The 533,847-nt window shown below is 40.3% G+C and overlaps 3 protein-coding genes, 1 long non-coding RNA gene and 1 pseudogene across 7 annotated transcripts; 3 read left to right on the top strand and 2 right to left on the bottom strand.

Annotated features, from left to right (window-relative positions):
* The first annotated feature begins 101,714 nt into the window (after positions 1 to 101,714).
* Positions 101,715 to 103,867, top strand: LOC115779371 (uncharacterized). 2 transcript variants are annotated; one of them, XM_030727997.1, is made up of 5 exons: positions 101,715 to 101,794; positions 102,131 to 102,189; positions 102,397 to 102,530; positions 102,706 to 102,833; positions 103,095 to 103,867. In XM_030727997.1, exons 1-5 carry the CDS (start codon positions 101,723 to 101,725, stop codon positions 103,464 to 103,466), a joined length of 765 nt encoding a protein of 254 aa, XP_030583857.1. In that variant the 5' UTR covers positions 101,715 to 101,722; the 3' UTR covers positions 103,467 to 103,867. The 2 variants fall into 2 exon arrangements, with proteins under 2 accessions (XP_030583857.1, XP_030583856.1); XM_030727996.1 differs by having other exon boundaries at positions 102,706 to 102,842.
* An 8,351-nt stretch (positions 103,868 to 112,218) lies between these two features.
* Positions 112,219 to 112,337, top strand: LOC115779678 (uncharacterized; annotated as a pseudogene).
* A 10,808-nt stretch (positions 112,338 to 123,145) lies between these two features.
* On the bottom strand, positions 123,146 to 396,937 carry pik3r3b (phosphoinositide-3-kinase, regulatory subunit 3b (gamma)). 3 transcript variants are annotated; one of them, XM_030727072.1, is made up of 14 exons: positions 396,586 to 396,937; positions 313,164 to 313,238; positions 307,123 to 307,197; positions 272,394 to 272,525; positions 251,807 to 251,999; positions 250,023 to 250,108; positions 132,642 to 132,777; positions 131,172 to 131,270; positions 128,403 to 128,583; positions 126,298 to 126,423; positions 125,904 to 126,223; positions 125,176 to 125,250; positions 124,869 to 125,039; positions 123,146 to 123,775 (listed from the first exon to the last, which is right to left on the bottom strand). In XM_030727072.1, exons 1-14 carry the CDS (start codon positions 396,935 to 396,937, stop codon positions 123,577 to 123,579), a joined length of 2,220 nt encoding a protein of 739 aa, XP_030582932.1. In that variant the 3' UTR covers positions 123,146 to 123,576. The 3 variants fall into 3 exon arrangements, with proteins under 3 accessions (XP_030582932.1, XP_030582933.1, XP_030582934.1); XM_030727073.1 differs by lacking the exons at positions 250,023 to 250,108; positions 251,807 to 251,999; positions 272,394 to 272,525; ... (1 more) ...; positions 313,164 to 313,238; positions 396,586 to 396,937 and adding an exon at positions 142,727 to 142,844; XM_030727074.1 differs by lacking the exons at positions 250,023 to 250,108; positions 251,807 to 251,999; positions 272,394 to 272,525; ... (1 more) ...; positions 313,164 to 313,238; positions 396,586 to 396,937 and adding an exon at positions 138,540 to 138,671.
* LOC115778766 (uncharacterized) lies at positions 166,748 to 168,122 on the top strand. The gene is made up of 4 exons (XR_004019864.1): positions 166,748 to 166,840; positions 167,564 to 167,631; positions 167,799 to 167,867; positions 168,054 to 168,122. It is a non-coding gene; the product is annotated as an uncharacterized LOC115778766 (long non-coding RNA).
* A 67,211-nt stretch (positions 396,938 to 464,148) lies between the features above and the next one.
* Positions 464,149 to 465,894, bottom strand: LOC115779624 (zinc finger BED domain-containing protein 4-like). Its single transcript, XM_030728387.1, has 2 exons — positions 464,816 to 465,894; positions 464,149 to 464,680 (listed from the first exon to the last, which is right to left on the bottom strand). The coding sequence occupies exons 1-2, from the start codon at positions 465,892 to 465,894 to the stop codon at positions 464,149 to 464,151; spliced, it is 1,611 nt and encodes a 536-aa protein (XP_030584247.1).
* Positions 465,895 to 533,847: the final 67,953 nt, after the last annotated feature.

Raw genomic sequence — 533,847 nt, 5'->3', positions numbered from 1 at the left:
GTCTGTTGTGTTTTATACACTGTGTTTGTGTGGATGTGAGGATTCCCTGCAGCCTACCTGTGTATGTGTGCTGGGCTCTCTACATGTGTGTGTCAGGCATCAGGCTTTGCACAAAACATTTATCTTGTTTGTGTGATTGGGAAGAAAGGCCAACTGTCACTAAAATGGGAGCTCATCCAGATGTGTCACCCTTGAGTTCAGTGCTACTACTGTTTTCACAGGTGAAAGCAAAATGAACTTAGCCTGCATAACTCAATTATTGTTTTTCCTTTTGATTTACAGTTTAAGAAGGAACCTATTTGGATCGTAGTTTTTCATTTTGATCTTTCAAAGTAAGCTCAAAGCACACCAACCCACAGGATGGCCTCTTCTCATGAGTTAGTGTTTTTGTGTCTTTATTGAGCTTGTGTCACTGCTGGAGGAGCAGCAGAGTTCACTGATTTAAGTTTGCATATTAAGGATACTGTAAAAGTGACTTTGACAGTGACTATGGCAACCTGTGTTATGTTTACATGTTGATTATGTTTGTGTGTCTGTTTAGGGGGGTTGAATGGAACTCCTAACAACCTTCTAACAGATTAGGATGATTACCAACAAGGTGACCATGATATGACCATAATATAGTGGTCCACAATATGGTTAGTCATGTGATGAAGAGGTTTTCAAATGTGGGTTATTCAGCACATGCCAACATCGTCTCCACCTGTCTGTCTGTGGAACAGATCTGTGGCATGGAGCTGTTCCCCTCTGAGGACCAGAACGCTCTGCCCAGTCTGACAGGAGTCGGCGAGTTAATGACTTTGTCCTCATCGTCAAACTTGAACAGTTTAGTTTTGAGTAGATTATCCGACCACATTGGATGTTGTTTCTACACACAGTCCAAACTTTCTGGTTCTTTCTGTGGCATCATCAATATAATTGTTGCACAGTTCAGAAACAAAAAGTTGGGAAAGAAAACAATCTTGAGCAGAAATCATTCTGTGGGCAGATTTTTAACCACTGATTAAGTTTTACAGCAAGTGAGCACGTGTAAAGATTTAAACCCAAAAACAGTTTTGTCTGGTGACTGAAGCAAGAAGCAAGTGGTTGGAATTTCATGGTTGGTTTTTAATTTGGACTCGTTTCAAGGTGATTTAATACATGAAACTAACCATGTGCTCTTAGTTTTGATAGGCTGGATTTTTCTGGATAGAGAACAACGAAACCTATAACCACCAAGAAATCGTATTACACAAATGGCAGTTTTAGGTCATTTCAAAAGCATGTTTTCAGGGATCCTTATTAAAAATCTTTATTTATATCAAAGAACAAATGTTGTCCAGTATCAATCAAATGTCTCACAAACCTGCAAAAGTGCTTTTTGGCCTTTCCTAATAGGAAAAACGTTTGGGTAAGGCCAAAGAGCATTTTTGCAGATCCGTGAGGACTGTGGACTCTCAAATCCTGACTACTTGATTCAAAATTAGCTTCTTTAAATCCTAAAATCTGAGTTCAGAGACTTCATTGGCATGGTGCTGTTTGTCAGATTGTGAGCTTCAATATATATGATATTACCTTTCCACAAAATATTTCTGTCATTCATTTAGCTCAAAATGAAAGACTAAAAATTAAATAAATAAAAATTATAATTGGCCAAACTTGCAGTTTAAAGAATGTATCCCAGTTCAACAAAAATCTTAGCAGACATATTTGATTTGACCTCAGTGCAGTGTACAAGCAGCTGGATTGTCTGTAAAGAAACTCAGACTGGAATTCACAAACGGGCATCAGAGTCATGTTGATGCTTGCAAGAAGCTCCTGTTGCCTCGATTGCAAATACAAAATTTTGTAGTTTCATCATTGTAAACCTCCATAGATGACAGTAACCCTTCCTGATAAATGTGTGTGGATTCCACACCACAAAATACATATTTTATGCTGAAAAATGTACTATGTGCCAACAACTCTACAGTTTCTGTTCTCATGCAGCAGTGTCGTTCCTGTGGAACCCCCACAGATTGAACTGAATATACTGACCTGTTCACCTCAGAATCAACATTTTCTTCTCAAAAACGATGTTCCATGTTTTGTCCCCAGTCCCAGGAACACACATCAATTGTGATTTAGTCACTGAAGAGCTTCCCTCCACTTCTGACTCTGAGCATCACAAGGGGTCGGGCTCTGACTGTGAGGCATATAGGTGATTCAAATATGTGACTTTGGGTATGACGAAGTACGAGGAGAAGCGTTATTACCACTAAACCGCCGCTTCATGAGATTCAGTCCTGTTTTATTGTGCTATCCGTTAAACTGATATAGGCAGGATTGTTTTGGCTCTGTAGAGCAAGAAAAATACTTTTATTGACTTGATTCTTGCAGACAAGAGCAGTATTTCCATGCTGTGTGTTTGTCTTTTAAGAGTGATGAAGATGAGAAAGAAGATTTAGCTGTGCATTGTAAAAGCTTCAGAAAGGGTTTAAGAGGGAGAGAGGGGGAAACATTGCTAGCGTAAAAACCAGTGCAATATCTTTTTATTTTTTACTGTGGTAAAAGCATGTTGTTGTCAATGTTACCTTACAACAGTAATAAAGTTTTTTTTCTTAATCTACGCTTGCATCGTGCACTGTCCTGATTGTGTTTTTATGATGTTTGTGCTTTAGCGCTCTCTTTTATGTGGTGCATCATGCTTTTTATATTAAAGTGCATTTTTTAGGGAGAGTTCTTCCACTGACGTATAAAGTCAGACAGTAAATGATAACTGGCCCCAGGCTGCTGGCAGCAGCTACACTGCAAAAAAGTTTCCATCTTATTGAGTTATTTTTATGACCGAGTCCTTGGAAGAAAATTCTTGTCCTATCAATAATAAAAGCAATAATTTAAATGCAGTAATTGAGATCTGTCACACCACAACAGTGACACTACCACAGTTTTTTTGTTGTTTTTGTTTTATCAAATCATTTTTGCTGTTTATATTCTAGCTTATTTCAAATGCACCAATTTGTTCATTTCTTTTATTAAAAAAAAAGAAAGAGAGAAACAAAAACAGGTGGGTGATGTCATTGATTTTGAAACTGCAACATTGAAACCACTGACAGGTGAAGTGAGTGACACTGATTATCTTGTTACTGTGGCAGATGGGGTTCATTAAGCAGCAAGTGAAGAGTCTGTTCTTGAAGCCTGGAAGAAATGAGCAAAGTAAGGATCTGAGTGACGTTAATGCAGGCTTCACTGTTTATGGCTTAGATAACAGTATCTTCAAAACATCACGTCCACTTGAAACTTGAGACTTCAAAAGTTAGCAAACCAGTCGGTGATGTCATGGTGGCTCCATCCTTCTTTTATGGTCTGTGATGCACTCACAATACAAAAGATTAATTACATTTGAAAAGAAGAGAAACCTTTTATTCACAGCTCCACAACCCATTATTGGACAAATAATATGACCTGCTATATGGTACAGATCATTCAACAAGGTTATGCATGAGTTTTGGTGAGTGAAATGAGTGTTTTATTAATCTGTTACTTAGCACTAATTAACAGGTATGTGGTTCTGTGCATCCCATCTTATTTTGGTCACTTCTGGCTCCAAAACAAACAGGCACATCATGACATCCAAAATATGAACATGCAGTCCTCAAACCAATGTGTTATGTCTCTTTTATTTAAAGTCTATGGATAAATCTTAAAATATCTTGTAACTTGAAGCAACACAGTTTCAGACAGAACTGACTTGAGAGAGTTTTATTCTTTTTGCGGTATATATTACCTTTCTGCTCTCCGGAGGGAACAGTGCTTTCTCCTCATCACATGAAATGTGATGTTAAATTGCCCCCTCTGTTCTCTCTCCCAGTTCATGCCAGCCAATTGATTCCCAGTCATTTGTTTTCATCAAGTCCTGTGTGCATCTAGAGAGCAAGTGTGAGCAGAAAAGTGGCAGTAAATTATCTGTAAACTCATTTTGCCCACAGTTCTGCTGACTATCAGTAAAGTGGCTTCATCCAGTCCGTTAAGCTGTGGTTTTGCAGCATCGAGTTCTCTAATAGGGGTTCAGATGGCTCGATGGGCTGCTGGATGTGTACCCAGTCTCACTTTGTCTCTGTGGGAAATTTCAGACATCTTAATAGTCTTGAGAGACCGTTTCAGCTGGCCTTCCACTGCATTTACAGAGGGTAATGGCTAATCTGTGCAGCGCTGCAGGGCGACCATGCTTCGAGGGAGAAAGTGCCACAGAATTGATCTCCATTTGCTTTCCTCAATGCTAACACAGACTCTTCCCGCCAGTTGACTGGGGTCAGGGGTTGTGCTACTCGATTTAAACACCAGCTACCACTGCATTCTGTGATAATTGGGTCCCTTCCCCCCTCTTGTCTCATCCTCCTTCTCAATGTTGAGTCCATCCATCCAGGGAAGCTATCAGAGCAGAAGAAAGAGAAGGGTCTCAGTCTTTACTGCAGGTCCTAAGTGGATGGAGGTACACATACTGGTGAGAAGCTCTGACAGCAGGCAAATAGCATCCCCCCCACACACACACAAAGGGGAGGAGTAGTGACAGGCAGGCAGCACAGAGTGATGAATTGCCAGCTTCACCCTGCACTGACACAACTCTACATGAGCAGCCAAATTCATTCCAGGTTGGCAGAGAGGAGGGAGAGAGAGAGAAGGATGGCCAGAGGAACGTGAACAGGAGAAAACAAGACCTGAATATATTGACTTCCTGTGTTTGCACTCAGCCACGTGTTATCAATCAAACAAGAGAGCAAGCCATCAGAGGTAAGTGCAACTTTTCAGTGACAGGTGCCTGGTATCAAATGGAGGACCAGGAGACTCACGTGCATCAAAATGAAGCATTTTGTGATTTAATAATTGAATTTTCCAATCAAATATGCATTAGTTAATCCATTTACAAATTACTTTTTAAATTTGAGAGACAACAAAAGTGATCATTTGATAATCTGATGGACAATAAAAAGAGTAAGTATCTGGTTAGACACCATGTTTCTAAGATTTGTAGGGCTGAGTACAATAACATCTGGGTTCATGGATAGATAAAACAGTTGTTTTCCCTTTTTAGATCAAAATGAAAACAAACTACCCAAATGACCTTGATCATAAGTTTACATGCCCTGGAAGTTTGGGCATGAAAATGTCCTCACCTGTTTGCTTGTAATTTGTGAGTATAAAAAGTCAGTGAGTATCTGGGCTCCTGACAGACCCCTGCATGTTTCATCCAGTGCCACACTGATGATGTTGGATTACAAGTCATGGGGAAAGCAAAACAATCATCAAAGGATTTGTGAGAGAAGATAGTTGAACTTTATAAAACAGGAAAAGGATATAAAAAATATCCAGAGAATTGAGAATGCCAGTCAGCAGTGCTCAAACTCTAAGATGTGGAAAATGAAGGATCCTGTTGAAACCAAGCCACAGTCTCAGGTAGACCAACAAAAATTTCAGCCACAGTCTGCCAGGAAAATTTTTTGTGATGCAACCAAAAAGTGGTGTGGCTGTTTCAACATGCACAATAAGGAGGCACTTGAATGGACTGCTTGCTTGAGTCACCAGGAGAAAGTCCCGCAGAACCTCCCAAAGGACACCCCGAGGGACACGGTCGAATGCATTCTCCAAGTCCACAAATCACATGTAGACTGGTTGGGCAAACTCCCACGCACACTCGAATATCCTTGAGAGGATAAAGAGCTGGTCCAGCGTTCCACGACCAGGACGAAAACCGCATTGTTCCTCCTGAATCCGAGGTTCGACTAACGGACGCACCCTCCTTTCCAGCACCCTGGCATAGACCTTACCGGGGAGGCTGAGTAGTGTGATCCCCCGAAAGTTGGAGCACACCCTCCGGTCTCCCTTCTTAAAGATGGGGACCACCACCCCGGTCTGCCAATCCAATGGCACTGCCCCAGATCTCCACGCGATGTTGCAGAGGCGTGTCAACCAAGACAGCCCTACAACATCCAGAGCCTTCAGGAACTCAGGGCGAATCTCGTCCACCCCAGGGGCTCTGCCACCAAGGAGTTGTTTAACTACCTCAGTGACCTCACCCCCAGTGATGGTCAAGTCATCCCCCTCATCCCCAGACTCTGCTTCCACTACAGAAGGCGTGTCAGTGGGATTCAGAAGGTCCTCGAAGTATTCCTTCCACCGTCCGACTATAGCCTCAGTTGAAGTCAGCAGCACCCCCCCGCACTATAAACAGTGTGAGTGGAGCACTGCTTTCCCCTCCTGAGTCGCCTGACGGTTTGCCCGAATTGCTTCGATGCCGTCCGAAAGTCTTTTTCCATAGCCTCACCGAACTCCTCCCACACCCGAATTTTTGCTTTGGCCACTACCCGAGCTGCATTCCACTTGGCCTGTCGATACCTGTCAGCTGCCTCCGGAGTCCCACAGGCTAACCAAGCCCGATAGGACTCTTTCTTCAGCTTGATGGCTCCCTTCACCTCCGGTGACCACCATCTGGTTCGGGGGTTACCACCACGACAGGCCCCAACCACCTTGCAGCCACAGCTCTGAGCAGCAGCCTCAACAATGGAGGTGCGGAACATGGTCCATTCGGACTCAATGTCCTCAGCCTCCCTCGGAATGCTGTCGAAGTTCTGCCGGAGGTGGGAGTTGAAGATCTCCCGGACTGGGGCTTCTGCCAGGCGTTCCCAGCGCACCCTCACAATACGTTTAGGTGTGCCAGGTCTGTCCAGCATCTTCCCCCGCCACCTGATCCAACTCACCACCAGGTGGTGATCAGTTGACAGCTCAGCTCCTCTCTTCACCCGAGTGTCCAGAACATACGGCCGCAGGTCTGATGATACGATTACAAAATCGATCATCAACCTGCGACCTAGGGTGTCCTGGTGCCATGTGCACTTATGGACATCCTTGTGTTCGAACACGGTGTTTGTTATGGACAAACTGTGGTTTGCACAGAAGTCCAATAACAAAACACCATTCGGGTTCAGATCGGGCAGGCCGTTCCTCCCAATCATGCCCCTCCAGGTCTCACTGTCATTGCCCACGTGAGCGTTGAAGTCTCCCAGCAAGACTATGGAGTCACCAGATGGAGCACTCTCCAGCACCCCGCCCAGCAACAAAAGGGTGGGTACCCTGAACTGTCATTCGGCGCATAAGCGCAAACAACAGTCAGGACCCGTTCCCCAGCCCGACGGCGCAGGGAAACTACCCTCTCGTCCACCGGTGAAAACTCCGACGTACAGGCAGCAAGCCGGGGGGATACAAGAATACCCACCCCAGCTCGCCGCCTCTCACCGAGGGCAACTCCAGACTGGAACAGAGTCCAGCCCTTCTCCAGGAGACTGGTTCCAGAGCCCAGGCCATGCATTGAGGTGAGCCCAACTATATCTAGCTGGTATCTCTTAACCTCACGCACTAGCTCAGGCTCCTTCCCCACCAGAGAGGTCCATGTCCCAATAGCCAATTTCGATAGCCGGGGATCAGTCCGCCACGGCCTCCGCCCTCGGCCACCACCCGACACACACTGCACCCGACCCCTACGACACCTCCTGCGGGTGGTGGGCCTGCAGGAGGGTGCTGTGTAATTCATTAAAGTAAATGTTACTAAGAAATGATCAGAAAGGAGGGGGCTTTCAGGGAATACTGTTAAGTCTTCAGTTTCTATGCCATATGTCAGGACAAGATCCAGAGTATGATTAAAGTGGTGGGTGGGCTCCTTTACATTTTGAGAGAAGCCAATTGAATCTAACAATAGATTAAATGCAGTGTTGAGGCTGTCATTCTCAGCATCTACATGGATGTTAAAATCACCCACTATAATTATTTTATCTGAACTGAGCACTAAATCAGATAAAAAGTCTGAGAAATCAGACAGAAACTCTGAGTAGGGACCAGGTGGACGATAGATAATAACAAATAAAACAGGTTTTTGATTTTCCCAATTAGGATGGACAAGACTAAGAGTCAGGCTTTCAAAAGAATGAAAACTTTGTCTGGGTCTTTGATTAATTAATAAGCTGGAATTGAAGATTGCAGCTAATCCTCCTCCTCGACCTGTGCTTCGAGCATTCTGACAGTTACTGTGATTCATTTAAACTAACATATTCATCCTGCTGTAACCAGGTTTCTGTAAGGCAGAATAAAGCAATACGTTGATCAATTATTAAATCATTTACTAACAGGGACTTGGAAGAGAGAGACCTAATGTTTAATAATCCACATTTAATTGTTTTATTTCTTGGTGCAGTTGATGAAGCTGTATTATCTATCGTTTTTGAAACCTCACACAGAAAGACTCCAGACAAGGTGGATTTGAATCAGGAGCATCTTGCTGTGAGGCAGCAGTGCTAACCACCACACCACTGTGTGTATACACATACACATACATATATAGTTTAAAAGTGTTGCTCTGATGTTGAGCTCTGGCATTGAGCTCAACATACATTTCTTCACATGCACCTCTCAGCAGCAGACTGAGCTCATGTAATGTCTGCAGTATACCACCATCCAGATCAGTTGTTGGATAATTCCCACTGTGTGTGGTATTGACTGAAATTCTGATATAAATCCCCTTTGTAACCAGCATTAAAATACTTAAATGTATAGCCTACATTAAGTAATGCCTTCATAATCTCAGGGCTTTTTAACAGAACTGTAACCTATTCTCCTACATCATTTCTACACACTGAGATTTATCAGTGTTCACTACATTTTTCTAAATGCCAGTTTTCTTGTTGGTCCAAATACATCCGACATATACAATTTAAACACACTTTGTTAAATGAAGCCTCAACACCACATTTTTATGCTGTATTTCTATCGCATGTTATTCACAGCACTTACATACTCTCACCAGTGATTGTTATTCTCTTTAATCAAAAATGATGGACTTGAGTGAATCATGTTAAAATCATACAGGGTTACCAAACTTCATTGTGCCATAACAATGAATTATCATGCAGTAAATTCTGCCACAAGCCTAAGAGTAGGTCAAAGAGATGTCAGTTACACACAGGCATTACATTCCCACAATACTAAATGTTTTTGATTTAGATCAAATCAAAACATGAAGGTTTTTTCTTATGCTTTTAACTTTCTTTCATTTGAATCCCATATCAATTTAGTAGTTCTGTTGTGCTATAAACAAAAATTATTACATATCTACAAATGTATTTAGCAATAATATAAATCATTGGGGAAAAAAGATGAACAAAATTATTTCTAGAGATATTTTCCCATCTCTTGACACCAAAATTGTTGGAATGTTCCTGTAAGTCGCTGCAGGATTATACTGGATGAAATGGACAGATAACACCACAGGAGGAAAGTGACGAGCACAGGATCATAAAGGGGAGGAACATAAGTGCAGTATCTTCTGGTTAGTGTCTGCGTGTTTCATTTATTTTCCAGTTTTTCTCTTCACCCTGAAGTCCATGCTGTTCTGTGGGTTTACACTCGTTTGTCTGCCCACTCTTCCCATAAAGCCTCTTCAAAACACACCTGGGAAATGTTTCACTGATCACAAGCAAAAAACTAAAAATACCTACAATTGGGATTGGATCACCCGGAGAACTGTTCTGCTGCTTTAAACATGCTTTAAACAACACTTGTCCACCATGATAAAAACTCCTCATTGGCTTTCCATTGGTTTTGCTGTCTTGCACAATGCACGATTAAGAGGTCATGGTCATTTCTTATGACACTTATGCATTAATTGAATATGGAAGATTTGTAACCACTCATCTGCCTGCTTTCTGGGTGTTCAGCTACTAGTCTATTCTTTACATCACTTCCACTTTCCCAATGCTGTCAAACACTGACATCATTACTCTAGTCCATTCTTCTTGCCTGCTTTCTCCTAGCCAATCTACTTGTTGTAGATCTCAGTCCTGTCAGTCTCCCTTTCAGACTCTCATTCATGCAACCCACCTCCTCCCCATCTCCACCTCAGCCTCCATCTTTAACTTAGCCACCATCAGCATCTAGACTCCAGGGGATCTTGTCCTAAATCTTACTGTATCACCACTGGGATTCCTTTCTACCAATGATGGGTCATTTGAGTCTAATTGCCAAATAGATTAATTTCTGTATCACAATAAATCATGTTCAGTTCTTCCAAATGATCTCTCCTTATTGAAATATTTCTGGGACTGGATTGTTCATGGTAGTCACCTTTTTAGAAAATCCACCAAATCAACAACAAAGGTTGCTGAGAGCCACTGCACAAACATGGAGACAAAGGCCTGACCCTTTAAATACCTATATTGTCCCTTAACAAGTCTATATGATACTTCATGTATTTTTGTCCACAAAATGGTAAATGGACTGGTTCTTAGTGCTTTTCTACTCTATATGACAAAGTGCTTTATACAAAGCACTTTGAGCTACAGCTAACCCCAACAGAACTGCTGGTGTCCTCCTTACTTACGTCGGCATCTACATGTAGTTGACAAACCTCGGCTCTTTTTCCAAACAGATGTCACTAAAACCTCTCACGTTTTACCAAGTAACGCAGACCTGTCAGCTACAGTATGTACAGTAGGGCTATGGAGGCAGAACTCATAGTAGAGAATGAGATCTGTTAACCTTTTGTGTACCAAATACAGTTTTTTTTAATCAGAATTATTATTGATAGGCAAAATTTCCTGCTTCAAGACACCCAAATTTTAATCTTTGAGCTCCAGTGACAAACAATTTGGTGAGTCCCTGTTTTTCAGTTAGTAACAGGTTATGTCTTTATTGATTTAGCACTCCTGTTCCCCGTTTCTGCCATGAGGGAAGAAAGTTACTTCTCCTTACCTCTTAGTTTCGTCAGTACCCTTAATGAGTGGACTGAAGTGATTAAACCCATCTTGTGATTGGTTAAGGCCTGGCAGAGAGAGATTACATCCCATTACATCCTGCATTCTAATTGGTCTCTGTAGGTAGCAGGTGCCAGGTACTTAATGAGGCCTGTTGTGGGCTGATGTATGGCTACTGTAACATCTCTACTGCTGCACCCAAGATGATAATGCCTATGAGACTAATAGCGCATGAAATAGCTGCCACTGTAAGAAGCAACAGAGATGGATTGTTCAAATCAATGCAGATCAGTTTGAAAATAATGAGAAGTGGTAAAAATTGTTTTTTATTTTTTTGTTTTTTTTTATTGTTTTGGGTTTTTTTGTTCTTTTGAAACTAGACATCTGTTGAACTTTTTCGTTTGGCTGCTTCCCGGACATTTGTCTTAAAGTTTTGATGGATTTACCTCTCAGGAACTCTGTTTCTTTCTGGTGTTTTCCAAGAGTGATTTTCTTATGTCCCCAAACATTGCTGGAGTCAACAAGGGTCTAAGCCCACTTGTGGAACTCAAAATGTGAAACCTGTCCCTTGTTCTCATATTCTAAGAGAAATTAACTTCTGTAGTCCTTGTTTTTCCTTTAGTCTGACACTGTGGGCATCTTAAGTCACAGAACCTGCTTATAACGTCATATTGAGCTTGTAAAACTGGAAACTTCTAACACTAAGTATTTAATTACAGTTCCCATACTGTCTATACACTATAGGAACTGTAAATCCAGGTTTTCTTTCATCTGGAATAGAAGTTTTTACCTTGGTTACCTTTTGAGCTCAAATTTTCACTGAACATTTCCATTTCCACAGAACGCAAACTTGTTTTTTGTGTCATTTCATGTATCCACTTTTCTACATGTTCACATGTGAAATAACATTTGCACAAAAATTATTAATGAAGATGTGCTCAAAAAACTGTGAACAGATAAGATTAAAGTGACTGAAAAATATCTCAGCTGAGATTAATTTTACGAAATGAAACTAAATGAAAAAAGGCTCCTGTGGTTCTTGGTTGAACAAAGCTCTAACTCGTGGGATTGATTTGCAGTGCAGGTGATTTGTGTTCTTTCCAGATCTACACTTTCTGTTTGCTGTCCACAGCTCTGGTCTAGTTTTCTAAGATTTAATTTTACATTATTTCATCACTACTGAAAATACATCAAAGAAACTCATTAAGGATTCATAGTAAATCAAAATCATTTACCTAATTACCTCATCAGAAAAGTGCGATACTCTAAGATTTTTGTGTATTTGTGTTGAAGGACACCACAGACCCACAATCAAGCATTAACAAAGAACATCCTCCTGACCCTGTGAACAATAAAGCTGCTTTTAAACAAAGGACTAACAGGAAGGGGTTAGGAACTATAGTGTGAGTGTGTCCGTGTGTGTGAGTGTGTGTGTGTGTGTCTGTCTTTCTCCCCAAGGCATTGCATGGCTGTGCAGAGAGGATGGGATCTTTTATCTCGGTTGACATTCCAATCAATCAGTCAGACACTGATGGAGGCTGCTGTGACCTCACTGTTTCTCTCTCTCTCTCTCTCTCTCTTCTCTCTCTCTCTCTCTCTCTCTCTCTCTCTCTCTCTCTCTCTCTCTCTCTCTCTCTCTCTCTCTCTCACTCACACACACACACACACACACACACACACACACACACACACACACACACACACACACACACACACACAGATTAGAATAGCTATAATGAATACAGATCTACCTCCTGCTCTCCTGGCTGTGTTTACACTTCTGTGGCCATATTCTGTGTAGAGGTTTGAATTTATTTCTGAGATATGCATATTAATTATTAATCAGATTTGTGAAGCACAGGCTATCTTTCTGTAGTACGTAGAAATCCCTCTCTTTTTTAAACACATGTATAACACCACATGCCAGTCTCTAATTTCTAACGGTCATTTGATTTTAATGGAGAGAGACAGAATATCAACCAAAAATCTAGAAAAAACAACCATGAATAGACAAAAGTTATGAACGATATATTGCCAAAAGTATTCACTCACCCATCCACACCTGAATTCAGGTGTTCCAGTCACTTCCATGGCCACAGCTGTATAAAACCAAACACCTAGGCAAGTGTGGTGTGTACTGTCAACATATAGAAAGTACCAAATAAAGATTTAAAATATCATGTCACATTTGACCTCTGACCTCTCCTTCAAGGTCAATAGATTGAGCTGAAGGTCAAAGTGATATTAATGTTATATAGAGCTGTTTCTTACTGTCATTGTTTGTATTGATAACAGTTAGGCATATAGGGAATATATGTAGGGATTCTAAGTATCACGTTACTTTTGACCTCTGGCCTCTTCTTTAAGGTCAAATAAGGTCAAATTTTCATGAAATGTATCTTATTTTTAAAACTATACTTAAAATTCTGCTACCTTTGTTTTGCCAACATTTATAAAATGATACCAGTATATGGGGATTCTAACTATCACATTATAGCTGGCATCCAAATATGTCATATTTGACCTCTGACCTCACTTTTACATTTCACATCTGACCTTCTTTCAAATTGGCCCCAAAATTTGTTCTGTCTTTAAAGAAAGTTGAGAGAAAGGGAATGAGCTGCCTGGTTAGTTAGAACTATAGTGTAGTATAAAATTATATAATGAGCTCAAATTATTATCATCTGAGTTTTACGGCACTACAAACTTCCTAAAGTACTTCTTTTTCATCTTCTTCGTCATCTTTGTCTTTTCCGTGTTTTTTGCCATTTTCTTCTTCATCTGTTGTCTTCATCTTTTTCATTTCATTTCTTTTTCACTGTTGTCTTCTTTGTCTGTTTATTATTATTATTATTATTTCAGCAGATGTAACAAAAGAATTTACCAAATAAAGTATTTCTCATTCAATCCTGGATTTTCTCCACTGGCTCACTGTATGATTTAGAATTCGTTTCTTTTTCATAAATCCACAGGTGGGTTTTCAGTTGTGTTCAAAACTCAAGGTTTAAATTTGGTGAACAAGCTTTTGCCTTTAGGGTTTGGCTTGGCTTTGGAATGATGTGCCTGAGGAGATGAGGCCTGCGGGAACAAAATCCTCCTTTTAATAACTTTATAGATATGCTTTTATGTAACGCTATTAGATGTGGTGGTGTCTTTCAATTGTCTTATTATTTCTGTTTCCTTGTTTGTAGTCTTTCATAAGTATTCGTTAGTCACCATTTTTATTTTTGCACCTTTTGTTTTCTTAACTCTTTCTTAGCATTAACTTAACTGTATCAGTCTCACTCGGTCCTGATGTTCACTTTCTGCTTAAATGTATCACTTTGTAAACTCTGTTTTCAAAGGAGCTATTGAAATAAAGTTTATTATTGTTATAATTAAATTGTTATAAGTATGATTCTGTGCACTCTTTCATGAGACCTAACCTCATCTTGTGCCATATGTGCTTTTTGTGTTTTAACACTGTGCATGTACAGTATATACTGTAAATACTCCACACTAATGAACTGCACAATCTATGTTCATAGATAAATCACCAGGCACTGTAAATTCATCTATACACACACACACACACACACACACACACAAGCACACACACACACACAGTTCCTTGTTGGACCTGTAGGGGCTGCTGCTGTTGTATCTTTCTTATTTACTTTTTCACAAGTCCAAACATCGAATTCTCCTTTTCAGAGACCCACTTTATCATTCTCTTTTTCTCTCAGTTTTTGAACTCCTGCTTGGTTTGTTGGAGCTGCAGTCGCTCTTCATTGATTCGCACTTGTGTCTCCCACTCTCTCATCTACCCCCTCCTCTTCCCACTTAGTCTTTCTGATTTCTGTCCATTGCTCCATTCATTTTTAACCTCCCCCTCCTCGCCCCTCTGTGATCATGTAGTGAAGGCGCTGTTTGATGTCTCTGACATCTCTATCAGACAGCAACGAGAAGCTCATCTGCAGGGAGAGTTAGTCTGAAACATATACTGTACAAGAAGGTACTTAAGCGCCTACAAAAAATTTCATATACAGTATATACAGTACAAGCCAAAGGTTTGGACACATTAGGTGTGTTCCTACACTTTGGAAAACCTTTCAGTTTCGGTAACGAAAAAGCCCATAACTGAAACACCATGTAGTGCAATACAAGCAGGTTTACACCTCCGTTCAAGTTTGAAGTCAAATCCTTTTCCAAAAATCAAACATTTATGTATATTAGCAAAGAGTATGGTTCAAGTCAAGCTGCCAACTAGCTACTGATTGGCCAACAAATCCTCATGCCAAAATGACAGAATAAGAGTCCACACCCCTTTTTTCTCCTTGAAGGAAAATTTATTCAGAATTTCAAAAATTGTTATAATTAATAACTCATTCAAGAAAATTTCATGTGAAACTGACAACCGTGACACGGTGGGTTCTCATGCGATAAGCAGACTGCCACTGACTCCTCAAAAACATTTGAGTGTTTGCAGAAACAACATGGACCTATAGCAAAGCAGTATGAACACGGTGGGAAGTGGAGGAAATATAGTGCTGTATATACCTCACTGAAGGCATTTTTACAAAGCTTGTTCCTCACAAAATACATGAGCTAAGAGCTGACTTCGCTGTTGGTTTAAGGGTTAAAGAAATCACACTATAATTATATCGTCTTTGCGCTGGGTCCAGCTTGGGACCTTTGTTGTGTGACATCGCCTTTTCCTGGTCCTCCTCTATTGTACACGGTCCAGTAAAGTCATAAATCCTCCTGCAGTGTGCAAACACATTAACTCCTGTAGAACAACAAAGCTTTGATTTGGTTCAGAGAGAGTAAGAGTGTAAGTGTGTGTGTCTGTGTGTATGCTGTTACACTGATCAATAATTCAATGAGGCTGTGTGGACCTCAAATCCCAATCAACCCTCTGCCTTCAAATGTCATAATGAAGCAAGAAATTCTTATTAATCTCGCCCACTCTGCAATCTCTCCACCTGTTTTTGTCCAAACTTTTTCCTCCTTGAAAACGTCTCTTTTACTCTGCTTTTTTTGCTCATTTTGCTTCTTCTGACAATTCTACATTTTCCTTTTCATCGTCTCCTATTTCCCCCATCCTTCTTGATCTCAGAGTCTCATGAGATAAACAGCAAGATAAACACACTGGGATCAGAACAGCACATCGACATCTTTGTTCTCTGTAGCTCCCCCATCCCCGATCTGTTTTTCTCCTCATTGCAGCTGAGGCGGCAGTCCGATCATTACATCCACGCTCATTGCTGTTATCTAACTGTAACAATGTGCGGCACTGAACTCTCAACCTCTGTGATTCATCACTGTCGCACACTGAGCTATAAAACAAGTAGATATTTAATTATCAGCAAGGTTTGGTGAAATTATACATTGCCAAATTAAGCCATTGGAGGGCACTGTTAGATTAGATTAAGTGCCTCACAGATCTTTATAAAAGATTATGCTTATCAAAAGTATTACAAAAAAGTGCATTTACAATCTCGCCACACACCACAGCACTGAAGTGTTTTTAAATACATATTTTGCCAGCTCTATACCTTTATTTCAGTGTTTTTGTAATGTATTCAAATTTACTCCACCAATTGTGGATTAGGATAACAAAAACAAACCAAGTCAAGATATTTGCATTTATTTTGGAGTTAATTAATCATCTCCTATCACTGAAAGTATGTCCTGCATGGCCTGAACGTTGTACTCTAGACACACTGATTCATCTGGATCTGCTTTTTTATTGTTCTATATGTTTATCTTTTATCCGTATATGTTTTCTCTATCAGGTGTGGAAAAGCTTGGCCTGCACAGAGCCCTGAGCATCAGCCACCACCTTTGGAATAATGAAAGTTTGAAATCACATTTTCACTCAATGTTTTCGGGATTCTCAAGCATCAGCAAGCTGCATACCTAGACACATATGCAAAAATATAAATATAAAGTGGTGCTAAGCAACACACTTAGTAATAGGTCCTGAAGCTCAGAGAAAAATCCTGCTAACAAATTTGAGCCATAAAGCAAGAGACGTAGGAGTGATCTTTGACTTAAAGTTCAGGGCTCTTGTGTGGTCTGTCACTAAATCTGCCTTTTATCATCATTTTATCAAAAATGATGATAAAGTGCAATATTTTCTCCCTCTGACTGCTAAACTGATGACCACTTATATATCTTTATAAGTGGGTTTAAAGTGTCTTTAAACTAAAACTATTAGTGTTTTTACTACTATAACTTTTCTGAAAGCTAAATCTCTGAAGGTGCTATTTCAAAAGCATGAGTGCTTAGATTTGAGGCAGCTGTTGTTGTGGTTTGGTGCTATATAAATAAAACATGAATTGAATTGAATTTTGGATCACATTCACATAAAAAAATGGACATCTGATCTTTAGCCACTGGATCCATGCAGTTACTTCTGCCTATTTACATTCTTTAAAGCAGCTGTTGGATTGGTTGTCACCACAACATCGAGTCAAACCTCAGGAGCATTTTTATTTAATATCAACAAGATCAATGAGGCACTCAAATGTCATCGACCAACCACGGCTGCACCATTCTTATGGCAGGAACTAGTTCTGACTGGTGCACTGATAATAAGAAGAAGAGAGAATACTCTATGACCCTTTGGAGTACCCTGACTCACTTCTTTTACAGAGCTACCTTTTATCACTTCTTTATTAACCCCTATATTAGCAGAAAATGCAGGACTGAATGAATGAAATAAGGTTACACCACAAGACCTGTTATATGTCACAGCTTATTTTACCTGAAATAAAGTTACCACTGCTCCATCTTGCCATAGGCTAGATTGTGTGCTCTTCTTGTTTGCTTTAAAAGGACAGAGAGCTTTATTTAAATATAAATAAGTGAGCAGAAAAATCTAACATACCCACAAAACATTTCTATATCGTAATTCTTTTGTTCTCAGTTCCTTGAGGTGCTGCTGCCTGCTCTGAATATTAAAGGACTAATAAACTAAACTTTTACTCCATTCCTCTTGGTTTTCTGATTTTTCTGCTCTTATTCTCTTAGCCAAGGCTAGTTGTTTAAGAATTTTTTGCCCTTTTCAGTTTTTAATTTCAGTTTGTTTGCATAGTTTGCATGTTTTCCCTTTGTTTATGTGAGTTTTCTCTGCCATCAAAAAAGCTCAAGATCCCTGATTTCAAGTTTCACTTGCTAGTTAAATAAAAAATGCAAAATGTCTCATCCTTGCTGGTCAAGGTTTTTCAGTATTGATAGGTGAGCATGTGAGCATGTGAGCACGCAGTCATCCCCTGTGATCGAATCTGGCTTGGGGGATCAATTCTCTTGTGACTTGGAGAACCAAATAAATAGATCACCATCACCAGGATTAGCCAGTCCTAAATCACCTGGTTGATACTATATCTTTTAAGCTACATTAAGGCCTCTGTTGTCATTTGATACACTGGATCTTTTCTTTTGTCTGTAACTGCTTTCTGTGTTTCTTTAGTGTTTTGAAACTTGCCCTTGATAAAGAGCTGAAGATGACTAAATGAACTTGAACACAGTTTAATTAAAGTGTGAATGACTGTCAGGGAAGATCTTATTAAATTCATCATTTTATTATTATTGTATTCTTAAAGTCTTTGCTTTTGCATCCCTACAGAGACATGCACACAGCAAAGACAATTCGAATTTCTTTTCTACCCTTAAGTAAAGAGAATATTAAAGGTAGTGGCATGTTTTCACTCTCACTGAATGAAGCTCTTCTATCCTGCTGTGCCTTATGTAAAGCTATGTTTCATCTAAAGGAGGCCACAGCTCTCAGGAGGAGCTCCCCACTGAAAACTTACATTAGTCACATTAAAATGCCATAATAGCTGCTATTCATGTGCAGATTAGATTCGCTAGGTGGCCTCATTGCAGTACATCATGACTTGATCATGTGAGGAAATATTTTGTAACTCTGCTCACTATTACAGTAATGTGGAGTTTGATCATAGAAAAATCTGAACAGAGCATGATATTAAGGCAGTTGATATACCACACATAAGTCCATCCATCGTATTCTTGTGAATACAACATTCAGGGGACATCTGCAAATAAGCCATCATCATCAGTCTTGTGTGCCCATGTTCTCCATGTGCAGGTGTGGGTTTTCCCTGTGTACTGTACACAGTCCAAAGATGTTTGTTTTTTCCTTTATTTTTTTAGAGTGCCAGTCAGAGAGCTCTCTAACAAAGAAAAAAACTGGGTTACTGAATTCAAGAATTCACTAACTCATACCCTCATGAACCCAGTTATCTCAAACCAATTAAATTAAAATATTAAGCACATTCCTGAAGGAAACCCCCCACACAACATGCTTTTCAACATAAGACTGTGTATTATACAGCAAATTCACACTTTGGTGCCCCTAAAAAAAAGTTCTGCAAATAAGGTCCCCAATAATAATAATAATAATCATCCATCCATCCATCCATCCATCCATCCATCCATCCATCCATCCATCCATCCATCCATCCATCCATCCATCCATCCATCAATTCTCTTCTGCTTATCCTGTTCAGGGTTGTGGGGGGGCTGGAGCCTATCCCAGCTGTCATAGGGCGAAAGGAAGGGTACACCCTGAACAGGTCGCCAGCCTGTCACAGGGCTAACACAGAGAGACAAACAACCTTTCACACTCAGTTGCCCATAGGTATGAATGTGAATAATAATAAAACACCAATCAACAAAAAAACAGCTGTTCCCAAGGACACAAACAAGCCAGTATTTCACTTCAGTTAAATTCATTTCAATACAAAATGGTGAACAAACATCCCAAAATAAGCCCACTACCTTCAACCAATAATTAAAAATCCCCACACATTTTTTGAAAGGAAGTGGGAAGCAGGACTTAAGAATCTCACTGGCTGACAATAAGGTATAACGTGGGCATGGGCTGAACAAATTATTATAAATAAAAAAACATTAATGAATGGTATTAAAGTCACATTTACACAGCGCCACTCCTCCTTATCACTGTCTTCATTGAAGATATCATAATACATTGTTGCTTGAGTTGTTCCTACTCTACTGAAGATGGGAACCACACTTTGAATTGGGATACATAAACAATTTTCCTGTCCTCACCTATGTCCTCCAGGACCACGTCATAATTTACATCACTCATTTTCTTTTGGTACCGTGTGCCTTTAATTTTTTGTCATAGTTCCTTTTTTGTCTTAGGCATCCCTTGTTTTGGTTTTCATGAAAGTTCCTAAGGTCCTCAAGCTCCTCTATAAACCAGGGAATGTGGAGAAAGATTACTAGTCTGTAGGAGCACATCTAAGAGGCCTTGGAGGGCGCGGTCTAGAATAAGTTCCACTGATGTGAATCCTGTGGTCTCCTCCACAGCCAAATTCAGGGCAAAATGGAAATCTGGTTTTCAGCCACATAAGATGTGATCGTGGTTTTAAATGTTTATTCTTGCTTATTCTTTCTGTAAGATTAGTTTGTGGGTGATTTGCTAACATCATCTTCTGATGTAGAGTCCAAGTGGCACATATCTACTTGAAGAGAGAAGACATAAACTGAGGTCCCTGGTCTGAGAGGATGCAATCAAGGACACCCAACCTAAGGAGGATTTCCTGGGTGAGTACCTTAAAATCTATCTTGCTTTAGCTTTATGCAAGAGTTACATTTTAACCCAGTGAGAATAGTAATCCATAAATACATTTCCCCTGGAACTTCAAGGGGCCTACAAAATCTAGCCCAAGCATCTCCCAGGGCCTACTTCCCATGGTTTGTTGCAGTTTTCTCTAATGCACACACCATGGCTAAGCACTCCTTTTCAGAAGTGGAGTAATTCCTCTCTGCTTTATTCAGGCTTCTGCTAACATAGGCCAGCACTTCCTCTGTGCCTAATCCAGTTTGTTGGACAAGCACAGCTCCAAGACCAATGTTGCTGGCATCTGTATACACTACAAAGGCCGAAGATGGGCAAGGATATCAGATGGTGCTTAGGGGTCTCAAAGGAATTCTGACATTCTGTCCAATGGAATTTGGCTCCTTTTGACATCATAGCGTTTAGAGGCTCAGCAATTTGGAGATATTTGGCATAAACCCAAGATACAAGCCTGCAATTCCCAAGAACCTCTGGACAGCCTCGGCACTGGGAAATCCTCCATAACCTTTGTTTTTTTCAGGATTCACCTGGATTCCTTCTGCTGATACAATGTCGCCCAAGAAACGCAGTGATGTCTGGAAGAACTTTTTTTTCATATTGCCACTGAATTTTGCTTGCCTCAATTGGTCCAACACAGCCTGAAGATCCAAAAAATATTGTTTCCATGTTGGAGAGTAGATGATAATATGATTCAATTAGACAAAGCAGATACGACCTCTGAGATCACCCAAGTTTATCTCCATCAGCCTCTGGAAAATGGGGCAGTGATGTTCTTAAGCCCAAAAGGAAAAGGCCAAGGGGACAAGTGAAAGCCATTTTGTCAATACTGTTTTTGTCCATTCAGTATTGCCAATAACCATTGTTCTGGTGAGTGCTGCTGAAAACTTATGATCCAGCCAGGGAGTCCAGAATTTCTTGAATGGTAGGTAATGTATGGGCATCAGTGTAGTGTGGGTGAGGTTAGGCATAACATTAGGTTTTATGTAATTAGCACCATATCTTATTTTCCTGTCTTTTCTAGGAATGAGAACTACTGGAAAGGACCAGGCCTTCCTGCTCAGCATCTAGGCCGGACCCTTCAAGGGTATCTCAACCAAGGTCTTCTTCTGAAATCCTTAATGCTTTCTATAATAGAAAGGTATAACAACACACAGTGCATTTCATCTTGCATAGATGCAAACTAATAAGAGTGCCCATGGTGACTCCTGCCCACCACAAAAAATGCCTACAGTGGTTGGCAACACTAGACCAGTAAAAGCTGGACTTGTTTAAAGAATTGTGCTTTCTTTCATATCATGTCGATTAATAGGGAGATGTGCATTGTTTATGTGGGGAAGAAGGCAAGCTGGTGGAGACAGTGAAATATTCTGCTTGAAAACCTTGGGGCTTGCATGCATGTGGATGCTGCTTTTAACTGTAAGGCCCATTTATTTGTCAGACTAAACCACCTCCTGCTGGTAACGGTATTCCCAAATGGCAGTAGCTATTTGGGAATACTATTAGAGAAAAATGCTTCCTGTTACACTACAAAGAGTATTAAGAAATGAGCATGACAAAGTGTTGATTTGGCCTTCAAATATTCCAGTTTGCAAGGCAAGCAAGCATCTGCTGGATGTACTGGAAATTTGGAAGTTTGATCCCCACTCAGAAACTTCCAGAACTAAAGGACTCTTGCTACTAATGTATGGGTGCCTGAAAGCACAGGACACCATCAGAGGTCAGAGTCCATAACATGATGGATCAAAGCCTTTTGGCAGTGCAAGTTAATATTAGGCAGGTGTTTTTAATGCAGTGGCTTGTAAGTGCAATATTCATCATCTTCATTTTTATATGTATGCACTTATTTACTTTTCTTACAATGTACAGATGCACCAATGTATGTATATATTTTTATACATTCTATTTTTTGTATATTTTACACATTGTTTATTTTCTGTATATTTCTTGATTATACTAGATTATAATATTTTTTATTTTTATTTCAGAGAATTTGATTTTCTATTGCATGGCACTGAACAGGAGTGGCCCTCCTATCTCATTGTACATCCTGTATAATGACAATAAAAGGCATTCTATTCTATTCTATTCTGTTCTATTCTATTCTATTCTATTCTAAGTGTATTTTACTCTAGCCGTGTACTCTACCTGTATATGTGTTCAGAGTGGCTTGGGAGATACTGTGCCGGCTCTAGTTAATAACTGTAAAATACAGATTCTGGGATGTCAGAAATATGTGTTTGGACGTCAGTTCATGAGAAGTTTTCTTACTGTTGCTATCAGCAGATTACACAGAATATTTTATTTGCTTCTCCAACTGGTGCTCATAGGGACTTGGTTATACTGTCAAAAAAGATGTGAGGAGTAGCTGAGTGGAAAGATGGAGAGAGATAGCAGGGGAGAGATGATCTCTGATCAACAGGAGATCTTGCCAGCTCTTTGGCAGCCAAAATGAAAGAGCCCCTTCTCTCTTCCTGTTATCCTCATTGTTCTTTATTTTTTCCTTCACTGTGTTGTTCTGTACATTCAGATAAACAATATATATGCTCTGATTTAATTTCTGCTTTTGTTCTTTGTTTCTGCTTTTTTGTGCTTCTTAAACCCAAACCTATTCAAAGTGGCAGTGGCAATTTTTCAAATTACATTAAATATTTTAGCACCTGAACAAACCAAACCCAACGCATTCAGCTTGAAAAGATCTTCACTTTTAATTCTTAAAGTGATATCACATACTTTGATTTAGAAAGGCTGCAGTGTAAGAGAGCTTCATGGGACTGGGTTGGCAGAGAAACATTCATCTCTTACTATATACTGTGAACCACACCGTGCCACCAGACATATGTGTGTAAAGTGTTTCAGGGTGCTGTACTTTGATAATGAGCTATGGACTCTTACTGTATTGGGTATGTCCAGCATGATAGCATATTTAGAAGTTAGAGTATATATACTACAGCATTTGATACTGCATATTGACCACAATATTTTATTACAGAGATTAGAACACACTGTTGGTATTAAACTTATTGTTCTGCAGTGGTTTGAATCATAGCTATCTAATTGATTCCAATTTGTTGATGCAAATGAGGGATCTTCTTCATACACTACAGTTAATTATGGAGTTCCACAGCGTTCTGTGCTGGGACCAATTCTATGTATATTATACATGCTTCACTTAGGCAGTATTATTTGAAGCCATAGCATACATTTTCGTTGCTATGCAGATGATACCTAGCTCTATCCATGAAGTCACATGAAACACACACAATTAGTAAAACTACTAAGACATACAGTAAAGGCCTGGAAGACCTCTAATTTCCTGCTTCTAAGTTCAATTAAAACATATTTATTATTGTTATTGTACTCGGCCCTACAAATCTTAGATACATGGTGCCTAACCAGATACTTACTCTGCATTACCTTGGCTTCCAGTAACAGTGTGAGGAATCTTGGAGTCATTTTTGACCAGGATATGTCCTTCAGTGCACATATTAAAGAAACATGTTGGACTGCTTTCTTGCATTTGTGCAATATTGCTAAAATTAGAGAAATCCTTTCTCTGAGTGATGCTGAAAATCTAGTTCATGCATTTATTATTTCTAGGCTGAGCTATTGTAATTCATTATTATCAGGTTGTTCTGAACGCTCCCTGAAAAGCCTTCAATTAATCCAGAATGCTGCAGTGAGAGTACTGCCTAGAAATAGAGACCATATTTCTCTGATAATAGCTTCTCTTCATTGCCTTCCTCATAAATCCAGAATCAAATTTAAAATCCTTCTCCTCACATACAAGGTGTTGAATAATTAGGCGCCATTTTGTCTCATAGTACCCCAAGAGAGCACTTCAGTCTAGGACTGTACGCTAACTTGCGGTTCATAAAGTTTTTAAAAGTAGAATTGGGAGGCAGAGCCTTCAGCCTTCAGGCCCCTGTTCTGTGGAACCAGCTTCCAGTTTGGATTTGGGAGACAGACACCCTCTCTACTAGGCTTAAAATGTTCCTTTTTGACAAAGCTTATAGTTAGGGCTCGATGAGGTGACCCCAAACCCTCCCTTAGTGCTGCAATGGGCCGAGGCTGCTGGGGGTTTCTCATGATGCAGTTTTTTTTTTTTTAATTGCCTCTTTTCACTCTCCATGTGTTTACACACCACACCACTTTAGTTACTATTCATCTCTGGCTCTCTTCCGCAGCATGTCTTTTTGTCCTGTCTCTCTCTGCTCTCTTCTTTTCCCCTCACCCCAAATTGGTCACAGCAGATGGCTGCCCCTCCCTGAGCCTGGTTCTGCTGGAGGTTTCTTCCTGTCAAAAGGGAGTTTTTCCTTCCCACTGTCATCAAATGCTTGCTCATATATACTTAGAGTAGGCGTGTAACAAAATTTCTGCTACACTGCTAAACTATAGCCAGAAGAGCACTTTCCATCAAAGCTTTGGGCACAGAGCTGAAAAGACTGATGAAATGGGAACAGGAACTTTGTAATAACTAGAAACCATTTACATTTACAGTGCCCTCCATAATTAGAGGAACAAAGACCCTTTTTGTAGTTCTGCCTCTGTACACCACCACAGTGGATTGTAAATCAGAAAATCAATATGTGACTGAAGTACAGACTTTAATTCAATTTAAGACAGCTTTAATTAAAGGGATTTTGCAAAACTTTAGCATCAACTGTTTAAGAATTACAGCCATTTTCATACAAAGTCTCCCAATTTCTCAGGTTCAAAAGTAACGGGACAATTGACTGACAGGCAGTTTCATGACCAGGTAAGGCTGTCTCCTTTCTTATTTCATAACAAATAAAGCAGGCATGAAATTGATTCACAGTGGGACAGCACAGTGATGTGGTGGTTAGCACTGTTGCCTCACAGCTAGAGGTTCTAGGTTCATATCCACCTTGGCCCTGGACTCTCTGTGTGGAGCTTGCATGGTCTCCTTGTGTTTGTGTGAGTTTTCTCTGGGTACTCTGGTTTCCTCCCACAGTCCAAAGACATGCAATTATTGGGGTAAGGTTAATTGGTGATTCTAAATTGCTCATAGGAGTGGGTGATTGTCTGTCTCTGTGTTAGGCTGGTAACCTGTACAGGATGTATCCTGCCTCTCATGCTATGTCAGCTGGGATAGGCTCCTGCCCCTCCTGTGACCTGAACAGGATAAAAAGAAGAGAATGGATGGATGATTCAAAGTGTTGAATTTGTATTTTATGTAATTTTAAATATAAGGCCCAAAGAGATGTTAGTGCAAGTGAAGCAGGCCATCATTAACCTTAAAAACCAAATAAACCTATCAAAGACATTAGGAGAGGTCAAATCAACAATCCGGTGCATTGTTAAAAAGAAGGAAGCAACACCAAAAAGGCCTAAAAGACCACATTATCTGTCTAACATGGTGGAGACAGTGTCATGGCATGGGTATGTATGGCTGCCAGTGGAATTGGGCCACTAGTACTTATTGATGATGTGACTGTTGATAGAATTAAAGCTGAAAGTCTGCACTTCAGTCACATATTGATTGTTTAATTTACAATCCACTGTGATGGTGTACAGTGGCAAAACTGCAAAAATTGTGTCGTTGCTCCAATAATTATGGAGGGCATTGAATGAGTTACTATAATTTAGTCAGGCCTATTATAGTCATAAAATTATTTCTATTTGCAGTAATTTATTTTTGGCAGCATGGCTCTATTCTGATGTCATCCTGCTATTCCTTGCTGGATGAAAGAGCTTGGGTGAGGTGGTTTGCAAAGCAGCTTGCAGATGTGTAGGTTAAATAATGCAGCTTAAATAGCACACACTATGTGATGTGAGGTTTACCAATTGAAATTTCATGAGAAGAGTTATCATCTTACAATCACCTAATGGGGGTGCCATTACAATCAGCTGATCTGGTGGGATTACAGCTGAAACTGACCTAAGTTGCTCTAGAAGCAAGTTTCAATATCCAGCAGCCATCTTGCTGTGATAATGTTATTTTGAAACATTATCACAGCATTATTATCATTAAATTGGTCATTGTCTTCCAAGAAACTGTTTCTGTAGAATCAGCAGTCAAATCTGATAAAAAAATAATTGCTAGATGTTTGTTATTTTGCTCAAAATAAGGTTTTAAAAGCTTTACAACATTTTTTTGGAAGTTATACTTTCACCATTTTTGCTGCTGTGGAATTCTCCCATACGATCCAGGATTCTTTGAGTGCTATGTCTCTTCCTTACAGTTGTGCAAATAGGGTTTCTGATGTGATGTAATTATTTTGTAATTTTAATTCAATTAGTTTAACAGTATTCAATTAATTATTTACAATTAAATTACACCCATTATTATGCATAGTCCCCCATTTTCAAAGGCCCAGAAGTAATTGGCTTTATCTGCCCATTTCAAGGCCAGATGAAGCCTTTGCACTGGTTATTCCATGACTCATTAAGCAGATAAAAGCTCTGGAGTTCATTCCAAGTGTGGAACTTGCATTTTTTAGCTGTTTACTGGAACCTTCAATATGAGATCCAAAGTGATGTTGAATCAAGTAAAATAAGACATAATTATGAACAGCCAGGTCCGTTCACTCCTCAAAACCTGTGATGCTGCCTTCAGGTCAGGCGACAGAGCTCTGTACAGTGCTGCTCTAGCTGACCTGAAAAGAGGAATTAAAAAAGCCAAGACGGACTACAGGAGGAGAATAGAGTCCCATCTGTCCAGCAATAACACACTGGAGGTGTGGCAGGGCATTCAGAACATCACAAACTTCAGAGGCTGTGATGTGACTGCAGGAGACCTGAGTGTGTCACTAGCAGAGGAACTTAACTGTTTCTTTGCTCGCTTTGAGACACCTCAGGACCACCCATCTGCTCCAGTCCTGCCCCCCCCACCAGGCTGCACCCCACCCACTGTCCAGGAGCATGAGGTACGGCGCGTGCTCCTGGCAGTGAACCCCAGGAAGGCTGCCGGACCAGACGGAGTACCTGGCAAGGTGATCAGAGCGTGTGCCCACCAGCACACCCTGATTCTCACCAGGATTTTCAACCTCTCCCTGGCCCAAGCAGTCTTCCCCCCCTGCCTAAAAACAGCCACAATCATCCCCGTGCCCAAAAGGTCATCTGTCACCTAAATGATTACCGCCCTGTGGCCCTCACACCGGTAATCATGAAGTGCTTTGAGAGGCTGGTTCTCCAGCACATCAAAGACCAAATGCCCCCCACTTTCGACACCCATCAGTTTGCATATCGTGCAAACAGATCCACAGAGGACGCCATCGCTGTAGCTCTCCACTCTGTGTTGAGCCACTTGGAGCAGCAGCAAAGCTACGCTCGCATGCTCTTTGTGGATTACAGCTCAGCGTTCAACACAATCATCCCGGACATTCTCACCACCAAACTGCACACCCTGGGCCTCCCCCCTCTCACATGTTCCTGGATCAAGGTGTTCTGTCCTCAATACATGTCCTGTATATATCTCTGGACAGACAGATAAACTCTTTTCTACTTCAAGACTCTGAAGACGTTGTCAGCTTGTCCACAGGTTTATTGAAGACTCAGAAAAGTGTGAAACTAAAACACATGAAAACACAAATCAGTTATATACTAATTTCTCTTAACGTACGTAAGCACAACAGAAATATACACAATTACATGAACTGCATATCTTAACATCACTGTATCTATAACCTCTTCGGTCTAGAAGATATGTTAACTTTATCAACTAACAAGTTTAAACAGTTATCATAGCTTGTTGACACACTGAACAATGTGCTCCGGCGCTAAGCCGTTCTGATCCGATTTCCCGTTACCGTCAACAAAATACACACTCGTTCCAAAAAATACACATCTCAAAATAAAGTTGTCTTAGTGTAAAGCGTACATACCCAAGATGCAATCACCACGCCTAAGATGAAAGGCAGATGTTACGTGATACTCTTACATGTGGTATCACAACACCATGTTTCTTCCGTAGCCATGCTCTCACTTCCTGAGTTAGGTCACATGACCGGAAGCTCCGTAGCTCTCTTAAAGCGACAGTACAAAACTGAACTCAATACATCATGCACTAACGTATTCCGTTAATCGTGTAACAGAACACTCCCCGCCTGACGTGGTTACACGTCACCCAAACAGTTATCATCTTAACTAATACAAACATCTAAACATCAGGAGGAAAAAGAAGAACTGTCTCTGAAATAGGTCTAAGAAAGAACACGTTTCCACCAGGTTTCATGGTTTTCACTTCCACCTGGCGTACTCTTCCGTCCTTACTCGGAAAAGTCTTGGTTACCAGTCCAAGGGGCCACTCATTTCTCGGTGCTTGCACGTTCTTGAGAAGAACAACACTTCCTTGTGTGATATCCGGATGAGTGGAATGCCACTTCTTGCGAGGCTGTAGAGTTGGTAGGAACTGCTTCCGCCACCTGTCCCAAAAGGTGTTGGACAAGTGTTGCACTTGACGCCACTGACGTTTGTAGAGGTCCGACTCTCCAAATTCCCCTGCAGGAACTGGAACACCGCTAACCTTCTGCGTTAGAAGAGCAGTTGGCGTAAGTATGAACCGATCATCAGGATCTGTTCCCACAGGAATGAGAGGTCTGGAATTTATAATAGCTGTGACCTCCGCCATGAAGGTCACCAACACTTCATGAGTGAGTTTGTCTTTGAGTTGAAAGAACATGGAATCCAGAATCCTTCGAGCAAGACCTATCATCCTTTCCCATGTACCACCAAAATGGGATGCGTGTGGTGGATTGAAGGTCCACGAACAACCTTGGTTTGACAGGTAAGTCTTCACTTTCATCCCGTCAATGTTCGAAGGAATCTTCAAGTCTTTACAGGCACGGACGAAGTTTGTGCCGCGGTCAGACCGAATGTGTTTCACAGGTCCCCGCACAGCGAGGAAGCGTCTCAGGGCGTTGATGAAACTAGAGGTGTCCAGAGTCTCGATGACCTCTATGTGAACTGCCCTTACACTCATGCATGTAAAGATCACCGCCCATCGCTTGCTGCATGAGAGACCTCCCCTAATACGCCGCGAGGCAACGACCCATGGACCAAACACATCCAAACCTACATTTGTAAAAGGTGGGTCTGTTGAAAGACGATCTGATGGCAGACTAGCCATTTTCTGAATGCAAGTTGGAGCTCTTAGTCGTCTACAGGTGACACAAGAGTAGACGATGCTGCTCACTTTCCTTCTCCCGCCAACTATCCAATAGCCAGCTGCGCGGACAGCACCTTCTGTAAACAAACGCCCTTGGTGTTCAGTCTGTTTATGATAGTGTCTGATGAGCAGCGTAGCAACGTGATGTTTTCCAGGTATGATCAACAGATTCCTTTCATTTTGATCAAGGCTTGAATGGTCGAGACGTCCTCCGACTCTCAGAAGACCATGGTCGTCGATATAAGGACTCAGTTTCCTAATAGGATTGCTTTTGTTAATTTCCTCCTGCCTCTGGATGCATTTGATTTCTTGCTCATACTCTTCCTCTTGTGTGGCTCGGATGATGATTGTCAGTGCTTGTTCCGACTCGTCTGCTGTAAACTCTGAGTTGCAGTAATGCCAGCCCTTACAAGAGCCCTTTGCCTTCCCTGCAGTGTTGAAGGCTCTGACTATGTGTACAAGATGAGTAATAGCTCGAGTTACTGCCTTCCAACTGGAGAACTTGGCAAACCTTTGAGACCCAAGTTGGTTGACTGAAGTTGCAGTACTCAGGGTAGACACAAGAGGTCGAATGTCTGGGTCTGAAGTAGGATCAACCAGACCAAAAGCATTTCCAGACTCGTTTGTTTTTCCTGAGGTCAAGAATGGTGGCCCGGTTAACCAGTTTGTGTCCGTCAAACGGCTTGCTGGGACAAAGCGCGTTGCATGGTCTGCCGGGTTTTTGTCCGTCGACACATAACACCACTGGTCTGGGCTGGAAGATCTCCGGATACGAAGTACCCTGTTGCTCACGTAGACGTAGAAACGTCTAGTCTCGTTATGTATATATCCCAAGACTACCTTGCTGTCTGAGTAGTAAGTCACTGCATCAAGCTTTAGGTCCAGTTCTGTTGAGATGAGTTCTGCTAGCTCCACAGCAAGTACTGCTGCACACAGCTCTAACCTAGGGATCGTGTGCTCTGGTCGGGGTGCTAATTTTGCTTTCCCCATTACAAATCCCACAAAGTTGTTCCCAGCTGAATCTGTGACCTTCAAGTACGCGACTGCTGCGATGGCCTTAATTGAAGCATCACAAAACACACATAACTCTCTTCTCACAGCACCGGAGGTTGATGTTGGGGTGTAGGGCCTCGGAACTGAAAGTTTAGATAGCTCTGTCAAAGAGGCTCTCCATGATGTCCAAACTCCTTCCATCTCTTGAGGCAATGGAGCATCCCAATCCCCGTTCTCCGCTGTAAGCTCCCTGAGGATAGCTTTGCCTTGTATTGTGACTGGTGCTGCGAATCCTAAAGGATCATAGAGGCTGTTGATGGTGGACAAGACACCCCGTCGAGTGTATGGCTTAACCTCCTCTGAGACAGTGAAGAGGAAATAGTCGGTTTGGAGGTCCCACTTGATACCCAGACTGTGTTGTGTCGGTAGCACGTCTGCATCCAGGTTAAGATCTTTAAAGTCGCTTGAATGATCGCTCTGCGGAAAAGCCTCCATGACCTTTCTATTGTTCGCTGCGATCTTGTGGAGTCTCAGGTTTGACTTTGAGAGAGTGTCTCGTGTCCTTCTCAACAAGCTAACAGCCTCCTCAACTGTGGGCAACGACGTCAAGCCATCATCCACATAAAAGTCTCGCATCACAAAGTGCTTGACATCTGGGTCCACATGGAAGTTGCTGAGCTGGACTGACTGGTGCAGGCAATGAATAGCCACAGAGGGTGATGGGCTGTTCCCAAACACGTGTACTCTCATGCGATATTCTACAACATCTCTGCTAAGATCGTTGCCCTGGAACCAAAGGAACCGCAGGAAGTTCCTGTCTTCTTCCCTTACCAGGAAACAATAGAACATCTGTTCTACGTCTGCTGTGAACGCAATCGCTTCTCTTCTGAAACGAATCAGGACACCAAGCAGTGTGTTGTTCAAGTCAGGTCCCGTTAATAGGGTGTCGTTGAGCGACACACCATCGTATGGGGCGCTTGAATCAAACACCACCCGGATTTTGTCTGGTTTTCTTGGGTGGTAGACGCCAAATATTGGCAGATACCAACGTTCTTCATCCTTGCCGAGAGGAGGAGCTAACTCCGCATGACCATTTTCAAACATCTGCTCCATGAACCTGAGAAAGTGATCCCTCATTTCGGGTTTCCTGTCGAGGTTGCGTTTAAGCGACATAAGACGTTTCAGTGCCTGGGGCCTGTTGCCAGGGAGACGTTGGCGTGGTGATTTAAAGGGCAACGGAGCGATCCAACTACCGTCTGGGTCCTTTGTTAATCCCTCATCCATTATCCTTATGAATGCAATGTCCTGGACTGAGGGAGCCACTTGGTTGTCATCCCTGCTGCGCTCAAACACTGTGCGTCCCAGGTGACCTGTGTCACAAGGACTGCTTTCTTCAGGTGATGCTGGCGGATGTTTGAGGACCTGAATGTCACTGTATTTCTCCTTAATGTGGAACACATTAGGACACGGATCAAAGAGGGTAGGACGTTCCAACTCTGTGGTGTGTGTATAGAACGCCATGACTGTAGGTGGTCTGTGAACTCTTCCAAGACACACATTACCAACAATAACCCACCCAAGATCCAACTTCTGAGCATAGGGTTGGTTGTGCGAGCCATTCACCTGCTTGCGGACCTTATGGACTCTGATAATGTCTCTGCCCAAAAGGAGAATTATTTGAGCCTGTGAGTCAATCTCTGGGATGAGATGGGCTACTGATTTCAGGTGTGGGTGATGAACAGCTGCGCTGGGGGTTGGTATTTCATCCCGGGTGTTAGGAATGTCATTACATTCAATGAGACTTGGTAGTGGGATCCTCACTGTTCCATCTAGTGATTCCACTTCAAAGCCACTGGCCCGTCTTCCCATAGTCTCCTTTTCTCCCGCACATGTCCTCAACACGTAAGGAGCACTTGGGCCTTGGTTGTTAAACAGATCGAAAAACTGAGAGCGAGCCAGCGAGCGGTTGCTCTGTTCATCCAATATTGCATACAGCTTCACCGCCTTTTCTCGCCGGCCGGCGGGGTACACATTCACAAGACAGATCTTAGAGCAAGATCTACCTGATAGATTTTCACCACAAACCTTAGTGCATTTGCTCGTGACTTGCGATTCCGAAAGGTTGTCCTCCTCCCCGCCGTGCTCTTGAGGCAAGGCTTCCTCTCTAGTCCATGGAGCAGGTCCGGGGTGAAGTGCTGAGTTATGCCTGTCACTCTTACATTCTGCACACTGGACTTTAGTTTTACAGTTTCTGGCGATGTGTGTGGATGAAGCGCAGCATTTGAAACAGACGTTCCTCTGTCTCAGAAATGTTTTACGCTCCTCAATGGTCTTTTCTCTGAATCCACGACATTTACTTAAGGGGTGTGGCTTCCTGTGGATAGGACACTGTTTCTCTATGTTTTCTGAGTTTGTTGGAGGCTCACCAGTCTCTGTCGCTGTTTTGAAAGACGTCTCAGTTTTGTGGACGGAGACCTCACTGTATTTGTTTTGTCTCCAGACTGACTTCTCTGTCTCTGGGAGAATGTCTGTGTAAGAGGTGAATTTAAAGCTTGGGTCATTCCTTATCCTCGCTTCCTGACCGATAAACTCTACAAAGCACACAAAGGGTGGCTAAGAAACACGATTTTGCTGCTTGTAACATGCACCAACTGAAGCCCACTTTTCCTGCAGATGAAATGGGAGTTTTTGAACAATCGGGTTGACCCCTCTTGCTGTGTTGAGGAAGGCAAGACCAGGTAAGTCTCCATCTGCTTTTGCTGCCTCGAGTTCCATCAGCAGATCACTTAACCTTGTCAGTTTTGAGTAATCCCGGCTTGTGATTTTAGAGAAGGAGTCAATACGCCTGAACAGGGCGTCCTCTATCGCTTCTGGTGATCCATATATTTAAACGAGTCTGTCCCATGTCATAGCAAGCCCTGCTGCTGGGTGGTTAATATGAATTGCTCTGATCTGCTCCACGTGCTCTGCAGACTCCTTACCAAGCCACCTGAGCAGTAGATCCATTTCCTCACTTGGCGAGAGGGTCAGACCTGCAGTCACGGTGAGAAAGGACCGTTTCCACGCTCTGTAATTCTGTGGCCTATCGTTGAACTGCAATAAGCCTGTAGCCACTAGCTCACGACGCGCTAAGTACCTCACAAAGTCGTTCGTGTTTATGCCACCGTCGTTGACGTCAGGAGATACTGGGTACGATGTCAAACTCGGGCGCTGCGTGGGAGAGACAAAATCTCTATCAAACTTGACTTTACGTGATGCCGGGCTGTACTTATCTTCATAAGCGTAGGGCTGCTGTAAAGTAGAGTGAACTGCACCGTTTCGCCCTGGCACGAACGGTTTTGCTTTTGGCTTGAGGTGTGAGGCGCTGAAGCCTGTTCTTGGCTCTGCCTTTACAGGAGAAATGTCCTCGCCTAGCTGTTCAGAATCCTGTGAAAGTTCTGAACCTTTGACTTTAGCCTGGTCGACCACATATTGTCTTGTGCGTTCCGTGGCTTCCAAGGGAGAGGAGTCGAGATTCAGTTTGCAGCTGTGTTTCTCACTTGCTCCATCGACAGCTGCTTCAAGTGCTTCTGCCTCTGCAATGGCTGCAGCAGCTTCTTTTTTATGACTCAGCATTTCTATGCTTGCTTCTAGCTTAGCTTTCTCCAGTTTTAAGCTTACTTCCTCTTCTAGAAAGGTAAGGCGTGCCTTAGCGGCCTCTGCTCTTGCTCTGGCCTTGGCTGCCGCTGAGCCAGTAGAAGATGCTCTGGATACTGATGTTGCAGCTGACACTTGAGAGCGTGTCTTTAACGATGAAGCTTTTTCTGCCATGGCGTAGGTTAGCGTTGTAGCTCCACTTTACTGCTTCCGTGATGACTATTCACATGCCACATGTGACCAGGTAAGTAACACTGCGCTGTCTTGTCCGCTAGAAAGGCTTGGTTTCACTGTTCTGTCCTCAATACATGTCCTGTATATATCTCTGGACAGACAGATAAACTCTTTTCTACTTCAAGACTCTGAAGACGTTGTCAGCTTGTCCACAGGTTTATTGAAGACTCAGAAAAGTGTGAAACTAAAACACATGAAAACACAAATCAGTTATATACTAATTTCTCTTAACGTACGTAAGCACAACAGAAATATACACAATTACATGAACTGCAGATCTTAACATCACTGTATCTATAACCTCTTCGGTCTAGAAGATATGTTAACTTTATCAACTAACAAGTTTAAACAGTTATCATAGCTTGTTGACACACTGAACAATGTGCTCCGGCGCTAAGCCGTTCTGATCCGATTTCCCGTTACCGTCAACAAAATACACACTCGTTCCAAAAAATACACATCCCAAAATAAAGTTGTCTTAGTGTAAAGCGTACATACCCAAGATGCAATCACCACGCCTAAGATGAAAGGCAGATGTTACGTGATACTCTTACATGTGGTATCACAACACCATGTTTCTTCCGTAGCCATGCTCTCACTTCCTGAGTTAGGTCACATGACCGGAAGCTCCGTAGCTCTCTTAAAGCGACAGTACAAAACTGAACTCAATACATCATGCACTAACGTATTCCGTTAATCGTGTAACAGAACACAAGGACTTCTTAACCAACCGGCCCCAAGACTGTGAGACTTGGCCCCCATCTCTCCTCCACCAGCACACTGAGCCCTGGCTCCCCACAGGGCTGTGTGCTGAGCCCCCTCCTGTACTGCCGTCCGGCCCACAATAACAACCTCATCATCAAATTTGCTGACGACACCACAGTGGTCGGACTCATCTCAAAGGGAGATGAGGCAGCTTACAGAGAGGAGGTCCTGAAGTTGACAGCCTGGTGTTCAGAGAACAACCTAATACTGAACACCATGAAAACCAAAGAGATCATCATCGACTTCAGGAAGCACAGGACTGACCCAGCTCCCCTCTACATCAACGGCGAGCGTGTGGAGAGGGTCCACACCTTCAGGTTTCTTGGTGTCCTCATCTCTGCTGATCTCTCTTGGTCAGATAACATCACAGCTGTTATCAAGAAGGCTCAGCAGCAACTTCACTTCCTGAGGGTCCTCAGGAAGAACAACTTGGACTCAAACCTGCTGCTGACCTTCTACCGCTCATCCATTGAGAGCCTGCTGATGTACTGTATCACAGTATGGTACGGCAGCTGCACTGAGGCAGACAGGGTCAGGCTTCAGAGGGTAGTCAAGACAGCACAAAGAATCGCTGGCTGCCCTCTCCCCTCCCTGATGGACATCTACACCTCCCGCTGCATCAGCAGAGCCAGGAACATCATCAAGGACAGCTCACACCCTGGCTTTGACCTGTATGACCTGCTGCCCTCTGGCAGGCGCTACAGGTGCATCAAAGCCAGAACAAACAGACTCAAGAACAGTTTCTTCGCCAGAGCAATCACCACCCTGAACTCACACACTCACCCACCGTAACTGTGCAACACCCACAAATCTTTATTCATACTGAACAATATCTGACATTCCTATATTGTGTAATATCCAGTATTCATTCACTAGTGCAATATTCATTCACCAAGTGCAATATTCATCATCTTCATTATTATATGTATACACATATTTACTTTTCTTACAATGTACAGATGCACCAATGTATGTATATATTTTTATACATTCTATTTTTTGTATATTTTACACATTGTTTATTTTCTGTACATCTCTTGATTATACTAGATTATAATATTTTTATAATATTTTTATTTTTATTTTAGAGAGTTTGATTTTCTGTTGCATGGCACTGAACAGGAGTGGCCCTCCAATCTCATTGTACATCCTGCATAATGACAATAAAGACATTCTATTCTATTCTATTATGCCAAAAAAAAACCCAAATATCAAAGAGCCAGCAAAAATAACCTTTTACAACATTCTTAAAAAAGGAGTGCACCAGCCTGCTCAGCAACACCAAAATACCTCAAACACTAGATGATTACAGAATGATTTGCTCAGCAATGAAAAACCCCTTCACAACACCTAGCAGAGTCATGAACTTGCTCGTGAAGGTATAATGTAATGTAATCGGTGAGTGCATCCAAACTTTTGACTGGTACTGAATATAGTACTTCTTAGTCATACTGGTCACTCAAAGCACAGGTAGATAGTGAGGTAGGTGTATTGTTGTTAAAGTCTACAATTAAGAGATTTCTTTTGCTCGTATAGTCTCAGCATGTAAAGAAGACAACTTAAGGCACATACATCTGCCAAAGGTCCACATGCGGCCTTAACATTAAGGGAGGGTGCATTTCAGCTTCTAATACCTTACAGTACCTTCTTCTCTTCATAGACCCACAAACCCCAGCTTTTAGAGATGGAAATTTTGGTGGAAGTAAGTCATCTTTCTCTAATTGCCCCTCTGTCAAGCTAAAACATGCTAAAATACAATGTGCACACTGTCTGCACAGAAATACTGCTTTGCTAAGTCTTGACTTAGTAATATGTTATTGTCTGATATTTATCAGTGGTTTACTAGATCATTAGTTGCTATCTGTGGATTCTTTTCCTTTTTAAAGGTGGTTCTTCCTCCATCATCACAAAGTGCTTGCTTTTAAGGGTTCATTGGGTTCTTTCTAAAAGATTTTTTTAACCTTAAAATGCCATGAGATGTCACATCAAAACCAAGGTCACAATAAATGATTAACTCCACATGAAGAGTAAAAAGACAGCACAATTTCATCACCACAAACATTGCAGCCTTTCAAAGCAATAATCTCTTTCAGGTTGAGTTGTTCAAAGTATACCTATTTTCTTCTTCATCTTTCCTTTGCATGTGTTTCCTTCCACCCCACCATGTTGCTGGGATTAGTAACTATAGTATAATTGCTGTTTTGGAAAGTCCAAAGTCATGGTTCTCAGCCAAAAAAGGGTGGAATGCTTGCTCCAGGTCTGGGAAAAGCTGCTGACCCAAGTGGAGAAGTTTAAGGATCTCTAGGTCCACACTCACTAGTGAGGAGATACTGGAGTGGGTGACTGACAGATAGACTGATGTGGCAGCAGCACTGTGTTGAGCTGCTGTGGTCAAGAGAAAACTGAGCATGAAAACGAAGCTGTCGATTTACTAAGCTGTTTTTTCTACACTCATCTATGGCCACTAGCTGTAAGTAGTGACCAAAAGAATGAGATCGTGGATACAGTGGTGGAAAGGAGCTTCCCTTGAAGGGTGGTTGGACTCTCCCTTAAAGACAGGGTGCGAAACTCAATGATCTGGGAGGGAGTCAGAGTGGAGCCACCACTCCTCCACATCAAAAGGAGCCAGTTGAGGTGGCTTGGGCATCTGACTATGATGCTTCTTGGAGGCTTCTTCCAGGAGGATGCAACCCCCTGCAACCCAGACTGATGGATGGATGGATGGATGGGAAATTCTCTTACAGTTGGTAAGTAGGAGGCTGAAATGCAGAAGTATTAGTGATTACTTTACAGTACTGTGCAAACTGCAGGAAAAAAGGAAAGTAAGTTGCTTTCAAAAGTAATCTTAAGACTTGTTTGTCAATAACTTCATTCAAAGTGCAGTCAGCAGAAAAATAATTATAATCAAATTGCTGTGAACACTTTTTAAATCGTCATTGTTCTTGTCTGTACACGCACACAAAGTTTTTAAAGCTATTGAACTAGGGTCTTTAAAGCAACTCAGAAGAGTTTCCACACTTTCTCTCTTCATGTAATCCCAAACTGAGTAGACAGTGTTGAGAGCAAAATACTGTAGGGTGCACAGCGTTTGTTGCAGGACTCCTCACACTTCTTGAGATGAAAGTAGTTCTGACTTTTTTTTTTTTTAATTTGGAGGGATGGTGAGTTGTAATGTTATGGAATTAATTTTGAACCAATCAGATATCTGATGCTACTGCCTAGTATTACATGACTGTTTATATTCACAAGTTTGCTGTTAACTAGACCATCAAAACATAACTTGAACAGAGTAAAGTTTTGGATATCACAGCCCCTGAGAATGTGGGCTTTGCCCCAGTTGGCCGGCAGTAGAGCCAGTGCTGAACAGATGCCTTCATTTTTGTGGTCATTAAATATTTGAGTTATTTTTCTTTAGTTTTGCATAGATATAGTTTTCTTCACTTAAAAAAGTCAGATTTTTGTCACAATAAATTTCTAAGGCTGAAGAGTGACCAAAATGTTCTCTCACACATACTTAACACAGTTAATCTGTAGATTGAGGGCATGTGGGGGAGGTTGTATCTCTGCAGCGCCAGTGTGGAGGCAGTGAGATTGAGGTCGCACTGGTTGATACTTGTGTATGTACGTGTCTTTGTGTAGGTGTGTGTGTGGAGGTGTTGTACTCCTAGGTGCTTGGCCGTGGAGACTGCAATGCTGATGCACTGAACTCTATCTGAGAGTTCACAAGTATTTGTTTGCTCTCTCATCAGCCTGTCTGTGATGTGAGCTGTGCTGTCCTTGTATTTCACTCCTTAAAATTCTCCACTTAAAGTGCAGCACATATAAAAAAGAATCATTATTTAATACTATGGCCTACATGGAGACAGTGCGGTAAATTCAGAGCTTCTCCAGGGACTATGGTGCTGCTTTTCAGAGGTAGCAAGTGTTTACCAATTATTTATGTTACATCATAAGACTGTGAGGCATGTTTTCAGCTCTTTTTTTTCCTTCACATGCTGAATAGAAGTAACTGAAAACTGAATTTTAGGATAAAATCAGCACTTTATGTTATATAAATGATGATCTGGGCATGACTGTTCCATACTGTGACCCTGCTACTGAAATATTCTGTTATTACCAGTGTGTTTGCAGTCCTTGAGTACATCCCTGCTCCACAGGCACAAATACATTGAAGGTTTCCAGTTAATACATTTGACAAGTTTGACCTTCCTTTCAGCAAGGACTGCGAAGAGCGAATATTTCTGCTCAGGTATATTTTGTATACAATACAATACTTTTTTTGAATTTACTGTTAAGGCAGTAGCAGTTTAAGTATTTAAGATAAATTTATTGTAAAATCTGTCATTTTTTCTGTTAGGTCATGTAAGTAAAACACGGGTTTCCATTACAGTTATGATCAAAGGGAGAGCAGGTCTGACATAAAGCAATAAACTCTTCATTGTATGTTTGTTGTTGGCATACATACGCTACTGCTCAAAATTTGGGGGCCTTTTAGAAATTGTATTTTTTTTTTTAAAGAAAATTTCAGTGCAGTTCATGCAGAATTTGACCTTACCTTTTCCACAGTTACTCCTTCGCTGAGTATCCACTGTCTCCTACTGTACACTGTAGATTAGACAGTTCTGAACATAGTTACAGGCTTATTAGTTATTGTGGATAAACCTGCAAATCACTAATGCAGGAAAGACAACAGCACGATAGCCATGAGTGTACAAGAATCTTCAATAAATTACCTTGATTTAAGTATAATTATCTTTTCAACCTCAGACAGGTTTGGAGAAATTTGGAAACCTTTGGAGTCATTAAGACAAAAACCATCCACAGACCTTAGAAGCAAGAATGTATGTAAGTAAAAGTTCTTAGTTTGGATGATGTGCCAAATGAAAAAGCTTTAAGTGAAAGCATAAACATTTGTTATGCAGTAAAGCTTCCTAGACTTGATCTCAAAGTCAAGACCACACATTTACCAGAAGGTTTGCACAGTCTTACTTATATAAATGTCTTTTCTAGAGAAATTTTCTCCAGACCTTATGGAGCTTAATTAGATTAATTTATGTCTTTGCAAGATTAAACTCTACAGGACCCAATCTAGCACACTAACAGGGCCCGGCCTGCTTGACTCATCATGCTCCAGTCATGCTCTGCCAATGGCCTAATGAGCACAGGTATCAACACTAATGCTGCTGAGAAATTTGAATCTGTTTAGTGATCTAATTAATCCTAGTTTAATCTCCACTGGCAGCAGTCCCTTTATCCTTTTAGAGAAGTGGTGTTTTTTCAGAATGGAGTGTCTGCCAAGATAGTTTTGTAGCTTGGAAAATATTTTGCAAAAGGACAGCCTTTTGTTTTTTTACTTAATTTCATTTTTTTTCATTGATTGATTGGTTGACTTTTTTGCAAATATCTATCTTGTTAATGTTTTGGGTTTAAAGCCATAGGTCATTTTGTGATTGCCAAGAATTATTTTAAAAAGCTATCAAGAGCTACATTTTTACTCATGCTCAGCAGTCACGTGTTGAAGTGGTGGTTCATATCTTCATTAGCAGAAGAAAGTGAGCTGATCTGACCATATCAAAAACCAAAAGTGTTTCTTTTTCTGTTGTCCGTCAGTGTGGTTCACAAATCTGTTTTCATTTCAGATTTACATGAGACAAGGGTCATTCCAGAATTGAAGGATATTTTAGGTCCCAGCCTGAGACCAAATCTAAATAAACTGGGAAAAAATATTGACTGAAAATATTTTGTATGTATGTATTTATATGTCTGGATTATCCCCTAAAATGCCATTTCTCTCTCTCTTTTTTTTTTCTTAGTTATATAGGGCCAAATCACAACAAACAGTCGCCTCAAGGCACTTTGTATTGTGGGTAAAGACCCTACAATAATACAGAGAAAACCCAACAGTCAAAACGACCCACTATGAGCAGCACTTGGCGACAGTGGAAAGGAAAAACTCCCTTTAAACAGGAAGAAACCTCCAGCAGAACCAGGCTCAGGGAGGGGCAGTCATCTGCCGCGACCGGTTGGGCTGAGGGGAGAGAAAGACATGCTGTGGAAGAGAGCCAGAGATTAATAACAATTAATGATTAAATGCAGAGTGGAGTATAAACAAAGTAAATAAGGTGAATGAAAAGAAACAATGCATTATGTGAACCCCCCAGCAGCATAGGCCTATAGCAGCATAACTAAGGGATGGTTCAGGGTCACCTGATCCAACCCTAACTTTAAGTTTTATCATAAAGGAAAGTTTTAAGCCTAATCTTAAAAATAGAGAGGGTGTCTGTCTCCCGAATCCAAGTCTTGGCTCATCCCCTTGATGACCAAATTGAATCTGAAATAAAACAGTTAAAATACAATTGAAATTTACTTTCTTCTGGATGATTTGGTTCACAGATGTCTCTTGTAATTGTGGAGGGGGGGGTGTCCTCCACCATCATGCTAACCTGGAGCCATACAACACCGGACATCTCCTCACATTCCTGGGTGCTCTACAGGATCGCATGGCTGTGCATGAACAGCTGGATCAGCAAGCAGCGCCTCCTGTATACGTCTTAGTTTGGGACAATCTGAACTTTCACCGTGTCAACCAGATACGCGAGTGGTTCGCGAACAACCAGCACTACATGAACGTGTTCCTTCCACCTTACGGCCCCTTCCTCGATCCAATAGCGGAGTTTTTCTCTGCGTGGAGGTGGAAGGTGTTTGACCGCCAGCCCTACACCAGGGCGAATATACTGGAGGCACTGGAACAGGTGTGTTACTGTCAAGGCTGGATTCAGCACACAACAGGGGTTTTCCCCGTTGCCTGTGATGTGGATGAGGTCCTCTGGCCGGACTATGCGCAAAGACATGATGGTGCAGACTGAATCTGTCGTACAGTGATGTGCTTTCTGTTGTATGTTATTTTATTTCATTTTTTATTTACATATTGTTTGTTTATCTACATTCAGCACTGTTATGTCACTCTGACTATGGCAGTGTTTAACTGTACACACTTGAAATAAACATTTTCTGTTGACTACAAGACCTGGATGCTGTCTTAAATTATTTGATGCAGTGTGCAGCAGATGGTCTTTGTGACTAGATTTATTACTTGCTGTGTGCGTGATCTGACCACAGTGTTTGGTTTTGCAGTGATTATTTGATTTTGACAGGAAAGTCTGGGATTTGGGGAAATTAGCTTCAGTTTTGAATTTGTATTTAAGGTTTTGGTTAAACTGGGTGATGGACTCAGGAAATGTGTTAGCAGCAATACTGTAATGCATAATATTTTAAATATTAATTATTATGCAAGGGGGGGGGGGGGGGTAGTCCCAGGAATGTTCTCAGTGATTGTGATGATGCTTCTCCACGGGGGGAGAGCAGAGAGGCAGTCCACTCCCAACCCTGGCAGAAGAGTCCAATCTGGGAGCACAGAAAGAAATGACGTTTAGCACACTGATACAGGTCTACAAAGAGGAACAAAAACTGAGCCCATTTACCGCTCAGAGGAAGCAGATAATCTGGCAGAGACCGGATGGCCGAACTGGTCCTGAAAGACTGCAGATGATGGGACTTGGTGGGATACAGGTGCACAGCTGAGGAGTGGAAGACTCCTGGCTCCACCTAGAAGGGTGGAAACCAGCTCAATCCTCCTGGCCCAGAGTGACAGGGAGACCAGCTGGTGTCAGACCATGACAGGACAGTGTATCCAGCAAAAAAACTAGAGAGAGGCACATGAGAGGAGTAAAGCTAAGAAAAAGTTACTTGAAAGTTACCACCAATCAGCCCTGAAACTGCAGTCATACCAGAAATCCCAGTGAGGGTCAGATCTCAAAAATCTAGTTCCAGCTGTCAAACTGGGACTTCAAGGTCAGGCTACAATAAGGTTATTGAAGAATGCAAGCTAGATTAAGCACAGAATGTTAATGGCTGCCAGTGTCCATTTTGCAGCATGTGAAATGGTTAACGAAATAAAATGAATGTTTCTTTCAGGCAATGTAATATCGGGAGAAGAAGATGGGCTAGCAAAAAAATCACAAAGGATGCAGCAGGAACCAGAAGAAAAGTTGGGAAAAGCAGAGCAGAAAACAGGAAAATACAGGAAATGGTTCCAGTGATTGAAAAAAAAGGCAATCCATCTCCAACATCCAAAGTCAACAGGATGCTTAAAGGAGCTTTGTACACATCAATCAAAGCTACCAATCGTGTCTCCCACCTTCAGTGCTCCACTGTTGACAAAAAGCACAAAGATGATTCTGGAGCATCCTCAAAAATTACTTTGAAAAGATAACACGAATCTTCTCAAAACAGCTTGCAGAAACATTTGCCACTTTGCTCCAGAGGTTTAGGCACAGTCTCTACAACATCAGGCAGCAGTATGCTTTCTCACAGGCCCTGAAGCAGAACCTCCCTGCAAATGAATGTGCAGCCCATGTTGATTTCTTAGAAAAACGGTGGGTAAAAATATAGTGCAGAAGTGCAACCTATCCATTTTGGTGCATCACACTAACAGGCCACCTTGCACATCTGCAAGGGGAGAATCTGGCCCTAGCTCTTTCTGCACCATATCGGCATCAAGATTGAAAGGACCACCTGCAATACGGCAACACCTGAAGCCCAACCTAAAAGAAATCAAAGAAAAATTCCCAGGAATGACAACTGTGTATTTTTTTTTCCAGCAATGGGCCCTGGACATAATGCAAACCACGTGGTACATTTTACCTCTTTTGCACTGAAATTTTTAAGAAGGGGTTTACAAAGCATTCCTGGAATTGCTTTGAAGCCAGGTAATTGTGGCACACTGATCAGCCAAGGAGTTGGTATCCCCGCACAAGTCCTTGTACCAAGCTCTGAACAATGAACATTCAAAGGTGAAATTGTTTTACATTCAGGAGCAAGATGTGGCTTAGGCAGTAAAGGAAATGCCAGCTGAGCTTCCACTGGTACCATCCACAATAAGGCTTCACCAGGTACTCACTTCACCATTTCTCTGAGTTCCTTATGTAGGCGAAGCACTTTCAATTGATTTGTGTATGAAATGTGGACAATAAATCATCTTGCCGCCTTGCCAGGTGATTACTCTTTCACCTGATGCCAGCTGCATGTATTCTGCAACTGGGAATCTGGAGTGTAATTGCCAAAAAACCCCAAAATTTCAGCTTTAATTCCACAGAAGACCCCACATAGAGCACACAAGAAGAAGTGAAGTGGCACACTCCAGAGGTTGTGGGGAAATGGCATATCCTGCTGTAGGAGGGCCACGTTTACCCAGGGATCATCCAAGAGGTGAATGAGACCCACTGCCATGTATGCACAGTTTGTTTGTTTGAGGCAAAGCGATAAATGGACTAGTTCTTATATAGTGCTTTTCTACTCTATCTGAACACATTTGCATTCACCCATTCATACTCTATAATCAAGAGTAGTGGAGCTATTCAACCCTGTGACTTCACGCAACCCTATTACTCTAATTGTTACTGTTACTCTAATTTCCACCCTGTTACTATATCATTTTTATCAAAATGATCATAATTTTTTTTTAGCTCACAAGGGTTTGACCCATTGTCCTTTAATGATTTTAAGCAATTATATGCATAATGTGTTAGAGAAAATTGAAAAATAAATACTGAAATAATTAAAGTAGAAAATGCCAATATTGAGAAGTTGGGAAAAAGATTTCAGAAGTTGCTTAAGTTAACTTAAATCGAGTCATATCTGAATCTATCAAAAGGGGCCAAATCTCTTCGGCCTGTGGGAATTTGTGGGAATACTTGAAAGTGCCTTGATGCAACTATTGTGAATTTGTGCTATATAAATAACACTAAATTGAATTAAACTTACACTCTGACATGTCAAAAGGCTGTAATTAATAATTAGAAAGAAGGAAAATTGTGAGGGGGAAATGGATCTGGTGGTTAGCATAACTACCACTATGACTCAACACCTAAAGAAACAAGAAAAAAAAAATACTGTCCCATAAAAACTATTGTGAAAGCTCATGGTCAGCTGGTCCAGGGATGGCAACAGCCCATGGCAATCCATCCAGGTTTTGTGGAAATGCTATGAACCTTTGACCCTATGGTGAGGGTATCCAGTGCCTGCTTTGGAATCATTTTGCTGGCATGGTTTGGTCTATTTGTCCGCTTAGACTGAACAGTCACTACAGGTCAGTACAGTTTTTCAGTGACCTCCTTAATCCAGTAATAAAACATGCTGATGGGCGTGGACTCTTTTGGGATCTCAATGGAGCATTCTCACTGGATTGACTGACGAAGATGAAAATGATAAAAAATTATATGTTATGGCCTTCAGAGTCACCAGCTCATAACCTAGATTTGAACACTTGCAGGGGATTTTGGGCCACTGTGTCAAACCATGCAACCAGCTACAAATCGATTTAGTCAGCTGTCAGATATACCAATCGTTCAGTCCATTGATCAGCTCTTTTTTCAAATAATCAACTTATTGTTGTGTGAACTACTGACCTTTTTTTGAGTCTTGTATAGTGAGGAATGAGCTCAGAGGGAGATTCATTGAGAAACATGTCAGGTAGTAGCTTTTATCCTTAGATACTTCTCTCCTGTCTGCACTGAAGCAAGCATCAAATCTCTCCTGTCAGCTGAATTTCATGAAGGTGGTAAATATCTTAAAATCTCTGTATATTAAATGATTGACATCTTCTGGAATGTGACTAGTCTTCTGAAATGCTCTGGACATTACCTGACTTGCCAATGTTAAGCCCGAAAGAGACTTTTACCTCGGATAAACAGTTGCTCCCACTGAGATGAAAAAAATCTGGATAATTTTCTGCCTATATAATACATTCTGAGTAATTGGTTTCCTTACAAGAAAACCTGTCAAGTGTATTTTGCTTATTTATGTTGGGATCTTCAAGGAGTGAATCTTTTCAACTGTACTTTACAAGTTGTGAAATAACTATATTGAAGTGTAGAGAAGATAGCAGAGGGAATGGATGCCAGAGTTCTTAAAATTCTTCACTCCAAGACCCAAATAGTCCTTCGCCTGCAGGAACAAGACTTATTAAAAAAAAAAAAGGATTATTACTCATGCCATGTACCCAGCTGAGAAAAAGTTTGGTGGATCAGAACCTGTAGTGAATAAATAAAGATGAGACATACATAGAGTATTTGTGGTTCTTGTTTCTAGAGGCCAATAACATCCTCTTATTCAGGCTTATTGTCCCTATTCTTGTTCAGATTTTGGAAATGTTGTAGGAATTAATTAAAATGATTTTAAATGAGAATATTTTAGTCTATTATTGAGTAAAATACTTCTGAAGTCTACATTGTTCATTATATCCTGTGACTAAAGAAGAGTCAATTAAATGGTAAATGGACTAGCTCTTATATAGCGCTTTTCTACTCAGTCAGAGCACTCAAAGCGCTTACACAACATGTTTACATTTACCCATGCACTCACATTCATACAAGCACTTCCATGTTTATACTAAGCTAAGTGCTTTTAATTAACTAGCATTCACACACATTCATACTCCGACAGGATGGTCAGAGAGCAACTTGGGGTTAAGTATCTTGCCCAAGGATACATTGGCATGTAGCCTGGAGTAGCCAGGAATTGAACCGCTGACCTTCCGATCAGTAGGTGACCTGCTCTACCTACTGAGCTACAGCCACCACTGATTGGTTAGTTTACTGAAAGCTGCTTCCAACTTTTTTTATATTTTCCACAACAGTTTTGGGTCCAGGGATGAAGTATAATTGATTTGCAACTGTTCAGGCTGTATAATAAGAAATGGTAATGGAACAACCTGATGCTTTGCATAATGAATTGTATTTATCCGAGGCCAGGTCACCGGGGCAGCAGCTTAAGCAGAGGAGCCTAGACCTCCCACTTCCCAGCCACCTCTATCAGCTCATCTGGGGGAAGGCCAAGCTGTTTCCAGGCTAGCTGAGTATGTAATCTCTTCAGCGTGCTCTGGGTCTACTGCACTCCAGAACACTTCACCAAGGAGGTGCTCAGGAGGCATCCTTGTCAGATGCTTGAATTACATCAGCCGCCTCCTTTCGATGTGGAGGAGTAGCAGCTGTACTCTGAGTCCCTCCCAAATGACCAAACTTATCCAGGTCTCACTGTCATTGCCCATGTGAATGGTGAAGTCCCCTAGTAGGATAATGGATGTGATGTTCCATGTCCCAAGAGCTTGTTTCAATATCCAAGGACTGGTCTGCCAGGGTCTCCCATAGGAGTGCTAGCCCATGTTGCTTGCCTGGCAACAAGGTGCTCACTGGGATCAGTGGTACATGCAAACCCCTGTTTGCACTTTTTCACATTATCTCTAAATGTTGCTTAACTTTAAGAAATAAATATAAATTGTAATAAACTGTAATAATGTCTATTTTTTTTCTCTATGCACTGTTCTGCATCTGCTGGTGTTTCTGCAGTCTTTACTGATTCTCATAACCTGTTTTTCTGCCTCCTACTTAATTGCTTAATTGCATTTTATAAATATGTGATATCTCCAGCCCCCCCCCCCCCCCCCCCCCCCCCCTTTTTAAAGATAATGAGCTACTAAAGCTCAAGAAGGGTGCACAAAGCGATTATGCACAGTTAGCTTTAGACACTTTAAGTTTGGCTTCAACATTCAACATTCAGTGTGGATTTCTGCCTTTCTCTCATGTTTCTAATACAAGAACAAGCAAAACTGACTTTACAGATTCTGTTCTTTTCTGGTTAAAACTAAGAGAAGAGGCTAAGTCTTAAAGTCCTAAGGTCTGGATATGTGGTCTGTGTGTAAGCATGTGTGAGTGCACAATATATGTGCTCCTGCCCACCTGCTGTGTGTCATGATGACAGGACTGTGCTCTGGCTCTGCTTGTGAGTTTGAATTCCTTGATGTTCAGGAGGATGTTTATACAGGCTGAGAAACTGCAGGTGATACTTTAAGGTTGACTTGACAACAGTAGAGTTTACCACCTACTCCAAGAGACAGGCCTTTGCCTGGGACTTGTCCTTATAGCTGATCACAATGAAACAAATATATGAGCGCTGATTAAAGTACTTTGAACTTTTACCCCCGCACATTCACAAACACATGCACATGCGCACACACACATTTCTGGACTGAGCACAGTTTGCTCTGAACCATCACATTTGTGTCTCTTCTATACAACAAATTTTAAGTAACTGCCGCTCAAAAGTTGTAAATCACTCTGCAATTTTTGCACCATCCTCCTCATTAACTATTCAGCCATCACAACAATTACTCAAGTGACAATGTGAATATGTTACACCCAGCACTGCTGGATACTAGGCTAGTGAGCTATAATAGTATAAATTTGGCAGCTTTTCTTCTGTACTGACTAATAAATATGTGCCTTTTTGCTAGTCATTCAGATAACAATCCCTTTTGTCAGTTAAGACACCTTTCCTTATTGATTGGGTTTCCTAAAAATGTGTTTTCCATTGATTGACAGAGGAGTAATTAAATCATGGAGAGCATTGCCTGGAGCGCTCTGCATTGATTGGCTCCAGTGGGCTTAACAATAAACTGCAAGGCGTATTTAATAAGCTGAGAAATTGTATTTTTTTTTATGGTGAATCACTGACGACAACATTCCTCAGTAATTGCTATTCCTGGCTCCCTCCTCCCAGACTTTACTCAGACTTCAGAGTTAGAGAGGATCAGAAAGAAACAGAGGTGGCAGAGAGAGCTTATTATCAACAAGTCCCTACATCTCTCTCTCCTCTCGTTATCTGAGTGGCCTCAATATGAACCCTTGTTCACAGCATCCTCCAAGAAACATGTTTTTTTTTTCTTGCCTGGTGTCAGAAATTTCTCTCAATGTGTGGAAAGATGAAATGAAATGCAGTGGATTGGCTTTGCTCTTGCAGCACTCCAGGGCCCCCACTGCTGAGGAGCTGGTGACCGGTGTTTGACTCCTGCATTTGTCAAATCCTGAAAATAACTTCTTCTTGCAAAGAGATGGAGAAGATGAGATGAGAGCAGTAGAACAAGACAGTGCATTACAATGACAGCTCTTTTAACAAGTACTTTTGCTTCCAGATATTCGTGTCTAATAATTCTAGAAGTAATTTCATATGTAAAAAGACAACCCACCACAGTCTCTTCCGAATACAAATCATATCAATACAGATAATTAAAATGCTAAATAATCAATGTGACTTTAGTGAAATCAGCCAGAATAAAAAGATTACTGCTTTTTACTGTTGCAAAAAAGGAAAATTAAATATTACAGAAAGAGAAAGATGCACTTTACAGACAGAAATAAAGAAATTGTGAAAGAAAAGCCAAAGTCATGGAGCAATGTTGCTCTATCATGTGAAAATAATAAAATCTTGAACATAAAAAATTAAAGTAACTATCTTAAGATGTCCATTAATTTGAGTTATTTTTAATTGACTGCAGAAAGTTCCATACTGTACATGGCAAGTTAACATTCAAACCTGATCTGTGAGATATATAAAAATGTTGGCCACATCCAGCAGATTGAGTTTGTGTCCTGATGGCAAGAGGAAAGGCTCCAAGAGACGCTGAGTGAGGGTTCAATGTTGGGGCATGTTGCTGGTGTTTTAACAGGAAAAATGGTTACAGAAGAATTACATTTAGATCTAAAAAAACATAAAAAAAAGTATAATGAAAAAAAGAGTAACTCTTCCTCAAGTGACTAACAATATCAATTACTGACTATGATCAATCAATAAGAATAGTCTAGGTGACATGTTTTTTGCGGACTTGTCCATTCACAAGACAGGGCCACTGCCACATAATACAGTCTGTCCATACAGGATGATTTTCAGGATGATACTGCTCTCATGCATTAAGCATTAAGACTCACTGAATGATTTGGTGAGTAAGAGAATGATATAAATAAAATGGTATGGCCATTATTTTCATTTCCATTTTTTTCATATAGCACCAAATCAGACCACACAGTAATTACAGAGAAAAATCCCAACAGTCGAAACAACTCCCCTAAAAGCAAAAAGTTTGCTTTTACCAGAAAATAAAACTAATGCATGTATTAAAAAACATTTAAGATTCACTTGGGCTGGTAAGGGTTGAGCTTAGCATTAAACAATGGGAAAGCCTGAGACAGTTGGCTGAGGGAGAGAGTGCTGAAAGCATGTGACAGAGATGGACAGTAGAGAAGAAGACTGAGTGAGAAACTAGTGACAAGGAGAGGATATGGCAGGGGTTAGAACAGGTTACTGCTCTTCCCTGCTGAGAGACCTAATGAGCTGACTGCAAGGTTGCTCCCCCGTCACAGGAGATAAAACCAGAGCGATGTGGAAGCTGTGCTCGGTGGATAAATGGAGATGTGAAGGACCTCACTCTTTGATAAGAAACCCCTCACAGATGGAAGACCCAACTAAACCTTGTGGGCTCTCTGAAGCAAGAGGCTGTCACAGTTGGCCCACTGGCTCCATTGCTTCTCCTCTGAACAGACACCCCCCCCCCCCCCCCCCCCCAACCCTTCTTTTCACTCGGCATTCAGCCCTTCCCGCTAATAAGCACATCTGATGGAGAAGTGTCTAAAAAGCTGCACGACACATTAAACATTTGTGATGTTTCGGTGTCTCATCAGGAGGTGACAGCAGTAAACACATTGTGGCTGCAACACTGCCGGTGGTACTGGTTGCAGTGAAGCACTCCTTATCTGTCAATGTGTGTGGCAGGGTTCCTGGATAATGATGATGACTGTGAGGTTGTAAGGGGGCCCAGGGTTGAAGTCAGGTAGTAGTAAGTACTCCTCCTGCTGGGTCTGAAAGGTGCATGGTTCTAACCAGACTTTCCAGGCAGTTCTCTCTCTCTCTCTCTCTCTCTGGGTGAAGCTTCCCAGTGGGGGGCTCTTTAAAGCTTTGATGGAAACAGAATAAAATATTTAGATCTTTTTACAGTGGCAGCTACAAAAAAATGAAGACTGACACGCAAACTTGTCCATGTGTGTTCGTGTCCGCACTGACCTGATTTTGAACTGTGTTTCATTCAGACTATCACAGTTCTATTTAGCTGACAGGGGTGATGAGGAGGTGCTGGATACGTATGATGTTAAGAAGAGAAATGAGGAAGGACAGATAGTAGTGGATTTTATGATAGGATAGAGATGGCTGCAGTGAACACGTACTTCGACAAGAGGAAGGAACATAGGGTGATGTATAAGAGTGGTGGAAGGTGCACATAGGTGGACTACATCTTATGCAGAAGGTGTAGCCTGAAAGAGTGGAGAGTGAAAAAGGAGGTCACTTGCATGTTTCCTTTAAAATAATCCTAATGAAATGACAAAAATAAATCAATTAAAAAAAATTGTGGACAAAACATTATGTCTTGGATAGTGCAATTTTCTCACCCTGGAATTACAAGAAAATGTGTGTGAGTGGATGGTCTACACAATTTCATTACCCTCACAAAGTCTGCATAGGAACAATAGAAAGGACAACAAGTCTGTTAGTGCATGTGTCATAATCCATATTAGGTAAAATTACTATCAAAAGTAAAACTACATGATTAGTGTCATTAAAATTACATTACATTACAACATTACCTATATACCATTATATCATGTTAGAGTACTGTTGCATTACCAAAAATAAACACCACTTTCCATTAAGCTTAAACATGTTGGTTACTGTATATTGTCTATAGTAATATGTAGGGCTTCGCCTACTGTAATTTAATCTCTGTATGTATTGACTCACTGCATAGAGAGATGATATTGGTAGCATCCTCAAGGCCATCTATCATTTAGCACAATAACATAACTTGAAGATTGGACACATTAGTATTGAGCTTTGTGTCAAGGTGTTGAAGACAGGAACATTTCAAATACACCAGGGACTTTTTTCTTTTGTAATGGGTTAAAAAAATTAAGGAAGGAAGCAAATGGGAAATGTAGCATTCTAATAGCAATGTTTTATCATACTTTTATGTTATTGATTACAACACAAAAGTAATCCAAGAACTCTAATGCATAACTAAAAGTTAGCCTTCACGGCAAAATACACCCCAGAAACATCTACTGTAGTCCAAACTCCGACAGAAGCAGTCTTTGGATCTTTGACTGGTGTTTGTTTTTCTCTTGGCTGAATGTGGTCACTTCGGTAGGATCTTCAGTCTCCACACCTGGCTCCACACTTGTAGGGTGCACAAAATTGGTTTTATTGACAATTTCAACCTGTTCTGGAATCGCCAAACCAAAACCTATGACCTGGTGAATGCTAGATCATTCACCAATAAAACCTATATATTAAATTACTTTTCTTTGCTCTTGTGGACTGGATATAGTCTATGTGACTGAGACTTGGCTAACTGGTGTCTCCAGTGGTTTTTCTGAACTCATGTCTGATAAATGTGGATTTATTAATTCCCCAGATTAACCGGCAGGAAAGGGGGATCTGGTTTTGGTCTTAAAGTATAAATGCTACTACCACCAATGGAAAGTGACAGTTTTGAACTGCAACTGTTTGAACTTATACAGCCTCAGAATAATGCAATAATTTTATCCAAGAGTTTTCTGAAATTTTAATTGAAATTGTGCCTAAACATGACATTTTAATTCCTAGCAATTTTGCTAACCCTGTTTGTGGTCCTTTAAAGCCACTTGTTAAAAATGTTATAAATCTTTTTGAGGCTTTTAATAATGTTCAGTTACTGGACCTACGTATGAGCTTGGCCACATGCTGGATTTGGTTCTATCGCTTCACATATCTATGCATACCTGCAACGTTGAGGATTTCTCTGACCACATGCCTGCCATTTTTTAAATCAATGTTCCTGAGGTAAGGGGCACATTCTGTGTCCATACTCCACTCTTACCACATGCTGACCAGTTCGCTATAGCTCACAGAGACTCTGTGCTGCACTGACAAGCTCTGTCTCCTCCATCTTATGTACATGCAGAAGAATCCTCAAATTCTTTTAAAAATATTTCCACTGCTATCCTCAATTCTGTTGCTGCCTTGAGGTCATACCGCCTTAAATTAAAACCTCAGCCTTGGCTCAATGAGTCTACTCAGGCACTCAAACAACAATGCGTGAGAGCAGAAAAGGAGCGGAAAAAAGACAAATTGCAAGTGCCTTATGAAATTTTTAAGAAGTTCTCTAAATAAATATCAGTAGGTTGTCAAGGCCTCAAGAAACAAATAATTTAACTTTCTAATTTGATTTCTTTTCACGCCAATAAACTGAGAATCCTCTTTAGGACAATAAATTCTTTCCCTAACTCACTAACTGTCCAAGAATGTCTCCTGCACTGTGTGATCTCACTTCTCAGAACTAATGCTGCATTGTACAATACTGAGCCACCCAGTTCTACCTTCACTGCTGCATTTGATCACTTTGAGCTATTTTCACTTTCTTGCATAAGGATTATTGATGTTGGTGATCCAGTACTTCTTTTGCTGGATCTGACTGCTTCATTTGATACAGTGGACTACGAAATCTTGATCTCCTGCCTTGAGCAATGTATTTGTGGCACTGAACTGGTTCAAATCTTATTTGACTAATATTTAATTCAATTCAATTTTATTTATATAGCATCAAATTACAACAATTTCCTTAAGGTGCTTTATATTGTGAGGTAAAAACCCAACAATAATTACACAGAAAACCCTAGCAATCAGATGACCCCTATGAGCAAGCACTTTGTGACAGCAGGAAGGAAAAAGACAGACAAAAGAAAGACAAAAGACACACTGTGGAAGAGAGCCAGAGAGCAACTAAAAACTAATAATTAAATACAGAGTTGTGCATAAACACATAGAGAGTGAAAAGAGGTGAGTGAAGAAGACACACTGAGTGCATCATGGGAAGCCCCCCAGTTGCCTAGACCTATTGCAGCATAACTAAGGGAAGGTTCAAAGTAACCTGATCTACCCCTAACTATAAGTTTATCAAAAATCTTTAAAGTAGAGAGGGTGTTTGTCTTTTGAGTCCAAACTGGATGTCAAGGTCCTGGGTCTTTTACCCAGTGTTTTGTGTGTTTGGGTCTTTAAGGTTCACCATAAACATATCTATTAGACACCACTCCTAGAAGACTGCTCAAAGAAGTCTTACCATTAATTAATGCTTCGATCTTAAATATGATCAATCTATTTTTATTAATTGTCTATGTGCCACAGGCTTTTAAGGTGACAGTAAACTATTACTTAAAAAGGCATCAATTGACACAGCTGTCTTAGCTAATTATAGGTCTATCTCCAACCTTCCTTTTATCTCAAAACTTCTTGAAAGAGCAGCTGTGACACAGCTAACTGTTCATCTCCAGAAGAAGGGTTTATTTGAAGGGTTCCAGTCAGATATAAGAATTACAGTGCAGAAACAGCATTAGTGAAGGTTACAAATGATCTTCTTATGGCCTCTGACAGTGGACTATCTGTGCCTGTCCTGTTAGACCGCATCACAGCATCTGATACTGTTGACCATAATATTTGAATACAGAGGTTAGAGCATGCTGTAGGTATTAAAGGTACTGCACTGCAGTGTTTTGAATAATTTTTATCTAACAAATTTGTTTCCAATTTGTTCACAATTCAATTCAATTTTATTTGTGTAGCACCAAATCACAACAAACAGTAGCCTCAAGGTGCTTTATATTGTAAGGTAAAGACACAATAATTACAATAATTACACAGAAAACCTAACAGTCAAAAGTCTCTGGAGCTTGAAAAAGGCGACTGGACTTCTTTTTGTTTCTTGAAGACGTTTCACCTCTCATCCGAAAGGCTTCTTCAGTTCTCAACCAAATGGTGGAGAGACCCAGGTATTTAAACCCCTGTGGGCGTAGTCCCCTGGAGGTGGTTATGACCCTCTATTGATCATGTGCGTGAACACATGTGCCCAGGTGTGAAGGGGGCGTGGGTCATATTTAATCAGTGGTTTCAGTTGAAACCAATTTAGGACTCCGCTCCATTGTTTCCTGTGGCCTATTGAGGTCACTGGAACAAAGGTGTGAATGGGGGTTGAGACGTCTGGGAAGGGAGCTCAGGACAGCACTGTAAGCGGGGGAAAGTTGGTGACGTAATCCACCTCCTCTGTTCAATGATGGTTGTTCACAGTGGACATAGATGGCTTCTTTCACTCCTCTTTCAAACCATCTGTTTTCCCTGTCCAAAATGTGAACATTGGCATCCTCAAAAGCAGTGACGTGCGGTGAGGGTCGTGACTGGTGAGGCACTGACGTCATCACATCAGATTTACAAACATATAGCTTATTCACCATTTGATTGGCAACAGTTGTTTTGTTTAACATTAACATAGTCTGAAGCAAACCTTTTAGCTCCGGTGTTGGTCTTCCTTTAATTATTATCTTCTGCTTCGATTGAAAGTCCAGTTTAGAAAATTCTTTCAGTTGAGTTATGTAATCTTCCATGTTGAACATAAGGCCAAGCAACAGGAAAAACTAACTGGCCTTGCTAACTGTTTATGGTAGCTTGCCGCCGAGGAGTCGTAGAGTCCCTGGGATCACCAGCACCCCCTACCATGAGGCACGAGAACTGCGTGCCTCACCTAGTGTCTCTTCGCAGCAGTTTCATGATCGCTCAGCACAAGAATGCATTACACACACATACAGTTGTTAATGAAAAAAAACAAAAAAAAAACTGTGCATTATATACACCAGCTAAAATATAGAAATTTAGTTCATATAGTAAAAGTGTTAGAACATTTTAATAGCCACATGCAAAGGGAAAGTAATCCGGTCTCACTGCATAGCATGCCAGCACAGTTAGTAGTCATTGGCAATGACTATACTGAGCCGCACCACGGATTGCGCAATCCGTGGTGCGGCTCGCCGGGCTGGTGCCTCACCGTTCGTCTCTTAGTATTTGACCGGCAAATGCGAAAATTCAGCGATTTTGAAAAAACTAATCTAAAAATGGTGTAGTTAAATGGAAAAGAACTTTAAAATACAAATCACTGAATGAATATAACCATTTAATTTATTTTTTAATTTTATATTTCCACGATGACAGGTGAGGCCGTGCCTCACCTGCCTCCCCTGACTGCACGTCACTGCTCAAAAGAGTGCCCTTTTTCCTTCAGATTCAGATGTACTGCTGAATCTTGTCCTGTCGAAGTGGCTCTTCTATGTTGTGCCATTCGTTTGTGAAGAGGCTGTTTGGTTTCACCAATGTAGAGGTCCGAGCACTCTTCACTGCACTGAACAGCATACACTACATCGCTGATCTTGTGTTTGGCGGGTTTGTCCTTGGGATGAACCAGTTTTTGTCTTAGGGTGTGACTTGGTTTGAAGTATACTGAGATGTCATGCTTGGAGAAAATTCTTCTGAGTTTCTCTGACAAGCCTGACACATATGGGATGACAATGTCGTTCCTCTTGTCCTTCCTATTCTCTGTAGATTGTGTTTGGCCTTCATTCCTGTGCATCTTAGCTGATTTGATGAAGGCCCAGTTGGGGTAACCGCATGTTTTGAGGGCTTTCTCAATGTGTGTGTGTTCCTTATGCTTCCCTTCTGCCTTAGAGGGAACACTTTCCGCACGGTGTTGTAGGGTCCTGATCACCCCAAGTTTGTGTTCCAGAGGGTGGTGGGAGTCAAAGAGGAGATACTGGTCTGTGTGTGTGGGCTTCCGGTAAACTTCAATGTTGAGGCTTCCATCTTCCTCGATAAGCACCGCACAGTCCAGGAATGGTAACTTGTTATCTCTGGTGTCCTCCCTGGTAAAACGTATGTATTTATCCACTGAGTTAATGTGACGAGTGAAGGCTTCTACTTCTTGGGTTTTGATTTTGACCCAGGTGTCATCTACATATCTGTACCAGTGGCTAGGTGCCATCCCTTTGAAAGAACCAAGAGCTTTACTTTCCACTTCCTCCATGTAAAGGTTGGCTACAATGGGAGACACTGGGGAGCCCATGGCACATCCATGCTTCTGTCTGTAGAATCCATCATTGTATTTAAAATATGTTGTGGTAAGGCAGAGATCTAAAAGTGCACAAATCTGATCTGGGGTGAAGCTGGTTCTGTTCAGTAAGGAATCGTCTTCCTGTAGTCGTCTTCTGACGGTCTCCACTGCCTCAGTTGTGGGTATGCAAGTGAAAAGTGAAAACACATCAAAGGACACCATGGTTTCATCTGGATCCAGTACAAGATTCTGGACCTTGTTAGTAAAATCTGTAGAGTTTTCAATGTGGTGGGGTGTGATGCCAACAAGCCTTTGGTTGAGAACTGAAGAAGCCTTTCAGATGAGAGGTGAAACGTCTTCAAGAAACAAAAAGAAGTCCAGTCGCCTTTTTCAAGCTCCAGAGACTACTATGACCTGGATGACTGAGAATCTACACAGACCTAACAGTCAAAACGACCCCATATGAGCAAGCATTTGGTGACAGTGGGAAGGAAAAACTCCCTTTTAATATTAAGAAAAAAGCAGAACCAGGCTCAGGGAGGGGCAGTCATCTGCTGCGACCAGTTGGGGCTGAGGGGAGAGAGAGAGACAGATCAAAAGACATGCTATGGAACGGAGCCAGAGATTAATAATAACCAATGATTAAATGCAAAGTGACAGACTAAAAGCAGCCTAGGCCCATAGCAGCATAAATATGTTTCTAATTTTGAAAATATTGTGCAAATGCAAAAAAGCGGTCCTGTTTGATTAATATATGCATTGAAGGACATATCCTTGTCAAAAATGACTCCAATATTTCTCACAGTGTTACTGCAGGCCAAGGTACTGCCATAAGTAAGTATCTGGTTTGTGGGGCCAAGCACAAGAACTTCAGTTTTATCCGAATTTAGAAGCAAGAAATTAGAGGTCAACTAGGCCTTTATGTCTTTAAGACATTCCTGCAGTTTAACTAATTGATGTGTGTCATCTGGCTTCATGGACAGATAAAGCTGGGTACCATCTGCATAACAATGAAAATGTATGCAATACGTTCCAATAATACTGCCTAATGGAAGCATGTATAATGTAAATACAATTGGTCCTAGCACAGAACCCCGTGGAACCCCATATGGATACATGGATGCAACATTTGGATACAACATTTCTTTCTTCTCCGCCAAAGTTCTGTAAATGGAATTTTAATTAACAGCAAAAACCATGCATTGACTTGGAAAGGCAGTAATGAAATTTTGAATGAACCATGCAATTTACTGTACATTTGGTTTTGGTATTTTGATGATATACTCATGGAGGTGGGCCCATATTTAGACACAGGCACAGCAAAGGTGCCTTTGTTGGAAACATGCCAGAGGAAACTGAACAGACTGTTAAGGTAAAGCACTGTTAGTTTCTTGTTCCCACAGCTGTTGTCAGCTGTCTGAAATGGGGAGCAGAAATAGACATCTGTCAAGTGGAGAGAGTAGGAAGTGCAGCTAACTACTGGCAATTTGTGTATGATTGGTTATGTTAAGCCAAGCAGGGTTGATCTCAGTTACGGTATTTCTGAACTGCTAACTCACATTTCCTGAGTCCACCACCCATTATCCCAAAACCTTAAACACAAATCTAAAAACTCAAGCTGCTTCCCCCAAATCCAATACCTTCCTGTCAAACTCAAATAATCACTGCAAAAAACAGTGACCTGTGTTCAAAACCAAACACTGGTCAAGTCACACACACAGCAAGTAATAAATCTATTCACAAAGACTATCTGTTACACACTACATCAAATAATTTAAGACACAGCAGCCAGGGCATGTAGTCAACAGAAAATGTTTCTTTTAAGTGTGTATACAAAACACTGCCATAGTCAGAGGGACATAACAGTGCTGAATGTAGACCAAAAAGAAATAAAAATAAAAAAACAAAACAAATGAAAAGCACATCACTGTAGGACACAGATTCAGTCTGCACCATCATGTCTGTATGTGAGGTCCGGCCAGAGGACCTCATCCATGTCACAGGCAATGTGCTCCCTTTCCCCTTGTGACACGGAAACACATTGCTCGGCACACAAGAAAACCTCCTTGTGTGACGGATCCAGCCTTGACAGGTCTCTACAGTAACGTCGTCATGTGTGTTCCATTGCCTCCAATATATTCTCCCCGGTGTAGGAAGAATACACCTTTGACCTCCTGTTCTGCTATCACATCCCTCTGTTGGTCCAAAAAAAACACCTTAGCAAAGCATATTTGCACATTTAAAGCCAGGATAGCAATATGGTTGGGGAAGGCAGGGGGCAGGAGGGGATGCAGACGGAGACGAAAGGGTCAGGGCATTGTGGAGCCAGATGCCAGCTCTTAGCCAAAACAGTTCGCTGATAGTGATAGAAGTTCATCAGCGGCCGAGGTACACCAGATCCAGCTTCACAAATCACAAAGAGGGCTGAGGGGAAGAGCGACCGTCACACATAGCCCTGGAGAAATATGATTGCCAGCCCAAGGCCGGCTAGGGAGCCAAATTCCTGATAATGCAGATGTTGTTTTTGGAACAGGCTGCTTGTTTTTTCCAACAGCCTTCAGTCTCACTGGGGAACCCATTCAGTAATCCAATATTCCAAATTCGTTAGTTACCATCCTCACCGTGCAGAACCGAACCTTATCTCCAGATCGAACCTCTCTCGCCTGCGAGCACGTTCTCAGCTGGGCTACTCGCCCGCTTTACGGCTCAGGTCCAACAGGCTTTGAGTCTGAGTTTGTACGGCCCTGGACAGCCCATCCACCTGGGTCGGCAGCCTCTGCAGATGTCGAACTGCTGCCCAGATTTTCTTGATTTCCCGGTAAATCAGGTATCCTCCGAGCCCAAACAGAAAAGATACCGCTAGATAGGAGGCACTGCTTGCTGATCCAGCTATTCACGCGCTGCCATGCGATCCTGTAGACCACCCAGGAATGTGAGGAGGTGTCTGGTGTTGTATGGCTCCAGGTTAGCATGATGGTGGAGGAGCTCCACAGTTACCAATGGCTGCACAGAGACTCCCACATGATGCGTCAAAAGGGCCCTCCTGCCACCCGCATGTGGTCATTTGTTCAGGTCTGGGAAAGGGGGAGTGCACTTGAACATTGCACTGTAATGAATGTCACAGTACTTGCAGTGTGGCATACTGTATGCCAAATGTTGTACAGCATGGAACAGTGAATGTCCTGATGCCGCTGCCACAGAGAATCTGCTCAGATTGGGTTGAACCGCTTTTCCTGCTTCCCTCATTGTCATCCCGTGGACGAGGACATGGTTTGTTTTCTCAGTGGTCCTCGTCCTCTGTATGTGTCTGTCCACTGTAGATGCACATGTGCCACCTGCACACTAAACAGCTGACAGCGGCGTTGGAGTTGTGATCGCATTCTGCTACCAGTGTTTACAGTTTTGCAACAATGTGTTCAGTGACTGAGACTGGGTTTAAGGTTTGGCAAAACACGCGTAAAGTGTGTTTAGTGACTGAGAATGTGTTTGCTGTTTCGCAAAAAAGAGTGAATTAGTTGCACCAGATGTAGCTAAGTGCCAGAACTGTGTTCACGTTTTGGCCAGAAGAGTACGTGATTCAAGAAATTCATTTAGGCCATTGTGGATTTGATTTAGGGAATGGGGTTTAGTGTTTTAGCGACTGTGAAATACTCTGATACTTGGATGAGAGAGTGCGTGTGAATCCCAGGTGCTGTAAGGCTGGGAGCAGCTGTGGCTTAGGAGGTAAACTGGGCTGTCTACTAATCAGATGGTTGGTGGGCATTTTGAATCCTTGGGTTCAAATCCACTGTGATTGCAAAATAACAAAAGTTGCATAACTGTCCAAAAACTATGGACTTACACTCTATAGAGCAGCAAAACCAAATAGATGAGATATAACTTATTCTATTTTTTTTTGAAGATTTGCCTAAAAAATCTATTTGTCAGGATCACTTTTGTCTTTTTCCATACAAATTTTAGTCATTTCAAGGAGCCTGACTTCATGCTCTGCCAGCACCTTCATGCCTTTCATCGGTATTGTGACTTGTACATCACCGGTGTGCAGCGTATCAGTCTGTGATCTTCATCATCTTTCTTGTCACTAGTAATCAAGGCCATAACTTTATCAGGAAAATTCTCATTCTGGGCATGGATCGAGGAATCTCAGCAACATTTTTCCATTGAAGTCTATAAAACTGGACTACTTTCTACAGTCAGGGGAGTTACTCCCCAGGTTTAAGGCACCTTTACACCTTTGGCTTAAATTTTCAGGTCTGGAAGCAATGTCCATCTTTTATTTATATATGGTTTTGCAACATACCATTGTACCTGGTTCTTGTTTACCAAGTTGAATTTAAAGTACTTAGCTACCCTTAAAGCCATAACAAAAAGAAAAGAGAAAGAAAAAAAGACATAAATATATAAATATAAAACATGCAATTGCCCTGTTTGTTTTCAAATTCAAGTTATAGTTTAAAACTAGTCTGGATCACATCCTTTTTTCTCTGTCCTCTTTTTTCTGTGGGGTCCTCCTCACTCTTGTGATGGAAATAAACCCCACTTACTGAATGCAGGGCTCAACCAGAATGCCCCCATCTTCCCCCCACTGGCAGTAAGTGAGTGAGCAAAAAACATCAGAGGGAGAAATCCCACTGTGATGCTGTGTTTCATCCCTCGGACACACGTGACATGATACAAGGGCATTGGGTGGACACCTGTAGCTCCCCACAGAGCAATGAACTCTAGAAGAAAGGCAGAAAGTGGGAGAAGTGTTTTCCCTCCTTCTATAGCAATTGTGACAAGAGGAGAAAAGGACAGTGAATCCAGAACTTCAGTCTTTGTGCAGTTTAAAACTTTGTTTAGCTCTTGAACTTTTATCTGTGTTCCTTTCTTTATTCCCAAGTTATTTTATATTTCTCACAATGATTACCATGAACACAGAGCTTTCAAATAAGGATAATCTAAGACCAAAAATCAAACAGAGAAAACAAGAAAAGCAAGTGAGGACACATAAACTCTGTGCACTTCCACACTTATTTCTTTGCCTGCTGTAAAAGTTTCTTTTTACTGCTCTTATTGAACTTAACCTTCAAGAGAGTGTGATGTACAGTGAAGCATGAAGAAGTTTTCTGCTTTTATATGTAAGTTATTTATACATGTCAGTCATGGTTCACACAAGCTTTTGAAGATAAGGGATGATACGTCTTCTGTATAGTGAGGATGTTAAATTTAACACAGCTGGTGCAATGTGGTGGGGAGGACTTTCTGTTGTTCAGATCCCATTTATTTTGTGTCACTTTCTCAACTAAATCTGGGATCTATACTATTATGTGCAGATTATCAATAGATGAAGAGAAAACCATTTTATTACACTGCAGATGAGGGGTGGCTGTAGCTCAGGAAGTAGCGCAGACCACCTACCAATCTGAAGGTGGGCAGTTTGATTCCTGGCTGCTCCGGGCTGCATACTGAACCCCAAGTTGCTCTCTGATGCAAGCGTCTGAGTATGAATGTTAGACAGTAAGCACTTAGCTTAGTTAATCATGGACGTGCTTGTATGAATGGGTAAATGTGTTGTATAAGCGCTTTGAGTGCTCAGACAGAGTAGAAAAGCGCTGTATGAGAACTAGTCCATTTACCATTTAGCATGAGCATCTCCTAAGTGGCCCAGTTATGAACAAAACTGTTAGCAGACAGCTGTTCACTGCCTTCATAAAGGAATTAAGTCCTCTTATTACAACTCTACTATCTATCTCTGCCCCTTTCCATTGTGCTGAATTGGCCCAGACAATACAACTAGTTACTAGCTACAATCCAGGCTAAAATACGAACATTTAGCATTTGCAAGGGTGTCCCTGCTATGTTTAGTAGCCATGAATCTGATGGGAGGTAACACCATCCTCTATCACAATAGCATTGAACATCCACAGAATGTACTGGAGCAAGCCTGATACCCAGAGCCTCCACCCCTCATTCCACATGACGAATGTCCACTATATCTGTTCTGCTATCACAGAACACTACCAGAGTTTCTATGTCCATACCCAAAAGGTCAGAGCTATTTTGGCAGTGCTGAGAGGACTCACATAATCTTAGACTGCTGGTTGTAATGCCCACAACCCTTTATTCAGTCAGAAGAGGGTGGATTACTTCCTTTCTCCAGGTCAGAGATAAATTGCTTCAAATATCTTGGCCTTATGCATGGGTGGGAGAAGAGTGGAACAGGTATTTATAGGAAGATTGGTTCACCTTCTGGACTAAATAGATGCTTTACCAGTGAAGTGACATCAACCTGGAGTTGAGGCTGTTGATGGATGCATGGATGCATGGATGGATGGGATTTCAATCATATTTATCTACTAGACTGCAATTTGTTCCTATAAACAGGGAGTGTTTTTCAAGCACTAAGGTTAATTATGAAATTCCACATGTTGTGCGCCATATATATAGGACCAGTTCTATTTACAGTATACATGCTTCCAGTATTATTGGCAGTATTATTAGAAAGCATTTTCATTGTTATGCAGATGATACCCATTTTTATCTATCCATGAAGCCAAATGACATACATCAATTAATTAAACTGCAGGAATGTCTTTAAGGCATAAAGGCTTGGATGACCTCTAATTTCCTGCTTCAAAACTGAAGTTATTGTACTCAGCCGTACAAACCTTAGAAACACAGTGTCTAACCAGATACTTTCTCTGGATGGCATTACCTTGGCCTTCAGTAGCACTGTGAGGAATCTTGGAGTCATTTTTTACCAAGATATGTCCTTGAATTCACATATTAAGCAAACTTGTTGGACTGCTTTCTTGTATTTGTGCAATATATCTATTCCATGTATAGTGTAAATAGAACTGGTTCTAGCACAGAACCCTTTTGAACTCCATAATTAACTTTAGTGTGTGAAGAAGACTCCCCACTTAAATGAACAAACTGCAATCTATTAGATAAATGTGATTCAAATCTCATCCATCCATCCAATTAGGAGTCAGTTTGACCAAATTTGAAGAATGTGATGGTTAGCAAAGCAGATTTTTATTTGTGCATTTGAGTTATGTCCTGTGGGCACATGAAATAACTTTTATGCATGTGCACGATTTCAACAGCTTGAAGAGGAATATGAATGCATTGTACAGAGTGTGTGTGTTAGTGTGTGCTTGTGTGATTCTTGAAGCCAGATTGTGGGAGTAAATAAGTGGTTAGAGAGTTCAGAGCTAAAAGTGAAATGAAAAGTCGATGGAGGCGAGTCAGTGAAGCGGGGATTTAGGTCACATCTGATGTTATATAATGCTAACTTCACTATGAGAGACTTGATCTGCAGCTAAAAAAGAATAAAAAAAATCATCAAAGTTTTTTCTACTGTATTTTCTACTGACATTTCATGATGGATAACCAGTTTAAAGTCTATAACCAGACGTCCTTCTGTGTAAAAATATTTTTTAATATGGTGATTTTTTTTTTTTACACTCGCCAAATTTTTTACATTTTCAAGAGTCTACTTACTCGAGGAATTAAAACCAGGATAAGTGACAATTATACATGCATAAAACATGGTAAATGGACCACAGAGCACTTTTCTACTCATATATCTCAAATCATAACGCTAACCCTAATACCCTAAAACCCTAACCCCTTAAACCTAAAACATAACCCTAATCTGACCTACGAGTCTATTAGTACTAAACCTAGCCCCATAACCCTAATCCTACCCATACTCTATAACGCATAAACCCTAACCCTAACCTCAGACTGGATTGGGGAGGATCACATCATATAGCTCAAAACCTAACCTTAAAACCAAAACCCCTAACCCTAACCCACTTGAAACCCTACCCTAAGGAGCCTATGAGTGGTAACCCTAACCCTAACTCCACAACTCATACCCCCCTACCCCTAACCCTCAGACCTAGGAGAAAAGGAAAGTTTTAAGCCAGATCTTAAAAGTAGAGAGCATGTCTATATCCCAAATCCAAAGTGGGAGCTGGTTCCACAGAAGAGGGTGTTGAAAGCTGAAGGCTTTGCCTCCCATTCTACTTTTAAATACTCTGGGAACCACAAGTAAGCCAGCAGTCTGAGAGTGAAATGCGGTAATATGGTACTATAAGGGCTTTAAGTTAAGAGGTGCATGTGAGAAGAAGGACTTTAAATTAAATTCTGGATTCAACAGAGAGCTGTATAGCTGCATAATTTTTGCTCAGCTGAAGGCTTTTCAGGGAGCATGAATTACAATAGTCTAACCTAGAAGCAGTAAATGAATGAACTAGTTTTTCAGCATCACTCTGAGACAGGAAGTTTTTAATTTTAAAGATATTGCACAAATGCAAAAAAAGCAGTCCTACATGTCCTACATACATTGTTTAATATGTACATTGAAGGACATATCCTGGTAAAAAATGACTCCTAAAGTTTCTTAGTGTTAGTGTAGGCCAAGGTATTGCCACCCAGAGTAAGTATCTGGTTAGACACCATGTTTCTAAGATTTCTAAGATCAGAGTACAATAACTTCAGTTTTATCTGAATGTAGAAGCTGGGAATTTGAGGTCATCCAGGTTTTCATGTCTTTAAGACATTCCTGCAGTTTAACTAATTGATGTGCTTAATGGATAGAAAAAGCTGGGTATGTAGCAATGAAAATGTATGTTATGCCTTCTAATAATAGAATGGATGAGATTCACTGGACTCTGCCAGGGCTGTCCTTTGTTACCGATTTGGTTCATAATTTTTATGGACAGAATTTCTAGGCGTAGCCAAACAGCGGAAGGCTTCCACCTTGGTGGGCTCAGAATCTTATCGCTGCTTTTTGCAGATGGTAAATAGACTAGTTCTTATATAGCACTTTTCTACTCTAGCTGAGCACTCAGAGCTGTTTATACAACACGTTAGCATTTCCCCATTCATACCAGCACTTCCTTCTACAGCTAAGTGCTTACTATCTAACATTTGCACACACATTCACACTCTGATGAATACATCAGGAGCAATTCAGGGTTCAGTAACTTGCCCATGGATACTTTTGCATGTAGACCGAGCAGCCAGGGATCAAACCACCAAACTTCCAATTAGTAGATGACTTGCTCTCCCTACCGAGCCTCAGCCACTCCACAAAGGTGATAGTGGTGGCATGTACAAAGGTTTTACACAACATGATTTAACTGTACTTTTATTTGGTTAATATGGAAAATAATACTGCAGGCCAAACACCTTTTCAGAAGGTGTTAATAATCCTTCTGTTCTGTAGATTCAATAAATATCCCTGCTTTCACTTTTTTTTCCCTTCTTATTACCTTTGTGCAGTTACTTCTTCAGGATGTTTATGTCTTTGTCTCTGTTGTCACTATGTCACTTTGTCTCTTTGTTCTGTCTCCCTTCCCTCATCCTCAACTAGTCATGACAGATGGCCGCCCTTCCCTGAGCCTGGTTCTGCTGGAGGTTTGTTCATGTTTAAAGGGGTTTATCCTTCCTACTGTTGCTAGTTGTTTGCACATAAGAGGTCGTCTGATTGTTGGGGGTTTTCTCTGTATTATTATATGGTCTTTACCTTACAATATAAAGCACCCTGAGGCAACTGTATGTTGTGATTTGTTGCTATATAAATAAAGTTGAATTGAATTGAATATGCAAGTTTGGAGCTGTCTGCTGATAAATCCCAAACATTCATTCAGCATAGACTTCAAGCCCGCTGATCACTAAGAGTGGATATGGATATAGATTCAGGAGTGGAGTGACCGTCAGCCTCCTCCTGTATATGGATGACATTAAGCTGTATGCCAGGAGTGGCCGAATGGTTGCAAAGAGAGGGACAGTGAGTGAGAAGTGGTACTACCAGAAGGCAGAATAGCAGATACAGTATATAAGACAGGACAAGTATCTGGGTATCCCACAGGCCAATGAAAACCATGATAAAAATGTATGAAGGTCAACCACAGCGAAATACCTTCAGAAGGTAAGACAGGTGCTGAGAAGCCAGCTCATTGGTACCCAGTTAGAATAATAAGCTGATCACAGGAGGTGATAGATGCCTAATGTCGAGGCATGACAAACAAATGTGTAGGACTGCTTTCTTTCATTTGCGCAATTGTTAGGGATTATTTATTACTCAGTGAATAAAGGACAAATGTTTAAAGATAAACTCCAGTAAATTAATTAATAAACAGTGGATCAACCAAATAATAAACAATTAAATAATAGATTAGAGAGCAACTGATCAGAAAGTAGTAGACTAAGTTCCCTGTTCCAGTACATCTTATCTTGAGGACTGGCCACAAGGACGCATAATTAAAACATCAGGAAGATGATGCGCTTATGAGTCCACAGCTGAGGAATCATGAGTCATGAAAACCAGCTTGTGATGAAGGTCAACTCATAGCACCCAGAGATTGTTTATGTTTAAGATAAGAGGAGACTGTCAGTATAAAAATGTTTTGGTTAGACAAGAACTCACACACAGGCCTGTGTCTTCTGAGTCCCCACATGCATGTGTGTATTTTTCCTGATTCTTTAATATATTAAATGTTTTACTTTTTTAATTAAAGTGTTTCAGGTGTCTTCCTTCACAAAAAACCTGTTTACCTGACACAATCTCTAAAATTAGAAGCATCCTGTCTCAGGGTGATCCTGAAAAACTAGTTCATGTTTTTATTACTTCTAGGTTGGATTATTGTAACCAATTACTTACTATCAGATTGTCTCAAAAGCTCCCTGAAGCCCTCAGCCAAAATGTTGGAGCGAAAGCACTGTCAGGGACTAGAAAGACAGAGCACACTTTCCCCATATTTGGTTCTCTTCAATGGCTCCCTGTTATATCCAGAATTTAATTCAAAATCCTTCTTCTCACTTACAAGGTCTTGAATATCAGGCCCCATCTTATCTTAAAAACCTCATAGTGCCATATCACCCCAAGAGAGCATTTTCTCTGTTACCTTACAAAGTGAAGTGCCTTTAGGTGACTGTTTGTTGTGATTTGGTGCTATAAAAATTTAATTCAAGTGAAACTGAAATTGAAATTTGATGATTATCACATACCACAGATGATTACAAGAGATGGACATTCAGTTAATTTGTAAATACTAGTTTTTAGCCTGAAACATGCATGATTAGGTTGCATTTTTGGTACATGCTAAACAGGCAGTTTCATAAGTTAGAAGTTGTTAATTCAGTTCAATTCAATTCAATTTAATTTAATTCAATTTCAGCTGGTACCAGTTCAAAACAATTGTATGGTTTTTGTTTCATTACTTTCATCCCCATTGTAATCTTGTTTTAACAATCCTGCATCAATTCTTCATTACATCTACATGAAGATCCAGTTTAATTTGATTTCTCACATGACCAGCAAAGTGTCCCAACTAATGGCAATCAGCGGACTGTTCTTTTCATTGGACAGACGGACACACATAGACAGTGTTATTCATTGCACAATGAATAGTTAGACATGTGAGACTAAGCTGATGCCAGTTATAGCAGCACTTTGAAAAGGAAAATGGGCAGCTGACAATCAATAATATTTTCTGCAGTTTTTCCACCCTGATGTATAAATGGCACAGTGCAAGGGGAGAAGTGGTGCATGTGGTAAAGCAAAATCACATTTTCCTGTAAATGGTGCCAACTAGTAAGGTACCTGAACAGATTAATTCCTAAATGGACTTGGTCTCATATAGCACTTTTCTACATGGCCACTCAAAGCATGTCTAAGTGCTTTCTAGCTCAAATTCACACACATTCACACTCGGATGGATACATTGGGAGCAAGTCAGGCTTCAGTATCTTGCCCAAGTATACTTTGGCATGAAGAATGGAGTGGCCAGGGACCACTCCAGTGGTCACAAACCTTCTGATTAGTAGATGCTCAACCACAGCCAAAGCATGGAGTGGCTGTGGCTCAGGTGAGCATCATAACATTTTAAGAGTTTATATGTTGACATTAAAATTCTTCTGTTAACACAGCGTATCAGTGGTGCTCACTGAGCTGCAGCCTCTTTCTTGCCATGTCATGTCTATCTTCTCATTTATTTTTAATAATTCAGTCAGCCCTCAGAGGACTCAACTCAAGAAAAGGCTACAGAGGAAAGAGGTAAGTAAGACCTCAATAAGACCTGATGAACACAGGTCACTTCTTCCATGAAGTGCAATGTGAGTTTTTCAGTTATTATTTGTGGTACATTTCCACCCGCCTTTTTGTGTCCATATTTAGTATTTCATTTGCTCATTTCCACCTCTCCCCCCTCTAATTTGTTCCCTCCTTGTTTCCAGTGTCTTGAAGGCCACGACACTTGCTGGTGCTCTAGGCAAAGCCCTCTGAAATGGAACTTCTGTCACCTCTAATTTAACTCAAGCACTTACCAAATGCAAGCATACTTTCTTCCCTTTAATCCATCGGATACTGTTGTTCTGAATTCTAAGGAAGCTTAGACTCCATTCTTGAAATCCTGCTCGCCATGTTTGTGTATTTTCAAGAAGGGAAATTTTCTGCTTGTGGAGAAAAAGGTACAACGGCAGCAACAGAAGCTGGGGACATGGAGAAGACATTTAGAATTTTGTTCAAAATGAGAAAGTCACACATTGTGGAATAATGATCCCAGTAAGATTTGTAATCATTGTCAGTGGAAGGGTCATTGGAAAAATTATTGCCCCTCTTTGAAGCATAAAAGAGGGTCCACCGCTTTACCTCCTAAGTCTGCTGGATTAGCTGTTCCAGTTAGCTCCTAAGGGTCCATTGTATTCATCACATTTACACTTGTATTCAGCAAGTGAAAACTAGGTGGTCTCTGCTTTTTAGATGCAGACTAAAACATTATGTAGAGATGAAATTGTTTCAGGTTATGCCCCATTTCTATCCGATTGGTTTCTCGCTCTAGTTGGCAGGGAGGAAAAGGTTCCCATTAAGATTTTAAGGGATTCAGGCGATCTAAATACTTTTGTTAGGGAGTCAGTTTGCATTTTTCACCACAGCCGGATACATGGAGCTGTGATCCTGTCAGAGGAATGGGTTTAAATAGCATTTTTGTGCTTGTTCATAAAGTGCATTTGTCTTATGATTTGGTACAGGGAAAGTGGAAGTTGGGGTGCATCCAGAGCTGCCTGTGAAGGGTGTTGATATCATCCTTGGTAATGATTTGGCAGGAGGGCCTGTAATGTCAGATGGAACATCAGAGCAATCATGTCCTCCTGAATTTGATCCTCTGGAACAGTCTGTTTCTTTTGCATGTGCAATGACACGTTCCATGAAGTTACTATCTAGTGTGGATGTAGTACCAGAGGTTGATTCAGGGAAAGGTGGTATTGTATGTCCATTGTCCTTGGGTGCTGATCTTTTGTCTGTTTCCCAAGCAGATTTAGTGAAGGAACAGCAAGCTGATCCTTCCTTGAAGGAATTGTTTGATCATGCTGTGATATTTTTTAAAGTAGGAAAAGATTGTCCAGCCTATTTTCTTCACCACAGGCTACTCCTGAGGAGATAGATTCCTTGTAGAGGAGCTCTACCTAATGTTTCAGTGGAGCAAGTTGTGTTTCTCGTTAAGTACTGGCAGTCTGAGGTCAGTACAGCTAATGATACTGTAGCCAGGCACACGGGGTAAGGAAAACATATGAACATTTAATTCTGCTAAATCGGTAGTTAAAGCTACGTGTGACATTATTGCGTCCTCTACTGCGCATGCGGGACACTTTTAGGTTGTTTGCAGTTCACACAGGAGATCACATACAAGTCGCATATATTTGGAAATGTGAAAAAAATCGGATTTCACAAAAAATCGAAAGTGTGCACGTAGCCTATGCTTGCACACACCGTCAGGACTCCTTTGGCTGTAATACATGATCAGTGGAGGTCCTCAGAGCCACCAAAAAACATAACAGATTATGTTAATGGTTTTAGGCAGAAACCTTACAAGGCAGGTGAGCTAGCTAAAGTTAAACTAGAATGTTCTCTGGTGTGGTGATGCAGGTGACGCCATGGTACGTGGAATTCCTTCCCTGATGGACACTGCTGCCTCCAGTTCATCTCAGTCGGTGGTCACATTTAAGTAGGAAGGAGGTGTAGCGAGCGAGTGTTACAACCTCGGCTCAAAAATTCTAAAGCTTTGAGTAACTTGTGTGCCATATTGGACATCCGGATAACGATAAGTGTAAAAAAAACTGATTAACATCAGGCTTATCCATCCCTATCCTGTCCCTAAGGGACAGGAGCAGGATTGACAAACTGGTGCGGAGGTCGAGCTCTGTGCTGGGATGTCTTCTGGAGTCTGTTATGGTGGTGGGTGAGAGGAGGATGTTAGCAAAGCTGACATCCATCGTGGACAACCCCCATCACTCTCTGCATAAGACCATGGGTGAGCTGAGCAGGTTCTTCAGTCAGAGACGGAAACATCAGTCATTCATCGCAACAGCAGTTAGACTGTATATAACGCATCATGATATCATGAATCACATGGACACTCTACCTCCACTGCCATCACTTTATGCATACAGTACATATACATTTTATTAATAACACTCTCTGGAGGTGATGTGATACCCTGTGAGGGTTCTGGGCTGCTTCCTCACTGGAGAGAGGTCATGAGGGGGAACAGATTGCAGCTGTGCTGGCTGATTGGCCTCTGATGTTTAGGCTGCTAGCATCAGTCTTGAGTTGGCTTTCCTTGGGGTTTTGGTTCTTTTGATTATTTCATATCACACATCCAGATATTGCACACTACTGACTGACTGACTTCTGTTAAGTTACAATAAATAAACATTTTGTTTAGCTATCATGTGTGGCCTCCTCCAGTTTTGTCCTTCCCATGAGCTGGACTGTGACACTCATTAGTTAATATCAGAAAGGGAATACCGTTTTCATGAAAGGCTATACATGGTCTGCAGCAGTATTTAGTGATACGCGTCAAAGTAACATTCACATGAATTGCAGGACCAAAGGTTTCCCAGCAGAATTTGCAAGGTTGGTCACTTACAAAGAAATGAACAGTCTCTTTTTTGGAGAAAGACAAAACATAAAACAAAAATCTAGGGAAAAAAAACAAATAAGTATCTTATCCCCAAGCAAAGCATGACTTAGTGCTTGTTGGAGAAACCCTTGTTAGCAAGCACTGTGGTAAGATGTTTCTTGCAGTTGGCCAGCTGAGGGGAATTTTCTCTTCCCTTCTATAGAGGAAAATGGACCACACAAACAGTTAGTGCAGTTAACAGACATGCTAAAAGTTTATATACATGTTTATGCAACCAGGGAAGGTGCACCCTGCTGGCTGTTAGAAAGAATGAAGACTTAAGTTAAGACACTGGCTTTACTTTTCAAGCCCAGTAGCTATGTCCATCTTTCTTATACAGACTATAATTCTTTAGCCCGAACATGTAAAAATGCTTTGAGAAACTGTCAGTGAAAAGTTACTGAAAAGTTGCAGATTCACTGAGATGAACTACTGATACTAAGTATTTAACCTAAGTTCAGTTAACTCACTTTTTAGTGCTGCAGAAAACTTCTGTTTGAGTTGCACCAGCTTACATTGCTTTCCAGTGTATTTAAGATAAAAACTGCTGCTGATTCAGATTACTTGCACCTGTTTTGTTACATTAAAAGCACTGTGTGTCAGCAAAAGACTGGTGTTTATTGCTCAGTCATAAAACAAAATGCCCAGTAGATATAAAAGCACTTATTCTGTTCTTTTCTCTCATTCTAAACTTCTAAATCCTCTTTTGTTGTGTAACTGTGCACATCCCCACCCTCCAGTACACTGGCCTCCATTCAGGTGTGTGTTTATGTGTGACAGGTGGTTAACAGGAGGGGCATTGATAGTGGTGATGAGGTCAGGTCTATCTTTACCAACATTACTAAGATTTTGTGAACCAGCCTCACTGCACATCCTGTCATGCTCACAACCCCCTGACCTACCTCTCAACCACCAGTTGCCTTAGTTAAATATAAACACACACACTAATTGGCCACATGCTGGAGAAGGTTTAAAAATAGCCACTGTTGCCACACCGTAGACTATTATAAGTTGTAATTTTTTTCCCTTAAAAAACAGTGACAAGTTATTCCTACAAAAATAAAATTGGATGTTTATTTTGCTGTTTTATATCAGGACAATAATTATGGGTGTTCATGACTCTATGACGAAATCGGAAACCCTAATTTAACTAATTTGGTACCTGTGTATGGTGTACACCAAAATAAGACTTATACACATTTCGCTAAATACAGCATATTTGATAGAATATAATGATTTTCACTGGCTTTTATAAAACAGTGAAGTGTTTGTACTCTGAGTGTTAAGTGTTTTTCCAGACAAAGATGCAGACAAATGGAAAGGTCACCTTTGCTCAGGAAACAGCAGCTGACACAGAAACCAGACACAGGAACCAACTTTCTCACTTTAGGAGTACTATTGAGTCAAGTTAACCCCAAAATGTATATTATATATATATATATATATATATATATATATATATATATATATATATATATATATATATATATATATATATATATATATATATATATATATATATATATATATATATATATATATATATATATAAAAATAAAAAAAGCCTGGTTTTAAAGTTATTTAAAACAAGTTTTCTCTGATCATAGAAACCTTGTTTTAAATAAGTTTAATTCAATTCAATTCAATTTTATTTATATTGCGCCAAATCACAACAAACTGTTGCCTCAAGGTGCTTTGTATTGTGGGTAAAGACCCTACAATAATACAGAGAAAACCCAACAGTCAAAACGACCCCCTATGAGCAGCATTTGGCGACAGTGGAAAGGAAAAACTCCCTTTTAACAGGAAGAAACCTCCAGCAGAACCAGGCTCAGGGAGGGGCAGTCATCTGCCGCGACCGGTTGGGCTGAGGGGAGAGAAAGACATGCTGTGGAAGAGAGCCAGAGATTAATATCAATTAATGATTAAATGCAGAGTGGAGTATAAACAAAGTAAATAAGGTGAATGAGAAGAAACAGTGCATTATGTGAACCCCCCAGCAGACTAGGCCTATAGCAGCATAACTAAGGGATGGTTCAGGGTCACCTGATCCAGCCCTAACTATAAGCTTGATCATAAAGGAAAGTTTTAAGCCTAATCTTAAAAATAGAGAGGGTGTCTGTCTCCCGAATCCAAGCTGGGAGCTGGTTCCACAGAAGAGGCGCCTGAAAGCTGAAGGCTCTGCCTCCCATTCTACTCTTAAGTATCCTAGGAACCACAAGTAAGCCAGCAGTCTGAGAGTGAAGTGCTCTGTTGGGGTGATATGGTACTATGAGGTCTTTGAGATAAGATGGTGCCTGATTATTGTAGGGTCTTTACCCACAATACAAAGCGCCTTGAGGCGACAGTTTGTTGTGATTTGGCGCTATATAAATAAAATTGAATTGAATTGAATTGAATTATTCAAGACCTTGTATGTGAGGAGAAGTATTTTAAATTCTATTCTAGATTTAACAGGGAGCCAATGAAGAGAAGCCAATATGGGAGAAATATGCTCTCTCTTTCTAGTCCCTGTCAGTACTCTAGCTGCAGCATTTTGGATCAGCTGAAGGCTTTTCAGGGAGCTTTTAGGACAGCCTGATAATAATGAATTACAATAGTCCAGGCTAGAAGTAATAAATGCATGAATGAGCTTTTCAGCATCACTCTGAGAAAGGATGTTTCTAATTTTAGAAATATTGCGCAAATGCAAAAAAGCGGTCCTACATATTTGTTTAATATGTGCATTGAAGGACATATCCTGGTCAAAAATGACTCTAATATTTCTCAGTGTTACTGGAGGCCAAAGTAATGCCATCCAGAGTAAGTATCTGGTTAGACACCATGTTTCTAAGATTTGTGGGGCCGAGAACAAGAATTTCAGTTTTATCTGAATTTAGAAGCAGGAAATTAGAGGTCATCCAGGCCTTAATATCTTTAAGACATTCCTGCAGTTTAATTAATTGATGTGTGTCATCTGGCTTCATTGATAGGTAAAGCTGAGTATCATCTGCATAACAATGAAAATTGATGCAGTGCTTTCTAATAATACTGCCTAAGGGAAGCATGTATAATGTAAATAAAATTGGTCCTAGCACAGAACCCTGTGGAACTCCATAATTAACCTTACTGTGTGAAGAAGACTCCCCATTTACATGAACAAATTGGAGTCTATGAGATAAATATGATTCAAACCACTGCAGTGCAGTACCTTTAATACCTATAGCAAGCTCTAATCTCTGTAATAAAATGTTATGGTCAACAGTATCAAAAGCTGCACTGAGGTCCAACAGGACAAGAACAGAGATGAGTCCACTGTCAGAGGCTGTAAGAAGATCATTTGTAACTAGGGCTGCATAAAACGATTATTTTAGTAATCGAGTATTCTATCGATTATTCCAGCGATTAATCGAGTAATCGGATAAGAAATACTTTTTTTTATTAACAGTTTATCTGCATATTTTAACTTCCGTAATGCAGTTTCTCGCCATGTGAACAAACAGCGGTGAATGGAGCAACTACAAAGTTCTCTTTTCTTCACCTTAACACTTGCTGATCAGGTGCTTGATGAAGGACCTCCAGCTGTTTCACAGATTTAATGGTGGTTACTAAAAGAAAAAGCTGCTGTTTTGGACGCTGGAAAAACGTTTCCTTTTTCACTACTTGAGCTCACCGTCACAGCTTCGCCTCTTTGCGCTTGCGCAGTTAAAACCGCTGCCTGCTATGAGTGTTTTGAAAAACTAGTGGCTGCGGGAGCCATGGCGCATGTGTGAGTAATGGTGTAATGCTTTGTATTCACAAGCATTCTCGAAAATACGTTTCTACTGCAGGTCTATATTTAGTCACTAATAAGGGATTAAAGTATAAAAAATATTTTGAAGGAGCCCCTCGGTCCTGGGGGGCGGGCCTTCCGGTACCGAACCATCGCTAGTGCTAATGGCCCGCGCTCGCTAGCAAACCAGTTCTGGTAGCTACAGCTGAAGTAAAGACAAAAATAGCAGCTGAAATTCTCAGCGAGCACAACACACACAGACACACAGAGAGCAGTGGAGGCGTGGAAATGCATGTCAGCGACAGTTGCCACCCGTCCCGTAAAGTACGGAACACGGCATGTTACGGAGCCGTATTCCACGGAGTCCCGTAACATACGGGGTTCTGTATTTTACGAGACAGGTGGCAACTCTAGATGATCCACTTTGTGTTAAATGAAATCCATCGCAGCGACGGAGAGCTTTTTAGAATGTGTGCTTGTGTATACGTGAGTGATTCACACTCCAGTCCAGTAGGTGGCGGTAATGCAGTTCTATGTTGGTTTGCCAGCCCCCAATAAACCCACAAAAAAAACGTCAGCACTAATGCTGCTAATGCTAGTGAGCAGCGCCGCTTACACCGAGACAGCTGAGCGCTGCAGAGTTTAAACGAAGCATCGACACAGTAAGTTTGTGTCGATAAATTTTTAGAATCGATTTAATCGAGTTAATCGATGAATCGTTGCAGCCCTATTTGTAACCCTCACTAATGCTGTTTCTGTACTGTGATGAATTCTGAAACCTGACTGAAACTCTTCAAATAAACCGTTCCTCTGCAGATGATCAGTTAGCTGTTTTACAACTACTCTTTCAAGAATCTTTGAGAGAAAAGGAAGGTTGGAGATTGGCCTATAATTAGCTAAGACAGCTGGGTCAAGTGATGGCTTTTTAAGCAGAGGTTTAATTACAGCCACCTTGAAGGTCTGTGGTACATAGCCATCTAATAAAGACTGATTGATCATTTTTAAGATTGAAGCATCAATAATTGGAAAAACGTCTTTGAACAGTCTAGTAGGAATGGGATCTAACAAACATGTTGCTGGTTTGGAGGAAGTAACTATTGAAGTTAACTCTGAAAGATCAACTGGAGCAAAAGAGTCTAAACAAATACCAGCAGTGCTGAAAGCAGCCGAACATGAAGAATAATCTTTGAGATGGTTATGAATAATTTTTTCTCTAATGTCTAAAATTTTATTTGTAAAGAAATCCATGAAGTCACTGCGAGTTAACATGAAAGGAATACTCGGCTCTACAGAGCTCTGACTCTTTGTCAGCCTGGCTACAGTGCTGAAAACAAACCTGGGGTTGTTCTTATTTTCTTCAATTAATGATGAGTAGTAAGATGTCCTAGCTTTACGGAGGGCTTTTTTATAGAGCAACAAACTCTTTTTCCAGGCTAAATGAGCATGTTCTAATTTAGTGAGACGCCATTCCCTCTCCAGCTTTCGGGTTATCTGCTTTAAGCTGTGCGTTTGTGAATTATACCATGGAGTCAGGCACTTCTGATTTGAAGCTGCTCTGTACTGTGTTGGCACATGGCACTGAAGAGCATAATAATGAAGGAATTAGATCCTTAAACTTAGTTACAGCACTTTCAGAAAGACGTCTACTGTAATAAAACTTATTCCCCACTGCTGTGTAATCCATTAAAGTAAATGTAAATGTTACTAAGAAATGATCAGACAGGAGGGGGCCTTCAGGGAATACTGTTAAGTCTTCAGTTTCTATGCCATATGTCAGGACAAGATCCAGAGTATGATTAAAGTGGTGGGTGGGCTCCTTTACATTTTGAGAGAAGCCAATTGAATCTAACAATAGAATAAATGCAGTGTTGAGGCTGTCATTCTCAGCATCTACATGGATGTTAAAATCACCCATTATAATTATTTTATCTGAACTGAGCACTTAAGAAACATTTAAGAAAATGATTGTAATACACTGATTTACTGATAAGTAAAAGTTGTCCTTCAAGCAAATAACCAAAATTCTTGAAAGTTCAAAATTCTTCAGAATTCTTGCTGAACTTCTTATTCTGAGTTATGCACAGTCCACCCTACCCCAGTGGCACTGACCCCAAGATCCAAGATTCAAAACAGAAGCACAACACACTCAGTGACAAGAAAACAGTCTGAAAGATTAAGAGACACAGGCAAAGGACAAAGGGAAACTGGGGGCTAAATATACACAGACACAATGAGGCTAAAAATATAACCAAGTTTTTAAATGAAAATATCTCAGCCTTGTATGTTGGCTATTTTTATTTCAATAAAGAGAGATCAACAAGAGGAACTGAACATGAGTTATTGATAAGGAATACAATTACTTATTAGGCAGTTAGACTTTGATGGCCCATCGTAGCAGAATAGAATCCCAGCGGAGATGGGAATTAGGGCAGGACCCACTGGAGTCCTGTTCTAATTCCTGGTGGTGGTGGTGATGAAGACGAAGAGGGAGGCTTGAAAGGAGCTCTGAGAGACTTGGGTGATGGAGATGGGGAGGAGTTAGGTTGCATGAATGAGTCTGAAAGGGAGAATAACAGATTAGCATTTAGTGACTGCCTCAAAGAAGGCAGGCAGAAAGATGATTACACTAGAAGCAATGAAGTCAGCATTAAGTCTGACAGTGTGGGAAGGTGGACGTGATATAAGAAAGAGACAAGTAGCCAAACACCTGGAAAAGTAGGCAGTTGAGTGATTAAAGATCTCTCCTTATTGAAATGAAGCTTAATTATGCTTAAGCTTCATTTCAATAAGGAGAGATCATTAGGAGGAACTGAACATGATTTATTGATAAGGAATACAATTAGCTATTTTGCAATTAGACTCTGATGGCCCATCGTAGCACAATGGAGTCCCAGTGGACAGAGGAATTTGGGCAGGACCCACAAAGAGAGAAAAAGAGAAGAAATAAACAAAACAAACAAAAAGAAAAACAGTCTTACTGTGGCAAGGAAGTTCCAATCTATAGTATAAAACACACAAATGATAGCGGCAGCAATGCCAAGGCACAGGATAAGGCATGACGAGGAAAGAAATGCATTGGAGAGAAGAGGTACTGACAAAAGGGACCAAGTAGCAAAGAGGAAGCGTGAAGGAGAGTATGGATTGACCCTGCCATAGGGCTCGAGAGAGAGAGAGAAGACAGAGAGCCTGCAATAAGGCAGAGATGTCAACGGACAGGAGTGGGAACCTGCATTAAGGCCCAAGGCCAATCAAGGTAGGAGAGATAGTGGAACTTGCAATACGGCTGAGTGTCGACAAAGGATAGGAGGGATAAAAAACAGCAGAAACTCTGGAGGTCTATCTGCCAACTATTAGAACTGATAGTAAACCCAGAACCTGAAGATGGTGCTATACGCATCAAGAACTGAAGACAGAAGAAATATGATGATATGGAAAAGGGACATACTGTTCAAATATTGAGCAATGAGGACAAATAACTTCCTAGGACAACCTTTATCTAATGCCACCAAATAGAAGTGGCACTGGAGAGGCAAGACTGAATAATCAAGCAAAAAAGCATGTCTTGTGACATATATGAGATTAAAACAGCCAAGCAGTGGAGGCAGCTGATGTTTAATGAACGAGGAACAAAGAAAGTTTAATTACAGAAGATGTCTAGAATGCCCAGAAACTCCACACGTGGCTGGAATAATTGAGTTATCATCTAAGAAAAGAATGTCTATGAGACACATTAAAGATTTTAATTTGGAGTGAAAACGCTTGTACTGACTAGTGAAAAAAATCAGTTAGCTGAGAATCAGCCAGCAGCTGAAGAAAATGACAGATTTACTAATGGAGAACTTTGGAGACTAACAGCTTGGCTCCTTTTACAAACACAATTCTGACTACAAAAAACCCACAAGTGAGATTCAACTCATTGTGCACACAAGGCAATAATCGTTCCAGATCACTCATCCAGAGACGAGCACCTGCGGTCACGCAGCCAGAGACCGGTGCTACTGTTAGGCAATGTGGTTTAAGGGTCTTGCTCGAGGACACAACGCAGCGCTGGGACAGGGGAACCGGCAACCTTCCGGCTGCAAGAGGAGCGACCCACTGCACCACTGCCACTTGAAGTCTTTGTATTAAAAAGACGACACAACAGATGAAAGTGTCAGAGGCAATAAAACACACTTTTTAAAATATATATACTATGAGATATACTAATTCATATGATTTGGTAATGAAAACCTTAAACACCCTTATTGTCAATAAGTTACTTAATTTCTCTAAGCGACTAGGGCTAAAGTTTGTAAAACGTTCTAACAAACAGACCGCAGACAGAGTTGGAAACAACTCCTCAGCGACCACCATCATTAACACCGGGGTGCCGCAAGGATGTGTGCTCTCCCCCCTGCTGTTCACGCTGATGACCTACGACTGCTGTGCCAGATTTGAAACGAATCACGTCATCAAATTTGCAGATGACACAACAGTGGTGGGCCTCATCAAAGACAATGATGACTCAGCGTACAGGGAGGAGGTACAGCAACTCATCGCCTGGTGTGAGAAGAACAACCTGCTTCTCAACGTAAACAAAACAAAGGAAATTACAGTGGACTTCAGGAAGAAAAAAACAATACACACCCCTCTCACCATCAACGGCAGTGCAGTAGAGTCTGTGAAAAGCACAAAGTTCCTGGGAGTGCACATCACAGATGACCTCTCATGGACTACCAACATCACTGCGCTGGTCAAGAAGGCGCAGACACAACTCCACTTCCTGAGAAGGATGAGAAGAGCTGACCTCCATACCTCTGCTCTCACCACCTTCTACAGAGGTGCTATTGAGAGCATCTTGACCAGCAGCGTCTCTGTTTGGCACGGCAGCTGTTTAGCTGCAGACAAAAAGGCGCTACAGAGGGTGGTGAGGACAGCAGAAAAGATCATCAGGTCACCCCTACCAGCCATCCAGGAACTGTACACTTCACACTGTTCCAAGAGGGCAATGAACATCACCAAAGACACTTCTCATCCAGCACACAGACTGTTCTCCCTTCTACCATCAGGGAAGCGGTACCGCAGCCTGCGGTCCCGAACAAGCAGAATGAGTAACAGCTTCTTTCCTCAAGCAATTAGACTCATGAACACACTGAGGAAAGACACTTGAACATTCCATGCCACTTGGCATTTTATTCTTGCACCTTGTATTCAGATGTACACTTTTTCACTTTACTTCTAGGACCACTGATTGTACTTCTGCTGCTGCTATGTGTGTGTGAGTGTGTGAGGAGGGGGGGGAGGGTTGTGTGGTTGCGTGTCATGTCAGTATACTTATTACACACTGTGTGTGTGTGTGTTGTGTGTGTGTGTGTGTGTGTGTGTGAGTGAAGTGAGTGAGGGAGTGAGTGAGTGAGTGAAGAGTGTGAATGAGTGAGAGTATTGTGCTGTATTGTATTGCACATGTCTTATCAGTATGTTAGTGTTCGAATGACTGCGCATATGTAAGTGTGTATTGTCTGTGTTTATGCTGTGAATGAATATGTCAGAGTAAGAATGGTAATTCATGTACGAGTAGGTTAGCTGTGTATGTGTGCATGTGTGTGTGTGTGTGTGTATGTAAAGAAAGATTATTGTCAATGTCCTATTTAATTGTTTTTTTTTTAACAATTTAATTTTTAAACTTGCACATTGGAGACTGGTCAAACGCAATTTCGAACTTCTGTGCTAACCCTGTTACACAGATTTTTGACAATAAAGTACACTTGAACTTGAACTTGAAAACGTGCAACACATTCAGTTATCATATGGTTAATATTGTTTGGCCTTGTGGTATATCTAAACACATGACTTAAAGGAGGGCAGGGTTTTGACTGAATACACCTTTGTAATGAAAATACAGGGCACACACACACACACACACACACACACACACACACACACACACACAGAGGAAGATCAGGGAGCAGCAGCTGCTCTCTCTCCTCTGTAGGAGACTATTGTTTCTGCCGCCAAAGCCAACATCTTCACCTCAGCAGCCCGGTCTCACTTTTTCTCAGTCTCACATTCTGTGTAAACAAGGTTCAAAGTTTCTGGACTCCTTTAAGTGCAGCTCGCCTGTATTTGACAAGTTCCAACTGCATCAACACATCTGTCATTATTGTTTGCAGAGTCTACAGGTTCCCCTGCAGTTGTTAACCAGCAGTGGACTGACCAGTCTGCCTGGAACACAAGCATGAACTGACTATTTCATCACTTTGAACTGTTGAACTAGTCAGCATAAGAATAGCATTTCTACAGCAAGAGCACAGCAAAGTCAGCCAACACCCTGAACTCAATAAAGTTCAGATCAATAAAGCATGCATTAGAATGTGGGTGTTTTTTTTTTTTAATTAAAAGCTTGCTTGGAAGAGATTTTTATATTTCTCAGAACTCTTACGAATTCTTGAATTTTCTCCAACCAACAGAAACACCGTGTTTTAAAAAAGAGAAAACCAACAACAAAAACAAATCCAAAATGCAGAAGCAGTGTGTGAAAAACTAAGTAGCTTGTAGTACCTTCTGTAGCAGCAATAGCTTGAAGTAATTTTCTATATAACTTTATCAGTCCCTCACATCATTTTGACCCACTCTTCTTTATAACCTTAAATTCCTGGAGGTTTGAGAGCATTCATTCATGCACAGTCATCTTAAGGTCCCGCCACAGCATTTCAGTCAGGTTGAGGTCTGGACTTTGACTTGGCCATTGCGACACCTTGATTATTTTCTTTTTCAGGCATTCTGTTGTAGATTTGCTGGTGTGCTTGGTATCATTGTCTTATTGCATGACCCAGTTTGGTCCAAGCTTTAGCTGTCAGACAAATGGCCTCACACTTAACCCTAGAATACTTTAGTTCATGGTTCACTTTAGTTCATGGTTGACTCAATGACTTCAACTCCTGACTTTGTTTGTGTCCTAATTTACCTTATTTTTGCCCACTCATTAAAGACACTCACCTTATGCTAACCATCGCCTATGAAGTACACTTGGGATGGCAGAACTACAGCCACTTCCACACAGCAAACTGTGACAAATTCAATTCAATTTTATTTTTCTACCACCGAATCACAATAAACTATCTCCTCAAGGTGCTTTATATTGTAACATAAAGATCACACAACATCAGATGGGCTGGTATTTCAGAAACTGATTTTTTACTCAAAATTTCATACAATTTTACAGAGCTTGGGAAAGAAAAGAAAATATACAGTGACCAGCAGTTTTGGGGCAAAAATACCTTTCTGATGCCACATGTCAGAGAAGAATAGCTAGACTGCTTTGAGCTAATAGAAAGGCAACAATAATTCAAATAGGTATCTCTATCTCAATGTCTGCATATCACATCCAGCCTTGACGCAGATGGGCTATAGTAGCAGTCACTGCATGAAAAGTGGGGTTTTCGACAGTTTCTGGCATGTAATATTGCCGCGCGCCTTGAGCTTTAGGGCTTTCAGCAGGAGGCTTTGGTCAGAACAGAAAACTGTAGGGAAACTGCCGTGGACTCTCTGTGTCAGTGCTCCCTCAGCTCCCCCCTCTCCTCAGGTCTAGGGCAGGCTTTCATATGTAAAGGAGGTTTCTGTGAGTCATACAAATGCAAATCAAGTACTCACCAGTGGTCTACCCCTCCCAACAGTTGTAATCAACATATTTTTATTTTGAGATATATATAATCAAATATACCTTATCATCTTTGAAGCCTTTTTCCATTACAATGTGACTACACAAATTATTACAGAGCAAAACATTCAAACAAGACTAAATTCACAAGAAATCATTCCAATTTATAAATTTGAATTATCTAGTTGGAAATATACTTTTGGACGTTTTCAGCTTTTGTCCCTTTTTCCAATAAGGCTGTGAGCTTCTGTCTTGTGAGCCTTTGTCATGGAGTTTTTTGTGAACCCTAAACTTTAGTGGACTGAGGGAGATAAACAAAGGCTATAACTTGATTTTGGTGACACCACAAGCATTATTTTCATTGAAAAACATACTCAGTTTTCAGTCTAATTCGCTGTAACAAAAAGTCTGTCACACCATCATCCTCTTCTGTGCAGTGGCTTCCCAGCTAGCATTGAACATTCAGACAACATCCCATGAATGCTGCCATAAATGTTCAGTGAATGTTTGCAGACAATGTTCACATGCGGTAATGACATTAAAGACTACCAAGGCAGAAGTAATAAGAAAACATAAACTTTTATTTTGCTATACATGGATGTACATAAGAGATATCCGCAAAACCTTCATGAGAAAAATGTAAAAATTTTAATGCAACAGGTTTTGGAATAAGACTTTTACAATAAAACAATTCAGAGAAAATCTTTAATATTTGAAAATTACGCCAGACAAAAAGAATGAATTCATTTACAAAGTGTGATATATTAAAGACTTACAGTTTTTCTCAATTGCCAAGACACATTTCTTGAAACTATCCCTCCACGTCTCTAAACTGTAAACAAAAAACTCAGTTTTCAAACTACTTTCACAAAACCTCTGACTCTTCCTGTAAAACCAAACTATTCCCTCAAAACAGTTCAAACAATGCTGTCAGATCAGACCCCGAGTCAATCAAAAAGAAAAACACCACTGAACAGTCATGATGCACAACATAGACACAAGGAAAACACAACAATTAGATCACAAAGTCCATCGATCCATCCATCCACTTCCGCTCATCCTATTCAGGGTCACGGGGGGGCTGGAGCCTATCCCAGCTGTCATCGGGCGAGAGGCAGGGTACACCCTGAACAGGTCGCCAGCCTGTCGCAGGGCCAACACAGAGAGACAAGCAACCTTTCACACTCACATTCATGCTCTCATTCACACTTTAGTGTAGCCAATTAACCTAACCCCGGTAAGTGCATGTCTTACGGGGGTTAGATCATAAAGTCTTTAGATATAATCTTTACTGTTCACAAAAATGCTTATTCAAAACAAAACTCCTGTTTAGCAATTGTACACACACACACACACACACACATACATATACACATATACACACACATATATATATACATATATACATATATATATATATACATATATACATATATATATATACATACATATATATATATATATATATATACATATATATATATATACATATATATATATACACATATATATATATCCCATCCTTTTTCCTGCATTAGAAGACAGCAGAGATCAAATACAGTTTCATCGCAGGGGTACTGGCTTTTGGGGGGTGCACTCCTCCTTATATAGGGCCAATTCCTCCAAATCAATAGTCTTGAGACAGTCCTCAGCACCATGCAAGTGTGTACATCAAAACAGGACAACCACCAGTCACACCGTGACCCGCCTTTGGCCTTATTTTGTGTGAATTCCAGGTTGTCACAACTTTATTAAGTTCATGCTAAATAAAAAGATAATGAAAACATCAAACTGAAGATTTTCATTTTTGAAAATGTCTTAAAGACACAAAGCCCTGGATAACTACAATTTTCCAGCTTCTAAATTCAGATAAAACTGAAGTTATTGTACTCGGCCCCACAAATCTTAGAAACATGGTGTCAAACCAGATACTTTGGATGGCATTACCTTGGCCTCCAGTAACACTGTGAGAAATCTTGGAGTCATTTTTGACCAGGATATGTCCTTCAATGCACATATTAAACAAATATGTACTGCTTTTTTGCATTTGTGCAATATTTCTAAATTTTGAAACATCCTGTCTCAGAATGAGGCTGAAAAGCTAATTCATGCATTTATTACTTCTAGCCTGGACTATTGTAATTCATTATTATCAGGCTGTCCTAAAAGCTCCCTGAAAAGCCTTCAGCTGATCCAAAATGCTGCAGCTAGAGTACTGACAGGGACTAGAAAGAGAGAGCAGATTTCTCCCATATTGGCTTCTCTTCATTGGCTCCCTGTTAAATCTAGAATAGAATTTAAAATACTTCTCCTCACCTACAAGGTCTTGAATAATCAGGCCCCATCTTATCTCAAAGACCTCATAGTCCCATATCACCCCAACAGAGCACTTCACTCTCAGACTGCTGGCTTACTTGTGGTTCCTTAATAGTAGAATGGGAGGCAGAGCCTTCAGCTTTCAGTCCCCTCTTCTGCGAAACCGGCTCCTATTTTGGATTTGAGAGACAGACACCCTCTCTATTTTTAGGATTAGGCTTAAAACTTTCCTTTTTGATCAAGCTTATAGTTAGGGCTGGATCAGGTGACCTTAAACCACCCCTTATTTATGCTGCTATAGGCGTAGGCTGCTGGGGGGGGTTCCCATAATGCACGGTTTCTTTTCATTCACATTATTTACTCTGTTTACACTTTACTCTGTGTTTAATCATTAATTATTAATCTCTGTCTCTCTTCCACAGCATGTCTTTTGTCCTTTCTCTCCCCCCTCAGTCCCAACCGGACGTGGCAGATGACTGCCCCTGACTGAACCTGGTTCTGCCAGAGGTTTCTTCCTGTTAAGTTTCCCACTGTTGCCAAATGCTTGCTCATAGGGGGTTGTTTTGACTGTTGGGTTTTCTCTGTGTTATTGTAAGGTCTTTACCTACAATACAAAGTGCCTTGAGGCAACTGTTTGTTATGATTTGGCGCTGAATTGAATTGAATTGAATCAAATCGGCTGCCTCACAGCTAGAATGACATTTAGAAGGTCTGGGTTCAACTCCTCCTTGGCCCGGACCTCTTGCTGTGTGGAGTTTGCATCTTTTCCCGTGTCTGTGTAGGTTTCCTCCTAAAGACATGTAGTTACTGTGGTTAGGTTAATTGGTCATTTTAAATTGCCCACAGGTGTGAATGGTTGTCTGTTTCCCTGTGCTGGCTCTGCAACAGGATGGTGACCTGTACGGGGTGCACCCTGCCTCTCACCCAATAGCAGCTGGTGGTGATGATGGTAAAGCAATACTGATCAAAGATGAATTACTAAACAGACTACACACTTTATTTTTTTGGCCACAGCAGCTTTATTGACAGCATAGGTTATGACAAGAAAGCAGGAGAAGAGATGGGGGAAGACACAGAGCAAAGAGCACAGGCTGGGATGCGAACATGCACTGCCAGATTTTGCCTCACGGCATATATGCGGTCGTCTGCTCTACCACTGAGCCACCCTAGCGCCCACTGAACACTTTCTCACAGTATTACTGGCTGACATTAACAATCTGTTGGTGATATCACTTCAGTTTCTACAGTAGCTGATATCCAAATTTACTGTTGTTACTTCACTGAAATTGGGCTGAAATACTCAGCCCAGCTGTTTTTTTTCCATTTGTAACAAACATTAAAACTACTTTTTGTCTTGTAAATGCAGACAAACCAGTGCCTCCCTTCTTTGTTGGGGTCGGACTTCATCTTGATGCTAAAATATAGTTCATATTTAAGTTTTCCAGTGGAATCTTATTGTGTTTATACAGCAAACGCAGCTGCTGTTACACAACAAAACAAAAAAAACTAAAAAACAAAAAAAAAAAAAAAAAAAAAAAGAGAAGAAATCCTAATATTTATGAGCTGAAACCAAAGGACACTTTTTGGCAAACTATTAATAAGTCAAAATTTATGTTGAGTTCTTTTCCATCACAAACCTTTTAAGACATTCAGTTTTGTTATTGAATGTTTCTGTTTCAAATATCCAGATTGCAGAGCAATGCGGTCGTCTGCTCTACCAGACGACCGCATTGCTGCTCCTGCAACCAGATCTGAGGTTGCAGCTCTCAATCCACGGAGCGGTCCTGGTGTCGGGTATTGCTGCCTTTTGTGTTATTAATTAGGATAAACTACCATATAATGAGCACAGGGAAACCGGCAGCTGTTTTACAAACAGCCAAACAAAAAAAGTCAAAAGGGATTAAAAGTGGAAAGAGATACTGATCTTAGACCAGCAGGGCTTCAGTTTTTAACAGACTAATTAGCTGCATGAAGAGAACCTGTTCTGTATATTTTCTTTGACAGCATTAAATAAAACTTTTTTTTAAGCCTGTCATGTCTGGCAGTTTTCACAAACGGAATCATGATCCGAATGCATTATTGTACCAAACATATTTGATTTTACAAGAAGAGCGCTACAGGTTCCCTATAGGCGAGCGCTACAGGTTCCCTATAGGCGAGCGCTACAGGTTCCCTATAGGCGAGCGCTACAGGTTCCCTATAGGCGAGCGCTACAGGTTCCCTATAGGCTCCTCTTGTTAAAGTTTATTTAAAAAAAAAAAAAAAAAAAGGACACACACACACGCTGTGTTATGTTGTAATCTATGTGTGTGCGTTTCTGTCATGAAACATGAGGGTGAGAATCTGCATCAAGGCCCCCCCACAGAATCTAGAGGCAAAAAGGCAAAGACCCAGGGATCCCGGGCCACCTGCAGCACACAAGGAGCCCAGAAGACCTGCAGCCACACAACCTGATGATAACTGCACGCAGTTATCAGGAAGGAGAGAGACCCTAGATGGAGCTCCCATGGCCAAAGGGCAGGAGCCCCAGAGAACCAGCGGCAATGAGCAGCCCGCTCTCCCGTAGGCCGAGCCATGTTCGTTGCTCCGGAGCCCAAGAACTGTCCGACAACTAGCAGGCCCCCCCCCACGCTGAAGAGGCCCGAGTCACCCCCAGGCAACAACCCCCAAGGGAGCGGGCTAACAGCCACACCAAGACATCCGGTCACACAGCCTAGGACTCACAGGCACCCCTATCCCAGAGGAGGCAGCAACAATTAGTGCAAAGCAGTATGGATGGGTAATCCCACCCACCGCAACCATGTCCTGGAAGGCACCCACACACAGCCATCGCTCCACGTCCATTGTTTGCAGTTTGTTTTGTAGTGGTATGTCCTTTTCCTGTGTTACTTTCCATGCTACTGGCTTGTATTCTTTTGCCATGAGATTCAGAGCATTGATTGATGTCAGTTTCCTCTTCTCCCTTTCAAAATAAGAGTTCATACCATCTGTAGGTGCCAGAGAGAAACACTGTTCATCTGAAAGCCTGCAAAAACCACCAACTTAGAAGTAGATGGTGCTAGCTCAATTTCTAACAAGCTGTTCCTTCTTCAGTTTTATCAGTTGTTCCTGTTCCTCCAATGCAGGGTGTTCCTTTAAAGCTGCCATTTGAGCAACAAGTGCAGCTCTTTCAGCTGCTGCTTTAATTTGTGCAGAGGAAACAGTACTTGACCCATTACTGGTGACACTTCTTTTGGAATGTTTACCCACATTGGAAACACCATCATTAGGATCAATATCATCAACACCACCTTGATCACCATCAACATTCAAATTACCAGTACCTTCATTTTCAGACTTTTTTGATTTGACCCACATTCATATTTTCATTCATCATTGAACATTTTTGCTTTAAAAAAAAGGTTTCATGTTTTTCTTTTTGCTCATGCAGCAACCAAAGTAAATCATGCATACAAATCAATGAACCCATCAAGAGATTTTTGTACCTTTGAAAACATCCCAGTTTGCATTAAACCTCGTATCAGCAACTGCTTTAGCAGAAAGTTTGACCACCCGTTTGCGTGTCACTACAGTTGGCCACAGAATTCAGGTTGCCAGCAGTAACTGGCACACCAGCACCAGACAGACTGTACACCTTCAATGCATAAACCTCCGCATTTAAAGGTCCGACAGTTGACATATCCCAAGTATGGCAGTCATAATAAAAGCTGGCCAAATTCACCAAATATTAGGGAAAGGTGATCCAGTGCTTCCTTTATTACCTCCTTTTGCATAGTATACTCTGGAGCATCCTTATTAAAGAAGATAATGCAGTCCTGTGATGTGTAAATATGCCGTAACATAAAACATGTTTTAAGCATTTATGTTAAACCCACAGGTGACCGCTGAATGTTACACTGATATTTTGAAAGCTGTTTGTAATGAAGATGATTAACTCTATTGAAATCAGTATGAAGTGAAGGTCGCAGTGTAACTCCGTTACACAGCTTATGCCTTTGTTTTGGGCAGTGAGCCACTGCCAGCACAGCACCACAGAAAAGTGAGAACATACCAAGCAAAGTGTCAAAGATGCATGTTTTTTAGTTCAACTTGTGGACATCTGGCAGAGCCACATCAACAACATCCACCATCATTATTAAGCACACTAGTGAGTTTAGTCACATTCTATGAGCAGCAGAGTGTGATTTGGTGTCTTTAACCAACCATTTTATAACTATCCAAGTGCAACCTTATATTTGTTTTGAGATTATTCCTCAACATGCCCATGCTGGAATTTTGAAAGAACAAGAACTATTGAACAGTGGATCAGACACAGAATCAGCTTTTAGCCACAACTGACCTTGGTTTGTTCAGTGAAGAAATGCATGGGAATTATTAGCAGGCTGAGGGCTGCTGATGTGTCCGCAGACTCGCACAAACTGACACCAATTGCTAGAAGGTCCAAGGCAGGCAAGGTCTGCACAGAGAAGAGCGCTTCGGCCACAAGGAAACAACCAGCTGTGACGAGAGCCAACATTCACACTTTACTCTGACGCACCAAACCAGTGACAACTGAAAGGGTCCTTCAGTCTTAAATAGCCCATCTTGATCAGCATACATGAGGAACAGGTGAGCAATCAGTAATGAGTAATCTGCTTCAGGTGAGTACTTGACAAATGGGCGGAGCAACCAGGAGAGACCACCTCTGCACAAAGGTAAACAAAAATGAGAAGCACACACACACTGAGAGAGAGAGAGAGAGAGAGAGAGAGAGAGAGAGAGAGAGAGAGAGAGAGAGAGAGAGAGAGAGAGAGAGAGAGAGAGAGAGAGAGAGAGAGAGAGAGAAGAAAGCAAGAAGAAGCAGAGAGAAAAGAGCGAGCCAACACAGAGGACAATTGTGTTAACAAGCAACTGAAAAGGCTGCTTGCTAACACACATTACCTAGTGAAGTGGCTGGTGTATGTGTTTCCTCATACTCCCAGTGAGAAAACTACTTCCTGCTTCTTTAAAAAGTCTGTTCAAACCAAAGCCATGGTTCTGGAAACCACTCAGATCAGATGCTGAAAATGCAAAAGCTTGAGTTGGCAGATATGAAGAATTATCTCAGCCTGCCCTTTAGTGTTATTTATGTAACAACCTGGTGGCTGTTGAATAAAAACCATTAAAATATGTGTTTGAAAAGTTTTTTGCAGATGTAAAGGACAAATTCAATCAAATATAATAATAGTCCAAAAATAAATGCTCTATGATGAGGCTTAATTAAACAAACTGCTTGAAACAATCACAAGATTTTGAGAACACCACTGTTACTTTCCAGTGCAGCAGGGTCCCGCCTTCTCCAATGCAAGACTGTCCATCACCAAGAAACAGCCAATAGGGCAGCTTGGCTGTGTTTCAGCTCAAAATAAACAGCACTGAAATGCACTCAGACGCTCATTTACAGCAATATACTGTATATTTAGCAGCACGGTGACAAACCACTGCTTTAGTCTGATCTGCCTGGGCCACAGACAGGAGACTGAGTGGTGTAAGTGGGGATATAGAGTACAAAGTACAGAGTACCGTACAGTACAGTAGAGTACAGTACAAAGAGATGCATGTGTGATGTATGATCCACAAATTGTATGTCAGTCAAACATGACTCAGTTTGATGCATTCATTATTATAGAGGAAGCCCTCTGAAAGCATTCTAACAGCTCCTGATGTTCTGAGTCTGCGTTACTGAATCTGGTCCAGGGGTCTGTAAATGAGTCTGTTATTCCATCCACAGATTTGTTCACATTTAAAGACAAGTCAGCCAGATCTCCATGTACTGTAACTTTCTCCCTTGAGCTTCTTTGTAGAGCAGTGCATTACTTATTGAAAAAATTATTTAACAACAAAGAGATAAAAACAGCACTAAAATTACCACAAAAAAATCAAACCTAAAAAATGAAAAAAGGGTGAGAGAGAGATGAATGAAAAGAAATGCAAAGAGAGTAAAACTGATGTGTGGTGAAAATAGCAACAGAATGAGAACAGCACCACAAAAGATGATGACAATAATATAAAACAGGCAAAGACACTTAACATTGTCATTTCAAAGAGACACAAAAGCACTACAAAGACACAAAATGCCCTAAGACAGACATAAAAATGCTATGAAGACATCTCAATACTAAAATCTACATCAAAACAAAACACAACTACAGAGGAAGTCAAAATGGCCACTGAAAAAATACACACACAAATGAGACACAAAACTACTTCAAAAGTGACAAAAACTGCAAAGACCAAAGCTGCCTTAAAACACACACACACACAAACTACATTTTTATTCATTGTTTTATGATGCTTTTTGAACCCCCAGCCATTGCTTATCAATATCAGGGTCATGGGGGGGATGGAGTCGATCCCAGCTGTCATAACACAAGGGCTGGACACAGGGAGACAGACAACCAGCGAAGCACCCAGGCAGAGGGAGAGCATGCCAGCCCCACGCAGCACTGAGCTGGAATAGCAGCTCCATGACATCATCAGCTAGATTCTCAGGTAGTTTAACAGTTAAAGGTAGCTCATGTCCAAAGAACACCTGAAAAATACAAAAATCCTTGAAGTTTTGGACAAGTGGTGGGTCAGTTTTGGCCTGGAACATTTACCATAATAATGGTAGAGATTTATGCTCTGAGCTTTTTTTTTCTTCCCCAAACTGACAGCATGAGGTCTTCTGCAGTAAACTGGGCATCTCCCTGCTTATTTCCAAATTGAAATGTGTGTTTTGTAAGCTAATCAATATCCTTGGCTAGCTAAGACAAGTAGTTATTGGGGACGTAGCTATGGCGTTTTCATTTAAAAACAGAATCAGTGCACATGGTGGTTAGCACTGCTGCCTCACAGCAAGAAGGTTGTGGGTTCAAATCCATCATCTGTGTGGAGTTTGCATGTTCTCCACACATCTGCGTGGTTCTCTTAGGGTGCTTCAAAGGCATGCAGTCAGTGGGTTTAGGTTAACTGCTGACTCTAAATTGCTCATAGGTGTGAATATGAGTGTGAATGGTTGTGTGTCTCTCTGTGTTAGCCCTACAACAGACTGGCAACCTGTACAGGTGTGATAAAATAATTATAGTGGGTGATTTTTAACATCCATGTAGATGCTGAAAATGACAGCCTCAACATTGCATTTAATTAGGGCCTTTGCACAACCTGTGCAAAGGCAGGGACACAGGGGACAATCAAAATTTCAAAACTGGTGAGTTTTCACCGGTGGGGGGGCAAGATGCCACACGGAATTTCAATCATTCGCCAGGAAATTTTGATTGGCTCTCATTCACACCTACATAATCCAATCTGGACCAAACTTCTTCAGTAGGATGATGGTCCACCGAGGAAAACATACATATGACAATATTTAATGAAAGTCGCAGCGCCACTTAGTGGGAACAGGAAATGTCATGTTTTACACTTAGAGGTACAGCTCGGAGGTGGTTGAGCAGAACCAACTCAAATTTCACCTGGAAAACCTTTATTGTTTTCAAAACTGTAAGTTTTCACCAAAGGGTGTGACCCTGGCAGGATGGCAAATGTCAATGTTTCGCCATGACGACTAAAATAGCAGTAAATCAAAGCCACATTGCCCAATCTGCACCAAACTACAGTGCTTTGATAAGCCTCCAGTCCTGAACACATTGACATGCATATAGTCAGTATAAAAGTTGTAAAATGTCATGTTTTATACATAGCCCCTGAGCTACATTTTATCTATATATCTGAAATTGTGCAGGCTCATGTAACATCCTGAGATGTGCAAAAAAGTCTCTTGGAGCCATACCTGAAACCCAACAGAAAGTCAGCCATCTTTGATTTAAGGTATAATATTTTTGTCATTTTCAAGTCTCATTTTCAATAAACTCCTCCTAGGGCATTTGACCCAGTGAAACCAAAATCGCTCCAGATCATCTACACAAGTAGGCCATCAAAAGATATCCAAAGTTTTATAGAATCTCAAACAGTGTTTCTGTAACAACACTTAGATTTTGGGATTTCAGTCATGTACCACAGGACACCAAATTGTCACATCTCTTTTATACTTTGTCCAATCTGTCCCAAACTTCATATGCCTCATGAGAGTGTGAGTCTGGACACACCTATCTACCAGCTTTGCATCACACTCATAACACTACCTAGTGGGGATAGGAGAACAGCAGTATACTGATAATCATCCCATGAGCATTAAATTTTCATTGATGGGTGCAGGTGTGGCCGCCAGGCTTCCTCTCTCTCCCTCGCGATCGCACTCTCTCTCTCTCCCTCCTGCTTTTTCCTGCAGCTAATTAAATTCACCTGGGCTTCGGGTCTTGTCAGTCTCCCTTGCTTTCCCTGGAGTGAAGTGTACACGCGTGGCGGCGGCATCTCAGTCTCATTGAGCCATCTGGATCAGCTGTACGATCCCGACAGGTAGGCGCTGTTCCCAAGTTAGTGATTTTTATGTGCTTAGCAGCTACTTATCTCCTTACTGGAGATCTGCTGTCTTGCCTTATTATGTCGCCTGGAACACTGTTATTGTGCATGTGGAGGATTATTCTGATTATTCCGCAGAATTTCAATTATTACCCCGATTCAGCACCGGAGCGTCGGATCGAGAGAATCGGCTCATCGGTCTGAGTCCTGACGAGGCCCGGTCGGGTTAAAGTGTTAAGTGCCACTACTAGTACCGTTTCAACAATTTCAGGGACTAATTCTGGTGGAATTGTGGGCATTATTCCCTTGAGTGTCAGATTCATATTTGTTTTTATCCCAAGCATTTTGAGTGTTATCCATTTTGGTATTTTTAAGTGTGTCTGCTAGGCATCCCGTGTATTAGTTACTTTTAGTATTTTATAGGTGTGGCTGTTATCCACTGAGTTATTTTATAATTGTAGTATACAGTTGTGCGAATTCCTAATTGTGTGTTTTTTTTTGTCTTTTTAGAGCTTGAAGTGCTGTGGAGGACGAGCCAGTGGCAGGGTGGCCCACTCCTTAGGTGGTATAGCTGTGGTGTCCTGTGTTTTGTTTGTTTCCTTTCTCTTTTGTCAGGGCTGCCGGTAAGTCCATCCCAGCCTCTTGTTTTTGAGTTCCTCAACTGGTACGCAGTTAGTGCTACAGCCGAGCCATTCCTTATGTTTTTATGTTTTAGCTTTTTAAATAGTATTGCATTAATAAAGTATTCCTTTTTAACCACTGAACCATCTCTCGCCCTGGTGTATGTATTTGAACCTGTGGAGTCTCCGATGCTAATTTTGAATCAATTTCTTTATAAACCCAATATTTCCCGGGGCTGAAATTCCCCCAGGTGGCGTTGTCGCAGATAAATATCGAGAGAAACCTTGACTGCATTGTCACACTCAGTATGGGGTGGCTGTAGCTCAGGTCACCTGTTAATCGGAAGGTTAGTAGGTGCAGCCAGGTTCGATTCCTGGTAGTGGTGACCTGTCCAGGGTACTTTATAGTGTAAGGTAAAGACCCTACAATAATACAGAGAACCTCAACAATACCCCCCCCCCCCCCCCCCCCCCCCCAAAAAAAATGAACAAGCACTTGGTGACAGTACAGTCTGTATGTATACAGTCAACCATATATGTACAGTTGGTATGTACAGTGGTCAGCAGTTTACATGCACTTATGGGGCTGAACGTCATGGTAATTTGAACTGGAATGATTGTACTGCGTAAATGTATAAAATCTAATTGAAAATGAATTGGAGAAAAGTGGAATACATGTCAGTAGAAGCAAAACAGAATATGTGAATGAGAAGGAGACAAATGTAACAGTGAAGGTGCAAGGATTAGAGGTACAGAGGTAGATGATTTTAAATACCTGGTGTCAGCCATCCAAAGCAATGGACAGTGCACAAGAAGGGGAAGAAGAGAGTGGAGTGGGTGGAGATGCATATCAGATTTATGATTTGTGACAGAAGGTTGGCAGCAAGAGTAAAAGGAAAGGTTTACAAAATGGTGGTAAGACCTGGTATGATGTATGGCTTGGATGTGGTGGCACTACCAAAGACAGGAGGCAGAGATGGAGGTGGCAGAGTTTAAGATGCTGAGACTTTCACTGGGTGTGACCAGAATGGACAGGAATAGAAATGAGCATATCAGAAGGAAAGCTATGCTGTGGAGACAAATATAGGTAGCATTTAAAGGTATGTAAAACAGCAAGTGTTTTCTTTCTGACACACTTTACATTATAAGGTTGCTGGAATAATCCAGTCTGCTCAGTGGAAATCGAGGGCCTCATTAAAGAATCCAGTAGAATCAAACTAAAGTCAACATTTATTGAGTGTTAAAAGGAAACTCTGTGCAAGAGAAGGAGTAAAGGATTAGGGTGCTGGAGGTGCACCCATCCTCAGCAGTGTGTTTTAATTTTGGGCGCAATGAATGGAACAGCTGTAGTGCAGCTATGGGCATTGGAAAACCAAGATGGCGCCACTGTGTACGGCCTGCCGTCAGCTGTTCTGTGTATTGTTTGCTGTCGCTCTGTTCCTGGTAGTCATCTGCCCAGATGTCTCCGCTTTGATCACCTACGATCGGCAGACACTTCTAAACCTCCAGTTTGTTTTGGTACCAGCATATACTGTAAAGAAAAACTCAACGATTTTTCCTCCACACCTATCGGATGTACCTGAGAATTTGCGCCGGCTGCCCAGTGCTCCGGTCCCCAACAAACGCCAGAGGAGACGCGGAAAGCGGGGAGGTATCGCGGTGCGGGTCAAAACTTACCTGAGACTCCTAGGTTTGTCTGTTCATTACCCCCTGGATGGTGGTCTTTGCCGCCTCAAGGCTGTTGGGCTGCCTGTGGATTTCGGGCGTCGCTGGATCAGGCCGATTGTCCCACCTGTCATCCTGGAGACTCGGCGTCTCTCGTCCTGGCGCAGGATGCGGGATCGTGGAGGCGGCGTAAACCATGCTAACCTTCGCCTGTTGAAGCGGGCCCCGGCCTCAGCTAACAAGGATCTGGACATCCGAATGGCCCTACTAAATGCTAGATCGTTAGCCAACAAAACTTTCCTTCTCAATGACTTTTTCATCGCACAGCAGTTGGATTTTATGTTTGTGACTGAGACGTGGCTTCATGCTGGTGAGTCTGCACCTTTTTCCGAACTTTTACCTCCCGGCTGTTCTTTCTTCAGCTCCCCGCGGATCTCTGGAAAAGGTGGAGGACTTGCTTCAATATTTAAATGCAGTTTTCGCTGTCGTCAGGTCTCGGCAGACCTGTACGCCAGCTTTGAACTGCAGCTGTTGGAGATAAACTCTTCCCCCTCGGTGCTCTGCGCGGTGATTTACCGACCACCGAAGTGCACGAAGGACTTCATCGGTGACTTTGCTGACTTGCTGACGGGTCTCATACTAAAATATGACCGTATTTTAATTGTTGGCGACTTTAATATTCATGTGTGTTGTGAGAGTGGTCCACTGGTTAAAGAATTTGCCTCGCTTATTGACTCTTTTAACTTAACACAACTCGTGTGTGGTCCCACTCATGAAAAAGGTCACACACTGGATCTGGTGTTGTCTTATGGACTTAGAGTCTGCATCACAGGGATATGTGACTGTGGTATATCGGACCATTTTCCTGTTTTATTTACAGCAGCGCTCCCCAGCTCTGGGATAAATAGAGTATCCTCTACACGTCGTGTGCGCTTGGTTAACTCTTCATGCGCTGCTGATTTTGCAGCTGCTTTTAAAAACTCTGACTTAAGCAATTTGGATTTTTGCTTGAGCCTGAATACCGAGGACTTCACTAACTCTTTTATATCTACTTGCACTGCTGTACTGGACTGTATTGCCCCTTTTACAACCAAACGCACCAAACCTTCCTCCCAGCCCTGGCTGGATGAGACAACCCGCGCTCTCAGACGTGAGTGCAGACGCGCTGAGAGAAGGTGGAAAAAGGATAAGCTCCATGTCTCCTTAGAGATCCTGCGTAACTGTTTATTGAAATACCAGAAAGCAGTAAAATATGCAAAGTCTGCTTATTTCTCTAACATTGTTTCAAGTAACAGTCACAGGCCTCATTTTCTTTTTAGTGTTTTTAATTCACTCGCTGATCCTCGCTGTAATGTGAACCAAGCCAAGGTCTGTCCTGCACTGTGCGAAAACTTTAAGAAATTTTTTGTGGAAAAAATTTCTGCCCTCAGGCCTTCATCACCTCAGCCTGAAACAGACTCATCTGCACCTCCTCCCAGCAGAGCTGTCTTTGAGCAGTTTGAGCCTGTCACACTCTCCACACTAAAGGAGGTGATTCAAAATATGAGACCTGTAAACTCTCCCACAGACTGTGTTCCGTCTCGCCTTTTTAAAGAGGCTTTTGATTCAGTGGGACCAACTATCCTCGCTCTGATTAACAGTGCGCTTGCATCTGGTTGTGTTCCAGCTGCCTTTAAACATGCAGTTGTACAGCCTCTAATCAAGAAGAAGAACCTTGACCCTGATCTTTCAAATTACAGACCAATTTCTAAATTACCATTTTTATCCAAGGTTCTTGAAAAAGTTGTTTTTAAGCAACTTCAAGCATTTTTAAGTGAACATGGAATGTGGGAAAAGTTTCAGTCAGGTTTTAGAATGCGTCACAGCACAGAGACAGCTCTTTTAAGAGTTTTTAACGATCTGCTTTCAACTGTGGACTCTGGTAGTCCTGCAGTTTTAGTACTTCTAGATCTGTCAGCTGCCTTTGACACTGTGGACCACGAGATCCTTCTATCCCGCCTAGAACATGAAATTGGCATTAAAGGCACGGTTCTGACTTGGTTCAGATCATATCTTACTGATAGAAGTTTCTCTGTCCATCTAGGAAACTCTTTTTCTACCACAGCAAAGCTTTCTTGTGGAGTGCCTCAGGGGTCCATTCTGGGCCCAATTCTTTTCTCATTGTATATGTTGCCTTTAGGGTCGATTTTTAGGAAACATAATATTTGTTTCCACTGTTTTGCTGACGACATCCAGGTGTATATGCCCATCAAACTGAACAGCAGAGATCCATGGGAACCCCTGCTGAACTGTCTAAGTGACATCAAGTCCTGGATGAGAAACAATTTCCTAAAACTTAATGAAAGCAAAACCGAGGTCATATGCTTTGGTAAATTTGACCCCTCAAGCTACTCCTCTGGCACTCCGAGTCATTTGGCTCCTCACTGTCGTGATGCTGTGAAAAATCTGGGTGTCATTTTAGATAGTAGTTTTAAAATGGAGAAGCAAGTAAGTGCTGTTACCAAAATCAGTTTTTACCAACTCAGAGTCATTGCCAAGGTAAAACCTTATCTCCCACAGCAGGACCTGGAAAAAGTTATTCATGCTTTTATTACTTCCCGCCTGGACTACTGTAATTCTCTGTACTTTGGCATAGATCAATCATCTGTGCGCCGCCTGCAGGTAGTCCAGAATGCGGCAGCTCGTCTTTTAACCGGTTTAAAAAAGCATGAACACATTACCCCAGTCCTGTCATCCCTTCACTGGCTCCCTGTCCATTTTAGAATCGATTTTAAGATTTTATTGCTTACTTTTAAAGCCTTAAACGGACTGGCACCTTTGTATCTGTCTGAGCTGCTTCACTGTCACACCCCTGTAAGAGCTCTGAGGTCATCGAACCAGCTGCTCTTACAGAGGCCTAAAACTAGACTAAAACAGAGAGGTGATCGAGCTTTTGCAGCAGCAGCACCAAAGCTATGGAACGATCTACCTCTCCATATCCGCACAGCTCAGACGATACACACATTTAAATCTCTATTAAAAACACATTTCTTTTCCTTGGCATTTGGCTGCAGTGCTACCTCCTTTTAGATGATTGTTTTATGGTATTTTATGGTACTTGTTTTAAACGTTTTAATTTTTAATTTTCTTATGTTATTTATTGTTCTTAATGTTTTTATTTATTTATTTTTATTTATTATTTTATTTATTTATTTATATATTTTTATTTTTATTTAGTATAGTCCTTGGGGTTACAGATCTTGTACAGCACTTTGGTCAACGTCGTTGTTTTAAATGTGCTTTATAAATAAACTTGACTTGACTTGACTTGACTTGTTTGTACATTAAAAGTGTGCATGTTAGAATGATCTGGAGGCAGGCTAAAAGACTGGCCTTCATCTGGAACGAGTGATTACCACATGAGTTGGAACACTCGTGGTTGTAAGCTTTTAAAGTAATGTAGCTTCACTGGAGCTGACGTCAGAGACTAGTCAGGACTGCCCTCACTGCTCAGCATGTATCAAGATGCAACTAGTCACCATACACAGTAAAATCCTGAGTGTCAAATAAGCAGTGTCAGAATATGTAAACTCTATAAGAGTCAGTTCAACACCAGTGGGTGTAAAATGCCTCCTTATGTTCTGCAGTGTTGGTGTAAATATTCAGAGTTAAAACAGGTTTTTTAAAAATAACTCTTTACAGTGTAACTTGTCAAGTGTTAAAGGAAATGCACTCGGTTAGAGTTACTAAAACACTATAATGCAGTGTTAATGAAAATTCTCCAAACTGAGTGTAAAAAAGTACTCTGAAAAGCTCCGCCCCCTTGCACTTTGTGCCAGACCGAAGAGAATTTTATCGGCGCCATTTTCAACTTCTCCGCCTTGCTGGAAAAGTCTCGGTAAGTTTCCTCAATTTTTCATTTTTTTCCTGAATTTTCACTGTCGTTACACTCAAAGCAGCATATTAAAATAACATGGTTCTTCAGACAGAAAAAAATATGCTTTTCACGTGACAGATGTTTGAGGAGTTGTTAGCTAGCTTAAACCTTCAAAATGTTATCCTATATTTAGCATTAAATAAAGATGGCATTTTAGACATAAAATTGCATTAACGGGTCACTACGCTTCCAAACGTTGATAGGAACCTATAAAATATACTTCAGGGCTGATTTTGGGAATTGACTTCAGACACCTGCCTCGAGCTCCCCCGGGTTATGTTTTCAATTTGCCTCGGGGGAAACTCCTTCTGCGGGAGCTGCGGTTCCTCTGAAACAGCATGAAATGTATCGTCGGTGTTAATTAAATCTCAGCTATTTCTACTTTTTAATGGTATTCTATTAAAGTTATGCTTGTTACTATCAACGAACATGAAATCGTCCTCAGATGAATATCAAATGATCAACTACGTTTGTGGTTTGTTTAAAGTAATTCTTGAGTCAAAACAGTGTTTTAGTCGTTGATCGCCAGGCACTGAGACGCCCTTGCACTGGGCTGAGAAAATCGGTTTACTTTCAGAATTCTGCTGTCACAGCATTTAGCAGACAGGAGCACACCCCGCGGACTCCACACCGGCTAGATCGCTGCTATTATTGCTGCTTGCTTCATACACACCTAAAGAGGCGGAGCCCTTACTGAGACGTGAGCTCAGGTGGAGCAAAAGGAGACGTTTTTCTAGCATCCAAAAGAAGCCCCCCCCCCCCCCGAACCACCCACTATTAAACGTTTACTGGGAAGCAGCTGGAAGTCCTCCATCAACCACCTGATCAGCAAGTGAAGAAAAGACAACTTTGTAGCTGCTTCATCCACCCTGTTTGTTTCACACAGGGAAAAACTGCTGTACGGAAGTTAAAATATGCAGATGAACTGTAATTCTTATCCAATTACTTCAGTAATCAATGGAATTATCGATAGAATACTTAATTACTAAAGTTGCAGCCCTAATTTAATTTGCTCCTTTAGGACAGCACCACCACAACATGTGAGAGAGATGTATGCTCAAGGCATGATTGAAAAGTTCCCAAACCTGCGTGATCCTTATTCCAAAAATGGATATGTAAGTATTAAATCCAATATCCAAGTTGTTTTAAATTCTTTATCTTTTGACCCAAATGCTGCCTTTCTAATAAAATAGCCTGTTAACCTATTTTAAAGGAAGATTTCTATTATGGTTAAAGTGGCTACTTAGCATGGAGGCTTAAAACCATCCAGAGGAAGAGCACCTTATCAGAGGGGAGAAGATCATCATGTCAGCTGACTGGGTGTGGACCAACAGCCAGAGGAGATGCTTCATTTAACCCTGAGGTGACCCTAAGAGAAGAGCCATATAAGGAAGCTAATTCCTTCATGAAATACTCTTCTGATGAGGCCGCCATCAGGAACAAAATGAAGATGATGTCTGATTACCGTTGCAAGATGGTCCTGGACGAAAACAGATCATCCAGCGTCTTGACTGAATTTCCTCGCTTCAGAGATGTCAGAGGCTTGGTAATTCAGCATTTTACACAAATAGCCTGTTGATGTACAATTGTGTGTTCATAAGTGAATTGACTTGTTCTCTAAAATGAAAACCTTCTAAAATAGCTATACATCTCATTTTGGGCAAACTCCACACTTTACTTTTGATGCTTTACCTAAGTAGGTTTGGTCAAAAAAATTAAATCAAAGAAGTTAGTTTCTGATCATGAGTTGATCACACAATCCAGTAAGATCTTTGTTTTTTAAATTAATAACCTCTTTAAACAAACCTGCCCCTGAAATAAAGGCCTGGAGATGAATTGGCTTTGTGTTATATTGCAATAAGCTCTTTTTCCATATGTTTAGATTGATCAAGACTTCATTCTGGAATTTGGAGAAGATGTAGCTACCAGGTTTTTGGAGAGGTTAGTGCCAACGTTTTTTTTTCCCCCATAAACTGCAAACATTCGTTTTATATTGGAATACATTTGTTTTTATTTTACATAATTTTTCAACATGGTAGTGTATGGTTTGCAGTGATTATTTTCAATGTGTTTTTTATTATTTTTGATGAGTGTTGTACTTCTTGTCTTATTTTCTGTGCTCAATTAATAGAATGCCTTTTACTTTAGGTGGCCGACTGTTTTCAAGCATAAAGTGATCCAGCAGAGCAAGACTCTCCCTACCTCAACCGACCTTGAAGAAGTGATCTACTGTGCTGAAGGAGCTTCAAGTGAGGAGGAACTGGATGAGACCCTTACCTCTGGTAGTTTTATTCTGTAGGACTTAAACCTAAGTATTAATAGTAGCTGGAGGAATTGTAAAGAATTTTTTATTTAATTGAATTTTCTATTGGATTTCTTTATGTTTCGGCTTTAAAGGAATAGCCTTCTAATTTTTTTTCTTTATTTTCATGTTCTGTGTTATTTCTGTTCTCACAGGCTGGGACAGTGATCTTGCTTCCATCATTCTCCTGTTCCACCTGATTCCTCCTTCCTGTCAGGGTTACAAAAGACGTGGGAAGGTTTCTCCATCCCAGGATGAGGAGCACCATGTGGTCTTCCAGAAGGTTTGTAATGTATGTTAATTTTTGCAACAACTATTACCTGTTCCCTTTCTCCTCTTTTGCTATGATTCTTTTCATATATGAAATGGATTCTGTTTTAAAATTATATGGAACCAATTTCATTCCTTTTATTGCTATGTATTCTTCTATTTGGGGGCAGAGAGTGTTGGTTAGGTGTTGATTTGAACTTTGACAGGGAAAGCTTCTGGCAGTTTTTGACAGAAATTTTAAATCCCACTTATTTTTCCTTTTTTTCATACTTAGAGTGGAACAAGTGTCCAGGAACATGCTGATGCCATGAACTCCACTACGCAGCCCTACCCACTTGCTGTTGGGACAAAGAGGAGCACCATTCATGAGTTCTTCATTGTTCTGGACAAGCAGGTCGTACCATGCAAGTCAGCCAGCTCACTTGGAGCTTTTGATGAAATTTTTCACTTCGTATTTGGAACTGTTTATAATCAAATGCTCCACAACATGTACGTCTTGGAACTTGGAGAGTTAAAGGAAGGTGCTGAAATTGCTTCAGAACTTTGTAGTGAACACTCTCTCTCTCCATGTCAAACACAAAATTACTTTCAACTGGGGCTACAGAATTTCATCGGCAACAACATATTCCTAATTGGTCACTGGTAATCTAAAGATCTAATTTGAAAAGCTTTTGTGTAAAATTTTATGTGACCTTAAGAAAATGGGTGCTTTTAACTTTGTCACTGACCAATTGATATTTGTCGTTTGTTAAAAATGGCACTAATGTCAAGTTCTTCAAAAAATATGTATTTCTTAGATAAATGGATAAAGATGTTCCAGTAAATTCACATTGTCTTAGAAAAGTTTTTTCTTTCTAATCAAACTGAAAATGCAGAGAAGCCTTTAAGTGCATTTTATTTTTGTACTGAACTTAATAAATTAATAAGACAAGGAAGATGGGTTCTTTTTGTGCTACAAATATCTTTGGCTGTATGTCGTAAGAAATATTAACAATAGGTTTATAAAAACAGTATATAATTGTGTAAATTTTTTTGACACTGACTGAATTGGTTACACATTAACACTGTTTAGAGTTAAATTTAATTAACAGTTAAATAGATCTTACACTTGTTAAGAAAAAATTGTAGGAGTTGATTTAGAATAACACTTAAAGTAGCAGTGTCATATTTAAATAACACTGAGTGTTATTTATGTCATAGAGTAAAAGTATATTAACAATGTGAGTGCTGATTAAATTTTACTCTATAGCTAAATTTAACTCTAATCAGAGTAAAATCAACTCTGAAAATGTAACACTGAGCTCAGTGTAATTTTAACACTGTACAGGGCGGGACCATATGTTCACTGGCTCAGTGTTAAAATTGACTCTTTTAGTGTTGCATTAACACTGCCCATTTTACTGTGTATGGAGACAGTTTGACTCAAGGCTGAAAACTCTGCTCAGAACCTTTACTTCTGATAAAACTAATGGACACCACTGGATTCAAATCTGGACTTACAGAAACACACTAACTACTGTAGTTTGCTTTCCTTCTTGGTGTCAGTAAACGTTAGTTACAACTGTGTATGTCCAATATAGAGATACACAACTGACAAATGAGAGGAAAATCCTGAATCACTCACAAGTCTAGTCAGCCAAGCTGGAAGTGGTCTCTTTCAAGGTGACAAAACCCCAAGGGGCATCTTCTGGAATCTTGATTTGGTTATAGTTCCACATACTGTCTATCATCCATTCTCTTCTGCTTATCCTTTTCAGGGTTGTGGGGGGGCTGGAGCCTATCCCAGCTATCATAGGACGAGAGGTGGGGTACACCCTGTACAGGTTGCCAGCCTGTCGCAGGGCTAACACAGAAACAGACAACCAGTCACGCTCACATTCGCACCCCAGTAACTGCATGTCTTTGGACTGTGGGAGGAAACCGGAGCACCTGTAAAAGCCCATGCAGACATGGTGAGAACATGCAAATTCATGCTCAGACCTTCTTGCTGTGAGGCAGCAGTGCTAACCACCATGCTGCCCTCTCTCTCTGTGTGTGTGTGTGTGTGTGTGTGTGTGTGTGTGTGTGTGTGTGTGTGTGTGTGTGAGCACACAGCCCTGTGAGGGTTAACCACTGTTCCAAGTGTTCTCCATTTGTGGATAATGGCTCTCACCATGGTTTGCTGGAGTCCAAAAGTCTTGAAATGGCTTTGGAACCCTTTCCAGACTGATAGGTGTCACTTTGTTTCTCATCTGTTAATTCTATTTTTAAGATTAGGCTTAAAACTTAACTTTTCCCCTATAGTTAGGGCTGGATCAGGTGACCCTGAACCACCCCTTAGTTATGCTGCTATAGGCCTAGTCTGCTGGGGGGTTCACATAATGCACTGTTTCTTCTCATTCACCTTATTTACTTTGTTTATACTCCACTCTGCATTTAATCATTAATTGATATTAATCTCTGGCTCTCTTTCAGATTGTGGCATGATGTGTAAATCATTCAACTGGATGATAGTGTTATGGGTGTGACTGCTTTGATTGACAGGTGCCACAACAAGTACATTATAGATTCATACAAGTAGAAAATGCTTTGAGTGCTCAACAAGTAGAAAAGCACTATATAAGAACTAGTCAATTTACCATTTACAACAGATAAATGTAGTCATTAGTTCTCTGCTAAATGGCTCTCTAAATTGTGTTTATGGCTTTCTGAACATTTTTCTTGGAATTATCAGATAAAGGTCCCAAAATTGTGCTTCAATTTTTGTGAGAAATTCTAATACACTAGCATGACTCCAGTATTTGTCCATGGTGTGCAAAAAAAAAAAAAAGTCAGTTACACATAACAAATGTGTGAGGGGTGATCTTTTTTTCTTTTAATTTCAAAAGCAGCCACGAGCGACATTTTCAGTTCCACACTAAAATTAACTTTTTTTTTTATGTCTCAGAATGGCAGTATTATTTTTTTACTTGCCATATTTTTTCACTGGGACAAATTTTAACAGGCATTGAAAACGGCTACAAACAATATCTTCCAGTAGGGGAAGTAAAACTAATTCTACAATTTTTCTCATTTCATCTCATTGTTCTAGATATAGTTTTGGGGTTTACAAGCCGTGGCTGCTTTTTCAGATGTTATCAAGAGTCTTTACTTGTTCCAGTCCCAAAATCACAATTTTGCTTTCTTTATACTGCAAATGGTAAAATAAATTTTAGAAAGTGTGTTTTTTTTTTTTTTTTTTTTTTTTTTTTTTTTTTTCTGCTGGCTTTCTAAGTAAAATACGGAGTATTAGGGCCACATTTAGAAAAAAAAATCGTACATTTTGAGAATAAAGTCAAAATTTCGAGAAAAAAGTCGAAATAGTATTTTGAGAATAAAGTCGAAGTCGTCATTTCAAGTCAAATAACAGCCGCGGCTGCTATACCCTCTACAAAATGCCTTGGGTAGATGAAACAACTTGATCAGCTGTCTTAGGGGCTCTACACACGGGGAGCGACGTCGCTCCCTCTCCATTCATGGAACTTCTGCGAAGCGATTGTGGCATCCTTGCACAAGTTCCATAGGAAATGAATGGAGAGCGAGCGACGTCGCTCCCCGTGAGGCGAGCCCCTTATTGTGACTTGTGATTCTGAAAATCCCCTCTGTACTGCACGAAGGTGCATTCATCGAAATCCTTGCATCTAACCATTGCCAGTTTGTGTGGTTTTCCTTCTGAGCCGATGCAGCTTTCTGCACATCTCATTACCATCCTCATAGTTATCACTCCATTGTGTTTGTGTACTAAAAGAGAAATAAGTTCCGATTCTTAAGTATAGTTTCGCTAACTCATAATACAAGACATTCTGGAGGTTATAGTAGACGTGGCATGGCAGGTGTTTGACTTGGTGTTAAAGGTGTTAAATCTGCACATCTTGACTTTTTTCTCAAAATACTATTTCGACTTTTTTCTCAAAATTTCAACTTTATTCTCGAAATTTTGACTTTATTCTCGAAATGCACAATTAAATTTTTTTTTCTCAATGTGGCCCTAATACCGTAGTAAAATGATTTAAACTGTATTTAAGACCATGTCATTTGGCTTTATTATGTTAATCATTCCCAATAATACATCAATAATCTTTTATATCAACTAAAGACTAATCCTCCACTTCTGAAACCAACCTGCGCCTTATTGGTATGTCTACACATAAATAATGTGGTTAAACTTTCCAGTGGAAACACTGAAGCAGTAATTAAGATGCATTAGTATGTGAGGGTGTTAATTATTAGCTCCTTAAACACAAATATTTGACTTGGTCTAACACACTCACACACAGCAGTCACTCGGAGAGGAAATTATCAGCTCCCAGCAGGCAGAGAGAGAGGAGTGAAATGTTTCCTTACACACAAACTGATTCAAAACTGTTTGTGCTGAAGCTTTCAAAAGTATAATCTGGGGGGGGAAAAAAAGCCTGGCAGCTTGAGATCAACATCAGAGAAATGTAGCAGATGACAGTGCTCAGCTGAGTGAACAGACAAATCTTGAGCAGAAAATGCCCAGAGTAGAGAAATAAGCTGGAAACCTTTGAGTGCTTAAAAGGAGTAGTGATTTTAGAAATCCATGTAAGGAAAAAAATGTATTGTCTGTTTGGAGGGGGCTTTCATTGGCAAGAAATCGTCATAACTGAATCATCACTCCTAAAGATGAACGTGAAAATAGCTATTTTATTAAGTCAAAAGTAAAACCTGTGAATTGAAAAGGTTAACTGCAGCTCCCAAAATGCATTTCAGTAACAAGCATGCAGAATATTTCAATGGTATTGAAAAAGTGAAGCTCCAACAAAGATGGTGGCATGTGCAGACACAGTGGCCTTTTGGTCCTCATCTGTTTTTGATCAAACATTTTATAATTTCTTATATTTTTGTTATGTGCAATTATTTTGTACTTTCTGTACAGAACTTTTTACTGCACTGCTGTCAGAGCACCCTTGTTAATAGCCCTTTTAATAATGCTAATGATCCCATGTTTTATATTCCTTTGATTTTTATACATATTGTCCATGCTGTTTGTTTGCTGTTGTGAGTTTGACATAACTCTAATTTTGTTGTACTAGCACAAAGACGAGTTTCAAAAATTTAGTGAATGCCTCCCATCTGACCCCTTTAGTTATTAAGTTAACAAACAAACTTAATATATTTAGTAAGGGCATTTGAAATGCAACTGTGCCAATTTTCCCATCTATGCACTTAACGTACATATTTCAGATGTGGGTTAAGGCTCTGTCATTTTGGGTCACCTTGTGTGTTAAATAAAATTTTAATCTCTCACAAAGCCACATGAAACTTTCAGCAATGGAAAAACCGCAGCCAAAATAATTCTACACCTGTGTCAAGTGTCACAATGCAACGCCAAAATTCATTCTTGTGCAGAATGATTTATTTCATTCACCAACTTCATAGAGTATAATTTATTATAATTTAGTGTTTGATGTCCAGTAACAGGACAATGCAAGCATACACTCTATGCAGCTTGTCACAGTTTTCTTCTGGCAAAAGATGGCATGATTGATCCTGAGACCATATATGGTATAGATATGTGATAAAATCTTTTTTCACAAAAGGCAAGGACTGTAAAAACTTCATTAGGACCTAATGTTGTTTAGTAAGCATGATCTATCCAAACTATTAAATCTACCATGTTAATGCCCATGTTCTATTCAATTTCAAAGCCATGAGCTAAGTTTTGTTTTGTGTTGTTTAATCCTTGAGGAACTGCAGCAGTTACACCATCGTCGATACATCAAGGAATGAGTGAATGATTCACTTCTGAATATACTGACAGTGCTTCAGTAAGACATTAAAGTTAAATAAACCTATCCAGTAATGAAGCTTAACTTTAGTCTCAGCCACACTGATTTGCTCAGCAACAACTGAAACAGTGAAATAAACATCTGTGTCTAACTTCCACTCAACGACGAAAGCCAGCAGGGGTTTTGAAAACAATGCGCTGGGAGTCAGGTGTTCTCTCCAGGTATGGTGAGCCTCGAGCACCCAGTCAGCTGATAGCTGGTGAGGCGGGCTGGCTGTTAGACCAACGGGAACAGACATCTTTGAAAGCATCGGAGCACATTTGCAATTAAGCAACAACTTAAATTGAGCAGATATTTGAGGTTTACACCTCTACATTCTCATCTAAAAATATAAAAGTTTATTTTGTGTCACAGAAACGGTAATATTTCAAAATTTTCAACCATTTTCCTCCGCCATTCCCACAACAGGCTTCAGCATGCAGTAAATCATAAGATTGGATAGGCTACTCCAGAGTACAGAAGGCAGTATTCAAGGGCTGCATTTTTAAATAAATTTGGGACAGCCATCATTGCCTGGCTGTTGGCCTTAAAATGCGGCCTTAGAAGGTGGCAGCCCCTCATTTGGGACTCAGTGATGTTTTGTGTAGCTTGATTGATTATGAAAGAAGTTCTTATCTAAAGATTTATAGAGTAGTCTCTGGAGCTTGAAAAAGGCGACTGGACTTCTTTTTGTTTCTTGAAGACGTTTCACCTCTCATCCGAAAGGCTTCTTCAGTTCTCAACCAAATGGTGGAGAGACCCAGGTATTTAAACCCCTGTGGGCGTAGTCCCCTGGAGGTGGTTATGACCCTCTATTGATCATGTGCGTGAACACATGTGCCCAGGTGTGAAGGGGGCGTGGGTCATATTTAATCAGTGGTTTCAGTTGAAACCAATTTAGGACTCCACTCCATTGTTTCCTGTGGCCTATTGAGGTCACTGGAACAAAGGTGTGAATGGGGGTTGAGACGTCTGGGAAGGGAGCTCAGGACAGCACTGTAAGCGGGGGAAAGTTGGTGACGTAATCCACCTCCTCTGTTCAATGATGGTTGTTCACAGTGGACATAGATGGCTTCTTTCACTCCTCTTTCAAACCATCTGTTTTCCCTGTCCAAAATGTGAACACTGGCATCCTCAAAAGAGTGCCCTTTTTCCTTCAGATGCAGATGTACTGCTGAATCTTGTCCTGTCGAGGTGGCTCTTCTATGTTGTGCCATTCGTTTGTGAAGAGGCTGTTTGGTTTCACCAATGTAGAGGTCCGAGCACTCTTCACTGCACTGAACAGCATACACTACATCGCTGATCTTGTGTTTGGCGGGTTTGTCCTTGGGATGAACCAGTTTTTGTCTTAGGGTGTGACTTGGTTTGAAGTATACTGAGATGTCATGCTTGGAGAAAATTCTTCTGAGTTTCTCTGACAAGCCTGACACATATGGGATGACAATGTTGTTCCTCTTGTCCTTCCTATTCTCTGTAGATTGTGTTTGGCCTTCATTCCTGTGCATCTTAGCTGATTTGATGAAGGCCCAGTTGGGGTAACCGCATGTTTTGAGGGCTTTCTCAATGTGTGTGTGTTCCTTATGCTTCCCTTCTGCCTTAGAGGGAACACTTTCCGCACGGTGTTGTAGGGTCCTGATCACCCCAAGTTTGTGTTCCAGAGGGTGGTGGGAGTCAAAGAGGAGATACTGGTCTGTGTGTGTGGGCTTCCGGTAAACTTCAATGTTGAGGCTTCCATCTTCCTCGATAAGCACCGCACAGTCCAGGAATGGTAATTTGTTATCTCTGGTGTCCTCCCTGGTAAAACGTATGTATTTATCCACTGAGTTAATGTGACGAGTGAAGGCTTCTACTTCTTGGGTTTTGAATTTGACCCAGGTGTCATCTACATATCTGTACCAGTGGCTAGGTGCCATCCCTTTGAAAGAACCAAGAGCTTTACTTTCCACTTCCTCCATGTAAAGGTTGGCTACAATGGGAGACACTGGGGAGCCCATGGCACATCCATGCTTCTGTCTGTAGAATCCATCATTGTATTTAAAATATGTTGTGGTAAGGCAGAGATCTAAAAGTGCACAAATCTGATCTGGGGTGAAGCTGGTTCTGTTCAGTAAGGAATCGTCTTCCTGTAGTCGTCTTCTGACGGTCTCCACTGCCTCAGTTGTGGGTATGCAAGTGAAAAGTGAAACCACATCAAAGGACACCATGGTTTCATCTGGATCCAGTACAAGATTCTGGACCTTGTTAGTAAAATCTGTAGAGTTTTCAATGTGGTGGGGTGTGATGCCAACAAGCGGTGATAAGATGGTGGCGAGGTGTTTGGAAATGTTGTAGGTGACCGAGTTTATACTGCTGATAATGGGTCGAAGTGGGACTCCTTCTTTGTGGATCTTTGGGAGTCCATAAATGCATGGAGTGGCTTCTCCAGGGTACAGGCGGTAGTAAGTGGGGCGGTCAATGGATCCATATTGGCTTCTCTTCATTGGCTCCCTGTTAAATCTAGAATAGAATTTAAAATTCTTCTCCTCACATACAAGGTCTTGAATAATCAGGCACCATCTTATCTCAAAGACCTCATAGTCCCATATCACCCAAATAGAGCACTTCGCTGTCAGACTGCTGGCTTACTTGTGGTTCCTCGGATACTTAAGAGTAGAATGGGAGGCAGAGCCTTCAGCTTTCAGGCGCCTCTTCTGTGGAACCAGCTCCCAGCTTGGATTCGGGAGACAGACACCCTCTCTGTTTTTAAGATTAGGCTTAAAACTTTCCTTTATGATCAAGCTTATAGTTATGGTTGGATCAGGTGACCCTGAACCATTCCTTAATTATGCTGCTATAGGCCTAGGCTGATGGGGGGTTCCCATAATACACTGTTTCTTTTCATTCACCTTATTTACTTTGTTTATACTCCACTCTGCATTTAATCATTAATCATTATTAATCTCTGTCTCTCTTCCACAGCATGTCTTTTGTCCTTTCTCTCTCCCCTCAGCCCCAGCCGGTCACAGCAGATGACCCCCCCCCTCCCTGAGCCTGGTTCTGCTGGAGGTTTCTTCCTGTTAAAAGGGAGTTTTTCCTTTCCACTGTTGCCAAGTGCTGCTCATAGGGGATCGGTTTGACTGTTGGGTTTTCTCTGTATTATAGGGTCTTTACCCACAGTACAAAGCGCCTTGAGGCAACTGTTTATTGTGATTTGGTGCTATATAAATAAAATGGATTTTAATTTAATTAATTTACTTTTCCTATGTGCCATAAATTTTTGTGGATTGGTTGCGGTCGCTTGTCCGCAGCCCTCCGCAGGATTTTTTGTGTCAGTATGACAGGGGCTTATGTCTTACAGATAGCCGTGTGTATTGTTTTGGTCAAGGAATCAGTTTTGAGAAGAGAAAACATGATTTTTGAGTGCTGTGTTTTAAGAGATATGTGGACATTTGACAAAGGATTGAACTATTTTTGTCTGTATTTAGAGCTTTGAGAAATAGTTGAAAAAAAAACACCTTACTGCAGTTTGGGAAAAAATGTAATTCCTTTAGCGCACGTTTTATTGCTATTTTCACTAAAGTAGCAATAAAATACCAGCACTCATTATTGTTTGCTCATGGCCATACCAACCTGACTACTCCCAATCTCCTCAGATTTTGGAAGATAAATAGGGTGGGGCCTGGTTAGTACTTGGATGGGAGACCTCTTGGGAATACCAGGTGCTGTTTATTATTTTAGGACTTTTACCTTACAATATAAAGTGCCTTGAGCCAACTGTTGTTATGATTTGTCACTATGTAAATAAAATAGTATTGACTTAATGTTAAACATTTAGTTGATAAAAGAAGTAATAATATTTTAAAATTCTTCCGACAGGATGGGGTACGGAAAGGTAAAGACATCCAAAAAGAGTGCAACAAGGAGGAGGCTGTGAGCATACAGGAAAGACAGGCAGCACAAAATGTCATCTGTCAATCAGGCCCAATTTGTTTAACCTCTGGAGGAAAATTTGTTTTTCATTTTGATTGTCTCTGCTTGTCTTTCTGTAACAGTCACTGCACACCACAGTTGCACTAATACTATCCTTAACAGTTTCTCTCAACTCCTTTCTCTTGTGCTACCTGTTCTCACACACACACACACACACTTTTATAAATGTGCTATTGAAAAGCACAAATTACATAATTTTATGCACTTTATGGCTTAATTTGGAAAATAGTGACACTTATGATATCGATCACACTACATGCATACTGTGCCAGATGAGCCAAACTTAATTAGGCATGGTATGCAGTGATCACACTAGTCAAATGAACTACACTTTTGGGGTACAAACGTGCTCAGGCACATTACATATTGCCATATACACTTTGAGTTGGAAGTATTTACCAAAAGACTACAATAAAATACAGACACACAAGAATTGGTATTTGAACAAAATATTTTCTTTATTCTGCAAGAGAATCAAATATGGTGGAATTCCACTGATAAATGTACGAGTTTAGCCCATAAACAATAAAACTATTGCAACAGATACGAGAAAGTAAAGTGTCTGGTGAAGGACCAAAAATCATTTCAAAGAGAATACCAAGAACTCCAAAAGCAGATATGGCTGAGGGTAACACTGAGAAAGAGACCAGTCCGAGTCAACCGAAAAACAGAGTTCGTTCAGTCATGGTACAAGTCTGTGGTTCTTTGTTGTATGTAAATCAGGATCTTGGAATTTTGTCTTATCATATATTGTGCATCGGTCTTATGCAGTGTTTTAAATCTTTGATCACTTTGTTGTGCTACAGTTTCTACAGTATAATTTGCACTGAGAATATTCAAAGCTCATTGTCTATTCATGTGATGTACCAATGGTATGTATACGTCTTTGGTCCTCTTTCTCAGTTTTGTTATAGCATTAAACAGCTGACACAAAAAGGACTAGAACTTGTTACACCTGTAAGCAGTGATGTTAAATTTGCTATATTAAATTCAGATCTGAATACACCATAAACAGACAAACAACAGTTGCTTTTCAAAGACATCTTTTTTAACCATTTTTTTTTTTATACACAAGAAACAACAGTCAATTATACCAAGTATGCATGCTGGATCTGTACGTATTTCAAAAAGGGGTAAAAGGCATAGAAGGGGGGAGGGGGTGTTGTATACCCTTATTATTAATTTTTTATTTTTTTTTTTAATAAGAAACTGATACAGAGATCAGCAGTCATCAGAACACAACTTGACTCCTCTGTGAGAATCAAACATATGTAAACCTGGCTGCAAATAAAACTTTGCAGAACTGCTTAAGGGTGAGTAGTAGTACTAGTGGTAGTAATAATCAGAGAAACAACAGACACTTGCTATTTTAACAGTCCTGCAATGACAGTGAGTATAAACACTCAGAAAAAAGGTAACAACAGGATTATTTTTGTTACTGAGCCTGCACCTTTGTTAAAATCCAAATGTACCTTTATTTTCTGAGAGGAGAACATAAAACCTGTTCCCTGGGGTTATTTAAGTTGGTGTTGAGTTTTCTGAAGTAAAAAAAAAAAACTCAACCAAACAGTCATTAAAAGTAAACTTGACAATATTTTGGTTTCTCCCACTAACCTTCTTAACCACTTTCCTTTTTGCCTATTTTACTACTAATAAAGGAAAACTCCAGGTGTACAGAAAAGTTTGTACTGTAGGATTTCCAACTGCACAAAAAGGTGATGAACCTCTGACAAAAAAGGGAATATTGCATGTAGTTATTTAGTGAGACATGAAGGGAAAATCATCCTGCAGAAATGTTTAAAATAGTTCATTTGTGATATTTAAAAATATATATATCTTGGTGGTGGCTGGGGGGCTCCTGTTGGCTTCATATCGGTGAGCCGTTTTTATTGTGATGTCAAAGCTCCGTCTTCATCAAACACATCACTGCTGCTTTTGAAATCAAAATGAAGATTTTGAATCACATCAGTGTCAATCAGCCCTGGGACCCAGTCCTGGAAGCAGGTTTAGCTAACACCTCTGAGTTTGTTAACCCTGAGATGAGGGAAACTCTGGGTTTTCTGTTCCAGAAACAGACTCTGAGTCGGTTACCGGGGGACTCTGAACTAAACCTGCTTGCTGGCATGTTTTCTCCAACAAACTGAGTTTCTCTCTCCTTCTCCCTTCCTATTGCACCTGAATCAGCTAATTGACATTCCGATTAATTTCCTCATTTATAAAGTCACTGTCAAAGCTCAGAGCAGCACAAATAAATTTGTCTGTTTTTACAAGTACTGAAACGTTAGTACACAAAATAGTTTGCTATTTTGTGTACTTAACATGACTACTTTTACAATCATTCAGCTGTAAATATACAAGAACAGAAACAGTGATTATGTTGCAGATTAATAACTCAGAATAAAATCAGAATAAAAATTAATAACTCAGAATAAAATCTATATATATCTTTAAAACTCTATGATATTGATGCAGATGTCTTCCTGTCAGCCAGTTTCCCTAAACTGCAAACATTTACTGTACATTATTGTTGGAATCCCATTTAAATACAAAGAATCTGTTTAAAACTTTAGACACAAACACTGATCATGTGAGTGCTCAGAGTAGAAAAGCACTATATAAGAACTAGTTCATTTATCATTTGTCATGTTGTAATCGGTCACACTGACGGAAAAATGTCTGTCACTGTTGGAATTTTGGAGACATTGTAATGTAAACATTTGAATGATTTTAAGACTTAAATGGAACTAAATCCATTTTAAAGTGAGTTTTTTTTAAATACAACTACAGACACTGTTTGTTCACAGATTGAGATTCAGTGATTAAATGCTGTCAAGATTTTGAAAGGTCTGATGTCTAAAATTCAGATTATGACTTAACATATTTTCAACGGAAAATCACCTGAATCTGAAAATCAACCCTGAACTGGATCCGCCTGATGGCATCATAGGCTCCGTAACGGATCAGCAAACTGTGTTCAGATCCCAAATGGATAAGGATCATGAATTCAGACCGGATCAAGCCCACATCCAGTTTGGTTCTGTTCATTTCCAAGCTCATCCCATCTGGATCTAAAATAGCTCATCCTACCAAAATTATTTTGACATATTTGAAATCTATTAAAGCTGAGGCATTTCTTATAACACGGTTGCCTTTACTGATAAAACTTTACATTAATTAAAGACTTTGAAAGCCACCCTGCATTTTTTCAGCTAAAACCATTACTGAACTCTGACTATTAATAGTAACTCAGTAAAACAGGAAGTTTATGAATGAAATGGTTAAACTGGAGAACATTAAAGCAGAGTTTTCTGTAAATCTCATTAAGGATTTTTTATCCTATAATGGCAGAAATAATGAAACTCTTCATAAAAAAAAAAAAAGGGAGGTTGTTACATTCCATCAGTAGGTTAAAATTTTACCAAATCATTATGCAAACAATGAAATGGTCAAACTATAGCAGTTTTATTTAAGAGAAAAAACCTGTCTTGAAGGTGAAGTTGGTTGCTGTCTGGGTAGCTAATATCACAGGTCCATCAAACTGTCTGATCTCTTTCACCAGATTTCTATCTTCGGTTTTTGCCACCTACACTTTGGTCCTGTCAGATTACAGCTAAATAATTAGATGTAAATATCAAATAAAAAAGAAAATAGGATTACAGCTTCATCTAATCAAAGTTCAAGCTGAGTAAATGATGACCCATCAATTTTGTGTGTGTGTAAATCCCCACTCGCCCTGCAGGCGGTATGTTTGTCCTTCAAGCTCAGGCCTTCTGCCAAAGGCCTGGGAGCTCGAGCGTCCTGCAAAGTATCTTAGCTTTTCTCAGGACTACGCTCTTCTGGAAAGAGATCTCTGATGTTGTTCCTGGAATCCGCTGGAGCCACTACCCCACTTTGGGGTTTACTGCCCCCAGTGTTCCGATTACCACCAGACCATATCCTCTCTAGCTCTTCTCTCAGCCTTTGGTATTTCTCAAGCTTCTCTATCACTATGGCCTTCTTCATCTGCTTGTCCACCACTACTATGTCCGGCTGGTTAGCCATCTGGAAGGCCCACAGGATCTTAGCACAGTTATTCTCAACCACCCGTGGGAGCATGTACCATTTTTGACCTCGGGACTTCCAGGCCATACTCTGCACAGATGTTCCTGTATACTATGCCAGCCACTTGGTTATGGCATTCTACGTATGCCCTGCCTGCTAGCATCTTGCACCCCACTGTTATGGGGGCTGGGGCAAATTCAGGGGCATCTCTGCACAGCCTGACATCTGGGGTCTTGCCTGGTATGGTAGACCCCAGCCTCTATTGGTCTTGTGCTCAGAGCTTGTTTCTGTGCTGCCATGATTAGTGCCTCTGTGCTATCTTTAATTTCAGCCTTTTCCAGCCTTGTCCAGCCATTGATATTTCAATATCAGCCACTTTTTCATCAGTTGTTCTGGAACAGAAATCTCAGAGGTGCCAATCTCAGAGTTTAAAAATAAACCGAGTGAACATGCTTCCTGGAATAGAGCCCTGCTGTTAAATGTACCAAACTCCTCAAGTCCCCCCAAAAAACCAATATCTAAATATTGTGCTGAATAAGCCTAAATCTTGCTGGGGAGGTGAAGGGAGGAGGGTGGTAACAAGATGTGATCTTAAGTCTAGTCAAACATTTAATGTTTGTAGAGCAAACAAGGAAAACTTGTAGATCATGTTCATTTTGACTTTTGGAATTTCATTTTTCATAAACAGCACATTGCATTAAACAAAATCCCACTGCCACCAACAAAAAAACAAAACTCAAAACTGAATCTGAAATGTAACTAAGATTTGATCTTGATTTCTGCAGGACATTTTCCAAAAAAAAAAAAAAAAAAAAAAAAAAGACAAAATTCAAACTAGACTGAACCGTAACTATGGCAACGACATGCAAATAAATAAAGAAGCATAAGCAAACTACTTTTGGTAATTTTCTTTTAAATCCTCAACAGAAGACAATTCTTAGCAATGGCACATTAACCGGTGCGTGCAGATTATGGTAATTCTAATATATGGAACATAACTTGAACAAGGACCTAAACAGTGATTCTTTCCGGACATGCCATGAAAAAAAACAAAAAAACAAACAACAAAAAGTAAAGTCGTTTGAACTCTAACACAAATGAACTGATCGCCCAATAATCTACGTGACAGTCATTCACACAATATACTTTTATCTTGTGAGTTGTGATACCATCAATGAAATGAACATTAAAAAAAAAAAAAAAAAATCATTTAAACATCCCTTTTCCAATCAACAACAAACATTAAGAACTCAAATCTTTGGTATTAATGGTTTTTCTTTTGTGTGTGTGTGTGTGTGTGTGTGTGTGTGTGTGTGTGGGGGGGGTGGTAGTTGACCAGTGACTAAACCAACCCTTCAAACTGTTGCTTCTTTTAAGCTTTATATATTTATATATAGATATATAGGTATATATATGACATCTCTGTAAATGTGACTCTGGACGCATATACAGACATTACAGGTAAATGTGTGCAAGCCCTGTCAAGCCTTATGTGACGATCCAAACATATCTGAGAAAAGTTTCAAATGGAACCTCCTTCCCTCCCAAAGTAGCTCTACATTTGCCTGTAACGAATACTGTAGATACACTAAAAACCTGATCCCTGCTCACCAGAAAACAAAGGGGAACTCTTCACTTTTTCATTTTTTTCTTTAATAAATGTATCATTTTATATAAAGACATTCAACAGTGAGCAATGCAATACAGTTCAAGTAATAGACTTAGGGATTTCTGAGTTCCCCATGGAAAACACTAAAGTCTGCTAATGGGGAGAGGGAAAAAAATGGACTGTGCTGTGATTGAGGGAAAGGAAAGACTATGACATGCATTTGGTGATGATGCTGCATCTAATTATAGGAAGCCATGAGGTACAAGACTCTTAAAGGGAGGACACTTAAAAACAACAAAAAAAAAAAAAACAGAAGTCAAAGTCAGGGGGTTCTAGATTAATTGATGAGAGTGACTGAAGTATCAATGCACAAAAACCCTGATTTACATCTTTTTTTTTTCCTCAAACGCTGGCTTTGTTGTGTGGTAGTTTCTACGGTAAACTTGGAAAAACACCTGAGGGTCAGTGACAGGAAACTATGTGATGGAAAAAGTCTGCTGAATCAAACGGGCCTGCATTTCCAGTAGCACCTTATGTATTGTGTGTCAGTTTCAGATTAACATGACTGTGGTGCTTTAGATAAAGAAAAAAAAAAACAAATAAAAAAAAAAAACATCTGGACCAATCCTTTGCTGTACATTCAAGATTATATCGACATCAACAAACCCCACGTAAAAAAGCAAAGACAACCTGTGACTTAATCCAAGAAAGTGAAGCTCAAAGGCTGTGTCCCAGTTCAGAGGCTGATTTTAAAGGGGAAGGCTGAATGTGCGCCTCTGCAAAAAAGATGATTTGCAGATAATTCACCACAGTGTAATTGTAAATTCTCAAAAATTAGCTTGTGTATAATCACTGACACTAAACAAAACACTGAATTGCAAGAAAAAAATTAAAAATCTTAGTAGCAAATTTAGACAGTTGCAAAACTGCAAAATACAAAGTTTGCAATAGAGCTGGAAGCCCAACGATCCAAACCTCTACAGAAACACACAAAGCCTGAGAAACTCTTTCCCACTGCAGCAATGTCTCAAAAGCCCCTGAAACAGGACACAGCTAACCTTAAGTTAGGCTTCCACTTACACCTGCGATTCTTAGCTGACCTGGGATGTCAGAATTGGAATAGTTAGGTTGGTAGAAGTTTTCAAGAAAATTTGGCAGCAAATCTCTTAAGTGGTCATTAAGATGTCATACAAATTAACAGTTGGGCCAGTTTGTTTTTGTGTAAATTTTGAGCTACACCACTAAGGACTTAGAGGTCAAAGTGAGTTCTATATATTTCCATTTTATCCTATAATGGATACTCATGAATACATGTGGAAACTAATCAAACTTGCATTGTTTGGTTGAGTCTTTGAGTCTGGCAATATAAAATCTAACTGTTTCAGTCTGCAGTTAAAAACAAGGCAGAAAAAGGGAAACTTACTCCCAATGGCTTTCAACCCCCAAACCTCACTTCCTGTAGCTCATCTACCTGCAGCAAATAGAATCTAACAACCCCCCAGATTAGCAGATTGGTGGGTTTTATGGGAATAATTGTAGATGTGAACACACTGCAGTTACAGTAGTTGAGGACAGAGACTCGTGCAGAACTCACGAGTCCTCCTATGGAAGCTTGTTTCTGCCACCGGGGAAAAAACATTTTTGGCTAATGATAGTTTGAAGTTTTGAGTTAATAACGCAAAATTTCGAGAATATAACCAAGACCTCAAAATTTTGAGAAAATAACTTGAAATTTCATGTTAACTCTACCAATCAGGAATCTCCATGAAGGAAGTCATTTCCTTGTTACCCGGAGACAGATGACAGAATATTGGCACACTCAAAATTGGGTAGCGACAGCATCAGTGAGCTACCAGTGTATAGCAAACGTGAACAAATTGGCAGTTTTTTTGGAGCTTTGAATGCCTTCTAGCAAACAACTGCATAAAAGGTAGCGAGAAAATCAATGTGTTCAAGTTATTTTCTCAAAATTTCAAGTTAACTTTTTTTCTCAGTGGCAGAAACAAGCTTCCATAGTCCTCTGCACCTTCCCAAACAATGGCAATGTGTAAGTGTTTGAGATCTCCAATGCAAGGTTATCAAACTGGGAAAACCCCACAAATGACAGAGGGGAAGAGAGAGGGGTGCTTTGTCCAACTCTGTAACCAGCATCTTGTTTTTTTTGTTTGTTTTTTTTAAGTACATGCCCTGGTCTGTTTATTTAAAAACAAAAACGGCTAATGCCTAGCCACTACTCTCTTAACCTTAACCAAATTATCAGATCAGAAAGGACATAAGCCAAATTGATCCCTGTGAAATACTGCTGAGCTGTATATTCACAACAGCAGCCAATCAGTAATAGATAATTTCATGTTTCTAGGGAGAGTAACATAAGTTAGTGGTGGACTGTCGCTCTCGTGTTTGAAGCTGTTCTTTTCTTTAGTCTGACAGAAAATGCAACCACTGGCTAGAAAGTCAAGCATAGAGCATGAAGTTTTGGGTTCAAATAAAAACCAAACACTATCAGCAATCAGACAAACACTGTGTTTCACGCCAACAGCTTGACTGTGATTATCTCCCTGACTTTAGTGCATCTCTCTCTAACTGCAGAACTACTTTAACACAAAGCTAGATTGCACATTCTTTCAAGTTTTCAGATTTTCTTCTAAAGCCTGTATCTTCAGCTCAGGACATCAACTTCATGTACCTGGTTTCCTTACACATAAAACATTTAGTCAAAGCTTATTTCCTTAGGTTTTCAAACAAAAGCAACCCCAGTTTTTTCAGTACTCAGTCATATAGCATTATCTCATGTCTTTGTTTAAACCACACATAAAATGGGTTGCAGCATTTATGGCAACATTTTTCACCAAGCTTAGCCTTTCACAGGCCTGGAAAGAATCTTACCATCTTGCCTCAATGTGTGTTAAGGCCAAATTCAAAGTGAGATTTTTACATGTCCCAATTATATACAAAGATAAAATCAAAAGCAAATTGGCACAAATTTGTGACAGGCAATCCAAATGAAGTCATTCTTGCATAGGGTAAAAATTCACACTGACACAAAACCCTTTCATTCCCACCGATTCCTTCAATGCCAAAAATGAAGGACAAGATTATTATCAGTTTGTAGGCAGCTGAGCCGGATGATTCCACTTTACTTTTATATTGAGGCAGGACAAAAAGAGCTTAGAGAAAAGACTGAATGTGTTACTTTTACCTTTGGAGAGAGGAGGCAAAGAAAATTTGGGGGTTTTTAATTGCTAATTACACCTCCTTTGACTGATCCAGCTTCAGTTTGAACTCATCCCCTTTGACGTACAGTCAAAGCTTTGTTAGTACTCTGGTTACAAATGGAGTTTACGTGCTTTGAAGGTTGTGACGTTTGTTTACGTACCATTTTGTTTTCAAAAAAAGGCTATTTGGTGCACAAGCACTTGGCCTGAAACTCATTTTTATGTGTGGCCTTAAACACACCATGTTTTTGTTTTCCTTTACGGTTTGCTTTCACCAAAAAAAAAAAAAAAAAATCCCGGCAGACTCTTTGCCTTCCCCCTTCCCACCAACTTTGGCCTCTGGTTCCGATCTGTTGAATTTACACATAATGCTGTGAAAGCATTTACCCCTTCCTGACATCTCTATATTTGCCACACATTTCAGTTCAAACAGCCATTGGTAAAGATAACCCAAAATAAACCAACCCAAATAAATACAAATGCAGTTTTTAAATGATTATTAAATTTATTAAAGGAAAATAAAAGCTATCCAAGCCTACCTGGCCCTGTAACTGGTTGGCATTGTTGGCAGCAAGAACTGCAATCACGTGTTTGTGATAACTGATGAGTCATTCATGTCGCTGTGGAGGACTTTTGACCCACTCTTTGCTGCCTTAACCTGTTAAATTGAGCCACACTCCAGGGTTTTAGAGCATGAATGGCCTGTTTAAGATCACGCCAAAGCATCTCAATCTGATTCAAGTCCAGACTTTGACTTGGCCACTCCAAAAATCTTTTTTTTTAGCCATTCAGAGGTGGACTTCCTGGTGTGTTTCAGATTATTGTCCTGCTACATAACCCAAGTGCGCTTGAGCTTTCCTTTAGTATTTTCTGGTAGAGAGCAGAATTCATGGTTCCATCACTTACAACAAGCTGTCCAGGTCTTAAAGCAGCAAAGCAGCCCCAGACCATCACACCACCACCACTACCACCACGTTTGACTGTTGATATGAAACGCTGTGTTAGTTTTGCGTCAGATGTAAGAAGACACAAACCTTCCTTTTGTCTCCTCAGTCTACAGAATATTTTCCTAAAGGTCGTGGGGATCATCAAGATGTTTTTTGGTAACTGTGAAACAAGCCTTTGGTGTTTCTTTTTGGCCAGCAGTGGTTTCTGCTCAGTCACAGTTATTGTGACTCAGTTATTGTGACTGAGCTTAACTGAAGCAAGTGAGGCCATCATTTAAACATTTAATTTTGTATTTATTTGGGTTGTCTTTGTCAAATATTAAAATTTGTTTGAGAATCTGAAACGTGTGAGAAATATGAAGAAAAAAAAAAAAAATCAAGAAGGGTCAAAACCCCTAAAATTATATTCCAGAAAAGCAATAAACAAATTTCAACAGTTCGTTTATACGAGACTTTAGTCTTTAAGACTACAAAACTGTTCTGTGTCACTTGTGCACCCCCTCCATCCAAATCCCTCAGCAGCAGCAGTCTACATAAAGGAACAACTAGTCCTTTGCCTTTTATGCTACATTGTTTCATCTTTTTGTATGGAGAGGGATGGAGAACAGACACTTGACATCATCATCTCCGCAAACAAAGAAAAACAAAAAGAAACATGAAAACAATTTGAAAAAAGTTGTAACACCTGATGTAAAAAAAAAAAAAAAAAGAAGAAAATGATGGGAACAAAGAAAAGGTTTGAAAATGGGAATGTTCTGTCATCGTTCTTGTAGTTTTTTTGAGTTTCTGGTATAACGTCTGAGCTGGAGTTTAGGTAGCAGCGAGGTCAACCTGAAATTCTGACATCTCCTACTCCATTTCCTTCCTTCGGCCACTTTTTCCCCCCACATTCAAAAACATTTAAAACTTCCTTGTGCAAATCAAGCAGTCTTTAGAAAGAATGCCCTCCAAAATTGTTCTTGTAAAAATATATAATTCCAAGGTGGATGATGTGTGTTTAGCAAATGTTAAAATTGTATCTGTGTTTATCAGGTCTGGTTATGGGGTTGTTTTGTAATTCAACCAATCCCACCTCCACCTATTAAGCTTCATCATGCTCTCTATTCTCCTTTTCCCAGAAGTGTTGTTGTCCATGTGGGGTTAGTTGTGTAACAGGGTTGGCTGGGGTTCATCTTCGTCCAGAGGGCATCTGTGCGTAGACAGGATAGGCAAGACGCACATTTAGTGAGTCGTTGTGCTGCACCAGGGACGTCTGGTGGTAGTGGAGCACCAGGTCCTTCAGGCTGCTGTACAGGTTGTAGGGTTCAGCAAAACCAAAGCCACGTGGTGTGCTGTAGATGACACAGTGCTTCACCTCCCCTTCCACACTTAGGAGACACACAGAAGAGTGCTTTAGTTTAGTAGCTGTTTTGATGTTACTTCATTAGTCATTCAATGCTTTCTTTCTGCATTTCAGGTTCTTCCAACCAGCTTTGTTCTATTATTACTAAAATAAGCTAGCAGGTTCTTGGAAAAAAAAGAGATGTATTGATTGTTTTTGAATCAGTGCTCTCAAGAACATTCACCCTAAAACTCAGTATGTAACAAAAGTTGGGTGGGGGTGGGGGTGGTGGCACGGCAACAACAACAGAAAACCAAATCTCAGTATTTGAAGAACCAATATTTTATACTTTGAACATGTTCTTGACTTTGGCTCATCTGTTATCTTGTTATAGCATGCATAAAAACTCAGGTTTAGAGCATTACCAGGTTAATGGGTTTAGTCTAAATGATCAACTCTGATATACAAATGCTTCTAAGTGCATCTAATTTGGATAATTCTTCTAAACAACTACTGAAAAAAGTGATCAGAGGTGCCCAAGATGGACTTTGTTGGTGGTACTCAGCATCATTCAGCTTCTAATCCAGACCAGCTCCACTGTTTTGGACTGCAGTTGGTGTTTGTAGTCCTTGTTCTGCTCTAGATAGTTATTAAAAACTTTATGGTCATTAACCAGTACCTGCAGCAGGTGAAGAACTGGACCATGTGCTGCTACACTGAGCTCACTGAGGCTGCAGAGCAGAATAAGGACTACCACTGTCAACTGCAGGTCAAGACGGTGGAGTTAGAATCCAAAACTCACTGGAGAGGCAGATTTTATATTGCTGTTAGTTGTCATAATATTTGCATGACAAAATTACAAAGACAACAACTAACATAAGAAAATGTGGGCACAGATGCATGCGGTGTGAGAAACACTGCATAGTATTCACTATCTGCTGACTGAATACTGATGTCTGAAGTTATTGTTGGCAGTGGTGTTTGTTTTGATCTGCAATATTTTGAAAAGTGCTCTAATATTTTGTCCTTGTGTGCAAATGAAAGAAGACAAAATGTTACCCATACCTTCTGAAATCAGAGTTTGGAAAGTGAAAACTATTGATATCACATCACTTTAGTCATGTGTTGTATGTACTCACACTACAGAGCAGGCGTAGCACCCCTTTTTGCTGCTTTCTCGGATAAGAAATGCGCCATCCGGCTTCCCCAGGAGCAGCTCCTCTGCTTGTGTCCTGTTCAGATCCCCCACAAACCAGTTCTTCTCATCATAGTGAGGCAAGTTCTCATCTTCCTCACTCACAAAGTAGCCTCTACAACCACATACACAGAATACACTGAGAAATTGCACACAAAGGAATTTAATATATCCATCTCTTTAAATTTAAAGCTGCTCTAAGTAAGTAAAGCAACAGGGTTAGGGTTGCAGCAAAACAAGTAGAGACTCACTCATCTGTGTTTTCATTCTTGATTCCCAGCCAGTCATTAATTCGTTTCTGGCGGACTCCTTTATGATTGAGCCAGCTAAAAAGAAGTGGAGAGAGAAGCATTATTACTGCTAGGAAATCCATCCATCCATTCTCTTCCGCTTATCTTTTCCAGGGTCGCGGGGGTGGGGTGGGGTGTAAAGAAATAAAGCAGGGCCTCTGATCTCTGGCTGAACTGGACTTTCACTAAATTAAAACAAGTTTCTGAGCGAACAGTTTGATGTGCTTTGGGCTCTAGAATTAAGACATGATGGAGAATGTCAGAATTGATTTGTTCATGTGCTGTTCTTTCTTTAATATTTTTAGGTGATTGTTAACTGTTTGGTATTTAGGTAAATCAGTAGATTAGACATGTCATGGAATTGGTTCTTTATCTTTGATTATGTCAGATTAACATGCCACATGACAATAAGAATTAAAATAAACAAACAAAGCAGTTTTTACCACTGAGTAGTCCTTTCTCCTCTATCAGCCTCTTTGATTATATCTAGTAACTGCAAAAAAAAATCCCCAAAGATACACAACATACAAAACATAACCCCATGAAAACCAGAATCATGTTCCTCTTAAGTAGGCTTCTAATGCTATTTCTTAAACTGTCTGCATTATCTGTAAATTAAGTGTGTTAATCTTAGTATGACGATCACCCATCGTGCCGTTACGCATGACGTTTGTGTCTTATACACTTACACTAGATACTGGTCCCTGATCTTGCGCAGCTGTATGAGGTCGGGTTTTAGGCTGTTCATCTTTTTGTCCGTCTCGCGGTTTTCCATGGCTTGCGTCTTTAGGTCCTGCTCTAGCTGCACCTTGCTGTCGTGGATCTCTCCTAGGCGAGATTTAAGCTTCTCATAGTTTATCATGATGCGCTCAATCTCTGTGTCATTGTTCTCACGCCTGAAGCGCTCAATGTAGTCCTTGCTGTAGCGCTCCTGCGTGTGGCATTGCTCCTCGAAAATCTTGATAGTCTCATTGAAGGCCTCGATGGCTGTCCGCTTCATCTGGATCTCCTGAGGGACGAGATGAGTGAGTTGAGACACAAAAAATAGACACAGAAAAATAGCAAAGCAGAACATGGATGTACCTGTGATGTCTTGGTGTACTCTTCATACAGTCTGTCATATTCTTTGCTTTTCTCCTGGTACTGATTGTGGTATTCCTGCAACTTCTTCCCCACAGCATCAATGTTGTCCTCCTTCACCAGCTGGTCCTAAGAGATTTAGGCAGAGAAAAGAGGAATATTAGAGACAGTGTGACTTGCAGAAACATACAGGGAAATGGTTGAGAAAACAAACCAACCAAAAAAGAAAATAAATAAATAAAAGGTTGTTTATAATAAAGGTCAAGGGAAAAACCCATCCAGAACAAGCTTGTTAATAAGCCACCCATAGTGCCCCAGGCATGAGGCAAGGTGATCATGTTGCTGCAGTCACTGGGTATACAAGCAGGGTTTGTTGATATCAGTAGGAAATACTATCAAAAAAGAATATGAGAAGGAACTTAAAAGATCAAGAAGTATTTATCTTGTTATGATTTCTTGTTTGTTGCTTGATTACATTTAGCTCACCTTCATTTCAGTAGCTTGGCAGATAAGTTACCTCTTAGAAATTAACCCAGTGTGGGTTATGAGACAGGTTTTAACCAAGTTCCTTGGAAGAAATAAAAGTGGACACAACTAAACTTCCCTCTGTCCACAAAATATACATGAATATTACATCTCAAGGTACTGACTACCACTCTAAAGTATTTCCTCTCAGCTACAAGAGCATCATCTGATGATGGGTGGGGACGCACAGATTTATGGGCAAATAAAGCATTCACCTATATCAGAAGCTAATATTTTGCCAGCTGATAACAATTTTGCACTGGATAAATGTTGAAGAATTGTGTGGTAAAGAAATGAAAATAATGATTATAATAATAATATATAATTATTTGTTTTTTGTATTTGTTTTTGTTAACAAAATGGGAAATAAATCAATAAAAGAAAAAAAATTTATCTACAAATTAAATGAGGCTGTCAAAGGTTTTCTAGAAATGAGTCTTGCCGCTCACCAGTCATTTTCACACACCTCTGGGCGCATATTTGAGCAGTTAGGAAACTACACTATATTGCCAAAAGTATTGATTCACCCATCCAAATCACTGAATTCAGAAGTTCCAATCACTTCCATGGCCACAGGTGTATAAAATCAAACACCTAGGAATGTAGACTGCTTCTACAAACAGTTGTGAAAGAACGAGTCAGGAGCTCAGTGAATTCCAGCGTGGTACCGTGATAGGATGCCACCTGTGCAAAAAGTCCAGTCCTGAAATTTCCTCACTACTAAATAGTCCACAGTCAACTGTTAGTGGTATTATATCATAGTGATTAGGAACAACAGGTACTCAGCCACAAAGTCATATGCCACATAAAATGACAGAGTGGATGCTGAGGTGCAAAAGTGTGCAGAGGTCACCAAATTTCTGCAAGTCAATTGCTACAGTCCTCCAAACTTCATGTGACCTTCAGATTAGCTTAAGGACAGTGCGTAGAGGCTTCATGGAATGGGTTTCCATGGCCGAGCAGCTGCATCCAAGCCTTACATCACCAAGTGCAATGCAAAGTGTCAGATGCGGGGTGTAAGCACATTGCCACTGGACGCTAGAGCTGTGGAGATGTGTTCTCTACAGTTACAATTCACGCTTCTCTAGAACAGAGTCCTGACGTCAACCTGATAGAACACCTTTGAGATTAATTAGATTGGAGACTGCGAGCCACGCCTTCTCATCCAGCATCAATGTCTGACCTCACAAATGCGCTTCTGGAAGAATGGTCAAAAATCCCAATAAACACACTCCCAAACCTTGAAGAAAGCCTTCCCAGAAGAGTTGAAGCTGTTATAGCTACAAAACTGTGGGCCAACATCATATTAAACCCTATGGATTAAGAATGGGATGTCACTCATGTTCATATACATGTGCAGACAAAAGCAAATACTTCTGGCAATATAGTGTATAGTTTAAATATTACCTTTGTTATGTGTGACTTTTTTTTTTTTTTAAACAATTGTTATACAAATTCAGTAAAGGGTTGTTGCAAACCCAGGGTCTTCTTGTAATGAAGCCCAAACAAATAATGTAATATCTTCTCAGACTGATGTGTGAGCAGCTGTGAAAATGTACATGTTTTAAAGGCAGTGTGTGTACCTGCTGGAAGCGGGAGATGGGGTACATGAGCTTGACATCCAGCTTGGTGTTGTATTGAGCCAGAGACTCATGCCTGTAGTGGCTGATGAGCTCCACTACAGAGCTGAATGTCAGGGGGTCGGAGAAGCCATACTTCCCATCTCTGTGGTATATCTTTATCAGCTTGTTATTGCCCCCTTTCCTGAATAATGGAAAAAAAAACACAGGATGAAAAAGACTGGCAATGGATTCTAAGACAGACAGACTCTCTAACATTTCCACACCATATCTAGATCAGACCTGGGCACTGTACGGTAAAATGGGTCAAATTCGGGCTTTGACTGTCCCTGACCTGCCTGTGTGAATTTAATGGGAAGTTAGGATGCAAACGTAAGTATACATCATGCAATTTCATTTCCGATTTCAGCCAACAAACACTCTTTGATAAACTCACCATCACAGAATGGCTGACTGTTATTTGTGATGTTTCGGGGGAAAAAAAGAAATAAAAATATATGCTATGCCTTCTAATAATACTGCCTAAGGGAAGAATATATAATGTAAATAAAACTGGTCCTAGCACAGAACCCTGTGGAACTCCATAAGTAAACATAGTGTGTGAAGAAGACTCCCCTTTTACAAGAACAAACTGGAGTCTGTCAAACAGATTTAATTGCATTGCACATGTTCTAATCTCTGTAGCAATAGTGGTCAACAGTATAGAATGCTGCATAGACAAGCATAGAGATGAGTCCACTGTCAGAGGCCATAGGAAGATCTTTTGTAACCTTCACTAGTGCTGTTTCTATACTGTGATGAATTCTGAATCCTGACTGAAACACTTTAAATAAGCCATTCCTCTGCAGAGGGTCAGAATTTTAGAAATAAAAGGAAGGTTAGAGATTGGTCCATAAGCTTTGAGACAGCAGAATTACATTACTGCCACCTTAAAGGCCTCTGACATATAGCACGTCAATAGAGATACTAGATTGATCATATTGAAGATCGAAGCATTCATTAATGTTAGGACTACTCTGAGCAGTCTTGTAGGAATGGGGTATAATAGACACATTGATGGTTTGGAGGAAGTAATTATTGAAGTTAACTCACAAAGATTAATTAAAGAGAAAGAGTCTAAATAAATATCTAGTTTTGATGTTGCTGTACATAATGATACATCTGTGAGGTGGTTATGAATATTTTTTCTCTAAATTTTATTTGTGAAGAAATTAATGAAATCATTACTAGTTAAAGTGAATGTTTGGCTCAACAGAGCTCTGACTCTTTGTCAACCTGGTTACAGAGCTAACAATAACAATGCAATTTTTCTTATTTTCTTTAGTGATGTACAGTAAGGTGTCCTAACTTTACAAAGGGACTCTTTTTTTTTTTTTTTTTTTTAAATAGAGCAACAAACTCTTTTTCAACACTAAATCAAGATCTTCTACATTAATGAGGCACCATTTCATGTTTATGAGTTATACTAGGGAGTCCCGCACTTAATCAACCGCTGTGGGAGCAGAATTTCAGTAGTTGCTCTGCACTCTACCGGCACATGACACTGAAGATAACAGTGGATGAATTACATCCTTAAAATTAATTACAGCACTTTCAGAAATACATTTTCTGTAATTAAAATTATTCCTCACTGATGTGTAATCCATTATTATAAATTTAAATGTTATTAAGTAATGGTCAGACAAAAGAGGGTTTTCAGGGAATACTGATAAACATTCAGTTTCTATGCCAGATGTCAGAACAAGATCCAGAATGTGATTAAAGTGGTGGGTGGGCTCATTTACAATTTGAGAGAAGCCAATTGAGCCCAATAATAGATTAAATGCCATGTTGAGGCTTTTGTCTTCATCTACATGAATGTTAAAATCACTGACTGTAATTATTTAATTTGAACCAAACACTAAATTAGATAAAAAGTCTGAGAATTTAGATAGAAACTCAAATACCAGAATGCTCACAGCTGTCAGAAATGGGGCAAATAATTTTTCACAACACTGTACTGTTTTATATGTGCAATAATACCACCAAAGTGTCTTATTACCAGAGCCTCACACCCTACTCCAAATGCAGTACAGAGAAATTCCTGTTTCTGTCACACAAAAAGTACACAGTATATTTGTTTTTCATTTAAAAATGAATTATTTAAATATTTTATTCCATGAAAATCTAAAGCAAAATAGCAGCATGCTCTGACTATGGTAATACAAGCTTAAAATATGTCAGGAAGGCAGGTAAGGCTTGCTGTTAACACTAATCCTTTAACATTTTACTTATAAATCTCTCTACAAAAATTTACATACACTTAATCAATTGTAGAGCAATACACTGACTGACTATTAGTTACTGAACACTGAGTTTTGTTTCTGTATTATTCCAGGAACTATATGAAGTCTACATGAACCACGTGAGGACGATGCCATGTACGAGCAAAAAGCAATAGTTCTTTGTTTAAATTTAAAAGCCTTTAGAAATGTGCAAAAACATGCACATTTTATTCACAATTGTTTTGGGGAATGCTAATAAAATGTTAATGTTTTTCCTATGCCTATTTTACATATTCATTGCCTAATTATAACATCTACTCTCACCACTATCAGTTTATAAAGAAGTAAAATTAATATTGAGCAAAAATTGTGTTCAGCTTACTAGAGATAGCAGCATTAAAGAAGATCAGAGGTTCTGTACCACTTTACAGCCTGCAGAGATCCAGCTGTGGTTTAACACACATCATGCGCTGATACAGACGTAAATGTCTGTGTGCAGTGGTGTTACCTTAATGTGAGCGTGTAGTCGCCTTGCATCTTGGTAGAAGCGTCGCGAACCAAGAACGTCCCATCGGGCATGTCTCTGAGCTTCTCATTCACCTCCTCCCTAAAGACAAAACAGAAACATCCATCCACAAATGGTGTTCATTTTGGAGAAGTCTGCCTTCAATTATCAGTGGCAGGCGAGGAGGACTTTCCTCACAGCCACACACCTCAAAGTAAACAGTCCATCAATTAACAGCGGAGGGAGGGGTGATCCCAGCCAGCAGTGTCTCAGCTGCTGTGCACAAGGTAGAAGTGGCAGACTGACTGTCTGCACTGTAGGTGTGGTTATCATCTGACTGTGTGTGTGTGTGTGTGTGTGGTTATCATCTGACACTGTGTGTGTATTTTGGCTGACAGCTAACCTGCACTTTGGAAAGTCAGGCAATGACTAAAGCCTTAAGAATAAAGATAATTTGCCCAGCTCTCTGGTGGACAGTATATCAATGTTTTAAAACACACTGAGAACTTTTCAAAATACAGATGGAATTACACAATACAATAATGTTTTCATGTTGCATAACAAAGCATTTTCTTTGAGAAAACCACATTGCTCTCCTCTTACTACTTCAACTCTGTCCCTACAGTCACTATGGACTTGAAGCTTACTCTCAAAGTTCTCCTGCAGCATGGAGACAGCACTGTGCTGCTTTAACAAAGAATAATAACTTGATGCTTTAACGCAACATTTTCTCTAAAGGTTCACTGATGCTAAACATGCTAAAAAGAAACTGCTCATTTCAAAGCCACCTGACTCCAATGACAAAAATAACATTTACCTCACAAAAAATGGCAGTTACTGGTAACTTTGTGACATTTACTTTAATAAATTAGTGGTTTAGAGCCAAACAAATGCTTAATAAAAAAAAAAAAAAAACCAACCAAAAAAAAAAAAAAAAAAAAAAAAAAAAAAAAAGAATCAGACAATAACTAACTGGCCAACTGAGGAAGCACTACAAGTACAACTCCCATGTTTTACTGGTCAGAAAAAGCTGCCTGACAGCAGGTAAAGCAGCGATAATACACATATTTGGTTGCTTTAGATGTAAATAAATCCATAATGCTGCTGCTGCTTATCATGACCACCTTTAGTTTCTGTCAGTGCTCTTGTATGACAGGGGCATACCTACTGCTTTCTGCTGCAGTTAACACTGAAAAATCTGTTGCTTTGAAATAGCACTGCTTCATTTCTGCATGTCACCAGCACTGTTTATAGAAGTGCTTGTAACATCTTACCTGATTTCACAGAAATACAGAGAAATCCATGAGAGAAACAAAATGATTTTTGGCCATATAGCCCAGCCCTACAAACCACCCAAGATGTACATTTCATGTAGCCTAGCTTCATCTGTGATAAGCTCTCACTGGGTTTTCTGTCAGTCAGTAACTGTAACAGCATGTGTGTGTGTGTGTGTGTGCGCTCAGTTTTTGCTACCTGGATATGTCACCCCAGTACCACTCGGCCTCTTGCAGGGAGCCTCCCACTCCTCCATCCTTGGTGACACTGCTGCTGCCCCCTCCCATCCCATCTGAGGAGGGCTGCTGGGGCTTGGCTGGCTTTGGAGGAAGAGCTTGAAAAAAAAAATACAATTAACAATTAAATTACAATTGTGTATAACACTTCATATACACATGTATACATACACACACATTATATGCCTCGTCCCTGCAGCAAAGTTCAACCATCAGTCCACAACTGCAGATGGAGCAGTTCAAACTGTTGATTACTTTTCCATTCTATCAAATGTTGCTTCGCACAACCATATACACAAGCTGTTACATAAACACAATCTTCCATTCTATCGTTAACATGCACATATACTCATTATGCAAATGATGCACATATGTACTCATATCCACACAAAAACATAGCACTGCAGCTGGTGACTGGTTATTAATCACATAGGCAAAGAGCCCATATATTACAGTAATTATTCTTTATGGCAGAAACCACACACACATGCACGCACACACACATATGGGAGCCATACAGAGAAGTGGAAGTTATCACCTGCCTGTGAGAGTGTTCAGGTCCTGATAGGAAATGTGGAGGTTTGTTAAATATGCAAGCCTTCCCTGTTTTCAGAGTTTCTCCTATCACTAAACTAATCCTCCTGCCAGGCTCCTAATGGGGAACTTTGTTCCTTCCACTCATTCTTTTGTACCTTTACAATATAAGATGGAGTTAGAAACTGTTGAGAGCTCTATACAGACTAACAAAAGATAATGAAATAATATGGTGGTGATGGCTGTGAAACAAAGAGCAAATGCATGATATAAAGGTTAACAATGAGGAGCCACAGTTTCATCTTCTGTGTTGCAATTTGTGGCGCAAATATACAACCAACTTATATGCCAGACCCGGATTAAAATACCTAAAATAAAAATAGATTTTATAGAAAACATTTCTCCAAGCAGGTCAAATATAAGTAAAACAATACAAGTCTACTCACAAACGGACCACTTGGTCAAACTGGAGTGAGGGTAGCTTCAGAGCTTATTGCTTTGGAATATTGGGGAATACTGATGTTTTAGACACAGACTGCACCTTTAAATAAACCACAGCACACTGTAAAAAGTGAAAGTAAACTCAGTCAGGGAGAATGCCAGCAGGCCAACAGACGGAAGTGCTAGTGCTTGCTGTCATGCTGTGTGCCAAACAGAGTTAGCTTTACTATGACCCATAACACTAAACAAACACACACACAAACCAGGGTTTATAAGTCTCCAAGCACATCTGGACACAGTTTAAAGACCAGCAGTGTAATTACTTGAGAACTCTACATGACAAATTCTCTCTCTCTCTCTCACACACACACACACACACACACACACACACACACACACACACACACACACACACACACACACAAAACAGTATTGAAGTGGATGGTGTCATTTTAAAAAGGGAAAGTACGCTGGTGAATGTACCCTGAAATGCCACCAGAGGAGTGCTCACGTGCCAGAGTCTGCAGCATCTGGTAAGACTGCAGCCTCACAAATGACAAGACACGCACACACACACAGTAGAAACAGATGCTTGAATTTCCACTATGCACAGGAAGAGCTAAATAAAACCCAGAGAAATAACAGCACACTGGACTTCTGTGTGTGTCCATGTCATTGCTCACTGATCTGTAAATACTAACACTCACAGCAGCTGTGAATAATTGTAAAATTGAACACACAAATCAATAACACTGGTTAGCACTGTCCCATATCATATTATTTGCAATAATACCGGTATAATTTTTTCATGGTATAAAGATGTAATATCGCGATATCGTTGCTATAGCAACACCATGCGCTTGCCTTCCCTACTGTGTGCAACAATGAAACAAGCTCAGGTATGTTCTGGGACCAACAGCCACGTGTGTCAGTCTTCAGTGATGATTTAGTACGTAAAAGGGAGCTACTTCAACACCTTCCAACAAAGCGCAGTACTTTGCAAAAAAGAAAACTGTTCCTGGTGAAGGTGGAGGCCACAAACATGTTTCACATAGTTGGGTACAACCAGACTATGAAGGACGAGGTACTAGCTGCAGGTGACGTGCGACCTAAATGTAAACAAATGACTCCACCGATAGCAGCCGGAGCTCTTGCTAGCTGCATTCCATATAACAGGAAGAGCAAAAGGTGGATGGAAATTACCCATACAGGTACATGGTGGAAAAGCAGCGTTTTAAGCAGGTGGTTAAAAAGCTCGACCCAAGACACGACATCCCAGGCAGAAAACATTTTTCAGTTTTACTGTGTGAATATTATTATTAAGCAGTCATTTTCATACTTTTACTTAAAATTTCCAGGGAAAACACTACCTAGGCTACTTTTATGCTTACATTTACTTATGCCATGTCACCGTATTGCACTATAAAGGCTGCTGCTGGCACCTTGTAGCAATAGATTCACACTTTGAATTTTGCAGTGATAGTGACAGTAGCTCATTGGATAAGAAGGATGAAAAATTCTCTTCATTTACTTACACTGATAAATGCTGCAAGTAACGTTGCTCAGTATTTTTTTCTATATCGTCAGAAATATTGTTATTGCAATTTTCTTGAAATATCATTATATAATTTTGAGGCTATATTACTCCACCCCTATTGTAGGTGGTGACTGTAATTGTTTAACTTAGAGTGGCTCTAGGAAAAATGACATTTTTACAGTACAATGTGGATTTAAAGCTACGTTTGGCTACTGGGGGAGCAGATAAAAAGAAATACACTTCAGAGGTTGCCACCTTTCTGCTGAGTCAATAGTTACAGACCTCCAAACTTCATGTGGTCCTCATATTAGCTTAACAGTGTGTAGAGCCCTTCATGGAATGGGTTTCCATGGGCGAGCAGCTAGATCCAAGCCTTACATCACCAAGAACCACGCAAAGTGTTGGATGCTGTGGTGTAAAGCGCATTGCCACTGGACTCTAGAGCAGTGGAGAATCACATTTCTCTGTCTGGCAATCCGATGGATGAGTCTTGGTGTAGTGGTTGCCAGGAGAAGGATACTCGCCTGCCTGCAATGTACCAAGTGTAAAGGTTGGTGGAGGGGCAGGATTACAGTGTGGGGTTGTTTTTCATGAGTTGGGCTCGGCCCCTTACTTCCAGTAAAAGGAGCTCTTAATGCCTCAGCGTACCAAGAAATTTTGGGCAATTTCATGCTCCCAACTTTGTGGGAACAATTTGGGGATGACACTGACCAACATGACTGCACACCAGTGCACAAAGCAGGTCCATAAAGACAGATGAGCGAGTTTGGTGTGGAAGAACTTGACTGGCCTGCACAGAGTCCTGACCTCAACCTGATGGAACACCTTTTGGGTGAATTAGAGCAGAGACTGTGAGCCAGTCCTTCTCATCCAACATCAGAGTCTAACCTCACAAATGCACTTCTGGAAGAATGGCCAAAAATTCCAATAAACACACTCCTAAACCTCATGGAAAGCCTTCCTAGAAGAGTTGAAGCAGTTATAGCTCCAAAGGGTGGGCTGACATATTCAACCCTATAGATTAAGAATGTGATGTCACTCAAGTTCTTCAGTGTGTGACGGCAGACAAGCAAATACTTTTGGCAATATAGTGTAACAGATGGAGGAATGTTAAATGAAAATGCAAATGCTATCATCTAATACTGTGTTATACTTTCTTCATACAATGGAACTAAGACCATCTAAAAGGCACTCTCCTATTAAAGTTTACGTTTAACTTAACCCCTAAAGGTGCTAGTTTTGATAGTCGTGAGAACTGTAATGCAGCAAAGAGAGTGAGGGGGGACAAAGGAGGGGGTTGACCGCCTATGCTTATGTCCCTTCAAATGCTTTTGGTGGCCCTGGATGCCAATAAACTAACACACTCTGTAAACTAACACGTTCCCCCCTACAAACTTTTTCTTCACTTCTGTTTGCAAGACCACCTAAAGTGAGACAGGCAGCTCCTCTTACTCTCCTGCTCTTTGTTCCTTTACTCCCAACCCTCCTGTGCTCCTCACTTTTTCCCTCTTCCTCACTATTCAACTCTTCTCCTCCCTCCCATGTCACCATGGCAGTCGGTTAGTGCTGCCAAAACTGTCGTCCTGCAGCTGCACCCTTCCCCTCAGTCAGCACTTTACAAATCTGTGCATACACATGTGCACGTCCAAGGATAGACGGGGTGGAAATTCACTTTATGTTTACATTGAAAAAGACCTGCACAAGTGAAATAAATTATGAAAACAAAAACAAAAAAAAATCTTAAATGAACTAACAAAGCATCAAACACATTGAGTATACATGTGCTTGCAGTTGTGGACCACACAGAGGGCAGCACGTGAGAAGGACAGATGGGTCACCACAGCTGCAATTAGTTAATCTAATTTAAAACTGGTCTTTTTCTTGACTTAATTATGTATGTCTAGTTTGCATAAAAGTCATTTTAACCCCTCAAATACTGAAGTTATGACATTAAAATGCATTAAAAGAGAAAAACGTAACTACAAAATGTATTTCTACCAAATGACTAAAAATATTTCTCATCATATTCCTCATTTCTTTTGTACTGTAACTGGTTGTTTTATAGGACAATGGACAAGACCAGCACACAGAAAATTAGCTATACATAAAGCCTAGGTTTCAAATTTCCATTTGAAATAAATCTGAGTCAGACCTGTGTAAAATCCAAACCCTCTAATGATGATCATTACATGTGGGCAGTGTGTTCTTATGTCCTGTATAAGAAATTAGAAACATACTAATGACAACCATCCTAACAAAGGAGATACATTTGGAAAATGTCATCAATTATATTAAAAAAATACTTTAACAAAACTACTGTGCCGTTAATCAGTCACAACTATTGCATGAATCACTGACAGGGAACCAGAGGACGGTGAACAAAGGGGACCATCAGTGCAGCCTCCCCCTCACCAAACAAAGGAGCAGTGCTCAGCCACGCACTCACATACGCACACATGCACACTTTCGTATCAGTTGTCATCGTACATGTCGGCAGAAGTCCACAGCTCTCCTGAACAATAACTGTCAGCGTGGATAGACAAGATGAATACACTTGAGACAAATAGAGCTCAGCATGGGTCTTGGGGCAATTTTAACAACCACAGGAGTGAACACTACAGCTGATCTGGGAAACAGGGCAGAATACCTGTAGTACCAAAACAGGAGATCATATTCAGCAGCGGAATTACTGCAACTAAAAATTCAAAAGCATGTGGCATGAATGAAGTGTTCTAAAGTAACTATTTTATTTCCACAGCTCGACATCTGGATGAGGTAAGAGCCTGCAGGTAGTGAGTGTGTGTGTTACACATGCGGCGGCTTTCAAACTCAAGGCTCTATGTAAACAGGATCCAGATTTCTAATGTGGTAAAACTATGACTAAAATTTCAAATTGTGTTGAAAAAAATTGAAATTAAATTTTACAAAGCACCAGTTTCTACATCTTAAAAATATTATAACATTAAAAAGAACAAGAGGAAAAAAAAAAAAAAAAAAAAAAACAGTGGCTGCTCAAAGTGACATTCTGTGGTTGGACTTACATTTTACAAAACTGCTTCCCACAAAGTTTTAGAGTAAAAATGCACACAGAGCAAAAGACTGAATGCTAGTGCTCACTCACATACTGTAGGTTTGAGGTGCTACAGGAGGAGTGAAAGAAGGAGGGGGTCACTATGACTAGGGGAAAAGCTGAAAAAGACTAAAGAAAAAGCAGCAGAAAAAATGCAAGTCAGTGGACATGAGTATGAGGAAAACTGAGGTAAACAAGTCCGAAAAGCAATGACAAAGGCTGAAGAGACTAAACAGTGAAATACATGAAAAGAATAAAGCTATCATATTCCCTCTTACCGTCCTCCATCGCACTCTCTGTTAGCTGCATGCTGCTACTTGTCTCTCAGCTGTTTCCCTCCTCCCTCCTTATTTTTCTGTCACTCACTCACTCTCTCCTCCCTCCTCTACCACCTCCTCCTCCTGCTCTCCACACCATCTGACTGAAGAAAAGCGTGAGCAAAGCTTATCCTAAAAGACAGAAGAGGCACCAGCTAATCCCTGCACGGAGGCCCGCCCCCTCAGCCAATCAGAAAACAGCCCTGAGGGAAGGGGTGCTATGGTGCTAGAGCTCCAAGAAGAAAAGAAATGAGGGAGGGACTTTGAGTAAGGCTCTGGCAGATCAAGTCCATCACACCACACAGTCATACACACAGCAGTGCAGCAGCCCTAAATCAACAAGTTCATTTCTACTGCACGACTGGCAGCTGAATGTGTGTCTATTCATTTACTCTGTGTAAAACCACAAATTTAAAACTTATCCAACCTTCTAAGAAAAGAAAAATTGTTTGGGAGAAGCTGGAGCCAGAATCAGTTTCGAACATGACTTGAAATGCAGACAAATACAAAGCTGCTGGACCTTGAGTTGGTTTTTATTAAACTTGGCCTGAATTTCTGCAGTGTGAACCCTCTGGACAAACCTCTGGTTTGAGTTTTTTTTGCTTGGAATACATTTCTGTTCTTTTCACATTATGATCCTGACAAAAGTCATCCATCACTCTGTGGTGACATGTAGTCATTTCAGTCTGATGTGCTAACAAAATGGAAAATTCAACAAGTGAGTTTGACAAGACAAATGTACATAATAGCCACATTCTAGTGGCCTATGCATGAAAAACTATTTAAAAAAAGTCTAATTCAGTGCTGAAGAATTAGCAGACAACATCTCAGTCCTATCATAGAACAGTTATGTCCTCATACTGAAGTTTAATTCAATGACAATAGTGCTGCAGTTCATATACTTTAAAAAACTAATTTTGTATGTTTCCACTGACAAACTGACTCAGGCTTCAACAAGTAACAAATTCAATTTTATTTATACAGCACCAGCTGAAAACAGTGCTTTATGAGGTAAAGATGCTAAAATAACGGAGTGAGGACGCCAATAATCAGACAATCCCCTATGAGCAGCACTTGGTGACTGTGGGGATGAAGAACTGCTTTTTAACATGAAGAAATCTCCAGCTGAACCTGGCTCAGGGACAGCAGCCATTTGCTGAGATTGGATGGTGGGCAAGGAGAAAGAGGACAGAAGGGGAGCAAGGAAGCATAGAAAGTGCAAATAACAAATGGAGATTATAAATAAAAAATAATGTGATTTGTTGCCTCAGGAGAGGCATCTCTACTGTTTATAGTGATGCCAAAATTATATGGCAATGCAGTGTCAAGTGCAGACAGTTGTACAAAATCTGTACATTAGGAGTGACCAGTATTTATCTGTTGTGTCACATCAATTCTACGATACCTAAATCTTCAAAGCTTGAATGAAAGCTGAAAATACTTTAAGACCTTTAATACTGTACAACTTATTACCAACAGAAAAACTGCATCTACCCACAAGAACAGAGGGAGTTTTTGTCCTGTAAACACTGAATCCTTCCATAAAACTATGAATATTTCCTTTCATTTCATTAAGTTAGAAAAGCAGGTGGATGGATTTCATTGTTTCCCTGGAACAAAAAGACGTATTGTAAAGAAGATATATTATTTTAAACATTGGTATCACCCAAAATTTCACAAATCAATGCATTACTTGCAAAAAAAAAGTATCAGGCCTGTGCATGTTGATTTGGTTTTTAATGCTGTGCACATGTGAATGTGAACAGAAACTACCTGGAAGGAAGCAGAGTTGAATGCACTGTGCTGCAAATGAACCCAGACATGCAAAAAACACTTATGGTTATGGTCCTTTAAAAACAATATCCCGGTGATTTTCCACTGCAACACGAGACTCATCATTCACCCAACATCCACACAGTGCTGCTTCACACACACCAAGTTGCCAGTGGATACGGAGGCCTTGCCCTCCCCTGGGAATGGCAGTGACACTCAACCTGTGCTAATCACACCGCAAATACTACTGTACACACACACACACACACAAACAGGAATTCACACACTATAAATACCAGTAAAGCGTTCACATTTTAATTCTAGTGCGGTAAATATTCTAATGAACATCTGTGGGCATGCCTGTCATCTACTTCTCTACTTAACACCATCTGTAGCATTTTACATTACACACCAGGTGTGTTAAGACAAAGACGCATGTAATCTGCACACAGTGAAACAAAGATGAGCTTGGAGTCAAAAAGACTGAGGTTTAGCTGAGAACAGGATGTGCTAATTTGGACAAAAGAGGTGCAAGACCTTCAATACTGCACAACCTACAAACAGCAGAAAAAGTGAATGCACTCACACAACAACAGACGATCATTTTGTCCTCTATTGACACTGACTCCTTCTATAAAACTATTCATATTTTGGCGCACTGTTCTGAAGGTTTTGCAGTGACAATACAATGTCTTTTGTAGTGGCCCAAAACACACTTTTTGACTGTATTACTGTCTTTGCCAGATGCCGTCTGCTGAGCAAGGCAAAAATCAATTCTTTTTTGTGCCATAACAGTAACCCCTAAATGAATGCAAAAATGAACGAATGGCTCCAAGTACCATAAAAGCCAAGGTCCAGTGTATGAATCACCATTACATGGCCAGCGTTTTGCATTAACATACCAGATGCACTGAGCAGTGCCAACAAAAGGGCCAAAAGAAATACACAGCAGAAATGATTTTTTTACTTAAGGAAAAAAAATAAAAAGGGTAGAAAAAGGCAATTACTGACCAGCCAACTTCATTTTTAGCTCAAATAAAAAGAATACACACTGCATTTCAGGATGTCAGACCTTCAGCAGGTCTGAAGAGAAAAACTAGCTGAAACAATACTTTTCTCCAACAAAGGCTTCAAATATCTAAGCACCCTGGGGTTACACAAGATCTAGGGAGACAAATACTCTTTGATAAAATCTCTCAACCTAAGGGATTTTTTTTTTTTGCATAACTTCTGCAGCATGCTACAGATAAACACAATACTGCACTCTGAGGTTGCTGCAGAATATAAAGTGCATCTCAATAGATAAATGGAAGGAAAAGAAAGGATACAGGGAATGAAAGAAAGAGCTACCAGGCAAACTGCATTCAACAGCGCCTCCTGGAAACAACACAACGTCCCACATCTGCGCCATGATCCATTGAGGAGGGGAGAAAAGCGGGGGAAAGAGGAGGGAGTCCAGTGACACTGGCACAATTGCCTAGGAATGAATGAATGTAACGTATTCAATTGTGGGTGACAGTTGGCTAGAAGTGGACACAAAGACTTCTAGATGTGTCCAAGTGTAGGACGTTATTATTAGAAGATATTCGGGACTTTTAAATTCCACGTTTCATTCATTTTTCTGGTTTCTTGCTTGTCCCATCCCCTCCCCCCGCTGTCGGCACAGCTGATTTTGGAACGATCCAGTCCGGACTGTTTAACGCACACTTCAAGCGCGGAATAATACAAATTCTACTGGTGGATACAAAATCCCTGCTGGTTTCAAAAGCCAAATTCTCCTACATAGACTCGGGACATTTGCACTTGAAGCTAAAATTATTTAGGTTGCAGATTTCAGACATCTTGGCTACTATTTTATCATCTCATATTACATAGCCTACAAACGGATGAGGAGTCGGACTGTTTTCAGTGTGTGCAGACTACACGGGACTTATTGTCTCCAGAGTGAGGCTGCATCCCCTGTGTCGTCGCGCAAATCTGTATCTAAATGTACAAAAGAACTGCTGTGACGAGTGCGCCGGAGAGCGAGAAACAAAGACGATGTTTTAAAGCGTTGTCATTGCTGCTGGAAACTATTACAGACAAAATGGAAGCTAATGGGTCTTATTCACCCCCGAGTTACGTGCTTCTCACTACAGGAGAGGACTACGACAAGTTTATGTACAGTCAGAAATGCAATGAGCGTAGCTAAAACACAACTGACCGCGAAATCCTAATGAAAAAGATACAACGGCGTGACTAGTATGCACAGCAGCGAAATGAGAGCTTTTAAAACTTATCACAAATTTCACGAAACACCAAAACCAAACAAAGCCTAGACATACCTTACCCCTGTCTAACTTTCATTTCCCTGCTGTTACCGGCCTCCGGCTTACCTGGCGGCTGGTCCATTTCCAGATAAAATATCAGCTCTGTGGAGTAGGGCATCATCACGTCCCTCCAGTCTCCTTCCTCGCCGGCTTTTTTCTTCGTCCAGACTGTGTTATACATTGCCTTCGTGTCGCTTAAGCAGTTTTTGTACTAGAAAAAAAACAAACTACTAAATGAAGTAAAAATGGCCGGCGTATTAAAAAAAAAGAAAAGAAAGAAAAACCCCAATATGGCTCGTATCACATGCCACTTACTAGATAAGCCAGTCTACCTACTTCGAAGTCTTCTATCTGAATTCCTGCTTCAGCATTCAGTGAATAGATGAAATATGTACAGCAAGCACCGGGCTGCGACAGCTCCCTCGGACATATTAATATTGTTAATGACTCGGGGAACTTCATGAAGGCCCCTATATGTGTGTGTATGTCTCTCTCTCATATATATATGTACATGAAGACTTCCTTTGAACGGTGGGTAAGTAGATGCCAGCTCTACATACAATCCCCTCTCCTTCTCCTCCGCAGGTGCCACCGTCTCGCTGCTTTCATTTTAAGAAGAGCACTGATGAGAGGTGGCTGGCGGAGGCAGAGCCTGACGATGGTTGGGAAAAACCACCCTTACACGACATACAGGGGAGGGAAAAATATCAACTAACATTCACATAAAACTAGGTGTAAATAGACCATTCTTTACCTTTATAAATAATAAAAGACTGAATACCCTCATAATTATTATTTAATCCACACAGAAAATCCAGTTAATTATCGTCCCTGCCTTTTTCTTTTTCTTTTTTTTTTTTTTACAAACACTCCATCACCCCTTTATTACTCACAGAGTGGTTAAACCGTTTCTATCCCCTGTCTCCTCCTATGTCTCCTGCGAGAGGTCGCAGGCGAATTTCAAAGCCAATAAGAAAAAAATGACCTCAGCTTGCGAAGAGCACAAATACTGTGGTTTTGCAGTAGGATTCTCACCTTCTCCTGACCGGCTGTATACAAGCTACCCGCTGCTGACCGAACACATATATCACCAGCAGCAGAGTGGTATGACATAACTGGCAGCATGATAGTAACCATCCACCCATTCTCTTCAGCTTATCCTGTTCAGGGTCCTATCCCACCTGTCATGGGGCATGAGGCAGGGTATACCCTGTACAGGTCGCCAACCTGTCGCAGGGCTAACACAGACAGACAGACAACCATTCACACCTATAGGCACTTTAGACTCACCAATTTACCTAACCCCACTAACTGCATGTGTTTGGATTGTGGGAGGAAACCCACGCAGACACAGGGAGAACAAGCAAACTCCACACAGAAAGGCATGGGCTAAGGTGGATTTGAACCTAGACCTTCAAGCTGTGATGCAACAGTGCTAACCGCCACGCCACCCCACCATGGTGCTTACCATGATAGCAACCAATCAAACATTATTTAACAACTATGGCTGTGCGTTTCTTTAAAACACAAAACATGCTGTGCATTCATTCTAAATCCCATATTTGTTTCATAAATGACTACGAGAGAGCCCTGCGCAAAAACATTCCAATGTGCCTAGACTTTGGTTCATGCACAAATGGCAAATAAAAAACCTTGAATCCTATATATTTATAATTTTCCGTGGTTTTACATTTGCGAATGTTCCTTTTCTATTTGGTTCCATAGACATGTAAATCAACTTGAAACAGGAATCCGAGCCTTGTTTAAAATGTGTAAAATTAGCAATCCCTTTGTAAATATTAAATATCTGATATTCTCTGATATTTTCCCCAACTGTTACCTTGAAAAAGTAATTTTATTCTTCTAACAAATATGCACCATAGACTGTCAAATGTTTATTATATTCACTGCTGAAAACAGTTAAAGCCCTGTAAATTTCAATAGCTTTGCTGGCTTACATAAATGAGTTTACTTTACTTGGAAATTAAGAATATATGCTTTTTACTAGCTTTTATTAAGTTGCTGTTAATTGCATGGTGAAAAACAGTTTACTCATTGTTTTTGAGTAATGTCAATTTAGGGTATGTCCCAATTCAGGGGCTGCATCCTTCTAAGGCCAATTTCACCAGTAGGAGGAACGCACTAAACTGTGCCTAGTCTGTGGAAAAGTGGAAGAGTCACTGCTTGGTGTGAGTACGCCAGCAGCCTATTTCATATCTTCCTGTTCTATTTTCCTGTTCTCACAGCAGAAGATTGGTTGAGCCAGTGTGTCATACTGAGTAAAGACTATCAGAGTGCTTGGATTTTGATCATTTTTTGGAGGCAAATTTTGTCTTGTTAAGAACATTAAGGTAACTTATCAAACTTGTACTATGTATGTTTAAATTTATTTCTCAGTGCAGCCACATAATGTTTGTTAAAGTTAGCTTACTACCACTTAGTTGTTGCACAAATAGATGGTTAATAGATAAAATTATACTAGGTTTGTTGAGGCTTAAACACTAGCTATCCTTACCACTGTCTGAGTGCCCCAAAACAATTTATTTGTTCCAACTGAAAATGAAAAGTCAACAAATTTGAAGCTTGTTTTCCTGTTTTGCTGCAGTTGACAGTGAATGAAGTTTTGTCCTCCAGGTGTTTAGAGCACAGGCAACTCTACATGAAGCTTGTTGTAGCTGCATCGGCTAGTTAATGAACCATCATAGTTGACTTTAATATTTGAATCCTGATTGGGTGTCAAGCTTATTGTTATTAATAATCAAACTTCAAACTCCAATGGGAGTCTGTGGCAGTACCTAGAAATGTTTGGTCAAAAATTGTGAAATTTGGGACACTTCCTCAGAACAGTTATGTGCCACTACCCTGAGCACTCTAGTGCCACCACTGGGGCAAATTTGGACTTGTGTTTACACCTGTAACTTGTGACCTGTGTGGCTGATTTTGGAAATTGAGGTACCACCAGATTCCTTGGATCTAGCAACGTTCAGCACACCTTACAATGTCATTTTCCGCCATATTGGATTTTATGGAAATCTTTCAAAAGCTTTCACAGGTCACAAAGTTTGTCCAATGTTCACCAAAATCATTTTCAGGCCAAGCCTCACAAAAGTTATCAAATGGAATTTAAATTTTCCAAAGCACTTGTCCATTTTATTATCGGTTTGCATGGTTTTATGAAGTAAATAAGGTTCTTCTTTAAGAAACACAACTAAGAAATCATATGTTACAGGTACCTTCACATTCATTGTTTAAAATAGTAATTCTGAGTAGTCTTTACTAACCTCAGTACATCTGACTTAAAATATTAAGCACTCTTTAGTTTTTATTTTATTGCTTACACTTGAGTGTAAGTAAACTACACTAATACATTGTTTTTATAGCATCCTGCTGTAGGACCTCTTAGCATGACAGCGAACACTTGCTCTCTTCAAAAGTGCTAGCTGATCCAGTCCTATAACACATCTTCATAAACTCCTTTACAGTCTCATTATACTGGGTTTTGGTGAATATTTGCTAATCCCCCACCCCCCATCCCAAATAGTGGCAAGTGTACCCTTTTTGGTCATTGTGGGCCTTTCCGCTACAGTGATGGATTTGGAGCTTTAGTTTATTTGCTTTCTGGGCTTGTTTAACTAAAGCAGAGGAAAAGATGCTATTTGCAATGTGAAGCAAAACTCCTACAGTGAGTGAAGTACAGTTACAGAAAATTATCTGGAAGCTTAACCATGAGCTGGGATCCTAGAGAGGTGCAAACATGTATTTAAGAGGCCTGTAATAAGTAGATGCACACACACACCTACCAAGATGGATAGTATGGATTTCCCTGATTGTTGGTTCAGGAATGATCTGTAGGGCTGCTCAAAAATAGAAAGAGAGAACTATTTCCTTCCAGTATAGTCAAGAATTGGAAATAAGTAACAAATTTCTTTTCTCCAAATACTCTCCTTTTTTGTATCTGCCATTGCTTTATATCATTTCAATATAAAGTAATGTTGAATGACAACAATAAACTTCTTATATTTCTGATGTTAGTGAGAATTGGGAAATCCCCTGTGTATGTGAAAATCTCAGCTAATTAGCCTTTTGCAAGAGTGTGAAGCAGATTTTTTGCTTTTGAAAGAAATATTTTCAACTTTGTTTCAACTTTGTTTTATTTATTTTATAGCACTCTTTAAGGCACTCTATACTGTAAGTTAAAGACCCAACAATGTTAGAGATCAGATGTTCCCAATGAGCAGCAACTGACAACTTGAAAAGACCTCAGACAGAACAAGGAGACAGAGAGAGACAGCCATCTGCCTCATCTGGTTGGGAAGGGGTGGGGGTGGGGGGCTGAGGAGCAAAGAATGGTTACAAATGACAAGCATTAACATTAACAGAAAACACAAGCTCTCACTTCCTTCTTTTTATGTCAGACTGCATCTTTGCATAGACTTATTATAACTTATGTGAGATAACAATTTTCATTTGGTCTGATCACACAATTGTTCTATCAAGTGACAGGTTTATAGCAGAACCTGACTAACATTTCCCTTGGCTAATATCAGCTGATGCTGACCTACTGTCCACAGTCCTTTTACAAAAAATAAATAAGAAAAAGTACTTTAATCACATATTTGTCCCACAGAGTGGCTTTACCTCCATTTTTTACAGTTCTATCAACACCATGATGTGTGATCATTATTATGGCCCAGGCCCCCATCATCCCCACGGTAATCTCTGCTACCACCAGTAATTACAGTTGCTGTGTCTATCTGTCTGCCTGCCCAGTGTACTAGTTGACAAGGAAACCATACAGCCATCCATCCATGCACTCCTCCCATCTACTGTCACTGACCCATTCATCTACCCCTCCATAAACTCTCAACTGTCTATCACAAGAGAAGAAGATCTGAAGGAGGATTGAGGGTCATCTTGTGCATTGAGGGAATGTCTTTAAATTGATTTTATTTAATGCACTACACATATGCATGTCATTTATGTACTGTATATGTGTATGTTGGTGCATGGTTGTTTCACGGATGTCTTGTGCTGGATACACGCAACCCAAAGGTCTTCTTCTGTAGTGTGTCAACCAGGCTTCATTGCAGCTGCTCCTGTATGTCTGTGTGTATGTGTGTGTGTGTGTGTGCAGCCCTGGCAGATGGATCTCTAGCAATGACACAGGAACTGACTCTGCCACTCTTCTTACAAAGGAGAAACAAAAAAGGAAGGAGGCGAGGCAGATGGGGGGGGTGGGGGGGTGGGGGGGGGGGGGGGGGGGGGGGGGGGTGCTCATGGCTGCACTGTCCCTAGCCATCAGTACACAGCTCCTCATTTAACCTCCCAATCCAAGAGCAGATAGGCGTCAAGTGGCCTATTTGCATAGCATATGTATAATCATATATTAAACATAGCCACATATGAATCAAGCACTCCCGTGACTCTATATACATAAAATCTACAATTCTGTTTCCAGGCACCTGTTTCAGTACATTTAAGATGAGATGCAAACAACAAAAACAACCAAATGCTGGAAAGTAAAAGAAACCTTTCCAAAGCTTGGCTAGTGATTAAAAGAACTGCTGATGTTGAAAAACCTACTTTAACTTTCAGTTCTGCAGTATTTTCCTAATGCTTGTCACTATTATCTGATTCTACCTTGGTAAAAAGAAAATTCAATTCAATTTCAATTCAATGTTATTTATACAGTGCCAAATCACAACAAAAAGTTGTCACCAACTTTCCCCCGCTTACGATGCTGTCCTGAGCTCCGTCCCCAGGTGCCTCAACCCCCATTCACACCTTTGTTCAGGTGACCTCAATAGGTCACTTGATACAAATTGGTTTCACCTGAAACCACTGACTGTAATGACCCACACCTTCACACCTTGGTGCATGTTATTATGCACATGAACAATAGTGGGTCCCAACCACCTCCAGGGGACTATACGCCCACTGGGGTTTAAATACCTGGGTCTCTCCACCATTTGGTTTGAGAACTGAAGAAACCTTTTGGATGAGAAGTGAAACATCTTCAAGAAACAAAAAGTCGTCCAGTCACCCTTTTTTCAAGTTCCAGAGACTGCACAGTGGGGTATAAACAGAGTAAAAAGAGGTGAATGAAAAGAAATACTCAGTGCATTATGAGAACCTCCCTGCAGCCTAGGTCTATAGCAGCATAACTAAGGGATGGTTCAGGGTCACTGGCTCTGGATCCAGCCCTAACTATAAGCTTTATCAAAAAGGAAAGTTTTAAGCTTAAAAATAGAGATGGTGTCTGTCTCCCAAATGCAAATTGGGAGCTGGTTCCAAAGAAGAGGGCCCTGAAAGCTGAAGGCTCTGCCTCCCATTCTACTCTTAAGTATCCTAGGAACCACAAATAATCCAGCAGTCTGAGAGCGAAGTGTGATACGGTATATGAAGTCTTCAAGGTAAGATGGGGCATGATTATTAAAGACCTTGTATATGAGAAGAAGAATTTTAAATTCTGTTCTGGATTTGACAGGGAGCCAATGAAAAGAAGTCAATATGGGAGAAATCTGCTCTCTCTTTCTAGTCCTGTCTGTACTCTAGCTGCAGCATTTTGGATCAGCTGAAGGTTTTTCAGGAGCTTTTAGGCTAAGCCTGATAATACTGAATTACAATAGTCCAGCCTAGAAGTAATAAATGCGTGAATTAGCTTTTCAGCATCACTCTGAGACAAGATGTTTCTAATTTTAGAAATATTCTAATATATAATAAATATACAAATATTGCGAAAATGCAAAAAAGCAGTCCTACATATTTGCTTAATATGCACACTGAAGGCACATCCTGGTCAAAAACGACTCCAATATTTCTTACAGTGTCACTGGAGGCCAACACAACACCATCCAGAGTAAGTATCTGGCTAGACACTAGACATGTCAGACAATATCATATGTTCATTCTCAAGCATTAAAATGAATAGAAAGCTGCAGGATGTAGGAAGCAGAATTACTATCTTTTTAATCATAAAGGAAGAGCATATGAATAGTTGTGGAGGTGAAGCGAGTGTCAGACAGGATCATGAGTTTGAAGCTGGAAATTGAAGGGTGATGTTAAATGTCAGTGCTTATGCCCACTGGCTGGATGTCAGATGAGAAAGAGGAATTCTAGAGTAAGTTGGATGAAGTGGAAGAGAGTTTCCCTGGGGGGAGAGATTGGTGATTGAAGCAGACATCAGTGGACATGTAGGTGAGATGAATAGAGTTGGGTAGGTATGGAGTTAAGAAGAGAAATGCAGAAAGACGTGGGAGAAATGCGAAAAGGATGGAAATGGCTGTGGTGAACACGTACTTTAAAAAGAAGGAGGAACATAGGGTAACATAAGAGTGGAGGAAGGTGCAGACAGGTGGACTACATCTTATGCGGAAATTGCAGAGATGGGAAAAAGATGGGAGATTCCAAGGTGGTGTCAAGGGAGATTGTAGGTAGGCAGCATTGGATGGTAGTCTGTAGGGTGACTTTGGAAATCAAGAAAAGGAAGCAAGTGAAGGCAGAGGCAAGGATAAAATAGTGGAAGTTGAAGAAGGAAGAATGTTGTGTAGAGTTCAGGAAGGTGTTGAGATGACAGGTGGTAGGAAAGCATTACCAGATGACTGAGAAAGTACAGAAATAGTGCTGAGGGAAACTACCAAGAAGGTGTTTGGCGTGTCCTCTGGACAGAGGAAAGAGGACAAGGAGGTTTGGTGGTAGAGTGCGTAAATACAGGAAAGGATTCAGAGGAAGAAGTAGGTAAAGGGTGGAATAGTCAGAGAGATGGAGAAAGTCTACAGGAGTACTTCGGGGTTAGGCATATGGCAAAGCGAGAGGTGGCAAACGAAAAAGGCTTAAAGTGAGTTGTATGTGAGACTGAACAATAAGGAGGGATAAAAGGACATATCAATTGGCTAGGAAAAGAGATCGAACTAGAAAGGATGTGCTGGTTGGGGTGACTAAAGATAGAGATGGAAATGTGATAACAAGTAAAGAGAATGTGTTGAGAAGATGGAAGGAGTATGTTGAGGAGTAAATGAATAAAGAAAATGAGAGAGTGAGCAATAAGACCAAAGTTTATATGTCCAGGTAGGGGTGGCACCAGATATGATGTCCTTCATTTTGACAGACAGGATCACAAAAATGCTGTTATAATCTAATTTTACTTGCAACAACGAGACAGATTGTTTTAGACATTCAAAAGCTCATATGTAGAAAAAAAGTGTGAATTTATGAGGGCATGGAGACACAAACTGTGCAGTCACTTGTCATGTCAACATTGCACGAAGCAGATGAATGATTTTGTTTTTCTTACAACAGGGGCACCAAAATAATAAGGGATTCTATAATGTTGGGATTCTTTAATGTTTTGTTATGAAGGAGACAGACCAGCAACACTGTCTGCATCAATCCACCATCCATGTTCTAATCTGTCAGAATGACAGCCTTTTTCCATCATTGCTAAAAAAATTGTCAGTGGGAAATGTGACTTCAGTACCACAGCATCCCAGTATAGTTAAGATCAGGGCTGTAACTCTCTTTAGAAAATAAAGATTATCTCTTTTAGCCATTCTGTGTGTTTTATGGTCATTGCATTGTTGCATGTTTTTGTTTCTCCTAAGGTTCAGGCCATGAACTGCTGCCCTGAAATTTTCCTGTACAATTACTGAATTCATTATTTCCTCAAGAGCTGAGGCACTAATCTGGACCTTTAGATAGCAAAGGAGCCCTAAGCCATGATGCTCCCTCCATCATATTTTATAATAGGGATGTGGTTTTGATGTTGCACTGTTCTTAAAGTGATGTGTTGTTTTTGTTTTTGTTTTGCTTTTTTGCAAACTTCAGATGTTTCTCATGTTTTGTACTTCTGGTAATTCCATTTTTATTCAGTTCTTGCAGTGAGCACATGAGCACATACGTTAGCCAGTTGTAGAGATTTGTACTGTTTTTATGTGACCGCTTCCATGTTTTAGAAAAAATTCAGGACTGCATTTCATGCTCTTGGTGTGATCTTTGCAGGGCATTCACTCTGAGGGGAGAGCAGCAAAAGAACATCTTTGAATACATTTCTTATTTAGTAAGATTGTGTTTGTCTATAATTGTTTAAAGGAAGACCACAGGTTGAATGCTAACAATAGAGAACTTTAAAAAGGTACAGGTCTCAGGCTCCTTGGCTTCAGCATACAATAAGAGGGTCTAAAGTATACCAAATCACCATCTGATGCTTAAAGCTAAATATATTTGGTTTCTTTGTATTAAGAACTGCTTTTAAAGACATTTACTGGTAATAGCAGTTGGAAATGGAGCAGCATCAGCTGTAAGCTAGTATGCTATTGAATTTCTATTTTTTCTTAAAGAAAAGTGTTTTTCTTCATTTGCTTATGCCAACAAATGGATAAATGTAGTTTTCAGACATGTCTTTTATAGTTTTAATTGGTTTTCTGAATGAGCATGTGTCTGGATGAGTGTGTGTGTGTGTGTGTGTGTGTGTGTGTGCGTACTGATTCAGAAAGAGATACAACAGTACTGTATATCTCCCTGACATGTTCCTCAGTGTCAGTCACTTCCGTACAATCTATCAGTATTGAGCCTGTTTAGACATGTCTTTTTTAAAAAGTAAAAGCTGACAGCTTGCATATTTGCTGTCAAGACAGAAAGAGTAGCAGCAGACTGACAGAAAGATGGACAGAAGGAGGGGGAGGAGAGATCTGCCAGTTTTCAGTGCAATTGATGCAAGAAATAAAGCAGTAGGAAGGCGAAAGAAGAGAGAGGGTGTTTGTCCATGTGTCTTATGGGAGGTTAGGGGGGTCGTCATATGTAGTGTGTATGTGTGTGTGTGTTTGTGTGTCTGTTTGCATAGCCTCAGATGCCCTAACTATGCACTACATTTGCTGACTACTTGATCTATTTCTGTGCTTATTATCCATGGCCCTTGGTGCTTTCATATTTCGTCTGGCACTGTAATAACTAGAGTGGAAAGTACAATTTAACTGTAGACACGAATAGGCTGCTAAACATAGATGTTGGTTGAGTGGGGTCTGGGAGAGCACACACACACACACACACACACACACACACACACACACACACACACACACACACACACACACACACGGTGGTTGTGTAACATGGCGCGACACTTTTGTATCTATTATGCATAAACCTTTTTGGATGGTGCATGGAGGGTGTACGCTGTGTGTCATCCCCCACATCACTCTTACAACTATCATTAGAATGCACAGTGTGACTGAGAAATGCAACCTTTTTGTTCTCTTGCTTTTTCAACACTGTGTTTTCTGTTGCTGATAATATGACAACATCCACAATGCATAATGTTTACAGTGCTGTGCACACAGCATGCGCTTGGTTATGATCCTAAATGTTAAAAGAAATAAAGGTTGACCTCATGAGACTTGAGCTCTTGTTTGGGATGCATGGGTTGCAACAGTTTTATGTTGAGCAGAATAAAGTATAATATGCATAAATGCCAAATGTACCTTCAACATATGAGGACACAGGGTCTCAGGAGGTTTACGCATACTTTTAAATGATTACTTTCATAAGTTCAACTATTATCCTATTAGACATTTGGGTAAAATTCTGATCAATCAAGTTAAATTTAGCTGTAATTGCCACAGAACAGCTGATCTCATTGGCAGCTGGTGGCTCAGCTGATATGCTTCTGTGTATACACGTGGCTAATCTCATATAGACAATCTCATTGTACATCCTGTATAATGACAATAAAGGCATTCTATTCTATTTTCTATATAGGGTGGTTATGCTGTTTTTTTTCTTGCTGTTCATCTGCAAACCAATTTGCAACCCATCTCCACCCCAGGTCCTTCTACTGATGCTTGCTCTGATCTGTGCTGGGTCTTGCAGATCTTATCTTCTACTTTTCATTTATGGACTTGGAAAGCCGAAAATGTCCTAGAACAAAGCCATACCAACAAATATAAATGTCTGCAGATGGAAATAATCTTATTTTGAATATAGTGTCTGGACTAAACTAAAGAATAAATTCTTGACTTATGGCAAAGAGACAGCAACTACAACAACAACAAAAACCTTGTTTTGAGTGATGCCAGTGACCTTAACCTTTGACATCTAACTGGCATAATCAGTTCATCTTATTTCTAGGTGCAAATTTGCATCAGATGTGACAAAATTCCCTCTAAATGTTGCTGATATATCACATTCACAAAAACAGAATGGACATGAGTTCACAGTGTTGTTCACCTTTGACTACTATAATAAACATTTGTTCCAAATAATAATAATAAAAAAATCTCTCCAGGTTGTCAAGAGAATGGCAGACAAACAACTTTAAAACCTGATACCTTTGGCCATATTTCTTGGCAGCATGGAGGTACAAAAGTACAGTATGACCTGTGGAGTGGGAATGAAGAAAGCTAAAATAGGAAAATTCACAAAAAAACTCTTCATGCTTGGATGAGGTGAAGAATTGAGTGTGATTGATAAATGCAAAAAATGTTAATTTCAGTGTTAACAGCCCATAAATGATGGTATATATGAAAAATGTAGTAGTAGCAGATGAAAACATCTGATCTGGATTAGACTGGGTTTGGAGTCAGAGAGATTTATGCATACAAGGACCCTGTATGTATGAGGACAGCATGCAATCATGGTGTCAGTGGGATTGAGCCACTGCAGTGAGCCATGCAGAGAGACCATATTTTCTGTTACACTTACATATGGCTGCTCAAACACTATCCACAACACACACCTCCCATAGATTACTGCTGCTCTTATGAGAACAGAAATATTTAGTTCTGTATACTGACTAATGGTCCTGCTGGAAACTCAGAACCGCTTTCTAATCTGTTTTATTGTTTGATTTAAAGATACATCTTTTGGAAAATTTGCTTTGTATTATCTATAAAAAATATTTATAATTCACCTCCTAAAACCTTAACATCTAGAATTAGCACCATTACTTCCTATAATTTTTAGCCAAATTAATTCAGCTTCCATATTATATATATATATATATATATATATATATATATATATATATATATATATATATATATATATAGACCCATTGTTTTACGGAAATGTTGGCCACAAAGCCAGACATGTTTTTTGCCTGGTTAACTAGTTGCATTCATAAACTATGTGGGCGTAACACTCACAGATACATGCTAATTAGTGCTAAGTAACAGACTAATACAATACTAGAATTTCTAGAGCACAGACTTTTTGGAATACAGGCTGTATTAAGGCACCAGCAGCAGGCATTGAGTTGAGAGGTCCAATTCAAAGACTCATTCAAAGAACGGAGTTTTTCTTTTTCTTTTTTTTTTTTTGGTGCACCAGGCTGTAATCATATAGCTGCAGTTGGTCAGTATAACATGGAAGTCTGTGGCGACTGAATCACTTTTGGAACCAGCATTAAGTATCCATTAGAAGAATTGCAGTTTTCAGTACTTACATATTGTCTTAATTTTTAAGCTCTGGATGACTGACATTATGTGGTTACCTCCATCCACTGACTGTTTTTTAGCCTGTTGTCTAACTAGTGTTGGTTAACAGACTATGGCTACAAATCATAAGGCTGCAGTCCAGACATACTCTATAATAGTAAAATGGGCACTAATCAGGAAACCATGTCAAAATTGTAGAGTTTAGAAATGAGAAAAACTTCTTACCACAGAGTGAGGGTGTTTAAATGGAAAAATCACATTCACACCTACCCAGAAACTATGAAGTGAAGGACTATGGAAACACTGGAAATGACCAGTTTCTGTACAGGTTACATGTAGGAATATTTGCTCAACTGAAATTCTACTTGGGCAATAATTGCATTTCCAGTAGTATATGTAACTGGACTGATTGAAAGCTAGATAATAATCAAAGATCAATTTAGCTGTAGAATTTCTGGAATATTTACAGTGGAAATTAATGGTGGGAAGCTAAAGTAACTTATGTGTTGCAGAAAAAGGAACCCAGAACACAGACTGTGAAATGAAATCAGGGAACAAAAACAAACCTTTTATTTAGGCAGGACATATAATCCATGACAGCAGCAGAAAACTAAGTCCAGGTAAAACAAAGAGAACTACAGACCAGGGATGATGAGAGGCATACAGCACAACACAGAAAAAAATCAAGGCAAACTCAGGCTTTAAATAGACACGGGGCAATCAAAGGAAGTGGACACAGGAGGGTGACGAGACAGAGCTGAATCAAATGATGATGACAAGACAGGGGAAGCAAAGCTGAAAAGGAAGAAATGAAAAAAAATAATCCAAACACAGAGATGCAGAATTGACATGGAAAACATAGGGAATGTAAAATAAAATAAATTACAACAAGGAATGGAATAGAGCCAAGATAACTACAACTAAAAAACCCAGATAATGTAAAAATAAAGAAACCAATTCAGGAATATTTCTAAAAAGTTACAAAACCTGCAAAAAACTACAGAAACCCAAGAATCAAACAGAAATTGAAAGTCTCAAACATAAAACACTAGGTCACAGATCCAGGATCATGACAGTAACACGAATGAGTAAACACAAGACTGTAAATAATAAATGCTGTATGACCATAGGCCATGATACCTGATTATTTTCTCAACTTAAATTACTAATTATATTATATTTAAACCTATCCAGAGACTTGAAAAGTGCCATTGAATAATTATAGGATCATAATATGATGGGGAGAAGGCTTGATTTGGAAATTTAAGAAGCCAGGCTATCATGTGTTGATTTACTTGTCTTAAATTTAATAAATAAACTACATTTATAGCACATCAAATAGAATCGTGACAGGCAGACAGACAGAGACTCTGGTATAATCATGTAATGAGTGATTACAGCACTGAGAGTATCAATAACAGGATCAGGTGAAGACAAGATTAGAAATGACAAAAGCCATAAGAATGTAACCAGCTCAGTCTTTATTTTTTTGGGTGCAGCAGACAGTTGGAGTGCCAAGTAAAGATACAGCGTTAGAACAGGAAGAGAGGGGAGGGTAAGACATAAATGACAGACACACACTAATACACACTTTCTGACTGAACTAAACCCAAATCTTTCCATGCTTCCCACCCCCTCCTCTTCCTTTTTCAGATTGCTATGTCATGACGGCAAACAAGGCTGAGACTCTCCACTAGCATCTGTGTCTTTCCCCCCTCTATCCCTGCATGGCGCGATGTTCATCTGTCGATCTGGCTTTTTGTTTTTTCACTTGCTTTGAGCTGGGCGGTCAGACAGAAAGACAGACTTGTAGAGGAGAGCAAAAACTGAAAGAAGCAGCATCTTGTTCTCCCTCGATGGGTAGGCAGACAGAACCAAGCAGACAAGGTCTGACTCTGCAAGGGGTGATGTCATCCTACAATGTGAGTGTCCCCGTGGTCTTGATCCCATGATGCAACACTCTGGTGACACTGTGAAACGTTGCATCTGCTCCCGTAGGCTGCATCCAAAACTGCTGAGTTGCCTTTCTTACTTGTTTCTCACTCTCATTTGCTTTTTTTTCAATGTCTTCTCAGATTTTGCTTTGACATTTATTTTGAGTTTTCTCTCCTAAACATTCCTTCATTATTCCTTCTCTTCATATTTCTATTGCTTTTGTTTTCACTTGATCAGATCCCCCCAGCACCATCACTCCAGCCCTCCTCGTCTTTCTCCTCTTCTCTCTTCTATATTTGCTTTCTACCCACACAGACCCCCCCCCCCCCCCCCCCCCTTCCCACTCTCTATTGGTTGTCAAGGTAACAGGGCACCATGGCTCAGCATTATTCATGCAGTAGCAGTCAGGCAGTTGCACTGACAGACACACTTACTGCAGGAGAGATAGGTAGACAGCAGGGCAGAGAGCCAAGCAGCCAGGCTGGCTGGCCATCAACTGGTCCAGTGGAGGAAGGCAAGACATTTAACTCTTTCCTCAGATCTGTGAAAATGGAAACATCACTATAAAGATACCAATCTGACCAAAAAGTACCAGTCAGATGACTAGAAAGAAATCATAATTTAGTCATAAACAATTCAGTGAATTGATGGCCAAAGTTACTAAACTACAATCCCAGCTAATAAACTGACCTCAACCACTAAGCTGTATTTTCCCCAGCATTAAAATTATCCATTCGCCCCTTTTCTTAAATTTAGGTTTATGAGAGTATGTGTGGGACCTCTAAGACCAGGCAGACCTGAGCACCACCTGGACTGACTACAAGAAAACCAATGACTCAGTGCCCCACACATGGATACTGGAGTGCATAGCAAAATAAATGTCTGATAGGTTGCTAATAATGTTCATCAGGAACTCAGTGGGGCTGTTTGGATTGCACTGGAGGCAATGCCAAAGCAATCACACAAGTTACCATCAAGTGTGGATACCAAGGTGATGCACTGTCCCCACTGCTGTTCTGCATAGGCCTCAGCCCCCTTAAGCCAGCTCATCTCTAAGAGTGGGTACAGATATAGATTTAGGAGCAGAATAATCAGGATGCCAGGACTGCAAGAAATCGACTCACTGGTTTGTCTCACAAAGATCTACAGTGAGGCCACTGGGATATCATTTGGATTGGATAAGTGTGGTGGAATGGCTGCAAAGGGAAGGTGATCCAGCTTAAAGGGGTGGAATTGCCATAAAGCAGAATAGTGGATATTCAGGGCAGCTGGGTACGTGGGTATCCCACAGACCAGCGGGAACCATGATCAGCCACAGCCAAATACTTTGAGAAGGTACGACAAGTGCTGAAAAAGCCAGCACAGTAAAATTTGCACAGGCTCAACAAAAGTGGACAAGAATATTAGAGAAATGTTGCCTCCAGAGATAAAGAGCTTTTTTTTTTATGTATCATAGTGCATCGGTTGCATTTGAGTTGTAATTTATTTCGAATGCTATTTCACCACTGTACCAAGTTAACATTATTCAACTATAACTGAGCAAAGTGATCAAATAGACTGAATTTAAGATGGTCATCTGCCTGACCATCTTCATCAGTTCTTACATGCTGCTTTCAGCATCTCCTCCCTGGATGTCTTATCTTTTTAATTCTTTCCTGTGGTATAGTTACCTCTCTCTCTAACTTTGATGCTGTCGTTCTTTCTCACTTATTCTCTAGTGATTTTGAATTCTATCACTTTTTATAGAATTAATGTCAGAGTTACAGATAAATCTGAGAACTCAGGTGGAGGCAGAATTCATCCAGAGGAGAGCTGCTTCATGAAAAACCTTGGAAAATTGCTATCTTATCATGGTGGAGGGGTTTTTGTGTCCCAGTGATCCCAGGGGCTGTGTTGTCAAGGGCTTATTCCCCTGGTAGGGTCTCCCATGGCAAATTGGTCCTGGGTGAGGGACCAGACATAGAGCAATTCAAATGACCCGTATGGAAGATTGAGGAATCAAGGGACCAGTTTACCTCGCCTGAGACAGGGTTAACGGGGCCCTGTTGTGGAGCCAGATCTGTGGAGGGACCTTGAGGGAGAATACCTGGTGGCTGGGCCTTAGCCCATGAGGCCTGGCTGGGCACAGCCCAAAGAGGTGACACGGATGAATATTCTTGTATCCCAGCTTACCACCTGCACATTGGGGTTTCTCCTTGTGGACAAGAGAGTTGCTTCTCTGCACTTTGGGTTGGGGAATGGGTCCTGACTGTGGTTTGTGCTTACGCACCAAATGATAGTTTAGTGTATTGAGCCTTCTCTGAGTCTCTAGGTGGAGTGCTGGAGGGTGGCCCATCTGGTGAGTCCTTTGTCCTACTGGGAGACTTCAACACTCAAGTGGGCAACAGCAGTCAGATCTGGAAGAGCGTAATCATGAGGAACAGCCTGCCTGATCTAAACCTGAGTGTTTTTTGCTATTGGATTTCTGTGCTCACACAATTTGTCCATAATGAACACCACGTTCAAACATAAGTGTGTTCATAAGTGTGGTGTCTGGCCAAAGGAGCTCAACAGAAAACATGATATGTATATATAAAAGGTTCTTTATTCTGAACACTTTAAAAACAACTTAAAACCTTAAGGAAGCAACAAATCTCTAATTGAGTGCACCAACAACTGTAGCAGTTTAGTTTCTCTTAGTGCGTTGCTTTGGGGCCCACCTGCAAATGCACAACTGAAATAATCCCACAGTTCATGAACAGCAAGGAAAACACATGGCCCTCATCCCTTCAGGCCCGCAAGGTCATTCAGCCTTTAACCACACCAACAAGCCTCAAAATCACTGCTTGTTCCACAAGACTTGAGTGTGGCCTTCTGCTTGGTCTGATGAGGCAGAGCAAATTAACTTCCTGTTTCCTGTGGAGATATTTGTAGTTTTCCTCTCCCTTCAGTTACAGCCAAGTACGCGTAGCACCAGGACACTCTAGGTCACAAGTCAATGATCAATTTTGTAATTGTATCATCAGATCTGTGGTCATATGTACTAGCCACTTGGGTGAAGAGAAGGGTTGAGCTGTCAATTGATCACTACCTGAGTTAGATCGGGTGGTGGGGGGAGATTCTGGACTGGCACCCAAATGTATAATGAAGGAACTCCGGAGGCAGCTGACAGGTACTGGAATTCTTTAAGACACTCATTAATCACACTGACATACCTTCCATAGAAGAAGCAGAGTCTGGGAGTGAGGGGGATGACTCACTCATCACTAGAGGTGAGGTCACTGAGGTAGTTAAACTTCTTGGTGGCAGGGCCCATGGGGGGGATGAGATTTGCCCTGAGTTCCCTAAGGCCCTGAATGTTGTGGGGCTACAGTATCTTCACTGACATGCCTATACAACATTGCAAGGAGATCTGAGTCGACTGGGATGGGAACCATCTGGAGGGTGTACTCCAGTTATAGGGTGGATCACACTACTCAGCCTCCCTGGGAAGGTCTACACCAGGGTACTAGAGTGGAGAGTCTGTCCGTTAGTTGAACTTCAGATTAAGGAGGAACAATGATTACCACTTCTATGGTGGTAGGTAGGTTAAAGTCAATGATCAGTCATAGGTTAATCATTACTTATTATTAATCTCTGGCTCTCTTCCACAGCATGTCTTTTGTCCTGTCTCTCTCCCCTCAGCCCTAACCATCGTGGCAGATGACTGCCCCTCCCTGATCCTGGTTCTGCTGGAGGTTTCTTCCTGTTAAAGGGAGTTTTTCCTTCCCACTGTTGCCAAGTGCTGCTCATAGGGAGTTGTTTTGACTGTTGGGTTTTCTCTGTAATTATTGTAGGGTCTTTACTTTACAATATAAAGTACCTTTAGGTAATTGTTTGTTTTGATTTGGTGCTATATAAATAAAACAGAACTGTATTGAATTGAATTGAATTGAATTGACTACAATCATACTTTGTCTATGTGTACCAGAGAGTGTAGTGCTGTGTGGACAAGTGACTCCAAAAGATCAGAAACTTTGTTTGTATTGTAAACACTGTCTTTAAAAAGCAGTCCTGGTAGCTGTGAGGTGGAAATCCTTTTTTCCTTTAGCACCTTCTATCTTCTGTTTAAGTTAGGGAGGCAGGTACGAGGCCTGTATTTTCTTTTGGCTTTCTATGGTGGTAGGTATGTGTGCGTGTGTGTGTGTGTGTGTGTGTGTGTGTATATTTTCCCAGAATGTTTTGTTTGTCGTTTTGGCCTTGCCCACCCTGACATTATTCTACCTCAAAAAATAAATAAACAAATCTGTTTGGATTGTGGCACAAGTTCTTCCTTGGGAGCATATTTGTGTTGCACTCTGATTTCCCCTAGGCCGGGATGTAACAGCCTGCATGTGTTTTGTATTGTGGCTCTCCTGTGGGCTCTGAAAGGAAATATATATACATATTTTATAAAGTCATCTGCAATAATAACTGACTCCGTTGGCCAGATTTACTAACGCGATGCACAACGGCAAACCAATCTTTTTACGTTGAAAAGCTACTGTCGGGATTCAGTGAAGAGGAGCAGTGCCAGTTTTGAGACTTTTTGACAGTATTTTGGTGTCTGGCCCTATTATACAGTGCAGTAAAAAAATATTTGCCCCCTTCCTGATTTCTTAGTTTTTTGTATAGTTCTCAGATTTACATGTTTCAGATTACCCAACAAATTTTAATATCAGACTAATATAACCCAAGTAAATACAAAATACACTTTTTAAATGATGATTTTATTTCTAAGATTAAAAAGCAATTGAAACTGACCTGGCTCTGTGTGAAAAAGTAGACCTAGTAACGTAGGTTTTGCCACTGCAAACAAATGTTTGTAATAACTGACAATGAGTCTTTCACACTGATGTGAAGGAATTTTGGCCCATTCTTCTTTGCAGAATTGTTTTAATTCAGCCACATTGGAGGGTTTCCAGTTACGCTGCAGGGTTTTCCAGCATGAATGGGCTGTTTAAGGTCTTGCCAAAGCATGTCAGTAGGATTTTAACCTGGACTTTGACTAGTCCACTTCAAAACCTTGATTTGTTTTGGTTTTCATAATTCTTTTCGAATACATTTTCAAATAGGGCCTGGCAGGTTTGGATAGCTGTTTTCCCTTAATAAATGAAATCCTTATTTTCTATTTACTTGGGTTATCTTTGTATCATATCAAAATTGGTTTGATCTGAAACGTTTAAGTGTGATAAATACACACAAAAACTAAGAAATCTGGAAGGGGGAAATATTTTTTCACTGCACTGTATATGTATGTGAAGGAGTTTCGCTTTCAGGAGCCAGAAACTTTGGGATGTGATTTACTAAGTTTGCTGCACAGAGTTTAATGGTAAATTTAATTTTGAAAACAAAAAAGCACATGTTATTTTGGTTGTTGGATTTGTTTATTGTATATTTGTTTATTTGGAATGGGGGGGGGGTTTATCAGAAAGAGTGCATAACTCTGGGTGAATAACTTAAAGCTGTGAGTGTGGTGCTAAAACTTTGGCTCTGTCCTATAGCTCTTCACTCAGCCCTCACACTGTTTAGAGTTGAGTCCCTTGCTGTCCCTCAGTAACAATAATAGTATTTTATTGAACCCGAGCAGAACTGACTGAACTCTATCAGATTTTCAGTCGCATTTCTGCACAAACGTTGGTTCACAATTAAAGTCTCTGCGGGTCTTTTCTCAGCAGTGCACACAGAGTGATTTTCCTGTAGTTTTTTTTTTTAATTTTAATATATATCAGAGCCATATATCCTATCTTGAAATGCCCACCAGGATGCAGCTGTTATACCTGCAGCCTCAAACATCCTGCACAAAAAACAAGAGTGATGCATGCATTTACACACATGGCACAGTAACAGTACAGTATCTTCATTGATGCACAAACAGCTTTGGATCTGATGGTAAATAATGTTTGGTGTTCTACACATCACACAGATCAGCTGTCACACACAAATTGTAGGTTTATACAGTGGAATCATCAGTAATAATGCAGATTCACCCAATGAGCCAAAAGGAACAACTCCTTTGTTTACCACACTCACATTCTACCTGCTGCTGGAGATGAATGTGGAGGATCATCAAGTACAAATACAGCATTTCCCTGACACCCACAGCTTACACTAAACTAAATGAAACATGTCAGAGTGAGCCAAGCTGACCCACGCTGCCTGCCATGAGAGGGATTCCAACACTCCTTGGTCAAAAATAGAGGATTTGCAGCCGACAGATGGGAAAAGTAATGAGAGGAAGATTTGAAGAAGAGCATGTGGGGCAAACATGAAGGTCCTGCGGTGGATGCAGTGACACTGCCAACAAGTCCAGAGCTGGAACTGTTAAGCAGTGGGTGCTGAAGCTCAAGAGCAGGAACTGTGAGCGTGAACATCAACAGTGTTGATAACAAGTATAGTCTAAGAAAAGAGGGGGATGAGGCAGAAAACATTTGTACTGTGATCCAGTTCTACAGTAGGTTTCATAGTTTTGCACTAGTGCATAAGTAACCAGTTTACACTGAGACGTGCTATTTGTATTTTCTAAGATTATATAGTTTTACTCTTCAAAGAGTATTACTCAAGAGCTACTACAGAGCCAAGGTCTTTGCCATCTCATATTTCCCTGTTGGCTGTCTATCTGGCCAGGCTGCCATTGAGGGAGTCCAAAATATCATTCAGTTGGTGCTCCAGAGATGGTCTCTTGCTGCTGTTGGAGAGACTAACTTAGAGAGCCAGTCTGATCATAACTTTAAACAGGCTGCAGAGCAGAACACAGACTACCATCTTCAGCTGACTGAAAATTGTGGAGTGGGAATTCTTTGAAGCGGATGAAAGACGTACTTTAAAAGCAGCTGATTGTATTGCTCAGTTATTTGTCAGTAAGTGCTTGGCAAATAAAAGATTTGGAGCGGAGAAATGTATAAACACACTGACTTTTATGCTGCACACACTTGTACACACATGCATACCTAAGTGCACATTTACAGTATGTGTGCATGCACCAAACCCTGCTACAAATTAAATCTGTGGGAAACACTCCATTAGGATCATGTGCCTCAAAGGTAATTACCACTGTCATGAGATTTTTCAAACTGACAGTGGTGCTTTTTCACACCTCAAATGCATTTGTTTCTACACTGTTCAGACTCAAGAGGCAAATATTATTGTTTGTGTGCATAAAAATACACTCAAGTAAAATAGGAGAAATAACACGTTTCCAGCGTAAAGAGCTGAATTAATTAAAACATAAGCTATATTAGATGTAACAACTGGAAAACGCAGCTGAGCTGGATCTGTCCATTTTCAACTTTCACATTGCTGGAAAAAAAAAAAAACCCCTCAAAGCACTATTTTTTCTGAACAACAAAGCTTGTTATAGAACTTAAAAATAGTTGTCATGATAATAGATATAATGATGTGAAACATTTGGGGAAAAATTACTGATCACATTCCTACTGATTCGCAGGAATGTGGAACAGAAAGATTTGCTCAGCCATGCAAAAATACTGATGAGGTAAAATACCTATCTATTTTATTCCCTTTAAAACCTCAATTTCCACCTTGACTCTGCTGTCAGTTCACCAAAATAGCCTGAAAAAGTAACATCAAAAGTAAATGCATTTAAAAATAGTTGTAAGACAAAAACGATTGAAAAGACAAAGAAAAAGAAAATCCAATGAAAGTTTAAGCACAATAGTAAACTAAAGCTACTTTTGCCTGATCATGGTTTGATGGTAGAGATTGCACACCTGCCTGTCCAGTAACCACTAAATGTGAACTGACCAGTTTTTCTTACTTTGTGCCAAAAATGTCAAAACATTTTGGCATATCTGCGTCTCTCAGCTGCCACAGGAGGTTGCCACAGGCAACAGTAACCGGTGATGACAGACCTGCACAGGGCACAATGTAAGTCAGGGGATCACCTGTTTAATTCTCACACCTGATGGCACTGTGACCAAGTGTGTGTAAGAAAGAGTGTGCGTTTTGTGATCTTTTGGCTTTTCGCATTTAATAATTGATGGTGCCATGTTCTTATCTTGTTCAGAGATTCACTGACTGTGTTTCAAGATGTAATGGTGTCAGGTTAAAAAATAATTTGTGCTCATTGGTCCACTTAAAAAATTTAGAAAAGATGTTTTAATGACATTAAGTTAAAAAAAAAAAGCTCCTCTGAAGTTAATTATTGAGCTGTATTGAGCTGCTGTAATGCACAAATTTCCCCGTCGTGGGATCATTAAAGTTTTATCTTATCTTAAACAAGCTTACTGCAGAATATCACACAATATAAGTAAAACAGACAGTTCACGATGCACTACAATAATTTACATCTGCAGTCACTTATTAGCTGAATGGAAAGGCAGTACATAATTGGAAAAAGAAACACAGAGTTGGGCTGCAAAGTGGTTTGCAGATGAATAGCAACTGTAGACGGGAGCAAGCAGCTTAAAAAATGTGTGGAAAGGGTGGACAGGCATTCAACTCAGCTGGCCTGCCAGGACTTCACAGCACTCAACTTTGTGGCCTCCAAGAACTAGATTAAAATAACAAATAGATGTACACAGCAGTGTTACTGATGCACCTTGAAACCATTTATTTGAAATACAGTGTGTTCCGAACTTTGTCAGATTTTTATATACTGGCTGCTACTTCAGAATTTTTCCATGTTAATGGTTAAGGTTGTGAATGGTGCATTTAAATCAAAACTGTGACAAGTTCGAAGGACCTCAGAGGTAAACCGTCTGTCTCTTTTCCTCACCTGCGATGTGCGGGGAAAAGAGCGAATTGGTGGGATGGATACGGAAGAAGATGTAGAGGGAGACCTGCACAGGTGAGCTGACAGTGCATCACTGCGTCACACAGCACGAAACGCTGCCCAGCAAAGTCCTGAATACAGAACGCATCATAAGCACCGTAACACAGACAGTGAACTTTTTAAGAGGCAAAGGTTTAAATCACTGGCAGTTTTGAAGGAAATAGCTTCTGAATTTGGTGACGTGCCATATAACACAGTAGCCATGAGCTACCTGAGGAAATCTGTCAAGTTCATGAAACGTAAAGGAGAAAACTCAGCAGGGCTCCGGGATGAAAGGTGGCTGTGTGAGTCAGCTTTTCCCTGCGACATAATGAAGCATCTTAACAAGTCCCTGCAGCTTCAGTGACGGGACTGCGTGATTACGTGTGTGATTGTCCACAAAAAAACAAAAAAAACCCCAAATCAGAGCAGGTCTCCACCGCTGTGTTTGCAGAAATTCACATCATAGTTTTTACCTGAAAAATTTTCACATTTTCATCAGCTTGAAATATTTTAATTTTCCTGATGTTATTTTTGAAGAAAAATAGAATTTTCTATTTTATTTATGTTTTGGGGAAAAATTTGCCCTTTTCTGGCCATTCAAATTCATATTGCTGATTAAAATTATTATTTTTAATCCTGCTCAGCGACTCAGACTGTGTCTTCAATTTTGGCCCATCCTGTGACTGAGTTTGACACCCCTGGTCTAGATGATGCCTACACTCAAAAAAGTGAAATAGGTGGGTTGTGCACTTTATATTATTTTGATGTTTTCAGTTTACTTAAAATACATGTCTTTGTTAAGTTGAAATATTTTTTTCTAATAAAGTCCATGTAATTTTGTCTTTCGTGTGAGTACAAAATAATTACGTGCTGGTTAATCACAAACCATTTAATTAAAATGAATTGCAAGGTGGCAGTAAGAAGAGGATTGAAGTGCTTCAGACTACGCATGTGCAAACTCTCTCTTTTTCGCTGCTTTTTGGCGATTAAGCATGCGGTGAAGTTGCTAAGTGCTAACGGTATTCATTTTCCGACTTGAGAGAGGTAAGAGGACATTTTTCATCCATACCTGTTGTAGTAATTTCATATTGACCAAGATTAAATTTTGTGTTTGTGATACAACACTTCTATATTTCCAAAGTATTTGTGTTTCAGAGAGCAGCGAACAAGTGCACAATAACGAGCACCCCCCCCCCCCCTCCCCAATCCCCTAAACACGTTAACAGGGTTTTCCTTTTTTGTTTGTGTTTGATATACGCTATATTAGCTCTGAAAACTGCTTTAACTAGGTCAGTGTGGTTTGGTGAGTCATTTTACTGTCGTATTGTATCCATGAATATTTTAAGAGAACGATTCTATCCTGTCTGAGATGTCAAGCGTTATTTCACCAGCGATTTATCCCATACCTGGCTGCTTCAAGTTTTCCATTGGCAGACTAGTAGGGGGGCATGGCACTCATCAGTTTCGTGGCAGTACAACAGGACTGATCCACTTTTTGATGAATTTGAAAGTTTACTTTGTATATTTATGTACACTATAAAATCTTTCGGGGTGCTTTTAGCCAAATCTGTAAAGTGTTGTTTTGTTATATTTTTTCATTGAATTGAGTGCATGAAAGCCATGTTGAGGACTGACATGGAAGTAGATTTAAAGTAAATATCTGTTGTAGGACCCTGTACATAGCACACTAACGATTAATCTGTGAACCTGTTTATATATTTTTTTCTCTTTCTCTCTTTTTGTAATAATCCTGTTGCAATTTTTCAGGTCCTGATTTGATTTGAGTGAGTCCTGATTCTTGCTTCCACCTGCCTGCTCATTGCACTGTATAACAGGTATGATCACAACGAGCTACTTTAATTACTGTGAATTGAATTGCCAGAATTTTTATTTTAAGAAACATTTATCAGGTGACAGATTAATTTTCTTGCCCTCAATCTGAATGTGTGTTTTATTTTGTATTACATTAATTTATGGATCCTTTAAACGTGATGAATTTCAGATCCTGGGTGTGACAGCTGTTTCCTAACTCATTGATGTGGTGTAGACGGCACTGCTGAGCTTGCCCGTGGTATGTTAACAGTCAGAGTTTTCTTTCTTAAAACCATTCTATAAATTGAGTTTCCTTTACCAATACATTCTTTGTGGGTTTTTTGTTTGTTTTTTTTGTTTGTTGTCAGTTGGTTTCTTTCTAATTTGAATGCTTTTAATCTATACATATTTAATTACTTTATATGTGCGTTTTCATCTTCTCCAGACTGACGCATTTGGGTGATGGCTGCACCAGTAAAACTGCGGATTATCCTTGGTTCCAACAATGCTGAAAAACTGACCATAAAATCAGGCTTGCCAGCATCTGTTGAGGATCTTACAAATGAGATCAAACGTCAGTTTGATATAGAGGGGGACATTAGACTCCAGTACATGGACAGTGACTTTGACAACGAGTTTGTTAACCTTAACCAAATTTGTGACATTCAAGACAAGAGCACAGTGAAAATCATTCACTTGTCAGATGCTCTAGACCTCAGCCAAGGCAGCATGAATCAGAGTGGAGAAGAAGCATCGTTCTCATCTTCTGACACAATAATACTCTCCTCTGATTCAGAATCTCCTCGATCATCACATTGGCCGACAGAATTCCAAATTCCAAAGTTTTCATATGACGTAGAGATGCAACTTCGAAGTGCAAACCAGGACTTCATATCAAATGGAGTTCTTCTGACACCCGGTCATAAACTTAAATCAGACATCTTGGAAAGTCTGGCTCAGGAAATCATCAAGTTCAAGGCATATCCCTCAAACTTGGAAATTGAATCTGTTGCTGAAGCTTTGATCAAAGCACATCCATGTTTGAGAGAACAGGGATCCTTCAGTGGTTTCTACGGCTGGAAAATAAGCCTTAAGTATAAGATAGCAAACTACAGGACAAAACTTAGAAAGTTGGGGTGCCCAGAACTGAGCATCAATTCCCTCAAGCACAAACCTGCAGATAGATGTCAGCCTGCCTACGATGTCAAAAAACCGAGGAAAGCCGAAGTAAATTTTTGTCCTCCCTATCCTGCTGGAGAGACCCAGGACAGCCTTGAAGGGGAAAGATTGGCGTTGTTATCTGAGGTCAAGAAGAGACATAATGATAAAGTTATCAAAGAAAAGATGGCTAAGACGTTCGCATACAGAAGGCAGGAGGTTGTCAGAGACAAGCCCATGATGGCAGAGTTCAAGATCAGATGGCCAGGACTGTTCATTGTGGCAGAGGTATGAAATGCTTTTTAAATCAGCTATAGTCAACAATTTTTTTCAATTATGCTTTAATGGATAGTGACAGTGTAGAGACAGGGAGGTCAGGGGAGAGAGTTGTTATGGCTTCCAGTTACACGGGAATGTTAATCATTTTATGTAAAAATAACACGGGAAATGCTATTGTATTGCAGCACAGCCTGTTTTTTTGTACATTCTTGTGAGAGTATTTCTGTTTTAAATGTTAAATGTTTTATGGTTTTGTGGACATTATGTTTTCAGGTGGAAGCAGAATTTGTGAGGATCACTACTGCCCCCCTTGTCTCAAGGTTCCATGCACAGCTTGACCAACACACTGCCCAGCTCATCAAAGTGTTCAAGAAGAAAGGAGGCTTTGCAGGGACTAACATTAGCAGGATTTTGATCCCAATCACACAGGTATGTTTTGCTATTGGTAGTGAACAATATGGAATTATAAACTGATGTTGACTAGTCAGTTTTGACAAGTATGCTGACAAGTTAACAGTCAGAATAATATTTCTGTGTTTTTTTCTCTCTTTAGAATGAAAGTATTGAAAAGAGGAGGGAGTGCATCCTGAGGGCGCTTTGTATCTACCTCAACGAAGACCTGAACATCCTCTTCAAAGAATACCTGGTTTGTAATTTTAAGTTTATTTTCTACCTATAATAAATCAATTTTAATCTCTGTGGGGGTGTTCCCAAGACCACTGATGTTGGTGCCTTGGGTGTGGCTTCGTTAGTGCTTCATTCTTTTATAACGACTGCCAACACTAAGATATCTATATTAGATGAAATAACTCAGTTGACAGATTCATGCTAACCACTCTAAAATTTTGATGGAATCACTCAGCGCTGCTTTATCTTATTTTTACACAAATAGCACTTTTTGAAGTATCATGCTGTTTTCATTCAAAGGAAACCTGAAAGGCAAAAGTTGTTCTTTGGAATTCTACAAAATCTGTGATTTCATAGATTGATTGATTGTCTTTTCTTTCTCCCCTATGTAAAGGATACTGATGGTACGGCTGTAGAGAGAGGCCTTGAGGAGCTTACCCTGGGCATCTACATCATCAAAGTCGAGGGAGGTGATGCCACCACTCCTCCAGCTGATGTTGGAATTGTCATTGAGGGTGTTGAAGTTCTACATGACCTGGGAGACGTCGCCTCTGCATGTGCACTCTTAATGGGTGCAATATATGCAATGAACCTCAGTTATCCTAAGGAACTGAGGTACTTCTTTGAAGTACTTCAAAAGCTCTTCCTTCAACTGGATGCTGTCAAACTTTCACCCAAGGTACAGATGCTCAAGAACAAACTGTTTGAATGAACCAAACATTGATTTGAATGCTCTGGTAAAAAGAAAAAGTTTATACAATTTTTTTTTCCTTTCCACACTACTAAATTAAAGCATGTGTGTTGTTATTAGTTTGACCATTATGCTGTCTCCAAAAAAAAAAAGAACTACAAGCTTCTTATATTGTTATATAATAGTATTGGCAAATTGGATGTTTTGTAGGATGTTACATTTGTTTATGCTGCATCAAGGTGGTTTATAATTGTTAATATTGGGTAACAATGCTGCAACACAAGTTGACATGTTTGGTAACATAATTACATTTCAAGATAGTCCCTCCACAATATTAAAATGAAAGTTGACAACATGTGTTGTTATGGTTGATATGGTTAGATTATTATGTTGTTACAAAAAAGAGAACTGCCTGTACAAAGCCTGTTCTATTGTTGGAATGCATAAATGCTGTTTACAACTGTTGGTGTCGAACCGCTGCACCCTAATGTCTGCTAAGGGTTATATTTTGGACCAAGTGGCAGCAAAATGTTAAATTAATATTAGTGAATAAAGGAAATAACAAAATATGTTGGTTGTATGAAATTCATTTATGTGGAACCTGTTGACAAACTAGAATTAGGTCAAGCCAATTAGTATAAAATAAATTGGATGGAAACGTATTTTAATTAATTGAACTTAAATTTATTATTTTACTGCTATGAATACAATATATGTTTGAAGGACAAATGTAAAATATGTAGCCTGTAAATATATTGTTTATGTCCATGTAACATAACTAAATTTGATTGGATAAACTTAAATAATTCTTGTTAAACAAAAGTAATTTTATCTAGGTGGTACAATTCACATTGTGTTAATGTAATACAAGTTAATAAAGTTAGATTACCTTAACATTTTTGCTTTTAACTAACATAATACACTTTCGTGGAACCTGTTGACAAAATAAATTTAATTAAAGCCAATGTTTCAATTTTTTGAGTGTATAGATGAGGTGCTGCTGTTCTACCGCAGCTGCAAACATTTTTAACTTGGAATGAAAAAAATATATATTCTAAATCTTTATAATAAATATTTGTAAATATAGTAGTAACACATTTGATTATTTACAGGCACATTATGTGTAATACCTTACTGGGAGAGATGAGCTCAAAGTGTTGCCATAAAGGGGAAACTCTTCATGTTTAGCAGCTCCATTGAAACCAATTCCTCTATGTTACAGCAAACTGGTGAAACTCCAATACAAAGACCAACAAATTTTGCGCGCCAACACTCGAACCACTACCTGAACCAGCGAGGCTTCAGACGTCGCCAGTGACATCACCATCACTAGCCCTTAATGAAGCAAGCCAAATTCATAAAATACTTCCTGGATTTCTTAACACGCAGTCCAAAGCCTTTGCAAAGCCCATCCCTACTGATTTCATGCCTGCTTCTCTGAGGAGATCAGTCTTGCTTCCAGTCCTTGCTCTGAAGATTCCCTGAAGAGAAGGCCACACCTGAAACACTTATTTGCATGCCCACTCTCCATTACTGCTGCTCTCACCTTCTGGATTCCACCTGCACTTGGAAAATCCCCTCCTGAGCTACCCCACTCACCTCCAAGTAAGACTGTTCTCATTATCCCACTTCATTCTCATTTCAATCAGTCCTCCTTGACCATGGCTAATCCTCTTCTCTCCTCTCCTCCCCTCAACGGAGCTTGTGGCAGTTAGTTAGAAATGCCTTTACCCAAGCCAAGTACACCACTGACTTCTTGTTGCATTTCAATAAACCCTTTAAATTGCACCTGGTGTTCAAAGTCCTTATCTTGTGATGACAGTCAGAAATTTAAGCTCAGCTGCAATCCTGGCACATCAGCTAATCTTATACCAATCACCATGAGCTGAATAGCTGAATATTTAAATGGGAAATCTTATATTTGGTGCTCTATTAAAGCTGGTTTAGCCTGCTAAACTGCAAAATGTCTTGCAACCCACCTCCACCTCCAGTGGATTAAATTAAATTAAATTACTACATTGTTTAGACAATTTCTTTTTTTTTATTGTACAAATGAAAGATAACAGGTTTGAGACCTCCCCTGGGAAGCATTCCTATATTCTAAAGGATATATTAATATAGTAGCTCTTCTCCAGTCTTACTAACCAAAGCACTTAAAGCGCGCACACTTACTGTTTTTCCTCTTACACACACGTCATGATTTGCCTGCAGCAGCTGTGTTGCTTTCAGATTTTATGTATTTAACCTCTTTATTATTTCTTTTTTTTAAATTATATTTTCATCACCAATAAGTCACTGTTCCAGTAGACCTGCCTGTGTTGGTCAGGTACAATCAATGCCACCCCATTAATGTGAACACAATTGTAGCTTGGTTTTTTGGGACCCCTTTGTGTGACTGCTTAGCCTGATGTTAGGGTAAGTGAAGGCAGATAAGGTATCGTGGGTATGCTGAGCTTGCTTTGTAGTACAGGGCCCAGGTTTGTTTAAGAATATCTGTATACATAATGGTTATAATAAATGAAGGCAGAGATGTGGAACAGAAAATGGATGGTTTAGCTAAAAAGAAAAAAAACCACTGCTGCACTTATTCATGGAGCCAGATTACATAAGCTCCCCAGAAAAGTTAACACATCACCACCAGAGTCCTTGCAACCACTCTTCTATGAAAAAAATTACATTACTAATGTTTTATTCTACCAAGTGTTGTATGAAGAAAATTACTTTGTACCACAGCTTGCCTGTTTTTTTTGTTTTTTTTTTACCCTAGTTCAGTTCAGTTCAGGTCAGCTGAACTGAACTGGAGCTAGAAAACAGCTGAACAGGAGGTAGAAGTGGAGGTGGAGTGGAGGTGATCAAGGTGATCTTGTTAACTTAAGTGGGTTTAATGAATTTTTAATAGTCTATCCTGTCCTATAAGTCATGAATGTGACAGACACTGAAACACGTTCACAAAGTGAGTGGGAGTAATGAGAGCTCCTTCAGTATGCATTTAACTCAAATGGGATTTTAAGTGTCTCCTCACTCTCTGATTACGACCTTTTGGTGAAGATCTGTTCTTTCTGCAGGGTCTTCTGGGCCTTTGAATTGAATTTTAAACTCAGTCAAACATGAACTTGACATTTTGATTAAAAAAACAAAACATGTTGGTAATACACACAAAAGTAAAGTGATTTATAAATGAATACAATAAAATGGCATATATTGGCTCGGTGACACTAACATCAACCACAAATAATTGACCAAACACAAATGTCCTTAATTTTCGTGCTAAGTTTAGCAAACTAACATCTACAGGACATGAATGGGAGTGCCAGTCAGCTGTTCTGCAGGAGGGGAGGAGTCACAGAGCCAGTGAGCAGGTTTAAACTCAAAGTTGAAGTTAACCCTTTCCTTGCCTCAGGGTTAACAAACTGGAAGAAAGCCCAAGTGTCTGTGGTTCATGTCCCATTTGTGTGAACTTTGTTTCTTTTTCACTGGATGTTCAGTTTATTTTCTCGTTACTTATGTTTAGACACCAACATATAATTGGCTCGGTTTAAGAAAAGTTTTTAGTTTGGATTAAAATAGTCCTCTCACAGCATTAACTGTGTTCACTGAGAAATTAACTTTAGCCAGTGTGTTTAAATGTGACACCAAGGACTCCTTCACACTTTGTGTGTACATATTTGACAAACTGTCAGTGACACACAGTGCATGATGCACAGGTGCCGAAGGACACCCTGAGAATGACTGAATCATCTCATAGTTTAACCAGCAGGGCAGCTCTCATTTACCTGTTACTCAGCTCAGAGTGGTGCAGAGTAAAGTGGTGTCTTCACTTTAACTTGGTGACTACTTTTATGAAATACATTGCTGTAAAGTTAAAAACCTCCTCATTACCCCTTTTCAATATAATCAGGCTTTTCTTACTCCCTAAAAATCAGTCTGGACATTGGCAAAGGTTTATGCTCTTGAAAATGAATCAGTTTTTGCTTTTCAAAGTTTATTGACAGTTTTCAATGAATAATGAGGCTCTGACTGTGCACGAGCAGACCTGGTTTTCACTGGAACAGTGGTTATTGCAGCTCAGCTGGAAAACAAATATTATTTATGTATGAAGCAAACAGCAGGTGGTCTAATTTCATTATTTTGCATTGGAACCTTATTTGGATTTGAAATCAGTTTAACCTCACCAGAGAAATCTGATTACCTCACACACACTACAGAAAGTAGCTTGTTTAACATGTTACACAATGTAGAGCCTTGAACCTGTATACAAAAATACCCACATATTACTTTTCATAAACCTTAGAAATATTTACTGTAAAGAATACATCTCTCTTTGTGTCCCTTTTTAAATTCTCAGTTGTTCAAAAAAAGAAAAAAACATCACACAACTTGCACATAAACCTACATTTGTAGACTTATTTCAGTGACCCAGTTCTCTAGTTGGATGCTCTGGCTTCCAATTAGAAAAGTAAAACCAGTTTCTATATGTGTGTATCAGTGACGTGCGGTGAGGGTCGTGACTGGTGAGGCACTGACGTCATCACATCAGATTTACAAACATATAGCTTATTCACCATTTGATTGGCAACAGTTGTTTTGTTTAACATTAACATAGTCTGAAGCAAACCTTTTAGCTCCGGTGTTGGTCTTCCTTTAATTATTATCTTCTGCTTCGATTGAAAGTCCAGTTTAGAAAATTCTTTCAGTTGAGTTATGTAATCTTCCATGTTGAACATAAGGCCAAGCAACAGGAAAAACTAACTGGCCTTGCTAACTGTTTATGGTAGCTTGCCGCCGAGGAGTCGTAGAGTCCCTGGGATCACCAGCGCCCCCTACCATGAGGCACGAGAACTGCGTGCCTCACCTAGTGTCTCTTCGCAGCAGTTTCATGATCGCTCAACACAAGAATGCATTACACACACATACAGTTGTTAATGAAAAAAACAACAAAAAAAAACTGTGCATTATATACACCAGCTAAAATATAGAAATTTAGTTCATATAGTAAAAGTGTTAGAACATTTTAATAGCCACATGCAAAGGGAAAGTAATCCGGTCTCACTGCATAGCATGCCAGCACAGTTAGTAGTCATTGGCAATGACTATACTGAGCCGCACCACGGATTGCGCAATCCGTGGTGCGGCTCGCCGGGCTGGTGCCTCACCGTTCGTCTCTTAGTATTTGACCGGCAAATGCGAAAATTCAGCGATTTTGAAAAAACTAATCTAAAAATGGTGTAGTTAAATGGAAAAGAACTTTAAAATACAAATCACTGAATGAATATAACCATTTAATTTATTTTTTAATTTTATATTTCCACGATGACAGGTGAGGCCGTGCCTCACCTGCCTCCCCTGACTGCACGTCACTGGTGTGTATCTCACACACAAGCAGGACACATTTTATCTTTCTACACCACTGGCCAGCTGTTACCTTAGCCTGGTTATTTATTGTGCCCCCAAGCTAATCAAGCCTGCATATCACTAAGGACACAAAGCTGATACAGTAACTAGCAGAAAATATGGACCTGCTTTTATGAAAATCTCACACGCTTTTACTTCACATACTGTTGTTTCTTGCACTCCCTCTGACATAAATTCTCTTGTCATGTTTCTCACAAATCCTGAGCACAAATTTAAGGAGACAATTATAAACCAGAGCAGGCAGGCAGGAACTCAGAGGCAGGACTGTTTCATCTTCTCAATTCTGTCCATTAATTTTACATGTCTTCAAAAACCTTACACCACAATACCAGCATTTCTAACATATTTGACCTTATGTGTATGTATATGTATGATTTACACAATCAGGCTGCAGGGTTTTGAATCTGTTTTTCAGATTTATCTGCTGCAAAAAACTAACAGTTAAAATATATAAAGATTTATAATATAATATTTAATTTATATACAAAATAATATTCATATAGTAAATACAAAAATATAAACCCCTTTTCCAAAGAAAATGTATGAATATTTTACTACAAAAGCAAATTGAGTACCACTAATGGTAGCTTAAAAATGGAATCAACTAATCACTTATGTTAACAAACAACACACAAACCCAACACAAACACCACACAACAAAACTGACATTATTTTGCTAATTTTAACCATACAAGCTAACCAGCCTGATGCTACTTAGGGCAAACTGTTCATGTCAGCAGATTTATTTTCTGTTACATGGCACTGAACAGGAGTGGCCCTCCAATCTCATTGTACATCCTGTATAATGACAATAAAGGCATTCTATTCTATTCTATTCTATTCTATTTAGCCAACAGAGTTTAACAGTGAGGTTCTGGAAGTAAAAATCCCATTCATAAGGATTTTGATTATGAGCCATAATGATGTAACCATCCAAAGGAGAGTGACAGTGAGCTATGACACTGTGAAATGATAGTATGTCCTCCTGTAGAAATCCCAAGTCTATGATATCCTTGATTTAACAAAAAAGCATCTTATTCATGATGTCATGGAAAACACACAAACCTAAAATGAAGCAGCAGCATTGCTGATTGGTGGAGGTTGCTGTTACCATGGAAATGTTTAACCTTTGAATGTCGCTTAGTTAGCTGAAACTTTCAAAACTGTGAGTGGTGATTGCGGTCAGAAATGAAATACCGTACTATATCGATAATTAGATTATACTTGGCTACACACACAACATGAACCACAAAATACATTCAAAACTACAGTATTGTGCAAAATTTTTGAGGTACCCCTCAAAAAAAGAGTGAAATTCAGAGGAGAGCAGCTGGAGGGTTTCAGGCCTGAGGAGCAGAGCTGAGAAGGGCAGGCTGAGGCAGAGCAGTGTGGACAGTGGGTAAGAGAAAGAGACTGCAGGTCTCAGGCTTGTTTCCTTTCCTTGAGAATGGCTTCTTGACAGCCACTGTGACAATTTCTGATTAGGCTTTGGTGAATACCAGATGGATCAACTGAAGGGCCATATGCATCTCTCCCGTGTCAGGCCTTTGGTGGATTTTTTCCTATTTCTTAAGGACATGACTGTCAGATACTGTTCATCTGCTGTAGTTTTTAAGTACATAAAGAAATGTTTCTCTAATATAAAGATTGAACCATTCTTGAGTTATCACATCATGAAATTCATGGAGTTGCATAGCTGTTTCTACTTTTTGTGGGTGAATCCAAGTAGAATATTAAATTAAAAAACAGTCCAAAAAAAAAAAGTCGCCATCAGTACTGCACAGCTACAGTCATCATCTTCATTATTTATGTTGTAATAAGACAGTGGGAAAGGTTTACAGGAGTGTGGGAAGGGTTTATAAAGCCTTAAAATATATATAAATAATAAAATAAATATAATACCGCTACTTCGCAGATTTTCATCTATCGCGGGGGTCTCTGGAACATAACCTCCACCATAGGTGAGGTATCACTGCACACAAGTACTACAATAGCTAGCTAAATAGAAAATGTTTCTCTAAATTCAAATAAAAGCATGCAAGGTGCTGCTTGTGTTGCATTCAGAGGCGACTCTCATTCGACTTCCTGGAGATTTACTGTTCATTTCACTCATTTTTGCACAGAGTGAACCTAATGTGTGTATTTCTTTTTCATTGTGTGCAGTGACAGGAAGTTGAAGAGTTCACATCGTCACTTTTAGTGTTTGTGTGCTGATGCTGAAACTGCTGCTTTAGCCTCTTTGCGAGCAGATTGTGTAATAAGATTAGAGAGGTCAGCTGTAACATGTATTAATCAGGCTTTGCCACTCTGTGTGAGTGTGTGTCTGTGTGTAGATGTAGGTGTGTGTGTGTGTGTGTGTGTGTGTGTGTGTGTGTGCATGTGTGTGTGTGTGTGTATGTGTAGACTGGATGAGAGGTAGTGGTGGTGGTTGGGACACAAACATGCAGCTTGTAATTTCACCAATGGGAAGTTTTTCATTTGCATTTGTTTTTCTTTATAGTTTCTTGTTCTGGGGTTTGATTTTTTTCTACCAATTTTAAATTGGGCTTTAGTTTGATTTATCTCCTACTATATGTGTACTGGACAGAAATGGACGAGGGCGATGCTGCAATGTCTTATAAATGTCCCTTTAACATACAGCATTTATTCCATAGCAGATTCTGCTGTATGCTCATTTAGCTGTCAGCTGTGTGATAGCAGGATTCTTGCTTTTTGCCTGAACCTCTGTCACAAAGTGTGGTGTCCATTTAGCCCACTGAAGAACTGCATTAAAATTCTTTATGTGTTCTTGACACACATGATAGACAACTGTGTGTGTGTGTGTGCGTGTGTGTGCACATCTGCATAGAGTAGGTGTATGTCTATGTCCAAGATGTCGTGTCAGGTTGAGTAGCTGTTTCTTGCTCAAACTCAGAGGGCAGCAACACCAGACTACTGACTTGGCCACAGGGCATATACAGCACTGTGTGCACGTTTGAAGAAGTGAAAATGAGATCATATTTTAGCTTGTTTGTGTGCAGCTTGTTGTTTTGAATGCAAGTAATGCATTTATAGGTGCGTGCTTGTAAAGAGTACATATCTGTGCCCAAAATGATGGATTAGTCGCTGAGGTTTGGAGGACTGGTGGAAGTGTAGTATGAAAGTGCTGCCCTCAGGCAGACACAACTGACAACTGGATCACACACGTGTGCAAGCTGTGATGTGTATGTGGCTTATTGAGGCATCTGTGCATTCAGAAGAACAGCAATTTCAGTATAAAATTAACCTTGAAAAAAAAAGGCACACTCTCAAACATACCTATAATCATGTTTGTATGTATTTGGACGGTGATGAAATGGTTCTAAGTTTGTCTCCATATACCATCACAGTGGACTGTATATCAAACAGTCAAGATGTGGTTAAAGTGCAGACTTTAAGCTTTAACTCAAGGGTTTTAACAGGAATTACAGCATTTTTTTTACATGGTCGCCCATTTTTCGAAGCTCAAAAGTAATGGAATAATGATGGAACATGTTCCATTATTATTCCCATGACAAATTGAAGTTGATGTTGAACTTGCATTCGGTAGGTGTTCACTGGAACTCGCATCCACAGAGATGCATGTAAGTGAAGGAGGCCATTACTAGGCTAAAAAAACCCAAACAAACAAAATATCAGAGAGACAGGAAAGATTTGAGGAGTTGCTGAATGTACAGTCTGGAACATTCTTAAAAATGAGCAGCTCAGCAACACCAAGAGGCCTGGAAGACCACAGAAGACAGCTGAAATGGATGAAATCTTCCCTTAGTCTTAAAAAAACTAAACAAAACAAACCCCTCTTCAAGGCACAAACCACTGGTTACACTGAAGAACAGGAAGGCCAGATTAGACTTTTCCAGAAAGCATTTAAAAGAGGCTGCACGGATCTGAAAAACAAAAACAACCAAAAAAACATTCTTTGGACCGATGAAACCAAAGATTACTAAAAAAATATATATCTATATATATTGCAAAGGAGAGAAACAGCTCATGATCATAGCAGACCATATTATCTGTCAACCTGGCAGAAGCAATTTATGGCATGGACATGTGTAGCTACTAGTGGAACTGGTACGCTGGTGTTTATTGATGATGTGACTGTTGATAGATATTCTGAATTGCAAATGGCCCAAAACATACTGCAAAAGCAAACTAAATGTTTCTCAAGGCAAAGAAACGGAGCATTCGTCAATGGCCTAATGATGGCTAATGACCTTATCTCAACCCAATAAAGCATGCTTTTCAGATATTAAATACAAAACTGAAGTCAGGAAGACCAAAAACAAGCAGCAACTGAAGGCTTCTGCAGTTAAGGCGTAGCAGAGCATCTCAATGAAGGAAAATGCAGTATTTGGTGAGTTCCAAGGGTTCAAGACTTCAGACACTCAGTGGGCCTCATTCACAAAAGTATAAATGCACAAATCTGTGATTCATTTTCTTTCCTGAATTTGTTCATGCTCTGCAAACAAACTTAGAAGTGCTTCAGACTAAGGTCTGACTGTCAGAATATTTAAATCGAATCCTACCAATACTGCTATTACTACTACTATGGCTACTGATACTACTAGTACAAATACTAATAGTAAAAGTACTTTTACTACTGTAACTACTGTAGCTACTTTAGAATGATTCTGATTCACTAAAATGCACATAGTGGTAAAACCTGTTTTGTAGTCCTGTTTTGAGATGAATGTTTTTGCCATTGCCATTCTGAAACCAGTTGTGGCAAGAAGAGTGAGTCTGGCTATGAAACTCACTGACTAATGACTTGTTAATCATAAGATGTTAGCCAGTGCGCATACATACATTGGTAAATCCTCCTTCCTGAAACATAGTACAGTATAGCTAAGATTTACAAAATGGAGTTTGTGGACTTTACAAAATTAATTTTACCAGGAGCCCACTTTCCAGCCCAGAGCGATCTGAAACAGCATTCCAGCACCTTCAGTTAATGAGTAATTAACCTAATAGGCAGGTTAATACATATTACTATTGAATATGTTAATTTTTCATATACTGCAACCTGGTGTTGCTTCCAGTGAGGACATGGAGATATTTGATCAGTAATAAGAAAAGCGTGAACACATCCTTTTTTCTCTTCATCCCTGTGATGCATTCATCATACAGATGTAAAGTTTTGGTTGCAGCACTAAGAGGAGTGAGCGTAAATGGAGTAATGTTTTTTAAGTGGATTGATATTATTCAATTTATATTTGAAATTAAGCTAAAAATCATTTCTGACATAAAAAACTAGGTCCTGAGAATCCTACTTATAATTTAGACTCATGTTATCCACCACAGATGAGAACTTAATGAGGAATAGCCAAGGACTAAAAGACAAGGCCAATGCCCAGTACATGAAATATTCAGGGCTACAGGAGAGGGGCAACGAATATGGAGTTGTAAACGATCATAGGTTTCCTCTAAGATTCCATGGTCAGATGTGTAAGAACAAAAGAATTTTAAACAGGTGTTTTGCAGCATATTAACATTCGCTCACAATCTGGGATTTATCAGAGTGGGATTTGATCATTGGAAATTGTTGTGCAAAAGCTTGTTTCAAAAATGACAACTTTCTTGAGCATGTGCTAAGTTTTTATAATCTAATCTAATCCATTAGAAAATGCGGCTTTAGTGTCACTGTGAAACATTTCGTGAAACAGAAGTAATTAATGAATTCATCCTTACTCTATTTTGAGACAGGATAAACACACAGTCGAGCATGCACCTTTTCATCAGCCATTGTTGATAAGAGTGTAAACGGCAAGCTCAAATACACATACACATACACATCTCCATCATCATCACCAGATTCACCAGTGAACAAATGTACTCACAAAAACAAACATTACCTTTTGACAGCAGTGATTGCTGAAATAAACCATCAACATAATGAACTGGAGAGTCCATTATGCTGATAATGAACTCTCCAGTTCTCTCTCTCTCTTTCACACACACACACACACACACACACACACACACACACACACACACACACACACACACACACACACACACACACACACACACACACACACACACACACACACCTGGCTTTAGAGGATATTACATTCACCAATGTTAGTACTTGCCTAACTTTAACCTAAATTTTACTGTAACTTTAAACCCTTCAGGAACTCATTCCTTATCTTTCCATTAGGAAGAAATGCCCTCATGATGGGTAAACAGATGTGTAAACAGACAATACCTAGTGTACACACACATTCTTCAAGCCACAAATCAAATTTTGAGTTCCAGCCTGTAGCCCCCCCAAAAACAGTGGAAATGTAACTTTTGGCATTAAATCTTCATTGTTTTGGGTCTTAAAGGTCTCTTCAAAGTACTTGAAGTTTTCATGACTGTCAAAACCATGAGAACAACACATGATCTGATGTTTCTCCATTGAGAAAGATATGAAGAAATTAGACAAACTCAAAACTCAGTGAAAACTCTACATGATGAGATAACAGCTGGGAATAAAGAGTACATATGTTATCATACTTTTTAATTGTATTACTGAAATCGAAAAAATTATTTTAACCGCAGATCCATCCATTTTCATGTCTAAAATCAGTAACAACAGGCTGTTTATTATGAATTATCATACCTTCTGTTTGTATATTTTTATAAGTTGTTTTATGTACATATGATACTGTTGTTTTATGTTTGAAATGGAAACACGTGGTGACATTTTTTACAAAGGAAGTTGTAGTTACCTGCAGGCTGTTTTCAGCCTGCAGAGAACACATATAGGATATGTGTCTCATATACGCCATGTTACATGCACATTCTACAGGATACTTACTACCATATATGGTGAGAAAAAAGCCAAGAATGTTGTTTATTACATGCTGTAAACTGCGTTTGGTGTAACCCACGTGATCTTATTGTGAAAGTCCGAATAAAAGCGCTGTGCAGGAAGCCGTCCTTTGGGACAGATAACTTCCGCTCAGCCGCGAGCTGAGTTCAAGGAACGGATCTCTCCTCCTTGCGCAAGTTCAAAAAGAGTTGTGTGTTTGTTCTCTGAGTTATTAAAATGATCTGAACCTATCACAGGCTATGCTTTACATCCTCTTACAGTTTTGCTCTGAAGTCAGATGTGATACATAATCCTCCTGTGAGCTCTGGGTCAGCCCTAGGATCTCCTCCAATTGGGTGTGGCCTCAACTCCAAGGCGAGGCGCTGTGCAGATATGCTGATCAGATGCCTGAATCATGTTGGCTGGCTCCTTCTAATGCAAAGAAGAAGCAGTTCCAGTCTGAATCCATCCTGCTAAGTTCCTCACCACATCTGAGCCCAGCCACCCCACGAACAAAGCTTATTTCAGCTGCTCATACTCATAGCTTAATTCTTTTGGTCACTACAATACGGTGTGACTATAGTTGAGGGTTGGAATTTACTCAAGTTACTTATGAAATTCCACAGCCAGTAAGCTGTCAGTGCAGCCATCTGCTATTTCCTCATGTTAATAGCTCTGGTGAGCCATGCATGCACTTGGTTGTAGAGTTTTCTCTCTTTCTTGTGTTGCAGTACTTTTAATAAAAATAATTGTTGAGCAACATTTATTAGATACAACTCTGAAACATTCAGCCCAGCTCTGTTTGTATTCTTTACAGGAAGAAGCTAAACACAACATAAAAAAAACCACTGCCAACTAGCGTTTATGAGTAGGTTCGGAGCAATGCATGTAAAATGTCATAAAAACTGGGATCAACAACAATTCCTGTTTAATTGGATTTTATTTGTACAAAAAGTTGCACCTCGTAATCTCAAACTTTATTTTAAGATTTGTTTCTGTGAAAAATAAATCATACAAGGACATCCAGACTGCAATCAATGCATCTTTAATTTAATCCGATGGCAATTCAAGGGAAATTTTTATTGCAGATAGGAGCTCTTTCAAATTCCAAAATTGAATTTGCTATTGGAATCTTCAGTTTCTTCCCCTAAAAATTACGTAGGCAATCTTGCCAAATTTGTTTTATCTAGAAACATACTATCCAATTCAATTCAATTTTTATTTATATAGTGTCAAATCACAACAAGGCACAACAATTTGCCTCAAGGCCCTCTTGTACACTTTTGTAAGGTAAAGACCCCAACAGACAACCCCCTGTGAGCAAGAATTTGGTGACAGTGGGAAGGGAAAAAGACTCCGTTTTAACAGGAAGAAACCTCCAGCAGAACCAGGCTCACAGAGGGGCAGCCATCTGCTGTGACCGGTTGGGGCTGAGGGGAGAGAGAAAGGACAAAAGAACACTGTGGAAGAGAGCCAGAGATTAATAATAACAAATGATTAATTGCAGAGTGGTGTATAAACACAGAGAGCGTGGGTGAGTGAAGAAAGGCCTATTTTCCTGGATTATGTTTCATGGTGCTCAACAAGGAAAATAAAACATTTATCTACTGCACGTAATTCTCAGTTCTCATTCCAATTTGGGCAATAAAAAGTTTTGGAAAAAGTCACACCTGCAACCACTGGACATTGTAATGTAGCAGGAAAACAATATGGACATTTTATGTTGCGTGTCAGCTGTATGCATTTGGTTTTGCAACTATTTCTATGTCCCTCTATATGTCTTTTCTCTGTTAATGATAACATACAATTTGAAAAAAAGAGAAGATCACAATATTGACTTCATCATTTTTAAAAATCTTCTAATTCGTTTTTGGGTAGCTTGGATTAGATGAAAGATTTGAACTTTGCACATCTTTCACCATCTGTTTTTTGAGTGTTCTCTTTCAGTTCATCAAGCTTGGCTGGGAGCACCAGCCCAATATTAATATATATATATATATATATATATATATGCAAGTTGATATGCCAGCTTAAATATCAGGATATAGTTCCAAAGCTTGTAACATTTTTATTTGTTAAATCTGTTTGTTTCTGGTCTTGTTGCCAACTTGTTTGTGGTTCTGAAGTCAAACTACTAAGTTTGGTGTTGATAGATAAGTATTGCAAGGATATGACTTCTGGTCTTTGCAGCTGATTTCTATAGGCTATGATGGATAAATGCATCAGCACTAAATTTGGCTCCAAATTGTCATGCTTGACTTTGCTTGACTCATTATAATGGATAAAAATGCTCTGCTGACTTCTTCGTTGTTGTGGGACGGGCAATACCTAAACAATACCTAAGGACACATAACCATAGTAAGAAAGGAAATGCTGGAGAAGCTTGTTGCAGATCAAAGACATTTGCCTTTTAAGGCATGTTTTATGCTGTGAATATATTTTAATTCAAACAAACTTTTCAAAAAATAAAATGAAGTTAAGAAAAACATTTGAATTACTTGAACTTTAGTATTTTTGTTGTTTTAATGTTGAGGTCTTTGATGTTCTTCACATTGGAAATTTAGGCTAAAGGGATATTCCTGTTCCACTAGATGACACTAGGGGGGTAGGCTACTACCAGTCATAAGGTTGGTGGATTGATCCCCAGGTCCTCCAGTCCATGTGCTGAAGTATCCTTGGGCAAGATTCTGAACCCCAAGTTGCCCTCAATGCATCGTGTGAATGTTATATATAAAGAGCTTAGGCATAGATAAAAGCCCTGCATGAACGTGTATGTGATTGGGTGAATGAGACTTGTAGTAAGAAAGTGCTTTGAGTGCTGAAATTGAGTAGAAAGGCATTTATAAGTACCAGTCCTTTTACCATTTACCAGTGTCATTATCAATAAATTAATTGTGAATATCATGAAAAGCAGCATACAAATGAAGCTAAATGGTCAATTGTGCTAGTATGTGGATAATTAATAAGAAAGACGAGGAGGGGTAACAAAGAACAGTTGGGACCCCTGAGCATATACTACATCAGGTGACAGGAAAAAGAACAAAAGCAATATTATAGAAAATGAGAGGAGGGGGGTGAGGTCTGTGTGAGGGAGGGGAACTGGCTAAGAAGAGACAAATGAGAAAAAATGGTAAGAGCTCAAGCATTAATAATTAAGAGATTGACTCAAACACACAAGCACATACACAGTTGGTAAGCCACGACACAGATAAAGAATAATGCCCTATCCCTTAAGTCCCCCCACCCCCCCACACAAACACACACATACCCCACTCCACCCCTCCCTGTATTGCTCTGAATATATTGCGCTTATCGCCTGGACACAGAGTACCATTCACCACCGCAATATCATCATTATTTACATCCAGATGGAGAGGCCTATTGTTAGCTGTGCCTGTGTGTGTGTGTGTGTTGTAGACAGGATGGGGGTGTGAGGTGGTGATGGTGTTGGGGGATTAGGAATGGATGGTGAGGTCACAGATTTATGTCTGCCTCTGTCTTGACCTTGTGCCCTTGGGAAGCCTCCTAAAATCTCTGTGTAGGGGAACTAGGGGTGTGTAGGGGTGAACACCACTGCTAACAATGGGCTGGACAGTGACAGAGAGCGGACTGGAGAGCCATATGGAGGCTTTACTGGTGGCTGAAGTGAAACTAAGCGATTTCAAACAATTGAAAATAAACTGAATTGAGCAAACCTATTATGGAAACTAACTGATACCATCCTGCATTGAAAATGTTGCTCAAATCAAATTAAAATCAAAACTCATAAAACCATATACATTACTACACAAAAGTTTTAGTTGTACTACATTTCTTTCTTTTGCTTCCAAGGAGCCAGACTTTTTGTAATTCTTTGAAAGTGGTCTTGAGCAATAGTTCTCCTGGCCTTCTAAAAGTATTAGGGGTGGCTGTGGCTCAGGAGGTAGAGCAGGTCATCTACTAATTAGAAGGTGGGTGGTTTGATTCCTGGTTGGTTCCAGTCTGCATGCCAAAGTATCCTCGGGCAAGATGCTGAACTCCAAGTTGCTCTCAGACGCAACCGTCAGAGTATGAATGCGTGTGAATATTAGATAGAAAGCACTTTGAAGTAGAAACAGTGCTTGTGTGAATGGGTAAATGCAAATGTGTTGTATAAAGTGCTTTGAGTGCTCAGCTAGAGCAGAAAATAAGAACTAGTCCAGTCACCATTTCAAAGTTTTTCTTTGGACATTGGCTGCTTTTTCACTCATTTTCAATACCGTCCTTGTACCTGACCATTTTCAGAGGAATGTGTTTTTGATTTTTTTTTTTTTATTAAGCCACTTACACTGACGTATGAATCATTCAACCACAGAAAAAGCATCTAACTCAAGGAATGAACCAGTGTTGAGTCTACACATACCAGACAACTTTGCAAAGATCAATTTTAAATGGTATTTTTAGGAATTTTGTTCCTAGCAGCCTGTCACAAAAACAAGCCATTTGTTCACATTTCTTTAATTGAATCTACAAACAATGCCAAAGATGCCACAGTTTGACGGGCATAAAATTGTATTTTTGCAGCAACAAAGCATTTCCCAAAGAGGTGGCAGCTGAAAACTTTGCATATCATGAGTACTGTAGATGTAGAGATGTAGATATTTTTTTCTTTTATTCCAATATGTAATTATCAGAGTAATAGTGCCCTTAAAAATCTTGAGGAAACTAGGCAAGTGGAGGACAAAAGGAGACGTGTCGGGGTTAAAAAAAAATATCTACAGCAGATGAGAAAGATCTTAAAGACATATCTTTGAGAAATAGGAAGGAATCCAGCAGAGATCTGACACACAACTTGAGAGATGTGTCTGGCCCTTCAGCTGATCCATCTACTGTTTGCTGACACTTCATCAGAAATGGTCTCAATGGGAGTGCGGCTGTCAAGAAGCCTTTCTTAAGGAAGGGAAACATGCAGAAAAGTATGAAGTGTCTCAAATGACGTAAGAAGTGGACTGAAAATCAGTGGAATGGAGAACCTCAATGAAATAAAACATTTCATGAAATAATGAATTGCAAAATAAAAATATGCATTCATAAATCCATGTATAAATTACTTTTCACATCTAAATAAACAGAATAAATTATAAAGTAATTAATTATTTGATCTTTTATCAGACAAAAGAAGAAAAACTATACAATTTAAATGAACTGTTAATTCTTTAATAACATGGCTAATGCTAGCATCACTCCATGTAGCCCTTTGGCTTAGGAGCAACATGTAGCGCTTACATGTACAACCCCAATTCCCCAAAAATTGAGGCGCTCTGTAAACGTTTAATAAAAACAGAAGAAGCAAATCTTATATACCATATTTAATTCACAACAGAACACAGAACAAGGTTTGAACACAGGTATGAAGGGTTGAAACAGAAAACAAAAGTTCAATTTTAAGAAAAAAAATTGAGCAATTTTGAATTTCATGCCAGCAAAATGTCTCAAAAAAGATGGCTGAAGGCAATGTTTATGACTGTGTAGCAATTCCACTTCTTTTAACAATAGTTTAGAAACATCTGGGAAGAGCAGTCCCAGTGTCTGCGAGCAGCTGGAAGAGAGCCTGGGGAGGTGGAGGTAAGCTCTTGAGAGAAGAGAAATGAAAGTGAGTAGAAGCAAGACAGAATGCATATATGTGAATGAGAGGGAGACAAGTGGAAAGGTAAACACGCAAGGAGTAGAGAGAGTGAAGGAAGATGGGTTTAAATACCTGGCGTAAACTATCTAAAGCAAAGGACAGTGCACAAGTGAGGTGAGGGAGAGAGTGCAGGCAGGGTGGAAACAAGTGTCAGTGGTGGTTTACAAGATGCTATGATATATGGTTTGGAGACAGTGGAACTAACAAAAAGGCAAGAGGCCATGGCAGCAGTGGAAGATGTTAAAAATTTTCATTGTGAGTGACCAGAATGGACATGTTTAGAAATGATTATATCAGGCCGAGCTGGGCTGTCACTCTGATATAGTCAGAGCTGGAGACAAAGTGAGAGAGGCAAGGTTGAGATGGTCGGGACATGCACAGAGGAGAGATAGTGGATATAATAGACAAAGAATGTTGAATATGGAGCTGCCAGGCAGGAGGAAAAGAGGAAGACCTTATAGAAGATTCATGGATGCATTGAAGGAGGACATGCAGAGACATATCCTAAATTCTAGGATCAAAATCTTGATATATTTAGAACTGTAATCCAGTTTGGATGAGGTCATATCCCTCCTTCAGTTAAAAAACAATTCATCATGCAAGCCTGACAAACTGAACCCATAACATACACTCCTTGGTGGAAGTAAAAATGATGTCGACTTAATTAAAGACTTAGCAATATTTTAACAGACTGAAGCAAAATGACTGCATTTACAAGCAGCACCCAGCTGTAATTCATACTGTTGAATGCTGAAAAAAGATATCATATGTATGTTATATACATAAATTTAAATGAATGGCACTGTTTTGACATTACCAGTGGTCAGCTGAAACAGTATTGTCTTGTTTATTTTGACCTGTGATAGCAGTAGTGGTAGTAATAGTCCATATGAGTCTAAATTCCAAAAATGAATTTGTTTGACGGCCTTTTCTGTCTGTCACCTGACCAGTGCAAAGGGTTTTGGTTTCTGTCTGCATACCTGTGATGAGCCGTATGCACACATGGCTGCTCTGATGGACAAGACCATTCTCACTGTAACAGCCTCAGTAATATCCCCCTATGTAGCCTTCTGCACTCTCCTGTGGAGACACAGCGCGGATGTGAGGTCAATAATGTAAATCTGAGTGCTCCACTTTGCAAGGGCACAAGCACATTCATAGCTCGGTGGGCTGGACTTTACAATCCTGTGATCAAAAACAAAAGCAATTTTGATTTTGGTGGGCCAAAGGAGGAATGTGAATGGAAATGCTGCGCACCGGAGAGCCTGCAGGGATCAAGAGGAGAGAAGACATACTAAATACAAAGGGCCAAATCCAGAAAATAGAAAGGTCAAATGAAATCCTCCATGTGTCTTTATTTTCTTTTAAAATATTTTATATGTTTAACATTTGATTGGTTGTGAAATTGTCATGGTCCCCGGAGCTCTCTCTGGCTGGCCACCGGTTTCCTTCTGTAATTACTCTGTTGTCTCGCTGGCCTCCCCACTCTGTGTCTGTGTGTTTGTGGGCATCTTGTGTACATGCTCCTGTGGAAGGTGTCCTCCCTATGGCAGGCATCTCACCTGTGGGAGATCACGTAATTGGTGCACCTGCCGCAGATGAAAGCTCATCAGGGGCAGACTATTTACGATTGGAGAAGCTCCTCAGTCACCACCAGATTGTTGTACCCACAAAGTTCAGTACTCAAGTGCCAGCTCTGTGATTTAAACTCTGTTCAGTTCCCTGCTCTAATCCTTGTCTCTGCGCAGAACCAGCCCATTCCTGAAGATGTTTGAGTTAAGGAAGTTTTCTTGTGTGTGTGTGTGTGTGTGTGTATGTGTGTGTGTGTGTGTGTGTGTGTGTGTGTGTGCCCACGGACCCCCAGACCCAGTACCAGAGGAGACTACGGAGGGAAACAGTTGTTTCTCACACTATTTGCATCTGTTCGCGATTGACCCACAATAAACCCTGCTTGATTTTCTCTATTTATTGTGCAGTTCAGCGCAGTTCATGACAGAAATGGTTGTAATCAGACAGCCACACAGCGTCTACTCCAGGTCCATGAGGTTCCTGGGATTATGTCTCTGGGATCATGTCTTTGCTCCTTTTTAAAGGGAGTTTTTCCTTCCCACTGTCACCAAGTGCTTACTCATAGGGAGTCATTTTGACTATTGAGTTTTCTCTGTAATTATTGTAGGGTCTTTACCTTACAATACCTTACTAATGTGCCTTGAGACGACTGTTTGTTGTGATTTGGCACTATATAAATTGAACTGAATTGAATTGAACTGAAATGACAAATACACTTCTGGAAGAATGTTCAAAATTTCCATAAAGACATTCCTAAACCTTGTGGAAAACCTTCACAGAATAGTTGAAGTTGTTATAACTGTAAAGTGTGGGTGAATATCATTAAACTGTATGGATTAAGAATTGGATGTCATTCACGTTCATGTGCGTGTGAAGGCAGACGAGCAAATATTTTTGGCAACATAGGGTAGCTTTTCACCTTCGACTTTTGAACAAAATCTGACATCTGGTAAAGTCACCTTCACTGTCACCTGCAATGATCCTGATTATCAGTTACTGTGAAAAAACAAAAGAAAACCCCCCACCAAAACCACTAAAAGCAACTAACAAAATCAATGTTGTAAATGTAAAGGAATAAATGAAAATATAAAGTAAATATTGGAATAGTAAAACATAAAAAAGATGACGATATGATAATGATAGTTACTGTGAGGAAAAAGACAAAGACAGTGAGACCATAGAAAAAGGTTCAAATGCTATAACAATGGCAATGATGAAGATAAACATACTTACTAAGAGCTTTCTAGAAATCCTTTAGATGTACTGGGAGAAGAAGCTTAGTTTTCAGATTTAGCTAGATTAGTGTGGATGTTGTCTGAGAGATGCGTAATATAGCTCATTGCCAAACCTTTTTTCTACAGACATTGTGATCTTATGAGCTTTATATCAACATTTTCACAGAGGAAGCTAACCCCCGAGGTTTGAGGATTTTCAGTCAGAGTATCTTGTAAAATGTCTAACTGTAATACCCCAATAAGATACATAGATAAAGTAATGCAGTTTTGTGTGGATGTTAGATGTTAGATTCAGCTCATTGTCATTGTGCACACAAGGCACACAATCATTTGTGAGTGTCCTTGTGTGTAGGGGTGGCATAAAATAGAAACAGGAGGATTGAAGTAGAGGATGAAGTGAGAATTAATGAGACCTGGTGTGGACTTTTCTCAGCTGTGGTAAAAGCAGTTGAGTCAGCACACGTACACATGTGGCACACATACACAGGCAGGCAAACATATTCTTTACTTATTTATATGGTCTCTGCAAGCGTGGATGGGGGTGAGTGTAATAAACATCACATGCTGTCTGTTTTGATTGTAAGTATGGTATATTCATTGAATGTGTGTTTGTACATTTGGCTGTCCAGGTGGAGAGAATAATTGTGATGGTGACTGAGAGCAGGTGGGAGGTGGGAGTTCTTTGCCAGAGAAGACATTGGCCATTATCCAAGAAATCATATGGGAACAGAGATATGCATGTACCTTCAATTATCTTTAGACAGAAAACATCATAGATTCCTGAATTGTGTCATTATTTAAATAAAGACTGTTCATATCAAGTCTTATCTGTTAGCTGGAGCTGAAAACGGTTATAAAAGGACAAAGCATGGAAACATATGGCATAAAGTGGGCTTTTCATGCTTTGCTTATTTTCTGGCATATACATGTTGTTTGAATAGTTAATGGTCATATTTTACATGGCCAAAGTTTTAAATTATATCAATCTATGTACATGTTATCCCTGTGGGTCAAAACTGTGCTAAAGACTCAGTTTCAGTAAGTTTTTTATTTATTTATTTAATTTTTTAACTCTTAGCTCTGTATGATGTCAGAGTGTATATCCCTTATATGGTCATCTCAGGCACACAGCTCTGGCTGTGAGCACTGAAAGTAAGGAAGGGATCTAAGACAACTTGTTTCAGACAGTGGAAGAACTGGGGCTGCATCGAGGCGCGGTATATGAAACTGTACATAACTGTGACTCATGCAAAGGAACTCTAATAGAAGAATAATTTTATAGAAGTCAATGGATTTTATTTTGCTGTCCAATGAACAAATCTAAGCAGGAATTTATAATGTATAAACACTCTTAAAATTGAACAGAGATCGTCTTTAAGCAGAAAGCACAAAGTTTCAAATCAGATTGAAATTAGAACCCACGACCCTGAAAAGGATAAGTGGGAAAAAATTTATGGATGGTTGGATGTATAAAGTGATATACAAAGCATCTACAAATCACGGACAAGTTTCAGTCAGTAGAACCTTATACAACAAGTTTCTAATTTTTAAGCCACTCTGGAAGTTTAAGGGAAGCAATCAAAGAAATCAACTTCAATGCAGAACTTAAGAAATGATTAATGAAATCTGAAATCTATCTTTGTTTTGTATCACACGATACACGAGAAGCTGATGTTTTTGTGTTTACGTCATAATAAATAATAATCCCAAAGATTAAATTATGCTTGCCTCTGTCCTCTATGTATATTTACTATGTTTGGATAGATTTTTATTTTAAGGTTTGATACTCATGTAATTTTAATATACTTGAACACCTAACTTTTTCCTGACCCAAGATAAGCAGTGGACCATCATTATGTGGGATTAAATATTATATAATTAAAAAACCCTCCATTATATACTATATATGATTTCACTTTCCTGTATTTTCAGCATCACTTTACAGGTTATCCCAAGTAGTAGAGTAAAAAGTAATGTATGAAATAAGATCATTTTTCAAACAGCTCTTCTACTTAGGGATTTTTCTCTTTTAATTTTTGTGGGTCAAATATTCCTTGCAATGTTTCTCTGACAAACCTGCTGCTCAATGCAAAATATCTCAGCTCTTAGACACACAGGTTTACATTTTAATCAGGAGAAAGACATAAAGAGAAGAAGACAGGCGGTGCATTCAGGCCGACAGATAGTGCTAATATTTCCCCTCTCAGGGCTTCCAGCAGGCAGGCGGGGCCTGTAGCTGGCTGCGTCACTGCCTGATTGTCCATTTCATAGGTCTATTGATTCTCTATCACCTCCCCATATCAATACAACTCAGCTCTTCTCTTCCTTCTTAGCATGCATGGAGGTCAGTGATAAAAGACCTAATGGATGGAAATCCTATTAGAGGAATAAAAAGATGGAGGCAGGGACAGATAGACACTGAGGTGGAAAGCTTCATATTTGGCATAAATATTCTCAGTTTAGAGGATGCTAGTGGAAATAAAATTTTTGATTTCAACACTTTGGAGACATGGAATAAACGTACTGGTTTTGGTAAGAAAAATCTACCAAAAATAATCTGCATTTGCACTTTTTTTTTTTTACTAAATTAAAACTACGAAATTCAAAAAATGGTGACTGACAGTATAACTGAGGCAAAGCAGAAAGATTTCAGTTTCATATACCAAAGAATTAAACAGTATGAATTTTTGACCTTGTACTGGATCAAAAGTCAAATTTGATGGCAAGCTATCCAATAGGTGCTGAAAAACTTTACAATAAATAAATTTACACCCATCTATGAAATCAAACTGAGAGAAACAAGACTTTTCTTAGAAACAAACTTGATTATGAGTTTTTATTTATTTTTTTTTTCAACAAAAGCAGCAGATTGTATGATGCTCAAAATCCCCCAAATTATTCTAAGCTTACTGTTCATTTGGTGAAATCGACTTTGACTGGACACTAAAACAGACCAGTAAATAGGTGTAAGCTTAGGCAATCTGAAAATAGCATACTTTATTGTTAAGTGAGGATGGCAATACAAAATACTTTGTGTGAATGGTCTAAATGACTGAATTACTTAATAACAACACAAACACAGGCACACTCGAGAAATAGTCTGCCTCCATCCCTACAACCCGTCCTAAAAAATTAGCTTATTGCTGACAGGCTTTAGGTGGAAGAAACAAGAGGTCAGATACATTTCTAACAGGATTCTCACCAAAATCTGTCCCCTGTTTCCATGGAAAATAGCTGTGGGAACCTGGGATTTCAGCTTGTGGGGTTGTGTGTTTGCCCATTGTTAAAACTGGATCTTGATCAGATGTTCAGGACTCCATTATCAAAGCAGAAGCCAGGAAAGTCAATAGGAGAAGTTTTTTGCTTGCAGAAGATCACCCAGTTATGGGGGATATTAAGATAACCCTTTGCACCTAATTGCTACAATTAGTTATACTTCTTGGAGTCATAATTTCATTTTTTTAATAACATTTAAATTCACAATGATGGATTACACAGCAGTGGGGAATAAATTTCATTACAGCAGATGTCTTTCTGAAAGTACTGTAACTGTAACAGTTTAAGGAGGTAATTCCTCCACTGTTATCTTCTTCAGTCCCATACCTAAATTCTACTTCCACAGAGGTTGATTATCTCAATAATAGTGTTATGTCCTCCCTAAGGGGTGGGCTGGGGTTAAAATTCAGCCCGGGAGCTTGGTTTGGAGAGGCCTTTTATCCGATCGTACAACGGACAAACCATAATTTTAATACAAGAGAACTTTATTTGCAGGTGTGGACTGCACCTGTGGCCGCGAGAGCTGCAGCGGTGAGCGCTGCTGTACAATTAAGTACAGCAGCACTCACCGCTGCAGCTCTGAGATTTTTTTTTTTTTACCCAATTAAGGGTAAAAAAAAAAATCTCATCCCCGGCAGGTTCGGCCTGGAAACAACCGGCCGTTCGGGAAACCTCCTGAACCTCCCAATGGCCACCTAGCCCCTGTCCTCCCTCCATTTGACCCTGGATACTGAGGCTCCTGTGAAAAAGAAAGCCTCAAATCACCCTGGTATAACTCAGAAACACACATTAAAGCAGATAACCCCTAAGCTGGAGAGGAAATGTCCTCTCACTAATTTAGAAGATCTTCATTTGTTCTGGAAAATTGAAATTCACTGAAGAAAATAAGAAAAACTCCGGGTTTCCTTTCAGTGCTATAGCCAGGCTGACAGAGTCAGAGCTCTGTTGAGTTAAGCATTCCATTAACCTTAACTTTAAACTTAACTTGAACATGAATTTCTTCACAAATAACATTTTAACATTAGAGAAAAAAATATTCATAATCATCCCACAGATGTATCATTATGCACAGCAACTTTCAAAACTACTGATATTTATTTAGACTCTTTCTCTCGAATTGAGCTATCTGAGTTAACTTACATATGTTTTTCCTCCAAACCATCAACATGTCTATTAAACTCCATTTCTACAAGACGGCTCAAAGAAGTCTTGCCATTAATTACTGCTTTGATCTTATGTATGATCAATCTAAATCTATTAATGGGTTACGTACCACAGGCCTTTAAGGTGGCAGTAATTAAACCATTACTTAAAAAGCCATCACTTGACCCTGCTGTCTTAGCTAATTATAGACCAATCTCTAATGTTCCTTTTATTTCTAAATGGTTTAGTTGAAGAATTTCAGTCAGGATTCAGAATTCATTACAGAAACAGCATTAGTGAAGGTTACAAATGATCTTCTTATGGCCTGTAGAGTCTCTACTTTACAATATAAAGCACCTTGAAGTGAAGAGATGAACAGATGGAGATAGAGACATAAAACCCATATTTTAAGAATCAGGGTTACAGAAAGGTGTGACATCTATTACGAACCAATGTGACTCAATCTGCAGAGAAAAAAATACACTATTAGTGCATTGAATATATCAATACATTTTCTTCTGCTTACCCAATTGACAGTCACGATGAGGCAGGGTACAGCCTGGACATCTAGAGCTAACACATAGAGCCCACAAACCCACATAGAGTATCACAAACCTAACATGCACGTCTTTGAGGGGAAGCTGGGGTGTCTGGGGGGTGGTCACACAGGTATAGGGAAAGAATGCAGGCGCCACATGGAAGGGCCAAACAAACTATAAGGTTTCATACAGTGGTACAGTGGTATGCAACCAATGATTTATAAAGGAAACCATGAAAATTATCAGGGGTGGCCAAACATTTGCATACCACTGTATGTACTACTTCTTTACACAATGGAGAAAGTCTAACAGAAGAGACAGAAAATGGAAGGCCAGGCTGAGCATAATGGTCAAGTAGATCATCAGTTTCCTTAAATGTTACCTTTAATGTGCCAGTCTCAATGCCAGAATTGAAAACATAACTCCAGAATACTCCAGAATTTTCTCAGCAGAGTTGAAAAAATAAACACAAAAAGCTAAACACTGTTCTTCATTTGTTAAATTTTTGTTGTTTTGCCCATTTTAATCTCTGTGTTTTATTAGCAAATGGGATGCAAATGCAAAGTAATTGAGCATATTTTGAAACCACAGTAATTTTGAAACCACAAGAGAACATTTAACTTCAGGGCACCTCAATTTAATTTAGTGGCACAGTGGGTAGCACTGTTGCCTCACAGTAAGAAGGTTCTGGGATCAAATCCACTAGATGGCTGTAACCATAATTTGTAGAGTTTGCATATTTTCCCTGTGTCCCTGTGGGTTCTCTCTGGTTACGTTAGCTTCCTCCTGCAGTCCAAAGACATGCAGTTAATGAGGTTAGGGTAACTGGCAATTCTAAATTGGCCATAGGCGTGAATGTGAATGGTTGTGTGTCTGTCTCTGGTGGCCTGTCCAGGGTGTACCCTGCCTCTCACCCTATACCAGCTGGGATAGCCCCCAACTGCGTCCTTGAAAAGGATAAGCAGAAGAAAATGGATGGATCAATTTTATTTATACAGTGCTAATTCACAACAGTTGCCTCAAGGCACTCTATATAGTAAGGTATAGGCCCTACAATATTAGAAAGAAATCCCAACAATCACACAGCTCCCTATGAGCAAGCATTTGGCAACAGTGGGAAGGAAAAGCTCCATTTTAACACAAAGAAAACCAGGGAGCCAATGAAGAGAAGCCAGTATGGGAAAAATATGCTCTCTTTTGCTAGTCCCAGTTAGTACTTTCGCTGCAGTGTTCTAGATCAACCGAAAGCTTTTCAGTGAGCTTATAGAGTGACCTGATAGTAAGGAATTCAAATAGTCTAACCAGGATGTTTCTAATTTTAGCAATATTGTGTAAATGAATGAAGACAATTGTACATATCTGCTTAATGTAGTTTAACTAATTGATTTGTATCACTGGCTTCATGGATAAATAAGGCTGGATTTCATCTGCATAGCAATGGAAATGTATACAGTGTTTTCCAATAATATTACCTAAGAGAAGCATGTATAATGTAAAAAGTACTGGTCTCAGTACAGAACCCAATGGAACTCTGTGACGTTTGTGTGTGAAGAAGGCTCCCTATTTACAATCACAAACTAGAATCTACCAGATAGATAGGATTCAAACCCATGCAGTAACAGTTCCTTTAATACCAGTGGTGTATTCTAATGTCGGTAGTAAAATGTTGTGTTCAGTGGTATCACATGCTGCACTGAGGTCAAGCACAGAAATGAGTCCACTGTCTGAGGCCATAAGAAGATCATTTGTAACTGTCCCTCGTGCTGTTTCTGTGCTATTATGCACTCTAAATCCTGACTGAAACTCTTCAGATAAATTATTCCTTTGCAAAGTATCAGTTAACTGTCTGACAGCTAGTTTTTCAAGAATTTTTTAAATAAAAAGAATATTAGAAATTGTCCTATAAGACAACTAGATCAATTAGAGGCTTTTCAAGTCATGGTTTAATTAATGGCACTCTAAAAGCTTGTAGTATGAAGCATGTTAAATATAAATGAATCTTTATTAACGCACACATTTAATGTACACATTTGAACAATAGGTGGGTTAGTGACAGGAGCAGTTGCAGTCCTGAATGAAGTTGTAGTCGTAAATGTGACATTGATTTCTGCGTAGAAGATAAAACTCCTGTGCTGCTAATAGGTTTTCAAGATATGCAGTGTACACACATATGTACACTAGCATGATCTTTATCATTAGAATGAGGCCTTGACCTTGTATTGTGAGGACTGAGGGCCACCACGGCGGAAATAAGTGTACTTCAATCTTCAATCTAGCAACCCTCAGCCCAGGTCTGCTTTGTCCTTTCCCTCCACACACGTACTGGATTCATGTTTCTAGACCAGATGACTCCCCGGTGGCTCAGACTCTGCTAGTTATCATGGTGGATAGTAACGTAGCTAAAGCCTAGTGGCATTGTTACTTTTGCAGAGGGTGAAGTTCAATCTCATCATTACAGCGAAAACACTTGCTCACTGCTCCACTTCTTTCCTTGCATTTCATCACCTCAGCTGACCTTTCTTTCCTTCTGTCTCTGGGATAGTCTTCATTTTGCACTGAAGCACAAAGGTCAAAGCCATCAAATCAAAGATGCTCTCTAGAAATGAAGAGATAAACACATTTATAGTGTTTGCTTTTTTTCTTTAACTCTGCATTTTTCTTTGCTTCCATCCTCCCATAATTTCCCTTTTCTCCTTGCTTTTATTTACTTTCCTGTTCTTTACTTTTTATTCTATCTTTTCACACTCTTCTATCCTTCCTTTCTTCTACAGCTAATTTACTCTGCCAGTATTGGTGCATCATTACCTCTGCTCAGGGTCAATGCTGAATGGTTATTAACTGCAGCTTCTTCATCCAGATGACTCACCTCCACCACGATGCTTATCTCTCTGTCTGAATGACAACCCTCTGCTTGTTTCTCTCTTTTCATGACATTTCTCTCCATCTTATTCTCCCCTCACCCATCAACCCCCCAGTCCTTTCTCTTTGTGGGTTAACCCCTTGTTGGCTGAAGCCAGACAGCCGCGCAAAGATTAGACAAAGGCCAGATGGCATTATGTAGACAGCTGAACTAAGCCCTATTAGAGAGAGTCATTACCCCGTCTGTCTCACAGAGCAAATTATCTATAAAAAGCTAAATTTCTCATCGTCCTGTGTTTTGGACCCAGAGCTTTCGCTTTGTGGACTTTTGAATGACTGTTTATTATTCTAATATTGGATTTGGATTTGCTTTACTGTTTACTTATTATCATGCCCTTAGTATCTTAAGCCTTAGTTCTTTGTTTCAGTTATGTTTTTGCTATTAGTATCCTGCTTAAAGTTTATTCTGTTTAGTCTCCTGTCATTTTCTTAGTCTTCCCCTTGTGTCTCATTGTGTCAAGTTTGTATGCAAAATCTCCGTCTGTCTAATATGTTCCCTTGTTAGTTACTTCCTGTTTGATAGTCTTTTGTTTTGTGTGCCTTGCGTTTCACTTCCCTTGGCTTATTATCCCTGATTTGTTCCTGCTGTGTTTCCCACCTACTGTATTTTCCCCTAGCCTTGTTACCTTGTATTTTCTGGAACTATACCTTTGCCTTTTGTCACATTGTCCCACAGCGCCATGTGCTCCCGTACGCTATGTTCCTTGATCTTCTGATTTCTAGTATTTACTTTCCTGGTCCAACAGCAATAAAGCAGCTTTCTGTGCTTACGCTTTTCCTTCAGCCTCACATTTGATTCTGAATCCTGCCTGCCACCAGCTATTCATGACAGGACAACATGGCCATGATGGACCCAGCAGATACGGGACTCAGTGAGTCTGAGGAGTTTCTTTACTGGGTCATCAGGCTCTGCAGACTATGGTTCGCCTCCTTCACTGTGGAGGGGAAACAGTCTGTTCAGGCCCAGCTTAACTGGGTTATCAAGGACAGCTCACACCCTGGCTTTGACCTGTTTGACCTGCTGCCCTCTGGCAGGCGCTACAGGTGCATCAAAGCCAGAACAAACAGACTCAGGAACAGTTTCTTCGCCAGAGCAATCACCACCCTGAACTCACACACTCACCCACTGTAACTGTGCAACACCCACATCTCTGTGCAATATTATATTATTCATACTGAACAATATCTAACATTCCTATAGTGTGTAATATCCAGTATTCATTGACTAGTGCAATATTCATTCACCAAGTGCAATATTCATCATCTTCATTATTATATGTATACATGCATTTACTTTTCTTACAATGTACAGATGCACCAATGTAGGAATGTATGTATATATTTTTATACATTATATTTTTTGTATATTTTACACATTGTTTATTTTCTGTATATCTCTTGATCATATTGATTATACTAGATTATAATATTTTTATAATATTTTTATTTTCATTTTAGAGAGTTTGATTTTCTGTTACATGGCACTGAACAGGAGTGGCCCTCCAATCTCATTGTACATCCTGTATAATGACAATAAAGGCATTCTATTCTATTCTATTCTATTCTATTCTATGTTGGCTAACCTGGGCTATGTGGATTGCCTGACTGACGTTGCCTGAAGACTTTGTTGTGCCCACATCCTCGGTGCAGCTGGCTAATCCTCCACCACTGCTATCCCTGAATGACTCCTCATCATCACAACTGCAGACAGCCTGCTCCTCAACTCCACTGCAGCCAACCTGTCTATTGCCTCCACCATATCCCACTACCTATGAAAGGAAGCATGGACCGTGACGGTGGAATTGGCAGCCTCAGTCAAAGCCTGCATCACCTTCTGCGTCTGCCAACACTGGGCTTTCTGAGACATCCCCCACCACAAGTAAGACAGCCATTTTAAAGCCTGTTTTTACTGTTTCTCAGTCAGCTATTTCTAGCTGAAGTGTGTTCCCCTTCCCCAGTTATGCCACACTATGGCATAAAACACTGCAGAAGCCACCACAGGCAGTATCATACAATGTCCAAAGTAGAGCCTTGCTCTCACCAAAGGACCTCAGTCTCCTCAGTAGGTGTACACCTCTACAGAGTGTCGGTATTGTCTGTCCAGTCCAGTTCATTGTTGAGATGAACACCCAGGTACTTAAAATGAGCCTACAGTCTCAATGATCAGGATCAGGTGGTTATATAGGATTCCAGCTGCTCAGCAGTGATGGGTCTTCTTTGCTGCATTTTTCATTTCACGATACGCCAAATGTTTTCAACTGCTAAAAAGATCTGGACTCCAGGTGGGCCATTTCAGCACCTATTCTTTTCTACTACAAAGCCATACTGTTGCAATAGATGCCGTATATGATTTAGCATTGTCTTGCTGAACTATGCAAGGCCTTCCCTGAAAAAGATGTAGTTTAGATGGGAGCATATGTTGCTCTAAAATCTGTGTATATCTTTTAGCATCTTTACAGATGTCCAGGATGGTAATGGGAAGGCATCATCAATGCTGAAAGGTTTTAACATTCCTCTCCCAAAACTCCAGCAACTGGTCTCAGTTCCTAGACCTCGACAGAAAGAAAAGAGGATGCTACACAGTGGTAAACACAGCCCTGTCACAACTTTCTTGAGATGTGTTGCTACCATCAAATTCAAAATTGTCTAATATTTTTCATGAAATATTGAATGTCTCAGTTTAAAAATTCGATATGTTTTCTATGTTCAATTGTGAATATAATATGGCTTTATCACTTTTTGTTTTTATTTACATTTTATGCAGTGTTCCAACTTTTTTGGAATTGAGGTAAAAGTAATAATGCTGTCCAAAATAATTGTAATTATTGTTTTTTAAGGAGCAGCCCTGAATCAAAGGTGCAATGATTTTTTGCTGTATTTTGGTCACAAATTTGCCCACTGAGTAATGCTCTCACTTGCACTGCATTAGGAGCACTGTAGTATAGCAGTACATATGACATGTTGCATGCACACCCCAACAAGTCTACACACTCAGACCTTTCAAGTCATAGCCTGCTGGTTCTGACAGGTTGAGGAGATGAGAAAATGGATCGATGAGCTGAGATGAAAAAACATCAATAAACTTTAATCCTGTAAAGATGAGCCTGCCCTGCACCTGAACACCTGTCACATGCACATTTAACCTTCATGCATCGCAGCCCTAGCTGTTTTGTTCCAAACTGTGCTTGCAACATAATGTATATTGTTTCATATACAGCATGCTATACTGTAAAGGTGTGGCAACTTTCAGCTTTTAGAGATCTTGTCACAGTTTGACACTGATTTGCAGTCTGGCACAGCACGTATGTATTATTAGTAGGCCTTAAAAGGTGGTAACTGGTTAAGGCACAGACTCCTTATGACATTGTTTTCATAACTTCATATGGCCCCATTATATCATCAAAAATGATTTTGAAGCTGTTATTTTAAAATAAATGAGTTAAATGATGATATTTTCATTGTAAAAGCAAAGAGCTGAATAAGATTAGAAAGTAACAGGATGTTTTACAAAATCAAAATCTCAACAGTTTAAACTTCATGAAAGTGCTAGAAAATGAGGTTACTTCAAAATGACTTTTAATCATTTTTTCCCAACTGAACTCATCTCAGGCTTTAAATGCACTTACAATCTCATGTTTGCACGAGACTAACTCCTCATTTGGTATAATCCATGTAAAGAAAAGCACACTACTATGCACATGGTTTTCTTGAGCATACGCAAACTTTCTTGTGCACAATATCACTCTAAGTTTGCTGTTTCCTGACTTCTTAGAAAACAGCCCAGCTTCACTTTCATCTGCTGATCTGCTGTTAGCTCCACTGACCCAGAGTATTAGGACATATAGGAAACCACACAGCTTCTCCGTGATCACAGTAATCTGCTTTTCCACAGATGGCTGGCATTAAACCCCAGCATCTTTGTGATGGAGCTGGGCATTATTTCACAGATACAAGTGATTCATGACTATTGACAGTGATGTGTAGGATGGCAGCCTCTTTCTGTGCTCCTTCCTGACTGAAGAATTGTAAAATATCACTTACTTATTTTTACTATAGTTATCATCTAAAAGTTTACTTTTAGCTGACAATGATGAGTGGTGAATTAAATACACTGCTCAAAAAAATAAAGGGAACACTTAAACAACACAATATAACTCCAAGTAAATCCAACTTCTGTGAAATCAAACTGTCCACTTAGGAAGCAACACTGATTGACAATCAGTTTCACATGCTGTTGTGCAAATGGAATAGACAACAGGTGGAAATTATTGGCAATTAGCAAGACACACTCAATACAGGAGTGGTTCTGCAGGTGGGGACCACAGACCACTTCTCAGTACCTATGCTTTCTGGCTGATGTTTTGGTCACTTTTGAATGTTGGTGGTGCTTTCACACTCGTGGTAGCATGAGGCGGACTCTACAACCCACACAAGTGGCTCAGGTAGTGCAGCTCATCCAGGATGGCACATCAATGCGAGCTGTGGCAAGAAGGTTTGCTGTGTCTGTCAGCGTAGTGTCCAGAAGCTGGAGGCGCTACCAGGAGACAGGCCAGTACACCAGGAGACATGGAGGAGGCTGTAGGAGGGCAACAACCCAGCAGCAGGACTGCTACCTCCGCCTTTGTGCAAGGAGGAATAGGAGGAGCACTGCCAGAGCCCTGCAAAATGACCTCCAGCAGGCCACAAATGTGCATGTGTCTGCACAAATGGTTAGAAACCGACTCCATGAGGATGGTATGAGGGCCCGACGTCCACAGATGGGGTTGTGCTCACAGCCCAACACCGTGCAGGACGCTTGGCATTTGCCAGAGAACACCAGGATTGGCAAATTCGCCACTGGCGCCCTGTGCTCTTCACAGATGAAAGCAGGTTCACACTGAGCACATGTGACAGATATGACAGAGTCTGGAGACGCTGTGGAGAGCGATCTGCTGCCTGCAACATCCTTCAGCATGACCGGTTTGGCAATGGGTCAGTAATGGTGTGGGGTGGCATTTCTTTGGAGGGCCGCACAGCCCGCCATGTGCTCGCCAGAGGTAGCATGACTGCCATTAGGGACCGAGATGAGATCCTCAGACCCCTTGTGAGACCATATGCTGGTGCGGTTGGCCCTGGGTTCCTCCTAATGCAGGACAATGCTAGATCTCATGTGGCTGGAGTGTGTCAGCAGTTCCTGCAAGATGAAGACACTGAAGCTATGGACTGGCCTGCCTGTTCCCCAGACCTGAATCCGATTGAGCACATCTGGGACATCATGTCCTGCTCCATCGACCAATGTCACATTATATATATATATGCCACGTCCACACAGTGCAGCCAGGAATGTTATCTTCCATCCCCACAGGAATCCATAACATAGCCAGCCGGGTGTGTAGTCTGACCAGAGGAAAGAGGGTTCCCCTTCTCCCAATCTCCTTGTGATGAGAATTTGGCCATCAGTAGTGTTGAGAGACCAGCTGACCAAATCCATAATTTAATTTCCAGTTCGGGGATGTGTGAAGAGATGCTCTAAGCAGCGAAGCAGCAAAAAGCAGGGGTAGATAGGGAAGGCTGGGGAGAAGAGAAAAATGCGTCCGTCTCCACCGAGAGCAGGAAGAAAAAAAAATGTTTAAGGTTAAGCTCACTTTTATCAGTTTATGATTTGTTTATTTTACAGTAATGCATCATATTCCATAAAATAACAGTTGTAATGTTGCTGTCCTTTCAGGACCACATATATAAATGGCTGGAGTTTCCATCACCATCATCAAAACTTTCACTGATTGAAAACCATACACTACTAGTCAACATAAGAGCAATAATCAGTTGCCTCTCCAATAAATTCCTCATCCTGTGGATGGAATTCAACTCCATGGTCTTGTACTGTACTGCAGCTGGTGACGGTACTCCTCTTGTACACTGCAGAATTGTGAGCAATCTGCTCAAGTATAATCTATGTGTGGGAAACAATGTACATCAATTTTTCTCCAGTGTATATCATTGTCAGCACAGTAGGAAGTAACAAAATGAGCTGCACATATAATAAAGCAAGAACTATTGTCCACACTCACTGGCTACTATGCATACCACAGAAAGCTTTAAGTGCTGGCACTTGGGGACTATGATAGGCTGCTTGATTCAACTGGTAGTATGAACATTTAATCATCTTAATGTGGCATACCTATAGATTAGAAGCATACAACCACACTGATCTGTGCTTCTTACACACTCACTGTTTACACTCACTCACAATGATGCACTTTAAAACATAATGTATACAATCAGTCCGACCATGAGAAAACACAGACACACACATTTACCTGCATGCAGACAGCTGACACAGCTGAAAGCCTGCAGAGCTTATAGAGGCAGAAAACATACCAGATCCTGTTTAGCCGATGCTTTTAGTAACGCAAAGAGTAAAGAGTGCAAGTAAAAGCAGGAGCACATGCAGCTCTGTGGGAGCTTAGGCAACATCATGAGACTGAGCTTAAGTTAAAGTGCATTAGAGCAGAGAGAACACAAGTCCACAAAGGGAGAAGCAGGTTTATTAATTCAAATAATTGTCTCTCTCTCTGTATGTTGCATTAAAACTCTAGGAAGCATCAGCATGGGTACAGGAGAGAAAGAGAGGGACAGAGCATGTGCTAAATGTCCAGAAGCATTTTTTTTGGTGATGCATATTAAGTCATATTCATGAACCATATGATTGTCAAATAAACTGAGTGGCTTCAAAATATTCAAATCAAGCAAATACAGAAAATGTAAATGATGTAAGTAATGCAACATGCAGAAACAGCTTAAACTGTTACTTTCTCAGAGAGGGATTATCTGATTAGAAATGGTACACAAGATGTCCTCAGAGGGGAAAACATGGATCCAGAGGCCAATTTATGAAGTCCACAATAATACTTCGGTTGATCTGCCTTTTTCATGTTTTTCACTTCCACTAAAACTACTGGGTCTTGGCATTTTTTTATGAGAAAATAGCAGAGAAAGATGAAGCTTCTAGGGGAAAGCTGAGCTTGGATTTGTTGGCCTGTCTTCATGTCTTGTTTTTTACTAGCTGTTTATGCTGCTGTGCATACAGGCACAGCCTATCAATTTACATCCTGTGGCATGCAAAGAGTGATGTCAAGACTTATCACTGCATTTGCTGCTTCCTCCTCCTGACATGGTGAGAAGAGCACAAGAGGGAACGATAGCGTGTGAGGGAGATGGAGAGGGCACGCAATCCCCCATTCACCCCGTGTGTGTGTGTGTGTCTGTGTGTGTGTGTGTCCCACAGGACTCTGCATCATAAAAGTTGGAGAGGAAAGAAGGCAAGGAGTAGAACAGAGGGGAAACAGAACAAACTGAAAATAGGAAAGAAGATAAAGGAGAAAGACCTGATTGAGAATAGGAGCAAAAAGCAGGAGACAAAAATCAAGAGAAGGAAAAAAGAGGTGGCAAACAGATGGATGAAAATGAGAAATGAGAACATAGGAGTAAGAAAAGGAAAGGGGTGAGCAGATAAATAAGAAAAGAGAAGGAAAAAGTAACAAGGAGTGGAAGAGAAAAGAACACGAACAAGAGAGAAAAAAGAATGAGATGAAGGAAGAAAAAATTAGAAAGGACAGAAAGGAGGGAGTGGAGTTTTTAAGAAAAGGCAGAAGAGATGTTGGACTAGGAGCTGAGGATGGAAGTGGAAAGTGCGAGAGAGAGAGAAGACTCCTACTCTCCAGGGAGCACTGGATCCATGATGCCCTTTTATTCATTGTTTTATTCACACACACACACACATACTTGCTTTTCCTTGAATGAGTGAGCTACTCTAGAAAGAGAGCTGAAACATGTCAGGTTCTATCACGCAACTGGGCAGCAATACAGGGGACTTGTGTATGCCTGCCTGTGTGTATGTGTATATGCGTGAGTGGGAGCTCAGAGGGAGTCTGTGACACGACCCACCACCCCTCTCCTAGGATAGAAAATGATGGTTTGCGTGCTTCAGTTTATTGCTTGGAGGAGAGTATATAGTGTGTTGGCTGTATCTGTGTTTGATGTGTGATAGTGTGAAGGTTTACATACTTTACATACATACAAACAACCAATGATATGCCATCACTGTTCTCTCACAGTACAATATGCAAATATTTGGTCTTGTTGTATGATGAACAGTTAAGCAGCATCATTAAACTCTTCATTGATATGTTTATGCAATTAAGGTTAAAGTCATAGGCTTAGCAAGGTAACTTCAGATTTAACCCTGGGTTTTCTGTGTTCACTTCTTACCACAGTACATCACCATACCTTATGTTGCAGACCTAATTTGCTCAGGATCAGGTTATGTTAAAGATAAGAAATCAGCAGGTATGATACCCTACTGACTGATCAATTCTCTGAAAAACAGCATCATCATTCCACAGCTGTTTTTTTTAAATTTTTTTATTATTAACAGCAATGACTGTAAAAACATGGGCAACCTAACAGCTCCCTAAAAGTGAAGCCATAAACTCCACTCCCTCCACAATGGTGAATGGGACAGGGATCAAACCAAAATAAATAAGTTTAGATAAGTTTTTTTCTCAAAGATGCTTTCTGCCATTTTAAGTAGTTCTTATCACACTGATTTTGTCATGGTCCGGGACTCCAGTGTTCTTGTGGTTTTGTCTCATTATTTTAGTGATCCCTGGTTTTTGGTTTCTTGTCCTTTGTGTCCATTCAAGTATATTAATCATATTTTCAGTTATGCTGCTTAGTTCAGTTCCTTCCCCTGTGTTTGTGCATGTGTATTGGTTTTTTGTGTTTACGTATATGCTTATGGCTGCCTCCTGTGTCAAGTCTGCATTCTTTTGTTTCCTGTTTTACTTTGTCAGACTTGTTATTTTGTCCTCTGTGTTCAGTTTTTCTTCTGGTCTTGTTTCTGTGATTATGTTTGGTTGCGCTCCCCACCTGTTGCCCGTTCCCTGATTATCCTTCTGTGTATTTATTGTCTCAGTTCTCCCATGTCCTCTGTTGCGTTGTTGTTGTTGTTAGCCTTCCTTGCTGTGTGTTTGTCTGGGATGTCCCTCCTCCTGGTAGTGCTCACAGTGTATTTAATTCCTGGTCTGCTCTTTGTTTAAAATTTATTTTCCAGTAATAAAGCTGTGTTTTTTAGTTTATGTCCCTTGACCAGAGTCTGTCTGCCACACAGCAATACATGACAAAATTTTGGTTCACGGGATTTCTTTTCTCATAAGTTTTTATTTTAATCACTAACTGAAAGCTGCAAAATTGGGATGTAACACAATGACAGCTTTGACAGCAGCTGCTGATATGGAGAAACTTATGTCTGAATTGCAGCTAGAGTAGGGATGCTGAGAATAAGAGCCAGCATTTGCTTACCATAAGCACGACTGTCTGTTTAAAACTGACAACATGAGGTGTTCTGCAGTAAACTGGACTAACCAAATAAGGGACCTGAGACACTGTTGTACATTTTTGGTAAGTTTAATGTGTTTTTTCTAAGCTAATCAGTAAATTAATGTCCATAGCTAGCTCGCTCAGATGAACAGCTACTGGGGGGAAAGCTGGCATTGGATAGCTAATCCACACACATGAATGAATTTACCTCGACCAAAGAATCATTCTGTTATGCTTGCTGCTCTAAGTTCAGCAGGCAGCCAAAGATGAAGCACTGAAATGGTTCCTATAAAAAACATAGAAAACTGCCCAGTCAGTAACTAATCATCATCATTACTATACTCTTTTATGAGTATTTTATTGTAAGAGTTACAGACTGGGCTCTTCTTTAGCTCCTGTGCAGAGCTGGGATGATTATTAAATATCTGCCAACAGCAGTATGTTTCTCTCTCTCTCGCTCCACAGCTATATGGACAATAACACTAAAGTACACAGGAGCCAGCTGAAGTGGTTCGGGCATTTGACTAGGATGCCTCCTGTGCATCTCTTGAGTGAGATGTTCCTGGCATGTCCTACCGGGAGGAGGCCCCGGGGCAGATCTCTCGGCTGGCCTGGGAATGACTTGGGGTCCCCCTGGATGAGCTGGAGGAGGTGGCTGGGGAGAGGGAGGTCTGGGCTTCTGTGTTTAGGCCGCTGCCCCATGACCTGGCCCCGGATAAGTGGAAGAAAATGGATGGATGGATGGATGGATGGATGGATACTGTCTAACAGTATTCTTGTCTGGCATTCACAAACTCCCTGCGACATCAGTCCACCTGTTTCTAGCTGACATGTCCGTTTGTCGATGGTAATTCACAGACATATGTAATAGGCTGTTGTCCACAAATTGAATGAAACAGGGTTTAAGTAGCTGTCTGTATGTGGCTCGGCTGTTTATCTCCATTTCTTTCTTTAACTGTAGGTTGGACTTCACCTTCACTTGGTATTCTGATGTTAAACTATTAAGTTATTCATATTTCAGATATTTTATTGTGTTTATACAGTGACTACTGCTGCTCTTACAAAATATTGTTTTAAAAAATGGCAAATGAGCCATGGCCACCAGACATATGAGCTGAAAATAAATAATGGCCTTTGGCATATTATTATTAAGAGTATCATATTATTAATAAGTCAAAATTTATGTTTAATATATGTTAAATTTTTCTACTGAGGAATTTTTCAACACCGGCTCTTTATATTTTCAAATTTGATACTGAGAGTTTTTGTTTCAAATATCCAGGTTTAAAAGCAGTCTGAATTATTATTATAAATGACAAAATTACATGTGCAGTACCCTGTATGGCCTACACAAAGAAATAAAAAAATAATATTGAGCATTCATTTATGTTGCCCAATCCTAAGGCAGCTGATCAAAACACTGCTGATAGTAACTCCATATGTTTTGCTCTGTTTTCCTGCAGGTGACCGAGATTCAGCGGCATGATTGAACCAGGACTGGAAACCCGCGCCATCATTTCATCTTTGTAGCTGTCTATTTGAAAAGCACCAAAGACTCAAGGGTAAAATATTATGCTGGGTAATTTTTTAGTCAGTTGTGAGCAGAACTGTAGATTGGAAAAAAATGTATGAGAACTTCAAAACCTAAAATCTGTCAGAACAGGAAATGATTAGTATTTAATAATTCTTCAATCGCTGTGATTATAAGAGCTGCCCTTAGATTCAGACCTCAGTGCCACCCATTGAAAACATGTGAAAACATCCTATATGTCCACTCCTAATGCTGAACACACTTATTTGTTTTAATATTGGAGCATATATGTAGTAATTTCAAAGTTAATTGTGAAAAAGGTACAAAGGCTGAACTACCAGATTATGTAGTTATGTAGTTATATATCCATGTAATTGGTATCATTATATATTATATTGACAATCATTTCCTTTGTGCCTTTTAATCAACGATTTAATGAGGACTCCTCCAACCTGATGCAACAAGGGTCTAAATCACTGCCAAAGGAAGTGGCCAATGTGGTGGGAATTTGAAAGGAAAACTTGTATTGAAGTATTGAAAACTGTAGAGATTTTAAATGTCATCTCACTTAGGCTGCAACCAAAAGGCTTGTCTACCTACTGAGTTCAAATATTACAAAAACACAGTGACACAACTCACGTGCACCCTGTGAAAAATGTTTGTGTGCGTATTAGAAATGAACAACAGAGGAGAAGGAGATAATGAACATTTGAATACATGAAAGAGTAGAAAAGTGTGATGTGTGTGTACTTGTGTGTGTGACATGTGCATATTTACTGTAGGAAATCCCAGAGTGATGCAGGTGAAATGGAATTAACTGAAGAAGATATTGTTTTGGGATAATCACAGACCAGCAGTGAGATTTCATGATCCTGATGGCAAACCCGGCAGGGTTTCCTAATGTAAGAATCTGTGTGAGCAACAGCACTGACAGATTTCCATTTTACAAAAGAGAGAAAGAAAGACAGAAAGAAATAAATCAGTGGAGGAAAAGAATCAGGTTCACGAACAATTCCACCCAATAAATAATACAAATCTCGCATATCCATGGCTACAGGATGAAAGAGGACATGCTGGTGTGTGGGTGTCAGCCAGAGGGCAACCTGAAAGAGTTTGAAATCAACAATACTGCTTCTCTGAAAAGATCTTTTTTGCTTGCTGGCCTGAGCGAAGAGGGGTTGGACATCTGTTACAGAACTGGTTCTTCCATTGGTTGTGACCCATATTGCTGCCAGTGCTCACAAAGGCAACATTCAGACACAGATGGACCAATACTGTATAATTAAAATGATTTAGCCCACCAAAACATTCAAATATCATCAATTATTTTCCTGCAAAGGCTGTAAGACAACAAATCACTATGGTGGGTTACTTTTTCCCAGTTCCAGGCCTCTAATTTTGTTTGTTTGTTTAGACAGGATTAACTACATGATGAAGTTAAACAAATGGTAATTCATATAGATTGTCATATCATGTAAAGTCAAGTATAATAAGGCCAGCATTTTGAGTGCAGTATTTCAACAGTTCCTTTAAAACCACTTGGGAATGTAGAATGCTCAGAAGACCAAAGATTGCAACATGTCCTCCAATCAAAACGTAAGCATCTGATTGACAGCTATGCATGATTGACAGTTCTATTTTGGTTAGACATTTAAATTTAAGACATTCAGTCTACTAGCCATTAAAATATTCTTATGTAGGTTATCTGATCTGTCTTACCTGAAAAAAAATGTACATGACCAAAGAGCTTACAATTAAAAAGACTGATAAGCTTCAGTTAAATATGTAAGCTTTGCAGAGTTACTAAGCTGCCAAATCTCTGTGCAGGAGACTAGGGTTTAACTGCATGCGCTGGAGCTTACATTTTTTCTTTTTCCTTTTTATGTATGTATTTATTTATACATTATCATTTATATTTTCAAGATTTAATTTTCACAGATTGCATGTTCTTGAGAGGATCCAGCCCCTCCACAATGAATAAGTGGTAAAAATCCACACAGTGAATGAGTCTGGGTCTGCTGGAGGATTCTTTCTGTTAAATGGGAGTTTTTCCTTCCTACAGTCAACAAGTGTTTGCTCCTAGGAGGTTGTCTGACTGGTGGTATATAAATAAATTAAATTGAATTATATTTGATGAGTTGTGCTAAAAGGAGCTATGGTTGGACTATGAATGAAAAAAAATTAACCAGTGTTAATTAGAAGCATATCTCCATCAGGATCCCTGTAGTCAAAATACTATTGTTATATCATTTTCAGTCATTTATTTTTAGTATGACTTTATTCTGGGCCCTCCCCACCCTTCCATAAGCATACATGCAAGGCCTCAATTCAATTCAATTCAATTCAATTCAATTCAATTCAATTCAAGACCTGGGCTAAAGCCTAACATGGGAAGATGTGCTTAAAGGCATGGAGAGCAGCAATAAGACCCTCTAACAGAAGAGAGCAGACATCAATTACATTAATTATGTCAGAAATAGTATAAAATTGAGTTTCTGGGTGGCCGTGGGTTGCAAAAACGTTTGCAGAGGCAGCAACTGTGTGCAGGAGGAAACGACTTGAATTGGATGCTCCATATGAGATTTGTCAGTTGTATGTACAGAGTCGAATCAGCTAAACCACCTGCTGATGTAAGCTAGAATTATTATCAGCTGATCTGCTCACATATGTTTTTTGTTTAAAAAAGCATACATTAGCAGCAGTTATTTATTTTGGCAAGGTTTATGAAACAAGGTGGAAATATGTGGATATGTTTAGGTGATGGTGGCACATATTTAAGATTAGCTCATTTTCACAGTCCACAGTGACAAGATAAATTTTGTTTGTTATGAATACGTGGCACCATTAGAATGTAAGTGCATCATGCATTATTTCTCATCATCATTCCTCCATTAGTTGGAGGTACATCAGTCTTCAGGTAAGGAACATCCTGAAAAATTGTATTTTCAGTGGTGCAATGAGGCTGTTTAGTCATTAAAATTCAAATTACTCTCGTTTCAGACCACACATTAAAGCACTGTGACTGGGATACAAAATTTTGTTCTGGGCTGCATACAAATGAAGGTTGTAAATTCATTCTGGCCCTTCTGGTTGCAATTAGTGCTAATCTAAGTTGTAGCTGCTGCACAGAGCATGGCACTGTCTGCTGCATGTCAAACAGCTGTACCGCTCACTCATTAATATAAGCTGTAGGGTTCCAAGGCCCTCTCAAAACACATTCACAAAAACAGAAAGAAAAAAAAACAGAAGGAAGGGTGAGGCTACCAGTCTCACTGCAAATGATGTGGATGCAAACTGAATACAGAGCAAGAAGTGGAAGTGTTGTTTCTTAGTTTTAAAGCTATGAAAATCTTCTTTAAACTTGGTACCAATTCACTTGCTGTGCGTGCCTGAACACAGAGCAGAAAGCAAGTGTTTTTGATCATTACAGTTGAGGATATTCAGAGGAACACAATGCAAAGTAGATCCATGAACATATGTGATGTAGACAAATCTTCCCATCTTAAGCTTTGGCTCAGTTCTTTAAATTAACCAGTCCTCTCAGTTTGAAGCTGCTGTTAGAAAATAACCTCCAGAATGAAAACAATGAAGGAAAATGGGAAAGAAACCCTCAGGGCAGGAAGGGAAAATGTTCTTTATATAGTGTTTGTTTACACTGGATCACATCCAGAGGCCTGTATTATGAAACCAGATTTCATCTAATCCAGAGAACTTCAGGGTTAACCCTGAGTCTTCTGTACTGCAAAGGTGGTTCCCTTCTTACTGGGGTAAATTGCCATGGTAATTTACAGTGTATCCCAAAAGTGAGTACATCCCTCACATGTCTGCATATATTTAAGTATATCTTTTCATGGGACAACACTGACAAAATGACACTTTGACACAATGAAAAGTAGTCTGTGTGCAGCTTTTAAAACAGTCTTCATGTAGAGCAACAATTCGTCTTTTAAGATCCTCAGAGAGTTCTTTGCCATGAGGTGCCATGTTGGAACTTTCAGTGACCAGTATGAGAGAGTGTGAGAGCTGTACTACAAAATTGAACACACCTGCTCCCAATGCACAACTGAGACCTAGTAACACTAACAAGTCACATGACATTTTGGAGGGGAAATGACAAGCAGTGCTCAATTTGGACATTTACAGGTGTAGTCTCTTAGGGGTGTACTCACTTTTGTTGCCGCTGGTTTAGACATTAATGGCTGTATATTGAGTTATTTTGAGGGAAGAATAAATTTACACTGTTATATAACCTGCACACAGACTACTTTTCATTGTGTCAAAGTGTCATTTTGTCAGTGTTGTCCCATGAAAAGATATACTTAAATATCTGCAGAAATGTGAGGGGTGTACTCACTTTTGTGATACACTGTAAATATAGATTCTTGGGCTCAGCTTTATTTCCATGTAATATTTATGACAGTTTCAGTGATTTAAAGAAGAATAAATATAAAGATAAATATAAGTAACAATAATATAAAGAAAAAAATGTTTTATATATATATATATATTTGTATGTATAAAGGTATATGCATACCTTTATACATACACACACACACACACACCTGAGGAAGCAGAGGCACTGGTGTGCCTTCCTGATGAGACTGGAAGTGTTGTTGCAACAGGTGAGGTCATTACTTCGGTGTACACCCAAGTACCTGTACCTGGGGACCACTTCCACTGCAGATCCTCGAATGTGCAGGGGGAAGAGGGGGTGTCTGACTCTTCTGAAGTCCACAATCATCTACTTTGTTTTTGTCACATTGATGCAGATTGCTCTCTCTACACCAACCCGCCAGGTGTTCCACCTCCTGCCTGTAGCCGGACTCATCATTGTTAGCGATGCATCCGACCACTGCTGTGTCATCCGCAAACTTCACAATATGACAGACGAGCAGTCATATGAGAGCAAGGTAAACAGGAAAGGGCTCAGCACACAGCCCTGGGAGGAGCCAGTGCTGAGGATGATGGGGGAGGAGGAGACATTGTGGATCCTCACAGATTAGAGCCTGTTCGTCAGAACGTCTAGGACCCAGTTGTAGAGGGAGGAGCTCAGTTCAAGTGTAAATAGTTTGTGCACCAGGTTCTGTGGAATGATGGTGTTGAAGGCGGATGTGAAGTCCACAAAGAGCATACAGACATAGGAGTCCTTCCACTCCAGGTGGGTGAGGTCAGTGTGAACCACGGAGGAGATGGCATCCTCCCTGGACTGGTTCTTCCGGTATGCATATTGGTGTGGGTCCACAGTGACATCAATGTGTCCTTGATGTGGGCTATAGCCAGTCTCTCAAAGCACTTCATGACTATCGGGATGAGAGCTACTGGCCAATAGTCATTCAGGGCTGTCACTGTGGAGTTCTTGGGGACTGGAATAATGGTGGTGGTCTTTAGGCAGGTGGGGACAGCTGCTTGTGTGAGGGTGTCTGTTAACACCCCAGAGAGTTGGTCTGCAGTCTGGCCCAGGGATGTTGTCTGGGTCAGCAGATTTGTAAGGATTAATCCCCTGTAGGATCCTCCTCACTTCTGCTGGGGTCACACCGAGGGTGGTGTGGTGAGCCTGGTGGTGGAGGGGGTGGTATTGTCCTCAAAGCGGGCGTAGAACCTGTTTAGAATGTCAGGGAGAGATGGGTCCCTAGGGCATTGTGCATCTCTGGAGTTATAGTCTGTGATGCACTTGATACCCTTCCACTTGCTCTATAGATCCTGGGAATAAGAGTCCCTGGATCTTCTGAACATGTGGCTTTGGCTCTCTTTATGCCAGCAGTCAGCTCTCTTCTGGCCCTCCTGAGTGTCTGTGAGTCCCCAAACCTGAAGCCAGCATCCCTTGCTTTCAGCAGAGAGCGAACCTCTGCATCCAGCCAGGGTTTCTGGGCTTGGGTAGCACATCACAGTCCTGGTGGTAACACTTATATTATTCTATAAGTGTTAATATATGATCCTGAATCAGGATGCCAACAGTGTTTTTGCAGATCTCATATCAAATTTGTCCGAAGACTAAGCCTTTGCTTTAACTTTGTTCATTTGTTGGTTGCTACTAGAATTAAATCATAAATAAATAAGTGAATGAGTATTTACAGAATTCAGCTTTTTGTTTGAAAAAAGCAAAAAGACCAAAGCCAAGAGACGGGTGAGTCCCTTGCTTTAATTTGATTCCTTTCAGACATGACATTTCTGACATTTAGAAAGACAGACAGTTAATTGACATTAAGGAAAAGGTGGGCTAAACTTCTTATAAGAAAATAGACACTCAACAGCTCACACATACAAGCAGCATGGCATAGGCAGGTCATGATAATTAACCCTTATAATCAAGACTCGACTCTTGTTTTATCCCTCAGTAATTGCAGACTCCTAGTCCTCAATTAGAGTAATTAATCATATGTGAACACAGGACTGCTGTCAGTTATGACAGGAAATGATAACTCATTTAGAATTTAAAAAACACAGCCAATCACTAATCTTAAACTCAACATGATCACCCTCCCCCTAATCAACATTATTCTACTTTTTATCATTTTCTATACTCACCATTTCTGCCACCAGTTTTACAGGAATCATTGTTGTCTCTCCATGATCAGTGGCTGTTTTAGAAATCATCACCTGAAGATCAACCATGGTCATCATCACCATCATCACCATCATCATGACAACGTTCATTATCAATACTGTCATCATCATCATCATTATCACGTTGAAGAACAAAATCATTAACAATGTCAGCATTGTTAATGATTTTAACAATGCTGACATTGTTAAAATCAATGTCAGCATTGATAAACCACACTTTTTTATCATCTTCAACATAATGCCATCATCACTGCCATCTTCATAAATAATCTTAATTATCAATTTATGGTTTTATCACCATTATCAGTATTGCCATCACATTTTTAACCTGCTATTCACCACTATGGTAACAAAACATGCTAGTTTCCAGTAAATGGTAAATGGACTAGTTCTTATATAGCGCTTTTCTACTCAGTATGAGCACTCAAAGCGCTTATACAACCTGTTTGCATTCACCCATGCACTCCCATTCATACAAGCACTTCCATTTTTTTACGAAGCTAAGTGCTTTTTTAATTACCTAACATTCACACACATTCATACTCCGACAGAACGGTCGGAGAGCAACTTGGGGTTAAGTATCTTGCCCAAGGATACATTGGCATGTAGCCTGGAGTAGCCAGGATTCGAACCGCTGACCTTCCGATCAGTAGGTGACCTGCTCTACCTACTGAGCTACAGCCACCCAGTACTATCATCCTGCATCAGAATAGCGAGTAACATTATGGGACTAACTTTTCAATTTAGCTACAGTTAGCTACTTTTGTTTACTTTACTTACTAGTTTCTCCAGCCCTCCCACCCTCAGGACTGGGTATCCTCCAGCCACACTGTAAACCCAGATTTTGATTCGACTTAAAAATATTGAGTTCATATTACTTAAAATTGCCTAGTATGTGAACATTACTTGTTAATGCTAAGTAAGCTGAACTGTTTCATGTCCTTATTTGTTGTAATTGTGTTTTTAAGTCCAATCAACAGCTCCTACTGAAATAAACTGACTTTATATTACTTAAATATCTGTCATTTTGCAACATTACTTATTAATGCTGAGTAGACTGTACTTTTTGATGGTCTATCTTATTGTAATTATGTGTTTGATGAGGTTGGATGTGTTTGATTAAACGACTTAATCATCAGGTTTTGCACCTGCTAAAAATCTAGTTGACATCATTTTTAACAGACAGGACTACTGAGCAGCAGCACAGTGGCGTGGTGGTTAGCAGTGTTGCATCTCAGCTAGAATGACACCTAAAAGGACTGGGTTCAATTCCACCTTAGCCCCAACCTCTTGCTGTGTGGAGTTTGAAAGAGTAGATATTTGTTTTTTGTGTTTATTTTTTGTTCACTCTCTGGTTCTCTACTTGTACAGTTTTTTATTGTTCCATGGACAAATGTTATTTGTAAATGTTAATATACCAGTGTTCAGCAGGGCTGAGTTTTATCATGTTTGTTTATTTCTAAATTTAAACAAACACAGTTCAACATCATGCAGGCAGCATGGTGGTGTGGTGGTTAACACTACTGCCTCACAGCTAGAATAGCTATCTAATGATCTGGGTTCAATTCCACCTTCACCTTGCTGTGCAGAGTTTGCATGTTCTCCCTGTGTCTGTGTGGATCTGAAGACAGTTCAATTGGTAATGGAGTAGTGCTTACTTAACAGGCTGAGTTAAATAAATGGGTGGTGAATGATTGCTTAAACTTAGTATCTTCAGTTACTGAAACTCTGTTATTAGTACATTCAACATAGATCTTCCATTGCATTCCAAAAGGGCCTCAAATACATTGAACAAAGTCCACTGCAGTTATTCAACTGATGCTCATTACTTAAAAAATTTAAGGCAACGAGTTACCTTGGTTTTTTTAGGTAGATTCAACTTATCCGGGTTTACAGTGCACTCGGGCTCTGGGGGCGGGTCCACCACATATTTTATGACTCATATATGATCAGGACCCCCAAGCTAAAAAAAACCCAAAAAACATATTCTTTTCCTTCTAAGATAAAAATTCATACCATAGGGGGTTAAAAGCAGGGCTGCACCTATACATACAAGTGTTAAACGTTCCACAGTACATGGTCTAAATGTTTTATGAAGAAAAGTACATGAATGCCTAATGCATATCATTTTCAAAGAAGTTATACTTCTGTTGATTTTTTTTTCACTTCTAGTTGAACTGTAGTGTAATGTTCTCATCAGCATGCCACTGGCTTATCTGAAATGCATTTGCCACAAAAATGTGTTTTAAGACATACATGCATCATACATAAGGGGAGAGGTATGATGCAGTGCAGCTCGAGCTGCCTCCCTGAAAAAGCTCGCAGGCTTTCCTCCATTTGGTTAAAAAAAAAACAAAGCATAGTTTTACTTTTAGTTTTCCACAGTCATGAGTTACAACAACTGCTTCTGAGCCAGCCTGTGATCAACAGCAATGATTATTCTCATGGACAGGTTCAAGGGGTCTCCTGAGTGTCAACATCTCACTTCAACTGAAATGCAAAGCCAGCTACTGTTTCTGCTTCATTAGCAACACAACCTGACATTTTAATCATATCATGCCACATTTATTGTATGATTTTGTATGATCGTATGATTTTCATTGTCTTGTTTCTCAAGTTATTTTAAGCATGTCATTTCACTTAATGGCTTTACTACATTGGTAAATATCTACTACTTAGGCCAGAAAATGATAAGCCATTTGATCAGTAGTTTATATCCCAGTCAAGGCCTTTTGATAGTGATTTATTTATTTTTGGTGTCCAAAACAAAGGTCAGTGCTGCTCGCAAAAAACTTGCTGAAATACAGACATGCAAAGTTCTGGTCATTTGTCTTCTTTCAATTCACTTCCCTTCATGGACATCTTGCAGTGCATCTACAAACTCTAATCAGCTTGGTGTCTGAGCAGCTAAAGCTCTAAGTAGAGGGTTAAAGATTTTGTGTGCCTGTGGCCAGGCCTCCATTCTATGAGGAGGCCTAGCCACAGTCACTTGGTGGGTCATCACTTATTAAACAGCTTCACTGCTGATCTCAGAGATGAAAGCAGACCATCCTAGATACGTCACACTCCACAGCAGCTGGCTCAGTCACCACTCATCCTCAATCAATAGAAAAGTTCTTCAACTTTTGATTAAGTACAATTCAATAGAAAGTATTGATGCTGAAGCAGTCAACAAAAGATACATTAAGACAACAGAGCAACAGTTTTGGCCTGGGAGGAGCCGCTGTGCTTGTGTCCTAAAGTGAAAACTACTTTACATTCACACTCATCTTTTTATTCCTTCAATTCTCTTCTTGAATGACAAATACAGAAACAATTTGGGTGCTAGCTTTAAATAAAACATAAATGCTGTCTACACACTGAAACTAGAATGGTGACCCTGTGAATCTTTATTGTAAACCAAAGCACACAGCTCGTCTGACAGAGTGGAATAAAAAAACCCAAAAACTGAGCTTTCTTTGAATAGTGACCTCATCAACTTCAGTTTTATTGACATGCAAACGATGTGGCTTGGCTAAAACCTGTGAACTTTCCCTGACATCCAAAAGCGTCAGCATCCTGCCGACTTCTCTTCTGTTTAAGTTGACCACAAAGCTGACCTCTAGCAGTTGTCTTATTTGGATCTAAACCAACATGGACACCTTTAATTGTATCAGCTGACCTGGGAGCATGTAACACCCTTAGAGATTTGGAAGAACAAAAAAAAAAAAACCCCCAAAAACCCAAAGACAAAACAACTGCCGCAAAAGAAGTGACTTGGTGGGTGTTTATATGTATATCTGCAGCAGCACTTAAATTATTCAAGATGGAGCCATAAAACTTTACAGGTGCTTGGTTTATACCAAAGTGAAAGGTGAATTCAAACTATACATTGTATATAAAAAATGGCTGAAGCCACATTAGGGCATCTATTGGTTTCTGGATGGCACAATGGGAAGCCTCAACTTTAGCATTCTGGCCATCACTTTTTTTTTTTACTCAGAAGATACTATTTAATATTTGGATTAAATTAAATTTATATAGCACAAAAAGGCATCTTCTACAACAGAGACCTTGGCAAAACCAGGGCGGGGCCATTTGCCACATGAGGTGTCTATGAATGTGTGTGTTCTAAATATTAGAACTTAACTCACCAAAACTGAAGCCCAAACATTTGGGACAGTCTCTACCATACATCCAGTCATATTTGTCAGATAATTACATTACATTGCTCTAAAAGGCAACAAAAATCATAGCAGAGAGGTCAGTACAGTGACTAACATCAGCAAATGTTAGCCCTAGCAGAAAATGGCTACAACTGCCTGTATTGTCAGTCAGAGCAGCAACACCCCTAACTATAAGCCTTAAAAGTATCCACTAAATGTATCCATCATATACTTGTTATAAAGGGGGAATCTCTCCAGAGAGGACTGAAACATTGAGCATGTTGTAAACATGCTATTTTTTTTATTCTGTAATATTGGACATTCTTAACATGGGAGTCTGTGAGGACTGAGCCAGCCCAGCCACAGCATTTTTTGCCCTTATGTCATTTCTGAGCCCTGGAGGTTGTTTCTTGGCTCAAGCATGAACTGAGTAATAGGATAGGGAGGCAAGAAGACATTACCTCTGCCAATCCAGCCTCTACTATTTTCATGTACCTCCAACATTCTTACTAATTTTGTATTTGGTTTTTCCCATATGAAATATCCTTATCTGGTGTGTAAAGGCATTTTTCTGGATAGGTGTTGTTCAAGAACTTATTGCCAGTGCAAATGGTCTCAAAGTTGAAATATTCCTCTTTTCTTTGGTCACCATAGTAATAGGCCACATGCAGAAAAACTATTGTGTTATTTTAATTTTAAACAATGTTAACAAGGATAAAATAAAAGTTGTGTTACCTGGTTTGTCTTTGTGATGAGTATTAAATGGGGACAGGAAACACTGTTGCAACTGTCTGGCTTTATCTCATCCTCTCATATTTCCCACTTTGTCAGAAAGTCTCCTCCAGAATCAATTATGCATTGAGCTACTTCACATGTGCTATTTATTTCCACAGATTAATTACTTGTTGTGTGTAAACCGCCCAAAGCATGAAAACCTTTTACTGTAGCGTAAAAACACTACAATTACTGAGTAATTTCACAGGTACAAAATGCATTTGTTACCTTTGCATTGTTTTTGATGCAGACATTTTACTGTAAATAGAGCTTCATTGCATTGTACATACAATTATTTGTTTTACTTTAATATAGTAAGGTAATTTAATGTACAAGCTGATTAAAGGTAAATTTTTGTACCACACCAACATGTTGTAGTACAAAATGGGAACAATTCGCATATTCACAATATTGTGCATCTGAACACAATCGAGAAAGTGATTGTGTTTTATATTAGATTTAGAGTGCAGTTTGTTAAACTATTAATAATAATACCATATAAAAACACTATAGTGCCAAAAGTATTCACTCATCCATCCTAATCACTGAATTCAGGTGTTCCAATCAATTCCATGGCAACGGATGTATAAAACCAAGCACCTAGGCATGCAGACTGATTATAAATTAGAAAGAATAGGTCATTTTCAGGCGCTCTTTGAATTCCAGCATGGTACTGTGATAGGATGCCATTGTTACAATAAGTCCAGTCATGAAATTTTCTTGCTACTAAATATTCCACGGTGAACTGTTAGTGCTTGTATAACACAGTGGAAGCTATTGGGAACAACAGTAATACAGCCACAACGTGGTAGGCTACATAAAAGCATAGAGCGGGATCAGCGGATGCTGAGGCACATAGTGCGTAGAGGTTGTCAACTTTCTGCAGAGTCAATCGCTACAGACTTCCAAACTTCATGTAGCCTTCAGATACAGTGGTGTAAAGCACGACACCACTGGACTCTAGAGCAGTGTAGGTGTGTTCTCTGGAGCGATGCATCCTGCCAAATCAAGTCTGGATTAGGTGGTTGCCAGGAGAATGGTACTTGTGTGACTGTATTGTGCCAAGTGTAAAGTTTGGTGGAGGGAAGATAATGGTGTGGGGTTGCTTTTCAGGAGTTGGGCTCGGCCCCTTAGTTCCAGTGAAAGGGACTCTTAATGCTTCAGCATACCAAAACATTTTGGACAATTTCATGCAAGGGGATGGCCCCTTGCAAAGGGTGAACCAACATCATATTAAACCCTATGGATTAAATATGGGTTGTCACTCAAGGTCATATGTGTGTGAAGGGAGATGAGCCTTCACACATATATACACCTTTGGCAATATAGTGTATATAGAAAACATTGTTTAGCTAGTAAAAAATGAGTTGTAGGCCATAAGTGTGATCTTCCCCTATAATTACCTATTTTATAGTTGCACATATAAAGCCAGAGTTTGAAACCGAGTCCTTCATTCTCAGTAGAGAGCAAGAGAGAAGCATTCAGTACCCTCAAGGTTACATGTAAGAAGCATTATCTTAGAGAAGAATGAAACTTGCAGAATCCACCTGACATGAACTTCTACTTTTTGACTATTTTAACAAAAGCTGCTTTAGTCCACAGTTTGTCCATTTCTGTTTGTGTATTAATTTTTCTGTAGATATGTGTCTCTCTGTGTGTGGATATCAGGGAAATCTCTTTAGGTTGAGCAAGCACGTTGGGCCAGAATGAAGCTAATGAAATCAGTTAGACAGTCTGGAATTAAAGTGTGCCCACTGAGCTCATTGGGAAGCTAATTTAATCAGAGGTCCTTGCAAGCAACACTGGGCTCTGGTCAAATCAGCTCTTCTCAGCCGCTTGATAAAGAAGTTGCAGCACAATATGACCATTGTCTGAGAGCCAAGTGAGGACATGTGCTAATCACATGTCAGACAAGCAAACTACTCTTATTAAAGATCTTAGGAGCTTTGTAAAGAAAAAAAAGTGGATTTAAATACTAAGGCCAAAACACGAAAAAAGTTGCATGAACTCATCAAGTTACAAGGGGAAAAGTCTTGCAGACGTCAGCAACAGGGTTCTTCTTGTCTGCAGGTAAGAGGAAGGCTCTAGAGGAAGGCTTTAGTACACCTTTTTTTTTTTTAAATTAAGTTTACATTACTTAATGTAGTTAATTAGTTTGAGTGTTTGGGTTTACAGTGTAGCATCTATACAGCTTTTACTTTGGTCATCTGTAGGGAATTAACAGAATACTGATGTTCTTTCAAATTACAGACCAATTTCTAAATTACCATTTTTATCCAAGGTTCTTGAAAAAGTTGTTTTTAAGCAACTTCAAGCATTTTTAAGTGAACATGGAATGTGGGAAAAGTTTCAGTCAGGTTTTAGAATGCGTCACAGCACAGAGACGGCTCTTTTAAGAGTTTTTAACGATCTGCTTTTAACTGTGGACTCTGGTAGTCCTGCAGTTTTAGTACTTCTAGATCTGTCAGCTGCCTTTGACACTGTGGACCACGAGATCCTTCTATCCCGCCTAGAACATGAAATTGGCATTAAAGGCACGGTTCTGACTTGGTTCAGATCTTATCTTACTGATAGAAGTTTCTCTGTCCATCTAGGAAACTGTTTTTCTACCACAGCAAAGCTTTCTTGTGGAGTGCCTCAGGGGTCCATTCTGGGCCCAATTCTTTTCTCATTGTATATGTTGCCTCTAGGGTCGATTTTTAGGAAACATAATATTTGTTTCCACTGTTTTGCTGACGACATCCAGGTATATATGCCCATCAAACTGAACAGCAGAGATCCATGGGAACCCCTGCTGAACTGTCTAAGTGACATCGAGTCCTGGATGAGAAACAATTTCCTAAATCTTAATGAAAGCAAAACCGAGGTCATATGCTTTGGTAAATTTGACCCCTCAAGCTACTCCTCTGGCACTCCGAGTCATTTGGCTCCTCACTGTCGTGATGCTGTGAAAAATCTGGGTGTCATTTTAGATAGTTTTAAAATGGAGAAGCAAGTAAGTGCTGTTACCAAAATCAGTTTTTACCAACTCAGAGTCATTGCCAAGGTAAAACCTTATCTCCCACAGCAGGACCTGGAAAAAGTTATTCATGCTTTTATTACTTCCCGCCTGGACTACTGTAATTCTCTGTACTTTGGCATAGATCAATCATCTGTGCGCCGCCTGCAGGTAGTCCAGAATGCGGCAGCTCGTCTTTTAACCGGTTTTAAAAAAGCATGAACACATTACCCCAGTCCTGTCATCCCTTCACTGGCTCCCTGTCCGTTTTAGAATCGATTTTAAGATTTTATTGCTTACTTTTAAAGCCTTAAACGGACTGGCACCTTTGTATCTGTCTGAGCTGCTTCACTGTCACACCCCTGTAAGAGCTCTGAGGTCATCGAACCAGCTGCTCTTACAGAGGCCTAAAACCAGACTAAAACAGAGAGGTGATCGAGCTTTTGCAGCAGCAGCACCAAAGCTATGGAACGATCTACCTCTCCATATCCGCACAGCTCAGACGATACACACATTTAAATCTCTATTAAAAACACATTTCTTTTCCTTGGCATTTGGCTGCAGTGCTACCTCCTTTTAGATGATTGTTTTATGGTATTTTATGGTACTTGTTTTAAACGTTTTAATTTTTAATTTTCTTATGTTATTTATTGTTCTTAATGTTTTTATTTATTTATTTTTATTTTATTATTTTATTTATTTATTTATATATTTTTATTTTTATTTAGTATAGTCCTTGGGGTTACAGATCTTGTACAGCACTTTGGTCAACGTCGTTGTTTTAAATGTGCTTTATAAATAAACTTGACTTGACTTGACTTGAATATGAAAAGTGTTTTTCTTGTTTGGAAGTTTGTTAATCACTATTTGCTTTGGGCATTAAAAACAGTCAGAACTATGCAAAAAAGGCAACAACAAACAAGACTTTGATATCGTGCGCATGTGCCAGCACCTCCCATTATGGCATTTTCCCTGCACAGAAAAGGCAACCAGGGCGTTTCAAAAATGTCCCAGTCTGGAACCTATTTTCAAATTGTGCTGTTTACAGGGACACAAAACACTGGTGTCATGAAAACAAATGTCCAAAACACAACAGAAATTTAACATTTTCACCTGAAAACGTTCTGATGTAAAAAGCGTCTAAGAGGACAAATAGAGTAAGTTCGCACCCTGCACATGGAGAGGGATGTTTGTGATGGGGGTTGAAAATGGTGGTCTGTGGGGGTTGGGAGAGCTGTTTGCATGGTCGCTCATTTAGTGCAAAGACCGGATTGAGTACTAATGACCTGTTAATTCTCTCTTACCTGTCAGCACCTGCAGTTTTTGCATCTAGAAATAACTAAATAAATAACTACGGCAGTATTAGGTTAGACATTTTTTAACTAAACATGTATCTGTTGTTGCATTTGGTCCTTTTCACAGTGGAGCAGAGTATTAAAATGAATCACACAAAGGTGAAATACTAAGAAAGTGGCACACAACTTCGTGCATCAATGCAGACAGCAAGCGTGCATGACTGTGATTGTTGTCGCTATGATAATTTATTCAGAAAACCAGCACATAAGTGACATGGGATTATTGCCCGAAGTTGTTAGCATGGTGCCAAAGCTTTGGGCCCCTCTCCTATATCAGCTTTTCACCGGGTCCTCACCCTAAATGTTTAGAGCCCCACATATTTCTTTAGAGCGGCATACACATGCTCATCAAGTATTGTTGCACAGTCCTAATGCCCTCTGTCTGACTTGCCCTTTTGTATGACATCTAAAATGGACCTGTTTCTGACTGGACCCAGCAATAATCAATTCACATTTAAATTTAGATTTTAATTTTTATTTAATAACATTAGCAGTGCATTAAATTCTTGTTTTTATGCTTTCATGTTCAGAAACATTAATCAGTAATACCAATTATAATGAGATAGCAAGCAAGACTTTCTGTCTGCTATTTTGCTTGTTTAGTGTGCATCTCTACTTTATTTGCTGCAAGCAAATATCTATGTCAGTGTTTAACAGAAAGGTTCATCGTTATGATTCAGTTATAATTATAGAACCCCAGAACAAAAACCCCTGTCAACTTTTGAGGTATAATGTTTTCTTGCTTGTTAGTTCCTGCAAGAGTTTATTTCCATCTATTTTTTTCTGCTTATCCAGAGCTGATCTGTCAATCTCCTGCTCCCCTCTTCCCTCACTCATGAGCAAGATGTTTAAACTCCTCCACTTGGGGCAGCAACTCCACAACAGCACAAATTAGCAGGTCAAAAACAAGCAGTCCTTATGAGAGTGTGAGTATCTACTAACAAAATGAATATGCATAAGCACAAGTTTTATGCATATTTGGGAGGCAGTTGAACTAGAATCAGTATATTTTGATACAATGGTGAACTCCTCTGTTACAAATTGATGAGGGGCTGTGTGGTCTTGCTGAGAAAGCCATTCAAGGGAGATAAGTGAAGCCCATGATTCATCCAGACGGGGGCTGCTTTACTAAAAAAATAAGTTTGTCAGGTAAACTTTTGCTGCAAACCTTATTAAATTGTATTTGTATGATTCATTTAAAATTTTACACTCTGTTTGGGAAACTCTTACAGATACATATGCAATAAGCTCTCAATATAAATTTTACAGCTTTGACCATTCAGTTTGGTTTCTTGACTCTCATTCATGAAATAAACTTTAGTGATATTTGAATTTCAACCACATTACCCGCATGATTATTTCTTCAGTCGCAGGAAAAAAGTGGTGGGGTGTTCCTCTGTTGTGCTCTAGCAGAACTACACCTATGAAAGATCTCCTTTTTATTTATTGGTCTGAATTTGATTGCTCAGGCCCACTCACATCTCTGTATTGACTAGATTATCCCTGAACATTAACCAAGTAGTTTTAGTTGCACACCAAACACCCATAGTCAGAAGATGTACAGAGGTTGGACAATGAAACTGAAACACCTGTCATTTTAGTGTGGGAGGTTTCATGGCTAAATTGGACCAGCCTGGTGGCCAATCTTCATTAATTGCACATTGCACCAGTAAGAGCAGAGTGTGAAGGTCCAATTAGCAGGGTAAGAGCACAGTTTTGCTCAAAATATTGAAATGCACACAACATTATGGGTGACATACCAGAGTTCAAAAGAGGACAGATTGTTGGTGCACGTCTTGCTGGCGCATCTGTGACCAAGGCAGCAAGTCTTTGTGATGTATCAAGAGCCACGTTATCCAGGGTAATGTCAGCATACGACCAAGAAAGACGAACAACATCAAACAGGATTAACTGTGGACGCAAGAGGAAGCTGTCTGAAAGGGATGTTGTGGTCTAAAACCAGGTGTTTCAGTTTCATTGTCCAAACCCTGTAAATGGACTAGTTCTTATATAGTGCTTTTCTACTCTGTCTGAGCACTCAAAGCACTTATACAACATGTTTACTTTTACCCCATTCATACAAGCACTTCCATGATTAACTAAGCTAAGTGCTTTTATTATCTAACATTCACACACATTCACACTCCAACGGTTGCGTCGGAGAGCAACTTGGGGTTAAGTATCTTGCCCAAGGATACACTGTCATGCAGCCTGGAGTAGCCAGGAATCGAACCGCTGACCTTCCAATCAGTGGGTGCCTCCTGGCTGTAGCTCAGGAGGTAGAGCAGGTCAAAGACGGGAGACCAGCAGCACATAGCAGAGCAGGTATTAATGACTACAGATATGACACTGATTGATGAGACAATGATACAGAAAATGTGAAAAGATGGGAGGAGAGACAGAGAATGAATTGGTGGAATATTTAAATTTACATTTGACTTAAGTTTTTGAAGTGTGCATCAAAAGCAGGTATGAGGGAAAGTAGAAAATCAAGACAGATGGAGAAAGGAAAGAGAAGAAACAGGGAAAGAGAAGGACAAAAAGGCAAAGGAGAGGACATCTGTCATTAGCTGCAGGGTCTGAGTCAATGCCAGCAATGAGGTCAGAGCAGCCTGCTAGATATAAACACTGACCAAGTTACAGCAAATTACTCAGGTAGGACTGTGTTTTGGCAGGTTTAAAATTCGAGAGACATTTAGATTGCAACTGAAATAGAAATTTAAAATGATTTCCATGTATCTTTTATGTTTCTAAAGAAGAAACAAACAGTCAAAATGATTTTATGCTGCAGAAAATAAATATGACAAATGTCATTAACAGAAAATACTGAAGTAGGCTGTATTATTTTACAGATTTTCCACTTTGCAGTTACAAACAGATTCACACCAGCATCAAAGAATAACACTCCATCACACACACCACACCTGATAGAACCTCTCTCTATCACATGCTCACATACATGCACACATCCTGGTATTATGGCCTATGTTAATGATGAATTACATGCATATTGTCACATTTCAGGGAGCATTTCCTCTATCTCAGCTGTCCAACAGCAACTTTTAAGCTACCAGGAGAACTTTACATCTTACTGACAAGAGCCAAAATTCCACAAAGAAGGGGAGGCTGTTGTGCAGATTTGCAACAAATCTGCTTTTACTTGTGATCGTTTTCAATGCCAGTGAAATTTTAATAGCTCTCTTTTGTATTTGTATATGGTAATTGTGTGTTTTCTGGAAGCTGTGTCATGAAATGACAGTTCTGCAGTACTGTACCAGAGACTAAATGGACACAAAGCTCTTGATTCACATAATTTTGTACTTTACCATTTTGTCCAGGACTTTGAGCACATATTCTTTCGGTTGATTTTTCGATAACTGCATTTAGCCAAAAGGGCAATGACATGAAAACCAACTGTATAAGACAAGTGATATTTACTAAGAACAAGTGCAACAAGTGCTGCATAGTTGTGTCTGCAGTACAAAGTAACACAACTAATTTAGTCAACTAGCTGAAAATATATAAGAAACTGCAGTATGATGAATGTATCAAGGGGTGGCTGTAGCTCAGTAAGTAGAGCAGATCACCTACTGATCGGAAGGTCAGCGGTTCAATTCCTGGCTGCTCTAGGCAACGCAACTGTCGGAGTGTGAATATGTGTGTGAATGTTAGATAATTAAAGCGCTTAGTTAATATTGGAAGTGCTTGTATGCATGGGTAAATGTAAAATGTGATGTATAAGTGCTTTGAGTGCTCAGACTGAGTAGAAAAGTGCTATATAAGAACTAGTCCATTTACCATGAAGGCCAAAAACAAAAAACAATGCAATGGTTGATAAGATGAATTCTCCAACATCAACTGACACATCCACAAAAGTGAGCTTATACAACATATCAACAATAGTCAATAGACTCAAAAAAAATGCAGTGAAATCCTTATCAACTACCATGACTAGGTATCACTATCAACAGACACCCATCAGAAATTACTTAGACATTTAAAAAAAAAGAAATCTCTTCCCTTACTCCAAAATATAGAGTTAGGGTAGGGTTAGCACATTTTTAGTTCAACAGAATATTATTATCTTCAATGTGCTTTATATTGTAAGGTAAAGACTATATAATAATTACAGAGAAAACCCAACAATCAAAATGACCCCCTATGAGCAAGCACTTGGTGACAGTGGGAAGGAAAACTGCCCTTTTAACAGGAAGAACCCTCCAGCAGAACCAGGCTCAGGTAGAGGCAGTCATCTGCTGCAAGCGGTTGGGGGTGAGGGGAGGGAGATAGGACAAAAGACATGCTGTGGAAACACAGTGGTGTATAAAGAGAGTAAAGAGAGGTGAATGAAAAGAAATATTCAGTGCATTATGAGCTGGTTCCACAGAAGAGAGGCCTGAAAGCTGATGTAGGAAGTATTCTTGGAACCACAAGTAAGCCAGCAGTCTGAGAGCAAAGTGCTCTATTGGGGTGATATGGGACTCTGAGGTCTTTTAAGATAAGATTGGGCCTGATTTTTGAAGACCTTGTATGTAAGAAGAAAGATTTTTACATTCAATTCTGGATCTAACAGGAAGCCAATGAAGTATGGGAGTATAGGAAGCCAATATGGGAGAAATATGCTCTCTTCTTATAGTCCCTGTCAGTACTCTAGCTGCAAGACTTTGGATCAGCATTTTGGATCAGCTGCATTGACCAGCCCACTCTGTGGGCTGGTCAATGCAGCTGATCTGTACAGACATCCGACCAATATAAAATGTCAGATGTGATATTCAGAGGTGTTCCTTTGACACGTTATACTATACAGTAAATCTGCTTTCAGCCTTAACCTTAACCCCAACTGGTGCACTGAGTTGCTTCTCATTTCCTAAACAACCATGTCAAAAGTCACATTGCATGGTCGTGGAAAGATGTCAGTCTGTTTGAGAAGGGTCAAATCATTGCCATGCATCAAGCAGAGAAAACATCTAAGGAGATTGCAGAAACTACTAAAATTGGGTTAAGAACTGTCCAACGCATTATTAAAAACTGGAAGGATAGTGGGGACCCATCGTCTGTGAGGAAGAAATCTGGCCGGAAAAAAATCCTGAATAATCAAGTACCTGCAAAGAGTAAGGCAAGTCCTGAAGAGTCAGCTGAATGGGAAGAACAAGATCTGGGCTATCAACACCTATGCCCTACCAGTTGTCAGATACCCTGCTGGGATAATAAGCTGGCCAAAGGAGGAAATGGAAGCCACTGATGTTAAGACAAGAAAGCTCCTTACCATGCATGGAGGGTTTCACCCCAAATCCAGCACCCTGAGACTGTACGCTAAGCGGAAGGAAGGTGGCCGAGGACTAGTGAGTGTCAGAACCACTATCCTAGATGAAACAGTGAAGATCAATGAATACACCAGGAAGATGGCCACAAAGGATCACGTGCTTAGTGAGTACCTCAGGCAGCAGAAACCTGAGAAAGAAGAGGAGCAAGAACAGGAACTATCATGGAAGGATAGGCCTCTGCACGGCATGTACCACCAGCAGATAGAAGAAGTGGCTGACATAGAGAAATCCTACCAATGGTTGGACAAGGCTGGACTGACAGACAGCACAGAGGCACTAATCATGGCAGCACAAGAACAAGCTCTAAGTACAAGGTCAATAGAGGCTATGGTGCACCACACCAGGCAGGACCCCAGGTGCAGGCTGTGCAGAGATGCTCCTGAGACAATCCAGCACATAACAGCAGGGTGCAAGATGCTAGCAGGCAGGGCATACATGGAACGCCATAACCAAGTGGCCGGCATAGTATACAGGAACATCTGTGCCGAGTACGACCTGGAAGTCCCGAGGTCAAAATGGGACACGCCCCCAAGGGTGGTTGAGAATAACAGAGCTAAGATCCTGTGGGACTTCCAGATACAGACAGACAAACTTGTGGTGGCTAACCAACTGGACATCGTAGTGGTGGACAAACAAAGGAAGAAAGTCGTGGTGATAGACGTTGCAATACCAAGTGACGGGAACATCAAGAAGAAGGGACACGAATAGAAAACGGGGAGCTACTAAATTTTGAGGATCTGTGCCGGACTTACGAAGTGGGCAGAGAAGACTTCTATCGCTACTTACAGATCCGGAGATTATTTGAGAGGGAAATCAAGTCCCATGATTTGGTTGTAAATCCAGGAATAATACAATTATTCATGGATGCATATGCTGCCAAGAGTACAAAAGGCATCATTGGTAAACTTTACAGAAATTTCTCATCTATGAATAGGAACTCAACAGATTATATTAGGCAACGGTGGGAAAAAGAAGCAAACATAACAATTTTACAGGAAGTCTGGGGACAAATCTGGAAGAATGCACTATCCACCACAAACTCTTTAACATGGCGTGATTTTTGCTGGAAGAATTTAATCAGATTTTTTATTACACCAAAACAGAAATCAAGAATAGGTGGCTCACAAGCTGCGTGCTGGAGGGAGTGTGGGGAGGTCTGTGCGGACTGCTTTCATGTCTTTTGGGCCTGTCCGAAGTTGAAGATGTTCTGGAACGCCATAAAGCAAGTAATCTATGAAACTCTGGGTATAACTTTAGCTTTTTCTTTTACTACTATGTACCTTGGAGAATCTCCTGAAGGTCTTAGTGTAAGCGATATATACTTGCTGAGGATATTTATGATTGCAAGCAAAAAGGCAATTACTAAATGTTGGCTCCAGCTAAGCCCTCCTACCCTGAACCTCTTCATGAATATTGTAAACCTGATTCATAACATGGAGATGCTGACTTTTTCAATACGTCTTCAAAGGGAGAAAGGAGAGAGACTCTGGGAAAAATGGCACTGTTACACGTGCAAAGGCATGGAATAGCTAACTGGTGTGAATTGGGAGTATTTTGCCCCTCTGGTTTATTTGTAACCTGTTCCTAGTGTATATATAGAATAGTAATGTGCCTGTAAAATATGATGAATAATGTGATCGCCTAGTACCTGCCCTAGCCCTCTTGTTTGTTTGGTTGTATTTGGTTGTGTTATTTTTCTACATCAAAATAAATAATTAAGTTTAAAAAAAAAAAAAAAAAAAAAAAAAAGAAGAAGGGACACGAGAAGCTCGACAAATACCAAGGGCTCAGAGAGCAGCTGGAAAGGCTGTGGAAGATGAAGGTAACAGTGGTCCCCGTGGTTATCGGAACACTCGGGGCAGTGACCCCCAAACTGGAAGAGTGGGTCCAGCAGATTCCTGCAACGACATCCGAGATCCCTGTCCAGAGGAGAGCAATACTGGGAACAGCTAAGATACTGCGCAGGACCCTCAAGCTCCCAGGCCTATGGTAGAGGACCCGAGCTTGGAGGGCAAAATAGAGCTGGGATTTTTATATATATATATATATATATATATATATATATATATATATATATATATATATATATATATATATATATATATATATATATTTATATATATATATATATAAGCATTTTCACATAATAAATGATTTTTCATGATTTTTCAATATGACCTTCATCAGATGAAGGTGGAGTTAATGTTAGGGGAAAACCCTCAGTGATGAACTGATGAACTGGTGATCTATTCAGAGTATAAATGGACTGGTTCTTATATAGTGCTTTTCTATTCTATTTCAGCACTCAAAGCACTTTTATACGTGTTTCATTCACCCATTCATAATAGAACTTTTTCCTACATTTAAGTGCTTTCTATCTAACATTTATTCATCCATCCATCCATCCATCCATCCATTCGCTTCCGGTTATCCTGTTCAGGGTCGCGGGGGGGCTGGAGCCTATCCCAGCTGTCATAGGGCGAGAGGCAGGGTACACCCTGAACAGGTCGCCAGCCTGTCACAGGGCCAACACAGAAAGACGAACAACCTTTCACACTCACTTTCACACTCTCATTCACACCTATGGGCAATTTAGAATAGCCAATTAACCTAACCCCAGTAAGTAACATTTATTCAATTAAATTTTATTTATATTGCGCCAAATCACAACAAACAGTTGCCTCAAGGTGCTTTGTATTGTGGGTAAAGACCCTACAATACAGAGAAAACCCAACAGTCAAAACGACCCCCTATGAGCAAGCATTTGGTGACAGTGGGAAGGAAAAACTCCCTTTTAACAGGAAGAAACCTCCAGCAGAACCAGGCTCAGGCACATTTATACACATTTGCACTCTGATGAATGCATCAGGAGCAATTTGGGGTTCAGTATATTGCCCAAGGATACCTTGGCATGAAGACTGGAGCAGCCAGGGATTGAATCACCAACCTTCCCATTAGCAGATGACCTCCTCTACCAACCAGGTAAGAGAATTGTTTGGAGTGTTGGTATGGGATGGATGAGCAGCCTTGATGGTAAGCCAAGACTGGATTATTATCCATGTTTAATAAATGCATGATACTATCAGCTTGGAGATTTGGCAGTTTGTTTGTTTTTTTGTTTTTTGTTTTTTTTTGCAGGTGTGCTAAAAATGTATAAACATTCTGCTACTATTTTACAAAAAGCATTGTTCTGGTTTAACTTGACACAGGGTGATCCATAAAGGTTTAAAACCATATTTTAAAGTAAAGATAACACTGCTTCTCAAACTGCCTTAGGCTCCTTCTCTGATGTCAGAGAGAAAGAACAGAGGGGGAACAAAGAGACAGCTCAAAAGATTGTGTAGTAGGATAGGTGTTTGCAGACAGAGACACAGACAAGAAGAAGCACATTGGTATTCAAGGCTGGCTTCAGCTCACCCATTCATCCCTGTCTCATATTCTTTACATCACATTTGCCCTTCAGCACAATATGTCACACACAGCTGGTGGAAACTACATGTCTGCTCACAGGGTAGCTGGCACAGTCCATCACATGCACATGCCTTTGAGTGAGTCCAATCACATGCCACCTTGCTGAGCGGAAGAAAGAACAAGCCTTTTTTAATTGCTACATGGGAGAATCAGATGTTTCATTTTTATTTTATCATGTAGTTATGTGTATATTAGAACTTTTGGTCATAGGTTCAATGCATTATTGATGGATTACAAGAGAAAAAAAATAATTTGGTCATAAACTGTGTCATTTAAAAAAAATAAAAAAAATAAATAAACTGTGTCATATAATTACTATGCAATTCTTAGATGTTTTAGCTGGACTTTCACATTACTCTGATTCTCTATAGTGGGTAGATACAGCAAGATACTAAAAAGACTGGTAATTAATGTAATTTGAACATTTTTATAAGGCTGATAATGACAAAAACAAGAAAAAGCAAAAAAATGTTACAGATGACAATTAAAAAGGTTCATAAATTGATACAGATCACTGTACTAACAACTAAATGAATTAAATTGAATGAATAAATTATTTGGTTATTTGCAGGAAAAAAGAAAATGTGCTATGTTTTGCAACCATACAGTACAATCATGTGAAAAAGAAAACTTTCACAGGACTCTCTGGAGTCCATAGAAATTAAGAGAGAAACTGTGTTTATTTTCTGTTTCCTGAAGGGTTTATGTTTTACTTTTGTAACTGCTAAGGTAAAAGTTTGAGTTTCATTTAGTATTTTAATTTGTCAGAGAATGAGAAAAGTTTCACCCTTTCACACGCGCATGTGCACACACATTTACTCCGAGTACCGTGAATCTGACACAGAGAGTGAAAATGAACATTATAGCATTCCTAAGGCTCCCATACGCTGTATTAAGAGTTAATGGTGTTGTCTTGAACTTGTTCATTTTACTTGAACTTTGATGACACTGAAATTTTATGTGTGATGTTTATGAGCTGGTTGTACTTAATAAAACAGACCAAAAAAAGCAATTTTGAATGAAAATAAGAAGTTCAATTCAATTCAATTCAATTTTACTTATATATTGCCAAATCACAACAAACAGGTGCCTCAAGACACTCTACAATGATTACAGAGAAAACCCAACAATTAAAATGACCCCCTATGAGCAAGCAGTTGGCAGCACTGGGAAGGAAAAAAAAAACTCCCTTTCAACAGGAAGAAACCTCTGGCAGAACCAGGCTGAGGGAGGGGCAGTCATCTGCTGTGACTGGTTGTGGGTGAGGGAAGGGAGGCAGGAAAAAAGGCAAGCTGTGGAAGAGAGCTATAGATTAATAACTAATAATTAAATGCAGATTGGTTTATAAATACAGAGACAGTTATAAGTGCATCATGGGAAGCCCCCAGCAGTCAACTGCAGCATAACTAAGGAAGAGTTCAGGGTCACCTGATCCAGCCCTAACTATAAAGCATGATCAAAAAGGTATGTTTTAAGCCTAATCTTAAAAGTAGAGAGGTCCATTGTCCTCATTGCTCCTTGTTATCCACCTCATACAGGTGTCACATATTTGGCCCTCACACCTGAGACCCATAACACATTTAACTTAGAGCACAATAGAATATAAAATGACAGCACAGTATGATCATGTCACAAGGTTGTACAAAAACCCCAAACTATTATTATTACTATTATTATTATTAAGTTATTTTTTGAGAAAGAAAAGTTAACACAAGGAAAGAGCACTATGAGCTTTTCCAATCGATCTGAACTCTTTAGGCCCCTCTTTGGGTGACTGTGGCTCAGGAGGTACATGTAGAGCAGGTCATCTACTATTGAATGCCAAAGTATCCTTGGGCAAGATATTGAACCCCACGTTGCTCCCAATGTATTCATCGGACTATGCATGTGTGTGCAGATGTTTGAGAGAGAGCATTTAGATGTGGAAAAAAGTGCTTGTATGAATGTGTGTATGAATGGGTGTATGAATGGGTGAATGCAAACGTGGTGTATAAAGCGCTTTGAGTGCTCCAGTAGAGTAGAAAAACGCTATATAAGAAGTAGTCCATTTATCATTTACCATTATGTTGGCACAAAACTTTCATGGACAGGATGAAAAGCTACATGCATATGAACATATAATGTACCTATGAATATAGGAATCAGTGTAAAAAAAAGAATGATTATGAGGCCCCAAGCTGAACAAAATTGCCTGACTTTTTGGAGAACAGGAATAAAAAATAATTTTACAGGGCAATGGAAAAAGAGAAGAAAAGGAATGGAGTAAGTGAAGTGTGGCACTTGGCAGGAAGCATAGCTTCTATGATATTATGATCCTTAAAATTACATATGAAGGGATGAACATGGTAGCTCGGAACTGTTTGATGTTAATTCAAGCTTTACACGAGCACATTACAGCAGAATTTGGACATTAACCATGGGTGAGCTTCCTTCTAGAATACATCATAAAACAACTCAAGCGAGGAGGAGTATGCTGGATGATGGGCATTATAAGATAATCTTCTAATAGAGACTGAGCTAAGGATAAAGCTGTGCAGGGCTGAGGGAGAGCCCTGTGCTGTGGGGAAGAGGACATCTCTACACTCTGACCTTTAAATGTGTCACAACAACACTGAATTTGACCTAATGTCCAATTTTCTGTCGATTAGAAATATAAATAATGTCAAGACTACAGTGGATTAAATTTGGTTCAAAAATGAAAGTTGAGTGGACATCTAGATCACATGGAGTATTATGACCTCAAAACCATGATATGGCCAAAGATTGGGAGGGAGATGGGGAGAGGGAAGATCTGACCAGGTAAAAATGAGGTCTTTTGGCTAATCAATAATAAAACAAAACAGCTATGTTTTTTTAAATGAATCACTAATGTGTCAGAATTGTATGGGTTTTACTCAATAATCTGGTTCAAAAATACAACAAAAACAATGTAAAACCAGAGTTTCTCACAACTGGATTTTACCTGGCCCAGTCACCCAGGTGTATTAAATATATTAAAGTCTTAGTGATGGAAGGAACTACCATTTGGAATTAAAGATACTACTGTTTGACATATGAAGATGTGGCTAATACATTGGTTACCTATGCGATTGGATTAGTAATTAGTGACCAACTTTCAGCTACAAAGAAATGTGCAATAAGTGCTTTTCCTGTGGCTTAAGACAGTGGAGTTAGAGTCTATCTGTGTGAATGACCCACTAGATTGGCAGTTGATTAAATTGCACTGTTTATTTGTCAAGGTGTACGTGGCATTTAAAATACAGATGAGTTATGAGCACAGATAGAAACAAAATTAGAAACCCTAACAACTCCTTAATGCATGTATAAATAATCAGCAATTAAATACCGGGTTACAAACTATTACAAATTGAGACTCATCACAACCTCATTATTCAAAACCTCATTTTCAATGAACTTGTCATGACACAGAAGTAAAAAGATGGATAGAATGGATGGATGGATGGCTGTGTGTGTGTGTTTGTGTGTGTGTGTGTGTGTGTGTGTGTGTGTGTATGCGCGTGCGTGCGTGCGTGTGTGTGTGTGTGAGATTAGCTGGTACACTGAGCCATGTAATTGTGTGCTGCTGCAGAAACACGAGCTGGACACAGACTCACAAACACAAACATGCCAAATACTAATAAATACACCAGGTAAAAGCTGAGCACTCTTTTGACTTTAATCACATTATACAACCAGGGTGGTCCTACAGAAATTCACATTTCAATTCACAGTGTCTAATGTGTGTGTGTGTGTGTGTGTGTGTGTGTGTGTGTGTGTGTGTGTGTGTGTGCACGTGTCTGTGTTTGCATGTGTGTGTTTATGTCCTGCAGCTGACCCTGTAAAGCAGGATTATGTTGGATGTTAAGCTTTTACTTTCCTCCTCATGGGTTACAGTCAGGACATGACTTCACAGTGAACCCTTCATGCAAACATAGAGTTTATGTGTGTATACCCAGACACAGAGCGAGTAATTAAACACTTTAGTAGGTTTATCATTCACCCATTAGAAGCTGAACAGCATCGTGTTTGAAATTTTTAATATTTTGGCCCACGATATTAGAGGAATAGTTTAACATCCATCCAGCCATCCATCCATCTATCCATCCAATCTATCCTCTTCCGCTTATCCTTTTCAGGGTCGCAGGGGGGCTGGAGCCTATCCCAGGTGTTATAGGGCAAGAGGTAGGGTTCACTCCGTACAGGTCACCAGCCTGTCACATGGCTAACACAGAGAGACAGATATCCATTCACACCGATAGCCAATTTAGAATCTCCAATTATCCTAACCCCACTAAATGCATGTCTTTGGACAATGGGAGGAAACAATATTCAAATTCTAATATAACTCTCCTGTAGGCCCAACACCCACAGGAGGCGTTGTAGGGGTTGGGTGCACTGTGTGTCGGCCAAGGGCAGAGGCCCTGGTGGACCAATCCCTAACTATTGGGGCTGGCTATCGGGACATGGAATATCACCTGTCTGGTGGGGAAGGAGCCTGAGCTAGTGTGTGAGAATTCAACAGCATTCTCAGGGAGGCTGAGGACATCGAGTCTGAATGGACCATGTTCCGCACCTCCATTGTTAAGGCTTCTGTTCAAAGCTGTGGCTGCAAGGTGGTTGGTGCCTGTCATGGTGGTAATACCCGAACCAGATGGTGGTCACTGGAGATGAAGGCAGCTATCAAGCTGAAGACCAGGCTAAGTGAATTGGAGACTCAGCTCTGCACCCTGGAAAACCCTGTAGCTAGCCAGGCCCCTGTACGTGGTGTGGACCCAGGTAGCTTAGCCACCGTTAGCTCTCCTGAGCAGATCCTGAGCAGCCAGGAAAGCAGGCTGGCTGGGTGACTGTGAGGAGGAGTCCTAAACAGAATCACCCAATATACCACCAACCCATCTCAAACTGTTTTTCCCCATTCTGTGACACACCTGCCGAGGAACAAATTCTGGTTTTTGGTGACTTTCTTTTGAGAAAAGTAAAGCTAGAGACACCAGCAACCATAGTCGAATGTCTTCCAGGGGCCAGAGCAAGCGAGACTGAAGGAAATTTGAAACTGCTGGCCAGGGATAAAGTTAGACTTGGTAAGATCAAGTCAGCAGTAATGACACTCAGTTACATCAATTGAATTGGTTTGTAACTTTGCAAAAACAATGGCGAATTCTGTAGTTTTTTCTTGGCCCCTCCCCAATCAGACCAGGAATGACATGTTTAGACATGTGCTCTCCTTAAATTGCTGGCTGTTTGAGTGGTGTCCAAAAAAGAGGTGGGTTTCTTAGATAATTGGTAAATTTTTTGAGGAAAACCTGGTCTTCTTAGGAGAGACAGCATCCATCCCACTTTGGATGGAGTAGCTCTCATTTCAAGAAATCTGGTCAAATTTATTAAACGCACCCCCAAAACTTGAATATCCAGGAATGACACCAGGAAGCAGAGCTCCAGTCTTACGCACCTCACTGCAGCTTCTTTCCTCCTTCCATCCCCCTGAAACCCCATCCCCATAGAGATGGTGCCTGCTCCCCGACCACAAAAAACAAACCGAAAACCAGCAAAAAACAATTCAAGCATAAAAATTTACAAAACAAGAACAATTTAGCATCCTCAACTGCACCGAAGAGTAAAATGTTAAATGTGGATTATTAAACATTAGGCCAATCTCTTATAATTCTCTGTACTAAATTATTTAATAATTAATCAACATGTTGATTTATTCTGACTTACAGATACCTGGTTACAGCAGGATGAATATGTTAGTTTAAATGAATCAACACCCCCTAACCCCACTAACTAATCTTCCACTCCAGCTTAGTAATTAATCAAAGACCCAGACAGAGTTTTAATTGATTTGAAAGCCTGGCTCTTAGCCTTGTCCACCCTAATTGGAAAATTCAAAAACCTGCTTTATTTGTTGTTTTCTATTGTCCACCTGGTCCTTACTCAGACTTTCTGTCTGATTTCTCAGACTTTTTATCTGATTTAGTCCTGAGTTCAGATTAAATAATTTTAGTACTGCAGATGCTGAAAATGACAGCCTCAACACTGCATTTAAACTATTATTAGATTCATGTTTTTTCAAAAAGTAAATGAGGCCACCCGCCACTTTAACCGCACTCTGGATCTTGTTCTGGCATATGGCAAAGGAACCGAAGGCTTAACAGTATTCCCTGAAAATCCTCTTCTCTCTGATCATTTCTAAATGACATTTAAATTTACTTTAATGGATTACACAGGAGTGGGGAATAAATTTTATTACAGTAGAAGTCTTTCTGAAAGTGCTGTAACTAACATCAAGGATATAATTCCTCCGTTATTATGCTTTTCAATGCCATGTGCCAACACAGTGCAGAGCAGATACCCAAACTCTACTCCTTCAGAAATAGATCAGTTTCACATCCTCACTGCATAGAACTCTGGATAATGTGGCCCATCTGAAAAAGAAAGCTTCAAATCACAATTGCCAGACTCCCTGCTATAACTCACAAATGCACAGCTTAAAGCACATAACCCATAAATTGGAGAGGAAATGGGGTCTCACTAATTTAGAAAATCTTCGTTTAGTCTGGAAAAAGAGTTTGCTGCTATATTAAAAAAAAGCCCTTCTGAAAGCTAGGGCATCTTACTATTCATCACTGACTGAAGAAAATAAGAACAACTCCAGGTTTCTTTTCAGCACTGTAGCCAGGCTGACAAAGAGTCAGAACTTTGTTGAGCCGAGTATTCCTTTCACTTTAGCAAATAAAATGTGAACTAACCCATTTTCTCGCATTGCCAATGACACATTGATCAGTGGTCAGCGGATAAAAAGATCAGTCAGCGCTTTTTACAGTGACATTTAAGCTAGCCTGATGCCCAAAAATGGCCAAACAAAAAGTGGACTTTGAAAACAGATGGGAGGCAAAGGACCTGTCGCTGACATCAGAGGTAAATCGTGTCTCTTTTCCCCGTCTGCGATGTGCGAGGAAAAGACTGAAATTGTGTGGCGGATGCAGGAGAAGATGCATACCTGCACAGGTGAGCTCACAGCGCATCACTGCATCACACAGCAGGAAACACTGCACAGCAAAGTCCTGAAGACAGAATGCGTCAAAAGCAGATAGTTAACTTTATAAGAGCCATCGGTTTAAATCACTGGCAGTTTCGATCTTTTTTAGAGGAAATGCCTTTTAAATTTGATGACGTGCCTTATCACACAGGTGCGATAAGCTGCCTGAGGAAATCTCTCAGTTCATGGAAAGTAAGAAAGAAATGGAATAAGAGCTTGTTTCTTGTTTCTGGACTTTTTGCTGATATCACATCAATAAAGAAATTGCAAATTTTCATTAGCTTGAAATGTTCTAATTTTCCCTGATGTTATTTTTAAAGAAAAATTATATTTTAATTAATATGTTGAGGATAAAGTTGCTGTATTATGGTCATTCAAATTCATATTGCAGATTAAAATATTTTCAGTCTTATACTGTTCAATAAAGGTTAATCCTGTTTGGGCCACAATTTAGACTGTGTTTTCAATTTTGGCCCTTTCTCTGATTGATTTTGACAGCCAGATGTCACACATTAATTAGTTAAACTGCAGGAATGTCTTAAAGACATAAAGGCTTGAATGACCTTTAATTTCCTTAATTTAATTTTCCTGATTCTAAATTCTGATAAAACTGAAGTTATTGTACTCGGCCCTACAAACATTAAAAACAAGATGTCTAAAGCAGGGCTCTTCAACTCCAGGCCTTGAGAGCCGGTGTTCTGCAGGTTTTAGATGTGTCCCTGATCCAACACACCTGAATCAAATGGCAAAGTCACATCTAAAACCTGCAGGACACCGGCTCTCGAGGCCTGGAGTTGAAGAGCCCTGGTCTAAAGAGATACTTACTCTAGATGGCATTATCCTTGGCCTCCAATGAGAAGAATCTTGTAGTTATTTTTGACTAGGATATGGCTTTCAGTGCACATATTAATAAAATCTATAGGACTGTGTTTTTGCATTTGTGCAATATTTCTAAAATTAAAAACATCCTGTCTCAGTGTGATGCTGAAAAGCTTATTCAAGCTTTTGTCCTGATTGCAAAACACTGGACCAGCTCTTTATCCTCTCGAGGATATTTGAGTGTATGTGACAGTTTGCCCATCCAGTCTACATGTGTTTTGTGGACTTGGAGAAGGCATTTGATCGCAGGGTATCCTGTGGGGGGTGCTGCAGGAGTATGGGGTGTCTGGCCCATTGTTGCAGGCCATTCAGTCCCTCTGCAACTGCAGTGAGAGCTTGGTTTGTATTGCCAGCAATAAGTTAGACTCTTTCCTTATGGCTTTTGGACTCCACCAGGGCTGCCCTTTGCTACCGATTCTGTTCATAATTTTTATGGACAGAATTTCTAGGCTTCTGCCTTGGTGGCCTCAGAATCTCATCTCTGATTTTTGCAGATGATGCTGTCCTGTTGGTGTCATCAGGTGGTGGAATGGTTCGCAGCCAAGTGTGAAGTGGCTAGCATGAGAATTAGTACCGCTAAGTCTGAGGCCATGGTCCTCAGCCAGAAAAGGGCGGAGTCCCCACTCCAGGATAAGTTGCAGCCTTAGGGGGGGGGGGTTTAGTATCTCAGGGTCTTGTTCACAAATGATGGGAGAGAGTATATCTTTTGGCTGGCCTGGGAGCGCCTGTGTCCCCCCGGATGAGCTTGAGAAGGTGGCAGGGGAGAGGGAGGTCTGGGCTTCTCTGTTTTGGCTGCTGCCCCTGAGACCTGGCCCTGGATGAGCAGAAGAAAATGGCTGGCTGGAAAGCCTGCACCAAACTAAGTATAATTACATGAATTTAAATATGTGACTACACAGTGTGTATAACTAAGTTCAAGTACTTCAAGTGAAATACCCTACATTTGCCTGTTGCAACAATTGATTCCCTGTGAACAAGCACTAGGTGATGGTAGGAAGGAAAAACTCCTGTTTAATAGGAAGAAGCCTCAGGGCACCTGCCATGAATGTTGCGGTGAGGGAAAAGAAAAGGAAAAAGAGAGTATAGCAAGTGAGGACAGAACACACACTATGGAAGAGACACAATTTAATAACATGCAGCAGTGGTATAGAAACACTTGGGGTCAGTCTGAGCCTATGCTTCAGGGTCATCTGATCCAGCCCTAACTGTAAGCTTTATAAAAAAAGGAAAGTTTCAAGTCTAGTCTTAAAACGAGTGAGTGTCTGTGTTCTGAATACAAACTGGGAGCTGGTTCCACAAGAGAGGGGCCAGACAGCTTTTGCAACAATTTGACAAATGAGTTCTGCTTAACAGGCTCTAAATAGCTTAATTACTAGCTATTAATGTTGCAGTCAAATTAATTTAGTGCTATTAATCTGCCATAATACTACTTGTGAGCCACAAACTGTGCTGGCATATGTTAATCTTTGCAAATGCAATGGATAATGAGAGCAAGAAAGAGGGAGTTTATTTTCAACTGTTCAGCCTATATCAATGAGAGAGCACCCAACCATGGTTTACATCATAAACATAAGACAAAGAATGATCTAGCTTACTATAATTCATAATTAGCTCACATAAGTTGACGATATCTGTTGAAAAGTTAAACCCGTATTAACTTATAGGGTCATTCTATATAAAATCAGTTAAATCTGAAAAAAAAAAGACCCACTCAGAATAACACGATTTTTCTCAGTAGGATAAGTGTATCATATTTAGTGAATATGCTACAGATATCCTTCACTTCATGACAGCTGGGATAGCCCTCCATGACCCAGAATTGGACAAACGATTAAGAAAATAAATGGATGGGTATTGAGTGAAGCTGTGCAAATTTCTACCCTCATACTATGAAAAGTTACAGGCCCTCTAAGTACAAAGTGGTTGAAATTTGGGTCTTTATTCTGTCCAGCATTATTCAGCCCTCATAATGTGTTAAGTTGCAACCAAATCAATTTTAAAACCACTCCAAATGTCACAACTTAGAAAAAACAATCTGATAGAAGGAATCACGGTACTCACTGATGTTCTAATGACAATATAATCTTTGTTCAGGTCTTTATTGCTGTATTAAACTTCTTCATAGGTTTTCAAAGCAGTTTCTAAATGAGTAAAATTGCTAAGGGCAGCAGCAGACTGATGACATATCTTAGCTAACTTAAGAGTTTTGGCTTTTAAAACGAACAAACAAACAAGCAAGCAAACAAAAACTCTGCTGCTTAAACCCAGCTGGGACAGGGCAGCCAGGCTTGTAATATATTGGCATAAATGTTGTGACACAATTTGAATGTTTTCCCCGCCTATCTTTTATTGTGAGACTGTTACAACAGCCAACTTTCAACCCTTCTCATACTGAGCTGTAGGACTACTGTTTTGGACCTATCTTTTGTATAATACAGTTCATGCCTCACACAATGTGCATCCAACTTAAGATGCAAGAATGATGGCCAAGACACAAGTTGTAATAATCCAGAAATTTCCTTTAAAAGAGACCAAAGGAAGAACCATGGTAACACTAGCCAGCTCAGTGATAAACTCACTGAAGAGTCAGTTTTAGAATCAAAACCCCTTGGGCCACATAACCAGCCAAGTAAATGACCAGAGAGAGCACACACAGAGAATAAGTGTTTGTATGTAAAGTGTGGTTTGTGTATATCATATTCTTGCCAAGTTGTGGGTATGGTTTGCGTGCCTGGGAAGGAAAATGTCTCATAATAAAAGCACAGAGAGTGGGCCAGAATGTGAATGGGTGTATTTGGCAGTTTACAATTCTTACTTTTTTTTTCTCCTTCGTCTCAATCTAGCATGCTGGCTTACATCAGCTGGACAAGGCTAAGGTTTCCCCTGCAAGTGTAGGATCAACACACGGACAGTTACCAGCCACATTGTGCAAAGATGGTCAGCCAGAGCACTCAGGTGGAGGACAAACACTCATGTATTCAGTCTATTTTAAAAACAGACTTAGACGGCAGCTCTCCCGAGACAAGCATCTACACACAGGCACGCAATCGCACAAACACACACACACACACACACACACACACACACACACACACACACACACACACACACACACACACACACACACACACACACACACACACACGCCTCTGTGAGGGACTTAACACAGGCACAGTGCTAACCCTCAACCTCCACTAATGCTATTTGGAGGCAAGCAGTAGAGGTAATGGGTGAGAAAAATGCTCACACATGAACCTGACCTCCCTGTCTGAGCCTGCCTCTCTGTCTCCCTCGCTCTTTTTCTCCATACACGACAAACAAAGAGATGCTCGGTCAGACCTGCTGTCACCCTGCCCCGTCACTGAAAAAGGAACACATACACCTTGACCCATTTAATGACTGAACATCTTGAAGAAAGTGCAGAATAACATGAACTGCTGAAACTGAATGCACCACAGAACCAAGAGCTAATTTTCTTTGTTTTGGGGCAGGTTTTCAAAGCTAGACTGCAGTATATGAATGCAATGCATCAATGTCACAGCCAAGGGGTACTTTTACAGGTCAGAATTTGATTTGATTTGAGTAATTTCTTTGTATGAGTCACTATTAACAAGCTATTCCAGTATCACTCTCCTGGAGTCTGTGTCTATACCTTTTTTAAGAAGCTGTGCAGCATTCCTTTTTCTTGATTGAATGCACTTTGACAGTTTCATCATTAAGATTGCCCATTTCATACTATCTAGCTTATATTTAAATGTGTATTGCACATCTGTCACTTTCTCGTTGTTCTTCCCAAAGGGGTAGTTTTTCTTTATTCAAATAAAATTTCTAAGAACACAGGGTGGTACAGCCTGCAAATTCCCTTGAGACAAATTTGCGAGAAAGCACTGACCAACCAGAAGGTCCTCAGTTTTCCTAAATCTACTTCCTCTACTACTGTGAAAAGGGAGCAGGTGCTTTAGGCTGCCTAATGGGTAGCTCCACATGTTTTGATTTGGCAGTTTTGCCCATCCTGATGCAGCCCCAACGGGTTTTCTTTCTCCAGCTGGAATCTTCTTGAAGACATTTCAGCTCTCATCTGAAAGGCTTCTTCAGTTCTAAAACAAAAAGGTGGAGAGACCCAGGTAAATAAACCTCAGTGGGGGTGTCCCCTGGAGGTGATTGTGACCCACTATTTTTCATGTGCATCATCACATGCACCATGGTTCACCACAATTAGTGGTTTGGATGAAACCAATGTGGGACTTTGACCAGGTTTAAAAACCTGGGACTTTCCACCACTTTGTTTAGAACTGCAGACATCTTTCAGCTGAGAGGTGAAATGTCTTCAAGAAACTTAAAGAAGTCGAGTCACCTTTGTTCAAGCTACAAAGACATCAAGAGCATAGTTGGAGTTTCTTCTCTGTTTCAGGCTTTGTACATGCTCACATAAAAAGGCACATTTCATGGGTCATGTGACTCTTCTTCCACACAAAACAATCCCTATGAGTGACACCTACTCCAATCGGAGACATTATCAGATAATGATAATGACGAGGATGATTCAAAATCTATTAAGAACTAAAAAATATAACACAAAAATTCAACACTTTAGCAAATAAGACAAAAGATTAATCCTGCAGTAGAGTGTTAATCAGTTGATTTATTCACAAAGTGGTAAAATTTAATTCAAGTTGATTATTTTATTACTGAGTACCCTCTCAGAGCTGTGGTTTATTTCTAAGGTGACGGCTCTACGTTAGAGCTCTGAAACTTTAAACTGGCTCAATTTAACCATTAAAGGTTAATGCCCCAAAGGAGATCTGGAAATCACTTTAGTTTGTCGCAGATCAAAGTGAAATAAATTTTATTGATTGAGCAGGTGTTCTTGGTGTGTGTTCTGTGTTCTAATACCTGCAATTCCAGCAGTGTAAAAGAGACTCAGCAGATTCTAGCAAATTAATATCTGGACATTCCTCTAACGATGCAAGGCAGTCATGATGTTAGTAAAGCCTGGCTTAACAACTTGCATATATAAAACATATTCCCCCAGCCAGCAGAGAATCTAGATTGCACTTAAAACATGCTGTAAATAAAAGAATCAGTGGAATCATAGCACTTCCAGCCAATTTTAAACCAAACTTTAAACCAAACATAACCTGCTCCTGACCAGGTTATATGTTCAGCATAAGTTACCATGGTGATTTAGCCAAGTAAAAAGAGTGACTTTTATCACACTGAAAACTTTGACTTTAAGCTCAAACACAGCTTCCCATCAGACTAAATTTAAGTGCATGCATTTAAAATAAGTCTGAATCAAAATAAATAAAGCAGCCAAACACTAACCCCTCATGCATTCATTCTATCTGCTCGCCCTGCAGGATATGAAGTTTATTCCATATACTATTGATTGCCCTGAAAACATACAATCCTTTTGTCTGTCATTCACAAAAAAAAAGAAAAGAAAGAAAAAAAGAGAAAAAAGAACAACAAATCATATTAAACACTGCATTCCTGTCTATAGTTGAGTTTGGTTTGTGGCTCTATAAGATATGTGTGCTGTCTTTGTTTACATGCCATCATCTTCTGCAGCAACCAGCAACCCTGAAAAACACTGTGCTAAATTATCAGCAAATGGCAGCAAATGTCTCAGATGGGCTCTATCACACAGCGGGTTGCATTATGTCAGATAATTCTATTAAAATGTTCCTTTGAATAAAGCCTAGCATTCTACTAGGCCTCACCTCTACTAGTTTCGTCACTGAATTGACCCTGACCCTTTAAACAGGGTCAGGGTCAATTCAGTGATGAAATTAGTGGAGGTGAGGCCTAGCAGAATGCTATGGTGTCACTCAAAGTGGCCATACCCGTAACTGTAAGCCTGGACACAAGGATGAAATGGTGAGTTAAAAAAATAAATCATCAGTTGTTTTTGTACTAGACTGTAAATATGATTTTTAATGCTGTCACATTGGACATTTTAACATGACAGTCTGTGGGGAATAGCTCACTTTTAGAGCCAGCCTTACTCCAAAAACATCTATTTTTGACTCTTCCACTTTGTCTTTGGCAGTAATATCAACTGCCAACCAGCTTTTGCCCACCAGCATGCACTATTGCTTTGGCTTTATTTTTCGGATGAAGTATAAGGAAATGCTGAGGGTGGAATAAAAGCTAACAAAAGCTTCTGCTAAGGTTAATTCAAATACAGCATAATTGATGGTTGGTAATCATTGGTTCCAAAACAGTCTGTACTCTTTAAATACAATGTGAATAATTTTGTTTCACAAGGTAAGATTGGATTTCTTATTCACAGTTTTTGTTTGATTGTTTTACTATAATTTCAAAGCTTTATTATTAGATATTTGACATTTGATTGATTTTGTGTTTGTGTTTGTGTCAGCATAGCAGAAAAAGAAAATATTACTTCACCACTTTTTTGGAAATAGTTTAAATGCAGGCAGACGACCTTAGATGCTACCTTGAGGTACACCACATCAGATTCTAGCTTTGGCAGATGACAGTTAAAGATAATATATTTATAGGTAACATATAAATAATAATGCAGGGCTTTGTTAGAGATAATCAGATACTAAAGATACTTTAGTAATGATTGTGATACACAGCTCAAAAGTAATTTAAATGGGCCTTTTCCATATTTACAGTCTCATAATGTTCAGGTGTAGGTGCATAAAGAGCCAGAATAATATGATATTATTTTCTGAACTGTTTTCATGCAAGATCCTAGTGCAAAGAATGTGCTAAAAATTAACTTACTACAGTAGGTCCCATTTAAGTCAATAAAATCTCTGAAACTAGATCTACCTGCCTTATCCATCCTGTGTTGTACAAAGCTGTTTTTGTCCAAGCTGTCCCTGCCCCAACTTTTTTCAGCTGTAAATCTGAATTTTATCTGCTTACTTGTCCAGCAACCATTCCAACAATATCTTTCAATGAACACCAGTGTAACCACTATAACCATTGCTAATATGTCAACCCCAGCCTTAGAACTAGGGCCTACAACAGACCAATACAACCTTATAACGGCACATTCATACACACCTTGACCTACTGGCATTTATACCTACATATATGCACTGACTCACAGACATGACCTCAGCAGAGTGACTTGGCCCAGCAGAGTGGCAATCAGCCACACACCTACTGTCTGCCCTTTCTTTTGTCCTCATGGAACCTGATTGATCCTTCCACTGTATTTCATTTCTGCAAATATACACCAAAGACTTGCTTGTAGGTTCAAGCTTTCATGGGCAACTTCTTTGTAATAGCCTCTACATGATTTGTAGACACATGGAGTGAACAATTTGGGACATTTGTTGGACATCAAAAATTAAATATTTTTGCACAATTTTTGGGAACTTGCCTGGAAGACCATGGCCTTGGAAATACAAGCAGTATATGATGATTTGCCAAACAGCTAAAACCTATATATTGATTGAAAACAACAACAGACAAGATACAAACATTTTGAAACTGAGAAACTGTATATACCTTTCTCTTTAAAACAAAACAAAAAAACATTCAAACTGATGCCAGCAACAAACACACACACAGTACTCATTCATATATATATATATATATATATATATATATATATATATATGCCTGCATATACTGATGAGGCAAAAGAAAGAACATTTTGGTGCATCTTCATAGTTATTTTCCTACCTGGTGCTGCTTGCATCTCTGTGAGACCTCCAGTTGCAATGAGAGCCTCTAAAATCCTGATGTGATGCTCTGGATTCACATCCGCACTGTAAACAAAACACCAAAGTAAACATAAATTGTAGCAAAGAACACTTCTGAACTACATGAACAGATTTTTTTTTTCATACTCCATTAAAACATTTTCTAGTGTTTATGAAACAGGACATTGAAGTGAATGTGAACCAAAATAACCTACAAGAAAACGTTATATGACACAGTGGAATGAGACACATCAGTCTCTGGAGCCTCAGACAAAACTACAAGGAACATTTATTTATTTTGGTCTTGGACCTGGAGCACTGTGGTAAGGCTCAAACAAGAGAAGATGTGCAATTGTTTAAATGCTTACAGACTGCAGAACAATCTAGACTTAATCAAAGATTCCACACACATGAAATGAGCTAGCATGGCATCTGGTACAAATAGCCTGGCGCGCTGTGAAATACCACCTCACTCTTTACCGGCCCATTGTTCGTGTCAGAGGTAGATTGCCTGACCATTTCTGACTCACTGACTGTCCTTCCCAAATCCACTACCCAAATCTCCACAGCACACAATGCCAGGAGGAGAAATTCCTTGGTAAATTCTGGAAAAACAGTCACAGACGAGGTTATACAGGTCACGAATAAAGAAAACAATTCCGGAAGCTTTGTTAAATACCATTCTCCCAGCTCTTTAACTAGAAGATGTTGATCCAAACATCACACTTCTTTTCCTGTTTGAAAGAGTTTATTTTTTCATAAAAATAGCAGCTCTTTTAGCTGGATCAAAATGAACTTGTCCAGTTTTTATTTGAGTTTTATTATGGAAATGATCAGCATAATTCTGTTGATGGAACTTATATAAGTGTTATACTTACTGACCAGCACACATCCAGAAGGTTTGTTTAGTTATTCAACTGCCAGATTTACAAATGTTGACAGAACTGGGAATACCCTCTCCACCCAAATACTGTGGGATCTTTCCTAGAGAAACAACTATGGTTTTAAATACTAGTTTTATGCAACAAAGGCAAAGTGAAAATAATCATCCAAATGATGTATCTCAGCTGTATAGAGATGTCCCTGGTCCTTTGTGATTTTCATATTTTGATTTAAACAATTCTTGTTATATTACACCTCATGGCAGCAGTAGCAACACTGCTTCACAGTCCTAACGACTGCTTACCAGCATCAAAAGTATAGAAACAATATAGCAAAAAGTCAAGTTATGAAAATATGCCAGGTTTGCTTGATTCAGAGATCACTTACAGCACTCCAAGTTTAAGCTGGACATGGAATTTTTCTGGTTGAATAATCAACATGAAAATGTCTTTGTGTTTTTATGATATCAATTTAGAAACTAAAGGTTTGCTCCAATTTAATGTTATTTTTACATTTACATTTTTTCCCCTCCAAAAAGTGGGTTTTGCTTTTCTCCAGACCATAGTGTTAAGGTAAGGGTCACCACCAATAATGACATAGGCTTCACGGGGTAAGAAAAACATTATTGCTTCCCTGTCCTTCAGAGGCTGTCATGTGATAGAGTAGTTGGCAGCCACACAAATACACCTAACTTGAACTCAACCAAATAAAGTCAACGAGAAAGCCATGAAATTAGCAATACATGACATGGTATTCAAAAAAATAATAACAAAAAACAAACAAAAAACAGGCACATGGCAAAATGGTTTTTCCTCAATCAACTGCACATGCATATTTCCAAGAGGAATGTGTTGAAGGTGATGATGATTTATTTCTTTGTACCTAAGAGGAGAGTTCTTGAATATGACATCAGTGAAGGACTGTCCTAGCAGCCGGGGGTAGACCTGACTTTCCTGGCTGATTCGATGCAGGTGTCTGCTGAGGTGGACCAGGAGTTGGTGGTTGGCTTGAGAGATACTGGGAGACTCAAGGATCCTTTTCAGCCTGTCTCCACACTCCTCCACACTCTGACTCTCTAAAAACAAACACAAAACCAGAATTCTTTTGAACATTAAACTAGGCAAAACGATAGTTTATCAAATGTTCTTTTTCAGCTTTTGCAAGTCTGCCATTGTGGCATTACACAATGCACAGTACTTGCACAGTATTGCAACACTAACAGGTATGCTGAAGACTCAGGTTTTGCCTTTTTTGTAAATACAGTCTAGTGTTTTCCTAGTTTTTATAGACCACTCAAAATATTTCATATTACAATACATATTCACCCACATTGTCAAAGAAATGCTACAGGGCACAAATAGTCATTCAAAGAGCTTGTCTGGGACAATTTTGGGCTTGGGAGAAACTCGAACTTCTATATCTTGCCCCAAACCCCGGAACAGGCTGACTGGAGGGGTGAGGGATCAAACCACTGACCTTTTGATAACTGGATAATTGCCAACCTTCGATCAATTTGACTAATTGGCAAAATTCATCACTAATTGAAGAAAATAAGAACAACCCCAGGTTTCTTTTCAGCACTATAGCCAGGCTAACAAAGAGTCAGAGTCAGAGCCGAGTATTCCTTTAACTTTAACTAGTAATGACTTCATGATTTTCTTCACAAATAAAATTTTATTGACAGATAAAGCTGGGTATCATCTGCATAACAATGAAAATGTATGCAATGCTTTCCAGTAATACTGCCTAAGGGAAGCATGCAGAGTGTAAATAGAATTCGTCTTAACACACAACCCTGTGGAACTCCATAATTACCCTGTGTGAATAATACTCCACAAGAAGACATGAACAAACTGGAGAGCATAAGATAGATATGATTCAAACCATTGCAGCATCCATCCATCCATCCATCCATCCATCCATTCATCCATCCAGCCATCCAGCCATCCATTTTCTTCCACTTATCCGGGGCCAGGTCGCTGTGACAGCAGATGAAGCAGAGAAGCTCAGACCTCCATCTCCACAGCCACCTACTACAAGGGGTTCCCAGGCAGCCGATAGATATAATTTCGTCAGCGTGTCCTGGGTCTGCCCTGGGGCCTCCTCCTGGGACATGCCCGGAACACATCACCCAAGAGGCGCCCAGGATGGCTCCTGGGCGCCTCTTGTCTTTGTAATCATATTTATCTAATAGACTCCAATTCGTTCATGTAAATGGGGAGTCTTCTTCAGACACTAAGGTTAATTATGGAGTTCCACAGGGTTCTGTGTTAGTACCAATTCTATTTACATTATACATGCTTCCCTTAGGCAGTATTATTAGAAAGCATTGCATCAATTTTCATTGTTATGCAGATGATACTCAGTTTTACCTATCAATGAAGCCAGATGACACACATCAATTAATTCAATTCAATTCAATTCAATTCAATTTTATTTATATAGCGCCAAATCACAACAAACTGTCATCTCAAGGCGCTTTGTATTGTGGGTAAAGACCCTACAATAATACAGAGAAAACCCAACAGTCAAAATGACCCCCTATGAGCAAGCACTTGGCGACAGTGGAAAGGAAAAACTCCCTTTTAACAGGAAGAAACCTCCAGCAGAACCAGGCTCAGGGAGGGGCAGTCATCTGCCGCGACCAGTTGGGCTGAGGGGAGAGAAAGACAATTAGTTAAACTGCAGTTAGTTAAACTGTCTTAAAGACATAAAGGCCTGGATGACCTCTAATTTCCTGCTTCTATTCAGATGAAACTGAAATTCTTGTACTCTGCCCCACAAATCTTAGAAACATGGTGTCAAACCAGATACTTACTCTGGATGGCATTACTTTGACTTTGGCATTACTTTTGCATTTGCGCAATATTTCTAAAATTAGAAACATCCTTTTTCAGGGTGATGCTGAAAAGCTAATTCATGCATTTATTATGTCTAGGGTGAACTATTGTAATTCGTTATTATCAGGCTGTCCTAAAAGCTCCCTGAAAAGCCTACAGCTGATCCAAAATGCTGCAGCTAGAGTACTGACAGGAACTAGAAAGAGAGAGCATATTTCTCCCATATTGGCTTCTCTTCATTGGCTCCCTGTTAAATCTAGAATAGAATTTAAAATCCTTCTCCTCACATACAAGGTCTTGAATAATCAGGCACCATCTTATCTCAAAGACCTTATAGTGCCATATCACCCAAATAGAGCACTTCGCTGTCAGACTGCTGGCTTACTTGTGGTTCCTAGGATACTTAAGAGTAGAATGGGAGGCAGAGCCTTCAGCTTTCAGGCGCCTCTTCTGTGGAACCAGCTTCCAGCCTGGATTCGGGAGACAGACACCCTCTCTATTTTTAAGATTAGGCTTAAAACTTTCCTTTATGATAAAGCTTATAGTTATGGTTGGATCAGGTGACCCTGAACCATCCCTTAGTTATGCTGCTATAGGCCTAGGCTGCTGGGGGGTTCCCATAATGCACTGTTTCTTTTCATTCACCTTATTTACTTTGTTTATACTCCACTCTGCATTTAATCATTAATTATTATTAATCTCTGGCTCTCTTCCACAGCATGTCTTTTCTCTCCCCTCAGCCCAACCGGTCACAGCAGATGGCTGCCCCTCCCTGAGCCTGGTTCTGCTGGAGGTTTCTTCCTGTTAAAAGGGAGTTTTTCCTTTCCACTGTCGCCAAGTGCTTGCTCATAGGGGGTTGTTTTGACTGTTGGGTTTTCTCTGTATTATTGTAGGGTCTTTACCCACAATACCTTGAGGCAACTGTTTGTTGTGATTTGGTGCTATATAAATAAAATTGAATTGAATTGAATTGAAATCCTAATCAGATGGCCGAATCACCTCAACTGGCTCAGACTTAGAGGTGCTAATTCTCATGCCAGCCGCTTCACACTTGGGTGTGAACCATTCCAATACGAGCTGGAGGCCACTACCTGATGAAGCTAACAGGGCTGCATCATCTGCAAAAGGCAGAGATGAGATTCTGAGGCCACCAAGGGGGAAGCCTTCCGCCACTTGGCTACACCTAGAAATTCGGTCCATAAAAAAATTATGAACAGAAGTGATAAAGGGTAGCCCTGGCAGGAAACAAGTCTGACTTATTGCCAGTAATATGGACCAAGCTCTCGCTGTGGTTGTACAGGGACTGAATGGCCTGCAACAAAATGCCAGACACCCCATACTCTCACAGTACCCCACACCCTGAGGGAGGTGATTGAATGCCTTCTTCAAGTCCACAAAACACATGTAGAATGGATGGGCAAACTCCCACGTACACTCGAGAGGATAAAGAGCTGGTCCAGTGTTCTGCAACTAGGACAAAATCTGCATTGTTCCTCTTGAATCTGAGGTTAGACTAACGGATGGACCCTCCTTTCCAGCACTCTGGCATAAGCCTTACCAGGGAAGCGGAAGAGTGTGATTGCCCAATAGTTGGAACACACCCTCCAGTCCACCTTTTTAAAGATGGGGACCACCACCCCAGTCTGTCAATCCAGTGACACCGCCCTAGATCACCACGCAATGTTGCAGAGGCGTGTCAACCAAGACAGCCCCGCAACATCCAGAGCCTTCAGGATCTCAGGGCGAATCTCATCTACCCCAGGGGCCACGCCACAAAAAAGTTGTTTATCTGCCTCAGTGACCTCACAACCAGTGATGGGCAAGCGGTCCCCCTCGTTCCCAGACTCTGCTTCACTACAGAAGGTGAGTCAGTGGGATTAAGAAGGTCCTTTAAGTATTCCTTCCTCCGTTCAACTATAGTCACAGTTGAAGTCAGCAGCACCCCATCCACACTAAAAATCGTGTGAGTAGAGCACCACTTTCCCACTCCTGAGTTGCCAGACGGTTTGCTAAAATCATTTCAAGGCCATCTGAAGATCTTTTTCCATGGCCTGACTGAACTTTTTGTATTGGCCACCACTTGAGTCGCGTTCCGCTTGGCCTGCCGATACTCATCAGCTGGCCCCAGAGTCCCACAGGCCAACCAATCTTGATAGGACTCTTTCTTCAGCTTGATGGTTCCCTTCACCTCTGGTGACCACAATCTGATTTGGGGATTACGCCACAACAGGCACCAACCACCTTGCAGCCACAGCTCTGACTCAACAATGGAGGTGCGGAACATGGTTCATTCTGACCCACTGTCCTCAGCCTTCTTTAGAATGCTGTTGAAGTTCTGCCAGAGGTGGGACAGCTCCTCTCTTCACCTGAGTGTCCAAAACATATGGTTGCAGATCTAATGATATGATTACAAAATTAACATGGTGACACGCCATGTCCTGATATCCAATCTTGATAGCCGGGGATCGGTCCGCCAGAGCCTCCACCCTTGGCCACTGCCTGGCACACCATGGACCACTGCAACTCTGTGCCTTTAATACCTATGGCATGCTCTAAATTCTGTAATAAAATATTATGGTCAACAGTATAATATTTTTTTGTATTGAACACTGTACTGAAGTCTAGCAGGACAAGCACAAATATGAGTCCACTTTTAGAGGCCATAAAAAGATAAGCTTCACTAATGCTGTTTCTGTACTGTGATGAATTCTGACTCCTGACTGAAACTCAAAAAGAACCCCATACCTCTGCAGATGATCAGTTAGCTTCTTTTACAACTACTCTTTCAAGAATTTTTGAAATTAAAGGAAGGTTGGAGATTGGCCTATAGTTAGCTAAAACAGCTGGGTCAAGAGATAGCTTTTTAAGTAATGGTTTAAATACTGCCTCCTTAAATACCTGTGGTGCATAGCCAACTGATAAAGATAGATTGATCATATTTAAGGGTAAAGCATTTATTAAACAACAGCAGTTAGACTGTATAACGCATCATGATGTCATGTGTCATTTGGAGTGAGCAAAATAAGTATTTATTCCCCAAGCCAGAGGTGGCAAAAGTACTGACATTCTATACTTAACTAGAAGTACAAGTACTTGTGTTAAAAAATACTTTGGTAAAAGTTGAAGTACTGGTTCAATTTCTTTACTTAAGTAAAAGTAAAAAAGTACAGGCTCTGAAATGTACTCAAAGTAAGAAAGTAAAAGTAGCTTATTGGAGGATGTTTCTACCTGCTATTTTTCTGTAAGCTAACTGAACCTCATTATATTGTATATTATTGTAATAATATAAAAGGTATTAGGTACTAAACTGCAGTATTTTCATACAATCGTTGAATAACACAAAGTCAGCATACTTGTTTTGCAGTCCTTACCTTTAAATCTAACCTCTCTTCTTCCTCTCCTGTCCTCTTTCTCCATCTCTGACTGTACTTCTCTCTCTTTTCTCTCCCTGAAATACAGCAGCTCTTCTTTTAGCTAGCAGACACACTGTGTGACAAACTGCACACACTTTGTGTCTTTGCAGATATTTGTTGAGCATTTAGAAACGTTGCATTTACCTGCCACATGTTACTCCCTTTATGCTCGCTCCTCTTCAGTAGCGCTAGCTAAGCTGTTCATGTCCCGCGAGCGCAACTTACGGACTCGGTCCGGCCCGCTGTAACTCCTGATTATAGCGCTATAAATGAGACATTAATTAAATGGGTTTGTGTATTTAATCCCTGTGTACGTGATAAGTCCGGTGATGGAGGATACGCCAGTACGATTGTCTCTTTTATGTTATTATTCCTCCATTTAGATCGTTTGATGTTTGACGGAAATGCAGACTTTTCTCAGACGTGTTAAACCTAAAGTAACGAGTCTGTTTGAAAATGTAAGAAGTAGAAAGTACAGATACTTGTGTAAAAATGTAGGGAGTAAAAGTAAAAAGTACTCAGAAAAATAAATACTCAAGTAAAGTACAGATACCTGAAAAATGTACTTAAGTACAGTAACGAAGTATTTGTACTTCGTTAATTCCCACCTCTGCCCCAAGCAAAACATGATTTAGTATTTAGTGGAGAAACCCTTAGTTGCAAGGACACTGTTAAGACTTTTCTTGTAGTTGGCGACAAGGTTTGCACACAACTCAGAAGGGATTTTGGCCCACTCTTCTTTATAGAAGCTTTCTAAATCCTTTAGGTTTTTTAGCTGCTTTGTGGCAACTCAAAGCTTCACCTCCCTTGACAGATTTTCTATAGATATTCCCTGAACTCGCTCTATATGACCTCCATGACCTTAATGTGCTTCTTCTTTAGCCAGTCAACTATTACCTTGGCAGTATGTTTTAGGTTACTGTCATGCTGTAAGACCCATCTTCTGTGTTCTGGCTTGAGGTGGAGGAGGTTATCTTTCAAGATTTTACGGTACAGGTCCATTGGCCCCTTAATGCAGTGTACATAACTGTCTTGTATCTTTAATAGAAAAACAGCCCCAAAGCATAATGTTTCCATCTCCATGCTTGGCTGTGGGGATTATTTGTGTCATACTCATTTTAATGGAATATTTCTATAAGTGGGCTATCATTTTCCAGATTACATATCACCAATTACAGTCTCTGCAGCCTTAGGCTAGTCAATGTAGGGGTGTGAAAATGGATTCGGGGAACCAAATCACGGTTACTTTTTAGAAACTGCAGCTAAAAGGTTAGCAATACATAATGTCCATGTGTTCTTAATGAAAAGTACAGTACTGTGCAAAGGATTAAGGCACCTCATATTTTTTTAATTCATAAATATCACACATTATCAAAAGGGAAGCAATATATTCGTCCCAAATTCATCCTGCAACAAAATAATAGTTCACTGAAATATGTTTCTGAAAACATTTGAATCAAGAAACTTTCCATGTTGTTGCTGAATAAAGGTGGACAAAGATTAGTTTTAAAGTTTTTTGGGAGTTTCCAGAGGTTGCAAGTTGCCCTGGATACATCTGATATTCATAAAATACCCTTGACTTCAACTTTATGCAAAATAAAAGCTTACAATATAATGGTTTGGTATTTATGTTTTAGTTTTCTTAGTCTTACTGAACATTCAAAACACATTTACATGTCTTATTAATATATAGAACACTTTAGTCTGTGTTCCTCAAGTGTTTTTTTGTCATTACGCATACTCATATGTCAGTGATGTATCAGGGACAAGTTGGGGTTCAATCGCTTGCTCCAAATTTATTTAACATGCACAATGGAGGAGCCAGAGATTGATCCATCAACCCTCTGTTTAGTTGACAACTATCTCTAAAACTAGCTCTACTTCCCTATCCACAGTCAAATTATGTGCCATTTCTCCAAATTTCTTGGAACAACATATGTTCCAAGTAACTTAAAAAAAATTGAAGGCTAGCAGTGTCAAGGTTGGCTGTGTGGCGGGCAGAGGTGGACCCAGAATGCAAGACTCGGAAGACATAAACTCAAAGCAGCTTTATTGTCCTGCACTTAATACATACAAACTAAAGCAGGTCGGGAGCAGGTAGTCCGAAACTATAACTCCTCTCAGAGATAACACAACAAGGAGGGACACAGCCATGACAGAGCACTCAACAAAGGATGAGGGAAGACTAAGGCAATATATACACATAGGTGGAATCACAGCTGGAACAAATCACAGATGACAAGAGAAGGGAAGTAGTATTCAATACAAAGCATGGGAGACAAGAGATTGTCAAAACAATATGGGAAATAACTAACACTAAGACAAAGATGCAAACATCTGAACTTGACACAGAGAGACAAAAGATCGACATGGAGAAACGATTAACTTGACACAAAGCACAAAGATAAACACAAATGAAGACAAAGCCAGACATGGAAACACAAGTGAGGCAGGAATAAACAGGGATACAAGGAAACACAACCAGACTGAAACCAAGAACAGAAGTAGATGAAAACTACAATCTGAGAATATAAATAATATAGAATACTGAATACAGAAACATGAAAGAGAAACAGAAAGATGAATCAAAATTAAAAAAACTGATCATCCCAAAAAACTCAAAATCCACAGTCCTAGACTCAAGGATAAGAAAAAAGTATCGGTGCTGTTTTAAAGGCAAAGGGCTCTCTCAAAACAAATAGTGAGTTAGATTTTTTGTATAAAGTAAAATAATTAATAACATCTACTTATGACATTAATTTTGAAAGCATTGCCCTAAAGGTTTAGCAAACAACTGTATATGTGTATAAACTTTAAGGATATATAAGTGTATCTTACGTGTCACCATGCTGGGAGCTGGTGTCCACAACTCAGAGGTCAAAATGTTTCAGTGGGAGGAGTCAAGTGATTTTGTCTAATAATCAAGAGTGTGTATTTCTGTTCTAGAATGTGCTTGATACACTGTATTAGAGCAGTTTCAGTCTTTAACTAATATGTAGCTTTGCATATTTACACAGCAGAAGTTACTAACCTATTTAGTAAGTTAAATAAATATTTAACTCTAAATACATTAAAAAAACATTGTAAAGATTAATTTAAAAAATGAATTTAATCCCAATCAGATAATACAATAAAAGTACAATGAAACTACTAAGGAGAATTTAAGTACATTTAATGGCTGGTGCTATAAAATGCAGTTTTAAAATGTAACACATGCATAAAATGTAATTTAAATTTATAGCATTTGGCATTTTGTAAATGTTTTAGTGTTTGTAAATGTTCACATTATAGTGTGCTTTCCTGTCTATGGTGGTGGGTAGCTTGTGGGCATTGATAGATGGCTGACAATCTTCTGCAGGCTGATGAAGGTCATGTCACCTAAGTCACCTCAGTAGTGTGACCACTACTGATCACAGACAACTGGCACACTCAGCCCTCCTTCGTCTGTTGTTATTGATTGTGGTTGACCCAACTGGTCAATAGAGGTCAAAGCTGTAGTGGGAACTTGGCCTGCCCATTTGGCCCCCTGGGGCTCTGAGAGACTGGACAACTGGACATTAGACTGTGTGTGTTAGTGAGATGTGCTGGGGTGATGGGGGGGTGGGGGGGGGGGGGGGGGGGTATAAAGGCCAGAATTAACTATAGCTCCATCACAGGACTTTCCTGGAGATAAGAGGCATTTCCATCTCAATCTAAGGGTAGGGCAGGGTAAAAAGAGTTCAAATAAAAACTGAGAAAAGCTCTTTCCAGTTTGAAATGGGTTACCCCATTTTGGTTCTAAAGAACTAACCTGTACATAGCCCTGTCAGGCTTTAAAAGAGTTTTCAAAAAAAAAAGAAAATCACTAAATTTGGAGTCTATATCTTCATCTTGGATGGAGTTAGCGTCTGTGTTGTGAGACTGTGATGCTTCACGCACATTGAAAATCTATTAAATTATACCACAATGCAGCTTGCCTTGATACAAAAGAACCCTCATTTGACTTCTTTATGTGTTTAAGAGTAAGTGTCATTTTAAATGAGGAAAAAAGAAAATTGTAACAACAATGTGCCTCGGGGCTCTTTCCAGTTTGACATGGGATACCCCATTTTGATTCTAAAGAACTAACTTGTACATAGCCTTGTCTTCTTCAGCTACATCCGCATTCGAAGCATTGCATTTGAAGCTAACAGCTGGTTGTTTGTAGACATTCCAGTCTCTAGTTAGCAGGTGACCCTCTAATGTATTTACTACCAGGTCATATTTCACTCTCACTGAGAGTCACTTGCTTGGAAGTAGAGAAAAGTTCTTCTTATGCCCCGCCCACTTTGCCTCACTGGTGCTGATTTCGCCCTTCGTCATTTGAAGTCACAGAATGTCACTCATTTTCTGTGGTCTCTGGTTGCCACATCACTGCAAATTGTTTCCAGAGTGAGCATAGATTTATCATATTCTACACCCTTAGGATGAACTGGAATATAAATTGAGACCCAGGCCTCATCAGCCAAAATCAATGCTGACCCTCACTGATGTTCTCATACCTCAATAGGGACATAATGACACCAGAAGGGTGGACTGTTAACAACAGCAGATTAATGCCTATAAATGTATCAACCGTCCAACTGAAAAACTGTTCTTTCTTTTCCTCCCACACTTTTAGGTCCAGATGGACAGTGATCAGGCTGACTCAGCCAGCTGGCCTTTATCCTCACAGATAATGACCTCTGCGAGACCATTAAGATTAACTCATGCTGACAAAAGTAATGAATGAGATGTGGATAAAAAATAGTGCTGGGGGAAGGAGAAGGTTTGGGTGAATAAAGGATAAGGAGGGCAGAGATTGCAGGAATCAGACAAGTGCTCTGATTAAAAAAATAAAATAAGTTAGTCGCAAAGCACATATAGAAGTAGAATAGGAAACTTCTCAATTAAGAAAATAACATTTTATATATATATATATAGTTTTGGCAGAAGGTGAAAAATAATGTCCCACTGGTCACTCGGTATAGAGTTCAAAAAGTTTATGAAACAATCCCTTCAAACTTCCAGACATTTTATCTTTGTTTCTAAGAGTGTAGGGGGATTTCCCGTGATGTGCCACTGACTGGGAAAAAGACTCAAGATAAGATCTGAAAATAACTCCCAGAGAAAAGAAAAGCCAGAGGAAAGGTATCAAAAAAGAGGGGATTTTAAATGTTACAACATGAATAAATCTCAGGCAGCAGACTAAGAAGGGACAGTAAGGCATTTTACTAATTCTGTCCATGTGGGTATAACCACAATGCAATGCCCTGAAAGCCTAGAATATCCAATCCAGGGTGAACAACAACAGCAGTGACAACAATGCTTCTGCTTTGTCATTATTATTTATTGATTAGGATATCTGTACGGATGACATCTGGTAATGGCAAATAAGCACATTTTTATGTCAATCAATATCAGGTAATAGTAATATGTTGTCTGTAACTTTAACATGTCTACAATTAAGTAAGTTTATTTATATAGCACTTTTCGAGAATGAAAGTCACAATATAACAACACATTACACAAACAAGAAGTGGTGTGCACAACAAACCCTGCCAATGTTTAAGCTGATTTGAACATTATCCATCTCACATACATCTCACTTTCCAATGCTGAATTACCAAGATAACACATAGGTCCTATCTATAGAATACAATGCCTTTATTGTCATTATACAAAATGTACAATTAGATTAGAAAGCCACTCCTTTTCAGTGCCAACAAGTAGATACATAGAAAAAGTAATAAAATTCTTCTCTAATTACGCAGAGTTCAACACACCCTCAAGTCAGCAGATCACTCACTGTATCACTCATTTCTGGCCATTTGGACAGACACCTACAGACAGTGCATCATCAAACAGCGGACCTACTGTGGACTCACAATGGACCTGCTCAGCAAATGCACATTTTCCCCCTTTTTTTTTCAAATTTTACCAGCTGTTCTCAAAAAGAAAGCACTGAACTGGACAGCAGCATTTCTCTAAAAAGGTAAGTACAAAAACTGTTCTGTCAAATATGCAAGTTACCTGTTCAGTGACATTATACTGGCAGCAAATAATTAAGGTCATTGCTTTGTTTCCCATTTTTATTTAGAAATGTGAGATTGTAGCGAGCAAAAGTAGCTTACAGCACATTAGCTATTGGCATATTAGCTATTGTACGGTATAGCTCTAAGAGGTTAACCTCTTGAGGGCGGATCCATCCTGGAGTCTGAGAACCCTTGCTGCAAAGGAATCTGAATGCCAGCCTTATTGATACAAAGGTTCCTCAGTGCTTTGATTTCCACTGTTGGCTGAAAAAGCCTCAGTGTCATTGTTAGCTTGTGAATGATAGCGTGTTTCACTTTTCCATTTAACAGGATGTACTGCTACATTTTTCTTTCAAATGGGTTCAGATGTTCTGACCTGCTTGGGGAAACAAATGAGACAGTCAGAGATTTATAGGAACATTAGATTCTTGTACAGGAAAGTACCTAACACTCTTCCATTCTTCTTTCATAATTGCATTATTTAATCTTACTGTAAAATCCCAGCGCTTGAGCTCAGAGCCCACCTTATAATATCCACTACTTTTACAGAAGAAATCACTTTCTGCTCTTCAAGAGGCCCCATCATATATAAGAAGTTCAATGTTATTTAGTTTAACCTAAGACAACCTGCGAAAAATACTTCATGCATCCTTAAAAGTGGTTGATCTTGACTTAAGATGTTTCCATGAATAAGTAAAATAAAAAGACTGTCGTTTCACAGGAGGAGGACCAACAGAAAGTGAACAGCAGTTACATAATTGAGGCAGTTTTTGTAAGGAGCTTGACAAAGGTGGTGTGAACCTCCTATGAGATCAACCCAATGTTTCTATCCTGAGAATTCCATTCTAACACACACATCTTTTTGATAATTTTGTATTTCCAGACACCAGCATGTGCACTGTCCACATAAAGCACAACAAGGAGAATATCAAGGGAGGATTGATGAAAAACAGATAAGACTTTTGAGAGTCCCTAAAAGCTAGAGAAAGGAGGGGTTGCTGGTTGGAGTGGGTGGCAGGTAAGGGCGGGGGGGGGGGGGGGGGGGGGGGGGGGGGGGTGTCAAGGTCTGGGAAAATGAGAAATGAGAGAGAGAGAGAGAGACAGAGAGACTAGCGCTACGCCGTGATTCAACTCAGAAATATTTTATACTGAATCCTTAAGCTGTCAGGAGATTAGAAGATGTTACAGCCTCATCATTTTCACATCCAGATGTGGAAAAATTCTGTCAGGTGTGACAACCTTGGTTGTCATGTGTAACATGGTTGAAAACCTGACATCATCTCTGATCAAAACTGGTTGCAGTACAACTGCAAAAACTGAACCAAAGGCTGATTGATCCATTCATTTTCTTCCACTTATCCTTTTCAGGGTTGCTGGGGGGTTGGAGCCTATCCCAGCTGTCATAGGGCAAGAGGCCCTATGACACCCTGTACAAGTCACCAGCCTGTCACAGGGCTAACACAGGAAGACAGACAGACAACCATGGGCAAATTCGAATCACCAATTTACCTAACCCCACTAACTGCATGTCTTTGGACTGTGGGAGGAAATCGGAATACCCAGAGAAAACTCATGCAAACACAGGGAGAACATACAAACTCCACACAGAAAGGCCCCAGACAGGGTGGATTCAAACCTAGGATCTTCTTAATGTGAGACAACAGTGCTAAACATCACACCACCAAGCTGCCCCAGGCAGATTGATGTCATTGATTTTTTCCACATAGAATGGTGATTGCATCAGGCAGTCTCTTACAAAGTGAAAAACAGGTCAGATTATTGTAATGAATTAAACACATGTGTCTTTGTATCATAGGTTTGGGAATGGTCTTTACAATTCAATTCAATTCAATTCAATTTTATTTAAAGACCCTACAATAATACAGAGAAAACCCAACAGTCAAAAAAGACCGCCTATGAGCAAGCACTTGGCGACAGTGGGGAGGAAAAACTCCCTTTTAACAGAAAGAAACCTCCAGCACAACCAGGCTCAGGGAGGGGCAGTCATCTGCCGCACCGGTTGGGCTGAGGGGAAAGAAACGACATGATGTGGAAGAGAGCCAGAGATTAATATCAATTAATGATTAAATGCAGAGTGGAGTATAAACAAAGTAAATAAGGTGAATGAAAAGAAACAGTGTATTTTGGGAACCCCCCCAGCAGCCTAGGCCTATAGCAGCAGAACTAAGGGATGGTTCAGGGTCACCTGATCCAGCGCTAACTATAAGCTTGATCAAAAAGGAAAGGTTTAAGCCTAATCTTAAAAATAGAGAGGGTGTCTGTCTCCTGAATCCAAGCTGGAAGCTGGTTCCACAGAAGAGGGGCCTGAAAGCTGAAGGCTCTGCCTCCCATTCTACTCTTAAGTATCCTAGGAACCACAAGTAAGCCAGCAGTCTGAGAGCAAAGTGCTCTGTTGGGGTGATATGGTACTATGAGGTCTTTGAGATAAGATGGGGCCTGATTATTCAAGACCTTGTAGGTGAGGAGAAGGATTTTAAATTCTATTCTAGATTTAACAGGGAGCCAATGAAGAGAAGCCAATATGAGAGAAATCTGCTCTCTATTTCTAGTCCCTGTCAGTACTCTAGCTGCAGCATTTTGGATCAGCTGAAGACTTTTCATGGAGCTTTTAGGACAGCCTGATAATAATGAATTACAATAGTCCACCCTAGAAGTAATAAATGCATGAAATAGCTTTTCAGCATCACTCTGAGAAAGGATGTTTCTAATTTTAGAAATATTGCGCAAATGCAAAAAAGCAGTCCTACATATTTGTTTAATATGTGCATTGAAGGACATATCCTGGTCAAAAATGACTCCAAGATTTCTCATAGTGTTACTGGAGGACAAAGTAATGCCATCCAGAGTAAGTATCTGGTTAGACACCATGTTTCTAAGATTTGTGGGGCCAAGTACAAGAATTTCAGTTTTATCTGAATTTAGAAGCAGGAAATTAGAGGTCATCCAGGCCTTAATGTCTTTAAGACATTCCTGCAGTTTAACTAATTGATGTGCGTCATCTGGCTTCATTGATAGGTAAAACTGAGTATCATCTGCATAACAATGAAAATTGATGCAATGCTTTCTAATAATACTGCCTAAGGGAAGCATGTATAATGTAAATAAAATTGGTCCTAGCACAGAACCCTGTGGAACTCCATAATTAACCTTAGTGTGTGAAGAAGACTCTCCATTTACATGAACAAATTGGAGTCTATTAGATAAATATGATTCAAACCACTGCAGTGCAGTACCTTTAATACCTATAGCATGCTCTAATCTCTGTAATAAAATGTTATGGTCAAGGGTATCAAAAGCTGCACTGAGGTCCAACAGGACAAGCACAGAGATGAGTCCACTGTCAGAGGCTCTAAGAAGATCATTTGTAACCTTCACTAATGCTGTTTCTGTACTGTGATGAATTCTGAAACCTGACTGAAACTCTTCAAATAAACCGTTCCTCTGCAGATGATCAGTTAGCTGTTTTACAACTACTCTTTCAAGAATCTTTGAGAGAAAAGGAAGGTTGGAGATTGGCCTATAATTAGCTAAGACAGCTGGGTCAAGTGATGGCTTTTTAAGTAGAGGTTTAATTACAGCCACCTTGAAGGTCTGTGGTACATAGCCATCTAATAAAGACAGATTGATCATTTTTAAGATAGAAGCATCAATAATTGGAAAGACTTCTTTGAACAGTCTAGTAGGAATGGGATCTAATAAACATGTTGCTGGTTTGGACGAAGTAACTATTGAAGTTAACTCTGAAAGATCAACTGGAGCAAAAGAGTCTAAACAAATACCATCAGTGCTGAAAGCAGCCGAACATGAAGATAAATCTTTGAGATGGTTATGAATAATTTTTTCTCTAAAATTTTATTTGTAAAGAAATCGATGAAGTCATTACTAGTTAACGTGAAAGGAATACTCGGCTCTACAGAGCTCTGACTCTTTGTCAGCCTGGCTACAGTGGTGAATAGAAACCTGGGGTTCTTCTTATTTTCTTCAATTAATGATGAGTAGTAAGATGTCCTAGCTTTACGGAGGGCTTTTTTATAGAGCAACAAACTCTTTTTCCAGGCTAAATGAGCATCTTCTAATTTAGTGAGACGCCATTCCCTCTCCAGCTTTCGGGTTATCTGCTTTAAGCTGTGCGTTTGCGAATTATACCACGGAGTCAGGCACTTCTGATTTGAAGCTTTCCTTTTCAGAGGAGCCACAGTATCCAAAGTCGTACGCAGTGAGGATGTAAAACTATTAACGAGATAATCGACCTCACTGGGAGCAGAGTTTAAGTAGCTGCTCTGCACTGTGTTGGCACATGGCACTGAAGAGCATAATAATGAAGGAATTAGATCCTTAAACTTAGTTACAGCACTTTCAAAAAGACTTCTACTGTAATAAAACTTATTCCCCACTGCTGTGTAATCCATTAAAGTAAATGTAAATGTTACTAAGAAATGATCAGACAGGAGGGGGCTTTCAGAGAATACTGTTAAGTCTTCAGTTTGTATGCCATATGTCAGGACAATATGCAGAGTATGATTAAAGTGGTGGGTGGGCTCCTTTACATTTTGAGAGAAGCCAATTGAATCTAACAATAGATTAAATGCAGTGTTCAGGCTGTCATTCTCAGCATCTACATGGATGTTAAAATCACCCACTATAATTATTTTATCTGAACTGAGCACTAAATCAGATAAAAAGTCAGACAGAAACTCTGAGTAAGGACCAGGTGGACGATAGATAATAACAAATAAAACAGGTTTTTGAGTTTCCCAATTAGGATGGACAAGACTAAGAGTCAGGCTTTCAAAAGAATGAAAACTTTGTCTGGGTCTCTGATTAATTAATAAGCTGGAATTGAAGATTGCAGCTAATCCTCCTCCTCGACCTGTGCTTCGAGCATTCTGACAGTTACTGTGACTAGGGGGTGTTGATTCATTTAAACTAACATATTCATCCTGCTGTAATCAGTATTCTGTAAGGCAGAATAAATCAATATGTTGATCAATTATTAAATCATTTACTAAAAGGGACTTGGGAGAGAGAGACCTAATGTTTAATAATCCACATTTAATTGTTTTATTCTTTGGTGCAGTTGATGAAGCTGTATTATTTATTGTTTTTGAATTTTTATACTTTGTTTTTCTGTGGTCTGGGAGCAGGCACCGACTCTATGGGGATGGGGTTTTGGGGGGATGGCAGGAGGAGAGAAGCTGCAGAGAGGCGTGTAAGACTGCAACTCTGCTTCCTGGTCTCAACCCTGGGTAGTCAGGTTTTAGGAGGGTTAATAAATTTGGCCATATTTCTAGAAATGAGAGCTGCTCCATCCAAAGTGGGATGGATGCCATCTCTCCTAACAAGACCAGGTTTTCCCCAGAAACTTTGCCAATTATCTATGAAGATATACTGGAAGACATTTGACTATGGTCGCCGGTGTCTCTAGCTTCACGTTTCTCAAAACAGAGTCGCCAATATCCAGAGTTTGTTCCTCAGCGGGTGTGTCGCCGAGTGGAGAAAAACGATTAGAGACGTGAACAGGTTGGTGGTGTACCTGCTTCTGCTTAGGTCTACGCTTCCTCCTCACAGTCACCCAGCCGGCCTGCTTTCCCTGCTGCTCGGGATCTGCTGGGGGGGAGCTAACGGCGGCGAAGCTACCATGGTCCACACCCGCTACAGGGGCCTGGCTAAATATAGGATTTTCCAGTGTGCGGAGCCGAGTCTCCAATTCAGAAAGCCTGGCCTCCAGAGATACAAACAGACTACATTTATTACAAGTACCGTTACTGCTAAAGGAGGCCAAGGAGTAACTAAACATGTGACACCCAGAGCAGGAAAGTGCAGGAGGGACAAATGAAGCTGATCAGCTGAGTAGGATAAATGGGGCACTTAAAAGCAAGAGGTTGTGTGTTCAAGTCACATTTATGTGAGGTGACTTTTTTCTTCCAATTGAGAAACTTGTCTTGTTTTCTTTTTTATTTTGTTTTATTCTACTTGATAAGGAGGTAGTCAAAAAATAATTCCTGAACACAAACTTTCGCTTACTAAAAAGTATAACAACATCAAGGCAAAACTGAACATTTGAATGTTTGCTATAACATGTCGACTCTTACACCAAATGACAAAGGCACAACATTATGAGCTAAGCTTGGGCTTTGGAGTTTAACCAAGCAGCACTGGCTGAGAGTGGAGGGAGAAGAAAACACATACACAAATACATGCACAAACTCACACCAGTCATGAAAATGCTGCTTACAGTCACAGCAACACTCAAAAACTTAAATTATATTTACACTATATTGCCAAAAGTATTCACTCACCCATCCAAATCATTGAATTCAGGTGTTCCAATCACTTTCTACTAAATATTCCACAGTCAGCTGTTAGTGATATTATAACAAAGTGGAAATGATCAGAAACAACAGCAACTGAACAATAAAGTGGGTGGTAGGCCACATAAAGTGACAGAGTGGGGTCAGATGCTGAGGTGCACAGTGTGCAGAGGTTGCCAACTTTCTGCAGAGTCAATCACTACAGACCTCCAAACTTCATGTGTCCTTCAGATTAGTTCAAGAACAGTGCATAAAGAGCTTCATGGAATGGCTTTCCATGGCCGACCAGCTGCATTCAAACCTTGCATCACCAAACACAATGCAAAGCGTCGGCTGCAGTGGTGTAAGGCATGCCCCCACTGGACACTAGAACAGTGGAGACGTGTTGTCTGGAGTGATAAATCACACTTCTGGATCTGTCAATGTGAAGGATGAGTCTGGGTTTGGTGGTTGCCAGGAGAACGGTACTTGTGCAAAGTGTAAAGTTTAGTGGAGGGGCGATTATGGAGTGGAGTTGTGTTTCAGGAGTTGGGTTCAGCCCCTAAGTTCCAGTAAAAGGAACTTTTAATGCTTCAGCACACCAAGGCATTTTGAACAATTTCATACTACAAGCTTTGTGGGAATAGTTTGGGGATGTCCCAGTCTTGTTCCAACATGCATGTGCACCAGTGCACAACACAAGGTCCATAAAGACATGGATGAACAAGTTTGGTGTGGAAGAATTTGACTGGCCTGCACAGACTCCTGACCTCAACCCGATAAACACCTTTGGAGTGGAGACTGTGAGCCAGGACTTCTTGTCTAAAATCAGTGTCTGACCTCACAAATGTGCTTCTGGAAGAATGGTCAAAATTTTTCATGAACACATTTGTAAACATTGTAGCAAGCCTTCCCAGAAGAGTTGAAGCTGTTATAGATGCAAAGGGTTGGCATGGATTAAGAATGGGACATTCAAGCTATTAAGCAGACAAAGACTTTTGGCAATATAGTCAGAGTTTTAGTGAGAGTTCCAAAAACTAAAAAGTTAAGTTTTCCAAAACTTTAACTGACTGGTGAAGTGGATAACACAGATTATCACTTCATCATTGCACTTTTAGCAGGTGTGATATATTAGGGGCAAGTAAACATTTTGACCTCAAAATTGATGTGTTAGAAGTAGGAAAAATGGGCAAGCATAAGGATTTGAGTGAGTTTGACAAGGTTCAAACTGTGATGGCTAGTCCACTCAATCAGAGCACCTCCAAAACTGCAGGTCTTGGTGGATGTTCCCAGTCTAGAGTGGTCAGTGTTTATCAGAAGTGGTCTAAGAAAGGAACAGTGGTGAACCAGCAACAGGATCATGGGAGTCCAGTGCTCATTGATGCACTTTGACACACATAGAAATGTGTCAGAATGCACAGTGCATTGCAGTTTGTTGTGTATGGGGCTGCATAGCCACAGACCAGTCAGGGTTCCCATGCTGACCCGTCACCCACGTGAAGCACCAATAGATATAATAGTTCATCTCTCTGTGCCGCTGGCACTACGGCCGGCCTCTGCCCTGCCTCCTCCCATGGCCAGGCAGACCACCTGAGCTGTCTGTTTTGGAACCTTGTGCTCCTTGCTTTTGTTTTTTCTGTTTTGTTTGTATATAAGCCCCGAGCTGTCCTCTGTTCATTGTTGCGTCCTTGTCATTGGCTTCCTGCCCACTGTGTGTTCTTCCATCAGTCTGTATTCCTGTTAGGTGAGTTTCCTAGTTTTTTTCTACTGGCCTCATCCAGCTCTAGCTATTTTGTGTTTTCCAGCAAATAAAGCTGAGGTTAAAGTTAAGAATGTCCTGAGTCCTGCATTGGGATCCTTAACCTGCCACACAGTGCAGTATATGACATAAGCATTGCTGCAGACCATGGACATCTTTTCATGGAAATGGTATTCCCAGGGTGCCACAAAGCAGAAGTTGTCCAGGAATGATTTGGGGAGCATTACAATAAGTTTGAGGTGTTGACTTGGCCTCCATATTTCCCAGATCTCAGTCCAATCAAGCAAAAGAGGTACCAAGGTGGTCATAGGCAGGTAGTCATAATGTTATGCTTGATCGGTGTATAGTACATTTGACTGTGGGTAGGGTGAACAGATCTCAGCAAGGTAAATATGGGGCAAAGAGTATGCTTGTGTGGAACAATGTGGGAGATAGTTTAAGTGTCAGATATATCTAAGTGCAAAAATAAAATGCACACAAACCTTCATCTGAAGAACAGTGCTCTCTCCCATTGACTGGCTTGGGTGAGCCACTCAGATATATTAATAGCCACCTGTGTGCTTAGACCTTTTTGGTAATTATTTTTATTCATCCAGGGCTAGAATGATGTCTACTCAACCAAGAAAAATGGCCTCCATGATCAGTTAACTAGTGAATGATTCCCTTGCTCTGATTTTGTAGTTTATGCTCACCTATTAGCTAGCCCATCCCTTCCAATCTCATGTTTCTTCATGTGCCAGCTGGGACTAGATGTCTACCTCTCTAGAAAATGTAAAAGATTAACACTTACAATGGGAAACACCCACACTTTCTTAAATTAATTTTTAACCAATACAATTTTTTTTTTTTGACAAAAAAAAATGACAGAGCAGCAGCTTCAATAGAGCTCTCATCCCACTGAAGAGCCTCAGAGTCACATGAACTGACTTTCATAAAGTAGCACTAATCAAAATGTGGGGCACTGGTTTAATATGGGGGACAAGCAATAAAAATGCTGTGCAAATCCATTTAGACAGAGAAACAGTAATCTGTCTACAATGTCCAAAACTGCACAGACCCAACATTATCTGCATACATTAGTGCATCTGTTGTGTGTAGAGTTGAATCACTGTACCTTGAGCAGTATAGACCAGCTCACTGTAGATGGTGGCAGGAATGATGGGGGCAGGCAGATCCTGCAGGAAACCTCTTAGAGCATCAGTCAGAGCAACCACATCATATTGGTTCAAATCCACTGAGAGCGGATCTGAGAGGACAAGAAAAACATAGACACTGCTCAGAGAAGACAGAAGTGCTACTATGTTCATGACCTCAGGTCCAAGCATGGATGGGATAGAGAACAAGGTCAATGAGGGTACAGGACCAGAGGCTTAAATTACTCAGAGGGCTCTAAAACTACTTGTGTTGTTAACGTTCCTTAATTGCAGAGAAAAAGGACAAAGTAAAAAAACTGTTTGAGGAGAATCAGGGTGGAAGAAACATCACATTCATTGCTTAATGTTAAAAGACAGATGCTGTAACTCACAGAAAAAAAATCCCTCTTATTATTGGATTATAATAATAATGTCATTTTGAAATCAAATCTATCAACGGGAAAGGAATAGAAAATGTGGAACACTTCACCTATCTGAGATCTAAAATGAACAGGAACAGTGATGTAGCGGAGGAGATAGAGGCAAGAATTTCCAAAGCTGGCCAGGCCTTTGTAGCACTGAGAAGTATGTGGAGAGCAACGAAAATCAGCACCACCACCAAGATCAGGTTCTTCAAAAGCAATGTCCTGAGCATTGTTCTGAAAAAGTCTTCAGGCACTGCTTGGGTAAAAGTCCGAATCCTACTCAAGTAATAGTACAAAGGTTTTCACATCCAAATATACTTGAAAATCAGCACCACCACCAAGATCAGGCTCTTCAAAAGCAATGTCCTGAGCATTGTTCTGTATGGTGCAGAATCATGGAAAATGACAAAGACCATTAGTCACAAACTAGAGGTCTTCCAGAACTGCTGCCTCAAAAGAATTCTAAACATCCTTTGGCCAAGCACCATTTCCAGTGATGAACTACACGGGAGAACTTCCACAAAATCCATCACACAAAAAAGTTCAGATGCGCCGGTGGAGATGGATTGGACCTGTTGCATTAGCAAAATAGGGGCAGACCAAAAGAGACTTGGAGGAGGACAGTGGAGAAGGTGATGAGGGAGCAGGGGGCAACCTGGAGAAGTGTACTTCAGACAGACCACAGTGGTGAGCTCTGGTGATGGCCTTATGCACATCTATATGCGAAGAGGATTAGTAGTAGTACTATTTTGAAATCTAAGCACACAATTCTCCCTACAATGTTGTGAGTTCTTTCTCTGGTTAAATTTTAATAAAACTCTGATGTGTTTATATATATATATATATATATATATATATAGCACCACCACCCAGGCAGTAGTTCTATGCAGGGCCCTCTGAGGTAGCAGGGGACTGAGTACAAGACGAGGGTAAAAAATTTGTGTAGAAAACAATGAGTATGATTTTCAAGCTCCTGTGCTGCTCTGTGCCCTCATTGAAGTGGCACTGAACAAAAGCTTAATCATTGTTTTATATTGACGACCTGTTGTAAAGTAATAAAAAAAGTCTTCAGGCACTGCTTGAGTAAAAGTCCGAATCCTACTCAAGTAATAGTACAAAGGTTTTCACATCCAAATATACTTGAAGTACCTAAAGAAAAAGTACTCAATATGCAGAATCACATACATGAATCACACATTGTAGAACGTGTGCTTCTGCTGGTGGCAGCAAAGTCTTTTGCTCTGATCTTTATTCGACTTTACTTTAGTTTTATGGTATTTTTATTTATTTATTTTTGCTTGTTTGTTGTTTGTTGGATACTTCTGTGGGGAGAAGAGATTACACAAGAGAAGAGCTTTTTTCAGTGAAATGAAGCAAATCTCAACTCAATTTTATTTATAAAGCACTCTCTGGATCTGGAGTTTTATTTTTAAATCTGGAACCCAATTCCAGCTGAGATAAAGAGATGTTTTCATGGTTGCTGTGCTGGTGCAAAGGTGTGAGCCCTTTCTGCCAACAGTCATCATGGGAAATGTCAACTCTCTGCCTAACAAGAAGTGATGAGCTGGAGATATTGGTGAAGACTCAGAAAGTATACAGTGAGTGCAGTCTCATGTGTTTTACTGAAACATGAATCAAATCATCCTGAAGCCATCCTGAACAACTCTGATCACCCTTTTTATAACATCGTTATGGAACAAAAAACATCAGTACTGGAAGACTCCTCTTATATCTCAGAAAATCATTTGTACCCACAGCCATCAGGCTTTTCATCTCATATGTCAGACATAGGCATTTCCCTCTGGGATCAATAAAGTTATCCTTATTCTTATGATAGTTTTGGATGAATAATAGCGATTCATTAATTTGTACATCACTTTAATGTTGAAGCTGGAGATGATTTTAATTACTTATATTATGCTGAGTATAGCTTTATCTATAATAATACAGCATAATTTATTAGTAGATTTTTATTTTTAAATCTTCAAAAATAATGAGTAACTAAAGCTTTAAAAGGATGGAGTGTAAAGTATGACATTTCCATTCAAATATAGTAGAACTGAAAGGATCTTAACACAGAAATACTTAAATGAAGGACCAATACATTTAACTGTTACATTTTCACACATCATAGCAGACATTATAGTTGACTTTACTGGCTATTCAGAATATTAACCTCTGTATATTGGGGTAAGAGTGATAGGGTGAGGGTGATATCAGTTTTTTCACAAATCTTTAACCCCAGGCTAGAAAGTCATAGCCCAAGTAGCTCAGTTAACTCATGAGTTTTTAAGTTAAATTCTGAATAGATATGAAGTTCAGCCAAATACTGAACTGTACAGAATATCAGGCTCCCAGATTTGGTCAGAAAGTGTGGTCAGTTGTTTCTGGGAAATGAGAAAGAGTGTTAGTCAGCCATAGATAATGATAATAAAAACAGCTGTCCGGTCCACAAGAATTTACAAATTTATCTCCCTCTAGACAAAATAAGAGCTAACAACCCTGTGTGTGCCCACGCGAGTACTCCAGCAGATTAGCAAAGGACAAACCACATGGCGTCAGAGGACGTTTTTGCTGTCCTTCATGTTTCACCTTAACCTTCCTCCTTCATCCTTCCCCATTAACCCCCCTCCTCCAGCTCCCCTTCATCTTCTTCTGTCTTGACCTTTCTTCTGTTTGAGTTTTCTTCATATTCCTACATCAGCTTCACTTGTTCCTCTTTTCGCTTTCTTTTCATTTCCATTTCTTTCTTGTTTTCCACATCCCAGCATCACCCCCACCCCCCTGTACACCACACGCACAAGACCCTCTGGAGTCAGAATGGCTGTTAAATGCCATTGATTTGCTTCTCTAAATAATGCCTGAATAAACGTAACCAATCACCACAGGCCAGTAAACCAGAGAACTATTAATATCAATGGATGACCTCTTCACATTGCAGTGCTGGAACTTATGCTATTATGCAGTGATTTGTCTAGGGAATTCGATCATCCCAATGCCGAGACAGCATAAACATGAGATCCAGGGTCACAAAAAGATATTAATGCACTTTTTTATGTGTCTCGTGTGTGTGTGTGTGTGTGCACGTGTGCGTGTGTGTGTTTGTGAGTGTGTGTGTGTGTGTGTGAGTGAAAGTGTCCTCTTTCCTTACTTTTACAATTTTTTTGATGAGGTTTTGAAAACTACAGCTGTCCAAATGTTAGTATGTTTGTTAATATCTTTAAGGGGATGCAGAAAAAAAGAAAAAACTGTTACTTTTAATGTTCACTAACAGAAAGAAGCACCAAGAGCAGTTTGGTAGTTACACTTAAATTTCAAGTAGTTATTTTATTTGAATTTAATTTCTTTTTTGTCAAGCTAGTGGTATAGTAATTACATGCCTTAGCAAGGCAATGCTATAGGGAAGACCCATTATAATCAACAAACTCTTTTATTGGCTCATTCCAGCTACTGTTCCATAAATAACTCTTTCTAGATATCAACCAACAACCTTTGCAGCTAAATGTGAAACCAACATTTTTGTGCCTAAAATGCACTTCCTGGTTCAATATAACTCTAGAATCCTGATTTTGCCTGTCAACGAACACCTTAATGTACATCGTTAATTTGGCTACCTAAGCATATTATTATTATAACTTAGACTTATCTAAGTGTATGACTAACATTATCATTACTGGCATTATTCATAACATTTCAGTGTTTTTGTGTTATAACTTTTCTAATCTATGCTGCAGCTATAGGATCCCCCCCCCCCCCCCCCCCCCAATTGCATTCAGCAGCTTATCACTCCAGAGGCCCCAGCGCGAGTTTCTATTCTTTAGGGGGACCCTTATGTTCCCTTGGGGATGTATGTTGGCCTGTTATGCCTTGGGGGGCTTGAGGGGGGGAGGGGGGGGGGGGGTTCTGAGCGCTGTGGGGGTCATGGGGCACCGTTAGGGTGTGGACTTCTGGGGTGGTGTTGTCGAGATGCTCTGGCTGGCCCTGGGGTGGGGGGTGGTCGGCTCCCTGGGTGTCCTCCTGGTGCCCCTTCTCTCTTGCCCCTGACCTTGCCCTTGATCTATTCTTAGATGTATCGGTGCCCTCTGCACCATCAGCCCTGTCCCCTCACTGTCCCTTTCAATGCTTCCCCTCTGGGAAAACATATTTACAGCCTAGTGTAACAAAAGGTTTTGGTTTCTACTCACCCATCTAAGATTCATACATTGTTTGAGTGATGGGTACTTTAAAGTTCTTTCTTTCTTTCTTTCTTTCTTTCTTTCTTTCTTTCTTTCTTTCTTTCTTTCTTTCTTTCCTTCCTTCTTCCTTCCTTCCTTCCTTCCTTCCTTCCTTCCTTCCTTCCTTACCCTCTGCCTCCCGTTCACCTTTATGTAGCCCTGCCAGAAAGCATTTCTGAGAATATCAGCTTTCAGTGTTCAGTGAAAACAGAAAACTGACTTTTCAAGTCATTTCTTTTTCAGGTCAAAGGTTTTGAGTACAGAGGCAATGACAGGTTAAAGCTGATGTTTTGGATCCCAGAGGAACATCATCTCACCTTTGGTCCATCTACAGCCTTCTCCTAAAGCATCATTTATTTTTATATACATGCTATTCTTTTATTTCTCATGTGTTTGTAACCAGTGTCTTCTTCCTATTTTTATTTCTTACTTTAAGTGGCTATTTATGTCTTGGAGCTAATACATACACACAGCTCTAACACACACACACACACACACACACACACACACACACACACACACACACACACACACACACACACACACACGAACACACACACACACACACACACACACATTTTTAATTTCCCCTTCACACTTGATCAGTCCATCAATTAATCAAGGCTTTGTCTGACCCTTGCTATGGATCAGTCAATGGATGGGCAAATGAATGAAAGGACAGATAAATGGATGCATGGATTAATGAATGAATGAAATGAGGGGAGAGAAGTTAATAGTTAAGAGCAAAGCCTAGTTATCAAACTGCATGTTAAAGAGGCTCTGTTAGCTTTGATGGTAGGTGAAATTTGACATTCATGAATAATACTATATGTGTTTCCTGTTTGTAGGTTAAATTAAGTGATTTTTTTAAATTAAAGCTACACAATCAGACCTAGTGGTTACAGCATTGAGGCAGAAGACATTATATGCATGCATTTACAATAGAAAAGAACAAAGCAACAGCAGGGATAAATACACATACCTGTGCAAGGTGTGATCAACAAGTTCTAGGAAATGGCTCTTAGAACAAAACAAAACAAAAGAAAAAACACCACAACCAACCAAATCCAACCAATCAATGAACCATCTGTCCATCCATCCATCCATCCATCCATCTATCCCTTATCCTGCTCTGGGTATGATCACCAGACTTAGAAACAGCCCACTCTATTTTTTTAGTCTATGGGCGGTTGGGCTAATTTTTTATCACAAAGCTTATGTAAGTTCAGTAAGGAAGATCTGAAATCACTCATCCGCATTCTTTCCCAGATGTTTTGTCATTTCTCTATCTGACATCACCTACACTTTCCCACGCTGTCAAACTCAGTGCTGATGTCATCTCTTCTAGTCCAATCATCTTTCTGCCCACATTCCTCGAGCCAATCAGCCTCCGCTCAGTGTGATTTAAATATCGCTGCTTACCTGCCATTCTCCCTTCAAGATTCATTCGTGCAACCCACCTCCTCTCCTTCACCACCCAAGACCTCCTTTCAAGACCTCCATCTTAGTCTCCACCACCACCAGTGTCAATAATCCCTATCTGTGCTGGGATTCCTTTCAACTTCACTGGGCCATTGAAGTCTAATCGCCAAGGAACTATTTGTATTATCAGTTAATCTTGTTCAATTTCTCCCAGTGATCTCTCCTTATTGAAATAGTATAAGGCCCACATCTTACTACATAGATCTCCTTGAGGGGACGTGTGCTATGATTTGGTGGCACACAAGTTAAGGTGAATTGAGTTGCTGAGTGCTGCAGAGTGCTTTAGAGCAACACAACAGGACAAAATTCAGGGTTTGTTTAAATTTGCCAGATTATTCTTGAGGTCAATACAGCAAGGTGCTCAAAGACAGAACACTTAGTGTGTCCCTGCAACCTGGAATCAGTACGTATAGGTACAGAAGATGCATAGAGACGTAAAAGGGGTGCTCGATGTCCAAGGCCATAACATGTAGAACTGACAGAGTAAAGATACACTCTGAACTTGAGCCACGGCCAAAGAAAATTTGAAGGTCAAAAAACAGTCCCATACTGACAGCAGTATGGGTTAATCAGGTAAAGCTTTTCTTTAATGTTATACACAAAGCAAGTGTTCATCTCTGTGTCTTTGTGCATTCTGCTGTTTGTCTAGTGAACCTGTGCATGGTTTGTGTGTGTGTGTGTGTGTGTGTGTGTGTGTGTGTGTGTGTGTGTGTGTGTGTGTGTGTGTGTGTGTGTGTGTGTGCCCTTTAAGTTACATTTCAATAAGAATATCATTACACTACAAAAGCTGTGTGCCTCTCACCAGCATTACAGCTCTCTGATTTAGCTGAGCAAGCAATTTTGAGGAGGGAAAAAAAAAATCACAAACCAGTGGATTTGTGGAAATGTTGGTACAGGCTTAATCCAAAAGCAGTGATTAAACTAATGTAGAGAGAGACAAGGAGATGCAGAATTAGCTTTCAAAGAATTAAAGTGCAATAAAGATTCTCATTTAATTTAATACCATTAGGAAAGAGATCTGCCACTCTACAACAGCAGGGTACTTGATAAAGCAGAAATGTGGCAAAGTATTATGAGATTTAATCCTTACCATGGCAGCAGTCAGCACTTCTGCTCATACCTGATATAACTGATACTGATTACAGTATTTACTCAAGGTGACGTATTGGCTTCACAGGTAATGACCAAAGGAAGAATTCTACACTACACAACATAGGCATCCTTCTGCAATCTCACTTGAATACCACACAATTTTAAACTGTATTGTCTGAAAACTCTAAGTATTTCTTCCAAGGAACAATAAAAAATATATTTTAGAATGGCAAAGGTGCAACACCCACATAAACTGTTCCACTCACTGAACAATTTTGGGAGAATTATGTTGGGATATTTTCACACAGCTGGAAGTAGTGCACCTGCACTACTGGAAATGCTCCATGTGGTTTAGGTAAGGGCGCTGCCTGGAGAAAGCATGCAGCAGTTAGGACAGATGACAGCATACCACTTGCTAGTCTTAAGTGCATGCAGCTGTCAGATGTCTGTAAACATTTGAGGCTGCAGTGCATGTGCAAAAATGAACAATGAGGCTTGCATGGGGCTCCGAGTATAGTTGGAAATGCCTCTTAGCATTTTTATCTTTATTTTTTCTTGATCAAACAGAGCAACTTCATCTGCCATCAAGTTACTAGTCAATAATCACTGTAATTATTTTGAAAGTTCAGTTGCTAGCATGGCTTGTCCCATTTGGTGTTATTCTACGTGCTGGCTCATTGTTGTGGCAGTCCCAGATTCAATCAGCAACCTCTCTAGTGAGTCGCTTGTCTAGTTGCCAGACATACTCCAACTCCTTGGTCTTGGACTGCAGCTTGCAGCTAGCAACAGAAGTCCAAGAGTCCATAAGGATAAAGAATAAGGCACTGAATATATGTTTAAATGTGCTTTGTAGTCTAAAGTGCCTTATTCCATTAGTGGTCCCATCACCTGGATATATTAATGTGTTAATTATCTGTCACAAAATACTTGGTTACTGATGCTACATAGCAAAACAAGGCTTTCATCACCTGCTGCAGTTTGTTACAATAGTTATACTTTATACATGGAGACCTCATTGATGAGGTATTGCAGGGCAATCTTTTGTCCTCCTCTACCAGAGGACCAGAAAATATTTTCTACTTGTAGGTTTGTTTGTTTGTTTGTATTTAATTATTTGGGTTTTGTTTTTTGTTATTTTTTTGCTTAGTTAATGAACATCATCTGGTGGTTCACCGCAGACTGGATCCAAATGGTGGTTTAATAAGGATCATAGACGCAAATGTTCCAGAAAAGTTGAACAAAGACACTGTTTCTTTCAGGTGCTATGAAACATTAAATGTATTATATTCCCAGCTGCACGTGCTGGGGATTTTATTCATCAATTTCAGATTTTTTTAGGCACCTAAATGGCATCTATCACACTTTTCTTGTGTTTTTCTGAAATAAGCATGCCAGCTCCATTGTTTAAGTGGATTCTACATTCCTGCTTACAGAAGAGGTTATCAGCTTGTCATCCATAAGCTGACAGTTAGATCTTAAACAACTAGGATTTGACTGGCTGGTAAAACACTTTTGGGGATATGCGCATGTGTGTGTGTGCGTGTGTTGTGTGTGAGCATTTTTTTTGCAAAACTGTCTGTGCATGCCTCATGTAGAAAATTAATAAACTTGATAAAAATGGATCTGTGTAGCCAGTTTCATTGATTATTGAACAATCTTTATTTTACATCCGTTGCAATGTGGATGCTCCACATACATATTCAGTGAAGCTAAGTGTTAATTTCACCCTAAATAGTTAGACTTTCCTTGTAGGACTAATGGACTTTCGTTCTCCACCAAATGTTTTGGATCCCAGTAAAGATACGTTTGTACACACTGTCCAAACTTTTAACTGGTACTGTATAGTCAGCAAATAATATACAAATATGAAGATAGAATGCATTTGTAAGGGACTATGTATAGTGACACATTAATATACACTTGATGTACTTCTGAATGCTTCCGGAAGCAGTATATCCAGTGTGTGGTAATAAGGGAACATTTCTTCCAGCACATGTGTGACAACTGACCTCTACAGCACAAAGGAATAACATACCAGGCATGCAGAAGATGTTTGTAGGCCCAATTAATGACGTAGCTAGTTTGTTTTTTTTTAAGTGGATTTGTTGGCAATCTGGAAATAATCATGTTGCCCTTTGTGTAGCAGAGAAAGTGAGAGGGATTCACAGGGGCCTGCAGCTCATTTATAACCTGGGGCCTTCTGGAGGCCTAATCTGCCCTACTGTTTACAATGTAACTTTCAGGAGTTGAAGAGGCTTGGGATGAACTTCTCCTACACACAAGGCCAACAAAGTTTTCAGCCCATTGGATGAAGAAACAGTCTGGAAAGCTGGTACTGTATGCATTATAGAAAGTAATTTCTACATATTATAAGCTTTTTTTTTTAAAAAAAAAAGGTCTCTAAGTAGCTATAGTATAAAATTAGTGTGTTTTTACAAGCTTAAATTTTATATGACAGATGTAATGTCACTATATACATAAGAGTGCTGCAAGATCAGTGAGGAATCACTGAATATTTAAAGATGCCATTAAAGACATGGTAATGGCTGCTGAGGAAATATTCCTGCTTTAATCTTTATTGTTTACTTTAATGGACCTGCAAATAATTTGAGTTTATGTGTGTTTATGTACATACAAGGATCCATGTCTTTACTGTTTTTGCATTACAGCCTAAATGCATGGATTTTCTTCCTCTAAAGAATTTTTATTCATTGGAGTAAAAAAAAAAAAAAAAAAAGGATATATATCCATTCCATCCATCCATTCTCTTCCACTTATCCTGTTCAGGGTTGCAGGAGGGCTGGAACTTATCCTGGCTGTTATAGGGCGAGAGGCAGCATACACCCTGTATAGGTTGCCGATAGACAACCATTCACACTCACATTCACACCTGTGGGCAATTTAGAGTCACCGATTAACCTAACCCATGTAACCACATGTCTTTGAACTGTGGGTGGAAACCAGAGTACTCAGAGGAAACCCAAGCAGACACGGGGAGAACATGCATACACCACACAGAAAGGGCTGGGCCAAGGTGGGTTCAAACCCAGACCTCCCAGACATTCTAGCTGTGAGTCAACAGTGCTAACCACCACATATCTAATGCTCTGTGTTTAGTTTAACTTCCATGTCTCGTCTGCCATTATTACGTTCAGCTGCGCTCCCCACCGGTCGCCTGTTCCCTGATTATCCGTCTGTGTATATACTGTCTCTGTCTTCCTTTTGTCTCTTGTCAGAGTCTTGTTGTTGTCGTGTTTCTGTCTTGTTTCTGTTTTCCCTGTGTTCTTAGTTTTCCCAGTTTAGTTTCCTGAGTTCTGTAACCTGCCTGACTAAAAAGAGTCCACCTGTGTGTAATCTAATCTCAGTACAAATACAGCTGCTCCGTGACGGCCTCAGAGCTTGGTTAAGAGAATATTGGGGAGTAAACTGCATCATGGAGTCCAAAGAACACACCACACAGGTCAGGAATAAGGTTGTGGAGAAGTTTAAAGCAGGCTTAGGCTATAAAAAGATTTCCCAAGCTTTGAACATCTCACAGAGCTCTGTTCAATCCATTATCCAGAAATGGAAAGAGTATGGCACAACTGTAAACCTACCAAGACAAGGCCGTCCGCCTAAACTTACAGGCCGAACAAGGAGAGCACTGATCAGAGATGCAGCCAAGAGGCCCATGGTGACTCTGGACGAAATGCAGAGATCCACAGCTCAGGTGGGGGATTCTATCCACAGGACAACTATTAGTCGTGCACTGCACAAATGTGGTTTTTATGGAAGAGTGGCAAGAAGAAAGCCATTGTTCAAAGAAAACCATAAAAAGTCCCGTTTACAGTTTGCCAGAAGCCATGTTGAGGACCCAACAAACATGTGGAACAAGGTGCTTTGGTCAGATGAGACCAAAATTGAACTTTTTGGCCAAATTGCAAAATGCTATGTGTGACGGAGAATTAACACTGCACATCACTCTGAACACACCATCCCCACTGTCAAATATGGTGGTGGCAGCATCATGCTCTGGGGCTGCTTCTCTTCAGCAGGGACAGGGAAGTTGGTCAGAGTTGATGGGAAGATGGATGGAGCCAAATACAGGGTAATCATGGAAGAAAACCTGTTGGAGTCTGCAAAAGACTTGAAATTGGGGCGGAGGTTCACCTTCCAGCAGGCCAATGACCCTAAACATAAAGCCAGGGTTACAATGGAATGGTTTAAAACAAAACATATTCATATGTTAGAATGGCCCAGTCAAAGTCCAGACCTAAACCAAATCGAGAATTTGTGGCAAGATCTCAAAACTGCTGTTCACAAACGCTCTCCATCTAATCTGACTGAGCTTGAGCTGTTTTGCAAAGAAGAATGGGCAAAAATTTCAGTCACTAGATGTGCAAAGCTGGTGGAGACATACCCTAAAAGACTTGCAGCTGTAATTGCAGCAAAAGGTGGTTCCACAAAGTATTGACTCAGGGGGGGCACTCAGTTTTTTATTTTTAAAAAATGTTTTAGATCATGTATAATTTTATTTCCACTTGACAATCGTATACCACTTTGTGTTGGTCTTTCACATTAAATTCCAGTGAAATATATTTGTTTATGGTTGTAATGTGACAAAATATGGAAGAGTTCAAGTGGTATGAATACTTTTGCAAGCCACCCAGTCTGCGTAGGACGGGTCCTTCGAAGGATGCGGCCCTTGAATTTGGACACAGCTATAATCTCTCCAGCGTGTCCTGGGTCCTCCCGGTAGGACCTCACCCAATAGGCGCGCAGGAGGCATCCTAATCAGATGCCTGAACCACCTTAACTGGCTCTTTTTGATGTGGAGGAGCAGTGGTTCTACTTTGATCCCCTCCCGAATGCCTGCAGTCCTCACCCTACCTCTAAAGGCCTTTACACACCGGACGCGTAAATTCTGTGCGAATGTTTCGTGCGTTAAAAATATTTTTCGGACTCGCCTGTTCTTAATGCAGACGTTCACACCGAGCGCGTCATTTCACAGGACGAATTTGCGGCATTCATTGTTTCAGATCAAGTTCGATTTTTCTGACTTTCGCAAGCGAACAAACAGGTCTGACCAACCAGAGCGCTGCATTTAGCAACATGTGAGGTCATAGCTCAAAACGCGCACAATGTACTAAATATAGAGTGATGTGGAAACAATAAAATAGTACTATTTTACCTCAGACACACAGCTACATGCTGCTCCGGGTCAGTCGGCTCTCTGAAATTATTTTAATTTTTTTTCTCTGAAATTATTCTCTGCATACTCACATATGATCCCATCTCTGCCAACAATAGCTCATACTGCCCACTGATATCCTGAAATATTCGTAAAAGCGGCCATGATGCAGCTTCAACTCCGAGATCAAACCATGAAACTCTCCCTGCTGCTGCTTTCTTATGAGTTTGGATGAACCCAGAATCTCTGTTTCTACCCTCTCTTGTTTAGAAATATCACAACCTCATTACATCACCATTTGATGTCGACTTCATTTCTTTCACAGTGCGTTTTATGAGGGCGATTTATTCGCAAAAACGCAACGCGTCCGGTGTGTATGTAGGTTACATCATAGGTTTGCATCCGAAAGACTTGGAATTTCATGTCGTTTTTACGCATTGCATCCGGTGTGAAATGGCCTTTAGAGGTGTTAATTCTCATCCAAGCTGTTTCACACTCAGCTGTGAACCGTTCCACTGCATGCTGGAGGCCACCACCTGATGAAGCCAACAGGGCTGCATCATCCGCAAATAGCAGAGACAAGATTCTGAGGCCACCAAGGAGGAAGCTTTCTGCCACTTGGCTACGCCTAGAAATTTTGTCCATAAAAATTATGAACAGAGTAGCTGTGACGAAGTCCAACACCCACAGGAAACGAGTCCAACTTATTGCCAGCAATACGGACCAAGCTCTCACTGTGGCTGTACAGGGACTCACCCCATACTTCCGCACCACCCCCTGAATGCCTTCTCCAAGTACACAAAACACATGTAGACTGGATCGGCAAACTCCCACACACACTCGAACATCCTCAAGAGGGTGAAGAGCTGGTCCAGCATTCCGCGACCAGGACGAAAACTACACTGCTCCTTTTGAATCTGAGGTTGAACTAATGGACAGACCCTCATCTGAGGAGTGTGATGCCCCGATAGTTGGGGCACACCCTCCGTCTCCCTTCTTAAAGATGGGGACCACCACCCTGGTATGCCGATCCGGTGGGACTGCCCCAGATCGCCATGCGATGTTGCAGAAGCATGTCAACCAAGACACCCTACAACATCCAGAGACTTCAGGAACTGAGGGTGAATCTCATCAACCCCAGGGGCCCTGCCACCAAGGAGTTTTTTAACCACCTCAGTGACCTCCACCCCCAGTAATGGGACAGTCAACCCCCACATCCCCAGATTCTGCTTCCACTACAGAAGATGTGTCAGTGGGATTAAGGAGGTTCTCGAAGTATTCCTATATTGTCTAGCATGCCTGCTTTTTGAAGGTTTACATTCAACTTTTTGGCCATCCATTTTTAACAAAATGCAGCCATGTGGTTTGGGATGATTGGAAGGTTGGTTGTTTGATTCCTGCAGCTCCAGTCTGCATGCCCAAGTATCCTTGGGCAAGATACTGAACCCACAAGTTGCTCCCGATGTGTGAGTGTGAATGTGTGAACAAATGTTAGTTAGTAAACACTTAGATGTAGGAAAAAGTGCTTCAATGAATGGATGAATGAAGACATGTTGTATAAAGTGCTTCAGAAAAAAAACTGAAAAAAGAACTGAAAAAATAAGGTAACACTGGATAATAACCATCCCTTGTAAATTCAGAGTTAATTAATTCTACAGGGGTTGGACGATGAAACTGAAACACCTGTCATTTTAGTGTGGGAGGTTTCATGGCTAAATTGGACCAGCCTGGTGGCCAATCTTCATTAATTGCACATTGCACCACTAAGAGCAGAGTGTGAAGGTTCAATTAGCAGGGTAAGAGCACAGTTTTGCTCAAAATATTGTAATGCACACAACATTGTAGGTGACATACCAGAGTTTAAAAGAGGACAAATTGTTGGTGCACATCTTGCTGGTGCATCTGTGACCAAGACAGCAAGTCTTTGTGATGTATCAAGAGCCACGGTATCCAGGGTAATGTCAGCATACCACCAAGAAGGACGAACCACATCCAACAGGATTAACTGTGGATGCAAGAGGAAGCTGTCTGAAAGGGATGTTCGGGTGCTAACCCGGATTGTATCCAAAAAACATAAAACCACGGCTGCCCAAATCAAAGCAGAATTAAATGTGCACCTCAACTCTCCTGTTTCCACCAAAACTGTCCATCGGGAGCTCCACAGGGTCAATATACACGGCCGGGCTGCTATAGCCAAACCTTTGGTCACTCGTGCCAATGCCAAACGTCGGTTTCAATGGTGCAAGGAGCGCAAATCTTGGGCTGTGGACAATGTGAAACATGTATTTTATCTGATGAGTCCACCTTTACTGTTTTCCCCACATCCGGGAGAGTTACGGTGTGGTGAAGCCCCAAAGAAGCGTACCACCCAGACTGTTGCATGCCCAGAGTGAAGCATGGGGGTGGATGAGTGATGGTTTGGGCTGCCATATCATGGCATTCCCTTGGCCCAATACTTGTGCTAGATGGGCGCGTCACTGCCAAGGACTACCGAACCATTCTGGAGGACCATGTGCATCCAATGGTTCAAACATTGTATCCTGAAGGCGGTGCCGTGTATCAGGATGACAATGCACCAATACACACAGCAAGACCGGTGAATGATTGGTTTGATGAACATGAAAGTGAAGTTGAACATCTCCCATGGCCTGCACAGTCACCAGATCTAAATATTATTGAGCCACTTTGGGGTGTTTTGGAGGAGCAAGTCAGGAAACGTTTTCCTCCACCAGCATCACGTCGTGACCTGGAAACTATCCTGCAAGAAGAATGGCTTAAAATCCCTCTGGCATGCAGGAATTGTATGTGTCATTCCCAAGACGAATTGAAGATGTATTGGCCACAAAAGGAGGCCCTACACCATACTAATAATTTATTGTGGTCTAAAACCAAGTGTTTCAATTTCATTGTCCAACCCCTGTATTACTTTGAATCAATCCATCCATCTGTTTTCTTCTGCTTATCTGATTTACATACCTGTCAAGTCTCCCATTTTGGCTGGGAAACTCCTGTATTTTACAGCTCTGTCCCACCGTCCGCCCGTATTTTTATTTTCCCATAAATTTCCCGTATTTTAATATAATAATTTTCAAAAGTATTCCCATGCTGCTCCTAACTGTCTTCTGTCACTAGCCTCATGAAAACTGCCACCTTCAGTAGCCTGGGTGGCAGTTCTTGCAAGGTTAGTGCTGACAGCCGGAACAAACTGGAAAAAAACTGGACCTCGGTCAGTGTTGCCAACTTAGCGGCTTTTCAGACTCCCATAGGTCCTTTTTTTTTTTCCCAAAAGGCGACTAGCCACTGCAAAATATCGCCGTGTTTTGTGGCCTCACCCAGACCTGACTTCAACTCCACCCTCCAACACCCAACCCCCGAACCTCACTTAAACACCAAGCCTGCCTAACCGCTCTCTCCGCTCCCATCCCTGGACCTCACTTCAGCCTTTATCAACCTTTGAGACAGGCAACAGCGAGTTTTCTTACACAAGTTGGCGACAGTGGCCCAGATAAAGGAGGAGGGTTGAATGTAGCTAGAAGTCGCACCCCACAGTGTTTTCCTTAAATTTGATATTCTAACATTAAAAAATACAGGACAAAATTGAATGTAATGAATGAACAAAACGTAATGTGGGTCTAGGCAAAGTATTAAAGTTATTAAGTTATTTCATAAAGTTTATTTGTAGTTCTAAACACATTTATGGTGTTTTTTTTTCCTACAGTTTGTCTCTCCAAAGATTTTTTCCTCTCTCCTACAGCCTCGATTGCAACTACATGCAAATGACCAATTATGCAAATGATGTCATATAGCAACTTTTATTTTCACCTGTGGAAAATTTCCCATATTTTTAAATACAAAACTTGGCAGGTATGGATTTAGGGTTGTGGCTGGGGTGGAGCCCATCCCAGCTACCACAGGGTGAGAGGTGGGGAACCTTCTTGCTGTAAGGCAATGGTGCTAACTACCACACCACTGTGCTGCCCATTACTTTTAATAACATTGGAAAACTGATAAGAAATTATTTTTTATATAATTTAATAACAACGAAGTAATAACCATTATTAATAATGATAATTAATTATCATTATTAATGTCAAAAGGTATGCTAATTTACGTCACTAGTTTGTGTAATAAAAATATGCACACAATATCATTAAATACCTTTGCATAAAATAGGGTCTTTTCACCTTATTCTTTGAGCAGACTTGTCACTAACTGACAAGGTTAAGATGAGATGACATTTAAGACTGTTTTGTTACTGTTCAAACAGCTGTGTGTCTTGGCAAGAGAGAACTGAACAAATAGAGTTAGATTTAATAAAGGCCAGCAAAAAATAAAAACAGAAACATTTATTCCTCTGTGACCACAGTATCAAGGTTACATGGTTGTGTGTTTTGTCCCCAGGGTTGTAATCTCAGTATAAACTTATTTCTTCTTATCTCATCTTGTGTTTCTGAATATAGCGCTATAGTTCCTATCACTACTGATATGTGCTCAAGTATGCCGATTTTCATGAACGTGTGTCTGTGGAAGTGAACTCGCTCACCTCTCTGTCTACCCATCTGTCCTTGGCATTCTGCTCACACACACTTTGATATCACAACATGGGCTCAGAAAGATGGAACAGGAGGGCACAAAGAACAAAACACAGGGGTGAGAGACACAGAGAGAAGTGGAGAAACTATTACATTGGCAGACAGAACAAAGACGAGTAACGCTGCAGCAGACTGCACAGGAAAAGGAAGTTCATCTGAAGGCCAAATTTTAATAATAGTTGAGTGAGAATTAAAGAATAGAGGCAGTAATGGATAAATAAGCTCTTTTGAAAAATCACATTTCTTCATCAGATCTGGCTTTGGTTTGTCAGTCTCAGGGAATTAATATACTTGATGTCTTTCCATATATCTTGAAATGCAGCTTTCATCTTTTTAGTTAATGCAAAGTATGACAGTTGGGGAAAAGTGCAAACACTTTTGTTGCTTAGTCAAGATTCATCAGATCAAATATTCTGTAGTGCTATATTATGAACAGAAAAAATAAATAAAATAGATCCCTATTTACTATGTACACATATATGTATGTGAAAACATTAGGGGAAAAACACCTGTGCTTAACTCCATGATTTACTTTCATTTTTCTTTTATGGTACTACTTGTTTAAACATAGACTATCAACAGTGAAGCTTGATAGTCTAAAGTTACACAATTTGTCATAAACCTTAAAACCCCAGATGTAAAAATATTTTTGCAATCCAATCTGTCAAGGCATGAGAATTAATAAGTAGCAAGTGGCCAGGCAGTTCTTGAAGCTTATGTGCTGGAAACAGGATAAATGGCATGAGTGACTCTGTTAAGAGCCAATTTGTAATGGTAACTAGGCCAAAGCATCTCAGACAAAACAGGTCTTGGGGGTCATTCCCTGTAGGTACTGATTTGTACCAAAAGGTGGTCCAAAGAAGGAACTAGTAAACTTGCAAAAGGGTCATGAATGTACCAAGGCATTATCCCATGAGCACATTGTAGCCACAGACCAGTCAGACAGATGGCAACAGAACGAGCTAAAAGAGGCAGAAGAAGAAGAAGAAGAAACAGCCTTTATTGTCCCACAGAGGGGAAATTTGGGTGTAACAGCAGCTGCAGTTATTATAAATATAAATATAATAATTTACATTATTAAGAATATATATATATATATATATATATATATATATATATAAAAACAACAACAAACAAGATTAACCCATTCTCTTCTCTTCTCCATTTATGTGGTGGTTACTTTGATACCTACCTGAACACATGGCAACAGTATTCCCATGACCACAGATTGTTCAGAATTGTTTTGAAAAAGATGACAAAAAGTTCAAGTTTTGATTTGTCCCAAAATACTCTAGATCAGACAGCTGAGTCTGTATGTGTAAGTGTTTCCAACAGACGCTGAAGCCGCAGGTATCTCTTCAGTCATTCCTGTTAGAGGGCAACATATGGTAGAGATAAGCAGGAAGAGAAGAGAAGAGAAGAGAAGAGAAGAGAAGAGAAGAGAAGAGAAGAGAAGAGAAGAGAAGAGAAGAGAAGAGAAGAGAAGAGAAGAGAAGAGAAGAGAAGAGAAGAGAAGAGAAGAGAAGGTTTTCTAGCAAAGGGGGGAAAAAAAAATCAAAATACAAATAAATGGCATACTGGTTGGTATCTCTCAGTTTATCAGTATCAGTTTTCATCAGTATCATTGTTCAAGACAACATTAACTCCCCAAATTGAAACAAACTCTTCAATATGAGACACATTTCATAATATACAAACTCTATTTTTAAGTGTGCAGTCACCAGGTCCCTGAACATAATTTCAAGATACAGGGACCCTGTCATTTTCATATTATTCCTTCCCTAAAATCAGCTGATTTGCTTCACAAATATCAACATTTTCCAGAGCGTACAAAGCATACGAGAGGGGGGTAACCCAGCGTACGCTTTTCAAATAGTTAGAAAATGTCGGTCGGCCTGTGTAAATTGAGCGTTTTTGGCTGACCGCCAATACCCGAGGCATGCACACCACTGTACCATTGCGTGGTCTGCATTAATATGGCCTCCGGCCTGGTGGATTAGTTCAAATGCCTCATTGAATTTTCTAAAATAGTCCATCATCGATTCACAAAATGACTCTACTGACGACAATAGACAGGAACAAGCTGTGAGTGCAGTGCAACAGGTGTGGAAAGCAGCCAAAGCCGCTGGAGATAAGTCAACAAGAAGTGGAAGCGTTGTTCCAAAAATGGAAACCGTACGCAGTAAACCGCAGAAAACGATGATGGATTTGGCCTATTTTCATCTATGCTTATATTTGTACGTAATCTGGCGATCGGCGGCCAGCACTGTTGCCAACTTTTGTGCAACAAAACTCGCCGTCAGGTGTCTCAAAAATCAATAAATGACGAATCACGGTCCGGGGGTGTCCCCCTCTATGCTGAAGAGAGGCCTGGGCAATGCCACAGCGTACGAGGGGACGCAGTATGAATGCTGTATGTACAAAAAACACGTGACAGCGGAGTTTTCTGGTTTCTGGTTTTGTGTCAAAAAGGGATTTCCTTTTTTTTTTTTTTAAATGTTTTATCTTTGCTTATATTGGTAAATATACTGGTGCACAGGATTTATGAAGGACTTAAAATGAAGAAATGACTTGTTCTTACCCTCATTAATAAAGAAACTGTTGCTGCCAGCAAAAGTTTCCCTTTTATTAACTATTAAATGGTTGCTGTGTGCCGCATTCACGCCAAAAGCAACAACAAAGCGGGACTCTAGCTCTCACTCTAGCTCTCACTCTCCCTCCGTGCGCGCACACATGTTCAAATAGCAAAACAGTGGGAAATCATAGAACATCTGCACAGAACGGCATCTAACTTTAACAGAATCGCTAAATATGAAAATCACTTTGCCAAAAACTGACTGCAATTTCTACCATGTGACAGAAATGTTCTTTATGACTCAAAATGAATTGATATCTTGGGCAAATACTGGAAATCACTTTTCAGCACAAAACAGATGTGTACAGTTGTGCGGCATGTACATTTTGCGTACATGCAGTGCAGTACGCATTCACATTAAAATTCAAATCAGTTTATTGTACCCTATAAATTCTAATATATATGTATATCTGTTAATTACAGAGTGTACCCTGCATCTCGCCCTATGACAGCTTGGATAGGCTCCAGCCCTCCCGAGATCCTGAACAGGATAAGCGGAAGTGAATGGATGGATGGATGGATCATAAGTAATGTTCCCAGTCAAGAAATAGAATAAATAGTTTTTTTCTTTATTTAGTTTTAGCTGGTTAGCAAGGAATTTTCTAGATTTATTTCCATACTCAAAGTTCTCTAAACGCAGCCTTTGCACCAGAAATTGTGTCTTCATATCAATGATTTCATTTAATTCCAGTTTCAGTTTTTTTCAGGCTACTAATTATAAGTAACTGTAAGTCGTTCAACTGATTAACAATTTTTAGCCTCTTTTCCCTCAACCCAGCTCCACGTACTCCATGTCACAAACCTTAATGTTATTTTCAAACTAACTGGTGGAGTTTTGGATGATCACTAAAAGTGTGTGTGTGTGTGTGTGTGTGTGTGTTGTACATTGTTGTAGTACATTTCAGCACTAAAGGGGATGTAAACAAACTGCTGAGTGGAGAAAGAGAAAAGACATGATTCAATTCAATTCAATGCAATTTCAATTCAATTTTATTTATGTTGCGCCAAATCACAACAAACAGTCATCTCAAGGCGCTTTGTATTGCGGGTAAAGACCCTACAATAATACAGAGAAAACTCAACAGTCAAAACGACCCCTATGTGCAAGCAATTCGCGACAGTGGGAAGGAAAAACTCCCTTTTAACAGAAAGGGTTGGGCTGAGGGGAGAGAAAAAAAAAAGACATCCTGTGGAAGAGAGCCAGAGATTAATAATAATTAATGATTAAATGCAGAGTGGAGTATAAACAAATTAAATAAGGTGAATGAAAAGAGACAGTGCATTATGGAAAAATGCAGCCTAGCCCTATAGCAACATAACTAAGGGATGGTTCAGGGTCACCTGATCCAGCCCTAACTATAAGCTTGATCAAAAAGGAAAGTTTTAAGCCTAATCTTAAAAATAGAGAGGGTGTCTGTCTCCTGAATCCAAGCTGGGAGCTGGTTCCACAGAAGAGGCGCCTGAAAGCTGAAGGCTCTGCCTCCGATTCTACTCTTAAGTATCCTAGGAACCACAAGTAAGCCAGCAGTCTGAGAGCGAAGTGCTCTATTGGGGTGATATGGTACTATGAGGTCTTTGAGATAAGATGGTGCCTGATTATTCAAGACCTTGTATGTGAGGAGAAGAACTTTAAATTCTATTCTAGATTTAACAGGGAGCCAATGAAGAGAAGCCAATATGGGAGAAATCTGCTCTCTCTTTCTAGTCCCTGTCAGTACTCTAGCTGCAGCATTTTGGATCAGCTGAAGACTTTTCATGGAGCTTTTAGGACAGCCTGATAATAATGAATTACAATAGTCCAGGCTAGAAGTAATAAATGCATGAATGAGCTTTTCAGCATCAGTCTGAGAAAGGATGTTTCCAATTTTAGAAATATTGCACTAAGTAATACCAAAGTAATGCCATCCAGAGTTGGCATTGGGATGGCTGTAGCTCAGGAGGTAGAGCAGGTCACCTACTGGCTACTCCAGGCTACATGCCAATGTGTTCTTGGGCAAGATACTCAACCCCAAGTTGCTCTCCGACACAAGTGTTGGAGTATGAATGTTAGATAATTAAAAAGCACTTAGCTTAGTTAATCATGGAAGTGCTTGTATGAATGGAGTAAACGTGTTGTATAAGCACTTTGAGTGCTCAGAGTAGAAAAGTGCTATATAAGAACTAGTCCATTTACCATTTTAACTCCATAATTAACCTTAGTGTCTGAAGAAGACTCCCCATTTACATGAACACATTGGAGTCTATTAGATAAATATGATTCAAACCACTGCAGTGCAGCACCTTTAACACTTATAGTATGCTCTAATCTCTGTAATAAAATGTTATGGCCAACAGTATCATAAAAAAGTGACATAAGTGAAATAAAACAGTGCAGACACCAAGACAAAGTTATTTAAAACAACAACAGGAAGAAAAAAATAGAACAAAAAATAAGGCATTATGCTTATTGAACTGGCATTAATTATCCCATAATGGCATGTCTATTAGACCATTCAAAAAGGAGAGTAGAAAGAAAGAAAGCACCAGAAAAAGGCATTGTGTGCATACAGATCACCTAGTAGATCAGTACAGCCACGTAGCAGTATTCTGGTCATGGTAAAGTTGTCTATCGATGTAAAGTTTGTCGACTGCAATAACATCCGGGGAGCCTCCTTGGATGAATATCGTCAGGATCGGGAATAGGACCTTGGATCGCTCCTTGGGAAACTGGTTATTTACAATGAAATCCACTCCTCTCAGCTCTTCACCAGTTCTTTTTGTTTGAAGTGTTCGAATTTGCCCATTTGCCATCATGAGTATTTTTATCAATACTGAGATCATGATTATTTGTCATGATTATTCACTTAATTTAGTGGCAAAAATGGCACTTTTATCTGCCACATTCTTGCTAGTATATAAATGTTGGCACCAGAATAAAATCATTCTTCCTCATTCACCTAAATTTAATACATCCCTTTGAGGAAAATATATTATTATACCTGCATGATGGATGTGAAAAAAACTTAATACAAAGGACCCTCTCTTTTCCTCTTGCAATGCTTTGCATGCAGCACAGGTGTTGCCACGTTGGAAAAATAATAACATATCTTTTGTCTATTACCATTTTCTTGAATACTTTTTTACACAGTGTAATTAGCTGACATATATGTTTGGCCAAATGTGATAGTAGCAATAGTGTTGTTGATTTCCATGTGTATTTATGAGCTGGATGGATACACTGATGTCCTGTACAGGTTTGCTTTTATGGACATCTGAGTTGGTGTTGTATTTTTTTCTTGGCCTTCATACTTTAATTATAGTTCATGGTGTGTTCTCGTGCGGTTGAATAAGTTAGTTGTGTTGCTCTGTGGCATGGACAACTCTATCCCACTCTTTGCATATGATTTGTTCTTGGTTAACATCACTTCCCCTAAATCCAAAGTATTTCCAAGGGCTTCACCTTCTTCTGTGTCAAATGTTTGATTTTTGTTGCACATGTGTAACATGGTGTTACTCATCCAGACTTGTCCAGGAAACTTCACAGTAGAGGGAACAGCTGTGGTTGGCCTATGCAGGCATGTCACCATACAGTGATTTAGGGGACATTAGATTCGCTTTTGCTTTGCATTCTATTGACGGAGCACAGGTTTTCACTACCACTCAATTACAATTATTTAATGGTGGGAAACCAAAATCATGATCGAGATTAAAATTTGATTAAGACACCTTTACTTGAGCTTGCAATTAGCTTTCAATTGTTAGCAGTGACAGTTAACAGAAAGCAAACATAAAGACAGATTAGGATTGGATTTGATCTTCAACACCTCCATGAAGTGAATGCCCTGCTGACTTTGGTAAATGGACTGGAAGCCTCATTCACAAGCACTTTTTCTATACCTGTCAAGTGTCTTGTCAAAGTTTTGCACACACACTCACACAACTGTATCAGTGGCAACTCATAGTTCATTGTCTTACCTAATGATACAGCACATGCAGAAGATGTGAAGTGAGAGGTACTGATGCAAAGCAGACAGGAAAATGTTGACAAACCAACAACAACAAAAAAATTGCAGTAGAGTTGTCCTATCAATTGCATGGAAATCAGTCCACAGCTATAGAAAACAATTGAGGAAGTTGGGGAAGGCATAGGTATAGTTAATGAAAGGATAAACAGTAACTAGATGCTAGTTTTTTGTTTCTTATATGAAAAAGTCAAGCAACACGCCATACCTCTACGCTCTTATTTTATGTCTCAAGAACACCCTACGTCCTACATTTATTGTATAAACTTTACAGTGAGGTACAGGGGTTGGACAATGAAACTGAAACACCTGGTTTTAGACCACAATAATTTATTGGTATGGTGTAGGGCCTCCTTTTGCGGCCAATACAGCGTTAATTCTTCTTGGGAATGACATATACAAGTCCTCCACAGTGGTCAGAGGGATTTTAAGCCATTCTTCTTGCAGGATAGTTTCCAGGTCACGACGTGATGCTGGTGGAGGAAAACGTTTCCTGACTCGCTCCTCCAAAACACTCCAAAGTGGCTCAATAATATTTAGATCTGGTGACTGTGCAGGCCATGGGAGATGTTCAACTTCACTTTCATGTTCATCAAACCAATCTTTCACCAGTCTTGCTGTGTGTATTGGTGCATTGTCATCCTGATACACGGCACCGCCTTCAGGATACAATGTTTGAACCATTGGATGCACATGGTCCTCCAGAATGGTTCGGTAGTCCTTGGCAGTGACGCGCCCATCTAGCACAAGTATTGGGCCAAGGGAATGCCATGATATGGCAGCCCAAACCATCACTCATCCACCCCCATGCTTCACTCTGGGCATGCAACAGTCTGGGTGGTACGCTTCTTTGGGGCTTCTCCACACCGTAACTCTCCCGGATGTGGGGAAAACAGTAAAGGTGGACTCATCAGATAAAATACATGTTTCACATTGTCCACAGCCCAAGATTTGAGCTCCTTGCACCATTGAAACCGACGTTTGGCATTGGCACGAGTGACCAAAGGTTTGGCTATAGCAGCCCGGCCGTGTATATTGACCCTGTGGAGCTCCCGACGGACAGTTTTGGTGGAAACAGGAGAGTTGAGGTGCACATTTAATTCTGCCATGATTTGGGCAGCCGTGGTTTTATGTTTTTTGGATACAATCCGGGTTAGCACCCGAACATCCCTTTCAGACAGCTTCCTCTTGCATCCACAGTTAATCCTGTTGGATGTGGTTCGTCCTTCTTGGTGGTATGCTGACATTACCCTGGATACTGTGGCTCTTGATACATCACAAAGACTTGCTGTCTTGGTCACAGATGCGCCAGCAAGAAGTGCACCAACAATTTGTCCTCTTTTAAACTCTGGTATGTCACCCACAATGTTGTGTGCATTGCAATATTTTGAGCAAAACTGTGCTCTTACTCTGCTAATTGGACCTTCACACTCTGCTCTTAGTGGTGCAATGTGCAATTAATGAAGATTGGCCACCAGGCTGGTCCAATTTAGCCATGAAACCTCCCACACTAAAATGACAGGTGTTTCAGTTTCATTGTCCAACCCCTGTAGTGTCAGTAATGCATAGACACACCTGCAAAAAAAAAATTTTGTTTTCTCTCCTGAGTGAAAAGCTTATGAATGTAATGCAATTACTATAAGAAGAGTTATATGCTCCTCAATACACAACTTGGAAGTTGCTGTATTTGGTGTCAAAGAACAACTCATCAATTTTTACCAAATATTTTAAGATAAACTCAAAGTATTTGGTACTTTAAGACAAACTGACTGGCTGCAGAGTCTTCTGTAGCCAGTCACTTTCTATCTGTTTCCCCCCACATTGCACATCATTGTGCACAAATGTTTGTTCAAGTGCATATGTGTAAGTGCGGGTGCATTTCTTACTCCCAGGCTGACTGTAAAATCGCTAGCTTCCAATAGGTTGTTGACTGGTGCCAGAGGAAGATGATGACATCACCTCCAAACCAATAGCAGAGCAAAAATTTAGACAAGTGGTAGCACAGACAGACTGAAAGATGCAGATTGAAGAAAAAGATGGAGAGATGGAGAAGAGAGTGCTTTTAATTTGTATTTTGCTGAACTCAGCGGCTCCTGTCACTGAGGCAGGGAGGGGAAGAAAAGGGATGGTGATGAATGAGTGAATAAAAAAGACATAAAAGTTGAGAAGGGAATTAAGATAGGAATGTAAGATTATATACAAAAGCCTCAAGGAAATAAAAGACTATTTAATGGTTCCAGTGTTGTAGAGTGCCTGTTAGGTTGTTAGAGGCAACCAATTAATGTATTGGATGGGAAGACATGAAGAAAGATGTAAAGTGTTATGTCCTTATCTATCTGAATCATGATATGGAACTGTTAAGAAAGAGTGTGAGATAGTTCTTATTAAGTTTTTAAAATAAGCAATCATGGATTGGTGAGTGGACTGTACTGCAGTGTCTCTGTATGTTTTTATGCACAGTGTGTTTATATTCTGTTCGCTTAAGCAAACATGAGTCATCATTTCCAAAAAACAGACACTGCCCACTCTGTGCTGTAGCACAGTGTTTATGTATTTGCATATGTGTGAACACTAACATGTAATCATCATAAACAACTACTTTTAACTCACTTAAAAGTATATAGACACACATACCCAGAAAGATTTCACCAGAGACACATTCAACCGCACTTATTCACAAAGAAAGTTGTGCTTCCATAATTCAGCAAACTTTCTTTTAGTGATGTGTTGTTTGCTAACGAGCTGGCTCTAAGAGTCGATTCTTTATAGCTAACGCAAGAGCTGACTTGGGGAAGAGCCAAATCTTCCTCAGCTCTACTGAGTATCCATGCAGGCAGGGGTGGGACTTTATTTTGATGGTCAGACCATGCAGCCAATCACGTGCAAAGAGAGAATAGGAACATACCATTATGTGAAAGAAGCAAGCTGGGCAGATGCTATGAAGACAGTGAGTGTAGTGGTACAGGCCAGGTACACAGAGGATAGAGAGATGGGGAGGCAGATTTTAATACATGCAGCCTTTATTTAATTGTTTGCTGTGGTTACTGAGGTTCTGTGTTCAGTTGGTCACTTAAAATGTTTAACAGTAATAACAGTGCAATTTCTTTGTAACCAAAAAAAAAAAAAAAATGCTGAATGAAAAATTGCTTGCCATCACACAAACCATTCAAAATTGCTAAATTAGGATATAATAGATGGCTCTAAGTGATGCTAAATGAAGAGCTATTTAGGAGCTGTAAGTTGACTCTCGAAAAGAGCCGGACCTCCCATCACTACTTTCTTTGGCATGATGTGTTTCCTTACTAATACTTTTTCCTGCCAGAGTATTCTTTTGAACTTACCACTCATTCATGAATTGGTAATCATTTTAATCCTCCCAGAATTTCTTTTGTTATCTATATGAATAGATATATATGTATAAAAAAAAGAAAAGAAAAAGTCCCTACTTTAAAAAGAGAAAACAAAAATCTTAGATTCTACTATAGCTCAGCATACTTTAAAAGCAGTTCAAAATAATCCTTCTTTAGCTTGTAATGAGTCTTAGTGAAAGCTTCAGTTCATTCACTGTGTAAAACAAGTCACTGGGCATGAAATTTAGCAGTGCACGAATAACCAAGCATCACTTTTGTTGTGCACCACCATTCAGACAAACTTTTAAAGTTGTTTGTAAAATATGAACAAATTCAGGTTCAAAATACTGCTAAATCACTGATTTGTGCATAAAACATTTCCACGTACAATTTACAGACAGATTTATGCATAAATGTTAGTAAATGACAGCGAATGTCTTTTCTTTTGCAAATGTTGTCACTCTTTAGGTGTGAAACACATACCGGTACTCACAGATATAGAAGTTCCAGCACACACAGTTACTGGGCCAACACACTGAGCACTGTGTGGGCACAGCAGAACCAGTCTGCTAAAAAAAGGCTAGCTGTTGCCATGGCTACGTTCAGGCCATGTACCAATCACAGGTCAAATTGATGAGGTAATGTTCTCCAAAGCTTTGAGAGTAACTCACACACAGATACACTCACACTGATTTTTACAGGAAAGTACTGTATACATGCAACATACCAGCCAAAATAAACACATACATCCACTCATGTCAGTTAGGCAGGATCTGAGGCTGTGGAATAGCCTGAGAATTTCTGTACAACAAACAACTCCCTGTTACATAACATTATTCCATAACTCATGCAGTGCAAATCACAGAGAGAGGCACAGTACTGCAGCAGCTCAGATACACTTCCTGCAGAGTGGCTGATGTTGCACTGCGCTCTAATAATCCAGTAACTTCCAAATGTTTAAGTTCTTCTAGAAATTCACTTTCAAGCTTGAATGTGAATTTCATTTGCAAAAGTAACTTCAAAGCTGGAAAACTGTCAATTGTACGTTTGTTTTGGATCTTAAGTAGGATCTTATTTTATTTTCTGTGCATCCATGATTACAATGCAAAATTTACTTGATGGTATAATTAGATGAACTTACTTGAACTTAAATGGCAATAGTACTTTTATTTATATAGCACATTATTATGTGTAAACTCAATATGTTTAACAGAGAAGTTAAAAACATAAAAGCCCATGTAGGTTTACAATGCATTATGGCAGTAAGACCAGCAAAAGAAAAAACAAAAACACCTTAATATTTATCTATTTGCAGTCTGTTCTCTGATGAAAACCAACATTTGGAGCTGAAAAGTGCAGAAGTGACAAAACGGTGGTTCCTCTAAAGGCCATTTTAGACTGTCTCCCGAAATAAGCCAATCCCAACTTCCATGTTAAAATGTCCAGCTTTATAGCAATAAAATGTTTATGGCCTTCCTGTTACAAAATATGGTTTGGGGCTCTATGAATATTTTCTCCTTTATAACAATGGTACAGTGGGTGAACTTTATTCATAACTCAGCAGTCTGCTATGCCTCAAATGTTCAAATTGGAGCTGTAGTTTCTGCTTTTAGTGTCATGTACTGCTGAGGCAGGCAAGGAAGAGGACCCCAATGCAGCACTGACTCAGGAGGTGTGAATTAAATTTAAGTTTCAGCTTTTAATCTCTTGAATGTAACACAAAAGACAAAGCTGGACGGGTGCCAGCAGCAGAGATGCAAACTAAACTGAAGACATGACCTGACTTGAGCATGAGTATAAGCATGAGAAGAACAAAAAAGAACAAAAGCACAAGCTTGCTACAATTAAATGATAACTTAGCACTCCACCCCATCATCCAAATATGATTACTTGTGGCTGCAGAAAACACAGTGGTGGCCAAAATGCTAAAATTAATGCTTCAACATGTGCATTCCACAAATCAAAAGATGATGTTATATTAGCCACCGTGATCATTTATTTAGAGTCTATTATTTAAAAAAACATTACATATTTTTTGCTTTGTAGTTCATCTGACTGTGTAATTTAAAACCATAATTCAAAGACACACAAGGCAAAGAAGATTTCTTTTTTACTCTTCGCCCTCCTACCATCTTTCTGCACTTCTACTCACATGACACAGACTGATAAGACCACCCTGCCCTGCACTTCAATATTCAGTAAATTCAATAAATGTGAGTTCATATGACCTCACATTTACATCAGCACAAATCTGTCCACAACCTACCATTTTTGAAATAATTTCCATAAAATCTGTCCACCTCTGTTAGACACATATTCTACAGAAAACCATTGTGACTACAGGATATGAGTGACTGCATTTCTCCTCATTCTGCATCATAAATTGGGTAGGATTTCTCTCATGCAGCCCCTTTATGTCTCAACACATATCTGGCTGCAAATGTCCAGCGTGCATTATATATTTCTCTGAGTGCCTACATGTCAGCTCTTTTAATTCAATAACTTTGAATATGCGTATAGTTTGTCCCCATGGTGAAAATCTAAAGGAGGCCAGGTGTGTGTATATGTATCGACATGCATCTGCCATGTCTTTTACACTAAATATATTGTTAAATCTAAATATACTGCTTGAATTATTGATTTTTATTGCAGAAAACTGGATATACAGTGAGAAAAATATCCATTATAATCAGTCATCTGTTTTCATTCATGGCCTTTACATTCAAATCTCTTGAATAAAAATATTTAAAGGGATTTTGTTCACTTCACACAACCTGGGTCTCATTTTTCAAGTTTAGAATATTATTGGAAAATGAAAGATTCATCCCATGAAGTCATGATATATTTGCAGTGAATAAAGATGGAATGAAACAAAATTTGGAAATGCCCAAACTTTGGATTTCCCTCCTTTGCTCATCTCTTGGGATTCTTTAAAGTTATCACATTCTGACAGGGTCAGTGCTTTGTGAATTTTCTTCATGTTTCTTGCTTATTTCTGGAACTAAGATTTAAACTATGTTTGAATTCCTACATTTAACAACTTCAGACAGCTGCAAATTTAACTGAATGCTAAATGGACTAGTTTTCCCAAAAGTCTTGGGGATCATCAAGACATTTTTTGGTCAGCAGTGGTTTTTGCCTTGGAACTCTCCCAATTATGCCATTTTACCCAGGTTATTTCTTGTTGAGTCATGAAAACTGATATTAACTGAGGCAAGTGAGGCCTGGAGTTCTTTAGATGTTCTGGGTTCTTTTGTGACCTCTTGGATGAGTCACTTATGTACTCTTGGAGTCATTTTGGTAGGTTGGCCATTTCTGGAAAGGTTCCCCACTATTCCAAGTTTTCTCCAGTTGTGGATAATGGCTCACAGCATGGTTTACTAGAGTCCCAAAGACTTAGAAATGGCTTTGTATCTCTTTCCAGACTGATAGATGTCAATTACTTTGTTTCTCATCTGTTCTTGAGTTTATTTAGTTTGTGGAATGATGTGTTGGACTCATTTCCTGTGGGTGCTGGGCTTCACCAGGGCTGCTCTTTGTTACTGATTCTGTTCATAATTTTTATGGACAGAATTTCTAGGTGTAGCCAAGTGGCGGAAGGGTTCCACCTTGGAGGCCTCAGAATCTCATCTCTGCATTTTATGTATGATGAGGTCCTGTTGGCTTCATCAGGTGGTGGCCTCCAGCTCGCAGTGGAATGATTCACAGCTGAGTGTGAAGCGGCTGGCATGAGAATTAGTGCCTCTAAGTCTGAGGCCATGGTCCTCAGCTGGAAAAGGGTAGAGTGCCCACTCTGGCTCAGGGATGAGTTGCTGCCGCAGGTGGAGGAGTTCAAGTATCTCGGGGTCTTATTAGTGAAAGAAGAAAGGAATGGGAAATCAACAGATGGATCGAGGCAGCGTCTGCAGTGATGCTGATGCTGTACTGGTCTGTCGTGGTGAAGAGGGAGCTGAGCGTAAAAGCGAAGGTGTCGATTTACCGGTCGAGCTACGTCCCTACCCTCACCTATAGTCATTAGCTTTGGGTAGTGACTGAAAGAAGGAGATCGTGAATACAAGTGGCAGAAATGAGCTTCCTCAGAAGGGTGGCTGGCCTCTCCCTTAGAGGTAGGGTGAGGAGCACAGCCATTCAGGACGGGCTCAAAGTAGAGCCACTGCTCCTCCACATCGAAAGGAGCCAGTTGAGGTGGTTCAGACATCTGACTAGGATGCCTCCTGGGCGCCTCTTGGGTGAGGTGTTCTAGGCAAGACCCAGGACACGTTGGAGAGATCTCTCCCGGATGAGCTGGTGGAGGTAGCTGTGGAGAGGGAGGCCTGGGCTTCTCTCCTTAGGTTGCTGTCCCCACTTAAGCAGAAAAAATGGATAGATGGATGGATAGCCTACTTCACTTTGTAAGACAAGTTCTTTTTAAGTGATTTCTTGAGTCAACAAGTCCAGCAGTAATCAGGCCTCAGTGTAGCTAGTGATGGAACTAAAAATTGAACTCAGCTTTCCGAAAAATGTGGTCAAATGTGTGTGTGTGTGTGTGTGTGTGTGTGTGTGTGTGGGGGGGGGGGGGGGGGGGGGGGGGGTGAAATTTTTCACATAGGGCCACAAAGGTTTGGATAGCTTTTTTCCCTTGATAAACTAAATCATAATTTAAAAACTGCATGTTGTAATTACTCGACTTAATTTTGTCTTATATAAATTGTTTGATGAGCTGAAACATTTAAGTGTGACAAATACCTGCATCAGTTTAACTGTATTCAGGACAACTATGGATGGAACAATTACGTTTGTGCAATTATTGTTACCTGGTATGGAGCAAGAGGACAGAAGTAATGAGTGGTCTGTTTTAAAGTTAGAGTGTATAAAAATTTTCACTGCTAGATGTCAGTAGATTGCAGACTGCAGGCAACTGAGTCCTGTTTTCTTACCCCCTCAATTCAAGTGCATGAGCCTAAACTGCGGTGGCCACTATAGGCCAAACGTGTTTTAGTCAGCAAAGAGTGATCAAAAACATTAAATTTAGGCTGTATTTCATAATAGCCATCCCCAGCATACGTGTTACTAGAAGCATCCACCTTTATTTACTCTGGAAGAAGGTGTAAAACTTTATGAAAGAAGTCCGGTATGGGTTGATGAGTCAGAGAAGCTCACTTCTGACCGATGACAACAATACTTTCGCTAAGCACTGCTGTTTTTGCCTTGGTTAATTACTGTTAGCCTCTGGTTGCTGCTCTGCAAGCTGGCATTAGTGAAACTGTCTTTGGAGCGGATGCAACTTTGTTAGACTCTGATGTTTGGTGAATAAACTCTTGTACAATTTGAGAATTTAATCAAACTATTTATCACAGGGAAAGGGTGATTTCAATGACACTCAAGCAAAACAATAGCCAGTATAATGTTAGCTTATAACTAACTATTGTTTAGCCAGCTCTTGTCAGCTGTCCAGAGACAAAAGGGTTGCATCTGTTGACAAATAGTTATTGCAAGCGCAGATACTGACGTTGGACAAGAAGGCCTGGCTTGCAGTCCCTGGTGTAATTCATCCCAAAGGTTTTCACTGGGTTGAAGTCAGGGTTAAAGTTCTTCCACACCAAACTAGTTCATCCATGTCTTTCTGGACCTTGCTTTGTGCACTGGTGCACAATCATGTTGGAACAGGAAGGGACCATCCCCAAACTGTTCGCACATGAAATTGCATGAAAAGTATGAAATTGTCCAAAATGTCTTGGTATGCTGACGAATCAAAAATTCCTTTCCTAGAAAAAAGGAGCCGTGTCCAACTCCTGAAAAACAAACTATTATTATTTGATTGCTTTCCCTTTCAACTCTTTCTTTTAGTTCCAATGCTTCATACTATAGCTGTGTCCAAATTTAGGGGCTGCATCCTTCGAAGGCCACATTTGTAGGCCAATTACGTCACAGCAAGGTGACAAAGGCTGTCCAAATTCGAAGGCTCCTCCAAATGCGGTCGACGAATGTGTCCAGATTTGAAGGATGGGTCCGGTGTATCCTTCATGGCCTACCATATCTCATAATCCATTGCGCAGCAAAACTCAAATGCAGCAATGGCAGAGGATAGTGGCCAAAAAGTCATAAATATGACTGTTTCTGTGACACAAAATAAACTTTTAAGATGTTTTCAGTTGAGAATGCAGATGTATAAACCTCAAATATCTGCTCGATTTATCAAGATATGACTTAATTGCAAAACATATTCGGAGATGACCATCCCTGCTGCTCTGCCAGCAGCTTGCCGCGCCAACTGTGTGCTGACCGGCCAATCAAGGCTTGCTATACCGGGAGAAGAACGCCTGACTCCTGTCACATCCTTTTCAAACCCTCGCTGGCTTTCGCCGCTTAACACAGTTAAACACAGATATAATTCACTCAAATGATCTCTAACCGCTGATTTTTGGTTTATTTCGATGTTTCATTTGTTCCTGAGCAAATCGGTTTGGCTGAAATTAAAGTTAAGCTTCATAGCAGGATAGATTTATTTAAATTTAATTCTTACTAGAGAGTACTTTCAATATATTTGGAAATGAATCATTCACCCATCTGTATTCCTTGATGTAGAAATGTGGTGTTTTAACATTAAATTTAAAAAAGGAGTAAAAGTTTGGTCTCCGTTTTTTTCTTTTCTACAGCTGTGCGTCGCACTGTCATGGTTGCTTGCCGACAAGAGCTATGCTGAGGTGAGGGCAGGCTTGACTAGCTAATTATCAAGCTCATGCTAATTAGCCCCCACCCCCTGACACACAGGCGCTGGGCTGAAGTTTTTTCTGGCTAGAACCCTGAAGAGTGAAGTGTAAAACCTCTGTTTTGCCAATAGGTTGTATGACTGACAACAATTGCTACCCTGCTAAAACACGGTAAAAAAAAAAAAAAGAAGAAATAGGTATTCTTATAATTTTATAAATACAGACATAGATTATTATATTGCTTATTGTTACTGATACTTATTATTCTTATCAATACTACCATCCCTGTTTTACAAAATAACAGGTGTTTTACCTTTGATATATTGGTAAGGGTTATAACATTTTTCATCCCAGCCTCACAGGCCTACTGAGCAGCTGTGAGAGTTTTTGGTGCTAACAGCTGTGGTGATCTCCCTACAGTTTAAAATATGATCATCAATTAATTAACTATTACAGAATTAATATTCTCTAACCATCTGAACAGCAAAGCCTTAATAATTATCTGCTGAAATAAATCACAGATCAATTTGTTGCAAAATGCATCTGCTAATGTTTATAATAAAGCATGCCACATTGTAACTCATCACATAGTGGTGAAAGCTGATCTTCAAGGATCACTTGGTTATCCATCATACATATCTGAAATGCCAAAAACAAATACTGTTCCCTTCTCAGCTTGACAAGCTCCAACCTTTGTTAACTGAATACTGACATGATACTAGTCAAGGTAGCTTCCAGAGACAATAACCAACTGTGGCCCAAGATGGGCATAAGCTAGAGGATGCAAACAGGCATTATGGCACATAAAGAAAGAGATCACTTTCATTGTGGTATGGTTAAAAATTATGTCTATATTTAAATCTAATTGGTTAAGGGCTACTTTCCTTGATTGCCCTGAGTGCATGCCCATGCTTTATAATTTCAATAAAACTCTAATTGTGTCAGATAGGTCACATTAAGATGCGTTTAGATGTTTACAGTCATATAAAGCTTACAACAAATGCTCACTGAATATATTACATTTGCTCTAGTATTCATCTTTTTTTGAAGGGGTCTGTACCTGATTCTAGAGCCTGGTGGAGCTCAACAGGTCCAGTGGATGCTGCTGGGGCTTGGTACAGTGAATCATTAAGACCTAGAGAGGACACATACGCAGAAGAAGAGGAAGGAAGTCAGTAGAGAAAATCACTGTGTCAGACAGAAAATATGCTGTTCCTCTGGGCTAAGAAACATGGATATGCATTATACTGTACAAATTATCAAGTCTGCTATTCAGGCTCCAGGCTATAGTTGAATTATATGATATTTTTCATGCAGTCCTGCTGAATTATAAAACTCCTCACCTGCTGCCCTCAGAAGACAGAACTATAACACATTTATTTATTATTTCTCATGTGGGAGGAGGTCGATTTATTTTTAAATAAGTGATGGAATGAGAAGATGGGTATTAATCTCATATCTATAAGCACAGAGCTGGAGTCAGGGCATGGTTAGACTCATAAAAAATTAAACCAACAGAGAAGGAGCTAACCTGCTTCTCTACAACATTTAAAACACACCTTCCAGCATATGTAAAGCTCGCTAATAAACATGTTGGTTATGTAGCCCAGAAAGAGAAAAACAGAAATGTGCACATGCTGAGGTGATTTTGTGCAGTAGCCAATCTTGAAGTCAGGTATTCAAATAAATAGGTGAGTGTGTTCAAACCTTTGAATGGTGTGTGTGTATATACACTGCTCGAAAAAATAAAGGGAACACTTAAACAACACAATATAACTCAACTTGACAGTCAATTTCACATGCTGTTGTGCAAATGGAATAGACAACAGGTGGAAATTATTGGCAATTAGCAAGACACATTCAATACAGGAGTGGTTCTGCAGGTGGGGACCACAGACCACTTCTCAGTACCTATGCTGTCTGGTTGATGTTTTGGTCACTTTTGAATGTTGGTGGTGCTTTCACACTCGTGGTAGCATGAGATGGACTCTACAACCCACACAAATGGCTCAGGTAGTGCAGCTCATCCAGGATGGCACATCAACGCGAGCTGTGGCAAGAAGGTTTGCTGTGTTTGTCAGCGTAGTGTCCAGAGGCTGGAGGCGCTACCAGGAGACAGGCCAGTACACCAGGAGACGTGGAGGAGGCCGTAGGAGGGCAACAACCCAGCAGCAGGACCGCTACCTCCACCTTTGTGCAAGGAGGAACAAGAGGAGCACTGCCAGAGCCCTGCAAAATGACCTCCAGCAGGCCACAAATGTGCATGTGTCTGCACAAACGGTTAGAAACCGACTCCATGAGGATGGTATGAGGGCCCGACGTCCACAGATGGGGGTTGTTCTCACAGCCCAACACCGTGCAGGACGCTTATCATTTGCCAGAGAACACCAGGATTGGCAAATTCGCCACTGGCGCCCTGTGCTCTTCACAGATGAAAGCAGGTTCACACTGAGCACATGTGACAGATATGACAGAGTCTGGAGACACCGTGGAGAGCGATCTGCTGCCTGCAACATCCTTCAGCATGACCGGTGTGGCAGTGGGTCAGTATTGGTGTGGGGTAGCATTTCTTTGGAGCCCTCCATGTGCTCGCCAGAGGTAGCATGACTGCCATTAGGTACCGAGATGAGATCCTCAGACCCCTTGTGAGACCATATGCTGGTGCGGTTGGCCCTGGGTTCCTCCTAATGTAGTACAATGCTAGACCTCATGTGGCTGGAGTGTGTCAGCAGTTCCTGCAAGATGAAGGCACTGAAGCTATGGACTGGCCTGCCCGTTCCCCAGACATGAATCCGATTGAGCACATCTGGGACATCATGTCTCGCTCCATCCACCAACGTCACGTTACACCACAAACTGTCCAGGAGTTGGCGGATGCTTTAGTCCAGGTCTGGGAGGAGATCCCTCAGGAGACCATCCTCCACCTCATCAGGAGCATGCCCAGGCGTTGTAGGGAGGTCATACAGGCACGTGGAGGCCACACACAATACTGAGCCTCATTTTGACTTGTTTTAAGGACATTACATCAAAGTTGGATCAGCCTGTAGTTTTCCACTTTAATTTTGTGTGTGACTCCAAATCCAGGCCTCCATTGGTTAATAAATTTGATTTCCATAGATGATTTTTGTGTGATTTTGTTGTCAGCACATTCAATTTTGTACAGAACAAAGTATTCAATGAGAATATTTCATTCATTCAGATCTAGGATGTGCTATTTGAGTGTTCCCTTTATTTTTTTGAGCAGTATATATATATATATATATATATATATATATATATATATATATATATATATATATATATATATATATATATATATATATCTACAGGACCCTAAAATCCTTCATCAGGAGAACAACACTAAATTCAAGCCAATTGCACTAGTCACCATCAAGTGCGGGATTTACCAAAAAGATGCTCTGTCCCCACACTGTATAGCCTTGAAGCCCCTCAACCAGATTATCAACAAGATTGGCTACCAACTATGGAATGGAGCAAACATCAGCTACCTCCTCTACATGGATGACATCAAGCTGTATGCCAGGAGTGAATGAGATATCGATTCATTGATCCACACTATTAGGATCTACAGCAAGGACATCAGAATGTCATTGAGACTGGAGAAGTGTAGTTGGATGGTAGTAATGTGCCCAAAGGAGAAGATAGAAGCCACAGACATCAAGACAAGAAAGTTCCTTACCATGCATGGAGGGTTTCACCCCAAAACCAGCACCCTGAGACTGTATGCTAAGCAGAAAGAAAAGAGACCAGGGACTACTTAGTGTCAGAACCACTATCCTAAATGAAACAACAAAGATCCATGAGTACATCAGAAAGATGGCCACAAATGATCATGTGCTTAGTGAATACCTCAGGTAGCAGAAACCCAGCATAGAAAGTGGAGGATGAAGAACAGGAACCATCATGGAAGGCCAGGCCTCTGCATGGCATGTACCACCGGCAGATTGAAGAAGTGGCTGATATTGAAAAATCTTACCAATGTCTGGACAAAGCTGGATTGAAGGATAGCAAAGAGGCACTAATCATGGCAGCACAGGAACAAGCTCTAAGCGCAAGATTGAAAGACGATGAGGTCTATCACACAAGACAAGAACCCAGGTGCAGGCTGTGCAGAGATGCCCCTGAGACAATCCAGCACATAACAGCAGGGTGCAAGCTGGTAGCAGGCAGAGCATACATGGAACGCTATAACCAATTAGCTGGCATAGTATACAGGAACATCTGTGCCAACTTTGACCCCCAAGTCCTGAGGTCAAAATGGGATACACACCCATGGGTGGTAGAGAATGATCGAGCTAAGAGCCTGTGGGACACACAGACAAACTGGTGATGGCTAACCAACAGGACATAGTAGGGGTGGACAAGCAGAGGAAGAAAGCCGTAGTGATAGATGTAGCAATACCAAGTGACAGTAACATCAAGAAGAAGGAACATGAGAAGCTCGAGAAATACCAAGGGCTGAGAGAAGAGCTAGAGAGGATGTGTAAGTTGTTCCTCAACTTGTCCCCCCAAACTGGGAGAGTGGCTCCAGCAAATTCCAGGAACGACATCCAAAATCTTTGTCCAGAAGAGTGCAGTCCTAGGAACAGCTAAGATACTGCACAGGACCCTTGAGTTTGGAGGACAAACATTGCCCACAGGGCGATTATTATTATTATTATTATTATTATTATTATTATTATTATTATTAATAATAATAATTATAATAATAATAATAATAATAATAATAATAATCAGGACTCATACTGCTCCAAAAACAGTTTTTGTCATATATTGCAGTGGCAGGCAAGGCAGAGGACCCCAGAGGGAAAAGCTAAGCTTGGATCTCAGCTTTATTTGCACAGGCACAACACATTAACGAAGCTGGACGGGAGCCAGCAGAACCAAAGACTAAACTCACTTGAATTTAACTTAATTTGAGCATGAACAAAACATGAACAAGAGAGCACACAGCAGGGAAATCAATCACAACGACGAGGGCATGACAAAGGACAAAGACAAAAAGCAAACAATAACTACACAAATGAGAATGAGGGGAGTGACAACAGGTGGGGATCACAGCTGAACATAATTACAGAGAAGAGACCAGGGGAAGCAAAACTAAACACAAAGTGCACAGGACAAAGGACTGTCAAAATGAAACAGGAAGTTAAAGTGATACAAACATAGACTTGACACATAAGAAAACACAGGGAAGTGAAACTAAATATGAGATGCAAGACAATGGCCAAAGACATAAGAATCAAAACAGACACATCAATCAAAACTGACAGAACAGGAGGACGTGGGAATCAAAACATAGCAAAACTACACATAGCCTAAAGAAAGGATTAGGCTGCAAATGAGCAAAACTAAGAACATAACCCATAACACAAAAAACAGAAAATGAAGCAAAAGGAGTGCTTAATAGGAAAAAAACCTTCAAATCAAAGTACAACCAAAAAGCTGTACAATCATGGTAAAAACAATGTACACCCCCTTTCAGTTCTATCATAACAAAACATCATCATAAAATGTATCTGGTCTTTACCAGGTTTTAAACTTAAGTACTTACAGTATTTATTTAACCAAAATATTACTTCTAGGCTGGACTATTGTAATTCATTATTATCAGGCTGTCCTAAAAGCTCCCTGAAAAGCCTTCAGCTGATCCAAAATGCTGCAGCTAGAGTACTGACAGGGACTAGAAAGAGAGAGCAGATTTCTCCCATATTGGCTTCTCTTCATTGGCTCCCTGTTAAATCTAGAATAGAATTTAAAATTCTTCTCCTCACATACAAGGTCTTGAATAATCAGGCACCATCTTATCTCAAAGACCTCATAGTACCATATCACCCCAACAGAGCACTTCACTCTCAGACTGCTGGCTTACTTGTGGTTCCTAGGATACTTAAGAGTAGAATGGGAGGCAGAGCCTTCAGCTTTCAGGCGCCTCTTCTGTGGAACCAGCTTCCAGCTTGGATTCGGGAGACAGACACCCTCTCTATTTTTAAGATTAGGCTTAAAACTTTCCTTTATGTTAAAGCTTATAGTTAGGGCTGGATGTGGTGACCCTGAACCATCCCTTAGTTATGCTGCTATAGGTCTAGTCTGCTGGGGGGTTCACATAATGCACTGTTTCTCATTCACCTTATTTACTTTGTTTATACTCCACTCTGCATTTAATCATTAATTATTATTAATCTCTGGCTCTCTTCCACAGCATGTCTTTCTCTCCCCTCAGCCCAACCGGTCGCGGCAGATGACTGCCCCTCCCTGAGCCTGGTTCTGCTGGAGGTTTCTTCCTGTTAAAGGGAGTTTTTCCTTTCCACTGTCACCAAGTGCTGCTCATAGGGGGTCGTTTTGACTGTTGGGTTTTCTCTGTATTATTGTAGGGTCTTTACCCACAATACAAAGCGCCTTGAGGCGACAGTTTGTTGTGATTTGGCGCTATATAAATAAAATTGAATTGAATTGAAATACAACCAGTGTGTGAAAAATTTAGTATGTCCTTACTGCTTCCATAGCAATTAACAGGGTAAGTAGCAGCTAGGTGCTGCTAATCAAATGTACTTGGTTTACTCGATCATCAGCAAGTGTGACCACATCTATAAGAGCAGACTTTTTCTGAAATGCTGTGGCGGGACCTTAAGATGGCTGTGTATAAATGAATGCTCTCAAACTTCAAGGAACTTAAAGTTATAAAGATGAGTGGGCCAAAGTTTATTCACAAAGATGTGAGAGACTGACAAGGTCATATAGAAAACTACAACTTCAAGTTCACACACTGCTTCTTTATTTTGGATTTATTTTTATTTAATAAATAGAAAAAGTTGTATCAGCTATGTGTTGTTTTATACCTGAGGTTAAATTCAAATAATTTTAGAAGCTGCTAAAGACCAATTTTTTTTTTTTTTTTTGTCCTAATATGTAAAACCTTATTATCAGTGTGAACAGTCTTTTTACTGTGACTATATTTACAATTTTTCAAAAAACCAAGAACTTGACTCAGTGAGTTACAGTAATGGTCTCCATTACTGGCTGTTCAGTGACCTGCTAATGAGTATGCTCGTTACACAATGACGTCACTTTTTCTCTTACCATGTTTCTCAATAGCCTCGATGAGTCTCCAAACAATCACAGGTGCTCCTTCAGACAGAAGCTCTTTCTCCACACCTGAAGCAGAGAGAGAGAGAGAGAGAGAGAGAGACAAAAGCCTGTAATAACTGCTGTGTATCTGGAGATTATCAGACAAATTTAACATTTGGGTAATTTTAGATGTAATTTTGATTTCATTTGCATAAAACTAATTTGTCATTTAAAAATAATTTACAAATGCCAAAAAGAATAAAAACAAAAGAAAAAAAAGTTATATGGCTACACCCAACAGTTCTGAAGACTTGGTGAAAATAGTTGCTGAGATACTTTTCTGAGCCAGTTATTAAATAACAAGAGGCTGAATATTTTCTTTGCAGTTTCTGCAGTCATTCCACTGATGAACCCAAGTGTGTGTGACTATGTATCTGTGCATCCATGTGTGTGCCCTCCAGGGAATGTGCACAGTCACTCAGACGCACACACAAACACACCCACACAAATACACAGCAGCAGCAACATAAAGGCCTTGTAAATGTCAGTGCTGAGTTCATACTCAGGTCAAAACTTCACATGCCACACTCTGACGACATTACACAAAGGACACACATATACACAGAAAAATAGTAACTTCTTTAGGCACCAAAATACACAAACTACAATTTAAGTACTAGTATTTTAATGCTAACATACCTATAATGCCTATAAAAAGAGCTACACATGTGCACTACACATGGATGCATTAATAGGCACAACATATAAACAGCTACAGCAGAGATTACACATGAAAGCTCTGAGCATTGCTTGGCAGGTTGGTTTATAATGCTGCACATATGCACGAATGAGATTAAGAGCAAAACTGAATAAATAGGAAAGCAAACACATGATGTCATCTGCACACAGGACTTCTTATTGAGATCTAGGTGTACTAGAATTACATTAAGCAGACACCTGTATTCAAATGTAGAGTTTGAACAAGAAGCTGCTCTTAGCATTCCCATAATTATTCAGATGTTGCATCCAGTAAATCTTCCAACTACTAAGTATTCATGTAAGCGTATTGGCACCACTTAGGGTGCTGCGGTTCAGGTGCTAGAGTGGGTTGTCTACCAATCAGAAGGTTGGTGGATCAATCCCCCACCCCTTTTGCGCACGTGTTAAAGTATCCTTGGCCAAATTGCACACAGTGCATCATTTGGAGTGTGAGTATGTGTGTGAATACTAGATAAAAGTGCTTAGGTGCTCTTGTATAGAGAAATTAAGCTATCCAAATTAATATAGCTAGAAGTTTGTGAGAAGACTTGTCTTGACTCCCTTGATGTGTGACCTCAGTAAACACTTTCCTGATAACTTGTTGGTCTGAGTTGCTGATTTTCAGCCTTACTGACCATGTTAATTTTAAGGCATAAAGCAGTGTACATTAGGGTGTGCCTTGCTTGCCATTCACATTTCGCTACCCTGTGAATGTGCTGCATCCCTCGATTTCATTAGATCACCCTCACTCATCACAGCCAGCTTCTGTCCATCTTTTATATGCAGGCTGTGCTTTTGTCTGTCCCACAATAGATATTAAGATTATGACATAGGAAAACCAGCAAATGCTTTTGTTAGAGACTCCAGAGCCAGCAGATAAAAAAATTACTTTTATGTTACTAACTGACCAACTAATAGGTTTATAAGTATCTGTGTAATCAACATATTACAAGTAACAAGTGCAATTAAAATTTATAGTTTACTGTTATGATACGACTTAAAATTTTAAATATGTCAGTGAAGAATTCCAAATTTAAATGCAGATTTGATAAAATGAAGGTTTCTAAAATGTTACTTCTTATTTTATGCATCTGGATTCAACATGGTAAAGTATAGCTGTCCAGTTTAATAAAAGCCATACCATAGCTCACACAGCAACTCTACCATAACACCGTTGATATTCTGTTCATGTCTTCTCTCCTTTGTTCCATCTTTACTTCGCATTTTCTTGTTCCCCCTCTCACCCACAGTTTCTTTTCCTCAAGTTGTTCCTCAGCTTGTCCCTATTCTCTCCCTCTCTTTCATCCTCTTAACCACCTTTTCCCCACCTATTAATTCATCTCCACTTGCTCTTTTCTGCCCACATAATCTTTCTCACCATATCTTGTCAGCCTAACAGATCCCTCACTCTGTTATCACAATTCGTCCTTTAATGAAGTCGAGCATATGTGAAAAAAAATAAAAAATTACAAAACACACTTTTTCAATGTGTTCACAGGTGTACAGACCTGACTGATGTATTTATGTGAGCACAAAGTTGAGTGTATTGTTTTAGGTGTGTATATGTGTGTGTGGGTGTCTGTGTGAGCAATGAAAAAGAATGCAGAAGAATTTCCAGAGCTATAGGTTGTTAAATGTACAGTACTTTCATTAATGTCACTGTCAAAATGTATCACAAAGGCAATAGCTCACCAGGAGGAGAGGAGAGGAGAGGAGAGGAGAGGAGAGGTAAAGATAAATAAAAACATTTAAAGAGCAATGAGATGTAAAAAAGCATGCCATAATAAAGAGGACAAAAGCACACACCTGAACAAGGAAATAAAAGAAGGCAGAGATGAAGAAGAAGAGGGGGGAGAAAGAAGAGGACAAAAGAGAAGTCAGAAGAAGGCAAGAAAGGGCTTGGGAGGAGGGATGTAAAAAGGAGAAATGGAAGAGAGGTAAAAAAAAAAAAAAACAGAATTCAACCCAATCAGGAGAAGAAGCGGGAACTGAATGACAAACATAAGGACAAAGACGACAAAAAAAGGATGGAATATAAAATACAAACAAGAGCACAGCAACATAGCAAATAGTAGACAGTGGGATAATGAGGTCACAGAAAAAGAGACAGAGAAGAGGACAAAAGAGAAGGGGAAAAGTGAGGAAGTGAAGAGAAAAATAAACAGGAGAATGAAAACAGAAAACATTAGAAAATAAAAAAGGGCAGAAAGGAAGAAAATCCTGAAAGAATAGGACAATGAAGAAGAGACTGGAGGGTAAAAGCACAGACAAAAGAAGAAGAGAAGAGAACAATGAAGCTGAGCAACTCCATTCCTTCAGCTCTGCAGCAGATCAGCCTCCACCCTGCTCTGACAGAGAGGTTAAGAAGCTGTACACAAAGACTCATACACACCTACACACACACTCACACACAGTCGAAAGTCAGATAAACAGATAGACATGCACCACAAAAGAAAATTAACCTGACTGTATACACCAGTACAATACAGTACACAAATTGCAGTGAGAGACAGACAGACACACACACACACACACACACGCACACACACACACACACACACACACACACACACACACACACACACACACACACACACACCAACCAACCTCCATCATCTGTCCGCTAAGATTTTCTGTCATTAAAAGATGCTCCATTGTACTATACTGCATAGATTTGATACACACACGTGGTCATACCCTTGTTGTGGTCTCTGATTAGCAGTGTCTGAAAATGATTTATTGAGCACTGGCATTATGAAGTGGGCCCAGACACACACACACACACACACACACACACACACACACACACACACACACACACACACACACACACACACACACACACAAATACGGACAGAAAATCTGATCAAGATAAGAGAGTGGAGAGCAAGAAGCCTATGTATCAGTGGAGCTGCACTGTGCCTGTGAAGGCTTCTTATAAGTCATATTAGGACAGTCTCTTGATGTATATTAAATCACATTTAGGTCAAACAATTGAACCAAAATTGAATTTCATTTATATTAGATGTTCACACATCATTGTGTGTAAGTTTTCATTCAGAGTCCGTGTGCAACATCTCAGACCTTTCTCCCTCTCAGACAGGGCTGCAGTGTTCAGTCCTGCAATAACATCAAGATACACCAGGGGGCAGCTGACTCCAGGCCTGACTGGACAGTGCTGTGGCCTTTTTCATAGCGTTGCAGCAGAGGGAAGCCACATTCAATGGTGAAAGGTTCTGTTATGTCACGTCAAAAGGCTTTGATCACTTCTCCGGTAAAAATATAATATCCAGGTTAAATGTAATATGCAGCTATGTAGACTACAGAGAAATAATGACAATATGTGCTACAGTAAAACAAGAGATAAAACACAAGAGACATGCACGAACAGGAAGTAAAGTAAAACAGGAAGTGACAAACAGTGAGACCAGATACACACAGCAAAATGATGCTATGGACTACTGGGGAAGGCTAGAAAAATTTCTAGAAATAACAAACTCACAGATCATAATCTCACCCCAGCTGTGCTGGCTCAGCTTCAGTCAGCTCTGATTCTTCAGACATGCCACCCACTGAATGCATAAGCTCTCTGAGTATCCGGAGTTTGGACTCAGGATACTCTAGCTAGTGGCTAAGAATACTCCTTAAGCTCCAGCTCCGGTGTTTAGCACTGCTGCCTCACAGTTAGAATACCATCTGGGAGGCCTGGGGTCAATTCCACCTTGGCCTGGGCCTCTCTCTCTCTGTGTGGAGTTTGCATGTTCTCCCCATGTCTTCGTGAGTTTTCTCCAGGTACTCCAGTTTCCTCCCAAAGACATGCGCTTACTGGGGTTAGGTGTGAATGAGAGCGTGAATGTGAGTATGGATGGTTGTCTGTCTTTCTGTGTTGGCCCTGTGACAGGCTGGCGACCTGTATAGGGTGTGCCCTGGCTCTCGCCCTATGTCAGCTGGGATAGGCTCCAGCCCCCTCGCGACCCTGAACAGGATAAGCGGAAGTGAATGGATGGATGGAATTGGTTCCGATAAAAGCTAACCACATTAAAAACAAGTCATGTGACGTTGCCTTTTTATTGCAGTACAAATACTCTGATGCTTCTCCGCATGTGAGCTGAATATTAAACAGTACACAGGAAAGATACTCCTCTGTGGTGTTATTAGCAGCTAAGCCAAGTGAAATCTTGATCCTTCATCTCCTCCTGACCAATCCACCATGACAGCATCACAGTCTGAGGAAACCCCCACTTCTCCTCTCCTCCTGGGGGCCCAGCAGAAAACCAAGGCTACAGTATGAGGCCAGCTTTTCCAGATTTATTATATGAGCACACTCAGAAAGCCACATAGATACACATTAGCATACATGCATAAACATGCACTCATAGAGCAAACATAGTCACTTCATTTACTTAAAAATTAAACTTTCAGAATAAAATTGTGCAGTGATAAACCAAACATGGATTTCAATTCATGAAGCACAAATAGAAAGATGAATGCTAAATGAGTTCTTCCACACAAACAAAGCCATTTGCAAGTCATTTTTCTTACTTTGTGACCACATCTACAATTTAACCTCACCACATTTAATATGTATCTTAAATGCACATTAAATCTGGCTCTTGGCCTGCATTCACAATTTCTGCTTTGGGACTTATTAATGTTATAATATGCTGGTGCTGGTGATTTTTGTTTTTCAGTTTCCAGCACCTTGACTTCAGAAATGTACTAGAGGCTGTCATTCAATGCTAAATGTTAGGGGAATCCATGCCATAAATTCCAAATATTATACCATACAGCAGCACATTAAATACAATCCATGGACGACCAGGGATGCCAAGTTACGGTTGAAAGAAAACAATACAGCTTTCAAGTCAGGAAATGCTCAACTTTATATTGCTGCCAGGTCCAACCTGAGGAGAGCCATCAAGGCTGCAAAAGCAGATTAAAGACTGAGAGCCATTTCGGGGAAGGTGAACCTGGCATGTATGAGAAGGCATCCATCATCTTAAAATCCATAAAGGTAACAGACATGCAAGCAACAGCAAAAGTAACTTCCTAGCTGAGAAGTTTACCTGCTTTTTTGATACTTATGGCGTGAAAGAGGCAGAGACCAGCACAGCACTACCAACAAGCACTAATGGCATGACATTTACTGTTAGCATGCAACATGTCAGGAGAGTGCCCTGCAGTATCAGCCCTGGGAAAGCTGAAAAGCCCAGATAGAATCTCAGGTAGGGTATTCAGAGAATGTGCAAATCAGATCTTTAACCTCTCACTGTCACAATGCATTCCCCCCAGATGGCTCCAGTCTGCCACCATTGTGCCTGTCCCCAAAACAGAAGAAATTAGCAGCATTAATGACTTGTGGCTTTCATCTCCACTGTGAAATGCTTTCAAAAGCTGGCCTTAAGACAGATTAAATTTACACTTCCAACCTCCTCGGACCAACGCAAGTTTGCATATACAGGGTCAACAGAGGATGCCATCAAAACTGCTCTCCATGCTACACTGACTCACCTGGAACATCAGTATGCAATTATGCAGTATGGTCAAAATAGAATTATTTCTCATCCACATTGGAAAAAGCCAGTTGAGGTGGTTTGGGCAACTGACTAGGATGCCTCCTGGCCACCTCTTGGGTGAGGTTTTCTGGGGATGTCCTAATGGGAGGAGGCCCCGAGGTAGACCCACCACTCACTGGAGAGATTATATCTTTTGGCTTGCCTGGGAACACCTTGGGATTCCCCCGGACGAGCTGGAGGAGGTGGCTGGGGAGAAAGAGGTCTGGGCTTCTCTGCTAAAACTGCTGTCCTCACGACCTGTCCTTGTTTGTTCTGTTCTGTTGCAAAGCAAGATGTTCACTAAGCAGAAATGACATTTGAAGTATTTAATGCCAATTTTCTTGCTAGGTACTGCATTTTACATCAATTTTTTTGTACTTCTAAACACACACAATGTTTTTTTGACAGTGAGCAGTTTGTTACAGGTAAACACTAAACGATGCCACAGCATGTTATGTTTGGTTTTACTTGCAATGCCTGTTTGCTAGCTAACTACCACTGGCATCCTCAACAATGCTGATGATGTATCTTCCTGGCTAAAAAAAAGCTAAGACACGACCATTAAGGCTGAGAAGTGCCCAGCATTCACTCAACTAGTTATTTTGAACACACTTTCCAGGTACTCATAGAACCCTTGGTATAGCCATGCTTGATGCTATGAAGGCACTAAAGCACTGAATATATTACCTGTATGTGTTAAAGTCCTCAATCTGAGAGACAGCAAGTCTTACCCCACAGCATTAATGCATCCTTACCCTGACTGACAGGATTTTACTATGAAAAGAAAAGGCACATTAAAAAAAACTAAAGCTAAATGTCAAATATAACTTGTTATATGTGTTGTTATAAAATTCTCTGAAAATATAAATAATGATAAATTTACAGAGGGTATGTCAGTATGGGGCAACCTGATGGTATAGTGGCTAGTAGCCTCACACCAAAATGGTCATGGGACCTTTCTGTGTGGAGTTTGCATGTTCTCTCCTGGTGCTTTGGCTTCCTCCCACTGTCCAAAGACATGCAGTTAGTGGGGTTAGGTTAAGTGGTAATTCTAAATTGCCCATAGGTGTGAATGTGAGTGTAAATGGATGTCTGTCTCTCTGTGTTAGCCCTGCAAAAGACTGGCAACCTGTTGAAGGCCAGCCCGAGGCATAGGAGACATATGCAGCTGCAGGGGCCCCTCAAGTTCACCTAAATTTTTCATTAATCTTTTATTTTTTTCTAACATCCCAGTGTCCTAAAAACCTACGGGAAACACTCGAAAACTGTACAACTGTAACAATACCAATTTAAACAGTAGGCTACTTACTGACTGACTGTGTATGTCAGTAGGCATTTGGGTAGTTTGGGCAGACATGTGGATTGGCAATGCTCCAAAAGACCTTGATAGTCCATCAGTTACGGTCATCTGTGGATGAGGCTACAAAACACAAGGCAAGGTTTTGATGAGTAAATACGTTTTGGCTGTTGGTATGAATAATGAGGTTAAATTCCCTCATTTAAGATGCCTCAAGTACCTTCTCAGCTGATGACAGTACAGCAGGTGAGATTAAACAAAGGGTATTCATATACATGTTGCATTATCTGACATGACAGATTTAACATAGCTTTTTTCTCATTATTTGATGATGGCAGGTTCATCAAGAGCAGAGTTATTAGTATGCCCTTGAATGAAAGAAGCAGCAATTGCATTTGTTTCAACTTCAGCACTTCAGCTGTTGAGGCAGGTCAGTGGAGGGGCCCCAAATCACATTTTGCTTAGGGCCCCTTCAAGGCTTGGGCTGGCCCTGCCAGAGTGTACCTAGGCTCCAGGTACCTCAGCAACCCTGATAAGGATAAGCGGGAGAAAATTGATTGATGGATATATGGTCAGTATCCTGTTTTTTTTTTGTGTGTGTGTGTGTTGAAGAGTTGAAAAAAGTTAAGGTCAGGATCTAGAAAATGGATAATGTCAATGAGGGTTCTCACAAGTATACAAGTACAAATGTATGTGTACGTGGTTGTGCATGTGATGAACCTTGTGCAGAGTTTCATCAATCCATGTCGGCTGAGCTAATAGAACTAATGGACAATGTTCTTCTGATGTCACCACTTTGGTCTGCAGTAATGTGATCACTGACCTGAAAAAGGGACTAATATTATGGCAGATGTGTTGTCAAATTGGTAAAGAGGTTTTCATTGTACGCTTGTATTTGTCTGAATTGGCTTCTCTCAAAATGTAAAGGAGCCCACCCACCACTTTAATCATACTCTGGATCTTGTCCTGACATATGGCATAGAAACTGAAGACTTAACAGTATTCTCTGAAAGCCCCCTCCTGTCTGATCATTTCTTAGTAACATTTACATTTACTTTAATGGATTACACAGCAGTGGGGAATAAGTTTTATTACAGTAGAAGTCTTTCTGAAAGTGCTGTAACTAAGTTTAAGGATCTAATTCCTTCATTGTTATGCTCTTCAGTGCCAACACAGTGCAGAGCAGCTACCTAAACTCTGCTCCCAGTGAGGTCGATTATCTCGTCAATAGTTTTACATCCTCACTGCGTATAACTTTGGATACTGTGGCTCCTCTGAAAAGGAAAGCTTCAAATCAGAAGTGCCTGACTCCGTGGTATAATTCACAAACGCACAGCTTAAAGCAGATAACCCGAAAGCTGGAGAGGGAATGGCGTCTCACTAAATTAGAAGATGCTCATTTAGCCTGGAAAAAGAGTTTGTTGCTCTATAAAAAAGCCCTCCGTAAAGCTAGGACATCTTACTACTCATCATTAATTGAAGAAAATAAGAACAACCCCAGGTTTCTTTTCAGCACTGTAGCCAGGCTGACAAAGAGTCAGAGCTCTGTAGAGCCGAGTATTCCTTTCATGTTAACTAGTAGTGACTTCATGGATTTCTTTACAAATAAAATTTTAGACATTAGAGAAAAAATTATTCATAACCATCTCAAAGATTATTCTTCATGTTCGGCTGCTTTCAGCACTGCTGGTATTTGTTTAGACTCTTTTGCTCCAGTTGATCTTTCAGAGTTAACTTCAATAGTTACTTCCTCCAAACCAGCAACATGTTTGTTAGATCCCATTCCTACTAGACTGTTCAAAGAAGTCTTTCCAATTATTGATGCTTCAAACTTAAAAATGATCAATCAGTCTTTATTAGTTGGCTATGTACCACAGACCTTCAAGGTGGCTGTAATTAAACCTCTACTTAAAAAGCCATCACTTGACCCAGCTGTCTTAGCTAATTATAGGCCAATCTCCAACCTTCCTTTTCTCTCAAAGATTCTTGAAAGAGTAGTTGTAAAACAGCTAACTGATCATCTGCAGAGGAACGGTTTATTTGAAGAGTTTCAGTCAGGTTTCAGAATTCATCACAGTACAGAAACAGCATTAGTGAAGGTTACAAATGATCTTCTTAGAGCCTCTGACAGTGGACTCATCTCTGTTCTTGTCCTGTTGGACCTCAGTGCAGCTTTTGATACTGTTGACCATAACATTTTATTACAGAGATTAGAGCATGCTATAGGTATTAAAGGTACTGCACTGCAGTGGTTTGAATCATATTTATCTCATAGACTCCAATTTGTTCATGTAAATGCGGAGTCTTCTTCACACACTAAGGTTAATTATGGAGTTCCACAGGGTTCTGTGCTAGGACCAATTTTATTTACATTATACATGTTTCCCTTAGGCAGTATTATTAGAAAGCACTGCATCAATTTTCATTGTTATGCAGATGATACTCAGCTGTACCTATCAATGAAGCCAGATGACACACATCAATTAGTTAAACTGCAGGAATGTCTTAAAGACATTAAGGCCTGGATGACCTCTAATTTCCTGCTTCTAAATTCAGATAAAACTGAAATTCTTGTTCTCGGCCCCACAAAGCTTAGAAACATGGTGTCTAACCAGGTACTTACTCTGGATGGCATTACTTTGGCCTCCAGTAACACTGTGAGAAATCTTGGAGTCATTTTTGACCAGGATATGTCCTTCAATGCACATATTAAACAAATATGTAGGATCGCTTTTTTGCATTTGCGCAATATTTCTAAAATTAGAAACATCCTTTCTCAGAGTGATGCTGAAAAGCTAATTCATGCATTTATTACTTCTAGGCTGGACTATTGTAATTCATTATTATCAGGCTGTCCTAAAAGCTCCCTGAAAAGCCTTCATCTGATCCAAAATGCTGCAGCTAGAGTACTGACAGGGACTAGAAAGAGAGAGCAGATTTCTCCCATATTGGTTTCTCTTCATTGGCTCCCTGTTAAATCTAGAATAGAATTTAAAATTCTTCTCCTCACATACAAGGTCTTGAATAATCAGACCCCATCTTATCTCAAAGACCTCATAGTACCATATCACCCCAACAGAGCACTTCGCTCTCAGACTGCTGGCTTACTTGTGGTTCCTAGGATACTTAAGAGTAGAATGGGAGGCAGAGCCTTCAGCTTTCAGGCGCCTCTTCTGTGGAACCAGCTTCCAGCTTGGATTCGGGAGACAGACACCCTCTCTATTTTTAAGATTAGGCTTAAAACTTTCCTTTATGATAAAGCTTATAGTTAGGGCTGGATCAGGTGACCCTGAACCACCCCTTAGTTATGCTGCTATAGGCCTAGTCTGCTGGGGGGTTCACATAATGCACTGTTTCTTCTCATTCACCTTATTTACTTTGTTTATACTCCACTCTGCATTTAATCATTAATTGATATTAATCTCTGGCTCTCTACCACAGCGTGTTGTTTCTCTCCCCTCAGCCCAACCGGTCACGGCAGATGACTGCCCCTCCCTGAGCCTGGTTCTGCTGGAGGTTTCTTCCTGTTAAAAGGGAGTTTTTCCTTTCCACTGTCGCCAAGTGCTGCTCATAGGGGGTCGTTTTGACTGTTGGGTTTTCTCTGTATTATTGTAGGGTCTTTACCCGCAATACAAAGCGCCTTGAGGCGACAGTTTGTTGTGATTTGGCGCTATATAAATAAAATTGAAATGAATTGAATTGAATTGCATGTGTTTTCTTAAACTGTGGTGTATTCAGCTCTTATAAACAGAGTAATATGTTCAACCCCAAATCTGTACAGATCCACCCCAGTGCACACTGAATAATTTACGGTATAGTGATTACTTTGGGTGTGTCAGACAGCGTAACTGAACTTTAGTGCAGCAGCTGCTGGGGCGTGCATATGCTAATTACTGCGTGATCTTGCATATCTGGTGTCGAATTTTTGTGTTAAGTTACAAGTGTGTATTTATGAGTGTGAGTATATGTATCTCTTGCTATTATACCACCCATTGGTATTTCTGAGAGGCCTGTATTGATCCATTATTCTGTCTGTATTCCCTCAGGAATAAAATTTGTCCCTCACTCAGATAAGTGAACTCTCTCTCTCGCTCTCTCTCTCTCTCTCCCTGTTTGTGTGAATGAGTGTGTGTGTGTGTGTGTGTGTGTGTGTGTGTGTGTGTGTGTGTGTGTGTGTGTGTGTGTGTGTGTGTGTGTGTGTGTGTGTTATCACATTAATGCAGACCAAAGTGATGACATCAGAACACTAGCCATCATGGTCGACTGCAAGCATTTGCTCTTGTATCCTTGGGAGGACCCTCAATAACATTATACTTTTCCTATCAACCAAGAACTGACACAAATCTTGACAGCTCAAAGAGATCAAACACATCATCTAGAGCAGGAATCGTCATATCCAGGCCTCGAGAGCCGGTGTACTGCAGGTCTTAGATGCGTCTTTGCTTCAACACACCTGAGTCAAATATAGAAGTCATTAGCAGGACTCTGGAAAACTTGACTGCATACTGAGGAGGTAATTTAGCCATTTGATTCAGGTGTGTTGGATCAAAAACCTGCAGGACACTGGCTCTCGAGGCCTGGATGTGAGGATCCCTGATCTAGAGAGACGTGCACATGAAATCTATGTGGATATGCTGACGTGTCACATGTGCAGATGAACATAGGGTTTATTTAAAATTAGATCATGATCAGTTCAATGAAGTTCCATATATGTGAACATCACTTTCTCTTGTTGTTTTTTACGTGCTGTCTGCAATTATTCATTTAAGTCAAAGGAAGAATGCGACAGTCATTAATTACAGGGTTACTGTATGTAAGAGATGAGACAGCGAGAAGAGTGGCCTTAAAGTATCAAAGTGTGAATTGTAAGTTGAGATACTGAAGAATTGTGTTTTCATAAAAACAGAGCTTTGGATCTCTGAGTTTTCAATTTCGACCAATTTCTGTGCAGCAAATGGATATATCACCTTAAAAAGGAACTTTACTGTCATTGATACATTGTGTGACTTCATGGTGCAGTTAATAATGCATTAATGCATCCGACATAAACTCTGTGCCAAATGCATAGATCCACCTGTTTCCCTTTGGCCATAAGGGAGCAGCCAAACCACTCTCTGTAATACAGAGACTGAGCAACTATTCTTACCTTTCAGTTCTGATGCATTAAAATAGAAGTACTGTGGCCCTGAAACATGTGGGGAGCTGCTCTAAACACTGAATGGACCCAAAGCTTCTGCCTTGCACTCACAGCTGTGGTAATTATGCATTTATTCTGACAAAATCTTCTAAATAAAGGTTTTTGTTGTAGCAATGGCAGTTGTAAAAGTGATATGCTTTAATGCATTCTAGAATTAAATAATAAAGCAGCCTGCAAACATTAGTATATCACTGTTTTGTGATTAATTTAAAAAATACCCTCCCTAGATTTTGAGTTCTGAAAGCAAAATTTCTGCAAATATAGATTGAGGAAGGCCACCTATGCCCAGTTTTAATGGCCTGACAATTTTATTAGATTTTTTTAATGTCCAGAGGGTTTTGTGATGGTTCAGGTCCTAAATGTAACCCTGAAAGTCCTCAAATTCTCAAAAAATGCTTTCACTTTCTAAAATATCCTCACTTTTTAAAAATTGTCATCTCAGATTTTGAACATATCCTAAATATAAAAGTAGTAAGACAACACATACAGTAAAGACCTTCCATCATTTAATTTTAATGATGGGAAGAAAAATGAAATAGAGGAGAGAAAAAAAACAAAAGACCAGAGAAAAGATGCAACTGTGTTATTGCTTTTCAATATGTGTAAATAGACTGGTTCTTATATACATGTAGCCCTTTTCTATTTTATGAGCACTCAAAGTGGTTTATACAGCATGTCTCATTCACTCATTCATACAAGCACTTTGTACAGCTAAGTGCTTTCTAACAATCACACACACAATCACATGCATCAGGAGCAACTCAGTATCAGTTTCAGTATCTTGCCCAAGGATACTTTGGCATGCAGACTGGAGCAGTCAGGGATTGAACCACCAACCTTCCAATTCAGTAGATGACCTGCTCTACCCCCTGAGCCACAACCACCCCTGTCTGCATGTGCATGTGTGTCTGTTTGCTGCATTAATCATGAAGCTATCTCACAGGGACCTCTGATGAGTGTTCACATCATTCTTCACTCCTGACACTATATATGTATGCATGTATGTATACAGTTCATGCAGCAGCTGTTGATACATTTTAATTTTTCTTTGTATAAATGTGACATCTCAGAATCCACACTGACAAGTTCTGGTTGTGTTTGTTTGTTGTAGGCTTTCACAAAACTCCAGTACTGGATACAGAATTTGGGTTACTTCTGTTTAGAATGTATTTGCCTTTGGCTGAACTTGCTTAATTTGGTAAACTACCATCTTGCCACTCTCATTTTATTGGCCAGCAGCTAGGAGAACAAACTGTTACAGCCAACCAGAGGATAAGCCAAGTGGCTGTGCTCACACAGCATCATGGTCTCCAGTCCTCCCCGGTCGGCTCGCCCTTTTCTTTCTCTCTCTTCTCTTGTGCTCTCTCCCTCCCTCCTCTGTCAGTGTGAATGTGTCTGTGCAGATGTGTGTGTTTTTCTGTTCCAAAGGCAGAGCATTCCTGTGGTCTCCACCCTGTCAGTTACATACCTGAACCACATGTATAATCACTTCCTGCGGGCTGTTGACCTAGTTCTTGGCTGGCTACGAAAGCCTGGAGCAGCTTCTCAGTCACTGTCAGATCATTGCACCAAATATGGTGAAGCAAGTTTGCTCAAGATTTAAGTTAATATTTCCTTAGTGTGAATTCACCTTTGTCCAGAGGCCCAACTCAGCTTCCTGATTTAAAACTACTGTTAAAACTACTAACAAATTCTATTAAAAAAAAAAAAAAAAAAAAAATATATATATATATATATATATATATATATATATATATATATATATATATATATATATATATATATAAAGAATGGATCACCATGTGCCACCAGTGCTAAAATACACCTTGGCTTTGAGTCTTTAAGTCTCTGGAAGGCAGCTGGGGAGATGAAACACCATCCTATCATTGTTGTTTTGATGATGATGGTCTGTCACATTGTTCAGGAGTGTCCCATAGGTGACTATGTGAATAATTCACATCATTTTATTTATTATCAAACCATTAAGAGAAAGAGACCTCATCCTATGGATGGGGACATCCAGGAAGGCACAATTAGGATGATTTCTCATAGGACAAACCAAACAAATTAGATGATTTGCAGCGTTACAGGGATAAGTGGACCAGATGCTTCCAAAGAAGGACCCTGCAACATTACATAAACCCCTCAGACCAGTAGAGTGATTCTAAGCTTAATGACCGCCAGACCTAGGGTGCTGTTATAATTGTACCCTGAATATGTTTTGGAAATTAGTTTAAATAACAAACTGTGTCATATTCATATATAAATGTAGCTAACTATAAATCAGTGGGCCTACATGGGGACTGAGTTCCATACTGCACTTTCAAATGGATTTCTGTGGCTAAGGAAGGCTGTGTCACTTTAGACACAAACAAATAAACTGACAACACGCAAGCTCAGACCACATTACAGAGACGTCCTTGTATACACAGTTCCACCCTTATGAAGTGAGTGTGATCTGCTATATTGAACCATTGTCACAGTAATTGCAGAGAGGTAAACAGCAGCTGCCTCCTCTGCACTGAGGGCTCCTATATTAATGTATTACTCAAAGTAATATTAGACTAAGACCGTTGACACACACACACACACACACACACATACAAACACACACACATACAGAGGACGCCTCAGATTGCAATTGTTCTAGGTAATTTGTGGTTATTTATATTAGAACAAAGCTAATTAATAGATGCAAAACAGATAAATGAAGACATCTAATGCAGACATGCAGAGTCATTTCCTCTCTCATATTAAAACAGTCTCTCAGTGCGAGGTTGGACATTGACAAATTGCTATTGACTCCCCCCATCAAAGCTCTCTGACCCTGCAGAGGTTTCCTGGAGGCAACAGTGAAGCAGGAGTGGTGACAGGCTATGTCAGGATAGTCAATGTGGATATCTCTAATTTTACATTCTGCCATCTTGTACAGTGTGCAGTGTTGACAATATCAATGTTTTTAAAATTTGTTTTCTCTTTGCCTGAATGAGTTCCCTCTGGGTATCCTGGCTTCATCCCACAATCTAAAGACATGCATGTTAGGTTAACTGTAATGGCATGAGTGAATGGTTACCTGTCTCTGTGTCTTATCCCTGCAATAGACTGGTGAGCTGTCCAGGGTCTGCCCTGCCTCTCGCCTTATGATGAGGTGATTCTCTGAATTTGTGCCCTTAAAGTCCCCCAAACTCATTTTCAGTTGAAGGAAACCTCAACATATATTTTAAAGTTTTAATTACTAAAACCAAATGTCTTCTCATTATGCCACCGATAGATAGATAGATAGATAGATAGATAGATAGATAGATAGATAGATAGATAGATAGATAGATAGATAGATAGATAGATAGATAGATAGATAGATAGATAGATAGAAGAAGAAGAAACAGCCTTTATTGTCCCACAGAGGGGAAATTTGGGTGTAACAGCAGCCGCAGTTATTATAAATATAAATAAAGATATAATAATTCACACTATTAAGAAAAGAATATATATAAAATCAACAAACAATATTAACCTTAATACTACTAATAATAATAACACTATATACAATGTACATGATGTGCCTGTGTGTTGAACAGGCACATCATAGATAATATAATATGTAATATATACACTATAAATCAGAATAGTAATCTGGAACACAGCAGCAAGAGGATATAATAAAAAAATTTGTGTGTGAGATCTTATGTCCTGACAGGTGTGTTCACCCGCCAAAGAAAGAGTTATTATACAGTTTTATGGAGAACAGTAGGAATGATTTCCTGAAGCATTCTTTATGGCAGTGAGGTTGAATCAGTCTGAGGGAGAAGGAACTCTGCTGCCTCATTAGCGTTGAGTGGGTGAGATGGGTTGTCCATGATGGAGAGCAGTTTATTTAGTGACCTCACTCACTCAAACGTCTCCAAATTCTGACCTATGATGGTTCCAGCTTTGCGAATCAGCCTGTTGATCCTGCTGGGATCTCTGGCACTGATGCTGCCCCCCCAGCAGACAACAGCAAAGCAGATGATGCTTGCTATCACAGGCTGGTAGAAGAGCTCCAACATCTTGCTGCACACATTAAAGGATCTGAGCTTCCTTAGAAAGCAGAGTCTGCTCATCCCCAGCATCACTGTTGGTACTCTAGTCCAGTCTGTCATTCAGGTGAATGAAATACTACTAAACTATTAGTGGCAAAATATTAATATAGAGTACATATCCACTTTACCTAGAAATACATAATATCTAAAAGTAAATGAATTATCAAAGAAATTCTAATATTCACACATCCTCCAATTCTTTTCCAACCCCATAACACCATATAGTACTATTTACCGCCCTGCAAGGTAACTGCATAAATGTCTTATTTGACATGAACACCATGAACACCAAAGAAGTGATTATTACCCAAATCTCTTGAAGAACACACTGCATAGATGCAAATGTTAATATATTGTCTTGCCTATATTTTAAGTATTTTATTGTGAGATTTAAAATATAAAAATTTTATGATCTCTTGAATACAGTGTTGTCCCACTGTGTTAGCTAAACTTCTGAGACATTTTCAGTAAATGAATCAGTTGTGAGCTTGGATGTAAAATGTCTGAAGTAAAATCAGCAACACAGCAGCAAAAGAGTACAGAACAATAAGGAATGCAAACCCAGGGAGAAGGGAAGATATATTGTGTGTGCGAGGTGGCAAAGGGACACTGAGGCAGGAAAAAGAAAAAATTAAAGTGATTTAAGTGAGAGAGATAAATGATAAATTTTCTCAAGACTCTATGTAGTCGTGTGAAAAACTAAGTACACCCCAACTGCTTCTATGGGAATTAAGAGCATAAGTATCAGGCAGGTGCTCCAAATCAAATGCACTTGATTAACTGACCATCACAATTGTGAGCACCTCTATAAAAGCAGAGGTTTGGGCAGTTGATTGGTGTGGGGCATTCAGGTGTTTGTTAAAATGGTACCAGGGAGGAAAGGCATTACTAATGAGATCGTTAGTAATCATAAAAAGTGACTATTTCAAAAACTGCTTCAAAATGCTGATGCCCTTCTACACATCCAAATTTGCTTATCATTGTACTATTTGAGTTGCTTTAGCCTGCCAACTGCATTTCTGCAAGCCACTTTGCAACCACTTCTTTCTCTTCCAGGATGACAATGCTCACATCCATAAGGTATGAGGGCTCACTGAATTGTTGATGAGGATGTAAATGATCATATGGCATGACCTTCACAGTCTCCAGACAGGAACGCAACTGAACATTTATGGAAGACACTGGAATATGCGCTGTCCCCCACCATCATCAAAACACCAAAAAGGGAATATCATTGGCAATAAAACTTTAAGGCATCAAATATATGTATTTCTGTTCTACTACAATTTGCCAGCCACATAGCAGCCTTCTGGCTGAAGGACATGTAACAATTTCATAAAATGCATCAAAAGAAGCATCTTCAAATGACTTTCAATAATTTTCTCTGAACACTAATGAAACCTCACTGACATCTTTCCCAGCTGTCCCTTCTCCCAGCACATCAGCTCATTGGCTAATTTCTCAGCTGGCGAGGCAACTGAATGTAATTACCTCTTTATTGTAGATTAGAACAAGTGCTCCCTCTTCCTCTGTCCAGCACTAACCTTGAAGATCAGAAGTATGCTTTGAGTCCTCCCTCCCGGTACTCCAGGTCTTATTAGCTAATTGAAATGGTCCTGCCTGGGAATGGGAGCAATACGTCAGCTTAATGAGTGAGCCATTTAAAAGTGATTTGGGAGGCAGTGACCATCCTTCATAGGAACTAAGCTGAATGTATAAGCAGTTATTCTCTGGAAACACATTGCAGATGCAGCTGATGACAGTTACACTTACTGAATAGGAATAAACCTAGACCCTGATCCTGTCTAGCGTGTCTTAGCACCTTTTCAGAAGAAAGATGGAGAACTTATACACAACACTAGTTATAATGCCAGATATATCTTCCATATTTTGTCACCTTCAATTCCTGGATTATTTATGGTACAGCTGAAAGGTTTCATGTACGACTTCCTTTTTTTAACTGTATCTTGAGCCCAACACTGAGCATAGAGGACAGTCCAATGCCACAGTTTTCAATGCCACTCACATTTTGCACAGATAAAAGATATATTGGAGAAATGTGAATGACTTGCAATAATATCTTTACTTTAAAACTGACTAACTGATCACAGTATTTCAAACTACTGCTCTGAACTAAACCTTGAATTGCTTACATCCTATTGAGGCATCAGAGATGCATTTGATTTTCATATGAGGAGGATTTTCATTTCAGATGTATTGTTTCTGAGAGTAGTGGTTTTCTGGTCAATTTTGTATTTTGCTAATATACAGCTTAATAAAAACGTAGTGTAGCAGTAATCATGGTGTGGTAACAAACTGCTATTTAGCATTCACTTTGTATCTGTATATTAGCAGAGTTTTTTTTTTTTTTTGCATTTTGGCCACAGCGGCTTTTGTCTACGGTGGAGTGTGACAGGAAATGGGGGAAAGATACGGGGGGGAAGACACGCGGGCAAATTGGCGACGGGCCGGGACGCGAACCCGCGCCGCAACGCGGCGTGTGTATGTGGTCGCCGGCTTAAACCACTAAGCCACCCAGGCGCCCATATTAGCAGAGTTTTAAGATACAATACATACTTGGGATGTGCAAAACAAGTTGACCAGACAATTAAACTGTGCTGTTCTAACCAGTTCAATAACTGACAGATGTATCAAGGCTCTTTAGGCCCCAGTCACACAGGCCTAGTCAGTGACCCCATGGCAATGAGCGTTTGCTAGCCAAAGATGCATATTCCTTGACTCGTTGTCAAATTGTTGCTGGGAATTGGTTGCAAAGAGGTATATGACGCTGTACTAAAAACCATGACTGCTACAAGATTGATGTGGTTGCCCATAGTTTGTACCTTGATATGCAAACACCTGTGAAACACGGACCAAAAACAGAGACCGGTCCCTTCCTCGTCTTGATTTCCAAAGGTTCTACTAATCAGAAAGTTGGTGGTTCAGTTCCTGGCTGTATAAGAACCAATCCATTTACTATCCAATGCTGGATAAGATAGAGTCCATAGTCCAGCTACTTTCCCACCGCCGAGGAACCGGTTCGCGTGCAAGTGCGTGTGCTGTTCCCAATGAACCGGCGAAACGCGTCAGAACAAAAGGTAACAAAAAATATCTTTTCATTTCAGCAAAACTGACAAAACAGCAGCAGCACTGGTGTGTGTTATACACTGTTACTCACTTCTGACCACTGAAACAGTTGCGGTATGGTATGACATAGAGCTTGAGGAAAGCGTCTTCTATCATCACACACACACACACACACACACACACACACACACACACACACACACACACACACACACACACACACACACACACACACACACACACACAGAGTCCACCTACAGGAGAAAGAGCTGATTAGGGGTGTCAGGTTTATTGGGTCTGTATAAATGCATGTGAGTCTGTGTCTGTGGTCACCATCAACCCCCTGCTGCACAACGAGCAGCACAGCTGGGTCATCATGTTTATAATTAAAATAAGATTGAAAGGCTTCTGCTATCACTTCTTTTTAATTTCAATCTCCTCTTCCCTCCTCCTCCCTTCCTCCCTGTTGTTTCTGTTTCTGATTCTCTTCCTCTTCCCTATCTGCAGTTTTCTTATTTTTTTTTCTTTCTTTCACTCCTTGCCTACTCCTCAATGCAGGACGCTATGGTTCACCAATTACTTGTTACCTCCACTTTGTGTGATCATCAGATAACCTTAATAAAAACAGAGAAAATTTTTCTCTAGGGAGGGAAACCGACTCTGGTTGTGTATCACATCAGAGGAAAGGAAATCAGAAAGAATGCTGGAAAAGACACTGAAAAAGAAAAGCTACAGTAGCTCATTATTCTGGAAGGTTACAGCTGTATGTGAGGCATTACAAAGGCCTGATAGTGACTGTAAGTGGGACTGTGGATCTATATGAGGAGGACTGCAGTATGAGGGCAGCATGATCCAACCATGTGTATATCTAAATTGTAATCTTAATGGTATCCTTGAAATGGTGAAAAAGAGTGTGACAGTGAAAACCTGCCAAAGTCTCAGTGGTGGCACCCAAACCTGCATAAATGCAATTTTTGGTGCAGAAATGGCATAAAATGGATCTGTAATGTGAAATTGTGTATATAATGAAGATCCCACTGAGAATCAATGACTGTGCGATAGCTTTGTATTTTGCTCATTGTTTAGCTTTGCTTTCCAAGTGTATGTCTTTTTCTATTGTAAGCAGCAAAATAACACAACAAAAAACATACACAATATACAGTACCAGTGTGTCCAAACCTTTGACTGGTACTGCATCTTCAAAAAAACCTGAACCTGTACAACATACAAAATGTAATACAGTTTTTTTTTTTTTTTTTTTTTTTTTTTTTTTTAAGCCTGTCATGTCTGGTAGATCTTGCAAGCAGAACTGTGATCTGAATGCGTTGTTGTGCCAAACATATTTGCTATTTCAAGATGAGCTCTATAGGTTCTCAATAGGCTCTTCTTGTTGATGTTTTAACCCTTTATTTTATTTATCTGAGTTATTTTTCCACATACTATGTAACAGCCAGAGCTGACAGGCTGAAGAAGAGGAAAATAAAGAGAAGAAAAAGGGAGAGAGAAAGGGAGCAAAAAAAAAAAAAAAAAAAAAAAAAAGGGGAAAGAGCACAAGTCTATTAATCAGATACTTCATCACTTTAACATATAAAAAAATACTATCAATACTTGCAAAAATAAATTTGTGTGTGAAAAACAAAACTAACAAAGCATGTTACGCACACCACCAATTTTGTTGAGTTGTGATTGAGTGGGCGTTTGTGTCTGTGTCATGTTTGTGTCTGTGTCATGGAACGTACTTACCAATGAGGGCAAAACGCTGCAGCTCCACCCATCAGAAGCCAGAGGCAGGTACGGAAAGCCCCCGGAACCCCAGGCCACCAGCAGCCCACCAAGAGCCAGGAAGACCCCCGGCCACTCAGTCCAAAGACAACCGCACACCTACCCCAGCAGACGGGAGAGGGTGGTCTCAGACGGAGCCCCCCCAGTCGAGGAGCGAGGGCTCCAGGGAACCCAAGGCGATGAGAAGCCAGCCCCCCCCCCAGCGGCCAGCCCCCTGCACTGGCCGGCGGCAGGGCGCCCGGGCCCACGGCACCCAAGGACCGCCCGACCCTCCACAGAGCCCCCCCCCACGCCGAAGAAGCCAACGCAGCCCCGCACCGCACCCCCAAGGGGGGCAGGCCAGTACCCACGCCAGAACACCCAGCCCCACACAGGAACCCCGAGGCACCCCCATCCCAGGGGGGTAGGGGGGAGGAGGCAACCAGCAAGGAGTGGCCAGGAGGCAAGGCACAAGGCCCAGACCCAGGTCCAGCCATACATACAAACACACCCAGACACCCGTGTACACATTTATACACAGATACTCATACATGCCCATACATACTTACCCACACACAGATATGCCATACATACACATTCACTCACCCACCCATACTCACGGAGACGGTGACAAATACACAAAGACACACATTCATCCATATACAGTTTTTCCTGAATGTTCACAATGCAAAAATTGAACATTTCACTCAAGTATGAAAGGATGAAGCACATGTATCAACAACATGACTCCAAACTGCTAACTGTAAGCACAATTCCATTTTAATTCAATTCAATTGTATTTATATGGCACCAAATCACAACAAACAGTCACTTCAAGGCACTTTATATTGTAAGGTAAAGACCCTACAATAATTACAGAGAAAACTCAACAATCAAAGTGACCCCCTGAAAGCAAGCACTTAGCGACAGTGGGAAGGAAAAACTCCCTTTTAACAGGAAGAAACCTTCGGCAGAACCAGGCTCAGGGTTCTGCCGGTTCTGCTGTTTCTGTACTGTGATGAATTCTGAAATCAGTAAATCAGTTAACTGTTTTACAAATACTCTTTCAAGAATTTTTGAGAGAAAAGGAAGGTTGGAGATTGGCCTATAATTAGCTAAGACAGCTGGGTCAAGTGATGGCTTTCTAAGTAACGGTTTAATTACTGCCACCTTAAAAGTCTGTGGTACAGTACATAGCCAAATAATAAAGACAGATTGATCATATTTAAGATTGAAGCATCAATTAATGGAAGGACTTTTTTGAGCAGTCTAGTAAGAATAGGATCTAATAAACATGTTGATGGTTTGGATAACATGATTTAGATTTACACTTTACCCAAGTATAATTCTAAATCACAGCTTTGCAGATCTCTGAAGGCAAATTGCATCATTTAGCACACTTTGTTCACCTTGGAACACTGGCCTTCAGATATTCTCACTCATGTTCGAAAATAACTGGAAGAACAATTCATTCATGTGTCAGGGTATAACAGAAACCTCAAGTGACTATTACAGGTGTTCGGTAAGAGGATGGAGCAGCATGAACACAGAGGAAAAGTGAGAGCAAGGGTAAGAGGAGGCAAGGGAATACAATTTGTTTGGTCATTTCAGCTTAGTATATTGCATTGCAGAAATAAATGGATATTTCTTTTGTTATCTTTTTATGTCTGCTTATGGCTGATTTTCTTTGTAGTATTTTTCATTGTATTTTCATTACATCGGTGAAAATATGGAATTTCATGAGCAGTTCATCTTTTTGGGTTGTGTTTAGAGTTTTGAGAAACTGATCCACAGTTTCTGCAAATGTGTTTAAATGTCTGTGAAAAACTGTATAACAAACTTTTTTACAACATGCACAGTGTATGTTACACTATCATGGTGCAGCTGTGATGGAGTTTGTATGTGAAGTAATGGAGTGTGTATATGGAGTCAAATTATTCTACAGAGAGGTAAGAAATTCTGAAAACTGTTTATGTTGATGTTCAGCAGATTTAAGGTCTGCACATTACTCAGAAATTACAGGTCTGATGGTTTTGCCATCTGGCAAAAGCAACATGATTACACAAATTAAAGACTGGTTGTGACATGTAAAATACGAAGAATCAAAAGAAAACGATTTTTTGTGTTATTTTTTTCTCTCATAGCACACAGTCTCTGCTAATCTGTTTGGGTATATATAAAAACAAAACAAAACAGAATAACAATATGTTATTCATGTGTGCCGCTTCTTGTTCTACTGCCAGTTACTGAACACAATAGACACACAGAGAGGTGGCGCTTGCTTTCATGGGGCAGTAGGGTAACAGTGAGGTAAACTGAGTGCAATGATCACTGCTGTGATGTGACTGAAAGGGACATCAAATGACCAAACTGACACCAAACTTCACATATGAAACAAATATCCAAGAGTCAGAAACTGACTGGTTACCCAAAAAAAGAATAATGGAAATGTTTATAGATGAAACATAAAATACTGTATTTTTCTAAAACACTGACTTACAGTTTTTCTGAATTGCTAAAACACTAAACTCCATTCCTTAAACAAAATCCGCAGTGGCCTAAACTTATTTCACTAATCAAACACTCCACTGGCCAAACTGCAAACACTGTTCAGGCACTTAGACACATTCAGCACAACTCAAGCTCTCCGCAAACGCACTCCACACTTGTGTTGCAAAACCAGAAACACTGGCAGCAAAATGTGAACACAACTCCAACACAGCTACCATCTGTTATACACAGCAGCTCACAATTGGACACAAATGTGTCTAACGATGTGATCAGACCAACTGGGCAGGATAAAAGTCAGGTCAGAGTGCAGATGGCACATGTGCAATGGACAGACACATACAGAGAGGCAAAGGAGGAAGAGTGTGTGTGAAAGGTGGCGGACGAGGAGGAAGGGGACGAGAACGGCTGCCAGCCGTTCAATGAAGGAAGCAGGACAAAGAGTCCAATCTGAGCAGAGTCTCTGTGGCAGCATCATCAAGACATGGTAACTGTTCCATGCTGTACAGCGTTTGTCATACAGTATGCTATACTGCAAGTAATGTTCATTAAAATGTAATATCTACTGGCTGTATATGATTGTAAGTGCACTCCCCTTTTCTAGAATTGAACAATGACCAAATGCAGGTGGAAGAATGCTTTGAGTGCTCAATTAGGGTAGAAAAGTGCTATATAAGAACTAGTCCATTTAAAATTCTATGCTTATAGCCCAGCTGTTATTGTAGGCTAGCAGTTACTACTGTACTTCTACAGTACTGTAAACTATATTGTAACTTACATATATCAGGAATGCATATACAGTAAATACACTGTTTCAGGTGTCTGTCTTTCTATATTACTTACAGTAAACTACCAAAATCTTTTCTTTTTTTATAGTGTTCAAACTGGATGTCGTGGAAGTGCACCATGAATATATCTACATGAATGAAGCCGAGTTCAATCAGTTGAAGAAGAGGCGGGGCAGGAACATAATAGGTCACCGTGCCATTGTGGAAGTTCCTGGCCAGCGTGGTGGCAATGTCACCCTCTGTGCAGGCATAAGCAACCAGAGAGTTCTCCACCATCATGCAAACCTGGGGCCATAAAACACTGAACATCTCATATTTCTGGATGGTCTGCAGGATATCATGGCTGTGCATGAATAGCTGGATCAGCAAACAGTGCCATAGTTTGGGATGATGTGATCTTTGACCATGCTGTCCAGATACGCGAGCGGTTCACAAACAACCACCTCTACATAAATGTTTTCCTTCCACCTTACAGCCCCTTCCTCAGTCCAATAGAGGAATTTTTCTCTGGGTGGAGGTGGAAGGTGTTTGACTGACAGCCCTATACCAGGGACAATTTATTGGAGGCAATGGAACATGCATGTGATGATATAACTGCAGAGTTCTGTAAAGGCTGGGTTCAACACAAAAAAAAGTTTTTCCTCCGTTGCCTGGCAAGGGAAAACAGTGCCTGTGATGTGGATGAAGTCCTCTGGCCGGACACCGCACAAAGATATGATGGTGCAGAATGAATCTGTGACTTACAGTAATGCGCTTTTCATTTAGTTTAGTTTTTATTTATGTTTCTGTTTATCTTTTTTTGTTTATCATTCAGCACTGTCATGTCACTCTGACTATGGCAGTGTTTTACTGAATACACTTAGAATAAACATTTCCTGCTAACTACATGCCCTGGATGCGGTCTCTTAAATTATTTGCTGTAGTGTCTAAAAACTGTTCTGTGGTGAATGTGTTTTTAATTGTGTGTATGATCTGAACACAGGACAACTGATTTTGCGGTGATAGTTTGATTTTTTTTTATTTATTTTTTTTATTTTTGACAGGGAGGTCTGGGGTTTTGACTGTAGTTTGAGTTTTTGGATTTGTGTTTAAGGTTTTGAGAAAATGGGTGGAGGGTTCAAGAAATATCTTTAAGCAATTCAGAAAAACTGTAATATTTATCTTGAGTATAGTTTCCAGATGCCTCTGACTGTGTATGGATGGATCATTACAGTTTCAGATATGTAGTTATTATTGCAAAGAGTCAATATGAACACATGGTGATACTGCAGGATATTAATAATAGTGATAACTCAATCCATAAAAAAAATAATAAACTTGAGCATTGCTCCTAAAGCATTCTATAGATGACCAAAAGCAGAAGATGGGACAAAACTATTTTAATATAAATATGCAATTAAATACTCAAGAAATGAAGTGTAAGTACCTGGATAGACCAATAATGATTATAACATCCACCAGTTGGCCAAAACCACTTAAAGTTGTAGTTAGGATAGGGATACATTGCTTCTTATAAATGAATAAATGTAGCAACTAGAAAATGGTAACTTCCAAATTTCAGTTAACTCTCTTACATGCATTTTGGTTCTGAATGATTTCCATTTGGCTTTGTCATTGAGATGAAAATTCCATTAAAAAGGGGTAGAAGTGAACCTAAACATCATTGTACTTCTACATAGGTCACAAGGAACCAGACGGATGCAAAGACATTAGGTTTAGATTGTTTGTGTAACCATCACTAAGTTATGAATCTTAGAGATTAAGGAATAACAGTACACACATTCCAAAAACAAATAATACTAAGGTATTTTATAAACAGATAAAGGCTAAGCTTGTCTATTTTCACTGTGTTCTGGCTGACAGGCTTGTTATTTCAGAGATACCAAACAATAGCAGATAAAATGAAAGCCAAAAGAATGTGTATTTGATCACGCTTCAAACCTGCTTTCCTTGTGTGTGTAACAGTGAAGAATGGCCTTTAAAACATGGCAGTAAATAACAAGATGCCCATCACTACAGAGCAGAGTCATGGTGTCCATCCAAAAAAAGCAATTTTTGCAAGTATATTAATTTCTCTTTAAATTCTTGATATAAATTCCTGAAATCTTTTGTTACTAACAACACAACCTACAGTACCAGCTGTAACTGATGTCATGACTGAAAACTCTTACAGTTAATAGAGTTTATGAACCACACTAACCATACTCCCAAAGACACCCAGCAGCAAGATGCAAACATAGTATAAGATGACAGCAGACGTAGATGCAAATGAAGGCGGCTGATACTGAAATGTCTTCCCAGCTCACTAATTGGCTCAGTGTGTTGATGCTGAGAGCATAATTACTGCCAGTGCTTTTCAACAGACAACACAATGGAATTTATGATTGAATGTAATTGTTCTCTGGGTGCTGGAAGCGCCACGCTAATTTGACTTTTCCATTTTTATTGCAGGTTTTTCAGTGTGTCCATTTCACGTGTAAATCATCCCCACCTCGGCGCAAACATCAAACAGAGGTCAGAGGAATACAAGAGAGCTCTGTCGCACTCGTTCATCTTTCTGGTCTCTGCACATGTTTCAGCTGAGTGATTAACAAAACATGTAACTCATTTATCATCAGTAATGTTGCTTTCCTTAGGACCTGATTTTAATGCTGACAGAGGATAAAAGACATCTCAGTGAAAGGGGGACAAAGACACATCTTGCAGCACAACCTTGAAATGTCTCTGTCTTGTACGAATGGGTGTTTGAGTGTGTGTCAGTGTGATTTCTGATTATTAAAACCATTAACACTGATCTTTCTATCAGACATTTCTTCTGTAGTTTTTGATCCACTTCAGAGGTCTTTTATACTTGAATCTTTTCCCTATTACAGCACGAGAGTTATCCTTATTTAAAGGGATTTTTTTCCCTTTTACCCAGCCACTTCATAGAACTAATTTTTTTTACCTTTCCTCCTTCAAATACAGTTGTTCAGAATCTTGCTCTGCTTGACAAAAGTTGTACCAGTGGCTTTAGATGCTTCTGCCCTTTTGCAACAACTCTTGTAAAGATTTGAATTTTGAATCAGGCAACAATCTCCAGCATAGTAAAGAAAGAAAAAAATCTCTATCTAAAAATCCATATTCCCCTTCAGAACAGTCCGAAGAATGTAAGGTGATTAGTTTGGATTTTTTTTTTTATTACCGGGATATGGATATTCTTAAGGCTGAAATTTAGGGGTGGGTAGGCCTAATTGGATGAACCTCACGAGTTAAAGACCCATCTTTTCTGAGACAGAGATAAGGTGAGGTCAAAGTGTTGGTGGCAGGAGAGTTTCTGTATAAATGATGGTCAGACATCCTCAGAAACTAAAAAGAAACTGGAATGATGATTTCTTGCATCAGTCTTTCTAAACACCAAAAAAAAATCTTTCAGAAGGATTTTCGTTCATGTTCTAAGACAGTGGTCCCCAACCTTTTTTGAGCCGCGGACCGGTTTAGTGTTAGAAAATATTTCCACGGACCGGCTTTTAAGGTGTGGCGAATAAATACGTCAAAATAAATGATACGACCATAACCAAGTGTGATATTTTCTACGTATAATAATAAAAAACGGGAATCCACTTTGTATTCGTATGCAACTCTATCAGCAGCGTTCTCGTAACATCCCGCCTCAACATGAATAACAGGCTCTCTGCCCACAGCGCTCCCTGGTCAGCTGTTAGAGCCATGGTAAAACATGCCTTCAAAATAAGATACACCGCAAAAACAAATACAGTAGAAATCACCTCAGTCGGATTCAAATGGCCCAGTTTGGGGTCTATTATCGAATTTCGCTGCAATGGCTTCTGCTTCATCTATGAATTTGCTTCTGCAAATTTTATAATCTGAAATTTTACTCGTAAGTGCAAGTTTGTAGCTTACACTTGCCACGATTGTCCCCGGTGAAATGAACTGATATAAACACTAAAACAATTTCCAGGCGTTGTTAGTGTGTGTGTAGTTGTGCATGAACGAGCCGATGCATGGAAGTGGGCGGACAGGAGCTGAGGAGGGTTTTAGCGCTAAACTCATCCAGTTTATGCGATCACATTTAACGGGAAATTTATTACAATGGGACCAGATTTTTCATCCGAGGTAGGTGAATATCCGACGGATTTATGTGATGATTTTATTGGAATTAATGTTAGGAAAAATCAGGACCTGCAGATGCCATCCAACTAGAGCGAAAACCCGATTTGTGCGACTTCGACTTAGGTGATTTTTACTGTATAAAGCGCATGAAAAATACAACTCACCATAACACTGAATCAGTGTAAGCCCCCTGAGCTTGTTTCTCTGATACTCATTTTTGCTGGCTTCTGGTTTGACTGGGTTCGGCCGATTTCACATGGAGCGTGGCTGCAGAGCCGCGGTGTCAAGCGCTGGAGAGTCAGTTTGATGGCTGGGTCTACCTCACTGCTATCCCCGGTGTTGATAAATAAAAATGGTAAATGGACTAGTTCTTACATAGCGCTTTTCTACTCTTGTTGAGCACTCAAAAATTTAAAGAAGCGTTATGTAGGTCAACCAACCGATTTCGTTAGACAGGCCTGAAGCTTCTGGGTTTAATTTTAGCGGTGACGTATCATGTGAGCAGAAACGTCTTGACACGTCAAGAGGAAGTCATGGAGGGAAGTAACGGAGCGAATCCGCCCACTTTTCAAAATAAAATATAGTTTAGGCGCAGATAATAAGTAAAACGGAAATAATTTAAGTTATTTATTCTTTATGTGCGGCCCGGTACCAAATGTCCCACGGCCCGGTACCGGTCCACGGCCCGGGGGTTGGGGACCTCTGTTCTAAGAGATGTACAGTATGTGTCTATCATACAGACAGTATTCACATCATTTAATGACTATCATACTTATATGAAGCGGGGTAGGATGACACAGTTTGCATGTTTTCCCTGTACCGCTTTTCCTCCAGGTACTCTGGCTTCCTCCTACAGTCTAAAATTGTGCATGTTAGGTTAATTGGCCATGTGTGAGTGTGAATGTGTCAGCCCTGTTATAGAATAGTGATCTGTATAGGGTGTACCCATCTTTCAACCAATGAGAGATGGGACAGCTTCCATACCCCCTGAGTCACATAAATACATATCTCTGCTAAATAAACCAATAGCTAGTACAGTTGGCTGGTTGATTCTAACATTGTTCCTAAATGACCTAAAACACACAGTTTACCCTTTTTTAATTAATTTTTTTTTCTTATCTCATTAAGCTCCACCAGGCACTGGTTACGGTTTGTTTTGTTTCAGTCACATGTTAAATAGTGCATGGCACATTTTCAGAAATTGGAAGATTTAATTAAAATAAATGTAATGAATTAATCCATGAAATAAGTCTCATACACTTTAGAAATGTATCTTAGTGTTCCAAACAGGCCAACACTCTATAAAATAAGTAAATGGTAATTGCATTCAGGGAACAATTGCATTCAAGGAACAGTCACAAAGTGCTTCACAGGTCTATCAATAAAAGCCAGCTCACACCAAAGGCAAAATGGACACACAACAACACAAAACACAAACACTTTCCAAAGTGCCTGTTTGAACAGAGTTGTAAACTGCTTTTTAAAGGACAAAACTGAGTCAAAGTTTCGTCCTTTAAAAAGCAAAGTGTGACTAGCTTCTGTTTTTCATAAAGCATACATGCTGTAATATGAGTACCTGTGTGATATATTTAAAAACAGGTCCCCTGGAAACAAGGACTGAATGACAAATTCTATAAATGAGTATGCTTGTTATGCAGTTACCCATACAGCCAGTCTGTAGGGACCTGTGGTTAATAGGCATTTTGCTTTTGTTACATTTATAGAGCTATTTGTCTTTATGTTACTTTAACAAGGACTTGTGGTAGCCTAGTTGAAGATGGTGTGAGTTTATGACATAAGCTTAGATAAAAATGTCCATTTCCCTGACCTCTGACTGCAGTTGTTGTCCATGGTGCTGATCACAACCTGGAAAGATGGGCGCCTGGGTGGCTTTTAGTCGTGAAGCTGGCAACCACATACATATGCTGCATTGCGGTGCGGGCAGCGCGGGTTCGAGTCCCGGCCCATCGCCAGTTTGCCTGCGTGTCTTCCCCTGTATCCTTCTCCCATTTCCTGTCTCTCTCCACTGCCCATAAAAGCTGCTGTGGCAAAAAAGCAAAGCTGCTACTGATATTCCTGATAAAAAAATAATGTGTAATAGAGAAACAGTTTTTTTCCTTTTGCTGCAGTGCAGTGTGGTGGTACTAATATCTGCCTGGGGCCTGTGACAGAGTTGTTACACATAGTAAGTAGGTAAAATGTATTTATATAGCGCCTTTCTAGATAAGAAGTATTGCACAACAACAAAAACAAAGTATTTTATTGAAACAGAGAAGAACTGACTGAACTGTGTTTGAGGGTTTAAGTCACATTTAAAAATAATAATTAAAATGTCTCTGTTGGTCTTTTCTCAGCACACACACAGCAATTTTCCTGTAGCTTCTCTCTCTTCATTTTTTTTAACTTTGAAATGTCCATCAAAATGCAGGTAATAACCTTACTGTGTTAGTGTGTCAGACTTTAAGTACCTTGGCCTCACACAGCCTGCAGAACACCTTAAAAACTGTTTTAATTTGCCTTTTTTGGTATTATTTTTTTCAGCACAACCTCTCATGTGTGACTGTATAGTTACAGTTAAAACTGTTAGAACTATTAACAAACTATTTTTACAACTTAAAATACAAATAGAAGTTCTAAATTTCAATAATCTATTTGCAAATTTAGTAAACAATGCACAACTATTTACATTAAAATGTAATGTCTCAGGTTTTTGGGGGATTTTTTTTGAACAAGTATTTACTGAACAATGACGTGTGACACTAAGAAGCCACACAAATTATTTGTACAACTCCAAAAAAACAGTTCCTGTTCACCACAAGACAGAGGGGCTCATCACAGGCCTGACACTTCCAGGTGTGTCCCTCCTCTTGCTATACACCTGGAGACAGCATTTACATTTGAGTCTGTCTTTGGTGGCTTTTCGGAACCATCTGCCTTGTCCATGATTGCACAACAAATCTCTCAAATTTCAAAACTCGCAATCAATATCGCTGCCTGTTTTTTGTCCCTGTCACTCCCACAACTTTGACCTGTTTCTCAGCAACGAAATACCATATGCTGCCATATAATTTTTTGGTTGGTTAATGTGGTGCATTTTCCACCAATAGGAAAGGGAATGTCATGATTTTTTTTTTCGGGGGGGGGGGGGGGGGGGGGGGTGTTGTTGTTCCCAAGCACTTCCTGTTAGCAAAGATCAAGTTTTTACTATTTCTTCCTGCACCACACGTGAGGCCAATACAGAGGAAAAAGCATGGTGTAAATTATTGATCATAACTGTTGTTTTACTATCAACACAGCTTAAAAACTGGTATGTAGTTTGAAGTCTGCACTTTTGACATGAGTTGAAATGGAGACTCACCATTTAAATCCCTGTCCTCCGGACTTCATGCAGTCCCAGCACTTTCAAACATAGAAGTTCAACCTTATATAAAACCATATTCATTCTTCTTCAGCCACTTCCCATTTGTCTTAGCTGCTACAGTGTTTACTGACAGAAACATGTGGAAAACCTGCGCTCATATTGTATTATTTTTGTTAAGACATCAGTCGCTCTTTAGCACTTCCTCACCGGCTGTGTTCCTTTCAGAGCTGCTAATTTGCACTGCTCATGTCATATAATTATTGAAATGAATAGACTGCATCTTTGTATATAAATTAGCCTGCTATTAGTAGATCTCCCCCAAAGAAATTTCCACTGCCATGGCTGCATTTTTTCAAATCACGCCAAAGAGGCCCCATAGCTTTCAGTCACAAAGCTGACACTGCACCTCTTTAGTAAACCTCGACAGTAGCTTTTTGACACCAAGAGGTGGTTTTGCACTGGCACAGACAATTACTAAATCTGGCTCAGAGATATTATGACAGCTCTGAATACTTATTTTGTCTTTATTAACTTTCTTAAATCAAATTGCCTCTTTTTAAAGTGACAATTGAATTTCAATCCATTAAGTTTACTGTGAATATTTTAAATCTTAAAAGAAAGAAAGTGCTGAAGCATTCCCCCATTGTGTTCAGGCAGCACTACACCTCTGTGTGGCACATAGCCCTTGTGTAAAACCAGAAGGCATTTTAACACTATAGGGATTAACAGTAGTGCTTCCAGTCCAACTGCTTGCAGTAGGTTTATATTTCACTGTCCAGAAGTAAGATACCCAATACTCATAAAACATGCTTTGTCAAAATAAAACAAAACATGGCAACAAATGACTCAGGAAACCATTAAAAATGCTTTCTGGTGGTAAAGATCTCTGGGAACAGAGGAAAACTAAGAAGGATGGGGAGGGGCATGGCACTGTTGACATTCAAATGAGAATACATACAGTACATGGATGAAATGTAAAGAGTAAGAAGGGAGGGGCAGGAGGTGGTTATGGGGGGTAATGAGCTTGAGTTAACTGGCATTAATGACAAAAAAAAATCAAGTGCAAAAGAGTTTGCCTTAGAAACATAAAGAATTAGCAACAGAGCAGCAATTGTCACAGCTGTCAGCTGCAAATGGAAAGTGTGTGTGTGTGTGTGTGTGTGTGTGTGTGTGTGTGTGTGTGTGTGTGTGTGTGTGTGTGTGTGTGTGTGTGTGTGTGTGTGTGTGTGTGTGTGAGTGTGTGTGTGTGTTTGTGTGTGTGTGTGTGTGTGAGCACACACGCTAGAGGACAGGGTGAGTGCATTTGTGTTCACTGGGTCCAATTAGTGTTATCAGGTATGCAGCACAGACTTAACAAAGGAAGCTCTTTGGAATATTTAAGAAGCTGGCACAGAGACTTATGCTTTATTGCAGACCCAGATTAAAGGTTGTTTAGCTGATATTATTGGCTAATATTGGCTTAAAATAGATATAGTTTTCAACAGTTGTACTGAAAAGAAATAAAAAAAAACACAAAAAACAAAACAAAACAAAAATTGTCTTATTGTACAGAACACTTTGCATAAAAAGATCCTTGGGAGAACTCATCACATCCCGGATGAGTTTCACACTAAGATGATAAATACAAGGATATCAGCAGGCATTTAACCTCCCTAAAAAAAAAAAAAATCAGTATTCAAACCAGCCCCGTCATGTGGCCTGCTTTCTTTAAAGAATTATAGAATTCTTAGAATGAATAAATGAGTATAAAAGACTCTGCTCTGAAAATATATTATTACTTTAGTAATTACAGTAATAACTAAGCAATATAATCAGTTGCCTCTTCAGTGATTTGGACTTTGGACTGAGTGATAACAAGTGAATTTCCAAAAAATAGTGTGAAAGGTGTAAAGACACCTATGTTATAAATTGCATTTATAGATATTTATATTCATACATGTGAGCTTGTATGAGAGTCTACTGTATGTATGAATTACATATAAGCCACTATGGGGAGCCACAAACACAAGTCTCTACAGACAGTATTATCAGTGCATTTTTAATTATGCAAATATGTGTGTATATTCATGCAAAAATTGTGTGGGCTGGCCAGTTGGGGGTCTGTGTGTATTCCCCTCCGCCCTTAAAAGGTAATCTCAAGACGGAGCTCTAACCTGAATGCTCTGGCTATCATTAGCTCACTTCCTCCTGAGCCTTCACCATTGAGTATGGCATGACAGGAGAATATAAACCTGGGGGTGACAGGTAAGTGCTAGTAAGTGTTTTTTTTTTTTTTTCCAGATTGTTTGAAATATTATTTTATGTTATGTATTTATTAACTAGATGGCTGGAAAAGCCTCTTAGGATTCTGTAAATATGTTTATGAGAATATTGTGTTTTTAAATGGCCTCCTGGGTTTTCCATATCTATAAATCCTCCTGAGACCTTATGTCCTTTGTAGTGGTCACAAAAAGATACTTTTTTCCTCAGTTCTCAGGAGGATATCAATGAGCTAATTTCAATTTTACTCTAAATTTGATGGAAAAATTAAATGAAATTCTGCTCTGGGTGACAGTTTTTAGCACAGCCTACATCAGCAGACTGCAAGGTAGAGTTGATTGTCATTCATTTGGCCTTTGATCTTATTTATTTGGCCTCTAATCTACCCAGCCACAAAGATCCACAAGCCAGATCAAGGACAGTTAGTGAGCATTAGTAAGGAAGAAGTGAGGGCAGCTATGAAGAGGATAAAGAGTGGAAAGGTGGGTAGTGGTCTTCTTGAAAAGATTATTTAACACAATCTTGAAGACTGCCTGAGGAATGGAAAAGACATGTACTGGTACCAATCTTCAAGAACAAGGGTGATGATCAAAGTTGCAGTAACTACAGAGATAAAGTTGATGAGCTATGGGAAAGAGTTGCTGAAGCTAGGTTAAGAAGAGAGATGACAGTCAGTGAGCAGCAGCATGTCTTCATGCTGAGAAAGAGCACTATAGAAGCAATGTTTGCTTTGAGCGTGGTGATGAGCTTCACTGTGTCGTTGTTGATCTATAGAAAGCAGATGATAGGGTGGTAAGAGAAGATCTGTGGTATTGCATGAGGACCTCAGGAGTGTCAGAGAAGTACATGATTCTTGTGCAGGGCATGTATGAGAACAGCGAGAGAGTGATGGATATATTGGACAAAGGATGTTGAATCTGGAGTTGCCAGGCAGGTGAAAAAGAGATTGACCTCAGAGGAGCTTCGTGAATGTAGTGAAGGAAGACATGGAGAGGGTTGGTGTGACAGAGCAGCAGCCAAAAGAAGAAGAAGAAGACATTTAATCAGTGAAACCTTGTATCCATTGCAAATTGATTATGAAAGTCCTTTTTTATTATTGTGTATGTTCTATTTAATGAGAGTCTGTAGTTATAATTATAAGACCTGGAATACATTTAAAATGGTAGGAGAGACCAATCCAAAAAGGAAGAGGAGTAAAAGGAGAAATAAGGTGTTTCATTTAGTGAGCTGGTCATGTTATCAACTGTGCCAGTTCTCTAATAAATCAATTTTATTAGATTACACAGCTTCAAAGCTGCTGTTCCAACAGTAAAAATCCGTTTATTTTTTAGCAAGTCTAATCATTTATAGAAAATACCACAAGGAGCAAAAATACTGCAGACGTTAAGCAGCAGAGGAAAAAGAAAACTGAACAAAAGACACACACACACACACACACACACACACACACACACACACACACATGCACACACACACACACACACACACACACACACACACACACACACACACACACACACACACACACAAACACCTTTTTCTATGACATCAGACCCACCGAGACCCGACATCCTAGCAGACATCTCTGCAATTAATGTGTGTGCCCAATGCGGATGTCATTCCTTATTTACATACATATTAAATACTGTAGAAACACACACACATCTTCATAAGCATACATGTAATGTATAATTCACAAAACATTTTTCAAGAAATACTTAACGTTAATTTGACATTTATGCTCCATTCTGCGTGTGTGTGTGTGTGTGTGTGTGTGTGTGTGTGTGTGTGTGTGCGTGTGTGTGTGTATGTTTCTCACACAGGGATACCTGTCTGAGATAAACCAATAATGCTCCGACTGCATTTCAGTGTGACTTCTAATACATAAATGCATGACATGCTGACAGACTGATAAGTTGTTGCCCTTCCAGAATTAAAAAGGGGGGGAAAAAAACATAAACACAATTCATATTAATAAGCTGTATGAAACCTTCATGTGCTATACCCCCCCATCTACACCCCACGACATCTTATATATGTCAGAAAATCACATCAGAGATGAAGAATAATAGTAATGGGGAAAATCAATTTCAGTAACTATAACAGAGAGAACTGTGACAACAGCAGATACTTGTTAAAGACCTTGCAAATACACAGCAGTTAACCATCTTTATCAATTAGAATTCTATTAGAATGTTCCAGATTCCTGAGAATTTTGAAAGACAGGGGAAATCTAATGAACATTGTAAACACCTAAATATAGCTAAAAACAACTGCTGTAAAGTGTCAATTATAAGTTAGCTTTAAATTGAAAATCATGAGTAGCTCATTTAAACTATACATGACCATTTCAAATTTCCACATTTATACATTTTATCATCTATTTCTCATTATCTTTTTCTTATTATCTCTGTCACAATATTTCTTTCTCTTCCCTCTTTATCTGCCTCCTCCACCACTGCTCCCTCTCCTCCCTCATCTCCACCTCTCCCTGCTCACATCAAGCCTCACCTCCTGAACTGATGTCAGAGCTCTAACACACAAAAACATGCATAAAAAATACATATCCAGTCATGATATTGTCACAGTTACTTATTGCCAGCAGACATGTGATCCTCCTGTCTTTGGACAGCTGACAAGACTCAATTAAATAAAAACAACAGCTGTCTATGAGCAAACATTTGCCAGCTAATGTTAGGATAGAGTGTCCTAAAAATCACACTTTCCCTCAGATAAACAGTTTGATTACATTCTCACATCAGATGAGTTTATTCCCTCAGTGTTCGAGTCATTAACCATGTTAAATCCATGTTAAAATTTTTGGTGATAGCAGGATCAGGGAGTTGAAGTCGCAGAGCCAACAATGCACAACTGGGTAGCAGCTGGAAGAAGGTAAAGCATTACCTTCAACAACATTTCAAAAAATACATTTGTTTGATCACGGCACTGTCATTCTGGCAAGTCATAACACATTTAACACATCGTAAGGCTATTGCTACGTTACATACTTTAGATGTGGCAGTTATCGTGGCTGTAGCTACACGGCAGCATAACTAACGGCTGCACGTTTTTAAAAAAAAAAAAAAGCTTTTGAAAAGCATCAGTGTGATCGTGACCAAGTGCTATCATTACACTTCTGACATGCATCTATTACATGGCTACAGGGCTGCTGCAACATAACTAACACAAGCAACATGTTTACACTTTATTTTAGGAAAACAGCTTATGAAATGCAACAGTACCATCATTGCACCTCAGACATTGTGGCTTCCTCTGACTAGTATCAATGGAGAACAACGAAACGACAACCTCCTGCTGCTGCACTACAACATGAAGTCTTGAAATGAAATATTGTGTAATAATAAATGACATAAAACTACTTCAAATCTACATGTCTTTTACTTTCAAGATTCACGGTACAGTTTAGTGCAACCACAAGAGAGAACATGTAAGTATATTATTACAGTGCGCTATTAAATACTATTAATTCTTTATGCTTTATGTGTGTATGTAGTGCTATGAGATGTAAAAATAGAAACTGAAATTCAAAATTCTGGATGTATCACAGAGCCATAGTTCAGTGGATGAGTGTGCCTGACTGAGTCCCACATGCATGAACATGAGCTTGAAGCCATTTATAATTCTTACCTTGTTTGATGTGGAGATTCTCACCACAAATGTTTTTAACAAAATGTTGGGGAAAATGAGCATTGGTAGCTTCTAAAAATCAAGGATCAACCAGTCTCTAATAACACTCCTTTGCCTCATTGTTTAGCTTCTCTCTGTATCATATCATGCCACTGATCTTCGTATCTTATTTATCTCAAAAACTCTTGAAACAGTAGTTGTAAAACAGCTGATTATCTGCAAAGGGATGCTTTATTTGGAGAGTTTCAGTCAGGTTTCAGATATCATCACAGCACAGAAACAGCATTAGTGAAAGTTACAAATGATTTACTTATGGCCTCTGACAGAGGACACATATCTGTGCTTGTCCTGATAGACCTCTGTGCAGCTTTCAATACTGCTGAACATAATATTTTATTACAGAGATTTAGAGCATGCCATAGCTATTAAAGGTACTGTGTTGCAGTGGTTTAAATCATATCTATTTAATAGACTCCAATTTGTTTGTGTAAATGGAGAATCATCATCACTCACTAAGGTTAACCCTCTTGGGTCTAGGATATAATTGGCTGTTTTTGACTACTTTTGATTTTTACCTTGATATTACACCTTAAAATCTGTTTAGCTTTCCTTGTTTAGGATCATTTTTTTTAGCACAACCTGTGTGAGTGTACAGTTATATTTTTTTTTAATTTGACATATTGTATTGGACCTAAAATCACACAAAAATAAAATCTGAGTAGAAAAAAGTTAGATTTAAAAAAAAAAGTTAGATGGTTAGTGAAAACCACAAACATGGTTAATGAACTATTTTTGCAACTACAAATATAAGTATAATTTTCAAAAACTTACATACAAATTTATCAAACCAGAAAGTTATATACAACTATTTAAATTCAAATGCAGACAAGCACTAGCACAATTTAAAAACTGGTGTGTAGTTTGAAGTCCACACTATAATTGTGTGTCCAAATATAATTTGGACACACTGGTGCATCCATCGACCCCAGAGGGTTAAACATGGAGTTCCACATGGTTCTGTGCTAGGACCAATTCTATTTACACTATAGATGTTACCCTTGAGCAGTATTATTAGAAAACATTGCATACACTTTCATTGCTAAGCAGATGATACTGAGCTTTATCTATCCATTAAGCCAGATGACACACACCAATTAGTTAAACTGCAGCGACTTCTTAAAGACATGAAGGCCTGGATGACCTCTAAATTCCTGCTTCTAAATTCATATAAAACTGAAGCTACTTAAGTTAGCTGTATTTAGCCCTACAAATCTTAGATACAGAGTGACTAACCAGATGCTTATTCTGGATGGCAATGCCTTAGCCTCCAGCAATATTGTGAGGAATCCTGAAATCATGTCTCACCAGGATATGTCCTTCAATTCATGCATTCATTACTTCTAGGCTGTCCTAAAAGGTCCCCGAAAAGCCTTCAGCTGATCCAAAATGCTGCACAAGAGTACTGATATGGACTAGAAAGCGATAGCATATGTTTCCCATACTGGCTTCTCTTCATCTGCTCCCTGTTAAATCCAGAATTGAATTTAAAATCTTTCTTCTTATATGCAAGGCCTTGAATAATTAGTCCCCACTTTATCTTAAAGACCTCAAAGTACTGTATCATTCCAGTAGAGCACTTCGCTCTCAAACTGCTGGCTTACTTGTGGTTCCTAGATGCTTAAGAGTAGAATGGGGGCAGAGCCTTCAGCTTTTAGGCCCCTTTTCTGTGGAACCAGCTCCCAGTTTGGATTAGGGAAACAGAAACCCTCTCTGTTTTTAAGATTGAGCTTAAAAAATTACCTTTTTGATCAAGCTTATAATTACGGCTGGATCAGGTGACCCTGAAACATCCCTTTGTTACAGGCCTACAATACACTACCATAGGCCTCGGCTGCCCCAGAGTATTTATTTTTCATTCACCTCTTTTCACTCTGTTTATAAACCACTCTGCATTTAATCATTAGTTATTATTAATCTCTGGCTCTCTTCCACAGCATGTCTTTTGTCCTGTCTCTCTCCCCTCACCCCCAACTGGTCACAGCAGATGACTGACCCTCCCTGAGCCTGGTTCTGCCAGAAGTTTCTTCCTGTTAAAAGGGAGCTTTTCCTCCCAAATGTCGTCAAGTGCTTGCTCATAGGGGGTCATTTTGATTGTTGGGTTTTCTCTGTAACTATTGTATGGTCTTTACCTTACAATAAAACGTGCCTTGAGGTGCTGTTTGTGAAAAAATGGATGGATTCAGACAAAAGCTGCTATCTTCTAAATTGTGTATCAGATCCAGATGTAAATACCTGGAAATTAAGGCTCAAATGTTGATCTTATGTCTCATATGTTTTCAGTCTACAGAAAAAATAAAGGGATTAGCCTACCTGGCTGTGACGTTTCATTCTTTAGATGGAAACACCTGCCTCCAGTCAGCTTTATTGGGTGGAGTGAAATTCCCACAGGTACACAGCAGAAAATATAGCTTGTGTGATGACATTCCTCATGGAGAAATTAAGAATAACATAAATAATAGCATGCCTAGTAACTGATGGTGCACCCAGTATTGCCCGTGGTAGGGATCTACAGCTCTGCCATGCCATCTGCACCGCCCACATCCTTGGTCACAAAGTACTTGACTAGCCAAACTTTTGAACTAATGGTGGCATTTACTATAAAGTAGGATAATCATCAAAGTCATTATAATTCATTTTGAGAGGAACGTGAATCCTGGGGTTAAATCTCATGGTAAAGCTTGCTGAGGTGTTTTATCTGTCAATGGCACAGCTTCAAAGAATTCTCAAAACTGATGCAGCACGGCAAGATTTAAGGGTCTAACAAAAATGTGTGGTTCTACATGTCCAGTCTAATCAAGAATTTCAACCCACTGTATATAGAGGCTTCCAACAATAACTTTCATTACTCCAAGGCTTTAATAATTGCTCTTCCAACAGTACTACCCCAAAATCCCTCTGTTGAAGAATTCAGTAACATCATGCATATCTGTGATTAAACCAAAAGTAAATAAATAAATACATTACCACTGTCCCTCTGTACCATCATTGGAAGTTATCTACTCCAATTTCAGTTAAAACAAATTTTTTTAAAAAAAGAAAAGAAAGAAATTCACCAGGGAACAGGTTCTCCATTTCTCAATTTCTAATTTATACAGTCCCAATCACTATGGCATGCTCTCTCTCCCCCAGGCATAAAACTCAACACTGCACACACAGACACATTCTTATACCAGTCCTATGCCTGGATACCCCAGGCATGCTTTTATTTTGAGGGGAAAATCTTCTACCGCTGCTGTGAGATCCAGAGACAACCTTTTAGTCACTAAAGGTAACAATGACAAATGTTTGTTTGTGTGTCTCTGTGTGTGGAGCCAAGGAAGAGGTAGTTCAGAGAACACGAAGATAATTATTAGGAGTGATGAAGATGTTACATAAGGGAGGGAGACTTAAAATTTAGAGCTGCACAAATGTGAATAACAAATGTGAAAGAGTGAGTCACATGATGAGAGCAACATCACATGAGGAGAAGTAGATTAAAAAGAATTCTGTGTAATTTTATTAATCCTTTTAAGTGAACCACATCTAATTCAAGGCCGCAAGGGGGCTGGAGCCTTTCCCAGCAGCCACAGAGTGAACATTAACCTAACCCCACTAACTGCATGTGTCTGTGTACGGAGGTCAGAGTACCTGGAGATAATTTAATGTATGTTTTGTTGGAATGGGCAGGAGTGCAATTATACAGGTGCTGGTCATAAAATTAGAATATCATGAAAAAGTTGATTTATTTCAGTAATTCCATTAAAAAAGTGAAACTTGTATATTATATTCATTCATTACACACAGACTAATATATTTCAAATGTTTGTTTCTTTTAATTTTGATTATTATAACTGACAACTCATGAAAACCCCAAACTCAATATCTCAGAAAATTAGAATATTGTGAAAAGATTCAATATTGAAGACACCTGGTGCCATACTTTAATCAGTTAATTAACTCAAAACACCTGCAAAGGCCATTAAATGGTCTCTCAGTCTAGTTCTGTAGGCCACACAATCATGGGGAAGACTGCTGACTTGAGAGTTGTCTTAAAGAAGACCATTGTGGGGGAGATTCACAAAGAGTGGACTGCAGCTGGAGTCAGTGCTTCAAGAACCAACACGCACAGATGTATGCAAGACGTGGATTTCAGCTGTCACATTCCTTTTGTCAAGCCACTCTTGAACAAGAGACAGCATCAGAAGTGTCTCGCCTGGGCTAAAGACAAAAAGGACTGGACTGCTGCTGAGTGCTCCAAAGTTATGTTCTCTGATCAAAGTAAATTTTGCATTTCCTTTGGAAATCAAGGTCCCAGAGTCTGGAGGAAGAGAGGAGAGGCACAGAATCCACGTTGATGGTTTGGGGTGCCATGTCATCTGCTGGTGTTGGTCCACTGTGTTTAAGGTCAATGCAGCCGTCTACCAGGAAGTTTTAGAGCACTTCATGCTTCCTGCTGCTGACCAAATTTATGGAAATGCAGATTTCATTTTCCAGCAGGACTTGGCTCCTGCACACAGTGCCAAGATGGCGGCGCGCATAGTCGCAGCGGCTCAGTGCTCTCCTTTTCGGTGCTCTGTGAAATTGTGTATGTTGTTATGTGTGCTTCAACTGTGGCTCAACACATCACCATTATGTCGGGCGGACATTATAACATACAGACGGCACGAACTCCTACATATAGGAGCACAAAGTGAGCAGGTGGTTATGGCTGACTTCCTCCACTCTCACAACATCCCGGTGGACATCGCCAGACCACCTGGCTCTTTGTGGTTCATCATCCCTGTGAGGGGGGGTCGCAGACGGAGACGGCGCAGAGAAAGGAGGCAGAAAAGAGGCGGCAGAGCTGGCGTTTTGGAGAGGCTACGTAAACGGCCTCATAGACCTCCGTTACCCAGTGTTTTCCTCGCCAATGTAAGATCACTCCCGAATAAAATGGATGAGTTGAGACTGCTGGTGGCTACAAACAGGACCGTGAAGGACTGCTGCGTTTTGCTCTTCACTGAGACCTGGCTTCATTCATCCATTCCTGATGCAGCCATCGAGCTAGCCGGCAGGACAACGCACCGGCATGACAGAATGCGGACCTCCGGTAAGAGCAGAGGAGGGGGTGTGTGCTTGTATGTAAACAACAGCTGGTGTACAGACAGTATGACTGTGAACAGCCACTGCTCTCCGGACCTGGAGTACATGACTGTTAAATGCAGGCCCATCTATCTGCCCCGTGAGTTTACAGCTGTTTTGATCACTGTTGTTTATCTTCCCCCTGATGCTAATGCTAACTCGGCTGTTAGTCTCTTACATGACACGGTTTGCAGTCAACAGAGCAGATATCCTGAGGCTGTACACATCATTGCAGGAGACTTTAACCATGTCGATTTAAAGACTGTTCTACCCAAGTTCCATCAGCATGTTAAATGCCCTACAAGAGGGAACAACACACTGGATAAAGTCTACTCTAACATCAAGCTGGGTTTCAGGGCTGTGCCACTGCCACATCTGGGCCAGTCAGACCATCTGTCCCTGCTTATGATTCCAGCATACACCCCCCTCAGCAAAACTGCTCTTTCTACATCTAAGACTGTTCAGACCTGGCCTGAAGGTGCCTCTCAACAGCTGCAGGACTGCTTTGAAACAACTGACTGGGACGTATTCAAGCACCAGGACCTGGAGCAGTACACCTTGGCTGTTCTGGACTACATCAAGTTCTGCACCGACACTGTAACTGTGGACAAGAATATCCGGGTTTTTCCAAATAGAAAGCCATGGATGAATGGAAAGGTGCAGAGCTTACTCAGAGAAAGGAACATCGCCTTCAGAGCTGGTGATGGGGCGCTTTACAGCGCTGCCAGAGCCAACCTGAAGAGGGGCATCAGGGAGGCCAAGGCTGTGTATAAGAGGAGGATTGAGGACTGTTTCCAGAGCCACGACTTCAGGCAGGTGTGGCAAGGGGTTTGGCATATTTTGAACTACAAACCCAGCCTGTTAGTTGATCAGCGTAACATCAATCTGGCAGAGGAGCTGAACAGCTTCTTTGCACGCTTTGAGGTACAGCAATCAGAGACAGCCATCCAACATCCCTCAGCAGGCAGCAGCAGCATCCTCAGGCTGCAAGAGCAAGAGGTGAGGCGTATGCTGGAAACTGTGAACCCCAGGAAAGCTGTGGGGCCCGATGGTGTCTCTGGACGGATACTGAAGGTCTGTGCGGCTCAGCTGGCTGGTATTTTTACCAGCATTTTTAACCAGTCCCTGAGCCAGGCTGCTGTCCCTTCCTGCCTGAAGTCCTCCATTATCGTCCCCATCCCCAAGAAGAACACTATCAGAGGTTTGAATGACTACAGGCCAGTAGCACTAACACCAATTGTTATGAAGTGCTTTGAAAAGCTTGTCCGGGCTCACGTCATCTCCAGTCTCTCTCCCAGACTAGACCCCCACCAGTTTGCCTACAGAGCCAACCGGTCCACAGAGGACGCCATTGCCACGGCCCTCCAATCTGCCTTCTCTCACCTGGAGCAGGGGGGGAACTACGCTCGGCTGCTCTTTGTGGACTTCAGCTCGGCGTTTAACACCATCCTTCCTGGCAGACTGGTGACTAAACTGTCAGATCTGGGGATACCACGCTCCACCTGTCTTTGGATCAAGGACTTCCTGACAGACCGTTCCCAGAGGGTAAGAGTAGGTCCCCACCTCTCTTCAGCCATCAGCCTCAGCACCGGCTCTCCACAGGGCTGTGTGCTGAGTCCCCTACTCTTCACCCTCTACACACATGACTGCACCTCCATACATGCCAGTAACTGCATCATTAAGTTTGCGGATGACACCACTGTGGTGGGGCTCATATCAGGCGGGGATGAGTCAGCATACCGGGACGAGGTGCAGCGGCTGTCAAGGTGGTGCAGTGAGAATAACTTGATCCTGAACACCACTAAGACAAAGGAGATGGTAGTAGACTTTAGGAGGACAACACATGTCATTCAACCTCTGTTCATCGAGGGGGATGAAGTGGAGCTGGTTTCAGATTTTAGGTTCCTGGGAGTACATCTGCAGGATGATTTGACCTGGAGTATCAATACGACCAGCATTGTCAGGAAGGCCCAACAGAGACTGCATTTCCTGAGGGTTCTTAGGAGCAACTATCTGACCCAGAATCTGCTGGTGTCCTTCTACCGTTGCTGTGTAGAGAGCATCCTGACCTACTGTCTGTGCGTGTGGTTCAACAGCTGCACAGCAGCAGACAGGAAAACACTCCAGCGAATCATCAACACGGCTCAAAAGATCATAGACTGTCCCCTGCCCTCCCTCCAGGAACTGTTCAATGCCCGCTGCCAGAGGAGGGCACAGAACATCCTCCAGGACCCCTCACACCCTGGACACTCCTTGTTTCAGCTACTGCCATCAGGCAGACGTTTCAGGACAATGAAGGCCAGAACAAACAGACTGAGGAACAGCTTTTATGCCAGGGCTATCATTGAACTGAACTCTGTGTGGTTTGGACAGTGATGTGGGGTGGTAGTGCTGACTGTGTGCGTGCGTTGGTGTGTGTATTGGGGCTAGATTCATCTTAATTTACTATTGTGCACTGTATTTTAGTAATCATTTTTATCACTCATATTTTTATTATTTTATTATTTATTGTCTGAGGCACCTAAAAGGAATGCATTTTAAATTTCGTTGTGCAACTTCTGTGTACAATGACAATAAAGATTCTGATTCAAAGCTACCAGTACCTGCTTTAAGGACCATGGTATCCCTGTTCTTAATTGGCCAGCAAACTCACCTGACCTTTAACCCCATAGAAAATCTATGGGGTATTGTGAAGAGGAAGATGCAATACACCAGACCCAACAATTCAGAGGAGCTGAAGGCCACTATCAGAGCAACCTGGGCTCTCGTAACACCTGAGCAGTGCCACAGACTGATCGACTCCATGCCACGCCACATTACTGTAGTAATCCAGGCAAAAGGAGCCCCAGCTAAGTATTGAGTGCTGTACATGCTCATACTTTTCATGTTCATAGTTCTCAGTTGGCCAACATTTCTAAAAATCCTTTTTTTGTACTGGTCTAAGGTAATATTCTAATTTTCTGAGATACTGAATTTGGGGTTTTCATTAGTTTTCAGTTATAATAATCAAAATTGAAAGAAATAAACATTTGAAATATATCAGTCTCTGTGTAATGAATGAATATAATATACAAGTTTCACTTTTTGAATGGAATTACTGAAATAAATCAACTTTTTCATGATTTTCTCATTTTATGACCAGCACCTGTATGTGTAGAGAGTATAGAGCAGGCGGCTCAGCACACAGCCTTGTGGAGATCCAGTGCTGAGGTTGAGAGTTGTAGAGGTGTGGGGCCTTATTCTACCTTCTGTGTGTGTCTTGACAGCAGAGGTGGCAAAAGTACTGACATTCTCTACTTAAGTAGAAGTACAAGTACTTATGTTAAAAAATACTTTAGTAAAAGTCGAAGTACTGGTTCAACTTCTCTACTTAAGTAAAAGTAAAAAAGTACAGGCTCTGAAATGTACTCAAAGTAAGAAAGTAAAAGTAGTTCTTTGGAGGACGTTTCTACCTGCTATTTTTGTGTAAAACAAACCGAACCTCATTATATATTATTGTAATAATATAAAATAGTACATGAGAATACAAATGTTATTCCAATCTAAATTTTAATCCTAATGAATGCACTCAGCTTGAATCTGTTATGTAGGACACAAACTGTGAAAGGGAATTTAAACACAGCTCTGTTCTCTGTGGCCTCCATAGTAGAGGGTGACTGTGCCTCCACCTAAACACCAACATGAGGATACTCAGGGGTTACAGTGGGATTCAGCAGCTGGAGGAACCCTACGATCAGCTGTAGTGGCTCTGCATGGGGAGAAGAATCACAGCTTTCTATTGTGAGCTGCAGTAAATGATGTTGGTGTGCAGGCTGTGATCAGCTGACCTGCTGCTGCTGCTCTGAGGTTTACTGCTCTGTGTGGATGAAGTGAACTCACAAAGATGTAACCCAGTATTTCACAGCTATCTGAGCTGATCTCCATCCCCTACACTGACAGCATACAGGCTGTAGAAATGTTGGATTCAGTGAATGAATCTCAGCATCAGCAGCTTTGATTCAGACTCATCTCTGCTGCACTGATGTAACCTGTAACTCTGACCATGAACACAAACACTGTGCTCCAGTCCAACACAGAGCTTTACTGTAAATACAGTACAACAAACTAACCTATTTATTAAACACTAAATTGCAGCATTTTCATAGAATCTTTGAATTACACAAAGTCAGCATACTTCAGTTTGTTTTGCAGTCCTTACCTTTAAATCTAACCTCTCTTCTTCCTCTCCTGTCCTCTTTCTCCATCTCTGAGTGAACTTCTCTCTCTTTGCTCTCCCTGAAATACAGCAGCTCTTCTTTTAGCTAGCAGACACACTGTGTGACAAACTGCACACACTTTGTGTGTTTGCTGATATTTGTTGAGCATTTAGAAACGTTGCATTTACCTGCCACATGTTACTCCCTTCATGCTCGCTCCTCTTCAGTAGCGCTAGCTAAGCTGTTTATGTGCCGCAGAGCAACTTACGGACACGGTCCGGCCCGATTATAGCGCTATAAATGATACATTAATTATATGGGTTTGCGTATTTAATCCCTTTGTACGAGATAAGCCCCGATGATGGAGGATACGCAGTACGATTGTCTCTTATGTGTTATTATTCCTCCATTTAGGCTCAGATCGTTTTACAGTATGTTTGAAGGCGCACTGACCGGAAACGCAAACTTCTCTCTGACATTAAAAAGTAACGAGTCTGTTTGAAAATGTAAGAAGTAGAAAGTACCGATACTTGTATAAAAATGTAGGGAGTAAAAGTAAAAAGTAGTCAGAAAAATAAATACTTAAGTAAAGTACAGATACCTGAAAAATCTACTTAAGTACAGTAACGAAGTATTTGTACTTCGTTACTTCCCACCTCTGCTTGACAGTAAGTCTTTGACCCAAAGACATAATGTGTGTAACAATCCTGGATACAACAGTATACACAGCAGTCTGTGAGGAAGATTTGGTCTTGAACGTAGAGCTGTAGTCAACAAAGAGGAGCAGAGCATAGCTTCCACGCTGCTCCAGGTGATTTAACGCAGCATGGAAAGCTGTAGCTACTAGTGCTAACCACCAGTGATGTAGTACATAGCACTGCCACCTCATAGCATAAAGATCCCTGGTTAGAGTGGCCTGGGCCTTTCTGTGTGAAGTTTGGATGTTCTCTCCGTATCTATGTAGGCTCTTTCTGGGTACCTTGTCAGTGCAACTGTTTATTATCAGCCCTGTGATTTGCAGCCTATCCAGGGTGTACTGATGAGCAAAGAAAGTGCATGGATGCAAGCTTTATTCTGTCAGCAGTTTTTAATAAAATATTCAGCTTCTAAAGTTTCACAGCAGCTGAAGGCTTTTGCTAAGCTTTGTCCCTTGACATTGCCCCAAAACTGAAAGCTACATAAATGTTTTCACTGATGCACGATGTGTTCTTTAATTCAAGTAAAAGTTCACACTCTGGCAATAGAAAAAGAAAACAAAAACAGCACTGCCCAGTATTTTTAACTGTCACCAATTCTGCAGCAAACACAAAACAAACATGCTGACATAACCGCACATATCTTTCCCACGAGAATTACTTATTAAGCTGATAATCGTTATAGTAATAAAATTAATTTAGTACAACAAACTAAAAATAATATGCAAAATCTAAATCTGGATTAAAAAGAAGTAACCATAATATAAACACAACAAAGTATAAGAATTCTAATAACTCCTGAAATGTTTTACATGTATTGTTGAATATTTGGGACTGTGGGATAAAAGTCTAAAGCTAGAAAGAAAGGCGAGAAAAAAAAGACAGAAAGATTATAAAAGGTGCTTTTCGAAGGCCTTTGATACCAAAAGAAATCCTACTCTGACACTCTGACAGTTATTTAAACCTGTATTTAAAAGGCCCTGATCCTCTCATTCTTTATCACTGGCTCCTACTGTGACAGTGATTGCAGCAAGTGGTACTTCCTCCAGCCTCATCACACTCCCGTTGTCTCCTCCCACTTGCTTACTTTAGTAATTGACAGTGATGGGCCCTTTTGTGGTGAGCAGGAGTTGGATGTTTTTAGTCCATGATGAGCTTCTCTCCCTCAGCCTCTCTCTAACATTTTCCTTGCTGTGTTTGTCTCTCTTTCGCCAAAACTCTTCTGGCCATGCAGCTGCATTTTAAGACTCTCAGAGAAACACTACTCTTAACTGACTCCAGATTTGAGACGATTTAGCATTCACTGGCTACCGTGAGCACAGGGCTGTCAGCACGGTTTTCTGGTTTCCACCCAGACCACCTGGGTCACAATAAAATCACTCAAGCATTCAATTTAGAATTACCCTCAGCTCAAAACTCTGAAGGATGGATTTGTGTGTGTGTATGTGTGTGTGTGTGTGTGTGTGTGTGTGTGTGTGTGTAATTACAGAAAGATTTACAATACAGGAAGCACAATGAATTTGAATGAGGGAGACAAATGGACTCCGCTTGATCTGGGGTTTAAACTTGAAGAGAATAATTCAGTTTAAGGTCAAAAAATGACTTTTATTTATTTATTGCTGCTGCTTCTTCCATTTCTAAAATCAAGTCAAACAGTTTTTTTTTTTTTCTATAATTAGATCGAGGGGAAAAAAAGAGAACTACAATCAGAAGAAACAGCAGCGATCGAAGGAGGACACAGAGGACAGGGCAGAGGGGGCTTTAAAAATACACTAAGAAAATGTTTTAAAAATTGACAAAAAATCCAGAATGCAGGATATATAACAAAATTTTCCATAGAGAAGACAAGTTGGAGGTGAGATTAGATAAGAGTAAGGGAGGGAGGAGTGGAGGAAAAAAGACAAATAAGGAAGAGCTTGTTTTAGAGGTAATGCTGAAGTGGTGTTTCATTAAATGAGAAAAGTAAGTGATGGAAGAACAGTTCAAATGGAGGGAGGTGAAAAAAACATTTTAAACTGTTAGTGTGTGTGGGTGCGTGTGTGTGGATGTTTGTGTGTTCTCAAACAGTATGTAATTGAGTCGCTCATCTACTCAGTGAGCGGGAACACAGCACAAGATGCATGAGTCTGCTAATGCAGGGTGACAAATGCACAGACACATGTAACCAAATATAGAAAAAGACACAACTGCATGCACAAACGTGTGTAATCAAAAAGACAGCTCCTGATTTTTAATGTTATACATAGCACAGGTAAAGAGCACAGTATCCTTTTTTTGAAGATCTTTTCTGTGTAAAGAGCAAATAAGCAGACAGAGCAGCAGAGAGGGAAGCTCCCAGCTAAACGAGCAAAAACAACAAAGATGAGTTAAAGAGAGAAACCAGAGCAGAACTGAATAATGAGGGGAGAGTGACAGAGACAGCTGCACAGAAAGATGGAGGCAGTGAGTGATGAAAAATGAGAAATGGGGTCAGATTACCTTCAAACAAGAAATAATGGAGTTGTGAAACTGTGCAAGTGAAGAGTAGAAACACAAAGTCAATCAAGACAAGGTGGCTGCTCTGTCAGCCAGGGGTAGCTTACCGCTGAATACCCCTGGATTGACACTAGAGATCTTGACTTTTTCAAGATCTCCTGCCAGGATATGAGGCGTGTGTGCACATACTGGAGAATATGGTGAATACGCCTGCAGTTATATGGACATTCTTGGCTTGGTTGCCTAACATTAAGTATTTACCATTGGGTCCTGCAGTTACTTCACCCATAGTCGCCTGAAATCGTGAAAGGTCATTCACTTTCTATGGTTTCTGGTCACCACGTCACTTCTAGTGTGGAAACAGTTTTGCATCTCTTCTACAGTTTCTCTTTCTCTTTCTTCATGCCTTGCACACTCATACTGAACTGTTACAGGCTAAACACAGATGTCCAAAACAGAAATTCTCCACTCTCTTTTTTACTCTGCCTACCCTTGCCTATGCTACATGAAGTGATACATGTTTCTCAAACATGGACTTTATTTGGGTGGGCCACCCAGGTATATTAATGCCAAGGCAAGTACATTTGTCATTTTAATTTTTTTTTTTCATTTTTTCATCTGTGTGATTAATGGTTAAACCCTTCGGTCTTATTTTGGAAGTTTGGTTGGTTGGTTGGTCCTTGTTCTGGAGATTCATCGTGAGATAGAGGGCCACTCAAAAACAAAAAAACCTGCAGTAGATGAAACAGTAGATGGAAGAGTGGTGCACCCATGCTGCAGAGCAGGCAATCCAAGACTGTGGAAATGGGAGGAGGCACACTGTGTGTTATTTTATTATGTTCTAACCCCTAAGTTCCAGGTAAAAGCTCTGACCAGCTGCTCTGCTTCCAGTCTGCTGTGGCACACTGCCCTCCAAATAAACCAGGAGCAAAGTGCACTGAAGTCTGAGGTAAGTACATTTTTTCAGACCTAACCAAGTTTTTTCCTTTCAGCCTCCATTGTAAAAAATTGTTTTGGTGAGAGACAAGAAAGAAATCCCAACATTTCCTCTGTTTTCTCCCAAAATTCAGGATTCAAATCAACTGGACTTTAAAGTCAACAGGGTCATTCGTCAGAAGTTTAAGTGGTGGCTCATTAAGGTGACACTAAGCCTTCTAAAATCTTCCCATGAGCCAGTTAAAACATCTAAGGTAAATTAAAGAAGCACCAGGAGAAAGGGTGTCAGCTGGCTTCATCTGAAAGCTCGATTGTTCAAACAAGAATGAGTCACCAACCTACCACCTCAGGACCAAGAGAACAAGCTGTGAGAAACCTGTGAGAAACTTTATTAATTCAGAATGTTTTCCTTTCCTTTTAATACTAATATCAAATTACAGCAGCTTCAGTACTAATCACTGGACAATACTAGAGAGAGATTTTCAAGCTGCATTCACACTGGAAGTGATTCGCTCGTTACACATCACTTTGAAGCCAACTGCTTGCTTACGGACATTCTTGGGTCTGGTATCCTAGGTAACATTCTAATGTATTTACCATTGGGTCCCGCAGTGATTTCACCCATAGTTGCCTGTAATCATGAAATGCATTCACTTTCTATGGTCTCTGGTGACCACCTCACTTCTAATGTGGACGCAGTTTTGCATCTCTTCTAAATTTCTCTCTCTCTCTCTTCTATTTCCTTATTTTCATATAAAAAAGTTGAATGGTAAATGTCTTCTAAAAGAAAACAATTTTGCATAAATTAAATCATTTACAGTTTCTAAAAGTCCAATTAGAGAAAATGCTTGTCATGATCCTGGGTCTATGATCGAAGTATTTTCAGTTCTGGACTTTCAAGTTCTGTTTTATATCTCGATTATTGGGGGTTTTGCAGTTTTTGTATATATTATATTCCTGATTTGTTTCTTGATTTTTATATTCCTATGGTTTAGGTTCTTTTTTTGGGTTCCATTTGTATTTCCTGAGTGTTCCTGCCTTCCTTGTGTTTCTGTCTCCATCTCTGTGTCCCCGTGGTTGTCCAGTTCCTCCAGTGTAGATGTCCCCATGCTCAGTGTGTCTGCCTTCTCTATGTTGTAGTGTGCCTGCTTCCCTGTTGTGTCAAGTCTGTGTTTCTGTTTCCATTTCTATTTCCTGTTTTACTTTGGCAGTCCTTTGTGTGTTCTATATTCAGTTTTGCTTCCCCTGGTCTTGTTGGTGTGTTTCTGTTCACCTGTTCTCCCCGGCTGTTTCTCCTCTCATTATCTCGTGTCCTCTTTTCTGTGTCTCCCTCCATTCCTTGTCACTGTTTTGCCTGGGTTATCCTGCAAATAAAGCTGTATATTTCAAGTTCAGTCCTGTCTCATGAGTCCTGCATTGGGATCATCAACCTGCCTGCCACACAGCACTTCATGATAATGTTTGTATTTAGAAAATTGCAAATGCCAGAATTAGAATCACAGAGTTCAGTTCAATTCAATTCAATTTTATTGGGACTGAACTGTGTGGTGCTTATAGGGGAAGATGGAAGCTTTAACACTGATGTTTACCAGAAGCCCATACACACAGATCAGTACCTACTCTTTGACTCCCCCCACCCACTGGAACACAAACTTGGGGTGATCAGGACCCTACAACACTGGGCAGAAAACGTTCCTTCTAAGGCAGAAGGGAAGCGAAAGGAACACATATATGTAAAGAAAGCCCTTAAAATAATATAAATTTTAAGGGCAGAGACCTTATTTATATAGCGCCAAATCATAACAAAAAGTCACCTCAAGGCGCATTGGCAGAGTCCAACAAGTTTTTTAACTTTTCAAAACCCACATTCCAAAAAGAACAGCTAATGATTAGCTGGTGTTCTTGTCTTGACAGAAATTAAAAGATGTTACCCTTCAAATCAAATCAAATCTCTTAAATGCATTATAGTGACCAGAGTCTGTGATGGTGGTGGGTGAGAGGAAGAGGATGTTAGCAAAGCTGACATACATTATGGACAACCCCCATCACCCTCCTCATGACGCTGTGGGTGAGCTGAGCAGCTCCTTCAATCAAAGACTGAAACATCCTCGCTGCAGGAAGGAGCAGGTCATTCATCCCAACAGCAGTTAGACTGTATAACGCAGGCTGAATTTATTATGAATCTAATAATGCATTAACTCACAAACAAACTAAAAAATTCATCTGACAGGAAAGCTGTTGTGATCACTCTATCATCAGCCACCAAGCTCATCACTCACTGGGACAACTCTACAGATAGATGTGTGAATGCTGAATAAAACAACTTATCAGGAACTGATGGACATCTGATCGAAAAATTAAAAAAAAAAAATTTAAAAATTCTGCTGCCACCATATAAAAGTCATCATTACAGAAGCCTATTTTTGACAGTACTAAGAGACATAAAGTTACACTTGAAAACAGTGCTGACAAGCCTCTTACTGTCTCACTATAATGACAGGGATTTTTTTTTCTCATTTATATAAACTCCCCAGACATGCATTTTATATCCTCAGACATGCACCCTCTGTATTTAAAGTGAGGAAAAATGTCACCCAATACTAATTTATACTGGTTTCAACCAGAGCACTGTAAAGCCAGTGAGGAAACATGAGGATAATGGGGAAGAAAAGAAGAAAAGACAAAAATGGGGAGAAATCCTGTAATAGAAGAGCAGTGAGCCAGACATCACTGGACCGCATGAGCTGAGAGAGAGTGTGTGTGTGTGTGTGTGTGTGTGTGTGTGTGTGTGTGTGTGTGTGTGTGTGTGTGTGTGTGTGTGTGTGTGTGTGTGTGTGCGTGTGTGTGTGTGTGTATATGTGTGTGTTAAGGGTGGCATGATGAGTTCAGGGGCAGTTCAGCTTTACCCTGGAGTACAGCAGTAGCAATGATGTTAAACCAAGTCCATAGAAAAAGATCAGAAAAAACTCCGCGGAGGCACAGAGGAGGAGTAACAAAGTGGAATAACTAGTGCCTGTACTATAAATATGTCTCATCTACAAGATCTTGCATTAATAAAACATCAGACTGTCTCTACAGAATGTTACTTTCCATCAACAATCATTTCTGTGCTCTCGACTCTCTGTAAAAAGTCCTTCATTTGAGATGCAGTTACAGTCCCTCTACTGCCCCAAAATCAATCCTTTTCTCTACATAGATTTGAATGGCTATGTTCAGGTGTTTGACCAGTGAAGGAAAGAACAAATAATGATCACAAGTAGCAGGGCTGGGAGGTGAGACTATATCTACATCGCATTTCTGCAAGCACACAAAATAAAAAGAGGTATTATGTGCTATCTGCTGTAACAGCTGCACAGCTGAATGGTGAAGGTTTTCCAACACATTACAGAACAATTTTAAGAGCCAAGCATTTCTTTTGGACAGGCTGTAGCTTTTCCAAGGAAATCAAATTGTAAAATATCTGAAAGGATTTTACCTGAGTAATCATGTTAAGGTAAACATAAAACACGTAGAACTCTAAATTAATTACAATTCACCCTAAGGGGTCATTCACAATTATCAACATTTTCCAAGAGTACTCTTTTCCAGACACTTCCCATAAGTGTACAAAGAAAATGTTTTTCTTTTGTCATGACATTTAATTTCACCTGGTTCTTTGGTATTTTAATGTAATAGGATGTATGAAAAACACATCCTGGTGTTGAAAAATTCTGGAAATCTTGGTATCAAATATATTCTTTCCTATCTATTAAAACATTGTATTGACCTGCATGTATGCAAAATGCGCATGCTACCACACTATACACAGTGGCAGTGGAGCAATTTGTCAACTGAATAGCCGGTCTTGTGCTAAAAGTGATCGTCTGCCAAAAAGTGATTTCCGGTATTTGCGAAAAAAAATTATTGGTTGTATTTAAATTGATGTAGATTAACTTTTGGCCTAAAATCTGTGAAACGTGTCAAACATATCAAACACAAGTGAACGAGAGTGGATGTCTCCAGGCAGCAGTGCTCAATTCACATAGTTTCAACTGACATTTTCTAACTATTTGGAAGCGTACTTTGGAAAATGTTGATAATTGTGAATGACCCCTAAAGCAAATATAAATATCTGTAGTAATGTCCATCACCATCTCAGCAGTATCAATAATAGTGCTGTATTGGTGAAAACAGGCTCCAGCCCCCCCACCCTACCCCCCATCCCCCGACCCTGAACAGGATAAGCGGAAGAGAATGGATTGATGGATAGTGAAAACTGATGTGCATGGATGAAGAACACGTCTTATTGAGCTCAACCACAAATAAACATGTAAAGTATCTGTGATAACATGGAATGAGCAATGTACTGTAACCATCTGATGTATCTTAAAATATGCAAATCTGGGCTAAATGAAGAATGTCCTTAGAGTTATTTGTATCTTGAATGGCATTTCAGGAGATCTAACAAGACTTTGTATGACTGCATTTATCAGCAGGGCACCTCTACAACCCAACCATTCCCATCCTCATGTTTCATTTATGTGAGAAGATAACACAATTGCTTTAGAAGTGAGTAATCAATTCACTCTGATTCTTTCGCTCCTAACTAGTTGGCTTTGCACTTCCTGTCTTACATTTCACTACTGTTATTTGTGATGAGCCCCATAGAGTCTGCAACGGTTGGATAGACCTCATCTTTGCTGTTTTGGAGTGCAGTTGGTGGCAGGAGTTCTTGTTATGCTCTGAAGGTGCGCCGTGAGCTCACCATGACTGCAGACCAGAACAAGGACTATTGTTGCAAACTGCAGTCAAGACAGTATTTGTTATTTAAGAAAGCATTGTTGTGTCTCCTTTACAGCATACTTTTTATCTTTTGCCTAGGAGCAATAAAAATAATCCTTAATGTAAAACACAAACTGCTGAGCAGGAAGTGATCAAAGTACAACAGTATGTTATTATTCAACTTATGTTGAAAAATGATAATAATAATCATGAAACTTAAAAGGCAGTGTAAGTTATACATTAACAGTTACACAGAACTGTTTAATTAGAAATGTACAGTACCAGTCAAAAGTTTGAATTAATTCAGATGAATGGGTGAGTGTGTCCAAACTTTTGACTGGTACTGTATCTAACAACTGAACACTCATAATTTACTGCTAATGAACAAGTGTTATATGTATGCCTTTAGAAAAATTATATGTAAGCCAACAGAGTTCTGCCTTTCATGTATTCTGTCAGGAGTTGAATGCAGACATCACGTTTGGTTAAAAATGCATCCATTAGTAGAATTAATGAGAATGTTAGCATAACTGGTAATGCTTAATAAATGGTGGTGATTCTCTGAGGAAATCAGTCAACTGCAGAGGGTGAAAACAGCTGGAAGTCATTAAATTTGAATAAAAATGTCTTGTCTGTGTGTATGACAGAGGGAATAATAGCACTGAAACCGAAACACATACACATCTGCCCCCACCACATGCATCAGTGCAAAGGTACACTGTGTGACCAGGAAATATCCAGAGTAAGGAATTTCAAAAGGCCAATAGCAATGTGTTTCTAATAAAATACAAATCTGGCAGGAATGAGGAACACTGAATGGAGAATCGAGAGGAAAATAAATCAGTCAAGGGGAACAAAACACTGACCTTCAAAAGCAGACAAGGATGTGTAACAAAGCGCCTTCTGCAATGAGGCATCAATTGTGTCCATGCTTTGCTTTTCACAAACACTGATTCAACTAATGCTACATAACTGTTACACTGTCACCACAACCTGCAGTATCTACAATTCAGTCCCTATTTTTCTGCCTCAAACAAAAAAAAAACAAAAACAACAAAAAAAAAACAGAAAAAGACTCTGAATCCATCTGATCCAAAATTTATTTAAAAATAAACAAACTGCCCAATCTAAGTGGAATGAACCACTGCTTCATTTTAGTTTAATATCCTTACAGAGCAAGGAGGAAATTGCCAGGAAGGTGTTCGGTCTATGCTCTGGACCAACATGTCCTCGAATCCAAATGACATATCCAGTTGTTTGTGCAGGCCCTGAAATACGACCTATATGGGTGTTTCCAAAATGAGGGCTCCTACCTTTGGCTTTACATGTCATGTGGTCATGTCTGTGGGTAAGGTTGCCTTAGGTGAAACAGGAATCTAATAATCAGAAGGCTAAGGGTTCATTCCCAGGGTGTACCAGGCTGACATCTGAAGAAATCCATATTTGCATATTTTTCCAGGAGTTGCCAGAGAAAACTGAACACGTTATTCACGCGCACTTTTGACTATATCTACAGGACTAAGAGGTTGCTTAATTTCATTGTAAAATGTAGATATTGGTGGTAAAACATGTCAGCAGAAATGACGTATGAGGTCACTTTTTATAGGAGAACAGGCTCGCCTGGACAGGACCAAGGGGACTTGGTGGTGGAATGAGGAAGTGCAGGAAAGTATTCAAAGGAAGAGATTGGCCAAAGTGGGATAATCAGGAACATGAAGAAAGTAGGAGTATGGGGAGCCTAGGCATTCAGCAAAAAGAGAGGTTTCAAAGGACATGGGTCATAATGGCTTGCATGTGAGGCTGGACACTGAAAAAGGAGAAAAGGAATGGTATCTGGCTAGACAGAGAAATCACGTTGGAAAGGATATGCAGCATGTTAGGGTGATTAAGGATGGAGATGGAAATGTACTAACAGGTGAAGGGAGGGTGCTGAGAAGGTGAAATGATTACACTGAGGAGCTGATGAATGATGAAAATGAAAGAGAGGAGGATGGATGAAGGACAGTTAGTGAGTCAGGAAGTCAAGGTATTCTTCCGTAAGGAGGAAGTCAAGGCAACTATGAAGAGGGTGAAGAATGGAAAAGCAGTTTGTCCAGATGGCATACCTGTGGAGGTATAGAGATTTCAAGGAGAGAGGGCAGTAGAATTTTTGAATGATTGTTTAACACAATCTGGCAGGATGTGGCAGAATGCCTGAAGAATAAAGAAGATGTGTACTGCTGCCAATTTTCAAGAACAAGGGTGACATGCAGAGCTGTAGTAACTACAGAGGGATAAGGCTGATGAGTCATATCATAAAGCTAAAGGAAAGAGTTTTTGAAGATAGGCTGAGAAGAGAGGTGACAATCAGTGAGCAGCAGTGTGGCTTCATGCTGTGGAACAGCACTGCAGATGCCATGTTTGCTTTGAGAGTGTTGATGGAGAAATATAGAGAAGGTCAGGGATTGTGCTGTGTCTTTGTGGATCTAGAGAAAGCATACAATAGGGTGCCAAGTCAGGAGTGGCAAAGCAGTATGTGAGGCTGGTGCAGGACATATATGAGGATAGTGAGACAATGTTGAGATGAGTAGTAGGAATGACAGACAGGTTTAAGGTGGGAGTAGGATTACATCAGGGATCATCTCTGAGCCCCTTCTTGTTTTCAGTGGTGATGGACAGGCTGAGAGATGAGGTCAGGAATGGACTATAATGTTTGCAGAGGATATTTTGATCTGTAGTGGAGAAAACATGGAGGGGTGGAGGTATGCCCTGAAGTAAAAAGAAATGAGAGTCAGTAGAGGAAAGACAGAATCCAGTACATGTGTGTGAATGAGAAGGAGGCAGGTGTAATAGTGAAATTGCAAGGACCAAATGGAGTGAAGGTGGATGAGTTTCAATATCTGGGGTCAACCATCCAAAGGAACAGACAGTACACAAGAGAGGTGAAGAAGAGAGTGCAGGCAGGCTGGAGCGGGTGGAGACATCAGAAGTATCAGGGGTTATTTGTAACAGAAAGAGAGCAGCAAGAGTGAAAAGAAAGGTTTATAAGATGGTAGTGAGACCTGCTTTGATGTTCAGTGGCACTAACCAAAAGACAGGAGGCCAAGCTGGAGGTGGCAGAGTTGACGACACTCAGATTTTCACTGGGAGTGACCAGAATGGACAGGAATAGAAATGCACACATCAATGGAACAGCTCAGATCAAGTGTTTTGAGACAAAATTAGAGAGCCAAGACTAAAATGGTTTGGACATGTGCATCCACAGACATGCAGATAGTGATACACTAGACAAAGGCTGCTGAATAATTAAGAGAGTAGGTTTATGGATGCAGTAAAGAAGGGCGTGCTGAGGACTGGTGTGACACAGGAGGGTGAAGGAATGGGCTGAGATGGAGGCAGATGATCTGCTATGGCGACCCCTAAAGGGAGCAGCTGAAAGAAGAAGAAGAAAAGAAGGAGAAGATCCTGACAGATCAAGGAGTAAGAAATCACCCTCGGGTAAGTCTCCGTGCAAAGGGTGAAAGTTTTAGCCATGAAATAAAGTCTCTCTCCTCTCCAGCCAGAAGCAATAACTGTCTTGCACACTGTGTAAACTCAGACCTTAACCTGTGTCCTTTACCTCAGCTGCCTCCACAAACACACATGTGTACTATGTCTAAGCAAGCACACTCTCACTTAGTGTGTTGTTATGTATTAGATGACCACCTGGAAGGACTTCAAACATTTTCCTGGCAGGGTGGAATGCAGCAGAACAGGAATGAGTGGAAGAAGACATAAACAGCTACCTTAGTAAATGGTAAATGGACTAGTTCTTATATAGCGCTTTTCTACTCAGTCAGAGCACTCAAAGCGCTTATACAACACGTTTTTTACATTTACCCATGCACACCCATTCATACAAGCACTTCCATGTTAACTAAGCTAAGTGCTTTTTTTAATTATATAACATCCACACACATTCACACTCCGACGGAACGGTCGGAGAGCAACTTGGGGTTAAGTATCTTGCCCAAGGATACATTGGCATGTAGCCTGGACTGACCTTCCGATCAGTAGGTGACCTGCTCTACCTACTGAGCTACAGCCACCCCACTGTACCTTAGTGACACCTAAGGTACAGTAGATCTGTGTATACGTAATTTGCTGAAGTATAATTAAATTATTTGCCTGTTTTAAAGGGCCTGGACAGATTTTCCTCTCTGTGAAAATGAAAGCAGGCAAGAAAAATGGTAAATAGACTGGTTCTTATATAGTGCTTTTATACTCCACATGACTCAAAGTGCTTTATTCAGCATGTCACATTCACACACACATTCATACAAGCACTTTATATATCTAACTGTTTTCTGTCCAACATTCACACACAATCACACTCCGATGAACACATCTGGAGTAACTTGGGGTTCAGTATCTCGCAAACACTCATCTCCTTGTTTTTCTAAATAGGACATCTTTTATTTTTTTAGATTTTTAACAAAACTACTTTGACAGATTAAATTCTACTGCGTCTTAAGCTGTCTGCAGAAGTATCTTTATTCTTTATTTATAGTATGTCGTGGCAGTGGCGCAGTGGGTAGGCGCCAGTAGCGCCGGTCTCTAGCTGCATGACCGCAGATGCTCGTCTCTGGATGAGTGATCTGGAACGATCATTTTGTTGTGTGCCTTGTGCGCACAATGACAATGAGTTGAATCTAATCTAATCTAATCTAATTAATTGTAGTTCTGACCACATGAGGCTGCACAATGGATCAAAGGCTTACGCAGAGTGAATATGAAATACTGTGCCTAACTGACCCAACCTTCACACTGGAGATCATCATTGCTAACTAGAGCTGGGCTGCCAGCAACAACCCAGTAACCAAGAAACCAGCATCCAATTTTTATTTATTTATTTATTTTTTTTCATTAACGTGATTGTGTAATATTAACTCAGCCCAGCTGGTTTGGCCTGTCAAGATATTCGGGAGTCTGAGAGGCAACATCCAGTGCAAATCACCTGAACTATAAAATGTTTATGACTACTCATTATTAACAACTTATCCCAGTCCTTGTGTCTCCATTCTCTTCACCAAAAACTGAAATATTACCATTTTTATACAGTGTATACCTTAAAGTAGTCCAAATAGTACTTCCATTTAGCAATCCAGATGTAGCTGTTCCCAAATTCAAATTTGGTTTTAATAAGTTCAGCCTCTAAACTTTTTCATTGCACCTTATATTTACAAATATGGAAATATGGCAAATATGCATCTGGTCCTTTTTCTTAAGTGGCTAGTTGAGGAACTGCAGATTCCACACTGGCTGTATGTTTTACACAAAGAACATGCAGGTTGTGAAGGATATACTGGCTAGGTGGTATATACAGGTCTGGCCTAAGTCTTCTGTTAGAAGAAATGACAATTTGGCCCTTTAAGTTACTTTTTTGACATTTCGCTTTCCCCTCCAATTAAGAGGAGTTAGCGAAATGTCAAAAAGTAACTTAAAGGGCCAAATTGTCATCTTTTTGACATCAAATCGCGGACCGGAAGTAGGGGGCGTGGCCAGATGCGGCCTGCGGATCTCGAGTTTGAGACCCTGTTGGTAGACGGATCCACTTAGCCACCGGGCGTAGATACTTAGATCCCTTGATATCCACCTCAGCAGTGCATATCTTACCGTCATCACTGGGAATCACCTTCGTCACACGGCCTACTGGCCAGGATGCCCTCGGGAACTGCGGGTCCATAATCATAACCACTTGATCGGTCATGAGATCGGGAGCACTGTTGTGCCATTTCCTGCGAGGCTGGAGATTAGGTAGGTAGTTGCAAATAAATCTAACCCAGAAGTGGTCAGCCAGCACCTGGCTATCTCTCCACTGCCGTCGCCCGAACAGGTCACCCTTACCATACACCACTTGTGGTAAGGATGCATCGCACAGTCCCATCAACAAAAGATTTGGAGTTATGGGGTCAGGGAAGGCGATGTCCGAGGTCGTGTAGCTGAGAGCTTTGGAGTCAAGAATACCCTCCATCTCTTCCAAGAAAATTTGATCTCTAAGGACCACTTGCAGGGTAGATTTAACACATTTAATGTCCCTCTCCCATGTACCCCCAAAGTGAGGTGCTAGTGGTGGATTGAACCTGAAATCAATGCCCTGGGCTGCGATTTGCCTTTGCAGCCCCGGCTCCATCGCCACGAAAGCCTGCTGTAGCTCCCTATGTCCCCCTCTGAAGTTTGTGCCCCGGTCACACAGGATCTCAAAGGGTTTCCCTCTTCTGGCGACAAATCGTCACAAGGCGAGCAAGAAGAAATCAGTGTCCATGCCACCCAAAAGGTCTAAGTGTACGCACTTCGTGGTTAGACACTTAAATATGATCCCCTGCCTTTAGGGTGTATGGGCCGAAACCGTCAACCCCTGTAGACCAGTAGGGCAGTTGGTTGATACGCAACCGTGCCGTAGACAAGTCTGCCATCGGAGGAACAATCAGATTCCTGCGCCACTTACGGCACTTTACGCAGCTCTGCTGGTGTTTCTTGATGGCCTGTCGACCTTGGAGTATCTAATATGTCCTTCTTATTTCAGCAAATATGCGGTCGGGGCCTGCATGTAGCAGATGATTAACATAATCCGCTCTGTGACAGGATGGTCTGGTGCTAGGACAATGGTGTTAGGTGGATCACATCCTCTTCCAGACTCGTTGCCCTCCGCAGTCTACCTCCTACCCTAATCAACCCGACAGCACTGTCCAACATCGGTGAGAGCGGCAGCAATTGGCTGTTCGGGTAAACCGGTTTTCCCACCTGCAATACTGTCACCTCTGTTGGAAAGCTCTCTCTTTGGGACTGCTTCAAGGGGGCAAGCTCTGCTTTGATTCGCTCAGAAGCAGTTGGAGGGGACTCGGCCGCCCAGTGCAGAACCTGGCATGTAGCCTGCACCATTTCCGACCATGATCCGAACTAAGCCAGAGCCGGAACTAAGCCTATAGTTGAAGGAGCAGTAAAAAACAACTCTGGCCTTATTGTTGTGGTACACCATATGGTGAGGGATGAACCATGATTCACCTGAATGGCTCACTTTCTCTTCACTGACCTTCACGGCGTAACCTGCTCTCTCTAATTTGTGGATATCTTCATTGTACACAGCAAATTGCTCCAGATTACTGTTTAGATGACCCTCCGTAGCTTAGAGGAGCACCATCACAGCAGTGAGCGGTGCATGAATAGGAGGTGTGTTCTGTCTTCGTAAGAGTAGAGTGGCAAACGCTGATGCAAACAGTTTTCCGTTCCGGTAACTCTAGGGCAGCTTTGTCCTCTCCTGATCGGATCACCTCCTTATTATTATGGAAGGGTAGGATGTCGAGCTGCGAGAGTCTCTGAATGTTCTGCTGCAGTTCTTCCAAAGGCAACAGCATCGCCAAGTGTAGGCAGATATTCTCACCGGAGGGTGATGGCAGGAGGCTGACTGGTCCCTGTAAGTTCCAGTCCAATGCCGTACAAACAGCTACCGGGCCCTCGCTAGGACCAAACAGTATGGGCTGAATGGGTATTACCAGGTGAGCATTGTCAGACCCGATAAGTACCGTGGGCCTGACATTATGAAAGGATGGCAGTGGGATGCCTCTCAAGTGTCTGTATCAGTTGACTAGGGATTTGGCAGCACACGACTGCTCTGCCAGAGGTAGTTCCTCGGCAGTAAAGGCCTGTCATATGTCGTACTTTGCTCCTCCCCTCATTGAGGGGGACACCCTGAAGGACACAGTTGCTCCTCGCAGGTGTACTTTTTCTTGCCTAATGGTTCTCAGAGACAGAACCTCCTCAGTTCCGACTAGGCCAAGATGCCGATCAGCGGTGGGGAGGATGATTGTTTGCTCTGAGGTCTTCTCTAGTAAGTAGGAAAAGTGTTGAGAATTTATTAGTGTTCGCTAGCTTTTAGACATCTTTATATAATGCAAAGATTACTTATTTGGTTAACCTCCTTAGAGGCAGGGCATTCCAGTGGGCCCATGCTGTTCTGGCCACTAATGGGAATACTTCTTTTGACAATTTTTTTGGATAGGTTTAAGAGTGTTTTTGACAAAGACTCAAGTGCTGATATGGCGGTGCACAAAATGTTTAACCCAGGGAAAAGGAGTGTGGTTTTGAATTTTAGCAGAGGAAATTGTAGTTCGTCATAGTTCCTTTTTTGCATGGACTTAGTGATTATATGCAAGATGAGTTAGCTGCAAAAGAAATACCTGCCTCACTCAGTGCTCTTGTTAACTGTGGTATAAAATAATCTACACCAAGATTAACTGTTTCAGCCTCTATTCACAGTAGGACAACACATGAACCATTCAATTCTTAGTTGACTTGGGAGCCAAGCAAAGTTTTTTGGTTGAAGGAGTCACTACCTCGTTAGGGGTTGCCATATGACAGGCCTGGAAGAGCTGCCCTCCATGATCAAATACCCACTAAACAGTTCCTGTGCTCATATTAATCTCAGGTAATCATCATGTCTCACTGTGTATTTATTCTGCACCTGGTACACCGTTAACTTGGGTTTCCCATGGTTACAAACGCATAAACCCTCCATTGACTGGACCTGGCAGAAAATAACTGCTATGAAATGTTTGCAATCTGCCTCTGCCCCCTGGGAAGTCTTTCCACAGACCCATATGGAACCTCCAGATTTCAACTCCCCGCTAGCCATATGACTGTGCCATAAATCTTCTACCTGGCTCTTCTCCACCCACCAGTTGCCTGTATAGCCTTTCGAAACCAGAGTGGTATGTGTCATCTGACGATTGTCATCAGCGGTAGGACTGAGCTAAGGTCCTCTACCAGAGGCCTGGGAGCTTGAGGGTCCTGTGCAGTATCTTAGCGAACCGCTAAGGAAGACTGCACTCTCTTGGACAAAGATCTTAGATGTCATTACTGGAATCTGCTGGAGCCACTCTCCCAGTTTGGGGGTCACTGTTCCAATTACCACGGGGACCACTGTTGCCTTCACCTTCCACATCCTCATCTCTTCTCTCATACCTTTTTTCCCATTTCTCAAGCTTCTTGTGGTCTTTGTTTTTGAAGTTACTGTCAATTGTTATTGCTACATCTGTCACTACAGCCTTCCTCCTCTACTTGTCCAGCACTAATATGTCTGGTTGGTTAACCATCACCAGTTTGTCCGTCTGTATCTGGAAGTCTAACAGGATCTTGGCTACGTCATTTTCAACTATCTCATTTTGACCTCGGGACTACCAGACCATACAAAGCACAGATGTTCTTGTAAACTATGCGGCCTCTTCATGGTTCCCATTTGCCTGTGGGACTCTAAGATTCTTGTAGCCGTCCTCAAGGTCTACAATGTTGCCTTCTGGTCGTGCAATCCCTTCAGTTCTGACTACCTTCCCTCACTTTATTGCCATCCGACTACACTTCTCCAGTCGGAATGACATTCCAATGTCACTGCTGTAGATCCTATCAATACCCTATCAATGTCTCATTCACTCCTGTCATACAGCATGAACAATCCATGTATTGTACCCCACTCTTCATCACACCTTTCATCAAATATATATATATATATATATATATATATATATATATATATATAGGAGCTTGAGGGTCCTGCGCTGTTGCCAGTACTGCACTCTTCTGGACAGAGATCTCGGATGTTGTTCCAGGAATCTGCTGGAGCCACTCCCCCAGCTTGGGGGTCACTGCCCCGAGTGTTCCGATTACCACTGGGACCACTGTTACCTTCATCTTCCACATCCTCTCCAGCTCCTCTCTGAGTCCTTGGTATTTATCAAGCTTCTCGTGTTCCTTCTTCTTGATGTTCCTGTCACTATCACCACGACCTTCTTCCTTTGTTTGTCCACCACTATGATATCCAGTTGGTTAACCATCATAAGTTTGTCTGTCTGTATTTGGAAGTCCCACAGGATCTTAGCTCTGTTGTTCTCAACCAGCCTTGAGGACGTATCACATTTTGACCTCGGGACTTCCAGGTCATACTCGGCACAGATGTTCCTGTATACTATGCCGGCCACTTCGTTGTGGCATTTCAAGTATGCCCTGCCTGCTAGCATCTTGCACCCTGCTGTCATGTGCTAGATTGTTTCAGGGGCATCCCTGCACAGCCTGCACCTGGAGGTTTTGCCTGGGGGTTTTGCCTGGTACACCCCAGCCTCTATTGATCTTGTGCTTAGAGCTTGTTCTTGTGCTGTCATGATTAGTGCCTCTGTGCTGTCTGTCTGTCCAGCTTTGTCCAGCCAGTCTTTGTAGTCGGTGTTGAGGGGTCCAGTTCTCCTTCTTAGCCATGCCTTAGCCTTTGTCTTTCAGGTCAGCTGCTCTGGTATTCAGTGTACTTGTTATTATTATTGGGGTTTGATACCCAGTCTTGCAGTGTGGGGATGATGACGGCTCCCCCTTGCCGTAGCATTTGTGTTGTACCTCGTAAATCTGTTACCACTACACCATTCCAGCTGCTAATACTAATATATATATATATATATATATATATATATATATATATATATATATATATATATATATATATATATATATTAGGGGTGGGACTCGATTAAAAAAATTAATCAAATTTAGAAGTTTTGTAATTAATTAATCGAAATTAATCGCATTTTAATCACATTTCAATATTTAACATGAGAAATATTAATTTAAGTTTGTTTGATGAACGAATCAGTATACATAAGCTTAAACTTCAAAATCTTGTTCATTTTCCCACCAGTCTACTACACAGACCAACGAAGGGTGGAAGTGCTCCTGTGATAAGCAAACTCCTGAAATTAAAGTTAAGCATCATAACTGGATAGTTTTATTCAACATTAATGTCTCACTTAATATAGTTGGAAATTAATCATTCGCTCAGCTGTTTTTCTTGATGTTGAAATGTGTTATGCTTGTTTTAACAGCTTATTTTGAATAAAAGAATTAAAATTAAACCACAAAAAGGAGCAAAAGTTCGTTCTCCGTTTGACCAGCTGCTTTTACATAGCTGTGCTTCGCACTCATGATGCTAGGCGACATGAGCTACGCAGAGGTGAGGGCAGGTGACACTGATATGAAGGCTAGCTGCTCACTTCCGGCCTTTGCGGTCTTCGTGGGCTGCGAACGATGTGGCCCCTGAATTTGGACATTGTGCGTCGATATAATCTGTATGCCTGGAATTTGTGCACTGAGAAACGTTCGACGGTGCGAAGTGCTATAAAAATGCGTTATTTTCCCCGTAATTAATTAATCAAAATTAACGCGTTAAAGTCCCACCCCTAATATATATATATATATATATATATATATATATATATATATATATATATATATATATATATATATATATATAATAAGCTGGTAAGGCCACATTTTTTCTTTGCTATAGAACAACAATGTTAAAGTAATACCTCAGAATTTCAGCCAATGCTGTGGAAACAAAATGTGAAACAGAAATGGTTTAATAGAAATAGTTCCAAAGAAAAGATCAAATAAGTTTTCCTATTTATGTATTAAAAAAAATATAAAAATAAATAAGAAAAATAAAGATTTTTTTGTAATTCTGCCAAGTGTTTATAATTCGTCAGTGATCCATCTCTGAAAGGTAAAAGCTTGTGTATGTGTACGCACATTGTATTTATTTAGCCTCTGCCCCTACATAACACCCTCTAGTCTAACAGAGTCTCACTTCATCACAAACAATCAGTTGGCATCAAACAATCCCAACTGGCTTCTGTAGCCTCTCTCTGTCTCTCTCTCTCTCTCTCTCTCTCACACACACACACACACACACGCTTATCACTTTCTCTTTGTACCAGTGGTACCAAGCACTGTGATGCTTCTCTCATCTACTGGCTCAACTAATAATTCTATGTGTGTCTTGGTGTGTGAAGCTCTGTTGGTTGCGATCCCCTCAAATCTGCTGCTTTGCAAGAACTTTACACTAAAATAATCACTTCCAACATTTCTCCTTGATGGGTTAAACTTTCTAGGGTCTCTGCACATGATCAATAATATGGTCATTTGCCAGACAGGAGAAAGACACCATAGTGTTTTTCTGCCTACATGTTCAGAAACATTATAGCTGCATCTAACTGCTGATATTGTGCTGTGCTACTGCCTTTCTCCCAAGATCAGAAGCAGAGAATGAGTTGTCAGGTTCACAAATTATGGAAAACAATTAATACTCTCTCAGAAAATAGCCATAGTATAGAGCTTCCTCCAAGTGTGGTTAAAAAAAAAAAACACAGACAAGGTTGAAATGATAGACTGTTTTAATGAGCATTTAAAATATTCTGTATGACTCACAACACCTAACTCAGAGTCCATCTGCTCCCATGTCTGACTGTCCTGCTCTAAAAAATGATCAATTTTGTTGTTCCCCTGTATATGTATTTGAAATACACAAAGTCCTGCAGCTCTTGAATGTTACAAATTGGCTGGTCCAGACAAGTTAGTGTAATGGTCCCCCCCCCCCCTCCTCTCTCTCTCTCTCAGTTAGTGGAATTGGCTCTTTAGTGTCCACTGTTTGTGTTTTGCTTGTTGGCTACCAGGAGCCTATTCCAGAAATCAGGTTTAGCTAACAACTTGGGGCTTGTTAACCCTAAAATGAGGGAAACTCTGGTTTTCTGTTTCAGAAAGAGAGCTAACTCCAACTCTGAGTCAGTTATCAAAGTAACAGATATTGTGAATCTAACCTGCTTGATGGCAGGTTTTATCCAACAAACTCTGAGTGTCTCTCTGACTCCTCCCCTCCTGCTGCACCTGAACTGCTTGTCTGACACTCTGATTCATTTCCATTTCCTATGTCAGACCTGGCATGAATGAATTAAATAAAAATAAAAATACAAACATTAGCAAGAGTAGCCTATAGAAATGTTATGGAGCTCTTCTTGTAAAAGCAAATGTGTTTGGTACAACAGTGCATTCAGATCACTATTCTGATTGGGAAAACTGCCAGACATGACAGGCATAAAAAAAAAAAAAAAGCAGTATTATTAGAAAGCACTGCATACATTTTCATTGTTATGCAGATGATACCCACCTTTATCTATCCATGAAGCCAGATGACGCACATCAATTAGTTAAACTGCAGGAATGTCTTAAAGACTTTAAGGCCTGGGTGACCTCTAATTTCCTGCTTCCAAATTCAGATAAAACTGAAGAGCTTGTGCTCGGCCTCACAAATCTTAGAAACGTGGTGTCGAACCAGATACGTATTCTGGATGGCATTACCTTGGCCTCCAGAAACACTGTGAGAAATTTTGGAGTCATTTTTGACAAGGATATGTCCTTCAATGTACGTATTAAACAAATATGTAGGACTTCTTTTTTGCATTTATGCAATATTTCTAAAATTAGAAATCTCCTGTCCTAAAAGCTCCCTGGAAATCCTTCAGCTGATCCAAAATGCTGCAGCTAGAGTACTGATGGGGACAAGAAAGAGAGAGCATATTTCTCCCATATTGGGCCTCTCTTCATTGGCTCCCCGTTAAATTTAGAATAGAACTTGAAATTTTTCTCACATACAAGGTCTTGAATAATCAGGCCCCATCTTATCTTAAAGACCTCATAGTACAATATCACCCTAATAGAGCACTTCGCTCTCAGCCGGCTGGCTTACTTGTGGTTCCTAGGATACTTAAGACTAGAATGGGAGGCAGAGCCTTCAGCTTTCAGGCCCCTCTTCTGTGGAACCAGCTTCCAGCTTGGATTCGGAAGACAGACACCCTCTCTATTTTTAAGATTATCATAAAACAAAGCTTTAAGCCTAAAGCTTATAGTTAGGGCTAGATCAGGTGACCCTGAAACGTCCCTTATTATTGCTGCAATAGGTCTAGGCTGCTGGGGGGTTCCTATGATGTACTGTTTTTCATTCACCTCTTTTACTCTGTTTATACCTCACTCTACATTTAATCATTAGTTATTATTAATCTCTGGCTCTCTTCCACAGCATGTCTTTTGTCATGTCTCTCTCCCCTCAGCCCCAGCCAGTCGTGGCAAATGATTGCCCCTCCCTGTGCCTGGTTCTGCTGAAGGTTTCTTCCTGTAAAGGGAGCTTTTCCTTCCCACTGTCACCAAATGCTTGCTCATAGGGGGCTGTTGTGACTGTTGGGTTTTCTCTGTAATTATTGTAGGGTCTTTACCTTACAATATAAAATGCCTTGAGGCGACTGCTTGTTGTGATTTGGTGCTATACAAATAAAACTGAATTGAAATAACTGCTGTTGAATTTATGCAGTACCAGTTTTGACTGGTACTGTACATACAGATTAGCAGAACATTCCAATCAATCAGTCAGTCATCAAGTGCAGCTTGTATGCAATGAATCTCTTTGCACAAGGGATGATCAGTGGTTCGTACTGGCTGCCATCTTGTTTTCTTCTGGTTATATTCCTTTATAAAAGCAAAGTTGCCAAGCACTTAATTCTTTTTGCACTTAAATCACTGTCCTGCAGCAACTATGTGACTATTTGTGGAGGAATTTCTGAATTTTGCTGAATTTTCAGTTAATTGCTGTATTATCTATACAGCAGTCTTTATGCACCAGAGTCACTTTGAAGATGGCAGCTGAGTGCAAGTGGCTGAGAGCTAATCCGTGTTTGAAGAAACTACACTGCTCCAAAAAAAATTAAAGAAACACTTTGAAAATGGCAAATAGATTGGTTCTTATATAGTGCTTTTCTACTCTACTTGAGCACCTTATACAACAACCCCCATTCTCAGCCATTCATATAAGCACTTTTCTGTACCTCAGTGCTTTCTGTCTACCATTCCCACTCTGATCAACGCATCAGAGAGCAATTTTGAGTTCAGCATTTTGCCTAAGGATACTCTAGCATGCGGACTGGAGCAGCCAGGTTTAAACCTCCAACCTGCTCTACCTCCTGAGCTACAGCCACCCCAACACACAAGATCTCAATGGAAAGAAAAATCATGTTTAATATCTATAGTGATATGGACTGGTTAATGTGCTAGAAATGAAAGAATGCCACATTGTTTAATGAAAATAAAAATTATCAACCTACAAAGATACCCCAAAAATTAAAGTGAAAAAATTATGCATCAGGCTAGTCCATTTTGTTGAAATTTCATTACAGCAACTCAAAATAGTACTCAGTAGTTTTATGGCCCCCACATGCTTGTATTCAAGTCTGACAATGTTAGGGCATGTTCCTAATGAAATCATAGATGGTGTCCTGCGGGATCTCGTCCCAGATCTGGACCAGGACATCACTGAGCTCCTGGACAGCCTGAAGTACAACCTGGTGGGCATTGGCTGGACCAGAACTTAATGTCCTTGAGTATCAATTCCTTCATTCTCCAGGAACTGCCTGCATACTTTCACCACATAAGGCCAAGCATTGTCGCGCACCAAAAGGAACCCAGGACAAATTGCAGCAGTCTAGTGTCTTAGAATGGCTCCAAGGTTTTCATTTTGATACCTAATGCCAGTCAGGTTGCTGTTGCCTAGCCTACAGAAGTTTGTGTGTCCCTCTATAGAATGTCTCCCCAGACCATCACTGACCCACCACCAAACTGGGCATGCTGAATGATGTTACAGGCAGCATAACATTCTCCGTGATTCTCCAGACCCTTTTTCATCTGTCACATGTGCTCAGAGTGAACCTGCTTTCATCTGTGAAAAGCACAGGGAACAAGTGGTGGACCTGCCAGTTCTGGTATTCTATGGCAAAGGTTAATCAGGCTCCACAGTGCTGGGCAGTGAGCACAGGGCCCACCAGAGGAAGTCGGGCCATCAGGCCGCCCTCATGAAGTCTGTTTCTGATTGTTTGGTCAGAGACATTCACACTAGTGGCCTGCTGGAGATATTCTTGTAAGGCTCTGGCAGTGCTCATTCTGTTCCTCCTTGCACAAAAGAGCAGATACCAGTTCTGCTGATGGGTTAAGGAATTACACTCTTGTCCAGCTCTCCTAGATTAACTGCCTATTCATGGAATCTCATCACCTTATGCTGCTAGTAGTGAAATTGGCCCTAGCCATTGGTGTGAATGTTAGATAGAAAGCACTTAGGCACAGAAGAAAGTGCTTGTATGAACTGGTGAACAAGGCATGTTGTATAATGCAATGTGATTTCTCAAGTAGAGTAAAAAAGTGCTATATAAGAATGAGTCCATTTGCCATTTAAGTGAAGTGTGAGGATGGAATGAACCTTTAACACCAGCGGACACCTTTCTCCTACTGCCTGTTGCCTGCTAAAAAATTATTTTCAGTGTTAGCATTCAAGTTGGTTTCCCCATTAGTAAAGTTGTGAATAAAAAAACATTCAAATTTTCGGGTCTGTAAATAAACATCAAACATAGACAAATGTAGAAAAAAAAGTATTGGTCACACACCACTCTAAAGCATTCTGTTGCAGAATGCTAATAAAATTTTAATATTGAGTATCAATTATAAATAGAGATGCATATCTTCTTCGTACTAAGACACTGTATGAACAATGTTCTTTAATAGCCATTACAAACTGCTCATTGATACTACTGCTATAACTTGGAGCTGCTTTAATGCCATGTATATAAATCCTGAAATGCGTTATTGCCCCCCGCTTAAATTATTTTTTGCAACACCTTACTGAAATTGATGCAGTCAAATGACTTGTTCCCATTTTATTGAGACACTTAAAGGGGAATTCAAATGCAGAGAGGAGGAGGCTATAAAATCCTGTGTGACTTTATAGGTTTCCATAAACTTGCTGAGAATGGGGAGGATATAAGAGAGAAAGCAGGTCAGAAGAATCCTTTCATGCCTTCATTGGTTTTTAAACATAAAAGCTGGTCACAGTTCAGGGAGGAGCAGGATTTACAGGTGAAGGCTTGGCTCATGACAGCATGGAATATAATGCCTGCAGCTATATGGAAAACAAGAAAGCCATTTTTTTTTCTTTCATACCAATTTAATTAAAGTTCCTTTCCCCCCAAAAATGGTGGCAAAACTAAAGTTAATTTTCTTAAGTTGATGACTAAAAAAAGTCAGTTATTTCAGAATTTAAACATTTTTATTTAATGCCCCAAATACTGTTTATTTAAGAGATTAAGTCAACTGACGATCTGATTTTTACAATGGCAGTGATTAGCACTGTTGTGTCACAGTGACAAGGTCTCAGTTTCAGTTTAATCCATCCATCTATTTTCTTCCACTTATCTTTTTTCAGGGTGGGCTGGAGCCTATTTCAACTATTTAGTCACAAATCAACAAATACCAAGTAAAATGATACAAAATTATTATTTGTGAAATAGGACTTCCCAAAAGCCAAGCCCAACTTATAAGTTGGGGCACAACGTCAATATTTCAAATTGCACATTGCATATTTTACCTGTGCATGTGTTGTCTCTGTGTACTCCAGAGAGAACCAATACACAGGGCACGTCCTCCCACAGTCCAAAGAGATGATTGTCCCAGACAATCACAAAAACAGTGTGACCAACAAAACCTGATTATTAAAATGATTTTGTCACATTACGTTCTGCAAGTATACTCTTAGTCCTAATTTACGCTGCAGCATTGAATCTTTGCAGGGCCTACAACGTAACCTACATAAGTGGCCAGCAATGTTTTGCTACACGGTGGTGTCTGCACAACCTGCCACATGACCAATCTGTTCATCCAGCTGAAGTTCAAACACCACAGCATTGCCAGTATAACCAGATGTTGCTGTGTCAGCCTGAATAATTCTGATTTAGTCTTAAGCTGAACATGTTTTCTGTTTGCTCTCGGCTTTAAAGGGCCAGCATGGAATCAGGGGCGTAGAATTAGGTAGGGATGGTAGGGACTCGTCCCTACCAATATCAGTAAACATCCCTACCAATCATGGGGCACGATTAGCAAGCAATGGTAGGGAGATGTCCCTACACCATGGGTGTAATTAGCACCACACCAGACCCCAATTCATCACTCATCTGTCAGTATGTTGAGGCAGTCACTAAAATGTGAGCAAATTTATTTGGCCTAAATAACTTGGTCCTATTTCTCCCTGATATTATTAGTCATGATAACTGGCATTGCCTTTCTATTAATTTATCTATTTATTATTTGTGTTTAATTTATACTGTATTAATAATTTTTATATTTACATCTAGGCAGCATGGTGGCATGGTGGCATCGTGGTTAGCACTGCTGCCTCACAGCTGGAATAACATCTAGAAGGCCCAGACCTTGTGCTTGGCCCGGACCACTCACTGTGTGGAGTTTGCATGTTCTCCCCGTGTCTGCGTGGGTTTCCTCCAGGTACTCCGGTTTCCTCCCTCAGTCCAAAGACATGCACTTACTGGGGTTAGGTTAATTGGTCACTCTAAATTGCCCATAGGTGTGAATGGTTGTCTGTCTCTCTGTGCTAGCCCTGCGACAGGCTGGTGACCTGTACAGGGTATACCCTGCCTCTCGCCCTACGATAGCTGGGATAGGCTCTAGCAATGCTGAACAAGATAAGCAGACGAGACTGGATGGATGGATGGATGGATGGATATTTACAGTGGGTACAGAAAGTATTCAGACCCCTTTAAATTTTTTACTCTTTGTTTCATTGCAGCCTTTTGCTAAAATCAAAAAGACCTGTAATACTTACCATGTGATATATCAGTTTTTCTTTTTTAATACATTTGCAAAAATTTCTACACTTCTGGTTTTTTCTGTCAAGATGGGCTGCTGAGTGTACATTAATGAGAAATAAAATGAGCTTTTTTGATTTTAGCAAATGGCTACAATGAAACAAAGAGTGACAAATTTAAAGGGGTCTGAATACTTTCTGTACCCACTGTATATATATTATTTATATCATCTGTATTTTATTTATAATTTAGTATTAATTTATTTTCAAGATATTGTATAAGTGCACAAAATTCCAAGGTATTCACTGTTCTTTAAGTCCAATAAATGCAGTGTGTTTGCAAAGTCAATGAATAATTGTGTTAAATAATCGTGATTTCAATATTGACCAAAATAATCATGATTATGCTTTTTACCATAATTGAGCAGCCTGACTGCAAACCCAGAACTTTTCTGACATGACCAACCAGGAAGATATGGGCAAGTGCAGACTATTGTAAACTGATTTATTTATGGAGCAAAAATTCATGAACTAATTCAGAAATACTTGTTTAATAAACTGATACTGAAAATAATTTACAATAGCACATGCCCACTGGTTTAATAGTGCTTTAAAATTCTGTATGTTTACATTGTTGTTTATTCCTAGCAGTGTGAAGAAACACCATTCAGACAGTTACAGAGTGAATTTAAATATTTATACTTTCTGGTCTGACATTGGAAGAGACGACTATTGATCCAGCACACTGATGTCAATTAGGCATTTAGTAAAATAAAAGCTTATTGACACCAGTTTTCCTGAGCAGGCTGCCTCATTGAGCCTTGAGCAGGTTCCCATTCTGTGATCTGAGCATATGACAAATTTATTCACACAAGTGAACGCTATAGTGATCAGGTGGGTCACTGCTGTGCAACATCATGAACCTTAAATGTAAGTTTAATAAAGAAGATCTTTAATCACTAATCTACTTGCTTTCCTGGGTGTTCAGGCTGCTAGTCTATTTTTACATCACTTCCTCTTTCCCACATTTGTCAAACTCAGACCGACATCATTACTCTAGTTCAGTCATCCTTTCCCACCTCCTGTTCAATTTGACACTGGCATTGTGTGGACCACCTGACTTTCGAAGTCAGTATAATAAATCTCACTTCCTACACAATAGCACTTGAGAGATTAAAAATCTTACAAGGTGTGTGAAAATATTACAATAATCTCAATGAGACTACCTGTTTAAATAAAGGATTAAACAAGAGCTATGATGACCGAGTGCCAATGTTTGGCTGTTTTGGATTAATGTGTGTGTCTGTGTGTTGGGGGGGGGGGGCTTTTATAGTAAGATGAGTGAAGAATTATGCTCTAGCTTGTACAGTATCCACCGATAGTGTGAATTTGAACATCCCTGGTGGAAGCGCGCAGTACCTTTATTTATATACATTTTAAGTGTGTGTGTGTGTGTGTGTGTGTGTGTTTGTGTGTGTGTGTGAAGTCAAGCACCAGGCATGCAGATTGCTTCTGTGAAAGAATTGGTTGCTCTCGGGAGCCCAGTAAATTCCAGCATGGTGCTATGATAGGATGCCACCTATGCAACAAGTTCAGTTGTGAATTTTCCTCACTACTAAATATTCCACAGTCAACTGTTTGTGGTATTATAACAAAGTGGAAGTGATTGAGAATGACAACAACTCAGTCACAAAATGATAGACCACGTAAAATCAGAGAGCAGGGTCAGTTGATCCTGAGGCGCATAGTAAACAGAGGTCACCAACTTTCACTTGCTACAGACCTCCAAACTTCATGTGGCAGATGCAGTCCTGTAAAGCACACTGCCACTAGACTAAAGCAGTGGAGATGTGTTCTCTGGAGTGAGAAAACATGCTCCTCCATGTGGCAATCTGATAGATGATTTTGGGTTTGGCAGTTGTCAGAAGAACGGTACTTGTTCCCAAGACCAGTACTGAGACAGGCAAAAAAGCATTCCAATTTTGCTGGCCTTTCTACATGGAATTCATTACAAAAACACCTTAAACTCATTCATTGAGACCAGGTCCTGAAGTTTAAGGCACTTTTAAATAATCTGCAAGTGACTACATCAAGTTACATCAAGTTTGCTCGTTTTCTTTGTTTGCTTTTTGAATGACATACTTCTTATCTTCTTTTTATGTATGGCTAAAATGTCAGCTTAAAATTCTATTAATTGTGCTGCTGCTGTCTTGGCCAGGACACTGTTGGAAAATAGATTTTGATCTCAGTGTGTTTATCCTGTTTAAATAAAGATTACAATAATAATACTATGATAATTTGTAGGCCAATCATCTCATTTTCTGCTCATTTAATCTTACAGAGTTCAAAGCATAAAGGCATAAAATTTTAACGTCAAGACCTGGTCTCAGTGAGTGGGTTTAAGGCACTTTTAAATAATCTGCAAGTGACCGCATCGAGTTGTAGATGTTTTGCTTGACTTATTTTTTTAAATGATATCCTGGTCACTTTTATACCTAACTATCCTGTGTTTAATCTTTTCCTGTTTATATGTATCCAATTCAATTTAATTGAATTTACATAACACCAAATCACACCAAACAGTAACCTCAAGGTGCATTATATTTTAGAGTAAAAACCATATAATAATTACAGAGAAAACTCAACAGTTAAAACAACTGCAAGCACTTGGTGACAGTGGAAAGGAAAAACTCCCTTTAACAGGAAGAAACCTCCAGCAGAACCAAGCCCAGGGTTGGGGGTGAGGGAAGAGAGACATGATGTGGAAGAGAGCCAGATATTGATAATAACTAAAGATTAAATGTGGAGTGGTGTCTATGTTTTCATCCCTGATTGTGGCCCTGTTGCTCATAGACCTTCTGGATGCTGGACTTCAGCTGGAGACCTGTGTATTTGACTGTGGCTGACCTTCGTGAATCTTTATCATGGTTCCTGTTTGCCTCCAGGATGCCCAAGTACTTGTAGCCCTATGTAAAAGCCGTTCAGTTGTTAAATCATGACTTAACTCTGATTAACCACATTTCTGGAAAAGCTGAGTTAAATTTCTCTAGTCACACCCAGGCTTGATTACTGCTAGAATCTATAGAACCTGTCTGACAAACTAAAGTATGCTAAAATCTCAAAAAGCAACACATCACGCTACAAGCTAAAGAAACTTAAGAAGACATGAAAAACAAAGTAATTGACATCTCTCAGTCCAGAAATGATTACAAAGCAATTTCTAAGGCTTTTTAATGAACCGTGGTGAAAGCCAATATCCACAGATGAAGAAAACCTGGAACAGTGGTGAACCTTCCCAGGAGTGGCAGGCCTACTGAAACTACTCCAAGAGTAATCAACAACTCATCCAAGAGAACAACATTTAAAGTACTGCAGGCCTCACTTGTCTCAGTTATGGGCAGTATTCATGATTCAACAGTAAGAAAGTAACTGGGGAAAAAAGGCATCAAAGGGAGAGTTCCAAGGTGGAAATCACTGTTGACCAAAAAGAACACAAAGACTCATCTTAAATTTGACAAAAACATCTTGATGATCCCCAAGGCTTTTGGGAAAATATTCTGTGGACTGATATCTGGCATCACAGTAACACAGCACTTCATAAAAAGAACATCATACTAACAGTTAAACATGGGGATAGTAGTGTGATGGTCTTGGGCAGCTTTGCTGCCTCAGGACCTGGACAACTTGCCATAATTGAGGGAGCCATGAATTCTGCTCTCTACCAAAAAATTCTGAATGAGAATGTCCAGCCATCATTTCATGCCCTGAAACTACACTTGTCTCGGGTACTTACATTGTAAAATAAATACCTAATCTTAAAAATGTTTGTCTCCTTAATTCAAACTGGAAGCTGTTTGCCACAGAAGAGCCTGACAGTAGGGCTGCAACGATTCCTCGAGTAACTCAAATAATTTGATTATAAAAAATCCTCAAAGCAAATTTGTTGCTTTAATTCTTCGTTCAAACTCTGCAGCATTAAGGTGTCTTCGTGTAAGTGGAGAGTTTCACCCACATTAGCAGCATTAAAAGTCTCCGTCGTTGTCGTCTTCTTCTTGTGGGTACTACCCACCTACTGAACTGGGTTGGGAATCAGGAGTTAGAAAAAACCCCTCCAATTCTAAAAAGTTCCCCATTGCTGACATGTTTTCCATGCCTCCACCGCTCTATGCCCTGTTTGTCTATTGTGCTCAATATGTTGAGAATTTCAGCTTTTTTTTTCTTTACTTCAGCTCCCAGAACGGATCACCACCACAGACATATTGCTAGCGAGCGCCACTATTAGCATTAGCGATCATTCTGTACCGGAAGGACCCCTTCCCAAGTCAAGATATTTTTTATGTTTTAATCCCTGGTTAGTGACTAAAAATAGACCTGCAGTAGAAACATAGAGAATGCTTGTGAATACAAAGCATTACAACATTAAGCTCTTGCAGCCCCCAGTTTTTCAACAAAAACACTGATAACACAACAGTGGCAGGCAGTTGTTTTACTGTATGTGCAGTCTGTCTGCACAAGTGCAAAGAGGCAGAGCCGTTATAGAGATGGTGAGCTCAGGTGGAGCAAAAGTAAACATTTTCTAGCGTCCAAAAGAAGCTTTTTTCCCCCTGTAACCACCATTAGACCTTTACTGGGAAACAGCTGGAGGTCCTTCATCAACCACCTGATCAGCAAGTGAAGAAAAGAGAACTTTGTAGCTGCTCCATCCACTGCTGTTTGTTTCACACAGGGAAAAACTGCAGTATGGAAGTTAAAATATGAGATCAACCTGATCTTGAGATCATTCTGGCGAGGGCAGAATTTGTAACTACTTCTTTTGGGTGATTTAGCCATTGGTCGGCTGGACTGCACAATGGCTAAATCCCCCAGAGGTGCTGCAGGGGCAGAGGCACTCTTGCTCAGAATCTTTCTCATCAGTTGATTCGTCCTCTTCATTGTGAGCACAGTTCTCCACTTCTAACATTTTAGATTCTACTCCATCATCATGTTCATTTTTTTTTCATTTCATACCCATCTTTCATTTCTGCAGCAGGTGATGTGGGGAATTCTTCAGAGGTAGAGGTAGCATGTGGTCTGTATGTTGGATCTGTCACCTTATCATTATTTTCCTCCTCTTTAGTTGATTCTTCCTCCTCATTACACTCAGCATTGTCTTCCTGGTCATTCTTTCCCACAAAATTGTTAAAATATTAGGGCGCAGGCCTCTGGTGCAGTATAGAGCTTCTTCCTTTGCATGTTGCACAATGTGAAACACCTAAACACCTGTGAGAAAGGACCTTTTTTATTTCTTTTGTTTTATTTTGCTGCTATAACCATTGTTTGATCTCACACATCAAAGATCTGAGATCAAAGATGTTTTGGAAAGCTATACGGGGTGACAATTTGACCCATTGGAGCAATTTGTGCTCTGGGGTCTTTTTGACCCCAGAGGACAACAGGCTTTATTAAATTCAATAAAACACCCATAATTCTGTCAAATTATGTCAAATTGATTTTAATAATGAAGAGCATAGTATTGAACAACCTCTGTTATTTTCAGGTCATTTGATGAAAAAAAACAAAACATATTTTGATGGCAAAAGATTTCATTTGGGGTCTAAAAAGACCCCAGCACATTATGAGGGCCAGCTGTAAAATACTGGACAGATAAATAGATGAAGGAGAGGAGAGATGCAGAGGCAGATGGAAATGACCAAGACCTTTACAGGTACTCAAGCCCAAAGCAGCATGAATGTTATTTATATAAGATTGACTGAACCCACTCTCATAAAAGAGATGGGCAAGCAATTAAAAGCAGCTACGAGGCAACAGGGGAAGGGAAAGAGAAACAATTCCTCTTCATCTGACCTATTTAGCAAACGAAAAACCATAAACACAACAGATCCAAACACCCAGCCAGGACTAAAACAGAGTTAACGACTCCAACCCTGCAAAAACAAAGTCTGCAGGGTTCGGAATAGCTTTTTATGTAGGGCAAACCTGTTTCACAATGCTTTTTAACATTTTTGCACTCAGGTCCCTCTAGTCCTCATTACTGTCCATTTGTGCTCAGTCCTTAATAAATCATCAGGAAAAAAAATCCAGTTGCACTGGATTCACATAGCTCACACAGTATTACTAAGTATGGAGTCAGTGTTCTATCTGGAATCAATACCAAGGGACCGCAAAAAATATAAATACAAACGTGAATAAGTCAGCAAATTCAAAGCCATCCATGTATTCAATGAAGAGAACTACCATATCACCCTGGGGACTAATATAGAGCTGCACAAGCTGTAGCTTCATTATCACAGAGGAGTCTAAGAGGACTCTAAGAGGAGAATAGACCTGTCCAGCAACACATGGGAGGTGTGGCAGGGCATACAGACCATCGCAAACTACAGAGGCTGTGATTGGACTACAGGAGACTTGAGTGTGATGCTGGCAGAGGAACTTAACTGCTTCTTTGCTCACTTTGAGACACCACAGGAATACTCATCTGCTCCAGCCCACCCCTCTCAACCTCTCCCTGGTCCAAGCAGTCACCCCACCCCACCCCCTACCTAAAAACAGCCACAATCATCCCAGTGCCAAAGAAGTCACCCATCACCAGCCTAAATGATTACCGCCTTATCACCCTCACAGTGGTAATCATGAAGTGCTTTGAGACACTGGTTCTGCAGCACATGGAGAGGCTCCACACCTTCAGGTTTCTGTGTGTCCTCATCTCTGCTAATCTCTCTTGGACAGATAACATCAAAGCTGTCATCAAGAAGGCTTCCACTTCCACAGGATGCATTCCAACACGGCTAACACAGAGAAGCTGCTTGGAGCTGGTAAGATACACAGAGGCCTGGTTTAGGAAAGACAGGTCTGGCTGGACTGCAGCTGTAGGATCAGCTCAGTTGCAGCCACAGCTACAGGTTATCAGGTCCAGTGAAATAACATGCAAGCAGCAAGGCTAAGAGGAATACATTAGGTACTGTAACAGACAATACTCTGTTTTTAAGAAGGGGAATGTACTTGAAGGGTTGTAATTGAAGGGTTGTGCTGCCCAAAATAAAATACTCGTGTCTGCCTCTAATGGTACAGACACACTAATATATTTTCAGGGTTTGATAAGTGCATGTCTGTAATATGTGCAGTGCATCCAAATTCCATCCACATCCACTGTATCAGAGTGGTGACAGAATTCTAATAGTGACATCCAAAAGAATCTAGACAAATACAAAGCAATCTAGTATTCGGAAATGATGTCATTGCTGTACTAACGAAAATGCAAAGTACATTTTCCTCCTGCGATGCATTGTGAAAGTATAGAGTGTTTTCACACCACTGCAGTATGCACTCTGAAAGTACACTTACTCTTAATGTTACCATTTTTCACAGTGAACATACTCAAAGAACAGCTTGAAATACCGGGACCTGCAGTCCATTACACACAAATGATTTGCAAGTTTACACACAGGTAACATGGACACACTTGAATGTTTTGCGAATTGCAGATAAATGTTTTGGCCTTACAGGGCTCTTGAATGTCTGTGCATGCAGGAAGCATGTCAAATTAATGGCAGAGGAAGTTATCACATGTTGTATATCACTGCCTGCGTGTAGCACATTTGGTGAAACGGGCCCTGGGATGACAGCAGTATCAAACAAGACAGTCATCGTGGTAACCACAAATCTCTGGTCCAAGCTCATACCCACAAAGCTTTGGTGTTTTGTTAAGGCTGGCCTGGGGACCAAAGTCTACACTTCATTCTACCAATGTGTGGTTGAGAGCATCATAAAAACATGCATCACAAACTGTTCTCCCCACTCCCCTCAGGTCGTAGACTATACAGCATCACAGTCAGGTCAAACATGCTGCGAAACAGCTTCTATCCTAAAGCTGTTAGACTCAGAAACTCTGCTCCTCACTATAGTCAGATTACTGACAACATTCTTGTGGAATAACAACGTGAACTGCTCAGGTACCAGAGCAGTTTTCTTTTTTTATGAGTTATTTATTTTATTAAATTATTCTATTTATTTGTAAATGCACACTGTACATGGCTTCTTTTTGCCACTTGCACTGGAGGGACCTCAGAAAGTGAATTTCATTCCTGTCATGTTTTTCATGAGAAGAATGACAATAAATCTTTTTGAATCCTTTGAATTGTGCAAACTGACAGTGCTACACTTTTTATTCTGATAACTGTATTATGAACACTGTTATATTACAATCCAACTAATGAGCCAATAAAAAGATTCAAACAGAAAATCCAAATATCAGGTTGATGAGTTTAATGCAACTGGGTTTAACTTACCCGAAGCAGCAGCTGCGCCAGGAGGCTGAGGCCCCACCATAGTCTGTTGCCCCCCTGGAGTTGGCGGTACAGGACGGTACCAGGATTTAGCTAAAGCAGGGCCATTTTTGACCACCCCAACATACTCCACAAAAGTCCCTGGAAAGTCTCCTTTCTTCTTGGTCCTTTCATTGATCCCGTGCAACCAACCTTTGGGATTACACTCATCCCCCTCCTGGTACTCCAGCCCAACTGCTGCCATCAGTGTGGCCTTTGGAACAGTGAGCAGGTCACCTGGCTGGAGACTAATATCATCCTCACGCTGACACTCATATTCAAAAAGGGCCCGGTACTGGAAGCTGTCAGATGCCATCACAACATTAGTTCATAGAAAGATACAAAGCTAAAAATATTGATGTCACCTGAGATGTGCTGCGTTAAAAAAGTGAAACTCAATAATACTAAATGAAAATTCTGTTAGTTCAAAAATTCCTGGAGCTTAGCCTAAACCTGGGAATCATGTGCTGTTGCCTGAGATTTGATGTGTTATGCTGGCTGAAAAGACACAATTGACATAAATCTGATAAAAAAAAAAAAAAAAAAAAAATTCCACCTCTTAGCCCAGAGGTGGAATTGGACTCTTTTTTTTTGTCCCGCAACCCCTTAAAGAAAAGGTCCAAAGATTTTTATCCAAAAGTGTAATGAACTGAACAGTTGTCTGGTCTTGGCTGATTTGGTTTAGAAATCCATGCAGTTCTTTAAAAATCTGCAGTAGTTCACCTGTCAGTCACAGGATTCCAGTCTGAAATCTGCATGCTTTGCAATCCAAATGCTCAGAATGGATGATTAGCCACCACACTGTGCCTGTGATTTGAAATGAGGAGATGGCTGTGGGAAGCCAGGCAGTCCAGAACCTGAAGGGTGGCCCAATTTTGTAGGATAGGACGACCTCTAGACGATGTCCCAAAATATAGACATTTTCTCCTGATAATGAGAGTCTACTCTCAAGCCACACACATATACACACTCACACACATACACACACACACCTGAGTAAATCCACTGCAGTGCAGAATTTGGATTTCCTTTCAGAGTCCCCAGTGTTCACTCCTCTTTATGAAATCCTGCAGCCTCTACTTTCTTGCTTGTGCGGCCATCTGACAGATTGGCACTCTTACAAACTTAAAATGAAGTTAGATTATTTACATAACACACTTTTATCGAGTTAGAATTTTAAAGCAAGAATATATTGATGTAGCTCTGGTCTACATGCTTTTGCATTGGAGATTTTTTTTTTTTTAAACTGGGCAAATTCTGATCAAAAGATCAGTTTGAAAAAATAAAAATGATCAAAATTTAAGAAGATTGTTAAAACGCATTTCTCTCGTTATTCTGGCTGAGAGAAAGATGCTAAGTATACCACTTAGAAGAAGCATGACTAGGCGAATATGAACTTCTACCAGACTACGCACCCGACTAAACTCGCCATGCGCCAGTCTGCCCTGCTGTCTGAGCCTACAAACCCGCCCCAAACTCACCACTGAAACTGCACAGAGGAGCTTTTCCCTTCCACTGACGGCTCGGTGCGCGAACTTAGCCAGTACATCAACCCCGCACCCATACATCCGCGAAGCCCCAACAGGAGGATAAATGGATGGCGCTGGCTGGTTCAGAAGATAGGCAGCCTGCTTCGTCCTGTAGACAGCGGCAGTGCTGATGTCAGTAAAGCCCTCCTCCTTTTGGCGTCTGTAAATTATGCCAGCCAGCGGATAAGACGGGACGGGACGGGTCAGTGCAGCGCACAGACGCAGCAGCTGTAGCAAAACACCGCGTATCCCAAATACTTTCTTTTGCATTTGTTAATCTGAATCATTGTAATAATTTTACTGAGGCTGAGGATCGGAGTATTAGATATTGCGAAGAAGCAAAGAGGCGATAAATTACGTATCAACTGTAGGATATGGAGGGGAGACTATGTATCACTTTACGTCGGGTTCGCATTTTAGGAACTAATAAATGAATAAAAGAAGACTGAGGCGTGCATATTGCAGAATAACAGTGCAGCTGTGTTTGCTGTCAAGCGCACAAATGACGCAGCAACAGACAGCCACAGACTGCTGCGTCATCAGGTGTGCCATTTCTGGTGTGGAGCTCGTGAACACTTGATACTAAGGAGATATCGTTCCTGCACAGGTCTGTTTTTAAACAGCGAAATAGGATGATACAAGTAGTCTGTATGACAAATTTGTTTGTTTGTTGTTTCCCTTTTCGTGGGACTTGGAATAATGCATTTCATATATTCTATCAGACCCTGGATGAAAACATGAAGAGTTTTGCCACACAGGCTGATCCCAGACCTCCCGTTTAGTGTGTCAAAACCTGTATCCATTCTTATGACATCACTAGTGACAGAATTTTAATAAAATAATTTTAATATTGTTGGAATTTTAATATAATAAAAATAATTAAGGATAAATCAAATAAATATTGTGTTGAAAACAAACAACAGATCATATTTATGAGCACATCACAGGATAAAACATAATTTAACGTCTTATAAGACACAAGAAGGAATGGGAAATTTTCTAAGGTTTTATGACATTCTTATCTGGAGACCCAGATAAGAATCTCTCCTTACTCACTTTGTTACTTTGTTACTACTAACAGATTTACAGTAATAAAACAATGTTGGTGTAAAATCAGACAAATCGATATTAAATAGTTTAGAGACTGCATTTAAATACATTTAGACAAATGCAAACATTAAGGGGAAACAGAGACGAAAGGAAAAGCAGCAGCCAGGTTTGTTGTATGACCATTTGATTATATTCTAATCCACATCGTTTGAAGATAACATGGAACTCATGCTTCAAAGCTGCCATTCACTGGATAATAAAATCAATGTTAGTTTATACAGTATTTTGGGGATCTTTTTTCAAACAGGGAATCATGTTCCTCAAAAATGTCACACGTCCCATTGCTAAAAGGTAGACAAGTAAATAAAATGAATTAATATAGTTTTTGGCTCCCTAGAAGTAATTTCTTTCGATTATATTAGTATTTAAGTATCTATTTGTGTTAAATCTTTGTTTTTGTTTTTTTTTTTGTTTTTTTTTTCCTGAGTGAGATTGCTTTAACTTCTTTTTTAATCTCTTCCAATGAGGTTATGTTTTTGGTAGCATTTGTGTGGGTGTGGGTGTCATTCTCCCTATATACACAATAGCTAAAACATTTTGAATTAATTCTGATAAAGGATTGTAGGGGCATAGAGTGGGGTCATTTTAACAGTCCATTAACATTTGCTGTACATCCACCAAGGTCTTCAAGGTCAACTTAATCATTCATTGGTCAAAAATTGACAAAAAGCCTTAAGACTTATAAGTTCTTACAAATGTGGTGTGTATTGTCAACATATAGAAAGTACCGTATAATGCGTTCAAATATCATGTCAAATTTGACCTCTGATCTCTCCTTCAAGGTCAATAGAATGATCTGATGGTCAAAGTGATATAACAGAGCTGGTTAAAACTATGTTTCTTACTGCCACTATTTGTATTGACAGCATATAATCATATAGGGAATGATGTACAGGGATTATAAATATCACGTTACTTAGACTTCTGTTGTCTTCTTCAAGGTCAAATAAGGGAAAACTTTCACAAAATGTCTATATCTTATCTTTAAAACTGTGCATTGCCTAAAGGTATCTATACACTGGGCAAGTAAGCAACACTGTTAAATAAACATCACATAAACTAAGGAAATTTGTGTTTGGTTGATTATTTCTTTGTTGTAACAATTCTTGGTAAATTGTTTCCATATTGTTGGAAAGTCTGTTTATTTCTCCTTCAATGGTGCCACATGAAAAACTTAACAAATCTTCTCTGTCAGTGCCAAACAGCTTGTTTTACTATTGTTTGGTGTCATTTATTGGATGGGATTGAAGTTGGAAGAAACAAGACATTGGCAGTTTAACAATTTATGAATTTAACAAACAGGGGCCTCAGTAGCATGTGGAAGAACCATGTACAGCCTCACACCTCCTCCTCATGCTGTTCACCATTCCATTCTTCAACCAGCATGTGTTGCAAGTCAGCCAATGTTTACTCTGGCATGAACACCATACCAAGCTGATCCCACAAGTGGTGTTGAGTTCAGACATCCTGGCAACCAGAAATTGGGTGCATGCAGTCTGTTCTTGATTGTCTGCGTAGAGAGCCATTTGCCCTATTGCCCTGCAAACCTTGACTGCAAATCTGTAGAAGACCAGCTACAGTTCCTAGGTGCTAACAGGGTGAAGGAAATGGTCTTCTTGTGGTGTTGTCTTCTTGGGACACCCATTTTAGCCACTTGTGGGGTGGCCCAGGAGGTAGTGCAAGTCATCTACTAACTGGAAGATTGGTAGTTCAAACCCTGGCTGCTCCAGTCTTCATGACAAAGTCTGCATGCCTTGGGCAAGATACTGAACCCTGAGTTTCTCCTAATGTGTTCATCGGAGTGTGATTGCATCTGTGAATGTTAGATAGAAAACACTTATCTGTAGAAAGTGCTTGTATGAATGTGTGCAAATATATGATGTAGAAAGTGATTTGAGTGTTCATGTAGAGTAGAAAAGCACTTTATAAGAACCAGTCCCATACCATTTTTTTTTCATTGCCTGTTTCTGACATTCCCTGTTATGTGGAACTTGGTCTTCAATTTGGGGATGGTAAGGAGGCTCTCTCCAAATAATGCTGTAACTTGTTTGAAGTCACCCTATGGCACAAGCTCTGTCTAGATCAGTTGAACATGGTGTGCTTGGAGCAGACACAAACTGACTGCTGTAGCAAGGTCCATGCTCATAGGTACTGCTAATCAGGCACCTGATTGTCAGCACCAGGGGTCCCAGAAGCTCAAAACAAGGGTCAATGTCAGATTAAGCTTTTGGGCATTGTTTTTGGCAAGTTTTTGGCAAGTTTTTCATGGGTGCAACCCTCATACTCAGTTCTGCTGCTCAACCCACAAATGCATTTTCCTTACAAATGTGGGACCATTTAAGGGGAAATAAAAACACTTTCCAGCTGTATGAGACTTCTTGCTTAGAAGCATTGTTAAGAACAAAGAAATAATCAACCAATCACAAATTTCCTTACTTTTTGTATTAGGTTTTCTTTAGCTAATAAACCTGGATAGGATATCACATTTAATCTGTGTAAACTGTATTTTGAGATCACCTTGTGAATGGAGGAGTGAATTAGAGTGAATTAACACAGCTATTATTTCTTCGACTATTTGTTTGATGCTCTGCGTCCTTGGCTCAGATGTGATAACTGCTGGAAGGCACGTCATAAAAATAAACCTCTGATACTACAACTCAACTTGACTTTATTCTTTGTTGGAATCTTAAACATTTAGTTTTACTTCCATTTGTTCCTATGCAGTGTCATGCCTATTGTCATTTATGCCTGCTCTTGGCACTGTAATAGAGAATGAGTTCAGCATACCCAGGGAATCTTTCCTTTATCTGAATTCATTTACCCTAACATTTGCCAATCAGGAAACTAGAAAACTACAACCATCTTGGTTATATACATCGTACTGTCAGATGACTATAACGACAGAATTGTCATATTCTCATTTCATGGGAGTTAAGTCTGTCTTCATCCCTTTCATTGTCGTGACATTTATTCAGTGAACCTGGCATGCATACAAATGAAAAGTGACACAACTCAGTATTGCCTTTGCTTAGAAAAACACAAGATTTAATTAGGATTATACAAGCATTTAGTAGTACTTGGATCTCATTGCTTGATTAATGGTCTTCATTATGATGCTTGAGCTCCTGCCTTCCTCTTTGTCTTAGTTTTCATAGCCACAGACCAATCAGTGGGAAGAGAGCAATGGATGATTCCCTGAGAGGAGACAGAGGCTAGTTTTGTCACGTCCACAGAACGAAAAGACACAAGGAGGGTGAGCGTTAACAGGTTTATTCACAGTAGAATGTGCGAGGGGAAGTGAGCAGGGGCGAGAGTTGTTGAGGGAGAGGAGAGGCTGCCTCCGACGAGGAATACGAGTGACGGTGGTCCCAAGGGTCCGCAGGAGCGGGGGGGCAAGACGGTGGCGGCGATGGAGCGCGGGCAGGAATCCACAGCTGACCTGAGGCGAGAGACGAGGAGTTAGATAAGACAAATGGAACAGGTAAGTCATTAGCCTGATACTGAGCCGACACTGACTGTAACTCTGTCAATGATCCAGCAACGAGTCGAGGCCTGCTGTCATCTTAAGACGGCTGTGCTGATTGCCTCAATGGAGAACAGGTGTGGAGCAGCTCCATGGAGGGACCGCCCTCACAGGGCATGACAAGTTTAAACGTGTCAGATTATATAAACTTCATATTCCTCCTCTATTGTAGTGGGTGTGCAATTACACACATGCAGTTTGTGTCTGTATACACATAGAGCATGAGTGAATGTTTGCTGTAGACTGCTGGCAACCATGATGGCAGACATTTTGATACAGTGTTTATAAATTTGTGCATCATAACATTTTTGAAAACATTCTCTTAATCAGTGTCAGAAGAGTAGGTTAAAGATACTGTAAATTTGACTTCTAACTTCTATTTCTCTGTATTTATTGTATGGTTTTTACCATACATTATAATGTGCCTTGAGGCCACTGTTTGTTGTGATTTGGTGCTATATGAATAAAATTGAAAATTGAATTGAATTAATTTGCTGGTATCATGGTTCTCTACTGGTCTGGGGCACCAACCGTGCTCTTTAAGTTAAGAAGAAGTTAAAGAGGGTTGGACGCTTCCTGGTGGAGCCTCCATTCTGGGCTTCACGTGTTCCACCTGTTCCTGATCCATTCATTACTTTCCTGCACTTAAGGACCAGCTCCTACCTTTACTCCTTGCCAGACTGTTCACTCTGTGGTAATCTGGCTCTTTATGGCTCTGGTGTTTTCTTGAGTTCACTGTGCGTTTGCCTCTATGCTGTCTTATTCCTTATGTGCTCCTCAACAGCTGAAGTGCTCTTACGCCTACTGGATCCATTTATCTCTTCTTTGGAGCTTCTACCCGCACTTACTGAAAATTTCTGGAAAACAACCTACTTCAAAAACTCACCTGCCTGTCCACCCTCCCACACCTCTCAGATTCCTTGGACCCAAGACCAGGCACTTGCCCTGCTGAGCTCTCCCCAGAATCAAAAATGTAAGCCTGTTTCTGGATCCTTCTGTTTAAATTGTTCACCTCACTCTAGGCTTGGAATAAACAACCCCTCTGCTCTCTTAGAGCTCCTTAGCTTTTAGAGTAACCTGATAATAATGAACGACAATAATCCAGTCTAGAAGTAATAAATGCATGAACTACCTTTTCAGCATGATTGTGAGACAGGATGTCTCAAATTTTCCAAGATTCCTCAGTGTTGCAAGAGGCCAAGGTAATGCCATCTAGAATTAGTATCTGGTTAGTATCTGGTTTAAGATCAAGTACAATAACCTCAATTTTATCTGAATTTAAAAGCAGGATTATAAAAGTCATCCAGGCCTTTATGTCTTTAAGACATGCCTGTAATTTAACCTGTTAATTTACATTATCTGGATTCATGGACAGATAAAGTTATGTATCATCTGCATAAAATCGAAAATGTATGCAGTGTTTAATAATATTGCCTAAAGGAAGCATGTATATTGTAACAAGTATTGGTCCCAACACAGAACATTGTGGAACTCAGTGACTAACTTTTGTGAGTGAAGAAGACTACTCATTTTTATGCACAAACCGGAATCTATCAAATATGATAAAATATGCAGTGCAGTGCCTGTAATACCAATAGTGTGTTCTAATCTCTAAAGTAAAGTATTATGGTCAACAGTATCGAATGCTGTACTGAGGTCTAGTGGGACAAACACTGAGATGAGTCCACTGTCAGAGGCCATAAGGTCATTCAGAACCTTCACTAGTGCCATTTTTGTGCTATGATGCACTCTAAATCCTGACTGAAACTCTTCAAATAAACCATTCCTTTGCAAATGATTAGTTAACTGATCTGACAACTACTGTTTCAAAAGCTACTACCGTTTGACTATTTTAGTCGGCAGTATATTATATTATTTGATCATCTTCATTTTATGTGGCTTTATTAGCTCTAGCAGCCTACCTATGATTCCCTGGCTCATATCCCTAGTCTGGCTACTCTTCCTTTATGGATCCATCCAGTGAGCCAGAATGCTCACCTCTGCCCTGCTCCAATCTTCTTCCTCTTCAGAAATACACTACATTGCCAAAAGTATTTGCTTGTCTGCCTTCACATACATATGAACTTGAGTGACATCCCATTCTTAATCCATAGGGTTTTATTTGATGTCGGCCCACCCGTTGCAGCTATAACAGCTTCAACTCCTATGGGAAGGGTTTTCACACAGCTTAGGAGTGTTTTTATGGGAATTTTTGACCATTCTTCCAGAAGTGCGTTTGTGAGGTCAGACACTGATGTTGGATGAGAAGGCCTGGCTTGCAGTCTCCACTTTAATTCATCCCAAAGGTGTAGGGTTGAGGTCAGAACGCAGGCTAGTCAAGTTCACTCATCCATATCTTTATGATCTTTGCTTTGTGAACTGGTGCACAGTCATGTTGGAACAGGAAAGCTGTGAGCATGAAATTGTCCAAAATGTCATGGTGAAGCATACTGAAGCATTAAGAGTCCTTTCACTGGAATTAAAAGGCCAAGCCCAACTCCTGAAAAACAGCTCCACACTATAATCCCCCCTTCACGAAAATTTACACTTGGCCCAATGCAGTCAGACAACTACCATTCTCTTGGCAACTGCCAAACCTAGACTCATTCATCAGATTGCAAGACAAAGGAGTGTGTTTCATCACTCCAGAAAACATGTTTCCACTGTTCTAGAGTCAAGTGGCAGAGTGCTTTACACTAATGCATCTGACACTTTGTGCTTGTGATGTAAGGCTTAGATGGAGCTTCTAGGCCATGGAAACCCATTCCATTAAGCTGTTTATGCACTGTTATTGAGCTACTCTGAAGGCCACATGAGGTTTGAAGGCCTGTAATGATTGACTCTGCAGAAAGTTGGTGACCTCTGCACACTATGCACCTAAGCATTCCCAACCCCACTCTGTGATTTTACGTGGCCTACCACTTCATGGCTGAGTTGCTGTCGTTCCCAATCACTTCCACTTTATATCACTAATAGTTGACTGTTTAGTTATGAGGAAATTTCTGGTCTTTTGCACAGGTGGCATCTTATTACAGTACCACACTGGAATTCAGAGCTCCTGAGACCAACCCATTCTTTCACAAATGTTTGTAGAAGCAGTCCGTATGCCTAGGTGCTTGATTTCATGCACCTGTGATCATAGAAGTAATTAAAACACCTCAATTTAATTATTTAGATGGGTGAGTGTGACCTTTGGCAATATAGTGTATCAAGCATGAAACATGTACTTTTGGACTACTACTAAAAAAATAAAATAAAGATAACACTATAGAATTGTTAGAGGAAGAATAAAGGGGCCACACTTTCTGGGTGGCCTAACATGCAACCAGCAGTCCATACACCCTACTGATAAATTTCTATGCATGCATTTTAAACAAACACCCCTTTACTTTGTTCTGTGGGGACTGGTTGGCACTTTATATCTCACAAAGGACAAACAAGGCTTCTTTTTGACAGTTTTGGTAACCTTCCGGACTCTCCATCTGAGATTTAAAAAGAAAAAAATCCATGTGAAAAACTGCACTGCAATGTTATATTCTGGAAATACAATGTCTGAATTCTCCAAAAACCTGCAGTCAACATTGTGTGTTTTTCTGTGCCATATAGAAAAGTAATACCTTATACACAGCTAATAAATATGCATATGACTAATCTTAATGTATTTATAATGATGCCATGGTTTGTCATTTTGTCAACGAAATGCAACCTGTTTGTGTGTTGTGGATGTAACTTTGCATGTGTAACGTGTGAAAACTGATGTTATGAAACAATGATAATAAAAGTGGCTTCTTGGCAATACATCTTATACAGATGGAAAGCCTATTTATTTCCCCTTAAATGGTGCCACACTTTGTAAAGAAAATGCATTTGTGGGTTGAACAGCATGTGGGTTGCGACCATGAAAAAATTGCCAAATCTTCTCTACTAATGCCAAACAGGTTATTCTGTTACTGACTCTTGTTCTGATCTTCTGGTACCCCAGGTGCTGACAATCAGGCTTGTGAGCACTGGAAACAATCTCAATGCAACCACTGCCAGTCCCATATCACCACAGTCTGGGACCAAATTCTCTCCTCTAAAATGACAGCAATTGCCCCTACAACATGAGGTTTATCAGAGACAACCTCCACAATTTTGGAGTGGAGAGGACGCAATGGCCTGCCTGTAGTCCTGACCTCAACCCCATTGAACACTTATGGTTTCAACTTGGGTGTGCTGTTTGTGCCAGCGTGACCAACGTAACCACATTTACTGACTTATGACAAATTCTGGTTGAAGAAAGGGATGCCATCCCATAACAGTGTGTAACAATGCTAATGACCAGCATGAAGAGGAGATGCCATGCTGTGGTGGCTGTGTATGGTTCTTCCACATGCTACTGAATCCCGTTTGATAAATGAATAAATTAAGTTGCCAGTATGTCTTGTTTCTTCAGACTTCAATTATCCAATCCAATAAATGACACCAAACAAGACAATAAGAATCAGTAGCAGAATAAGCTGTCTGGCATAAGATTTATTGGCAAAAAAGCATTGTTACTACAAAAAATGATTGACTGAACACAAAGTTTCTTACTTTTTGTGCTAAGTTTGTGCTTGGTGGGGTTAGGATGAACAAATATAGCAGCTAGCATCCCACCTAGCATTATGGGTAGCACTTATAACATTGGTGCAAACACTCATAATGCACTACAGAGAACAACAAGATAAGTAAAAGCAGTATACAACATTTAAATAGCTCCCATAGTTTAGCCACGATGAATAAATGTTCATGACCACGTGATGGTATGGCATGCAGGCAACAATGGATAAAAAAAAAAGTTCCAATAAGCTAATTAGCCAGTTTTCACACTGACTACCTTGGTCTGGTCATAGAGTCTGTAGAGGCAGAGGCATTGTGATGATAACTAAAACTATATTGTGGGTTTACAAAACTAACTAAAACAAACTGAAATTACAGATAAAATGACCTTTGTTTTCATTATTTTATTTATAAGCCTTGTGGACTGATATGAAATCTTTTTTTTCAGCTCTAGAAGTTTAAGCTGGGAGTGTCACAACTGTGTGTGTGCATGTACATGTGCATGCCTGTGTGTGTGCACCACGCAGGTCCAAAAAGTAATGGCAGCAGTCTACTGAGAAAGCATCAGAGTGCCATATGGAGTTTCTTTGAGTACGATAGACAGATAGAAGCGAGTGTCTTGTTGTGGATGATGAAAACAGGTGTGGAGCACTTCTCAAGCAGAAAAAAACACCAACATCAAAGCACACAAGGCAGCTACGGAAACCCAAAGAGGCGAAAAAGTCCCAGCCGGCACCCCATATAATTTGCTGATACATGACCACAAAGTAATTAACACACATAATCCAGCTCACACAAGCATAACACAATGTCAGCCACTTGCAGAGTGTAATGTAAAATCCAAAGCTATAATAATCCTGGTTGATGGTAACTAATGCTCTTGCAGCTTAGTATTTGAGGCACTGATTGAACAGATTTTCTGCAACACCAATCTGTGGATTAAATTAGATTATAAGCCTTAAGAAATGTCAGTGCTAGCTAGCTACTACTAACAGTGCTCCAATGTCAAATTACACTTCAACAGCAGTGTTATAAAAATACCCAAGGATATCAGTAAATGTATGCTTTATGTACTTTGTATTCATCAGGATGGCTACAGAAACAATTGATTTTCATTTATTAAGATTGTTGTATCTTTTAATATTGATACCATCTGTAGTAGCCTGATCTTTCTCTGGGTTATCTATAGGAACCCCACAGATTATTAGATATTGTTTTCTACATATAATACCACCAGCTAAGCTCCAGCTAACTCCATACTTTCTCTTCCTTTCAGCAGGCTGCAGGGCTGAGGGTAGCTGTACATCTACCATTTCACTGAATGATTGCTCTGAGGTTTTGGGGGGATATTCCTTCCAGCAAGCTGTCTGTTATCTTCATCTGTACCTGCTTTGTGATGGGCCTGCTCAGGCATTTTCATCTTTATCTGTTTCAGCTCTGGGCTTTTCCTTTCAACATACTATTTTTTGTCATGGTCCTCCTGTGTGCTCCTGCCATTTTCTCTCTGTCTTTGGCTCTCGCTTTCCTCTCTCCTTTCTGTGTTTTTGTTGTTGTAACCCCAGCCGTGTGTTTCAGGGGCAGAACCCGGCCTGGGTCTCTGCCCTTTGGGTCCACACACCTGGAAATCATTGTACTCACCTGTTCTTGATGACCTCGTCTGGGCCACTACTTAAGCTGGTGTTTTCTTGTCAGTCTTCTCTGGATCATTGATTGAATCATTGCGGCTCCCTTTTGTGTCAACTTCTGTTTTGCTTTCATCATTGCTCAACTAACCTTGTAGTTTCCTTATTGAATTGGAGAAGGAGAGGGTGAGCTGTTTCTGGGAGAGAAACTGTGAATGAGGAATCAGTGGACTAACCTGCTTTGACTGAGACTGGGATTCCATATTAGAGAATTTGTCCATCATCTGTTTGTGAACTGTAAATAAATCTGTTTAACTTTTTCCCGGAGTTCTGCTTTTGAGTCCTACCTGTTTGATGGCCTTGACAAAGTTAATAAAAAGATGGTCGTAAAATGGCAAAATTCTATGGGGACTAAATGGTGTTAAATGCCACAGGAAAAGGTTAGGCATTAGACACTGACATGACATGCAAAACGTTATTTTAAAAAGTGACCTGCAGTTTATAGTCCATGTCACATTATCAGGTTGCATCGTCCCCTGCCCCCTGTAGGGTCGATTATTTTGGAAATGCTCATGTGGGTTATATTACAGTGTAGGAACAAATGACTAATATTGTTATTTGAATTGGAAGGCTTGTTGTTTGTTTGTTTTTTATCAATGTTGGTAAATTAATTTTGGGAACTAAACAGCATGAAATGACAGGGGAAAAAAGCTTAAAATGCAGTGACATGACATTCTAAAAAGTAGCATGCTATGATTGGTTGGTAAATGAGACAGGTGTAAATAGAGATGTCTAATATAAAAGAAGATGGTAAAGAATGACCAAACAAAGATTTGAAGGTTCAAGGTTCCTTTATTTGTCATTGTACAATATAATATACAGCAGAATTTATTGCACTACTGCTTAAAAATAGCTCTCCTCATGAGTATAAAAGTAAAAGTATCAATTAAAGAGATAAATTAAAGTAAATAAATAAAATCTCTGTAAACATTATATAAATGCTATAACAAATAATTTTTTTAGGTGACTTCATAGCAGCATTCAGAGTGGTGATGACCATTGTGTAAAAACTGTTCAAAAGCCTACTGGTGTGTGTGTTTTAATGTTCTGTATCGTGAGGGCAGACATTCAAAGAGATGGTGGGCCAACCAGTGAGTATGCTGCATAGCAGAAAAAGATATGCCAATTGTCAGTTAAATTTTATTGTGACTCACTAAACTTCACTGCATCATTGCTTCTTTCATAAAGCCTCCTTCACAAATAATAAACACCTCAGCTCACATCACCTCAATTAGCTTTGTCAAAACTGCAGCAGGGATCAAACTTTTATTGCCACAGCAACGTGACAGGGTCAGAGTTCGCTCACACTGCCTCACTCTGTGTGTGACAGCTGATCTGGTGAGTGGCCTTTGCTTCCTTTGCCTTGACCCGTGCTGTGATTCCATCTGAATATGGAAGTGTGTCCTCATCAGTGAATGTTAACGCACATTGCAACCTCACCACAACACACGTTTGTAGCTCTAATGAGATGCTTTCACAGGCGCACACATCCCTCATTTATATAAGCCCTCCTTGTGCCATATGTTAGGATGTGCTTCAGTGAGCAGGAGCTCATTGGCAGGCAGGGAACATTTTCCCCCACAAGCTTGTTTGGCACATCCATCCTTTGCTACACTTGGAGAAACCTGACAGATAAGGCCTTGTTATTTTCTCAATTCAATTTTTTCTCATATTATTACAGGGAACATTTGTTTTTCTTATCACAAGCAAACATGCGCTTTGAATTTGCAGAAAGTTTGAGAGAAGAGCAGAGAGAATATAAATATATAGAAGCAATGGGTTTAGTAACAAACCTGAGGCCAAGTTTTGGTACAGTTTGAGATGAACCACCGAAGATTACATAGTTTAATTTGTGGAACTGCATGTGAATTTTGCTAAAGGCTATGAGTGCAGACCAGGATGTCCATCTTTAACCAAGGTTTGTTTACAAAAAGATGAACAGAGACATGTTTCATTCACTGATACTAATCAAAGGATATTCTGGCTTATTACAGCTTGGTTCTCAGTTTTGTAAATTTGGTCATTATATTTTTACACTAAGACCTCTGACCACACTGACATTAGTTTAAATAATTCAGCAGAAATATGGCTAGTCTCGATTGAACCTGAATGCTTGACAGGAGGATTGGCATCACTCTTGAATGCACAGGTTACCCTTAAGCACCATTTTTCAACATGCTGTGCTGATGTTAATAAGTGGGCATATTTTAACCCAAACCACAATCACTTCCCACGGCTAATTACATAATTTTTGTGCCTGAACCTAACCCAGCAGTAATAGTAAAAGTGAAACTACATGAGTGAAGCATAAAGAAAAACATATGCAAAGACAACACTCCAGACTGGTATTACCCTCAGAGTGAGTGATACTATTAGTGAACAGTATCACTCACTCCTAAATCATTATTTGTCAATGAGCAGGAAACTAAACACCTTGCACACAAATGGCAGATGGATGAACGGGCTGACAATAAATGGCCTTTACCTAACTTGATATAAAGAACAACAACATTTTTATTCTTGAACAACAGCAAAAAAAAAGAAAAAAAAGAAGAATACTGAGGCTATAATGAGTTCCTCTATAATTTAGATTATATATATATACACACACACACACACACACACACACACACACACACACACACACACACACACACACACTACTATATAGCAGCTATATATAGCAGTTACTATATAGCAGCTGGAATGGTGTAGTGGTAACATTATGAGCAAGAGGTGTTGCCCGGATTAAAAAGGTAAGTGGGCTACTGGAACTAGAATGTTATGGCATAAATGGACATGAGATGAGAACCAGGAACTGTTGGAATGCTGCTACACATGTAATCCCATCAAGAGGGGTTACATGAAGAGGATGTGGGCCCTATGGAGTCTTCGAAACCCAACATCCAAACTGACGATGAAACAATTTGTGGCTCAGTGTTCCAACATACGAAGGAAGCAACAGCTGTCACAACTAGAGATTAACGAGGTACAACACAAATGCTACAGCAAGAGGGAGTCAGGACAACAGGTCAGAGATTGGGTACCAAGCCCCAATAATAAGAACTGGTACACTGAATACCAAAGCAGCTGACCTGAAAGATAAGATCATGGCTAAGAAGGAAATTGGACCCCTCGACACCGACTACCAAGACTACATTAAGTACCCTTTACGACAAGATGCGAATACACCACTATGGACAATCCCTACCATGACTATCACTGAAACCAATCAGTTGATGTATACCATGGCAGCAGTAATCCTTCAAATGCTTGGCTATAAGATGAACAGCAATAAGGAGCAGTACCCTCCATGGAAACGACAACTAGAGGCTAAAATCAAGGCAGCACGGAAGGAAGTTAGCCAGCTCTCAGAGTTGCAGAAGGGTAGGATGAAGAAAGCAGTGCCTAAGAAGTACAACAGGCTATCCATACCTGAGGCCTTAGAGACTGCCAAGCAAAGACTCACAGCCTTGGCTAACCGCCTGAAGAGGTATACCACGGAAATAGAAGCCAGGAGAATAAACCGGATGTTCTCCACCAAACCATCCAAGGTGTACTCTCAGTGGCAGGGGAACAATATGAGAACAGCAGCCCCACCAAGGCTGGAGACAGAGAAATACTGGGAGAAGGATGCAACACACAACACCAATGCTCAGTGGCTAGCGGATCTAAGAGCAGACCACAGCTACCCCACTGAGCAGGCTCCAGTAACCATCACAGTGGCAGACATCCAGGAAAGAGTCTCACATATGAAGAGCTGGACAGCACCAGGCCCTGACATGATACATGCCTACTGGCTCAAGAAGCTACGTGCACTCCACGAATGCCTGGCAGCACAAATGAACCAGCTACTAGAGGCTAAGACACACCCAGAATGGCTGACTGAAGGCTGGATGGTCCTGATCCCCAAGGACTCACAGAAGGGACTGGTCCCATCCAACTACAGGCCAATAACCTGCCTCAGTACAACATGGAAACTCCTGTCAGGCATCATAGCAGCTAAGATGAGTAGGCACGTGGCACAATACATGAGCGGGCCCCTGAAAGGAATAGGCAGAAATACCAGGGGAGCAATACACCAGCTACTTGTAGATAGAGCAGTCACTCGAGACTGCGAGACCCAACTGACCAACTGCCTGAATTGACTACAAGAATGCCTATTACTCGATGCTGCACACATGGATCCCAGAACTATATAAGATCGACAGGACCCTAAAAGCCTCCATCAAGAACTAAATGAGAATATAGAGAACAACACCATAGGCCAACTTCAAGCCCATCACACAAGTCAACATCAACTGCAGGATTTACCACGGAGATGCTCTATCCCCACTGCTGTTCTGCATAGGCCTGAATCCCCTCAGCCAGATCATCAACAAGACTGGCTACGGATACCGACTACAGAATGGAGTGAACATCAGCCACCTCCTCTACATGGATGACATAAAGCTGTACGACAGGAGTGAAAGATATACTGATTCACTGATCCACAACACCAGGATCTACAGCAATGATAATGGAATGTCATTTGGACTAGAGAAATGTAGTCGGATGGTAACTAAGAGAGTAGTCAGAACTGAGGGGATTACACTACCAGAAGGCAACATTGCAGACACTGAAGGCAGCTACAAGTACCTTGGAATCCCACAGGCAAATAGAAACCATGAAGAGGCTGCTAGAAAAGCTGCAACCTTCAAGTACCTACAGACAGTGAGGCAAATCCTAAGGAGTCAGCTGAATGGGAAGAACAAGGTCTGGGCAATCAACACCTACGCCCTGCCAGTTCTCAGATACCCTGCTGCAGAGGTGGCAAAAGTACTGACATTCTGTACTTAAGTAGAAGTACAAGTACTTATGTTAAAAAATACTTAAGTAAAAGTCGAAGTACTGGTTCAACTTCTCTACTTAAGTAAAAGTAAAAAAGTACAGGCTCTGAAATGTACTCAAAGTAAGAAAGTAAAAGTAGTTCTTTGGAGGATGTTTCTACCTGCTATTTTTGTGTAAAACAAACCGAACCTCATTATATATTATTGTAATAATATAAAATAGTACATGAGAATACAAATGTTATTCCAATCTAAATTTTAATTCTAATGAATGCACTCAGCTTGAATCTGTTATGTAGGACACAAACTGTGAAAGGGAATTTAAACACAGCTCTGTTCTCTGTGTCCTCCATAGTAGAGGGTGACTGTGTCTCCACCTAAACACCCAGTATTTCACAGCTACCTGAGCTGATCTCCATCCCCCAAACAGACAGCATACAGGCTGTAGAAATGTTGGATTCAGTGAATGAATCTCAGCATCAGCAGCTTTGATTCAAACTCATCTCTGCTGCACTGATGTAACCTGTAACTCTGACCATGAACACAAACACTGTGCTCCAGTCCAACACAGAGCTTTACTGTAAATACAGTACAACAAACTAACCTATTTATTAAACACTAAACTGCAGTATTTTCATAGAATCTTTGAATTACACAAAGTCAGCATACTTCAGTTTGTTTTCCAGTCCTTACCTTTAAATCTAACCTCTCTTCTTCCTCTCCTGTCCTCTTTCTCCATCTCTGAGTGAACTTCTCTCTCTTTTCTCTCCCTGAAATACAGCAGCTCTTCTTTTAGCTAGCAGACACACTGTGTGACAAACTGCACACACTTTGTGTGTTTGCTGATATTTGTTGAGCATTTAGAAACGTTGCATTTACCTGCCACATGTTACTCCCTTCATGCTCGCTCCTCTTCAGTAGCGCTAGCTAAGCTGTTTATGTGCCGCAGCGCAACTTATGGACTCGGTCCGGCCCGATTATAGCGCTATAAATGATACATTAATTATATGGGTTTGCGTATTTAATCCCTTTGTACGAGATAAGCCCAGATGATGGAGGATACGCAGTACGATTGTCTCTTATATGTTATTATTCCTCCATTTAGGCTCAGATCGTTTTATGTTTGAAGGCGCACTGACCGGAAATGCAAACTTCTGTCTGACGTTAAAAAGTAACGAGTCTGTTTGAAAATGTAAGAAGTAGAAAGTACAGATATTTGCGTAAAAATGTAGGGAGTAAAAGTAAAAAGTAGTCAGAAAAATAAATACTTAAGTAAAGTACAGATACCTGAAAAATCTACTTAAGTACAGTAACGAAGTATTTGTACTTTGTTACTTCCCACCTCTGCCCTGCTGGGATAATAAGCTGCCCAAAGGAGGAAATAGAAGCCACTGATGTCAAGACAAGAAAGCTCCTTACCATGCATGGAGAGTTTCAACCTAAATCCAGCACCCTGAGACTGTAAGCTAAGCCGAAGGAAAGTGGCTGAGGACTAGTGAGTGTCAGAACCACTGTCCTAGACGAAAGAACAAAGATCCATGAATACATCAGGAAGATGGCCACAAAGGATCATGTACTTAGTGACTACCTCAGGCAGCAGAAACCCAACAAAGAACAGGAGCAAGAACAGGAACTATCATGGAAGGACAGGCCTCTGCACGGCATGTACCACCAGCAGATAGAAGAAGTGGCTGATATAGAGAAATCCTACAAATGGCTGGACAAAGCTGGACTGACTGACAGCACAGAGGCACTAATCATGGCAGCACAGGAACAAGCTCTGAGCACAAGATCAATAGAGGCTGGGGTGTACCACACCAGGCAAGACCCAAGGTGCAGGCTGTGCAGAGATGCCTCTGAGACAATCCAGCACATAACAGCAGGGTGCAAGTTGCTAGCAGGCAGGGCATACATTGAACACCATAACCAAGTGGCCGGCATAGTATACAGGAACATCTGTGCCGAGTATGACCTGGAAGACCCAAGATCAAAATGGGATACGCCCCCAAGGGTGGTTGAGAATGACCAAGCTAAGGTCCTGTGGGACTTCCAGATACAGACAAACAAACTTGTGATGGCTAACCAACCGGACATCATAGTGGTGGACAAACAAAGGAAGAAGGTCATAGTGATAGACGTTGCAATACCAAGTGATGACAAAATCAAGAAGAAGGAACACGAGAAGCTTGATAACTACCAAGGGCTCAGAGAGGAGCTGAAAAGGATGTGGAAGATGAAGGTAAAAATGGTCCTCGCGGTAATCGGAACACTCAGGGCAATGACTCCCAAAATTGGAGAATGGCTCCAGCAGATTCCTGGAACAACATCCGAGATCTCAGAAGAGCACAATCCTGGGAACAGTTAATATACTGTGCAGGACCCTCAAGCTCCCAGGCCTCTGGTAGAGGACCCGAGCTTGGAGGGAATAAAGACCGCCCATAGGGATGAGCTGGGATATATATATATATATATATATATATATGTATATAAATAATCATACATTCGTTTGTCTCTTAAGGTTCTTCAATGTGTAACCAAGGTTAAAATAAATAAATAAATAAATGAACAAAACTGACTGTTGCTGGTAAAGACTTCTCCTGTGAATGTGTGGTAATAACAACAAAAATTCAGAGTCTATCAACATTTTTTATCAATGCTGTGCATCTCTTATTTGAATGTTATTGTATTTTATTCACAATGGTAAATGGACTGGTTATTATCAACATTTTCCACAGCGCACAAATCGTATGTCAGGAGGAGGCGGTTAACACCCAACATACGCTTTTCAAATAGTTAGTAATTTGTGCACTGCTGCCTGACTGCCAATGCCTGAGGTATCCACTCTCGTTCACTTGTACACCACTGCACTATTGCATGATCTGCAGCGATGTGGCCTCCATCAATTGAAAAGCCTCATTGAATTCTCTAAAATAGGCCATCATCGATTCACAAAAAGACTGTACTGATGATATTAGGCAGGAACAAGCTGCAAGTGCAAGTGCAGCAGGTGTGGAAAGCAGCTAAAGCTGCTGGAGATAAATTCAAGAAGGAAGTGGAAGCATTGTTTCAGAAAGCTGAATCAAAAATAGAAACTGTACGCAGTAAACCACAGAAAACGATGATGGATTTTATTCAGAAGGTATGTACATTAATTCTGCATGTTCCTGGTGTGTTTTTATCTGTGCTGGCCTGTATATTTGTGCGTAATCTCAATATTGGTGCCCTGTACTGTTGCCAACTTTTGTGTAAACTTGCTGTCGAGACTCTCAAAAGTCGCTAGAAGTCGCCAAAGGACGAATCGAGGGGTGTCCCTCTGGCGATACCATAGCATACATAGGGACACAGTACAAGTGTTGTATGTACACAAAACATGGAGTTTTCAGGATTTATGAAGGGCTTATAAGTTAAATGAAGAAATTACTTGTTTTGCAAATATATTTATTACTCTGCATTATTGTATCTACATTATAATCAATCCAGTCCTTTGTGGCTACTCTTTAGAGCTGTTATATTTGTTGCAATTTCTGCAGCCCTCTTGGCCAGCTCTCTAGGGAAAAAAAAAGACATTTTTAATGTCAATAGTAGGGCGCCAGGGTGGCTCAGGGCATTAATAGGTGACCATACATGCCGCATTGTAGCGCAGCTGGCGCAGGCTCGAGTCCCGACCTGTCGCCATTTGCTGCATGTTCTCCCCGTTTCTTCTCCTGCCTTCCTGTCTCTCTCCACTGTCAAATAAAGCCAAAACATAGCTTTAATGTCAATAATAGTTTTTACCCTCATTAATAAAAAATATATGAAAATATTAGGGGTGGGACTCGATTAAAAAAATTAATCGAATTAATTACAAGCTTTGTAATTAATTAATCGAAATTAATCGCATTTTAATCGCATTTCAATACTTGACATGAGAAATATTAATTTAAGTTTAGTTGATGAATGAATCAATATACATAAGCTTAAACTTCAAAATCTTGTTTATTTTCCCACCAGTCTACTACACAGACCAACGAAGGGTGGAAGTGCTCCTGTGATAAGCAAACTCCTGAAATTAAAGTTAAGCATCATAACTGGATAGTTTTATTCAACATTAATGTCTCACTTGTTATAGTTGGAAATTAATCATTAGCTCAGCTGTATTCCTTGATGTTGAAATGTGTTCTGCTTGTTTTAACAGCTTATTTTGAATTAAAGACTTAAAATTAAACCACAAAAAGGAGAAAAAATTCGTTCTCCGTTTAACAGCTGCCTTTACACAGCTGTGCTTTGCACTCACGGTTGCTAGGCGACATGAGCTACGCAGAGGTGACGGCAGCTGATATGAAGGCTAGCTGCTCACTTCCGGCCTTTGTGGGCTGCGAAAGACGTGGGCCGGGTCCTTCGCAGGATGCGGCCCCTAATTTGGACATTGTGCGTCGATATAATCTGTATGCCGGGAACTCGTGCACTGAGAAACGTTCCACGGTGCAAAGTGCGATTAAAATGCGTTAAAATTTTTAACGCGTTAATTTCCCCATAATTAATTAATCGAAATTAACGCGTTAAAGTCCCAGCCCTAGAAAATATATATCAGCTTCTAACTTGTGACAGGAGTGTTGTTTCTCGCTCAAAATGATGCAATATCATTCACGAGAGAAATGTTTGACATATGTTTCACAGATTTTAGGACAAAAATGGCAAACACTGGAAAGAGGTTCACTTTTTGGCACAACACCGACGCATCTCCAAATCTCTCCAAAAGTTGCTGATGTCACTGGAAAAAGTCCTTACATTTGTTGCTAGTTGCTTTTTGGAAAAGAAAGTCTTTAGAGGAGTCTGAAAAGGCCTATTGACAAAGTCACTGATTGCAGCTTCTACCACATGCAGAAGGATAAACTTCAGGTTTCCTTTGATGTGCTCAGAGAATCTTTGCTGAACTATCAGAAGGCTGTAAGAGCAGCAAAAACAAAGTATCTCTCTGAAATTGTGTCTAATAACTGTCACAGACCCCGCATTTTATTCACTGTTATTAACTCTGTTCTTAATCCTCCCGTGGCTCCTCCTCTAGTAGCGTCTAAAGCTGTGTGTGAAAAATTACCAAGATATTTTGTTGATAGGATTGCTAATATTAGGTCTCATATCATCCCTCCTGTCACTGACCCATCTGCTCACACACTAACTTCTGTTACCTTTGACCACTTTGAGCCCGTGTCTTTCTCACTGCTGAATGAAGTAGTCAGCCAATTGAAACCCATGAAATGTCCTCTGGATATTTTTCCATCTCGCCTACTAAAGGATGTTTTTTACACAGTGGGAAAGAGTGTGCTGTCTATTATAATAGCAGTCTTAATGCTGGGTGTGTCCCTGCTGATTTTAAACAGGCTGTGGTAGAACCTATTCTTAACAAAATCTTGACCCAACCATTTTGTCCAACTTCAGACCGATTTCTAAACTGTAATTTCTTTGAAAAGTCTTGGAGAAAGTTGTCCTTCTTCAGCTCCAGACTTTCTTAGACCAGAATGGTATTACTGAAATATTTCAGTCTGGGTTTAAAGCAAACCACAGTACTGAAACTGCACTTTTAAAAGTTTTAAATGACCTTTTAACTATTACTGACTCAGGGGACTCTGCCATTTTAGTACTTTTAGACCTTAGTGCTGCCTTTGATACTGTAGATCATGGCATCATTTTAGCTTGACTGGAGCACTTTGTTGGAATCCTATTTAACAAACAGAAGTTTTACACTTAGGCTGGGAGATACTTCTTCCTCTGAAAGCCTGCTCTCATGTGGGGTGCCCCAGGGGTCAATTCTTGGCCCAGCCCTCTTTTCAATTTATATGCTCCCCTTGGGCTCAATTTTTAAAAAACATTGCACCCCCTTTCACTGTTAAGTTCACTTTACTTGGATTTTATATTTCATGTAAAGAAATAAGTAAGTACTTTAAACACAGAAAAGTCTTGCTTGATCAACATAAATAAATTATGCAAATAGTTGCCTTAATTTTATTATGTAGATAGGGCAGGATATTTTTACCAGTGCATACTCCTGCTAGATCACTGAGGTCTTCTGAGCAAATGCTCCTAACTGTACCAAGATCAAGATTAAAACACAGAGGTGATTGGGCCATTGCAGTTGTTGCTCCGAATATCAGGACCTCTCCTACAGTTCACATCTTTAAAACCCGTTTGAAAACCCATTTTTATTCTATGGTTTTTAAATCAGAATGAGTCCTGGATACATTAGTGATGTTGTTTTCTTTTATTTATGTTTTATTATTTTATGCTTCCCGTTTTAACTGTCTCCTTTATCTTGTGTTTTAAGTTATTTTATTTATTTTAAATGTACAGCACTTTGTTCAACTGCTGTTGTTTTTAGATGTGCTTTAGAAATAAACTTGACTTGACATGTTGGGAATGTTCTTTATGACTCAAAATGGACTGATATCATTGTTTGTGATATGCTTGACAGATTATAGGTCAACAAGTCATTTACAACAATACATTTTTGGCAAATACCGGAAATCACTTTTTGGCAGACGATCACTTTCTAGCACAAGACCAACTATTCAGATGACAAATTGTTCCACTGCCACTGTGTACAGTGTGGCGGCATGTACATTTTGCATACATGTAGTGCAATACAATGTTTTAATAAATAGGAAAGAGTATATTTGATACCAAGAGTTCCAGAAACTTTCAGCACCAGGATGTGTTTTTAATACTTCCTATTACATTAAAATACCAAAGAACTAGTTGAAATTAAATGTCATGAAAAAGATCAACATTTTCTTTGTACATTTTTTTTTTGGGGGGGGGGGGGGTCTGAAAAAGAGTACTCTTTGTACACTTTGGAAAATGTTGGTAATTGTGAATGACCCCTTACCTTCTGTTGTTAGCAACAAACACAGAGCTCTTCAAAATATCCAATCTCCTTTAATAAGTACGTTGAGCTTTTCAATCATTTTGCTCTACAATTTTACATCTATCACAGACTGCATGTTGAATAAAAGTTCATTGTAAAGTCTCACAGTAAAGTAACTCACCAGTAACCACCAGGGGGGATTCTCGTGTCTTTTTGGGGCCCTAGGCAAAAACTCACAGGGGGCCCCTGAAACCACTGTTCATCATCATTATTTCATAAATAATCTATCGCCAACAAAAAAAGAAAAAACTGTCCATTTAACTTGCTTGCACATCATAACCAACAGAGCTGGACTAACTATGATAAGTTAACTGTTAAATGTCAAAGTAAATAAGAAATACTATGGTGCTAGTGGACGTTTTATTATTGAGTTGTCTCACCCGTACAGTTAAGGCTAGACTTTTATTTATTTTGCATTATATTTAATCATTCTTCTTGTTCCACTTGCCACTGTCTTGCTTTTTTCATTTTCTTCCTTTTTTTCTTCTTTCTCTCTCTTTTTCACTCCCAGGAGGATAATTCTTCATTTTCTTCATTTTGAGTGGCTTTTTGTTGTTTAAATAGAATTGAGGGCCATTTGTAACTGCTGTGAGTGAAGTCAGGTCTCTCCTACTGTCACTACAAACTTTGCACATTGCCACAGGGGTCTTCACTGGCCTGGGGCCACAGCAGTTGCCTGCTTTGCCAGGTGGAAAGCAGCACCTCTGGTAACCACAGGTTTTAATAAAATGTAAAAGCAGGAACTAATAGTGTGTTGCTTCCCACAGCTTAGGGAAGGATTCAATCTGAGTTGAGTGTTACAGTGATTACTGAATTCACTGTGAAATAACTTATTCATATCATTAAGATGGATTGGGATCTAACAGCAAATGTCACATATATGACTCCAAACAGGTGAGCTGTCCAAAAGAGTCAAGGTTTCCAAACTACATTTTAATAATTGATCTTTTTACTAACATTTACGGAAGTGTGCATGGATATGTTATGTATTACATACATATTAGCAGGGGTTTAAGTGGGATGTAACAGTCCAGAACAGCATTCGATTACCTTCGATAACTGAGTTATTAAAACTCATAATACATAATATCAAGCATGTTTATATCTGTGCTCTGCAGTCTGGAATTCTTTCCAGCTGACACCTTCAAGATACTCAGTAAATCAGATCAAATCATTAAACAGTCCTGTCTGTACATTCGCCATACATCATTCTTTTTTGTTTTATTTCTTACTATTGTGTGTTCAAGCATGGAGTCAGCATTTTGAAGCCTCAAGTTTAGTAATTTTGCCACTGCCATATTCTTTTTTTTTTCAAGTCAGAAGTTATTACAATGGCTTGCAAAAGTATTCATACCCCTTGAACTTTTCTATATTTTTTCACATTACAACCACAGACATAAATATATTTCACTGGAATTTAATGTGAAAGACCAACACAAAGTGGTATACAATTGTGAAGTGGAAAGAAAATTATACTTGATTCAAAACATTTTTTATAAAAAAAAACTGAAAAGTGCTTTAGTTATTATAAATTCAATTATAAATTATGTGTATGTTATGTATAAATAGAAATCCATCTCTAAACCACAGCAGTGAGTTACCAACTTGTCTATGGGTATAACAAAGCAATATATGCTTGGAGCCTATTTTCTTGGCCACTCAAGTATTGCCTAGCTGTCATCAGATCATCAGAGGGGGGCTGCCATTAATCGGTGTGACTGCTGATTGCACTTGACTATTAGGGTTGCATGTTAGTTGTATCTGCAGAATACAGCTTGGTCAGCATCTGGAAACAGAAGGCAGTTAGAGCTAGATGAGTCCCCTTTCCACCAGCTGAAACAGTTTCTGTAAATTTCTAAACGCTTCAGAAACTCTGACCTGCTATTTAGAGAGCAGGTTCCAGACTTCCTGTACAGGGGTAAAACTGGGATCTGACAGTTCTCAAGAACACATAAATTCTCCAAGGGCTTTTTTATGCTATGACTTTGTCAGTGAGTCATGACCATCTGAGCACCTGCTAAATATCACTTTGACACATTCTTTTTCTTCCTTCCTTTAGCCACACTTTGTAAACCATTTTAACATGCTTTTAAGGAGCCAGAGCCTGAATCACATTACAGTACACGTATTCAATCCTAATCCTACAAACATTAAAATAATTCCTGTTCTACAATACAATATACTCTGTGTAAAAGCGTATTGTCACTTACTGCAAAGATCCTGAAAAATGAAGGATAAGAGATATACAGTAGCAATGGATTGGAGGGATGAAGGACCAATTTGAAAAATCATTGTGGATTCCAGTTTCCTCTTAAGTGGGTCCACAAACATGAGCTGCCTGCAAAAAAATCGGTTTATGTGTTACTAGACTTCTGTTTCAAAATCATGTAAATCTAGACTCCAACATTGCCCATCTATTGTTAAATATTCAGCCAGTATATCAATATCTACAATACAGTTTATTATATTTTATATTCCTTCGCACCTCTGCCTCTGTAATACACCCTGGATCTCTGTATGAAAACTGTGATATTCAGCTTAATTTTCATTTTGTCAAAGTCGAACGTCACAGGAATGCAAATTGAATAAGTGTGGCTAAAGAACATATGCGTTTTCAATGCCCTGTGTGTCAGCACATACTGGCATACATCACATTTCAGGTGCAGCAAAGAAAAAAGAAACCTTCATGAGGTGTGAAAAGAGGGCCCAAATGAAGATAACAGCAGTAGTTTACTTTTATTGGTGAGAGCAACAGTCCAAAAACAGCAGAGTAGATTGTTACTAAAAAAAAAAAGGCAGGAGGTAAAACTAAATTGAGACACTGCAGAAAACTATCCTTCAATATAAGACAGGACACTAAAACATGAATAGTAACACTGAACAAGGAATCTGGGACAAGGATACACAGATGGCAGATGCACAGAGAACACTGACTAGGAAACACTGGGGATGCAATAATAATAATATTATTATGATTATTGTTATAATAATAATAATAATAATAATAATAATAATAATAATAATAATAATAATAATAATAATAATAATAATAATAATAATAATAGACAAATAAGACAAAATACAATACTGTCACAAAAATGTCTTACAGAGAGATCATATTTCTCTTATATTAGCTTCTCTCCACTGGCTGCTTGTTAAATCCTTCTTCTCATATTCAGAGTTCTGAACAAACAGGTACACTCATAGCTCCACATTACCCAGTAGAGCACTTCACTCTCAGACTGCAGGTTTACTTGAAATACACCAGGTATTTCAGGTGTGCTATTTTAGATGACTGTGTCACTTAAAATAACATTTGTTCTACAGACGTGCCGTATTTCAGGGGTTTGGAGTTCGGAGACAACTACTGTATGTCATTAACCTTTGCCTGTTCTCTCCTGTTGTTTGTGTTTTCTCCTCTGTGGTGTTCTTGGTCTCTTTATGCTCTCTTTTTTTCTTTTGTTTTCCCCGTCATCCCCAGCTAGTCTCAACAGATGGCTGCTCCTCTCCAGGCCTGGTTCTGCTGGAGGTCTTTTCCTGTTAAAAGGGAGTTCTTCTGTTGCCAAGTGTTTCCTCATAGGGGTTTGTCTGATTATTGGGGTTCTCTGTCTAATACTGTAGGATCATTAACTTACAATATGAATTATTTTGAACAAAATTATTTTTAACTATCCATACATCCATCCATCACAGGGGGTTGGAGCCTATCCCAGCAGTCATGGGGTGAAACAACACAATTACTGACACAAAGAAAAGCAACACACATACACAAATGTTCTCCCTTGTGCTCATTATGGCCAATTATGCAGAGTCTTATCACTGTTGCCTGACACCAACATCACACAAATGCACACATCACAAATATTCATCCAGCCTTCCTGATCTTAGGCTTTGGCTCCCTTGCCAGCGCAGTCCTCTCTGCATCATACATACCTATATACATACAAGAAAGGGAAAGCACTCCATAATACCAGGAGGCTTGCTGTTTCTAAGAAACGTTTCAGAACAGTAAAGATTACTTTGCTTCTTTGTTAATAAAGTAGTGGTTAATTTTTTTTTTTTTTTTAATGTTGTGCAAAACTAATGAGCCCAGTTTTTTGATTGGAGGGAAAGAGAACAGTGGTTTAAAAACAGGCTCACGGATGTAGAGAGAAGCTTTTTAAAATGAGCAGTTACCTTCAGAGCTACTTGTCAGCTCAAGCAGTTGCTGTGTATTCCTGTAAACTATGCTGTAGGCCTGAGGTTCATGGGACTTTTTCACCATCAGACTGAATCCATTAATAAGCATAACATTTTTTCAGGGACAAATATTTTCCCTTTATCTCTCATTTTTCCTTTTTGTTCATTTTTTATCTACTGCAACTGAGCTCGTGTCTTTTGTCTTTCTTCATTCCTTCCTCATTTACCTCTCCCTACATTCCTTCCTCAGCTCTTTTATCACCTTCCTTTCTATTCCCCCATCTTAACTTCTTCATTCTTTCAGTCTGTTTGATCCTTCTTTTCAACTTTCCTCCAGTCTTTCTTTCTTTCTTCCTTTCTTTTTTGTTGTATATCTTCTCTGCTTTTTCTTCTTTTTATTTTGTTAACTTTTACTCAGTTTACGTTGACGTGTTCTTCCTCATTTCTTCCTTTTTTCTCTGTTCTTTCTTTCTTTGTCACCCATATTTCATTTCTTGCTTCCTTCTTTCATCCTTTCTGTCCTCTGACTGCTTTTTCTTTTCATTTTCCATCCCTGTTACCTGCTCCTTCCCATTTTTTCTGAGCTTTCCTCAGTCCTTCTTTGCTCAGTTTCTTCCTTGTTTTCTTTCTTTTGTCCTTTAAGCTTTTAAAAGTGAAATTTTTGCTTTTCTAATTTATTAGCATTTTAAAATTAATAAGACAGCCACTCTTCCTATCACACACCCACAAGCAGACACAAAAACATATCACCCTATCCCTTTCAGTACCCTAATTCCAGTTTCTTACAGGAAGATATGTCCAGATGTAAGAAATATTTCAGATTAATAGCAGATGATATTTTCCATTCATGTTGCACAGTAACCACTTATACGTGTACATATGGGACAGACTGATAACAAGGATGCATTCAGAGGGAAGCAGCAATGATGATGCTTTTATCTCTGACAGCAAAGTGTTCAAGGAACTTAAAAGTGTTTGTGGGCTTGGTGAAGAAAGCTGTGTATACCATGTAATTAGTGGAAGGAATGCACATTTAGTATGTACACACCATCCATATTTCACAGTATTCTTTTTTTTTTTGATGGTATCCTTCATTTAAAATAACAAATTAGCTGTGACACTGGAATATCGTGCTATATGTTTCCATAGCTTCCAGGATTTTACAGGTTAAACCATAACATTCATGAAAACTTTATGTGCAAAAGGAGACATAAAGATGTAGCTGTAGGCTACATCTTCTTTCGTTATATTAAGCCTTTCTTTGCTGGTCTGTGTTTTGACTGTTGGCAAATCTCAGGGAAAATGATCACCGTGCTTCAGCCACAAACGGGAGCAGAAATTTTCAGTTTCCAACTATTATGATTCAAAGTATTTCATTCACAAAAAAATGCATAAAAAATTAATCTTGATTTATCTACACTTATTAATTCCAGAGCTCAATTTAGAGGCAGAAGCACTTTTATTCCACCTCTAAAAAAGAATGCCTCTTTGGACACATTGTAGATTGTTTGAGAGAGATAAAACATGAATACAAGGTGTGGAACCATTTGACTAGGGAACAGAGGGTCGCTTTGGATGCAATTAAAAAGGACGAGTCATTAGTTCAATTAAATTAAATTAAATTTTATTTATATAGCTCCAAATCACAACAAACAGTTGCCTCAAAGTGCTTTATATTATAGGTAAAGACCCTACAATAATTACAGAAAACCCAACCGTTAAAATGACCCCCTATGAGCAGCACTTGGCAACAGTGGGAAGGAAAAACTCCCTTTTAACAGGAAGAAACCAGCAGAACCAGGCTCAGGGAGGGGCAGTTGTACAGAGCAGAGGTCGGAAGTAACGAAGTACAAATACTTCATTACTGTACTTAAGTAGATTTTTCAGGTATCTGTACTTTACTTGAGTATTTATTTTTCTGACTACTTTTTACTTTTACTCCCTACATTTTTATACAAGTATCTGTACTTTCTACTTCTTACATTTTCAAACAGACTCGTTACTTTTTAACACATCAGACAAGTTTGCATTTCCGGTCAGTGCGCCATCAAACATCAAACGATCTGAGCCTAAACGGAGGAATAAATATCATATAAGAGACAATTGTACTGGTGGATTAAATACACAAAGCCATATAATTAATGTATCATTTATAGCAGTATAATCAGGGGTTACAGCGGGCCGGACCGAGTCCATAAGTTGCGCTCGCGGGACATAAACAGCTTAGCTAGCACTACTGAAGAGGAGGGAGCATAAAGGGAGTAACGTGTGGCAGGTAATTTTAAGTGCAATGTTTCTGAATTCTCAACAAATATCAGCAAACACACAAAGTGTGTGCTGTTTGTCACACAGTGTGTCTGCTAGCTAAAAGAAGAGCTGCTGTATTTCCAGGGAGAGAAAAGAGAGAGAGAGAAGTTCACTCAGAGATGGAGAAAGAGGACAGGAGAGGAAGAAGACAGGTTAGATTTAAAAGTAAGGACTGCAAAACAAACTGAAGTATGCTGACTTGGTGTAATTCAAAGATTGTATGAAAATACTGCAGTTTAGAGTACATGATAAACAGGTCAGTGTGTTGTACTATATTTACAGTAAAGCTCTGTGATGGTGCACAGAGGCTGTGTTCATGGTCAGAGTTACAGGTTACATCAGTGCAGCAGAGATGAGTTTGAATCAAAGCTGCTGATGCTGAGATTCATTCATTGAATCCAACATTTCTACAGCCTGTATGCTGTCAGTGTAGGGGATGGAGATCAGCTCAGGTAGCTGTGAAATACTGGGTTACATCTTTGTGAATTCAGTTCATCCACACAGCAATAAACCTCAGAGCAGCAGCAGCAGGTCAGCTGATCACAGTCTGCACACCAACATCATTTACTGGAGCTCACAATAGAAAGCTGTGATTCTTCTCCCCATGCAGAGCCACTACAGCTGATCTTAGGGTTCCTCCACCTTCTGAATCCCACTGTAACTCCTGAGTATCCTCATGTTTGTGTTTAGGTGGAGGCACAGTCACTCTCTACTATGGAGGACACAGAGAATAGAGCTGTGTTTAAATTCCCTTTCACAGTTTGTGTCCTACACAACAGATTCAAGCTGAGAGCATTCATTAGAATTAAAATGTACATTTGTATTCTCATGTGATATTATTTTATATTATTACAATAATATATAATGAGGTTTGGTTAGCTTTACAGAAAAATAGCAGGTAGAAACATCCTCCAAAGAGCTGCTTTACTTTCTTACTTTGAGTACATTTCAAACCCTGTACTTTTTAACTTTTACTTAAGTAAAGAAGTTGAACCAGTACTTTGACTTTTACCAAAGTATTTTTTTAACACAAGTACTTGTACTTCTACTTAAGTACAGAATGTCAGTACTTTTACCCCCTCTGGTACAGAGTGCTGACAAGGGAGGAGGTATTGTTATCATGGACCATTCTGCATATGAAAAGGAAATTCAGAGACAATCGAATAATACCATACTTTATAAAAATTTAAAAGCCTACACAAGATTTTAAATAACATATCAAGAGTAAATTAGATTCTCTCAGAAAAGCATAATGTCACTAAACAAGAATTTACTTCCCTGTTAGTTGGTCATCCTGTCATTCCAGTCATATATTCTTCCTAGAATCCATAAAGCTTATATTGACATTCCTCCTGGTTGGCCCATTGTAGCTGCTGTTGACTCAAGTAACATTTCAGTATTTGTGTATGTACCTCTTGTTACCTCTCTAACATCCTATGTCAAGGATTCTACGGGATTTAAAAAACAAATGATCCAGACTATTAAGTTATCAGATGATCGTTGTTTTTTCAGCACTATGGACATTGAGTCCTTCTACCTTTTCAAGGTGGGTTAAGAGCTACACAGTTTTCTCTCAATAGTTGCTCTGAGCTTATACCCAGTACTGACTTCTAATTATTTTATGTTCAGATCTAAAGTTTATCTACAGATCTTGGGAACGAGTATGGGAGCAACAATGGCTCTGGGTTTTGTAACTTTATATGTGGGATTCTTTGAAAAAACTGTTATCTTTTTTACAGTAGTGTCTGCCGTTTTCACAGTTTAGTCGGATTTGTTGCATCTGGATCTCCGATCGTGCTTATCTCGCAGATCCAGATCTGTGAGGAGATCTCCCAGCACACCAGAGGTTGTCTCATTATGAGCATGCTCTGACATTGTCTGGCATGCAAATTAGGGAGTACCATTTTGAGCTGCTTCAGTTAAAGTTTGGCAAAATGGACTAGCCTGCCTCTTCACCTTTGACTTTTATTTGTAAGGTGTCTTTGAAAACACATCAAATCTCAATGGAAGAAAAGGTCATGCTGATCAAATTGAAAAGGGCTGAATTCAGAGTGTTCCTTTAATTTTTTTTTTCCCAAGTTCTCTCGTGTCAATTCAGTTTTCGCTCTGGAACCAACCAACCTCCATGATTATCAACATGAACAGATACTGTGATCAAAATCTTTGTGGACGCAGGTGGTCGAGGAATTGAAAAACCATATACATATTCTGTCCGTCCTTCAACACAAACATGCTGTTCAAGCTTGACAAATGCAAAAGGATATGTTTATGTGGCAGTTTGTGTGATATTCAGCCTACTGCTGGGAAAAGATGCTTTTTGTCTTGTATGAAAGAAAATAATCCCAGAATTGATTTCTTTCCAAGCAGGGGATTCTGCTTTAAGCATGTATTAACATCTGCGTTCGCAGCTGAATGTAGCACTCATTTTGCTTATTTGTAACTATAAATTACAGTGAAACAAGACAAACACGGGAATCTGAAAGAAAGATTTTTGCTTCAAAGCGACTGCAGATGCAGCCTGTTGTGAGATGTTAGCAACTGACAAAATTTTTAATCTCAGCTTGTTTATAGAAACTGATGTAAGCACCATATCCACACACACACCCCTGGCCACACCATGATCTTTCTTTTTGTGATTTTTTTAAACCATTTTGAATTATTTTCCACCCTCCTCCTCATCACTGGTGTTCATGAACAGATAAACCTGCTTTGTGGCTGTCAAAAATAAATTCCACTGCTCATCAGTATCTGGCTTCCTTATACTATAATGCATAATTTACATTATGACCATGTTCTCAGTTAATCCTGATTATTTTGCTGTAGGTGCTGTGTTATTAAATGTGTTTATATTGAATATTAAATTATTAAAGCCCTGAATTTATTAAGGGTATTTATGTTCTAATGTGAAATAATGCACATGCATGTGCACGTGTGTACTCTACCGGTGTCATTTAAACCTCATGTAATCAGTTATGGTCTATGCTATGCTGTAATCTGTCATGTCTTTTGGGCAAATTGCATGAAGTGATGATGCCATGATCTCTCAAAGTGAGTAAGATAAATTTGTTTCCTGACTCCACTAGTAGTTCAAAGTATTTCTAAATATAAGGCATTTTTACCCAAAACATCTCATATTCTGCAACAGACTACATCTGTAGTCACATCGCTGATCTATGGGAGCAAAATCTACGTGAAGTTTGCTTTTCATGCACTTTGCCATGTCAGTGTTTATTTAAATTGTTTTTATGATACAGTGAAGAACAATCACAAGGATTTCATAGGTTTATTACCAAATAAATAAAAGTTTAATTTTGGCCAAAACCTTCGTCCATGACTGTACATCAAACAGACTGAGTGAGAAAAAGCAGGTGTGTATATTGATTGTGTTCAGCAGGAAGGATGATCATCTGACCGAAAAGAGGAGGAAACGAAGGAGTGAAGGGCATCTCCTCCACCATCAGTACCCAGTTCATCTCCTATCAACTTTAACCTAAGATATCATCAGCCACCTTCCTCAGCATTGATTAAACCAGACATGACTAAGAGTATTTCCTCTGCTGGACAACAGCAACTAAAACATGCTGCATAACTCCTGGAAAATGGCTGTAGTACTGCTCAAAATAACATGTTAAATCTATACCAAGCTACTAAATAAATTATTTTTGATTACGCTGTCTTCCACATCTGTTTCTATTTGAATCATTATATATTGCAAATTCGAGTTGTTTAAATGAGTAAGGAGAGCCATTACAAAGAGATAATTTTCTCATTTCACAAAAAAAGCTGTTTTGTTGTTCTGAGGATTGACTAACATCCAGCCAGCCAGCCAGCTGGAGCCTATCTGAGCTATCATAGGGCGAGAGGCAGGGTACACCCTGTACAGGTTGCCAGCCTGTTGCAGGGCCAACACAGAGAGACAGACAACCATTCACACCTATGTGCAATTTAGAATCACCAGTTAACCTAACTCGAACAAAACCCACACAAACATGGGGAGAACATGCAAACTCTGCACAGAAAGGCCCAGGGCAAGGTGGATTCAAACAGCAGGCATAACATTTGTTGTCCAAATGGTATTATGAAGTAAGTTCAATATAGTTAACATACTTCATAGTTCTACTTCAACTTGGAAGATTCCTATTTGAAATGCTGTAGTGTAGAATAAAGAACCCAATAAATGCCTAGCTAAGTGCGACATAAATGCCAGGCCATTCTTATACTAAACATGTCAGCACTGCAGATTCTTTTAGTGTTGGAAGTGGCTACGGAGGAAAAGCCAGTCTACATTTTCCTAAGGGTCAAATTCCTGGTTAAAATAATGCCTGACTGCACTGTCACACTTAGGGTGTTTCATTAGAGAGAATATGGTGCATCCTGCAACTGATTTTAAATAGGATCTCTTCTATAACCAATTTGTGTGTTCACATCATATTCAGGAAAAAAGACAGCCACCTACTTGACATTAAAAACTCTGAATCACTCCTCTCTGTCATACTTACAGTAGACACAATTGCATGGTACATCATAGGTAAATGATTGCCTCTTCTCCCCACTCCTCCGCTGGTCTGCACTCGCGTTGCACGTAACATTCTAGGCTTGAGCCAGCTTGGCAATTGCCATATTTTGGGGACTTTGGGCCTTAACTTTAGCCCCATGTTCTATGCACTGTAAAACCAGATTTTGATTCCACTTAAAAATATTGAGTTCATATTACTTAAAATTGCTTAGAATGTGAACATTACTTGTTAATGCTGAGTAGACTGTACTTTTTGATGGTCTATCTTATTGTAATCATGTGTTTACATCAAGTTTTGCACCTGCTAAAAATCTAGTTTATACCAGTTTTAACAGACTGTATTAATGCGCAGCTGCATGGTGGCATGATGGTTAGCACTACTGCCTCACAGTTAGAATGCCATCTAGAAGGTCTGGGTTCGATTCTGGCTTGGCCCAGGTCTCTCGCTGTTTGGAATAGTTGACATTTGGTGTTTTTGTTCACAACGCTCTCTCGTATAGTTTTTTTATTGTTCCATGGACAAATGTTATTTGTAAATGTTAATGTACCAGCATTCAGCAGGGCTGAGTTTTATCATGTTTATTTACCAAATTTAAACAGACACAGTTCAACACTGTAAAAAATATTTACTGTACTAATATTAATGTTACTGGGGAGCATGGTGGTGTGTTGGTTAGCACTTCTGCCTCACAGCTAGAATAGCTATCTGATAGTGGGTTCAATTCCACCTTAGCCCGGGACTCTTGCTGTGTGGACTCATGTATGTTCTTCCTGTGTCTGTGTGGGTTTCCTCCCACAATCTGAAGATATGCAGTTATTGGGGTTAGGTTAATTGGTCTCTCTAAATTGCCCACAGGTGTGAATGGTTGTCTGTCTCTCTTTGTGTTAGCCCTGCAACAGGCTGGTGACCTGTATGGGGTGTACCCTGCATCTTACTCCCTTGTCAGCTGGGATAGGCTCCAGCCCCCACCACCCCCACACAACCATGAAAAGGATAGGGGGATTGATTGATCAAAAGACATTTTATTTTTTTCATGAATTATAAAAGATAAGTTTGGTCAATTAGAACATACAATTTAGTTCAACTGGAAATGAAGTAGTGCTTACTTAACAGGCTGAGTTAAATGAACTGTTTAATTATTTAAAAAATTTAAGGCAACGAGTTACCTTGGTTTTTTTTTAGTACATTCAACTGATCCAGGTTTACAGTGTGCAACCAGCAGAAACATCACAAAATCCTCACACTGAGCCTTTGACCACAGGTTTTCAAGTAACCTCCAATGAATTTCCCCAGTCTGAGTCTTACAGGTTTCAGCAGCCTCACTCTCCAAGGCAAGCTTGCCCTAGTTTACCATCTCTGTCTAAAAAAAAAAGTCTATTGTTCTTCTTGTCTTTTTCAATTCAGTTATATTTATATAGTGCCAAATCACAGTAAACTGTTGCCTTATATTGTAAGGTAAAGACCAGACATTATGTAACAGAGGAAACCCAGCGGGCCCCTATGCAAGCACTTGGCTACAGTGGGAAGGAAAAACTCCCTTTTAACAAGAAGAAGCCTTTCTTTAAAAGAAGGATAAACCTCCAGCAGACCAGGTTCAGGAAGGGTTCTGCTGTGATCAACTGGGAGAGAGAAGAGGGAGACAGAACAAAAGACACACTGTGGAAGAGAGCCAGAGATTAATAATAATGAATGAGTAAACGCAGTGTGGTGTATAAACAGAGAGTAAAAAGAGGTGAAAAAGAAATACTCAGTGCATCATGACATTCTTTGCATGGGCACATTTTGAAAAAGTTCAGCACAGTTGAAGGGTGTCTTGACAAGACTGAATTTTATGGAAAATGTACAATTCCAAATATATGGAAGATGTCTAAATTTTAACCACTTCCAAAAGGCCAGGTTACAAAGCCCTTAATGACTTTCATCCAGTGGCTTTGACCTCTGTACTGGCTAAATGTATGGAACAAGTGGTTAGCAAACATCTTACCTCAAATATAATGGATCCTCTGGACCCTATGCAGTTTGCATATAAGCCACAAAGGGGCACAGAAAATGCAACACTGATTTTAGTTAATATAGTTGCACGTTATTTACAGCAAACAGATGCTCAGGTGAGAATTTTATTTATTTAACACAATGAAGTACCTGGGAATACATATTCATGACAAGATGAATTTTATGGAAAATGCTGATTCCATTTGTAAGAAAGATAGCCAGAGATTATTTTTCATTAGTATGTTAAGAGGCTCTGGCGTTATCCAAAACATTTTGGAAAGAGTGTATATCAGCTTGATTGAAAGCGTCCTTACATTCAATATCTCAGTATGGTATGGTAACCTGACTGTGGCAAATAGGAAGAAATTGATTAGGATTGTTAAAACTGCTGAAAAAAATCATAGGTTGACAACAAATTTAATTAGATGTGCTGCATTGTCGTGCTGTTTTAAAGAAAGCCTGGTCTATTGCTGCTAATCCAGAGCACCGTCTTTATGGCAAGAGGCAGGGTACACCCTGTACAGGTCGTTAGCCTGTTGCAGGGCCAACACAGAGAGACAAACAACCATTTAGACCTATGTACAATTTAGAGTGACCAGTTAACCTAAGCCCAGTAACTGTATGTCTTTGGACTGTGGGAGGAAACCCACGCAGACACGGGGAGAACATGCAAACTCCACACAGCAGCTGAAAGGCTCAAGCCAAGGTGGAATCAAACGCAGACCTTCTAGATGTCATTCCAGCTGTGAGGCGGCAGTGCTAACCACTACGCCACCATGCTGCCGTATTTATATGTATGTGTATGTATAGGGTCCTTCATTGTTGTCAATCATAAACAGTTCACTGAGTCAAGGTCATGTTCCACTCTATTTTAAACATGCTGAAGTAACTCCCCTATTAAAGAAGCCTAACCTTGATACTACCTGTATTGGCAACTATCGACCTATTTCTAAACTGCCATTCATTAGTAAATTATTAGGGAAAATTTTAGATAGTCAATTCAGATTTTTACTATCCAATTTACAGATTCTCGATACTTTTCAGTCTGTCTTTTGAAAGCAGTACTCCACTGAGTCTGCTCTTTTGAAAGTCTACAATGATGTTTTAATGGCTTCTGATGCAGGGAATTGTTCTGTCATCGTTTTACTTGATCTCAGTGCAGCCTTTGATACCATTGATCATAACATTTTGCTTAACAGGCTTAAGGTTTTGGCTGATATCTCTGGCTCAGCACTAGACTGGTTTTCCTCTTATTTATCAGATAGGACGTTCTCTGTTAGGACCAGCAAATTTAGTTCCACCATTGCCTCCCTAAATTGTGGGGTCCCACAGGGTTCAGTCCTGGGTCCATTATTATTTTCTTTTTATATGCTCCCTTTAGCTGGCATCATTCAGTCTTTTAAGGTGATTTCTTACCATTTATACGCTGATGATATTCAGCTGTATATGTCTTTTAAGCCCCAGCAGCTGGATAGGTTGTCCACCCTAATCCAATGTTTATCCCGGATCAGTGAGTGGCTCTCCAGTAATTACCTTGTTTTAAATGCCAATAAGACTGAGACTATGATTATAGCTCCTCCTGATCTATATCTGAAAATCAGTCAGGCTCTTGCCTGTTTTTGTCCCACCGCTAAGTCCAGCATCCATAATCTTGGAGTAATATTCGATTCCTCTTTGAGCTTTGACTCACACGTAAGATCTCTGTCTCGTTCCTGCTTCTTTCATTTAAGCAACACCTCTAAATTACGACATATGGTCTCCAAGGCTGATCTGGAAAAAATTATCCATGTATTTGTGTCTTCACGTTTAGATTATTGCAATGCCCTATTTACTGGCTTGGACAAATCATCTCTTTCACGTCTCCAAGCAATACAAAATGCTGCAGCCAGATTATTAACAAATTCTAGCAAGCAAGCTCACATTACTCCAATTTTACATTCCTTACATTGGCTCCCAATTGATTTTAGGATTCATTTTAAAATTCTCGTCTTCACATACAGAGCATTAAACAGCCAGGCTCCAGATTATATTTCCCAGCTTCTCATAAAATACACTGCTTCTCACTGTCTTCATTCACAGGCTCAGAATTTGTTTGTTTAAAAAGCAGTTAAAAACTTTTCTTTTTAAAAAGGCCTTCTGCTGAGAATTTTTTATTGAATTTTTAGTTTTAGCTATTATGGTGTTTAATTATTTTAGCTTTACATTATTGGTTTTTAGATATTATGGTGTTTATTTACTGTCTGTTTTTGTTTTTGCATGTACAGCGCTTTGTGACCAGTATCTGTGAAAAGCACTAAATAAATAAAATTTACTTACTTACTATGTATGAATGCGTGTCAATGATTATTATCAGTGGGGGAACCAAAGACAATTTTTCCTGTATAGGTTTAAGATTGAACCTGTACATTTGAGATTGAATCATTAATTAATGGTAGGACTTGTAGGAATGGGGTCTAATAGACACACTGATGTCTTGAAGGAAGTAACTATTGATGTTAACTAAGAAAAATCAACCAGAGAGAAAGAGTCTAAATAAATATCAGTACTACTGAATTGTACATAAAGGTGTCTATGAAATGGTTATGAATATTTTTTTTCTAATAGTTAAAATTTTATTTGTGAAGAAATTGATGAAGTCATTACTAGTTAAAGTGAAAAGAATTAAAGTGAAAGGAAAACTCGGCTCAACAGCGCTCTGACTCTTTGTCAGCCTGGCTACAGTGCTGAAAAGAAACCTGAGGTTGTTCTTATTTTCTTCAATTAGTGATGAATAGAAAGATGTCCGAGCTTTATGGAGGGCTTTTTTTTTTTTTTTATAGAGCAACAAACTCTTTTTCCAGGATAATGAAGCTCTTCTAATTTAGTGAGATGTCATTTTCTCTCCAGCTTATGGGTTATCTGCTTTAATGCATGCATTTGTGAGTAATACCAGGGAGTCATACACGTCTGATTTGAGGCTTTTTTTCGGAAGACCAAAAATATTCAGAGTTGTACATAAACTTCTGACAAGATTATTGACCTCTGTGTGAGTAGAGTTTAGGTAGCTTCTCTGCACTGTGTTGGCACATGTCTTTGTGCATAGATCATTAACTTAGCCACGACACAATGTTTGATTAGTTTTATTTACAGAAGCAATACTGCAACATGTAAATTTCTTCCGCAAAATCCAAATGGCTAGATTAGAATTTGATTTATATGTATATGGTTATGAATATACTTTTTACATCAACAAAGCATGCTAACAGGTGTTTGCTGGACATTTGGTTATCCGATCAAGAATTAATGATGCAAAATCTTGATTGCTGTCAAGGTGATTCCTTCTCCAGCTACAAAATGTTTTCCTTTCCTTTCCTATAAGCAGTTTAAACTCTTGCATCACATTGCCTGAGGTGGGAATTTATAACAAATAACATACTGGTTTTATAATAACATATCTGGTTTTATTGTGATACCTTTATTATTTTCAGAAAATGGTGCCCTGTGTTACATCTAGCCATCCTCCTGAAATCTGATCTCCACACCTTACCAGCACCATCAGTTAGATTTGAACAAACAAACTGTTCCCTTCCTGTCAAGGAGGAATAAAAAAAACCTTTGATGGGCATTTTATTGAAGCTCTTGATGGCAAAAACAACTCGTGAGTGAAGATAATCCCTCACCTCCACGTTTCTGCTTCCTCTGCCATCCCCCCCACTCACTTCACTGTTTTTGGCTTAGCTTCAGGACTCCTTGAACAAAATCAATGAACAGACCAGTGGCCACATGTGTACATGCACCCAATCATTCAAACAATTTGTGAGTGAAAAGCACAAAGTTAAGCTCCTACTATAGATAAGAAGACTTTGCTATCTTTTTTTGGGAATGTGAACATGAGAAATAAAAAAAATAAATTAATAATTGTGTTTGTTTCTCTCTCTCTCTCTCTCTCTCTCTCTCTCACTCTCACTCGCCACTCCAGTTTGTGCTGACAAACTTGTGACTTATGCCACTGCCACCTGTTCAGTTTCCTTATGTGTACTCTGTAGATCTCCACAGTGGAGCTATAATTGTCACGGTCCTCCTGTCCTCCGATGCTGGCTCGCTCACTCACTCACTCTATCTTTATTTCTACTTTTAGTTTCTCTCTCCTCTCCCTCTGTTTTGTGTGCTTGTTTGTGTCTTAACCACACCTTGTGTTTCAGGGGTTGATTCCACCTCTCCTCATGCTTTTAGGTCTACTAAAGTGTTGATAATTGGCTGACTTGTTTTGCACTTTTTAAAAAGAAGGAAGACCTTCAGTCACTGAAGGATTGTTAGGCTCCATTCAGCGTGCGTGTTTAACCCGCTCTTGTGTTTTTCCTTTGTCTCATCGCCTGTTGTCTGCCTCTCTCCTAGTCTGCACAGGAAACCCAGAGTGAGCCACTGAGATAGTGTTTTTCCCTGTGCAAAGAGCTGCCTTTGGTTATACCTTGTTTGAAGCCCTTTTTCCCAAACTGGAAAGCAGACAGACATCAACATCACATTCTGCTTTGTTGTAAATAAACTTATCTTTTTCCAAGTCTGCGCCTGAGTCAATCTTATTTGTTGAAAAAGCTATTTAATTTCCCCTTCAATGGTGCCACATTTGCAAGGAAAATGCATTTGTAGGTTCAGCAGCAGAGTTTGAGTAGGGCGGGTGCATCCATGAAAAATATACCTACAGTAATGTTGTCTGCCAATGCCACACAGTTCTGGAGATGCTGATTGGCTTGGATGATTGATGACTGAAGAAACAAGACATATTGGTAATTTAACAATTTATTCATGTAGCCCTGAATGAATTATGAATTATGAGAATCTTAGTCAAGAATTTATTTTCTTATTTTTTTTTTTATTTCTCTTTAGGCAAGAAAAAAAATGCAATAAAAATTTTCTTTATGAACCTAGTTACAAATATGTCCACTCAGCTGGACACCGTGCATTTGACTTTTCAACCAGAGAAATGTGTAATTAACACACCAATAACAGAAAATGATATTGCATCCTCAGATCGACTGTCACTACTCCTAATATTCACTAATCCTGATTCTGTTAATTACATTCAAATAACAGCTAAAAATAAAAAAAAGCAACTCCCCATGACTTGCCAATCAGTAGCAGTGTATGGGATGATGTACAAGCATCCACTGTGTTGACTGATATGCAACTATAACAACAAAACACAGGCATATACAAGAGAACAGCTTTGAACAGCCGTCCACTGTAGTAACCACTATGCATGAGAGGGTTAAATTGCGGGCTTCAGAGCATGTGGAAGAACTATATACAGCCACAAGAGCCTGGTACCTTCTCCTCGTGCTGGTCCCCAGCTTGGTTATACACACTACTGTGGGATGGCATCCCATTCTTTAACCAGAATTTGTCAGAAGTCACTCCACTGAGTGGAGTGTACATAAGAACCACTGACTGACCACTGTCAGTCAGTGGTTCTTATGTATCACTTTTCTACTAAAGCCGTCAAATTGCTTTATACGACATCATACAAGCACTTTTTGATACACCTAAGGACTTTTCTAACATTCACACATATTTAAACTCCAATGAACACATCAATGTCAGTATCTTGCCCAAGCATACAGACTGGAGCAGCCAGGGATTGAACCACCAACCTTTCGATGACCCACTCTACCTCCTGAGCTAGAGCCACCCTGAAATATGGTTGTGTTGGTCACTCTAAAACAAAGCAGAAAACCAAAGCTGATCCCACAAGTGTTGAGTGGGGTTGAGGGCAGGCATCCTGGCAGCCCATTTAGACCAGAGATTGGCTATGTCCAGTCTATTCCTCGCTTTTTCTGACTGTTTTTTCACTAGTTTTGCATTTGGCTAGGATCAGTGTCCCTACTAGTACCCTGAGGTGATACCTGGACCCTACTGAGGTTGCACAGGTAGTCCAACTCCTCCAGGATAGCACATCAATATGTGCCATTGACAGAGGGTTTGCAGTGTTTCCCAGCACAGTCTCAAGAGCATGGAGGAGATTACAGGAGACAGGCAGTTACTCTAGGAGAACTGGGCAGGGCCACTGGTCTGAATGTCTCAGGGTGACCTGAGGACCCAACGTTCTCTTGTTGGCTGTACGCTCATTCCTGGTGCCACGGGATTCAATTGGCATTTGCCATAAAATACCGGAATTGGCAGGTCCACCACTGTCTGTTCTTTTCACAGATGAGAGCAGGTTCACCTTGAGCACATATGACATACCTGAAAGCAAATAAATGGACATTCCCTCCAGTCAGTCGTCCGGCCCATCATTATTGAACACAAAGCAGAGAAAGAAAGAAGAAGCCATCTGTCACATGAAGACAGTATGGATGAAGGACTCAGGATGTAATCAGCTGTCAGTATAGGACAAAGTTCCTTCCTACCTCCTCCTTTCTCTTTCTCTCTCTCTCTCTCTCACACACACACACACATGCACACACACACACACACACACACACACACACACCCGTGTTTCAGAGGACATTATGCTAAGAAGAGAATACAGCAGAGCACTTCAGTCCATTTGGACAAGAACACATTTTCCTTGTAATTTTGCTTTTGTAAACCACCACAGAGAATTTAAAATCTGTGATTGAATTACAAACATTCAGCTTTAATTTAAGATGGTTAAAATAAAGGACTGCATCAAGTGTTTAGAAACTGCAGTGTTTTTTAGAGATTTAAACCTGCTACAGGTTCAAAGGAGTCTCACATGTTAACTTCTCCAATTTAGGCTCAAAAGTAAGCGAACGATTGACTGACAAGTAGCCATGGCTAGGTGTTCTTTCAATATTCCATAATAAATTAAGCTGATAAAAGACCTGGAGTTGTTTTCAAGTGTTGAATTAGTACTTGTGACATTTCACTGGAATTGGTCTTTCAGGCTTATTGATGCTGGTGAGTAAGAATGTATCAGATTGTACAGTGCTGTGAAAAAGCCCCCGTCCTGACTGACTTTCTTTCTTTTCTTTTCTTGTATATTTGTCACACAGTCCTTCATATATTTTTTCAAATCAGTGAAGAGAACTATCAATGAGTACTGCTTTATTCATAAAAAGCAGGAAATAGTCCTGCTTTTAACCAAATGCAAGTTCTCAAAATGTCATTGTCCAAACCTATCAGACTTAAATGTATATAATTGTGGGTCATAATTAAGCTGCTGGACGCACTTAATTGAACCTTCAACCATGTTTGTGTTGTTGGTGTATTTTCGAGCACAGTCATTGTAATTATAAGATAACTTTCTGATACAGACCTAAGAAATTTGTGATTCAGTTTTGATAAATAAAATTTTAGTTTTTTATTAGACTTATTTAGCACTAGAAGCTAACCAAGCTTCTTAGTGTTTGTGGACAACTCCACCCTTTAGTCCCAGTACGGTCACTTCTGGCTCTCAAACATTAAAAATGCCAAAACCAACAGTTGGCAAAGTGATTATATCCAGCTTTTATGTACAGTATCATTTTAGCCACAGAAACTGTCCATGTTAACCATGATCTACAAAAATTCATTCAAAATGCTTAAAAAATACACTAAAAACCAACAACACTGGCGAAACATCAGTCTGAGTCAAAGGGCATCATGTTACCGTGTGAATCATGTTTCTGTTTTTCTGGCACTTTGGTACAAAATTGTTGGATGAACATGGATTATGACTATGACTATTTGTTGACCTTGAGAGGATTGCCTTAGATCTCACTGACCTCATGAGTTTTTCTTCATCTTCTTCAGAAAAAAAGACAAAAAAGAGGGGTTCAGAGTTCAGTATGCTCAGTAACAACAGAACTCATGCTCAGTAACAAGAGAAGTCTCAGTGCTTTTATTATGGTACTTTGTACACAAATACAAGTTCTGAGTTAGCTCATGTTTAGTTGTTTTGCAGTAGGATGTACCATAGTTTTAATGCAGAATTCACCTTTGTGTGTTCCCTATATGTACAAGATGTGTTTTTCTCTATGAGACTATTTTTATCATGCACATCTGGTCCACTGCTTCACTAGACTTTTGACCTTCATTCTTCTGATGAAGTCTCAAATGTTAACTTCTTTTCTTGCTGCATCTTTAGGAACCTCATCTGTCATCCAATCCCTGTGATAGAAAATCTTAAGGATCAAAAAAGTTTGATCTCACAGTCAGTCTTGCAGGGCGATCACATATCAGCAGCATATTAGCAACAACTCAACACATAAACATGTACAGTGTAACGGTAGTCTAAAGAAGCCTCTAAAAAACAAGCTGTGATTTGATTAGTTGAAATACAAGATAAAAGAAAAAAATGACAAATCTTCTCTCTTATACATCTTTCTCACACTCACACATTTTCATTTGTTGCCTTCAGCTCCATACAAAGGTTCCTGTGATGAATCATCAGCTCAACAATAATGCACATGCCTCCATTTGCACCCCTTGAACCATTACAGCTCTGTGCTCTCTCTCTGTCTGTCTCTCTCTCACACACACACACGCACACACACACACACACACACACACACACACACACACACACACACACACACACACACACACACACACACACACACACAAATCAACAAATGGACATGATGAATCCTATCAGCAGCTGAACAAAGCTGGATGTGAATTTTGAATCTCTTCCATTCAGCAAAGATTCTGTAAAAGATCTGAAGATTCAGCGCTCCAGCAGGTGCAGCACATATCCCATCTGCAGCTTGTTCCTCACAGTCCTATTCACTGTTTAATGTGAAATTCAAAAGGGGTTAAAGTTCAGGGTACATCTGTCCTTTATTATGCAATTATCTCCCTGTTGGTGCTGCATCCTGCACGATCCACTTTTCAACCACTGAATAAAGTGTCAGTAAATAAAGATATAAAGATGTGCAGCTAGGGAACCAAAATTCAGACTGCAGACAAAGAGGTGAAGGTAAGAACTGACCTTTAATAGAGTTCAAAACAAAATTCCAACTGAAAAAAACTGGGCCCTATTCAAGTAAGCAGGTTTAGCTAGCAACTGTGAGTGTGTTAACTGGAGTTCAGGGAAACTCTGTTTCAGAAAGAGAGTTACCGTATTTTCCGGAGTATAAGTCGCACTTTTTTTCATAGTTTGGCTGGGGGTGCGACCTATACTCCGGAGCAACGTATATGTGACATTTATAACACATGAACCAAAATACTCCAGCCACTTGACATCTCCGTGAACTGCAGCTTTAAGGCAGTCTTGCGTAACCTGTGGGCGCAGTGGATGGTGGATGGAGAGCACAGCTTAACGGCAACTGGGAGAATGCGCCACCCAACTTTCCTGGAAGTCATTGGATGGATCAAGAAAACATGGGCTTCAGTGACAAACCATCCTGTTGGGATTCAGAAAGGCTGGAATAATTGGAACTGCAGCTGACGACGAGTCTGACTAACACGACACAGAAGAGGAAGCGGCGCTTCGTCTACGGAGTGTACGGAATTGTTTAGAAGTGACACCGAGGATGAAGAATTCAATGGATTGATGGTTTGGTTAACTTGTTAGTATGTTCTTTATGCTATGGTTATCTGAATAACTTAATGTTACGTTAACATACCGAACACGTGTTCGTTGTGCGTCATGTAGCTGAATGTGTTACGTTAGCATAACGTAGGCGTAACCGTGTTTGTCCTGTTCTTTAATCCATTATTATTTTAAATTGCCGTTCAAGATGGAATTTCTGCTCTGTGTCTCGGATTCTAGCAACCCCCCCCCCCCCCCCCCCCCCCCCCCCCCCCCCCCCAAAAAAGTGCGACTTATAGTCCGGTGCGACCTATATATGTTTTTTTCTTCTTTATTATGCATTTTTTGGCTGGTGCGACCTATACTCCGGAGCGACGTATAGTCCGAAAAATACGGTATCTTCAACGCTGAGTCAGTTACCATAGTAACAGACTCTGTGAAATAAACCTGCTCATTGGCAGGTTTTCTCCTGAGTTTCTCTCTGACTCCTCCCCTCCTGCTGCACCTGAACTGATTAATTTCCTCATTCACAAAGTCACTATCAAAGCACATAGAGGAACAAATTTAATTTGCAGAACTTTCAGTGTCAACATGCACTGAAGACAAGGACAAATTCAATGTATTTTTGTCAGGTTTTAACATAAGCTCACACTTCAGCTTCACTGTAAAGCAGGAACCATGACAAAACCACAATGTGTCATATTCTAAAGCTCTCAAGGCATTATACAGAACTCATCTTCACAGTCACGTCTAAGTCTAGCACACAGCTTCTTTTGGTGATCTGTTCCTTCACTTTGAATTACAGGGAGGTGGAGATGATGGCAGGATGAAGGATAAAGGGTTGCATCTAATGGGGAGAGAAGAAGTGATTGGAGAGAGGTGGGGGAGAGATTGAAAGAGTGAGACAGTATACAATGTATATGTGCTTGTGTGTTTAGGTAAATAGGAGTGAAGGTAGCAGATATGTAAGCTGAGGCACAGTTGCTTGTTGTCAAATTAGATCACTGTCTGTCACATTAAAAGATGCTGTCCCCAATATCACTCTGCTTATGTGCGCGTGAGACTTGGCGAAGGGTGTCACCATCACTGTTTCCCAAATTTCCCCTGGGATTGCGATGCATTTCACGGCCTGGAACCTGTTGCCTCTAGATGAACACATTTTTCCCAGTGAGACTGTGACTGAGGGGAAGATTTGATTATTTTACTTTTCATTTTTCACTCAATAGAGCTATGGCTCCCAGTGATAAATCACCCTGTGTTTAATCTAAAAGTTAACTCATCACATCACTCCTGAAACAGGCATAATGTCTTTTAGGCCTCACCTCCACTATTTCAAATAACTGGATGGAATCTCTTCATTGTGTTTGTACCATACAGCAGGACAATTTGTCTTATAATTCATTTTAAAATGCTCCAACAGGCACTAGCAGCAGTCCAAGAAGTTTGTGTTCTAAATTATTGTTTTAGTCTTTTCACATCATACTTGTACAGTATGGTAGTTTTGTTTTTTGTTTTTTTTGCGTTTTTGGCCACAGCGGCTTTTGTTAGCAGTGGAGAGAGACAGGAAATGGGGGAAAAGATACAGGGGAAGACACGCAGGCAAATTGGCGACAGGCCGGGACGCGAACCGGCACCACCCACACCACAACGCGGCATGTGTATGTGGTCACCGGCTTCACCACTAAGCCACCCGGGCGCCCCACAGTTTGGTAGTTTTAACTGAAAACTTAGCATTCCACCCTCCCATCCAAATATAAGTACACCATGTACAATGTAAATAAAAGCAGAATGCAATGATTTTCAAATCTCATAAACCCATATTTTCCTTGCAATCAAGCATAGAAACATATAATTTTTTTTTAAACTAAGAAAAATGTAGCATTTTACTACAATCAAATTCAAAATGAGTTAATATTTTTAATGAAATAATAAAATGTGTTTTGTTGTTGTCCTAACCACAGTTTGTCCATGACAAACACCACATTTGAGCATAAGGCTGTCCACAAGTGTACTTGGCATCAGGATGCCCTAAGTCGCAGATGATCAATTTTGTAAACAGTCATCAAACCTTATGTCTGCTAAGGTGATAGAAGAAAGACAATAATGCCAGTCTTGCTAAATAAATTAATAGCAGGTGTCACCCTAGGTGTAGATGCTGTAAATAAACAATCAAAAGTGGATGAATTTTACATCAACATTATCAAACAATAATGTCAAACGGAGCACTGATGATGCCAGCTAACATGAAAGCTTTTTGCTTTGGATTCTGTTTTTTTTTGTTTTGTTTTTTTTTGGGGGGGGGGGGGGGGGGGGGGGGGGGGTTGGACATGATTGCAGGGGTGTGGTACCCTTTGGTGTACCTTTGGCAGGAAAAATTTGAAGGCCACAGATATAACTCATGTCAAAAACTGAAATCTTATAGCTCCTGTGTGCCACTAGGAATGTAAAACACAATTCAATAAAGAAGAGGACAAGAAGGGGAAAATGAATTCTGGAGTAAGCTGGATGAAATGGTAGAGAGTGACTCCAGTGGTAGTGAGTGGTGTTTGGAACAGACTTCAGTGCACATAAGGGTGAAGGAACAGAGGGGAAGGGGAGGTGTTGGGTGGGTATGGTGAGAAAAGGATAGATAGTAGTGGTTTTTACAAGAACTGGGGAAATGACTGTAGTGAACACATATTTCAAGAAGAGGAAGAACATAGGGTGACATAAGAGTCAAGGAAGATGAACACAAGTGAACTACATCTTATGCAAAAGGTGCAATCCCAAAAACATAGGTGACTGCAAGGTGGTGTCAGGGGAGAATGTAGCCGCTCAGCATCGGATGGTAGTATCTTGGATGTTTGGTGGTGAGGAAGTACAGGAAAGTATTCAAAGGAAGAGCTGAGCAAAGAAAAAGTGGGATAGTCAGGGAGATAGAAAGTAGACAGGAGTGCTGGGAAGCTGGGTGTACAGCAAAGAGAGAGCTGGCAAAAGCAAAGGAAAATGCTTATAAGTTGTATGTGAGGCTGGACACTAAAGAAGGAGACAGTTATTGATTTGCTAGGCAGAGAGATTAAGCTGAAAAGGATCCGCAGCAGGTTTGGGTGATTAAGGATAGAGATGGAAATGTACTAACAAGTGAAGACAATCTACTGAGAAGATGGAAGGAGTACTATGAGGAGCTGATGAATGTTGAAAATGAGACAGAAAGGATAGATGGAGACAGCAAATTAGGAGGAAATTAGGTCAGCTATGAAGAGGATGAAGAGAGGAATGGCAGCTTGTCCTGATGACATGTCTGTGGAGGTATGGACATGTCTAGGAAAGAGGGCAGTGGAAATTTTAACCAGATTGTTTAACAGTCTTGGGAGAGTGAGAGGATTTGTCAGGAATGAAGATGTGTACTAATGCCTGTTTTCAAGAACAAGGGTGAAGCTGTAAGAAAAACAGGTATAAAACTAATGAGCCATATCATAAAGCTGTGGGAGAGTGTTGTTGAAGGTAGGTTAAGAAGAGAGGTGATGATAAATGAGAAGCAGTGTAAGTTCATGCTGAGAAAGAGCACTACAGATGTTTGCTTTGCCAGCGTTGATGGCGAAGTATGGAGATGATCAAAAGAGCACTGTGTTTTTATTTTAGTGGATCTAGAGAGCATATGATTGGGTACCAAGATAGGAATTGTGGTACTCTCCGTGGCAGAGAAATATATGAGGTTGGTAAAGGAGATGTGTGAGGACAGCGAGACAGTGGTGAGGTGTGCGGTAGGAGTGACAGATGGATTACATCAGGACTCAGCTCTGAGCCCCGTCGTGTTTGCAGTGGTGATGGACAGGTTGACAGATGAGGTCAGGCAGGAGTCTCAGTGGACTATGATGTTTGCAGACAACATTGAAATCTGTAGTGACAGTAGGGAGCAGGTGGAAGAGAACCTGTAGAGGTGGAGGTATGCTCTGGAGAGAAGATGAATGAAAGACTGTAAAAGCAAGACTGAATACATGTGTGAATGACAGGGAGACATATGTAACAGTGATGGTGCAAGAAGTAGAGGTCGTGATGGTGGGCGAGTTTAAATACCTGGAGTCAACATCCAAACCAACCATTACTTTTCTTTTTTCACCCACTGACAGCTCTCTGGATTTCATGTTGCTCCAATTCTTTTGCTCTCAAGAAAAATGGGTGGGATCAGACAAAAGATGCCAGATCCAGATCTACGTAAATACCAGGAAATTTCAGCTGAGATGTTGGCCTCTTATCTCATTTTCATCTTTTAATGTCAAACCCAAATGTTTTCGGTCTACAGCAAAAATAAAATGATTGGCCTCACTGGTCCAGTACTTTCAGAGGGGAGTGGTTGTGTCATGGTCCTAGGCCGTCTTTGTTGTATTTCTGCTGTGTTTAAAAGTTTGTTATAGTTTTCTGAATCATGTTATTAGTTACAGTTTTGAATTCCTGTCTTCCTTTGTTCTTCTTGTCTTCCCACATTAAGCCTTCCAGTGTCTATTTTGTCCCTCTGTGTCATTTTCCCTTGTCTCATATGCTCTATATTTAGTTTTATTCCCAGTGTTGTGTCTTGTCTGCATATCTGTTTACCTGTTCTCTCACCTTCTGCTTTATTTTCCTTGTCCTCTGTTCCGTGTGCATTGTGTTTAGGTATACTTCCTGTGTTCACTTCCCAGCTCTTTCCACTTGTTCTTGTTATCTCTTGTGTATATAATGTCTGCATTTTCCCTTGTGTTTTGTTTTTTGTTTTGTTTTTTTCACATCAACATCAATGTCTTCCTCAAGTTGTGTCTTTGTATTTGTTCTCAGTTTTCCCTTTTGTTATCCAAGGTTTTTGTATTGTGGACTGTGTCCTACCTCGGTTTGGGATTTTGTATTTTTCATGTTTTTGGAAGTTTGTATGAACTCTCAGCATAAAGCTGTTTGAGTTCACTTCAGTCTCCCACATTTGACAGTATGATGCATCCCAGCATGGACCCAGCATGGACCTAGGGTACACAGCTTTTCTGAGTTTTGAGGAATTTCAAATTCAGTTCCTCATTTCCCGTTGGCAGTGGATACAAGTATTTGACAGGGGAAAGAAGAAGTGCAGAGAGAAGTTTTTTTTTTTTTTTTTAATCTTTATTTGAATCCAACCAATATACAGAGAAACAAGTACCAAAGTGATAAATGAAGACAAATAGTACAGGTAGTCCATGTGCAATATAGACTGTAAGAGAAACAAAACAAAGCAGAACAAAAACAACAAACAAACAAACAAAAAAGCTATGATCGAGGGTTTAAATTATGGAAGACTTATTCTTTTAAGTGTAGAGATTGTCTTTTGGGTTTTGGCATTAAGGCAAGGTTTCAAGAATCAAAAACAGGTTGACAACAAATAATATATCTTTAGCCTTAAGAACACTTTTATTTATGCCAAATAATATAAATTTGTCCTGTAAATAGATGTTTATACATTTATTATGAAAAAAGTTAATCATTTTCATCATTTCATATAAGGTGTAGCAAAAAAGGCAGACCTCCGACTGAGTTAAAAAGGAAGCAGTATAGCATTTCAGACAGAATCTGGATTTTTTTGAAAAGAGATTCTTAATATATATTTAATCTTAAGTGTTGAAAAATCTAAAGCATTGGTTCGTTCTTTATTGGGCGCATTCATCAAGACATTTTTCTTAATGAGATGGCTTTTGTTTTTTCAAATGAATAGTTTATCAACATTCAAACAACAGGTTTTGGGAACATCACGTGCCAGAGCCATATACACGTGCTTTTTTCTTTTTAAATCTCCTGTCTGTCTTTTAGAAGAAGAGTGGTGTCATCTGTCACCTGACTATGATAATATTTTTATTAGCTACAGATATTCCATAGATTCCACTTGTTTTAATTTGGGTTGATAGAATTTGCATTGCCACTAAAAATAAGTATGGAGATGCAGGACATCCTTGCCTAAGACTCCTTTTGCTGCTGAATCTATTAGTACAGCCATTTGATGATTTTATGGAAGCACTGTAGTTTTTATACAGTATTTAAAAACGTTTAATAAAGGGTTCTTCAAATCCAAATATTTCTAGCATTGATTGCTTTTGAGCACTGTTTGAACTGTTTTGAAGCAATAGTCTGGTTTTGCAGGAAGAGTCAGCGGTTTCGTGAAAGTAGTTTGAAAATTAAGTTTTGTGTTTACAGTTTCAAGAAATGTGTCTTGGCAATTAAGAAACTGTAATGCCCTGAGAACAAGTGAGCAATAGCAGAAACAGTTGGCAAGATCTCCGAACATAAGAACTGAGAGTGCAACATTAGGTAAAGAGTAAATCTGCCTCTCTTCGGTGTGTTTATTTTGTGCTGGAAAATGAAGACATTTCCTGCTCTGTTTCTGAGTGGATGAAAATCACATTTCTCATCATGTTTCTAAACAAGTGAACTATAATCATATCTCATGTTTTCTTTCTGAGCCAGAGTACAGCAAGTTTGTTGGTGGTGTTTCTGAGCCAGTGAACTTTACAGTTTTTCTCAATTGCCAAGACACATTTCTGGAAACCATCCCTCCATGTCTCTAAACTGTAAACACAAAACTCAGTTTTCAAACTACATTCACAAAACCTCTGACTCTTCCTGCAAAACCAAACTATTGCCTCAAAACAGTTCAAACATTGCTCAAAAGCAAACAGTGTTGTCAGATCAGACCCCAACTCAATCAAAATGAAAAACACCGCTGAACAGTCATTATGCACAACACAGAAAAACACGACGAACAGATCATAAAGTCTGTAGAAATAATCTTTACTGTTCACAAAAATGCTTTTTCAAAACAAAACTCCTGTTTAGCACTTGTAGCGTGTGTGTGTGTGTGTGTGTGTCTATGTATATATGTATATATATATATATATCCTCCTGAGCTCCTGTTTGTGATGGATTTTTAATTTCTCCAAGATATTTGTGATTAGATGGACCTGATATGTATATAAACTAAGCTTCCTCTTTGAACAGGAAGCTGTATTTTGTTACATGTTGTTATATACTTTTATGGGAAAAAATGTCCTCAGATGTGGACAATGGGATTATTTTATAGCATAACATAACAAAAACGACATGACTTAACAAAGTATAAAACACTGTTGAGCAGAATGAAGTATAAGGTGCAGCAAAGCCAAAATGTAATGTCCCCATATGTGGATGCAGGGTCTCAGAATGATATCTAAACTTTACAACAACAAAAGAGCAAACAGTATCTACTCCTCTTCCTCTCTGATTGTTTCTGTCCACAGTGGAACCTCAATGACCAGGGCTCCTTGTACTGGCTTATATTGGTTTCTTCACATCTTTAGCCACATGTGTGATCAATTTTGAGTTGCTGTGTTTAAGTTGAGACACCTGTGCTTTCACTGAGTTTCACTTTTGCTGCCTGTGCTTTCCATTATGCAACCCAAGTTCATCACAGTGCAAAATGTGTTTTAGTGGGTGAAAATATGTTTGCAAGTTGTGTCTAACAAGGTGAAAAGTGTTTAAGGTTCTGCCAAAAACGTGACCATTTTAAGAAGAAGAAGAAGAAACAGCCTTTATTGTCCCACAGAGGGGAAATTTGGGTGTAACAGCAGCCGCAGTTATTATAAATATAAATAAAGATATAATAATTCACACTATTAAGAAAAGAATATATATAAAATCAACAAACAATATTAACCTTAATACTACTAATAATAATAACACTATATACAATGTGCATGATGTGCCGGACTATTTACAGTATATTATATATTATCCTACATTGTGTAGGCTATTGTGGTTTTTGTTGGGAGCAGTGATGGTTATAAAGTCTTACAGCTGCTGGGAGGAAGGATCTGCGGTAACGCTCCTTTGTGCATTTAGGATGCAGCAGTCTGTCACTGAAGGAGCTCTCCAGCTCAGCAACAGTTTCATGCATGGGATGGGAGACCTTGTCCATCAGTGATGTTATTTTGGTCAGAACCCATTTATTATTCTTTTAATAAATGGGTTCAGGGCACTGAGCATTTGGTTCAGACAACAGGGCTTAGTGTTTTGGCAGTTGAGAAAAAAGGTAATATTTTGAGTTGTGTTTTGGAGTTGGAGTGTTTTACATCATCTGCATCATCTGCATCTGCACCTGCTCCGTCATCTGCATCAGCATCTGTTCCGTCGTCTGCATTGTCTACATCATCTGCATCTACATCTGCTCCATTATCTGCATCTGCTCCATCATTTGCATCATTTGCATTATTTGCATTATTTGCATCCTCTCCATGTGCTCCATCATCTCCATCATTTGAATCATCTGCATCTGTGCCGTCATCTGCAGCATCTGGTCAGCTATCTGCTTCAAGTTGTCTGCCACCTGAGCCATCTGCCACATCTTGTCCGCTGCCTGAGCCATCTGCTTCATCTTGTCTGCTGTCTGAGTCACCTACAGCATCTGGTCAGCCATCTGAGTTACATGCATCATCTACACCTCGTCCACATCTTGTCAGTGCCTTCAGAGCCTTCCGCCAGTGCCTTCAGAGCAACTTTCCAAGCAGCCCCAATCATCAAAGGAGATGGCTACGTGCCCTGGGCAGTTTCCATTATGTGTCCAGAGGGTCCAGAGCCAATGGATCTTGCTTCGCCTGAGTGTCCAGAAGGTCTGGAGTCAGTGGGTCCCACTCCACCAGCGCCTGGACCTGTGCCCAAGGATGCTGAGCTTCCAGCATCTCCAGAGAAAGGAGTTGAAGCAGTGTTCCATTTCATGTGAGTGTCCAGGAATCCAAGGTCAGAGATGTTCCATCGTCTCCTTTGTCACCAACCAAGCCTTCTGATCTGGTAGCCTGTCTTTGCAAGGCCAGTGGCGAAGACAGCCAGTCTCCAGAACTGCTTCGTCTCTTCTGCTGGCCACGTGGTTGGCCCCAGAAAGTGTCCGTCTCTGCCACTGGCCCCACAGCCAGCTTCAGGGACTGCTTTGTTCCAAATACTTTACCAAGCACCTGCTGTCATATCCCTAGACCTCAGCAAAAGCTACACACTGAATACAAAAAAGAAAAAAAAATTGGACCAGTATCCAGTCCAGTATTGGATCAGTGAATTCCAAATTTTCATTCACTGGAGTGCTAATGGTCCTCTGTTTTCTGTTTTCTCTTACATTCAAATACTTGGGGAAAAATTGTTTTGATGTATGTCAGAAATATTATCTTTTTTGTTCCTTGAGCTTCAAGACCTTTTTTGGGGGTGGGGGTGGGGGGTTCTTAAAAACAAGTAACAACACATGAAATATGCAACCCTTCCATTGATGTGTGTTGTTGTTGTAGTAACACTGTTTTCTCTTTTTTCTTAAACGACAAAGAAACAAAGGAAGAAAACATGGTCCAGCAGCTGAATCAGATCAGACTGCTGCTTTTGATAATCTGCTGCATGTTCTCACTTTCATTTCTGCAGTTCAGCCTGTGAAAAAACAAGCAAAAACAAAAACAAAGGAAAATGATCATATAGGTCAATGTTCCCACTGCTGTGTTTTCTAATGAAGCTCACTGTTGATGTGAGTGACAGGAGCAGTATTTCTCTGTTATATTCTTTTTTTTTCTTAGTTTGATCTCTGCCTCTCTCCTCTTCTCTCTTACCACATGACCCAATTTCTGTTAGTGTTTAAACATTTCCATCCCTTCACTCCAATGTTCAGACAATCTCAGCCATTTGTTGGGTGTAAAGGAGTGTGATATTCATCAACACATGCTGTATATAAATAACTTACTGTATAACTCTGATGGGTGTGTTAATAATTTAAAATTTACACATTCATTATTCATTACATGTTGCATCATTTTGGGCTGAAAGGCAGGCAGGGAGTAGATGAAGTGGGGGCCAGCGAGACGAGCATACAGTCCAGTTTTATGTCATGTTTTTTGAAGTGCAGCCCACTCTTCTTCAATCAGTCCGTCCATACTGAGCTCCACTTTCATCTCATCTTTTTTCCCTTGACCTCCTGCTGTGTTCTTATCTTGCCTCTCTTCCCCTCCCTCCTCTCTCCATCCATCCATCCATCCATCTTTCCATCCACTCCACTTGCACATAGTCCCCATTACCACAGCTGCATGCTGGGCCTCATATGCTCGTCTTTCTATCCTTGCTCTATATCTTCTAAGAGTAGCTGGATGAAAATGGAGAGGGTAAAGGGAAATGAGAGCCAAGATGAAGGATGTTTCTCAGTTCTGAGTGACTTGTCTGTCACAGAAAACATGAGTAGTGACCATATACACATATAAACACAATCACAAGAACAGTGTAAAACATAAACATGTAAATTATCTTAACCACATACTTTATAGGGGTGGCTGTAGCTCAGTAGGTAGAGCGGGTCACCTACTGATTGGAAGGTCAGCAGTTTGATTCCTGGCTACTCCAGGCTACATGCCAATGTATCCTTGGGCAAGATACTTAACCCCAAGTTGCTCTCCGACCGTCCTGTCGGAGTATGAATGTGAGTGAATGTTAGTTAATTAAAAGCACTTAGCTTAGTAGAAACATGGAAGTGCTTGTATGAATGTGAGTGCATGGGTAAATGTAAAACGTGTTGTGTAAGCGCTTTGAGTGCTCTGATTGAGTAGAAAAGAGCTAGTCCATTTACCATTTGTAGATGGAGGGTGAACTCGTGCTCTGTCCACACTGTAGCAGGCTAATCATGGGGCACAACCACCCCGATTGCTTCCCAAAAATTATGTTGTTAAATCAATGCAGCTGTGAGCAAAAATTATACTGGGTCACCTTTGCCAAGTAAATACTGGGAGCTCTGTCCACAACCAAAACATTAGAAACTGCTACATTTTTGACCGTTTTTCAAGTGGTTGGTCTCTTATTCAATGCCGCATTGTGTTCATTTAGTAAATTGTAGCCCAATGGAAGAAAAACTAAGGTATGCTCAATGACTAACCTGTCAATGACAAGTCAGTAATCAATAAGAATACAGTGTCTCAGTTTCCCGTCAGATCTGCCCTGAGGTCTGGATTTAAAAAGCTAGTGGTGCCCGGTGCCGTGTAGCCCTACAGTTTATTAACACACGTCCTAATAGTCAATGTTTTTTTGCCACACAATATTATTAATGTGTGGCCATGAGACTATAAAGGATGAGAATGTGATAATTAAGTTGCAGCTTTGCATTAATAAAGTGTAGAAACTTAATACCTAAATGGCAGTTGTGCAGGTGTCATGAATTGGTAAGTGTGGACAAAAGCATACTCCAGACACAGCGCTGGCTCCGTTGAGTCTCTGGACTCTTTTAAAAAGCAGTTAAAAACTTTTCTTTTTAAAAAGTCCTGCTGAGGCTTTTTTATTGAATTTTTAGTTTTTGGCTATTTTTTTTATTACTTTTTCTTACATTATTAGTTTTTAGCTGTTATGGTGTTTAATTACTGCCTTTGTTTTGTTTTGCTTTAACTATGTACAGCGATTTGTGACGACTGTCTGCGAAAAGTGCTAAATAAATAAAATTTACTTACTTACTTACTTACAGCTGAGGAAAATAAGGTACAGGTGATACAAATTAGTGACAATGAGACAGAGGAAGGAAAACTAAATGCAAGTCAAATGCAAGAAACATACTCAAACTTGACACAGAAGGATTGTAGAAAGGGTATGGAAACACAGGAAATCATACAAAATAAATCCTAAGCAAAATACTAATATCAAAGGAATATACAAAGGAATATGAAAATCAAATATAACAACACACAACCTAAGAGTCAAACAGGAGACCTAATGATAAACAAGAATTCAAAGTCAAAAAAATTCAGAATTCAGGGTCAAAGACCCAGGACCACGGTAGTACGGCAATTATCACAAGTGAAATTTTATTTTCAAAATTCAATTCAGATTGACAGCCAGAAAAGACTGAGAAAGCGATAACTGAGTGACTCGGGGCAGCGTGCAGACAAACAGCTTAGTTTTGACCTCTTCCCTTAGTCCCACACAGCTCTGTTCAGTTCACTTCAGCCTGGGCCAGGCCAGGCTCCACATTTAATAACTGTCACCCTAAGGGAAAACTGTTTTTGCCCTCATGTCAACTTGCAGAGTAAGAGTAGGTTTGGGTTGTCTAGGTTACAGATCCTGTGACAAGGCACTTGTGCTGGTTAAGAAAGGGAGCGGTATTAGCACTGGAGGGAGAAAAAAGGGTGTGCGGGGGGGGGCTGAGTAAGGCACTATGCTGTGGACGCTGCAGAAGTCCAGACAGCAAGAAGTCCAGCAGGACGGCGGCAGCAGACTGGTCAGCTTGCCACCTTCAACCCAGGCCAAGATCCCCCCAATAAGGGATTTTCAGGTGAGAGAGAGGCAGACAGAGAAGAGTCCCACAGTCCAAAGACATGCACTTACTGGGGTTAGGTTAACTGGAAACTCTAAACTGCCCATAGGTATGAACGAGAGTGTGAATGTGAGCGTGGATGTTGTCTATCTCTGTGTGTTGGCCCTGCGACAGGCTGGTGACCTGCCCAGGGTGTACCCTGCCTCTCGCCCTATGTCAGCTGGGATAGGCTCCAGCGACCCTGAACAGGATAAGCGGAAGCGAATGGATGGAAATTTTTATTTTACCTCAATTTGGGTATGAATTATTATATCCTGCAACATTTATCATGATTCATTAAGAATAAGACTAAGAGTTAAAATAACTTTATTATCCCATAAGGAAATTCATATGTCAGACATTGCTCATCTGCTATTTGTATGAGAATTGAAAAGGCTGATGGCTGAGGGTACAAATGATTTTCTGGATCTCTGTTTTACAATGGACAGAGAGGACTCTTCCAGTATTGATGGCTTTTTTGTTCCATGAAGATGTTATACAGTGGGTGATCAGAATTATTCAGGATGGCTTCCAACGTCTTTAGTGTTCATTGTTTTTCACCACCTCTCACAGTGTGTCCATTTTGGCTCCAATTACAAAGCCAGCTTTCCTCACTTGTCTGTCTAGTCTCCTTGCATCATTGTTTCTGATGCTGCCACCCCAGCAGACTGCACATTAGAACAGTACACTTGCCACCACAGACTGATACAACATCTTCTGCATTTTACTGCAGATGTCAAGAGATCTTAGTCTTCTTAACAGGAAGATGCAGCTCTGCCCCTTTCTGTATAGTTTGTCTGTATTCAGGAAGCAGTCTAGGTGGAAACCTAGATATTTACATTTTGTTACCACCTCTATGGCCACCCCACAAACTTTCACAGGCTGAAGAGGAGGCCTTGATCTTCAGAAATCTACTATCATTTCCTTAGTCTTGGAGGTGTGCAACATAAGGTGGTTTTTGTTACTAAAGTTGCTGGCGGCTTTAACAAGATCCCTATATTCAGATTCCTGTCCATTCTTGATACATGGCACAATGGCAGTATCATCCGAGTCTTTCTGGATGTGGCAGAACTCAGAATTGTATTTGAAGTCGGCTGTTTACAGTGTGAAAATGAATGGAGCCAGGACAGTCCCCCGTGGAGCACCCGTGCTGCCCGTTAATGTCCCAGAAACACAGTTCCCCAACCTGACAAACTGTGGTCTTTCTGTCAAGTAGTCTGTAATCCAGGAAAAAAGAATCTACACCCATCTCTGTGAGCTCGTCTTTTGAGTATATGTGGTTGGATGTTATTGAAAGTGCTTAAAAAATAATCAAAGAACATAACTCTCACATAAGCACCAGATTCCTCCAGATGAGCTAGGGCTCAGTGAAGCATGTAGAGGACAGCATAATTTACTCTGATGTGTTGTTTATGTGCAAACTGCAGGGGATCAAGTTTGTCTTTGACCTCAAGTCTCAGTAGGTGTAGAATCTGTCATTCCAAGGTTTTCATGATGTGCAATGTAAAGGCCACTGGTCTGTAGTAACTTCGTTCAGGTGGATACTTTATGACTACAGACCAGTGGCTGCAGTCTTCAATTTAAAATGATCACATAATATTGTAGCTTCTGTAAATCCATGGAGTTGTTGAGATACAAAGGAATATGAAAGGAAAGGCTGTTGAGGGACCTCCTGAATACAGGAGGCCCCTCAACAGCAGAAAATAAGCCAAGGAATGCACATTGGGTGATAGCTGGCTAACTGAACAATAATTTGATCACAAACAAAGCACTTTTCATTTACCCATTAAAGCATTTACAAAAATCACTCAAACTCAGAAGGGTGTGTGTGTGTGTGTGTGTGTGTGTGTGTGTGTGTGTGTGTGTGTGTGTGTGTGTGTGTGTGTGTGTGTGTGTGTGCATAGTAATAACTGTTTATGCATTTACAATGGACTGTGCTGACAGAAGTGCTTTTATTTTTATTTTGAGGCTCAAGGGGAAAAAACTCACTGTTTCTTCACTTCATTAATGATGCTTTGGAGAACTGCTGGATTCCATTCTGTTTACATAGATTTAGCCAGATCAAACTGTGGAGTATTTGGTTTCTTCCTTGATATTTCACTTTTTTTCAGAGCACATGTTGTTTTGACAACCAATCCAACATTTGCGCCGAAAGAACCTTTACTCATTACTACAGCGCACAAAAAAAAAGATTGATACAGCTCAAAAGGACTTCACATTTGTCAATTTTTAATTCCTTTTACATCTTAATTATCATATTCCGTCAAGTTATTTATTTTGTCAACATGCATTACTAACGACCATTTAATTTTGTGTAAACCACTACACTGTGGAGTTATTTAAATAATATGTAAAAATCAGCATTAGTTCAGGCAGTCCACATAGTAAGGCTTAGCTGTAATTCTGGCAGTTCAGCTGACACATCACCCACATCAGCTGATAGTCAGCTAATACCCTTCTGTGCATCCAGTTGCAAAAATCTAAACAGTTTTAGCCTACGCACAGTTGCTGAACATCATCCAGCCACTTTGCAGCCCACCTCCAACCTTTCATTTCATGCTGTGTCTGACTAAACCAATATCAGTTGGCACTGATGCAGGTCTGTGTTGCGAGAGGGTGTCATTTCTGTTCTCCCAGGCTCCTGTATGCACCTGAATAGATTAGGAACAGAGCCACATTGACAAATATAAATGACTGAACATATAAATATTGATATTCTTTTGACTATAGTGTTCCTGGCTGAACTGCAGATGTCCTTTATGTTCAATAATACTTACACAAGACAGGAACTGAGTAAAACCTTTATGCAGATCAGGGAAGTCAATACATTTTTTTCTCTTCTTTTATAAACATACTACTATTGGCTACTTACAGTATGTAGATTGCTGCATTACAACATTGACTAGCAACACTGGAAATGTGAGCCCTTTTCACACAGTCCCCACACAGTCCTTAGCTCTTTCAGGAACCGATGGAGACCACAAGGGTGAAATGATGACTGTCTCCTCTAAACAACTGAATCTGACTTCAAGATCAAGTGTCCATCAGAAATCTGCAATAAGGTAACCTGTCAAGTTAGTGACTATTTTGAAAATGGTGCTCATTGAGCATTTTGTTCCATCAGTCTGCTGCATATTAGATTAAAAAGCTTTATCATGCAGAATAAAAATATAATACAGCAATTTCAGTTGGGGGGGACAGACATGGATTTTGTTAACTAATGATCAGGTAGCCTAAATGGCAGCATTAAAGGTCAGAAAATTCATATTTATGGGAATTACCATGTAGGTCTATGGAGTCCCATGTGTTTGGAATGAGATTTAATTTATACTTGACTTCAAATCTAAATGTCATGCTCACATTTTACACTCCCATCAACCAGTCTAAGAACTCACAAATCACTATTTCTTAACATTTTTTGATACATGTTTGCAGTTTTAGACACAAGATTTGGTCTGAATTGACACTCTCTACATTTGAATCATGAGGGAAAGTGGGAGAGGGAAAGTTAAGAGAAATTCATTAACATTTAGACTGTATTTCTTTCTGAATTGAAATATTAACTATTTTAGATGCCATCTGTTGTTTTTACCAACAACATCTAATAACTTATCTTTAGCCTCATAAACTTGCTCCCAAAATACTTAGCTGTCCACTCAGACTGTCTCTTAAAAAAGCAAGAAATACCAATATTTTTGAGACACCAAATGCATGTCTTTTTGCTTTTCATCATAGGATGACATTTTATTAACAACAGTGCGTATTGCTTGGTGAACTGCACGTCTCTAGGTTGGTTGCTGCTAATAGACATTAGTTTGTGTTAGCTAAATAGTAGCAGCACAAGCCGGTCACTTTTGTACTGGCCATAGCAGCAACAATTAGTTTTATGTTAAAACAAAACAAAACAACAACAACAAAAAAAATTAAATATTGTCCCCTCTGTCTCTTAAGCAGTAAGTGGTTCTTCTTGAACAAAGAATTTATTCTCTGAATCACATGACTGCCTGTTGCAGGATCAATGCCAAAGCCTCCTCCTCAATCTTCACTGACTGCTTTGTTTTCTCAAACATGATTGTTTGATGAGTGGTTTTGTAAAGCTGAGCCTGTTTGTGACTGTTAGTACAGACAGAATGGTCCCATGGAAATGTGTCCACTACTTTGGTCCAGACTGAACACTGAAACAATTGCATTGATTATGTTGAAAGATCTAACAGGTTTATGTTTCCTTGATTATCGATACCTTTGACCCTGGTGATCCTCTGACTTTTGTCTGAGGAATTCACACTTATCCAGTGACATCTTTCAGTATGCTCTTAATGGATACTACAGATTGTTGTTCACACAATTATGATTCCCAGGCATTCTGGGCTCAGGGTAGAATTTCTTGAAAGTTCTTCAATGGATTCAATGGACACTCCGCTCCGAAAGTATTGGAACATGTGACTGACAGTTGTGTCCTGTTTCATTAATTATTCAAACAATAAAGAGCACTGAATGTCTACACTCAGTTTCAGATTTGGGTTTTGCCTGTGTAGACTGTGCATTTATAGTTAGAGGAGTAACCAACATGAAAACCACAGAGCTATCTATTGGTGAAAAACAAGCTGAGATAAGATGGAAAATCAATCTGAGCCATTACACAAACATTGGCCATGGCCAGTGCAACCATTTGGAATGACCTGAAGAAGAAAGTCTTCACTGGTGTACTAAGTAACAGATATCGAACATGTAGACAAAAGAAAACAACAGCAGTTGATGACAGAAACACTCTAAGTGTTGTGAAGAAAGACCTTAAAACAACTGTTAGTAACATCAGCAACAACCTCCAGAGGGCAGGAGAGAACCTATCACAATCTACTGTCTGCAGAAGACTTCATGTACAAAAGTATAGAGGATTTACCAGAAGTAAACTGCTAGGTAGCAAGAAGAATAGGATGGCCGGGCTGGAATTTGCCAACAAGTAGAGAGACAAGCCTGAGAAATTCTGGGACAAAGTTTTATGGACAAAGATGAACCTTCAGCAATGTAATGAAAGGATAAAGTTTGGGGAAATAAAGCATCTGCTCATAATCTCAAACATAGTTGACAAAGATATTGTGCACCAGGTGAGTAATAAAATTGCTCACCTGCTGCACAAGCCAAAAAAGGTATTCTAGTTGAAGGTTTCTTTGAGTGTTGTGCAACCCACCTAACGTGCTTTTTTCACCATGAGCTTCAATTGTGGGATGGTTTGTAGATTAAAAATGTATAAGAGAAAGTGGAAAAGTCAAAACTTCTTTAGATGTCTCATTTACACTGATTGGCCACAGCAAAAGCTTTTTGAAGCTATCTGGACCCTGTGAGGCCTCCATGGAACATACTTGTTCTTGCACATCTTTTAGATGCCTGATAAAACTGGGGTCTGGGTTTTTTTTTTTTGGAATCTGAACTGTAGCTCTTTGTCACCTTGCTAAGGCTGTTCATGAGCAGTTTTTGCAGAGTGGTAAGCCACACTGTGCTGCAGGTAGAGTGCCAAACTGTAATAATGTTTAGACAGTTGTTAGTTGTCAAAGTAACATACTGGTAAATACCAGGAACCAAGGTTCTACATTAGCACCGAGATAATCAATTTTATTCACTTCACCTGTCTGTTTTTGTTTCTTTGTTTGTTTTAATGTTGTGGCACACTGCATAACATGATGAGTTAATAGGAAAATGCTTTTTGAGTCTTGGGGGTTTCATTGTTCCAGCACTGCAAAGGACCTTAGCGGCAATGCTGAGTGCTGGCACTGCATCTACCTTTGCTAATACATCACTGTCAAAACCTGCCATGTAAATTACCCACAACCTAATTTGACTGCTGGCAGCTTGGCCTGATATTCATGTAGAGATTAGTAGTACAGCCCAGAGAAGTGAGCTAAAGAAGCTCATTTAAGGGGAGGCATGGAGCAAGCCAAAACATACAGAGTCCCACACATGAGCATAATATTCAGTCTCTGAGCTGGGAACACAGATGGCTGTCTCATGAACAGAAAACACTTAAAATTCTGCCGGCACAGAAGCATCACATGAAGTCTTTTGAGCTGCCAGTTCTGAAACACCATATGGACATTTGTCACTTGCTAGATCAGAAAAATAACATGAAGTTTTATTGTTACTAGCTGGGTAAAAAACAAACTATCCAATCATAATAGTGACTGGCTGAGAAACTTAGAACTTATTCTTAGAACTTAGCTCTGAAACACAGGAAAATTACTCTTTATAACCCATAACTGGCTTGGAAACAGGAAAAACAGTCATATTATTAGACGGCATAGAAACAAAACTTGGCCAGTTGAAGCCAAGGAAGTGCTCCAAGGAACAAAATGGTTATACTCACTGAGGAGTTTTTTGCACACACGGCCAGAGTGGGTGGAGTGAGCTGAGGCTGCACAGGGCATGCAGTGTCACCAGGTTGGGGCTGTGCAAAGCTTACTGCGCTGGCACGCTGGGGCTGCCGATTCATGAACTGAGGAACCTTGCTTCCTCCTATGTGGAACTGACTGCAACGGCAGTAATGGGGATTTGGGCTGAGACAGTACTGAAGGCTTGTCAGGCTTAAGGAGTGGGGAGGTAACACACTCTACAACAGGGCTTCCCATAGTGTTTGTGTATATATTTAAAGAGCTTTTTTTCTAGCAGGTGCTGCAGGACTTGACAGACATGAGAATGGTGCTCTGACAGATTCCTGGAAAAGTTTAGAATAGCATAGCGAAGTACTCAAAATGACCAAGAAGAGTATTGAAGGCCATCTTCCACTTGTCTCCTTCCTTTACCCTATAACACCAGGCACTTTTTTTATTAACAGTTTATCTGCATATTTTAACTTCCGTACTGCAGTTTTTCACCGTGTGAACAAACAGCGGTGGATGGAGCAGCTACAAAGTTCTCGTTTCTTCACCTTAACACTTGCTGACCAGGTGGCTGATGAAGGACCTCCACCAGTTTCCCAGTAAAGATTTTAATGGTGGTTACTAAAAGAAAAAGCTGCTGTTTTGGATGCTGGAAAAACGTTTCCTTTTGCACTACTTGAGCTCACCGTCTCTATAACAGCTTTGCCTCTTTGCGCTTGCGCAGTTAAAACCACTGACTGCTATGAGTGTTTTTGAAAAACTAGTGGCTGCAGGAGCCATGCCGCATGTGTGAGTAATGTTGTAATGCTTTGTATTCACAAGCATTCTCGAAAATACGTTTCTACTGCAGGTCTATATTTAGTCACTAATAAGGGATTAATGTATAAAAAATATTTTGACGGAGCCCCTTGGTCCTGGGGGCCTTCCAGTACCGGTAACGCTAGTGCTAATGGCCTGCGGTAGCTAGCAAACCAGTTCTGGTAGCTACAGCTGAAGTAAAGACAAAAATAACAGCTGAAATTCTCAGCGGGCACAACACACACAGACACACAGAGCAGTGGAGGCGTGGAAATGCATGTCAGCGATAGTTGCCACCCGCCACGTAAAGTACGGAACCCCACATGTTACGGAGCCGTATTCCACGGAGTCCCGTAACATACGGGGTTCTGTATTTTACAGGTGGCAACTCTAGCGATGATCCACTCTGTGTTAAAGGAAATCCATCGCAGCGACGGAGAGCTTTTTAGAATTTGTGTGCGCGCGTGTGTGTGTGAGTGATTCACACTTCAGTCCAGTAGGTGGCGGTAATGCAATTCTATGGTGGTTTGCCAGCCACCAGTAAACCCACAAAAAGACGATGGAGCACTAATGCTGCTAATGCTAGTGAGGAGCGCCGCTTACACGGAGACAACGGAGCGCTGCAGAGTTTAAACAAAGCATCGAAACAGTAAATTTGTGACGATAATTTTTTAGAATTGATTTAATCGAGTTAATTGATGAATCGTTGCAGCCCTAGATATAATTCAAACCTCAGAAACTGATGCATGGGTGAAACCTCTTGTCTTTCTTTTTTATGAAGAAACCTGCTCCAAGATGAAAGGATGGTTTCCAGCAGCCATGGAGTTGATGATGTACTTTTCCATTGCATCTTGCTCAGATTTTGAAAGAGTGTTTAATCTGCTGGAAGGCAGAGGTGCACCAGGAAGCAGACCGATGGCACAACTGTAAGGACAGTGAAGCGGAAGAGACAAAGCCAAGTAGGGTTTAATATTTTTCCCGAAAATGGCATGAATCAAATCCCGGGAAAAGACGAGCAATTTCCCGGGAATCCCGGGAAAAAGTGGGTTTTATTTATTTTTATTTTAATTAGGCCTTCTGTAGCCTGTGTCTGGCTTAACCTATTTTGATATTGTAGATATTTTACTCAACTCCATTTTAAAAGCGAAATATGTTTAAGTAATCTATTTCATGAGACCTTCTTCACACATTAGGCCCGTATTCTAATTCATGATTGTTAGTAAGTGGCTGCAAACGAGGAAAAGAAACACTCGAAGTTAAACAGATATTTCTTTATTGTTCAGGCATATATTATAGGCTATATAATGCAAGATAACAATATATAATAATATAAAATTAACAACAAATTAAAGAGGAAAAAAGTACAACTGTGTATTAAAACGCTTGAAACGGAGGCTGAACGTGCCTGAAATGAAAAGTAATGCTTTCGCATTAAACGAACCCTTCTGTCAATATTTCCTTAACTTTAACATTCGGAAGCTTTCTTTTTTTTCTGAAAGTGTGCTTTTAAGAAGCAGAGAGCATCGAGAGATTCTGCGCTTAAGCGATTTCGGAGTTTAGTGACAAATTGGCCGCAGATAGAAAATGCTCTCTCCGCCTCCACGGATGTAGCCTGAACAGAATGCAGGGCATCAAACAACTGCTGCAGGTGGGGCGGTCTCCTGTTTGTAGCTTCGAACAGAGAAAACTCTTTGGTCAGAACTTTCATGAGGTCACCCTCTTTGATTTCATCTGACGCCGGCATAGTGGTCATTGAAATGGCCTGCTGCAGATCCAATGCTAGGTTGAGGTTCCCTTCAGTTGAGACGTCTTCAGTCGGTGATGTAGGTCTGGCATCTGCATCACCCTCGCTCGCGCTCTCTTCGGAGAAACGGCCGAGGAAAAGACGCTCCACAAGTCCCTTAGCCGTCCGTATCAGCATCTGTCTTGATGGCATGGTGAAAATCTCAGTGGGCCTTGGTGCTGGTGCGACTAGAACACCGGGATCCAGAAGGTACCTGCCAAAAAATATAGTAATGAAAATGAGTGGATTGACCAAGGCCTCATTCTCCGATCACAAAATTAATAGGCTACGTTACTACTACTACTACTACTACTACTACTATAATAATAATAATAATAATAATGCTCACCTATACAAAGATACCAAGTTCTTCTGTCTCCGTTCCATGAATCTCCTCTCAATCGCATCCCTCATTTCAAGGCTCAGGGGGGTGTCCTGCTTTGTCAACTGGTCAATCATGAAGATGAAAATCCCATCAGCTTTAACGAGGGTGGTGTCACGGTTACAAAGCGATTCGACTCCCATCTTCACCGGCTTTAAGCAGGAGCTGAGTTGCTGAATGAGTGCAAGCTCTTCGTTGGTGATGATTAGTGCATTGTTGATATCAACGAGGGTCTTCGTCACTGGTCTGTGTAGTGCAATGTAGCGGTCCAGCATGTCAGCCAAACTGTTCCATCTGGTGCGACAATCCAAGATGAGTGCCAACTCTTTCCCCTGGTCTTGTTTGACACATTCCCTCAGCTTGTCGTTGCTGACTGGGGATTTGTGGAAGTGCCTCGCAATTTTACGCACTCGCTCCACGCTCCTGTACATGTCCTCTCTCACTGACCGATACCCATCCTCGCACACAGCTAACTCGTCATCAGAGTCTTCACTGCTCTCCTCCTCTTCTTCACTTGCTTTGCTCTCTCCATCAGAGGTGGCACGGTGGTAGAGCACATCTGTGACAGCCAGGTGAACTGCGTGGGCATAGCACAGCTGTAATTCCGGCAGCACCAGTCTCCCAAACTTCACCATCACTGATGCTCCATCCGTAGTGCAGCACACAATGTGTTGGTTCATGTCAAGCTTGAAACACTGAAGCTGATCGTCAACCAATGCTTTCACTTTTTCTGCTGGCATTGTTCCACGGACATGTATGACACCTAAATTCCAGTAAGTTTGCGCACCGTGCACATTTATGCTCATGTACCGCTTATGTTGGGAAGAAGTGTATTCGTCAATGGTCAATGAAAAACGCAACCCTTTCTTCACCATGTCTTGGAACATTTCGGCCAGTTTAATTTTCTCCTCGTTCGCAAACACTCTAACCTGCTTGGAGATTTCTGTGGGATTCTTTGGGAGAGTGTAGCCATCCCTCTTGAGTGCTGATCTCAGATACTCACATTTCGCCATACTATTAAAGGAGAATCCATCAAAAGCTGCCATCTCCGCTAGTATTTCTTCAAGAGACTTGCTGCTAACTCGGCTAAAGTAGCCATCCAGCATTTTAGCACGTTTTGAACATGATGGCCTTTCTTCGTGTTTGTCATGTTTGGACTCTAAATGTCTGCGTAGTCCGCTTGTTGATCCACCAGAACATTTGACGACTCGGTCACACAACATACATTTGGCGCTGTCATTATCTATTTTTGTAAAATGCCCCCACACAAAACTGTTCGTAGACATCATTGCCTGTATGCGCCTCGCTTCTGCTGAGTTACCGCAATACCGTAAGTACTGTTGACTCATCACCCCATCAATGTTACCGTATGACAACAAATCGACGTGCGCGACTTTTTTCCCGGTTTCCCGTCTTACGTTTCCCGGGAAACGGGAAATGGTTCTGATCGCATTTCCCGGGAATCCCGGATCCCGGGCTTAAACCCTAAAGCCAAGTTCTTACGCAATGCCTCAGTGAGATCATGGTAGACCTGGGGAATAGAGGACAAATCAGCTGGTTCAGGACACGCTCATGGTGGAACAGGTGTACTGGGTGATGAGGCAGATTTTAAGCAAAACTAATCACAGAAGCTACTCCAGCCAGAGATGATGTTATTTGACCAGTCTATTTGAGGGTTGTGTTTTCTGAGTCAAGGATGTTCCTAGACCAGAGGTCTATTGCATTACTGTAATTCCATTAAGTGCTGTAACCAGAATAGGCTCAGGGAGTTGTTCCAGAGGAATGTCCAAATCCATAGCCAAAGCATGATTAAGAAAGCTCTGTTCAGTGCCTGAATCCATTAGTGCTTGAATTGACTGGGAAACTTTAGCGAGAAGCAGAAACCTTGGTATGGGGCTGTTGTTAACTCCAGTCAACAGTATCCCTACCTTGGCTGGCAGGCACTTTGGCAGTCATGGACAGGTCTCCATTACATGTCCCCTGTTTCCACAGTATAAGCATTCACTGGCAGCACTTCCTGCATCTCTCCTGTGGAGAAAGAGAGCTAGTTGCATTGACTGTACTTTTTTCACCTGGTCCATTGAATCCAAGTTCACCATCTTCCAAAGAATTGCCATCGGACACAGGAATTGCTTGACACGAAGCCCCATGGGAGCTGTAGTCCCACAAGCGCCGATGCTCCTGAAGGTGGTCATCAATCCTGATACACATAGAGATTAACGAGTCTAGAGTTACGGGCAATTTCTTATCTGCTAATTGTCCTCTCAATTCATCATTTAAACCATGCAGAAAGGCAGCCTTTAAAGGCTTGTCCTCCAAACCTGCTTTATCTACTAAAATCCAGAAGTCCACAGAAAAATCAACCAAACTCCACTTACCTTGTCATAAAAAGTCTATGAGCAGCGTTCACAAGTTTACAATGCTGTCCTGAACTCCCTCCCCAGGTGGCTCAACCCCATTCACACCTTTGTTCACGGGAAATCAATAGGGTAACTGAAGAAAGATGTCATCTAGGATTTTCAAATTGATGCCATATATGCATCTACTAAATATTTTGGATGACTTAGTTCTTATTATAACCATGGCAATCACAAAAAGTGACACTATTCTCAGTGATTTATATTTATTATGATTTTAGCATTTTGTATACCTGGTTATTTAGCCATTTGCTTATGAATTGATATGGCGACTAAAGTCATTAAGGCTCATATGTACCCCATTAAGATCTATCGAGACCTGTTAATTATATGGTCTAGAACTTGTACCTCCAGCGGATTTGTGCCACTTAAAGATTCTACTGCTGAGGGGTAGCACTGGAAACTGACAGTATTTTCTACTCTACTTGAGCATTCAAAGCTCTGTAGATAACATATCTCATTCACCCAATCACACACAATTTCACACTCTGATGAATGCATCGGGAGCAACTCAAAGCTCAGTATCTTGCCCAAGGATACTTTGGCATGCAGACTGGAGGAGCCAGGAATTGAACCACCACCCTTCAGGTTAGTAGATACAGTGGGGAAAGTAAGTATTTGATACACTGCAGATTTTGCAAGGTTTTCCCACCTACAAAGAGGTCTGTAATTTTTGTTGTAGATACACTTCAACTGTGAGAGAATCTAAAAACAAAATCCAGAAAATCACATTGTATGATTTTAAATAATTAATTTGCATTTTGTTGCATGAAATAAGTATTTGATCACCTGCCAACTAGCAAGAGCTCTCATAGACCTGTTAGTTTTTCTTTAAGAAGCTTTCAGAAGGACAGCTGAAAGTAATGAGAAAACAAGACAAAGGAAGTAAAACCTAACATGAGACACGGAGAAAAACTAATACCAAAATAAACCAGGAAGTAACTAATAAATACAGAGTTAGACAACACACAGCAACTTTACACGAGGGGAAACACTGTAGAGGACTTGGAATTCCAAAACTAGAAGCATAACAGTAATTATCAGGCTCAAAATAATCCCCCAAACCCAAAAACAAAACCACTAAAGTAAAGCCCATGGCAGTCATGGCTTTAATCTAAACTGTCGGTACAAGGCTAATACGTTTCTTGGAACTTCTTCAAGTAGCTTCTTGGAGCTGAGATTTGAGTGATAAGGGATCCTTCCACAAATTGTGAAACAAGTACTAGCAACCAAGTACAAATACTAGCTCTACTACTACTACTGTAACTGACACCGATTTCTCTTGAAATTATTTTTCATTATTATTAGTCACTATTAGTCATTAAGCGGCAGTTCATATATGGGGGAAATGTGAATGCAGAGAGAAGTGACATGGGAAAGAATTGCAGCACGCGTAAACGCATAAGGTATAATGAATTTGAAATTTAAATTTGAATATTGAAGCACATCTGGAGGAAACCCACGGAGGAAACCCACGCAACGCAACGCGTGGGTTTCCTCCGGGTACTCCGGTTTCCTCCCACATTCCAAAGACATGCACTTACTGGGGTTAGGTTAATTGGCTATTCTAAATTGCCCATAGGTGTGAATGTGAGTGTGAAAGGTTGTTCGTCTCTCTGTGTTGGCCCTGTGACAGGCTGGCGACCTGTTCAGGGTGTACCCTGCCTCTCGCCCTATGACAGCTGGGATAGGCTCCAGCCCCCCCGCGACCCTGACCAGGATAAGCGGAAGCGAATGGATGGATGGATGGATGGATGAAGCACATCTGTTTTAATCATAATATTTCTGTAGGTGCAATAGCATGGGCATAAAGAGGACTTGGCAGCAGCTTAAAATGAAATATAAAAACATAATCCAAACTGGTGAGGTTTACTTTTGTCCCCCTTTTTGGTTCCCCTTGCATTGAAATATAGGAATAAATAAAATGAGGTAAAAAAATAAATAAAAATTCCACTGGCCTAATATCCTGCTAAGAAAACATGTGAATCCCATTTAGCTTACAGAAAGACGGCAGAGACACACAAACTGGGTGGAGGGCCATCTCTACCACTTCTGACTGAGGCAGGAGAGCTTGCCCTGAGTCAGAACACTGGATGCCAGTGGCTGAAGGCATTTCCCTGAGGGACCTCTCCTGAACCAGCCCCCACCCCCCTGGGCACAAGTGGCTACATATTGTGCACACTCTGTCTGTGTAATCGTTATTCATTCTGATGGCGTTATCTGCTTTGTTGAGCCTTCTACCTTAAAGGACCCATTCCAGCCCTTGCACCTGTGAGTAGGCCACTGAGTGCTCCTGTGATTTTTGTAGACAAAGTGTTCTGAAACAAAATATTGCACTCCATCACAGCACAGTGAGGATGAAGGCCTTGAGTTCAGGCCTGCTTTGACCTTGTCCAAAAAAGGATAGCTCAGAATGAGCATATAATTTTCATCAGTAAAATGGTATGAGAGATTGGAACCCCTTGTTGGTCTCTCTCTCTCTCTCCAAAAAGGGAACAACCTTACATACATACAGGAAACAAGCTATACCTGGTTCTCCATAAAATACTATGTGGTATAATGTCAAGGGTTAAGAATGTGGGTGCTGGCTATATAACTCTTGCCATTCCCTTTGCCTTACGAGTTAGGGCAGGGGTCGGCAACCTGTAATACGGAAAGAGCCATTTGAACCCGGTTTCCATGGAAAACAAAACAACGAGAGCCGCAAATAATACCGGAAGCCGGTAGCGGCTACCGCGCGTTACTAAAATAAATAAATAAAATGATTTTATTTTAATATTTCAAGATCACAATAATGTTCCAATTTAAAACTAAAACAAACACCGAACTGACAAAAATAAAATGCACTTCAATTGGATACTTATAATTTACTTCCTCGAGCTGCACAGAGCCACAGATTAAGTCTGAATGAGCCGCGGGTTGCCGACCCCTGAGTTAGGGCAATTGGAAATCCCTCTCCCAGGCAGCTAAGGAAAAAAGCGTCTGTTTTGACACTCTGTTTTTGCAATAAACTTTGTATATGCATCAAGACTTTTTTTCTTCAAGAACACACCCATCAACAATATAGCATGAGTGATATCAATGCAAGACTAAGATAAAATATTAATCCTAGTCTGAGACTGCAGCAGGATGAACAAAATATAATCTCAAATATGATCATGATGTACAACTGAATAATTTGTACATCAATCACCTGCTATGGCATACAGTTCCTCTTTGATAGTCCTTATTGGCCGAGGAATATTAGAACACTTTTGTAGCAAGGCAAACCTTGCGAATTGATCTACAGACAGTTGCTTTCCCAATATGTTTTGCATCACCCACATCATACAGGAAACTCCAGTTGGCAAAAAAGCAAAGTGCGACCATGTCGTTATATTTGAAATGTATGGCCAAAGAATGTTGTTCAGATACATTAAAGCCTGTGAAGAGAAATGGTAGCGCTCAATAAAGTACTCATCTGGAAATGCAAAAACATCTTAATCAGGGTCGCACAACCCTCTCATGGTGTAATGCGTTGCAAATTGTGCTTCCACATTGACAGGATTCAAAAGGAGTGGGCATGCCATGTCCAGGCTCAGAAATTGGAGGGTGGAGACAGTTCGACAGTTGTTGAAAAAACCCGCAAGCAGGTTAGGTTCAGAGTCTGTTACCCCAATAACTGATTCCTGGAATAGTAAACCCATGTTTCCCTTATTTCAGGGTTAAACTCAGAGTTTTTAGCTAAACTTGCTTCCTGGAAGAGGGCCCTGGTATTGCTGTGAGGTATTCTTGCATATTAGATTAGATTCAACTCATTGTGCGCTAGTGTTGTAGTACTCGAGATCGGTCTTGGTCTCGAGACCGCTTTTTGATGGTCTCGGTCTTGTCATGGACTCGGACATTGCGGACTCTGGATTTTATTTCAAGACCAGTCAAGACCACAGCTCTGGAAATATTACTAAATTGCCAGAATACTGTCCAGTTTATTTAACATCTTTGCTTTTATTGGATACAAAACATACTGATTCAAATCCAACAAAGATTGCGCTCCTCTGCCTCTCAAAGGAGCACCTCACAGACTCCACCCCGGCTAGGTCGCTGCTATTATGCTGCTTACGCCTGTATCATTTCACCGCAGTTTGCAATCTACCACAGAGCACGGACAGTTTCATTCACAATGTGCACGTTTGATCTCACTATGGTCATGCATGTGCTGCATAAATCGAAATAACAACCAGCATGAACAAAAGGGGATCAAAGGAAAATTTCAGACTTCCAATTCAACAAAAAAAAAATCCCAGCATGAAAGGTAAATACCAACCTTCATGTATTTTGATACACGAACTGAAAATTTAATGCAAGATTTAGGGCTGCAACGATTCTTGGAGTAACACAATTCGATTATTAAAAATACTCGACACAAATTTTTTGCTTTTATGTTTTGTTTCAACTCTGCAGCTCAGGTGTCTCCGTGTAAGCGGAGCATTTCCTCCACATTAGTTCTCCGTCGCTGTAACGGATTTGTGTCATTTGGAAAAAAAACCCAAAAAGATCCTTTAACACGAGTGGATCTCTGAGATGTTTTTCCACGCCCCCACTTCTCTGTGCTGTGAGTGCGTGTGTTTGAATGTGCGCGCCTGTGTTGTGCAGAGGATGTCAGCTGTAGCCACCCGAACAGACCTATAACCACTGTGTACTGGGGAAAGGGGGGCTGCCATTAGCACTAGCAATCGTTCGGTGCCCCCCCCACTTCAGTACAGAGGGGCTCCATCAAAATGTTTTTTATCAACCACCTGATCAGCAACATGAAGAACAGAGAACGTTGTAGCTGCTCCATCCACCCTGTTTGTTTCACACAGAGAAACATCTGCAGTACAGAAGTTAAAATATGCTGATGAATTGTTAAAAATATTTCTTATCCAATTACTTGATTAATTGACGGAGTAATCAATTGAATACTTGATTACTAAAATAATCAATAGTTGCAGCCCTACTTGTATTCAGAAAGCCATAATCAAACATTAGTTTTCAGCACCAGTAGAGCTATGAAAGGCCTTCAAGAATAAAATAACTACAGTTCCCAGCAAGATGATGTCACTTCCTGCTGTTGCATTAAAAACGTGATAGTTTATGCTCACAACATGGTGGCTGATATTCAAATGTAGGAAATGCTTTTAGCAGGTGAGGAATCTGGATTATGTTTTTGTTGTGTATTTTTTTATGTGATTTCTGCAAACACAGTGGAAGGAAACGGCACTCTGGGACACATTAAATGCTTGATATAGAAATGTAACTTTTCTGGATTATATGCAAAAATTATCATTCTATCGATCTAATAAGGCCTTATTTAGAGTTCTGCATTGATCCTTTGTGTATAACTGAAAATACTCTCTGAACCAAACCTGACATGCACCTCGAGAAATGTAACTACACGTCCAAAAAAACTGATTACTGCTTTCCAGTTACATCTTAGGCCCCATCACTCAATTAACGAGTGGGAGCGGCATTTAGCGGTTAGCATTAGCTTACTAATTAGCATTAGCGCTGGGGTGAGAAATATTTCTTTTTTTTTTTTTTTTTTTTTTTTAAATAGCCTGTCATGTTTGGCAGATCTTGGAAACAGAACTGTGATCTGAATGTATTGTTGTGCCAAACATATTTGTTATTACAAGATGAGCTCTATAGGTTCTCGATAGGCTCCTCTTGTTATTGTGTCACCTTTTGTTTTAATTGAGTTAAGTTGTTTCTCTGCCATTAGTACATTGAGCTAGTGGTGGGCAGATCGATCCTAATATCGATAATATGGATGCCAATGTTGGTATTGGTATTGATCAATATCAGTGTAATGAGATCGATACTTTGGCTTCAGTTTCTCTCCTGTATGCAGTGCTGCAGTTTCATCAAAGATGCGAGCTGACTGTCTAAGTGTCGCTCCTGTCACAGCACAGAGCAGGCACACTTTGCTCCTCCCCTCCCCACAGTGTTTTGTTATAATGGCATGTGACGCATAACATATTTTATTTGGGAAAAAAAAAGGATTTTGCTATGAAACATTTAAAGGTGAAGGGAGCCATCAAGCTGAAGAAAGAGTCCTATCGGGCTTGGTTAGCCTGTGGGACTCCGGAGGCAGCTGACAGGTATCGACAGGCCAAGCGGAATGCAGCTCGGGTAGTGGCCAAAGCAAAAACTCGGGTGTGGGAGGAGTTCGGTGAGGCTATGGAAAAAGACTTTCGGATGGCATCGAAGCGATTCTGGCAAACCGTCAGGCGACTCAGGAGGGGAAAGCAGTGCTTCACTCACACTGTTTATAGTGCGGGGGGGGTGCTGCTGACTTCAACTGAGGCTATAGTCGGACGGTGGAAGGAATACTTCGAGGACCTTCTGAATCCCACTGACACGCCTTCTGTAGTGGAAGCAGAGTCTGGGGATGAGGGGGATGATTTGACTATCACTGGGGGCGAGGTCACTGAGGCAGTTAAATAACTCCTTGGTGGCAGGGCCCCTGGGGTGGACAAGATTCACCCTGAGTTCCTGAAGGCTCTGGATGTTGTAGGGCTGTCTTGGTTGACACGCCTCTGCAACATCGCGTGGAGATCTGGGGCAGTGCCATTGGATTGGCAGACCGGGGTGGTGGTCCCCATCTTTAAGAAGGGAGACCGGAGGGTGTGCTCCAACTTTCGGGGGATCACACTACTCAGCCTCCCCGGTAAGGTCTATGCCAGGGTGCTGGAAAGGAGGGTGCGTCCGTTAGTCGAACCTCGGATTCAGGAGGAACAATGCGGTTTTCGTCCTGGTCGTGGAACGCTGGACCAGCTCTTTATCCTCTCAAGGATATTCGAGTGTGCGTGGGAGTTTGCCCAACCAGTCTACATGTGCTTTGTGGACTTGGAGAAGGCATTCGACCGTGTTCCTCGGGGTGTTCTTTGGGAGGTTCTGCGGGAGTATGGGGTGTCTGGCCCATTGTTGCGGGCCATTCAGTCCTTGTACAACCACAGTGAGAGCTTGGTCCGTATAGCCGGTAATAAGTCGGATTTGTTTCCTGTGGGTGTTGGACTCCATCAGGGCTGCCCTTTGTCACCGATTCTGTTCATAATTTTTATGGACATAATTTCTAGGCGTAGCCAGGTGGCGGAAGGCTTCTTCCTTGGTGGCCTCAGAGTCTCATCTCTGCTTTTTGCAGATGATGCGGTTCTGTTGGCTTCATCAGGGGGGGGCCTCCAGCTCGCAGTGGAACGGTTCGCAGCCGAGTGTGAAGCGGCTGGCATGAGAATCAGCACCTCTAAGTCTGAGGCCATGGTCCTCAGCCGGAAAAGGGTGGAGTGCCATCTCCGGCTCAGGAACGAGTTCTTGCCTCAAGTGGAGGAGTTTAAGTATCTCGGGGTCTTGTTCACGAGTGATGGGAGAAGGGAACGGGAGATCGACAGGCGGATCGGGGCTGCTTCTGCAGTGATGCGGACGCTGCACCGGTCCGTCGTGGTGAAGAGGGAGCTTAGCGTAAAAGCGAAGCTCTCGATTTACCGGTCGATCTACGTTCCTACCCTCACCTATGGTCACGAGCTTTGGGTAGTGACCGAAAGAATAAGATCACGAATACAAGCGGCAGAAATGAGTTTCCTTCGAAGGGTGGCTGGCCTCTCCCTTAGAGATAAGGTGAGGAGTGCGGCCATCCGGGAGGGGCTCAGAGTAGAGCCGTTGCTCCTCCACATCGAAAGGAGCCAGTTGAGGTGGCTCGGGCATCTGATTAGGATGCCTCCTGGCCGCCTCCTGGGTGAGGTGTTCCGGGCATGTCCCACCGGGAAGAGGCCCCGTGGTAGACCCAGGACACGCTGGAGAGATTATGTATCTCGGCTGGCCTGGGAACGCCTTGGGGTCCCTCCGGATGAGCTGGAGGAGGTGGCTGGGGAGAGGGAAGCCTGGGCTTCTCTGCTTAGGCTTCTGCCCCCGCGACCCGGCCCCGGATAAGCGGAAGAAAATGGATGGATAGATGGACATTTAAAGCAAATTTAAATTTAAATCTCAAACCAGTTAAACTTCATGGAAATTCTTCATAATTATTAAAAAGTATTGGTATCAGTATCGGTGATAATGGCCCTGTGTTTACTTGGCATAGGATCGATACCAAATCTTGAAGTATTGCACACAACTACATTGAGCAGCATACACAAGGAGTGATTGACAGTGCTAAGACCCTCCTCCTGGCTCTGATTGGTTGTTTTTGACTGGGAGCGGTTCAGGGAGGAAGTGGAGGAGCTCCATTTTTTTCTCAGATTATCGGTCTCATACCGTCCTGACATGGTGACAGTTTTAACAGATTTGTAAAAAACTGATTTTTTATAAAAGTTACATACTGCAGCTTTAATCTGTATAAGATTAAAGGCTTTAGTTCTTACTTTCAATGATTGCCATTTTTTCAGTTTTACACACTTTTACACTATGTGGTTTTGAAAAAGCACCCATTTTTACAAAGATTGTTGTTTTAAAAACACAACTTTATCCATTGTTTATGAAAGGCAGAGAAAAGTTAAGACTATTGTGATGAACTATGAATAATTGTTTTACATTCTGTGATAAATGATGGAAGTCACCCTTGAGTATTAAATAAAGATGGTTATATTTATTTGAGCTGTGAGTGTTTAATATCAGGATGATTTTATGGGAATGTGGATCTTCCAGATTAATTTGAGAAGTGAATTTTATCATATTTCACATTTTATTAGGTCATGTAGTGTCAGGCACTGGTCTTGGTCTTGTCTCGGTCTCGACTGGTCTTGGGCCCTAAAAGTCTTGGTCTTGTCTCGGTACACTCTGGTCTTGGTCTTGTCTCGGTGGTCTTGACTACAACACTAGTGTGCGCACAAGGCACACAACGAAATGATCATTCCAGATCACTCATCCAGAGACAAGCATCTGCGGTCATACAGCCAGAGACCGGCACTACCGTTAGGCAATGTGGTTTAACTGTTTTGCCCAAGGACACAACGCAGTGTAGGGACAGGGGCTTGAACCTGCAACCTTCCAGCTGCAAGGCAAGCACCTACCCACTGCACCACTGCCACAAGTACACGGAAACTGGCAGGATTAAAATCAGTAATAAATCAGAAAACCCATGTTGTGCATGGTGAATATTTTCACAGACAGTTAAGGTACACTGTTTGTTTTAAATATTAGGAAGTAGATGGATCCTAAGCATAATACCTTGACTTAAACAATTGACGAACATATGTTTGCCTTGTGTTTAAAATCCAGAATTGTTGTTTTTGGCTGTTGAGTTCAAACAGTAACGTCTGTGTCTAATGTGTATCTGTTTAAATTGTGATAAATTATTGATTTGAAGCTGTGTTTTGTAAAGGCTTTGTGTACTTTGTGATTTTTATTTTATTTTTTTCTCTGAAATAAGATAAGATGAGATAAGATAAAATAAAACTTTAATGATCCCATGAAATTTGCATATTACAGCAGCTCAAGTACAGAGAATAAGGATGAAATGAAATAAAATAAAATAGAATAAAATAGAAAACACTATATACATAATATATATATCAATACACATATACACACGTTCATCAAAACACTATATACAGATATCAAAAACACTATATACACTTTTAGCTAGTATTTACAGTATGCATTATGTATGGGAGTGTAAATAAATAAAATGTATAAGTACTATATGTAAAGTGTCCAACTGACTCATGACATCAAGATGTGTTGTACAGTCTAACTGCTGTTGGGATGAATGACCTGTGAAAGTGCTCCTTCCTGCATCGAGGATGTTCCAGCCTCTGACTGAAGGACCTGCTCAGCGCACCCACAGTCTCATGCAGAAGGTGATGGGGGTTGTCCATAATGGATGTCAGCTTTGATAACAACCTCCTCTCACCCACCACCATCACAGACTCCAGAAGACATCCCAGCACAGAGCTCAACCTCCACAACAGTTTGTCAGTCCTGTTCCTGTCCCTTTTGGTGCCTGGTGCCTAGCTCTGTTGTGGGTGGGGGTGAGGAGAGTACAGGCAGTGATAGCACTGCACTAGGAGAGAGGGGGGAGGGGGGTAGATTGGAGCTGAGGGATGGGGGAGGTTGTCAACGGAACAGAGTCTATTGAAAAACAGATTCAGGTTGTTAGCCCACCCCTGGTCAGCAGGCTCTGTGGCTCCTCCATTGTCCTTGAAGTCGCCAGAGATTTTATTCATGTTTCTTCAGACCATCTTTCTCCTGAAGCTTCCGTTGCCTCTCCAGATCTTGTATTTAACATCCTTTTGAACTCTCCTCAGTTTCTCTTTGTCTCCAGATCTGAAGGCCCTCTTCTCGTTCAGCAGGGCCTTCAGCTCTGACATCACCCACGGTTGATAGTTGGAGACGCACCGTACCTTCTTGGATGGCACAGTGTTCTCCACACAGAAGTTCATGTAGACTGTGATGCAGTTTTACAAAATGCGTTTGTAAATTTCCAAAATGTGTTTGTAAATTTCCTCTGTGAGTATCTAAATTAACCTTTTCTCTTGTCTGTATTTTAGTTTATAGTTTTCATACAAGGGCAGCTACAACTACTACATCAGTACACCATTACTTTTGGAAATTTAAGACTTCTGCATAGTCAAAGCTGTATTACATGACATTAATCTCATTTAAAAAGGTTTAACTAGTTAACCTTTCCTTTATTGGATTGGATTTATCAAAAGACTAATCTAAAACTGGCCATTGTACAGCCCCTGGCTCACAGACATCTGAACCTTTGCTAGCAAAGCTGCAAAAGCAACAAGGATTTTTTACCAAGTTTTATACATGGAAAGTGTAAGGGATGGAGTAGTGCCAGATTTCTGTTGTTACCAAAATGTTCTCGACCATTCAATTTTAATGTCGTTACTGTAAATAGATGCATTTTCATGTATCTATTGATATCACAAATTAATAATTATATCCAGGAATATCAGAAACTGTAATCAATGTCAAAACAGCTTGGGGAGTAATGCACAACTTGCATTCCACAAACAGCCTGATATGCCTTCTAATTGGGGGGTGGCTTTGTTCCATGAAAAGTTAAATAGTAAAGTGCCAGCTGTGACAAACATGAAACAATAACAGAACAAAGCACAGAGGAGAAGGCTAAAACACAAGTGTTGTAGAAGAAATGGAATTTGGGGCAAAGTGAAGGGAAACACTGAGGGATAGACACAAGGAGAACCACAAGTGTCATACCTGACAAAGATTTCCCAATGAATCACCTAGCATATGGGCCTCCTGTACCTTTGTTCATGTATACACACAAGATTTACACACAAGCACACATTACTTCAAATGAGTGTACGTGCACAGAAAATCTATTCACTTCTCACTGCCTTTGTTGGAAGAGCTCCATAGTGAGAACCATAACTCATTATGATCAGATGACAGCAGTGTAGATGGTAAGACTGAAAACAGGGAACTTAGATACAGGAGGGAAACGTGTGGGCTTTCAATTAGGTTGCAGCTATTTTCTTTTGCATGCATGTCTGAAGTTGCCATACAGTAGCACTGATTTCCCCCAGGGCTGGCTCAATATGCCTCTTTTATGGTTATGGCCTATTAAACCCCTATGATAGAGTGGCTGAGCGTAAGGTAGCATCTGCTTAACACACACATACACACATACACACACACACACACACACACTAGCACAAAATGCATGCCCCCAGGTGCTTTGTAGGGCTAAGTTAACCAAGGAGGCCATTTGAAGCGGAGCAAATAATGTTCTCTAAAAAGGTCAGTGCAATTTAAGAGACTTTTATTGTTTTTTGTGATAGCCCACAGCTGTGGCAAGCAGGATTCATGCAGCTTTTATGTGCTGTACAGGTGAACTAGCAGTGCAGTGTGCACTGTATGTTGACAAAATCTGAACAAGAACAAGATTCTTTAAAGTCAGTCTGCTTATGTAATTTGATTGGTGAATGAAAGATACATGCATGATGCAAAGACTATAGTGGATTTTCACAGCATATAAGATATGTCTGAAAGGTGCCACACTATGTACAATGATGCTATAAATATATTTAAGCATTTTATAAAAGAATGACAAGCAGGAAGTGAAAGGGCAGACCCATGTGGCAGCATTCTGTAGGAGCTGGGGGCACTGAGTCTTAGTGGACCATGTTCCCAACCTCCATTACTGAGACAGTATGGTGCTACAGTCATCAGGTGGTTGATACTTCTTGTGGCAGTTTCCCATGAGCCAGATGGTGGTCTGTGATTTTTGGACCTGGAGAAGGTATGAACCATGTCCCTCGGGGTATCCTGTAAGGAGTGCTTCAAGAGTATGGGGTGACTGGCCAGTTGTTACAGGTCATTCAGTTGCTATACATTGTGAAAGCTTGGTTCTTTTGTGGTTGGACTCCACCAAGGCTACCCTTTGTCAGTGATTCTGTTCATAACTTTTATGGACATTTCTGGATGTACAAACCTGCAAAAGACCTTAAAACTTCAGAATGAGAATTGTCATTCCTTGATGTCTTCAGTTTGTAGCCATACCTCGGGGATACTAAAAAAACAAAAAATCACTGTCTGTTTAAAATATCTAGGTATCCTTTTTGCAGTTTTAATCCCACCCATGATTTGGATTGACCTGTCATCCTCTTGTTTTGCCAACTAGATACATTATATTTTAAGGTGGGTCTACTATGATTTCCTCTCTCGGGGTAAGAGGGAGATATAATGTGGTCGTCTTGGTTCTGGCACTCACCTGTTGTTCAAATCGTCTATTTACGAGGGGCAGCCAATTAAAATGAGAGGCTGCCCTGAAAAGCCCAATATAAGCTAACAGAATTATTTTGAACTGTCAAACATGCTAAACTACTCTAGTGGAGTCTAAGAATAAAGATATAGAGCTGAAAATTAACTGAATAGATTGCCTTTAACTGACAAACTTCATGGTATGACAAGCTTCATGGTATGATACCAGATGAATCCATCAACGCAATGGAGTGATTGATTCAAAGGTTTGGACAAGAGGAAGACAGGAGAAAGTCTGAGATTCACAATCTAACTGTAAAATGCAATACATAAAACGGCCAAAAAAAGGACAGAGGAAAAACAGACAGACATTAGAAGACAAAAATGAAAAGACTGTATATAAAATTTAGTGAGAACACTAAATCCATGATTGTTCTGTGCCAAGGTTTGTTAACACAGTATAAAGTAAAATTTCAGCTTGATTTGGGACAGCAGAATCATTCAATGGGCCACAGTCCTCATGCCTTAATAATGAAAAGATCCTTCTGAAAATATGCCATGCTTTTGACTGTTCACATCTTTTAAATTATGTTGATGTGATTCATAAATAACTTATCTACCCAGAACATGAGCAATGTGAATTCTAGTTTGTGTTTTGCTTCCAGCTCATTTAACTTTGTGCTGCTGACAGGCATCCCTCATTTCTTATTGTTGTCTGCCACAGTGGTCTTTAATGTCACCATCAGGAGGTATGATATTCAGAGCCTAACCACTCTTTACATAGGTACTTTAATGCCTTCAAATCACCCCGTTCTAGAATCTTTTAGGCAACGTTGGAAGTTTACAGGGAAAAAAGTGTTAAACATGAGACGTTGTGCTTTCAAAAGAATTAATAGTTGCCACTCAGAACACAACACAGCTTTTTATTTGCTCCAGTGCATCCACAATTAGTGGACTTTGGGGTGTTAATGTTGCACCTCCTGTAACTCAAGCTTACAGAGAGGGCTCACATGAATAATTTCAATTCAATTCAATTCAATTCAATTCAATTCAATTCAATTCAATTCAATTCAATTCAATTCAGTTCAGTTCAGTTCAGTTCAGTTCAATTCAATTCAGTTCATTTAAATTCAGTTCAATTCAATTCAATTCAATTTTATTTATATAGTGCCACATCACAACAGTTGCCTAACAGTTCTTTATACTATAAGATAAAGACCCTACAATAACAAGACCTATAGACCCTAAAATAACAACCTCAACAATCACTTGGTGACAGTGAGAAGGAAAAACTCAATTATAACAGGAGGAATCCTCAGGCAGAACAAGACTGAGGAAGGGGCAGTCGTCTGCCATGACCAGATGGGGTGAGGGGAGAGAGACAGGACAAAAATCAGAGATTAATAATAAGTGATGATTAAATGCAGAGTGGTGTATAAACACATAGAGTGACAAGAATTGACTGAAGCTGAAATGTCCAGTGTATCATATGACATCCCAGCAGCCTAGGGCTATTGGACGCCTGTTGTGCCACTGTGTTGGCACATGGTATTGAAGATAACAGTGGATTGGGCCCCTCTGTGCGCTGGGGGGGGTCTGTGCCCCCTTGGGCACGCTGCCATACGGGGTGGGTTGGCCCGCGCCGAGATGTCTGGCTAGCACTCCGGGATTCTGGGTGCCCCTCCCTGTGGGGGTGTGGGGCGCTCAGGTGAGGGAGCAGCAGTTTCCCACATGTTTCTATCATGTTTGTGTGTGCGTGTATGTGTGTGTGTGTGTGTGTGGATGAGAGTGAGAGTGTGATGATTATTGTAATTGTGTGTGATATTTGTTGTCTTTTGTATGCCTGTGGGGTGTGTGTTTGCAGTGTGGGTGGTGGGTGCTGGCCTGGAGCACGGCGGTGTCCTGGGGGTGTGGCCACTCAGGCCCTGGACCTGCCTTCCCTGCACTGCGATGGGGTGTAGGGAACTGGGGTGTCTAGTGAGCCAGTAGTTAGCTGGCTCTCTTACTCCGGGGGGTAGTCCTCTACCTCCCGGTCATATTTATCCCGACCCTTCCCCTCCTCCCACTCAGTTAAACATCACATTACACACACGTAGGTTTTTGGGGGAGGGAGGCTCGTGCTCCAGTGAGTATGGCCACCTCGTCGGCTCTGCTTGCTGTGTTGCTTGATGTCCATCTCCTCTTTTTTACTTGCATCAGTCAGTTTGCAACTCATCATAGTACATATAGGCCTTAGGGGGCAGGTGTGTCACACAGTGGTTGGTGGGTGGCACTGCTGAGGTGGCGCCAATTGTCTGCTCACTGCTGCCTGCTCCTCAATTTCATTTACATTTTAGACATTGAGGGCCTTGGGGCAGTGTGGATGGGCGCTGTTATTCAGTGCTCATATTACATCTGTCCCTCCAATTTTAATAGCACCATAGCTTTCACACAGTCATAAACATTCTTCTCATTACATACACTCACATCACCCCCCCCCCCCCCCCCCCCCCTCACACACACACACACGTTGGGTGGGAGGAGGGGGTGGGCGTGTCTTCTCACACCCCAGTTTCTTGCACCCTGCCTGGGGTGGGAACTGGCTAGTTGTTCGGGGCTGGGTTGGCTGCTTCCCTGGGTTTGCCGCTGGCTCTGTGCTCGTACCCGCTCTCACACACTAGGGGTCCATGTATGGAATCCATGTGTGCGTGTGCATGCATGTGTGTGTGTTTGTGTGTGCCTGCATGTGTGCGTGTGTGTGTGTGCGTGCATGTGTGAATGTGTGTGTGCGTGCGTGTGTGGACAGCTGGGCCGGGGTCTGTGGCTTGCTGAGCCTTGGCACCTGTGGGACACGGTTGTGGAGGAACGGGAGCTACCCCTCCCTACCACTCCACGCTGCTCCCCACTGATCGTCACTGCCACCCCTGGGGTGTGGGTGCCCGTGTGTCCCAGGGTATGTGGCCGGATGTCTTGCCGTGGTTTCTGACCCGCTCCCTTGGCGCTGTGGCCTGGGGGTGGCTTGGGCCTCCTTGGCGTTGGGGGGGAACTCTGCCGGGTGTCGGGCGGTTCTCGGGCGCTTGGGGCCTGCTCGGCTCGTGCTGAGGGTGCCGGCCTGCGGGAGGGTGGGCTGCTCATTGCCTCTGGCTCTCTGGACTCTTGCCCTTTGACCGTGGGGGCTCCGTCTGTGGTCTCCCTCCTTCCTCCTCTGGGGTGTCTTCTGAGCTCCTGGGCTGTGGATGGCCTGGGTCCTCTGAGTCCTGCCCTATTCGCCTCTGGATCGCGGGGGGCATGGTTGCAGTTTCTTGCCCTCATTATTGAGTACATTGCATGACAAGGTGCATACACACACATTACTGCAAACAATAAAACTGTGTGTATGTGTATGTGCATGTGTGTGTGTGTATGGATGTGTGAGTGTGTGTGTGTGTGTATATATCTACTTTTCTTCGATTCTTTTTTTTCTTTTTTTTTTCCTTTCTTCCTTTTAATTTCTGCATAATATTGACATTATTTTGGAACCACCATGTAGTAGATAGCATGTTGGCAATCATTCATAATTTTCCGGCATTTATTCAGGAATTGATTCCCAGCAACTGAAATTTTAAATTTCAGTAAATAGAACTATGAACTATTTGGCTAGAATGACAAGAGATATGTTTGGAGGAGTAAAGGTGAATTTGGGAATTGCCTTGTTAGTGTAAAAATACTTTTTTGGCAAACTGTGTAATCTTTGTTCATATTTCTTTAGTTGAATCCACGAAAAATCATTAAAAACATACTTTTTATAAAGTTTGGCATATTAACCTCTCCAGATTTCTGACTGTTGCACCCTTAAAGCCTCCTTATTAAACATCCCACATTACTAATTTAAATGTTTTGTAAATATTCATAAAGACATGTTCTTCACTGTCATTACTACAGTGCTTACACTTCTATTTTAGCTATTAAAGTCAGGATTAGGCGATCTTAGTGTTGCATGTGTTTCCACAGGTTTCAGAATCCCAGGGTGATGATATCACAATGGTGCCTCCTGGAGATGTATTGACCAGTTTGTAATCTTTGTAAACACATGGTGGGGTTGAATCAAATGTTCAAGCATTAGAGTAGACTAATTGCTTGTACTGGCTGCTATTATGAATCCAACACAATCACTGTGTTTGTGTAGAATAAATGGCATTATGTCGAGAAAGACAAGGATTGACCACACGACCCTGTCGGCAGTAATGTAATCTGTGCTGACTGGTGCTCAAGAGTTTGTCAGGAGGGTCACATCCATCACTTATGATGCACCAAAGAGCTAATGGAGTCAGCATCCATTTAGGAGCAAAGCCATTAGTGTTACCATCGCTTGCATAAGCACGTCTAATAGATTATTCTTCCACTTCACTTAACATGTGAACAGAGGGTGAAGTCAGAGGTTGTAGGAAGGGGAGTCCTATATCAGCTACACTTTTCAGGGAATGTTTTCATACTAGTTAAAAGCAAAAGTGCAACATTACCGAGATCAGACAGTGCTTGACTTGAAATCAGAATTTTTTTACACAAATGAGGAATTTGTCTGGGTGTCATGGTACAAACAAGGGTACAAAAATGAAAAATAAAATATACATCTCCATATCTCTTTATCTATATCTGTAGCTATATATATCACATATCACATATCCCACATAACACAAGCATACATACAGTACACTATATTGCCAAAAGTCTTTGCTTGTCTGCCTTCACATGCATATGAACTTGAGTGACAGCCCTCTTCTTAATTGAAACTGTTAAAGCTGTTATAACTGCTGTTGAAGCCAACATCATATTAAACCCTATGGGGTTTAATATGATGTTAACCCTTTGCAGCTATAACTCTTAGGGGAAGGCTTTGTACAAGGTTCAGGAGTATGTTTACGGTAATATTTGGCCATTCTTCCAGAAGTGCACTTGTGAGGTCAGACATCGATGTTGGACAAGAAGGCCTGGCTCACAGTCTCCATTCTAATTCATCCCAAAGGTGTTCTATCAGGTTGAGGACTCTGTGCAGGCCAGTCAACTTCTTCCACCAAACCTGCTCAAAGTTGGGTGTCACAAACTGCTGCTGCAGGCAAGGCAGAGGACCCCAATGCAGGACTCATGAGGCACAAACTAAATTTAAACTTAAGCTTTATTAATTAAACTTAGAAGATACAAAACTGGACAGGAGCCAGCTACACAAAAACACGATACACGATACACAATAACTCCCTGTTATCGGTCTTTCAAGATGGCGGCGCGCATAGTCGCAGCGGCTCAGTGCTCTCCTTTTCGGTGCTCTGTGAAATTGTGTATGTTGTTATGTGTGCTTCAACTGTGGCTCAACACATCACCATTATGTCGGGCGGACATTATAACATACAGACGGCACGAACTCCTACATATAGGAGCACAAAGTGAGCAAGCGGTTATGGCTGACTTCCTCCACTCTCACAACATCCCGGTGGACATCGCCAGACCACCTGGCTCTTTGTGGTTCATCATCCCTGTGAGGGGGGGTCGCAGACGGAGACGGCGCAGAGAAAGGAGGCAGAAAAGAGGCGGCAGAGCTGGCGTTTTGGAGAGGCTACGTAAACGGCCTCATAGACCTCCGTTACCCAGTGTTTTCCTCGCCAATGTAAGATCACTCCCGAATAAAATGGATGAGTTGAGACTGCTGGTGGCTACAAACAGGACCGTGAAGGACTGCTGCGTTTTGCTCTTCACTGAGACCTGGCTTCATTCATCCATTCCTGATGCAGCCATCGAGCTAGCCGGCAGGACAACGCACCGGCATGACAGAATGCGGACCTCCGGTAAGAGCAGAGGAGGGGGTGTGTGCTTGTATGTAAACAACAGCTGGTGTACAGACAGTATGACTGTGAACAGCCACTGCTCTCCGGACCTGGAGTACATGACTGTTAAATGCAGGCCCATCTATCTGCCCCGTGAGTTTACAGCTGTTTTGATCACTGTTGTTTATCTTCCCCCTGATGCTAATGCTAACTCGGCTGTTAGTCTCTTACATGACACGGTTTGCAGTCAACAGAGCAGATATCCTGAGGCTGTACACATCATTGCAGGAGACTTTAACCATGTCGATTTAAAGACTGTTCTACCCAAGTTCCATCAGCATGTTAAATGCCCTACAAGAGGGAACAACACACTGGATAAAGTCTACTCTAACATCAAGCTGGGTTTCAGGGCTGTGCCACTGCCACATCTGGGCCAGTCAGACCATCTGTCCCTGCTTATGATTCCAGCATACACCCCCCTCAGCAAAACTGCTCTTTCTACATCTAAGACTGTTCAGACCTGGCCTGAAGGTGCCTCTCAACAGCTGCAGGACTGCTTTGAAACAACTGACTGGGACGTATTCAAGCACCAGGACCTGGAGCAGTATACCTCGGCTGTTCTGGACTACATCAAGTTCTGCACCGACACTGTAACTGTGGACAAGAATATCCGGGTTTTTCCAAATAGAAAGCCATGGATGAATGGAAAGGTGCAGAGCTTACTCAGAGAAAGGAACATCGCCTTCAGAGCTGGTGATGGGGCGCTTTACAGCGCTGCCAGAGCCAACCTGAAGAGGGGCATCAGGGAGGCCAAGGCTGTGTATAAGAGGAGGATTGAGGACTGTTTCCAGAGCCACGACTTCAGGCAGGTGTGGCAAGGGGTTCGGCATATTTTGAACTACAAACCCAGCCTGTTAGTTGATCAGCGTAACATCAATCTGGCAGAGGAGCTGAACAGCTTCTTTGCACGCTTTGAGGTACAGCAATCAGAGACAGCCATCCAACATCCCTCAGCAGGCAGCAGCAGCATCCTCAGGCTGCAAGAGCAAGAGGTGAGGCGTATGCTGGAAACTGTGAACCCCAGGAAAGCTGTGGGGCCCGATGGTGTCTCTGGACGGATACTGAAGGTCTGTGCGGCTCAGCTGGCTGGTATTTTTACCAGCATTTTTAACCAGTCCCTGAGCCAGGCTGCTGTCCCTTCCTGCCTGAAGTCCTCCATTATCGTCCCCATCCCCAAGAAGAACACTATCAGAGGTTTGAATGACTACAGGCCAGTAGCACTAACACCAATTGTTATGAAGTGCTTTGAAAAGCTTGTCCGGGCTCACGTCATCTCCAGTCTCTCTCCCAGACTAGACCCCCACCAGTTTGCCTACAGAGCCAACCGGTCCACAGAGGACGCCATTGCCACGGCCCTCCACTCTGCCTTCTCTCACCTGGAGCAGGGGGGGAATTACGCTCGGCTGCTCTTTGTGGACTTCAGCTCGGCGTTTAACACCATCCTTCCTGGCAGACTGGTGACTAAACTGTCAGATCTGGGGATACCACGCTCCACCTGTCTTTGGATCAAGGACTTCCTGACAGACCGTTCCCAGAGGGTAAGAGTAGGTCCCCACCTCTCTTCAGCCATCAGCCTCAGCACCGGCTCTCCACAGGGCTGTGTGCTGAGTCCCCTACTCTTCACCCTCTACACACATGACTGCACCTCCATACATGCCAGTAACTGCATCATTAAGTTTGCGGATGACACCACTGTGGTGGGGCTCATATCAGGCGGGGATGAGTCAGCATACCGGGACGAGGTGCAGCGGCTGTCAAGGTGGTGCAGTGAGAATAACTTGATCCTGAACACCACTAAGACAAAGGAGATGGTAGTAGACTTTAGGAGGACAACACATGTCATTCAACCTCTGTTCATCGAGGGGGATGAAGTGGAGCTGGTTTCAGATTTTAGGTTCCTGGGAGTACATCTGCAGGATGATTTGACCTGGAGTATCAATATGACCAGCATTTACAGGAAGGCCCAACAGAGACTGCATTTCCTGAGGGTTCTTAGGAGCAACTATCTGACCCAGAATCTGCTGGTGTCCTTCTACCGTTGCTGTGTAGAGAGCATCCTGACCTACTGTCTGTGCGTGTGGTTCAACAGCTGCACAGCAGCAGACAGGAAAACACTCCAGCGAATCATCAACACGGCTCAAAAGATCATAGGCTGTCCCCTGCCCTCCCTCCAGGAACTGTTCAATGCCCGCTGCCAGAGGAGGGCACAGAACATCCTCCAGGACCCCTCACACCCTGGACACTCCTTATTTCAGCTACTGCCATCAGGCAGACGTTTCAGGACAATGAAGGCCAGAACAAACAGACTGAGGAACAGCTTTTATGCCAGGGCTATCATTGAACTGAACTCTGTGTGGTTTGGACAGTGATGTGGGGTGGTAGTGCTGACTGTGTGCGTGCGTTGGTGTGTGTATTGGGGCTAGATTCGTCCTAATTTACTATTGTGCACTGTATTTTAGTAATCATTTTTATCACTCATATTTTTATTATTTTATTATTTATTGTCTGAGGCACCTAGAAAGGAATGCATTTTAAATTTCGTTGTGCAACTTCTGTGTACAATGACAATAAAGATTCTGATTCTGATTCTGATTCTGAAACTTGAAATACAAAGGGCACACATTAAGTAAGCCAACATTGATGGCTACACTGACGAGGACGCAACAAGCAACAAGGGAAAATGCAGACAATATAAACACGGAGGGATAATGAGGGAAGTTGAAACATCTGGGGAGAGCAGGTGAACAAAACACACTAATGAGACACAGGAAGCAAAACAAAACACAAAGCACACAGGACAAGGAACTGCCAAAATAAAACAGGAAGTGACTAAACATGAGACAACGTAGATTGACAAATGAGGCTGACACACAGGGGATCTAAACGTATGACTAAAAGAAAACCTATTACAACACACAGGCTGACATAACACGGGGAAGCAGCTAAATGGGGAAAACACAGACACCTGAGACATAAACACAGAAGACTTGACACACAAGGGATAACACAGACACCGGCACACAAAAATATGGGGAGACAGATACACAGAGGAGAACAGACGCAGGAACACAGAGGCACAGGAAGACAAGAACACAGGGAAATCAGAATGAAATACAAATTATAATGACTATAACCAAAAACAGAATACAAAACTATAACAAAGCAAGAAGCTAAACTGTAAGAAAAACTAGTAAACACAACCAGAATATAACAAAAAACAGAACTTCACTAAAAAAAACTCAAAACACTGGGCAACTGGCCCAGGACCATGACAGTGGGAGCACCAAAGCTTCCTTGAAGCTCTCTGCACACTGTTGTTGAGCTAAACTGAAAGCCACATACAATTTGGAGGTCTGCTCTTGACCCCATAGGAAGTCGGCGACCTTTGTGCTGATCCTGCGCTGTGATTTTACATGGCCTACAACTGACTGGCTGAGTTTCTGTCATTCCCAATCACTTCCACTTTCTTATAATACATGTAGCACCATCAGTAGTACAGCAGTAAATGTAAGTGCTGTCTCCAGATGTACAATGGGGGGAGTGACACACCTCAGCAGTGTCGGGCCTGTACCTCTCTGCCTTGTGATGGACAGGAACTGTTCTCTGGAGTGCACAGATAATTTGTGTGGCATCTTATTGTGACACCTGATTGTTTTTTGTAAATAGTTGTACAAAAACACCTGAGGCATTGCCTGCATTTTGTATATAAGTTTGTTGTTTGCTAGAGGCTTTGAAATTTACAATTTATATAAGTTATAAAGTAATAAACTACTTTGTATTATAAAAATAATACATTTCTTTTTCTACCCAGATTTTATGTTTTTTTGTGTCATTTTAGGTCCAACATGTTTATACATTATTAAAAACAAATTATACCAAACAAGTCAAGGTAACATGGATTTTAAGGTAAAATCAAAAGTAGTCCAAAATTATACTCCAGACCCACATGGCTGATGTCACAAGGACTGCGCATGCTATAAGGACCAGATTGAAGCCAGCCAAAGGTGGGTGAAAGCTACAAAAAGTATGAATAAACAAAAATTGAGGGACCTAAGTATTATTATCTGAGTAATTTTTAGTGCCTTAATATTGTCATTTTTTATGGGATGTATGCACCATCAAATGTCCTGGCCACAGTTACTCTACAGTGATGCTTTCCCATTAAAAACATGCACTGTGTACTTCACCATGTGTTATTATTAAGGTTTGCTAAGTTTGTTAACTCTAGAACACTAACGTCAGGTGATTTTCACCCACATAAAAGTCAGTGTGATAGTGTTACAAAACTCATGTTAGTGTTCTAGGTTTAAGTAATCCATCTGCATGCGGAAAGAAGCTGCTCTTGTGGCATGAAATCCCTTTAAATCTGCCTGCTGTGTTAAGACAGAAGCCAGAGGACTATTTCCCATCAAGCTAACATCAATACTCTCACAGAGTGGGTTTTCTAGCTGCAGGGCAATCAATTGGGCTGCTGCTGAGTAAACTGCCATGAGATCTAAAGAAAAATAAAAAAAGTCAAAACCAATAACTGTGTTCATTAAAATTCACTTTATTTGCTTATATTTTTTTTTCTGCACCACTAGTTTGAGCCAGTCATAATATGTCATTAAGCTTGCTGAATTTCAGCTATTGGTTAGTGAAGTCCTGTTGGGGAAGCCTTTATCTGACCATTTTTGCAGTTTTGATGTTTTGAAACTGCACATGACGAGCGGAGGATGGATCTGACTGATGGATGTTCACTCGCTACTCAAGACTTGCCAGTCACATGGTAAAGCATCCATGTGACTGACATCCAGGTGAAGGCATATTTTAGTATGAACTAATATACATCTACTTTTTAGAATTAGAATCTGCCAGATCCAAACAAATTGTTTGCAAAGTTTAAGAAGGGCCTGCGAAACATTTTTTCTTTTTTTCCTGTCCTTCAATATATTATTCCTTTCAGTGAAAGGTTTGACACCACTTATCTATCCAGTGTATTTCATTAAAAAACTAATGCTATTATTTTGCATATAAAAAAACAAAACAAAACATTATTCATTATTTTTTTCATAATTTTGGTTGTTTTTTTTTTTTTCAGAAAATGGCTTTTATTCTAGTGGAATTTCTTTTTTGAATATTTTAACCTTCACTCTCTTCTCTTCCCAAAATGTTATAGATGTTAGATTCAACTCATTGTCATTGTGCACACAACGAAATGATTGTTCCAGATCACTCATCCAGAGACGAGCATCTGCGGTCATGCAGCCAGAGACCAGCACTACTGTTAGGCAATGTGGTTTAAGTGTCTTGCCCAAGGACACAACGCAGCGCAGGGACAGGGGCTCAAACCTGCAACCTTCTGGCTGCAAGGCAAGCGCCTACCCACTGCACCACTCCCACAGGCTTTTAATTGTTCTGCCAAATACAGTGAGAAAGTGTGCATTTAGTGTGTGTCTGCTATACTTTTGTTCTAATACATTAATGTGACAGGAGGTGTGTCTTCACCAGCTCAGTATGAGCTCCAGCACAAACTAATTCCCAGTACTCTGATAATATTTCAGTTCAAGAATCTTTATTCCATGCGGTTTAATAAAATCACAGTAATTTGAGCTCTCTGATCTAGAAATTCTAAACAGATTATAAACTCTGATTATATGCACTAAACAGTTCGTTATCATCATTATTTCAGCAGGGTTTGTTTTATTTTATTCAGATGAAATCTATATGCCATAGCTGACAGAAACCGAGTTTGGGCTTCTAAAGGATTTGAAAGGTTTTAAGATGTGTAGTGTAATATATGTAAACATACCACCTGATTTTCATGAGGAGACAACCTGGTTTCCCAACACTCAACTGTTGCTTTCACTATGCACCCCACATGATGTGGAAACCTGTGTCTGATGCATCTCTGTCTCCTACAGAATGGACCAACAACCTCACCCCCACAGCCACCTCACCCTCCCTTTAATATGTGAAACTTTAAAAAAAAGACATAAAAACATGAAATTGTATTAGTGCTATAGCTTTGCCATGCATTTACATTCCCTAGTGCATGCAACATGTTTAAGAGCAAGAGCCACGTGTCATCTGCTGATGATTTAGTACGTAAAAAGGGAGCTACTTTAACAACTTTCAAAATATGCAAGAAAATTGCACCCACTAAAAGTGGGAACAACAAACTTGTTTCAACATTTGACAGAAAAACAAAAAGAAAAGAGAAGATACAAGTAGTGTGCAACCCAAATGTAAGCAACTGAGTCAGCCAAGTGTGCTGGGACACTCACTAGTTGCACTCCATATGTCAGAAAGAGCAATCGAACTGCATCTTAGAAGTAATATTTCTGTTTTTCTGAAAACTGGAGTGACCATATTTAGAACAGAGGGTGAGGTGGTATGTTATCAGCTAGCTAGTAATTTTTGTTAGCAAGTTGTATCCATAAATTGTACAAGCACAGACACAATATCTGTTAATTAGTGTTAAGTAACATAATATTTTTTAAAAAATGTGAATTTCACTTTGTCAGATAATTCTGTTCCAAAAGGCACCAAGAGTACAAACACAGTGGTGCAGTCCAGTTCATTTTCAATTCAATTCAATTCAGTTCAGTTCAATTCAATTTTATTTATGTAGTGCCAATTCACAACAGTCACCTCAAAGCGCTTTATATTGTAAGGTAAAGACCATCCAATAATTACACAGAAAACCCAACAGTCAAAACGACCCCCTATGAGCAAGCATTTGGCAACAATGGAAAGGAAAAATTCAATTTTAACAGGAAGAAACTTCTGTCAGAACCAGGCTCATCTGCCATGACCGGTTGGGGCTGATGGGACAGACAGGACAAAAGACATGCTGTGGAAGAGAGACAGACATTAATAACAACTCATGTTTAAATGCTGAATGGGGTATAAACAGAGTAAAAAGAGGTGAATAAAATGAAACAGTGCATCAAGGGAACCCCCCAGCAGCCTAGGCCTATAGCAGGATAACAAAGGGATGGTGATCCAGCCCTAACTACAAGCTTTATCATAAAGGAAAGTTTTAAGCCTAATCTTAAAAATAGAGAGGGTGTCTGTCTCCCAAATCCAAGCTGGGAGCTGGTTCCACAGAAGAGGAGCCTGAAAGCTGAAGCCTCTACCTCCCATTCTACTCTGAAGTATCCTAGGAACTGCAAGTAAACCAGTAGTCTGGGAGCGAAGTGCTCTATTTGGGTGATATGGGACTATAAGGTCTTTGAGATCACTTGGTGTTGGCTCTCACTGCAGTATTGTATCACTTCTTGTTCCTGTTTTGGAGCACAGTTTTGCTGTCTGTTAGCTGTTAAGTCTGTATAGCTCGAATAATCTGGATAACAACATATTTTAGTGTAATCTTCACCTACTTTATCTAGCACACTCTTTGCTGAATCACCTGTAGTCCCATTATTCACTTTATTTGTTTTTAGAAATTCGCTAGCTTAGCGCAGCTAGTAGCTTAGCTCTTAGCCGACTCACTACCAGCATGGCTTCTTCTCCTGTCTCTCCTGCACTTTCCTGCTCTGGGTGTCACATGTTTAGTTACTCCTCGGCCTCCTTTAGCAGTAACGGTGCTTGTAATAAATGTAGTCTGTTTGTAGCTCTGGAGGGCAGGCTTTCTGAATTGGAGACTCGGCTCCGCACCCTGGAAAATCCTATATCTAGCCAGGCCCCTGTAGCGGGTGTGGACCATGGTAGCTTAGCCGCCGTTAGTTCCCCCCAGCAGATCCAGAGCAGCAGGGAAAACAGGCCAGCTGGGTGACTGTGTAGAGGAAGCGTAGTCCTAAGCAGAAGCCCCGGGTACACCACCAACCTGTTCACGTCTCTAACCGTTTTTCTCCACTCGGCAACACACCCGCCAAGGAACAAACTCTGGCCCAATAATAACGAATTACAGTAATCCAGCCTAGAAGTAATAAATGCATGAATTAGCTTTTCAGCATCACTCTGAGACAGGATATTTCTAATTTTAGAAATACTGTGCAAATGCAAAAAAGGGGTCCTACATATTTGTTTAATATGTGCATTGAAGGACATATCCTTGTCAAATATGACTCCAAGATTTCTCACAGTGCTACTGGAGGCCAGGGTAATGCCATCCAGAGTAAGTATCTGGTTCAAGACCACGTTTCTAAGATTTGTGGGGCTGAGTACAAGAACTTCAGTTTTATCTGAATTTAGAAGTGGGAAATTAGAGGTCATCCAGGCCTTAATGTCTTTAAGACATTCATGCAGGTTAACTAATTGATGTGTGTCATCGGTCTTCATGGATAGATAAAGCTGGGTATCATCTGCATAACAATGAAAATGTATGCAATGCTTTTTACTAATACTATCTAAGGAAAGCATGTAAAGCTGGGTCAAGTGATGGCTTTTTAAGTAGTGGTTTAATTACTGCCACCTTAAAAGCTTGTGGCTCCAGTTAGTAGGGGTGAGGCCTAGCAGACACCAAGTGGCTACAGTTCCCTATGTTGGGACCATAGACATATATACGTAGACTCCGCAGTGAGCGAGTTGGCCGTTGGTGTGATGCGTAAGCCCATCCACCATATTGGAAATGGCAGATCTGTGCTGTAAACTAATACAGGTAAATGGACTGAGCTTCATAAAGTGCCTTTCTACAAAGTTCTTTAAGTTAATTTACACATTCAAATATGCACTAACATATATTAGAAAACTGATGGGCATAAAAAAAATGTAACTTTCTCTGATAATTATAAATGTTAAACACTCCACGCATGTTTTGGGTACAGGCATCAAACCAGCTAATGTTTTTATGAGCGTTTACAGCTACCAATGTTTTTAATGCTGTTATTGTGATGAAAAATGTCTATAATAACCAGATCCTGACATGTAGATATAACATCTGCAGGTTTCTGAATTTTAAAAAAATATATTCACTGATTTTTATCAATTTAAGCATTTTTTAAAGGCAATCTTTAACACAACAAATGAACAAAGATTACAAAGTTTCTTTTGTTTTTTTTAATCAACATCTATGTAGTTGTTATGAAGGAAGACTTTTTCTTTGTACTAGACTGTAAAAATATCTTTTTAATGCTGTAAACTTGTACATTTTAACATGTATATGGGGTCTATGGGAATTGATTGACATTTTATTCAGCCTCAGGTGGCTGTAGCTCTTTGCATTTTGGAGGTGGCTTAATTTTTCAGCCCGGAGTGCACATAGAAGATTGAGGACCCCCAGCTGCCTCACAACTCAAAATGCAAGTCCACTTTTCCACATAATATGATTTAGTTTCCTTTGAAATAGTGGTTTGTGATGTACTGGCCAAGCACAGTAACTATATGTCCAGATATTTTACTTTTTCCCTTCTCACCCTCTCTTCTACTGTGCCAGTATTTATGGTGCTAAAAAAAAACAAAAACAAAACACACGCACACACACACACACACACACACACACACACACACACACACACACACACACACACACACACACACACACACACACACACACACAAAAAAAACCCTATATTTGAAACATGGAGTCCTGGGGTAATGATTGGACACTAAGTCTGACACTATTAATATAACAGTTATCAATATCATCTCCTGGGGCGAATACTATGCTTGTGTCTGTGTATCTGTGTGTATGATGAGGTCAGGACTGTTCCGATCACCAATCAAGCCTCATACAGTCCAACTGGGGAAAAGACTAATTGCCCGCAGGAGCACACACGGCTACACTCTTGGGATCATTCTCAGGTAACCGAGGTCATAATGACAGAAAAAAACGTGTAGTTACAAGGCATGGATATTCAGGGCTTAAAGCAAAGGACATTTCTGTGTGACATTTTTGAATGTATTCTTTTTCATGTTATACATGTGACAAGTAAATGTGACTGGAAACCTAAAAATACAAAAAAAAAAAAAAACTATAACACACAAAGAGAAGACACATCTAGATGGATTTTGATTTACTTTCTGCATCATTCTGAACCTTAAGTGCTTTTTAATTTAGAAGCTAAAATGCTGAAAAACATACACAGATATACAGTAATGTACAGAAGTCTTGGGTCACCCTTAATTTCTTTTTACTTTGCTAGGGCCAGGTAGGTTTGGATTGCTTTTTTCCCTTGATTAATTAAATCATCATTTAAAAACTGCATTTTGTATTTACCCAGGTTATCATCATCTTATATTAAAATTTGTTTGATAATCTTAAACATGTAAATGTGATTAGTATGCAAAAAATTAGAAGTCGGAAATCACAGAACTGAATATTTAATTTAATCTGAAATAATTAAAACGATGAACGCTGTTCCTATGCCGTGGTTTGGCCTGAAGCCAGATTACAAATGAAATTTTCAAGGATATAATTCTGATAAAAGTGGTTGTTTAAAAATCTCCTTTTCTAAGCGCTTGCTCAGGAAATGTTCAGTGAAAATGGGGCATTGATTAGTAAGAGTGGAGAGGCCTACCCTTGGTTTTGTGTGTATGTTCCACAATAACAGTCTTAAAGGTATTATGGAAAATGCCAAATTAAAGTGAGGAATTTATCACAAGCAGTGCATGTGAAGACAGGATATTATAAGTGCTCCTGAAAAGGCTAACTGGTATAGGGTCAACTGGATGCTGGTAAAGGGTTTCACAGTGGAAGCATTTTTGCATATTTCATCTTTAGTGAGTCTATCAAAGCTAGACGTAATATTTAGTGGACAGGTAGTTGAAAAGAGGGGACTAGAAGGGCCAATTCCTTGCATTTATCAGAGCATAAAGCTGTGAATTTTTGAATATGAATTTAAAATGTTTTTTATGGTCAAAAAGTATTCTGGGATTGGCTGAGCTGCTGTGATAATGTAGGAGAGGATTCATCTCTGTTGTCAGAATAATCTGCAGCCGTAATGATATCTCGGGCAGCTTAGTGGCTTAGTGGTACTGTAGCCTCAAAGCACGAGAGTCCTGGGTTCAAACCCACACAGGGAAATTTTCTGTGCTGTTTTCCCAGTGAGCTCCCACCATCAAAAACATGGTAGGATAATGAAGCCAATGCTTATGTATCAAAAACTGCAGATCAGTTAGTGGCCACTTGATGATGATTCCAAAAGCACGTCATTTTAAATACCCCACTTTACTGCATTAAAAATATGTTCACAGCCTGATACAAAAATTAGATTTTTTATCTCTATATCTAGTGTGTCCCTTTATACCCACTTAAAGGTAGATAAAAGTCTCCACACTACTCTGACCATGAAAAGAAAACAGTCTCTCCCAGACCACACAGGAGACATCCAGAGTGACTGCATTGACATTAATATCCCCTGTTGTCACCGGACTGGGAAAAGAATTTCATCCAGGAATGCATGAACAGGCACTCATTCTGGATGACTGACAATCACCACAATGTTCATGGCTGAGATCACTGGCCCAGATGGACATATTGCTTTGGTTCACCAACCATGGTCTGAAAATGATATGAAAGAAGCTACAAAGCACCTGCCAAGCCCAAAAGAGGACAGTGAGGACTTTGTGGCCCAAAGCCACTCTTTTCTAGTGGAATTTAGACCAAAAACAGCTGAGGTTAAAAAAAAAAAGATTAAAGTGCAAACAAAGCATCTCATCAAGAGTCAACCGTAATTGGCCAGACAAGACATTTACTTATTGGAAGGTTGGTGGTTCAGTCCCTGGGTCTTGCAGTCTGAATTCCAAATTATCTTAGGGGAAGATATTGAAGCCTGAGTGGCATTCATTGTAGTGCAATTTTAGATAGATAAATGGAGGGAAAAAAAAGTTCTTGTATGACTATGTTTGCGTGGGTGAATGAGACATGTTGTATAAAAAGTGCTTTGACTGCTCAAATAAAGTAGAAATGTGCTATATAAGAGCAAATCAGTTTACCATTTACAACAAAATTGCCCTCAACTGTACTGGGGGACCAGCTGCATATACACTATATTGCCAAAAGTATTCACTCACCTATCCAAATGATTGCGGTCAGGTGTTCCAATCACTTCCATGACCACAGCTGTATAAAACCAAGCACCTAAGCATGCAGACTGCTTCTACAAACATTTTGGAGCTCAGTGAATTCCAGCATGGTATTATGATAGGGTGGCACCTGTCCAACAAATCCAATCGTGAAATTTCCTTGCTATTAAATTCCACAATTAACTGTTAGTGGTATTATAACAAAGTGGAAGTGACTGGGAATGACAGCAACTCAGCCACGGAGTGGTATGCCATGTAAAATGACAGAGTGGGGTCAGGGGATGCTGAGGTGCATAGTGTGCAGGGGGTCACAAACTTTCTTGAGAGTCAATCGCTACACACCTCCAAACTTCATGTGGCCTCCAGATTAGCTCAAGAACAGTATGTAGAGAGCTTCATTTAATGGTTTTCAGTGGCTGAGCAGCTTCATCCAAGCCTTACATCACCAAGAACAATGCAAAGTGTCAGATGCAGTAGTGGAAAGCACACTGCCACTGGACTCTAGAACAGTGGAATTGTGTTCTGTGGAGTGATGAATCATGCGTCTCCATTTGGCAATCTGATGTACTGCTCTGAGTTTGGTGGTTGCCAGGAGGACAGTACCTCTCCCTGCACTGTGCCAAGTGTTAAGTTTGGTGGAGGGGGGAATTATGGTGTTGGGTTGTTTCTCAGGAATTGGGCTTGGCCCGTTCCAGTTAAAAGAACTCTTAATGCTTCAGCATACCAAGACATTTTGGACAATTTCATGCTCCCAACTGTGTGGGAACAGTTTTGGGGAAGGACTCTTCCTATTCCAACATGACTGTGCACCAGTGCACAAAGTAGTGATGGGAATTCCGGCTCTTTTCAGAGAGCCGGCTCTTTAGGCTCGGCTCCCAAAGAAGAGCCGGCTCTTTCGGCTCCCAAATGGCTCCTTAGATTTAAATTTTTTTTAAAAAGTGTAAAATGAATTACTAATGTAAAAACATACATTAGGCCTATATCAAACATTTCTTTATATACTCAACATATAATAGAGTGCTCCAAATACAAATTATAAAACAAAAGATTGGAAATCAGAAAAAACAAGGGCCTTTGAGGAGTTGATTCTGTTTCTCCTGCCTGATGACCTGCCCTGTTTTGTTCGTCTAATTGCACTGAGGGATGAATAATTCATATATGCCCATGCAGGTTATTTGTGGAGCCTGCTCGATATCAAATTTCAAATTTGCAGTCTGCACTCTGCCTATCACATTAATCCTTTAACGCCAGGCATCTGCTGCTGAATCATAGGTTTCCTGACCTTACTAGCCGCGAACAGCTGATTAGACTTAGGGTAACACTCCAGAGTCAGTTGGTCAAAGGAACTTGATCAGCTGGCTTTTTACTGTAACTCCGCGACCATTCGTGCTATCGAAAAAATTCAAACGGTTCCTGAAAGCTCAGAAATTGCACTTCACAGTCATGTAGTGGTATTAAGGTATTTGTTGCCGGAAGTCCGCAAACGCCGGCACGTTTGAAGTACGCTGTGTCTGCTTCCACATGTTCGGAGGTATAAGGCTAAAATGTGTCCAGTCTTTACTACGTTTTCCTTCACTCATTTTCTGCACCGTTTCCGCGCAACTTCCTCTGGCTCTTTCCTGTCTCCGAGCGCATTTTGCAGGAGCTTCTCCCTCTCTGGTGTTTGTTTACTCACTGCATAGTGTGTCCGCGGACCCTCCCCTCCCGCTCAGTGTAGACAATCAAATGCTACCATTCATCTTAACCAATCACGTGCGGCTTCCACAAAAAAAAAAAAAAAAAAAATGAACGAAAAAAAAAAAAAAACGGCTCACTATTGGGAGCGACTCCCGTCATTCACTTCAAAGAGCAGGCTCTTAGAGCCGGATCATTCGCGACCGACCTATCACTAGCACAAAGCAAGGTCCATAAAGACATGGATGAGGGAGTTTGGTGTGGAAGAACTTGACTGGTCCTGATCTCAATCCAATAGAGAACCTTTAGAATGAATTAGACTGCGAACCAGGCCTGCTCATCCAACATCAGTGTTTGACATCACAAATGCGTTTCTGGAAGAATGGTTAAAAATTCCCATAAGCACACTCCTAACGCAATTGCAGTGGTTTGTCACTTATCTAGCTCTCTTTAGTGGTCAATATAAACATGGATGGAATATTTTCTTTTAGTAGACCTATCACAATCCCTTTCCACTAAATCTGGGCTCAACATATTTTAATGCAATGCTCGCATCAAGCAGCCAATCCATGGGACAAGCTCCAATTCTCAGCCCAGTCACTCCGCCTGATCATTTCGACCACTCCCCCTATTCTCTGTATCCTCATATTCTCTTGAGTGATGAATCATGCTTCTCCGTCTGTGGTCCGCTGGATGGGTCTGGGTTTGGTGGCTGCTAGGAGAACCGTACTTGTTTGACTGCACTATGCCATGTGGTAAGTTTGGCCTGCACAGTCCAATAGAACAATAGATGAATTAGAGTGGAGACTGCGAGCCAGGCCTTCTCGTCCAATATCAGTCTTTGAGCTCACAAATGTGCTTCTGGAAGAATGGTTAAAAATTCCTATCAACACAATCCTAAACCTTGTGAAAAGTTTTCCCAGAAGAGATGCAGCAGTTATACCTGTGAAGGTTGGGCTGTGAAGGTTTTGTTATCACTAAAGTGAGTACACCCCTCACATGTCTGCATATATTTAAGTATATCTTTTCATGGGACAACACTGACAAAATGACACTTTGACACAATGAAAAGTAGTCTGTGTGCACCTTTTAAAACAGTCTTCATGTAGTGCAACAATTCATCTTTTAAGATCCTCAGAGAGTTCTTTGCCATGAGGTGCCATGTTGGAACTTTCAGTGACCAGTATGAGAGAGTGTGAGAGCTGTACTACAAAATTGAACACACCTGCTCCCTATGCACAACTGAGACCTAGTAACAGTAACGAGTCACATGACATTTTGGAGGGGAAATGACAAGCAGTGCTCAATTTGGACATTTACCGGTGTAGTCCCTTAGGGGTGTACTCACTTTTGTTGCCACTGGTTTAGACATTAATGGCTGTGTATTGAGTTATTTTGAGGGAAGAATAAATTTACACTGTTATATAAGCTGCACACAGGCTACTTTTCATTGTGTCAAAGTGTCATTTTGTCAGTGTTGTCCCATAAATAGATATACTTAAATATCTGCAGAAATGTGAGGGGTGTACTCACTTTTGTGATACACTGTATATTGGCTAAAAGGTAAATGTGCATCCAGAATAATTTTCATTTTCTTCAAAGTTTTTACAGTATCCATGACAGCATTCTACAAGTTTCTCTTTCAAAAGCTGAATAAGATGATTTAGCAGTGCACTGAAAGAAAACCTGTCTATTTTCATCTTCCCAGAGGTATAGACATTGTTGCAATATGTCAGTCGTTTAATGATCTGCACTTCTTCTAAGCAGACCTGAGAGATTGACATAAAAGTGCTGCTTAAATTCCTCACGGGCAAATAGTCACAAAGTGACCAATTCCAAATTACAATGGACTTTAGAGAAAGTCACCTGTATGGGGGACATAATCACATCAGATGGAAACTCCCTCTCTCCAAAAAAGGATTGTAGCAATTTAGACTGTTCCAAAACCACAAGCAGAGAAGTAAGCAATTAATTTTCTTGGCATGATGTTTAGGGCTGCATAAAACGATTATTTTAGTAATCGAGTATTCTATCGATTATTCCAGCGATTAATCGAGTAATCGGATAAGAAATACTTTTTTTATTAACAGTTTATCTGCATATTTTAACTTCCGTAATGCAGTTTCTCGCCATGTGAACAAACAGCGGTGAATGGAGCAGCTACAAAGTTCTCTTTTCTTCACCTTAACACTTGCTGATCAGGTGCTTGATGAAGGACCTCCAGCTGTTTCACAGATTTAATGGTGGTTACTAAAAGAAAAAGCTGCTGTTTTGGACGCTGGAAAAACGTTTCCTTTTTCACTACTTGAGCTCACCGTCACAGCTTCGCCTCTTTGCGCTTGCGCAGTTAAAACCGCTGCCTGCTATGAGGGAGCCATGGCGCATGTGTGAGTAATGGTGTAATGCTTTGTATTCACAAGCATTCTCGAAAATACGTTTCTACTGCAGGTCTATATTTAGTCACTAATAAGGGATTAAAGTATAAAAAATATTTTGAAGGAGCCCCTCGGTCCTGGGGGGCGGGCCTTCCGGTACCGAACCATCGCTAGTTCTAATGGCTCGCGCTCGCTAGCAAACCAGTTGTGCTAGCTACAGCTGAAGTAAAGACAAAAATAGCAGCTGAAATTCTCAGCGAGCACAACACACACAGACACACAGAGAGCAGTGGAGGCGTGGAAATGCATGTCAGCGACAGTTGCCACCCGTCCCGTAAAGTACGGAACACGGCATGTTACGGAGCCGTATTCCACGGAGTCCCGTAACATACGGGGTTCTGTATTTTACGAGACAGGTGGCAACTCTAGTGATGATCCACTCTGTGTTAAATGAAATCCATCGCAGCGACGGAGAGCTTTTTAGAATGTGTGCTTGTGTATACGTGAGTGATTCACACTCCAGTCCAGTAGGTGGCGGTAATGCAGTTCTATGTTGGTTTGCCAGCCCCAATAAACCCACAAAAAAAACGTCAGCACTAATGCTGCTAATGCTAGTGAGGAGCGCCGCTTACACCGAGACAGCTGAGCGCTGCAGAGTTTAAACGAAGCATCGACACAGTAAATTTGTGTCGATAAATTTTTAGAATCGATTTAATCGAGTTAATCGATGAATCGTTGCAGCCCTAATGATGTTACATTGCTGCAAGTGGATATCCAACTATGCTGTGCAAGAGGCTCCACTGATAGCTATGATACGTGGAAGGGGGCTGACTGCACATGTCAGACTACAGTGGAATAATGACAATAAAGACAAAGCTTTCTCTGACTTAAAACAGACATTGCAGGCAGCATCTACTTTAGGATTACCATATCGTGACAGCCAGACACTGGACCTCTGTTTTATTGCAGGACCATGGGAAATGACAAAGGACTGTGCCAGTTTTCTCGTTCTAATTGGACTCAGGAGCAGCAGGTATTCCTCTCTGCCTGACAACAGTAGGAGCAGGTAAACTTGTGGGCTACTCAGATTTAACCCTTTTGATACTACATTCTGTGTCACTGATCCTTCTAGAGGAAAAAACTATCATTTGTCAGCTGCTGGTTTGGTTAACGTAACACACAGTATCACTGGAAATGTCAGATCTCACAGTTAAAAGTACTAAACTGTACTAAACCCAGAAGTGGATGGTGAACCACATGGCTTTTGTGGATGGTTCGGCATCGTGCAACCCAGACACCGGTAAAAATCAAGTAGGATAGTGGTCACAGAACAGAACATCACTATTCCGCTCAAGCTACTGAATTTGTAGCATTAACACCATATCTCATCAGACATTTTTTCATCATTATGCTAAATTGACACATGGAATGGTCCATGTGTTAACAGGAGGTATGTTAACAGGAGGTTAACAGATAAAGCAGCGCTGGTTTATAAAGGGATTCCCAAGTTATTCTCAAAAATGTAGCAATTCTTGTATGGTTTGTGTAACTAACAATCCAGATACAAAGGCTATAACTTGATATTGGTGACACCACAAGCATTATTTTCATTGAAAAGCATACTCAGTTTTCAGTCTAATTCCCTGTAACAAAAAGTCTGTCACACCATCATCCTCTTCTGTGCAGTGGCTTCCCAGCTAACACTGAACATTCAGACAACATCCCATGAACGCTGCCATAAACGTTCAGTGAATGTTCACATGCATTAATGACATTAAAGACTACCAAGGCAGATGTAATAAGAAAACATATAAACATATAAGCTTTTATTTTGCTATACATGGATGTACATAAGAGATATCAGCAAAACCTTCATGTGAAAAATGTAAAAAAAAAAAAAAAAAGAAGTAAAAATTTTAATGCAGCAGTCACCTTCTCAGTTGTCCTGCTTAAACAGACAGTGGATGTGTGAACAACACATCTTCCAGTTCATAGGGGGTCATTTTGACTGTTGGGTTTTCTCTATATTATTGTAGGGTCTTTACCCACAATACAAAGCGCCTTGAGGCGACTGTTTGTTGTGATTTGGTGCTATATAAATAAAATTGAATTGAATTGAAATGAAATGAATTGAATTCCGTGTGGCAGCTTCCTCATCTGTGATTGGACAATACAGATCACGTGCGGGATCACGCTGAAGGTCTCGCAAGACCAAAGGAAATCAGTGCGATCATTCTCTTCCATTCAAACTGAATGGCGTTCTTTGTCTATGCTGCTTTCCTGGTACTACAATGGAGGACATCATCTATATTTTCAACACCCCAGAAGCTCCTCGTGAAAGCGGGCCTCTCTACCGGCCAGCTTCAACCAGCCCCACTGCAGACGAGAAGACACTGCTGGCTGCAATGAGTGGGTTATCTCCTCAGTTACTCAAGTTTCTACTAGCGCAACTGAAAGACAAGATGGCGTCTATTGTGTAGAGACTCGATGCTCTGGACTCTAACAAAGACTCACCTACAGAAGGACTCAAGAGGAAAAGACGGCAGCACAATCTGAAAACCACGGTAAGACTTGGTCATTTCTAAAACAAAAATACTAAGAGTGGAGGAATGGTCACAGTAAGCTGACAGACGTATTGTGATTTGGTTTCTTATTTTTATTTGGTTTCATCTTATAGGAAGCAGTTCGCGGCCTGCACAACTCCGAATCCAATAAAAGCCGCTATGATCCTCTGCAGAGGTAAGAATCAGAAACAAAGTAGCAGTATTCAGTGTGTGGAGGAGAGAAGAACTTAAAATGTTTTTACTCTTATTTATTTTCACCTTTATTTTCCACAGACTATGTTCTCCTCACAACATGAGTGTGAGTGTTCTTAATGAGTGGACAGTGATATAATTGTGTGTAAGTATCTATTGGTGTTGTTTGTTTTTTGCCTGAATATGTTTATGTATGCACTGTGTTTACACTCTTTATTTACAATGTACAAAAATGTTTTCCAGCTTCTTGCAAAACCTACAGACGGTCCGCCGCAGCTTCCGCTACAGTCAGCCTCACGTTCCGGAAAAGGAGGCAGCCATTAAAAATCCTGCCCGGTGACGTGCAAGAAGGAAGCCGGTAAGACGTGTTGTATTGTATTGTTGGTCTGCTGTATTTGTGTAGTTAGCTTGTAAATGCAGTTTTATTTTTGGGAAATATTACTTATTGTTTTTTTGACTTTATAAAAAATCTGGCTTCTTTTGAACAACCCAAAATGTATATAAAAAGGTGATGCAGTGAAGGTGAAAATAATTAACACTGAATGTTTATAGTTTTAGCAGCTGTAACATTTTTGGGACCTAAAGATAAAAAATGTATAATCAGTTTAAAGGTGCCTCAAGGGTTAATGACCAAAATCACTGAAGTACTTTTATCAATGTTACATTTTTTCAAAGTACTTGTTCATTTGTCTTTTATTCACAGGATGCAGGAGTTGGTACTTTGTCACATAACCATTGTTTTTGATGACAAAGATGGGCTGATTAATTTTTTTTTTTTTGCATTCAGGGTCTTATCTGGTATATGTGCATTCAAAGTCAAGAGACTCAAACTTTCAGTGTAGTTTCCTGATTTTTCACAATATTTCATACAGTTTCATAATGACTTAATGTGTGCTCTGTGTCAACAGCTGCTGGAGGCGAGGGCAAGTGTCCTGGCAGTGAAGGAGGTTGCCTTCTGGGACGGTGTCACCACTGACCTCATGTTGGATGAGGAGGATGGCGTCTCAGAGGGCGTATCAGGCTGGATTAATTCAATTCAATTCAATTCAATTTTATTTATACAGCGCCAAATCACAATAAACAGTCGCCTCAAGGCACTTTGTATTGCGGGTAAAGACCCTACAATAATACAGAGAAAACCCAACAGTCAAATACAACCCCCTATGAGCAGCACTTGGCGACAGTGGGAAATAAAACCTCCCTTTTAACAGGAAGAAACCTCCAGCAGAACCAGGCTCAGGGAGGGGCAGTCATCTGCCGCAACCGGTTGGGCTGAGGGGAGAGAAAAGACATGCTGTGGAAGAGAGCCAGAGATTAATAATAATTAATGATTAAATGCAGAGTGGAGTATAAACAAAGTAAATAAGGTGAATGAAAAGAAACAGTCTATTGTGGGAACCCCCCCCCCCCCCCAGCAGCCTAGGCCTATAGCAGCATAACTAAGGGATGGTTCCAGCCCTAAGGAAAGTTTTAAGCCTAATCTTAAAAATAGAGAGGGTGTCTGTCTCCCGAATCCAAACTGGGAGCCGGTTCCACAGAAGAGGCGCCTGAAAGCTGAAGGCTCTGCCTCCCATTCTACTCTTAAGTATCCTAGGAACCACTAGTAAGCCAGCAGTCTGAGAGCCAAGTGCTCTGTTGGGGTGATATGGGACTATGAGGTCTTTGAGATAAGATGGGGCTTGATTATTGAAGACCTTGTATGTGAGGAGAAGAATTTTAAATTCTATTCTAGATTTAACAGGGAGCCAATGAAGAGAAGCCAGTATGGGAGAAATATGCTCTCTCTTTCTAGTCCCTGTCAGTACTCTAGCTGCAGCATTTTGGATCAGCTGAAGGCTTTTCAGGGAGCTTTTAGGACAGCTTGATAATAATGAATTACAATAGTCCACCCTAGATGGTAAATGGACTAGTTCTTATATAGCGCTTTTCTACTCAATCAGAGCACTCAAAGCGCTTATACAACCTGTTTTGCATTCACCCATGCACTCCCATTCATACAAGCACTTCCATCATTAATTAAGCTAAGTGCTTTTTTAATTAACTAGCATTCACACGCATTCATACTCCGACAGAACGGTCGGAGAGCAACTTAGGGTTAAGTATCTTGCCCAAGGATACATTGGCATGTAGCCTGGAGTTGCCAGGATTCGAACCGCTGACCTTCCGATCAGTAGGTGACCTGCTCTACCTACTGAGCTACAGCCACCCTAGAAGTAATAAATGCATGAATTAGCTTTTCAGCATCACTCTGAGAAAGGATGTTTCTAATTTTAGAAATATTGCGCAAATGCAAAGAAGCGGTCCTACATATTTGTTTAATATGTGCATTGAAGGACAAATCCTGGTCAAAAATGACTCCAAGATTTCTCATAGTCTTACTGGAGGCCAAAGTAATGCCATCCAGAGTAAGTATCTGGTTTGACACCATGTTTCTAAGATTTGTGGGGCTGAGTACAAGAATTTCAGTTTTATCTGAATTTAAAAGCAGGAAATTAGAGGTCATCCAGGCCTTAATGTCTTTAAGACATTCTTGCAGTTTAATTAATTGATGTGCATCATCTGGCTTGATTGATAGATAAAGCTGAGTATCATCTGCATAACAATGAAAATTGATGCAATGCTTTCCAATGATACTGCCTAAGGGAAGCATGTATAATGTAAATAAAATTGGTCCTAGCACAGAACCCTGTGGAACTCCATAACTGACCTTAGTGTGTGAAGACGACTCCCCATTTACATGAACAAATTGGAATCTATTAGATAAATATGATTCAAACCACTGCAGTGCAGTACCTTTAATACCTATAGTATGCTCTAATCGCTGTAATAAAATGTTATGGTCAACAGTATCAAAAGCTGCACTGAGGTCCAACAGGACAAGAACAGAGATGAGTCCACTGTCAGAGGCTCTAAGAAGATCATTTGTAACCTTCAATAATACTGTTTCTGTACTGTGATGAATTCTGAAACCTGACTGAAACTCTTCAGATAAACCGTTCCTCTGCAGATGATCAGTTAGCTGTTTTACAACTACTCTTTCAAGAATCTTTGAGAGAAAAGGAAGGTTGGAGATTGGCCTATAATTAGCTAAGACAGCTGGGTCAAGTGATGGCTTTTTAAGTAGAGGTTTAATTACAGCCACCTTGAAGGCCACCTTGTTATTAAGACCCCCAAGCTTCCCCAGCCAGGAGCTCAGTGACCTCTGAGCCAAACTGCAAGACAGACTAAAAGCTCACCCGAAATACAACGCCATGCACCATAAGTGTTTGTATGCTGGACCATGCTCTGAGAGAAAGCCACCACCACATGGCCCAGAAGTAGCAAAGCATTATACAGTATGTCATAATGTTTTTGTTTTCTTTATATATATATATATATATATATAAATATATATATATATATATATATATATATATATATATATATATATATATATATATATATATATATATTATATGATGTGTGTGTGTATGTGCATATTGCTTTATAAAGCAATATGCAGCCAATCACATGTGAATGATGAATTGTGATGTCATTTTTTTCATCCAATGACAGAGAACCCAGCAGTTAAGCTCAAAGGTTGCACAACTTGGGTTCGTGAAAGCCATTCCAAGAGGATTCCAGAACCACAGTAATAGCCCAAAGGGTTAAAAAGATTTTCATGTTCACGCTAAGTAAGTGGATGTACAACATGCTCTGCCCTTTCAACCTACAGCTGTGTTGGACCAAAATTAAAAGTGAGGGGTGAAAAAGCACCCTCCTCCAACAAGAGCATGCCAAGCTCTAAGTTACCTGCAGTGGGAAACTTTGTGTCATCCACGAGGGATCAACAATGGAACACAGACAACACCCGTTTAAACAGCCAGGCTGGTGTGGCTTGAAAGGTTCTATATGTGTTGTTTTGTTATGGTATCTGGTTATGGTAGGTGAATTTGTGACTTTTCTATTCTTTTTAACACATGATAAATGGAATCTCCAAACGTCAGAAACACAGGAAGACTTTTAACCATTACTCTAGTATGTTGTTAGCTAGAGGAGGCATGTGTGTATATATATATATATATATATATATATATATATATATATATATATATATATATATATATATATATATATATTTTTTTTTTTTTTTTTGCCAGAAATTTTCCTCAATAGTTAATAGTTTTTCTCTGTCCATTTATCCATTTATCCATCCATCCATCCATCCATCAGTAGTCCAATAGTCTAAGCAGAAACACCCAGACCTAAAATTTTACTTTCCATGAGTGGTTTTATTGTTGTTGTATTTAACTTTCTGACTAGTATTGGCTTTTTTTAATGGCATAAATGGACTTTCATAGTTTGGACACAGACATACAGTCAATATGGCAGGAGCAATTGGAGATGGTGTGGTTCGGGGGGCTAACTTGAGTAATGTGACAAGGCACTGTCCCCTGAGCCTTATGTGCCAAGGAGTGACAGATTAGCTGTTGAGTCAAACACAGCTTGACAGAGTAATGTCAAGACATTACAACTGTCATCCTACTCACCTCGTTTTGCCAAAGACAGCTTTACCATTTTACACAAGGGCTCCCTTGTTTTCATTCCTTATTATCAGAAGGGTTGCTGTCCTCTATCAGAATATAATGAGTATGTTTACATGAGCATGAGTATCTTGGTTATATGAGGCTTAACCTTGGTTTGGTTATATCATCAAGATGTCATTATAACAACCCAGCCACAGGGGCCACAATCCAGTGAACTCCTAGTGCCGGTCCCAAGTCCAGATAAATGGGGAGGGTTGCATCAGGCAGGGTATCCAGGGTAAAATCATGGCCAAATTAAACATGTGGATCATAAAGAATTAGATTTCCATATTGGATCTGTCAGGGCCCAGGTTAACAAAGACTGCCTCAGGTGCTGTTGGCCAACAGGTACTGGTGGAAATTGTGTTACTGTTGGCGAAGACAAAGGAAGAGGAGAGGGGGAAGGTGGATTATGAGACAGCAAGACAGAAGGAAAAGCAGGAGTGTGGAGGTGAGAGTAGGGACTTTAAATGTAGGGTCTATGACTGGTAAAGGGAGAGAGCTGGCTGGTGTGATGAAAACAAGGAAGGTAGATATATTGTGTGTGCAGGAGACCAGGTGGAAGGGAAGCAAGGTCAGGAGCTTTGGAGGTAGAGTCAATGGAGTAGGGGTTATCTTGCAGGAAGAGTATGTGAATAGTGTTGTAGAGGTGAAGAGAGAGTCAGATAGGATCGCGATTCTGAAGCTGGATATTGAAGGGGTGACGTTGAATGTTGTCGGTGCATATGCCCCACAGGTTGGATGTCAGTTACAAGAGAAAGAGGAATTCTGGTGTAAGCTGGATGAAGTGGTAGAGAGTGACTCAATGGGGGAGAGGGTAGTGATTGGAGCAGACTTTAATGGATACTTAGGTGAAGAGGTGATGAGGAGGTCTTGGGTGGGTATGGTGTTGAGGAGAGAAATGCAGAAAGACAGATGGTGGATTTTGTGAAAAGGATGGAAATGCTGTGATGATCACATAGAAGAGGGGGAAACATAGGGTAACATAAGAGTGAAGGAAGGTGCAAACAGGTGGACGACATCCTATGCAGAAGGTGTAATCTGAAAGGGATAGGAGACTGCAAGGTATGGCAGGGGAGAATGTAGCTACTCAGGACTCGTTGATAGTCTGTAGGATGACTTTGGTCATCAAGAAGAGGAAGCGAGTGAAGACAGAGGCAAGGATTAAGTGGCAGAAGTTTTAAAAAGCCTATCACGGGGGTTACGTTCCAGAGACCCCTGCGATAGGGAGGGGGATCACTGTATTACTATTTCAGCAAATTACTAGGGGTGGGACTCGATTAAAAAAATTAATCTAATTAATTAGGAGCTTTGTAATTAATTAATCGAAATTAATCGCATTTTAATCACATTTAAATATTTAACATGATAAATATTATTTTATGTTTGGTTGACGAATGAATCAATATACAAAAGCTTAAACTTCAAAATTTTGTTTATTTTCCCACCAGTCTACTACACAGTAGACTGGTGGGAAAATAACATTGTCTCACTTAATATAGTTGGAAATTAATCATTCACTCAGCTGTATTCCTTGATGTTGAAATGTGTCATGCTTGTTTTAACAGCTTATTTTGAATTAAAGACTTAAATTAAACCACAAAAAGGAGAAAAAGTTTGTTCTCCGTTTAACCAGCTGCTTTTCCACAGCTGTGCTTCGCACTCATGGTTGCTGGTGACACGAGCTACGCATTGGTGAGGGCAGGCGACGCTGATATGAAGGCTAGACCGTCCAATTTCACAGCCGCTCACTTTCGGCCTTTGCGGTCTTTGTGGGCTGCAAAGGACCGTGGGCCAGGTCCTTCGAAGCATGCGGCCCCTGAATTTTTGACATCGTGTGTCGATATAATCTGTATGCCTGGAACTCGTGCACTGAGAAACGTTCCACGGTGCAAAGTGCGATTAAAATGCATTAAAATCTTTAATTCGTTATTTTCCCGTAATTAATTAATCGAAATTAACGCCTTAAAGTCCCACCCCTACAAATTACACATTAGATGACCATTCAAACAGCTCTCCCAGCTCCCACAGAAGAACTACCCCAACTCAGATATCCTTCTCTATATGCAGGTGTGATGTGTACACAGTCATGGTTTTCACATGAAACCATAAACTCCCTGCATAATCAGTGCGTCCTCCGTGGGTGAAACTGAACAGGAACTAAGAGTGTGTGCGCCGTCGTGCGAAAACAGTATTTACAATGCTTTTTCTCGCCAACGAATGGTCAGAATGCATCAAAAACAGACTATATTTATTCAGCGAAGTGACTAAATGACTCACGAGAGTGGATTATTATTTTTAGAGGTTTTTGTCGCTGAATCGACCGGTTTTACAGAATCTCACAAACGAACAGCTGTATTCCGACGGCGATCCACGGTACGTGTTACGTTTTATTCTCAGCTCATCCTCGTATTATATGCCGTTTAGATGTAAATATGTATGTAATGGTGAGCTTGACATTCACCATTACACAGAAAATACGTACGCTGTTATTACGTCACTTATATTGTGTATGTGGAAATTTACAAGAGCAGCGTGGGAGCAGGGAAGGTTGTTACAGGTCTCGATGAGGTTTTCATCGGGGTCTTTATTACGTGTATTATGGCAGGATGAGGAGGGCAACGGCTCAGAGCTTTTTTTGACCAGTAAGTGTCTAAAGTTTTACAAAAAGCTTTATGCTTTGTGTAAGTTGTTTTGTTTGTGGGGTGGGGGTATTTGCTTGGGAGGGGGTTGTAAGTTGTGTATTGGGAGGATTGTGCTTTTTTTATTTTATGTGAATAGGTAGTGTTTACATTTACTGTAACTTTTGAGCAATATACAATTTATTTATTTTGGGTGTGTGAAGGAATCACTGAAAATAGCTTAACAGTGGTGTTAAGCATGCCACCACAGGACTCTAGAGCAGTGGAGACATTTTGGACAATGTCATGCTCCTAACTTTGTGGAAACAGTTTGCGAGTGGCCCCTTCCTGTTCCAACATGACTGCGCACCAGTGCATAAAGACATGGATAAGCAAATTTTGTGTGGAAGAATTTGACTCACCTGCAGAGTCCTGACCACAACTTGATAAAAATAAGCCTTCTTGTCGTATGTCTGTGTAGATTCTCAGTTATCCAGGTCATAGTAGTCTCTGGAGCTTGAAAAAGGCGACTGGACTTCTTTTTGTTTCTTGAAGACGTTTCACCTCTCATCCGAAAGGCTTCTTCAGTTCTCAACCAAATGGTGGAGAGACCCAGGTATTTAAACCCCTGTGGGCGTAGTCCCCTGGAGGTGGTTATGACCCTCTATTGATCATGTGCTTGAACACATGTGCCCAGGTGTGAAGGGGGCGTGGGTCATATTTAATCAGTGGTTTCAGTTGAAACCAAATTAGGACTCCGCTCCATTGTTTCCTGTGGCCTATTGAGGTCACTGGAACAAAGGTGTGAATGGGGGTTGAGACGTCTGGGAAGGGAGCTCAGGACAGCACTGTAAGCGGGGAAGCCCACACACACAGACCAGTATCTCCTCTTTGACTCCCACCACCCTCTGGAACACAAACTTGGGGTGATCAGGACCCTACAACACCGTGCGGAAAGTGTTCCCTCTAAGGCAGAAGGGAAGCATAAGGAACACACACACATTAAGAAAGCCCTCAAAACATGCGGTTACCCCAACTGGGCCTTCATCAAATCAGCTAAGATGCACAGGAATGAAGGCCAAACACAAACTACAGAGAATGGGAAGGACAAGAGGAACAACATTGTCATCCCATATGTGTCAGGCTTGTCAGAGAAACTCAGAAGAATTTTCTCCAAGCATGACATCTCAGTATACTTCAAACCAAGTCACACCCTAAGACAAAAACTGGTTCATCCCAAGGACAAACCCGCCAAACACAAGATCAGCGATGTAGTGTATGCTGTTCAGTGCAGTGAAGAGTGCTCGGACCTCTACATTGGTGAAACCAAACAGCCTCTTCACAAACGAATGGCACAACATAGAAGAGCCACTTCGACAGGACAAGATTCAGCAGTACATCTGCATCTGAAGGAAAAAGGGCACTCTTTTGAGGATGCCAATGTCCACATTTTGGACAGGGAAAACAGATGGTTTGAAAGAGGAGTGAAAGAAGCCATCTATGTCCACTGTGAACAACCATCATTGAACAGAGGAGGTGGATTACGTCACCAACTTTCCCCCGCTTACAGTGCTGTCCTGAGCTCCCTTCCCAGACGTCTCAACCCCCATTCACACCTTTGTTCCAGTGACCTCAATAGGCCACAGGAAACAATGGAGCGGAGTCCTAAGTTGGTTTCAACTGAAACCACTGATTAAATATGACCCACGCCCCCTTCACACCTGGGCACATGTGTTCAAGCACATGATCAATAGAGGGTCATAACCACCTCCAGGGGACTACGCCCACAGGGGTTTAAATACCTGGGTCTCTCCACCATTTGGTTGAGAACTGAAGAAGCCTTTCGGATGAGAGGTGAAACGTCTTCAAGAAACAAAAAGAAGTCCAGTCGCCTTTTTCAAGCTCCAGAGACAAGCCTTTTTGTCCAACATCATTGTCTGATCTCACAAATGTGCTTCTGGAAGAATGATAAAAAATTTCCATCAACACACTACTAAACCTTGTGAAAAGTCTTCCCAGAAGAGATGAAGCTGTTACAGCTCCGAAGGTTGGGCCAACATCATACTAAACCCTATGGATTAAGAATGAGATGCTACTCAAGTTCATATACATGTGAAGGCAGACAAGCAAATACGTTTGGTGTAGAAAGACAGATAAGTGCAATATCTTTCAACTGTGAAGAAGCTAGAGTACCTGGAGTGAAACCGTGCTGGTTCAGGGAGAACAAGAGAGAACTCCCCACAGAAAGGCCCCAGCCAGCCAGACTTTGATCATTGAATCATTTGCTGACATCCCAATCTCAGTGAGCATATAGCTCCTCAAGCTCATTATAGTGATAAATTTTAAAAAATTATCAAATATTAAACTTATTTCTCATAGATCATTTCTTTTTAGTTATTTTTATAAATATAGTTTGAATTAGATTTCATTTAAAGTATAGTTTTTTTCTAAAATGTTTTTCACATCTAGTTTTACTATTTCATTCAGATTTAGTTCACTGTAATAATCTTAGTTCCAACCTCCATGTAGTCAGCATCACTGATAGGTCAAATTCTTGTTGTCCCAGAAGTCACTGATGTTGCAGCTAATATAATCTGATCACAAGATGCAATAGGATTTGTGCTGGCTATGATGCTGTGGTTCAGCACGAAGGACAGCTCTTATGACATTGGAGCATTCATATGTACAGTCTACTGAGAGCAAAGTGGAGTACATAGCATTTCTACTATAGGTGGACGTGAAAACAAAAAAATATACGTTGATTGGACTTTGTGAACTGAGTTCAGTGATTAAAAGCACAATTTTATACCTGTAGTATGAAACTGTAGTATGTGTTCAGTTCATGGGTGTGTCCATTTCCCCTTAACAATGGCTGGAGCTTGCCAAGCTGAGGGGCAGTAGTTTTTTTCTGGTTGTTTGCACAAGACCAGCATGTCGGGGAAGCTGCTGCTGGCTCTGTTTTCACCACTCTGAGATCAGTTATGAGCTGTGCTTTGCATGAAAACATTAGCAAGTACATGAGCTTTTCATAATAACAGATAAGTTTCTTCTTTTTGACATCTTGGCCAACATGCGATGCAGAAGACTAAAAGTACAGTGTGAAAACATTTTTAATAACTCCTTCAGAAAATTGTTCAGGAAATCCTTGATGATGGAGACAAGACATCAAATCTAGTTCAATCCTACAGGCAAGTGTATTAGATGCTGAGTCAGCCAGCATTTCCAGATTAGCATCTATAAGAAATCATTAGTAACTTTAACTAGCTGCTTTGCTGGCTATTGACATCTAACCATGTCACAGTGCTAAAGCCATTTAATTCAGCTGTGATTTTTTTTATTTGTTATATTTCAGTATAGTTTTTTATTAAAATAAAATAAAATATCAAGATGTAGACCTGTGTTTCTGAGCTCGTTAACAGTTGTTTTCCCAGATATGTGGTCCTCACAAAACAGCCACACTATAAAGATTGGATTTTATAAAATATGAAGCATTACTGGAGATTAAACAGTATAAAGGGTTTAGAATGAGTTCAACCTTAAACATTTGTAGCAATATCAGTACATATAACACTAAAGGAGAACATTTTTCTGCAGAATAAGTAAAAAGATAAATTATAACCTCTGCACACAATCTCACCGTCATCAGGTGCAAAAACAATGTTCATATAATCACTAATACAATTACATAAAATACCAGTCAAACATTTGGACACATTCAGTTGAACGGGCAAGTGTATTCCTAGTGTTAGTCCCAGACCTGGATAAATGGGGAGGGTTCCATCATGAAAGGCATCCAGCGTAAAAGCTTGATGGAGATTATCAAGAATTATATTTCCATACAGGACTGGTCCAGCACCCAGGTTAACAACGACTGCCTCCAGTGGTGTTGGCCAGCAGGGTACTAGTGGAATTTGTGCTACTACTGACTGAAGACAAAGGAAGAGGAAATGGGAAAGATATTCAGAGAAGGTTTGCTGTGTCTCCCAGAACAGTCTCAAGAGTGTGGTAGAGATACCAAACTGTTATATGCAGAGAACTGGCTGTAGAAGGGTATCAACCCAGCTGCAGGACCAGTATCTCCTTTTTTGTTTTATAGTTTGTTTGTGTTTTTAGTTTGGTTATTTTTGGCACCCCAACTGCCAGAACATTAATGTTATGTTTAAAAGACTTTTTTAGCAGGATGTTCATAAGTCCACCATGTTCCACTTGGGTCCGAGTGACATAAATTTCATCATCAGACAGTGAGCGCATGGGTCTATGTGGATTCCACATGCCTGCCATTTTTTTGTGACAGTCCAGACAAGGACTTTACATTACAATGCACCAACTGAGCATGTTCCCCAGGTGGTGGACTTCAAAGAAGTAAAACAGGAATGACTACTTGACTGTCATGTCTCCAGCTGTTTGCGTCTATATGATCCCAATAGAGCACTTTACTCTCAGACTGCAGGCTTACTTGTGGTTTAAAAGCAGAATGCTCCCCGCTGTGCCCTGTTAAGGAAATGTGCCTTTTTACAGGGAATGTTTTGCCTCGGATTAGAACACCTGTCCGTAACACGGTGTGATGGCCTGTTATCTGAGTATAAATGGCATTAAAAGTCCCTGGTTTGCGAAACAGAGGACTGAAGTGTGGAGGATGGGAGTCTTGGGAAAATGGAATGGTGTCTGAGCATTAGTCCAGGTTGTTATGTCAATAAAACAATCAGCCCAAAAGGGTCCTTTTATGCCTTAAGAGTTCCTGGTGGGGTTCTTAACAAATTTAAAGTTAGAAATCAGAAAGCAGCAGAGTTGTGTATCTGTATGCCTTTTGGGCCAAAATTAAACAAAATTGAGATTGGGTTAATTACAATATTAAATCGGGAATGCTGATTAACTCTAACAATACTAATTGGAAAACCTAGTGATAGAGCTTAACATTATTAACAGCAGAATAAAATGACATAGATGTTACTTGAGCTGTTTACGCAGTCTAAATAAATTTAACCATAGCAGTTCAATTCTCCAGGGCATTGCCAAAAATTAGTAGAGAACTCAGAAATAAATTAATAAATCCTGTACTTTTAATGATGGGAAAATGGTTTGGTAAATCGGATGGACAAATGCTAATTTTTTCTCTTCACGGGACGATTAATTCCTAGGAAAAGACAAAAAGAAAAAGGGTTTGAACCTGTAATGACAGGATCAATTATTCAGAAATTAAATACTAATTGATGAAAATGTGATAATAAATATTTGTTTTATGTGATGTGCTTTAAACAGATATTCTGAAGTTATGTTTGCAGAATGATCATGATCTTGTGTCTCATGCTTTAAGATAAGATAAGAGATAAGATAAAACTTTAATGATCCCACGACGGGGAAATTTGCGCATTACAGCAGCTCAGTACAGAGAAAAATGAAAAGGATGAGTAAAAAAACAAATGAACTAAAATAGAATAGAATAAAATAGAATAGAATAGAAAAAACTATACACATATACATAAGCAATATATACATAAAATATATATATCAATGTCAATACACACATGTACATATACACACATATACACACACATCAAAACACTAAATACAGATATCAAAACATTATATACATTTGTAGCCGGTAAGGTACACAGCATACACGGTATGCATTATATGGGTGAGTGTAATAAATAAAATTATCTGGACTGTATGGGTAAAGTGATGGCAGAGGAGGTAAAGTGTCCAAGTGACTCAAGACATTATGATGCGTTATACAGTCTAACTGCTGTTGGGATGAATGACCTGCGAAAGCGAAGTTTAGTGGTTAGTTTAGTGGTTTGGCATTTTTGTTTGTTTGGTTTCACTTTATAGAAAAGGAGGGTGATTTGGGGAAATGAGAGCGCTTGTAACAATTATGATTTAAAATGCTTTTCATATGCTTTCCATCCTTTACTAGAAAAAAAAAAGGAGCTGCTCTAAGCAGGGTGGAACTGTCTCTGTCTGCTGAAAGAATGTGTGTCTGTGACCCTGTTTAGTATAAACACAGATTACAGAACTCAGTGGCTCACAGAAATATAATTTGAGGGCAAGTCTATTTTGTAATGACTTATTGTGCTTTAAAATATATTCTAATCATGCTATTGTTGATTTAAGTTTTTAATCAATAGATTAATAACCATAGGGGTATTAAATTGGTTTCACACCTGAAGGGTGTGAAAAAGGAGGGAGTTGTTAGGGATTTTTTTTACTCAATGAATAAAAGGACAAATGTTTAAAATTAAACTCAAATAATAAACAATTAAATAATACATTAGACAGAGAGCAACAGATCAGAAAGTGCTGACTAACTTCTCAGTCTCAGTGCATCTTATCTTGAGGTTCGGCAACAGTACGTATAATTAAAACATCACCAACGTCACTATGTTTTGTCATTAATATGGACAAGATTGCTCTTATGACAAATTAAAACCTCAGGAAGAAGATGTGCTTTATGACTCCATCGCTGATCAGAGAAATCTGGGTCATGAAGAACCAGCTTGAACACAACTGAAGACGAAGCCAACTTACAGCGCCCAGAAGTTGTTTATGTTTAGATAAGTGGCAGCATAAAAATATGATGGTTAGAGAGCTACACGGGCTCGAAGAGAGAGAGAGAGCACACACACAGGCCTGTCTCCTCCTCTGAGTACCCGCATGCATGTGTGATTTTCTGATTCTTTAATATATTAAATGTCTTACTTTTTTATTAAAGTGTTTCAGGTGTCTTTCTTCACAAACAAACCTGGTTACCTGTCAGGAGGCAGAGCTTTCAGCTTTCAGGCCCCCCATCTGTTAAACCAGTTCCCAGTTTGGATTCAGGACACAGACACCCTCTCTACTTTTAATATTAGGCTTAAAACTTTCCTTTTTGATAGAGCTTATAGTTAGGGCTCGATCAAGTGACCCTAAACTCTCCATTAATTGTGCTGCAATAGGCCTAGGCCTGTTCCCATGATGCACAGAGTGTTTCTTCTTAACCCACCTCTTTTCACTCTGTTTATACACCACTCTGCATTTAATCATTAGTTATTTTTAATCTCTGGCTCTCTTCCACAGGGTGTCTTTTGTCCTGTCTCCCTCACCTCACCTCCAACTGGTTGCAGCTCAGCCTAGTTTTGCTGGAGTTTTCTTCATGTTAAAAGGGAGATTTTCTTTCCCATTGTCACCAAGTACTTGCTCATGGGGGGTGGGGGGTGGGGGTGTCTTCGGGTTTTCCCTGCATTATTGTAAGCTCTTTACCTTACAATATAAAGCACCTTGAGGTTACTGTTGCTGTGATTTGGCACTATATACAGTACTAGTCAAAAGTTTGGACACTCTTACCCATCCAAACTTTTGACTGGTAGTGTAAATAAAATTGAATTGAATTTTTAGTAACTGGTTTATATCTGCTAGCTTGCGTAAAGTCCGAGCTTTGTTAGTGTTTACTTGGCTTAGTTGCTCATCATTGTTCTTGCATTCTGGTTGTTTTCATTTTGAACTTGAATCATCCAGATATTCTGTATTTTGAAATATGCTCAAAAACACTTTTCAGCAGTTTTGTTGATTGACTTATTTCACAGACTGTATCTAAAGGATGGATGTAGCCATGACCTGAGCTGAGCATTTTGACCCTTACCATTTCTTAGTGTTGGTGAAACTGGAGGTGATGAGTAAGGGGTGGCTCTGATTGAGAAACCTAGAAACACTGCTTGTCTGTGGTACAAATTTGCCAGTCACAAGACAGGTTCATGCTAAAATATATACATTATATACATTTTGACTCTGCTATTCACAGTGCAACAAAAATACTAAGTGGTTTAGTGTGATCAGTGTTAACTAAATTAAATAACATTAATAAACAAACTCATGAAGAACATTAAATAAATTATATGGATACTATACATATCCAGTTCACCCAAAATATAATTTCTAGGCCTGTAGTTCTTGCCATCATTTGCTAACATGACTTTGATGAAATTACTGATAGAGTAACCACTACTGAGAGCTGTAAATTCCTGACTCACAGTATTATAGACTAGGAGACAGGAAATTACTAAAAAATTCATGTCTCTCTCAGTCTCTCACACACACACGCTCACACTCACTCTCTCTCTCTCTCACACACACACGCTCACACTCACTCTCTCTCTCTCACACACACACACACAGACACACACACACACACACAGCGAAAGAGAGAGAGATTGGTTCTAAAATAAAGGCATTGTGACTTTAGATACTGCAAACATTATCTGGAGAAATAATGTAGACATAGACACAAGAAATAAATAAATACTCACACACCCACATAGTGAAACACATACAGCAGAGAATGGAATTTGTCTGTACAATCCATTCTGCAGCTGTGGCCTGAGGCAAGGCCATTAAGAAGAAAAATGGAGAGAAAAAGTCACAAAACCCTTACATTCTTAATAACACACACATACATATGCAGACACACAGAGCAATCTTCTACACATTAGCTGACCCCATGGTCCACTGCCTCCCTCCACACTGTCCAGAAGCTGTCATTCATCTTATAGAGGCATCACACTCCAGTTTAAGAGTCTGGTACAAAAAACACTTTTGGATCCTTGGGTCAGTTTCTTCCATCATAAGGAATGAATGGTGGGTGATATTTTTTCTATAACGCATCTATATGGATACTAATAAGGCTTAAAACTGAAAAGCATGTCAACGCATGCAGCTGTAGCCTGCAACCTCATCTTATAACTTAGCACTCATGTCCAAATCTGGCCAAATAGTTGATATTATTAAAGATCACAGTCTTTTACATACAGAATTTATCCTTTGTGTCTGTACATGATATGTTTCCTTGGAGCCTTAAAGGTGGTCCTTTAAGGATTTTGCACCTAACAAAATCTGAAAAATTTGACATGTGTTGTCACCATACCTGATTACCAGTATGTAGAAGAAGACTGACTGCACTAATCCGTAACACTTTAATATTTCAGTGCAGCAATTAAATAAATCTACTTCTTGTTTGTGAAATAATAAGTTACCTTTTCACCTTTATTTTACACCATTGAACACACAGTCTGACCTATATGTTACTTTCTATTCAAACCTTTGTCTTGCTAGCCTTCCCTCCATATTCTTTCAGTCCACTTCTTCTGCATTGTGTTTTCTCTCTGCAGAGTACAGTGTAGAGAGAGAGAGGAAAACAGAAAGAGAGAAAACTCTTCTTCCTTCACTGGGGATTCCTTCTGGGCATATTTATGACAGAGTGGAGCTCTGAAAGCAAATTAGGCTCTTTTTAAGCTTTATGGGGAATAAGCCTTTTGTACTGCAAGGTCACATCTAATTTGATATGGGAGTGGTTTTAAATATTCATTTATGACCCCAGGTCCTCCCCTCTGAAGCGGTGGGTACAGACAGCCACCTTGTTAGCTGCTGCCATTGAAAAAAAAAACAGTGTTCCCAATGCAGGCTACAGGCATTCAGACAGGAAACAGAGGAATAAATGTGCCATTTGACTTGTGTTGCGTTGAGGGGGAAATCCCCTTTGCATCCGAACAGGTGATATTTATCAACCCCCTGAATATCTTTTCTCCCCGCTGAAGTAGTCATTTGCATGTAAATTTGAGCAGCTGCTTCACAGCCAATTAAAAACTTGCCCAAGGAGTGTGTTCTTTTATTTATAGTTTACTATTAGCAACAGGATTTTACAAGTTCTGGTTGGCTCTTGGAGGATTCATAAACATTGCAAAGGGTTTAGAACATCCAACAATGATCTTAAAACTGAAAATACTTTGCTTTAAATCCTGCTGCATTATTCAAATTGCTTTTTTGTTAGTTTCAGTTTTTCTATCTATTCTATCTGACTCTATCCTGGTATTTGGTAACTTTGGGAACAGCTCTACTCAAACTAATTCAAATCTCTGTTTCTGGTTTACATAAAAGCTTGGATTTATTTTCTTCTTTAGTTTAATCATTCACCCTTTATCCCTACAGCTAATGTACTCACATTTATACAGCAATTTTTTTAGTCATACGGACCACTCAAAGTGTTTTAACTACATCTCACATTTTAAGCATCACTTTAGGGAATTAAAAAAGTATCAATGTACAGACCTCAACCCCTTTAAAATGGTGAGATGTTAAGAGAGCTATGCACAAAGTAATAGTCTCAATGAACTGAAGCAAAGTTGTAATGTATACGATCAGTATGTAAGAGGCTGATTGTCATACAGAAACAATTACTTCAAGTTACTGCTGTTAATGGTTCTATCATCTATTGAATCATAGATCGTACTTACTGTAGAGTTCTGTGAAAACTTTGTCTTTAATGCATGTTCATCAAGGATTCCTTTAACTGAGAGAAGATGATATGACTCACCGGAGACAAGGTTTTATTTAAAAGAGGTTACTGAGATATAATAGTATCATGGCAAAGCCAAATTCAAGTGAAATTTACTTTCACTGCAGGTAATTAACACAGGTTAACAATGTCAACAAACAAAACCATGCTGTATGAATAATGAACAAAGTTTATTTTTCTAACACAATTTCATTTTCATTTACTTTAAAATCCTGTTAATTTAAGTTTTAGAGGTCAAACAATACTTTTTTTTAAATTTTCCATTTGCCTGTCACTAAACATTTAAAGAGGTACAGTCCTTCCTTGGACATAGCAACTTTATGTGAGAGGACCATAGCCACATAGATTGCAAAGTGATATTCAGAAAGCTGCAAAGGCGTATTAGGGGCCATAGTAGAAAAAAAATGAATTTTTCATTTTATAGTCCAAAAAGTTCAAGAAATCTTTGCCCTGATTTTTGCCCTGATTCATTGTTATAAGAAGTATCTGGTTTTCCACTTTTTAAGGAACATGGGGCCTATTCAGAAGAAAGCAACATTCTGACTTGGTTGAGATAATAGGTTTAGTATATCAGCAACAACAAAACAATGGACACAAACAGTCTGACTACATCATCGATACTATTACACCTCCTTAATGTAGGATTCCCTGTTAACCGATTTAACCCATGGCACGATGTGGGTGATTCACCATATGGTGTGTTCAGAAAAACTCAAAGCATAATTTTTATGCAACCTGATTACCTAACTAGCCTTAAGAAAAAAGACACAAATGTGTTCCAGGTGATGCAAATGGTGATATGTGATTAAGCAAGTTGAGACTGAACTCTGGTGAAAAATTTGGTTCAGGCTGAGCTGGAAAGCCTGGGATTCTTATGCTACAGACAATCAGAAACTGAGGAAAAGACATTGCGTAGTGGCCTTCTTGTGTTGAGATTAGTGGCACTTTCAGTTGGTGTTGGCTTTCATTGCAGTATTGTATCACTTACTGTTCCAGCACACAGTGGTGTTTTGTGTAGCTCGATTAATTATAAATCTCTAGATTACTTTTTTTAATAGTGTAATCTTCATGTGCTTTATCCAAAGCACACTCTCTGCTGAATCACTTGTAAATTATATTCACAGTGTTCACTTAGTGTGTTTTTAGGAATTTGTTAGCTGAAAGTAGCTATTAGCTTAGCTCTCTGCCAAGTCACAAACAGCATGGCTACATCACCTGTCCTTCCCGCACCTGCTCTGGGTGTCAAATGTTTAGTTATTCCTTGGCCTTCTTTAGCAAATGGGCTTGTAATAAATGATTAAATGCATTAAATGCAATGAAGGAGATGATTCAGCTCCTTCTTCTTCCAGGCAACCTGGAAGAAGAGAGCCAGCTGTCCACTGGCTCAATAGGCACCCCGACCACCCACACCCCAGCACAGGGCAGGGGGAGGTGAGCCCACGGCCGTGGTAAAAGCATCCTGGAGCACTGCCGCACCTGAGACTGGCGCCACTGCTCCCCCTGCAGAGGGCAGCCCGCTCACACTAGATGCCCATTCACTCGACAATAGACATAAACAAGCGACAGGACATACTGGCCTGAGTTAGAAATACTGTACGGTGCAGAGAGAAGCTGTAGAGAATTGTAGGATCTGAAGTTAAAAAATGCATTGTTAAATGATTCCAGCTTTCAGTTGTACTCTAGTAGGAAGCTGGAAGTTATCTGATTTTTGTTTTTGACAAAAAGAAAAAAAAAAGTTTTCCACCTTTTTCCAGCAAATTCCTGATTATTTTCTTACAATTTTACAAGTTTTATCTTTCATTCTCCTAATCAAAACACAGCTTCTTCCACTTGCCATGCATTATCTCCATTTTTTTAAATGAACAATATACCACTGTGTTAGCAAGTAGAAATTTTTAAAAATACAAAATGCAATGCAGTTCCTAATCCACAACAGGATCCACATCAGAAACAATACATTTCTCAAGGTCTGCTGAGAATGCAGACTAGTTTTAGTGAGCCAGACCCAAATGCAGACACGTGAAATCAGGCGGAGTGAGCCGTTTATTACACTGATGGTAGAAGTACACAAAGGAAACTCAAGACTTGGGAAAATTGCACAAGGCTGAGAAAACACTGGGGGAATGTAACAGACAAGGGAAGACAGTGTATATATTTATGCACAACAGGCAACTAGAGTGAGTGGAGACAGCTGGGAAGGATGAGAAGCAAATCTAAAGACAAAGCACAGGGAACAACCAACCAATAAAATAAACCAGGGAGTGCAAAAAACAAATGGGGAAAAACACAGATACGTGAATAAACTAAATACAGGTGAAGTAACATATAAAGAAGGAACACTGAGGGAGGAATTGAATTCTATATCAACAGGGAATTAAAGCCATAATCAGCCCCTTGCACCCAGTATGAGTTGAGCCACGGCGCGGTCATACTGTGGCACAGCTGAGCTGTTCTGCACTTGAAGGTTGGCGCGGTCAGGAGCGTCATGGGCTTACATGGATGCTGTCAGTCCAGTAGGCTACTTGTACCTTGTGTCTTTCGGCCACCAAATGTCTCCCGTGCCCACTAGGTGGTGTCGGCAAGTGCCCACTAATTACATGTCATGATGCTGTATGTACCGTATTTTCCGGAGTATAAGTCGCACTTTTTTTCATAGTTTGGCTGGGGGTGCGACCTATACTCCGGAGCGACGTATATGTGACATTTATAACACATGAACCAAAATACTCCAGCCACTTGACATCTCCGTGAACTGCAGCTTTAAGGCAGTCTTGCGTAACCTGTGGGCGCAGTGGATGATGGATGGAGAGCACAGCTTAACGGCAACTGGGAGAATGCGCCACCCAACTTTCCTGGAAGTCATTGGATGGATCAAGAAAACATGGGCTTCAGTGACAAACCATCCTGTTGGGATTCAGAAAGGCTGGAATAATTGGAACTGCAGCTGACGATGAGTCTGACTAACGCGACACAGAAGAGGAAGCGGCGCTTCGTCTACGGAGTGTACGGAATTGTTTAGAAGTGACACCGAGGATGAAGAATTCAATGGATTGATGGTTTGGTTAACTTGTTAGTATGTTCTTTATGCTATGGTTATCTGAATAACTTAATGTTACGTTAACATACCGAACACGTGTTCGTTGTGCGTCATGTAGCTGAATGTGCTACGTTAGCATAACGTAGGCGTAACCGTGTTCGTCCTGTTCTTTAATCCATTATTATTTTAAATTGCTGTTCAAGATGGAATTTCTGCTCTGGGTCTCGGATTATATCACCCCCCCCAAAAAAAGTGCGACTTATAGTCCAGTGCGACCTATATATGTTTTTTTCTTCTTTATTATGCATTTTTTGGCTGGTGCGACCTATACTCCGGAGCGACGTATAGTCCAAAAAATACGGTAATACCTGCACCCATCAATTAAATTTTAATTCTCATGGGATGATTATCAGTATACTGCTGATTTCCTGTCCCCACTAGGTAGTGTTATGAGTGTGATGCAAAGCTGGTAGATAGGTGTTCAGACTCACTCACACTCTCATGAAGCATATGAAGTTTGGGACAGATTGGACAATGTATATTGGAGATGTGACAATTTAGTGTCCTGTGGTATGTGTTTGAAATGCCAAAATCAAAGTGTTGTTGCAGCAACACTGTTTGAGATTCTATAAAACCTTGGATAATTTTCTACTTGTGTAGATGATTTGGATCTTGCTTTTGGTCTCACTGGGTCAAATGCCCTAGGAGGAGTTCATTGAAATACGAGAAAATGAAAATGCTGAAAAATGCCACAAAAGTGACCTTAAACTGAAGCTGCCTGACTTCATGTTAGGTTTCAGGTATGGCTCCAAAAGACTTTTTTTGCATGTCTCAAGATGTTACATGAGCCTGAACAATTTCAGATAAAATGTTGCTCAGGGGCTATGTATAAAACATGGTATTTTATGATATTTCCAGTTCCCACTAGGTGATGCTCTAACTTTTACTGACTATATGCATATCAATGTGTTCAGGACTGGAGGTTATCAAAGCACTGTATTTTGGTGCAGATTGGGCAATGTGGCTTTGAGTTGCTGCTATTTTAGTCATCATGTCGAAACACTGAAATTCGCCATCCTGAAATTCGTCACGCGCTTTGGTGAAAACTCACAGTTCTGAAAGCAATCAAAGGCCAACTCCTTAAGGTTTTCCAGGCGAAATCTGAGATGGCTCTGCTTAGTCACCTCCAAGCTGTACGTGAAAGTATAAAACATGACATTTCCTGTTTCCACTAGGTGGTGCTGCGACTTTAATTAAAGATTGCTATATGTATGTATTCAAGGGTGGACCATCATCCTACTGAAGAAATTTGGTCCAGATTGGATTATGTAGGTGTGAATGAGAGCCAATCAAAATTCCATGTGGTATCACGGCCATGCACCCCACCGGTGAAAACTCACCAGTTTTGAAATTTAGATTGTCCCTGGTGTGTAGATTAAACTGATGAAATATTAAGTTGATCCCATCCAAATCCTAGAAGTAGTTAGACAAAGGGCAGGAAATCTCTAAAATTGCCCATTTAATTTAAAATGGCAGACTTCCTATTGGGTTTAGGGCATTGTATCCAGTGGTCTTTTTTGTTCATCTGGACATGTGTACCAAATTTCATACATGTATGTGAAACACAGCAGTGGGAATTGAACTAAAGGTGGTGCTGTAGAGCCATTTTGAAAGGCTCTGAAAATTGAAAATTTCATGAGTTTTTGAGCATGTTTAGGCCCTCAAAAAAGCAATTCATTTTCCTGAATAATCAAAAGCAGATACAATAACTATGAAGCAAATATAACATTAAACAAACCAAAATCAAAATATTTACAAAAACATCCCCTGAAAGACCAAGAAAACCTCAAAATGCTAGACAAACTAACCCTGGGCCGTGACAACATTCTCTAAAGCTCTTTAGATAACAGGTCACTTGATCACTTCCGTACTCCAACTGAATCTATTAGCACGCCTACGATGAAATGAGTAGTATAGGGAGGCTGTGTTTATGCAGATCAAACAACGTGGGGCAATTTTAGAGAGCTTTACTGTCTGAAGTTAAGAGTGCTCTATGAACACTGTGTACTCATCACAGCTGTGTGGCATCCCCATAGGGGAATTTGACAGGTCACCAAGATATGAGATCATAGAAATATTTAACAGCTATACTGTATTATTCAAAATGAAAGCATAAATATGCAGATGTAAATTCTGTACATACATGTATACATGCAGCAGCCACATTGCATTTATACATGCATTGAAAGCTTGTATTGATGCAGTGTTATTTTCTCATGCATCTGGCAGCAAAACCGGGGTTGATCTTTATCATAGACACACAATCCTAGTTTTTCAACTTCCGTGTCAGCCATAATAATCACACACATACAATCATAATTTATGTGACGACTCCTCTGTTATAATAGGATTTAGTCACCCATCAATTCCAGAATACAAACTCAATTCGTGATTCAAATTCATTATCATCTCTGAAGTTGCAAGGTACAACAGAAGCAAAATTGTGTTTCACTTGGAATGAAGCAGTGCAAATAATGTTAAAAACAGTCTAACTAAATTATAAATATATTATGATATAAAAACAGCAATAAGGCCAGCAGCCAGCAGCATTCACACTGAGTAGTGAGAGCCTAAATGTTGAAGTGCATATACTGTGCAATTAGGATTGTGCAAAACAAGAATCATGCAAATGTTCAAAAAAGGTCCCTGGTCAGTTTTTTTTTTTTTTTTTGTGTTCTTACAGCCTGTGGAAAGAAGCTGAAAAGCCTGCTGGATCTAAAGCTGATGCTCCTGAACATTCTTCCACATGGTAGCAGGGAGAACAGGCTGTGAGATGGGTGTAAAGGTTTTTTAGGATGTCTGACACTCTATGGATGCAGCACTCACCATAGATGTCCAGCAGCGAGGGGGAGGGGGAACCTATAATCCTTCTGGCCATCTTCACCAATCCATTTAGATGATTTTTCTCATATCTTACAGCTGCCAAACCAGGAGGCGAGGCTGTAGGTCATAATACTCTTAATGGTGCCTGTGTAGAAGGTGGTCAAGTGGACGGTGGGGAGACCTGCCTTCTTGAGTCTCCTAAGTGGGTGGAGCTGCTGTTGCACCTTCTTGACAATGGCTGCAGTATAAGTAGTGAAGGTCAAGGCCTCTGCCAGGTGGACTCTGAGAAACCTGACACTGCTGACCCTCTCCACAGCAGCCCCATTTATGGTCAGAGGACAGTAGGCCTGTCTGCTGGGAAATCTGTCACCATCTCCTTTGTTTTTTCTATGTTAAGGAATAGGTTGTGGGACTTGCACCACAATGTCAATGGCTCCACCTACAGTACATTCTGTATGTGGCCTCATTGTTGCTCTTAATAAGGCCCACCACAGTTGTGTTGTCTGCATATTAATGATATGGTGAGTGGCAGTGCAGTCTTGGGTAAGCAAGCTGAAAAGAAACAGCTTACAACAATAATATTGTAGACAACTGCATGTTTCAACCTTGGGTCATCAGTTTGCATTTATATCTTTTCCTTGTTCAGCATGATGCTGTCCTGAGCTGTGCACAAAGACAGCTTCATAAAGAAAGTACCAAAACTAAAGTGCTCAATTAAACAAACTCTCAGTAAATAAAGTACGTAAATAAAGTAGCTTTTTTTCTTTTAGGGGTAAGCTTAAGGGCACTGCTAATTTACTATAGATATTAGTTAAATTCAGCTTTATTTATGTAGCACCAAATCACAACAAACTGTCGCCTAGAGGCGCTTTTGTGGGTGGCTGTGGCTTAGGAGGTAGAGCAGTTCATCTACTACTGGGAAGGTTGGCGGTTTGATCCCTGGCTACTCCAGTCGGCATTCCAGAGTGTCCTTGGGCAAGATACTGAACCTGAAGTTGCTTTCTGATTCATTCATCAGAGTGAGAATGTGTGTATGAATGCTAGATAGAAAGCACTTAGATGTAGAAAGTCCTTGTATGAATGTGAATGGGTGAATGAGACATGCTGTATGTGGAGCAGACAAGCACTTTATAAGAACTAGTCCATTTACCATAGTCTTAATGAGGGGTACATATATGGGCCCTTGTAGTTTGCACCTTATAGAACCGTCTTGAACCTCTAGAGACATATTTCTACCTTAAAGTAACATTAAAAAAAGATCCAGCAGCACACACATTTAAGTATTTCTGTTATTACTTCATTCATACACTTGGAAATTGACCTGAATTTGTGTAGCACTTTTTCTAGTCTTACTGACTGAGAACCTGCTATAGAATCTCTGCATTGAGCCACTTGTCAGAATATACCTAATTATTTTCATTTGTCTTTAGATTTCGAGAAACTTCTTTTTATATTTAGCCAAACACACACTGCTTCTTGATATAACACTTTAAAATCTAGAGGAAACGGTGAAAATGTGTACATTTTACTGCTTGAGAACATCTATGTAGCTTTATGGCCCTTGAAAAGGCACACACATTTACCTTGAGGCCCAATAATTATCCTTACACAGTCATGTAGACAGTAAAGACAGAAATGGGCTTTTTACCGTACAGCTATTTCTGAGAGTGAAACTCAATAATACATTTGGGGCAGTTTTAGGATGTATTATCTTACCCAAGCACACCTTGATATAAAAGGGAAATAAGTGATTTAACCACCAGTTTCCTTTTCATCCAATTGGAACCACCAGTTAATAAGGAATTTCATGCAGACACTGGGAGAACATGCACAGAAATAACGCCACTGAATGGACCTTCTTCTTGTGATAAAGTAATGAAAACCACACCACCATCTTGCCTCCTTTTGGAACATTTAATATATACAGATACTATGGTCTTCTGTGTGGTATCACCCAGCAAAGAAGGATTTGCTTTAGTTTGAAAGAGTGAAAATCCAGCATTTATTAGTCTAATTAGCAGGTATCTGTTTCTGTGCATCTCATCTATACAGTATGTAATGGATAATTTGTTTATTCTAATTTAACCTCTGTTACTGTCTTGTAAGATGTTTGTTTTTTTTTTTCCTCATATGAAAGGAGTGTGTGTACAAAGAGGAAAAGCTGTAAGCTGTATTCAAGGGTCTGAGGTGCTTTCTGTGTCTTTATCAGGCAGATGCCAACATGGCCATGCGACAAAAACGCTCCACGTGTCCACATGAGTACAAATAAATGAGGTGTTATTTTCATATCAGAGTTGGTGCGAAGACTGTACTGAATTGATCCTGTAAAGGTTTCTTTCAATAAATCTTAGAAAAACTGTTTGGTTTCAATGCTCAATTTATTTTTCTAAAACACAAACAAGGAACCAAGGACTAGAAGTAAGGATAAACTCAGAAACACTAGAAAATAATAATACAGGGACCATGACCGAGCTGTTATGAAGGGGGAAACCTATATCCATATCCCAAAACCTTTGTTGAACCAGATTGTGTAGTTACATTTTAATTTGTGATGTTGGACATTTTAACATGGATGCTCTGGGCTCATTTTTGAGCCAGCATAAAGTGGTGATTAGACAAATTACAGTTTTTGGCACTTTCCTATTGACTTCATTTTTTAGCCATGGGCGTTGCTGCTTGGTGAGTATGTGGCAAGGTGGGAGTGAGAATATGTTGCTGCAGGATGAACTGACAGTCTCACAGAGGTGGAGTGGTGTTTCATAACACTGCAGTGCATTTTGACAATGATCCTGCTGCACACTCAAATATATACATAAAGAAGATGCTGTTTCTTTATATGCATGCTGTTTTCCTCTTTTTAGCTGTTAAGAACCTACCTTGAAAGTGAAAAGATATTATCTCATTTCCCCATAGATTTCCTTCTTTTAAGTTAAACAGCATCCAAACACTGTTACATGAGAAAGTCAAAACCTTACTGAAATAATGGCCTTTTCAGAAAACACAAAAAAATTGAATCAAATATTGAAAATTTGATGATTTAGGCAAAACAATCGTTTTTTTTTTTGTCAGAAAACTTATACCATTATTTTTGGCAGGTGAGGAAGTGGAATACTACTTATTGCTGTCTATAACGTAAACCACCACGCAATCTTCACACAAAGAGAAGAGAGAAAAGATGAAACATGCTATTTCTATACATAAAGCAGAGGGACATGGTTGTCCTTTTGTGTGAAAAGGTTTCCAAACCGATAAGATTAAACTTTTCTCGCTAAAAGAGAGATATTAAAGAGATGTAATATGCTGTGAATTAAGAGGGAGGAAAGGAGTTTGAGTGCCCCTGATTTTCTTTTGTTCTCTCTGCATGCTATATAGACACTCTACTTCTCTGAGCTTCTTATCCTTTGTGCTCTGCAGAAAAATGTCTAATAGTGCCCCCTAGAGGCTGTTTGGAGAGATATACCCCACATTCAAGTCTGCTGGTGGGAACCAGTATGTTTGTTTGAGCTGCTGAACTGCAATTAAGCTTGCTTTAAAGCATCAGCTAAATAGTTTCCATCATAACAAGACCAAAAGAAGCAGTGGAGGGAAGGACTGTGGAGTGGGTGAGGGATTCACATCGTTTTCTGCCTTCCTTCAGGCATTTCAATATCCCAAATGTCTCTGCATAAAACACACAGCACTGTGAACAAAGGCATACACACAAACTCAAAACTTCCATCTGTCACCTATTCAAGTACTTTCTCTCTGTCTCAGATTTTAAGTCATAATTAAAAAAACAAACACAGATCCACACACTTTTTTCCCTGGAGTTCCAGACCCCCAAACTAAACTGTGCAGAAGATGAAAAGCCCCCAACACTCAGATGCCAATCTGAAGTCATTAGATGCGTTTGGTTAAGAATTGATTCAGTGGGAGTTGGTAATTTTACAGTTAGTGAGCATGCAAATAGGCAGGTTGTGTTTCTGAGAGGGGATAGAGAGGCAGGGTGGGGTCTCTGGTGGTATGTATTAACAGTGACAAACACACACATGCACACACTCTCATGCACAGCAGTACAACTGGTACATCCTCTTGATAGGTCAACCATCCAGAACCCAATCAGCACAGACTCTCACACACCCTGGGGCTCCTTACGTCTCACAATCACATTCAAATTGTTTACTCTCACAATCTATCCATGTTAATGAGTCTGCTGTGTAACATACCGATTATTTCACCAGCACTCAGATGAGAAGAGGTATTCTGTATGTATGTGTGTGCCCATCTGTCTATGTGAGAGGATTAATTTGAAATTCTGAATGAATGAATTTTGGAAAGTGTGAATTATTTATGGTAAATGGGGATATGTTGTGGAAGACAATTTTTGAAAAGTGGCAAGTCAACATTTTTATAAAATGAGGACTTTAAGCCAAGTGAAGTTAAAAAAAAGAAGTTGACCTTAATCTGACAAAAGTATTCAAACAGGGAAATCTTTGGGAGGGGAGGACATGCAGATGCAACTGAAGTTAAAAATCTTGTGTCCAGCCTGATCTTCTGGATGGCATTACCTTGGCCTCCAGTGCTACATGAACCTTAGAATCCACCGGGTCATTGGTGACCTGTCTAGGGTTAGCAGTAATAGTAATAGTAGTAATAGTAGTAATAGTAGTAATAATGCCTTAGACTTATATAGCACTTTTCAAGGTACTCAAAGACACTTTACAATTCCATGCACACCTCAATCATACTTGGTGGTGGGAAGCTACTAATGTAGCCACAGCTGCCCGGGGGCAGTCTGACAGGAGCTTGGCTGCCAATTTGTGCCTACGGCCCCTCCGACCACCACCAAACACACAACCACATTCACACTTAGGCAATGTGGGTCAAATGTCTTGCCCAGGGACAAAACAACAGCATGCGCTCAGACGGGGACTCAGACCAGTGACCCTCCAGTTGCGAGGTGAACACCTACCCACTGCACCATTGCCACCCACATTGGTGGCAGTGAGGTAAAGTTTGATGTCAGTTTATGTCTATTCTTTTCAACAGAATTGAATTTTTGCCTATTTTGGGGGACTTAAATAGCAAAGCTTTGAACAGAAAATTGCAATGCTGAAATTCTATGTGAAATTTTATTTTATAGTTTTTGAAAATGTGTTTGATAGCTTCAGTACATCAGCACAGCAGAATTAAAATAAAACATTCAAGATGTGATTGAAGAGCAGACTTTCAGCTTTAATACAAGAGGTCAAACAAAAAAGGGGGTTAAAAATCTGTAAATTTATCTGGTATGGCACACAATCATCTAGAACACAGCACAACTACACAGGAATTGTCTAGGTTAGTTTGTATGGGTGAGAAGTATTCTAACACATGAATTCTATATCAGACTAATATAACAACATCATTTTCACACAGCCACTGCCTGTTCCTTGAGTTAAACTTAGTGTTTTTCTGGGATTGTTTGTTTACAGAAGAGGTTTGAGAGCAAAATGGTTTTTAATTCGTTCAGAATAACAGGCCTACATCTTGATGTAAAAAAGCCACTTAAAGAATATTAGCAACAAAAAAAATCTCAGCTGAATTTGTTACGGTGCATAGAAGCAGGCTGTGCGGTACGAGAAGGAGGAGAAGACCCAAACGCAGGATGCAGGAGTAGGCAGTTGTAAGTGAACCAAAAGGTGCGCCTTTATTTTGGCAGCAAAACATGGAGCACAAAAATAAACCAAGGGACCAAAGAAACTAAAGGAAACCTATACTGGCGAGAGCAACTAAGGAATACTGGTGATCCAGAGAACACGGAGACAACACAGCCACAAGACAACAAGACTGACAAGGGGAAAACTAAGACAATAAATACACAGAGGAAGTGGAAACAGCTGGGGCAAACACTAACAG

The sequence above is a fragment of the Archocentrus centrarchus genome, chromosome 4, assembly GCF_007364275.1.
Source record: "Archocentrus centrarchus isolate MPI-CPG fArcCen1 chromosome 4, fArcCen1, whole genome shotgun sequence".
NCBI classification, from domain to species: domain Eukaryota; kingdom Metazoa; phylum Chordata; class Actinopteri; order Cichliformes; family Cichlidae; genus Archocentrus; species Archocentrus centrarchus.
This window is presented reverse-complemented; position numbering and strand designations above follow the sequence as displayed.

Bases quoted from the DNA above. Each gene is read 5' to 3' on its own strand.
- LOC115779371 (XM_030727996.1), top strand. From the start codon at position 101,723: ATGGTCCTGGACGAAAACAGATCATCCAGCGTCTTGACTGAATTTCCT. The intron at 102,190-102,396 runs GTTAGTGCCAAC...CTTTTACTTTAG, and splicing joins GCTACCAGGTTTTTGGAGAG to GTGGCCGACTGTTTTCAAGC. The intron at 102,843-103,094 runs GTATGTTAATTT...TTTCATACTTAG, and splicing joins TCTTCCAGAAGGTTTGTAAT to AGTGGAACAAGTGTCCAGGA.
- pik3r3b (XM_030727072.1), bottom strand. From the start codon at position 396,937: ATGGCATCTGACAGCTTCCAGTACCGGGCCCTTTTTGAATATGAGTGT. The intron at 272,526-307,122 runs GTACAGACCCCT...TTGTCCTCTCAG, and splicing joins CCACCAGGCTCTAGAATCAG to ATCCGCTCTCAGTGGATTTG. The intron at 126,424-128,402 runs GTACACACACTG...TAAATCTCTTAG, and splicing joins CCATCTCCCGCTTCCAGCAG to GACCAGCTGGTGAAGGAGGA.
- LOC115779624 (XM_030728387.1), bottom strand. From the start codon at position 465,894: ATGGCAGCTTTTGATGGATTCTCCTTTAATAGTATGGCGAAATGTGAG. The intron at 464,681-464,815 runs GTGAGCATTATT...ATTTTTTGGCAG, and splicing joins AACTTGGTATCTTTGTATAG to GTACCTTCTGGATCCCGGTG.